Source organism: Perognathus longimembris, chromosome 4 (assembly GCF_023159225.1).
Source record: "Perognathus longimembris pacificus isolate PPM17 chromosome 4, ASM2315922v1, whole genome shotgun sequence".
Lineage (NCBI taxonomy): Eukaryota > Metazoa > Chordata > Mammalia > Rodentia > Heteromyidae > Perognathus > Perognathus longimembris.
Genome location: NC_063164.1, coordinates 330734 through 830472, shown reverse-complemented (window position 1 = coordinate 830472; position 499739 = coordinate 330734). Strand labels below are relative to the sequence as shown.

The following is a 499739-nucleotide window of genomic DNA, read 5'->3' as shown; positions in this document are numbered from 1 at the left end:
TTAGTTTACTTTTTCTCTCTTTTTTTATTTTTAAGTTTTGGCCAGTCCTGGAGCTTGAACTCAGGGCCTGAGCACTGTCCCTGGCTTCCTTTTGATGGAGGCTAGCACTCTACCACTTGAGCCACAGTGCCACATGCAGCTTTTTCTGTGGTGCTGAGGAATCGAAAACAGGGCTTCATGCATGCTAGGTAAGTACTCTACCACTAAACCAAATTCCCAGACCTTGTTATTAGTTTTCTTGATCATGGCTATTCTTACTGGGGTGAGATGTAATCTCAATTTCGTTTTGATTTGCATTTCTTTTATGGCCAGGGATATTGTGCACTTCTTCATGTGTCTATTGGCCTTTCTCATTTCCTCTTCAGAGAAATCTCTAAGTCTTTAGCCCATTTAATAAGGGAGCAGTTGGTTCTTTGAGATTTGTTTTGGGGGAATTTAGTTTTTTGAGTTTGAAGTATATTTTAGATATGAGGACCTTGTCAGTTGTATCACAAATGAAGATCTTCTCTGAATCTGTGGGCTTTCTCTTTCTCTTTCAAGCTATATCCTTTGCCACGCAGAAGCTTGCAGTTTGACACAATCCCATCTGTCCAACCTTTCTTTGATTTGATGTGCTTCTGGACCTTTATTAAGGAAGTTTTGACCTGTTCCAAGTATTTTTTGAAGCTATTGAAAATGGAGTTGCTTTCTTGATTTCAGCCTCTCTCTTCCCATTGTTGGCATACAGAAAAGCTATTGATTTAGGGGGATTTATTTTATAACCTGCTACCTTGCCAAAGTTTTGGACCATCTCAAGTAACTTGAGAGTAGAATCTATGAGGTTCTTTTAGTACAGGATCATGTCATCTGCAAAGAGAGAGTTTTATTTCATCTTTCCCTATTTGGATCCCCTTTATATTTGCCTCTTGCTTTATTACTCTGGCTAGGAATTCTAGTACTATGTTGAGAAAAGTTGAGAGAGTGGACATCCTTGACTTGCTCCTGGTTTTATTAAAAAATGGCTTTAACATTTCACCATTAAGTATAATGCTAGCTGTATGTTTTTCATACACAGCCTTTACTGTATTCAGGAATGTTCCCTGGATTCCTAGTTTCTCCAAAGCTTTAATCATAAATAGGTGTTGGATTTTGTCAAATACTATTTCCATGTCTATGGAGATAATCATGTGATTCTTGTCCTTTTTCCTATTGATGTGGTGAATTACATTAATTGACTTAGGTATATTAAACCATCTCTGCATCCCTGGAATGAATCTGGTTTGATCATATTGTATACTTTCTTTTTTTTTAAGAATTGTTGAAGTTGATTGGCCAGAATTTTGTTGAGAAGTTTTGCATCAATGTTAATGAAATGAATCTACAGTTCTCTTTCTTTGATGAGTCCTTGTCTGGTTTTGGAATGAGGGTTATGCTACCTTCATAGAATGAGTTTGGTCATTGAAAAGCTTCAGGAGTAACGGTGTGGGTTCTGCTATGAAGGCCTTATAGAATTCAGCTGTGAATCTATCTAGACATTTTCTTGGATGGGAGGACGCTTACTGTCATTTCTATTTCATTCTATTTAGTTGGTTTAAATCTTCTTGGTTTAGTTTGGGCATATATAAAAAAAAGAATAGTTTGGGCATATCAATGTTTACAAGAATTCATCCATTTTTTTCCAGATTCTCAAATTTGCTAGCCTTAAGTTTTGAGATATATCCCCTTACTATATTCTGAATCTTGGTTGTTTCTCTCATAATGTTTCTATTCTCATGTCCCATTTTGTTTATTTGGGTGTATTGTCTTCTATTTTTTGTAAGGTTTGCTAAGGGTCTGTCAATTTTTTCAAAGAACAAACTGTTTTGTTGATTCTCTCTATGGATTTTTTGGATTCTAATTCATTTAACTTTGATTTAATTTTAAATATTTGTTACCATCTATTGGCTTGGGGTTTGGCTTTTTGCTCTTTTTCAGGTGCTTCATTAAATTTTTGGATTGTGATTTCTCTACTTGGTTGATGTAGGCACTCAGAGCTATAAATTTTCCTCTGAGTACTGCCTTTGCTGTGTCCTAAAGAAGCTGGTATTTTTGTGCTTATTTTGGTTAAGGACCGTAAACACTTGAATTTCCGTTCTGATTTCTTCAATGGAATCAGACAATGTGTTGTTCAGTCTCCACGAGTTACAGGATTGCTATGTTGCTTTTAGTGTTGAACTGTAATTTTTATTCCATTGTGGTCTGAGACAATGCAGGAAAAGTTTTAATATTTCTGAATTTGCACAGATTTGTTTTATGCCCTAAAATGTGGTCTATTTTAGAGAATGATACATGTGCTGCTGAGAAGAATGTATACTCTAGTGTTGCTCAGTGGAATATTCTGTACATATCTGTTAAGTCTAGTTGATCTATGCAGTTGATTATTTCTGAAGTTTCTTTGTTGATTTTTTGCCATGTTGATCTATCCAGAGAAGATAGTGGTGTGTTAAAGTCTCCAATGATCTATGTATTTGGGTCTATGTGTGTTTTTAGAGTCAGTAGCATTTGCTTGGTAAATTCCCGTTCTCCTGTATTTGGTATATATATATATATATATATATATATATATAATATTTAGAGTGGTTATATCCTCCTGTAGGAGAGTTTCCTTTATTATGTAGTTGTAGCCTTCTTTGTCTGTTCTCAATAATTTTTATTTGAAGTCAATTTTATCTGACACTAGAATTGCAACACAGCTTGTTTATGGTGCTGTTTGCTTGATAGATTTTATTCTAGCCATTCACTTTCAGAATATGTTTGCTTTTGTGGGCATGATGTGTCCTCTTGAAGACAGCAGAAGGATTGATCTTGCTTTTTGTTTTTGTTGGGTTTTTTTGGTGATTTCTTTTTTTTTCTTATTTATTCTTTTTTTTTTTTCTTATTTATTGTCAAAGTGATGTATAGACAGGTTACACTTTCATACATTAGGCCTTGGATACATTCTTGTACTGTTTATTACCTCCTCCCTCATTCCCCCCCTCCCCCCTCCCCCTTTCCCTTTCCCCCCATGAGTTGTTCAGTTGGTTTACACAAAATGGTTTGGCAAGTATTGCTTTTAGAGTCGTTTGTCTTTTTATCCTTTGTCTCTCGATTTTGATATTCCTTTTCACTTTCCTAGTTCTAATACACTTGTTAGTCTATGTCATTTAATTGGAGAGTTAAGTCCATTAATATTGAGAGTTAGGATTGAGAGGTGTTTATTGGTTCCTATCATTATATTTATCTTTTTAAGGCCTTGTAAATTCTTACTATAATTACTTGGATTTCTACTTAGGGTCTGTTTCTCTCCCAGTATAATGTTCTTGTCATTTTTCAATAAGGATAACATCCTTGAGAATTTTCTGTAGTGCTGGTTTGGTAGCTATATATATTGTTTCAGTTTTTCCTTTCTATGAAACGTTTTATTGGCCCTCAGCTATGAATGAGAGCTTGGCTGGGTACAGTATTCTTTATTGGTAATTATTTTTCTTTAGGATGTGGCATACCTCATTCCAGGCTCTCCTTGCTTTCATGATCTCTGCTGAGAAATCTGTAGTAATTCTAATTAGTATTCCTTTAAAGATGATTGTTCTCTTCTCCCTGGCAGCTTTAAGGATCTTTTCCTTGGTCTCTATTGGTCTTGTGTGGATTGCAATGTGCTGATGGGTTGTCCTATTCTCATCTGGCCTGTCTGAGGATCTAAAAACTTCTTGTATTTGGATGGGCTTATCCTTCTGGATATTTGGGGAGTTCTGTGATATTATGTTGTTAAACAAATTACCTATTCCATTAACTTCCTTCTCTAGCTTCTCCCCAATACCTATTAGCCTCAGATTGTGTCCACTGTGTCCAGTATTTTAATGGATCCTCTGATTTCCTTGCGATGGTCAATTTTCCTGTGGCTTAGTTTCTTAATTCAGTAAGTGGGTTTGCTGTATGGTCTCTGTGACCATCCTCCCAGGCTAATTTATTCCTAAAGCTCTCTGCTTTGCATGGCATGTCTCAAAAAAAAAGGGAGTTAGGTGCTTTCTGTAGCTCAGAGTGGCTGCCAGTGCCTGGCTGGGATCACTGGCTTTTCCCAGAGGTCTGGTTGCTGTGGTATTCTTTTGGGCCCAGGAGCTGCTCTCTGCTTTTAAGGGCTAACCAGTTTTTTTGTTGTTGATGTTGTTTTTTTAAAGAAACTCTTGCAGCCCATGGCAGATCTGGAGAGGGGCTGGGCTACCTCTAGCTGTGTTTACTTGAGGCTGAAAGTTGTCACACCCTGGGGGAAATTCCTCCCACCTGGTGGGGAGACCCTCCCCTGGGTGGAGCTGACTTTCACTGCTCAGATTCCTTTGTCCTTTTGAAAGGTGGCCCATCAGTCATCCTCATCATCCTCCCTTTTCCCTGGACCAGTACCAGTATATGGTGCTAGGTTTGCGCAAGAGTAAAAGATGGCAATTTTCTCTGGTGGTAGGGGAAGGGCCATATTCCAAATGCTGATCTGTGAGCGTGAGAGTGAATATCTTTTGTGGGGTATTCACACTCTCCCTGGTTATTCAGACTGTCCCTGATCTGCATCTGTCTGTGAGCAGCCAGTATACTACTATGTCTCATTTGGTGTTACTCTCTAGCTGTGGTCTTTTGTTGGAACACTAAAACTGGGTTCTTAGCTGGAGATCTGTGGAGCAGAGCTGCCTTCCCGGAGCCGCGCACCCCGCGCACCCCGCGCAGCCCCTGGCTCCCAGCCTGCCGCCCGTCAGGGCCCCCAGGGCAAGCCGCGGGGGTGCGCCCAGGGACCCCTGCACCAGTCTCCCCCACGTGAGGGGTCTGCAGAGGGTGGCCTGGGAGGGCGAGGCCTTCCGCAGCACCCGGGTCACATGCCCCGGGCAGCCGCTCTGGGTGTGGCAGCCCTGCCCCCACCGGGCAGGGCGCAGAGCTGGGCAGGCCCGAGTCCAGCCAGGCCTTCCCTGACCATGGGGCCCCCCTCCCCTCCCCTCCCCCGCCCCGCCAGCCCCCTCCGCACACTCGGGTCTGGGGCCTCCGCGGGCGCAAGTGGACCTCACGCTGCGTAGCAGGGGCTACTAAGCCGGAGCCAGGCCCGGCCCCGGTTCAGGTCCACGTGAGAAACAACTCACAGTGTCGAGAAAGGTCTCGGTGCCCCGGGAGAGGGCGGTGGCCTGGTGACCCCCCTCCCCACGTCCTGTCCAGGGGCTGGCGTGGACAGGTGGCCTCTCTGCGCCCAGGGCCCTCCGGCCTTCTGCTCTGTGACCTCCTCCTTCAAATCAAACTGTGCCAGCAGTGAGGGGGGTCCACCCCGGTCGGGGCGCGCCTTCCCGTCTCTCCCGCGGGTCGGGGAGCGTGGGGGGCTAAAGAGGCATGAGCTGTCCATCACCCCCCCCCCCACAGGCCAGCAGGGCAGTCGCCCTCCTCCCCACAGCCCTGTCCCGTGAGGGGCCCGGGCCGCCGTCAGGACGGTCCTGGGGGTGCCTGGGCCTGGGCCTCCCACCGTGGCCCTGAGGGCCTACGGGGAGCACCTGCGCCCCATCAGCTCCACAACAGCTTCTCTTGGGCCACCTTCTAGGCCTTTCTATCCCACATGAGCCTCAGTTTCCCCCCAGTGCGGGGGCAAAGGGTCCCCACAGCCCTCCATCCCCCGTGAGCCTCAGTTTCCCCTGTAGTGCGGGGGCAAAGGTCCCCACAGCCCTCTCTGCCCAGGATTTGAGGTGCCCCCATCAGAGCCCCACCAGGGGCCTGCTGGCCCGTCTTCTGGGGAAGGGACGGCTGGTCGGTGGCTAGCCCCACCTGGGCTCACCTGGCCCCTGAGCCCCAGCTGGTTCCACCGGTTCCAAGGTGGTGGCCCCAGCTTCGTGCCTCCCTTCCAAGGTAAGTGCTGGGAGCAATGCCTGGAATCTTCCGCAGGCCCAGCTGCGCCCTGGCAGCAGGCCTGGAGCTGTGGGGGGGGGGGGGGGTAGGGACCAGGCTCCAGGGCCTCTCGGGAAGCCGGAGGAGGCACTGCCAGCTTGCCCAGGCCGCCCTGGGGCCCGGCAGAGCCCCTGCTTTCCCCAGCAGGAGGCTCAGCCTGGGGGGTGACAGGGCCGAGGGGGAACGGCCATGTTGGCCAGGAAGAAGACAGACAGGGCTTTGCCCCGTCAGCGCAGTAATTAGAAGGTTCTGGAGATGACTGGACGAGGGCTCGAGGGGCCGAGGAACGCAGGAGCCGGACGGCGAGCGACAGTGTCTGGACTCGGCGGTCAGCTGCCTGCCCGGGACCAGGCAGGCCTAGGGAGCACCCGCCTCCAGACGCCGTCCTCCCTGGTACCGAGGGACACGCGAGGACTTGCTGGAGCCCACCGGCAGACGGGGTGCCAGGCCGTGGCTCTGGGGTTCCCCTCCCCAGGGCCCAAGAAGAGGCAAGGAAAGAGCAGGCCCGTCTGCCCGGTAGCTGAGGACCGGACCGGAACGGCACCCGCGGGTGGCCCGGGCCGTCACTGAGGGCCAGGAGGGCGCTGGCCACGCCGGTCCCTGGCCTTGGCACCCGCAGGTGGCCCGGCCGTCACTGAGGGCCAGGAGGGCGCTGGCCTCGCCGGTCCCTGGCCTCGTGGGGCACGCGAGGGGTGGGAAGGACCGGGAAGGCGGCTGGAGTCAGCAAACCCCAGCGAGGAAGGGACAGCTGCCTGGTCGCAGCCCATCCCCTCCCAGGAGTTGCAGGGCGCTCCGTTCCCACCCGTGCTCCTTGCGACCTCCAGGAAGAGGGGCTCCCTCCCCAGCGTCCCCCTGCCCCCCCCCACACAGGCTGCACCCACCCTCCCGGCCCTCCCTGCTGAAGGAGCCCTGCCCACCCAGACCCAGAGCCCCAGATCACCTCAAGAGCTCTTGGCCATGAATCGAAACCAACACAGGCACACCTGTGCCCACACCCACGCGCCGCATGCATTCCCATGCGTGTACACACACATTTACACCCGCACCCCTGTGCACACACACGCGCACACACAACGTGACTGTCAGAGGCTGAGGGGCCATCTCAGCAGGCGTGAGTGACAGCTGCACCGTGCCCAGGAAACAACACGTGCCAGCTGAAACAACACGGTCATGAATCCCTAGCCTTTGAAAGCAGCCCCCAACGGTGCCGGGGGCTCACGCCTGTGATCGCGGCTGCTCAGGAGGCTGAGACCTGAGGATCACGGTTCGAAGCCAGCCCAGGCCGTGAGACTCTTATCTCCAGTTAACCACCACCAAGCCAGAAGTGGAGCTGTGGCTTAAAGGGGTTGAACGCCGGCCTTGAGCACAGAAGCAGCTCAGGGATGGAGCCCCAGCCCTGAGTTCAAGTCCCAGGCACAGCACGCAGAAAAACAGCACCCATAAAAACGTCATTCCCCAAATCACCACGATCGCCGGGGATTCATCGTCTGCTTCCTTAGAGGTTTGGGGGCTCTGAAGACCAGCGTGCGGCCCCCCAGATCGCAGGCCCAGACCACACACCACACCACACACGCACGCACGCACGCACGCGCGCACGCACACACGCACTCACGCACACGCGCGCGCACACACACAGCTACCCACTACGCGCTCGCACACCTGCACACGTGCGGTGGGCAGGCACATCTCTGAGCACGCAGTGCACACCCCCCGCACCCGGCACACCCCCCGCCCCGCGCACGCCCCCCGCCGCGCGCCGCTACCTGGTGGGACGAGGCCGTGGTGCCTGCAGTACACCGCGGCCGCCACCAGAAGGTCCCGCAGGACGCGCAGCACCTTGCCCGGGACGATGTGCCCCCCGGCACGGGGCGCCGCCCTCCGAGGCGGCGCTGAAGACGTCGTGGGCCGTCCAGGGCTCCAGGGCCGGCCGCGGCCGCGGGGACGCCCAGGCGGCAGCGGGCGGGACCGTCCCCGGGCCCGGCGGCCTCCGGCCCCTCGATCAGGAGGTCCTCGGGGTCCAGCCGCAGGGGCACCTCGACGTCCAGCGGGCCCTCGGAGGAGCGCAGCGCGAACTGGAGGGCCCCCGGGCCGCGGGAGTAGTCCACGAGGAAGCGGGGGTCCAGGGCGTGCACGCGCTCCAGCACCGTCAGCAGCACGTTCTCCGCGCCGTGGTAGTCCCGGACGCGCGCGGCCTCCCGCGAGCGGATGGCCAGCAGGTAGTGGTGCCACAGACACACCTGCCCCTCCGTGGCCGGCGGCGGGAGGCGCGAGGCGGGCATCGTGAGCGGGGCGGCCGCGGCCGGGGCGGGAGGCGGTGGCGGGGAGCGGGGCGGGCCTGCGGCGGGGCTCGGCTCCCCGGGAGTGGATTCCGCAGTGACGGGGCCGCGGGTTAAATAGCTGAACCAGGGCCAAGGCCTTTGAAGCGGAGGTGAGTCAGTCGGCGACGATTAGAAACGTCCCCGGGGCGGCCCGGCGAGTCGGGGGCCGGGCCCGCCGCCTACTCTACCCTCCAGCCTCCCTCCTGCCTCCCACGCGGCCCCGAGTCCCGGCCTCCGGCCCGAGGTGACACGGCGGTGTGCCACGCTCAGGCTCAGAGCCCCTGGACTGCACCGCTGGGGCCCGCGTGTCCCAAACCCACCCTGACGGCCGCAGAGCGGGGCCTCTGCCAGCCGGGCCCTCCCCGACCCAGCCTCTCCCGTGGAACAGGTGGCGTCCGCTACCCAGGACCCCCGAGTCCCCGTGGCCCAGGAGAGGACAGGTGGCGTCCGCTACCCAGGACCCCCGAGTCCCCGTGGCTTGGTGAAGGGGGGAGGAGAGCTGCGCAGGCCCCCCTGAGGGGCCTGGGTTTCCCTACGGCAGCCCGGAAAGCAGCGAGGCCGAGACCAGGCCTGGCGTCTCCCGGCACACTTGCGCTCCCCTGGCCTCTGCTGTGAGGCGGTGGTCAGGACCAGACCCCAGCGTCTCACCTGCCACCCACACCACCCAGGACGCTCAGGCTGTCCACCCTGCCCCCCTGGGGACCCTCAGGCTGTCCACCCTGCCCCCCTACTGACCCTCAGGCTGTCCACCCTGCCCCCCCACCCGGGGACCCTCAGGCTGTCCACCCTGCCCCCCTGGGGACCCTCAGGCTGTCCACCCTGCCCCCCTGGGGACCCTCAGGCTGTCCACCCTGCCCCCCCCACCCAGGACCCTCAGGCTGTCCACCCTGCCCCCCCACTGACCCTCAGGCTGTCCACCCTGCCCCCCTGGGGACCCTCAGGCTGTCCACCCTGCCCCCCCCACCCAGGACCCTCAGGCTGTCCACCCTGCCCCCCCACTGACCCTCAGGCTGTCCACCCTGCCCCCCCCACCCGGGACCCTCAGGCTGTCCACCTGCCCCCCTACTGACCCTCAGGCTGTCCACCCTGCCCCCCACCGGAGGCCCTCAGGCTGTCCACCCTGCCCCCCACCCGGGGACCCTCAGGCTGTCCACCCTGCCCCCCCACCCGGGGACCCTCAGGCTGTCCACCCTGCCCCCCACCCGGGACCCTCAGGCTGTCCACCCTGCCCCCCCCACCCGGGGACCCTCAGGCTGTCCACCCTGCCCCCCACCGGAGGCCCTCAGGCTGTCCACCCTGCCCCCCACCGGAGGCCCTCAGGCTGTCCACCCTGCCCCCCACCGGAGGCCCTCAGGCTGTCCACCCTGCCCCCCACCGGAGGCCCTCAGGCTGTCCACCCTGCCCCCCTGGGGACCCTCAGGCTGTCCACCCTGCCCCCCTACTGACCCTCAGGCTGTCCACCCTGCCCCCCCACCCGGGGACCCTCAGGCTGTCCACCCTGCCCCCCCCACCCAGGGACCCTCAGGCTGTCCACCCTGCCCCCCCACCCGGGGACCCTCAGGCTGTCCACCCTGCCCCCCACCGGAGGCCCTCAGGCTGTCCACCCTGTCCCCCACCCGGGGACCCTCAGGCTGTCCACCCTGCCCCCCTGGGGACCCTCAGGCTGTCCACCCTGCCCCCCTGGGGACCCTCAGGCTGTCCACCCTGCCCCCCTGGGGACCCTCAGGCTGTCCACCCTGCCCCCCCACCCAGGACCCTCAGGCTGTCCACCCTGCCCCCCTACTGACCCTCAGGCTGTCCACCCTGCCCCCCACCGGAGGCCCTCAGGCTGTCCACCCTGCCCCCCACCGGAGGCCCTCAGGCTGTCCACCCTGCCCCCCACCAGGGGACCCTCAGGCTGTCCACCCTGCCCCCCACCGGAGGCCCTCAGGCTGTCCACCCTGCCCCCCCACCCAGGACCCTCAGGCTGTCCACCCTGCCCCCCCACCCGGGGACCCTCAGGCTGTCCACCCTGCCCCCCACCGGAGGCCCTCAGGCTGTCCACCCGGGGGCCCTCAGGCTGTCCACCTTGCCCCCCTGGGGACCCTCAGGCTGTCCACCCTGCCCCCTGGCTCCTCGTCTGAGAGGAGCTGGCACCCACCTGGCCTTGGAGCTGGAGCCGTCGGGTTCTGGGGAAAGCAGCCTGCTGGCTCCACCTGCCAGCTGCACCTGCTGGGCCCCACCCACGGCACTCCCTGCGCAGGGCTGGGCAAGTCCCAGCAGGCAGGAGGAAGCCTCCCCACTGACCCCCGGCTGCGGGCTGCGGGCGGCTGTGCGCTCTCGCCAGAGTGTTTTGCACACCGTCCAGGGAGGGGCGTGCAAGGCCTCTGTGAGGTCCCGCTGCAAGAGCAGGCCCCCGTAAGCAAGGACGGGTTTCTCCCCAGAATTCCCCGGGTTCTGTGGGCTGCCCACATTTCTCTGCCCCTCCTTGGGCGCAGTTGCTCAGGCTCCTGCCCCGGGACCCTCAGATCCCCGCAGCTTCCCTTGCCATAGCTCAGAGCCCGACACTCGCTGGATGCGGGGCTGGGGGGGCCAGGCCCCGGCAGGCAGGCCCGGTCCTCCCCGCGGCCCCTCTGGCAGGTGGGAGGTCACTTCCTGAGGCTGGTCAGCTCCCTGGGTCCTGGACGCAGGCCCGCCCACAGGATGGACAGAGCAGGGGATGGCAGACGCGTGAGAAGCGGGACGTGGCTCCGCCTGGACCGGGGGGGTCCTCGGCGGCCTGCGCGGCCGCGCGCGGCTGCTTGTGTGGGCTCCTCCTGCGCGCGGCTGGGGACAAGCCCACAGATCCCGTATTTCAGGAATTCCCGGGTGCACCGGGAAGGCCCGGGCGGGAGGGGACGTGGCGGCGGAGCGGCGCCCGGGCGCGGGTCTCGGGAGGACGAGGGGCTCTGCGCGGTGCCTGGTGGGGGTGGCCGGCTGGGCAGGGGCGGCCCTGAGCCGGTGGCCGGGGTTCCTGGGCTCCAGGCGGACGCCACAGGCGGGCAGCTCACCCCTGGAAACGTGAGGTCCGCGGCTCGGCCGAGGCTGCAGCCTGAGGTCCGGGTGTCCCGCTTTTGCTTGAGGAGCACAGGGTGCCTGGTCCAGCTCTGGGGGCTCATCTTCCTGGGCTGTGCTCCGTGTCTGCTTGCATCGCGGGTTCCCCTCATGGGCTCCCGAGCACGGTGGGGTGGCGCAGAGCACGGACATTTCCAGTCCTCTCCTCGGCTCACGGTCCTCACTCCGGCCTTCTAAGGGGGCGTGGCGGGGAGGCAGTGGCCTTTCTCTCCACGGGGGTCTGACAGGGACCTTGTGCCCAGGCACCTGGTGGAGATGCAGAGACTCGGGCCTGAGGAACACACCCACGTTTTCCGGGCCCATCTCCATGTGGTCCAGGGAGCTCGCAGCCCTGTCTTTCTGGAAGCTCTGGACTGAGGATCAGGAGGCCACCGACGCGGGCTCGCTGTCCCCTCTGCCCCGGTAAAGCCAGACGCCCGTCCTGGTCAAGTCAGCGTCCGCACAGCGTGGGCAGCCAGGGCTCTGGGACGCCGCCACCAAGCTCAGTCTACTCGACACGGCCAAGTTCTCAGCGTCGGCAAGGCCGGGCCCGGCTGGCCATCACGCCTGCTGACCCGGCAGGTTGCCGGTGAGGACCGGCGCCCAGCTAAGCCAGGGCTGCTCTGAGGGTCAAACATAATCTGCCGGCACCTGGCCGGAGGCACGAGGTGTTCTCTGGCACTGGGGCCTAGCGGGAAGCCCTCCCCTCCCCACCTCTGCCCGTGAGGGGCTCTGCGGGGGAGGTATGCACCCCACCCAGAATGGCGAAGCAAGAGGAGGATCACTGCTCCCCCGTGAGTCAGTACTCCTGATGGTCCCCGCGGGCCCAGCGCTACGCTCAGTCCCCACCTCGGGGCGCAGACGAGAACCCCAGCATTGCTCGGCCCTTGGCCGCACCGCCTGGGGTGGTCAGGGCTCCAGGTGAGCGCTGCAGTCCACCGCCTCCCGCATGGCGCTTGCTGGGATGAGGGGCGCACAGGCTGGTGGGCGGCCATCACCTCCGTCCACGCCGGGACCTCCACCTCGTCCACCTGCAACTCTCCCCAGGAAACACCACGTTCACACTACGGCCCCTCCCGGGCCTGGGCGCCACGTCCACCGCCCGGAAACCACGTCCACCGCCCGGAAACCACGCCCACCGCCCGGAAACCACGCCCACCGCCCGGAAACCACGCCCACCGCCCGGGCACCATGTCCACCGCCCGGAAACCACGCCCACCGCCCGGGCACCATGTCCACCGCCTGCCCCTCCCCAGCCCGGGCACCCACCCTCCTTCTTTCTGTTTCTTGGGCTGTCATGGAAATGCCATGCCACGTCTTCTGTGATTGGCTGATCGCAGTGCCTCATCGCCGCCCGGGTTGGAATCCTCCATTGTGTTTGTTTGTGTTTTAGCTTAATGTTTATTATCTCCACATAGTTGTCCATGGAGTTTCAACAAGGTGATTCGTGAGCACAGTGCAGCCTGACCTGTGTCACCCCTTCCATCCTTCTCCGGTCTACCGTCCCCTCCCTTCCCCAGCTCCGCTTCCACACCTGGGCTCCATCCGCCTACCCTCCCTCCCTACCTCCCTCCCTTTAGCTGCCTCCACTCGGACAAGACATGGTTCAGCATCTGGTGTTCTCAGTTCACTTGTTCCGTGGGTCACAGGTTCAGCGTCTGGGGTTCATCGGTTCACTTGTGGGTCACAGGTTCGGCGTCTGGGGTTCATCGGTTCACTTGTGGGTCACAGGTTCGGCGTCTGGGGTTCATCGGTTCACTTGTGGGTCACAGGTTCGGTGCCTGGGGTTCATCAGTTCACTTGTTTCGTGGGTCACAGGTTCAGCGTCTGGGGTTCATCGGTTCACTTGTGGGTCACAGGTTCGGCGTCTGGGGTTCATCGGTTCACTTGTGGGTCACAGGTTCGGCGTCTGGGGTTCATTGGTTCACTTGTTCCGTGGGTCACAGGTTCGGCGTCTGGGGTTCATTGGTTCACTTGTTCCGTGGGTCACACGTTCACCGTCTGGGGTTTATGGGTTCACTTGTTCCGTGGGTCACAGGTTCGGTGCCTGGGGTTCACCGGTTCACTTGTTCTGCGGGTCACAGGTTCGGCGCCTGGGGTTCATCAGTTCACTTGTTTCGTGGGTCACACCACGGAGCCCACCGCTGTGCACCCCCCGTGTGCTACATCGATTTCCCTCCCTACAGCAAGCAACCCTCCTGTCCGCATGGACCACAGAAGGATTGGCTCCTCCCTCAACAGACACCTAGGCTGCTTCTACCTACTCTGTAGCCAGGATGGTTGCTGACGCCTCGTGAACACGGCGTCTGTTAATGAACGGTCTTCATCCTCTGTTGGACAAATCGTTCGCAAGTCTTCTCTCCCATAATGGTCTCGGAGCTGTCCTCGTGCCTTCTCCTGTGATGTGCACAGGTTGTTTCCTCTTTGTTTTGTGTGGTTGCTGGTGCAAGGTGTGAACTCAGGGCCTCACACTTGCTCTGCTGATGCTCTGCCACTTGAGCCGTACCTCCAGCCCAGGTTTTTTGCTGATTATTTTGGAGACAGAGACTCCCAGGCTTTTCTCCCCTGGCTGGTTTTGAACCACAGTCCTCAGCCTTCTGAATCATGAACCGTCAGCTGGAGTTTTAGCTCTTAGCTTTAGATCCTAGGGCAGGCTGCCCGGCACCCCTGCCCCGCCCTGCTCCCGCTGGCTCCTTCCCTGCTGTGTTCTGGGGTTCCCTCTCCAGGCACCCCTGCCCCGCCCTGCTCCCGCCTGGCCCCTTCCCTGCTGTGCTCTGGGGTTCCCTCTCCAGGCACCCCTGCCCCGCCCTGCTCCCGCCTGGCCCCTTCCCTGCCGTGTTCTGGGGTTCCCTCTCCAGGCACCCCTGCCCCGCCCTGCTCCCGGCTGGCTCCTTCCCTGCCGTGTTCTGGGGTTCCCTCTCCAGGCACCCCTGCCCCGCCCTGCTCCCGCCTGGCCCCTTCCCTGCCGCGTTTTGGGGTTCCGTCTCCAGCAGTCCCGAGAGTGAGGTGGCGGGCGGGGTCCCCGAGCGTCCCCGCAGTCACGTCCCAGGACCGTCCCTGGTCCGTCGTTACAGAAGCCACTGGCCGCCCTCTGAACAGGCAAGCCGGGGAGGGGTGAGTGGCGGCCCCTTCTTGGAGGAGGAACCGGCCGCTCTCTTTACGTCATCTCCCACGACTCGACCCCCCCAGCCCAGCCCTGGGGGTCCTGTGAAATGCCCTGAGGGCACTCCCTGTGCAGAGGACAGGGTTGCTCGGCCTCTCCCCTGCCCCACCCGGCCACCCGGCCACACTCAGTCCCCGGGAATGAGGAGGGTGCCGCGCACCCCGGCCGCCGCCGAGGAGGCCTCCCAGCCCGGGTCAGGCAAGGGACAAGTCTCGGGAAGAGGGTGTGGAGGAACGCGGTGTGCTCTGCCCCTGCCGTGGCCCCGGGCTGCCCGTGGGGCTGTCACCACACTGGTATCTGACTTGCTGTCTCGGCGGGCAGTGACTCGGTGCCCCGCGGACGGGCGGGCTGCTGGCCGGGGAGTTTGGCTCCGGCGGGTGGGCCGTCCGATGGTGCTCAGCGGAGTCCCTCTCCGCACCTTTGCTCGGCGTGGCACGGAGGCCGCCCTCCCTGCTCGCCCCACGCCCAGCCCTCCTTTTCTTAAGGTCCACGGAAGTGCCCAAGCCACAGTCCATGAGTCGGGACCTCCACGTTGGCGAGGAACCCCCAGGCTCTGCGTGTGTGGCCCGGGAGGGGCCTGCGGGGCGACGGGAGAGTGAGCCTGGAACCCGCCGGCCTCCGGAGTCCACCGGAGCCCCACCTGGACCCCTGGTGGGCTGCGGCTGGCCCGAGGGCCGGGCCCATCTCGGCCCCACCCTGGCAGCACTGGGACAGGCGCACGGAAGACCAGCCGTCTGCCCTTACTTTTCAGTCCCTTCCAGACCTGCCTGGCAGAGCCCTCAAACCCAGATCCCTGAGGGAGATGGGGTGCATCCCGACACCCGGCCCCCCATGCGGGCGGGCCCCTCTCAGGAGAGGAGCAGTCACTCCCAGTGGCTGCCGAATTCCCACCAGCACCGGCCTGGCTCAGAGACATCCCAGGTGGGAATGGGGAGCCCCTGGGGGGTTCTCACAGGCCCGTGGGTGCTGGAACCAGTCCTGAGGCCCCAGAAGCCCAAGCTGGAGTGGAGAGGGCCAGTCTGGACACCACCGCAGGTGCCCTTCCTGGCACGGGGCACACCCTTCCCGCAGACCTCTTCCGCCCCAGCTGGCTGCCGCCACCCCACCCCCGCCCCGGCAGACTTCGCGGTCAGCTGAGTAGAAAGAAAGGCGAGTCTGCCCGGCCAGGACCAGGATCCAGGCAACCCCGGAGGAGGGCCCCAGGAAACCGGGCTCCAGAGGGCCCCTCCAAGGGCAAGGGTGGGGCCGCAGCGTCTCCTTTGCCCTTGGAATGTGGCTTCCGTGACACGGCGTTGGGCTGGTGACTGTGGGTTAAATCAGAGAGCGTTTCTGGGTAGAGAGGAACCTGCACCTGAGCCCCTGAGCTCTGACTCCTGGCGTGTGGACAGAAGAAAAGGGCCCTGGGGCTTGGGGGAGCCCAGTCCCCCCTCCCTCCTTCCCCCCCCCCCAGCCTCACTCCAGGTGTCCAGGGAAGCGGCTTCCAGCCACAGCTTCCTTAGTCCCCATGAGGAGTCCTGTACCTGTTTCCACGGAAACCCAGCCCTTGGCGTCAGTTGCCACAGCAATGCCCATGGCTTGTTTGGTGTGTGGTCTCACCGATCAAGTCAGGCCAGGACGGCTGGACAGGGTGCCGGTACCAACCAGGTGCGAGGCGGCACACAGGAGGCCCGGCCAGGCAAAGACCAAAGCTCTGCACTCATGAGTTCTGCCTCCAGTGAGCATGGCGGAGCGGAGGCCCCTGGGCAGTCCAGGCTGGGGCTGGACTCTGTGATCCAGGTCAGTGGGCGTCCAGGCTGGGGCTGGGCTCCGTGTCCCAGGGCAGTGGGAGTCCAGGCTGGGGCTGGGCTCCGTGTCCCAGGTCAGTGGGAGTCCAGGCTGGGGCTGGACTCCGTGATCCAGGGCAGTGGGAGTCCAGGCTGGGGCTGGGCTCCGTGTCCCAGGGCAGTGGGAGTCCAGGCTGGGGCTGGGCTCCGTGTCCCAGGGCAGTGGGAGTCCAGGCTGGGGCTGGGCTCCGTGTCCCAGGGCAGTGGGAGTCCAGGCTGGGGCTGGGCTCCGTGTCCCAGGTCAGTGGGAGTCCAGGCTGGGGCTGGGCTCCGTGTCCCAGGGCAGTGGGAGTCCAGGCTGGGGCTGGGCTCCGTGTCCCAGGGCAGTGGGAGTCCAGGCTGGGGCTGGACTCCGTGTCCCAGGGCAGTGGGAGTCCAGGCTGGGGCTGGGCCCCGTGTCCCAGGGCAGTGGGAGTCCAGGCTGGGGCTGGGCCCCGTGTCCCAGGGCAGTGGGAGTCCAGGCTGGGGCTGGACTCCGTGATCCAGGTCAGTGGGTGGGGGCCCTGCATGTGTGGCTGGTAGAGAGCCGGTCCCAAGGACGCTGTAGATGGGCGCTGGGAAGGGGGGCCAGACGCACCTCCCTGACGTCCAGGGCCACTTTCCTCCTTGCCCACATGTCCGGCGTGAACGCGAGCGTGCAAACACAGCCGCTCTGGGGCCCGCCCTCTGCCTCCTTCCTGCGGTGGCCGAGGCCGCCCCCTCAGAGCCTTGGGCACGCAGCCTGTGGGCCCGCAATTCCACACTGGCACTATTCTATTCCGGGCTCCTCCGCTGTTCTCTCTCTGGTCCGTGTGGCGGGGGAGGGGTGTGTGTGTGGGGGGGACCCTGCACTCTGCAATCACCACAAGACCATACGGTCCTATAACTTATCTCCCACGGCCCTCTCCCTCCCCCTGCTTCCCAGACTGCCCCCCGAGTCCTGCCCTGGGCCTCCCTCTCCCCTCACCTCGCACATCTGAACCCCTGCTCTCCCTTCCTCAGGTTCTGGCCCCCACATCCAGGCGGTGGGTCTCACAGCACCCCGATGGGCCAGACAGGGACCCTCCCCCCCCCACCGGGCCAGCTGACTCAGTGGTGTTCATTAACCAGCTCTCAGACCCTCGACGCCATGCTTGGGGTGGGGACACGTGGTCTTCGAGACTGCGAGGGAGGGGTTCTCCACAGGGGGTGCCCCGAGGCGAGACGGCAGATGCAGGGGCCCGCGCCGGGCACAGGCTGAAGGCCGGATTCGGATGTGAAAGGCAGGAGGGTGCCCAAGGAGGGCGAGCTTCCCCGGGGAGGCCTCCCCACCCTGCTTGGACGGGGTCTCGGGGCAGCTTTGGGGAGCCGGGCTGGCAAACAGCGCATGAAGGGAGGCTGGGTACAGTTTACAGGCCTCCTGTCCCGTGCGGCCTTCACTGCACCCTGTGTGGGCTCCCTCCCTCCTTCCCTCCCTCCCTCCCTCCCTCCTTCCCTCCCTCCCTCCCTCCCTCCCTCCCTCCTTCCCTCCCTCCTTCCCTCCCTCCCTCCCTCCAGGTGCTGGAAGCAGCCCCCCCACCCCACCCCGGGACATGACTTGCTACGGTGGCTGCCAGGTTTGAAAAGGAAACCCAGGATGGCGTTGAGGTCCCTGGTGTGGGCATGGGTGCCTGTCGGGCATGGGAGGGGCCCTCGGCGTCCCTGGCCCAGCTGTCATCGGAAAGTCTCGTGGGGCCCGCCGGGTCTGGGCCGTCACCCGGGCAACACCTGTTATTTGCGCTTCGGTGATGGCAATCTCGATGCAATTACACCTGGGCAGGCAGCAGGCAGGCGCCAGAGATGCCCAGATAGCTGCCCGTCCAGACGGGGGCCAGGCCTGGAGAGGCTGTCCGGCCCTCGTCCATCTACACATGGGGAAGCCAGGGGGCATCTCAGACTGTCCTGTGTTCTGATTTCCAGGAATGTGCCCATTGTAGCTGAAACTTGCTTTGTGGAGATATATATATATATATATGTATATATGCATCTATGTATATGTGTGTGTAAACATAAAATTGACCCTTTTAGCCATTTTTCGGTGCACAGTTTGGCAGCGTCCCCAGAACTGTCATCCTGTACAGTTAACACTCTCCCCAGTAAGCCCTGTCTCCGCTCGCCCCCTGCCGGCTCCCCCCCCCCCGCCCCCTGCCCCACCCCAGCCCCGGCCCAGCTCCCCACGGGGCCCAGCTCCCGCCTCTGCCCTCGGTTTCCATGGGCCCCGGCATCTCCGTGTATGTGCTTCTCAAACGTGAAGCTGTCCGTTCACGCGTGAACACAAGCCGGTTCTCCTGGGGTTTGTGGTGACAGCTGCTCTTTAGAATTTAGAAGACCACGTGAAAGGCGTGGTACTTAAGTAAGAGAAGGGCCGGGCTCCGGGGGCCCCCACCTGCCACCCGGGCCCCTCGGGAGGCTGAGCTCTGAGGATCACAGCCCAAAGCCAGCCCAGGCAGGAACGTTGGTGAGACTCCTCTCCAATTAACCACCAAAAACCCAAACGTGGAGCTGAGGGTCCAATGGTGGAGTGCTAACCTTGAGACGAAGAAAAAAAAAACAACAACTCAGGGACAGCATCAGGCCTTGAGTTCAAGACCCAGGACCAGTGCAAAACAATACTAACATTAAATAAGGGAGGGAAGGGATCCGAGAGGGCTGAGGCCGACGTGACCGCACCCCTACCCCCCCCCCCGCACACAGCGAGACAAAGCAGACCACAGAGAGAGAGGCCACCCGCCCCACGAAGCCCCGTTCCAGGCCCCTCTCCCACCTCACCCCTGTGAACATGAGCCGGCCTGGGGGACCGCACGGCTCGCCCCGGCACACGCCACCCACACGCCACGCAAACGCCACGCACACGCCACGCACACGCCACCCACACGCCACCCACACGCCACCCACACGCCACACACACGCCACCCACACGCCACGCACACGCCACACACACGCCACACACACGCCACGCACACGCCACCCACACGCCACGCACACGCCACGCACACGCCACCCACACGCCACCCACACGCCACCCACACGCCACCGACACGCCACGCACACGCCACGCACACGCCACGCACACGCCACCCACACGCCACCCACACGCCACGCACACACGCACACGCCACCCACACGCCACGCACACACCACGCACACGCCACGCACACGCCACCCACACGCCACCCACACGCCACTGACACGCCACGCACACGCCACGCACACGCCACCCACACGCCACGCACACGCCACCCACACGCCACGCACACACGCACACGCCACCCACACGCCACGCACATGCCACCGACACGCCACGCACACGCCACGCACACGCCACGCACACGCCACGCACACACCACGCACACACCACGCACACGCCACCCACACGCCACGAACACACCACCCACACGCCACGCACACGCCACCCACACGCCATGCACACGCCACCCACACGCCACGCACACGCCACGCACACGCCACGCACACGCCATGCACATGCCACGCACACGCCACCCACACGCCACGCACACGCCACCCACACGCCACGCACACGCCACGCACACGCCACCGATACGCCACGCACATGCCACGCACACGCCACCCACACGCCACGCACACGCCACGCACACACGCACACGCCACCCACACGCCACGCACACGCCACACACACGCCACGCACACGCCACCCACACGCCACGCACACGCCACCGACACGCCACGCACACGCCACCCACACGCCACGCACACGCCACGCACACGCCACGCACACGCCACGCACACACGCCACGCAAAACCGCCACCCCCCGCTTTCCGTAGCAAACCCACCAGTTCACACTCCTACCTGCTGCCTACATTTAGCGCCTAAACTTCCCTCGAAGCAAGACCCCACGGCAGCTCAGACCACTCCGGCCCCACATGTGTGACCCCCGCGGCTCCAGCGTTCTCAGCTGCCTGGCACCCCTCTCTCTGCTCCCTCCTCCTCCCCCTCCCCCCACCCCCTGTGTTCCGGGTTTTCTGGTGGTTAATTGGAGATAAGCGTCTCATGGACTATCAGGCCCTGGCTGGCTTCAAACTGCAGTCCTCGGAGCTCAGCCTCCTGAGTCCAGGATCACAGGCGTGAGCCACCAGCGCCCGGCTTGTGGGTCTCTCTAGTCGGCCCTCCATCTTATTCCCAGGAGCCCTGAGCAGACAGACAGACAGACAGACAGACAGCATCCTCACCTTGGGAACACGCCCAGCTCCCAGCCTTGCAGTCGGTGACTCATGCCTTCCAGGGTCCCCACTGGGTTTGCAGCCACTCCTGTGGGTATCTGAGCATCCCGGCTAAATGCTGACACACGAGACCCCTTCCCGGTTCCCTGCCCTGCTCCTTGCCCAGCCCCGTCTCACCCTTAGCCCTCGGCGCAGGCTAAGCCGGGGGCATGGTACCAGACATCCGCTGAGGCCTGCCCTCGGCCCTCCTCCGCTGGCTGGGCCTGCTCCTGGCGGGGCCGGGCTGAGAGAGGCAGGAGGCAGGAAAGGCCGCGGGCCTCCAACTGTGTGCTCGGGTGCATGGGCGGGGGCTGGCAGTCCAGGTCCCAGGGGCTTCTATCTGCGTGCACGGGTGCTGGTCCCGTAGTAACCCTAGGAAATGCAGAGGAGGCCCCTGTGAGGAGTGGCCTCGGTCAAGTCCCCAACTGCCTGGCCTGGCCTTCCCCACCAAGGACGAGGAGACTAGAGACTCCCATCCAGGTCAGGAGGAAAGACGTCAGAACAGCTGCTGGTGGAAAGTTCTAGGAAGCCTTGGCCGGCCCGGCCTCCCTCCGGAGCTCCACCGTGCGGCCCCGCTGCAGGCCCCCCACGGCCGCCAGGGGGCACTGCCGGCCTCCTCCTGCAGGCCCCGGCACTGGGACCTTCCACCCCTGCGGGCACACGGGGCCCTAGACTGCCCTTGGGCTCTGCCTCCCTCCCCCAGCCCTGCTCCTGCCACCCCGGGGTGGGGCCCAGGTACTCTGGGTGCACGGGGGTCGCCTGCTGCCTGCCTGCGGCACACAAGAGCCCAGTCCAGCTCTGGAGTCGCTAAATCCAATCCCTTTCTACTCTCCCTGCCGACCCCGTCCCGCGTCCGCCGACCCCGTCCCGCGTCCGCCGACCCCGTCCCGTGTCCGCCGACCCCGTCCCGCGTCCACTGACCCCCTCCTGCGTCCACTGACCCCGTCCTGCGTCCACTGACCCCCTCCTGCGTCCACTGACCCCGTCCTGCGTCCACTGACCCCCTCCTGCGTCCACTGACCCCGTCCCGCGTCCGCCGACCCCGTCCTGCATCCGCTGACCCCATCCTGCATCTGCTGACCCCATCCTGCATCCGCCGACCCCGTCCCGCGTCCGCCGACCCCGTCCCGCGTCCGCCGACCCCGTCCCGCGTCCGCCGACCCGTCCTTTGCAGAGATGGGTTTGTGGCCATGAGCACAGCGCATGGAGGCAGGGAAGTGACCCTGTCCTCTTGCCTCCTGTCCTTAGCGCCCCCACACCCCTGCCCTGCCACATGCAGGCAGGCCCCTGTGGTCTTCGGAGGAGCTGACCAAGCTACTTGGCCTGCGAGAGGGTCCCGGTGAGAGGGAGGTGTTTCCCACCCGGCCTTTGAAGTCCTGACTGTAGAGCCAGCTCAGAAGGATCACATCCCGGCTAGTCAGGAGCGTGGATCCAAGGATCACAGTTCAAGGCCAGCGATGGGGAAAGGCAGGGCCTGCCAGACTCTCATCTCCAAAATAAGCAACGAAAAACATGGCTGGAGATGTGGTTCAAATGGTGGAAAGCCAGCTGAACAAGTAAGGTGTGCATTTGTGAGGTCCTGAATTTTAAACACCAGAGAGAGAGAGAGAGAGAGAGAGAGAGAACGGGGCTACTGGCCTCCAGCCCCGTGGCTCCCATGGAGTGTTGACATTTTCTGCCTGACTTGCCGCCTGGGAAGGACAGCACTATGCTCACCTGTAGGAATGGGGTTGTGCACCCTCCTGCCCCGGCCCGGCCCCGATGCCTGGACCGAGAGCCCCTGCACGCCTTTGCTGCTCACGCGGGGCCTGGCCCTGCTGCCGGGTGTCACTCTAGACAGCGGTGAGGGAGGCCCGGCACGCCCTGCCCAGGCGCTGACCCTGCCAGTGGGCGGCGGTCCCCCGGGGGCCCCGGCCCCCCTGCCCCGCCCAGTCCTTGGCTCATCCAGGGCAGGGATGGCCAGGCAGGGTCCTGAGGACCAGGGGGACCCCCCTGCCCCCGGGAGCTGGGCTCTGGTGGGACCCCTTCCTCCCACCAGAAGCTGCGCTGGGGCCCTGTCATGGCCCCTCTAGGGCTCCAGACACCTCTGGCCTTGAAGTCGGAGGGACCAAGCCCCAGACTTGGGGGGGGGGGGCACACCCTAGGTGCAGGAGTAGAAGCAGAGCTGTGGTCCAGACCCTGCAGCTGGAGCCCAGCCTCGTGCCAGTCTGTCTGTTCACTGGACGGTGGACCAGCAGGGGCCCTGCCTGGCCGCTTGGCACCGTCGCTGTGGCTCAGGTGAAGGCCGCGGGGGGGTGGGGGGGAAGGGGCTCCTACCTGGAACCTTTGGGCCCAGATCCAGAATGGGGGGGGGGGGCGGGGAGTGGGGACAAGGAGAGGACCGGGAACATCCCAGAGTCTCCTGCCCACGTGCAGAGGGGACCCGCGTCCACAGGAGGGAGCTGGCTCCAGAAGTCATTCACTCCCAAGCCACGTGAGCCGGGACCTTCCCCACGAGGGGAGAGGGCAGGAGAGAGGGAGGGGGGCCAGCTGCGTGCGGTCCCCGCCCTGGGTCCCCCACCTGCCCAGTTCACCCCCCAAACATTCAGTTGCAGCCCCCCAAGGCTGAGGCCCAGGAAGGCCCAGATCACCATGGGGTCTGGCAGGGACAGTGACGGGGTCACAGTGCCCTGGTGGCACCCCGGGGGTTCAGGAGGCGGCGGCCTACAGTCTTAGAGGGGAGCCCCGCTCCCACCCCTTAGGTGCAGAGGTCAGGGCGGGTCTGGGATCTTGGGGAAAACTGGTTTCCAGCCTGAGATTCCCTTCTGGTGGCCGGAGTTCCCCAGGAGGCCCCCCAAGTCCCCAGAACCCAGCCGTATAGAAGGCCCGGGCCCTGGAGGAGGCCCGCCCTGCGGCCCCGGAGTGCAGCTTGCAGGTGGGGGGTGGGGGGAGGCGCGGGGCAGGGGCGCCGGGTCCACAGCCTGGGAGGAGGGGGCCGCCCCCTCCCCCGCGCCCCTCCCCGCACCCCTCCTCCACACTCCCCCGCCCTGGAGCCCCCGTGGGCCTCCCCTGCCCCCCACCCCCGCGCCTTCCCCCGTGGCCCCCGCACCCCGGTGCCCCCCCACGCCCCTCCCCTGCCCCCCCCCCGGGCCCCCCTGTCCTGGAGCCCCGTGCTTCCCCCCCACCTCCTCTCCCCCCCGCGTCCCCGCCCCCTCCCCGTGCCCCTCCCACTCCGCCGGCCTTGGCCTTCGCAGGCACCGGGCCACAGCTGGAACCCATTACGCCCGCCGCGCCTCTGGGACGTCTCAGTTAATAAGTGACCCTCTGTGAACGCGAGCCATGAGTCAAGTTCTCAGCGCACCGCCCGCTTCCCGTTAGCGTGTGGCGCCTCCGGTGCCCAGGGGGGGCGCGGGGAGGGGGCGGGCGGGCGGGGCGGGGGGCCGGGTCCTTCCGGCCTGGGAGGCCCCCGCCGGGTGGGGCTGGCCCGACTGACCCTGGGGCCTGGAAGGCTTCTTGCTGCTCCTCTGGGCCTCAGTTTCCCCCTCTGAGAAACAAGACCTTTGGGGGCAGGCGATGGCTGGGGGCCCTTCCGGCCGTCTCCCCCTGGGTGGGGCTGGCACGGGGTCCTTCCTGGCCTGCCTGGCAGGGAGTGGAGCCTGGGCCCCCTCTCAGTGCAGGCTGGGGTCCTCTGGGGGGTGGGTAAGGGCACCTCCTGCGGCGCCCTGCAGGGCACACCCCACCCCAGGGGAGGTGGTCGCCCGACCCGGGCTCACAGGCCTCCTTCTGAGTGGAGCCCTTTGCAGGGCGCCCAGGAATCTGAAGGGACCTGTCCGGTGCCATGCCGGGCGCGGGGGACTCTGGGGGTCTGTCGGCCATCCGCAGAGGGGCTCGCACACTCGGGGAGTCTAGATGGGGAGGCAGCCGGGTGCGTGGGGGGCCACACGGAAAGAGGCCCGCGTGGGGTCGGGAGGAGGAGAGATGGTGGTGGGGGAGCGCACCCCCCGGGAAGCGGCCCCCCCACTCTTCCCCGGGCAGCCCCAGGCCTGAGTCTGGGCTGGACAGAGGCCCCGGGGCACTGGAAAGATGGAATGCGGGGTGTTCACCCCACCACCCAGGTGGACGGGGATTTGGGGAGACTCAACTGTGGGAAGAACAGGCCCTTTCATCATGGCTTGGGAGCGAGAGGAGGGGGGGTGTGGTTCTGGGGGCGCACCGGGAGGGCTGGGGCTGCACTGGGGGGGGGGTCCCTGGGAGTGGGTGTCGTCTCCCATCCCCCAGCCCCGTTTTTCATCACCTTCAATTCTGAGGTCCCTAATGTGGCAGGCCAGGCGGGCTGGTGGCCGTCCTCCCCAGTTCCCTCTGGTATGGAATAAGCCAGCCCTGGACGCCCCCCCCATCCCTACTCCCCACCCCCTCCACCGGCTGGTCACCACCCCAGCACGGGGCTGCTCGGACCCCTGCGGCCCCCCAGCGGTTAGCGAGGTCTCCTTTGCCTGTCCCCAGGGACACGCAGGCCCCCCGGGGGCTCTTGGGTGCTGATAGCCTTGAGTCCAAAGGCAGAGGCTGGGGGCTCTGGGGCGCTGGGGGCTTGGTTCATTGCTCCCGGGGGCTGCAGGCAGAGGCGTGGTGCCCAGGGTGGGGTCTCCGCCGCCCTGACCCTTTGAGGCCCTCGCTGGCCTCCTCTGAAGTCCCGGCTTCTCGGCTGCTCTCCTCGGCTCCCCGCCCGCGCTGTCCACTCTCTCTGGAATGGCCCCACCAGCCCTCAGGCTTCCAGCACGGGGCCCTCGCTTTCCGGTGTTTCCCTGTGGGGTTTTGCAGATTGGGGTGCTCAGCTCCTACAGACTCTCTGGGGTTTTAAATGGGGCCCACATTATTTTTCCCAGCAGGTCTCCTGTTTAGGGGTCCCCCCGTCCCATAGCTGGGAAGGCACAGGTGCCCGCCACCATGCCCAGCTTCCTGCCCCTTGAGATGGGGTCTCTTGACCATGTTTGCCCAGGCAGACCTTGAACTGCAACCTTCCCAGTCTCTGCCTCCTGAGTAGCTAGGATTACAGACCTGAGCCCCACCCCCCGCCTCTCGGGGCTGCCCGGGCCTCCCCAAGGGCCTTGTCATGGCTAAAAAGCCCAGGGTCCTGCGGCTGCCAGGAACGGAAGCCCCAGCCTGCCCCAGCTCAGCCTGCCCCAGCTCAGCCTGCTCCACTGGTGACAGACCACAGGCAGGCAGAGAGCGCTCAGCTCAGGACAGGCCTTTTATTGGGCCTGGTGTTGCAACACTGGGTGCAGCACAAGGGGAAGGCGGGAGGGAGGAAGGCGGGAGGGAGGGAGGGAGGGAGGGAGGGAGGGGAGGGAGGGAGGGAGGGAGGGAGGGAGGGGGGGGAGGGAAAGGAGGGAGGGGGGGAGGGAAGGAGGGGAGGGAGGGAGGGACGGAGGGAGGGAGGGGGGGACGGAAGGAGGGAGGGAGAGCAAGGCGCAGTGACCGGGCCAGCACTCAGCCCTGCCCAGGGACAGAGCCGACCCAGGCCCGGCCCCAGCACGGGCCTTGGCTGGCGGGGGGGTGGTGGGGGCAGCACCCCTTCCCTCCTGCGACACGCAGTCCTACCTGAGGCCTGTGCCCGGCCTCACCCCACTCCCTCCAGGACAGCAGGGGCGTGGGGGCTCCGCGGGCTCCGGGGGGCGTGCGTGGGGTGCGGCCGCGGGGCAGAGCCGGCCGGCAGCCAGGGCGCGGGCGGGGCTGTCTTGCAGAGGCTGGAGGACACCGTCCTGGGCCCCCTGGCCCGCAGGGAAGACCGGGCGCTGACGGTGCGCGGAGACGGCGGGCCGGCCTCGCCCCACGCGGGTGCCCGCCCGCATCCGGGAGATCGTGGCCGGCAGCCTGGGCGGAGCGGCACCCGCGGGGTGAGGGAGCTGGCAGCTGCGGGGACGCGGGGCTCCTCCCGGCAGCCCGGCGGGGTCTCCAGTCAGGGGCCCCGCCCGCGTGGGGCCCCCCCCAGAGTGGCTTCCCCCAACCCCCCCCCCCCCCCCGCTGGTGGGGGCTCCATCGGCAGCTCCCCGTGCTCCCCCCGCCACCTGCACCTCGGCTCCCCCGTGCTCCCCGTGCTCCCGCCACCCTGCACCTCGGCTCCCCGTGCTCCCCGTGCTCCCTGTGCTCCCGCCACCTGCACCTCGGCTCCCCGTGCTCCCCGTGCTCCCCGTGCTCCCGTCACCTGCACCTCAGCTCCCCATGCTCCCACCACCTGCACCTCGGCTCCCCGTGCTCCCCGTGCTCCCGTCACCTGCACCTCGGCTCCCCGTGCTCCCCGTGCTCCCCGTGCTCCCCGTGCTCCCCTTGCTCCCCGCCACCCTGCGCCTCGGCTCCCCGTGCTCCCTGTGCTCCCCGTGCTCCCCGTGCTCCCGCCACCTGCGCCTCGGCTCCCCGTGCTCCCCGTGCTCCCCGTGCTCCCCGTGCTCCCCGTGCTCCCCGCCACCTGCACCTCAGCTCCCCGTGCTCCCCGTGCTCCCCGGCCACCTGCGCCTCGGCTCCCCGTGCTCCCCGTGCTCCCATCACCTGCACCTCGGCTACCCGTGCTCCCGTGCTGCTCATGCTCCCGCCACCTGCACTCGGCTCCCCGTGCTCCCCGTGCTCCCGCCACCTGCACCTCGGCTCCCCGTGCTCCCCGTGCTCCCGCCACCCTGCACCTCGGCTCCCCGTGCTCCCCGTGCTCCCGCCACCTGCACCTCGGCTCCCCGTGCTCCCCGTGCTCCCTGTGCTCCCTGTGCTCCCGTCACCTGCACCTCGGCTCCCCGTGCTCCCCGTGCTCCCCATGCTCCCTGTGCTCCCGTCACCCTGCACCTCGGCTCCCCGTGCTCCCATGCTCCCCGTGCTCCCGCCACCTGCACCTCGGCTCCCCGTGCTCCCCGTGCTCCCGCCACCTGCACCTCGGCTCCCCGTGCTCCCCGTGCTCCCCGTGCTCCCGCCACCTGCACCTCGGCTCCCCGTGCTCCCCGTGCTTCCCGTGCTCCCCGTGCTCCCGCCACCTGCACCTCGGCTCCCCGTGCTCCCCGTGCTCCCCGTGCTCCCGCCACCTGCACCTCGGCTCCCCGTGCTCCCTGCGCACCCCGTCACCTGCACCTCGGCTCCCCGTGCTCCCCGTGCATCCCGTGCTCCCTGTGCTCCCGTCACCTGCACCTCAGCTCCCCGTGCTCCCGCCACCTGCACCTCGGCTCCCCGTGCTCCCGCCACCTGTACCTCGGCTCCCCGTGCTCCCCGTGATCCCCGTGCTCCCCGTGCTCCCGCCACCCCGCACCTCGGCTCCCCATGCTCCCCGTGCTCCCGTCACCCGCACCTCGGCTCCCCGTGCTCCCCGTGCTCCCCGTGCTCCCGCCACCCCGCACCTCAGCTCCCCGTGCTCCCCGTGCTCCCCGTGCTCCCATCACCCGCACCTCGGCTCCCTGTGCTCCCCGTGCTCCCCGTGCTCCCCGTGCTCCCGCCACCTGCACCTGGGCTCCCCGTGCTCCCGCCACCTGCACCTCAGCTCCTCGTGCTCCCCGTGCTCCCGCCACCTGCACCTCAGCTCCCCGTGCTCCCCGTGCTCCCGCCACCTGCACCTCAGCTCCCCGTGCTCCCCGTGCTCCCGCCACCTGCACCTCAGCTCCTTGTGCTCCCCGTGCTCCCGCCACCTGCACCTCAGCTCCCCGTGCTCCCCGTGCTCCCGCCACCTGCACCTCAGCTCCCCGTGCTCCCCGTGCTCCCCGTGCTCCGTCACCCGCACCTCGGCTCCCCGTGCTCCCCGTGCTCCTGTGCTCCCCGTGCTCCCCGTGCTCCCCGTGCTCCCGCCACCCACACCTCGGCTCCCCGTGCTCCCCGTGCTCCCCGTGCTCCCGCCACCCACACCTCGGCTCCCCGTGCTCCCCGTGCTCCCTGTGCTCCCCGTGCTCCCGCCACCTGCACCTCAGCTCCCCCGTGCTCCCCGTGCTCCCCGTCACCTGCACCTCAGCTCCCCGTGCTCCCCGTGCTCCCGTCACCCTGCACCTCGGCTCCTCGTGCTCCCCGTGCTCCCCGTGCTCCCGCCACCTGCACCTCAGCTCCCCGTGCTCCCGTGCTCCCGCCACCTGCACCTCGGCTCCCCGTGCTCCCGTCACCTGCAACTGTCCTCACTAGAGGGCAGTCCTAAAGGCCAACACTCAGGGAGAGAGGATCCCAGATCCCCCCCCCCACTGATCAAACCCAGCTCCCCACCTCCCACCTCCCCACCACCTCCCCCACCTCCCCCCACCACCTCCCAGCTCCCCCCACCTCCCCAGCTCCCCAGCTCCCCCACCACCTCCCCAGCTCCCCCACCTCCCCCAGCTCCCCCCACCTCCCAAGCTCCCCCACCACCTCCCCAGCTCCCCCACCTCCCCAGCTCCCCACCTCCCCAGCTCCCCACCTCCCCAGCTCCCCCACCTCCCCAGCTCCCCCACCTCCCCAGCTCCCCCACCTCCCCCAGCTCCCCCACCTCCCCAGCTCCCCCACCTCCCCAGCTCCCCGACCTCCCCAGCTCCCCAACCACCCCCCCAGCTCCCCCCACCTCCCCAGCTCCCCCACCTCCCCACCTCCCCCACCACCTCCCCAGCTCCCCCACCTCCCCAGCTCCCCCACCTCCCCAGCTCCCCCACCTCCCCAGCTCCCCCACCTCCCCAGCTCCCCCACCTCCCCAGCTCCTCCACCACCTCCCCAGCTCCCCCACCTCCCCAGCTCCCCACCTCCCCAGCTCCCCCACCTCCCCAGCTCCCCCACCACCTCCCCAGCTCCCCCACCTCCCCAGCTCCCCCCACCTCCCCAGCTCCCCCACCTCCCCAGCTCCCCCACCTCCCCAGCTCCTCCACCACCTCCCCAGCTCCCCCCACCTCCCCAGCTCCCCACCTCCCCAGCTCCCCCACCTCCCCAGCTCCCCACCACACCTCCCCAGCTCCCCCACCTCCCCAGCTCCCCCATCTCCCCAGCTCCCCCACCTCCCCAGCTCCCACCACCTCCCCAGCTCCCCCACCTCCCCAGCTCCCCCACCTCCCCAGCTCCCCCACCTCCCCAGCTCCCCACACCTCCCAGCTCCCCCACCACCTCCCCAGCTCCCCCACCCCACAAACTCCACCCACCTCCCCAGCTCCCCCACCCCCCCAAACTCCCCCCACCTCCCCAGCTCCCCCACCCCCCCCAAACTCCCCCCCACCTCCCCAGCTCCCCCCCACCTCCCCAGCTCCCCCACCACCTCCCCAGTTCCCCCACCCTCCCCAGCTCCCCCACCACCTCCCCAGCTCCCCCACTTCCCCAGCTCCCCCACACCTCCCCAGCTCCCCCACCTCCCCAGCTCCCCCACCCCCCAAACTCCCCCCACCTCCCCAGCTCCCCCCTCCCAGCTCCCCCCACCTCCCCAGCTCCCTCACCTCCACAGCTCCCCCACCACCTCCCCAGCTCCCCCACCCCCGAAACTCCCCCCACCTCCCCAGCTCCCCCCCTCCCCAGCTCCCCTCACCTCCCCAGCTCCCTCACCTCCCCAGCTCCCCCACCACCTCCCCAGCTCCCCCACCCCCCAAACTCCCCCCCACCTCCCCAGCTCCCCCACCCCCCAAACTCCCCCCACCTCCCCAGCTCCCCCCACCTCCCCAGCTCCCCCACCTCCCCAGCTCCCCCCCACCTCCCCAGCTCCCCCACCTCCCCAGCTCCCCCACCACCTCCCCAGCTCCCCCACCTCCCCAGCTCCCCCACCTCCCCAGCTCCCACCACTCCCCCCAGCTCCCCAGCTCCCCCCACCTCCCAGCTCCCCACCACCTCCCCAGCTCCCTCACCTTCCCAACTTCCCCACTCCCCAGCTCCCCCCACCTCCCCAGCTCCCCCACCTCCCCAGCTCCCCCCACCTCCCCAGCTGCTCCCACCTCCCCAACTCCCTGACCTCCCCAGGGTCCCCCACCTCCCTAGCTCCCCCACCTCCCCAGCTCCCCCACCTCCCCAGCTCCCCAGCTCCCCCACCTCCCCAGCTCCCAGCTCCCCCAACTCCCCAGCTCCCCCACCTCCCCAGCTCCCCAGCTCCCCCACCTCCCCAGCTCCCCCACCTCCCCAGTTCCCCCCACCTCCCAGCTCCCCAGCTCCCCCACCTCCACAGCTCCCCAGCTCCCCCAACTCCCCAGCTCCCCCACCTCCCCAGCTCCACAGCTCCCCCACCTCCCCAGCTCCCCCACCACCCCAGCTCCCCACCTCCCCAGCTCCCCACCACCTCCCCAGCTCCCCCACCTCCCCAGCTCCCCAGCTCCCCCACCTCCCCAGCTCCCCCACCTCCCCAGCTCCCCACCTCCCCAGCTCCCCCACCACCTCCCCAGCTCCCCTACCCCCCAAACTCCCCCCACCTCCCCAGCTCCCCCATCCCCCAAAATCCCCCCACCTCCCCAGCTCCCCCCACCTCCCCAGCTCCCCCACCTCCCCAGCTCCCCCATCCCCCAAACTCCCCTCACCTCCCCAGCTCCCCCCACCTCCCCAGCTCCCCCACCTCCCCAGCTCCCCCCCCACCTCCCCAGCTCCCCCACCTCCCCAGCTCCCCCCACCTCCCCCAGCTCCCCCACCTCCCCAGCTCCCCCACCTCCCCAGCTCCCCACCTCCCCAGCTCCCCCACCACCTCCCCAGCTCCCCACACCCCCCAAACTCCCACCACCTCCCCAGCTCCCCCACCCCCCAAACTCCCCCCACCTCCCCAGCTCCCCCCCCTCCCCAGCTCCCCCCACCTCCCCCAGCTCCCTCACCTCCCCAGCTCCCCCACCACCTCCCCAGCTCCCCCACCCCCCAAACTCCCCCCACCTCCCCAGCTCCCCCACCCCCCAAACTCCCCCCACCTCCCCAGCTCCCCCCACCTCCCCAGCTCCCCCACCTCCCCAGCTCCCCCCCACCTCCCCAGCTCCCCCACCTCCCCAGCTCCCCCCACCTCCCCAGCTCCCCCACCTCCCCTGCTCCCCCACCTCCCCAGCTCCCCCATCTCCCCAGCTCCCCCACCACCTCCCCAGCTCCCCCACCTCCCCAGCTCCCCCACCTCCCCAGCTCCCCCACCTCCCCCCACCTCCCCAGCTCCCCCACCTCCCCAGCTCCCCCACCACCTCCCCAGCTCCCTCACCTCCCCAACTTCCCCAACTCCCCAGCTCCCCCCACCTCCCCAGCTCCCCCACCTCCCCAGCTCCCCCACCTCCCCAGCTGCTCCCACCTCCCCAACTCCCTGACCTCCCCAGGTCCCCCACCTCCCTAGCTCCCCCACCTCCCCAGCTCCCCCCACCTCCCCAGCTCCCCAGCTCCCCCACCTCCCCAGCTCCCCAGCTCCCCCAACTCCCCAGCTCCCCCACCTCCCCAGCTCCCCCACCTCCCCAGTTCCCCCCACCTCCCCAGCTCCCAGCTCCCCCACCTCCCCAGCTCCCCCACCCCCCAAACTCCCCCCACCTCCCCAGCTCCCCCACCTCCCCAGCTCCCCACCTCCCCAGCTCCCCCCCCACCTCCCCAGCTCCCCCACCTCCCCAGCTCCCCCCACCTCCCCAGCTCCCCCACCTCCCCAGCTCCCCCCCCCACCTCCCCAGCTCCCCCCCTCCTCCCCAGCTCCCCCACCTCCCCAGCTCCCCCACCTCCCCAGCCCCCCACCTCCCCAGCTCCCCCACCACCTCCCCAGCTCCCCCACCTCCCCAGCTCCCCCACCTCCCCAGCTCCCCACCTCCCCAGCTCCCCCACCACCTCCCCAGCTCCCCCACCTCCCCAGCTCCCCAGCTCCCCCACCTCCCCAGCTCCCCCACCTCCCCAGCTCCCCACCTCCCCAGCTCCCCCACCACCTCCCCAGCTCCCCCACCCCCCAAACTCCCCCACCTCCCCAGCTCCCCCACCCCCCAAACTCCCCCCACCTCCCCAGCTCCCCCCACCTCCCCAGCTCCCCCACCTCCCCAGCTCCCCCCCACCTCCCCAGCTCCCCCACCTCCCCAGCTCCCCCCACCTCCCCAGCTCCCCCACCTCCCCAGCTCCCCCACCTCCCCAGCTCCCCCTCTCCCCAGCTCCCCCACCACCTCCCCAGCTCCCCCACCTCCCCAGCCCCCCCACCTCCCCAGCTCCCACCACCTCCCCCCAGCTCCCCAGCTCCCCCACCTCCCCAGCTCCCCCACCACCTCCCCAGCTCCCTCACCTCCCCAACTTCCCCAACTCCCCAGCTCCCCCCACCTCCCCAGCTCCCTCACCTCCCCAGCTCCCCCCACCTCCCCAGCTCCCCAGCTCCCCCACCACCTCCCCAGGTCCCCCACCTCCCCAGCTCCCCCACCTCCCCAGCTCCCCCACCACCTCCCCAGCTCCCCCACCTCCCCAGCTCCCCACCTCCCCAGCTCCCCCACCTCCCCAGCTCCCCCACCTCCCCAGCTCCCCCACCTCCCCAGCTCCCCCACCTCCCCAGCTCCCTCACCTCCCCAGCTGCTCCCACCTCCCCAGCTCCCCCACCTCCCCAGCTCCCCCACCTCCCTAGCCTGTCAGAGCCAGCACACCCTTGACCCTCACCTGGCCCCCTGCATGCCACTCAGGGTTGTCACACTGCCACCAAGGAACAGCGTCCAGTGATGGCAGCCAGCCCGCCCCGTCCCACCCGGGGCTGACTCCTGCTACCTGGATCCTGCCAGCCGCTTCTCTAGGCCCGGCAGCCGCTGTGCCTCCACTGGACGCTATTCAGAAGAGCGGCTTCTTCCCAGGACCTGCTCTGCTCCCCTCCCCCCCCCGCGGGCCGTGGGTGTCACCCCACCCCGGTCAGGATGTGCTGCTGGTGCACACCTCTCCCTGGCTAGGCCTGGCCTGGGCCTGGGTCTCAGCGTGGGTGAGGGGTGTGGGCGGCGGAAAGGGAGGTGGCAAGATGCCAGGAGCCAGGAGAGGCCCGGCGCCAGAGCCCCCTCTGTGCGGGGACGTCCACGCCTGGGCTGACGGGTGCCGTGCTTGCAGGGCTCCGGGAGCCAGCGGCGCCCGCCGGCCCGGCTGCGGAGGAGGGCGAGCTCCTGCAGAAGGAGCTGGCCCGGCTGGAGGCCCTGCTGGCCCAGGCGGGCGCGGAGCGGCAGGAGCTGGTCAGCAGGTACCACCGGGTCAGCGAGCGGGTGAGTGTGCGGCCTGGCGAGCCGGGACGAGGCCCCGCCCTCTGCCACACCTGTGGGCCATCCGCGAGCCCTGGACCCCGCGCCATGCCTGTCAGCCACAGCCCACCCTGGGCCGCAGACGGGCAAACCGAGGCCAGAGGTGAACAGGCAAAGCAGCCCGGTTTCCCGTCAAGTACAAGGCTCACCCTCCCCGGGCCCCCTGGGGGGGGGGTCTGCTCTGCCCTAACCCCTGGTCCCAGTGCCTGACCAGCTACAGCCTGCAGCCAGCTCCTGAGGAGAGATGCCACTGGGCGAGGGGCCAGGGCCCTGCCTGCAGGGAAACGAACCAGGTCTGGACCGGCACCCCCACTGGCTGGACAGACCTCCCAGGCTCTGGGGGACGGGACGGTGGGGGTCAGGCTCTGGGTGGTGGGACGGTGGAGGTCAGGCTCTGGGGGACGGGGCGGTGGGGGTCAGGCTCTGGGGGACAGGACGGTGGGGGTCAGGCTCTGGGGGACGGGACGGTGGGGGTCAGGCTCTGGGGGACGGGGCGGTGGGGGTCAGGCTCTGGGGGACGGGGCGGTGGGGGTCAGGCTCTGGGGGACGGGACGGTGGGGGTCAGGCTCTGGGGGACGGGACGGTGGGGGTCAGGCTCTGGGGGACGGGGCGGTGGGGGTCAGGCTCTGGGGGACGGGACGGTGGGGGTCAGGCTCTGGGGGACGGGACGGTGGGGGTCAGGCTCTGGGTGGTGGGACGGTGGGGGTCAGGCTCTGGGGGACGGGGTGGTGGGGGTCAGGCTCTGGGGGACGGGGCGGTGGGGGTCAGGCTCTGGGGGACGGGGTGGTGGGGGTCAGGCTCTGGGTGGTGGGACGGTGGGGGTCAGGCTCTGGGGGACGGGGCGGTGGGGGTCAGGCTCTGGGGGACGGGGTGGTGGGGGTCAGGCTCTGGGGGACGGGGCGGTGGGGGTCAGGCTCTGGGTGGTGGGACGGTGGGGGTCAGGCTCTGGGGGACGGGGTGGTGGGGGTCAGGCTCTGGGTGGTGGGACGGTGGGGGTCAGGCTCTGGGGGACGGGGCGGTGGGGGTCAGGCTCTGGGGGACAGGGCGGTGGGGTCAGGCTCTGGAGGACGGGGCGGTGGGGGTCAGGCTCTGGGGGACGGGATGGTGGGGGTCAGGCTCTGGGTGGTGGGACGGTGGGGGTCAGGCTCTGGGGGACAGGGTGGTGGGGGTCAGGCTCTGGGGGACGGGGCGGTGGGGGTCAGGCTCTGGGGGACAGGGCGGTGGGGTCAGGCTCTGGAGGACGGGGCGGTGGGGGTCAGGCTCTGGGGGACGGGGCGGTGGGGGTCAGGCTCTGGGGGACGGGATGGTGGGGGTCAGGCTCTGGGTGGTGGGACGGTGGGGGTCAGGCTCTGGGGGACGGGGCGGTGGGGGTCAGGCTCTGGGGGACAGGGCGGTGGGGGTCAGGCTCTGGAGGACGGGGCGGTGGGGGTCAGGCTCTGGGGGACGGGACGGTGGGGGTCAGGTTCTGGGGGGGTGGGACGGTGGGGGTCAGGCTCTGGGGGACAATGTGAGTCAGGCTCTGGGGGACAGGACAGTGGGGGTCAGGCTCTGGGGGACGGGGCGGTGGGGGTCAGGCTCTGGGGTCAGGACGGTGGGGGTCAGGCTCTGGAGGACGGGACGGTGGGGGTCAGGTTCTGGGGGGATGGGACGGTGGGGGTCAGGCTCTGGGGGACAATGTGAGTCAGGCTCTGGGGGACAGGACAGTGGGGGTCAGGCTCTGGGGGACGGGACGGTGGGGGTCAGGCTCTGGGGGACGGGGCGGTGGGGGTCAGGCTCTGGGGGACAGGACGTTGGGGGTCAGGCTCTGGGGGACAGGACGGTGGGGGTCAGGCTCTGGGGGACAGGACGGTGGAGGTCAGGCTCTGGGGGACAGGACGGTGGGGGTCAGGCTCTGGGGGACAGGACGGTGGAGGTCAGGCTCTGGGGGACAGGACGGTGGGGGTCAAGCTCTGGGGGACAGGACGGTGGGGGTCAGGCTCTGGGGGACAGGACGGTGGGGGTCAAGCTCTGGGGGACAGGACGGTGGGGGTGAGACTCTGGGGGACAGGATGTTGGGGGTCAAGCTCTGGGGGACAGGATGGTGGGGGTCAGGCTCTGGGGAACAGGATGTTGGGGGTCAGGCTCTGGGGAACAGGATGTTGGGGGTCAGGCTCTGGGGGACAGGACGGTGGGGGTGAGACTCTGGGGGACAGGATGTTGGGGGTGAGACTCTGGGGGACAGGATGTTGGGGGTCAGGCTCTGGGGGACAGGACAGTGGGGGTCAGGCTCTGGGGGACATGACAGTGGGGGTCAGGCTCTGGGGGATGGCATGGTGGGGGTCAGGCTCTGGGGTGGGATGGTGGGGGTCAGGCTCTGGGGGGGGTGGGACGGTGAGGGTCAGGCTCTGGGGGATGGCATGGTGGGGGTCAGGCTCTGGGGGACGGGATGTTGGGGGTCAGACCCTGGGGGACAGGATGTTGGGGGTGAGACTCTGGGGGACAGGACGGTGGGGTCAGGCTTGGAAGGACAGGACCAATTGGGGTCTGGGTCTGTGACTCACTAAGCACTTCCTGGGGGAGCTGCAGCGAAGGTTTCTTCTGTGGCGTCTGTGAGCAGGCCGTGGGACCGAGCCATGCTAGGCAGAGCCTCCTTCCTGTGCAGGCCACATCGAGGTGTCAGTGCTTCTGGGCAGCAACGGGAGTGGAAGAGGGGCAGGGCAGGGGTGACCCCATGAGTGTCCTGGCCTTGTCCATGCCCACTTCAGAGCCCTGATGAGCCAGGACAGAGGAGGAAACTGAGGCTCCTTCAATCCAGTGGGCACATTGCCATTACTGGGCCCAGACCCAATACATGAAGCCTCCCATCCCCCTCCTGTAGCCCGTGAAGCCTCCCGTCCCCCTCCTGTAGCCCGTGAAGCCTCCCGTCCCCCCTCTGCAGGTCCTGATGTCTCCCGTCCTCCCTCCTGTAGGCCGTGAAGCCCCCGCCCCCCTCCTGTAGGCCGTGAAGCCCCCCGTCCCCCCTGTAGGCCGTGAAGCCCCCCATCCCCCCTCCTGTAGGCCGTGAAGCCCCCCGTCCCCCCTCCTGTAGGCCGTGAAGCCCCCTGTCCCCCCTCTGCAGGCCGTGAAGCCCCCGTCCCCCCTCCTGCAGGCCGTGAAGCCCCCCCCGTCCCCCCTCTGTGGCCATGGCTACTTTGCACAGGGCAGGCTATGGACAGCGGCTCTCTGGCTCAGCCCTGTCCCCGTCCCGGGGTGGGCCTGGGAAGCCCTCTGTCCTGGCCCTGCCCAGGTTGGGCTCTGTGCCGTGGACGCCCACCCCGGAGGGCCTGAGACCAGGGCGCGGCCGCTCTCCTCCAGATGCAGGCCCGCCTGCAGAGCACCGAGGCCCGGCTGCGGAGATCCGAGCTGGAGCACAGCATGGACCTGGAGGAGGCCCTGGACCGCCTGGAGGCCTCGGAGCAGAGGTGAGGCCCGTGGGCGGCTGCCGTGGCCCCCGCCCTAGAGGCGGCAGCCCCCCGCCCCCCCCGCTCTGAGCTGCTGCCCAGCGGTCTCGCAGGGGTTCCGGGTTTCATTTCCCCGAGGGGGTTCGTGCAGGAGGGTCTGGGGGAGAGGGGAGCCAACACCAGGGCCAGGCTGCCCTCCTTCTTCTTGAGACGGGACGTCCCCCCAGTTTGAGCCCAGGGCCAGGGCCAAGGGAGAACGGTGGGAACAGCCAACTCGGGTTTCTCTAGAGTGCTGCTCAGCCTGGTGGCAGATCACCCTCCCTCCTCCTCCAGTGCTCCCCTCCCTCCTCCTCCAGGCCCAGAGGGCACTCATCACGGTGCTCCCCTCCCTCCTCCTCCAGGCCCGGAGGGCACTCAGCACGGTGCTCCCCTCCCTCCTCCTCCAGGCCCTAGGGCACTCAGCATAGTGCTCCCCTCCCTCCTCCTCCAGGCCCGGAGGGGCACTCAGCATGGTGCTCCCCTCCCTCCTCCTCCAGGCCCTAGGGCTCTCAGCACGGTGCTCCCCTCCCTCCTCCTCCAGGCCCCGCCCCCACGTTCCCCGTGAGACCCAGGGCACGTGATCCCCGCACTCAGGGCAGAGCCGGGGCCGCGCGCTCGATCGGGGCCGGGGGGCTCCGAGCTCCTGGCTTGGGGGCCTCGGGGAAAGCCGCGACCGACCCCAGGCGGCTGCCGTTCCGTCCCCAGGAGCCGGGGCCTCTCCCAGGTGAACGCCCTGCTGCGCGCGCAGCTGGAGCACCTGCGGAGGGCCCACGACGCGCTGACGCGGGAGCTGGCCGGGACGCGCGGCAGCCCGGAGCGGAGAGCGGCCCAGACCGAGGTGCCTCCCCCCCCACCCCGCCTTGGCTCGTCGGGGGGGGCCGCCGGCGTGGGGGCCTGGGGCGGGTGGAGGGTGGGCAGCAGGAGCCGGGGAGGGGGAGACGGCCTCGTGGCGGCCGTCGTGGGGCGCGGCCTGGCCCGGCTCCGGCGCTGGGGGTCAAGCTGCAGGGGGGCACCGGGGCCCGCTGGGCTCAAGGCCGCGGGCGGTGTTTTCATCTCCGGAGGGGCTGCGTGTCCGAGGTTGGACGCCATTGTTTCTGCCAGCGCCTCCTCGGGGTGCCTTGTGCCCTGGTGACTGGGTGGTGTTCTTTTTTTTAATTGTTCGACTGAGCGAACAAACATCTTTGAAACCCGAGACTGACACACTATTTCCAGAAAGGGTTTTCATTTGCCTCTTCTGGGGGCCTGGGGGCTCCAAGGCTGGTGGGGCTGCACTCTGGCAGATTTTCACCGTGAGCATTTCAAAGAACACCCAAGCTGTGTGCGCTCAGGCTGCCAGCCGCCTAACCTGGGCTCCAAAGCCGTCGGGAGGGGTGTGCATGTAAGTGTGCATGCTTGTCATGCCCGAGCGTGGTACGTGTGCTCTGTGAGTGCGTAACCGTGTCGCTGTGTGCACACTCCCCTCCAGCCTCGTGGAACTGACTCAGCCCCTGGCACCTGGGATAGCTGGGGTGGGGGTAACGCTGGCCTAAACGTGAACACGGTGTCTCGTGTTCAGACTCATCAGATGGGCCCCAAGGAGCCCAGGGCCTTCCTCCTGCTGTGGAGACAGGCGACAGCCGTCCGCACACACCTGGCTGAGCTGCGGGCCGTCACTGAGAGGTGAGTACAGTGCCACCTGAGGCCACCTGCGCCTTGGGCAAGGATCGTCCACAAGGGGCAGCCCTGGGTCTGTCTGCGCTGGGGCTGACCTGTGGGAAGGTGCAGGCCTGGGCTGGGGCTGCCTGGGCTGGGGCTGTCTGTCTGGGTCTGTCTGGGCTGGGTCTGTCTGGGCTGGGTCTGGCTGGGCTGGGGCTGGCTGGGCTGGGGCTGTCTGGCTGGGGCTGCATGCGCTGGGTCTGTCTGGGCTGGGTCTGTCTGGGCTGGGTCTGTCTGGGCTGGGGCTGTCTGTCTGGGTCTGTCTGGGCTGGGGCTGTCTGGGCTGGGGCTGTCTGGGCTGGGGCTGTCTGTCTGGGTCTGTCTGGGCTGGGGCTGTCTGGGCTGGGGCTGTCTGGGCTGGGGCTGTCTTGGCTGGGGCTGTCTGGCTGGGGCTGCATGCGCTGGGTCTGTCTGGGCTGGGGCTGTCTGGGCTGGGTCTGTCTGGGCTGGGTCTGTCTGTCTGGGGCTGCCTGGGCTGGGTCTGTCTGGGCTGGGTCTGCCTGGGCTAGGGCTGGCTGGGCTGGGGCTGTCTGTCTGGGGCTGTCTGGGCTGGGGCTGTCTGGCTGGGTCTGTCTGGGCTGGGTCTGTCTGGGCCGGGGCTGTCTGGGCCGGGGCTGCCTGGGCCGGGGCTGCCTGGGCCGGGGCTGCCTGGGCCGGGGCTGCCTGGGCCGGGATTGCCTGGGCCGGGGCTGTCTGGGCCGGGTCTGTCTGGGCCGGGTCTGTCTGGGCTGGGGCTGTCTGGCTGGGCTGGGGCTGTCTGGGGCTGTCTGGACTGGGTCTGTCTGGGCTGGGTCTGGCTGGGCTGGGTCTGGCTGGGCTGGGGCTGTCTGGCTGGGCTGGGGCTGTCTGGCTGGGCTGGGGCTGTCTGGGGCTGTCTGGACTGGGTCTGTCTGTCTGGGTCTGTCTGTCTGGGTCTGGCTGGGCTGGGTCTTTCTGGCTGGGTCTGTTTGGGCTGGGGCTGTCTGGTTGGGTCTGTCTGGGCTGGGGCTGCCTGGGCTGGGATTGCCTGGGCTGGGGCTGCCTGGGCTGGGTATGTCTGTCTGGGTCTGTCTGGGCTGGGTCTGCCTGGGCTGGGGCTGCCTGGGCTGGGTATGTCTGTCTGGGTCTGTCTGGGCTGGGATTGCCTGGGCTGGGGCTGTCTGGGCTGGGGCTGTCTGGCTGGGTCTGTCTGGGCCGGGTCTGTCTGGGCCGGGTCTGTCTGGGCCGGGTCTGTCTGTCTGGGGCTGCCTGGGCCGGGTCTGTCTGTCTGGGTCTGTCTGGGCTGGGTCTGTCTGGGCTGGGTCTGTCTGGGCTGGGGCTGCCTGGGCTGGGGCTGCCTGGGCTGGGGCTGTCTGGGCTGGGGCTGTCTGTCTGGGGCTGCCTGGGCTGGGGCTGTCTGGGCTGGGTCTGTCTGTCTGGGGCTGTCTGTCTGGGGCTGCCTGGGCTGGGGCTGTGTGGCTGGGGCTGTGTGGCTGGGTCTGTCTGTCTGGGGCTGTCTGGGCTGGGGCTGTCTGGCTGGGTCTGTCTGGCTGGATCTGGCTGGGCTGGGGCTGTCTGTCTGGGTCTGTCTGGGCTGGGTCAGGATGGGCTGGGGCTGTCTGGCTGGGGCTGTCTGCGTTGGGTCTGGCTGGGCTGGGGCTGTCTGGCTGGGGCTGTCTGGCTGAGGCTGGCTGGGCTGAGGCTGGCTGGGCTGGGGCTGGCTGGCTGGGTCTGTCTTGGCTGGGGCTGTCTGTCTTGGGCTGTCTGGGCTGGGTTTGCCTGGGCTGGGCTGACCCATCGGAAGGTGTCCAGTGGAGGAGGACCAACAGACAAAGAGTGGGAGAGGAATGTGGGGCGTGGGTGCAGCATTTGAACGTGCATGAGAGAGTGGGCGCTCAGCTGGCATGGAGCTTGGGCCTTGCCCAGTGCCTTGTTTCACTCTGCCCTGGGCATGGCCGCTGGCCCACGAGGTCCATGACTCCCTGTTGACTGTCAAGGAAGGCCAATGTCCTGCACAGGACGACCGTGCCCGGCCCGGCCTGGCCCAGACCCCGCTCAGCCCTCCCTGCCCTGCCACCGTCACCGGTGACAGCATCAACACCACACCGAGGTGGCCTCTCTGGAGATGACCTGGCCTTCCCTCTCCTTGCCCTGCTGGGGCCTCCTGACTCCCAGCACTCACGAGGGGCCTGCCCTCGTCTCCCAGGGGCCTCTCAGACATGCGAGCAGACACCGCCAGGACCGCCCGGCGCCTGCACACAGCCTGCCTGAACCTTGACGCCAACCTGCGGTTGGCAGCCAGCAGCACAGCCTCTGGCCTGGAGCAGCGGCTGCGGGAGCAGGCCAGGGAGACACTGCACCTGCGGGCCAGGTGGGGGGGGGTCGGGGGGGGCTGGGAAGGGGCCTAACCCCCCCTAACCCCAGGGTGGGCCCTGGGCTGTATCTAGCCAGTTCCCACAGGGAAGCGCACCCAGTGCTGTCCCGTCCAGCCGCAGGCTCCCAGGCGTCCTTGTATCTGTCCGGTGTGGAGTACAGCCCCGATTTTCACCCCGCCGCAGGGCTGCGGAGCTACACGGGGTCGGGACGTGGCCCTTGAATGCTGAGCCTGGGGCCTGTGCTCTCCTGAGAGAGCCGGGGTCATTCAAGGCCCCTAGCGGGAGAGGCATGCGATCGGGCCGGGGACCAAGACCCGCTCAGTGTGACCCTAGCGGTGCAGGCGCTCGGGACACAGACCACAGAGCTGGGCCCCGGCCCCCCGAGGCCCTCCTCACCCCCACCCGAATCCCCAGGCTCTCCGAGCAGACGTTGCAGGTGGAGGAGCTCAAGGAGCAGAACACGCAGAGGGAGGGGACCATCGCCTCTCTCAAGATGGACATCCAGAAGCTGGTTTGTGCGGCCGGGAGGAAGGGGTGGCAGCGGGAAGCGTCCGTGCTCCTGGCTGAGGGTCTCCTCCCGCAGGAATCGCGGCGTGGGGGGGCTCAGCTGGCGGCGGAGGACCTGAGGGACGAGGTCGCATCGCTACGGCGCGTCCTGGCCAGCGTTGCAGAGGTGCGGCCCCCCGCCCTGCGTCCCTCTGGACCCGCGGGGGCCCGGCCCACACGGCCCTAACGACGGCCTGAAAGGTTCTGGACCACGGGGGCTCTACGTCTCTCCCCTCTGTCCCTCCGCCCTCTCCAGGTGGCCCAGGCGGACCTCGGGTACTCGGAGCCAACATGGAGCAGCAGCACCGAGGGCGAGAAGGCGTGGGGACAGCGGAGGAGCCCCTCGCGAGCCTCCTCCCCCCACCCAGGGGCGTCCCCACCCCGGGCCCACTCTCCAGCCCGCCCGGACCCCACCCTGCGGGCTGTGCAGACAGCCATGGAGAGACGGCAGCAGCGGGAACAGGCAGGTGACCACGGCTCGCTGGTGAAATGAAAACCGCCGGGGACGGAGCCCCACGCGGGCCCTGCCCGGTGGCAGAGCCACACACGCGTCTATGCCCAGCTAACGGAGCCCCGTCCAGGGCCGGTCCGCCACGTAGGCGTAGGGCTGGCTTCCGGGTCTCACCCCGAGGCTCCCTCCAGCCTGGCAGCCTCGGGGTGGGGGAGGGCCCACCCGGTGCATCAGGGAGCCCCGGCTGGTCTGGGGCTCACGGGAGGCCCTTCCGAGCAGGAGCTGTGCCGGCAGTTGGAGGCCTCCGAGATGGCAGCCGCCGGCCTCCGGGAGCAGCTGTCCCAGGCCCAGAGGGAGCTCTGGGCCTCCCAGCGGCTGCTTCAGGACAGGACACGCGAGCGGGAGGAGCTCCTAGGCCAGCTGGAGACCCAGCGGCAGGAGGCTCGGCACTGCCAGGCGTCTGCCGAACTCCTGAGAAGGTGATGGCGGCCGGGAGTGCCTGGCGGGGGGAGGGGGGCAGGGGGCAGGGGGCAGGGGGCAGGGGGCAGTGCCAAGCCAGGTAGAGCCAACCTCACCGTCAGGCCTCTGGAACACCTGGCAGCAGAAGAGCCACCAGGCCACAGCTCCAGGCCAGCAGCACGCAGGCCCGGGGTACCCTCATCCTGTGTGCTCGGCCCCCTGCCCTCTCCCGGGGTGCTCTGCCTGCCCTGGGGCCCCCAAGCTCCCTCAGCCATCATTCCTGGCTGGTCCCCAGCCCCCCAAGTCCCCCATTCCCTCTGTGGCCGCTGAAGGCCACCTCTGCCCTGCCCTGCCGGCGCTGTGCTGGCCCCTCTCCTGGCGCAGGGCCCTCCTGGAAGGCGCCTGTGCCCTACTCTCGGCTGCTGTTTCAGGGAGAAGGTGGCCCTGGAGCTGGCGGCGGAGGAGCTGAGCGCCAAGGCCGACATCTGCAGTGCAGAGAAGCAGAACCTGGAGGCGGCAAATGCGGAGCTGCGGCGCGGCCTGCGGCTGCGGGAGGAGCAGAGAGCAGAGCTGGCGCAGCAGGGCCAGAGCAGCCAGCGCGCGCTGGAAGCCAGGTGGGCCGAAGGGGGCGGCAGTACCCCCACACAGGCCCTTCCGGCCGGGAGACCCGGGCAGCAGGAGCAACGTAGGGTCCAGCTCCTCACCCCATCAGCCAGATGCCGGCGGGTTTGCCCTTGCCAGGGCTTCGTGCTTCTCTCGGGCTCCCTGGGCTCGGAGGGAGGGCATGGCGGTGGCCTTCCTTCCCCGCTCAGCCTCTGCCTTGGGCCTCAGCCAGGAGCACCTGGAGCAGCTGGAGGAGAAGGCCTCGGGGCTGAGGAAGCAGCTGGCGAAGGCCCAGGAGGCTCTGAGCACATCGCAGCTGCAGAGGGACCTGGCGGAGAGGGAGAGGGAGAGCCTGCAAGGTGCCCTCGCCCGGGTAGGCCCTGCTCCCCGTGCCCGACCAAACGTAACCTTTGCTCTCGGGCTGCCTGGACCCCCAGAGCGCTGACCGGTGGGGACCGGCCTCGAGACGCTCTCCACCTTGCTGGCCACGCCTGCCTCACGGGATCCCGCCCTCCTTCCAGCGGGAGCGTTGGTTCGGGCGGGGGAATCTAAAAGCCCTCCTCCCTGAAGCCCCGGCGGGGGTGACAGCTGCCCCCCCTGGCCCCCAGGCCGAGTCCAGCAACACTGACCTGGAGCTGCTGGTGACTCGTCTGAAGTCGGAGGGACAGGAGCAGCGGGACTCCCTGGCCAGCATGGCAGCCCTGATGGAGGGGCTGGCCCAGGACAAAGGCGCCCTGACCCACCGGGCGCTCCAGGTCAGGCAAGGGCCCTGGAGATGCTGTCCACACCCCACATCCACCCTGTGGCTGAGCCCACTCTCTCCGAGAGCAGGTGTGGGGGGTGAGGGAGGGCGAGGCCTGGTCACTGACCCCGGCCGGGTCTGAGGGTCAGCGCCCCGGCAGGCCTGGGGGGAGCCCTGAGCCCAGGGGGCTGAACACAGACCCTCCCACCTGCCGGCAGCTGGAGCAGGAGCGGGACCAGCTCCGGGAGCAGCAGAGGGTGGCAGAGCAGGAGCAAGTGGGCATCAGGGAGCAGCTGGTGCGGAGGGAGCAGCAGCTGGCGCGAGCGGAGGCCGAGCGGAGCGGCCTCAAGGAGGCCTGTGAGCACCTGGAGCAGCGGCAGGAGCGACTGGAGGAGCAAGTGGCCCTGCTCAGGCTGGAGAGAGCCCAGCTGCAGCAGCAGGTGGACCAGGTGAGCGGGGGCAGTGGGCGGGGCCTTGTGGGCGGTGTCGTGTGAATGGGGACAGGTGAGGCGGGGCAGAGGGCGGAGTCCTGTGAGTGGGGAGGTGGGTGGGGCCAGGTGAGGCGGGGCAGTGGGCGGGTGGTGTGGGCGGGGAAGTGGGTGGGGCCAGGTGAGGCGGGGTAGTGCGCCGTGTTGTGAGTGGGGCCCGGTGAGGAGGGGGACAGTAGGCGGGTTGTGTGGGCGGTGTTGTGTGGGTGGGGCCAGGTGAGGTGGGGAGGTGGGAGGGGTCGTGTGGGTGAGGAGGTGGGTAGGGCCAGGTAAGACTGGGCAGTGGGTGGGGCCAGATGAGGTGGGGGCAGTGGGCGTGGCCTTTGTAGGGGGTGGTGTGGGTGGGGCCAGGTGAGGTGGGGGCAGTGGGCGTGGCCTTGTAGGGGGTGGTGTGGGTGGGGCCAGGTGAGGTGGGGGCAGTGGGCAGGACAGTGAGTGGGGAGGTGGGTGGGGCCAGGTGAGGTGGAGCAATGGGCGTGGTCTTGTAGGCGAGGAGGTGGGTGGGGGCCAGGTAAGATGGGGCAGTGGGCGTTGTCTTGTGGGTGGGGAGGTGGGTAGGGCAAGGTGAGATGGAGCAGTGGGTGGGCCTGTGGGCGTGGTCTTGTGGGCGGGAAGGCGGGTGGGGCAGGTGAGGCGGGGCCGTGGGCGTGGTCTTGTGGGCGGGAAGGCGGGTGGGGCAGGTGAGGCGGGGCCATGGGCGTGGTCTTGTGGGCGGGAAGGTGGGTGGGGCCGGGCGAGGCGGGGCCGTGGGCGTGGTCTTGTGGTCGGGAAGGCGGGTGGGGCAGGTGAGGCGGGGAAGTGGGCGTGGTCTGTGGATGGGAAGGCGGGTGGGGCCGGGCGAGGTGGGGCAGGTGAGGCGGGGCTGTGGGCGGGAAGGTGGGTGGGGCAGGTGAGGCGGGGCCGTGGGCGTGGTCTTGTGGGCGGAAAGGTGGGTGGGACCATGTGAGGCGGGGCCGTGGGCGTGGTCTATGGGCGGGAAGGCGGGTGGGGCAGGTGAGGCGGGGCCGTGGGCGTGGTCTGTGGGCGGGAAGGCGGGTGGGGCAGGTGAGGCGGGGCTGTGGGCGTGGTCTTGTGGTGGGAAGGCGGGTGGGGCAGGTGAGGCGGGGCCGTGGGCGTGGTCTGTGGGCGGGAAGGCGGGTGGGGCAGGTGAGGCGGGGCTGTGGGTGGGAAGGCGGGTGGGGCAGGTGAGGCGGGGCTGTGGGCGGGAAGGCGGGTGGGGCCGGGCGAGGCGGGGCTGTGGGCGTGGTCTTGTGGGCGGGAAGGTGGGTGGGGCCGGGCGAGGCGGGGCTGTGGACGTGGTCTTGTGGGCGGGAAGGCGGGTGGGGCCGGGTGAGGCGGGGCCGTGGGCGTGGTCTTGTGGGTGGGAAGGCGGGTGGGGCAGGTGAGGCGGGGCCGTGGGCGTGGTCTGTGGGCGGGAAGGTGGGTGGGGCCGGGCGAGGCAGGGGCCGTGGGCGTGGTCTTGTGGGCGGGAAGGCGGGTGGGGCAGGTGAGGCGGGGCTGTGGGCGGGAAGGCGGGTGGGGCCGGGCGAGGCGGGGCCGTGGGCGTGGTCTTGTGGGCGGGAAGGCGAGTGGGGCAGGTGAGGCGGGGCCGTGGGCGTGGTCTGTGGGCGGGAAGGTGGGTGGGGCCGGGCGAGGCGGGGGCCGTGGGCGTGGTCTTGTGGTCGGGAAGGCGGGTGGGGCCGGGCGAGGTGGGGCAGGTGAGGCGGGGCTGTGGGCGGGAAGGCGGGTGGGGCAGGTGAGGCGGGGCCGTGGGCGTGGTCTGTGGGCGGGAAGGCGGGTGGGGCAGGTGAGGCGGGGCCGTGGGCGTGGTCTGTGGGCGGGAAGGCGGGTGGGGCCGGGCGAGGCGGGGCCGTGGGCGTGGTCTGTGGGCGGGAAGGCGGGTGGGGCAGGTGAGGCGGGGCTGTGGGCGGGAAGGCGGGTGGGGCCGGGCGAGGCGGGGCCCTGGGCGGGAAGGCGGGTGGGGCCGGGCGAGGCGGGGCCGTGGGCGTGGTCTGTGGGCGGGAAGGCGGGTGGGACAGGCGAGGCGGGGCCGTGGGCAGCGTTCTCACCCTGTCCCGCCCCTCGCTGTGCCGGGGAGGGAGGTGGAGGCGCGGGACGTTTCCAACCTCCGGACCACCGACGGCAGATCTCATTGCCTGGGGGGCCGGGCCGGGCCCCGGATGTGCAGGGAGGTTCAGACCTGGCCTGTCCCCGGCGCCCGGGCTCGGGGGTTCGTCCCCGTCTCCGCGGAGGACCCGGGGCCCGGCCGGGGGCTCTGGACCCCATCCCGCCGTGCGTCCTGGGGTTCGTTCCCAGCGCCGGCCTCCGCGGGCGAGCGGATCCGAGGTGGGTTTGGTCTTTGGAAAACCATCCCGCTGGGTCTCGGGCCTTCCTGGTGTGCGGCCCGCTTGGCCTGGGTCCATGCGCAGACTTCTTCCCCTGGTCACCTTCCCCTCCCTCGGTTGCAGTACAGCTGGTGTGTGACAGGTTGACGTTCAGATCCAATAATCTTTCCCTTTGCTGCCAGCCCTGGGGCTTGGACTCGGGGCCTGGGCTCTGTCCCTGAGCCTCTCTGTGCCCAAGGCCAGCGCCCTACCCCGTGAGCCACCGCGCCCCTTCCCGCTTCTTTCTAGGCAAGAATGGAGCCCAGGGCTTCCTGCAGGCCAGGCCGGCCCTCTCCCCCGAAGCCACATTCCCAGCCTAGGCCGGTGAATCGTAATAACTGCACCCCCCGAGGTGCCGCCTGCCACTGTCGGGCTCCCCAACCCTGCCCAAAGGCCTCGCTGGGGGTGGGGGGGGCGGGGTGCTGCGCTTCCAGTTTTAGTGTATGTGCTGTGGAAGCAAGCATGGGTTTTGTGCTTTTTGAGTGGGGGTTTGGGGTTTGGGGGGGTTGTCAGTCATGAGGCTTGAACTCAGGCATTGCGCGCGCTGTCCCTGATCTTTTGTGCTCACGGCTCTACTTCTGGGATTCTGTCTATGTGAGGGTGGCCCGTTGCCCACTCCATCCTCCTCCATCCCGACACACACACACACACACACACACACACACTCGCACACACACACAGAGCCTTTCTGTGAACGAAAATGGAAACTTGGAATGCCCTGGCTTCTCTATTTCTCAGCCCACACTGTAGATCAGCAAAGGCTTTGAGGAGAGAAGAGCCACCCAATGGCAGGCTCAACCTGCCCGCCTGGGATCCCAGCTCCCTGCCTCTGCGGTGCGTGGGGCCTTGTGCGGAGGTCTGGGGTGCCTTCTGCAGCCTGCTCCGTGCCTTGTGCTGCCCCCTCTGTGCCAGGGGCCCTGCCCTAAGCCCAGCGAGGCTTGCCATGGAGCCTGGCAGTTGGCTCCCCTGGGGAGACCCCCTCTGTGGTAAAATACTGTGTGAGCTTCTGAGGCCTCCCTCCAGACTGCATGCTAAGCGGAGCCTGTTCTTCTGAACCCCTCCTCTCTCTCTGGAGACCCTCCCCCCTCCCGTGGCCTCTCTTCCCCCCCCCCTGCGTGGTCTCTCTCTCTGTGTGTCTCTGCTACCCCGTGCCCTTTCCCTCAGGTCACATGCACGAAGCAAGCCCTGGAGGAGCAGTTGGCACAGAGGCTGCAGGCACAGGAGGCCCAGATGGGTGCTCTCCAGCAAGCTCTTGGAGAGAAGGACACCCTCACTGAGGAGAAGGCCCAGCTCCTGGCCAGGCAGAGCGCCCTGGAGCGGCAAGGCCAGCTGGCGACGGAAGAGGCCACAGACCTCAGGTACTCGGGGAGGGGAGGGGGGGCCCTGCCAGCCAGGCGCCTCCCACTGTCACAGCCCAGAGAGCCCGAGGCGCCCGGGGGCGGGGCGGGGCCCGGGGCCGGGGCGGGGCCCGGGGTCAGGAGAAGCGGGATGGAAGGCAGGACGAGTACACTCGCTGTCTGTGCGCGCGTGGCTGTGAGGGCGGGCTGCTGGGGGGCTGGGTCATCTGAAAGAGGTGCCTGTCCGGGGAGAGCCTGGGGCCACCATCCCCAGGCTGCAGAGTGGCGGAGGCCACGTCCTCTCGGGAAGACCAGGCGGGCTTCTAGGAGGGGTAGAGTTCAAGGCCAGCGTGAAAGGACGTTGGTTTTCTATGTTCCTGATGGGGAAGAGCACCCTCTTCCAGAGAGAAGGAGTACTGAGTACTGAGCACTCACTAGTAGCAGGTGACACGCGGTGCTCACCGGGGAAGGGAGGGTGGCAGAGAGCAAGGCTTCCGGAGGTTCTGACCTGGACACACGGGCAGCAGCAGGGCCTGCTGTCAGGGGCCGATAGAGCCTCTGGGGGCCCGTGGCGCCCTTTGCTTTCCGTGTGTTGGTGCGCATTGTGCTTGACTGCTGAGTGTCCTGTGTGTGTGTGTGTGTGTGTGTGTGTGTGTGTGTGTGTGTGTGATCTGTTGATTCCTCACCGCGTACGTGCGTCCCCGCCACAGGACAATGGGGACAGGCTGGCCCATCCCTGGTGGACTCACGGTCAGGCAGGCAGGCTGTGGTATCACCCTCCCGGGAGCAGGCACTGGTGTGAGTTGGTGTGTGTTGTCACAGGTGTGTTCTGGCCGATGGGGCCTGTGTGCACAAAGACTCCACGGCATGCTGCATGTGGGGCTCTAGCTCGTTTGGGGGGTGACAGCTTGTCTTGGGGGTGACGCCTTCCACGGCAGGAACGTCGAGAAGAGTCTTCGTATCCTTGTTAACACCTGCGTGCTCTCGAGGCTAGATGGGCTTTCGTTCCCAAAACGTTCTCCACTCGTTGGCACTTTGGTCAAGTCCAATTAATGCCTGAGGGAAGCCACGATGAGAGCCCTGGGAGACGCACTGTCAGCGTTTCTCCGGAAGGCCCACAAGAGGCAGACTGACCAAGTCAAACGGAGCCCCGTCTGTCCCCCAAGACAGTCCCTGCCGACACCGGACGCTGCTACCGTTCTGAGCTCCGGTTAATCTTCCATGTGACAAGCAGCACTGCTGGCCGTGACCTGAGTCTCTCTGGACTCTAGTCAAGAGGAGCACGTTCCGTGTTTGTAGAGACCCATCTTTCCTTTGTGAATAATGCTCATTTTTCTGTAGGATCAACTGACTTTCTGCCACTTATTGGTAGGAGCTCTTTGTATAGGATAGATGTTACCCTTTGTTCTGCATCTAGCACAGACTCTTACAGCTCTGCTGCTTGTCTTTGTGGAATCTTTTCTGGAAACCTAGCCCCCTTCCCTCTGGCTGTATCTGTTGGCCTCTTCTGTTTTCCCCCTTTTCTTCTGGTTTTCTGTCTTGCTTAAGAAGACTATAATTGTTTTCTGAGTTATTTGCTCTGAGTATTTTATTTTTTTTGCATTTGCCCTTTTATTCCACCTGACGTATATCATTCTCAGAGACGGCTGCTTGTCAGGGTTCTCCTCCTGCCCCTGGCCGGGACACACGGATGATGGCCCGCTGTCCCATGCTCCTTTGCAGGGCCGAGAGGGACTCTCTGGAGAGCGACCTCTTTTCGGCCCAGCAGCTGGTGAAGCAGCTGCAGGCCCAACAGGAGCAGCTGGAGAGAGAGGTGCAGAGTGCCCAGCTGGGTCGACAGGCCTTGCAAGGTGCTGGGGGGGGTCCCCCTGTCTTACCCCCACCAGCTGCCCTGGGGGGAGCCCAGTGCCCCAGCTGCTCTCACTCCCTCAACACCAGGGGAGCACAAGCCCAGGCCTGGAGGAATCGGCCTGCCCCTCGTCTGTGTGATGCAGACAGGTGCCCCCCTCGGTCCGCCCCGGCCCTGGTCCTAGGCTGGGAAGTGGGGTGTAGCCAGTGCCCTCCCCCCCCCGTGTCGGTGCCTCTTCTCAGCTCACCTCGCCACATGCTGGCCACGCACAGAGCAGGCACCCTCTCCCCATGGGGATTTGTGAGGCCTCCAGGCACCCTGGGGACACACCTGTCACTTCACAGTGGAAACAGAGCGGCTGAAGAGGGACTGGGAGGCCCAGGAGATGGAGCTGCGGTGGGACACGGAGCGGCTGCAGCAGCAGCTGGCACAGAAGGAGCGAGACACGCAGCAGGCCCTGCAGAGCATGGCGTCGGCCCACCGAGAGGACCTGGCCCGGCTCCAGAGAGAGAAGGTCCACCTCCGGGGTCACCGGATGCTTCTGGGAGGGAGAAGGCCCACCTCCGGGGTCACCGGATGCTTCTGGGAGGGAGAAGGTCCACCTCCGGGGTCACCGGATGCTTCTGGGAGGGAGAAGGCCCACCTCCGGGGTCACCGGATGCTTCTGGGAGGGAGAAGGTCCACCTCCGGGGTCACCGGATGCTTCTGGGAGGGAGAAGGTCCACCTCCGGGGTCACTGGATGCTTCTGGGAGGGAGAAGGCCCACCTCCAGGGCTTCTGGGGGGGAGAAGGCCCACCTCCGGGGCTTCTGGGGGGGAGAAGGCCCACCTCCGGGGCTTCGGGGGGGCAGGGGGAGAAGATCCACCTCCGGGGCTTCGGGGGGGGAGAAGGCCCACCTCCGGGGTCACCGGATGCTTCTGGGAGGGAGAAGGCCCACCTCCGGGGCTTCTGGGGGGGAGAAGGCCCACCTCCGGGGCTTCTGGGGGGAAGAAGGCCCACCTCTGGGGTCACTGGGGGGGGGAGAAGGCCCACCTCCGGGGTCACCGGATGCTTCTGGGAGGGAGAAGGTCCACCTCCGGGGTCACCGGATGCTTCTGGGGGGGAGAAGGTCCACCTCCGGGGTCACCGGATGCTTCTGGGGGGGGGGAGAAGGTCCACCTCCGGGGTCACCGGATGCTTCTGGGAGGGAGAAGGCCCCACCTCCGGGGTCACCGGATGCTTCTGGGGGGGAGAAGGCCCACCTCCAGGGTCACCGGATGCTTCTGGGAGGGAGAAGGCCCACCTCCGGGGCTTCTGGGGGGGAGAAGGCCCACCTCCGGGGCTTCTGGGGGGGAGAAGGCCCACCTCCGGGGCTTCGGGGGGGCGGGGGGAGAAGATCCACCTCCGGGGCTTCGGGGGGGGAGAAGGCCCACCTCCGGGGTCACCGGATGCTTCTGGGAGGGAGAAGGCCCACCTCCGGGGCTTCTGGGGGGGAGAAGGCCCACCTCCGGGGTCACTGGGGGGGGGAGAAGGCCCACCTCCGGGGTCACCGGATGCTTCTGGGGGGGAGAAGGCCCACCTCCGGGGCTTCTGGGGGGGAGAAGGCCCACCTCCGGGGCTTCTGGGGGGGAGAAGGTCCACCTCCGGGGCTTCCGGGGGGGCGGGGGGAGAAGGTCCACCTCCGGGGCTTCTGGGAGGGAGAAGGTCCACCTCCAGGGCTTCTGGGAGGGAGAAGGCCCACCTCCGGGGCTTCTGGGGGGGAGAAGGCCCACCTCCGGGGCTTCTGGGAGGGAGAAGGTCCACCTCCGGGGCTTCGGGGGGGGCGGGGGGAGAAGGTCCACCTCCGGGGCTTCTGGGAGGGAGAAGGTCCACCTCCGGGGCTTCTGGGAGGGAGAAGGCCCACCTCCGGGGCTTCTGGGGGGGGAGAAGGCCCACCTCCGGGGCTTCTGGGAGGGAGAAGGTCCACCTCCGGGGCTTCGGGGGGGGCGGGGGGAGAAGGTCCACCTCCGGGGCTTCTGGGAGGGAGAAGGTCCACCTCCGGGGCTTCTGGGAGGGAGAAGGCCCACCTCTGGGGCTTCGGGGGGGGGGGGAGAAGGCCCACCTCCGGGGCTTCGTGGCGGGGGGGGGGGAGAAGGCCCACCTCCGGGGCTTCCGGGAGGGAGAAGGTCCACCTCCGGGGCCTGCTGGCCGCTTCTGGGATCTTCCATGTTCTCTTTGGAAGGGGTGGGAGAGGACAGTGAACTGTCCTCAGTTCCTGGGAGCTGCCCCAGGCCTTCCCCTGGGAAGCTGTCACAGGAGTGGTACACGTGTGCAGGCCCAGGCCTTCAACTTGGCTGCCCTGGCTGAAGGCTGGAGACTAGACAGGGTCCCGTGCCTATGTAGGACAAACTATCCACTCATCCACCCATCCACTCATCCACCCACTTACCCATACACCCAAACATCCATCCATCCACCCATCCTCATATCCACCCTCACACCCATCTGCCCAGCCAGCCATCTACCCTCATATCCACTCATCCACCCATCCTCACATCCACCTATCCACCCATCTACCCACCCACCCGTCCACACACCCATCCATCCATCTACCCATACACCCATCTATCCACCCATCCATACACCCATACACCCACCTTCCCATCCATCCATACACCCATCTGCCATCATGTCCACACATCTGCCCATCGACCCATCTACCCATCTATCCATCTACCCATTCACCCATCCATCCATCCACCCATCTGTCCATCCATCTTCCCATCTTTATACCCACCCATCCTCACAGCCATACATCCACCCACCCATCTATCCTCCCATCAAACTATTCACCCATCCACCCAGCTGCCCATCCATCCATCCACCTTCCACCCGCACATCCAACCATCCTCAAATCCACCCGTCCTTACATCTACCTATCTCCCCATTCACCCATCCAACCACCCACCCATCCTCACATCTACCCATCCTCCCATTCACCCATCTGCCCATCCACCTACCCATCCCACCATCCTCATATCCACCCATCCTCACACCCACCCACCCACCATTCACCCATCCACCCAGCTGCCCATTCATCCACCCATCTATCTATCCATCCATCCACCCGCATCCATCCACACCCCTGCCTGTCATGGGGACTGTCATGGTAGAGGTCCAGAAGACATTTAGGACCTGTTAGATTAATTTAAGATGGTGGATGCCAGGACCAAGAGAGGCCTTTCCCCGCCTCTGCCTGGGGTATTCTGGAGAAGCCCGGGGGAGAGCAGCTGACAGGCCCATCCAGCCTTGGTGTTCTGGGGGGTGCATCTCACTTGGGACCGAAGATGCCTACTTCTCTCCACTTCCCTGACCACACAGTGTGTCTTTTGCTTTTTCCAGGAGACCCTCAGTCTGTCCCTGGCAGAGGAGAAGGAGGTGGCTGCACACCAATTAAAGCAGAAGAAAGAGCTGATGGCCAAAAGTGCAGCTGAGAAGGAGGCGCTGGAGGAAGAAGTTCAGAGCCTGAAACAGGAGCGGGATGAGAGCCTCCTCCAGTTGGAGCATGAGATGCAGCAGGTTTGGAGGCGGAGGGTTCTCTCCCACCTCACTGTCCTCTTGGCCCCAGCACCGGGCTGCATTGGGGCCACCCCAGATGACTGGTGCCGCTGCTTTAGTCTTCCACAGCAGTCCTGATAGACAGACAGCTACCCACCTACTCATCAATCTGTACACACATCCATCTAACCATCCACCCGCCATCCGTCCAGCCGCCCATCCATGTAGCATCCACACGTCTATGAATGTGTACACACGCCTACTCACCGGACCACTCATTCACATCGCTATCCACCTGTCCACCTGTCCATCTGTCCATCCATCCACACAAATACTCACCCACACACCCATCCAACCACACATCCATCCGACCAACCACGCATCCCTAAATTCATCACACATGCACCCCACTTCTCACCCATTACCCACCCACGGGGCACTTGGGTATTCCTCTGCTCGTTTGGGCATCATCCTGCCACCCAATTGAATATCCGTCCTCCTTTCCACGTACCCAATACCCACGTGCATACACTGCATACAAGAACAAGCATGGCACACGAGGTGTTGACCTCCTCATCTGACCCCACGTCCACCCACTTGTCCACACCCAAGGTGTCCATCTACTCATCTGACCCCACGTCCACCCACTCGTCCACACCCGAGGTGTCGACCCACCTATATGACCACACGTCCACCCACTTGTCCACACCCAAGGTGTCCATCTACACATCTGACCCCACGTCCACCCACTTGTCCACACCCAAGGTGTCCATCTACTCATCTGACCCCACGTCCACCCACTTGTCCACACCCAAGGTGTCCATCTACTCATCTGACCCCACGTCCACCCATTCGTCCACACCCAAGGTGTCCATCTACACATCTGACCCCACGTCCACCCACTCGTCCACACCCAAGGTGTCCATCTACTCATCTGACCCCACGTCCACCCACTCGTCCACACCCGAGGTGTCCATCTACACATCTGACCCCACGTCCACCCACTTGTCCACACCCGAGGTGTCCATCTACTCATCTGACCCCACGTCCACACCCGAGGTGTCCATCTACTCATCTGACCCCACATGTCCATTAACTTGCCCAGTCATCCGTGTAGCCACTCATCAGACCATCTACCCATCCCTTCATTCACTGACTGAAATATCCTCCCAGCTGTCCATGCACTCAGCTGTCCACACACACACCCAGCTGTCCACACACGCAGCTCACGCTCTGTCCCTTCAACCTGACGACTCAGCCATTCTGCCATCGGTCCGTCTCCATCCGGACCGCCAGCCCAGACACAGCTCTCAGCCGCCCTGGCCATCCTTCCATCCCACATACCGCGGCTCAGAAAGGCCCTAAAAAGCCGCCGTGGAGTCCCGACCTCTCCAGTGCCCGGGGACTCCGTGACGCGCTCGCTGCTGGGGGAACGGAGCGGACAAGTGCACGCATGCGTGTGCCCGTGGCCAGGGTGAAAGGACACGTCTGCACGCTAGGAATTGCAGGGGAGGAGCGGGTGGAGAGGCTGGAAGAGCCCGGGCTTCCTGTCGGACCCTGCACGCCTCGCTAGCCCTCCACGGGCTGCCAGGAGCCCCATTTCAGTGGTAGAAATCTGGGGTCCTCACGCGTCCATCTCCCGTCTGGGGTGCAGCACGGGGCGCCGAGGGCCCTCCTCGTCACCACCTGCCTCTCTGCCTCCTGAGGTAGGAAGCAGAGCCCCTGGAGGAGGTGCGGAAGGCGGAGGGGGCGTGGAGGGAGGTCTGGGGCAGCCCGCCCTCTGCGGGGTGCCGGCGGCACGTGGGCGGGACAGACAGGAATGCAGGGCGTGGTGGGGTTTCAGAGCAGGGGTGACTTGAAGAGGGCTGGGAGAGCCAGTCACAAGCCAGGGAGAGCGGCGGGAGGCTCGGGCCTTCACCGGCAAAGGGAGGGCGGCCCCTGGGTGTGAGACCCGAGGCTCTGGAGGGCAGTGCCCCCGAGGGAGCAGGTGGCCGCTCAGGCCCCAGGCAGCCCCCGCCCCATCCACGCCACCAGCGGGGCCACACCGCCCCTCATGCCGCCGCCGGCCCAGCCCCTCGGGGCCCCTCTGGGCCTGAGGAAAGCAGGCTAAGGAGACGGACAGCACCTTGAGCCCCAGCCTCACCTGCACCCACGGCCACGCAGTCACAGCAGGCCGGGCCCGCGGGGAGCGCGTGCCCCGTCGGCCCCTCGCCTGCCCCGCCCGCTGCCCTTCAGAGGAGGCAGCCGGGGTGGGGCAGAGAACGGCGGGCGGGGGGGGGGGGGGGGGGGGGGACTCAACGCCGAGGCCGTGCACCTCCCAGGGACCGAGGCCTCCCAGGAGACCTTAGCAGAGATAGGTGTTTCTGTGTGGACCCAGGGCAAGAGGCGGGACGTGGCTTGGGGGCCCACGGTCTGCAGGGGCTGCTCACGTCTACCTGCAAAGAGAAGCCCTCACCCCAGTGGGTGCCACACTTCCGGCCCTCGAAGGCCAGGAAGGGCGGGTTCACGCACCGCGGGAGGGCCCCAGGGAGAAGAACCGAGCGAGCCCCAGCTCCGGGAAGGGGAGGGCCCGGAGGAAGCATGGGGTTTTGAATGCCGTTGGAGGCAGAGCCCCCCACGCTGTCCCCCCCCCCCCGCCCCGCCTCTCCCTGCTCGTGGGGAATTGTGGTCAGTGTGCTTACATTCCTCTGCGAGGCCGCAGTGCGCACTCACGCTGACTTCCTGGAGTCAGCACAGCACCTACCAGTGACGGGCAGTCCAGCCTAGCTGACCCCGCGGCAGAGGCCAGCTGCTGCAACAGCCGTGTCTCCAGGGGCTCTGACTTCTGGCCAGCGGGACTGCAATGGCGCAGTTCACTGGAGTGAATCATAAAACTTAAGCAAGTCCCGGGGCTGGGAAGGTGGCTTAGCAGTAGAGCGCTCGCCTAGCATGCACGAAGCCCTGGGTTTGAGTCCCCAGCACCACATCCACAGAAAAGGTTAGAAGCGGCGCTGTGGCTCAAGTGGCAGAGTGCTAGTCTTGAGCAAAAAGAAGCCAGGGACAGTGCTCAGGCCCCGAGTCCAAGGCCCCAGGACCTGCAAACACACACACACACACACACACACACACACACACACACACACACACACACACACACACCCCAAAACAACTTAAGGAAGCCCCGCACTTACCACTGCACTGTAGTTCTGTTTTGGGGTGTTCAGGGTTTGGATTCAGGTCCCTGCCCTTGCGGGAGAGGTGCTCTGCTGCGTGAGCCCTGCCCTCTGCCCTTTGGGCTTTAGTTCTTTTCAGCTGGGCGGCTGTGCTTTCTGTCCATGGCTGGCCTGGACCACGATCGCTCACCTCTGCCTTCCGTGGGGCTAGGATTGCGGGCACGAGCCCCTACCTCTGGCTCTGTTGCCAACAGATTGATAAGACGCTGAACTGTGCCTCGGTGCACGCAGTCTCCAGGCTGCCCTTCCCGGTGGGCCTGGGAAGAGAGAACAGCATTCGGGATCCGATGGGCGTTGCCAGATTCTCCCTCCGTCCGTCCGTCCGCCCGCAGCCCTGCTGAGGAGCAGTGTCCCCCTCGGAGCTGGGAGTCGAGCTCGGCCTCCCCGGCCAGGCTGTGTGTCCTGCTCACACATCGACGGGGCGAGCATTGCCGGGAACGACGGCCCGTCACTGGCTCCTCCTGGAGAGCTGGGGGCCGGGGGGTCATGAGGCCCAGATCCGCCCTGGGGAAGAGCAGGATGGGGACCTTGCTGAGGGGCCTGCAGGGTGGAAGAGGGGGGAGGCCTCCTGGGAAGGGAGGCCTGGCCATCTCCCCTGAGGTCTGTTCTCTCGCGGCACCCCCACCCCACGCCCAGGCGCTGTCGGTGAAGGAAGCGGAGAAGACCCAGCTGAGCCACGAGCTGGGGGGAGCCGTGCGGGACCTGGACAGGCTGCAGCAGGAGGCCCGGAGCCGGCAGGCGCACGCTGAGGTGAGGCGAGGGCCGGGCCCGGCCCCGGGACCCCCGTCCTGCCCAGTCCCCCTGCCTTCCCCAGCCTCAGTTTCCCCAGCACATTCGGGTCCCCGCTAGAGGAGACGATTCTCTGGGCTGCGTTCAGGTCCCCTCCCACAGCCCCCCTGGGTCTCGGGACTCTGCCCGGCCGAGGGCTCCCTGCTCTGGAAGTCGGCCGAGGCCTGGAGGAGAGGGCCAGCCGCGTCACACACCAGCCGGCAGAGCCAGGGCTGTGCACCCCACCGGCTGGGCGGCACGGCGGTGGCACGGGAGCTCAGGGTGGTGATGTGCACCAGGAGGCCGGGGCTGAGTGCTGCAGGTTCCTTCCAGAGGAGGAGCCGGCATGTCCCCTGCAAGTCCTCAGCGACTGCAGAGCTGCTCCTTCTGTCTGCATCTGGCAGGGGGCGGGGGGGAGGGGGCGAGGCTCTGACACTGGGGTCGATCCCAGAGTGCTGTGTGGAGGGAGGAGCAAGGCCTCACCCCTGCAGGCCTCCCCACCAGATCCCCGTCACCAAACAGGGCAGCCCACGGGCTCACCCAGTTCTGCCGATCTCCCCAGAGAGCCCCTGTGCTCCCAGCCTCACACACACACAGGTGTGTATCCATGCACCTGCACACACACGTACGCACACACACACACACACACACACCCCAGCTTCTGCCCCCCGGGCCGGGGCTGCCCTTCCCTGGGCACAGGCCTGGAAGGGTGCTTGGGCGGGGCGGGCTGCGACCTGGGCCCTGAGGCTGTGGCTTCCTTTCCAGCTGCTCAGGCTGCTCCACCCTGTGGGCGGAAAACCAGGAAAGCCTCCTGACTCCTGGGAAGCGGCAGCGGCCAGCTCCAGGGGCCTCTGCGGGAGCGCTGCTTACACAGCCTTCCCGCCTGCTGGCCAAGGCCCCCCCGGGCTGGGGCCGGGCCTGCCAACAGGGCTCCCTGAGGGGCTCGTGAGGGGCTCTTTTGCCACCTCAGCTCAGAAAGTAGAACATAAAACCCGCGGAGGGGGGAAATACGGCCGGGAGCCCCAGCTGGGGGTGACAGGGACTGAAGCCAGGGGTACACAGAGGGGCCTCCTGGCCTGAGTCACCACTGCCCCCCGCAGCCGTCCCCAGGGCCCCCACCAGCGCTGCAGCCTCCTGGAGAGGCAGGGCTGGGGCCCTGCCAGGGCACGGAGCCACGACCTCGCCGCCAAGATGACTTGTGCCAGTGGAGAGGAACGGCAAGGCCCAGGGGGGCACAGGCAGCACCTCCACGGTGCCTTTGCCCAGAGCAGGAGCGGAAGCTGATGGGAGGGACCGTGAACTGATAGAGGCGACCTTGAACGGACGGGAGTGACCTTGAGCAGTGGCCTGCAGCATACAGGGATGGGGACGGGTTCTCCACATGATGCCAAGGGCTCCTGCAACACCGTGCCACCTCCCACCGGTTCACCCGGCTCTACAGTGACCATGGCCCCATGTCTGTAGTCAGAAGGGAAAGCCTTCCTATCCCAAACATGGCCACTGCTGCTGGGAGGGGTGGCCTGGGCACTGTCCACCCTGCTGCCCACCCTGCTGTCCACCCCTGCTGTCCACCCTGCTGCACAACCTGCCATCCACCCTGCTGTCCACCCCTGCTGTCCACCCTGCTCCACAACCTGCCATCCACCCCTGCTGTCCACCCTGCTGCCAACCTACCATCCACTCCTGCCACCCACCCCTACTGTCCGCCCTTGCTATCCACCCCTGCTGTCCACCCCTACTGTCCTCCCTTGCTGTCCACCCCTGCTGTCCACCCTGCCGCCCACCCCTACTGTCCACCCTCTGCCCACCCCTGCTGTCCGCCCTGCCGCCCACCCCTGTGTCCACCCTGCTGTCCACCCCTACTGTCCACCCCTGCTGCCCACCCTGCTGTCCGCCCCTGTGTCCACCCTGCTGTCCACCCCTGCTATCCACCCCTGCCGTCCACCCTGCTATCCACCCCTGCCACCCACTCCTGTGTCCACCCTGCTGTCCACCCCTGCTATCCACCCCTGCTGTCCACCCAGCTGCCCACTCCTGCCGCTCACCCCTACTGTCCACCCTGCTGTCCACCCTGCTGTCTATCCCTGCTGTCCACCCCTGCTGCTCACCCCTGCCACCCACCCCTGCTGTCCACCCTGCCGTCCACCCCTGCTGCCCACCCCTGTGTCCACCCTCCCGTCCACCCTGCTCAGGATTAGGAGAGGATGGTCCTCTCAGGAGGCTGGCTTAGCCTCAGCATGCTGCGTCCAGTGTGAACTGGTGAGGAGGTGTTTCAAACACTGCCATGGGCCGATCAAGAAAGGGGCCTGTCAGCCTGAGGACCCGAGCTTCCTCTGGGTGCCCAGTGGTCAGCAGCAGGGAGAGCCGAGCCGGGCTGCCGGGTGGGGAGAGCCGAGCCGGGCTGCCGGGCGGGGAGAGCCGAGCCGGGCTGCCGGGTGGGGAGAGCCGAGCCGGGCTGCCGGGCGGGGAGAGCCGAGCCGGGCTGCCGGGTGGGGAGAGCCGAGCCGGGCTGCCGGGCGGGGAGAGCCGAGCCGGGCTGCCGGGTGGGGAGAGCCGAGCCGGGCTGCCGGGCGGGGAGAGCCGAGCCGGGCTGCCGGGTGGGGAGAGCCGAGCCGGGCTGCCGGGCGGGGAGAGCCGAGCCGGGCTGCTGGGTGGGGAGAGCCCGCAGAGCCGCCTGGCCGTGGCAGCAGCTTCCTTGAGGGTGAGCAGGTGGCTTGGCCCCGGGGGGCTGACCGGCAAGCTCAGCTCTGCCCGCGTTCGTGGTCGGCGGGAACAGATGCCCCCTCACCCCACCTGCCCCCCAGGCATTCCACACACTCGAGGCTGGGGTACGGGAACCCGCAGCAGCCGGCTCTGCCTCCCCCTCAGCTGCCGTCCAAACCCCAGGGAGGGGCCTGGGGCACCTCTTGTGAGGTGGTGGGGGGCGGTGGGGGGGGACTGTCCCCACGCAGGACCGGCTAGGCCTAAGCAGGCAGCACGCCTGGTGAGAGCAGAGGCCGGCCTCAGCCCTGCTGCCTGGTTAGGGCCCCCCGAGTTCCACTGCCTTTATAGGGTGGCCTGTTCACACCCCAAATAGCCCCTTCCGACCCCTCCTGCCCTTGTCCTAGGCCCCCCCGCCGTGCGGTGGGAGCTTGGGGACCCCAGGAAAGCGGGGCACCGGGGAGCCTTGGCCCCCTGATGTCAGCGGGAGGGCCCTGCCCGGGCCGGGCCGGCCTCCCCAGTGGCCGGGGTCACTGCCTCCGCAGGCTGCCGTGGGCACCCTGACGGAGGAGTTGAGGGCCCTGCAGGCCCGGTTCCAGGAGGCCATCTCCACGCACCAGAGAGAGGCCACCGCTCTGCGCCAGAGTCTCCGGGAGCTGGCGGCCGAGAGGAGCCAGGCGCAGAGAGAGGTGAGGGGGCCCGGCCTCCGGAAGGAGGTGTGGACGGGCGGGCGGGCACTGGGGGCGTCCCCCCCCCCACTTGATGTGAATGGGTCAAATGGCTCAGCGGAGGGAGGGAGAGGGGCCCGCGTTTCGGTGGGAAGAAGGTGCGGGCTCCCAGCGTCAAGGCGCGTTCGGCTTGAGAGAGTACCAGCTCGACTACGCTGCGTCCTACGCAGGTAGGGGCGTCGCCCGTGGCCTGGGGTGGGTGGGCTGGGTCCTCCCAGGACCGTCCACAGTGCTGTTGGTGGGACACTCGAAGCCATGCCACCTGGGGGAGGCTGGCCGGATCCGTGGCCCAGGCCCCGTGCTCGCCCCCCCCCCCCCAGCTCGTTTCACACACAGCTAAGAACCCGGCTTGATGCAGGCCCCTCTCGGTCCCCGACGGCAGCCTCCTCCCATGGCCTGCCTGCAAACAGCCGTGGCCGGCACTGGGGGTAGCCGGGCACTCGGCCAAGAGGCCCGGCAGGACCTGGGGGAAAACCCAGGTGAGGCAGTGCGGAGCCAGGCTCTGCCCCCACGTGCGCGGCGTGGACCCCACGGCCAGGAGCGCAGGAGTGGGGTGAGGCGGGGCTCAGCAGGAGGGGTGGGAGCTAGTAGGGATCCCAGGCACAGGCCCTGGTGTTGACACAGAGGCCCCAGGGTCACGTGATCGGGGGGGACTGGGGTAGGAGAGGCTACACTGGGCTGGGGCCCAGCAGGCCGGCAGAGGGAAAGGTGTTTCTGAGGCCCTTTGACAGGATTTGGGGTGCCTGGAAGGGCGGAGGACGGAGGGCACGTGGGTTTGGGTTGGAAGAAAGGCGTTAGAGGGAGCCCAGGTGGGCCCCGGTCGAGGCTGGCGGGCAGGGCAGCAGCCCGGGCCACAGGGGGCAGAGCCAGAGAGGAAGAGAGCTGATTTAACACAACAGCTGTTTACCTTGGCCCTGGAGAAAAGGGGCTTCTTCCAGTAGATTCCACAGCCCACGGGTCAGCAGCCCTGCGGGAAGTAAAGCGCCCAGACTAGGGGCAGGAGGGCGGGGTGGGTCCCTCAGCAAGGTCAGGTTTCGGAGGGAAGCCCCAGAGAGGGCCCGTGGGGTCCCAGAAGGGAAAGGGAGGACCAGAAAGGCAGTGGGGTGGTGGGAAGAGGCTCAAGAGGCCGAAGGATGTGGGCGAGGGGGAAATAAGAAGACCCCCCCCACCCCTCACCCCAACCGTGGTGCCAGGCTGGTCCGCGGCACCTCGGGATCCACACCTGTCCGTCTTCAAAGCACCGAGGGACAACCCGGTTCCCACAGTGCTGCTGGGGTTTACACACACGTACACACATGCACACGCACACACACACAAATCCACATGCGGACACCATGCCACGCGTGTGCAGATGTGACATCCGTCCACACACACCCCCCAGGAAGTGCTGAGTGCTCGCTCACGCCCACGCTGCGCACACATGTTCATGAACACACAGAGGACACACACACACACACACGTACAGGAAGCCGGCCCAGGAAGCACGCCCGTCACGCCTGTGGGTGGGGGCGAGCCACTCTCGTGCACACAGGAGCCCTCGCGTGTGCGTGTGCGTGTGCGTGTGTGTGTGTGCGTGCGCGTGCGCGTGTGCACACCGAGGCCCGGCCCCTCTGTGCTCACCAACATCCTCCCTGCAGATTTCAAAAGAGGCTGTTTACACAATTTCTAGTAAAGAAATCATTATTATAATCACATTAGGCAATTTGGCTGTAAAATTCCTGCGAAAGGCAGAGCTGCTCTCCCGGGGCGGCGGGGGCGGGCGGGGCGGGGGGGCGGGCGCCCCCCGCGTGTGTTTTGCTTCCTTTCATCTCCTCTGCGCTGGGAAATGAGAACCCCTCCTTTCGTGATGGATAGGCCCTTTCCCTGGTCCTTGACCTTCTCGGCGGATTTCTGCTGAGCTCAGCGGAAAAACGCTGGCACGGCCGTGGCTCCCACGTGTGGGGGGTGGATGGGGAGCAGAGGGGAGGCCCGGGCCCTCCCAAACACGGAACAACAACCACAGCGGGTGGGGTCCAGAGCCGGCCGGCTGGGGGCCTGGACCACGTCCCACGCAAACAGACCGCAAAGTGGGGTTTGCTTTTGGCAAAGCGGCGTCTTCCTGGACCGGGCTGAGTCGCTGTGACCCTTGCTCCCCGGCCCCCGCTGGCTTCCGCCTCCTCCCCCCCCACCCCACCCCACCCCCCGCCCCAAGGGGCAAGCCCCAGCCGCAGCAGCCTTCCCCAGGCTGCTCGTCAGGGCCTCGGGGTCGTGGCCCCAGACCCAAGCCCTCAGCCCGCGGGCAGCTCAAGCCTCCCCTCCCCTCCCCCACTCCCCACGTGCGCACGCCGTGCAGGCCAGGGCAGGGCCCGTGCCCTTGTTCCAGGCGCTGGGGTCCCACCCTGGGCCTGGCCTAGCCTGGCCTGCTGGGGGACAAGAACCCTGGCCTCTGGCCCTCCGTGGGGGCCAGCTCGTCCAGGGGCAGCGTGGCCCAGACCAGGAGAGAGCGGAGCAGGGGGCTCTGGGTGGCTCCAGAGCAGAGGCAGGGCTTCTCTGCACGCACGTACACGCACACACGTGCACACACACGCATGCACGCACACACATGCATGCACGCACATGCACGCACACACACGCACGCACACACACGCACGCACACACACGCACGCACGCACGCACACGTGAGTAGAGCCTTGTGAGGAACTCCTCCTGCCACCGAAGCTGGGCGTGCCTGGGTGACCCCAAGCCTGTCAGAAGATCCAGAATGTGGCCTCCTCTGCCGGAGAACTTCCTCCTCCCTCCCTCCCTCCTGCACTGACAGAGGGGGGAAGGGGGGAGGGAGGGAGGGAGGGAGGGAGGGACTGGCGTGGGCTGGGCACCCCTGTGAGTGTGTGGCCTGTGTCGTGGTGCTCCCTGGGCTGCTCGCCCAGCTGTCACCCCGCTATGGGGAGAGGGGGAGAGGGGAGAAGGCCGGGGGCAGCCAGAGGTGGCCGGGGGCCACGGGCCTCGGGGGCTGCCACCCAGGCAGGCCCGGGGGGCAAGGTGCAGTCCCCCAGCTCCCGGACCAGCCTTGTGGTGCCGTGGGCAGGGGGGCACCCCGGGGCCCCCGCCGGGCGTCCGCGCCCGCTCCCTGGGGCCGCCCCGGCCCCAGCCCCCAGCAGGCCACGAGGGTGCCGCGTGCCTCCCCAGGCCCAGGGGCTGCAGGCCCAGCTGAACGTGGCGCAGGAAGGGCTGGCCGAGCTGCGCCGGGAGCTGCGGGGCAGCGAGGAGTGTCGGGAGAGGCTGCGCGGGGAGGCCCGGGAGGCCTGCCGGGCCCTGGGCGACGAGGCCCAGGAGAAGGGGCTGCTGCAGCGGTCCAACCGCGAGCTGCGGGCGGCCATCCGCAGGGCGGAGCAGGAGAGGGTCAGGTACGGTGGGCGCCGACCGCGGCGCGGCGCTGGGCTGGGTCCCGAGGCACGCCGTGGTGGGGGGGGGGGGGAGGCGGGGACGGACGCACCGACGGGTGCCCACCCAGGCCTTCCTGGGTCCCCGTGCGGCAGGCTAGGCAGCTGGGAACAGCCCGTGGGAGGCGGAGAGGGCTCCGGGCAGGCCCCGTGGGGGAGCCCCGGGGCTGGGGCGGGACACGGGGCAGGGACGGCGGGGAGGGGTGGCGAGGGGCTGAGAGGCCGGCCGTGCACACCGGGCGGGTGCTCAGGTCTCGATAGATGGGTGCCGCCGGAGACAGGGGCCCCGCAGATGCACACAGGAAGCAGCGCCTCCCCCGGGAGGGTCCCCCTGCCCGCCCTGGGCCTGCACACCCACCCGGCCGACCTGCCTCACCCTCTCAGCCTGAAGCAGTCCAAGCAGGGGCAGGAGCAGAAGCTTCTGGTCCTCGAGGAGGCCCGGGAGGCCGCTCGGAAGGAGGCCTGCACACTGCGGGCCCGGCTGCAGGAGGCGGAGCAGGCACGGGGGGACGCCTGCCGGCAGCTCCGGGAGTGCCGCAGACAGGTAAGCGCCCCCCGCCCCCCAGCCAGGCTGCCCCTCGGTCGCGGGGCGATGCCCGTCGGAGCCTCGGCCCGGGGGAGCGAGAGCCGGGGAGTGGCCCCGAGCGAGGTCCGCCGAGGGCAGCGGCTGAGGCTCCCGGAGGGCGGGGCGGGGCGGCACTGCCCCGAGGTGGACTCGAGCTGAGGCTCCCCGAGGAAGGACGGGCGAGCGGCCACCGGGGCCTGCCCTGCCCGTGCCGCCTCCGTGCTCCCAGGTGAGGACCCTGGAAGCCGAGAACCAGAGGAAATGCCAGGAGGTGCGTGAGCTGCAGGCCCAGAGCCGGCGGGACGCCCAGCAGAGCCGGCAGGCGGGGCTGGAGCTGCAGAGGCAGGTGGTGGAGGCCGAGGCGGCCCGCGACGGGGCCCAGAAGGAGGTAGGAGGTCCGCCAGCCCCGCGCAGAGGACGCTCCGGGCCTGGCCGGCTCCGCGGGAAGGGCTGGGAGGAGGGGGGGCGCAGGAGGCAGCCCAGTGAGGACAGCAGGGAGGGGCTGGGGGCGAGGCCCCAGTGACGTGGGAACCTGCCCCGAATCCCACAGCCACAAAGTCCAAGTCTTGCACAGGTGCCACATAGCGTTTCAAGCAAGGGACGGGCAGGGGGCCCTCGGGATGGCGAGCTCAACCTAGTCCTCACCTGCAAGCACCAGAAGGCCGCTCCACATGGACAGGGTCCCCCCACCCCCATCCCCCGAGCCCCGTCCTCTCTGGGCGGCCTCAGCCCAGCCCCCGGGCTCAGTGTGCGGAAGCAGGGGGCCAGAGAGCCTCCTGAGACCCCAGCTGTCTGCTGGGGACAGAGGCCCCCCAGTTCAGACCCGAGGCTGTGCGTGCACAGCCACCTTGAACACCAGCAGTACCCAGAGAACGTGGGGCCCAGCCCTGAGCCCTGGTCTGCAAACGATCTCAGCCCAGGCTTGCTCCTGCGAAAGGGGTCTGTGTGCCACAGCCACACGCAGAAGGCGGTGAGCGGAGACCAGGCCCCGTCCCCAGCTCAGGAGACCCAGAGAGGCCAGGCCCGTCCCCAGCTCAGGAGGCCCAGAGGGGGCTGAGAGCGGAGGCCAGGCCCGTCCCCAGCTCAGGAGACCCAGAGAGGGTGGTGAGCGGAGGCCAGGCCCATCCCCAGCTCAGGAGACCCAGAGGGGGCTGAGAGCGGAGGCCAGGCCCCGTCCCCAGCTCAGGAGACCCAGAGAGGCCAGGCCCGTCCCCAGCTCAGGAGACCCAGAGAGGCCAGGCCCGTCCCCAGCTCAGGAGACCCAGAGAGGGTGGTGAGCGGAGGCCAGGCCCTGTCCCCAGCTCAGGAGACCCAGAGAGGCCAGGCCCGTCCCCAGCTCAGGAGACCCAGAGAGGCCAGGCCCGTCCCCAGCTCAGGAGACCCAGAGAGGCCAGGCCCGTCCCCAGCTCAGGAGACCCAGAGGGCGCTGAGAGCGGAGGCCAGGCCCCGTCCCCAGCTCAGGAGACCCAGAGGGGGCTGAGAGCGGAGGCCAGGCCCGTCCCCAGCTCAGGAGACCCAGAGGGGGCTGAGAGCAGAGGCCAGGCCCCGTCCCCAGCTCAGGAGACCCAGAGGGGGCTGAGAGCGGAGGCCAGGCCCCGTCCCCAGCTCAGGAGACCCAGAGGGGGCTGAGAGCGGAGGCCAGGCCCATCCCCAGCTCAGGAGACCCAGAGAGGCCAGGCCCGTCCCCAGCTCAGGAGACCCAGAGAGGCCAGGCCCGTCCCCAGCTCAGGAGACCAGAGGGGGCTGAGAGCGGAGGCCAGGCCCCGTCCCCAGCTCAGGAGACCCAGAGGGGGCTGAGAGCGGAGGCCAGGCCCCGTCCCCAGCTCAGGAGACCCAGAGGGGGCTGAGAGCGGAGGCCAGGCCCGTCCCCGGCTCAGGAGACCCAGAGGGCGCTGAGAGCGGAGGCCAGGCCCCGTCCCCAGCTCAGGAGACCCAGAGGGGGCTGAGAGCGGAGGCCAGGCCCGTCCCCGGCTCAGGAGACCCAGAGGGGGCTGAGAGCAGAGGCCAGGCCCCGTCCCCAGCTCAGGAGACCCAGAGGGGGCTGAGAGCGGAGGCCAGGCCCCGTCCCCAGCTCAGGAGACCCAGAGAGGCCAGGCCCGTCCCCAGCTCAGGAGACCCAGAGAGGCCAGGCCCGTCCCCAGCTCAGGAGACCAGAGGGGGCGGTGAGCGGAGGCCAGGCCCGTCCCCAGCTCAGGAGACCCAGAGAGGCCAGGCCCGTCCCCAGCTCAGGAGGCCCAGAGGGGGCTGAGAGCGGAGGCCAGGCCCGTCCCCAGCTCAGGAGACCCAGAGAGGGTGGTGAGCGGAGGCCAGGCCCATCCCCAGCTCAGGAGACCCAGAGGGGGCTGAGAGCGGAGGCCAGGCCCCGTCCCCAGCTCAGGAGACCCAGAGAGGCCAGGCCCGTCCCCAGCTCAGGAGACCCAGAGAGGCCAGGCCCGTCCCCAGCTCAGGAGACCAGAGGGGGCTGAGAGCGGAGGCCAGGCCCGTCCCCGGCTCAGGAGACCCAGAGGGGGCTGAGAGCGGAGGCCAGGCCCCGTCCCCAGCTCAGGAGACCCAGAGGGGGCTGAGAGCGGAGGCCAGGCCCATCCCCAGCTCAGGAGACCCAGAGAGGCCAGGCCCGTCCCCAGCTCAGGAGACCCAGAGAGGCCAGGCCCGTCCCCAGCTCAGGAGACCAGAGGGGGCTGAGAGCGGAGGCCAGGCCCCGTCCCCAGCTCAGGAGACCCAGAGGGGGCTGAGAGCGGAGGCCAGGCCCCGTCCCCAGCTCAGGAGACCCAGAGGGGGCTGAGAGCGGAGGCCAGGCCCGTCCCCGGCTCAGGAGACCCAGAGGGGGCTGAGAGCGGAGGCCAGGCCCCGTCCCCGGCTCAGGAGACCCAGAGGGGGCTGAGAGCGGAGGCCAGGCCCCGTCCCCGGCTCAGGAGACCCAGAGGGGGCTGAGAGCGGAGGCCAGGCCCGTCCCCGGCTCAGGAGGCCCTTCCCCCTCTCGCAGCCCACACACTCCGTGGAGGGGCACCGTGAGGTGCAGGCTGTGCCTCTAGCCCAGGACTACAACGAGGCATGGGGAGGGGGTGCAGGGGCTGAGGTAGACCTTGACAAGGGCAGCAGCCTGGTCCCTCGGCCGGGGTTTCTCAGATGGATGCCAGCAGAGCCCCCTGCTGCTGCGGTGCTGCCCGGTGCTGAGGGCCAGCCCCACCTGGTCCACGTGTCCCCCCCCCCCAAAGGCAGACACGCACGGGACGCAGATCCAGCTGTGACAGGTTGGGACTGGGAGGCTGGAAGGCTTGGGGCGAGTCTTCGAAGGACCGATGGCCTGGGTGTCCCCACAAGCCTGCTGCGCCCTTGACCATCCAGTCTGGACCTTCCCTCTGAGCGCCCCCCCCCCATTCCTCCTACAGGTCCACGGTCTGCAGCGGAAGCTGGCAGAGGCCGAAGCCACGGGGGAGGCCCGGGCAAAGCAGCTGGAGGGCAGCCTGCGTGAGAGCCGCGGAGCCGAGCAGACCCTGCAGGCCAGGCTGCACGGCGTCACCAGGAGGCTGCAGCAGGCCGGCAGGCTGGCCGACAGGCTCCAGGCCCGCCTGGACGGCGCCGGCCGCCGGGTCCGCAGTCTGGAGCGGGAGCTGGCCCAGGCCAAGGACGCCAGGCAGGACGCAGAGGCCCAGCTGGGCCAGCTGTGGGCCGCCCTCCGCCACAGCCTGGGGCTCCGGAGCCGGAGCCGGAGCCGCTCGGCCTCTCCGGAGCGACCCCGCTCCCCTGCGAGAGGTCGGGGTCCTTCCTTCTCGGCTTTGCCCCCAGCCTGAGCACCCCAGGCCCCTGGGCCTTACCACCCACCCCCCTGCAGTTTTAGGAGCTTGTGTCCATTGCCACCCCGCCCCCGCCCCACCCCCACCCCCACGGGCAGGACAGTGCCTGCGTGTCTGTCACCACATCCCCGTGCCCCCTCCGCTGTCACCTCCGGCAGGCTCCGGCAGCTCCCCGGCCAGACCCCACTCGCCGTCCCAGTGGCCATCGCCCCGCCCCGGAAGCCACAGGCCAGCAGTCGTGGACGTGTCCTTGGTGCGGGATGCCCTGCGGGACTTGCAGAAGACACTCCAGGATACCCAGCAGGAGCGGGTAAAGTGGGGCCCGGTCCCTTTGGACTACTGCCCATCCCTGGACCTGCAGAGATGACGAGCCCTGGGCCAGTGTGCGAACCACCGGGGGGGTGGGGACGAGTTCACACCTTCATGGGGCCCTTCACCATGGGCGCCGAACCCCTGGAACTGGAGCCGCAGGGGTGTCCCCTCCAGTCCATTCCCTGTCACCTCTGAGGACATGTCCCCCAGGCTGAGGACAGCTCCTCACAGGGGGACATTCTCCCTGGTGGTGCCTCACGTGTCCTCCTAGCCCACGTCTCCTGACTTGCTCACGAGATAGTGGGAGGGTTGTGGGGGTGCTGACTCAGCTTGGCTGGGGCCGGCCCTCTTTCCTTGTGCAAGGCCCCCCCCGCAAACCTGGACTCTTTGGGCCCAGTCCTTCCTCCAGTCCCCTTCCCAGTCCCCTTCGTCAGCTCCGCCTCCCCCTGCGGCCCGCAGCCCATCCAGGTCAACCCAGCCCTTGCCCTGTCCCACGCAGCCCCCGGACCCACCCCGAGCTTCCCAGCCCGCTAGTGGACTCCTCGCCCTCCCTTCCCCTGCCAGGCTGCCCTGATTTCAGCCCTTCTGCCCAGGATGACTTCCGGGCCCAGGTGGCCAGCCTGAGTGGTCAGCTGACCAGCGTGGAGAATGAGCTCCTCCAAGCCCAGAGCCATGGGGCCCAGCTGCAGAGAGCCCTGGCTGAGGCCGAAGAGGGTACGCGACCTCCCTCCCCTGCCCACCTGGTGTGCCATCTCAGAGCAGCTCCAGGAGGGCCCCCCCACCTTTACCAGAGGTGGCTTTCCAGGACAGGGGTCGGAGTCCCCCGCTCTCTATGGCTGCTGCCCAGCCCAGCCACCAGCAGTTCCCACCACAGGGCCTTTGCCAGCCAGTCCTCTCCCTGACCAGCACAGCTTCACTCCTATTGGGGGTCCTGCCCCTTCTCGCCTCCCGAGAGAAGCCTCCTGCCAACTCCCCTCTACCACACCGCTCTTCCTGTCCTCTTAAATGGGCAGCCCAGGACCCCGGAAGGAAGGAGAGATGATGGGCTGGGTAGAAGGGTCTGAGGTCTAGACATGGGAGAAGCTGAGATCAGAGCCCCCCCCCCAGTGGGTCCCCAGGCCCCCCAGGGCCTCAGCTGAGATCAGAGCCTCCCCCCACCCCGTGGGTCCCCAGGCCCCCCAGGGCCTCAGCTGAGATCAGAGCCTCCCCCTCCCCCGGAGCGGTCCCCAGGCCCCCCAGGGCCTCAAGCTGAGGGCCCCCCCCACACACACACCCAGGTGACAGATGCCTGTGGACTGGAGGGTCCAGTCCTGGCAGTGGCATCCCCACTGGCCCTCTGGGCTTAGGAGTCCCTCCATCCACCCTGGCTCCTGCTCAGGCCAACACCGGGCGGAGGGTGCGCTGAGCAGTGCCCAGGCGGCGCAGGCCCTGCACAAGGACGCCCTCAGGAGGCTGGAAGCTGAGCACCTGGCGAGCACCCGGGCAGCAGGTCAGGAGAGGCGGAAGCTGCAGGTGAGGCTGGTGCAGGGCGGGGCCGGGAGGAGGGGCCGGGGAAGGGGCCAGCTGGTGGGGAGGCGTGAGCTGTGTGCTTGGGAGCTCTGGGCCAGCACAGGGGTGGACGAGGGGGTCCCGTCGGCCTGGGGCACTGCTGGGGGGCGCTGAGCAGGAGCAGCAGCGGTGAGAGAAGGAGTCCTGCGGGCGTGGGGCACCAGCGGCGGCAGGCAGGCCGGAGGGTGATGGGAACGTGGTCTCCATGCCTGGGAGCACCGTCTTTGAGATGGTCCTGGCCCTTACCTTACAGACTGGGGACAGAGGTGGTAGCAGTGAGTGTAGGTGGAGGACCAGGGGCAGAGGGAGGCTGGACCCGGCCTCTGGGACCCGCCCAGCCTTTAGGCCCCGCCCAGCCGCTAGGTCCCTCCCAGCCGCTAGGCCCCGCCCAGCCGCTAGGTCCCTCCCAGCCGCTAGGCCCCGCCCAGCCTCTGGGCCCCGCCCAGCCGCTAGGTCCCGCCCAGCCGCTAGGCCCCGCCCAGCCGCTAGGTCCCTCCCAGCCGCTAGGCCCCGCCCAGCCGCTAGGTCCCTCCCAGCCGCTAGGCCCCGCCCAGCCGCTAGGTCTCTCCCAGCCGCTAGGCCCCGCCCAGCCTCTGGGCCCCGCCCAGCCACTAGGTCCCGCCCAGCCGCTAGGCCCCGCCCAGCCACTAGGTCCCTCCCAGCCTCTAGGCCCGGCCCATCCGCTACACCCCACCCAGCCTCTAGGCCCCCTGTGCTGCCAGGCCCCGCCCAGCCGCTAGGCCCCGCCCAGCCGCTAGGTCCCTCCCAGCCTCTAGGCCCCGCCCAGCCACTAGGTCCCGCCCAGCCGCTAGGCCCCGCCCAGCCTCTAGGCCCCCTGTGCTGCCAGGCCCCGCCCAGCCTCTAGGCCCCCTGTGCTGCCAGGCCCCGCCCAGCCACTAGGCCCCGCCCAGCCTCTAGGCCCCACCCAGCCTCTAGGCCCCCTGTGCTGCCAGGCCCCGCCCAGCCGCTAGGCCCCGCCCAGCCGATAGGCCCCGCCCAGCCGCTAGGCCCCCTGTGCTGCCAGGCCCTGCCCACCCTCAGGGTGACTCCAGTCACACCCCACCACTCTGGAAAGCTTTCCTTCTGCTTCTCGGAGACACTGGGGCTTCTGTGGGGTTTGGGAGAGGTCGCGCGCACGTGTGCGTGTGTGTGTGTGTGTGTGCGTGTGTGTGTGTGTGTGTGAAGTGCGTGACAGGGAGGGCGGCCCTGGGCCTGCAGTTCCGGGACAGGACCTGGGCTCTGAGGAAGGACCCACAGGCCCGGGCCAGGAGGCTGGCCATGAGGTCTCTCCCTGTTCTGTCTAGAAAGAGGACCCCAGGCCTGAGGGTGGGAGTGGCACTCAACACCCCGGGGAGGCTGCTGAGACACTCCCTGCGGGCCCAGAGGTGCGGGGACGGTGCCACTGGCCGAGAGCCCACACATCCCCCTGGTTTGTCAGGACTGGCCTGGTGGAGCCAGCCGCCCTGCTGGACAGCGATGGGGCCTAGGCCGCAGGCCTTCCTCTCCCCTCCCGGCAGCCCTCTAGGGAAGGTCCCCGATGAGGAGGACGTTCACCCCCAATCCCTTATAAGCAGTGAATCAGCCCTGAAGGCAGCGTCGGCCAGGCTTGACCCAGAGGCAAGGGAAGGACGCCTCTGCCACAGTCTCCAGGGCCAGGAGGTGCAGAGGACTGTGGAGGAGCCCAGGTGACCCGGCTGGGGACAGTCCCCAGGAAATGTGGGGGTTTGGGCCGTGGGGACTGACTGGGCCAGCTTGAGTGCCGACTTACACGCACGTTCGCCTGTGTCTGTTCCCTGTGCCTTCCTGACCCAGCTTCCCGTAGCATGCCGCTTACGGGGCACTTGTGTTGAAATGGACCTTTAAAATCAATCTTTATATAAACACCTTATTTGAATATTACACATTTGATGTGTTTCCTACCTATCAAAGCTGGGAGTGATTTCCCCACGGTGAACGTTTGCTCGCGTCTCCCGGGTCCCAGGGCCTGGACGGCAGGTGGTGTGGCACCCTTCTCGGAATACCTGCCTCCGCCTGCGCAAGGCTTTGCGGAAGCCCATCGGGAGCCCCGCCCCGCCACTGTCTTCTCCCTGCTCAGCCTTTGCGTTTCCGCCCTTTATAGTTCTAGCCTTTGTTTCATTGGCCTGGCTTTGGTCTTTGATCTGCCTTAGAGTCTTTGCTTTTTTCCTGTAGGAATTTAATCCACTTGCAAGTTTCACAACCACGTGGTGAGGTTTCTCTTCTGACCCAGGACAGCACGGGTTGCTCTGTGCTTCTCAGGATGCCGTCTGCGGCTCCCCGCCCCCCCCCCCCCCCCCGCTAGCCCAGGCTCCCGTCTCCCTGCCCGGCCGCCTCCCTCCTGAGTGCCAGGACCGCCTGGGGGCCTTTTGCCCACTGAGTTGTTATGTGCCCCGCGTTGGGCCACTTCCCATACGCACCCTCCACGGCAGAGGGGCCGGTCCCCTCTCCCCCGCTGCCTCCCACCCACTCCTGGGGAGCTCCCTCCCAACCCGCCCCCCAGGGACTCTGGCCCATTCCACACTTGGGGGCCACCGGGTCTGGCAGGGCCTCGCCCGCGGAGGGGGGCAGCCGTGTCCTCACCTGGACCTCCAGGGAGTGCCGTAGGCCTGTCCAGTGAGATGACCAGCTCACCACCCTGTGGCTCTGGTGGCAGGCACCCGCTGGCTGGTGGCTGAGTGCCGCCCCGCCCTGGAGTGGGCCCTTTAGCTGGACCCCCAGACTGGCCCCTGCACCTCCGAGCTCTGTGCCGCCTCTCTGCCAGCTGGAAGGGCCCCGAGACCAGTGGGGTGGCCAGGGCTCCTCCCTTGTCAACCCAGCAGCCCGTTTCACTACACAAGGGGCCGTGTGCCCCACCCCACCCGCCCCCCGTGGCCCCTGGAAACCTGCTCTCTCCTCTTCCTCCTGTTCTCTTAGCCAGGCTGAGATTTGAACTCAGGGCCGCCAGCTTGCTAGGCAGGAGCTCTACTACTTGAACCACGCCCGCCCCTCTGCTGCTCTGCTATCTGAGTGTCAGCATGAGATTCACGTTTGCCTCCACCCTCTACTGCTGCCAGGTATTTTCCCGGACCGTCCACTCCGTGGACCCGGCCCCTCTTACCTCGAGAACGTCGACTGCTGTTGACTCACAGCGTCAGCTCGGATCCTGACTGCGCCTCTCTCCTGGGGTTTCCTGTGTGTCGGGGGGGAGCTGCAGGGACTTGACCAGCCCTCTCCCAACCTTCTAGGCCCCCAGGAAGGGGCTCGTGGCCCTGCTGTGAGGGGAGGCACGGGGAGCGCCGGGAAGCAGGGGCAGGGGCAGGGTGGTTCCTCCCTCCCAGTGCTCCCTGTCCCAGGAGCCGGGGTGGCGTCCGGGTCCTTGGTGGCAGGCCCTCAGATCCACACCCCGTCTTCCAGCCCCTTACCCACGGGGACCGTAGAGGACCCACGGGGGGTCTGGGAGCCAGAGCCACTCCGCTCCGGGCCCACCCTGTGGAGCCTGGCTCCCGCCATGGCGGGGGGCCGATCCCTGGTGTCCCGCCTGGGGCGCAGGGGGCCATGCTGGGCACTGCTCAGATCTCCTCCACCCCTGTGTCCCTCCATGCTCAGCACAGGACCCTCCGCCTTGAAGGAGAGCTGTGCCCAGGCCTAGCAGTAGGGTGGCGCTTTCTCCTTACGGTCCCGGCCATCTCTCCTGGGCGGGGGCCGGCCGGGGCCCTCTGCCCGCGGGTGCTCGGGTCTGCAGCGCTGCAAGGGGCCCCTCGGTGCTTCCCTGGCACGAGGCCCGCGCTCGTGACCCACAGCGAGGCACGGAGCGGAGGGCCCCACGTTTCCAGCCAGCCTGAGGGCTGGGGCCGGCCAAGCGCCTGGCGGCCTGGGCCCCCCCCACCCCCACAGCTGTGCCTGGCGCCCCTTCAGCCATGCCATAGTTGAGAGCAAGCTCTGCAGTTTGTCCAACTTCTTTCACTTCCAAGGACTGACCCCCCCACCCGTTCACATAAGCCAATGTGTTTGTCAAGAGAAAGTTAATTAAAAACATATTTTTCTAATTAAATGGTAGGCTGTGCTATGCAAACAGTGCAACTCTTGTTTGAGAGCAAACCCCTGCCCGTTGCCAGGGCTACCCCGGGACCTCCGGACGGCCTCACTCAGGACAACACGCAGCGCAAGGGTGCAAGCCAAGCCTGAGGAAACACCCGGGCCAGCGCCAGGGGGCACCCGCAAGAGACCAGCTCCCCACCCCCCTCAGTCCCCCCTCAGCCCCCAGCCAGCCCCACCCACGCCCCCGCCCCGCACCCCACCAGCCCCACCCCACACACCACCAGCCCCACCCCACACACCCTCCACACCCCACCAGCCCCAACCCACGCCCCCTCCCCGCACCCCACCAGCCCCACCCCACACACCACCAGCCCCCCCACACACACCCTCCCAGACCCCACCAACCCCACCCATGCCCCCACCCCCCACCCCATCAGCCCCACCCACGCCCCCTCCCCGCACCCCACGCCCTCTCCCCACACCCCACCAGCCCCACCCCACACACCCTCCACACCCCACCAGCCCCACTCACGCCCCCTCCACACCCTCTAGTGTGGCCACTGATGTGTCTGGATGGCCCGACTCAGGAGAGCTGCAGCATCCTCCACACCCAGTGCCACCAGCTCCTGACACCCCAAATGCCAGCACATAGCTCCCCGTCCTGCTCCCCCCACGGTCTGGCCAGGTTCTAGAAGCCCCCCTCATGCCCTTGCCTGTTGAGGGGACCCTGCCTGCCCACCCCCGACCCCCAGGACCAGTGGCTTACACACGTCGCGTCAGGCATGTGTGCAGCTGGGATCCCTGTAGCGCCCCGCTTTCTGTACCTGTCCTCGCTGAGCGTGCGTGAACCGAGTGCTCTCCACGGAGCAGGGATGGGCGTTGCCTCGGAGAACGGCGGGCGCTTGCACGCAGCTCCTGCGGTCCCCACACGCTCACTCCTGCCCTCTCCCTCCAGGCCAGGTCTGGGTTCTTCCCGTCTCCTTGTGCGCCCTGCTGTTTAGTGAGGTAAGGTGGCAATCTGGCACAGTGGACGCCATGGCCAGGATTTGGTCAGGATGCGTCCTGTACCCACCTGTATCCACGGCACTGCACCCTGCACCACACCCGAGATCACCCATGTGCAGTGACACTGCACCCTGCACCACACCCGAGCTCACCCGTGTCACCGTGACACTGCACCCCGAATCACACCCGAGCTCACCCGTGTCCAGTGTGACACTGTACACTGCACCACACCCGAGCTCACCCGTGTCACCGTGACACTGCACACTGCATCACACCCGAGCTCACCCGTGTCACCGTGACACTGCACACTGCATCACACCCGAGCTCACCCGTGTGCAGTGACACTGCACCCTGTATCACACCCGAGCTCACCCGTGTCACCGTGACACTGCACACTGCATCACACCCGAGCTCACCCGTGTCACTGTGACACTGCACACTGCATCACACCCGAGCTCACCCGTGTCACCGTGACACTGCACACTGCATCACACCCGAGCTCACCCGTGTGCAGTGACACTGCACCCTGTATCACACCCGAGCTCACCCGTGTCACCGTGACACTGCACACTGCATCACACCCAAGCTCACCCGTGTCACCGTGACACTGCACACTGCATCACACCCGAGCTCACCCGTGTCACCGTGACACTGCACACTGCATCACACCCAAGATCACCTGTGAACAGCGACACTGCACACTGCACAACACCCAAGATCACCTGTGACCAGTGACACTGCACACTGCATCACACCCGAGCTCACCCGTGTCACCGTGACACTGCACACTGCATCACACCCGAGATCACCTGTGACCAGTGACACTGCACACTGCACCACACCCGAGCTCACCCATGTCACAGTGACACTGCACCCTGCACCACACCCGAGCTCACCCGTGTCACCGTGACACTGCACCCTGCACAACACCCAAGCTCACCCGTGTCCAGTGTGACACTGTACACTGCATCACACCCGAGCTCACCCGTGTCACCCTGACACTGCACACTGCACCACACCCGAGCTCACCCGTGTCCAGTGACACTGCACCCTGCACCACACCCGAACTCACCCGTGTCACCGTGACACTGCACACTGCATCACACCCGAGATCACCCGTGTCACCGTGACACTGCACAGTGAATCACACCCGAGATCACCTGTGACCAGTGACACTGCACACTGCACCACACCCAAGCTCACACGTGTCACCGTGACACTGCACACTGCATCACACCCGAGCTCACCCGTGTCACCGTGACACTGCACACTGAATCACACCCGAGATCACCTGTGACCAGTGACACTGCACACTGCACCACACCCAAGCTCACACGTGTCACCGTGACACTGCACACTGCATCACACCCGAGCTCACCCGTGCCCAGCGTGACACTGCACACTGCATCACACCCGAGCTCACCCGTGTCACCGTGACACTGCACACTGCACCACACCCGAGCTCACCCGTGTCACCGTGACACTGCACACTGCATCACACCCGAGCTCACCCGTGCCCAGCGTGACACTGCACACTGCATCACACCCGAGCTCACCTGTGACCAGTGACACTGCACACTGCATCACACCCGAGCTCACCCGTGTCACCGTGACACTGCACCCTGCACCACACCCAAGCTCACCCGTGTCACCGTGACACTGCACACTGCATCACACCCGAGCTCACCCGTGTGCAGTGACACTGCACCCTGTATCACACCCGAGCTCACCCGTGTCACCGTGACACTGCACAATGCACCACACCCGAGCTCACCCGTGTCACCGTGACACTGCACACTGCATCACACCCAAGCTCACCCGTGTCACCGTGACACTGCACCCTGCATCACACCCGAGCTCACCCGTGTGCAGTGACACTGCACACTGCATCACACCCGAGCTCACCCGTGTCACCGTGACACTGCACCATGCATCACACCCGAGCTCACCCGTGTCACCGTGACACTGCACCCTGCATCACACCCGAGCTCACCTGTGTCACCGTGACACTGCACACTGCATCACAACCGAGCTCACCTGTGTCACCGTGACACTGCACCCGCATCACACCCGAGCTCACCCGTGTCACCGTGACACTGCACCCTGCATCACACCCGAGCTCACCCGTGTCACCCTGACACTGCACCCTGCATCACACCCGAGCTCACCCGTGTCACCGTGACACTGCACACTGCATCACACCCGAGATCACCTGTGACCAGTGACACTGCACACTGCATCACACCCGAGCTCACCCGTGTCACCGTGACACTGCACACTGCATCACACCCGACATCACCCGTGACCAGTGACACTGCACACTGCACCACACCCGAGATCACCTGTGACCGGCGTGACACTGCACACTGCATCACACCCGAGCTCACCCGTGTCACCGTGACACTGCACACTGCATCACACCCCAGCTCCCCCGTGTCACTGCATACTGCATCACACCCGAGATCACCTGTGACCAGTGACACTGCACACTGCACCACACCCAAGCTCACCCGTGTCACCGTGACATTGCACACTGTATCACACCCGAGCTCACCCGTGTCACCGTGACACTGCACACTGCATCACACCCGAGCTCACCCGTGTCACCGTGACACTGCACACTGCATCACACCCGAGCTCACCCGTGTGCAGTGACACTGCACACTGAATCACACCCGAGCTCACCCGTGTCACCGTGACACTGCACACTGCATCACACCCGAGCTCACCTGTGACCAGTGACACTGCACACTGCATCACACCCGAGCTCACCCGTGTCACCGTGACACTGCACCCTGCACCACACCCGAGCTCACCCGTGTCACCGTGACACTGCACACTGCATCACACCCGAGCTCACCCGTGTCAGCGTGACACTGCACACTGCATCACACCCGAGCTCACCCGTGTCACCGTGACACTGCACACCGCATCACACCCGAGATCACCTGTGACCAGTGACACTGCACACTGCATCACACCCGAGCTCACCCGTGTCACCGTGACACTGCACACTGCACCACACCCGAGCTCACCCGTGTCACCGTGACACTGCACACTGCACCACACCCGAGCTCACCCGTGTCACCGTGACACTGCACACTGCATCACACCCGAGATCACCTGTGACCAGTGACACTGCACACTGCATCACACCCGAGCTCACCCGTGTCCATGCACCACGCGTGACACTGCACCCCGCCTCACACCTGAGCTCACCGGTGTCCATGCAGCACGCGTGACACTGCACACTGCATCACACCCGAGCTCACCCGTGTCACCGTGACACTGCACACTGCATCACACCCGAGCTCACCCGTGTGCAGTGACACTGCACACTGAATCACACCCGTGCTCACCCGTGTCACCGTGACACTGCACACTGCATCACACCCGAGCTCACCTGTGACCAGTGACACTGCACACTGCATCACACCCGAGCTCACCCGTGTCACCGTGACACTGCACCCTGCACCACACCCGAGCTCACCCGTGTCACCGTGACACTGCACACTGCATCACACCCGAGCTCACCCGTGTCAGCGTGACACTGCACACTGCATCACACCCGAGCTCACCCGTGTCACCGTGACACTGCACACCGCATCACACCCGAGATCACCTGTGACCAGTGACACTGCACACTGCATCACACCCGAGCTCACCCGTGTCACCGTGACACTGCACACTGCACCACACCCGAGCTCACCCGTGTCACCGTGACACTGCACACTGCACCACACCCGAGCTCACCCGTGTCACCGTGACACTGCACACTGCATCACACCCGAGCTCACCCGTGTCACCGTGACACTGCACACTGCACCACACCCGAGCTCACCCGTGTCACCGTGACACTGCACACTGCATCACACCCGAGCTCACCCGTGTCACCGTGACACTGCACACTGCATCACACCCGAGATCACCTGTGACCAGTGACACTGCACACTGCATCACACCCCGAGCTCACCCGTGTCCATGCACCACGCGTGACACTGCACCCCGCCTCACACCTGAGCTCACCGGTGTCCATGCAGCACGCGTGACACTGCACACTGCATCACACCCGAGCTCACCCGTGTCACCGTGACACTGCACACTGCATCACACCCGAGCTCACCCGTGTGCAGTGACACTGCACACTGAATCACACCCGAGCTCACCCGTGTCACCGTGACACTGCACACTGCATCACACCCGAGCTCACCTGTGACCAGTGACACTGCACACTGCATCACACCCGAGCTCACCCGTGTCACCGTGACACTGCACCCTGCACCACACCCGAGCTCACCCGTGTCACCGTGACACTGCACACTGCATCACACCCGAGCTCACCCGTGTCAGCGTGACACTGCACACTGCATCACACCCGAGCTCACCCGTGTCACCGTGACACTGCACACCGCATCACACCCGAGATCACCTGTGACCAGTGACACTGCACACTGCATCACACCCGAGCTCACCCGTGTCACCGTGACACTGCACACTGCACCACACCCGAGCTCACCCGTGTCACCGTGACACTGCACACTGCACCACACCCGAGCTCACCCGTGTCACCGTGACACTGCACACTGCATCACACCCGAGCTCACCCGTGTCACCGTGACACTGCACACTGCACCACACCCGAGCTCACCCGTGTCACCGTGACACTGCACACTGCACCACACCCGAGCTCACCCGTGTCACCGTGACACTGCACACTGCATCACACCCGAGATCACCTGTGACCAGTGACACTGCACACTGCATCACACCCGAGCTCACCCGTGTCCATGCACCACGCGTGACACTGCACCCCGCCTCACACCTGAGCTCACCGGTGTCCATGCAGCACGCGTGACACTGCACACTGCATCACACCCGAGCTCACCCGTGTCCATGCACCACGCGTGACACCTGTGCCCTCCCATGTCCATGCACCACACATAGGTGACAGTCACATCTGTCTTTGACCTTGATGATGCAGGTTTCTTTTTCCGGCTGGGGCTGGAGGACAGCAGCAACCCTTGGACCTCAGCCCCCTCAGTAGTTAGGATTCCAGATGTGTGCTACTGGAGCTTGGACTTGGGGCCCCTGGAGCTTGGACTTGGGGGCCCTGGAGCTTGGACTTGGGGTCCGGAGCTTGGACTTGGGGTCCTGGAGCTTGGACTTGAGGCCCCTATGCATCGGGTTTTCCCTCCCCAGTTCTCCCCCTCCCTTTCCTAACTGAGCCCCTCCCGGTCCCCCTCCCTCCTGCCTGCTCACCCTCTCCTGGGCTGCTCCTCACCACACCTGTGCCCATCCGTGTACATGCTTGCACAGGTCACAGCCTCCTACTGAACCCCATCCAGAAAGTCCTTTGTGTGTTGTGTGTGCCTTGACAACCCTCAAAGAAGACTGAACTCACGCCCTCTGGATTTCTCGCTGTCTGATCCCTCCTGAGCCGCTGGGTCCTCTGTCTCCTAACCAGTGTGTGTGTTGGGGGGGGGGGTATAATTTTTTTCCCCTCTCCAGAGCAGCCCCTCTCCTGCAGGCTGTGCTCCAGCCCCTGTGGAGTCTCCAGGGCTCTGACCAGCTGTTACCTTGGTAGATGGAGCAGAGTCACTTGGATCCCCTGGGGGTCCCTGCCCGGGAGTCCCCGAGATAGTGTCTGCCTCTGACCCCATGCCAGCCCCTCTGCTCTATGCCTGAATCCCATGTCACATTCTTCCTCCTCTCGGAATCCAAACTGTAGTCACGGCTGGCGTGACATGGCCACGGCCCTCCACTCTCCAGCAGGCCCCAGAAGGAAGCGGCCACTTCTCCTGCAAGCCAGAGACCGTGCTGCCTCCGGGGGCCTGGTGCAGGCTCGGGCAGGGCCTCGTGTCCCAGCGACGGACCGGGGTCTCTGAGGGGTCCAGGAAGACTCTCAGGGCCCTGGTGCCAGCTTCAGAGCTCTGGAGATGCAGTGAACATGGGGAGGGGGGAGAGTGGGGAAAGAAGGCAACTGTTCAGTGCATCTGCATGGGGGGCCAGCATGGGGGGCCAGCATGGGGGGGGCCTGCATGGGGGGCCAGCATGGGGGGCCAGCATGGGAACCAGGGGCTGAGAGCAAGGGAGGACAGCGACAGAATGTCTGGTTAAACCGTCGTGCCAGCCACCGTGGCAGGCAGCACGGGCACCGCGGGAAGCCAAGGGGCCACCACAGGTGCCCAGGAAGACGGGGTGGCTTGGAAAGGCGGGGGGTAGAGTGACTAGGAGGAGGTGCTAGGGCGTGGGTGCAGATGGTGGGGACAGAGGTCGTGGCCGTCCTGGGCTCCCGAGCCCTAAGCTGCCCTGGGGTATGCAGGCATCCTGGATTAGTGGCAGGCCTGCAGCAGGGGCAGAGGGCACGGAGAAAGCCCTGGGGTGGGCTGCCAGGGCTTTACCCCAAGGCAGTGGGGGCCCCAGGGGGGCTGGACACAGAGACCCGTGTGGCCACCACAGAGACCCCGCAAAGCCAAGCTTTGCCCACGCCAGGCCAACGAGCCCGCCTGCCATGTCCTCTGCTGCTCAGCCCAGTGTCCCAGAGATCCATGCGACTTCAGGCTGCACTACAAACACCAGTCATTAACGATGCACAGTCCTCGACCACATTCTCCCCTCTGCAGTGCAGAGCTGCGGGACGGCCCAGGCGGTCGCCCTGTCCCCACCCCGTGATTCCGTGTGGACCCCGCGTCTCTCTCCCCCAGGAGCAACTGGACACGCTGCAGCAGGTCCTCGAGGAGAGCAGGAGGCACAGCCAGAGCCTGGCGGAGGAGGGCAGGCTGCTAGAGAAACAGCTCGCCGGGCTGCAGCAGAGGTGCCGGGAGGCTGAGGAGTCCCTGGAGCCCCTGCGGCAGGTGAGGCCAAGCCTGACCACAACCAGCGAGTGCATTCTGCAGGGAAGGACCTGGGGGTGCTGGTAGCCCGGTACTGGGCTTGAGCTCGGGTCCTGGGCGCTGCTGCCCTTTAGCTTTTTCTACTCAAGGCTGGTGCTTAGCCACTCGAGCCACAGCTCCACTTCTGGATTTTTTGGTCGCTAGTTGAAGATAAGAGACTCACGAACTTTCCCATGTGGACTTGCAAACCCCAGATCCTCTGCTCTCCGCCTCCTGAGTAGCTGGGTTTGCAGGTGTGAGCCACTGGGGTCAGCCGGGCCCGGCCTTCTTTCACCTAATTGTTTCTTTGGCTAGGGAGGCCCAGTTCCCAGCTCAAAGAAAAGGAAACTGAGGCAAAAGGAGGGCCACAGGGAGTTGAGGGGTCAAGGAAAACTCCCCTGACAGAAGCCTCCGTTGTAGTCTTGCAGTTTAAAAGAAAAAAGTGGGCTGGGTCCCGGCCCAGCCTCTGGCACCACGGGCTCCCCAGGGATAGACACGGGACCCTGTGGTGGACGCGGGACCTCCATGCCCCGGGCTCCCATCCCCGCCCAGGCCCTCGGGTGGAAGCAGCGCGGTGAGCAGGTGGCCCCTGGGACGCAGAGGGCAGAGAGGCGAGCCCTGCGAGAGCAGACCTCAGCCCTGCACGCCGAGCGGGCCCGGCTGCAGCGGGAGCTGGCCGCCCTGCGGGCCCACCTGACCCAGGTACGGGCCTGCGGGGAGGGGGCGGGGGAGAGAGGGGCGGGGAGGCCTGGGGAGGGGGGCGCGGCGGGAGGGGGCGCGGCGGGAGGGGGCGGCCTGCGTGGGTGACATCAGGCAGACAGGCCATGCAGCGAGCCCAGGAAATGTCCCTGCGGCCCGAGGTCGGGGTCGTCAGCAGGGGTCGAGGGTGGGGCCTGGGGCGGGCAGGGGCTCTGCCGGGGGGGGGGGGGGGGGCTGCTTCCCGTCCCTCGGCCACGGTACCGAGGGGCACAGGGAAGCAGGAGGGCTCCGGGCACATGCCCAGGCTGGCCCAGGCTGCAGCCTGGGGGCCCTGACAGCCCCCCTCCACTGCGTCAGGGGCGGGTGGGGGCCGGAGCAGGACAGGACTCCAGAGGGGCCGTGGGCGGCGAAGCGGCACGGGAGGCGGGGACGGCATTCGCCGGGCGGGGCTGGCATCCGGCCACCAGACCTGGCTGGGCTCTGGGTCCCTGTGGAGAGTGGGTAGGGCAGGAGCCTGCTGGGGTCCAGGGGGCCTGGGGCCTGGGCCGCACCTGAGGGGAGCTCTCCTCCCACCTCCCGCCCTGGGGACAGAGGCCCAGAGGCCAGGGCAGACCGGAGAGCCTGACCGGCTTGTCCGCGAAGGCGAGGCCGCGGGGGGGCCGTCCACCAGGACCCCGGGCCTGTCACAGGCGGCCGGGCAGAGGGGCCTCCTTGGATCTGCGGGGTGGGGACCGCAGAGCTGGCCGCGGGCGCTGGGCCCGCCTGGGTCCTTGGGGCCTGGGTGGGGGAGGCAGGAACAGCTAATGAGTTCCAGGAGGTCAGCTGTGAGGGGCCCACAAACCCATAAACACTTTATTGGTGTCCCAGGAGGGGAAACCCGGATGTGGCCATTTATTTATTTTGGATTTCACTTTTCTCCTTGTAACATGTGCTTCCAGGAGGGTAACTGGAGTTTTAAAGAAACAGGACTCCTTTTCCAGTGCAGGGGACTCCTTTGTTTTCCTCAGTCCAGAGGAAGAAAGGAAGCCTTATGGTTGTAAAACTCAAGCCCTGACCTCCTAACTTTGCCCACGGAAGCAGACCACCACGTCCCAGGGCCCTGGAAGACTCACCTCCGCTTCCACCCCCCGGCTGCTGGGGTGCGGGCAGGGCCCAGCCCAGCCTCCAGGCGGGCACGGAGGGAGACCGGAGGCACCTGGCCGCCGAGCCCCGCCCCGGTGCCGCCAGGCCTGACGAGGCCGAGCCACAGCCACCGGAAGGGGCCTCGTGGGCTGCTGTCCCTCTACAGCAAGCGCCACGGATGCCCCGGGCTCCCGGGACTGGGGGACCCGGCACTCCGGGATGCTGCTCCCTGCACGGGGGGATTCCTCGGGGCAGAGGGAACCCCTCCTTCATGCAGAAGGTGCTTCCTCTGGGTGACTGGGGGACGCCGCCCCAGGAGAAGGCTGGGCCTCGGGCTCCCCGGGACCGCATCCATGAGCACCCAGCCCTGAGCCTCCGTGAGTGAGCGAGGGCCGCAGGCCAAGTGTGCTCCAAAAGGCCCTGGCAGGGGCAGGGACCACCGCAGGGGAGGTGTGTGCCCCCGTGCTGGCTAGTCCAGACGGGACAGGGGCTGGGCCCCCGACCACGAGCTCCCTCTGTGGCTGTCAACACCAGTGGACGTGGGCAGCGCCCGCACCGACTCAGCCAGCTCCCAGGGGGACACAGAGCCCTTCCCCGGGGCACCCCTGCGACCCGCAGGAAGGGAAGGAAGGCCGGCCCGACCTCTGCCGGGAGGCCACCATGTTCCACCAGCAGTCTAAAACGCTGTGTTCCTCCCCTCCCCCTGCAGCTGGAGCGGGAGAAGCTGAGGAGGGAGGGGGATGTGGCCAGGCTGAGGGCCCAGAAGGAGCGGCTGGACCAGTCCCTGCACCAGGAGGTGGCTGGAGGCCTGCAGCAGAGCCAGCAGCCGCAGGTGAGCGAGCCCTGTGCCCACAGCCTCAGGAAGACCTCGCTTCACGCATGTGTGGACGTGCTAGGCACACGCACACACGGGAAGGGCATTGGATCTGCTAGTGCGTGCAAGAGATGCAGAAATTAGACTGGGACGACACACCATGCCGCGGGTCACACGAAGGTCACAGAAGAGCTGGAGCTAGGACCAGGGCTCCTGGGTGTCCCCTGATGTCTGTCCAGGCCCCGCCCCCGGAGGCACGAACGTCTTCACGGGGGCCTCTGTGAGCTCTGCAGAGCAGCACAAGGAACAGGAGACAGATGTCAGGCAGGCCTGGGGGGGGGGGGTCCCCGCACAGCCCCCAGGCCCAGGTTCCCCACCCCACCCCCGCCAACACTCACCTGCGGTCCCTGCTTCCACCACTGCACATCCCCCATCGGGTCAAGGCCTTGTGAGGGGGTGGGCAAGAACCAATCGGCCACACCCTCGGCATGCGTGGCCTGGCCATAGGGCAATGGAGGCGCCAGGCACGCAGACGGGTAGGGCCCACCTGAAAGCCGGCGGCTTAGTCTACCGAGTCGCAAAGCTGGCAGCTTGAACTCAAGGCTTGTGGGCTGAGTGTGCACTCGCCCTGGGTCTCCTGCATGTCCTGGGCCAGGGCCGGTGCCCCGCAGGGGGCAGGAGTTCAACACTGGAGCCGCCGCAGTGCCCTCCGGCCTCTGGAAGCCCTCCGGCGAGCAGGGCGCCGTGGCGTGCCTGCCTGGTCACTCCAGGCCCCACGGCAGAGCTGCGGCAGGCTCAGGCCCAGCGGCTCCCCGAGCTGACTGCCCAGCACCGCAGGACCGGGCGGGCTGCAGAGGCCCGGAGGATGCCAGGGGCAGAGCGCGCTGTACAGGCCCCGGAGTCCCCGCAGCAGGTGAAGGTGCCTCCAGCCCTCGGCACTCTCACCCAAGCTACAGCCATCGGCCATAATCCTCACCGTCAAAGAGGCTGAGGGGCAGACAGACGGGATAACTGCCAGTGTCTGCGCCAAGTTAACGTCTCTGGATCACCAGACACGTACGCTCCATTTATAAGCAAAGGAATGCGTGTGTGCGCGTGTGCGCGCGTACGCGAGCGCGTGCGCGTGCACGCACACACGCTCGTACCGGGGACTGAACTCAGAGCCTCATGTTCACCGAGGCTGGCACTCTACCACGTGGGCCACACTGCCACGTCCAGGTTCTGTACTGATTAACTGGAGATAAGTCTCGTGGACTTTCCCGCCTGGGTTGGTTTGCATGATCCTCTGATCTCAACCTCCCGAGTGGCTGGGATTCCAGGTGTGAGCCGCGGGGCTTGGCGGACCATGGTGACACCTGTACCGCGGTCACGCTGAGCTTTTCCTCGGTGGGCAGGCTTCTCTGTCTCCAAGCTGGGTGTTGACAGAGACAATGCACGCTCTCTGACTGCTGGTAAGTCAGTCTGCCAGGCCGCCTGCGTGCTCTCTCCTCTGCGGGCCTCCACTCCTCCAAGGATGCCCCTTCCTGACTCGGCGCCCCCTACCCAGTCCCCTGGCCACCGGGACCTGCTCTCCCCACCTGACTGAGCCCCTGTCCTGTCCAGGTGGCCAGTCTGGACCGGGAAGTGAAGCAGCACCAGCGACAGCCCCTTCTTGGCCAGGCCTCGGAGGCCAGACAGTGAGGCCCACCGAGAGACCATGTGGCCACCTGCAGCCCGGACCAGCCCGGGCAGCAGGCTCCAGAAGGTTCCGGGCTGCTGAGTCCTGCAGCACAGGAGGGGCTCCCCGCTTCCTCGCCCCGTGGAAAGCTGGGCCTCTGCTGAGCCCCCCACGCCCGCTCACCACGGGGAGCCAGGAGCCCCCCACGCCCAGCCTGGGTGCTCCGCTTCCCTTTTGGACCGGCCCGCCCTCCCGCACGCAGACTGCACTCCGCGCCCTCGCTCTGTACACAGGGAACCACCTGGGAAACACTTCCGCCAACCCGGGCCCCACCCAGGAAGTCCCGCAAGGCCAGCACCGCACCGCATCCCAGGAGCAGGGCACCCAGGCATGGGGGGAGGGGGGCGGGGCCTCTGCGCCCAGGCATCCGGGGGCGGGGCCTCCGCATCCAAGCATCCTTCGCAGCCAGGCATCCAGGGGGCGTGGCCTCGCAGCCAGGCATCCGGGGGCGGGGCCTCGCAGCCAGGCATCCGGGAGGCGGGGCCCTTGCAGCCAGGCAGCCAGGGGGCGGGGCCCTTGCAGCCAGGCATCCGGGGGCGGGGCCTCGCAGCCAGGCATCTGGGGGCGGGGCCTTGCAGCCAGGCATCCGGGGGGCGGGGCCTTGCAGCCAGGCATCCGGGGGGCGGGGCCTTGCAGCCAGGCATCGGGGGCGGGGCCTTGCAGCCAGGCATCCGGGGGGCGGGGCCTTGCAGCCAGGCATCCGGGGGCGGGGCCTTGCAGCCAGGCATCCGGGGGGCGGGGCCTCCGCGCCCAGGCACCCGAGGGGCGGGGCCTCCGCATCCAAGCATCCGGGGGGCGGGGGCTTCGCACCCAGGCATCAGGGGGGCGGGGCCCTTGCAGCCAGGCAGCCAGGGGGCGGGGCCTCGCAGCCAGGCATCGGGGGCGGGGCCTCGCAGCCAGGCATCCGGGGGCGGGGCCTTGCAGCCGGAGCTCAGCTGGGACCTTGACCTCCTCGGCACCGGCTGGTGCGGTGTGAGCCTCCAGGCGCACTGGCCCCAGGGCAGAGCCTCCTGCCTTCCCCGCCTGAGATCCGGAGGAAACCCCTGTTGCTCCAGAGGCTGAATTGTCCATCTTGCCAGGGCCCGTCAGGCCTCCCCCCTCCCCCAGCCGCCTCTTTGGGGTGACAGGTAGGAAGCACCAGGCCTCCTGCGGCCTGGCCAGGCCCGGCCCGGCGGTGGTGGTCCCCGCGCGGACAGCACCCCACTTCAGCGTCAGCTGAACGGGCCACTCGGCGCCTGCGGGGTTGAGTTTAGCTATGGGGTTTCCACCAGGCGTGGATCCTCACCAGTGGGCAGATGGGCTTCTGACTGCCCCCTCCTCCGGGTGCCGCGGGTGGGGAGGAAGAGCCTGAAGCCCTGCCTGGCCCGAGGGGAAGCACACAGAGCGCCATGCGCAGTGATCGCTCTGGGCAGAGGGGCCCCACCGGGCGCCCAGCCTCCGAGGCCAGGTACTGGCTGTGAGCCCGGTGGAAGGACGCGGAGGACCTGCCCCTCTGTGGGCGCTGGGGACCTGACGCTTTGCAGAGCGCCCTTGCCCTTCCTTCCTCCCTGCTCTGCGGTTTCCCTGGGGGGGACATCCACACCCTGCACCCCGGTAGGCCTGCGCAGCTGGGGATCCTGGTGGGGAGCAAGCAGGGAGGAACGAACCACACGCTTGGATTTTCCAGTGTTCCTGGTGGGGGGGGAGGCAGGAGGCGGGGGAGCCCTCCGGCCCTCATCTGGGGGAGCCCCGCCCCACACGCCATCAATGCCCTCCTCTGTGCGTCCTGCGGTGCCCACTGGCCTCCCAGGGGCCTCCGAAGGGAGTGAGGCTCCCAGCCCGGCAGGCAAGCGCGAGCTGTGCCCAGTTGGGCCATGGTGCCTGTCAGTTCTGCAGATTGGATACTTCTTAGCATCAAAATGAAAACCACCCCAACCTGGCCATTTGCTCACTGGCAATTTTAGGATCCTCTCTTACCTCGCTACCCACCAAAGGTGTGTGACCTATCTGGGAGGCCTCTGATACTTTTGTATTTTAAGAAGCAATTGAATCAGTGTAGAAGATACTGTTTTTATTTGTTCAACACACACACACACACACACACACGAAGAGATTTTTTTCTACTGGAAATAAAGTGGGCTTTTCCTAAACACTTCCAGAGGGCTTTGGTGCCAGGGGTGGGGAGACACTCACAATATCCCAGTGGGTGCCAGGTCTGCTTGGACCAACGCCGCGTGACAGTGGGACTCCACAGCCCAAGCCACAGCTTGGCCCACGATGCCCTGCCACATGCCCTCTGCCCAGCAGGTATCAGAGACAGTCGGCAAATCAGAGCGCTGAAGTGCACCCTCTGTGGAGGTGACGCCATGCAGGCTGAGCAAGGAGAATGGAGCTGGCCTCCTGCCTCGTGTCCTCCCTCCCCAGAGTCGCAGGGGAAAGCCGGGGAGGGCCCCAGGCAACCTGCCTCCCTGCTGGGACTGCCCAGCCTTGCTCCTAGAACTCAGAAGGAGGCCCAGGGCTTCCTCCCTGGCTTCCCCACATCTGGCAAGCCCTGGCTCCTAAAAGCGCAGCAAGTTTCAGAGTCCATTTGAGAACTGCCAGCCTCCAACGGGGGTCTCAGCTCTGCCCCGGCTGTACAGCCTGAACAGGCCCTCTGGATGTCCGTGGGACAGGCCCTCAGGCCTGGACGCTGCAAAGCCCGGCCCCTGCCAGGGCCAGCTCCTCTCCCAACACACCTTTCAGATGCTGAAGTCAGGCCATCCTGGGCCCCTGAGGCTGGCCCCTCACGGAACCCAGAGTCACCTAAGGGACAGTCTCTGCCTTGACACATCTTCCAGTGGGCAGTGGGAGCAAGCCATGGGTGCTCCGGAGGGGTTCCTCATCACTCTAGGCACAGGAGCCTAGCCCGAGCCTATCTGGACCAGCACTCTTGCGTCCCTAAATAAACCACAACCTACACTGGGTCATCTTGGGAGGTAAACTCTGGGCCGCTCTGGGCATTTCCCCAAGATCAAGAGCAGAAGTTCCATCCTGGGTGGTGAGTGGACAGGTTCATCCCACCCTCTGCCTGCATCCAGGCCTCCCCCAGCCACGCTGGAGTGGGCAGGAGTGGGTCCTACCTGCTGGGTGCCCAGGGCTCTCCCCAGCCTTGTCCTGGAACTGGCAGAGGTTTCCCAGGGGTCAGGGCTTCTAATTGTGCTCTGATGTTGGGCACAGCTGCTGGGGGATCCGCAGTCTGCTAGCCACCTCTGGGAAGAAGGGAGACAAAAGTGGGGGTGGGTTTCAACCGTGTAGGACCAGCAGGTCAGGCCCAGGCCCCTCTCTCTGCCAGGCACAAGGAAGGGAAGCGCTCCCCACCTTGACCTTCGTGGCCCCCTATTCTGGGCGTCCTGCAGTGGTTCTGGGGCTCCCCACTAAACTGCACATGGTTTTAAAGGGCCCAGGTCCCAAGCTAAAGTGTCACAGGCCTGTTGGGCAGCTCAGGTTTCCTGCCGCTGAGCCTGCTTGATAAAAACGATTTGGGTTTTGATAAATGTGGATTTTCTGTGGCAGAGACAAAGGCGCCCTTGAGTGCAGAGGGGAACCTAAAACAGCATGTTGCTGAAAAGTATTTCCTGATAATATTTTTAGCACCTGAAAAAAAAACAAACTTTTCTCTCTCTTTTGCCTGTGGAGTTGATTTTTTTTCTTTTAATGAAATGCAATGCCCAGCAGCAGTGGGGTCTCTGTTAACCCCCAGTAGTCCAGGCCTGGCTGAAATCCACACAAGCTTAGGCTCAGGCCGAGGTGGGCACAACCACTCCCGGGTAGGGCCTGGCTAGGAGCCCAGCCCTGAGAGGGGCTAGTGCCCAAGGACCCCCCAAAGCTGCTCATGGGATTCCACTGAGCACAGGCCCACCACTCCACCATGCCTGAAGAACTATCTTCCCTCTGTGCATCTATCGAGCACCACTGTATATGGTGTGCTCTGGGATCCCAGTAGATCAAAACCCAGCCAGAAATGGCCTTTACTAGGTTCCCATGTGCCCGGTACCAGGGAGAAAGATGGCAGCGTGTCCCAAAGTGCTGGGCCAGAGCTGGGTTCTGAGGGCAGAGCAGGAGTGTGAAGACAGAGAGGGCTGTAGGACAGGGCTGAGTCACCTTGGTGCTGCCTGGCAGGAAGGAGCAACACACACACACACACACACACAGAGCTCCCGTATCTTTACCAGGGACCTCTGCCCTGGGTGCTGCTGGCTGCACGTTCCACGTGGGAATTCCAGTAACTAAGGAGACAGGCATCCCAGCCAGCACCAGGCCCAGTGCAAGGTTGCCAGGTTTTTGTAGAACCACAGATGGTCCTCCAGGGTCCCCATGGCAGCTTTGTCCTTGAGGCTTCCTTGTGGGCCTTTACAACAAAGTACAACGAAGTATGGGGGAGCACCTCACAGGGGTGCTGCTTCCTGGGGTCACAAGGCCAGGAGTGTGGCCCCAGAACTGGCCCTCCACAGCTAGGGTGGGCAGGACACTCCACAGCCCCTCCACACCCGCAGTCTGTTTACCCTTTGCAAAGCATGATTGCTATACCAAGCAGGAAGGATGGTGGGGAGGCAAGCCAGGTGCCAGGCACAGGACTTAAGGTGGCGCACCTCACTCTCAGGGTCCCACTGGAACAGGGGTGGCCAATGGTGGCCCCACTCCTGGTCCTGACACCAAGGCCGGGGTGGGACCAGCAGAGGGCTGAGGCCGTCATGCCCAGGTCTTGCGGATCCCAGGACGCCAGCTGCCCTGAGCAGCTTGAGGAGAACCCCTCCACTGGTGCTGAAGGTTCCTTCTTGCTCTGAATGGGAAAGAACAGCCCATGGAGACATTTGGGGAAATAAAGAACAGCACAAAAGCAAACAGAATCACCTAGAATCTCGGAGGTGGCTGTTACTGTCCTAGCACTTTCTGCTTGTCTTTGGTCACATTTGGGGGCCCCATTCTAGCTTGTAGTCAGGTCTGAGAACAGACGGGACGGAGGAGACTGAGGCCCCAAGGGTCTGAGGCACAGAGGTGGACCAGCCTGGGCCCCTGAGGCAGAACAGACATTGGCGCAGCAGTGGCCAAGGCGAGCCATCCAAATGAGAGAGACCAGGGAGGCCATGGGCTGGAGACGTTGTCGTCTCGGGGCCCCTGCAGCCTCCAGCCGGGCCCAGGGCACACCCCAGGCCAGATGTGTTTTCTCCGCAGAAAGTCTTCTCCGCCCAGGACAGTGCCCAGCCGGGTTCATGCTATGATGGGTCCCCATCAGGAAACCTCCACCGAGCGCAGGGCGTCTCCCTGCTATGGCAAGGCAGAGGCTGCTCTATGCCTTAAAAAGTCTCCCAAGTGGAGATCCATTCCTCGGGAAGCCTGTGGACTGGGTGGCACTAGGCTTGGAGCTAGGGTAGCAGGGTACCGGGTTCGTAGGAGCTCCACTAAGCCAGGCAACCCTGACGGAGCTGGGAAGCAGTGAAGGGGCCGGCTGGCCAGGCGGGGTCCCCCGACTCAACATGCTCTGCGGTGCCCCAAGCTGGAGACCCACCGAAGAGGACACCAAGCCGTCACCTCTGCATGCCAGGGACAGGGGACCTTAGGGTCCCAGGCTGGGCCTCCGGGTGGAGCCCACGGAGCGGGACAGGCCCGCGCACTCCCGCGGGGCCTGGCGCTTTAAGATGCTAGTTTGCGTGGCCCCGCCCCCCGGAGAGGCTATTTAAGCCTGGGACCCGGGGGCCGGCCGGCCCGACCGACCGCGGTCCCGTCCGCCTCCCGTCGCGCTCCAAGGAGAGGAGCCGAGCGGAGCGGAGCCAGCGAGGGTCGCGGAGACCGAGGCGGCCCGCAGCTCCGCGCGGCCAGCGCGCCTCCCCGGCCCGGCCTCGGCCCCGCGCCCACCCGCGGGAGCCGCGCGCGGAGCCCGGCGATGCGGCGCGGCGCGGCCTGGGCGCTGCTGCTGGCCTGGGCCCTGGCGCTCGGGGCGCGCGGGGCGCGGGGCGCCGTGGCCCTGGCCGACTTCTACCCGTTCGGCCCGGAGCGCGGCGACGCCCTCACCCCGAAGCAGGACGACGGCGGCTCGGGGCTGCGGCCGCTCTCCGTGCCCTTCCCGTTCTTCGGCGCCGAGCACCCCGGACTCTACGTGAGTAGCCCGAGCCCGCGGGGGGCGCGGGGAGCGGGGGGCGCGGGGAGCGGGGGGGCGCGCGGGCCCGGCCTCTGCCCGTCGCCACGCGCGCGGCCGCCGCCAGCAACTTGGCACCGCGGCGGCCAGAGGTGGAATGAGGACAGCGCCGGCTCCCTCCGGCGGCCAAGGCCGGACGCCGCCCGCGGGGAGGCGCGGGGAGGGCGCGGGGAGGGCGCGCGGGCGCTGCGGCCAGCGGGGAGGGCGCGGGGAGGGCGTGCGGGCGCTGCGGCCAGCGGGGAGGGCGCGGGGAGGCGCGGGGAGGGCGCGGGGAGGGCGCGCGGGCGCTGCGGCCAGCGGGGAGGGCGCGGAGGGCACGGGGAGGGCGCGGAGGGCGCAGCGAGGTGCGGGGAGGGCGCGCGGAGGGCGCGCGGAGGGCGCAGGGAGGCGCGGGCACTGACGCCGGCGAGGAGGGTGCGGAGGGCACAGGAAGGCGCAGGGAGGGCGCAGGGAGGCGCGGGCGCTGAGGGCGGCCGGTGGGGAGGGCGCGAGGGCACGGGAAGGCGCGGGGAGGGTGCAAGCAGGCGCGGGCGCTGCGCCCGGTGGGGAGGGCGTGGAAGGCACGGGAAGGCGCGGGCACCGCGGCCGGCGAGGAGGGCGCGGGAAGGCGCGGGGAGGGCGCGGAGGGCACGGGGAGGCGCGGGGAGGGCGCGGAGGGCACGGGGAGGCGCGCGCACCGTGGCGAGGAGGCTCTGCCTGGGAGAGGAGAGCCCGGGCAGGCGCGGGGAGACGCGGCCACTGCCCAGTGAGGCCTGGGGAGGTGGGGTGAGGAGAGGGTCGGACACCGCGACCGGGAGGCGCAGGGAAGGTGCCAGGCTGCGTGGGCACCCCAGCGGGCTCTGCCTGGGCTTCGGCAGCGCTCGCCGTGCCTCCTCGCTGGCGCCCATGGAGACCTTGGCCCCACTTTGGGCCCTGGGGTGACCAGCCGTGTGGCATTGGGCATTGGGCCTGAAGACCTGGTTTTGAGCGGGGCGCCGGGCTTGGGAAGGTCTCGGCCTGCTCCTGGACCACCTCAGCTTTGCCCCCGTCCCCCTCCCCCGCCCCCAGCCCCCTTGCATCCGAGGCCCAGTGCCAGGAGGCTGAGACCCCCGCCTGGGCATTCTTTGCAGACGGGTGTCAGGATAGCCACAGGCCCTGTGTGCAAGGGCTCTGCACTCGACCTCGCGGAGCCATCCGCCCCCTGCTCTCCCCTCCCGAGTCTGGAGTCTGGCCACACAGGCTCAAACCCTCCAAACAGGACTCCCAGAGGGGGCTGCTGGGGACCTGAGTGCAGGAATCGCTTGTACCGAAGGACCCTGCCTGAGTGCCAGGCATGCACCCACACACCCAGTGGGTGACCAGGCCAGGCACTGGCGGGCCTCCTAGGGGGGTGGCCCTGTAGACACTGGGGCCTGGCCTTCCCCAAATCACCTGGGTCCTCTGCCACACCCAGCATCATCACCAGCTGTACCCACAATTTCACCCACCGTCAGCACTACCCCAGGAACACCCCCTCGCCTCCTTTGCAGGCACTGCCCCTTGCAGCTCTGCCACGGTTGTCCACCCCACCCCACGCCCGCCCTGTGCTCTGCTGTCACCCTTCTGTCCACCGCCACCGCACAGCGCCCACCACCCGGCTGCTCCGTGCCTGTGCACCCCCCAGTGACAGCCTCGGGGAGAGTGGCAGCTCCCCGGCTCTGCGGATGCCACCCTTCAGGTTTCCTGGGCCGGGACTTGGCTGAGGAGCAGAGTGTGCTCTGGAAGTGAGAGTCGGGCTCAGCGTCCGCCATGCGCATCTTAAGAATGGGAAAGCCCACGTTGGTGCATTCCTAACAGAGCCCTGTCGGCACGGTCCTCCGGCATTTGGGCCAGACTCTGCTTGCCTACTCTGAGTCACAGGTGAAATATTGTTAAAACGGTGTGCACTCATCAAAAACGCTTGCCCTTGCCAAAGTAATGGGAGACAGGGTTCTAAAATGGAAACTTAGGGTTTCACCAGAAACAAGCTTGGCTGCTAGCGAAACATGCCAGTCCCACAAGAACTTCTTCCCAAACGCAGAGGCTGTTTGGAAAACAGCCTGCTGTTGTGGCCACGGCACGTGAAGCACACGCCTCCCTCCGTGGATGCCGTGGTGCCTGCCCGTTTGCTCAGTGGGAAAGGAAGTGGATTCCTTGGGGAGCCATGCCCAGATTCCCTCATCTGAAGTAGCCCCGGGGACTCTATGGCCAGAGAAGGAGCCAGATTCAGGCAGGTTGGGGTCAAGACCCAAGGGGAGAAGGAAGGCATTGGCTCCGGAGTAAGGAGCTGCCCCCCCCCCCCGTGTACCTACCTAGGCCAAGAGCCAGGAGCTGCCCTCACACCCAGGCCAAGAGCCAGGAGCTGCCCTCACACCCAGGCCAAGAGCCAGGAGCTGCCCTTGCACCCACCCCGGCAAAGAGCACCGTTCCCCGGTGCCCCTGCCCTCACCCAGCTCCACCCAGCCACTGAGGCCTTGTGACAGCAGTGCCCCCACCCTGCCCCTGTGTGGACTGCAGGGGGCTGGTTCTGGTTCATGAGTGAAGGGAAGGCTGGAGGCCTCAGCCTGACGCAGTGACAGCCTATTACACCGGGGGATGGGGGGACGGGGGTGATGAGAAGTGCCTTATGTAAGACTGCCGTTTCTTAGAAAAGCACGGACTTGGTCCCAGCTGAAAAGCTCTGCCTTGAGGAGTGGCCCCTGGCAACCAAGAGCCATCGTTCTGCCTCTTTCTTGTGTCACAGCAGCGTGCCTGGCGAGTTGAAAGGGTCTGAAATCCCCCAGTAAGGTCTGTGTCTTACTGCTAAGGCTCCGAACTAGACCAGGACGGGGCTGGTGGTGTGGAAAGCTGCTTGTCGCCCTGCCAGGGGGAGGCTTCGCACCAGGTTCTGGGTGAGATGGACAGTGTGCTGTGACCCATGCGGGCTGTGGAGGTGGAGGTGGGGTGGGCCTCTCAGAGCGCTGTGGGCGGCGAGAAGGAGCCCCAGCTTCTCCCCGGGAGCGGAAGCCCCTGGGTGCAGCCCCACCCGGGCGGTGTCTTGAGGGCCACACAGGGAGATCTTGCTTACTTGGTCCCAGAAGGCCCTTGGCTAACACATCACCTCTCAGCCTCTATTCCTTAATGGTCAGAGGGGGAAGGGCTCTCTAAGATTGCTAAGGTGGAGCCACACCAGGGACGGAGACAGATGTTAGTCACGTGTCCAACCTGAGCTGGTGGCGATGCACAGATATGCGCGGCCCCGGGATGCCCTCCACCCTCTCCCTGGGAGCGATGGTCCTGTGGCCATGTTGGACCCTTGTGTGTGGTAACACCCCCCGACCACTGCGCCGTGGAAATTCTTTGTGCTCCTGGTCTCTTGGGAAACTTGGGGACCAGTGCGGGAAGTTTAGAGTCCTGAGTGGAAACCGTGAAGGACGTGGAGTCTGAAATGGCTGCCTCCTTGCAGAGTGCTCAGGCAAGAGGAGTGCTGACACCCCCCCACCCCGACCTCAAATGCTTGCTGGCCAGCACCTCAGCTCTCAAACCCCGAGGCAAGCAGACCCCATACCACCTGCGCAGGCCTGCGCCCACCTGGGACTCTTGAGTTCATGCTCTGAACTCTGCTCCTCCACCTCTGGTGTCTTCCATTAGCAGGAGGCACATGACCTTGGCCTAGCCATTTCTGTGACCCTTGATTTCTCCATCCATGAAGAGTGGGCGATGATTTTTCCCTCTGTCTGCCTCGAGAGTTACCTGCACTCAGGCCTCCATCCCAGCAGGTCATCCTTGTGCGTGAGGGGAGATTTTCCAGAGGACCAGAAGCGGGTGGGGGTACAATGACACCACCGATTGGATGGGGCCCCAACAGGAGTCCTGCCTGGAACACCTCCCAACTTCTACACGGTCACCATGGTGGGTGGCTCTGACCTCGCTCCGGTGCTACTTGTCCTCTTGACTAAGGAATGAGCCCCTTGAGGCCAGGGACGGTGGAGAGGGCATGTTTGTAGGAGTGGACGTATGATACACAACTGCAGTCGCATGGGCAGCCATGGCCTCTTGTGCTGGCTTGTGTAGAATCTTCAGCAAAGCCCTTCCTGCATCTCAATTCACTTTCTGATAAGTGCAAAATGAGTGTAGGAATGGGTTATTGTTGCTGTCTATACAATCAGTCTTCTTTTTAATTGGCATGTTTATACCATTTACATTTAGTGTGATTATTGATATAGTTGAGTTTTAATTTACTGGCTTCCAATTTGCATCCATTCTTTATATTTATTTCTGTGGAGATTTTAAAGAACAATTTTGTTTTCGCTCTACTATTGGCTCCTTAGTATATTTTCTCTAGCTATGTCTTAGTAATTACTCTAGGTTTGAAATAAAGCTTTAATTTTATATAGTTGACCGACAAGTAGCATTATACTCTAGTGCAAGAATATAACGCCACACTGTTGCAGGTCTGCGTGGCCCCTGCTGGGCCCCATGCTGTTGTCTCCCCATCACTGCACAAATGTTATAAACCCAGTAATGCACAGTGTCTTTGCTGGAGACAGGTGACTATCATTTTTAAAGATTTAAACACTGTGGGGCACCCCTGGAAGTCAACTAGCTGGCCCCGCCTGTGTCTCAGTCTTGGGACCACGTGTGGCCTAACAACATCGCGCAGCTGCTACAAGTGTCTTTGGTGATAACCCGGAGGCGGTTCTGTGGGCTGTGACGCCCCCGCTCTTCTGCCCTTGATGGACAGCTCACCCCTCCCCTTCCTGCCGATCTTAGACCTGATTGGCTCCTGTGCCTTGTATTAGTGGCACGTACTTCCCCAATACACGGGATCTTGTGCCAACATGACTCCCAGGCCGTCTGATTGTCCTCCGGTGAGGGAGGGCTGGGTGCGGGCGGCCTGCCGACCCTTCTCCTTGCTTGGCTCCTCCGGCCGGGGCGTGCCTTCCCCGTCTCTCCCGCGGGTCGGGGGAGCGTGGGGTGGCTAAAGACCCCAACAAAACACCTGAATTTAGAAATCTTACCTGAAAATGTCTCTATTTACCTTCATTTTTGAAAGATATTTCTTCTGAATGCATATAGAATTCTGGGTCTCCTGTGTAGTTTAATGGTTGTTTCCAATTTTGTTTTCTGGGTTTGGTTGATTGGTTTTTTTGTTCTGTCTTGGTGGTGCTGCGGTTCACATTTGGGGCCTTGCGCCTGCTAGACAGGTGCTCTAACACTTCAGCCACACCCCAGCCCTTCTTGCTTTCATAATTTTTGAGGTAGGATCTCACATTTATGCCTGGACCAGCGGGGGCTTCAAGCCATAATCCTCGGCACCCTGAGTCCCTAGGATTACAAGTGTAAGCCACCACACCCAGCTTTTCCTACAGATATATATTTTTTTTAATTTTGCTCATTTAGTAACTGAAAGAGATGCTGCCCTATCTAGAATAAGGTTGGGGGGGGGTTCTAATCTTTCAAACTCACATATGGATATGTGCTTTCTCTCTCTCTCTCTCTCTCTCTCTCTCTCTCTCACACACACACACACACGTATTTAATCTACTTTAGTTCATTGGCTTATTGTTTGTGGTTACATCACTTTCATGAAACCTATATAAAAATTTCAAATATCTTTTCTCCTACTCTTTATCTCTCTCATCAGAAGACTCAGATCAGATTATATGGACCTCGGGCCTCTTCGTGTTAGATTGGAATTGGACATCTTTTTTTTAAGCTCATAGTGCGTGTGGATGGGGAGATATTATGGCAGGTGGATTTAGACATGGGTACGTGTATTTGTGTACGCACGTGCTGTCTGTCGAGGACTGGACTGCGTGCAGCCCCCTGAGATTACTATGGGGCTGAAAGTTTCCCATCCTTTGGGAAGGCTGAAGCCGCCCTAGCTCTTAGCCTGAGCTGCAGAAACCTCTGTGCTGCTGGTCCCCTGAAGGCAGCGTGCTTGGTGACGGCTGAGTTGTGGGTTGATGCACCTGCTGACCGCCCTTTTGTTGCTGTGTCACATTTCTGTCTGCTTAGAAGCAGTTGCGGTGTTCAGCGGATGGTCACCTGCACCTCTGTCTCCCTTGCATCCAGGGCCTGGGGCTGCCACTCTGTGGCATCTGCTCGGTGACAAAATTGCCCACAACACAGTTCCCAGAGCATGTCCCCACCAGTAAACAGCACGTGACTGGTCCCGAGCTCTGTCCCCCGAGAGAGGGAGGCGCTCGCCCCCGAGGCAGAGCACGCTTCCTGGGCTCAGGCTGTTGCTAGACACCAGTCTCCACTGACAAGGTGTTCTGGAGAATCTCCTGGTGCTTTGAAGTCTAGTTGTGCTGGAGAGAGAAGAGGAGCTGGACAAAGGGTATGAAGGCGTTTCAGGAGGACACAGGCCATGGAAGGCACCTCACCACTGAAAAGTCATGATGGTAACAGATTTTAGCGCATTTAGGAAAGGAGAAACCTAGGCATTTGCCCCGACATACATAGGTAATGATTCTAAACGCAGGCTAGAGAATGTCTTCCAACCTGGGAGACATGGTGAAATGTTCAGGGGTGATGGGTGATCGTGTCTGCGCCTTATTCTTGGGAGTTCACAGCATTTCTACTTGTGGAGTGGGAGGGGTGGTGGGGTGCAGGGTGGAGGGTGGGCGGCATGGTGGACTGGGAGCAGGTGCAGGAATCGTTGAAGCACCTTGACTGTCTTCCCATTAAGTTTGACAATGCATCATCAGCAGAGATACCTGGAAGGCCCTAGTGAGTGCCTGGGATGAATGGGAGCCCAGTGCCACCTCTGCAGAGCCCCCCGGCCCTTCCCCATGCCTGACCAGCAGGAGGTGCCCCCCCCCCACCCAGGTGACAGCCCAAGCGCAAGCCTGGACCTACTCAGGCAGGGGGCCTGGCCGCTTGTCTGACCGGGCCTCCCGGACAGTGCCCACGCCCCAGCCTGCCTGCAGCACCGAGAGACCCTCCCTGCCCCTCCCAGGCCTGCAGCACGGTACGCCAGAGGATTCAGGGGTGTGGCAGAGGGGCTCACTCTGAGGTCAGAGTGCGCCTCAGGCAGCGTTTTAACCCCGCGTTCAGGACTGGTTCCACGAGAATGCCTGCTTACTTGCCCTCCTAGCAGAGAAGAGCCCGGCCTGGGGACACAGCTGGGTTCTCGGCCCTGCTGGTGGGTGGGCCCACCAAGTCTGCCCTCCTCCCTCCTCCGCAGGGGCCCAGCCTCCTAGCTAGACACCCATAAACTGGGTCTTTAGAAAGCAGGGCAGGCCATTCCCTCGCCAGCCATTCTCAGTAATGAACGGCACACCACGAAATACAGCCACTGCCATACTCCTTTCCCCTGAGACTCGGACTCAGATCTCCAGGCTGGACCTCCTTTGAGCACTGCGGGCCGGTCTAGGCTGTGGGGGACCCCCCTGCACCTCCACATTTGAGCACTGCGGGCTGGTCTAGGCTGTGGGGGACACTGTGGGGACCAGAGGCGGCCTGGCCTGACTGTCCTCTGACCTCATCCATGGACTTTTGGGGGGTTAGACAGGGCTCCGACTACTCTCCCCAGCTGGCAGGCCTCGGGCCGCAGGTGTGTGTGGGTAGCAGGAAGACCCCAGGCCTGACCTGGAGATGTCACCGCCTACTGTGTGGCTAGAGGCACCGAGTGGCTGCAGCCATTCGCCTCCATCTGAGATGTGGCCAGGCAGAGGCACAGGTCTCGAGTGGCCAGGAGGCAGGGGGCCCAGGCCGTGACGGTCGCAGAGGAGGCTTGGGGGGCCCAGGCAGATGAGACCGCTGCCGAAGCGCAGGGCGTGTGCGGAGGAGGCCGGGCTAAGGTTGAGCGTGAGACTGCAGGGGCACCGGCCAGGTGTGCAGGTCAGGTAAGAGCTGTGCCCGCACCCAGAGCACGCTACGAGCCAGCCAGAGATGGGACATGAGGGGAGCCCCGCGGGGGGGGGGGGCAGCGCGGGGGGCAGCGGGAAGCTGGAGGGGCCACCAGATCCATCCCGCCCAACACCAGGCTCAGGACGAAGGGCAGCCCAGCAGGAAGCCCGCGGTGCCACCGGCGTCTCAGACTGCGGGGAGAGGATGCAGCTGGTCCTCCCGCCCCTCCTCCCCTCTCCATCGAGGCAGATTGCCCTCCAAGGGCCGCCTCCAGGAGCCGCCCCCCCCCCCCGCACCAGGGCGCTGGAACTCTCTGGGGGTGGCTTGTGGAGCTCCCTGAAGCCCGCCCCTGCCCCAGGGTGCCCACCGGGGCCCTGGGCACCCTCCAGGCCTCCACCCAGGGCTCGCCCAGCAGCCCCGCCTGCCTGCAGCCAGGGATGCCAGCCCCCACAAGTGCCTGTAGGCCGGATCCTCACTACCTGGAAAGCTGCCAGGAAACAGAAGACATGCCTATGTTTTTCAAAACAAGCTTATAAAATGCCCTGGGATCTTTGTTGTTGGATGGTTGGCAGATAAATCAAAGCAGGACTAGGCCGTCAGCGCCCTCCCTGCCCCGTGTTTGTGAGCTGGACCTCTCCCAGGCCATTCGGTGTCCGGTCTCCTCCGGCCCTCCTGCTGGGCCTGGAACAAGCCCCTCCTCGGGTTAGTTGACAAGGCACGGGTCACAGCGCATACTTGGCCTCCCGGAGGCTCCGGGTCATTTCCGCCCGTTTCTGGCTTCATCCGGGTCGGAAATACCAGCAGTGCAGCCTCTGTGCTGAGGGGAACAGGGGCGCCCTGCGGGCCCCCCCCTCCCAGGGTGCCCCCCAACCTCCTCTGCCTCCCACCAGCAGCCCCAGGGTCCGCCGAGTCCCGCACAGAGGGCCAAGGCCTCCCCGGGGAGCCCCGGGAAACCCCTTCCTCCTCGTGTACCGTAGCCTGCTCCGAGTGGGCCCTGCACCCCTCTGTGGCCCCCTCAGGACCCTTGCCCTGGATTGCTGGAAGTTCTGCGTTTCTCAGCAGCAGGTGGTTTGCCGGGAGAGAGGAGAGTGAGGCCTGTCAAGCGCAGAGTGGCTTCGGAGAGGCCCCGGACACCTGTCAGGACGGGAGAGCGACAGGAGGGCAGCCTCCCTCCCCGCCTGGGGTGCCCACATGGGCCTGGACAAGGCCACAGCTGGTCTCAGGCCTTGGAGCCTGACAAACAGTCAGCCCTCGAGTTGGTTTCTAAGGACAGTGCGGGAGAGTGTTCTGGAGAGCCGTCCTCTGGAGTCAGCACTGGGAATTGAATCTGGTCGTTCATCTAGGCAATGCCTGGCCTTCACCCACCCCCCTCTCGCCACGGGACACTGCTTCACAGAAAGCTGTCAAAAGTGTAAAAGAAAATAATGAAATTAGCATTTGGGGGGAAGTAACTTCCATGCAGCCGGGGCAGGGTGGGGAGGGGCTGCCTACTACCTGCCCCGGGCAGGGGAACAGAGCTGGCTTGTTCTGCCTCCTTCCTGCCCCGCCAGGCTCTAGCCCACCCCGTCCCATCCCACTCCATCAGAGGGGGACGGCAGTAGCTGTCCAGGGTGGGGGCAAGAGGAGAGCAGGACACCCAGAGGCCTCTTCTGCACACACCATACCTGAGCCAGGGGCTCACACTCGGAGGCAGAGAAGCCACAAGGAGTGGGCCAGGAAGAGGAGCGTGGGGGCAGCACCGAGTGGTTCATGGTGGCCTAGAGCTCCAGCCCTGGGGCTACTGCAGTGGCAGCTGCTGGGCACTGTTGCTCCCCACACCTGGCCTAGAGGCACCTTTTGTGTCTGCGTGGCTCGGCCCTGTGTCTGTGGCTCCGGGTCTGCGTGGCTCGGCCCCGTGCCTGTGGCTCCGGGTCTGCGTGGCTCCGCCCCGTGCCTGTGGCTCCGGGTCTGCGTGGCTCCGCCCCGTGCCTGTGGCTCCGGGTCTGCGTGGCTCCGCCCCGTGCCTGTGGCTCCGGGTCTGCGTGGCTCGGCCCCGTGTCTGTGGCTCCGGGTCTGCGTGGCTCGGCCCCGTGTCTGTGGCTCCGGGTCTGCGTGGCTCGGCCCCGTGTCTGTGGCTCCGGGTCTGCGTGGCTCGGCCCCGTGTCTGTGGCTCCGGGTCTGCGTGGCTCGGCCCCGTGTCTGTGGCTCCGGGTCTGCGTGGCTCGGCCCCGTGTCTGTGGCTCCGGGTCTGCGTGGCTCGGCCCCGTGTCTGTGGCTCCGGGTCTGCGTGGCTCGGCCCCGTGTCTGTGGCTCCGGGTCTGCGTGGCTCGGCCCCGTGTCTGTGGCTCCGGGTCTGCGTGGCTCGGCCCCGTGTCTGTGGCTCCGGGTCTGCGTGGCTCGGCCCCGTGTCTGTGGCTCCGGGTCTGCGTGGCTCGGCCCCGTGTCTGTGGCTCCGGGTCTGCGTGGCTCGGCCCCGTGTCTGTGGCTCCGGGTCTGCGTGGCTCGGCCCCGTGTCTGTGGCTCCGGGTCTGCGTGGCTCGGCCCCGTGTCTGTGGCTCCGGGTCTGCGTGGCTCGGCCCCGTGTCTGTGGCTCCGGGTCTGCGTGGCTCGGCCCCGTGTCTGTGGCTCCGGGTCTGCGTGGCTCGGCCCCGTGTCTGTGGCTCCGGGTCTGCGTGGCTCGGCCCCGTGTCTGTGGCTCCGGGTCTGCGTGGCTCGGCCCCGTGCCTGTGGCTCCGGGTCTGCGTGGCTCGGCCCCGTGCCTGTGGCTCCGGGTCTGCGTGGCTCGGCCCCGTGTCTGTGGCTCCGGGTCTGTGTGGCTCGGCCTGTGCCTGTGGCTCCGGGTCTGCGTGGCTCGGCCCTGTGCCTGTGGCTCCGGGTCTGCGTGGCTCCGTGTCTGTGTGGCTCGGCCCCGTGTCTGTGGCTCCGGGTCTGCGTGGCTCGGCCCCGTGCCTGTGGCTCCGGGTCTGCGTGGCTCGGCCCCGTGCCTGTGGCTCGGTGTCTGCGTGGCTCGGCCCCGTGTCTGTGGCTCCGGGTCTGCGTGGCTCCGCCCCGTGTCTGTGGCTCCGGGTCTGCGTGGCTCGGCCCCGTGTCTGTGGCTCCGGGTCTGCGTGGCTCGGCCCCGTGTCTGTGGCTCCGGGTCTGCGTGGCTCGGCCCCGTGTCTGTGGCTCCGGGTCTGCGTGGCTCGGCCCCGTGTCTGTGGCTCCGGGTCTGCGTGGCTCGGCCCCGTGTCTGTGGCTCCGGGTCTGCGTGGCTCGGCCCCGTGTCTGTGGCTCCGGGTCTGCGTGGCTCGGCCCCGTGTCTGTGGCTCCGGGTCTGCGTGGCTCGGCCCCGTGTCTGTGGCTCCGGGTCTGCGTGGCTCGGCCCCGTGTCTGTGGCTCCGGGTCTGCGTGGCTCGGCCCCGTGTCTGTGGCTCCGGGTCTGCGTGGCTCGGCCCCGTGTCTGTGGCTCCGGGTCTGCGTGGCTCGGCCCCGTGTCTGTGGCTCCGGGTCTGCGTGGCTCGGCCCCGTGTCTGTGGCTCCGGGTCTGCGTGGCTCGGCCCCGTGTCTGTGGCTCCGGGTCTGCGTGGCTCGGCCCCGTGCCTGTGGCTCCGGGTCTGCGTGGCTCGGCCCCGTGTCTGTGGCTCCGGGTCTGCGTGGCTCGGCCCCGTGCCTGTGGCTCCGGGTCTGCGTGGCTCGGCCCCGTGTCTGTGGCTCCGGGTCTGTGTGGCTCGGCCTGTGCCTGTGGCTCCGGGTCTGCGTGGCTCGGCCCTGTGCCTGTGGCTCCGGGTCTGCGTGGCTCCGTGTCTGTGTGGCTCGGCCCCGTGTCTGTGGCTCCGGGTCTGCGTGGCTCGGCCCCGTGCCTGTGGCTCCGGGTCTGCGTGGCTCGGCCCCGTGCCTGTGGCTCGGTGTCTGCGTGGCTCGGCCCCGTGTCTGTGGCTCCGGGTCTGCGTGGCTCGGCCCCGTGTCTGTGGCTCCGGGTCTGCGTGGCTCGGCCCCGTGTCTGTGGCTCCGGGTCTGCGTGGCTCGTCCCCGTGTCTGTGGCTCCGGGTCTGCGTGGCTCGGCCCCGTGCCTGTGGCTCCGGGTCTGCGTGGCTCGGCCCCGTGTCTGTGGCTCCGGGTCTGTGTGGCTCGGCCTGTGCCTGTGGCTCCGGGTCTGCGTGGCTCGGCCCTGTGCCTGTGGCTCGGGTCTGCGTGGCTCCGTGTCTGTGTGGCTCGGCCCCGTGTCTGTGGCTCCGGGTCTGCGTGGCTCGGCCCCGTGCCTGTGGCTCCGGGTCTGCGTGGCTCGGCCCTGTGCCTGTGGCTCGGTGTCTGCGTGGCTCGGCCCCGTGTCTGTGGCTCCGGGTCTGCGTGGCTCCGCCCCGTGTCTGTGGCTCCGGGTCTGCGTGGCTCGGCCCCGTGTCTGTGGCTCCGGGTCTGCGTGGCTCGGCCCCGTGTCTGTGGCTCCGGGTCTGCGTGGCTCGGCCCCGTGTCTGTGGCTCCGGGTCTGCGTGGCTCGGCCCCGTGTCTGTGGCTCCGGGTCTGCGTGGCTCGGCCCCGTGTCTGTGGCTCCGGGTCTGCGTGGCTCGGCCCCGTGTCTGTGGCTCCGGGTCTGCGTGGCTCGGCCCCGTGTCTGTGGCTCCGGGTCTGCGTGGCTCGGCCCCGTGTCTGTGGCTCCGGGTCTGCGTGGCTCGGCCCCGTGTCTGTGGCTCCGGGTCTGCGTGGCTCGGCCCCGTGTCTGTGGCTCCGGGTCTGCGTGGCTCGGCCCCGTGTCTGTGGCTCCGGGTCTGCGTGGCTCGGCCCCGTGTCTGTGGCTCCGGGTCTGCGTGGCTCGGCCCCGTGTCTGTGGCTCCGGGTCTGCGTGGCTCGGCCCCGTGTCTGTGGCTCCGGGTCTGCGTGGCTCGGCCCCGTGTCTGTGGCTCCGGGTCTGCGTGGCTCGGCCCCGTGTCTGTGGCTCCGGGTCTGCGTGGCTCGGCCCCGTGTCTGTGGCTCCGGGTCTGCGTGGCTCGGCCCCGTGTCTGTGGCTCCGGGTCTGTGTGGCTCGGCCTGTGCCTGTGGCTCCGGGTCTGCGTGGCTCGGCCCTGTGCCTGTGGCTCCGGGTCTGCGTGGCTCCGTGTCTGTGTGGCTCGGCCCCGTGTCTGTGGCTCCGGGTCTGCGTGGCTCGGCCCCGTGCCTGTGGCTCCGGGTCTGCGTGGCTCGGCCCTGTGCCTGTGGCTCGGTGTCTGCGTGGCTCGGCCCCGTGTCTGTGGCTCCGGGTCTGCGTGGCTCGGCCCCGTGTCTGTGGCTCCGGGTCTGCGTGGCTCGGCCCTGTGTCTGTGGCTCCGGGTCTGCGTGGCTCGGCCCCGTGCCTGTGGCTCCGGGTCTGCGTGGCTCGGCCTGTGCCTGTGGCTCCGTGTCTGCGTGGCTCGGCCTGTGCCTGTGGCTCCGGGTCTGCGTGGCTCCGTGTCTGTGTGGCTTGGCCCCGTGTCTGTGGCTCCGGGTCTGCGTGGCTCGGCCCCGTGTCTGTGGCTCCGGGTCTGCGTGGCTCGGCCCCGTGTCTGTGGCTCCGGGTCTGCGTGGCTCGGCCCCGTGTCTGTGGCTCCGGGTCTGCGTGGCTCGGCCCCGTGCCTGTGGCTCCGGGTCTGCGTGGCTCGGCCCCGTGCCTGTGGCTCCGGGTCTGCGTGGCTCGGCCCCGTGTCTGTGGCTCCGGGTCTGCGTGGCTCGGCCCCGTGTCTGTGGCTCCGGGTCTGCGTGGCTCGGCCCCGTGTCTGTGGCTCCGGGTCTGCGTGGCTCGGCCCCGTGCCTGTGGCTCCGGGTCTGCGTGGCTCGGCCCCGTGCCTGTGGCTCCGGGTCTGCGTGGCTCGGCCCCGTGTCTGTGGCTCCGGGTCTGCGTGGCTCGGCCCTGTGTCTGTGGCTCCGGGTCTGCGTGGCTCGGCCCTGTGTCTGTGGCTCCGGGTCTGCGTGGCTCGGCCCTGTGTCTGTGGCTCCGGGTCTGCGTGGCTCGGCCCTGTGCCTGTGGCTCTGTGTCTGCGTGGCTCGGCCCTGTGTCTGTGGCTCTGTGTCTGCGTGGCTCGGCCCTGTGCCTGTGGCTCGGTGTCTGCGTGGCTCGGCCCCGTGTCTGTGGCTCCGGGTCTGCGTGGCTCGGCCCCGTGTCTGTGGCTCCGGGTCTGCGTGGCTCGGCCCCGTGTCTGTGGCTCCGGGTCTGCGTGGCTCGGCCCCGTGTCTGTGGCTCCGGGTCTGCGTGGCTCGGCCCCGTGTCTGTGGCTCCGGGTCTGCGTGGCTCGGCCCCGTGTCTGTGGCTCCGGGTCTGCGTGGCTCGGCCCCGTGTCTGTGGCTCCGGGTCTGCGTGGCTCGGCCCCGTGCCTGTGGCTCGGTGTCTGCGTGGCTCGGCCCCGTGCCTGTGGCTCCGGGTCTGCGTGGCTCGGCCCCGTGCCTGTGGCTCCGGGTCTGCGTGGCTCGGCCCCGTGTCTGTGGCTCCGGGTCTGCGTGGCTCGGCCCCGTGTCTGTGGCTCCGGGTCTGCGTGGCTCGGCCCCGTGCCTGTGGCTCCGGGTCTGCGTGGCTCGGCCCCGTGTCTGTGGCTCCGGGTCTGCGTGGCTCGGCCCCGTGTCTGTGGCTCCGGGTCTGCGTGGCTCGGCCCCGTGTCTGTGGCTCCGGGTCTGCGTGGCTCGGCCCCGTGTCTGTGGCTCCGGGTCTGCGTGGCTCGGCCCCGTGTCTGTGGCTCCGGGTCTGCGTGGCTCGGCCCCGTGTCTGTGGCTCCGGGTCTGCGTGGCTCGGCCCCGTGTCTGTGGCTCCGGGTCTGCGTGGCTCGGCCCCGTGTCTGTGGCTCCGGGTCTGCGTGGCTCGGCCCCGTGTCTGTGGCTCCGGGTCTGCGTGGCTCGGCCCCGTGTCTGTGGCTCCGGGTCTGCGTGGCTCGGCCCCGTGTCTGTGGCTCCGGGTCTGCGTGGCTCGGCCCCGTGTCTGTGGCTCCGGGTCTGCGTGGCTCGGCCCCGTGTCTGTGGCTCCGGGTCTGCGTGGCTCGGCCCCGTGTCTGTGGCTCCGGGTCTGCGTGGCTCGGCCCCGTGTCTGTGGCTCCGGGTCTGCGTGGCTCGGCCCCGTGTCTGTGGCTCCGGGTCTGCGTGGCTCGGCCCCGTGTCTGTGGCTCCGGGTCTGTGTGGCTCGGCCTGTGCCTGTGGCTCCGGGTCTGCGTGGCTCGGCCCCGTGTCTGTGGCTCCGGGTCTGGGTGGCTCGGCCCCGTGTCTGTGGCTCCGGGTCTGCGTGGCTCGGCCCTGTGTCTGTGGCTCCGGGTCTGCGTGGCTCGGCCCTGTGCCTGTGGCTCCGGGTCTGCGTGGCTCGGCCCTGTGCCTGTGGCTCTGTGTCTGCGTGGCTCGGCCCTGTGTCTGTGGCTCTGTGTCTGCGTGGCTCGGCCCTGTGCCTGTGGCTCGGTGTCTGCGTGGCTCGGCCCCGTGTCTGTGGCTCCGGGTCTGCGTGGCTCGGCCCCGTGTCTGTAGCTCCGGGTCTGCGTGGCTCGGCCCCGTGTCTGTGGCTCCGGGTCTGCATGGCTCGGCCTGTGTCTGTGGCTCCGTGTCTGCGTGGCTCGGCCTGTGCGTGGCTCCGGGTCTGCGTGGCTCCGTGTCTGTGTGGCTCGGCCCCGTGTCTGTGGCTCCGGGTCTGCGTGGCTCGGCCTGTGCCTGTGGCTCCGGGTCTGCGTGGCTCGGCCTGTGTCCATGCTACCATCAGTGCTATATAATTGTCAGAGTAGACCATGTATTGCTTTACAGCGGTAGACATTTAGGGCTGTTCTTAATTTGTTTTTAATGTAACGCTCCCAGCTGCTTGAAGTACAATGGACAAACAGCACTTGTTATACAGTGCAATGATTTGATTTGAGCACACATTCTGCAGTGGTTACCACCGTCAAATCAGTGAACATGGCCTTGTCACGCACGCGTGCTCAGCCCTCCGCCCTTCCCCCTCCACCCCACCCCCACCCCACCCCCACCCCGGCCGTCACACTGCCGCTTTCCCACGCACCTCCTCCTGCTGACCTACCCCTCCCTGGCACCGCGGTGGCCACCCCTGCCTGGGCTCCACGGTCTTCACGCAGAGAGGTCAATGGCCGTCTTTCTGTGCCTGGCCTACCACACTCATCACCGCATCCTCCAGGCTCGCCCGTGTTGCGGCAACCGGCAGGATTTCCTCTTGTACTGTTGTGCAGTACTGGAGTTTGAGTACAGGGCCTCCTGCTTGCTAGGCTGGCACTTGGTCACTTGGGCCATACCTCCTGCCTAGCTTCTTTATGCTGGTTATTCTGGAGATGCAGTCTCGCAAACTTTTCTGCCCCATCCAGCCTTGAGCCTCAGTCCTCCAAGAGTTCAGCTTTCTGAGTAACTAGGATCAAAGGCATGAGCCACCAGTGCATGTCGTGACTGCAGCAAGTGCAGCTGCGGTGGACCAGAAATGCAGATTTCCTCATGAGAGAGTGACTTCATCTCCTTTGGAAATACACAGAAGTGAGGCCGCTGGTCGGAGGCTTGTTCTGGTGTCTAATCCATGGAGGGAGACTGCTCCTTGCATGGTCTACTCTTAGTGAAGGCACATCGCAGTGTGCACAGGTGTGCCCAGGAGTGGGGCTGGCGTGTGCCCAGCCGTCCTCAGCTCTGTCAGAAACAGCCACACGATGGAGGGAACCCTTGGGGCCACGCCCAGCCACACGCCAGCCAGTACACAACCAGTGCTGGGGTTCGTGGGCTTCCTTATCTAATGAAGGAGGCTGAGGGAGCCCTGTACATTCAGTACCTGCTGGATTTCTTCCTTTGCAAAGTGACCTTGCACCTTTTACTGACCTATTTCTTGAATGTGGATGCTCTGTGTGTGTGTGTGTGTGACACACGCACGCACGCACATGCTGGAATTGGGACTTAAATTCAGGGCCTGGTCCCTGTCCCTGAGCTTTTTTTCTCAGTGCTGGCACTCTACCACGTGAGCCACGGCTTCACTTCTGGCTCTTCTTGGTGTTTAATTGGAGATATTGTCTCACAGACTTCCCTGCCCTGAGCTGGCTCCAAACCTCAGTCCTCAGATCTCAGCCCCCTGAGTATCTGGGATTACAGGTGTGAGCCGCTGGCAGCCGGCTTCGAAGGGTTTCTATAATGCCAGGTTGTTACTAAGTTCTCACTCTGCCATTTCATCCTCTTTACCAGTGTTGGTGGGTGATTTTACTTAATTTTGCTGTGTAGGTGAGCATGAGTCTCAAATCAGAAATGCCCCAGTCTCTGTCGTCCTTTGGGTGCTGGCAGATGGCGCAGGTGCAGGACCCCGCGCTGGCCTTGCATGACGCCACGCTGAAAACCCAGCCCGGCGCTCAGAAGCCTCCTCGGGCCTCAGTCGCCGAGCCTCACGGGCGGGCCGGCGTGTAAGGCGCTTGTGAATCATGCGGGGATTCTGTGTTTAGATTTTGGTCCCATTCCGAAGGTAGTTCATACACAAGCGGACGTTTCAAAATCTAAAAGATAATCCCCAACGCAAAACACTTCTGGTCCCGGGATAAGGAGGCTCGCCCCGCGTTAGAATGAGTCTGCTGTCCCATGTCAGTGAGTTGTAAATGCTGCCTGAAGTCTTGCCGGTGCTTGGCTGCTGCTCCTTGGCCATTCGTTGCACAGCCTCTTCCCTGCCACCCACACTTAGCCTCTGACATGCCCCGAGCTGGTTCTGGGGCACTGTGGGAGATCAGAGTCCTGGAGCCTCCAGCCCAAGGAAAGCGGAGCTGCCTCAGCACCTGTGATCGGCCCTGCCCCCTGTCCGGTCCCCCTGCCTGCGGCCCCTGATCCGGCCCGCTGTCCCTGCCCCCTGCCCGCTGCCCCTGCCCGCTGCCCCTGCCCCCTGCCCGCTGCCCCTGCCCGCTGCCCCTGCCCGCTGCCCCTGCCCCCTGCCCCCTGCCCGCTGCCCCTGCCCCCTGCCCGCTGTCCCTGCCCCCTGCCCCTGCCCCCTGCCCGCTGCCCCTGCCCGCTGCCCCTGCCCCCTGCCTGCTGCCCCTGCCCCCTGCCCGCTGTCCCTGCCCCCTGCCCGCTGCCCCTGCCCGCCGCCCCTGCCCCCTGCCCGCTGCCCCTGCCCCCTGCCCGCCGCCCCTGCCCCCTGCCCCTGCCCCCTGCCCGCTGCCCCTGCCCCTGCCCCCTGCCCGCTGTCCCTGCCCGCTGCCCCTGCCCCCTGCCTGCTGCCCCTGCCCCTGCCCCCTGCCCGCTGCCCCTGCCCACTGCCCCTGCCCCCTGCCCGCTGCCCCTGCCCCCTGCCCGCTGCCCCTGCCCCCTGCCCGCCGCCCCTGCCCCCTGCCCCTGACCCCTGACCCCTGCCCCGGAGTGCCCCCACCACTTTCACAATCCAGGGTCCACACTGTGGTTGTTCTTGGACCCTCTCCTACCGCCCCATCTCCACTCCTGTGCCGGTGCATCCTGCAGGAAGTCCTGCTGGCAGTGTAGCACGCCTCCCCCCTCTTCCCGAGATGGCCTTGGCTGTTCTCCGCTTGGCACTGTCATATTGGGAACTGAACTGTGTGGAAACAGCCATGTCTACAGTGTGGACCGCCGGGCAAGGGCACCTCACACTTCCATTCTGATTACCTCGGCATCTCCAGAATCCCACCGAAGTCTTGCACATACCTTTATTTCTCTTTTGGCAGTTCTGGGATTTGAACTCAGGCCCTCAGGCTTGCTAGGCTGGTGCCTTACTACTGAGCTGTACCTCCAGGCCTGGTTTTCACTGGCTATTTTTACAATAGGGTTTTGTTGGGGATTATTATGGCCTTGGGGAAGGCTGCCCTTCCACCAGCCTTGGGACAATGGAAGTCCCTCCCACCTTCTGGCCTCCGCCCCTTGGGAGGTGAACACGTGTGCCACCATGATGGGGTTGTCCCGCCCACAAAGGAAGTTTCGTGATGTCACTTGATGGACATGGTCCTTAGCCTATGACTGGCCCTTTGGCCAGCCCCCTTTCTTTCCCGCCATTACTTCTATATAAGTGTCCTTCCATATTAAAGTCTTTGAGACGCTTCCCACCACCGCAGCGTGTCCCTGATGCCTTCCTTTTAGCCCCTGCTCTTGGTAACATGTGAGGGGACTGGGGGGAGGGGAGGCTTCAGCAACCTTTCCTCAACTTAGCGCTTGCCCATGTGAGCACGCCTTTGGCCTTCCGCTGGCGGAGGGCCAGGCCGAGTGCTCTTTCATAGAGTTTGTGGTTACCATTCTCCCCGTGGGGGGAGAAAGGGGTCGTTCAGACCCCAACAGGTTTCACGTCCTGCCTGGTGTGCTGGGATAACAGGCGTGTGCTACCATATTCCCTCCCCCCCCCCCCCCCCGTGAAGACAGCATCAGCTCTGCCAGCCTGGACTGAAACTGTGGCCTTGCCGACCCTAGCCTCCCGTGTTGCTTAGGATGACAACTGTGGGCCAAGAAGGGGTCTCTTGAACTTTGTGGCCCAGGCTGGCCACCAGCTCTGATCCTCTCCATCTCAGCCTCCCGCATAGCTAGCATTCCAGAGTGGAGCCATCAGCCCTTGGCTTTTCATAACCTCATGTTTCCACATTTATTCTTCATTGCTTGATTTTCTTCATGGGAAGGTAGTACTTGAGTTTACACTCAGGGCCTGTACCGACTGGACAAGCACTCTGCTGCTTGAGCCACACCCCCAGCCCAGTGTTGGGTTTTCTTATGGCACTGGGGTTTGAACGCTGGTCCTTGCACATACCGCTCAGCCTTGCCTCCAGCCCTGCTTCTGTTTTGTTATTTCTTTTGTTTGTTTGTTTTTGTTTTTTGCCAGTCCTGGGGCTTGAACTCGGGGCCTGAGCACTGTCCCTGGCTTCTTTTTGCTCAAAGCTAGCACTCTACCACTTGAGCCACAGCACCACTTCTGGCTTTTTTCCATATATGTGGTGCTGAGGAATCGAACCCGAGGCTTCGTGTATAGGAGACGAGCATTCTTCCACTAGGCCATATTCCCAGCCCCTTTCTTGTTATTTCTGAGATAGGTTTTGCTTCCTGCCTGGGCACCTACCTGAGTGTGACCCACTGACACTAGGCTTCTTTGCAGCAAGGAAAGCAGGCGCTTCATGGAGAAGGGGGACTTGCAAGCATTTCTGCCCCGACTGGCCTCAACCATCTTGGCCTCTCCGGAAGTCAGGAGTCGTTATAGGTGTAGGCTATCGGCCCCTGGCTGGTGCCTGATCTCTTTCCACTGTGGTACATAGTACTGTCTTTCATTGTCTTTTCTACTGTCCGTGGTTAATAGAGTTGCAGTGGGTTTGTGAAACCTAACAAAACGTCTTCTATTCTGGTAAGCTAGCCATTACTTGGATTCCTACCACAGTCGCACCGTGTGCAGCCGCTGGCCATGTGCTTCTCTTTCTGACCCTCTTTCCTTTGGTTGCTTTTCCTGCACAGCTGTTGGCAGAGACCTCACTTCTGCCTCACAGAGAGAGTTCCTAATCTCTGAAAGTCAAGGAGCTGAGCTCCAGCATTGCATAGCTCCCTCTGCGTGCTCTGAAGATGTCCTTCATCTGATTCCAGCTCTTCCCTTAGGTCCCTAGAGCTCATGAAACTTTCAACACAGATGCTAACTTTTTTTCTTGTTGGTCATGGGGCTTGGACTCTGGGCCTGGGCGCTGTCCCTGAGCTCTTTTGCTCAAGGCTAACTCTCTACCACTTGAGCCACAGCGCCACTTCCACCAAGGAGAGCCCTCAAGGGCCCCGATGCAGTGTTCCGTTCATGGCTCCCTGACTGGCTAGCCCTGAGCCTGGGCCTTCCTCTCCCTGCCCCCAAGACATACCAGAACTTCAGCAGCACTAGGAAAGGTCAGTTTGAGTGCAGAGGGGCCTCATGGCCATTCCTGGCCCAGGTCTCGAGGTTTGGGTGTGAGGCGACCTCTCCCGCTTGCTCACCCTGGTGCTGTTAGGGAGAGAGGTGTTCATCTGCCTTTCCCGCAGAGCCCTGTGCCCCGGCACGTCCTCACCAGGGGGGCCACGGGGGCTTTTCTCTCTATTTAATTGTGTTAGCATGCATTTGTAACACGTGTGAGCTGCCACACACACGCGTGTGCAGGTGTCTTTCTTGAATGTTGATTTAGACAAGGGTGGTGTGTGTGGTCATAAGGTAGGTCTGTTCCTGTGTGTGAATTTCCGCCGTGTGCACTAGTTTGCAATCGAGGCGGCGGTGCAGGCGGGCTTCCTTTCCTCGCCTCCCCACCAGCATTCCTTGTTTGTGTTCTTGATGAGGCCGCTCTCACTAGGCGAGGTGGATTGGAGTGTGGTTTGATTTACAGATCCTTTATGGCCAAGGACATGGACCATTTTTTCATAAATCAACTAGCCATTTGTATTTCTTCTTAGCACTGCATCCAATGGATTATTTGTTCTTTTGTTGTTTGTCTTGCAATACTGGAGTTTGAATTCAGGACTTCAGGTGAGTGAGGCAGACCTCATACCACATGAGCCTGTCACACGTTCAGCCCTTTAGGCTTTACTTGTAAGTTAGACAGGATCTTTTTTTTTTTTTTCGGCCAGTCCTGGGCCTTGGACTCAGGGCCTGAGCACTGTCCCTGGCTTCTTTTTGCTCAAGGCTAGCACTCTGCCACTTGAGTCACAGCGCCACTTCTGGCCATTTTCTGTATATGTGGTGCTGGGGAATCGAACCCAGGGCTTCAAGTATACGAGGCAAGCGCTCTTGCCACTAGGCCATATCCCCAGCCCCAGACAGGATCTTAAATTAATCCAGCTGAGAGCTCCGCCTCTATAACTTCCTCCCCTCCTAATCCATCTGAGAGCTCCGCCTCTGTAACTTCCTCCCCTCCTAATCATCTGAGAGAGCTCCGCCTCTATAACTTCCTCCCCTCCTAATCCAGTTGAGAGCTCCGCCTCTGTAACTTCCTCCCCTCCTGGACGCCCCTCCTAACACTGCCCCCTTGGAGGGAGATTAACCTCTTCATTTGTACCATGGCAGCTGGTGGTATCTGAGTCTCGTAGGTCAGAGAGCTGGAGCACAGGGGGTGGGAGAACTGGCCACTGTGACAGAGTCAGGTGTAAACCGGGTGCAGTGCAAAAGCACTCCACCCACTCCTCCTCCACTCAGGGCCTGTGAGGCCCCCACAGCCTCCACCTTTGCGGACACCCCCATATGCTGGTCCCGCGTGCCGGCCCTTCTTGTGACTCTCTTGCTCACCCCATGCCCGGCTCAGTGCGGGGGCTCTGCCCTGACTCTTGCCCTCCTGAGGTCCCCGCGTGGAGGCAGAAGCCCAGGGCCAGGCACTCTGCCGGGCGGGCACAGGACGGAGCCCGACGCGGCGCACGGCCTGTCTGGAGGGGTGGGCAGGACCGCATGGCCCTCTGGGATGCTGATCTAGGCTGGCTGGCTCTCACAGTGCACCTGCTGGCGAGGTGGCTGTTTCAAGGCACCCCAGTTCCCTCTTGTTTCCATTTATTTGGATTTCTATATAATTTATTGTTATTAAGGTGTTGTACAAAGGAGTTTCTGTTTCCTAAGTCAGGTGGTGAATACATTTCTTTTTGGACAACGTCACCTCTTCCCTGTTTCCTCCTCGGCAAGCGGTATAGTTAATTTTCCACATAGTAAATACTGGATACCACCTGCATTTGTCCACCCTTCCTCCCTTCTGTGCTCCTTTGTCCCCCCCCCCCAAAAAAAGCAAAAAAAAAAACCACCACCAACAACAACAAGAATGTTCCCATGGGGCTGGGAATATGGCCTAGTGGCAAGAGTGCTTGCTTTGTATACATGAAGCCCTGGGTTCGATTCCCCAGCACCATATATATAGAAAATGGCCAGAAGTGGCGCTGTGGCTCAAGTGGCAGAGTGCTAGCCTTGAGCAAGAAGAAGCCAGGGACAGTGCTCAGGCCCTGAGTCCAAGCCCCAGGACTGGCCAAAAAAAAAAAAAAAAAAGAATGTTCCCATTCCCTGTAGGTAAATAGTCCTTGGGTTCCCTTTGGGTTCCCTCTGGTTTTCTACCCAGAGCACCCCACTTCCTTCTGCCCACAGGTGAACAATAACGGGGTCATCTCCTTTCTGAAGGAGGTCTCTCAGTTCACCCCCGTGGCCTTCCCCATTGCCAAGGACCGCTGTGTGGTGGCAGCCTTCTGGGCAGATGTGGACAACAGGCGAGCAGGCGATGTCTACTACCGGGAGGCCACGGACCCGGCCACACTGCGCAGAGCCACGGAAGACATCAGACACTACTTCCCCGAGCTCCTGGACTTCTCTGCAACCTGGGTGTTTGTGGCCACGTGGTACCGAGTGACCTTTTTTGGAGGCAGTGCCTCCTCCCCGGTAAGTCACCACATCCATCCCGGGGGGCGGGCCATCTGGCCAGGGCCTTCACCGAGGCAGGTCGGGTTCAGGCGCGGGTCTATGCTCAAGAGGAACGCTGGGCTCACATGGCTGAGCTCACGGGCCGGGCACAGGAGGACAGAGCCTCCTGCAAGCCCTAGTAAAGATGGCAGCCGTCCACTCTGGCTGCAGCACTCAGCTACGGCCAGGCTGTGCTGGAAATGACCACCACCAACCCCTGGAAAGGGCCCTGCGGTGTGGAGGTGGCCTCGTCTTCTGGGTGACGGGCAGCGTCCTGAGCAGAGGGAGACAGGCTGGACAGAGCACGCAGGATGAACCCAGCTGATGGGCACACAGAGCGACAGGGACACAGCCATGTCGTAAGACACCAGGTGCCAGCAGGTGGCATTGATAGGAGCAGGTTCCTTAGCACAAAGGTAGGCGACATCTCCTGCCTGGCTCCTTGCTCCTCAGAATGGTGCATCCCAGCCACTCCCAGAACTTCCACGGCCCCTAGCTGCCACCCAGGGTGCCTGGGACAGGCTCCGTGTGGCCAGGTTGCTCTGTTCATGGTCCTGTGCACATCTCCAGAGAAGCTGCCTTCCCAGGGGTGCCAGGAAGTGCTGCTCCCTGCACCCCCACTAAGCACGCGGCCGCTTTCCTTCCTTGTTCGTCAAACAGGAAACATAAGCAATGTCTTCTCTTTTTTAACCTTTGTCTTGCACATCTTTGATTTCTAGAGATGCTGAATTTTTTTCTGGTGTCACCGAGTGGGTGCATTCTATTCTGACATATCTGTTCGTGCTCTGGCAGTGTTTTCTGGACTACTTCTGGTCTGACTGATCTGTAGAAGTGTCTGCTGCCATTAAGGGAACCACAGCTTACCTGCTGCCTGTTGCAAACACATTTTCGCTCTTTTATCATTCAGTTTGATTGTACAGCACTTTTTTCAATTCAGAACTTTTCTACACTCAAACGCATTCCTCGCCCTTGCGGTTAGTAGACATCGCCTGGGCCTTCCTCTTTGGGCTGGGTGTAGTTCTGTGGTGAGGGCCCTTGCCCAGCTTGCACGAGGCTCTGGGATCAGTCCTGGCCCCATCCCACTCTAAAGAAAATGCTCACGAGATGGTATACATGTTGGCTAGTATTTCCTTCTAGACTTTGGTGACTTCATTCCGCACCGCCCTCTGCCAGCTGAACCACACCTCCAGTCCTGAGGCGTCATTCAAAAACCTTAGTTTGGCATGTAGTGCAAAGCAGGGCTCGAATGTCACCTTTTCCTGAGTTTCCTGTGTGTCCCAAGATCATTGCTTCTCCCCAACAAGAAATGGCATTTCTTACACACACACATACACACACACACACACACACACACTGCTCACAAACACTATCATGAAGCAGAACTTCATGAAAAACCATACTACGTGGCTATTGAAAAATGCTTTTCAGGGGCTGGGAATATGGCCTAGTGGCACAAGTGCTTGCCTCATATACATGAAGACCTGGGGGTTCGATTCCCCAGCGCCACATATACAGAAAACGGCCAGAAGTGGTGCTGTGGCTCAAGTGGCAGAGTGCTAGCCTTGAGCAAAAGGAAGCCAGGGACAGTGCTCAGGCCCTGAGTCCAAGCCTCAGGACTGGCAAAAAAAAAAAAAAAAAAGTCAGAAGTAGAGCTATGGCTCATGTGGTAGAGTGCCAGCCTTGAGCAGAAAAAGTCAAACAAAAGCAAAAGACCATGAGTTCAAGCCTCAATACTGGAAGATCAGGAAGGAAGGGAGGGAAGAAACGTTTTCCTTGGCTCCTTTTTAGTCAATCTGTCTCCATATTTCTACCTTTCTGGTCATTTTACACCGGAGACGAAGGATTTGGCCAAGTGAGCCCTCCCCTCCCTCCTGTGTCCCCCTCCCCTACCCCCTGACCCCCTCGAGGGCAGGAGTGTTTGCCTGGGGTCTCGGCAGTGTGCTCCACTCACACCCGGAGCCACGGTGGGGGCGGGGGAAGCTGAGAAGCAGACAAGGCCATGAAGACTCTGCCTTGGGAAGGCAGCATTGGGCAAGCCCTGGGCAGGCCCCGGAGGTGTCGCGGGCCCTAGCCAGCCCCCTCTCCTTGGCAGGTCAACACTTTCCAAACTGTGCTCATCACTGACGGCAAGTTCTCCTTCACCATCTTCAACTACGAGTCCATATCCTGGACCACCGGCACCCACGCCAGCAGCGGGGGTGATGCCGCCGGCCTGGGGGGCATTGCAGCCCAGGTAGGCCAGCTGGGGGCTGGCTCTCGGCGCTCGGGGGGCCCTGCTTTCCATGCCAGGACTGTCCTGAGCTGAGGAGAGGAGGGAGGCGGGGGGTTCACCACAGGACACACCAGGGTGAAGTGTCACAGTGGCCAGGCGTCCTTAGGGCCTGGCCCTGCCCATAGCCACAGGACATCCTGGAGCCCAAAGCCAGCCAGAGCCCCTGACTCCCTCTGTCCTGCCTCGAGGGCTTCGATTGCCTTGTGTAGCAGCTGCAAAAGTGGAGCTCCCAGCCGCACCTCTGACCCCTGCTGTCCCCTGGAGTGGCATTTTCCCCAGGGGAGGCCCGGAAGTCCTGGGCGATCACTGGGGCCTGGGGAGGGGAACAGGACCCGTTCTGTGCCTGAACTGCGGGTTGCGGTAAAGCTCCGAGGGGGACTTCCCAGCGTCCCAGGCTGTGCCCCCTCCACTCTGACCCGAGCTTGCCCTGGGGAGGGGTGTCGGCCCTGCAGGGGACCTGCCCCCACCCCATGTCCCCATCCCCAGGCAGGCTTCAACGCGGGCGACGGGCAGCGCTACTTCAACATCCCCGGCTCGCGCACCGTGGACATGGCCCACGTGGAGAGCACCACCAACGTGGGCGTGCCGGGGCGCTGGGCGTTCAGAATCGATGATGCCCAGGTGCGCGTGGGGGGCTGCGGCCATACAAGTAAGCGCACCACCACGAGGCCCGGGCGGGGCGGAGGGGCGGCCCGGCCGGCGGCGGGAGGAAGGGGCTGGGGTACGGGGCGGCCGGGTCCCCCGGAGGAGGAGCCTCGGCCTCGGGCGGGGTGGGCGGGCGGCCACCCCCGTGTCCCCAGGACCCCGCCTCCGGGCTGTGGAGCGGGTGCTGCCAGGCATGCGCGCTGGGGGCAGCTCCGGGGTCCCTGCGGCCGGCCGGCGGCGGTGGGGAAGCCCCGCCAAGCCCGGGACCTGAGAGGCCCCTTCCCGGACCAGGCCCAGACTCACCCCCGGGGGTCGCCCAGCAGGGTGCTTCACACCCCCCCCCCCCCGCCCCGCCCCAGTGTATCCAGTGCATCCTTCACAGCATGCACAAAACGGATCTGTGGGGGAACAGGGCACCAAGAAGGGGGAGGGAGGGAGGCTCAGGCGCGGCATGGGGGGGGGACACTCAGGCACACGTGCGCACTGAGGACATGGAGCAGAGGAGAGTCAGGCACGCGTGCGCACTGAGGACATGGATGGGGAGAGTCAGGCACGCGTGCGCACTGAGGACATGGAGCAGGGGAGAGTCAGGCACGCGTGCGCACTGAGGACATGGAGCAGGGGAGAGTCAAGCACGCGTGCGCACTGAGGACATGGAGCAGGGGAGAGTCAGGCAGGCGCGCGCACTGAGGACATGGAGCAGAGGAGAGTCAGGCACGCGTGCGCACTGAGGACATGGATGGGGAGAGTCAGGCACGCGTGCGCACTGAGGACATGGATGGGGAGAGTCAGGCACGCGTGCGCACTGAGGACATGGATGGGGAGAGTCAGGCACGCGTGCGCACTGAGGACATGGATGGGGAGAGTCAGGCACGCGTGCGCACTGAGGACATGGATGGGGAGAGTCAGGCACGCGTGCGCACTGAGGACATGGATGGGGAGAGTCAGGCACGCGTGCGCACTGAGGACATGGAGCAGGGGAGAGTCAGGCGCCTGAGCACCACAGGGAATTGGTTGGGGAAGCCAGGCAGTGGAGCTGAAGCACACCGTGAAGGCGTTGGTGGGAAGGGAGGCCAGGGGCACTGGTGGGTGGGGAGACGCCCCAGAGCGTTTCTGACCAAGCCCACTGGGCGGCTGGGTGAGAAACCTGGAGTGGACCCAGATTCCAGGCGCGGTTAAGCACACCTCCAGGCACAGATCGGCCCCAGCTTGGGTCTGAGCCCCGGAGTAGAAAGCTTGAGGCACTTGAGTTCTGGGCCCTCCTGCACCCCAGGCCCCCTGGGCCTGGATCAGCTCTGGACGGGGCAGGGCGCAGTGGTGACTGAAGGCCGGGACACCACTGGTCAGCCAGGCATTGCCTTGCGCAGGGTAGCGGGGTGGAGTCAATGACCTGACCCGCGGCCAGGTGCTCGGGTGGTGGTTGAGAAGCAAGGCGCAGGGGCGGCCAGGCCGTGTTCTGGACGGAGCCCCGTGCTGTGAGCCAGCAAAATTAAACACTGAGAAGAGGGTCCAGCCAGCCAGTCCCTGGGGTGCCATCCCAGTGTGGGAAGCTTCTTCCCAGAGACCAGGACAGTGCCCGAAGAGGGACTGAAACGCTGGGAGCAGGGACACAACCAGGCAAGCCCAGGCCTCGCAGACAGCCTGCCCAGACTGACTCAGTTCTAGGGGTGATGTAAGTGACTCCGTGGGGAGGGAGGGTGGGCCGTGCGCTCTGTCTGGAGATTCCCGCAGGCAGCCAGGGCTGGTGGCCGAGCCACAGGTAGACAGCACGGTGCCCCTCAGCACACTGAGAGGTGGGGTCTCTGTTCCAAGAGATGCCGCGGACTCTCCGCAATGGGCAGGGCAAATATGGGAGCCAAATCCAGTCTGTCAGGTCATCTGCTCATTCCTGTGGGCATCCACGGCCTTGCCACCAGGGATTGGTGGTGTGGGGGCTGAGCTGGGCCGTCTGGGGGTGGGGCGCTGTGGCCTGTCCGTGGGGCTGAGTGTAAGGGCTGCTAAAGCTCTCCACAACCCTAGGAGACCCTTCCCGGGTGTCGGGCCACACTGGGACACACACAGCTATCTTGTTTCACACTGGAGGAAACCCAGATGAGTGGCTGAGCAGGCCGGGGCGGCTAGAGATACCCACCGGTTGACAGGACACCGGGAGCTGTGGGTGCACATAGTGCTGGGGTGTCTGCCTCCATGGGAAGCAAGAGCAGGCCTCAGCAGGCAGCGTCCACACCCCTCACGCCAGGCTCCCTCAGGACCCAGGCAGGGAAGCCTTGGCTGCACTGTGCCAGCATCACAGCCCCTGGGTGGACCCTGTGGGTACGGGGAGAGGAGGAAGGAGACGGGTCTGGTCCACGCCCTGGAGGAAGTGGCACGAGGCTCCGGTTCCCTCCCGTGCCTGCAGCCTCCGTGTGCCTGGCCCTGCGCCCATGCCTCAATGGCGGCAAGTGCATCGATGACTGCATCACAGGCAACCCCTCCTACACCTGCTCCTGTCTCGCTGGCTTCACGGGGCGGAGGTGCCACCTGGGTGAGTTGCTGGGCCACACCGGGGCTGGGATCCACTGGCTGCACCAGGCTCCTGCCTTGGGTCTCCATCGCCATGGTGGGGGGGGGGGGTGCTGAGGACCCGACGCCATGGGTCCATGCAGTGGGGTTAGTGGCCACCACTGCTGCTGGCCCTGGCTCTCCGATGTCCCAAGCTCAGGGTTTTCTCGTCTGTCCTCTCCCCTGCTGGAGGCCCTGGCAGACCTCAGCCGTTTCCTGCCCCATGTTCCAGATGTGAACGAGTGTACCTCCCACCCGTGTCAGAATGGCGGGATCTGCACCCATGGGATCAACAGCTTCAGCTGTCAGTGCCCAGAGGGCTTCCAGGGGCCCACCTGTGAGTCAGGTGAGAACCAGCCTGCGCCCCTCACCTGCCGCAGCGCAGCTCCACACGGCCGGGGGAGGCCAGACTCCAGAGGAGAGGCCTGGGTGGGGTGGGTGGGGTCCAGACTCTAGAGGATGGGCCTATCTCGTGTGTGTGTGTGTGTGTGTGTGTGTGTGTGTGTGTGTGTGGCCCGGACTAGGGGATGGCCGCACACGTGGGCTGCCTTGACCCTGGCAGTGGGTCAAAGGTGAGGCTGGTGCCCGGGACCTGCACTGTGCCAGTCCAAGCCGCCGTCTGGCTGCGGGACCTGAAGGAGAGCCCCCATGGCTGGGTGACGGGGTTAAGGCTGACCCCTCTGAATGAGATGGAAGCCTGGGGTGGGTGCTTCCGGAGGACATTCTCTACCCCCCCCCCCCCGTACCTGCTGGAGCCAGCTGCCCCTCAGCACAGCTGTGTCCACCGCTTCCCTCCTGCCCGGGGTCCCTGCCTGGGCTGGGGTCCTCACCTGCACAGGCGGTTCCAAGCCACGGCCAGACTGCCTGCAGAGTCCAGCTCCTCTGATTCGGCCTCCCCCTACCCACCCTCTGACCGGCACCCCAGACCCCTCGCATCCAGATTGCTCCCAGCCCCCAGCACCATCATGGGGCGCTGCATGGGCGGGGGGCTTCATATCAGAGCAGCTCAGCCAGACACACAGTCCCTGTGAACACTCTCACAAAACGTGGGATAGAGTGTTGTAATTCAAGTGTACTCACGTGGCAGCAATACCAGTACCTCAGTGCAGAAACACGGCCCGAGGTCCCTAGCCACAGAAAGCTACGTAGTTAGTGCCAGTGCACACGCATTGTACTAGAGAACTAGAGTTGAATGACAGTAAAAGGCTGACATAAAAATGCATCCGAAAGCTAGGCGCTGGGCTGGGAAGGTGGCTTAGCGGTAGAGTGCTCACCTTGCATGCATGAAGCCCTGGGTTCAATTCCTCAGCACCACATAAATAGAAAAGGCCAGAAGGGGCGCTGTGGCTCAAGTGGCAGAGTGCTAGCCTTGAGCACAGAGAAGCCAGGGACAGTGCTCAGGCCCTGAGTTCAAGGCCCAGGACTGGGAAAAAAAAAAAAGAAAGAAAGAAAGAAAGAAAAGCAAGCAAGTTAGGCGCTGGTGGCTCATGTCTGTAATCCTAGCTACTCAGGAGGTTGAGAGCTGAGGATTGGGGTTTGAAGCCAGCCCAGATAGGAAAATCCAAGAGACACTTAAGAACCAAATAAGCTGGAAGTGAAGCTGTGATTCAAGTGGTAGAGCACTAGCCTTGAGCAAAAAGGGTCAGCCACTGCACCCAGGTTCTGAATTCAAACGCCAGGAAGTGTGTGTGTGTGCGCACACACGCATGCACACACACACACATGCTAGAATAAAATTCTACAGGAGAAATGGAAAGGCCACGTGACTTGATTTCAGAAGGGGCAAACAGAGCCTCCAGCTGCCCCTCCTCCCAGCTTGCTTGTGGGCCTGGCAGTGACGGGGACGCAGCGTGGGCCCCAGCCAGAGCCCAGCGGGTCGGAGGACGTTCTGTGCAGAACAGCTTTCCCCCGGGCGGAGGCTGGGCCTCCTCGCCCGTGGGTCCCCAGCACCAGCCGCGTGGCACGGTGTAGGAGCTGCCGTGGGGTTGGCCCTCTGCCTCTGCCTACCCGAGAAGCCTAGAGAGGCCCCTGGGTGACCCCTCCTCCGTGACCTGTGACCTGCGAGATGCTGACCAAACGGGACACCAGGCCTGTGGGGAGCGGGGCTCCAGGGAGGGAGCTGCGCCCACAGTGGCTCCTCCCAGGCCCTAGAAGCTCCGTCCACGCCAGGTGTGCTGGGATAGGTCCAATGTTCATGGTTCTTTGGACAACCAGCCGCTCTGACTAGGCCTCCTCCCTGATGTCCTCCTCCGGAGCCAGCCCGGAGCTTCGGAGCCGCAGGCCCCGTGCAGGTGGGACTTGGGCTCGGTGGGTGTCCTCAGGGGCTTCTGCCCAGCAGGCAGCCGCAGCTAGGAATCCAGGGCCCTGTCCTCGTGTCGCCTGCAGCCCGGTCCCCGTGCGACGATAAGGTGTGTCAAAATGGCGGCCAGTGCCAGGCAGACAGCAGCTCTGCGGTGTGTGTGTGCCGGGCGGGGTACACCGGAGCCGCCTGTGAGACAGGTAAGTGGGCAGCCCGGGGCGGCGGCCGGGGAGGGGCCCCCTCCGGGAGCCCTGGGGCTCGAGCCCTGCGCCTGCTGCCCCCAGATGTGGATGAGTGCGGCTCTGACCCGTGCCTGAACGGAGGCTCCTGCGTGGACCTGGTGGGGAACTACACCTGCGTGTGTGCAGAGCCCTTCGAGGGGCCTCGCTGTGAGACAGGTAGCCGCGGCAGGCCCCCGGCTCCACCGCCTGGGCTGGGCCTGGGGGAGGGGCCCAGCCGGGGGGCCGGGCCCGGGGAGGACACCTCTCCTTCCTCGGAGCATCGTCCCCACCTCTCTGCTGGCCACGGTCTTCCTGCAGGAAACGCCCCCACGCCCGAGGCCTGCCTCTCGGCCCCCTGTCAGAACGGGGGAACCTGTGTGGATGCGGACCGGGGCTACGTGTGCGAATGCCCCGAGGGCTTCATGGGCCTGGACTGCAGAGAGCGTGAGTCGGGGCTGCGTCCAGGGCAGGGCCAGCAGGCTGGGCCCGTGGGTTGTGCATCCAGAAACCTGTGCGCACAGGAGTTGTAGGGGAGGCCAAGCAAGGGCAGGGGCGGGTGGGCGGGCGGGCGGGTGGGCGGGCGGGCGGGGCTGCGGCACGCCCCACGCAGGAGCTCTCCCCCTCTTGTCACAGGAACCCCGAATGACTGTGAATGCCGGAACGGAGGCCGGTGCCTAGGCACCAACGTCACCCTCTGCCAGTGCCCCCCTGGGTTCTTTGGGCTCCTGTGTGAATTTGGTGGGTGCCCAGGGCTGAGCTCTTCCTGTCCCATCTCCTATCACCTAGCGGGTGGGCAGCGGTCCCGTAACCCCACACCGCGCCGGGGCGGGCCGGTGCGCCAGGACGGTCCTCCTGTGGGGCCGCTGGGTCTTCAGCAGCCCCCCTTCTCGGGGAGGCCAGGCCCTGGGGAGCTGAGAGGGCTCCAAGAGCTTCGTTCCCTCCAGAAGTCACAGCCATGCCCTGCAGCATGAACACCCAGTGTCCGGACGGAGGCCACTGCATGGAGTACGGAGGGAGCTACCTGTGCGTCTGCCACACCGACCACAGCGCCAGCCACTGTGAGTGGCAGGGGCAGCCCACGGGGCTCCCGGCCAGCGACCAGGGACAGGGCCTGGGGGGGGCAGTGTGGGTGAGGCGGGCAGGGCGAGGGCTGGCCCTGGAGACCCCGAGGGTGCAGGAGCCTCTCTCTGCCTGCCTCACCAGCAATGCCAACAGGGTCTCCACTCCTGGGAAGGAAAGCATGTTGACAAAGGCAAGGCCCATGCCAGGCCTTCCCAAAGACCAGGTGCAAGGTGTTAGGACAGTACGGGGTAGCCCAACACCGGTGCTCACACCTGTAACCCTAGCTACTCAGCAGGCTGAGAGCTAAGGATCACGGTTCAAAACCAGCCTGGGCAGGAAAGTTCACAGGACCATCTCCAATTAAACACACACATGCACACGCACACACACACACATGCACGCACATGCACTCTGAAAATGGAGCTGTGGCTCAAGTAGTAGAGTGCCAGGCTTGAGCAACATGGTCTCAGGGACGGTGCCCAGGCCCTGAGTTCGAGCCGCAGGACTGGCACATGCGCGAGCGTGCACACACACAGGCATCCAGCAGTCCACACTTGGTGTGAAGCTGTGGCGGTGCCCGCGTCCTGGAGGCGGCTGGGGGCCCAGGAGCAGCACAGCCCAGGGCAGGAATGCAGAGGGGCGCCACGAGCGTGTTTTAAGTGGCCTTGGTTCCAGACAGGATGGCAGGGTGACCCTGGCAGGCACATGCTCCAGGACGGCCCTCTGCCCCCGCAGCCCCGCCATCGCCCTGCGACTCCGACCCCTGCTTCAACGGAGGCTCCTGCGCCGCCCACGAGGACTCCTACACCTGCGAGTGCCCGCGCGGCTTCCACGGCCGGCACTGCGAGAAAGGTGGGGGCGGGGCCCGCGGGGGCGTGGGCGGGGCCTCTGGCGAGGGCGGTGCGGGGGCGTGGCCTCAGGCAGGGGGCCTGTGAGGGGTGGTGCGTGGGCGTGGCCTCAGGCAGGGGGCCTGCGAGGGCGTGGGCGTGGCCTCTGGCAGGGGCGGGGCCTGCGAGGGACGGGGCGTGGCCTCTGGCAGGGGCGGGGCCTGCGAGGGACGGGGCGTGGCCTCTGGCAAGGGCGGGGCCTGCGAGGGCGGTGCGTGGGCGTGGCCTCAGGCAGGGGGCCTGCGAGGGACGGGGCGTGGCCTCTGGCAGGGGCGGGGCCTGCGAGGGACAGGGCGTGGCCTCTGGCAGGGGCGGGGCCGCGGGCAGGGCGGAGGCGGCCCGAGGCCCGTGTCAGCACCCTGGAGAGCGCCCCAGCTCCCGCCCCACCGCAGGCCACCCCCCCCCTCACTTGCCCCCGGGCCCTCTCCCGTTTGAGGCAGCACGTCACCCCCGTCCCTGCGTCCCTCAGAACAAGCTTCATTTTTCTGCTCTGCAGTCAGCGTGGGGAATATTAGTATTCCCCCACAAATACATTTCGAGAGCTGCAGCCCTGGCCTCCCGGGCACTTGGAAGCCACGCGCTGTGATCCCCGGGGCACCTCAGGGGGGGCCCTGCACCCCTGCTGCACACCCCAGGGGCAGAGGCCACAGCTCCCAGGAGCTGACTCTGCCTCTAGGCCAGCCTCCCAGTGTCGCCATCTGCATGGGTCCTGTGCCCACCTCAGAATCAGCACCAGCCGCCCCAGGGTCCCGGCTCTGAAGAGCAGATGGAGCCACTAGCATGGACATCTCTGATCCCACCCGGGGCGGGGGCGGCGTAAAAGGACACGGAAGGCTGCTCTCGGGGATGGGGCGGCGGGATTGGAGCCCGTGAGGCTTTCCGGGCAGAGGGTGCGGGGAGAGAGGGGGCAAGCCGCCTTCCTCCTGTGCTTCCCCCAGGGTGATGAGGGAGCCCCGGGACTCTAGTCCCTGTGAAGGTGCGACCCATCCGGTTGGAGGACCAGCACGTTGGACTTAATAACTCATTCAGTTCACACTTTTTTTTTTTCTCTGTCGGTTGTGGGGCTTGAACTCAGGGCCTGGGAGTTGTCCCTGAGCTCTTTAGCTCAAGGCCAGTGCTCTACCACTTTGAGCTACAGCTCTACTTCCAGCTTTTGAGTGGTCAGTTGGCGATAGGAGTCTCATCGGGGCCTTTCTGCTCAGACTGGCTTTGAATCTTGATCCTCAGATCTCAGCCTCCTGAGGAGCTAGGATAACAGGCACTTGTAGCCAGTGGATGTCTTGACTCCTGCTGCGTTGGGCCTTGGGACTTAAATTGAAAAGCGGGACTCGCTTGCTGATGCCACCTAGTGCCAGAGAGCTGAAAAGACATAGCGGGGTGGCTCTGTGCAGCCAGGAGGCTGGCCCATGTCCACTCACCACCACCCCCCCCACAGCCCGGCCACACCTGTGCAACTCTGGGCCTTGCCGGAACGGGGGCACGTGCAAAGAAATAGGCAGCGAGTACCACTGCACCTGCCCATACCGCTTCACCGGGAGGCACTGCGAAATCGGTGAGACTGGCAAGCCCTGAGTTAGGGCCTGGCCGGCGGGGATAGAGGGGGACAGACCTGAGCCCTGACGGAGACCCCCGGCCCTGACCTCAGCCGCCACGCGTGTGTTTCTCAGAAGCGTCCTCATCAAGACCCCCACTTCTAGGATGTTGGGGAATTGAGAGCGGGGCAAGGGGCCATGACTCAACTCTGTTGGCTGGGGATGAGGAAGGGGCACAGGGCCATGACTCACCCCTGCTGGTGCCTTCTGTTTCCAGGGAAGCCAGACTCCTGTGCCTCCGGCCCTTGCCACAATGGTGGCACTTGCTTCCACTACATTGGCAAATACAAGTGTGACTGCCCTCCGGGCTTCTCTGGAAGGCACTGTGAGATCGGTAGGGGGGCCGGTGGCTGGGGCTCCCTCTCTGCACCCGAGGACAGGCTCAGTGGGCAGGGCTGGCCCAGGGTCTGGAGGGGGGGGTGCAGGCGGCGGGTGGCCACGGTGGCGGGCGGGTGGCGGGCGGCAGCAGGACCCGCACGCAGTCCTGAGGCCTCACTGAGGGGAGGAGGCCCCTTGATGGCTCTTCTGTACTCTTGCAGCCCCCTCCCCCTGCTTCCGGAGCCCATGCATGAACAGGGGCACCTGTGAGGATCTGGGCATGGATTTCTCTTGCCACTGTCCTCCAGGGTTCACAGGACACAGGTGCCAGACAGGTGAGAGCCAGGGCGGGCTGAGCCCGGGCGCTGGGTCAGGTGGAAGGACGGAGGGGCCCGGCGGGGCAGCCGTGCTCAGGACCTGTGGCTGTGCCCCTGCAGAGGTGGACTGCGGACGCCCCGAGGAGGTGCAGCATGCCACGGTGCGCTTCAATGGGACTCGCGTGGGCTCCGTGGCCCTGTATACATGTGACCGTGGCTACAGCCTGAATGCCCCCAGCCACGCCCATGTCTGCCAGCCCCAGGGCGTCTGGAGCCAGCCTCCCCAGTGCCTCGGTGATTCTGTGGGTCCCCAGGATGGGTGGCAGGGTCGGTACCCTCTGCAGCCCCTCATCTCTTCTCCTGAGCCACAGGGCCTGTGGAGACAGCAGCGAGGACTGCTCAGCTCTGCTCTGGACCACCCTCCCTAGGGGTTTCCTATCCTCAGAACAACCCTGAGCAGAAGCCAAGCACCCAGGCCAAGATGTAGCCTAAGGGCAGGGTGTGTGCAAGGCCTGCCTCCTGCTCTGCTTCCCACCCAGAGCCTGCATTTGAACAAGCCCCTTGCCCACCCGCATGGTGGCTCCAGAAAGCACCCCCTCCCGAGCCCCACCACATCGGTCCTGCAGGTGGGGGTGCGGGCCTTGGGGCAGGGGCCCCTTGGATTTGCAACTCTGGAGATGTAGAACCTTAACGTTGCTGTAGGTGCATGCAGCCCCAACATCCAGATCCTGCTCCTCAGAAAAGCTGTGTGATGTGAACACAGCTTTCATAAAACAAGTATTCTTAGGGCAGTGGTGACAGCACATAAGAAAATTACTATCTCCCAAATTACCACCAGCCCAGGCCACCTTGTATAGCCCTACCCAGATGAAGGGTTCTAGTGGAAGCCTCCTGGCCTCAAGCACCAATCCTCTGCGGCTCTCCTGAGCCCCAGCCAGGGCTTCAAGAGAAAGTCTAAACATAATGATTAAAAAGCTACAGTAAGGGGCTGGGGATATGGCCTAGTGGCAAGAGCGCTTGCCTCGTATACATGAGGCCCTGGGTTTGATTCCCCAGCACCACATATACAGAAAATGGCCAGAAGTGGCTCTGCGGCTCAAGTGGCAGAGTGCTAGCCTTGAGCAAAAAGAAGCCAGGGACAGTGCTCAGGCCCTGAGTCCAAGGCCCAGGACTGGCAAAAAAAAAAAAAAAGCTACAGTAAGGACTGGGAATCTGGCTTAGTGGTAGCGTGCTTGCCTAGCATGCATGAAGCCCCTGGGTTCGATTCTTCTCAATACCACATAAACAGAAAGGCCAGAAGTAGTACCTGTGGCTCAAGTGGTAGAGTGCTAGCCTTGCACAAAGGAAGCTCAGGGACAATGCCTAGGCCCTGAGTTCAAGCCCCAGGACTGGCAAAAAAGCGGGGGCGGGGGGCACGCAGAGAGGGAGAAATGATAGCCCAGAGGTTGTCATCACAAGTGAGGAGGAAGCCTGAGTGAATGAGCAGTGAGTGTGCGGATGAGACCCAGGTGGGCGGATGAGCCCCAAGTCCCGGGTCTGTAGATGAGCCCTGGACCCTGGGTTTGCAGACCAGCCCTGAGTGTGCGATGAGCCCCAGGTGTGAGGGTGAGCCCCGGGTGTGCGGATGAGCCCCGGGTGTGCGGATGAGCCCTGGGTGTGCGGGTGAGCCCCGGGTGTGCAGATGAGCCCCGGGTGTGCGGATGAGCCCCGGGTGTGCAGATGAGCCCCGGGTGTGAGGGTGAGCCCCGGGTGTGCAGATGAGCCCCGGGTGTGAGGGTGAGCCCCGGGTGTGCAGATGAGCCCCGGGTGTGCAGATGAGCCCCGGGTGTGAGGGTGAGCCCCGGGTGTGAGGGTGAGCCCCAGGTGTGAGGGTGAGCCCCGGGTGTGCAGATGAGCCCCGGGTGTGCAGATGAGCCCCGGGTGTGAGGGTGAGCCCCGGGTGTGCGGATGAGCCCCGGGTGTGCGGATGAGCCCCGGGTGTGCGGGTGAGCCCCGGGTGTGAGGGTGAGCCCCGGGTGTGCAGATGAGCCCCACCTGTGCAGATGAGCCCCGGGTGTGCAGATGAGCCCCGGGTGTGAGGGTGAGCCCCGGGTGTGCGGGTGAGCCCCGGGTGTGCGGGTGAGCCCCGGGTGTGAGGGTGAGCCCCGGGTGTGCGGAGAGCCCCGGGTGTGAGGGTGAGCCCCGGGTGTGCGGGTGAGCCCCGGGTGTGCAGATGAGCCCTGAGTGTGCGATGAGCCCCGGGTGTGAGGGTGAGCCCCGGGTGTGCGGGTGAGCCCCGGGTGTGAGGGTGAGCCCCGGGTGTGCGGATGAGCCCCGGGTGTGCGGAGAGCCCCGGGTGTGCGGATGAGCCCCGGGTGTGCGGAGAGCCCCGGGTGTGCGGGTGAGCCCCGGGTGTGAGGGTGAGCCCCGGGTGTGAGGGTGAGCCCCGGGTGTGAGGGTGAGCCCCGGGTGTGAGGGTGAGCCCCGGGTGTGCAGGTGAGGTCCGGGTGTGAGGGTGAGCCCCGGGTGTGCGGATGAGCCCCGGGTGTGCGGAGAGCCCCGGGTGTGCGGATGAGCCCCGGGTGTGCGGAGAGCCCCGGGTGTGCGGGTGAGCCCCGGGTGTGAGGGTGAGCCCCGGGTGTGAGGGTGAGCCCCGGGTGTGCGGATGAGCCCCGGGTGTGAGGGTGAGCCCCGGGTGTGCGGATGAGCCCCGGGTGTGAGGGTGAGCCCCGGGTGTGCAGATGAGCCCCGGGTGTGAGGGTGAGCCCCGGGTGTGCAGGTGAGCCCCGGGTGTGCGGGTGAGCCCCGGGTGTGCAGATGAGCCCCGGGTGTGAGGGTGAGCCCCGGGTGTGCAGATGAGCCCCGGGTGTGAGGGTGAGCCCCGGGTGTGCGGGTGAGCCCCGGGTGTGCGGGTGAGCCCCGGGTGTGCAGATGAGCTCCGGGTGTGCAGATGAGCCCCGGGTGTGCAGATGAGCTCCGGGTGTGCAGATGAGCCCCACCTGTGCAGATGAGCCCCGGGTGTGCGGATGAGCCCCGGGTGTGAGGGTGAGCCCCGGGTGTGCGGGTGAGCCCCGGGTGTGCGGGTGAGCCCCGGGTGTGAGGGTGAGCCCCGGGTGTGCGGGTGAGCCCCGGGTGTGCAGATGAGCCCCGGGTGTGAGGGTGAGCCCCGGGTGTGCGGATGAGCCCCGGGTGTGCGGATGAGCCCCGGGTGTGAGGGTGAGCCCCGGGTGTGAGGGTGAGCCCCGGGTGTGAGGGTGAGCCCCGGGTGTGCGGGTGAGCCCCACCTGTGCAGATGAGCCCCGGGTGTGCAGATGAGCCCCGGGTGTGAGGGTGAGCCCCGGGTGTGCAGATGAGCCCCGGGTGTGCAGATGAGCCCCGGGTGTGAGGGTGAGCCCCGGGTGTGCAGATGAGCCCCGGGTGTGCAGATGAGCCCCGGGTGTGAGGGTGAGCCCCGGGTGTGCGGGTGAGCCCCGGGTGTGCAGATGAGCCCCGGGTGTGAGGGTGAGCCCCGGGTGTGCAGATGAGCCCCGGGTGTGCGGATGAGCCCCGGGTGTGAGGGTGAGCCCCGGGTGTGCGGATGAGCCCTGGGTGTGAGGGTGAGCCCCGGGTGTGCAGATGAGCCCCGGGTGTGAGGGTGAGCCCCGGGTGTGCGGGTGAGCCCCGGGTGTGCAGGTGAGCCCCGGGTGTGAGGGTGAGCCCCGGGTGTGCGGGTGAGCCCCGGGTGTGCAGATGAGCCCCACCTGTGCAGATGAGCCCCGGGTGTGTGGACACGCCCCATATGTAAGGATGAGCCCTGAACTCTGGGCATGCAGATGAGTCCTGGGTGTGTGAATGAGTCCCGGGTGTGCAGATGAGCCCTGGGTGTGTAGATGAATCCCCGGGTGTGTGGACGAGCCCCAAGCCCTCGTGCACAGATGAGCCCCCAGTGGTGCTAGCTCCAGGTCCACGGGGCTGCTGCTATTACTAAGGAAGCACTACAATTGGATTCTTCTCAGATTAAACTCTTACACACAGGAGCAAGGTTTCCAGTGCAGAAGAGACGTGGTGAACCTTTATATCTGCAGATTGCTCCTGCATGCACTGTCCCACAAATGACTTTTCTGTGCTGTGGTGGCAAGATCAGCCACAGGGCACTTCATGCCAAACTTCTGAGGCCTTTGGAGTTAAATCCAGTGACTTCTGAGGCCGTAAGGCGACGGTGAGCAACCGCAGCCATGTCACACACAGGCCGGGCTGAAGACCTGGGGCCACAGACTGCCTTCTCTAAACACCTGCCCCAGTCTGGCTTCTCCACGCATCAAGGGAATCAAAAGATGTGTCCCGCTCCTCGGAAATAATGTACACCCTTGTTGATTTTACTTGGTGTTCTTCTGTGCTTTCCCCTTTCAGAAGTAGATGAGTGCCGTTCTCAGCCATGCTTGCACGGGGGCTCCTGCCAGGACCACACCGCTGGGTACCTGTGCCTCTGCGGCCCTGGGTACGAAGGAGCCCACTGCGAGCTGGGTAAGAGTGCCGCCCCTGCCCCCCACACCACGGTCCTCAGGCCGCAGACACTCTGCATCTCCATCAATCTGCCTAGACACCAGTGTGGCCCCGCCGTTCCCTCAGGGCTCTGCCAGCACTGATTCACAAAGCTCCCAGCCTCCCTCGACTGGGGGACTGACCTCGGCTGAGAACCATGGGCCGGGCCTCAGAGCCGAGTCCATGGCAGGACAAGAAGGTAACCACACAACCCCCAAAGCCGGGTCCTGCCGGCCATTGCCCTGTGTGTGACCAAACTAGACTTGTAAAACGCACACTTTCAGGGCAATAAGTCCTGGACGCTGGACCACAGGGAGAGCAGAACTCAGGGTCAGCAGTGCACAGTTGTGACACCAGGGAGGCTTCAGGCATGGAGTGCAGACTGAAAAGGATGGAGAAAGGGGCTGGCCATAGGGGTGGCATGCCTGCCAAGGAAGAGCAAAGACAGGGTTAGAGATAAAAGCCGCACAGCTGGAGCCTAAGTTCCCTGTCCTCCTCAGGTCCCTGTCCTCCTCAGATCCCTGTCCTCCTCAGATCCCTGTCCTCCTCAGATCCCTGTCCTCCTCAGATCCCTCTCCTCCTCAGGTCCCTGTCCCCTCAGATCCCTCTCCTCCTCAGGTCCCTCTCCTCCTCAGGTCCCTGTCCTCCTCAGATCCCTGTCCTCCTCAGATCCCTGTCCCCCTCAGATCCCTGTCCTCCTCAGATCCCTGTCCTCCTCAGATCCCTGTCCTCCTCAGATCCCTGTCCTCCTCAGATCCCTGTCCTCCTCAGATCCCTGTCCTCCTCAGATCCCTGTCCCCCTCAGGTCCCTGTCCTCCTCAGATCCCTGTCCTCCTCAGGTCCCTGTCCTCCTCAGGTCCCTCTCCTCCTCAGATCCCTGTCCTCCTCAGATCCCTGTCCTCCTCAGATCCCTGTCCTCCTCAGGTCCCTCTCCTCCTCAGGTCCCTCTCCCCCTCAGATCCCTGTCCCCCTCAGATCCCTGTCCTCCTCAGGCCCCTGTCCTCCTCAGATCCCTCTCCTCCTCAGGCCCTGTCATCCTCAGATCCCTGTCCTCCTCAGGTCCCTCTCCTCCTCAGATCCCTGTCCTCCTCAGGTCCCTCTCCTCCTCAGATCCCTGTCCCCCTCAGATCCCTGTCCTCCTCAGGCCCCTGTCCTCCTCAGATCCCTCTCCTCCTCAGGCCCTGTCATCCTCAGATCCCTGTCCTCCTCAGGTCCCTCTCCTCCTCAGGTCCCTGTCCTCCTCAGGTCCCTGTCCTCCTCAGATCCCTGTCCCCCTCAGATCCCTGTCCCCCTCAGGTCCCTGTCATCCTCAGGTCCCTGTCATCCTCAGATCCCTGTCCTCCTCAGATCCCTGTCCTCCTCAGGTCCCTGTCCTCCTCAGATCCCTCTCCTCCTCAGATCCCTGTCCTCCTCAGATCCCTGTCCTCCTCAGATCCCTGTCCTCCTCAGGTCCCTGTCCCCCTCAGGTCCCTCTCCTCCTCAGATCCCTGTCCTCCTCAGATCCCTGTCCTCCTCAGGTCCCTGTCCTCCTCAGATCCCTGTCCTCCTCAGATCCCTGTCCTCCTCAGATCCCTGTCCTCCTCAGGTCCCTCTCCTCCTCAGGCCCCTGTCCTCCTCAGATCCCTGTCCTCCTCAGATCCCTGTCCCCCTCAGGTCCCTGTCCTCCTCAGATCCCTGTCCCCCTCAGGTCCCTGTCCTCCTCAGGCCCCTGTCCTCCTCAGGTCCCTGTCCCCTCAGATCCCTCTCCTCCTCAGGTCCCTCTCCTCCTCAGGTCCCTCTCCTCCTCAGATCCCTGTCCACCTCAGATCCCTGTCCTCCTCAGGTCCCTCTCCTCCTCAGGCCCCTGTCCTCCTCAGATCCCTGTCCTCCTCAGATCCCTGTCCTCCTCAGGTACCTGTCCTCCTCAGGTCCCTGTCCTCCTCAGGCCCCTGTCCTCCACAGGTCCCTGTCCTCCTCAGGTCCCTGTCCCCTCAGATCTCTCTCCTCCTCAGGTCCCTCTCCTCCTCAGGTCCCTCTCCTCCTCAGATCCCTGTCCTCATCAGATCCCTGTCCTCCTCAGGTCCCTGTCCTCCTCAGGTCCCTCTCCTCCTCAGGTCCCTCTCCTCCTCAGATCCCTGTCCTCCTCAGATCCCTGTCCCCCTCAGATCCCTGACCCCCTCAGATCCCTGTCCTCCTCAGATCCCTGTCCCCCTCAGATCCCTGTCCTCCTCAGGTCCCTGTCCTCCTCAGATCCCTGTCCTCCTCAGGTCCCTGTCCTCCTCAGGTCCCTGTCCTCCTCAGGTCCCTGTCCCCTCAGATCCCTCTCCTCCTCAGGTCCCTCTCCTCCTCAGGTCCCTCTCCTCCTCAGATCCCTGTCCTCCTCAGATCCCTGTCCTCCTCAGGTCCCTGTCATCCTCAGGTCCCTCTCCTCCTCAGATCCCTGTCCTCCTCAGATCCCTGTCCCCCTCAGATCCCTGTTCCCCTCAGGTCCCTGTCCCCCTCAGATCCCTGTCCCCCTCAGGTCCCTCTCCTCCTCAGATCCCTCTCCCCCTCAGATCCCTCTCCTCCTCAGATCCCTGTCCTCCTCAGGTCCCTGTCCTCCTCAGGTCCCTGTCCTCCTCAGGTCCCTCTCCTCCTCAGATCCCTGTTCTCCTCAGATCCCTGTCCCCCTCAGGTCCCTGTCCCCCTCAGATCCCTGTCCCCCTCAGGTCCCTGTCCCCCTCAGATCCCTGTCCCCCTCAGGTCCCTGTCCCCCTCAGATCCCTGTCCCCCTCAGGTCCCTGTCCTCCTCAGATCCCTGTCCCCCTCAGGTCCCTGTCCCCCTCAGATCCCTGTCCTCCTCAGGTCCCTGTCCTCCTCAGATCCCTCTCCTCCTCAGATCCCTGTCCTCCTCAGATCCCTGTCCTCCTCAGGTCCCTCTCCTCCTCAGATCCCTGTCCTCCTCAGATCCCTCTCCTCCTCAGGCCCTGTCATCCTCAGATCCCTGTCCCCCTCAGATCCCTGTCCTCCTCAGGTCCCTGTCCTCCTCAGATCCCTGTCCCCCTCAGGTCCCTGTCCTCCTCAGATCCCTGTCCCCCTCAGGTCCCTGTCCCCCTCAGATCCCTCTCCTCCTCAGGTCCCTGTCATCCTCAGGTCCCTCTCCTCCTCAGGTCCCTCTCCTCCTCAGATCCCTGTCCTCCTCAGGTCCCTGTCCTCCTCAGATCCCTGTCCCCCTCAGATCCCTGTCCTCCTCAGATCCCTGTCCTCCTCAGATCCCTGTCCTCCTCAGATCCCTGTCCCCCTCAGATCCCTGTCCTCCTCAGATCCCTGTCCTCCTCAGGTCCCTCTCCCCCTCAGATCCCTCTCCTCCTCAGATCCCTCTCCTCCTCAGATCCCTGTCCTCCTCAGGTCCCTGTCCTCCTCAGATCCCTGTCCCCCTCACGTCCCTCTCCTCCTCAGGCCCCTGTCCTCCTCAGATCCCTGTCCTCCTCAGGTCCCTGTCCTCCTCAGATCCCTGTCCCCCTCAGATCCCTGTCCCCCTCAGATCCCTGTCCCCCTCAGATCCCTGTCCCCCTCAGGTCCCTGTCCCCCTCAGATCCCTGTCCCCCTCAGATCCCTGTCCCCCTCAGATCCCTGTCCCCCTCAGGTCCCTGTCCCCCTCAGATCCCTGTCCCCCTCAGATCCCTGTCCCCCTCAGATCCATGTCCCCCTCAGATCCCTCTCCTCCTCAGATCCCTGTCCTCCTCAGATCCCTCTCATCCTCAGGTTCCTGTCATCCTCAGATCCCTGTCCCCCTCAGATCCCTGTCCCCCTCAGATCCCTGTCCCCCTCAGATCCCTGTCCCCCTCAGATCCCTGTCCCCCTCAGATCCCTGTCCCCCTCAGATCCCTGTCCCCCTCAGGTCCCTGTCCCCCTCAGGTCCCTGTCATCCTCAAATCCCTGTCATCCTCAGATCCCTGTCCTCCTCAGATCCCTGTCCTCCTCAGATCCCTCTCCTCCTCAGATCCCTGTCCTCCTCAGGTCCCTGTCCTCCTCAGATCCCTGTCCCCCTCAGATCCCTGTCCCCCTCAGGTCCCTGTCATCCTCAGGTCCCTGTCATCCTCAGATCCCTGTCATCCTCAGATCCCTGTCCTCCTCAGATCCCTGTCCCCTCAGGTCCCTGTCCTCCTCAGATCCCTGTCCCCCTCAGGTCCCTGTCCCCCTCAGGTCCCTGTCCTCCTCAGGAAACACTCAGAATCTGCATGTCCCTCTGATCTGAGCCAGTATTCCCTTGTCTGCTCAGAGACAGATGAATGTCGCTCACAGCCCTGCAAGCATGGAGGTGTGTGCAGAGACCTCCCTGGGGCCTTCTTCTGCCAGTGCCCTGTGGGCTTTTCTGGAAACCACTGTGAGACAGGTAGGGGGCCCCCACACAGCCTGGGCTGCTGGATGGTTGGTGGGGGGGAGCCTCCTCTGCCAGAAGGGCCACCAGGGTGGGGGGAAAGGGATGCTGAGGCTGCCCTGGGCAGGAGGGGGGCAGGGAGGTTGTACCGAGGCCTAGGGCAAGGAGGGGTTCCCCAATTGCCCCTCCCACCCTGCAGGCTCCCCACACCCTTCTCCTGGCCTCTGCTCCTGGCCTCCTCCATCCCTTCCACCCTCCCCCAGAGGCCCCCCTGCAGCTCGGGCCAACTCTCAGGCTATTCTCCAGAGGTGGACTCCTGCCACTCCAGCCCCTGCCAGCATGGAGGCCGGTGCCAGGAAGGCGGCGGGGCCTACCTGTGTGTCTGTCCAGAGGGCTTCTTTGGCTACCACTGTGAGACAGGTAGGCACCTGGGCCTACCTGAGACTCCGCAGCCGCTCCTGCAAGACCCCTCCTCTGTCACCTGCCCACTCCCCTCCTACAGCCCTAGTTTGTCCACCTGCACAGGCCTCCTGGCCCAGGACAGGCCAAGTTCCTTGCAGCCCAGGACAGGCCTTCACTGCCCTTCCCCACTGCCCCGATGGGCCCCCCAAAGGCATTTCCTGGTGTCCCTGGCTCTGCTCCCACACCAATATTTCCCTGGGTAGCATTCCATCACCCTCCTTCCCAACCTGCCTGCCCCAGTCAGGTGGGGCCTGGCCAGTGTCTCGTGGCTGTGTGGAGCGGCCCGGCCAGGGGGGCTGTCCACGCTGCCACCCCCCCCTCACAGCTCTCCCCCCACAGTGAGTGACCCCTGCGTCTCCAGCCCCTGTGGGGGCCATGGCTACTGCCTGGCCAGCAACGGGTCCCACAGCTGCACCTGCAAAGTGGGCTACACGGGCAAGGACTGCACTAAAGGTAAGACCGCAGGTGCCCTGGGTAAAGAGCGGCTTCCCCTCCCTAGAGGGCAGGCCCTGCGCCTGGCCGCAGGACACCCTTTTCTGAGCAGGAAGGGACACCCAGTCAAAGCTGCTGGGGCCAGGGAGAAACCTCCGGGGGGCATGGGGTACAGAGCCAAGGGGTCCCAGAGCAGGGAGAGGGTCCCGCAGCGGCCTTGCCGCCCAGCCCGGAGCCTGGACCTCGGCTGGCTGATGGGTGCGGTGCAGCGGGAAGCTGACCAGCTTTTCTTGTTTTGGTGGAAACCTGAAGAGCTCCTCCCACCAACAGCCCTCAGGGTGGAGAGAGTGGAGGAGAGCGGGGTCTCCATCTCCTGGAGCCCACCCGAAGGCTCCGCCGCCAGGCAGGTGCTGGATGGCTACGCGGTCACCTACGCCTCGGCGGACGGCTCCTTCCGCCGCACGGACTTCGTGGACCGCAGCCGCTCCTCGCACCAGCTGCGGGCCCTGGCGGCCGGCCGGGCCTACAACATCTCCATCTTCTCCGTCAAGCGCAACACCAACAACAAGAATGACATCAGCAGGCCTGCTGTGCTGCTGGCCCGCACACGTGAGTGCCACCCCCGCCGGCCGCCCGCGGGGTGGGCGTGCCCGGGCTGGGGGTCCCCTGGGGCGGGCGGCAGGGGGGTGAGAAGGCGCCTGGGAGGCCCCGCGGAGGAGGGAGGCCCCGTGGGTCCAGAGCGAGGCCAGGTGCTCCGAGGGCTCTGCGGAGAGGCTGGCGGGACGGGCAGGTGAGAGCAGCCAGGCGGGTAGGGAGGTGCGGGAGAGCTGGAGAAGGCCTCACGGGAGAAGGCGCTGCCGCCCTGGCCCTGGCTGGGTGCTGGGCCAAGTAAGAGACCAGAAAAGACCCCAGGGTGGCTGCAACCACCCAGAGGCCTGTCCTGCCCAAGTTGACGGCCAAAGGCCAGAGACCCAAACACATGGAGGACACAGTACAGACAGGCCAGTGGAGGACCCTGGGTGCTCACATGGGGGGGGATGGGGGGGAGCACGGAGCAGGTGGGCTGCGGCCAGGCCAGCGGAGGACCCTGGGTGCTCACGTGGGAGGGATGGGGGGGAACACGGAGCAGGTGGGCTGCGGCCAGGCCAGCGGAGGACCCCGGGTGCTCACATGGGGAGGGGGGAACACGGAGCAGGTGGGCTGCGGCCAGGCCAGCGGAGGACCCTGGGTGCTCACGTGGGGGTGTGGGAAGCAGGTGGCCCTAGAGCCGTCAAGGGGCCTCAGTGGTGGGGTGAGCTCAGGCTGAGCACAGCTTGTGGAACTCCTGGGGGCTCCTGAGATGGGGTCTGCCTTGGAAAGGCTTCTGGAGGCACTCACCCCCGCCCCCCCCACACACACACTTGAGTCTTCCCTGGAGGCCCAGGATGTGTCAGAGGGACTGCCCTCCGCACGGTGTCCCTGGGCTCGGTGCCATGGGCGCTGTGGGGCTTGGCGCTTGGGTGGCAGCCCCTCAGCAGCGTGCTCTCGGGGCCTCTGAGGAGACTGGAAGGGTGGGGCACTGAGCTCGTGGCCCCTTTCCCATGGTCACTGAGGACCCTTCACTGCTTTCATTGACCCCGGCCCAGGACTGTCCACCCCGTGACCAGGCACTCCCTGCCAGACCTAAGCAGCCAGCACCTAAACTGGGGGTTCCCAGGCCTGCTGGGCCGGCAGGGGCCCTGGCTGCCAACCCCACCCTCTGGCATGTCACCACTGGGGACTGATCCAGGGCTCCTCTGCAGCCACTACCCCAGAGCAAAGCCCGGGTACCTGCGCCCCACCTGAACCCCTGACCTGTCTTTACTGCCCCCGGAGACCCCAGCATCTTCCTGAGCTGTGTTCACTCACCACCAGCCCCCCTCCCCTGGGAGCAAGGGATGCCTGCCTCTGCTGAGCAGCCCACTGCCCCCAGGACCCCGCCCTATTGAGGACTTCGAGGTGACCAACGTGACAGCCAATGCGATTTCCGTGAGGTGGGCCCTGCACAGGATCCACCACGCCACTGTCAGCCGAGTGCGCGTGTCCATCCTCCATCCAGAGGCCCCCGAGCCCCAGGCCACTGAGGTGGACAAGGGCGTGGACCAGCTCACGTTCGGGTAAGACGAGAGGCCTCACTGTGCTCTGTGTGCACAGCTCTCCTCCCTCTCCTGGCACAACTTGGGGCCCAGCCTTGGTTCTGGGTGGTCCCATCCCAGAGCCACCGTGAGCAGAAAAGTGCCTGGCACTGCTGACAGGAGGAAGAGTGAAGTGTGCTGAGATCCCGGGTAGCACGCGCCGCACAGAGGAGGAGAACCCGCCATAGCCACCGAGTGGCGGCTGGCAGGGCAGGCCGGCTCCTGGGTTCCGTAGGGAGGGGTGGCCACAGAAGGAAAATTCTGGACTCCTGTGCAGAGCAAGCAGTCAGTGATGGGGACTAAGAATGGGGGCCACAGAGCAGCAGAGCCCCAGCAAAGGTTGGTCCCCAACAGCCGTGCTCTAGTCAGCTTGCAGAGGACCGGGGTGGGGGTGGGGGCAGCTCAAGGCAGCCACCGTCCCAGAGAGCCCATCTCAGAACTGGACATGGGATTCTACCCCGCGCCAGCCCTGCTTGCTTTGCAGCCTTGGAGTCGCTTTCTGTGTGCGTAGAAATTCATCAGACTTCCTGCCCTGACTCCTCTGGGCGTCCCAGGCCTCAACCAGGTGCAGAGTTACAGAGCAGTCACAGGCAGTTCCTGCCTTGCTGCCTCCCACCTGTCGCTCCCACCGGCTTCCCAGAGCCCTCTGCTCTGTTTTTAAAATCGCCATGACTTGGTTTGGTTTGGTCAGTCTTGGGGCTTGAACTCAGAGCCTAGGCACTGTCCTGAGCTTCGTTTGTTCAAGGTTAGCACTCTGTCAACTTGAGCCACATCTCCATTTCTGGTTTTCTGGTGGCTAACTGGAGATAAGAGTCTCACAGACTTTCATGCCTGGGTCTGGCTTTGAGTTGCAATCCTCAAATCTAGGTCTCAGTCTCCTGAGTGGCCAGGACTACAGGTGTGAGCCCCAGTGCCCGGCCTCCATGACTTTTCTGGAAGGAATCTCCTTGCCTGAGATGGCTTGTGACCACGTAGCTGAGCCTTGCTGACCCTCAGGGCCACTGGTGGCTCCAGCCCAGAACACAAGTGGCCCAGGTGGGCTTGGGTGACATCCGTCAGGGACCACTGGCCGCCCCTGCCAGTTCACTAGGAGGACTCCGCACAAAGGGGCCCCGTGGGTGGCTGAGGTCTGCCACAGAGCGATGTGAAAAACGCTGTGGGCGGGGGCGCTGGCCGGGCTCAGCACTCAGGGCTGGCCACACGGCACCCCGGTCTGCGCCCGCGAGCATTCCAGAGCCCCCAGGAGGAAAGCAGGTGTCAACCCCAGCCACAGCACTATACAAGCAGCCCAGGGCCCTCTGAAAGCCAGGACCTGGCCACGCGGGACTTGAGAGAGCAACCGAGGCCCAGTCCTCCCTTTTCCAGCCTGGCCACGCTCCAAGGGCCCCGACCCTGACCGGGCCTGACATGGCCTAGGACTCGCCAGCTCCCCACTCTGAGGGCTAGCCATGCCCACCGACACGGAGGGGCCCAGGCCACTGGTGCAGGGCGTCCCCTCTCCTCCCGTGGCAGGGACCTGCTGCCAGGAAGAAGGTACACCGTGCGGATGACGGCCCTCAGTGGGCCTGGAGGAGCAGAGCGTCCCACCGAGAGCCTGGCGTCAGGACCCTTGCACGTGTGGACCCGTAAGTAGGCCCGTGAGGCCCCGCCACGCAGGGCGTCCGGGCCCCGCAAACTGCCCCAGCCTTGGCCTCCCGGGGGCCTCTTTATGCAGACCGAGGAAGGGGCCGCCCTGCCGGTCTGTCCCGGGTTCCCGCTGGGAACGCCGCTGAAGGCTGCCTTCAGCACCCAAACACTCCTGCCCGCCCTCCGCCTGGCCTCCGCAGAGCATGGCGGGAGCTGGAGGGGCCGGCGAGGGTGGGCACGCTCCCTGGCAAGGCTCCTGTCTCCCCTGCAGGCACGCGCTCTCCAGTGGGTGGGAGGGCTGGTGGAGGGAGGATGGGGGGCTTGGTGGGGACTGGGCAGGCATGTGAGGTGCAGCTCCGGCATGTGGGGTGCACGCCTCCATTGACCTACGTCCTGGGAGAACCAAGGACGGAGGCAGACGTGCTCTCTAGGCCAGGACTGAGCCTGCCGGTGCCTACAGCCACCAGGCCTGGCCTCAGAGGCCTCGGGAATCCCTGCCAGATCTTAAGTTGCATCCCTACCAGACAGCCTCCAGCCTGCCCCTCACCTCCCTCCATCGTCCACGCCCGGTCCAGGGCCACTGCCTCCCGCAAACCTGACTGCCTCCCGAGTCACGGCCACCTCTGCTCACGTGGTCTGGGACGCGCCTGCTCCAGGCGCCTCGCTGGAGGCTTATGTCATCAACGTGACCACCAGCCAGAGCACCAAGAGCCGCTACGTCCCCAACGGGAAGCTGGGGTCCTACACCGTGCGGGACCTGCTGCCGGGACGGCGGCACCGGCTCTCGGTGACCACCGTGCAGAGCGCCGAGCGGGGCCAGCTGCACAGCGAGCCCGCGCACCTCTACATCATCACCTGTGAGTGCCGGGGCCGCCGGCGAGGGAGGCGGGGTGCGGGGGCGGGGGCCGTCCCCCGGGACGGCCTCGGACGGGACGCGGGTCTGGCGTGACACAGGGGGGACGAGCACGCTGTCGGTCAGTGAGGAGGCTGGCGACGCCCCGCGTGCGCTGCGCTGTGTCCCTAGCAGATCACAGGGGGGTGGCACAGAGGAGGCGAGCACCTGGAAATCGGGGGTCAGCATGGAGGAGAGCCTGGAAACGGCCTGACCAGTGAGGAGCTGCTGGAGCGGGCACGGGGGGGGGGGGGGGCGGGGGGGTCAGGAGCTGACAGAAGGTCCAGGAGGGCAGGAAGGGACTGGAATCAGGCAGCCTTGCCAGGACCCAGACTCATTCCCAGTCATAGAGGGGCTGCGCTGGGGCCTGCTGCCAGCCTCCGTGCCCGCCCGCCTGCCTTCTCAAAGCTCCCCCAGGGTGCCTGTCGGGGCACTGCAGAGACCAGAGCTCAGAGAAAAGAGAAGATGGCGATGGCAAGGCCGGGCCTCACAGAGCCTGAAGAGTGGGGCCGCCCCGAGTCTCCTTCCCCCAACCCTTCCCCAGCCAAGGAGACCACTTTGAGAACATTCCATGCAAACGTCCAGACCCAACCCCGCCTCTCACCTAGTCTCCTGGCTCAGAGGGCAGGTTGGGGCCTGTCGGCAGATCACGACAAACAGGCCAGAGGGCCGGGATGGGAGCCAGGGACACCGCTGGAGTGACAGGCTGTGACACCCTCCCGGCCCTGCCCAGGAAGCCTAGGACCAGGCCCGAATGCCTGGCCCTGCTTTTCAGAGGGACAGCATGCCTTCATGGGTTAGGGCTTGGCACCTGCAGCCAGCATGCGCCTATGCTGTGTGGTTACCCAGGGGGAGGCGGGGGGGGGGGCACAGCTACTCAAGAGAACACAAGTGCCCCTCTCCTTCCCCCAGCACAGCGGGGTGTGAGATGCCCCCTCCCCTCCCCCCAGCACAGCACAGCGGGGTGTGGGATGCCCCCTCCCCTCCCCTCCCCCCAGCACAGCACAGCGGGGTGTGGGATGCCCCCTCCCCCCCCAGCACAGCACAGCACAGCGGGGTGTGGGATGCCCCCTCCCCCCCCAGCACAGCACAGCACAGCGGGGTGTGGGATGCCCCCTCCCCCCCCAGCACAGCACAGCACAGTGGGGTGTGAGATGCCCCCTCCCCTCCCCCCAGCACAGCACAGCGGGGTGTGGGATGCCCCCTCCCCTCCCCTCCCCCCAGCACAGCACAGCGGGGTGTGGGATGCCCCCTCCCCTCCCCCCAGCACAGCACAGTGGGGTGTGAGATGCCCCCTCCCCTCCCCTCCCCCCAGCACAGCACAGTGGGGTGTGGGATGCCCCCTCCCCTCCCCCCAGCACAGCACAGTGGGGTGTGAGATGCCCCCTCCCCTCCCCTTCCCCCAGCACAGCACAGTGGGGTGTGAGATGCCCCCTCCCCTCCCCTCACCCCAGCACAGCACAGCGGGGTGTGAGATGCCCCCTCCCCTCCCCTCCCCCCAGCACAGCACAGTGGGGTGTGGGATGCCCCCTCCCCTCCCCCCAGCACAGCACAGTGGGGTGTGAGATGCCCCCTCCCCTCCCCTTCCCCCAGCACAGCACAGTGGGGTGTGAGATGCCCCCTCCCCTCCCCTCCCCCCAGCACAGCACAGTGGGGTGTGAGATGCCCCCTCCCCTCCCCTCCCCCCAGCACAGCACAGCGGGGTGTGGGATGCCCCCTCCCCTCCCCCCAGCACAGCACAGCGGGGTGTGGGATGCCCCCTCCCCTCCCCTCCCCCCAGCACAGCACAGCGGGGTGTGGGATGCCCCCTCCCCCCCCAGCACAGCACAGCACAGCGGGGTGTGGGATGCCCCCTCCCCCCCCAGCACAGCACAGCACAGCGGGGTGTGGGATGCCCCCTCCCCCCCCAGCACAGCACAGCACAGTGGGGTGTGAGATGCCCCCCTCCCCCTCCCCTCCCCCCAGCACAGCACAGTGGGGTGTGGGATGCCCTCTCCCCTCCCCTCCCCCCAGCACAGCACAGCGGGGTGTGAGGTGCCTCCTCCCCTCCCCCCAGCACAGCACAGTGGGGTGTGGGATGCCCCCTCCCCCCCCAGCACAGCACAGCACAGCGGGGTGTGGGATGCCCCCTCCCCTCCCCCCCAGCACAGCACAGCACAGCGGGGTGTGGGATGCCCCCTCCCCTCCCCTCCCCCCAGCACAGCACAGCGGGGTGTGGGATGCCCCCTCCCCTCCCCCCCAGCACAGCACAGCACAGCGGGGTGTGGGATGCCCCCCTCCCCTCCCCCCCAGCACAGCACAGCGGGGTGTGGGATGCCCCCTCCCCTCCCCCCCAGCACAGCACAGCGGGGTGTGAGATGCCCCCTCCCCTCCCCTCCCCCCAGCACAGCACAGCACAGCGGGGTGTGAGATGCCCCCTCCCCTCCCCCCCAGCACAGCACAGCGGGGTGTGGATGCCCCCTCCCCTCCCCCCCAGCACAGCACAGCGGGGTGTGGGATGCCCCCTCCCCTCCCCCCCAGCACAGCACAGCACAGCGGGGTGTGGGATGCCCCCTCCCCTCCCCTCCCCCCAGCACAGCACAGCGGGGTGTGGGATGCCCCCTCCCCTCCCCCCCAGCACAGCACAGCGGGGTGTGGGATGCCCCCTCCCCTCCCCCCAGCACAGCACAGCACAGCGGGGTGTGGGATGCCCCCTCCCCCCCCAGCACAGCACAGCACAGTGGGGTGTGGGATGCCCCCTCCCCTCCCCCCCAGCACAGCACAGCGGGGTGTGGGATGCCCCCTCCCCTCCCCCCCAGCACAGCACAGCGGGGTGTGGGATGCCCCCTCCCCTCCCCCCCAGCACAGCACAGCACAGTGGGGTGTGGGATGCCCCCTCCCCTCCCCCCCAGCACAGCACAGCACAGTGGGGTGTGGGATGCCCCCTCCCCTCCCCTCCCCCCAGCACAGCACAGCGGGGTGTGGGATGCCCCCTCCCCTCCCCCCAGCACAGCACAGCGGGGTGTGGGATGCCCCCTCCCCTCCCCCCCAGCACAGCACAGCGGGGTGTGGGATGCCCCCTCCCCTCCCCCCAGCACAGCACAGCACAGCGGGGTGTGGGATGCCCCCTCCCCCCCCAGCACAGCACAGCACAGTGGGGTGTGGGATGCCCCCTCCCCCCCAGCACAGCACAGCGGGTGTGGGATGCCCCCTCCCCTCCCCCCCAGCACAGCACAGCGGGGTGTGGGATGCCCCCTCCCCCCCCAGCACAGCACAGCACAGTGGGGTGTGGGATGCCCCCTCCCCCCCAGCACAGCACAGCACAGCGGGGTGTGGGATGCCCCCTCCCCCCCCAGCACAGCACAGCACAGTGGGGTGTGGGATGCCCTCTCCCCTCCCCTTCCCCCAGCACAGCACAGTGGGGTGTGAGATGCCCCCTCCCCTCCCCTCCCCCCAGCACAGCACAGCGGGGTGTGGGATGCCCCCTCCCCCCCCAGCACAGCACAGCACAGTGGGGTGTGGGATGCCCCCTCCCCCCCAGCACAGCACAGCACAGCGGGGTGTGGGATGCCCCCTCCCCCCCCAGCACAGCACAGCACAGTGGGGTGTGGGATGCCCTCTCCCCTCCCCTCCCCCCAGCACAGCACAGCGGGGTGTGAGGTGCCTCCCTCCCCCCCACAGCACAGCACAGTGGGGTGTGGGATGCCCCCTCCCCTCCCCTTCCCCCAGCACAGCACAGCGGGGTGTGGGATGCCCCCTCCCCTCCCCCCAGCACAGCACAGCGGGTGTGAGGTGCCTCCCTCCCCCCCACAGCACAGCACAGTGGGGTGTGGGATGCCCTCTCCCCTCCCCTCCCCCCAGCACAGCACAGCGGGGTGTGAGGTGCCTCCCTCCCCCCCACAGCACAGCACAGCGGGGTGTGGGATGCCCCCTCCCCTCCCCTTCCCCCAGCACAGCACAGCGGGGTGTGGGATGCCCCCTCCCCTCCCCCCAGCACAGCAGCACAGCACAGCGGGGTGTGGGATGCCCCCTCCCCCCCAGCACAGCACAGCACAGTGGGGTGTGGGATGCCCCCTCCCCCCAGCACAGCACAGCACAGTGGGGTGTGGGATGCCCCCTCCCCTCCCCCCCAGCACTGCAGCACAGCGGGGTGTGAGTTGCCTCCGCCCGAAAGAAGGGCAGCCCACACCAGCTGGCGGCCACTCTCCTTCCTCCCCACTGCCCTGCAGCCCCCAGGGATGGTGCTGACAGACGCTGGCACCAGGGCGGACACCACCCGCGGGTGCTCAGAAATAGACCACCCCCTGCACGCCTGCCAGAGCTGCGCCTGCTCAGTGACCACAGTGTCCCCGAGATGCCCACCCAGCCACCCAGGTACTGCCCCCGCCCTGGCCCCATGGCCACCGGGGGGGGGCTCAGCCACATGACCCTCCCCCTCCCTGCAGATTCTCGGAGCTGGTGGACGGAAGAGGAAGAGTGAGCGCTAGGTTTGGCGGCTCTCCCAGCAAAGCCATCGGGGTGGGATCACGTGAGTTCTGCGACCCCCTGGCCCCCCTCACGGCCAAGCTTGCGGCCTCCCGGCTGCTCTCACCCAGTTCTTGTCCCCAGAATCCTAACACATGGGCTTGCAGACCCACCACTCCTGCCTATAGCCAGGGGCTCTGGGCTCCCAGGTCAGTGCCCATAGCACATACTTCCAGCAGGGAAGCAGGTGGCGCCCCTCCGCCCTGCCCAGCGTCGCGGAGCCTGGGTGGTTCACGCACTGTCCTTGGCACGCTGGCCTCGCAGCCCCCAGCGCCTGGGTCCAGATGCCCTGGCTCACCAGGTGAGGGGTGGGCTCAACAGCCTGCCTGCAGCAGACTGCCGGAGCCAGCCGGCAGCAAAGACGGAATCCTGATTGAGGGGACGAGGATTAAAGAAAAAGAAAGATAGACAAGAGAAAAAAGAAGACAAGAGGGGCTGGGGATATGGCCTAGTGGCAAGAGTGCCTGTCTCGGATACACGAGGCCCTAGGTTCGATTCCCCAGCACCACATATACAGAAAACGGCCAGAAGCGGCGCTGTGGCTCAAGTGGCAGAGTGCTAGCCTTGAGCGGGAAGAAGCCAGGGACAGTGCTCAGGCCCTGAGTCCAAGCCCCAGGACTGGCCAAAAAAAAAAAAACAAAAAACCAGCAGGATAGAGAAAAAAGAAGACAAGAGACAAAAGATGGGGTTCGGGAGGTCTGCAGCTTAAGATTGTAACTCAAGACCGCAGCCACGTTTATTCTTAATGTCCAGCTTATACGCAGTTTAGGAACCAGGGAATAGCATAGGGTTGCTAAAATTCAAGAACACAAAGGGGCTTTGAAGTTCGCAACATCTGATGGCAGTAAAGACAGGATTTGGTCGATTAACATAGGAATGTACTCCAGTGGACCTAGCAAAGCAAAGCGGGTGTAGCAAAGCAATTCCGGGTAGTGGCTGAGATGCTAGTAAACAAATGTCCTTGCACTTAGCATATCCCAGTGATAACAACACAGCCAGAGGTCAGAATGAGATTAGCTGCTCCAGCAAGGCTGGCAGAGATCCCAGCCCCACGTGACAGGACCCGCCGGGGTGGAAGTGCCCGGGGAACCCCGTGTCTCCCCTAAAAGCCAGGCGCCTGTCCTCATGGGACTCCCCAGCAGAGACCTGATCACCTGTTCCAGGAAAATGTTCAAAGGAAGGGGAGGTGGTAGGGGAAGGAGGGCTGGCAGAGGGAGCCCGGCTTCCAAGTAAGAAAGGGGAGAGTGGAGACCGGGCCATGCCTGGCAAGGCAGGACGGCCTGAGATGCCTGGCGGTGGGCAGTGTAAGATCTGGGCTAAGAGGCAAGGCCCATCAGGACTTGGCAGTTGGGGGCTGAGGACATGTCCTGCAGAGAAAGCATCTCCCCCCAGAGGCAGGTATGCGAGGAGAGAAGCAGGGACAGAGGCCACAGCCTTGGCTGTAGGGAGGAGGCAGCTCCTAGCAAGGCAGGTGACGGGTTTCCCCAGAGCGGCTCTGGGGGGCCCTGGAGGCAGGGAGCAGCTCTGCGCAGGGGCTGGGGTGCTGGGTGCTACAGTGTCGGGGGGCGGGAGGAGGGCAGCTCCAGGGGGTCCCAGGATGGGTCTGGGTTCAAAGCAGATGTGTGTGGTCACCTTCAGTTTCTCCTAGAGCCCACCACACTGGTGCCACTCAAGAACATGGAGGACGCCCCTGAGCAGGCCCGCCTGGCCCTCCAGCTTCCCGAGCGCAGCGAGAAGGACAAGGGCAGTCGGTCAGAAAGTAAGTGGAGGGCATCTGTGGCCGCGCGGGGGGCACCACACAGTGAGGGGCGAGGGGGCACAGGGCAGCACCCCACCCTCGACAGGGCGCGGGGGCCACGCTACCTGGATGGTTCCGCTGTCCTCTCACAGATAGGACCTGCCCAAACCACCATTTATGTAGGAAAAGCCGGCTTCCACACCCTGCCCTCCTTCCCCTCCTGTGCAGGAGAGCCACCACCCCTGCCCTCCACAGTGACCTCCACCCCTGCCCTCCACAGTGACCTCCACCCCTGCCCTCCACAGTGACCTCCACCCCTGCCCTCCACAGTGACCTCCACCCCTGCCCTCCACAGTGACCTCCACCCCTGCCCTCCACAGTGACCTCCAACCCTGCCCTCCACAGTGACCTCCACCCCTGCCCTCCACAGGGACCTCCACCCCTGCCCTCCACAGTGACCTCCACCCCTGCCCTCCACAGGGACCTCCACCCCTGCCCTCCACAGTGACCTCCACCCCTGCCCTCCACAGGGACCTCCACCCCTGCCCTCCACAGTGACCTCCACCCCTGCCCTCCACAGTGACCTCCACCCCTGCCCTCCACAGGTACCTCCACCCCTGCCCTCCACAGTGACCTCCACCCCTGCCCTCCACAGGGACCTCCACCCCTGCCCTCCACAGGGACCTCCACCCCTGCCCTCCACAGTGACCTCCACCCCTGCCCTCCACAGTGACCTCCACCCCTGCCCTCCACAGGGACCTCCACCCCTGCCCTCCACAGTGACCTCCACCCCTGCCCTCCACAGGGACCTCCACCCCTGCCCTCCACAGTGACCTCCACCCCTGCCCTCCACAGTGACCTCCACCCCTGCCCTCCACAGTGACCTCCACCCCTGCCCTCCACAGGGACCTCCACCCCTGCCCTCCACAGTGACCTCCACCCCTGCCCTCCACAGGGACCTCCACCCCTGCCCTCCACAGGGACCTCCACCCCTGCCCTCCACAGTGACCTCCACCCCTGCCCTCCACAGGGACCTCCACCCCTGCCCTCCACAGTGACCTCCACCCCTGCCCTCCACAGTGACCTCCACCCCTGCCCTCCACAGTGACCTCCACCCCTGCCCTCCACAGGGACCTCCACCCCTGCCCTCCACAGTGACCTCCACCCCTGCCCTCCACAGTGACCTCCACCCCTGCCCTCCACAGGGACCTCCACCCCTGCCCTCCACAGGGACCTCTCACCCCGCCCTCCTTCCCCTCCTGTGCAGGAGAGCCACCCCAGACACCAACCCTGGGCCCAGCTACCCTCATTCCTGCGGGGGCAGTATTGATTCCGGGCAGTGGAATCAGCGGGGGCAGGGGCTTCTGGGCACGCATAGGCTTGAGCGATGTCCTCACAGGCCCACCAAGTACCAGGCTGCCCCTGGCAGTAGGCAAGGCGCCAGCACCTGCAGGGAGGTGGGTGCCCGACTGCTCAGGAGGCCTTTACTCTGGGCATCTGACAGAATTGCTCTGCACTTCTAATTCTTCTAGGAACAATTCTAGGGCCAACAGTCCCTTTTCCCCCTGCTTTACATCACAAACTCAGGATGGGCTTGTTCAGCCAGCCCCAGAGAAGGCTGTGCACGGTGAGCGTGTGCACCTCCAGTGGGTCGCACCAGCAAGCCCGCCCCAGGCTGCAAGGGCACCCCAGCAACCTGGCTTCACGAAACCCCAAGCTCAGCACTCCCCATGGGAGGTCTACACTGGCTGTCAGTAGCAGCAGTGTGGTCTGTGTCCAGTACTGGCTCTCCTCAGGAGCACTGGTATGGGCTGTGCCCAGCACGGGTGGTTCAAGCGTTCCCTTATTCAAGGTACAGTTCATGCAGCGTGGAGGGATGCTGTTGCATTAGGGTTGCAGTAAGTGAACATTTCCTCAGGTGTTTCACATTGCCTGAGCCCCCTTAAGTATTACGTGTTCCATTTGAAGAAGCCCAGAGATAGGAAGGTGTGAGTGGACTCTGCTAACTCCCTCTGAGGAAGTCCAAGATGACTCATGGCCCCAAGGTCACGGCCACCCTGAAATGTTTGCCATTGTGAGCTGCTCAATCCTGAGGGGTGTGAGGTGACCACAAAAAGAGAAAAAGAATCCTTCATGGCCCCAACGGTGCAATTTCAATCATTATCTTCAGTTCTTGCCATCCTCTTATGCTGTCCCCTTTCTCTGCTTAGTCAGCTTTTGGCAGGTCTGGAACCTAGACTATGAGCTAAAACTTCTAGCCCTCCTAAGAACAATTGTAAGATTAGACCAGGACTTGTCTTGCTGCAGTTCTCCGTGGACTCACCCTGAAGTCTACCTTGATCCACATCTGTTTCTGAGAACTCTTAGTCTTGGAGTGAAGGGTAAGAAGAATGATTGTATCCCACACAAGTGTGCATGAACAACAGGGAACTTTTTACAAAACACAGGTGCTGGTGGCTCACACCTGTAATCCTAGCTCCTCAGGAGGCTGAGATCTGAGGATCACGGTTGGATGCCAGTCTGGGCAGGAAAGTCTGTGAGACTCTTATTTCTAATTAGCCATCAGAAAATCAGAAGTGGCGCCGTGGCTCAAACTGATAGAGTGATAGCCTTGAGCGAAAGAGTGCCGGGACAATACCCCCCTGACCACCACCACCAACAAAACATCAGACCAGAGGCCTGCACCCGACGTGTACATAGCTGAGGACGGCTGCGTGCACTCACCCACCCTGAGCACAGTTGAGTGGGTTCACCTGCACGCATCACTGCACCCCGGGAGGTGGGCTTACAGGCTGCGTGAGTGGCACTAGCAGGGCTTGAACAAGTCTCTGGGTCACCCATGCAAGAAGAAATGCTAGAACTTGTGATGTGTGAGTTCTAGGGGTACTCAGCTGTTTTGTTTTGTTTTTCCCTGTCCTGGGGCTTGAACTCAGAGCCTGAGCACTGTACCTGGCTTCTTTTTGTTCAAGGCTAGCACTCTACCACTTGAGCCACAGCGCCACTTCCAGCTTTTTCTACATATGTGGTGCTAAGGAATCGAACCCAGGGTTTCATGTATACGAGGCGAGCACTTTACCCCTAGGCCACATTCCCAGCCCCAGACTCAACTGTTTCTAGGTGGTGATACCCATGTACACCATGTACACACACACTGGAATGGAGGTATAGCCAAAGTGGTAGAGCACCAGCCCTGAGCAAGAAAGCCAAGTGAGAGTATGAGGCCTTGAGATCAAGCCCTGGTACTGGCATGAAACAGAGAGCAAGAGATAGACAGGCTAGTAGACAGACAGACAGAAAGAGACAGTCAATCTAGTCTCTCCAGAGTTGGATCATGCCAGGTCAGGTGTTAGTGGCCCATGCCTATACGCCTACCTATTCAGGGGCTGAGATCTGAGAATCGCAGTTCAAAGCCAGCCCAGGCAGGGAAGTCTGTGAGACTTTGACCTCCAATAAATTACTCAGAAAAAGCTGGAAGTGGCACTATGGCTCAAGTAGTAGAGCGCGCTAGCCCAAGGACAGCATCCAGGCCCAGAGTTGAAGCGCCAGGATTGGCAAAAAAAAAAAAAAAAGTGGGGGAGGGGGGTGTTAAGTATGCTTTAGTCATGTTTTATACAGAAAGATGTTTGGTTCTATATACTAGGAGAAATAGTGATTTTTAAATGACCGTTACTGATTATTTGTTCCCGGAGTACAGCAGTTCATTTGACCTTTGAGTCCGGACCTCCCCAGACATCCTACTCAATTCTCTGCCTCTTAGTGTAAATTCTCCATGCATGGACAGTGAAAACAGGATCCATGGAAAACCCATGGCCCACAGAGTTTTAGTTTTCCTACATACTATCTTACTCTTCAGGGCTGCTGGAAAATTGTATGGATGTATGGAATGTCTAAAATTTACATAGAACTGGAAGGGATTACAAATAGCAAAGTTATATGTTAGTCTATAAAAAGGGGAAGAAGGTAGTGCTCATACTTCCCAATGTCAAAATTTGCTACGAAGCAATGATGATCAATTCAGTGTATGACCATTTAAGAATAGATGCTTACATCAACAGAGCAGAACTTAGCAGTCAGCAATAAAGCCACACATCTACAGTCCACTGATCAGACAAGCAGGCCAAGCCCAGCCAGGGAGAAGAGAAGAGACAACGTCTCAACCAGTGGTGCTGGACAGGGTGCCACAAGCAGACTCCCACCTCACACCCAGACTAAGTGCTGGGAGCAAGTCAGAACTCGAAGAAGAAAAGCTAACAAGAAACCTACATGTTAGTCACAGTTCGGAAGTATGACCAACTCCCCAGGCAGAAATGTCCATGTGATTCTATCTCAGAGTGATCACTGAACAAGGACTGGAGGTGTGGATTAAGTAAGTGGGAAGCTATGAGTGAAAGTCTCAGTGAGAGTGTGAGTCCCTCAGGTCAAGCCCTGGTATTGGTGTGCATGCACACACATGCGCGCGCGCACACACACACACACACACACAATTAGCAGCTAATAGAAAAAAGGATGACCAGGAGTTCATCAAAGTTCAAAACGTTTCTGTTTCAAAGGACACCATTTAAGAAGTAAAAAGACAGATCCACAGAATTGAAAGAAATACTTTCAAATTATATATGTGACAGATTAACATAAATGAACAACATTAGGGTCACCATACAACCCAGAAATTCTGTTTATAGGTATATGCCCCCAAGAGAAATGAAAGTATACACCTGCCCAAGTAATATATTAATGCTCACAGCAGCACTAGTAATGGTCCTCAAAGTGAAAACAGCCAGACATCTGCCAGCTAATGAAAAGGTAAATTTAATGTGGCACAGCCATCCACAGGATGCTGTTTGGCCATAAGGAGGCATGAAATGCTGGTACATGCTGTTGTGCTAAGAGAAAACCCCAGCCACTGAGGTGCACTATACAACATGGTTCCTTTCATATGAAGATCTAGGGTAGGTAAATCGGAGGTGCCTTTCCACCTTTCCACCGGATGAGGCACCTTTACCAGGTGAAAGGGTTCTGAGATTATGGACACCTCTCTGTGAGTGTTTGGAAACTGGGGATTGTGCATTTCCAATGAGTGCACTTTAAGACCTGTATGTATTTCAATAAAGTGACTTTTGGGTTCTCAGTATATCCATTGTGCAAGAAAATGGGAAGGTAAATAAGAACATTTTTTCTTCTTACATTTAAAAAGAAATCAAGTAAGATGATGTCGTACGTGGGGAGGGGAAGAGGAGACGAGGGGAATAGAGACACAGGCCTGCCTTCTCTACAGGTATTTACTTTGTTTCCAGTTTTGTCTTTGGAACCATGAAAATATGTTTTAATTTCCTTTTTTAAAAAAATGGATGCCAGTACCAGAACATTTTCATAGTTCTAAAGACAAAACTATAGACAACAAAAAGGAAAGGTAAGAGCCGGATTGATTGTTTGCACCTGTAAGTCTAGCTTCTTGGGAGGCTGAAACTGGAAAGATCTTGGTTCAAGGCCAGACCAGGCAAAAAGTTCTCAATCAACAAAAGATCTGGGCGAGGTGCATGAGCTTGTCATCCCAGCCACATGGGAAATGTAAGCAGGAGGATCACAGCCCAGTCTCCTCTCCCCTCTCTCTTGCAAAAAGCAAAAGTCTACTTGCTTGATAAGAGTCTACTTGCAAGATAACAAAGGCAAAAAGGAGAAGGAGCATGGCTCAAGTAGGAGAGCACCTGTCTAGTAAGCACTAAACCCTGAGTTCAAAACCTATTACTGAGAGAAAAAGAAAGGAAAGAAGGAAGGAAGAAGGGAAGGGAAGGATACAGAAAAGATAGCTAAGAACACATTAAAATGATAAGAGAGATTAGCCTATTTGTTAGGTTGATGGGTAGACTCCCAAAGTGGGCAGTACTCCAACCCTAACAGCCACTGTCACTCGGAAGGGTAAAGAAAGTAGTTACATTAATGTCTCTGAGACTCCCACTGTGAAGAGATAACAGTACAAAACTGAGAGGTCAGGGCTGGGAATATGGCTTAAGAATGCTTGCCTAGCCTGCATGAAGCCCTGGGTTCAATTCCTCAGTACCACATAAACAGAAAAAGCTGTGGCTCAAGTGATAGAGTAATAGTCTTGCACAAAAGAAGCTCAGGGACAGTGCCCAGGCCCTCAGTTCAAGCCCAAGGCTGGAATAAAAAAACAACTGAGAGATTAAAAAAAAAAATCTTTTCCTTTTGTTATTTGATTCTGTTGATTCTGGCCTGCTTAGTTTTGAACAAGGGAATTTCCTACTTGGGTTCACTGGAAAGGCCTTATCAGGAAAGCAACACAGAATACAGGATGACCAGAGTCCATACTTTTGCACTGAGGGTCTGGGGCTCTTTGGGGACACAGACAGCAGCTCGGCAAAGAGGCTTACGAAAAACAGCAGGCATGTGCCCTGGGTACAAAGGACTAAGAAGTGGACCTGAAAGGGGCCACTGGCCAGAGAAGGGACAATGAGAGACCAAGAAAACCAGTAGTCTCAAACTGTTGGGTGTGCAGAGACCTAAGCTCGTCATGACACTCAAAAAGACAGTGCTGACTTAGCATGAACAAAGACTTAGCTTCAACCCCAGCACCACACACAAGAAGTTGCTCAGCTTTAGAGTCTACCAGGGACCAACTCTCTCTGAAGCATTCGTCCTGACTTGTTCTGAGTGCCCAAGGGGCAGGAACAGAAAGCACACTGTCACAGAACCCTCTCAGGCCAGCGATAAATAGAACCTTAGCCAGATGGTGGGTCTCCTATCCCGGAATCGCCTACCAGCGGTCTAGGGCGGCCTACACCATCGGTGCAAGCCTGTGGGGACCTCACCCTGGTTGGATCAGGTGGCTGAGGCGGAGTGGTGATCGGCAGGATTCAAGCAGAACATGGGGGCCCAGAGAACAGCCTGCAAAGGCCATTTGTACCTGAATCCCAGTAAATCCTTCTCTCTGATTAGAATTTATGAGAAAATAAAGGATAAGGAACAAACTAATGCTACAAGAAGTATACGTCAAACAGAAGAAACTTTACAGAATAAAGAGTCTCACTTCAGTAAATAACAATAGGCAGAGATCAAAAACAACTTGAAACACATCAAACACAGGCAGTGTGTAGACCTTCATGAAGTCTCATTAGTTGACAGCAGTAATAAATGACACTTCATGAAGGCACAGGAAAGCTGGAGAAGCACTTGCTTAGCAAGTATGAGTAAAGCGTTCTTGTGTTCAAACCTGCTACTGCCAAAAAAAGAGTAAAGGAGGAAGACAGGAGAGAGAGGAAGGAGAAAAAAAATGTCAGGGAGAAGAAGAGGAGGAGAAGAAAGACAAAGAGGAAGAGAAACCATTTTAGTCAGGCACTGGTGACTCATACTTATAATTCTAGCTACTCAGGAGACTGAGAACTGAGGATCTTGGTTTGAAAGCCAGCCTGAGTAGTCAAATCTGAGAGACCATTAGATCCAATTCCCCAGCAAAAATTCAGAAGAGAAGGTGTGGCTCAAGTAGTAGAGCATCAGCCTTGAGCAAAAAAGGTTGAGCAAGAGGTCCTCAGTTCAAACCCCAGTACCAGCACAAACAAATGAAATTATGGGATGGGCAAGGGCATTCAAACATGGCTTGGGATTTCCTGCTCACTTATAGGGACAGCACTGTGGTTATGTGAAACACTGTGGTCTTCAGGTACAGTTGCTACTCAGGTGTTCACAATGGGACCTGCAAACTACTTCAGCATTCTTCAAGATGAAAAAAAGAAAAGAAGAATAAAGACAGAAATAATCCAAGCGCCAGTGGCTCACGCCTGTAATCCTAGCTACTCAGGAGGCTGAGATCTGAGGATTGCAGTTCAAAGCTAGCTTGGGCAGGAAAGCCCATGACTCTTATCTCCAATTATCCACCAGAAAACCAGAAGTGGTGCTGTGGCTCAAGTGGTAGAGTGATGATAGCCTTAAGCTGAAGAGCTCAAGGACAGTGCCTAAGCCCAGAGATCAAGCCCCACAGTGATGGGGAGGGGGTGGGAATAAAGGAAAGGGGGGGAAAACACCCACCAAATAAAGTAGGCCAAGAAAAAGCTGAATGGCTGCAGTGGTTTGAATTCGAGGGCTTTTCTTCTCCCCAGTCATTCATTTTAAGCACACACACACACACACACACACACAGCCAAAGGATGGTGGGAGGAAAGGAGGACAGTCTCCATGAGAGCTAAGGGACAGTGACAGAGACAGCCACAAGGCCTCCCTGGGCTGTCACACAGTCAGATGCAGGGGCTGAGTTAGATGGACAGGAGAAGGCTGAGCCTCTTTCAGTCCCAGGTGTGATGGAGAAGGCACAATCTTGTTCTTTTGTGTTGTTTTTTTTAAGTGGAAAATGAAGACCACAGGTATCTTGACAAAGTCGAAAGAGCAATAAAGACAAAAATGAGGAAACTGTCCTGAGTGGGTAAGGGCAGGCCGGCGACTACCATGGATGGGCACCAAGGACTGCCTGGGGCTGCAGAAATGGGAAGATGCTCTGGTTCTGCAGCCGGTGACTTGGGGACTTGGGGACGGGCAATGGTGGGTGACAGGGGCCTTAGGTTCCAGGCAGAAAGAGTATCAGAGACCAAGTCCGAGGAAGGAAAACTAGAGCCATGCAGAGGGCCCGGCCTGCATTCCTGCTCCTCTCTGAGCAGTCAGGAGGTCAGGCCGGCATACTGAGGCCTGTCTTCCCACCCCACCTCTTTCTGCACGCCTAACTGTGCCCCCAGCCCAGCAGTGCTGACAGAGAAGGGCATGGTGACGCACATGCAAAGGGCAGCCGGCAGTTCCTGCAGCCTCCTGACCCCACAGCTGACCTTTCCTGTCTGTCTTCAGGTGTTCCTGGGGGCTGTTCAGAAGATGCCTGTCAGAACGGAGGCACCTGTGTGCCAGGTGGCACTACCCACAGCTGTGACTGTGGGCCTGGCTTCAAAGGCAGGCGCTGTGAGCTCGGTGAGTGAGGGCTGGCCTCGGGGAGCCTGGCATAACATTGTGACTCAACCCTGGGCACAAGTGGGGTTTGCAAACTAAGGTGCCAGATCAGGGCTTGACTGTGCCCAAGGAGGAAGGTGGTAGGCATTAGGGCACCGGGATAAGCCATGCACCCAGCCAAAGCACCAGGATGGGGCACTGCTCACAGCAGGGCTTGACAAACCAGGGGTGGGGCCACACAAAGGAGGGGCCATGGCAGTGTGGCAGGGACAACAGAGCCATGGGAAGGACAGGCTCTTGCAGTTTGGGACAGAACACCGAGGGTGGGAAGACAGCAGCTCCCACACCTGCCATATAATCCCGAGGCCAGGTCTCCTGGAAGGAAGCCAGCCTGCAGGCTGCAATCAGCCAGGACCAGGTCAGCCCCCGCATTGCTGAGCACCCTGCCACAAGGCAGAGCCTGGAGAGCGGCTGGCACAGACCCCAGACCACAGGGTGCCGGCCTTCCTCGGACATGGTTCTCCTTTGTGCCACAGCTTGTGAGAAGGTGCCCCGCCCCTGCACACGGCTGTTCTCGGAGACCAAGTCCTTTCCTGTCTGGGAAGGAGGCGTCTGCCATTATGTGTAAGTTGGTGTGAGTTCTCTGCCTGACCGCACAGGGAGTCCTCAGTTTTTCTCGGGAGGGGGAAGGCTGCAGGCAGCAGGGGTAAAACCACCCAAGCCCTCAGTGTGACAGATGAGGAGCCTAAGGCAGAAATGAATGGCATACCAAGGAGCCAAGGCTCCTTCAATTCAGGAGCTGGCAGAGGCCCTGACCCTACCATATGCGGTTACATGCAGATGGCCCAGGGATCTGGCCTTTCTCTCCTCCTTGGGGCCTCTGGAACACAGTCCCCGTGCTGCCATTAACTCATGATATGACCCTGAACAAATTATTCCTGCCTCAGTTTTCCATCTGCAATTGGGTTGCGAGGGTCTATTGGGACCCTTGTTGCCAACCGCAGTGAGTCCAGGCCACAGGACCAGTTCAGCCCACATGGTGCAGAATGGGTACCCGCTGTGTGCTCAGGAATTGGTGCTCACCAGGAAGCAGTAACCCACAAGCTAGATGTGAGAATGCTCATAAGAGCTGTCATAGAAAACCACAGGAAGAGCTGGGCACTGGTGGCCCACACCTGGCATCCTAGCTACTCAGGAGGCTGAGATCTGAGGATCGTGGTATGAAGCCAGCCCCAGAAGAAGAGTCCATGAGACTTCTCTCCAATAAATTATATAACCCAGAAAAAGCAGCAAGTAGTGCTGTGGCTCAAGTGGTAGACTGCTAGCCTTGAGCACAGAGAGGCTCAGGGACAGCACCCAGGTCCTGGTTCAAGTCCCAAAACTGATTAAAAAACGAAAAGAAAGCCACAAGGAGGTCCATGGGAAGAAAGGGACAACAGCATGAGGCCAGTAGGCCATGTGGGGAACAGGGTCAAGGCAGGTGTCATGGAAGAGAATGTTACCAAGGCTCTGCCTCAGGGTGTGCGGGGCAAGTCAGAAGAGGACAGGGCCCAACCAGACTGGAGGGAGTGAGCCAGAGGGGCTCAGGGCCAGGACCTTGGAGACCTTCAGAGGAGCTGTGGGAGGCCTCACGGGCCCGGGGCAGAGGAATGTACAGCCACATTTACAGGGTGCTCTGGAGGCAGGGGCTGCATGGGTCTTACATATAGCCACACTGATTATCTTTTTTTAAAGTGTTTAGCCCATTTACATTACACTTAGCATAATGTGGCTGGGTTTAAATCTGCCGTTTTGCTGTTTGTTTGGCATTTGTCCCATCTTCTCTTTATTGCATTTTCCTCTTATTCTGCTTCATTTTGGATTGTTTTACTAGTGGATTGTGGTTGCTTGAGATTTATAATATGCAATTTCATCTCACCACAACATAGCTGGAATTACTGGTATACAACTTCAGAATAGTGACACATTTAAAACAGATTCTTCCACTCTTCTCATCCTTTGAATTGTGATCAGACTTTTTACTTCCACACACTCTGAACAGCACGGTGTTTGTTATGTTGGTTCTCAACAATTTCTGTTTTTATTTTATTTTTTTTTGTTTTTCCTGCTGGTCAGGGCCTTGAGGCGTTGTTTGTTTTGTTTTGTTTTTTTTTTGTAGCTAGGATTACAGGCATGAATTTTCTCATATTTTATGAGGGAAACACTGGTCTTTCCCTCTGACATCATTCACCCTGGGTTCACACAGCATGGATTAGGCAAATTTCTGCCTCAGTTCTCACTTCACAGAGCTTTCCTTGTGACAACAGGTATAAGCGAGTCTACAGAGTTCACCAGGACATCTGCTTCAAAGAGCGCTGTGAAGGCACAAGCCTGGAGAAACCCCACACAGGTGCATTTCAGGGTCATGCTCCACGTACTACATGTGCTTCTGTAGGGTGACAGATGGGGAGTGTGTGTGTGTGTGTGTGTGTGTGTGTGTGAAGTTCCACAGGGGGATGGGCAAGAGCAATGAGAGGCTTGGGCCAAGCCAGGCTGCCTGCCCAGAAGTGCAGCCCCGGTGCTGCTGTACCCTGTGCACGTGCACCCTGACACCTAGGGCTGGGTGGAGGGGCACAGGCCACTTTCAACCCTGTGAGTTCACAGATATAGTGCCACAGTGGAGAAGAACGGGGGCCATGGCCAAGCCCAGGTGCACCACTTCCTTCTAGCACTTCAGGTCCAGTTCCTTCCCCACGGGGGCAGGGTGCTCCTAAAAGTGACTGTTGAGGTGTTACTGAAAGAGGTGCTTTCCCAGTGAGTCCTCATCCCAGGTCCCTCCTCCACTGCCCACCTAGAGCCACACCCTAGTTCTGACTGACAAAAAGGCCATGGCATGCCTTCACCAATGGCGTGGCTGGAGTGGCCTGGGTGCACTGCTGTCTCCCAAGGCAGCTCTTGCCAGGCCTCGCCAAGGCACGGGCAGCCAGGCTGCTACCCCCTTTCCCGCAGCTTCCATGCAGGCAGGCATGTACACCCAAGCAGACTGCAGAACCCTCACCAGCATCTGCCCTGTAGTGCCCCACACCTGGGACAGAGAGTGAGAGGATTAAAGGAGGTAGGGAGGCTTAAAGGTACACAAACCTCTTTGCACTGAGCCACTTTCTTATTTCAGGAAACAAAGTAACAGTCAAACACTGAAGAAATCTTAAGGTAGGTCCCCTCTCCCCTGCCTACCCTCCTTCCCAGCTGTGGAGAAGCAGGGGGGCTGGTCCCGGGCACTGCAGCCCTCAGCAGGCACCCCTAGAGCAAAACAGTTCAAATCCATCCAGGAAAGTTGGGGTCACCTGCTAGTCTCCCAGTAGACATAACTGCAGCCCCCCCTCCCCCCACGGAATCTGCCTCCATGGGAGGGCAATGTCACTCGCAGGAAAGAGGAGCAGCCACCACCACCACAGGGGCTCTCAGAGAGTCAGAGAGGCGAGGATCCGCTGGCACCTTGAGGGGGAGGGGCTGGGCAGTGGGAAGACCTGGGATGCTGAACAGAGTTCTATTGGAAGGAAGGCAGCGCAGGCCTTAGGCCTCTGACATCTGAAGATGGCCTCTCACTTGAGTCACAGTGGATGCCAGTCTAGGCATCACACACCCCAAGGTGCAAGAAACCTTTCCTCTTTGATCCAACACTTCCCTCCCCTCCCTCCTCCCTCCCAACCTTACCCACCCCCCCCCCACCCAGTGCTGGCTCTTAAAGGGCAATGGTTTACCTTACAACAGTCTGAAAAATACCAGGTGACCCCACAGAAAGCCATGCGCAGATGAACTCAGCTCTGCCTTGACCTCCCATCGCCATGTGTCACGGGGAGTGAAAGGCAGCGGGCCTGGACAGCTAATGCTCTGCCCCCACGGGCCCTCGTGCAGTGGAGGAGGTGGACCTCGGACAGCAAGTCCTGCAAGGCAGGTCTTCCTTTTCTCCCCTGGCTGAGGACATGAAGGAGAAATGTCACCCAAAGACTAAGAACAACCAGAAGCAAAGGAGTTCTGGGCATGTCTCCTACCAAGATGTGTAGCTAACTAACAAGGCAAAGGGCTTCAGGTGGGCAAGCTCTCAAGGTGCCTCAGCAAGAGAGGTGTGCACCTGGCCAACCTCCAATGAGAAACTGCATGAAGAGAGCTGACAGCAGCCAGTTCCTACCCTTCTTGGGCCTCAGCCTCTAGGAACACTCATGCAAAGGCTTGGGAACAACTCAATCCTGGTAAGACCAAGAACCCATCACTTGGGTTTAAAATACCGATATAGCAATAAGTCACCTGAAAAACTCATCTTTTAAAACACACCCAGCAAATCCATTCCTATAGAAACAAATGAGAAACCCAACTGATCATTAAATACCAGCTCACCAAACATCTTATCTCAAAACAATGAGGCAAACACAAGACAAGACAAAAACACCCATCCACATACGACCCAAGGGCGCAGGAACTCCTCACTCCAGAGCGGCTTTGAGGTGGCAGGGTCCTCGCCACGTGCTGGATGGTAGCCACCAGCAGCAGCCTCTGTCCTCGAATTTAAAGTACCAGGCAGTGCTGAGCCCAAGTTCCATTCAGGGGGGCATGCAGGCCTCCACAGCTCTGAGCCCAGATGTCCCTGAAGATGAAGAGGGCGCATGCTTGGGCCAAAGCATCTCCACAGAGGTGCGCCCAGTTCCCTTCACTCCCTGCCCCTCCTCCACGTGGATTCCGTGGGAATTCTGTGGATATAAGAATTCCGTCCTCTGGGAAAAGGTCCTGGAAAAAAACGCAGCTGCTTTAAAGAGGATGCACCTGTCATTCTCACACACCACTGCTTTCCCTCCAAAGGGTCTGGAATTTGCTTGTTATACTCCACCACCTCAAAATATCCAAAACCTAGGAAGATGAGAGCTAAGAATTGTATTGAAAAGGACATCAAGAGACAAGGTCCTCACTGCAATCAGTCCTCTCTGCAACCTCTTCTCAGGCAGGAAAACAGATTGTTGGGCCTGCATACCTACCAGCCCACTTGGGGACCCTTCAGACCTGCGCACCTACCTACCAGCCCACCCACAGATTCCTCCAGGAACTGTGCACCCACCAGCCCACCCACAGATTCCTCCAGGACCCATGCACCCACCAGCCCACCCACAGATTCCTCCAGGAACTGTGCACCCACCAGCCCACCCACGGATTCCTCCAGGAACTGTGCACCCACCAGCCCACCCACGGATTCCTCCAGGAACTGTGCACCCACCAGCCCACCCACGGATTCCTCCAGGAACTGTGCACCCACCAGCCCACCCACGGATTCCTCTAGGACCCGTGCACCCACCAGCCTACCCACGGATTCCTCCAGGAACTGTGCACCCACCAGCCCACCCACGGATTCTTTCAGGACCTGTGTACCTACCAACCCACCCACAGATTCCTCCAGGACCTGTACCTACCAGCCCACCCATGAATTCCTCCAGGACCTGCACCTACTAGCCCACCTGTGGACCTACCAACCCACCCAGGCACCCCTCCAGGACCTGAATATACATGCCCACCCGGGGACCCCTCCAGGACCTGCACCTACTAACCCACCTAGGAACCCCTCCAAGACCTGCATACATACCAGCCCACCAGGGGACCCCTCCAGGACCTGCATACATACCAGCCCACCAGGGGACCCCTCCAGGACCGGTGCACCTGCCAGCCCACCCACAGATTCCTCTAGGACCAATTAGGGCAAGTGCAGCAGCACCTGCTATCAATCCCAAGTTTCCGGTGGCATAACTAGTACCTCTGTGAGTGATGACAGCTTCCTTGTTCCTAAACTATATATATATATATATATATATATATATATATTTTTTTTTTTTTTTTGCCAGTCCTGGGTCTTGGTCTCAGGGCCTGAGCACTGTCCCTGGCTTCTTTTTGCTCAAGGCTAGCACTCTGCCACTTGAGCCACAGCGCCACTTCTGGCCATTTTCTATATATGTGGTGCTGGGGACTCGAACCCAGGGCTTCATGTATATGAGGCAAGCACTCTTGCCACTAGGCCATATCCCAGCCCACCTAAACAATGTTTTTGCAGTGCTCAGAAACCCACCCTTACATTCCTGCATCAGAAAGAAGGTCACTGAGCCCAAACACAAGCAAAGGAGATCTGTCAGCTCCCAAAACACGAGTAAAGGCACAAGGCATGGGGGCAGGTGAGTCCCACTCGACTCCCTCCACACCTCCACATCGTTTATTCACTCTCAAGAAGGAAATGTTAATTACTACTATAATGGTTTTAAACACTGCATCCACAACAGGGGTAGCAGATTTCTCTGTAAAAGCTCAGGCAAAAGGCACTCTTGGCCTGGCCTCTGTGGCAACCTTTCCACTCGACTGCAGCACACACACAAACACAGGTTGAAACTGGAGGTGTGTGACTGTTTTCCAATAAATCTTTATTGACTCCAATTGGGGGTGAGCAAACCCTTGATCTATGCAATTCCTAGGCTGAGGAAGCTAGCCCTTGGATGACAAGTCACCCCAAGGCACCAAAGACCCCTGGATTTTCACAGAAAATATCTATATGGACCTTTACCCAAAAGGCACCACCACAGCAAGGTACCACCAAGAACCTATAATCCAACAGGAGTCTGAAATTAGAGGATTTCAGTTCAAAATCATCCTGGGCAGAAATGTCGAGACTCCATCTCCAATTTACTAGTAAAATGCCAGATTGGAGGCATGGCTCAAGTGGTAGAGCACCAGCCATGAGCAAGAAAGCCAAGTGAGGGCATGAGCTATGGTTTAAAAAAAAAAAAAGAAAGAGGGTAAAGAAGGCATTGCCATGAAGCGGCAAGAGGTTCTCTTACAAGACTGAAGGCAACGAGGGACAGACACTTGGAAGGCAACAGGAGACGCCTCCCTCCATGACTTAAGTAGACATTTGTGAGCACCTCCTGTCTCAGCACTGAGCACTGGCGTGAAGCAGCAGTGTTTTCCCTGAAGACATGGGAGACAATCCCACTTTTCTGTGTAGAGGGCAGTGCGGAGCTGCCTGAAGATCCAACACCCAGAGTCAGCATGACAACCAAAGGCCTCCTATCCTACGTGGTTTATAAAAACATTCTTTGAAGAGTAATATTTTAGGCTTTCTTTTTATTAAAATCTTGTGTGTGCCTTTCTGTATATTGTGCAATTTGTTGCTTTCAAAAAAGGTAGAACATGTCTTATGCCTGTGAATTCTAGCTACTCAGCAGGCTGAGCTCTGAGGGTCCCAATCTGAAGCCAGCCCAAGGAAAAGTCCATGAGACTCTGATCTCCAATTAATATCACACACACACACACACACACACACACACACACACACACACACACACACACACACCTGCTGGAAGTGGGACTGTGGCTCAAGTGATAGAATGCTAACCTTGAGCAGAAGAGGCTCAGGGACAGCACCCGAGCCCTGAACTAAAGCCCCAGAACCAGTACTAAAAAAACAAAAATTATAGAAAATGTAATATCAGTATGATTTATGAAAGAAAGATTATATTTGATTCTATTTGGATATATTCATTTTCAAAGAGAAGTCTTTTGCCCCACATAATACATCTGTACTTATTAAAAACAACAACAACAACAAAAAAAAAAACAGGCACTAGTCTGGATTAGTCAGTGGGTCTTAATTTTCCAACCACTGTTCTGGCTTGTAGAAGGTATACCACTAGGCTGTGTAACTGAGAGGAAAAAAGCAATGGTTTTTAGATAACAATACAGATAACCTTGAATGTTTACAGGTAAGAGTTTACTATATCCGAATATAATAAACTTGAAAGAAATAAAAGACATCTTTACTATGCCCTAGAAATGCCACTTGGTTTCCAGAGTGAGGGCCCAGGGCAGAGCTTGGCAGGGTGTTGGATACTGTGTGAATAGAGATGACCTCCACAAAAAGAAACAGACCACTAATATCCACTCTGGCCCTGGGACCCATCACTCCCACATGAGCTACGGCAGGACGGGCAAAAGATAAGTGATGTCACTATGAAACCTTTTGTACCATGCCAGTGACCTCAGGCCCCTCAGCTATCAAACTCTGACCTATGACATACCTTGCTTTTTGGCTTAGAAGCTAAAGAGTCATCTCACTAGATGCTGAGTGTGGTGCTGGCTACAATCAACCCACGCTGCAGCTTCACAGAGTCAGGAAAATAGAATTCCTGATAATGAGGGAATTATATATAGTCCATGGGAGATATTCCAAATAAGCCCTCTGCACACTCATGGTCCTCAGTGAGACTAATATCCTCCCTGAAAGCGTTGAGTCCATCCTGCAACTTCATCCTATGAAATCACAAATCTGTCAGTTTGAGCATTTGTGTCTATCAAAATAAAACAATGCAACCATGAGTTCTTGGCTCACCATTTGCTAATCAAAACTTGAGATGAGTTGATTCTACCCAATCACCTGGGCACAACAGAGTGAAAGAGGCAGATGCATGTGCGGTTTAGCCCATGGCCAGGAATGACCAGGAAGACACACCCTCGTTCCCTCTGTGGGCTGCCTGGTGCTCCTCATAGAGAACCCAACAGGCAAGGACTCCGAGGGTCAGCTGTCATTTGTCAGCTGCCTTCAGACCTTTCCTCACAGGAGCCCCTTCATCAGGCTCAAAAGTGAGCTACTGGAGTCAAAAGCTTTCACTTCATGCCAAATTTCCATAAAACATCATATCCAAAAGACTGTGTGTATGTGTGTGTGTGTGTGTATATGTGTGTGTGTGTGACCTATAGCTTGAACTTGGGACCTACACATTGTCCCTGAGCTTCTTTGCTCAAGGCTACTGCTCTACCACTTGAGCCACAGCTCAACTTTTAGAGTTCTGGTGGTTAATTGGAAACAAGAGTTTCATGGACTTCCCTGTCCAGGCTGGCTTCAGACCATGGTCTGCAGATCTCCTGAGTAGGATTACAGGTGTGCGCCACCAGTGCCTGACTATAAGAGACTATATAGTCTTGGAAGAGTTTCCTATGGCAGCTAAAATTCCATACCAAGCTGGGAGAGAGCAAGGGAAGGGTGGCATTGTCCACCAAGAAATGTGCTCATTACCTAACCTATGCAACTGTAGCCCCTCTGTACATTATCTTTATAATAACAACAATTTTTAAAAATTCCACCAAGCTGGAGGCACCTCCATCCCTGTGCAGGAACTGGAAGCCAAGCCAAACTCCCACTGGGACCTATTAGACTGCCCGCCGCACCGTGTGCTGAGTGCCACCAGGCTCAAACTCGGTCAGGGTTCCAGTGAACTGCATCCCACAACTGAAATTCATACCTAAACGGAACAGTCCCAGCAGTCCCTGAACCCATGTGCACACATCATAGTGAGAGATAAAAAAATTCATGAACAATCAAGAAAATAGGCCACCCTCAAAAGCCAAGAACTCAGGGAGGAATTTGGTGAGAGAGAAGAGCAGTGATGAGGGACTTGGCTGTTGGGATAAAAGGGCAGCTCCATGACCAACTAGAATGCAGAGAGATGAAAATGCAGAACGTCCAAGGAGACATGGACAGGACATAGACCATGACATACTTCGATAAAGAAAATGAGAGGCAATATTAGCACCCTGAGAACTGACATCAAAAAAGAGCTAGAAAACAGGAAAGTCTCCATCTCCCTACTGCAAAGCACAGTTGAAAGCCTAGGCAATAGAATAAATGAAGTAGAAAACAGGGTATCAGAAGTTGAGGATAAAGCAGAGGAATTAGAACAAAAAAATCAAAAGCATAGAAAAAACACTCAAAACATACCAAATTCAAGAACTGGTGGATTCAGCCAAAATATCAAATCTATGCATAAATGGGATAGACAACAGAGAACAACTCAAAACTAGAGGCACTGAAAACCTATTTAAGAAAATAATAACAGAAGCCAGGCCTAACAGAAGCTCACACCTATAATCTTAGCTAGTCAGGAAGCTGAGATCTGAAAATCATGGTTCAGAGCCAGCCTACGCAGTAAATTCCATGAGACTCTTAGCTCTAATTAACTACCAAAATACACTAAGTGGTGCTGTGGCTCAAAGTGGTAGAGCACTAGCCTTGAGCAAAAAGAGCTCAGGAACAGTGCCCAGGCCCTGAGTTCAAGCCCTGTGACCAATAATAAATAACAACAACAACAATAGAAGAAAATTTCCCCAACAAAGAGAATCTCACCGATATGACAGAGGCATACAGAACTCCTAGTAGAAAGGATCAGATAAGAAATTTTCCTAGATACATCATAATGAAAATGCTGGACTTAAGAAACAAGGGAATGGACTGAGGATATGGCCTAGTGGCAAGAGTGCTTTCCTCGTATACATGAAGCCCTGGGTTCAATTCCCCAGCACCACATATATAGAAAATGGCCAAGAGTGTCGCTGTGGGTCAAGTGGCAGAGTGCTAGCCTTGAGCAAAAAGAAGCCAGGGACAGTGCTAAGGCCCTGGCCCCAGGACTGGCAAAAAAAAAAAAGAAGAAAAGAAAAGAAGGGGCTGGGGATATGGCCTAGTGGCAAGAGAGCTTGCCTCGTATACATGAGGCCCTGGGTTCGATTCCCCAGCACCACATATACAGAAAATGGCCAGAAGTGGCGCTGTGGCTCAAGTGGCAAAGTGCTAGCCTTGAGCAAAAGGAAGCCAGGGACAGTGCTCAGGCCCTGAGTCCAAGGCCCAGGACTGGCCAAAAAAAAAAAAGAAAGAAAAGAAACAAGGGATTAATCTTTTTCTTTTTTTTTTCCCCCCCCTGCCAGTCCTGTGGCTTGGGATTCAGGGCCTGAGCACTGTCCCTGGCTTCTTTTTGCTCAAGGCTAGCACTCTGCCTCTAGAACCACAGAACCACTTGCAGCTTTTTCTGTTTATGTGGTGCTGAGGAATTGAATCCAGGGCTTCATGCATGCTAGGTGAGCACTCTACCACTAAGCCACATTCCCAGCACAAGTGATTAATTTTAAACACAGCAAAACCAAAGAGGGAACTTTGTTACAATGGAAAGATTAGGATAAAGCCAGATTTATCCACACAAACTCTGAATGCAAGGAGAGCCTGAAGTGGTATAAGCCAAGCTCTGAATGACAGTTACCAACCCAAACTAGTATACCTAGCAAAGCTTTTATTTGCAAATGATATACTAAAACCTTTCACAACAAACAAAAATTAAAGGAATTTTGAGCAATAAACCAGTACTACAAAGGATACTAAAGAAAAGCATAGTATCTGAAGAAGACAAGTCAAGGAAACAGCACTGAATAAAATCACTAGAAGACTGGTTTCAGAAACACAAAAAGGGAATAGAAACAAATCACAGGAAAATAACAAAATGGCAGGAAACATGACATATTCTCCATAGTAATGTTAAATTGCAATGTTGGTGGGAATGAAAACTAGTACAACCACTCTGGATAGCAGTTTAGAGGGTCCTCAAAAAACTAGACATAGAACTTCCTTATTACGCAGCTGTACCACTCCTGGGCATCTACCCTGATCACTACAGGTCCAGTAAAGATATTTGCACATCTATGTTAATTGTTGCGCTACTCACAATAGCCAACTTATGCAAACAGCCCAGATGCACTGCAAGATGAGTGGATTAATAAAATGTGGTATATATACAGAATGGAATTTTACTCATCCATTAGAAAAAGATGTCATATGCAGGGAAATGGATGGACCTAGAACAAATCATGTTAAGTAAGGTAAGCCAAGCTCAGAGAGACAAATGGTATGTTTTCTCTCATGAGGAAGCCAGATATAAAATATGATGGGACATGATAACCTATACAGGACTCTAGGCATTCATCCACACAGACAGACTAAAGGAGGATACCCTTAGTGGAAGAACACCAAGGTGTACCTTCTCTCAACACTTATTGTGAAATGAGCTTCAGGAAATGGTTGTTTTGTTTTGTTTTGCCAGTCCTGGGCCTTGGACTCAGGGCCTGAGCACTGTCCCTGGCTTCTTTTTGCTCAAGGCTAGCACTCTGCCACTTGAGCCACAGCGCCACTTCTGGCCATTTTCTGTATATGTGGTGCTGGGGAATCGAACCCAGGGCTTCAAGTATACGAGGCAAGCACTCTTGCCACTAGGCCATATCCCCAGCCCGAGCTCCAGGAAATGGAAACATGTTGTTTTTTTTCTGTTGTTGTTATCCTGGCTGTTGGTGGTAGTGTTTGTTTTTGCTTTGGGATTTTTTTCTTGGAGGGGGAGGGGATAAAAAGAAGATGCAGAAAGGGAAGAAGAGTGAACAAATGCAATCATGCTATTTAGTATACACAATGTGGAAAATGACCATTGAACTCATGGGCAGGAATGGGAGAGAGAAACTGGGGGAAGCAAAGCGGTGACACTGTCCAAAAGAACAGAAATGTACTCATTACCTGACCTATGAAATGGGAACCCCCTCCGTATAACATAGCAGTAGTAACAATGAAATTAATTTTTTAAGGTTTTGTTATTATAAAAGTGATGCACAAAGGGTTACAGTTACTTAGGTCAAGTAGAGAGTACATTTCTTTTTGGACAATGTCCTCTTCTCCTTTGCTCTCTTTCAGTAACAATAATTTTTTTTTTTTTTTTATCCACCAAGCACATCTGAATTTTGGTTCTTTCACCAAAAATGCATCCTGCAGCACTGGCCCTCCACCCACCACTCAGCCTCTGCCTGGGAGCTCACCCCACCCCAGCTTCCCACTGTGCTCCACCGCCACCTTCCCCATGGCGATCGGCACACTGTGGGCGACCTGGAGAGCCCCAAGACAAGCCAAGACCAGACACAGGCCCGCACTCTTCCCTCTGGTCCACAGAAGCCGCCGTCAGAGCCCTTGAGCTGGCACACTCCAGCAGCACAGGCCGCCAGGCCAGAGGTGCCAGGCCTGGAAATGGCCCCCAGCCAGAAGTGGGCATGAAAGCCAACTGGTTTAACCCACGTGTTAGCATGTGGAAACAAAGCACACATGGCAGTCACCTCCTTCCTCTGCAGACACTGAACACAGTCAGGAGGCAGATAAGTTTGTGGGGTTTTAAAAAAATGAGGATATTTGTGGGAAGCCTGCTCCTTGTTTTCAAAAAAACCAAGTGCTATGATATACTAAAGCTTCACACTGCCCTCTCGTGATTTCAATCTTGTTCACTACAAGGAAAGATTAAGTAACTCTTGGGCTAGTTAGCACCCTGTCCTCACCCATCCTCTACAACGTGTGGAATCAGACAAAACATGCTTCAACAAAGAAAAAAATAAACCGTATTTGGATGTATTGGGTCCCCTGGTTTTTAACTGCTCTTTTATTTAGGATGGAGCAGGGCCTCATACAGAACCCGACAACATCTCCTGTTTGGTTATGGAGTTCCATCCCAGGGTAATCCCTAATTTTTTCATCAAAATAGCGTTAGCAAAAAAATCTTGAGAAGATCCAAGGGAAGCTTGTGAAAGCCTTGAGAGTGTTTGTTGACATCCAGGCCTTTCCATCCAGTCTCCTTCACAGCAGCTCCTCATTTTCCTCCTCCCCTTCCTCCTCCTCATCAGACGTGCCGCTCTCAGGCTCCTCTTGCTCTTCCCGAGTCAAGAGCTTTTTAAAAACCTCAAACTCCTCAACAGTAGAACAGGCTGTCCTGGCCAGAAACTCAGCTTCGGAAACTCTGAGGATGTCCTTGAGGAAAGGGTTAGCAATCTGCGTCTGCCCTTTTTTATCGGGGGTTTGATACCGTCCTAGGCGCTCCAGGAAAATGTGTCTCTGCTTGATTTTAGTTATTGGATGCTGCAAGAACTCAGTCTTTACTATGTCCAGATGATTAATTCCCATCCTAAAATAAGCATACTGGAAGACACAATCACATTTCAGAATCCCACTACAGAATCTTCAAATCTATCATAACACAATCCATTAAGAAAACCTGAGTTATCAAAAGCATTCAAAGGGAATCACCTCACTAATAAGGCAGAGCGCTCACTCTATGATGTCAGCATTTAGGTGACAGTGACAGCTTTCAAAGCATTTTCAAGTTCCTGAGAAAAACACATACAGCACAAAATAAAGGACCAAGAGGAAGAAGTTACGTTTTTCTTTAGATGGGAAAGAAAACCAAGAGTCTGGAGAAAACAATAGATTAATATCGAGGAATTTAGTTCGTTGCCATAATTATTACTAAAATGTTAAGACATTATTACATTTTCAAAACCTGGTTAAAAAAATGCATTCTAAGAATAGCATGATTTTTGTTTAAATTTTTTTTTTAAAGTTTTAGCTATGTTAAAATCAGCTATTTCAGGGCTGGGAATATGGCCTAGTAGTAAAGTGCTTGCCTTGTATACATGATGCCCTGGGTTCGATTTCTTAGCACCACATATATATAGAAAAAGCCAGAAGTGGCGCTGTGGCTCAAGTGGCAGAGTGCTAGCCTCGAGCAAAAAGAAGCCAGGGACAGTGTTCAGGCCCTGAGTTCAAGCCCCAGGACTGGCAACAAAAATAAAACCAGGGCTGGGAATATGGCCTAGTGGCAAGAGTGCTTGCCTCCTACACATGAAGCTCTCGGTTCGATTCCCCAGCACCACATATATGGAAAACGGCCAGAAGCGGTGCTGTGGCTCAGGTAGCAGAGTGCTAGCCTTGAGCAAAAAGAAGCCAGGGACAGTGCTCAAGCCCTGAGTCCAAGGCCCACGACTGGCCAAAAAAATAAAATAAAATAAAAAATAAATAAAACCAAACAAAATCAACTATTTCAGAGTCCCTACTTGTACACGAAGAATGGGACCGGGTCATTATTATGGAAGAAAAGCTACAAACAGCTTTATCTGAGTAGAGAAGAAAGAATCAGGCCCTATCCTTTCGGCTAGTGTTTGCGGAGAGAATCGCAGTCTTGTCCTCATCACTCATAGGCATCTGACCACACGGTAGACCTTACTCCACTTGAAAATCGAAAAAACCTGCTGGGATTCGCCTAACCACCATTATCAGTCATTCTCACCTGGAATTTGTATTCCAGCTCATTGGGGCTCTCCCGAAGAACACTGGGGCATCTGCACAAAATCTTGGTAACTTGCTGTACTGTGAACAGGCACTTCTCCTTGAGGACCTGGACCACACTGTCAATGTCCCGATGACGCATAGTGAAAATCTCAGGGCAAACATAAAGCACTTTTTTTAGTTTTCCTGCAGAATATAATGAAAAGGCAAACACATAATTTCAGGATATTCCAGAAACCCAAGAAATAACCTGTTCGTGATGGAAGCTACTATTTAAAACATCAAATAAGGATCCTCGCACTCACAGAATGAGTCCCAATTTCAGATGTTTCTTCCACAAATGTCTCTCCCCTACCAGCCCACTCTACATCCTACCTTTTCCTCCCTTCCATCTGCAGATGCAACTTCATAGTCCAGGACTTCTCCTGCTCTCCTTACTAGAAAACGATTTCACAGGGGCTGGGAATATGGCCTAGTGGCAAGAGTGCTTGCCTCGGATACACGAGGCCCTAGGTTTGATTCCCCAGCACCACATATATAGAAAATGGCCAGAAGTGGCTCTGTAGCTCAAGTGGCAGAGTGCTAGCCTTGAGCAAAAGGAAGCCAGGGACAGTGCTCAGGCCCTGAGTCCAAGGCCCAGGACTGGCAAAAAAAAAAAAAAAAAAAAACACCAAAATTATTTCACAGGGATTTTCCAGAGAAATCAGTCAGTAGATGGGAGAGTAACTTCCCACAAGGCTCTGGGGTGCTATTTCCTTCTGTAATAAGCCATTCATGACCAACACTGACTGACAAGACGAAGGAGCGTGACCTCATGAAAAGGCACCCCATACCAGTGACAATGAGAAGGCCATGAATACTCACGACACAGAGCCACACAGATGTCCCAAGGACAGCCATGTGTTTTATCCAAACTGGGACACTGGTGAGTGAAAGAGGGCCTATTTGTAACTGCATTCAGACAACAAGTACCAACTGAGGTCATGCCAGGCACTGGGGCACCTATGCAGCTGGGCAAAATTCAGTAACCGAAAACTTAAAAATCACCTAAAGTGTCTTATTAAAATTTTCTAACAGCTTAGCCATTACCTCTAAAATGTGTGAGAAGTGAATTTAGGAAGTCTGGCTCTATCTTCATCTCTTAACCTGTTGCTGAGTTTGGTCATTAATAACCATAACACAGCCTGTATTAAGTTTGCCCTTTTAGATCACATTGTATAAGATAATTTGTGATGAGAAATACACGTGGTAATCTAGAATTGTACAATATAGTGGACTTTAAGCCTCCCCTCCCTTGCCTGCCCAAAAGCAATTTGTATCAGCAAGAGTCAATAATGAAAATAACTACTAGTGGGATTCCTCTGGCTGAATGAAGAGGGGCTCACTGAGACCTTCATGGGCCCCATTCTCCTTCTCCATAGAGACTCAACTTTACGATTCCTGGAAGTGTGAAAGTTGTTGGAGAATGGGAACAATGAGAGGGAGACCATTCCATCAGCTTCCCTCGCAAGGTCTCTCAAGTTCCACACTAAATAAAAACACTTGGCTGGAACTGAATTTGGAACGGTATCCTTGACTTTATACCACACAAGGTACCAAGACCAGGTGAAGTTGGTTTTCATTTCAGATGTTCTCATATGTCACCATCACATACCAACACAGTGTGCCCCACGGTTCCAGGAGCTGGAGTTTTTGTGAAACCAAGGCCTGTCCAGTCTTTAGCCTTCTCTACCAGTCCTAATCTCTCCATATCCCTCCTTCTGCAGAGGACACATCATATATCCTCCTCTAAGACACTGACTTCTCAGAAGACTTCCCAGGCCCACCAGTCCTTATGCTACTCTTTCCCCAAGTCAAACTCCTCTAAGCACTATATAAAATGTGTATCTTCCTGTACCTTCTCCCAAGCCGAGCTTCCGCAGGTAACTGGAGCGCTTTTTCATTTGTGCTTTAGGCAATTTCAGTAACTGGGGACATCTCTTCAAGGCTACACATACAGGCTCTGGATTTATACCCAAGAGAATAAATTCTGAAACGATGTCCAGCAACTGTTTATGGTTGGCATCTGGCTGTATACTGAACAATTCATTAATATGGGCATCAGTGAAACCCATGTCATGAAGAGAACTGATGACCGTCTCAAGACCCAAGGACTCTTGCTCCAGGGTTGGCTTCTCAGGAAGGTTCTGAACGAGATGTGTCCTGGACACTGGCTCTTGCACACAGTTTTTGGGTCCAACAAAAGTTAATTCCTTAAGACTCCCTCCATGGGAGGCTGCAGTCAGTTTACACAACAAAGCAACAGTCTTCCCTTTCTGCTCTCCAAGAACAGGTGTCCACTTAGCCAAGCCAACCAAGGTAAGCGGGAATAGGTGGTGCCAGTCAAGGACCTAAAGGACACAGGAACAAAAGAACATCAATTCCATCCTAGAATAATGAATATCACAAAACTCTGAACCGGTATATTTGGCACTTTTGTCCCACACAACCATGAGGGTTTTTGTTTTGTTTTGTTTTTTGGTCAGTGGTAGGGCTTGAACTCTGGGCCTGGGTGTTGTCCCTGAGCTCTTCAGCTCAAGGCTAGTGCTCTACCACTTGAACCACTTCTAGTTTTCTGGTGGTTAATCGGAGATTCGAGTCTCATGGACTTTCCTGCCCAGGCCAGCTGGCTTCAAACCACGATCCTCAGACCTCAACCTCCTGAGTAGCTAGGATTACAAGCCTGAGCCACCGGTGCTTGGCAAACATGACTTTTTAATAGGCAATCTGAGAAACAGCAAAAGCCTACCTAGAAGAAAATTCACACATAGAGAACAAAACCTAGAAGGGAACTGCCCTGTAGACAATAACTTTTGTTGCAAATGAAGATAACAGAATCAGAGGTATTGTTAGCTTTAAGTAGAGACAGGACAGACTAGGAAAAATGAGGCAAGCTGAATGGCAGCCAGGAATTTAGAAAGTGTATTTAGAAACATAGAATCCACCAAACAATTAAGTGTTCTCTAAAAACTGAGAAAGGACATGATTTAAAAACAAAATAAAGAAGACATATATCAGCCAGGCACTGGTGGCTCACCTCTGTAATCTTAGCTACTTAGGGGGCTGAAGTCTGAGCATCTCAGTTAAAAGCCAGCAGAGCAGGAAAGTCTGTGAAACTCTTTTCTCCAATTAACCATCAGAAAACTGGAAGTGGTGCTATGGCTTAAAGTGGTAGAGCTCTTAGACGAACAAAAGAGCTCAGGTACAGTGCCAAGGACCCAAATTCAAGCCCCACAACCGACGAAAATAACAACAAAAAAGACAGGTATCCTGGAGAAGCAAATACCTGGAAAAAGGGCTCCTCTTGGCACAATGTACCTATCTTAAAAGATACAAATTTGTGGCAGGATTCTTTATCTCAAGGACAAATGCCAGTTTTAAGATATATGGCAGGAATGGAGGCATAGAGGGTGAACAAATGCAACAATGGTACTAACTGGACACTATGCTGAAAACTGTACAACTTGTTGATGGGGACAGGAGGGAAAAACTGGGAGAGAGCAAGGGAAGGGGTGACACTGTCCAAAAAGAAATGTACTTTTACCTGGCTTATGTAACTGTAACCTCTCTGGATATCACCTTTATAATAATTTTTTAAAAATAATATATGGCAGGGTGCAGTCTTTCCTAAAATGGATGCCCAAACATAATTGTCATATATTTTAAAGTATAGGACAGTCTCAGAGACCCTGAGCCCAAGTGTTAAAAGTGTAACATCAAGGGCTGGGAATAAAGCCTACACTGGTAGAGTGTTCGTCTTGCATACATGAAGTCCTGGCTTTGATTCCTCAGCACCACATGTATAGAAAAAGCCATAAGTGGTACTGTGGCTCAAGTGGTAGAGTGTTAGCCTTGAGCAAAAAGAAGCCAGAAACAAAGAGTGCTCAGGCCATGAGTCCAAGCCCCAGGACTGGCAAAAAAAAGGAAAGAAAAAGTGTAATACCAAGAATGATTAAGAGCAAAGATTAAAATATCTTTGCATAACTTTAAGTCAAACCTTGCCTTTATCAAATAAATGCCTGATGTCACGGAGGCTCGGTGTCTCTCCCTCTGAGAGCACCCACACTTAGTGTGCCTCGGGCTTTCTGCTTGTCTGTCTGTTTGCCTGCTTGCTTACTCAATAAAGCTCTGCCAAGTTTCCTTACCACAGTGACTTGTCCAGAATTTTTTATTCTACCACTGAAGTCAAATTCTCACCTGGATCTGGTGACAAAGCTACAACTAACTGCAGGGCCAGGAGCGAGGGAGGGGGAAAGGCTACCTAGCAATGTTGGCTGAAACTTCCGGACCGCGGTATAGTCCCCAGATTTAGGGCCTAAATTTCCTGCAGGAAGAGAAATTTCTTGTCGGTCAACCTGGGGGCAGGTGGCCTCCGGGGGCCAGGCCATCAGGAAACAAACTAAGCGCAGATCACTTGGGCCGCCACACCGCCGTCCTTCCCTCCGCGCGCGCGGCGGGGGTCCCCCGGGGCCCGAGGGGCCGCGTGGCCCGACGTCCCCCCGGGCCGCCCCGCCGCGTCCCCCGCCTTACCCGGCGGCCTAGCGCCCACATCGCACGCGAGCGGCTTCTTCCACCGAAGCGACGGGAGCGGCGCCTGCCCTTGGTCCGTCACTTCCGGTCCCCCGGGTCCGTCCTCGCCGGCCTCCCCGGCGCCCGCACAGACGCCGGGCACGCGTTCCGCCCGCCAGCCCGGAGCGGCGCTGGCCGGCCGCCTTCCTCAGCCCTCGTTCTGGGGTTTGCTTCCCACGTTAAAACTCGCGGTACGGGAGGCAAGGCCGTGACCTCACAGACGAGCCCCCAGTCCTTCCCGAGGCAGAGAGGCATGGACCCAGCCCGGCAGAGAGGGTCCACGTCATTACTTAAAAATCTGCGTCTGACCTGCGTCTTTACACGAACCCGGGCCGCAGACGGACCCGAGGCCCACCCCGCCTGCACCCCGCCATCTCCGCGGAGCTGACCCTCATCCGAGTCACCGGGTACGGGGAGGGCGGGCAGGGCTCCCAAGGAAGGCCAAGCAGTCACAGCCTCCGCAGCCTCCCCGCAACTAGTCCGCCCTTGGACCCCGACTGTCCCCCTGTCTGTACCCTCAAGGTGGCCAAATAGCAGCTGTTGTCCTCCTGTGGCATGCGCCCGTTGCCATGTTTCTTTTGGGCATATAGGGGCAAGCGACCCATCCTGACAGGTGGGACTCCTGGGAGTTGGGGGCTGGGGTCTAAAATTCCAGTTTCAGTTATGTACATCCTAATATGTGTTCGTTCATGGACCTGTTTTAGAGCCCTGACACTTGGTAACAGGATAGTTATGAAGAATAAAAGGACAGGCTGAGAAAATTGCCTAAATCACACCACTTGAAAGTCATAATTTATATGCGTTTTTTTCTTGCTTTATCAACTCAACTGAGAAAAAGGATTTGATGATGATGGTGTGTGTGTGTGTACAGAGGCTTGGCTTTGTTTTAGTTGATTGTGGTGCTTCAACTCAGTTTTCAGTGGTGGTTAGAGAGAAAAGAGTGTCAAACTTTCCTGCCTAGCCTGGCTTTGACCTCAATCCTCAGATCTTAGCCTCTTGAGTATCTAGGTTCATGGGGGGTGAGCCACCAGCACCCAGCTTTGCTTGGCTTTTTTGCTAAGGCTAGCACTCTTTCTCTTGAGCCACAGCTTACATCTGGCTTTATTCTGGTTAACCAGAGATAAGGAGTTTCAAAGATTTTTCTCCCCAGGCTGGCTTTAAACTCCACTCATTAGATCTCAGCCTCTTGAGTAGCTATGGTAACAGGTGTGCTCTGTGTTAGACACCAGTTGGTGTTAAAAGTATTTAAACCTATTTTTACAGTACTAGATTGTTTATTCTCATCAACAGCCTTATTTTTTTCTAATAAATAGTGGAGCTGGGTGCTGGTGGTTCTTGCCTATATCCTAACTACTCAGGAGACTGAGATCTGAGGATTGTGGTTCAAAACCAGCCCAGGCAGGAAAGTCTGTGACACTTTATTTTGGGTCAGTCATGGGGCTTGAACTCTGGTCCTGGGCGCTGTCCCTGAGCTCTTCAGCTCAAGGCTAGTTCTCTACAAGGCTAGCTCTCTACCAACTGAGCCACAGTGCCACTTCCAGTTTTCTGTTGGTTAATTGGAGATACGAGTCTCACGTTAAGGGGGGGGGGGGCTGGCTTAGCGGTACAGTGCTTGCCTAGCATGTATGAAGTCCTGGGTTCAATTCCTCAGCAACACATAAACAGAAAAAAAAATGGAAGTGGTGCTATGGCTCAAGTGGTAGAGCACTACTAGCCTTGAGCAAAAAGAAGCCAGGGACAGTGCTCAAGCCCTGAGTTCAAGCCCCAGAACTTGCAAAAAAAAGGGGGGGGGATCTTACGGGGACTTTCCTGCCTGGGCTGGCTTTGAACCATGATCCCCAGATCTCAGACTCCTGAGTGGCTAGGATTACAGCGGTGAGCGACCAGCACCCAGCTGTGAGAGTCTTCTCCAATTAACTGCCTCCTCCTCCTCCCCAAGTGGAGATATGGCTCAAGTGGTAGAGTGCTAACCTTGAGCAAAAAAGCTGAGTTAGAGCCCCAAGACTGGCATCAAATAAAGAAATAGTGTTTCTTGGAGAACTGGAATCCTCACACAGGTAGACCTAGAGTCCTCAGTCACACAGATGGGCCTGGACTGGCTGACAAGTATCAGGAGTACAGCTGGAGTATTTATTGTGAGTTGACAGATGATTAGCCTATGGGCTCTGCGCTGCTAGTTCTGAATGGAGAAGGGAGATACTAGGAAGGCTAATCACACTGTCCTGTCTTCTAGGATACTGAGCTTCAGAGCCCAGGGCCCACTTCTGCCAGGATCCTCTGCTGGACGGATCCACAGTCTAGCCCAAGTTGAACTCCACAGTTGTGACAAGTAATATGCACAACGGAATAATAACTTCCTACATCTCAGACCTAGTATGGCAAGGCAGCTCTTCCAGGCTCTATCAGGGTTATTGGTAACAAACAGTGTTCAAGGGAATATTCTGGCTCTTTAGTTCGCCAGTTCTACAAATTCTACACATCTATTGTTCAGATGAGCCTATGCCAAATCAGTGGGAAAGAGAGCTATGTGTACAAAGAAAACACTCCTTACACCTTTCTGAGGCTCTCAAGTTAAAGCCCTTTAATAGTACAAAGTAATTCAACAGGAACACTAGAATGTTTTTTTCCAAGGTCACAATAATCAAGAATTCCAAGTCTATTTTATTCACTTAAAAAATATAGTATCACCAGATTTTATTCTATCACTTATCAAACTTCCACATGGGTGTTTTATGATGATTTGGGCCCAATTCTTGAGAGATTTCTTTCTCTGGGTGGAAGGGGCCTCAAGTCCGCATAACTGTCCACTCTGAGTAGAGAACTGGAGGACCCTTGGGTTCAGCCAATGGGTGGAGAGGGTTCCTCAGGCCCCAAGCTGTGCTGACCGCCAGATGGCGCCCTGGGCAGCCTTGCAGGGCAAGGCCCTTCCCCAGGGCTCCTGTACCCAGCCTCCAGAGTTGAGGTGCATAGGTTGCTAGCCTCTAATGGATAAAGAAGATACATTGCATACTAACAGCACAATATTCTGAAATACTTGTTCCTCACTGAAAGTCTGCGGGACAGAACTGCTAGGCAGCTTCAGAGACCCCACTCCCCCAGCTATGTTCTCAAGTACACTGCTTGCTACCCTGCTAGCAAGAGCTATCAATCCTAGCTTGATCCAACTGCTCTGAGCAGTGGTTCTTGCTTGAGGCCAGGAACCTTCTGGGAGGAGACATGCCCTAGCCCTACCTCTGCCCCAAGGCATCAACTCAGTATCTGGAGCTTTTGGCTCCATGTCTAAGGCTCATAGCCACTCCTGAATGCTGGGTCCTCTGCACAGAATCTCTTAGCCAGTCATAGGCCCCGACACTCAGGTCCAGGACAGTGTGGCATCCCAGGCATCTCCAACCCCAGGCAAAGGGAGGCAGACATAGATGCTGGGAACCTCCTCACCTGGCTTGCTGATCCGACACACCTCTTCCCACGTGTAGTCAGCGAGGTTCACAGGCTGTGTCACCCACGGGTCTTGCACCAGCTTCTCCAGGGTGGTGCGCATCTCAGGGGAAGGCTGCAACAGCCCAGACACGAGGTTCATGAGTTCTGAGGACACAGAGAACAGAGATAGATCCAGGCTGAGGCCACAGGGAGCATACTCAGAACTTCAGACCCTGGTACCCTATCCCCATAAGCCTCTGACAGAGTCGGAGGCAAAAAGAGCCTCAGGCTCCAGGGCCTGGCCTAGTGTGCTCAGGGAGGCCTGCAGAAGAGTCCATGGCTTTAACATGAAGGCTTAGAGATGGAGACCCACCCTAACCAGAGCCAAATGGCATGGAGTTCCTTAACTCATCTTCCCATGGGGCTCCAAGTGTGCAGAGCAGCAAGTGCTGCAGGATATGTCAGGTGGGAGGGGAAAGGACAGCTGTCAGGAGTGTCTCCCCCTCAGCCCAGGGAAGGCAGCATGAACTCTGTGAGAGGAGCGGGAAAACTAGAACAACCGTGGGAGGGGGAGCATGCCCCCTGAGTCACAGCATGGTAGGAATCAGAGCTTACCCCAGCTCTGAGGCCCTCCCATCAGCTGACACACCTGTGTTATACCCAACCCTCAAATGGGGCCCTGGCTGCTGGGACCCAAGAAAAAGGTGCAGTATGGCAATGGTGGCTCACACCTATAATCTCAGCTACTCAGGAGGCTGAGATCTGAGGATCTCGGTTCAAAGCCAGCCCGCCCTTGCTGCAAAGTCCCCTTTTATCTCCAACTTACCACCAGAAACCTGGAAATGATGCTGTGGCTCAAGTGTAGAGTGCTAGCCTTGAGCTGAAGAGCTCAGGGACAGCGCCCAGGCCTAGAGTTCAAGCCCCACAACAGACAAAAAGAAAAAGAAAAAGGTAACATCTATAAGCCCTGAAGGGATGTCACCAAGGACTGAATCTGCTTGAACCTTGACCTTGGGCATCTGGGCCCTGCAGCAGGGAGTACCACTTGCTGTTTAAGGGTCCACTCGTGGGACTGCTATGGCAACTCAAGCTGATCACAGCCCAAGCAACAAGACCAAGGCAGACCTCCCCATAAAGAGGACTGCCACTCTCATGGGTTTATGACTAAAACGGAATAACCACAAATCACTGAAAGGCACAGCCTCCCAGCCAGCTTACTCTGACTGCTCCCCACAGCTCCCGTGGGCCCCTCCAGGTTAGGACTCCTAAGTACCCACTGCAGGCTTTGGAAGCCTTTCTGGCCACTGAACCCACCCCACATGCACCTCACCGTGCTGGTCCTCACTCCAGATGCAAACCACCACAGCCCGGACCATTTTTATATACTGCTTATGGGGCTGTGGTGCGATGGATGCTGACAGGTTCCACATGAGATGCTGGGGTCAAGACCTCCACTATCCCTCACCATGAGAGTCCGACTATAGGTGCCGCCAGACAAGGGCACTCACCACGTCTGTCACTCACGAGAGGGCCAAATTATCAAGATGTTCTCAACCAGGCCTGGCGACTCATCTATAATCCTAGCTACTCAGTATGCTGAGATCAGAAGGATCACTGGTTTTTGTTTGTTTTTGATGCTAGTGCTGGGGTTTAAACTCAGGCCCTGGGCACTGTCTCTGAGCTTCTTTTGCTCAAGACTAGCACTCTACCACTTGAGCTACAGTGGCACTTCCAGCTTTTTGGTGGTTAATTGGAGATAAGAGTCTCATGGACTTCCCTGCCCTGGCTGACTTTGAACCTCGGTACTCAGATTTCAGCCTCTTGAGTAGCGAGGATGACAGGTGTGAACTACAAGAACCTGGCTGAGGATCACTGTTTGATGCCAGCCTGGGCAAAAAGTCCATGAGGCCCTACCTCAACATATAATGCTGGACAAAGTGACGTATACCATAATCCCAGATTTGGAGGCTCATGGCCCAGGGTGGACCAGGCAGAGACTCTGATCTCAAAAAATAATCAAAGCGGGGCTGGGGATATGGCCTAGTGGCAAGAGTGCTTGCCTCGTATACATGAGGCCCTGGGTTCGATTCCCCAGCACCACATATACAGAAAATGGCCAGAAGTGGCACTGTGGCTCAAGTGGCAGAGTGCTAGCCTTGAGCAAGAAGAAGCCAGGGACAGTGCTCAGGCCTTGAGTCCAAGCCCCAGGACTGGCCAAAAAAAAAAATAATAATCAAAGCAAAAAGGCTGGAGATGTGGCAGGTAGAATACTTGAATAGCAAACATGAGGCTGAGTACCACCTGTCAAGCCATATTCAAATTATTCTCATGTTCTAGTCAAACAAAATTAAAAGAAAGGTAAATGAGGTAATGAGAATAAACAACGTGAGAAGAAGGAAATAACTATTGGGTCCTCGGGACATTGGCGTCTCCTGCCTCCTATGGCTCAGGCCCACCTTGAGATACCAGGTACGGGGGATGCAAAGTGGCCTCCATTGTCTCCTCCACCTCACAGAAGGGGTTCTCCTCAAAGATCAGCGTGTACAGAGTCACACCCAGGGACCACATCTCCAGCTCTGGCCCTCTGTAGCTGCAAGGAAGAGAGAACATTTCAGGGCTTCATGATGCTCAGCACAAAGCTCACCGAGTCAGCCCTAGGGGAAGCACCAGGGCCCTTTACTGAAAAGGCTGGTGCCTGCAAAGTCCATGCACGCAGATGCCCTGCACGGATGCCCGTGGGCAGCTCAGGGAATCACCTGACCGGGGGAGGGAGGGCAGAGGAGCCTCAGAGGGGTGGTATACTCCAGAGAAAGGCTACATGGCAACAGGACAGGGAAGCTGTCCTGGAGAGGTGAGAAACACAGAAGGATAAGCGTGGCACCCTCAGCAGGGATGGCAAGGTGGGGAGCACCAGGAGCTGGGCCAGCTGGAGAACAGGCAGGGGAGAAGAGGGCAGTGTTTGTTGTCAGCAAAACATCATCCAGACTATTAGCTGTCCCAGGCAGGAAGGCTGGATTTGGCCAAAGGACACAGTTTACTGACCCATCGAGTAGAGAGGCGTGGGAACAATGAGGGTCAGAATTCTGAAAGGCCCCACTGGAGCGGGACAGAGGATGTGGGAAGGAAGGACAAAGCTTTGACCCCAAGGTCCAGAGGCAAGAGAGCAGGGGCAGTGGGGCAGAAGGGAGGGGTGGGCACAGGAGAGGGCTGGGTTGCTGGGCTGGGGCCTCCATCTTGCACTGGCAGCCTCATGGCAGGATATGGAGAGGGAGACTAGCCACATAACCATGTCACAGGCCAGCCAACATGCAGTTTACTGTAGGGTGGCTACTACAGGACAGAGCAGAGCTGATGGGCACCCACTGCATTCCAGGGTAACCAAATAAGATCTGAAAAGCAGCTTCGTCCCCTGCACACCCTTCACACATGGGCACTCCGGAGGGGAAGGTTCCTCTGCCCTGTCCCATGCTCTGCAGCTGGTGGAAGGCCCACGGCTCCGTGTGCTGGGGGCAGTGAGGCCTGGGAGAGCCAAACGCTGCTGGGCAGGAATAGGACTGATGAGGCTGAGAGGGTCCAAATTCTGAGAATTGACACAGGAAGCCCAGGGTCTTCCTTTCCTGCTTCTGAAGTGTGAGTGGCTTGAGCAGACCCTGCCTGGGCTCTGGTCACTCCCGGTGCTGGAGTCCCCACACAAACCTAAGGCATGGCAGGGGATAGCAATGCCTGCCAGCAAACACTCTAGACTCAGATCCAACCCCAACTAGGCCTATGTGGGTGGCTGTCAGTAGAGTGGGAGGTTTCGTCACTGATCACCTACTGTCCTCCTCTAACACATTCCAGCGGCATTTCTAACAACCATGCAGGTGGTAGAGGGAGATGAGTAAAGTAACCTGGCATGGAAGTGTCCTGGTTGGCACATACAGCAGGAGCCACTGTCTGCAGTGTCCCCTCAGGCCTAGAAAACACACTCCAACAACCTTCGTTTCCATTTTTTTCCCAAGGTAAGGCCCTGTCTGGGCCAGGTCCCTGTGCCTACCGCACACCAAATGCCAAGAAGCTAGCTTGGCCCGCATCCCTGGAGCCTGCTCCCATCTCCAGCATCTTCAGAAACACTTAGTCAGTAGCCTGCGCCCAAAGCATCGCTGAGAAGCTTCAGAATGAGGGTGGGTCTCTGGTTAATGGGCACTGGCCCTTCTACAAGACCTCCAGCCTTCACCTGACTCCTTCTGTCAGTGCACTGTCTCTCCTACAGCCAGCCCAAGGTTTTATGGAAATTATTACTCCTGTCATCCAAATAAATCTAGCTAAAGAAGAGACTTACTTTTACTTGAATACTCCCATCTTTGCAGACCCTCTACTTTCTTTTGTTTTTCAACTTTCTATGATGTCAAACTCCACAGATAGAAGTTGAGGAAACCACCCTATCTATTACCCAGATTCCTCTTACAAAGCTGACTTTGCCTGCCTGTCTGCCACTTATTCTCCAAATATAACCCTTCATCACTCAACACAGAGGCACAGATGACAACCACACCAGCTGTGGGCTCAAGGGGACAGGCGGGAAGAGGCAATGCTGCCGTGAACTTGGGGTACATACGGATTCCCCATGAGAACTTCAGGGGCACAGTACTCGATCGTTCCACAGAAAGTATAAAATAATTTGCCCCTTTCCAGGTAGGCAGCAGAACCAAAGTCGATGAGCTTGATGGTGAAGTCCTCGGCGATGACAATGTTCTCATCCTTGATGTCGCGGTGAATGATGCCCTGTGCACGCAGGTACCCCACAGCCGACACCAACTGCAACAGAGGCCAGAGGGGCTTCAACACGTAACTCAAGCGAAACATGCTTTCAAAATAAATGTTAGCAAGAAAAATAACAACAAGGAAAAACCACACCATCTGTAGTCCATCATCCTAGCTATTGGCAATGTGGTTCAATGCCAACAGGAAGCAGAACTGCTCTGAGTGATGTTGCTACTGTGTGGGTACAGGAGGGCCAGAAAGTGGCAGCACAAACAGGGGACACAAGTTTTCTCTTGCTGCTGCTGAAACCTTCCCGGCGGACACTCACTCACCCAGAACCCTCAGAAGTCAGGCCACAGAGCATGCACTGACAGACATGGTGGCAAGCGAGGGTGGCTCCACACAGGCACTGACCGACACCTTCAGTTCATGGGAAGGGGAAGCCCCGGGTTTGGCAGCAGTTTGAGGTGCAGGGGCTCCTGCTGAAGGCTTTCAGCAGCAACTCCAAGAGCAGCATGGCCTGTCCACTGTCCCTTCCCAGCCAGCAGGTCGGCGATGGGCGGGGTAAGCAGAAGCAGTCTGGGAGTGGACTGCATGATGCTGAGTGCACACACTCATAACAAAGGCCGTCTCATTCTGCTCTGCTTCTCCAATGGAAGAGGTGCAACAAATGAGCCTTACTATCGAGTGCAGTGAGATTCTTTACGGGTCTGGAGTGATCACAATCCAAACATCAGCCAGGACCTGTCAACTTAGTAGCTAATCTTGATCTTTGCGGACAATCATATAAATGAGTATCTTTGAATCAGAAGCAGTAGTTAATGACATGCCAGCAAAGCCTGATCAATTAGCTTCTACTTCACAAATAAATGTATATTTACAAATGCTTGCCTGTAAACGTACACATGCCTATTACTGCTCACAGAGAGAACTATGTACCACTGATCCTCACAGCCAGTGGGCCCACACAGCCATGCCCTCCACCCCCCCGCCCCCCCAGTCTGCTCTCACTTGTCGGAAGATATAGCTTGCCAGGGGCTCGTCCAGGTTGGGATGGCGGTCGATGAAGGCAAAGAGGTCCAAGCCAGAGCCATGCTTCTCCATCACTAACTGGAAGAACCCTTGGTTTTCAAATACATCCAATACCTAGACAAAAACAACACTGAGTTCCACTCTATTGAAACTGTTCAATCAACAAACAGAAATTTTACCTGAGCAGTGTATGGTATTGCTGAATAGGAAATCAACCTCTACCTTAATGATGTTGGCATGCTCCACCCTGGAGAGAATGGCAATCTCTAAAGTAACTTTCCCAAGTTTGGGATCCTCAATCCAACAATCCTCTAAAACCTTCTCCTTTTTAATAAACTTCACCACCACCTATAAGAGAAAGGAAGGGTAAACGTAACTGAATTATTTCTCCAGGATCCTGTGACACCGGGTGCCCACTACAGGCTTGTGATGGCAGACAGAGCCTCTGCATTACCTCGGCCAATCCCCAGGGACGATGAGGAAGCAGCATTAACCCCTGAAGCACAATGAAATAGAAACAGTAACAAAGAATGTCACAAGAAGAGTTCCTGCCTCCAGTGTCACGTGCATGCTTGGAGTGCTGGGGGTCCCTTGAGGGGCTGAGGAGTCACAGCCAGCGCTGGAAAAACAAAGCCCCAAAGATCTTAAGGCAGGTGTTCCCCAGAGAACTCCACTATCACCCCAATGTCTGAGTACTGCATGACCTGACCAAGAGAATGAAATAAGAAGCTTGAGAAGTAGAGAAAAAATGCTAAAACTGTCGCTCTGAGACGTCTATCAACACTACTCTGGAGCAGGCCTAGTGGATACCGTAGCCCTGAAAAGCCCAGCACCACACACAGGAAGTGCAGGTCAGTGATGACCTGCCAGGGGAGAAAGTGTCCACCATCAAGAAAGAAACGCTATAGTCGCACAAGATAGATTCGCCACTCAGGGAAAATCTGGCTGTTGCGTGACTAATGGGCACGTGACAACCGTGAGCAGGGCCTGTCCTGTGCATCTGTGAGAGGTGCTGCTCTGTCTCAAGAAGCTGATGGTCTGTGGGGAGATAAGTCTGCGAGATTCTTACCTGCAATTAAGAAAACCAGAAGTGGAGCTGTTGCTCAAAGTGGTAAAATGCTAGCCTTGAGCAAAAAAGCTTAGGGACAGCACCGAGGCCCTGAGTTCAAGCCCCCCAACTGACAAAAAAAAAAAATCAACTCCATAAGTTGAAAAAAAAAACTTAACATAAAAGCAGCAAGAAAGAAATTAAAAGAAAATACCGGGTGCTAGTGGCTCATGCCTATAATCCTAGCTACTCAAGAAGTTGAGATCACAGTTCAACACCAGCTTGGGCAGAAAAGTCTGTGAGATTCGTATCTCCAATTAACCACCAGAAAGCCAGAAGTAAAGCTGTGGCTCAAGTGGTAGAGTACAAGAAGCTCAGAGAGAATACCCAGGGCCCTGAGTTCAAACCCAAGGACCAGCAAGGAAAAAAAAAAATTTGCAAGTAAAATAGGCAATTCTTTGCCAAAACTAGCACACACAAAAAAAGAAAAAGAAAAAGAAAAAATCAAGGGCTGGCAATGTGGCTTAGTAGTACAGTGCTTCTCTAACATACATAAAGCCCTGGGTTCAATTCCTCAGTACCACATAACCAGAAAAAGCTGGACGCATCACTGTGGCTCCAGTGGTAAAATGCTACCGTTGAGCAAAAAGAAGCTCAGGGACAGTGCTCAAGCCCCGAGTTCAAGCCCTAGAATCAGCAAAAAAAAAAGTCAAAACAAGAATTAGGATGGAGGGCTGGGGATATGGCCTAGTGGCAAGAGTGCCTGCCTCATATACATGAGGCCCTGGGTTCGATTCCCCAGCACCACATATACAGAAAATGGCCAGAAGTGGCGCTGTGGCTCAAGTGGCAGAGTGCAAGCCTTGAGCAAAAAGAAGCCAGGGACAGTGCTCAGGCCCTGAGTCCAAGCCCCAGGACTGGCCAAAAAAAAAAAAAAAAAAAAAGAATTAGGATGGCCAAGGGACAAATCAACAGATATAATCTGAGTGTCCAGACATGGCACTCAAAGTGTTCATCCCAGGTCTCACATTATGTTAACATCAAAAACAAAACCAACATAAACTCATATAAATGTTAGTGAAAAAATATTCTTAGTGGTAGTGTAGCTCAAAGTGGTAGAGCACTAGCCTTGAGTGAAAAAGCTCTGAGACAGTACCTAGGCTGAGTTCAAGCCCCACAAGTGATCAAAAAGAAAAAATATTCTTTAAGTAAATCAGCTAATCCATGTCAGCAACATGTGAAGAGTATTACAACCAAGGGCCAAGTCCACGTATGTGTAAGGAAGTTGACGGGTGTCACCCATTATGTTACTGAAAGGACACAATCATCATCATAAATGATGGAAAGACATCCAGATCACCTGACAGAAATCAACACTCACTCTTAAAAAACAAATCAAAATTGAAACTAATGGACTAAAATTAAACCTAACATCCTCAAATAGTCATGGTGGCTGGTGGAAGCCCGGGGGTCCCATGCAGGCCGGCCTCTCAAGTAACAGTGTTGGGCCCTGGTCACCACGACAGGAAAGCAGGAGAGAAGGTAAGAAGCAAATAGCAATGAAGCCCAAACTGCCATGCTGAGGAATGGGTACAAAGGATTATCACCAGGAAGATTGTGATGCCTAACTCAAATCCTGATCTTTGCTATGTCCCAGCAACAAGTGAAAACTACAGAGGCAGGCCAACCGTATTCCATGCAAAGGGGGACGAGGCTGAGTACCACAACTCAATTCCCCAAACACAAAATGCCTACGTCAAGAGGACATGGATCCTAATGGGTCCAATGTTAAGAGAAACATGCAGGATAGAAGGACAGGCCTCAAAGGCACCGAGGGAACCTACCAGAATGGCTGAGAAGAGCAGGCATGAGTTACAAACACAAGGGAGCCCCATGTGGGCTGGTGATGCTATCACAGCCCCAAGCCTGGTTAGTGCCCAGAAGCCTGCTAGGAGCAAAGTCTAAGTCGGACACAACAGGACTGTCACCTCAGGGTCAGCATGTACATTGTAGTTAAACCACCACAGGCCAGGCTGTGGTCTCTTTTTCTGCACAGGGGATTCCACCTGTCTCATTAAAAAAACAAAAACAAAAACAAAAAAAAACCAGTTTAGGGCTAGGAATATGGTTTAGTGGTAGAGTGCTTGCCTAGCATGCTCAAAGCCCTGGGTTCAATTCCTCAGCACCACATAAACAGAAAAAGCCGGAAGTGGTGCTGTGGCTCAAGAGGTAGAGTGCTAGCCTTGAGCAAAAAGAAGCCAGGGACAGTGCTCCGGTCCTGAGGTCAAGCCCCAGGACTAGCAAAAAAAAAAAGTTATAATAAAAAAAAAACAATTTAGGGAGCAGAAGACTCCAGGCTGGCACCCTTCCATCCCAGAGCCACCGCACCTCTTTGTTTTGCTCCTTATCCATGGCGGTCCACACAAAGCCGAAGGCCCCGCTCCCAAGTGGACTGAGGGTGTGGTATTTATGGGAGTACTCGCCCTCACAGGCCGCCAGCCCCTCCAGCTCTGCAGGCATTGGAGGGTCCTCAAACCAAGGCTTGGCTCTGAGCACCTGCAAATGCAAAAGAAAGAGCTGGAGCATCCCAGGCCACTGCTCCAGAGACACGTGGCATCACCTTGTCTCAGTGCTCGATAGCACATCCATGCTGTCCCTTCTCCCTGTGCCCACCTGAGGTTCTCACCCTCGCCTTGTGGCAGCCTTGACCCATCAATCCAAATGTGTCACTCATGTTTTACCCCACCGCACACATGAGACATCCTCAGATTTAAAGTCCTGTACCTGTGCTGGGAATATGGTCCAGTGGCAAGAGTGCTTGCCTCAAAGTCCTGTACCTGTGTCAGGGGCTGATGACTCACACTGTAATCCTAGCTACTCAGGAGGCTGAGATCTGAGGATTGTGGTTCAAAGACAGCCTGAGCAGAAAAGTCTAACCCCCCCCCCCCAAAAAAAAAGGGAGGGAAAGGGAAAGGGAGAGAAGGAGAGGGACGGAGGGGGAGAGGGAGGGGAAGGAAAAGGGGGAGCCCTAACTCTACTTTATATTTACCTCTACTTTATACTTACATGGTATATATTTACATATCAGAAGACAATTTAAAAAGCCACAAATGGACCCTACACCCAAGAGAAACGAAGCACGACAGCAATGCCAACTGCAAGTCTGCAGCACAGTGAAACGCAAACACAGGACTGAGCTGACAGCAGGTACCAACCTCTCCGGGGCTGGATCGGGAGAGATCATGGATGGAGTGCGTGGAGCCGGGCAGACTGGCAAGGAGCAGGCGGGTCCTGGTGGCAGAATCCTGGTGGCTCTGCAGGAGGTCCTTCACTAGCCAGCAGCAGAACAGAGTTGCAGAGCCCTGGAGCTCCACCCGCTTCACTTCAAACTGTATACCTGGAGGGTGACAGGGCCAGGAGGCATGGCAGACCACCTCACTAGATGACATCACTCTGTTAAAAAAGCCCACAGCCCATCCCTGGAACAACAGAAAGCTACACAGCAGCCAGTATGGAATGAATGGCTCCTGGGCTTAGAGAGCAAGAAACTTATCATGGCCATCCAGAAATCAAGAGATGTCCTCGGGGGAGCTGCGGACACCCCAAGTCAGAAAGCCAAGGCAGAGTAGGACCTCTGCCTGCAGGTGACAGACAGGCTTAATTAAGGTGAATGGTTTAGGTTAAAGCCACATGCATGAATACATGTTCTAGTTACATAGAGCTACTTTAACCTTAAACACATACATGCTTAGGCCTTCAGGAAGCAACCAGTATTGCTGTATATGAGTAAGCTTCCTAGGCAGACACCAAGACAAACGTAGTATGTGTTTGGCAGGGTCTGCTGTTATGACTGATTTTTGTTCTCTTTATGTTTTCTAGGATTTCTATAAATAAAATGTTATATTATTTTATTCAGGGAAAGTCATAATAATCCACATAGCAAAATCAACAATATGGAAACAAAAGCTCAGCTAACATGCAGCTATTAACTGGGAGTAGAGGAAAGACCAACAGAATAATAGTCATTCTGATCATCAAGCCCCCTTCACAAGGGGCTTTGAAGAGTCCGGAGCATCCTGACACCAAAAATCCTGAGGACTGTCAACACCTTGCCTGGGTCACACCCACACAGCCTATCCAGTCCAATGTGACCTGGAAGGATCAGGAGAACCGGAGGGACAGGGACAGACTCCAACAAGGTGCCCTGCCTGGGTGCCCGGGAGGGTGGCTTGGACTGTGACCTGGCTTCTTCAGGCAAACAACATTTGTAACCATCATCTCCAAGAGGAGATGATAAGACAACCTCCTCTTTTGGAAGTGAGACCCCTCTGCACCCCTGATGGCCTGTGCCTGGGGACAGTGCACTGCCCTCCCCCACAGGGATGGGGACATACTCAGTCGCAGGCCATCCCGGTGGAAGCAGCTCCCCAGGTAGGTGCCCTCCTGGATCTCGGGCTTCAGGTCGGCAGCCCCGGAGGTCATGGGGGTTGAGGTGACCTGGGCACTCAGCCTGGGCTCCTCCACTACGGGGCACTTGGCGTCTGGACTGGTGTCTGGTATACCAAGGAGGCAGCCGGAGCTTTCTCGGTCACTAGCTTTATAGTATTTGGTAGGCTCTAAGGAAATCTCAGACGGTTCTGCTGGATTGCGTTCCAGGCTTTGTGGGTCCAGTTGGCCTTCGCTAAGGTTGGAGTAGGTGCCAGTCAGTAGCAACAGCTCTCGGTCGCCCAGAGTACCTGCGCTATGCCTGTGGAGACCATTCATGTCTAAATCAGATCCCACCACCGAAGGAGAGGGTGTCCCACTGAGCTCAGAAGTAGCACAAGAACAATTCGATGAAGTACGCTCTGTCTGGTCACTGAGAAAGAGTTCCTTGAGATTCCAGGAATAAGAATTCACATTGTCCTCCTGGGACTCCACGGCCTCCAGGACGCCAGGGAGATCGGTGGCCAAGGCATAGCAGGCCGAGGAGCTGCCCAGGTGGCTGCTGTGGAGGTCTGTGCCTCCAAGATCACAGAAGGACACAGGAGTAGCAAAGGGTGGGTGCTCAGCAGGAACAAGCTCCATATAGGAGATGCCCAGTGTGCCCGCAAAGCTCGACTTAGACAGCTGCTCTTTAATTAAGCAAGTCTGTAGCTCTTCTCGGTCATTCTTCACTCCTAGCCACTGCTCATCTAGAGTTGGCTCCCTGAGAGAGACACCTGCCATTCCGGGGGGGTTGGGGACCAAGTCCTGAGCTCGCTGCTGCAGGACCCACTCACTTGCGTACCGAGGACAGTGCATGGGGAAGCCCCCTCCTGCCGGCTGTCCTGTAGCATGAGGCTCAGGCATGGTTGCATCAGCCCAAGCGTTGGGGCTACTGGGATTGCTGATTCCCAGAAGCTCCCACTGAGCTTCCTGACGCAGACCACACAAGTCCACGCTGCTGCTTCTGTCCTCTGCCAAGAGCAGAGGCTCTGAATCTGCACGAGAAGCAAACAGTTTTGCATCCACTGGTTGAGATCTGCTTTCTCCCAGAAGCACTTGCCTGGAGATCTCTGCCTCCACTGGATTCTCCTTGCCCGGGATGGGGATGTGCTGCTCCACAGGCGACAGCTGGTCACTGTGGGCTAGCGGGCCTCCTTCTGGGGTATCTCGCTGCTCCTCAGGCAACACACCCTCGTCTTGGGGTGGTGGGCTTTCTTGTTGTTTCTCAGATACTGTCTGTTCAGTATGGACTGGAGGACTTCCCGCTGGTAGGTCTTGTTGCTGGTAGGGTGATGACTGTCCACTGTAGGCCGGGAGGCTATCCTCTGGAACACTGTCCCCCCTGCAGATAGGAATTCAGAAGTCACAGAAGTAGCAACAGGACCAGACTCTCCTATTACAGACAAGTACAGAGAATTTAACAGATTTACAACAGAGATCAAACTCTGCAACTAAGTTAAAAAAAAATAAAACCTGTTCATAAATATAAATAAACCACATTTACCAAAGATGCATCAAAGAACACTACTTAAAGCCCTTGGGCTATGGTCCAGGATTACATGTTGAGCACTAGTCAGTACCCCATCACAAAAAGGGGTCTCCAGCTACCCCAAGCCGAGCGTCTGCTGTCAGCCATGCCACTGGGCCCAGCCCCAGCAGGGCCTGCAGCTACCCCAGGCTGCCTGCCGTCACCCTGCTGCTGCTCAGCTCAGCCCCACCAGGGCCTGCAGCTACCCCAGGCTGCCTGCTGTCACCCATGCTACTGCTCAGCTCAGCCCCAGCAGGGCCTGCAGCTACCCCAGGATGCCTGCCGTCACCCATGCTGCTGCTCAGCTCAGCCCCACCAGGGCCTCCAGCTACCCCAGGCTGCTGGCTGTCACCTATGCTGCTGCTCAGCTCAGCCCCAGCAGGGCCTCCAGCTACCCCAGGCTGCCTGCCATGGTCGGCTCACAGGCAGGGGGGATGTGCAGGGAACTCTGGAACAGAGCTGTGAGATGAGGAAGGGGTTAAGAGGCTGGAAGGCCGTCTCAACAGCACTCAGAAGGCTGAGAACTGGACTCTGGAAAGGTCAAACATACAAGGCAAGACAAATGTATAAGTTACTACCCCAAGTGTATTTAAGTTAGAGTTGTTTGGACCCTAAAAGCTTGAGACCTTGGAGATAACATGAATGTCTGTGTTATGGTTAAATGTTTATCACTCCCCCTCTGCTCCCTAACTATAAGGGAGTCAATTATCACTATGTATACAAACTATATCTCATGCTAACAGTTGAAATCACAAGATAGACTAATACTCTAGTTTCTGCATGCACCCATAGTCACCTCTCCTGTACTGAACTAAATAAATAAGCTTGCTAATAGGAGCTCAGGGTTCAGAAGCTGGTGAGTGCTGGACCTCTTAGCATGCCCTTTCCTACCCCACCCCCTCGCTCTCGCTCTCTTGCTCTTTCTCATTTCTTTGGCCCCGGTATCCCATCGTGCTGTCCCTGGTTGCAGGTAGCAACAGGGATGTCTCAGTAGCTGCCTGAGGAGGTGAGAAGGGAAGGGAACACCATCCATTCTCTTAGTGCCTGGAAAGTCAACCCTCAGTGAAGGCTGGCACCCCAACTGCACAAGGGGATCAGGGATGAGGCTACAGCATGGCACAGACAGAATAAGCCACGAAACACAAACCCGCCTCCACCAGTCCATCTGACACAGCATCCATACAACTAACCACCCAAGGCCAGGTACTTGGTGATCAGATCATACCATGCCTTGTCTGGGGATGAAGACAGACGGAAGGAGAAAGGTCCACATAAGGATGTGCTATGGGCAGTGTGAGCAGAGATCCAGGAGAAGCAGGGATTTCCAGGGAAGCAGCAGTGAGGGGCAAGAGTCTGCAGAGGTCAGCCAAAGCCAAGGAGTGTCTCCACGCACCCAATCTCCCCTCCCCTCCCTCACTGTCCGGGGACCAGCCTGTGTCATCCACAGGAATGGATATCAATAAAGACACATACTCTGTGGGGCCAGAGCCTTTGCTATAAAGTCGGCATGGTGTTCAACGTTTAGAAGACCTAGTCAAGGCCCCAGTACAGCTGTGAAATTTCCCTCAGCCTCTCTGAGTGGTGCTGATGACTAGAGGGTGACAGTGTGCACATTCCTCTACGGTCACTCATGTCCACAGCCCTACCTCACAAAACCCTCTGGGATTTGTGTGTGTGAGGCAGTACTGGGGCTTGAACTCAGGGCCTTACACTCTCACTTGGCTTTTTATTCAAGGCTGATATTCATCACTTGAACACACCCCCACTTCTGGCTTTTTGTCAGTTAGCTGAACATAAAGTGTCTTAAAGATTTATTTGCTGGTCTCTAATCTCAACCCTCAGATCTCAGTCTCCTGAGTAGGTAGGATTACAGGCATGAGCAAGCCACAGGACCTGGCTGCTCTTGGACTGTGGAAAGGTCTGAAGTCTCCTGCTGGGGTAAATCTCAACAGACAGGGACAGTCATATCACTACTGCAGGCTTCTGAAAACTCATATTGTAGGAGTATCTTGTCTGTGCAGAAAGTTTGACCACCAAGGGCCTGTTAGGGACCCTCCCTCCCTCTCTTCCTTCTCTTCCTTCCCTTCCTTCCTTCCTTCCTTCCTTCCTTATTTCCTTCCTTCCTTCCTTCCTTCCTTCCTTCCTTCCTTCCTTCCTTCCTCCCTTCCTTCCTTCCTTCCTTCCTTCCTTCCTTCCTTCCTCCTTCCTCCCTCTCTCCCTCCCTCCCTCCCTCCCTCCTTTCTTTCTGGGTACCTGATGCTTTTTCTCATTGGCTCTACCAACTGAGCCATGCCTCTAACTCCAAGAGGACATTATTTCTTGCAAGGAAAGGCACAGGAAGTGTGATAGAGGGGGTCAAATTGATTGGGATGCAGTGTAAGCATGTGTTGTAAATATAACGATAAATACCCCTTCCCCACATAACTGATATAACTAATTTACTTTAAGTATTTAAACCTGTAGAATCCTGATTTTTAGAGTGATAGCAACCCAGCGAGAAAGAAAAAGACATTCATCAGGTGCCCTGACAGCTAGGCATGATCATCCCTGGAATCTGGCCACTGTGGAGGAGAGGAGGGAGATGTGGCTCCAATGAGCCCTGTGCCACCTGGGCACCACACACACACAGTCCACAATACCATCTGAACACTTCACTTGGAGTTTTTCTTATTACCTGGCCCAAAGGCTAGTGGCTACTCAGGTGCAACATCAATTCACTAAAAACAGTAAGACTGGGGCTGGGAATATGGCCTAGTGGCAAGAGTGCTTGCCTCGTATACATGAGGCCCTGGGTTCAATTCCTCAGCACCACATATACAGAAAATGGCCAGAAGTGGCGCTGTGGCTCAAGTGGCAGAGTGCTAGCCTTGAGCAAAAAAAAAAAAAGAAGCCAGGGACAGTGCTCAGGACCTGAGTTCACGGCCTAGGACTGGCCAATAAATAAATAAACAAACAAATAAATAAATAACAAAAAACAAACAAACAGTAAGACTAAGCTCATATGAGTCCCCAGATTAGAGGTAGCTTCTGGGGAAGCACCTGATAGCCCCAACAACATACATCTCACACTTCCTCCCGACACCATTCCTGACCTTGATAGTTCTTACTGCATTCACGTATTTTCCTGAAGAGGCTAGGTATAAGCCTTCAGGTCATCTGAAGGCTATTTGTTGAAAACACAATGGAGTGAGTGACTGAAGAGGTAGGTGGATGAATGAATGAAGGGCTCTCTATAGATAACTATGACATGTATAGCTGATGCTAGCAAAGTTCTTAAAAGACATGAGATCTAAAAATAAGAAAACAGGAACTGGCCAATCAAGTGCAACTACCTCCTAATATAATACACCAGTCCCAGAAGATGCTTTGCTCTGGCCCAGTGGTGAGCTGCTAGCACAAGAGCAGAACACCACGTACTGCCACTGAGAAACAGTCCCTCAGACACCCTGGCAAGGAAACAGCAACTGGCATGAGTGCACACCCCAGGTAGTGCCTGGACACCTGAAGAGCATTACCCATCTTGGCTTCATAGATCCACTGTATAGGGGAGACTTGGCCTCCCCTCTGCAGAATACAACAGGAGAGCCTGGCCACTCTACTCCGCTCACTCCAACAAAGCAGACCCCACAGCTACACGGGAAAAGGAAGGGAGATAAGGTAAATGAAGTAAACACTGAACTATCAGCCTCTAGAAAAACATGAGCACAATTAGAGTCACCACACAGGAAGATGGTCAAAACACACAAGAACATATACAGGTACACACACACCTTAGAAGAATATATAGAGTGTGATTTGAAGGAGTATGCAACAGTACACATGCACACACACACACAAGTAAATGAATAATACATGCTTATATTAACTTGCTTAGCGTCTGGAAGATTCCATTAACAGTACCCCCTAAACTAAGAACAAGATTAAAGTCAGGAGAAGGGAAAGGGAACTTTTTAAGTTCTGGGCTTAAAGTTGAATAATTCAAGAATATTTTAAGAATATTTCAAAAGGGCTTAAACTTGGGGCCTCACAATCAACTTGGCTTGCTTGCTCAAGGATGGTGCTCTACCACTTGAGTCATACATCCTGGTTAACTGGAGATGGAGTTTCTCAGACTTTTCTGCCCAGCGTGGCTTTTAATAGTAAACCTCTGGGTCTTTACCTCCCGAGTAACTAGGATTGCAAGCATGAGTCACTGGTGCCTGGCACCGGGAATATTTCTTGAACAATTTTAAGTCAGATAAAATAATCTGGTTAAATCTCAAAAATACAATAGTAAACAAAGAACACAGACAGAGAAACTGTACAGATAAAGTTTAAGGGCAGAAACTCTGACCTACACTCTGGCCTAGGGTAGTGTGGATGTTGAGCAAAAAGGAGGCCCTGAGGAGTGCTGCCAGTGACTCACGTCTGTAATCCAAGCTACTCAGGAAACTGAGATCTGAGGATCATTACTTAAAGCCAGCCAGGCTTTTCAAAAGTGTAAGGCTGTATTTGGCTCAGTTCTCTAAAATCTACCTCATTTTCCTGAATGCTCAAGAGCACCCTTCCTTATCCATGAGATGAGAACATCGGATTCATGATGTCATGGAACCTGCTCAAGGAGGTTGTGAGGAATCAGCTGAGAAACCAGGAAGCAGCTGGTACTGCATGGACAAAGCTCAATGCACAGTAGCTGCTACTGTCAACATCACTCTCTAGAGTGTTCTCCTTTGCCTACCCCTACCTTGGCATTTAGTAACTGTCAACCTCCCACTCGGGCACTTACCTCAAGGAGGGCTCAGAGGAACGGGAGGAAGGCTGACACATAGTCTCCATCTGCATCTGAGTCTTGGCAGGGACTTCTTGTCTATCCACCAGCTTCAGAGTTTCCTCTTGGGGGAGCACATGGTCCTGATCAAGCACCACATTGTCCCTTGGATCTAAGAGCAACACAAGAGAGGGTTTTCTATGTCCTGGCACTCCCTGCTGGTTGGGCCCTCCTGCCTGCCTGCCTCAGAGCTCCCTGAAGACCCTGCACCCATCCATGCAGGAGCTGAGCACACCTACCAATAGGAAGATACACACAGCACAATGCACACTTTGCTTTCTGCCAGATTTGTCCATCTCTCACTTGCTCTGTCTCCCTCGCCTCTGTTCCTTCTACAGAAGGGCAGAGATCTTGCCGACACCCTGCCATGCTGCTTTGCCTGAACTCACAGGCCCCTGCATGACCTAGGGAAGCCCAGGGTACTAGACACTGGCTTTGGGGGGTGTTGGGGACCCACTCTCTTCTGTATTCTGACCAAGGGAGGTGCCTTGGGATATAGGGCTGGCACTCACACTACCTCCACAAACCACTACCCTAAGACTTCGCATAACAGGGACTTAGCAATATGTGATTAAAAGTGCTAAATTAAAACTATGGGGGGGGGGGGCTGGGGATATAGCCTAGTGGCAAGAGTGCCTGCCTCGGATACACGAGGCCCTAGGTTCGATTCCCCAGCACCACATATACAGAAAACGGCCAGAAGCGGCGCTGTGGCTCAAGTGGCAGAGTGCTAGCCTTGAGCGGGAAGAAGCCAGGGACAGTGCTCAGGCCCTGAGTCCAAGGCCCAGGACTGGCCAAAAAAAAAAAAAAAAAAAACTATGGGGGATAATCAAATATGCTAGGAATACTTAACTCAGGAATATAAATGTTATAGCAATTCAATGTTGTCCTACATGAAGTTACATAAAATCTCTTTTTTAAAAATACTTGTTTCTCAGACGCTGGCACCACTTGGAGGACTTTCTATTCCCTTTCTCTATGATCATCTATTTGCAAGAACGTATTGAAGTCTCTTCTATGTACAAACAAGAAAGCTTGAGAGGGACAGAGAGAAACAGCAAGCCAGAAAACTATAGCCTGCTCACTGTGCCCCAGCACCTGAGCCTCTGGGCCATCAGTGGCTTCTGTCCTTCCCCAGGCCACTGAGGCATGGGTCTATGGGACTGAATGGCTATGGGAATGCTGGGGTTTGGGACACCAGTCTTACTTTGGGTACCACTGGCCAGGTCCAAGCCTGACTCCACAGGCCCACTCTCGTTGCCAATGTCCAAGCAGTTGGTCAGATCTGGCAGGTGTATAGAACTGTCATAGGCAAGGTCCATGTAGTGATAAAAGCCAGGAATCAGGAAAGTGATATTCTACGGAATAAAGCAGGACATCTGAAAACCCAGCAGGATCCGTTCTGACCCAGTGGCCCATCTTTCTGGAGAAGAAATGAAAATGGGAGCAAGCCTTGGGCAGTTTGTCTCCTAAAGTTAAAAAACACTTCTGGTCAAGATGCTTTGACCAACCTGAAGACTTTCAGGAACTCAATGAGTAACTCATGATTTTTTTCATTTCTTTTATGCAAAAGGAAAATTTAACAAACTCCAAGACAAGCTATAACATCCAAATGACCTCCGGGCAGATGTCTGGTCTTTGACCTCATGCATGCCTGGAACTGGGAGCCTGCGTCTGGCTTCACCGGCCAGAAGACACTGATGCACATTCACTGGGGCCAGGAGGTGATCCAATAGACATTGTCTCTCAACTCATGGGCACCTCCTGGTGGGCCCAGGACCACCACTGGGACCCCCTTGATAAGGAAGGCCTGTGGGAACTACGCAGTCAGTCCTCTGCATAGCTTCGGAGGCTGAGATGCTGGCATTGGAAGCCAGGAATGGCCAACCCACACCCATGCCAGGAACTGAAGCAACTGAGGCTCCATAGACATTATGCTCAGCCAGCGGGCATGCCAGCTGACACCACATGAAGAAAAATGCTGCTGCTGCTAAGCCCAACCTAGAAAGCTGAGTCATGATCAAATCACATGATTTTAGGGTTGGGTTTTTTGTGTGTGTTTTTTTGCCAGTCCTGGGGCTTGAACTCAGGGGCCTGAGCACTGTCCCTGGCTTCTTTTTTGCTCAAGGCTAGCACTCTACCACTTGAGCCACAACACCACTTCCAGCTTTTTCTGTTTATGTGGTGCTGAAGAATCAAACCCAGGGCTTCATGCATGCTAGGCAAGCACTCTACCACTAGGCCACATTCCCAGCCCTGATTTTAGGTGTTTTAAACACTATTTGTGGCGGTTTATTTAGACATAATGAGATTGCCTCAAATAGGTTTGAATAAAAAAGGGGGCAGTTAAATCCAGTGGCCTGGCTCTGGGCAGGTAGATGTCCAATGCCCAATCAGCAGAGGGAAGTGAAGAAACCCTTTCTTCCAACACTCAACACTCAGGGGGGTAGACAAGCCCAGTCAGAACTCCACAGTACACAGGAAGGGAACAGTACTCTTCTCTCTCCTCTGAAATGACCCAGGAGATGATACGAGGGTGGCCATTGAGGGAGGAGCAAGAGAAGCAAGTTGGGTGGCTGTGAGCGGGGCTCCTGTTCCTGGGTCTAAGGTCCCTCCAAAGTCCAGCCACAGCTGACCAGAGCTGACCAGCCCATCAGATACAGGGCCTTGTGACATACACAGACCAGTTTCCAAGAGTAGATGGAAGCCAGATGGCAAACCTCACCTTGCCCAGGAGCTCCGTCTTTCCATAGCCAAACAGCATGAGCGCAAAGCTGTGGTTGATGCCATAGATGGTGCCATCTGGCAGGAGGGTGACAAGGCCACTGATGGTGCAGAACACCCAGACTGACGCGTGGTAACCCAGGCCCTGGGCCACCTTGTCCTCAGCCGCTGCTTCACTGCTGGGCCTGGCTTTTAGCTTCAGACTCAGTGGGAAGGTGGTGCCATCCCTGGCCCTCCCCACCAACCGCTGGATCTTGAGGCTCTGGAAGACAAGCACCTTGCTCAGCACTTCCATGCATATTGCACAGATCCACAGTGCTTCTGACCCCAATTCCACCCTATATATCTACACACGCCCACACTGCTCTTCCAAGCTCCACCCAGGCCAGGGACTAGCTGGGGTTGGGGAGCAAGGGCTCATGGTCTAGAACAGCCAGTGTGTGGGCATGCACCAGTCAAGAGCTGCCTGGAGAGGATGAAGCACAAGCTAGGTAGGGAACTGGACCCTACCAAGAAGGTCTATAGCACCAAGGAGCAGGGCACATGGTCCCATGGGCTGCATCCACCCCCATCCTCCACGCCCCATGGCACGGTAGATGGCTCCATCGACTGAATCCTCCCCCACCATGGCTCAGTACATGGCACCCAGGGGCTGCATCCCCTCCCTGGCTCTGGGTCTGAGGGGAGGAAGAGCCAGTACTTCTCCCGCCCTTGTCCTTCTGGACTGTATCTCCAGGGACCACCAGTGCACGTGGCCATAGCCCCTCACCCTATTTTCTGTCCCCCCCCAGCTGGGGATATTGACTTCCCTCCCCCACACAACAAAGATCTCTCAGTGTGGCCTCTGCTTCAACAACATGCACTGCATTTGGCTTCCCATTTGAGACTTCACCAGTGCAGTGCTCCTATCCAGGGAAGTGGTTTCAAGCTAGACTCAGACCTTCTTGCCCGCCCTTTGTTTGGGGGCTCATGAAGGACAGGACAGTGCTAGAGGCCTGGCAGTTCTTCATCTGTTCCCATCCTGAGCACAGGGAGCACCCTCTCCATGAGAACAGCACCCTGGTCCAAGCCAGAGCGCAGGCCCAGCTCTCCCAACAAAAGTACAAGTCCTGACTCTATTCTGTTGGACCTTGTCTGATCCCAAGCCCTAGTGAGCTTTCCAGGAACGAGAAACACAGGACCCTTATCACGTCCCCATGTGTTACTGAGAAGCATGGTAGCTTATCCCTCACACTCACACACACCTTCTCCTGTGCATCTCCACTCCAGGACACATGCCATGGTTTGTCAGCAGTGCTGCCAGGCAGCATAGGTGCCAGTTAAGGCTCTGCTAGCTGTGAGGCTGTCAAGTCGTGGGACTGCTGCCTCAGAGCAGAAGAGAGGAGGCAGAGAGAACAAAGACTGGGCAGGCCGCTTCCCATAAAACTGTAAAGCTTCACCTAGAAACAACTTGAGGTGCTGAATATAGAGAATCCCAACTAGGGGATTTTCCTCAGTCTGCACAGCAGAGGTGATTGTGACCAAAACCTGTCTGGTCAGTCCCTTCCTACAGGTGCAAATGTGACATCCACCAAAGTCACACACCCACGTGAAGCCCACATGCTGGTTGGGAAATAGGGAAGTCTGAGGACTCCACTATGAATAGAGGCTCCACTGTCCACCTGATATTAGCTATGGATTTGCCTAGATGCAGGAATTTCTAGAGAGCTGGCCAAGATTCATGTCTGGGTGTATCTGTGAAAATATTTCCAGATATGAAAGTATTTCCCAGTGTGGGCAGTGCTGTGTAGTCAGCCAGGGGCCAAAGAATAAAAACAGAGCTCTCACTCCTGGAGCTAAGGTCCAACATTCTCCTGCTTGTGGACATCAGAAGTCAGGCTCTCCAACCTCTGATCCCCAGGACTTACCCCCAAAGCCCCCAGTGTTCTCAGACTTTTGTTCCTGAACTGAATCACACTTAGGGAACATCCTAACGCCTTCCGCTTGCCGATGGCTTTGTAATTGTGGGAGACAATTCTTCCCATGAACCCTACTGGCTCTGTCTGGAGAACTCTAACCACACAAGGAGAAGCTCTGTCCTCCCTGCTCTGCATTACAGAGAAGACCGTGGAGATACAAGCAGTATTGAAGAGGCTGCACAGGATCCAGCCCTTGACCAAGCCCTGGAGCACAGAGACCTGGAACCTGTCCCATCCCGGGTTGCTTCTGTTGTCAAGGTACAGATGCAGGGCCCTACCTTTGGAATTTGCTGGTCAGGAGGAGGAAGCTGTAAGGACGGGATCAGGTCTGTGATGTGCTGCCCTACCACGTCCTCCCCAGAAGCAAACCCATGGAGATGAGCAAAGTGACTGTCACAGGACGCGATGGTTCCCTGGAGAAAAACTCAGTGCTCATAAGTGTTACAAATAAAAAGTTTCTCACACTTGGCTTTCAATCTCACACTTCAGTGTCTATAAGCTCAAAGCAAGACTGCTCTTACAACTTCTGCATCCAAAGGGCAACAAGCATGCAAACGGTGTTTCACAAGACCAAAACGGAGAGCACAGCGCATCCTTCGGGATCCCAGGCCCACGCCAGACTCTAATAATCACATCTCAGCTCACAGGCAAGCAATGTCTGCAGCATAGACTCTATTCTGAGTCTAAGAGCAAGTCTATCAGTAGTTTGTCTACATCCCCATTTTACAGATGAGGAGACTGAGACATGTGCAATTGAGTGCCTTGCCCGAGCACAGTTAGTAAAGGTCACACCTGGAGAAGACCTCTAGACACCTTGGGTGCTTTCCTTCCCCAACCAGAGAGCAGAAAGAGCACTGGCTGAGGTGCTGGCTAAGAGCAGGGCTGTGTGGTAGAGAAGTGAACACACACTCACATCACTCTGGAAAGCAACCCATGCGGAGATCCTCTCCACGGGCTCCAGAACCACCACGCAGCACAGGCCACGCTCTTGCTGCATCCTCTTCATCCACACAGAGACTGGAATCTTCTCCCCAGTACGGCTGATGACATCCACCTGTGGATGCACACAAGCTGTGCCAGGGCTGCACAGAGCCTGCCCCCGGGAGTCCAACAACCAGCAAGGCTGGATGGCCATCACGGAGAGGCCTTCACCACGCTCTCTGCTTACCTGCCTTACATCTCAGAAATCTGTTCAAGTGGGCTGGGAATGTGGCTTAGTGGTAGAATGGTTGCCTAGCATGCATGAAGCCCTGGGTTCGATTCCTCAGTACCACATAAACAAAAAAAGCCAAAAGTGGTGCTGTGGCTCAAGTGGTAGAGTGCTAGCCTTGAGCAAAAGCAGCTTAGGGACAGTGCCCAGGCCCTGAGTTCAAGTCTGAGGACTGGCAAGGAAGAAGAAGAAGAAGAAGAAGAAGAAGAAGAAGAAGAAGAAGAAGAAGAAGAAGAAGAAGAGGAGGAGGAAAATTTAGCAAAGTATAAACAATGTTTCTAATAGGTAGTATTACAGACTGAGAATGTTTTGTCAATGCAGGTTTTTTTTTATTTTTTTTAATCCTTGGCATGATGGCTATTGTTGGAGGTCACCCTGATTGAGAGACACCTAGGAAATCAATAAATCACACTTCTGAGTGTATCGGTGAGCAGGTTTCTAGAAACTGGTGTGCGGGCCAAGAAAGTGGGGAAAGCCTGCCCTCAATGTGGGCAGTATATCCAACATACAGGTGCCCAGACAAAATGAAAAGGCAGACAAGGAGGGGAGATGCCAGTGTTTATTATTGTCCTCCAACTCCAGTTTCTTTAGCCTTTGGATGCACTCACCTTTGGGACACTCCAGAGAGCGTCAGGGCCTTCCTTTAGCCTTAGATGGTCCCCTTCTCATGTCACTCTTGTTCAGTAAGCAGACTGTCAGCATGGGACTATCTAGCCTCCAATCCAACTAATCCTCCTTAATTATACACATATTCTACTGGTTCTATTCCTCTGGAAAACTCCAACCAATATGCTCAGCCTCATGGTAACATATCAGAATAAAAAACAAAACAACAACAAAAAACACTAAAAAACAAAGCAGCTCCTGCTATTTCCTAAAGAAATAGGTGTCAAGGTATGCCTAATGCTGTAATTGTGTCTTTGTAGCAGTCAGTCTCTTGAACCAGTAACTTTCTAACTCTGTCCATTTCTAACTCTGTTCCTTTGGTATCAAAGACTCCACAGAGTTTCACACCTCAGACCCGGCTTGTCAACATCCCAGCTAGATCCAGAAGCACTAGGACCAGGAACAAAACTGTCCAGGGAGGGGGCTGGGAATGTGGCTTAGTAGTAGAGTGCTTGCTTAGCATGCATGAAGCCCTGCGTTTGATTCCTTAGTACCACAGAAACAGAAAAAGCCGAAAGTGGCAACCTGTGGCTCAAGTGGCAGAGTGCTAGCCTTGAACAAAAAGAAGCTTAGGGACAGTGCCCAGGCCCTGAGTTCAAGCCCCAGGACTGGCAAAAACAAAACCAATAAACTATCTTGGGAAAGCATTCTTGGCCCCTCCACACACCTACCAGACACAAGGTATGAATTTAGATGTAAGAACCAGTCACAATAATGTAGCTCTTCCAGAATCTTCCATTGTGCCTATAGTTGCACCATGCAGCAGAGCACAGCTCAGAGCAGGAGCTTGGATGGAGAAGTCAGTGCCCTTCCCATCACATGCTGCTCTTGCCCTGAAGCCAAAGGCCCCATGGTGCCTGCTCACCACTGTGCCAAACACCACCGCTGCGTGGCCATCCGCCTCCACGTGCTCCTCACTGAGGGCTTCCATCATGGCAGAATCTGATTTGAGGAAGAACTGCATGAGCTTCTGGCCAATCAGGTCATGGCTGCTGTATCCCAGGAGCCTGCAAGCATTGTCGTTGGCAACCAGGATCTGAAGAGCCACAGAGGAGAGAGGACACAGATCACCAGCGTTTCCCCACACTCCTGGAAACACCAAGAAGGACAACATAGGCACAGTCAGGTCAGGGACCTGCCCTGGCCAGCACAAAATCCAGGGCTCTCTCATGAGGAGCTCATACCCTATGGCCCTAGGACCTGGTCAGAAACAACTACCCAGCCAATCTGGGCATGTTACAATCAAGACTATGAAGAAAATATGGGGAAAGACATAAAACTTTGTTCCAGTATAACAATGTCAGATTATGTATGTAAACATTCATGGTGCAATCATATTTCATTCAAGCATTGGACATCCTAACTTCTGTAGTTGAGCCAATCTGTTAAAGTCTGCTTTGGGCATGCACAAACCTCTGTCCTGAGAAGAAGATTCCACTTGTCTTGATTGATTTGCCGCATGGGAACTGAAATTTAACTCAGGACCTAGGAAGGGCCCAATGCTTGCTGGGGTCTTTCTACCCCTTGAGCAATACCCCAGCTCCACTAGTTCTTTAGTTCTCCAAATTCTTATCTCCTTTGCTACTATACAGATTAAACAAATCTCTACTAATTACACTTAAGATACAAATTCCTCTGCTTGAGGTGCCAGGTTTAGAGTACAAGCCCCAAGCCACAGCCACAGCTGGGCCTTACACCAAAGCCAGTACCTCTGTGGTCTTGGCGTCCACAGTGAAGACAGCCTTGTTAGGGTTGTACACATAGGCAGGGAGCAGGGGCGCAGACCACCCTGAGGACAAGCCTCTCAGCAGGGAGCAGCAAGACGTACTAGCCATGGATCCAGCCAGGTCTGCATGCTCAGGTGCGGTGGAGCAGTGCAATTTGCTTGTGCAGATGTTTTGGGCAGCCAATGATGACAGACAGTAGGAACTCCACCTGTCCTCTGGAGAAGAAAACAAGGGAAAGGAAGCTCTAGATCTTACACAGCTACCAAGCACTTAGTTCTGAAACAGGCAAAGCACACAGCCTGAACGGGACCCAAGGATTCGGTGAATCCACAGAGCTGGCTGACACAGGCACTCTGTTTCTGGGTGAACCGCACTTGAACAGCCCTTGGACACTCAGTGGCACAGAGCAATGTCCTCTCAGAAACGCAAACGACCCAAGAGTAACTTGTCTAAGTCACACTCTAAGGCCCTGTCTCCCCACCAGGGACCTATTATTTACAAATGTCTCCTTTCCTATGTCAGTCACTCCAAGACCTCACAGCCCCTGCTGCAACCACCCTGACACTTGTTCCCAGAAAGCATCAATCCAAGAACTACCTGCTGTACCCTCCTGCCTCCACCATCAGCCGATTTCCCGCCATCCCAGAGCTACCTGCTGCACCCTCCTGCCTCCTCCATCAGCTCATTTCACCACCCCAATGGAGCTGCTCTCAGCAGCACCAAATACTCTGCCCAGCAGTCAGTCCTCAGTCTTCAACCCACTCCACTTACCTTAACACTGGGCCTCAGGCCATTCACCTCCTTAACAACCCACCCTGGCCACAGTGCCCGGTGCAGGCACCTAAGCTCCTCCCCTTCCTCCTCCCCCCTTCCCCACCAGTACCTTCCAACACTTAGAAGATCAATGTGCTGTCAGCTCCTACATCTACCTACAGCCCAGACTCTCCCACTCCAGACCGACAGCCCACTCCCTTTCTTAGCTCCATCCTTTGGCTTGAAATCAAACACATACGACCTGAGTCTGGACTACTCTCTCATTCCATCTTCTCTGCTCTGCATCTTCATCTAGGAACACAGTATCTCAGTACATGGCCCCACTCACCACTCTGGGATTGGTAGCCACCACAGCCACCTAGCTGTACCCTTGGTCCCTTTTCTTCCCAGGCAGTAGTTGCTGGCCCTAGAAGTCACTGAAAAGTTCTTCCTAAAACCAGGATATGGTGTCAGCACACTAGAGATGTGCATGGACAATGCCAGTAGAAGCTCACCTCCCAGCCCAGATTCTACGACGTCAGACCATTAAGCTGCTCCATGACCTAAAGACCTATGACCTCAAGACCAGATCCCACCCCTTCCCTGAAACTGTGCCAGCCTCCACTTGTTTGTTTTTTTGGCCAGTCCTGGGGCTTGGACTCAGGGCCAGGGTGTCCCTGGCTTCTTTTTGCTCAAGGCTAGCACTCTGCCACTTGAGCCACAGCGCCACTTCTGGCCGTTTTCTGTATATGTGGTGCTGGGGAATTGAACCCAGGGCTTCAGGTATACGAGGCAAGCACTCTTGCCACTAGGCCATATCCCCAGCCCTCCATGAAACTCTTATCTCCAACTAACCACCAGAAAACTGAAAGTGGCACTGTGGCTCAAAGGGGTAGAGCACTAGTCTTGAGTACAAAAGCTCAAAGACAGTGCCCACATTCGGAGTTTAAGCCCTATGTAACTTGCTGCCAGGTGCTGGTGGCTCACAGCTATATTCCTAGCTACTCAGAATGCTGACATCTGAGGATCCTGTTTGGAAGTCAGCCCTGGCAGGAAAGTCTGTGAGACGCTTATCTTCAATTAATCACAGAAAAAGCTAGAAGTTAAGCTGTGGCTCAAGCGGTAGAGAGCTTGCATTGAGCAAAAGCAGCTCAGGGACAGTGCCCAAACTCTGTGTTCAAGTACCAGGACTAGCACACAAAAAAAGCAATTTGTTGCCTCAAGCCCCAATCACAAAACATGTCCGTCCAGGAGAGTGGCACATAGAGAAATCAATCAGCTGTGGGGGAAGAGCACCGCTCAGGATGGTAGCTGCCCTCAGTCTTATCTCTATAGTGTTTAGGCAGAACACCTCCACCTGCTACAGTCAGTACTCACTGAGCTAAATCAGCAGTCTCTTAGAGTATAGCCTGGCTTAAGACAGTGCTCTGGCACACCATGAGTAAGAAAGAACATTCTACTCCAATTTGGTCCTGAAACACGGAAGTGAATTCAACTGATGCTGAAGAGTGGCACTATGTGCCAAGCCAGCCAGCAGAGAAGATGGATGGCAGGAAAGACCATAGGATCCTCTCCAACCAGTGCAGCCCAGCTTCTCAGTGGACAAAAGAAAACATACACGGTACCTTTTCAGTTTACAAGTCTGATGCCCATAATGATGAGAATGTCATTACCGGAGAGTGCCATCCTGCTCTGGCAGAGTTTGGAAAGTCCATTCTTCCTGCTCAGGTGTCTGTGAGCCGAGGACAGGGGCTTGCTGGGCTCGGCGGTGGCTTGTGCAGCTGGGCTCTCCAGCAGATGGAGGCTCCTAGACAGGATTCTCTGGTCCTCATCAAAGGTGGGCGGGCCTCTGTCCTCCATGAGGAGCAAGAAGGCAAGTCACCAAGCTCCTGCCTCTAACAGCCCTCACCTAGAAGTCAAAGGACACCTGATTGACCTAAGCAATACAAGGGCAGCCTGAACAGCTGACTCCTTACAAAAGACACAGGTACAACTACATCCCAGGTCAGAGCTTTCACAGTAAGTATAGTCAGCCCAAAGTTGTGCTAAGAGAAATTCTTCCAGCCTGGCACCAAGAGACTGAGATCCAAGGATCACAGTTCAAAGCCAGCCAGGAGAGCAAAGTCCATGAGACTCTTATCTCCAATTAACCACTAAAAAGCCAGAAATGGAGCTGTGGCTCAAGTGGTAGAGGGCTAGCCTTCAGCATAAAAGCTCAAGGACAGCACCTGGGCCCTAAGCCCAAAAGCAGGTACCAAAAAAAAAAAGTTTTTAAGAGGTATTTTTCCAGAGAAATACATTGGAAGGTACAGAAAGGCAATAAGTTAAAATGGACCGAAAAAAAAGGGGGGGGGGGAGAATTATGTGGGAAGGAGCCATGAGGGAAGGCAGGAAGGAGATCCCAACATCATTGTGGCTAGCTTGACCAGTCAACAGCAAAAGGCTAGCTAGCCTAAGAGCAGTATGGCTTCATAGGTTCACACATCAATCACTTAATTTCTTACAGGTTTAATTTTTACTCAATTGTCAGTCAGAAATACTTGCAAGTCCAGACCTACAGTTTTGGAATAGTTTTGTTTATTTTTAAATCTGCTCCAAGGAGTAGATATGCAAAGCTGAGCACTGACAGCACTTGTTGGTGTCACATGTAATGGATTCCCATTGCTAGTTATGATTCCACAAGGAACAAGGAAAGCCACCCAGACCCAACACCAGCAAGGAAAGGGCAACCTCTTTGAAAGCATTCCTGCTCTTCTGGGTGGTCCAGCAACCCGCTCTCTACCTCAGAACACTAGGAAGCAAAGAGCCTCAATCACTCCCACTGCCAATATACAACAAAGAGCAGAACCAGCACTGGATGGAGCCAACCAGGACAGTATACGAGAAAATGAGGATTTGGACCTGTAAAACTTCAAACCACTGAATCGACCTTCCTCTGTGGGTTTGGGCACCAATTGAGCTTTAAAAAAATTCTTTTAGGGCTGGGAATGTGGCTTAGTGGTAGAACACTTGCCTCACATAGCCAGGGACAGTGCTCAGGCCCCTGAGTTCAAGCCCCATGACTGGCAAAAAAATTATTATTAAGGTGATATACAGAGGGGTTATGGCTACACAAGTCAGGAAATGAGTACATTTCTTTTTGGACAATGCCCTTCCTCCTTTCCACTCTCTCCCAGTTTTTCCCTTCCATCCCTTCCTACAAAGTGTATAGTTCATTTTCAAGAGCATCTAGTGAGTACCACTGCTGCATTTGCTCATCCTTTGTCCCTCCTTTTCTGTGCCCCTAAATAACCCACAATGACAGATAAATGAACAAACAAAAGAAAAATGCTTGTTTCAATTTCCTGGAGTTTATTTCGATAATTATTTTATATAATCAAGGAGCACATAGGAATTGTACCTTTGTGTTCCTCCCCTAAGAGTATCTTCCTTTGGTCTCACTATGTGTCCATGCTTAGAGTCCTATATGATCTATTATGTCCCAGTGTATTTTCCCTCTAGCTTTCCCATATGAGAGAAAACATGTGCGGGTTCTCTCCCAATTGCTTTCTTCACTGTCAGAGACATTCTGAGCCCTGGGCCTGCTACTACCATCAAGACATTATAATGAATACACAAATGATGACAGCTGTTGTCTAAGGGTAGAAGCAACAGGCACCTCCCAGACTGAATGATCCGCAAATGTCTCCTGGAAGCAGGCACTGCAGCCCCTAGTGAAGATGAATGAAGAAACTTCTAGACAGAAGCCCAAAAGTTCAGTGTGCAGCAGGGCAGGGGGAGAGAGGCCTGGAGAGCCCCTAGGCCGACCTGGGCAGTCCGGAATTTATCCCTAAATTTAATTCTAACGGAGTCAACTGTTGGGAAAAACGCGACTCGACTTGCATTTTACAAACCTTTCCGGGGGCAGTGTAGGTCGAGGCAAGAAACAGGGAAAGTTACAATAATCCGGGTTAGAAATTGAGGTCTTAAAGAGAATGGCAGAAAAATGTTGAGAAAGGCACCCACGAGAGAAAATCCGACACGAACTGGCTAATGGCCGAGTGTGATGTGCAGGGTAAGGGAGTTGAGTCAAAACAACACCCTGTTTGCAGAGCCAGCCACCGCCACACTCTGGGAAAAGAAAAAGCGGCGAGGATCGAGACCGGTCCCAGGGCGTGAGCCCTCCCGGGGCGGCGGCAGGCCGAGGCTCACCCCCAGCGCTGGGGTGCAACTCTGAGCGCCGGACGCAGGCTCCGCTCGGCCCGCCTTCCAGGAGGAGGGGAAGCCAGGGACGAAAGGGAGAAATGCACACAGTCGGATCTAGGAGAGAAGACGGGGCACGGGGTGTCCGTCTCCCACCCGGCGGGGTCAAACGGCCGGAACTCGCCGCCACCGAGGGCCCGGGCCAGCCCGAGGCGGCGCTGCCCTCCGAGCCCCGGAGGCCAGGGCCGGCCGCACGCAGGGTCAGCGCGCCCCGCCGCCGAGGACTCGGGCCAACTGCAGCCCCCGGAAACGACTACCCCCCGTCCCCCACTCGAGGACGGGCGTCTCACCTGGGAGTCACAGCAGAGAGGATCGCCGAGCCCAGCCCGCTGCACAACGCTGAGGGAGCCGGTGCGCGCGCTTGCCCGTGGGCCAATCCCAGGAAGGCTCGCGCGGATTGACAGGCGCTACGGACCAACCACGTGTGAGAGTGGGCGGAACTTGAAGAGCCCGAGCTCGGAGCCCGCGCAAACGGTTGCTAGGGACGCACCGGACGCCTCCAACGGCGTCACCGAGGAGCCAAAAGGCTGGGACTCCGGCGGACTCCTAGCCGGTGGGTTGGACGCCGTCTCATCCGGTCGTCGGATCGGGAGGGTGAACGTCACACAGCTCGCCGCTTGGAGGCCGCGTCCGCAAGGCGGTGGGCGCGGAACGGAGACGGAGAAAGCGGCCGAGGAGCGCCCGGGAGCCGGCCCGCCGGAGCTGAGCGTCCGCTGAACACGACTCACGGGAGCCGGAGAGAGTAGTCGCTCTGGCCGCCCGGCCCATCGTGCAGACCCCACCGCGAGGCTCCCGAGGCCAGAGATGCACGTGCAACTGGCCGCGCCTCCGAGCCCAGCACGTGGGCACGAGAGAGCCCGGAGAGCTCCGACGCGCTGCGGGAACACCGCTTCCGCCCGGCCTCGATCACGCCCGGCTCCAGCTCCGGGCCACAGTCGGGTGGGAGGGGGCGAGGCTCGCTGGAACTACGACTCCCATGAGGCGCTGCGCCCGCGCAGGCCAGCGGGCACCGAATGCCGAGCCGGCCCCTATTGGCTAGCCGGCTCTGGGCTGGGAGCCCTGATTGGCCGAGGACCCTGAGGCGACAGGTTCCGGAAAGGGGACGAGCAGCCAATATGGCGGCGGAGCGCGGCGCGGGGCAGCAACAGTCGCAGGAGATGATGGAGGGTGAGCGGTCCCCGGGGGCGGCCCTGGAGCCGCGGGAGGGAGTTGCAGGCTCGCGTGGCTCCCGGTCCAAGAGGGGCTGGGCATCCGACCACGGACGCGGCACCGCGGTAGCTGTCAGTCGGGCTGGCTGGGGCGGGGAAGGCCGGCCCCGGGCAGCCTCGGCCCGTGGGCTGCAGCGGGTGGCAAGGACCGGAACCCGGGGCCGAGCGTGGCGCGAGCCCGCCGGGTCGGGGAAGCCGACGGGGAGACGGCGAAGCGGGGAGTCTCGCCGCGAACCTCGGAGATTGACAGGCGGGATGGGGCGGGCCTCCTTCCGCCCGCAGGGATACCGAGGCTCCGAGCGCCGCGACCTGCCGACTCCGCAGTACCTAAGTTCTCGCGGCGGCGGAAAGCGGACGGGTTGTGGAGAAGGCACGGTCTGGAGCTCCAGGGAGCTGGAGGCGAGACCCCTTTTCTAGGCCTTCGGAATCTTGAAAAGAATAAATTCCACCTTCTTCCTCCTTTTCCACTTCGTTGGAATTATGTCACACACCCCCACACACATATCTGTGTATATAACCTATCCCTGCTATTTATGCTTTTAGGCATAATTATTATGTGCAGACTTAGAATCAGATGCGTGTGTGCACACGCACACATACTCCCAACTGGAGAATAGTCTCTGAGTGCCTAAATGCTGTTAGCCCCAGAAGAACAGTCACAGTCCTCACACACACACTCCCTTTCCCTCTCTCTCTTCCTCCCTCCCTCCATCTGGGGAATCAGTCTAATCTCCTGAGTGCCTAAATGGTTTTGCTTCACTGGTTGAGTGGTGCAGACCTCCAGAAGAACAAGCACTATTTTCATGTGAAAAGTACTAGGGAAAAAGATCCTGGAGCTGGGGGGAGGTAGAGGACATATTTGGGAGTGATGCCAGCTGCATTGCCAACCAGGTTGGGGACCGGAAAGATGCAGGTGGGAGGAATCAGCTTTCATTTGGTAGGAAGGAAACCCAGTCAAAGGCAAAAGGGTGTGGAGTGACAGTTTGGTAATATAGAAGGTCAGACCAGGAGTCCTGTTTTTTGGTACCCTTGAATCTTTTAGAGCATGAAAGTAGCCCTTTCCCCTCTCCCCACTGATCCAGCTCACTCCTGATTCTCTTCCACTATTTGCATTTCATGATAAAGGGCAAAAACAAAAGCCAGGCTTTTCTCCATTCCACTCCCACATATTATTAGCTCTGACACTTACTGCTTCGAAAGCTCTGACACCTCCATTCCCACCATCAGTGCCTTCACTCAGACCTTCCTCTTGGAGATTTGATTGCCTGCCAGCTCATGGTGCCCAGCCCCACAGCTACTTCCTTGAGTGCTAATTTACAGCCTCAGGCTCCAGACCCTCTCTGCCACCCCCCTCACCATAGTCACAAGTTTTACATGTGTTCCTCCTATTCTTTGGCACCTCTTGGAGGAGGTGCATGGGCTGTTACTCAGGACTTGGTTTTCCTGTGCTCCTGGTAGCTCATTTGCTAAATTCCCCAGTATGCCATACCCTGGTAACTGCTCTTGTGCCCTTTCTAAATTAACCCAGACAACTGTCTTGAGGCTGAGGGCTCCACTAGCTCTCTTCTATGAGGAGCCTGAGACATGAAGAAGAAAGTGATTTGCCAAAGCTGAATCCTTAGTGGCAAGATGCAAACGCATTATCAATCTAGAAACTCCTGAAATCAAGATCAGATTCAGTGGCAATGAAGACTAGAGTAGACAGAACAAGAAGAGAGAGACCAGTCAGGAGGCAGACCTAGATCTCAGACTTTGGGTAGTAAGAACTGAGCCAAAGGACTGGGAGTATGGCCTACTGGTAAAGTGCTTGCCTCATAAGCCTGAAGCCCTGGGTTCAATTCCTCAGCACCACATATATATAGAAAAAGCCGGAGGTGGCCCTGTGGCTCAAGTGGTACAGTGCTAGTTTTGAGCAAAAAGAAGCCAGGGACAGTGCTCAGCCCCTGATTTCAAGCCCCAGGACTGGCAAAAACAAAACAAAAAAACAAAAAAAACTGAGCCAAGGGCTGGGAATGTGGCTTAGCTGTAGAATGCTTGTCTAGCATATATGAAGCCCTGTGTTCGATTCCTTAGTACCACATAAACAGAAAAAAAAGCTGGAAGTGGTGCTGTGGCTCAAGTGGCAGAGTGCTAGCCTTGAGCAAAAGAAGGTCAGGGACAGTGCCCAGGCCCTGAGTTCAAGCCCCGGGACTGGCCAAAAAAAAAAAAAAAAAAAAAAACTGAGCCAAGGCAGTTATTAGTTGAGGAAGAAGGAATGGATATAGAGGTTTGTAGACAGATTTTAAAAGAATTTTTTTATCCAGTATTATTTCTTAAATGTTCTTTGCTAGATAACAGTGGGAAATTCAGTGGGAACCTCTTTTCCCTTGACAGCTTGTTCTTTTGTGAAAATTGGGTTAGAATCTCATGCCTGTAATCCTAGCTACTTGGGAGGCTGAGATTCAGGGGCTCCCAGTTAAAAGTACAAGGCTAGTCTGAACAGTAAAGTTTATGAGACTCCATCTCAACCCATGAAAAGCTGGACACAGTGACACTTGCCATCCCAAGTATGTAGGGAATATCAATAGGAGCACTGTGGTCCAGGTCAGCCTGAACAAAAAGCAAGGCCTTAGTTGAAAAGTAAAGTAAAAGGGCTGGAAGTGTGGCTTAAGTGGTAGAGTACCTGCCTAGCAAGTCTGAGGCCCTGAATCCAAACCCCCCTTAGCACCAAAAAGAAAAGAGGGGGGTGGGGAGGCTGGGCGCCAGTGGCTCACACCTGTAATCCTAGCTACTCAGGAGGCTGAGATCTAAGGATTGAGGTTCAAAGCCAGCTGGGGCAGGAAAGTCTGTGAAGAGAGTAATTTTATTCTTTGTACTGAGGTTTTACTCAGTACTACTAGAATTTGTTCTTGGCCTCATGCTTGCTAGGTGGATGTTCTACCACTGAGCCATTCCTCCAGCTTTTATGTACTGGTTATTTTTTAAATAGGATCTTGCTTCTTGGGGCGCCCACCTGAGCTGTGATCCACCTATTTTAGGCTTGTACCTAGGATGACAGGTATGTGCCTCTGTGCCAGGTCTTGCAGGGAGGGGGTCTTATGAAGTTTTCTGCCTTGTAGATAGGATTATAGCATGAGCCACTCCCCCAATAAGGATAATTATTTAATAGCCTTGCTAGAGAAAATTTACCAGTCTCTCACATTTAGAAACTGCTATATTCATGAACTCAAAACAGACTCCTAAAAGCTTTGAGTTGACACTGCTATTTTACTATTGGAGCTGTTCATACAGGGCATTTGACACTATTGGGGCATTGCCATTTTCTTCAGAATTTCTACTCACTGATGGTTAGTCTTGATTTCTTTAAGAATCTTAACCATGTGAACTGAGCTGGTTTTCTTGGCCAAGTGGATAGTGAGATGTGGCTGGGGGTTGTAGCAGAAGGGTCACAGTAGTCCACTCTGTGGTCAGAAGTAATAGCTACCAGGAGGTTCTGCACTGCGTGCTGCCATTAGAGCATCTGATCACAGATGCTCCCAAGGATTCCATGATACTTGGCAGTTCTTCACCAGCCACTCGGGTAGGAAGAGTGTGTTACCTGCCCTCTCTGTGGCCTCCATGCTGTGCCCCAGTTCTCCCTGCCAGGGTATGCCTAAAATAGTACAGGGATATGGAGGACACCCAGGTTTTCAGAGCTAAATTCACCCACTATTTCTGAATGAAGTTGTGCTGACTTAACATCTGGGTGTTAGTCTGTTAAATGTTCTTCAAAAAGTCACATAAAGTGGACATAGATTCTCATGACAGGTGTGGGTTCAGTTGACAGGAAGGTTGAATCCGAAGAGTCGGGTGATGAGGAGGGAAAGAAGCAGAGCAGCGGCATTGTGGCAGACCTCAGCCAGCAGAGCCTGGAAGATGGAGTGGAGCGGGGAGATGAGAACGCAGAAGGTACTGGGTGCTGTTAAGAACCACAGATTCACCGAGAAGGAAGTGTGTTGGTGGGAGGTGCTGGTTTTGTTGAATATGTATACTCAGGTACTGTGTGACTGTCCTGGGAAGGCTGGAGCATGAGGGTGTGCACTCGGGGCCCTTCCTCAGGTGACTCATGTGTGGCCCTTGCAGACGGGTGCAGAATTGCACTGATGGCAAACACTAGTACTGGGTTGGTTGGACCTGGTGTATCGGCTGTAACAGATCCCTGTGTGTAGCACCCCGACTTGAAAAAACGGTGCAGGATGATTACTGTTGTTACTCTCTTACAGAGACCACTTCCATCTCTCCATAGCAACAGTCTCCTACAGGATACTCTTATAGGGGCCACTTCTGGTCCCAGCACAGTTCTGCAGGATCAACTTTCCAAGTGTATGGATATTAGGAAGATTATTTGATGGTGAACTAGCCAGATAGCTTCCTCTGGTGGCTTTTTATCCACTTCCATAATTGCCCATGCCATTTTGTTTATTTGCTCAGGAGAGTCAGTATACATGAAAAAGAACGAGAGAAACCCTGTGAACACAGAAAGTTATGCAAGATTATTAGTAGGTTAAAAAAATTCTAAGCAGGCCTTGTACTGGTGGCTTACGCCTGTCACTGTAACTAAGGAGGCTGAGATCTGAGGATCCTGGTGCAAAGCCAGCCTGGGCAGGAAAGGCCATAAGACACTTATCTCCAGTAAATTCAGAAAAAGCCAGAAGTGGCGCTGTAGCCCAAAGGGGTAGAGTGCTACCCTTGAGCAAAAGAATTTGCTCAGGGACAGCACCCAGGCTCTGAGTTCAAGCCCCAGGACTGGCAAAAAATAAAAAATTGTAATCAGGATATGTGTAGATTTTTTTTTTGGCAGTGCTGGGATTTGAACTCAAGGCTTTACACTCTCATTTGTTTTGTTTTGTTTTGTACAAAGGTTGGTGCTCCACCATTTGAGCCATACCTTTACTTTCAGTTTTTTGCTAATTGGAGCCTCAGATTTGTCTACCATAGCTGACTTCAAACAGTAATCCTCAGATCTCAGCCTTTTGAGTAATTAGGATTACAGGCATGAGATACCAGTACCCAACCAGAAATCTTACTTTCAATTAAATGTGAATATGTGGTTTTACTGTCTAAAAAGTAAAACACATCAGCATTGCTGAGGATCGATCTGAACAGCGGGTTTGATAAGGATCTGTCTTCTGCATTTTCCAGATCTGTAGGCAGTGTGTGAATTGTTCAGGTATTCATAATCATGCATTACTCTTATAAAAATAAACTTAAAACATAGCTGATTTTTAAAATAGCATTGTACTGTCTGTGCCAGCAAAGATGATTGGTAACTATGGCAACTGAATTTTAAGGGAAGAAGAGATTACCACAAAAGTACCCATAATTTTTGGTTAAGAACTTAAATGTCATTACTCTGGAAGTGATGTGGGTAGACTGAGAGCATGGGCATGTCCTCGCTCACCAATTGGCCTACGCGCAGAGAAGCTCAGATCTGTACCTTTGAGACATTAGGTGGCCATGGAGAACTTGGGGCTTCCTTTCCTTGCTGGCAATGTTATCTTGCTATAGCAGGACTGTGGTCTATGACAGATGAGAATAAGGCTTGTCTTGCTTGCCAGAGCACACGTGCTACAAGGAAAGCAAGTAGAATTAGAGCTTACCTTGTCTAAATCCCAGGATGTCTCCAGAAGACTAGAACACATTCTGGTTCTCTTTGAATGTGTCCTTCTAGTTCTTAGAATAAGTGAAACTTTTTCTTACTTATAGTTACTTAAATCTTTTTTTTTCTTTGCTGGTCCTGAAGCTTGATTTCAGGGCATGGGTGCTGTCCCTTAACTTTGTGCTTAAGGCTAGTGGTCTACCACTTGAGCCACAGCTCCACTTTGGGCTTTATCCGAGTAGTTTCTTGGAGATAAGAGTCTCACAGACCTTCCTGCTAGGGCTGACTTCAAACCGCAGTCCTCATATCTCAGCCTCCTGAGTAGCTAAGGTTACAGGCGTGAGCCACTAGAGCCTGGAATTATTTATATCTTAGTTCAAACAAATTCAAACATGTTAGCCATTACTTTTTACCTTATATTCCCTGACTTTAATTTTACCTCACTGCCTTTTAAAAATATGAATATGACATAACCAGAAAATGTTCCATGGTCAGTGAGCAGTTCAAGTAGGGGGAAAGAACAGCTGAGCTGGGTTTGCTGCAGACTGGATCCCTCCAGCTGTGGACCCACCCCTGCCCTGACCTGGGTGCACTGCAGATGGGATCCCACCAGCTGTGGACCCACCCCTGCCCTGAGCTGGGTCTGCTGCAGATAGGGCCCTCTGGTCTTAAGGGGGCTTGAACAGCACTGCCTGATCCAGCACCACCTTCCCCTGTTAGTCTCCTACTGTCCTTCCAACGAACCTGGCGTCCAACCTTAATTATAATGTTATCTTTTCTTTTTTTTACATGCATGGTCAGCGTTTTATTTATTTATTTATTTATTTATTTTTTTGGCCAGTCCTGGGGCTTGGACTCAGGGCCTGAGCACTGTCACTGGCTTCTTTGTGCTCAAGGCTAGCACTCTGCCACTTGAGCCACAGCGCCACTTCTGGCCATTTTCTGTATATGTGGTGCTGGGGAATTGAACCCAGGGCCTCATGAATACGAGGCAGGCACTCTAGCCACTAGGCCATATCCCCAGCCCCCAGTGTTTTATTTTTTGAAGGGTGGTTTCAATGCATAACAGTTAGTCAAATTGAGAAGCAAAGTTTAAAATAGTATTGTAAGGGTAAGTTATAACACAGGTAATGACTGTTTATTTAAGAAATCTTGATCTTAGAGCTTATGATGCACCTCAAGGGCAGTAGCACCCAGGTTTTCCAAAGAGCCAGTCATCATTTTTTTCTCGTCTGCATTGACTTCTCATTAGCGGCCTTCTGCTTTTGCTGCATTATCTCAGAGTCCCTTTGCTTTCTCTGAGAGGTAGTCAAGCTCTCCTCTTTTCTTTTTCCCTTGCTTATTTCCTGGTTTTCATATTTTTCTGGCGGGCAAGCGCTTGTTGATTTTCACGGGCCATGCCGACCACTTGACGGGTCTCGGAGGAGAGCGACTCGGAAAAGCAACGGCGGCCATGGTAGGCTGGGCTGCACGGTTGCCCTGGGATCTGCCAGGTTGAGCCTATGGGGGGCCTCCAACCAGTCAGCCTCACGGCCCCGCCCTATAATGCTATCTTTAATGCCTAATTAGTGCTATCTTTGGGGGGGTGGGACATTTGGGTCTGTCTCTTAGATATGTTCAATCCTTTTATTTAGGCTTTAGGTTAATTAGTTTCCTACGAAGTTATGGGTAAATTACAACAAATAACACTGTTTAACTGACCACTGTTGATCATTATATAAAAGGCATCATAAATTGGGCACATGTGGTTTATACCTGTAATCCTAGCTACTCAAGATGCTGAGATCTGAGGATCACAGTGCAAAGTCTGCCCAAAGACTGGCACCAAAAAAAAAAAGTCATAATGAAAAGTCAGTTTACTGCTGGACAAGATAGTACATGCCTGCAGTCCCAGCTACTCAGTAGGTAGAAGTGAAGATTATAGGCTTGAAGCTAGCCAGGGCCATAAGTTAGCAAGATTGCTTCTCAACTAATAAACTAGGCTTGGTGGTATGTGTTAGGTTTTTAAAGTAGGTAGCCGGTCAAGGAGAACACCACGCGGTATTCAGGCAGGAGAGAACGTTTATTACCGAACTGCTGGCCTGTGGCCAAGATGATCCATGGCCGGAGAGAAGGGAGAGAGAGAGAGAGAGAGAGCGACCCCCACCCAGCCCTGCCTTATATCTAGGGCAGGGGCAAGGGGTATGGCCAGGTGGATTAGGAGGTGACCTCAGGGAAAGGGGAGGTAACTGCCTCCAGGTCTGCAGGTTACCCAGGTAGCTGGGTGGAGACTTAATGAGGTGGGGGCATCTACATGGAGCCCTCAGGGAGAGGACCTAACAGTATGCACCTGTAATCCCAGCTACTGGAGGCATAGTAGGATTATCACTGTTCAAGTCCAGGCCAAAAAAAAAAAAAAAATGCAAAACCCTTTCCAAAAAAATAACAAAACCCAAAAGGGCCATGGGTGTGGCTAAAACGTGGTAGAATGCGTGCCTAGCAAGCATAAAGCTCTGAGATCAAAACTCCAGTACCACTAAAAAACTATTAGGTAAATTCAGCCAGGTGGGACCATTACTTCTTTGTTAAGCTGGTTCATGCCTGGTCCCCTCTCTGAGGCTTTGGGGGAACCAACCAGGAACATGCAGTTCAAGGTTGTGGGAGCCAGCCCCACTGTGGAAGCAAGTATGGGTTTGCTCTTAAGTAATTGAAGCATAAGAAAGAGTCCGAGTGAGATCATAACAGGGTGTGTACAGAAAATAGGAGAGAGGGAACATCTGAGGCTAGACTTCAGAGACCAGACCTAGAGAAGCACCATGAGACAAGCAGCCCAACATCTAGCTTCAGAAACGGTGGCACATACCTGTACTACTAGCCCTTCAGAGGCTGAAGCAGAAGGATCAGGAGTTCAAGGCCAGGGCTGGGAATATGGCCTTGTGGTAAAGTGCTCGCCTTGTATATATGAAGCCCTGGGTTCGATTCCTCAGCACCACATATATAGAAAAGGCCGTAAGTGGTGTTGTGGCTCAAGTGGTAAGAGTGCTATCCTTGAGCAAAAAGAAGCCAGGGACAGTGCTCAGGCCCTGAGTTCAAGCCCCAGGACTGGCCAAAAAAAAAAAAAAATAGTTCAAGGCCAGCCTAGGCTACATAGCAAGTTTGACACCAGTCGGAGCTACCTAGTAACAACCTTTCTGAACAAAAAGAAAAAAGGCAAAGAAACTATAAAACTATGGGAAAGAGGAACAGTGACTGAATATTTGGTGATATAGAGGAAATAATACTCTTGAAAGTGTTTTGGATTTTGTGTATGTATACATGTGCATGTGTGTGTTTGCATCTCTGCTTGTCTAGGTTCCTCTTGACTGTCATTCATGCTTCACTGGTTCTGTTGACACAAATAGAGAAAGGGGCTGCTAATACAAGACTGAATGGCCGCTGTGGAAGTGGTTTTCAGCTGAGCTGTCCTTGTCCCCCACCCCCCTCCTATCTGACAGAGGAAGCTGGCTCTTTGGGATATAGTCATGAAATCCAGATGCTGGCTCTCTACTGGAATTAAATTGCTCACCAAGCTTCCACTCGAGAAAGTGTTTAAATTATTCACTGGGGCTCTTTGATCCTATCTGTTGAGCTCTGCTTCATGTTGTTTGCTCTTTGGAGAGAGAGCATTTATAGATGCCAGGCTACTTTCCAACATAATAAAAGGCACTTCCCAGAGCACGTGGTGTACCAAGCACGATGGCCTGGTTTTCTGCCACAAACAAGAAGGGAACCCAAACAGGCTGCTGCCACTGTGCGGGCTCCAAGAAGGCAACAGCAGCCCGGCAGCACACTTCCCAGCAGTGACCAGGCTCAGCACCACACAGGCAGCCCCTCCCCTCTTCCCACTGTCATATCAAGCTGTGTTTTCCTTTCCTTAGAAATCCAGGGGCTGGGGCTGGGGCTGGGAATGTGGCTTAGAGGTAGAGTGCTTGCCTTGTGTACATGAAGCTCTGGGTTCAATTCCTCAGCACCACATAAACAGAAAAAGCCGGAAGTGGTGCTGTGGCTCAAGTGGTAGAATGCTAGCCTTGAGCAAGAAGCCAGGGACAGTGCTCAGGCCCTGAGTCCAAGCCCCGGGACTGGCAAAAAAAAAAAAAAAAAAAAAAAATCCAGGGGCTCAGATGGAAGTTTAGAAACCTTTGCCAGTAGCTAAGTTCAGAGAACTCAGAAGGTTCAGGTGTTGCCCTACTGATCTCCCTTGGGGTGCGCTGCGCAGAGGTGTCTGTGGGCTGTAGATCTTGGCATCAGACAAAAGTGGCAGCTCTACCAATACCTGGGCCACTGCCCTCATTGGAGGAGGAGTTCTGAATGGGCTCTTTTTCTTTCTCCTGTTTTCAGAGGAACATGAGCTGGCTGTGGATATGGAAACCATTAACCTGGACCGAGATGCAGAGGTAACACTGCCTATCAAACCAGCCTCGGTGTGGTGACACAAAACCCCTGGCTCTCGGGTCACCCTCAGGAGGACTTGTAGTGAAACCGCTGAAACCTGCTTGCTTTCCTACTGCTTTAGTAGCAGCAATGGAAATCCCCTGTATCCGTCAAGGACTGGGTGACACATTAAATGCCTTTGACTCATAAGTTACCTGGGACCAGTGACTATAGTGCACACAATCGGGCCTCATGTCCCCAGCCTCTGAAGAGCAGCATGCATGCAGCCAACAGCCAGGGGTTAGATGCGGAATGACTGCCACTGGCTGTAGTTCTTTCCCAAGCTCATGGCTGGTCAGCTAGAGGCTTGTCCCCTACACCCAATGGGCTGGGATGCTAGAGAAAGCTGTCACTTTCCAGTCATTTTAAGTCATTTTATGTTTTACATAAAAAAATACAAAGCAGACCTAAACCGAAGAACACCTGGCAACTCACCCTGTGTACTGTCATCTGCCAGTCACAGACCTGATATGGCACAGGGTTCCTTCCTCACACTCACCCTCCCTGCCTGGCGGCAATCGCTAAAAACAACTATCCAGGAAGCAGGCCTGCCCCTGGCTACAGCTGAACTTGAATTCTGTGTTTCAGGATGTTGATCTGAACCACTACCGAATTGGGAAGATTGAAGGCTTCGAGGTGCTGAAGAAAGTGAAGGTGAGAGGGATGCTGCCCTGTCCCCCCACCTGTGGAAGGTGCTGACCCATGCTCCCCTCTCCCTGGGAGGCAGGTGTTTTCAATAGCCTGGAACAAACTGCTTTGGCTCTGAGCTCCCTTCAGTAGTGCACTCACAGTCTTCCACTCTCAGCTCACTGCAGTCTTGGAACTCTCTTCAGCCAGATGGACGCCTCCTTCCCAGAACAGCTGTGCTTGGTATGGGAACTGCAGCTTCCTTTTGGGCCTTTGCCTGTCCTCAAGTTGGGCAGGAGCAATTCTAGCTTCACACCTTTGCTCACCGGCCCCTGGAAGGTCATGGCCTTTCTGGGAGCCAGTAGGAGAAGGAGAACATCCTCTGGTTAGGAAGGGGTCCTGTGTTCTGTTGCCTGTGTCAGTCCTCTTTCCCTCCCTCAGACACTCTGCCTTCGTCAGAACTTAATCAAATGCATTGAGAACCTTGAGGAATTGCAGAGTCTTCGAGAGCTGGATCTCTATGACAACCAAATCAAGAAAATTGAAAACTTGGAGGCACTGACCGAGTTGGAGTGAGTCCCCAGGCCCAGAGGAATCAGAACTTGGGGGAGGGGGCAGTCTTCACAAAGCCAACCACTCTTTCTGGCCCTGCCTTTAGGAGGCTGCCCCATGCCTGGTTCCCAAGTCTGCCAGCTGTGTCCCAGGCTCTCAAAGGGCAGGGCAGCTTCATGCACATGATTGGTTTGTTGGACAAACCTTTTTTTGTTTTGTTTTAATAGTAGTACTGAGACTTTGAACTTGGGTTCATGCTTGCTGGGCAGGCAGGCAGGACCACTGAACCACACCTTGTGTGTGCGTGTATGTGTGTGTGTCTGTCTGTCTGTGGCTCAAATTCTGGGTCTCACTCTGTCCCTGAGCTTTTTTTGCTCAAGGCTAGCACTCTAACACTTGAGCCAGAGTGCTTCTGACGTGCGCGTGCACGTGTGTGTGTGTGTGTGTGTGTGTGTGTGTGTGTGTGTTGTGTGTGATTTAATTGGAGATTAGGTCTCATAGATTTTCCTGCATGGGCTGACTTTGAACCTAGAGCCTAAAATCTCAACCTCCCAAGTAGTTGAGATTACAGATGTAAGTTACCAGCACTCACTCCCCTTGAAGATTTTTGTTTGGTTTAATTTAGTTGCGTAGTTCTCAGGTCACTTCTGTGTGCAGTGCATGATGCTAAGTCCTGCTGTGGGCACAGGAATGAATTGGCCCTGGTGTTTGCCCCAGATGCAGCCCCACTGTCAGGAGCTCACAGCCCCGGGACCCTCAGCTTCTGGACAGCCTCAGTCCCACATGGCGGTGCTAGAATGAGCTAAGTGGCAGGGCGGTGGCCAGGTCCCCACAGTGACCAGTCCTCGGGTAGGATGCCTCTGCTGAGTGAAGTAAACTCCACTCATTAAAAAAATGTTCTGCTTGCTCTCAGGATTCTAGATATTTCTTTTAATCTACTGAGAAACATTGAAGGGATTGACAAGTTGACAAGGCTGAAAAAACTCTTCTTGGTCAACAATAAAATCAATAAAATTGAGAACATAAGCAGCTTACATCAACTGCAGATGCTGGAGCTGGGCTCTAACCGCATCCGGGTAGGTGCAGACAGCACTGCTGAGTGTCCACAGGCCCTTCTCCAGGGTGCTGGTCCCCGGGGGTGCACACAGGCTACATGCGTGGCTGGGTCTTTGTGGTCCCAACTTGAGGCCTTGCACTTGCCAGGCCTCAAAAGAAATACCCTTGCCTGGGTATTTCTTATGGAGGTGTAGTTTTAAGAACTGGGAGTCAGGATGAGTGAGGACGGCAGGCTGTACCTTGGTCTGGACTACCTCTGCAGGTAGATATCACTTGTTCTCCATCCACACCCTGACCTCGCTTCAGGGCACTTCCAACCACGCCACATGAGGGCCCTGGCCCTTTGCATGCGAACGTGCTTGTGGTAGCCTCCTCAGCTGGCCTCTAAGATGACTGTCACAAGCTCAGCAGGGTGTGCTCCTGTACACCCTTGCCACCCAGAAGCTTATGCCAGTGCACTTGCTAGGCCAGCCCTCTTCCCTCAGACCCATCTCCAGAGCACTGTGCTAGGCCAGCCCTCTTTCCTCAGATCTGTCCCCAGTGCACTTGCTAGGTTGGCACTCCTCCCTCAGACCTGTCCCAGAGCCCTGTGCTAGGCCAGCCCTCCTCCTTCAGACCCGTCTCCAGAGCACTTGCTGTGCTGGCCCTCCTCCCTCAGACCTGTCCCAGAGCCCTGTGCTAGGTCAGCCCTCCTCCCTCAGACTTGTCCCTCAGAGCTTTAGAAGGAAGTGGCTCATCCTTAGTATCGGCTGTCCCAGCGAGACATACCAAGTGAGTCGTGGTGACTGAGGTGGGCTATACCTCAGCTGGCAGGCACCGCAGGCACCTTTACTTATGAATTTGCCTAATCTGTTGTTTCAAAGAGAGCGCCAGACTTGAGAGGAGGAGGGAAATTGAGAGGTCAATGCTCTGTCCTTAGGGACCGGACAAAAACCATGGTCCCTGCCTGGGATTCAGGTAGAGTAGAAGAGCACACAGTGACATCAAGGGCAGCAGTGGAGGAGACAGGAAATAGCATCCTCAGGGCATCCCAGTGTCCTAATGCCTTTGCCCACAGTTCCTACATCCTGCTTCCTGGAGGCCCAGGCTCAGGGTAGAGAACTGTGCCCCAGCTCCCCAGACAGACACAACCTCAGCACTGACATGAGGGGCATAGGCCTGAGCAAGGCCTTGGACTGCCCAGCACTTCCTGGCATCCATACTGTATACTTTCTACATTGTGTCATTGGAAGATTCCCCAAACAGATAGGAAATGTGTCCAGTGTCAAAGCGCTGGACATCTAGATCACCCTGTCTTCTTTACCTGGCTCAGCTTGCTGGCTGCAGTCCTGACTGCTGTCTATCCTCTTCACAGGCAATTGAAAATATTGATACATTAACCAACCTGGAGAGTTTGTTTCTGGGGAAAAACAAAATTACTAAGCTTCAGAACCTGGATGCACTGACCAACCTGACAGTCCTCAGCATGCAGGTACTGACCCTTCCCAGCTCCCTGCCACACTGGCCCCCAGGCCAGCCGCCACACACCCAGCTGATCTCACTACGTAGCCCACTCAGTCCTCCTGCCCCAGCCTCCTGAGTGCTCAGAGGATAGGTTTATAAGCTATCCAAGGCCAACCACAGATTTCCATCTCTCTGTCTGCAACTAGCACATTGTTTTACAACCAGTAATTGAAATAGACTTCACAGACTCCATACATGTCTCAAACTAGAATTTTATTTCATTTATTTATTTTGTCCATTTTGGGACTTGAACTCAGGGCCTGGGTGCTGTCTCTGAGCTCTATTACCCAAGGCTAGCCCTGTACCACTTTGAGCCACAGCTCCACTTCTGGTTTTCTGATGGTTAATTGAAGATAAGAGTCTCACAGCCCAGAGTGCTAGTGGCTCACACCTGTAATCCTAGGTACTGAGAAGGCTGAGATCTGAGGATCATGGTTCCAGGCTAGCTGGGGCAGAAAAGTCCTCATGAGACTCTTATCTCCAATTAACCACTCAAAAATCAAAAGTGGCTCTATGGCTCAAGTGGTAGAATACTAGCCTTGTACACAAAGAGGCTCAGGGACAATGCCCAGGCCCTGAGTTCAAGCCCCACACACAACTGACAAAAGCCTCACAGGGGCTGGGAATATGGCCTAGTGGCAAGAGTGCTTGCCTCATATATATGAAGCCCTGGGTTTGATTCCCCAGCACCACATATATAGAAAACGGCCAGAAGGGCTGGGAATATGGCCTAGTGGTAAAGGGTTCACCTCGTATACATGAAGCCCTGCGTTCGATTCCCCAGCACCACATATACAGAAAATGGCCAGAAGTAGCGCTGTGGCTCAAGTGGTAGAGTGCTAGCCTTGAGCAAAAAGAAGCCAGGGACAGTGCTCAGGCCCTGAGTCCAAGCCCCAGGACTGGCAAAAAAAAAAAAAAAGAAAAGAAAAGAAAATGGCCAGAAGAGGCACTGTGGCTCAAGTGGTAGAGTGCTAGCCTTGAGCAAAAAGAAGCCAAGGACAGTGCTCAGGCCCTGAGTTCAAGCCCCAGGACTGGCAAAAAACACACACACACACAAAACCACACACACACACACACAAAAACAAACCACAAAAGAGTGTTTTAAGCCAGGTGCTAGTGGTTCATGCCAGTAATCCTAGCTACTCAGGAGGCTGAGATCTGAGGCACGGTTCAAAGCCAGAAAGCAAGAAAGTTTGTGATACTCTTATCTCTGGTTAACCACCAGAAGAAAAAAACCTGGAAGTGGCACTATATCTCAAAGTCATAGAGCACTAGCTTTCAGCAAAAGAGTTCAGGAAATAGTGACCAGGCCCCAAGTTCAAGCACCATGACCAAACAAACAAAAAGAATTGCTTTTGATTTCACAATACTCTATACATGTGACTTTTAAAAATTATTACATCATTCAAGTAAGTCTTCTTCAAGTATATCTAAAAGAGAGTTTTTTTTTTCCTTTTTAAATTATCTTACATTAGCCAGTGGAGGATTTCATTTGTCACATTTTCACATGACAAAAATATATTGTAGTCAGTCTTACCCCTCTGTCCATCTCCCTCTCCTAACAGGTTTCTTTGTTCCGTTTTCATAGTTTACCCTTTTCATTCTTCTTCATATGATATCTTCATATGCTATTTAGCTTGCTGAGATAGCTTGTCAAAGAACTTCCATGATGAATTTTCCCCTACAACAGGCTGCACAAGTCCCATTCCAGCACATTTTAAGTGAAATGACTTTCTCAGATTTTCCAAAATAATAAAGAAAGCTTATTTTGCCAGATGCCCTTGCAGTGCTTTTCCTCTGTACGGCTCTGACAGCATCAACTCTTCCTCCTGCAGAGTAACCGGCTGACAAAGATTGAGGGTCTGCAGAGCCTGGTGAACCTTCGGGAGCTGTACCTCAGCCACAATGGCATCGAGGTCATCGAGGGCCTGGAGAACAACGTAAGCATCTAGTGGTCGGTCTATCTAGGAGTAGGGTACCCAGGAGCTGGCAGCCAGCATACACTGCCCTCCAGGGCACTGCCTCAGAGATCCCCTCTTCTGATACGAGCTGAGCGGTGGGCCTCTGCCCTATGTCCAACAGCTGACATCCTACTGCTTAGAGTGTAGGATTTCAGCACAGACACCACCCTCCCTTCTGGAGGATTTGAAATCCCTCCCTCCCTGCCTCATTGATCAATCTCAGCCCGTACCTCCTGGCCCACAGGGGCAAGCTTGGCTCAGCTGCTCTTCAGGAGGCCGTGCACATGCCTGTGTGCATGTCTGTGTGTGTGCGTGCATGTGTGCACATATGCATGTGCACTCATGCACGCCGGTCTCCCAGCCTGGATGTTGTGGAGTCTTGGAGGTCTCCTCTCCCTCCTCCCAGCTGCCCTTGAGGAGTTGTCCTGTTCCTCCTGCCCTCTCTGGGCTCTCTTGCTCCGGAAGTGCCTCTCTGCTCTCTGACAGGGACCAGTCGCCTCCCCCACCCCACACCTACCTCTACCTGCTTTCCTCAGTGCAGGATTCATGACAAATAAAATACTGTGTCTCATTCAGGTCTACTGGGGGTTTTGGTTTTCTGTTCTGTTTGTGAGATCACCTGCAATGTCACCAGATGGGTTGCTGTTTGTTCTTAGGAGGATTGTGCTTCAGCCTCACCACAGGTTTCTTTGCCCTTTGTGCCCAAGCTCAGTCTAGTTCAGTAATCGGTAATGTTCTGGAGGAGGAAAAAAAACCCGTGTTTTGAATTTCATTTCACCAGCATCCATTGGGAAATTCTGGGAAGTGTGGTCGCTTCCCTCCAGCCTTTGTAGTGGACAAGTGAAGCAGTCATTTGCTCCTGTTGCGCAGAGTGGGCGTCAAGGCATCCTGAGCAAAGGTGGCTGCAGCAAGATCAAGTGTGTGTGCTGGCATGGGGCACCGGTCCTCCTTCTCCTGCAGGCTTCAGCGTGCCTGTGCCCACCAGAGTCTCAGGACAGCCTCAGGAAAGAAGCTAGGGGGTGACACACCAGTATCCTGGTCCTAAGCCTTAAAAATAAAACAAAAAATTCCACTGTGCTATCATACTGCTCATCATAATCTAAATTGTAGCTCTTAATTGATCAGGAATTTATCTTCATGGTGGAAGGCTATATTCCTTTTTCCCCCAATGGTAAATGCCTTTCCCAGCACCATTAATCCAACAGCTCCTCCTCTGTCGTGCCCCTGACACTGACTGTCCCTGACTTGAGCTGCCTCTTCTGTGCCACAGGGCTTTTTCTCCTTTTGCCTCAGCATGCACCAGCCCCTGACCTGGCTCTCACTTAGCACTGCAGCGAGCCGTTAGCCCTGGTTGGGCACAGGGCCTCATGCATACTAAGCAATCACCCTACCACCCGAACCGTGCCATTTGTCTTTTATTTTGTCTCTGAAATTGGATCACAGTCCTGTCTCTGCCTCTTAAATGACAGGTTGCAGGCATGTGCTGAGACCCTCAGATTGAAGCCGCCTGAATTTCTATGTGCTCAAGGCTGACACACTACCACTGGAGCCACAGTTCTACTTGCAGTGTTTGGTAGTTTATTTGAGATAAAGAGTCTCATGGACTTTCCTGCCCAGTCTGGCTTCAAACCATGATCCTCAGATCTCAGCTTCCTGAATAGCTGTGATTGCAGGTGTGAGCCACCAGGGCCTGAGGTTTTCTTTTTTCCCTTAAGGCTAGTGCTCTACTACTGGAGACACAGCTCCATTTCCATTTCTTTCTGTAGTTAATTGGAGATAAAAAGTCTTACAGACTTCTTGCCCAGGCTGGCTTCAAACTGCAATCCGCAGATCTTAGACCCCTGTGTAACTAGGATTATAGGTGTAAGCTACCAACAACCAACTCCTTTTTGTTTTTATGTTTTTAAAGCAATCCTTTCTGGTTTGCTTCTGAGTGAGGTTTCACATCATCACCCACCTCTTTACATATCTCAGTACCTGAGGCAGGCGCTGGTGGCTCACGCCTGTCATCCTAGCTACTCCAGAGGCCGAGATCTGAGGATTGCAGTTCAAAGCCAGCTAAGGCAAGAAAGTCCATGAGACTATCTCCAATAAACTACAAAAAAAAAAAAAAAAAAAAAAAAAACCATAAGTGGAGCTGTGGCTCAAGGGGTAAAACACTAGCCTTGAACAAAAGAAGCTCAGGGATAGTGCTCAGGCCGTGAGTTCAAACCCCATGACTGGCAAAAAAAAAAAAAGTTTGAAGGAGCTGCCATCTCTACACAGACATGGCGGTGACCATGTGGTTTACTGAAGGTGGCAGGTGAACCTGTGTGAACCTGACTAAGCCAGCGCCCTGGCCAGTGTGCCTGATGCTGGTGTGCTCGGCACTCGGCAGGGGGACAGTACTCCACGACCTTGAGCATGCCATGCCATTAGCACTTTGGAATCTGCAGGCCACTGCCAGGTACTTAAGTGTTTGTGTGTTTTGTTTTATCTGAGACTTTAAATATCCCCTAAAAATTGGAAGGATTTAGAATCAGAACACCAAGAATGCAACAGAAATAGAACTACAGTAATCCAGAAGAAATTTTGTTTCCTTATTTTAGAACAAACTCACAATGTTGGACATTGCATCAAATAGAATCAAAAAGATTGAAAATGTCAGCCATCTCACAGAACTGCAAGAATTCTGGGTGAGTGTCATACTTGTGGGGATGAATGGCCCTTTGGCCACCCTGGTCCCATTGAGTAAAACTCATGAGTGAACGCGAAGCGTCAGTCCTGGAAGCCTTGGGTGCTGAGGCTAGGTGGGTGTGCTGAGGCTTTGTGTCCAGTGTGGTCTGGCTGCTCACAGGCTCCTCAGATCAGCCGTCTCCACTGCCCCTGCTCGTCTGAAGTGCAGAGTGCCCAGCCCCATCATCTCCCAGGGTAGTGTCTGTGCCTGGCTGAGATTTCAGGTAATAGCTGTGCACACAAATCATCTGGAAGCCCCAGTCTCTGTATGGTTTGGCCAGAGTTGCCATTTGACCAGGTTTTGTTTGTTTTTTGTTTTTTTTTTTTGCCAGTCCTGGGCCTTGGACTCAGGGCCTGAGCACTGTCCCTGGCTTGTTTTTGCTCAAGGCTAGCACTCTGCCACTTGAGCCACAGCACCACTTCTGGCCATTTTCTATATATGTGGTGCTGGGGAACCGAACCCAGGGCTTCATGTATACGAGGCAAGCACTCTTGCCACTAGGCCATAGTCCCAGCCTTGACCAGGTTTTCAAGCCTCAGTGAGGGAGTGAGTATATTCCTTGCAGATACATCCCCATATAACAGAAGGAATGCTGGGTGGATCTCTGCAGCCGGCTGACCTGGAATTGACCTTGTATGAAGCAGGCTGGGTCGTGGCTTGGGAGAAGTACTACAGAGCCAGGAGGAAGAGAGCAGGATGCAAGAAGAGGTCTTTACAGTCCCTCTGGGGGCTGGGAGATGACCACTGAGCTGAAGTCTCTGTCAGGATTCCATCTCAGAATTCTAAGCCTTTTGGACTTTCCCCTGGCCCCTACGGCATGGGAGCTGACATTCTGTGCTGCTATGAAGTGAATATTACCCTCAGATAGGCTCAGGCTGATCCAGGGTTTGTGCCAAGTCTGTGGCATGGTTCCGCCTCCTCACTGACCCTGTAATGTAACTGTGTGTTCGCTTTCTCCTTCTCTTAGAAACCCACCCAGGTTTATGGATGGCTTGCTCTGGCAATGTCCCGGCACCCTTATGAAGAGCATCCGATCTTGGATAGCTTTAGGATGTGGCAGAGAATAAGTCAGGGGCGCCTAGAACAGTTGAGCCCTCATGAGCCAGGTGGTCTCGGGCAGCCCACTCTGAAGAATGTGTGGCTGCTGCAGGCCACTTGGCTGGATTTAGAGCTGGCTTCAGAGAAGCCAGGCACTGGTGTGTGTTGAGCACAGCTCTTCCGCATGCCTAGAGACAGGTCCTGGGACACAGTGCTGAGACCCCAGCCAGGGCCAGCTGTCAGGGAACCGGTAGGCTGCAGATTAGACCCGTGGGCTGGATAGCTCCTGTCCCTGTGGCAATGGAGGAGTCCTGTGTCGTAAACACCAGAGAAGGACCACGCACATTTTCAGAATCTGGGGAGGGCTTTATGGCACCGATTGCTTTCTGTTTGATCTAATTGTCACAGCACCTTGTGCTTAAGGCAGTTTCGACCATCTTCAGGGTGAGGAAATGGATTATATGAAGGGAAGTTACTGATAAGGAACTTTGAATCCCAGGTCCTTGTTCACACTTCACTAGTCACAATAAGAGCTTGCAGAAACGCAAGCCCTGTCCTCAGTGATTTTTCCATGTACCTCCACCAGTTACTGGGGAGCACTGAACTCTTCCTGGCTTTCTCCTTCCACTCCACCAGGTTATCCTTGTTTTCTAAATGTGTGTTAACTGTCAGGGCATCTGTCTTTAGAGTTGTAAGGCCTTACACTGTCATCACCTGTGACATTGCTCCGGTTTGCTGTCCTGTGCTTGTGCTGGGGGTCCACGGGAATCCTCTCCATCAATCCGAGGATCAGTGTTCTCATGGACTCTTCCTCCATCCTTTACCCTCCCTTCCTTAGTAATGAAGAGCAGCAACTCAGGGCCTTCCACGATCTCAAATACAATCTCACAGTTAGATGACTGAGATGGTCTGGACCACGGTCCTCCTATTCTTCCTACCAGCTAGAGTGGTATGTATATGCCACCAGCTTTTTATTGGTTGAGATGGGGTCTTGTGAACTTTTTCCCAACATCTTCCCATCCACTTTGTGTGTGTGTGTATGTGTACAGTGTATATGTGTACACCAGGGCTTGAACACAGGGCCTGCACACTCTACCCTTTTCTGTCAAGGCTAGTGTTCTACCACTTGAGCTGCCATTACCATGGCCCAACCCTCAGGCTTTGCTCTGGCTGTGCCTAGTCTCTGGTTCCTACAGCTGTCTCTTCATGGCATAATTTTCTCTTCCGTAGTACCAGATTTCTGTGAAGATCATGCAGCAAACTTTTAATTTCAGGTGCTGCATTCTCAGCTCTAAGCTGACATTTGGTTCTTGGTTTGTCTTGTGGAGAGAGTCAGTTCTCACTAGATTTATGTGTCCCTTTAAATCCTTCTTTCCTTCACGCGTCTAGTTTTTTTTTTTTTTTTTTTTTTTTTTTTGCCAGTCCTGGGGCTTGGACTCAGGGCCTGAGCACTGTCCCTAGCTTCTTTTTGCTCAAGGCTAGCACTCTGCCACTTGAGCCACAGCGCCACTTCTGGCCATTTTCTGTATATGTGGTGCTGGGGAATTGAACCTAGGACCTCCTGTATACGAGGCGAGCACTCTTGCCACTAGGCCATATCCCCAGCCCACGTGTCTAGTTTTTTATTCTATGTTGTGCATTATGAAGAGAGACTGTTGAATGGCTGGATTTGCACTGTCCTCCTTTAAGTTATATTGGACTTAGTAGAGGGAAGTTGACCAACATCCTGACTACCTTACTATGATGCCTCTACTTGATCCATCTGCTCAGGCTGTCCCAGCTCTGCTGTAAAGCCGTGACCCCTCTGTGGTCTCCAGTGAACATTCTGGCCATCTAAGGCCTTTCCACTCTGGGGGACACAGACACGGCCCTGCTCCATCTGGGTTCTGATCATCGTTCAGCTTGTGTGCCCTAGTTTCTCTACTGTGTAAGGCATCATCTTCAGCCCAAGATACAGAGGTCAGATATCAAAGGACTTCTGAAAGCTAGGTGCCAGTGACTCACGCCTGTCATCCTAGCTACTCAGGAGGCTGAGATCTGAGGATCATGGTTCAGAGCCAGCCTAGGCAGACAAATTTGAGAGACTTTTTTGTTGTTTTTTGTTTGTCCTGGGGCTTGAACCCAGGGCCTAGACACTGTCCCTGACCTTCTTATTGCTCAAGACAAGCACTTTACCACTTGAGCCACAGCGCCACTTCTGGCTTTTTCTGTGTATGTGGTACTGAGTAATTGAACCCAGGGCTTCAAACATGCTAGGCAAGCACACTACCACTAAGCCGCATTCCCAGTCCCTTATATTGTCCCTTATATTGCTATATTTCCCTAACGTGTACATTTTTTTCACTGAAGATATCATAGAGATTTTTTCTGACCAAGATTAGAATATCAGGGGGCTGGGGATATGGCCTAGTGGCAAGAGTGCTTGCCTCGTATACATGAGGCCCTGGGTTCGATTCCCCAGCACCACATATACAGAAAATGGCCAGAAGTGGCGCTGTGGCTCAGGTGGCAGAGTGCTAGCCTTGAGCAAGAAGAAGCCAGGGACAGTGCTCAGGCCCTGAGTCCAAGGCCCAGGACTGGCCAAAAAAAAGAAAAAGATTAGAATATCAGAAGTGAAAAAAATAGACATAGCTAACTTTATAAAAATTCAAAATATTGTGCCTGGTAAAGGAATACAGTGGCCAGGCTCACACTTGTCATCTTAGCCATTCTGGAGGCTGAGATCTAAGGAGTGTGGTTCAAAGCCAGCCCAGGCAGGAAAGTCCCTGTGAGACTGACTCAAAAGCCAGAGGTAGAGCTGTGACTCAAGTGTTAGAGTGATAGTCTTGAACAAAGAGTCTCAGGGACAGCACCCCAAGTCCTGAGTTCAAGCCCCATGACTGACCAGAAAAACAAAAGAACATAGTGGTGGCTGGGCATTGGTGACTCACATCTGTCATCCTAGCGACTTAAGAGGCTGAGATCCGAGGACTGCAGTTTGAAGCCACCCTGGGCAGGAGAATCTGTGAGACTCTTATCTCCAATTAACCACCCTAAAATCAGAAGTGGAACTGTGGCTCAAAGTAGTAGAGTGCTAGCCTTGAACAGAAAAGCTCAGGGACAGTGCCCAGGCCCTAAGCTCAAGCCCCTCAACAGACAAAAGAAAAAAGAAGTATACAGTGTCCACCAGAAACAGTGTTCTGTTCCTAGTGCGCACTCACCCATGGCTGCAGCTCCACACCCGAGGTCTCTGGCACACAGCCATGTAGGGCACTGGCATCCCAGAACGTGGCTTTCTTTGCTCCAGAGTTTATCCAGGCTAGACAGTTGCCTGCATCTTCTGTGCCTACTGGTGTTTTTCCTAGGCCTCTTCCTTGAGTGGGTCTTAGTCTCACTTGGTGCCACAGGCTGTCACTGAGATAGTGCTGTGCTTCCCAAAATTCATTCTAGCCTGAGAGCCACGCGTGTTCCTGGACTTGGTGTGGGTGTCTGTGTGACACAGCCTGTCCCCATGGTCCATTGGGGATGGAGAGCTCTGCTAAGGACGGGTCAGGTCAGGACCGGAGCCCCTGCTGGGAGCCCCCGCCCTGTGGTGGCCCTGAGCCAGCGTGGGGCATTCACACAGGCCCTCCCTCCGTGGAGAGGACTAGGAGGGTGTGGGCGTGGTGCGGAGCAGCCTCCCCTCCACTGTACTCCAGTCACAGTCGTCCCCGTGAAGAGTTGCCGAGAACCAGGCCTTTCTCAGCTCCTGCCCATAGCTCTGGGAGCCACGGGGAGACCACACCCGCACTCTGCGCTGGATCTGGGTGGAGCTCCCCGGGTGCACAGTCTTGGTTCCGCTTGAGACTCTACCAGGAAGAATTAAGAGGCTGCGGGAGAGCCCACGTGCAGGGACGGCCCACCACTAAGTCTGGCGGGCTCTGGGTGGACAGCCTAGTGAGCTGGCCTCTACCCACCTCTCCCGGGAGGTCTCCCAGGTCTGGGGTCCCAGGCCGGAGGCCAGTTGATGGCTAAAGGCTGTTGTTGTGTCTGTACCCCAGATGAATGACAATCTCCTGGAGAGCTGGAGCGACCTGGAGGAGCTGAAGGGTGCACAGGGTCTGGAGACAGTCTACCTGGAGCACAACCCCCTGCAGAAGGACCCCCAATACCGGCGCAAGGTCATGCTGGCCCTTCCCTCCGTGCGGCAGATTGACGCCACGTTTGTCAGGTTCTGAGCCCGCCTCGCTCCTCGCCTGACCCCTCTCCTCTCAAGAACTTCCCAGCCACGGTGTTGAGTCTACCTGTCGCCCGGCAGTCACCCCGCTCAGCAGTCTCCACCGATGGCAATAAACAGGCCCGGGCGGCACTCCCGTGTGAGCCACTCACCACTCGGAGATGCCAATGCTATTAAACCTTGCCACATGGTCTTCCCGAATTGTTGATGGTTATTGTGAGCCATGGAGACTTTGTCTGGGGCCACTCGGCCCCAGCCCCGCCCGCCTCTGGTGACGTGGTCTGAGGGTAGCTTAGGGGTGTCCACGCCGCTGCTCAGGTGGGCGACCAGGGCCACCCCGGCAGGTCTCCAGGGGCCACCTGCACCAGCATGCTGTTTAGTTTTTCAGACCAGTTGATGCCTGAAAAATACTACCTATATTTAAAAAATAAAGTGGGTAAAAGATGGTCCATGTCTAGGTGCCGAAGTCCTCAACTCGTGTCTAGAGCAGTGGCGGCCACCAGCCTCTGGTGGTCGCCCACACCCACCGGCCCAGTGGCACTGCTGTCCATGTGAGCCTTGTCTGCAGGGATGTGAAGACCTGAACTCTTGGCCACCGGCCGTGTGGCCTTCTTACCCCACTGTCCTTTGGCTTTATGTGAAGTTGACATCGTCAGACCCGTGGGGCCTCACTTCATGCTACAAAGGCATGGGACGGGGGCGGGGGGGGGCGGCGGGGAGGCCTCAGGTGTCCCTTCTGGAGTGAAGACTGGATCCTGTCCTCCCAAGGATCTCAGGCTGCCTTGTCCAGCATGGTGCCACTCAGTGCCACACAAGGCAATTCTGGTGTAAATGTGAAGTCATTAAATTAAATTAGAAGTCCAGCTCCTTGTCTGCATTCACCGCACTCTGAGTTCCCGGGCCGAGTCTCAGCAGAGGCAGATCCTCCTGCCCTCACGGGAGGATTGGACAGACAGCATGCTCTAGATCCCATTGGGTCTCCATGGGGCCCGCCGCTTCAGGGCCAGGAAGCGTGTGCCCCCTAAGGTGTCTAAGCCAACCCAGGGCCAGCTCCCAGGAATGTGGCCATGTGACACTGACCACATGATCACTCGGCACGTTCCCTCATGGGTGCGCTGGGGGGGGGGAGCTGGAGGGGGGCTTTTCCGTGCCTCCCGGCCCCTGCCTTGCCCCCACACACTAGGCCTGAAGGGGGGAAGAGGGCTCTAGGAAGGGAAAGGGCAGGGCCACAGCCCACAGGCCTTAAGGGTTAAGTAAAAGCATGGGAGGGTCTGGCCGGATAGCCACAACGCGTCCTCAGGAGAGGAGTGGCCCCAGGACTGCCACCTTTGGTGACAGAGGCTGGGCCCAGAGGTGACAGAGCTGCAGATGGGAAGGCCCTCCCAGAGAGGTGTGAGGACTCTAGCCTGGGCCCCGGCCTAGCCCCAGCTGACAAGGAACATGACCAGGGGCCAGCCTCTACGGGCATCACCAATGCCCTGCCCCCATGAACACCACTGACTTCCACTGCTGCCCCCACTGGCCGGTACAAGGCCACCCACCAGGCAAGAGCCAGGCAGGGGTGCAGCTCTGGCTCCACACAGCCCATTGGAACTGAGCTGCATTCGGCATGAGGATGAGCTGCGGGGTGTCTGGCGGAGGCAGGGCTCTCGGGGCCCCTTGTGTGACACCCACACACAGCCCGAGGGCAAACGCAACACTGCCAGGTGCCCTGTGTGCCAGGAAGTGACATGCACAACCATCAAGCAGGTGCTCCTGGGGACGGGCCTTGGCATCTGCTTTCCCAGACTCAGGACCACCCTGCCACCTCCCTGACCTGGATTAGGTCCCGGAACCTCTGCACAGCACTGGTAGCCCCTTCCCACACAGCTTTTGGGAGCCAGGCTGGCTCTCCCTCAGATCTTGCAAGGAGGCAACCCTCAGTGGACAGGGGGACCAGGGGCTCCTGGCCACCAGCAAAGGCTACAGCACTGACTCGGCCCCCTCCAGCCCAGCCCACTTCCTGTACCAGTTCTCTGTCTGAGCTTCCTCTGGACTAGTTCAGCTGCAGCCCACAGCCCGCCTCCCACCCCTCCCTTCCCTCTCAGGAAGCTGAGGGGGTGGCTGCAGAGACCGCTGAGCTCCAGGAAAGAGGACCATGGCTCTGTTCGAGGCCGGCCTGGCACCTGTGCAGGCTGTTTCATGAATACCTTGAAATGGGTGGCAGCCTCCCACAGGAGGGATGGCACAGCTTTGGCATCCGCCTGCCTCGACCGCCCTGGGCCTCAGTGTAGTGTGGACGATGGGTGCAGGAAGCCCAGGGGCCAGCCCCGCGGAGCTCTGGAGGGCTGGGAGCCCCCTCCATCCGCAGAGTACCGCTGGGGCCTCGGCAGGGAGCAGGGTGTTGCACGGAGCACGTCCCGGGGCTGGGGTGGAGGCGGGAGCTCCGCGCGTGCACCTTGCTGCCAGGGCTCGGGGTCCGGTGCTCCCCCGCTACATCCCCAGGGACCAAGCCCTTGCCAGGGGTGGCAGTCATGTCATACAGACACCGGGCCCGCTCGCTGCTCGGGGCCCGACTGCCAAGAGACATAATCTGAAACATGCTCTGTCTGAAGGGAGCGGGGCACTCCGCGCCGCCCAGCTGCCCAGGCAGAGAGCAGTAGCGTCTTCTCAGGGGCAAAGGAAGCAGGGTAGTTCCCTGGGACAGGGGCTGATGGGCAATGGGGCTGGTCACCTTTCAGAAGACCCAGGAGCCCTCTCCTACAAGCTTCACCGACTGGAGAGAGTGGAGAGGCTGCTTCTAACGTCGGGAACTGGTTTGCCGCCCCTCCGGCCCGGAGGGCTCCTGTCTGTTCTCAGGAGCAAGGAGAGGCTGGGCGCGCCGGGGCCAGCCGGGGGAGCGGAGGGCGGCCCCGGGCCCCACGCCGAGGCCGGTCGGGGGAGGCCTCCCAGGGGAGGGCGCCTGGCAGCGGCAGCGTACCGGACGGGAAGGGCAGCAGGAAGGGGTGAGGACGGACCGCCGGGTGCCACGCGGACCCGGCCCCGGCGTGGGCAGGCGAAGCGCCCCGGCCCCGGCCTTCCGGGAGTTCAGGGAGCTCGGTGCCGGGGTTCCAGGTCCGGGCTGTCACGCCGGCTACAGCCAGCGGCGCGCAGCCCAGCCCAGTGTTACAGGTCGGGTTCGCCCGGATCCGCCGCCGGCTGGAGGGTCGAGCGCGCCCGCGGCCCAGCTCGGGACCGCGGCACCGGGTTCCGCATCCCGGCGGGCTTCCGGCACTGGACGGAGCTGAGCCGCGTGAGCCAGAGGGCGAGCCGCGCGGGGCTGGGCGGGGCCGAGCGGAACCGGGCGCGCGGGGCGGGGCGCGCGGGGCGGGGCGCGCGGGGCGGGGCGCGCGGGGCGGGGCGCGCGGGGCGGGGCGCGCGGGGCGGGGCGCGCGGGGCGGGGCGCGCGGGGCGGGGCGCGCGGGGCGGGGCGGGAGAAGTGAGCGCGCGGGGCGGGGCGGGGGAAGTGAGCGCGCGGGGCGGGGCGGGAGAAGTGAGCGCGCGGGGCGGGGCGCGCGGGGCGGGGCGGGGCCGAACGGGACCGGGCGCGCGGGGCTGGGCGGGGCCGAACGGGACCGGGCGCGCGGGGCGGGGCGCGCGGGGCGCGCGGGGCGGGGCGCGCGGGGCGGGGCGGGGCGGGAGAAGTGAGCGCGCGGGGCGGGGCGGGGCGGGGCGGGGCGGGGCGGGGGCAAGGTCCCGCGGCCGCCGGGGTTCGGCGCCCTCTTCTCGGTGGGCCGCGCCGGTCTCGGCCGCTGGGTCTACACCGGCGCGAGCCCCGCCCGCCACGGCCTCTGCCGGTGCGGGGGCGCGCGGGGGCGCGCGGGGCGCTGGGCTGGGACCGCGGCGTCGGCTTGAATGACACTTTGGGCGGGGGGAGCACGGTCCGCACGGGGAGGGGGTGCGGGACTCAGCCTGCCGCCCAAGCGGAACCGCACCGGCGAAAGGCCGGGGGTCGCTTCCCGCGGCCGCGAGAAACGAGCTGAGGAAGGCCGGCCGGAGGCGCCCGCCGCCCCGCGCGCCCGCGGGCGGGGCCGGCGTCCCTCGGCACAGCGCTCTCCAGGGCGATGGTGGACTTCTGTCCACCCGCCGGGCCTCGGTCCTGGTGCCGGGCTCGCGCCAGCTCCTCCACGGCCCGCACGAGGTGAGTTGGCCCTCCACCCTTGTTGCTCCCCCCGCCCCCAGCACTTGGGGCAGACAGTGCTCGGACTGCGGCCGGTGCTGCGGGCCCTCCCTCGTGGAGTGGCCTCCGGGTCGGGGTGGGCGCCTTGGCTGTGGCCTCTCTCCCGCTCTTCTGTCTGGGAAGCAGCTGGCCAGGGGTTGGGCTACTGCTTCCAGCACATGTTGGTCTCCACTGGGCACATCCTCGCCCTCCTGGGCCCTGCCGCCCCAAAATTCGTGGAGACTACTACCTGGCTACACGGGGGCTGGCCAAGAATGAGGTGAGCAGTCCTGCATCCAGCTTCCGGTCACATGACCAAGATGGCTCTGGAGACCCTCTGGTCAGCCCGGACCAGCGCTCTCCCTGTGTGTAGAGTAACAACCTCAAAGCAACCATAGCACGGTGTGACCAGCCCTTACTCCCTCCACCCAGCCTCCGCTCCCAAACTGGCTCCTCCTGCTCAGAGATCACAGCAGGGTGTGGACAAGACCAGCCTGGAAGGGCCTGTCACCCTAGCCAGTGCTGTTCCAGGACACAGCTGGCTGCTCGCCATTCCCGGGGGCTGGGGGATGTTGCCACTGTGAGCTTTGCCACCGGAGGCTCCTGCTCCAGGCTGTCTCCCCTCTCCCGAGTTCCCTGTGCCTGCTGTCCTTCCACCTTCCTCTTCCCCACCCACAGTGATCACTCTCTGTGTCTAGCCCAGAGCTCACCCATCTCTCCACTTGTCCAAGTCATCTCAGTCCTCATCCTGGCTCCTGTCTAGGGCTTCTGCAGCATCCCTTTAACAGCCCCCTGTGCAGTCAGCATACCTTCCTGCAGCCTCTGCGCCCCTTACTTAGCCTTCCTCCTGCCTGCATCTACAGGGGTGCCTCAGGTCTCCCAGCAGCTGGTTTCAGGAGAGAAAACAGCAAGCATCCAATGGAGAAGGCTGTTCAATGAGGGCTCCTCCCCTTGTCAGTGTAAACAGAAAACACAGAGCACATCCCTGTAGCGGCTAGTGACTTCCTGCGGTTTCTTTACTTTTTTTTTTTTTTTTTTGGCCAGTCCTGGGCCTTGGACTCAGGGCCTGAGCACCGTCTCCAGCTTCTTTTTGCTCAAGGCTAGCACTCTGCCACTTGAGCCACAGCGCCACTTCTGGCCGTTTTCTATATATGTGATGCTGGGGAATCGAACCCAGGGCTTCATGTATACCAGGCAAGCACTCTTGCCACTAGGCCATATTCCCAGCCCCTGCAGTTTCTTAGTATATATAAACTCAGGGCCTGAGCACTGTCCCTGGCTTCTTTTTGCTCAAGGCTAACTAACACTCTACCACTTGAGCCATAGTGCCACTTCCAATTTTTTCTGCACCACATAAGGCGCTGAGGAATCAAACCCAGGGCGAAAGCACGCAAGGCCAGCACTGTATTTTTTTTTGGCCAGTTCTGGGGCTTGGACTCAGGGCCTGAGCACTGTCCCTGGCTTCATTTTGCTCAAGGCTAGCACTCTGCCACTTGAGCCACAGCGCCACTTCTGGCCGTTTTCTGCATATGCGGTGCTGGGGAATTGAACCCAGGGCTTCATGTATAGGAAGCGAGTACTCTTGCCAATAGGCCATGTCCCCAGCCTCGCCAGCACTGTATTGCTAAGCCATATTCCCAGCCCTCTGTTTACGTATTCTCTGTTAGATTTTTTTTTCTTGGTGTAGCTTGAACTTTGAGCTTTCATTTGACTTATTCATCCATAGCTGGTGCTGTAACCACTTGAGCCTTGAGCCATGCCTCCATTTCTTCCACAGCTGGCACCAATGTCAGATCTCAGCTTTCTGAGCAGCTAGGGTTACAGTTGTCAGCCACCAGAGCCCAACAAGACTGCCTTTCACTGCTCACACAGTTCCTAACTTGGCTACCCACTTATTGTTGGATGTATGTTTTTCCTCATCCTCTATTAGATTATGTTGGAATAAATATCCTTAAATGAACTGTGTCCAGTGTGTGTGATTTACACAGGGCAGTCTTACGGAGAACTGAAACATCAAAACACAAGATTCCCTCCTTAGACAGTGCCTCCTTCCAGTTTGCCTGTAGCCAGGGTGATAACTTGCCCAGGTGACACCAGTTTGCTCTGGCCTTTCTCCACAGGAATAAAGTTGGGCACTGAGGCCAGGGCCATTGGCACTTCAGGACATGTGATTTGCTACCTGCCAGGTAAGAGTGCTGGTCCTGGCCTTGTACAAGGACTCTACCAGTAGGGTGAGGGGCATACAGGATAGCAGGGCTGGACTGAGGTGGGGCCTGAGGAGAGAGGGCCCTGTCAAGAAGCGCATTCACCAGGAGAGACTTGTATGTCTTCCAGCTGGTGTCTTCTGTTGTGATGTTTAAAATCTTAAGGCAAACTGTCTTCACCCAAAAGGTTTTCACGGACTCATGCTGCTCGTGTGTGGGCTCCCACAGGTTCCGGCTGGGGAACCCTGACCCCTTCCGCTGGCCATGGCCCTTGGCCCTGGTGGCTGAGCTGCCTCATTTGGGCTTGAGCTCCTTCCCACATGATGTGGGTACACCTGGCGTAGACAGGAGCTTCCAGGCCATTGCCCAGGGGGAGACCAGCCTTGCTCCTCTTCTTGCCACTTTCAGGAGTCTCCTGCCACCTAAGGTCTTTGAACTCAGGGCCTGGGTGCTGTCCCTGAGCTTTTTCACTCAAGGCTAGCACTCTACCACTTTGAACCATGGTACCACATCACCACAGTAGTTAATTGGAGGTGAGTCTTATGGACTTTCCTGCCCAGTCTGGCTTTGAACTGTGATCCTCAAATGCTGAGTCACTAGGACTACTGGTGTGAGGCTTATATAGGGTACTGAGTCGTCCTTCCTGCTTAGCATGGCTTCCTCTCTGTGGCATCCCATAAGCCAAGCCCATAAACCAGGCCTGTCATGGAGCCCTTCCTGAAACTACTGATGGAGAACTTAATCCTGAACTAAGGGGCAGATTTGATAGGAACTGTGCATCTACAATAGAGCACAGAGCAGCAGAGCTGCAGCGTGGCGACTGGTGGTAGAGGCTATGGTGCCCGGAGTAAGAGCCCCTGCCGAGACTCTGCCAGCCCATACCACGAGGCTGACTCTCCCAGCTCAGTGCTGGCGGAGGCGGCTACAGCAGCGCTGGACACTGGTGGAGAACCACAGCAGACAGGGATATCCCCTGACATCCTCACCACTGTACCAGGAAGGAGAGCACACAATAAACAAACAGTCCCAGATGCTGCATCTAGTTTCGGGTTTTATTTTAGAATTTATAAAATTCCAGTGTCATCCATATTCATGAGCCTTTACACATATTTGCATATAATCTCCAAATTCCAAAGTTAAGGCCAAGGGATGGATGTTGCTATGGAAACATAGGGTATGGAAGACATTCAACAAGGAGGAAAAGATCTGCCCACCCCTGCTCAGCCCCAGCCGCTCCAGCTGCAGGGAATTGGCCTGGAGCTCATAAATGACTGAAAAGGAGGCCCACATCTACAGCACTTGGCAATAAATGGAGATGTGTTAAAAAAAAAAAAAACCTTCTGGGGGAAGGAGGGACTGTTGGAAGAGAGGTAAGGTGGGTACCAGAGCAGGGAGGATGAGGAAAGAAGCAATACGACCGACAGGAAAACACCCCAAGCTCATGCAGACTTCCCTCAAGGTCTCCAGGAATGAGACAGCTCTGGGGAATTGGTGGGAGCCCCTGGCCTTTCCTCCTGGCCCCATCGGCTCAGCCCCAGGCTGTCCTGCTACCCAGAAAAGCAGACGCTGTCCCATAAGTGGCTACATTGGTGACCATCCAGAGGGAGGGCTAGGAAATGGGCACATGTGTGCCGCTCTAGAAGCCCACACGTCTGGGACAAGACAACTTACTATGGCTACTTAGACAACCTGGAAATCTTAAAGCCCATCTTCATTCCCCACACACGGCAGACACGTCTGCCTAGGACCACCTTTCCTGGTGAGGGTGGGTCTGTAGCCTGTGGGCTGGGGTCCCTGATTATACATACTGCAGCCAGTGGTTCAACACTATTACTGGCCACACTGGAATGGTAGAATTTGCCTAGGCTAGGAGGGCCTTCAAGCACCCAGTCCTTTGCCTCTTATTTGGCTTCTTCTTGATTGCCATTCAGTAATCAACTTAAACTAGGACTGTAACACCTTCCTCGAAAGCCAGCAACCTAGGATCAGTGCCTGTGGCCTGCACACACCATCTAAGCCTGCCCTTCTAGAGCCTTCTAGGGCTGGCCAACTGTGAGCAGAAAGGGAGAGAACACTCCACGCTGGACTGGGCCCCCACCCTGGCTCCAGTTCCACACACAGGCCCCATACCCAACTGCAGTAAGCCAGGACCACCAAAAATGTCTAGATTTAGAAAGGAGACTTGGGGGAGGGAAATAAACTATGCATGACAACACTACCACACGGCTGAGGTAGAAAGAAGGCAAGTGAACATGAGGTGCCCAGCCTTGGCAGGTGGAGCAGCCCCCACTGAAGGGAAGCAGTTTTCCTGCTCCCTGCCAGTTCCCAGGCCACCCACGGCCACAGCAATGGCCACAAGAGGTCAGGGAGCCCACGCACACAGCCTCATCTCCAGTGATTTCAGACCCAAAGGGGTTACCATCAGTGCAGAGGACCCAGGTCACCCAGCCTCTGGCCGGCCTCCCTCCACCCCCCCTCCCCCTCCAGTGGCCTGTGCTAAGCAGACCTCGGCAGTTAGAGGAGGCTGACTGCATTCCACAAGGCAGGTCTGGACCACAGACAGCCTACAGGAAGGAGGTGGGAAAGGAAGAGGGCAAACGTTTTGGCTTTTATAAAGTCAAGGAAATTTATTTCCTGAGGTCATGACACAGGAAGTCGACTCCTAGCCGCGGCCGTGGAGCTCTGGTAATGGAGGTCAGAGTGCTGACTGCATGCTGGGTGGACCCGGAAGCCGGAGTCTGTGTTATCAGGAGATGCTCAATTACTTTGCTTAGTGTTTAAAAGTGTGCCTGTCCCAGAGCATGGTGCCAGGGGCAGATCCTGAGCCCACGGGGTGCCAACCAGGCTTCACTGCGAGACCTCGGGGAGGGGGAAAGAGCGTCAACAATTTACGAGGGTCCAGCTGCTGGGTCAGATTGAGACAAACCGTGGTGTGGCTAGGTTCAGGCCAGCAGGCTGGAAAGCTTTCTGCTTTTTGTTCATTATCGCTTTGGCCCCCATGGGAGGGTCTTAGGGGCCACCTGAGCCCCAAAGCTTGGAAATTCCTCGGAGCTGCTCATATCGGGAGCCTGCAGAGAGGGAGGACACAGCTTTAGTATAGCACTGCTTTCCTTGGCTTCAGCAGCTCCTGAAGCCACTGCCCTTACCCCAGGACGAGCAGGAGATGCAGTCTCCCCTGCTCCTCGCTGGCTCTCGGCCGTCACCAGCCAGCCTGGGCCAGAGGTGAAAGCAGCAGGCTTCCCAGCCCACCCCCCACCCCCACTGGACAGGACAAGGGAGTGTTGCCTGACCTTATCGCTGCTGTTGGCAGTCCAGGGAGCGTCCCGCACCACAAAACCTTTGGAGGGCGCCTTATACTCCTCATGTGCCGGGGGCTTCATGTAAACTTGCAGTACCTCACTGTCCACCACGTCGGCCAGCTGGAGGGTGGGCAGGGTGGTGTGGATCAGTCTGCAGCCCAGGTCAACTGAGCCTGCTCTTAAAGAGGCACCCAACTACCAGCTCGCCCCTGCACCTGGACGTGACATTTGTGGCTAGGACCCAGGCCAATGTGGGACAGGGTGCCTCATGGTACAGCCTAGGCCCCCGCAAGGCCCTCTAGAGTTGCCTACAGGGGACTCACATATTCCTCCTCCAAGTTCAGGATGTGGTCGATGGCCTCCTCCACATTCTCCGGGAGCCCTGTCACAGTGACACAGTTGGGGTCTGGAGCTCCACTCTGTGGGAAGCGGATGTCCACCTGGAAGGACACAGGGCCGCAGAAGGTGTCAGGAAGGGATCTGAGTTCACAGACACTCGGGGGTGGAGGGTTGCTGCAGGATGTCTGTCCCTGTTGCTTGTGCGGACCCACCCCACCAGCTGAGGGCCGAGTGCCTGCCATGCACCACACTGACCCCTCCCAGGAGACTTGGGAGTCAGACAGGAACCAGCAGGCTACCACGGTCCTGAGAAGGGTGGAAAGGCTTAACTCCAAGCTTCCAGTTAGCTTTGGGGCTCACCTTGAACTCATCCATGATTTTGCGGATGGCTTTGCCCCGGGCACCAATGATACGGGCATGGACACGGTGGTCCAGTGGGACGTCCTCAGAAACCATCTGTTCAAGCTCACCCACAATTTTCAGGATAGCATCGCGGGCAGCTTCTGTGTTCTTCTCATACCCAGTGATGGTGATTTGGTCCTGGGCCTTAAGGGAGGAGAATGCAGGCAAAGAGGAGGCTAAGACTCCCCACCGTGAGCAGGTGCTTCAACAAGTCCTGAGGGCCAAGGGCAAGGTCTCCCCCAGGGCAAGGAAACATGCTTCAGCTCAGCAGAGAAAAAGAAGGTGCAGGTTGTACCTCAGGTAGCTGATGTAAAACAGCAGGTAAACAATGTCTGTTTGATCCCTTCTCCATCACCAAAAAGATAATGAAGATTCAAGAGTAGAAAGGCACCTCACCACAAAGAGGAAGGAGGTCTCAGCAGATGGAGTTCAGGACAACAGGCACAGGGTCAGAGACCACTGTGGAACAAAGGCCACAGCCTTCACCACCCCTGCTTCCGTGCCCACTGGAAGGAGCCCCCATTTGCTCAGAGCACCAATCCCTCAGATCCTGCTTTCTCTCCATGATACCCTTGTATCATACCAGTGGGCACCATCACTTTGGACAGAAGTGAACAAAGGCATGCAGGGCATGCAGAGGGAGCCATGGAAACAACATAGCTACTACAATTCCTAATCTTCAGAATAGTGGGGAAACTCTGCGTAGGGCCACAGAACAAATGCCTGGAGGTAAGCCAAAACGCCCCAGGACCTGAGAGGAAAGCAAGGGGGACCCAGGGAACAAGAGCAGAAGCTGGAGACCCTGCTGTCCAAACTAAGGCCAGGTGGTTGAGGAGCAGGTCCACCCTGAGCAGGTACAGCAGATACTGCCTCTGGCTATGGTCAGCACTTGTACAGAGTTGCTATGTGAAAAGCTGTGCTCGTGCCTTGACCTGTCCTGGAATATTACCTGAAACAGCCTCCCTGGCAAGCCAGGCCTTTGTAATTCCGAGTAACCAAATGCAGCAGCAGTGCTCTCTCACTAGACACTATGCTGAGAATGAACTATGCAACTTGTGGGGACAGGAGGGAAAAATTGGGAGAAAGTGAGGGAAGGGGTGACACTGTCCAAAAAGAAATGTACTTACTACCTGACTTATGTAACTGTAACCCCTCTATACATCACCTTTATAGTAACATTAAGAATATTAAAAGTAAAAATTTTAGGGCTGTGAATGTGGCTTAGTGGTAGAGTGCTTGCCTAGTATGCATGAAGCCTTGATTCGTCAGTACCACATAAACAGAAAAAGCTGGAAGTAGAGCTGTGTCTCAATTGGTAGAGTGGTAGTCTTGAGCAAAAGAAGCTCAAGCACCCAGGCCCCGAGTTCAAGACCCAGGACTGGCAAAACAAACAAACAAATAAATAAATTGGTAATCACATGGAAGTGGGAAGGGAAGTAAAAGGGAGAAATGACTAGGTAACACTGCCAGTGAGCGCTGGTGGCACCCGCCTGTAATCCTTGCTGTTTGGGAGGCCAGCAATTCAAGACCAGCCTAGGCAGAAAAGTTTGAGAGGCCTATCTCAGGCCCCTAACTGGGCTCAGCGGCACACACACGCCATCCCCAGCTACTTGGGAATCTGAGATTGGGAAGGTCACCGTTATAAGCCAATCTAGGCCATAAAGCCTGTGAAACATTCCATCTCCATGGAAGGGAAGCTGTAATTAAGAATTACAGCCATTACACCCAATTCCAGCAATACCAGGAAGCCTAAAAGCAGGTAGACTGCAGGCCAGGCCCAGGTGGGAAGTGAGACCCTATTCTAAACAATGAAAGGCAAGGCTGGAGGCAGCCTATCTTAAGAGGTAGAATGTCAGCCTGGCACACACAAGGATGACTTTAAAACCCCATTAAAAAAAGGGCCAAACTCCTAAGGGTCATGGTACAGTGGACTGCTCTCCTGGGCTCAGTGATCCTGGCCACCAGTTCGTTGGATTACAATAGTGTAGGGCAGAGCTAACTCACACCTAAGAGCAGGACTGGTAGCAGGACACCCAGAGGCGCCAAGCTTAAGGGAGAGGGGAGACTGGAAGTCTGTGTGAATGTGGAGGTGAGACAGGACTGCCCTACCCTCTCCACCTCACCTGAGTGCAACAGGAGGCTCTCAGAGGTCATGGGGACCATCTACAAGTGCTCAAGAAGGACCCAGCTGGGGGTCTCGCTTGCCTGTCATGAGTCCTGAAGTGGCACGGGGAAAAATGCCCCAAGGCTCCAGATGGCATATGGCATTGAAACCTCATCTAGAATCCTGGCTAGGCCTCAAGCTAAAATCATATCAAAGAAGCCCTGCTGGGTTCCTGTGCCCAGGTCAAAGCCAGGGCTGGCAAAATCCACACACTCCAAATGCTCCATCAGTGTCCAGCTAGGCGTTCCTTCTTACCTGGCTCCCATCATCCTTATCAGGAAACTGGATGTTCACATCGTGCTCCAAGCGGATTTGGGTGATCACTGCTCCCTTTCTCCCGATAATTTTGGGATGGTATTTGGGGTCAACAGTGACACTCAGCTTAAAACTCCTTAAAGCCTACAAATTAAACAAGGGAGGAAAATAAGGTGTAGAGCACTTCATCTACAACGAAGCCAGGTACACTGACAGCCATCCAGTCCAGCCTTAGAAACACAAGCCAGACACCCCATCATCCTGCTAGCAGCTGGCTTTTAGATGTTCGGTCCTGAAGAGCGAGGCATCTCTTTGCCTGACTCCTGCTATATTTCATCACCTGCTCCAAGTGAGACCAGAAGCCCTGACCACTCACATCCACTCTAGGTGTTGCTGTGTTTGAAGCAGGCTGCTACTGGGAGGTGAGCACCTGTCCTCAGGAAGCTCAGGGCAGGCAGTGAGCTGCTCAAGCTCTTGATTCTACGCGTTGAATTTGTCAACTACAGGTAAGATGAGTCAGTTTAAGGAAAACATTCTGAATCTTTCAGCACTTGGTACAGAAGAGGCCAAGAGTGTCCAGGGAACAGACAGCTCTGGCCCTCCATGGCCCGAGTTAGGTCTGGTTAGAGGGCGGTGCAGGGCGCGTTCACAGCATGCAAGGCGGCTTTGAGAGGCTTCCGAATTCCGTCCCATCCCATCGCCAGACTGTTCTGTGGGAAAGCAGAACTTCATTCCCTTAGGTGAAGGGCCAGGCTCTTTAACTTTGCCTTTCACTCCTTCCACACCTTCAGGACCTGTTAGGACGGCACAGCAGGATCCACTGGCCTCCTTTGTGGCCCAGGAGTCTGAAGTGTACTGGGCAGAGTGCTAAGCTGCACAAAGCCTCCAGGGCACACGATGAATCTGCCTTTGTGTGGGCCTGTGCTTGCTTACCCGGTCTTCCTGCTCAGCCTGAAGCTCCTTCACTCGCTCCAGCAGCCCTGCCTTGGCCCGGTCCAAATTTGCAGCCAGGCCAGTGATGGCAATGATGTCAGATTGCAGCTCGGGAGCTGGGACGTGAATATTCACCTGTGTGGTCAAGACAGGAATGAGTCTATGTGGCCCCAGAATAAAGCCACAGGCCTGGGACAGGAGGGAGAGTTGTAAGGGAGAACCGGAGGTGAGATCAGTGCTCAATCAGGAGGCAGCAGGCGCAGCGTGAGCCAGGGTAGATATGAGAAATCTCGAGGGGACTCCAGGGACAGGGGCTTACCTCAAACTCATCCATCATCTTTCGGATCCCACTGCCTTTCTGCCCAATGATATAACGGTGAAGGTCAAAGGGTACCTCCACTTCAATGGTGACTGGAACCAATGCCTGCAGGGGAAGATGGTGGAAGCTAGGCCAGGAGTGGAGGGCAGAGCACCTGGCCCACGAGCCTGAGGATAAGATCATCTTCAACCTGCTGTCAGTGTGCCCATACTACCTGGACTTACTCATGAAGAACAGGTACAGACACATTCTGAGAAGGGTTCAGCCTGTACCCCAATGGGAAGAGGTGGGTGTGGGAAATAGCCTCTGGCCCAGCTCTTGACACATCTCTGATGTTATGACAGCCTTGGCACAGGTTGTGGGGGGGAAACAATGGACTCTCTCCGGGATGGCTCTGCTCGCCCATCTGCACGCAAGGACCACTGCTCACCTTCCTCCATTGTGCCACCCGTGCTTACAACAGGACCCAATACAGAATTAATGCCCAATAAATGGTTCATAGTTATGTGAAACCTGAGCTAAAGCACCCCCATACTTCAGGGGGGCAGCAGAGATTAAGGCTAGAGGTCACAATCACCCCACTGCTCACGAGACCCCTTCCAAAGCCCCCTGCCATGGCCCGAAGCTGGACCTCCAGGCCCTGGACGGGGAAGAAGCCTCCCTGCTGACATTGCTGAGCACAGCCACACACTGGCATGCTGGGGTCAGGCTGGTAGCTTACGCCTGTAATCCTAGCTACTTGATCCAGGGGGGAACAAGGGGACCAACGCACCTCGAGGGCTTCCTTGGCAGCCTCACACTTTTCTTTCCGGCCTGAGATGATGATGATGTCACACCTCCTGGGAGAGCCAGGGTCAGGCTCTCTGCCCTCCCCAGCCTCATCCCCATTCTCCTGGATGGATGGCTCTACACTCTGAGCTGCAGAAAAGGAAAAGCAGCCAGTGGACAGGTGCCCAAAGATGGCCCTGTGTGGCAGCTGGCACGTTGTGCACCTTCAATGTCTGTCAAGAATCTGGAACGTGTGAGGTGGGAAAATTCACTTGCTCTTCTGGAGGCGCCAGGGCAGGGTGGCAGGCAGTAAGTAAGCTGAGCTCCACATCCTCTTTCTCATCTTTAAAAAAGAGCTGTGTGACAACTGAAGAAATGCAAAGGTGAGGCCCCGAGTTCTGAACACACTCCCTTTTTTTGGTGCTGATCCTTGGGCTTAAAGTCAGGGCCCGGGCACAATCCCTGAGCTTTATGGTCAAAACTAGTGGTCTACCACTTGAGCCACAGCTGCACTTCCAATGTTTTGCTGGTTAACTGGAGATAAAAGTTCTGGCCCTGGCTGGCTTTGAACTGTGCCTTAAATCTCAGCCTGAATAGAGTTCTAGGCATGAGCCATCAGTGTCCGGGGCTCTACCCCTTTTCTCAAGAAACAGAGCCATGTAACAACCAAAGACTCCAAGGAGACAGCAGTGATCCACAGGAGAAGAGCAGCCCTACAGTGTGTGTGGAGCCTGACTAGGAGGCAGGGTGCACCAGGAAAAGGGACTGGCACACAGCCAGGTCCAGGGAAGGCAGCCCTGGACATTGTCTGAGAAATCTGGGAGGGTAAATTCTGTAACAGAGCCTAATGTAAGGAAGTAGAATCCAAAATGATGCCATCAGAACGTGGAGGCTGGCTGGTGGGGCTCCCTGGAAATCGTGTGTGCACCAAATAAATATCTCTCCTGTTTTTTGGTGGTTATTTGGAGATAAGAGTTTCATGGAATTTTCCTAGCCAGATTGGCTTGGAATCCAGTCCTCAGATCTCAGTCTCCTGAGTAGCAAGGATTACAGGCGTAAGCTACCAGCACAGGGCTCTGAAGGACACCTTTTAATTTATGGCCTCATGTTTACCACTTGAGCCATGCCCTTATCCCTTTCTTTTCTTTTCTTTTTTTTTTTTTTGGCCAGGCCTGAGGCTTGAACTTAAGGCCGAGAGCAGTCCCTGAGCTTCTTTTCTTTTGCTCAAGGCTTGCATTCTACTACTTGCGCCACAGCAGCACTTCTGGCCTTTTTCTGTTTATGTGATACTGAAGAATTCAATCTAGGGCTTCATGTCTGCTAGGCAAGCACTCTACCACTACGCCACAAATTCCCAGCCCACTTTTTTTCTTTAGTCATTTTTTGAACAGGGCCTCTCGTTTCTGATGAGGCTGCCCTGGATCACAATCCCTATTTAGGCTGCCTGTGTATTTGGGACTATAGGTATGAACTACCACACTAAGTTCATTGTGCAGGATGCGGTCTCATGAAATTCCTGCCTGGGCTAGCCTTCTGATCTCTTCTCCACAAGTAGATGGACCTGGCTGAAGGATACTTATAATACCAGCCAACTGCAATACTGTCTATGGAATAAATAATACTATGTAGTTCTGAGGAAGGTGCCATTGTTTCATGACAATGTCTGGATTCTTAAGAATTATCCACTTTAGATAAAAGGGCACATCTAAAAATTTCACTCAAATGACTGAAAAAAAAAAATACAGGACTATTTTTGACTTTGGAGGGTAAGAGTACAGATGTAGCTTTATGTTACTATGTGTGGTTTTCTGTCCTAAGTGTGAACTGTATCAAAACTAAACGGCTCAAATAACTACTCAGAGATGAAATGCAAATGAGGCAAGAAGGTCAGGTAAGGTGCCTTAATGCACACCCCTCCTTCCACACACCAAACAGAGATTGCCTCTGCCATCAGTGAACACACTTTTGCTCCACCTTCAACAAGCAGAGCCAAGTGACAAGCAAGAGTACTATGAGCTAAAAGGCCCTTACACACAAGAAATAGGTGGAGTCCCCACAAGGACACATCCATAGTGCTGTGCAGCGGGGCAGGACTGCTCTCAACAATAGTGGAGCTGAATTTCACCCAGTACTCCCCAGGAAGACACTGAAAGCACCTGGCTCTTCTTAGGCCTGTCCCCTGCAAGTACACATATGGCCCATCCCTAGGACCAGTAAGGGAGCAGTCCTAAATCTCTGGAAGGCCCTTAAAACCACAAGTGACATTCAAGCCCACTCCAGCAACAGCGCAGGAAAGAGGCACAAGGAAGCACAAAGATGATTTGCAGGACAGCCCAAGAGAGGCAATGGCAGAATCAGCACAGAGCCAAAGGACCCACCTGGGTTTTCCTCTCTGTCAGGGAACTTAATCTGAACGTTGTAATCCCGAGTGATCTGCTGGATTCTGGAACCTTTGGGGCCCATGACAGAGCGATGGAACTTCTGGGGTATAGCACATTCCACTGTCACCTGAGCTTCCTAAATGGAAACAAAAAAGCAGAGCTCACACCCCTCATCCCAGTATTCTCCCTACCAAACTCCTCTCCAACTTCCATGGTGTTGTGGTGTTACTGGATGGAGGGTGTCCACATGGCTGAGGGAGCAGGCCACTTCCTGCAGAAGAACCTGAGGCAGAAAATCCCCACGGTCTGCAGCACTGACACCCTAATGGTCCCACCATACAGCTCCAATAGAACTTATCTTCTAAATACCCCAGCCAGCCAAGGGGGGCCTGCTCGTGTCATCCTCAGGGACTCCACGAGGAGGCATCAGACCACCAGAGGCTACAGAAGGTCAAGTGGGGGGACAGCAAGGAGGGTGCCAGAGGAAGAAGCATGTACTTTAATAAGGCTGCTTTAGAAAAACCTAAGTGCTCTCATGTGACTGTTCTAACAGTTCACTAACACCCTCTTTGCTTCAGTCTGGGTCCTTTGCTACACATAGAAAGAAACAGGTCCTTCCTAGATCATATTTTTGCTTTTCTTCCTTCCCTTCAGTCCTCCCCCTTCTTTCTTTCCTTTCATGTGCTGGTTTTAAGTTTGAACTCAGGTCCTGATGCTCTCCCTTGGCTTTTTAGCTCAAGGCTGTCCTTCTACCACTTGAGCCACACTTCAGATCCCCATTTCTGCTGGTTAATTGGAAATAGGAGTCTTTCAGATTTGTCTGCCTGAAATGTCTTTGAACAAGATCTTCAGATGTTTTCTTAAAAAACAAAACAAAACAACAACAAAAAAAACAGGGCTTGCGATGTGGCTTAGTGGCAGAGTGCTTGACTAGCGTGAATGAAGCGCTGGGTTCCATTCCTCAGCACCACATAAACAGAAAAGGCCGAAAGTGGCGCTGTGGCTCAAGTGGTAGAGTGCTAAGCCCTGAGCACAGAGAGGCCCAGGAACTGAGCTTAGGCCCTGAGTTCAAGCCCAGGACTGGCACGCACACGCGCGTACATACACCACAAGAAAAACAAAAAGCTGTTTGTCACGGACTATAGAGGCTAGAAGCAGGGAATGTGCACAAAACTCAGTAGCTACTCACTCCCAAGTAGCCTTTGGTAATATGACCCCTACCCAGGAACCCACCAGATCCTCGATGATCTCCTGAATGCGCTTCTTGGCTGCCTCTACACAGTCCTTGGCGCCCTTGAGGGTGACCTTGTCGCTCTGTGTGCCTGAACGTGGGAAGCTGACCATCACCCCACCATATTCTTCAGCAATCTCCCTTAAAACCTGGCCTCTTCGTATGACAAAATGGCGGTGGTGCTTGGGTTCCACCAGCATGTAGTCTTCAACCACGTTATCCTGAGATATTAAGAGAAGGAAATGAAAGATGGCCCTGTCCACTGTGGCATGAACAGAGCCCACAGCCAAGGCCCATGTCCTACCAGGTTCTGAATCAAGGCCTCCAGCTCCCTCTGCGCCTCCCGGACAGCGTCCTCCTTCCCTATGATGGTGATCAAATCCTGGTCCTTGTCCTCAGCTGCTGGGAATATGATGCGTGCTCCGGTGCTGTCACGCACCTTGCGGATTTTGCCACCCCCTTTGCCAATGAGGAATTTGTGGTATTCTGGCTTGGCTCGGATATCCACGGTGAAGCTCTTTGTTTGCTGCAGAAATCAACTCCACATATTTTAGCCCCACACCACCTGCCTGGAGCACAGCACAAGTGAAGGAGAATGCCTAGAGGACAGTGGCACGTGATGAGCACTGCTGATGTTACAGCATCCTTCCAAATGGAGCCAACAACACCCAACCTCAATAGAACGCCCCTCAAGAAGAGGCCCAGTGGGTGCACCATGCAGAATTATAACTGCCTCTGCCCTTTACCTGCATGACCAAACTCCTCTAACCCGCTTTGATCTGCTAGGACACGGCAATGCACAGTGCTGAGTGAGGTGCTGCTGGAGTGCACTCACCACCTGGGGGGCTCTACTGCAGAACTTTTCTTTTGTTTGCCAGGCCTGAGGCTTGAACTCAGGGCCTAAGCACTGTCCCTGGCTTCCTTTTGCTCCAGGCTAGCCCCCTCTCACTTGAGCCCCTGAGCCACTCGCAGCTTTTTTGTTTATGTGGTGCTAAGGATTGGAACCCAGGGCTTCATGTATGCTAGGCAAGCACTCTACCACTAAGCCAAATTCCCAGCCCCTGCAGAACTTCTTTCTGTTGGCTTCTTGACCAAACCAACATGAAGCACTGGCTGGGCAAGCCATCTCCCTTCTACACTAGCCTATGCAAAACAACTCTTAGCTCAAGCTTGGGCATCTCCAGCTGACAGGGCCACAGCTGAGAAGGGCCCTCAGAGGACACACAGTAGCACAGACCCCGTTTCACATCCAGAAGGCAGAAAGCAGCAAAAGCTCTGGAACTGCCTTTCGCTTAGCAAAATTCCTGGTAGACTTAAATTGCAAAACAGAAAACCACAAAGGCACATCCTGCTATTTGTTTGTACCTGGAGCACAGCATGAAGAATACAGAAAAAAATTGCTAATATATAAAATTTAAACAACCTAACTTGGTTGTCTGTTAACATACTGGGGTCAACAAATAGCACCATGAGAACTGGCTACTCTTCAGAGGCAGATATTCACAAATATCAACATGATTTCAAAGCCAATGCCTGGAGGGGCACTGGTGGCTCATTCCTTTAATCCTTGGTACTGCGGAGACTGAGATCTAAGGCTCCAAGTTCAAAGCTAGCCTAGGCAGGTAATTCTGTGAGACTCTCATCTCCAACTAACCACTAAAAAGGAAGTGGCTATGGCTGGAGTGCTAAAAACTCACAAACAGCACCCAGGCCCAAAGTTCAAGGTTCAGGACTGGAACACACACACAAAAAAGCTAATGCCTATAATCCCAACACTTGGAAGGTAGAGGCAAGGAGACTGAAACTTTCAGGTTACCCTGGGATACATACTAAGACTCTCAAAGAACAAAAACAATCATCCAAACCAAGAGATTGGTTAAATATACACACAGAACGTTCTGGTTTAATAAAGTTATGATCAGAACTGAGAACTATGGGTCATGCCTATAATCCTAGCTACTACATAGGAGGCTAAGATCTGAGAATTGAAGTTTGAAGCCAGGTTAAGCTGATAAATCTGTGATTTGATCTTATCTTCAATTAACTAGAAAAAAGCAGGAAGTGAAGGCATATCTCAAGTAGTAGAGTGCTGGCCATGAGCAGAAAGGAGAGATGAAAGAGGAGGAAACAAGAAAAAGAGAGAAAGAAACAGATATACAAAGACATTAACCCTGAATTAAGGCCCAGTGCTATCACAAACACACACACACACACAGCCAGATGCCAGTGGCCCACGCCTGTAAGCCTCGCTAGTCAGGAGGCCGAGATCCGAGGATAACAGTGGGAAGCCAGCCTGAGCAGGAAAGTCTGTGAAAAACTGGAAGTGGTGCTGTGGTTTAAAAGAGGTAGAGCACTAGCCTTATGTAGGGGTGGAGGGGGAAGAACCTCAGGTACAGCCCCCAGGCCCTGAGTTCAAGCCCCACAACCACTACCAACAACAAAAAAATCATGTTTGGAGGTACAGAAAAATGTACACAAGAGGCTAGGAATATGGCTTAGCGGTAGAGTGCTTGCCTTGCATGCATGAAGTCCTGGGGTCGATTCCTCAACACCACATATATAGAAAAAAGCCGGAAGTGGAGCTGTGGCTCAAGTGGTAGAGTGCTAGCCTTGAACAAAAAGAAGCCAGGGACATGCCCAGCACCTAGGTTTAAGCCCCAGGACTGGCAAAAAAAGAGAAAAACGTACCTGACAAAATCCAATATTCCTCATCTCCCCCCCACCCCCCGCAAAAAAAACTGTATAAACTAAGAACCAAAGAGAAATTCTATAGTGAGCAGATCACACTGTAAAAGACAAGCAAGACTATGCCCTTACCTCTTTTGTTTCTAGGAATCTCTACGGGACCTGTGCAACACAACAAGACAAGAATACAGCCCATAGACGACAAGATTTTTTAATTTTTTTGGCTGGTCCTAGGGCGGAACTCAGATCCTGGGTGCTGTCCCATGAGCTTCTTCTTTTGATTAAAGCTAGTATTCTACAAGTATTCTACCACTTGAGCCATAGAATCACTTCTGGGTTTTTCTGTTTTTATCAGAGATAAAGTCTTTAGGGCTGGAATGTGACTTAGTGGGAGAGTGTTGGCCTGGCATGCATGAAGACCTATGTACGATTACTCAAATACCACCTAGACAGAAAAGGCCAGAAGTGGTGCTCACTGTGGCTCAAGTGGTAGAAATCTAGCCTTGAGCAAAAGCAGCTCAGGGATTGTGCCTAGGCACTGAGTTCAAGCCCCAGGACTGGCAAAAAAAAAAAAAAAAAGGTTTTTAGGATTTTTTTTGCCCGGGCTGACTTCCCACTGTGAATCTCAGATCCCAGCCTCCTGAATAGCTAGGGTTACAGGCATGAGCCACCAGCACCTGGCTAGAGGACAGGATTTTTATTTTGGGTTTTCTCCAATACAAAATAAGAGTACAAAGAAAAAGTCAAATTTTATTTCCTCAGGCTAACAACAGTAACTAGAAAAACCTACTTACAGTATCACTGAAAAACTGGGGTATAAACACCACACATGTATACCAAGATCTGTATGGAAATCTACAAAGTACAACTTTTACAAAAATATTAAACAACAACAACTACAACAAGAAAAACCCTGGAGGGCTGGGAATGTGGCTTAGCAGTAGAGTGCTTGCCTAACATGCATAAAACCCTGGGTCCCATTCCTCAGTGCAACATAAACAGTAAAATCTTGAAGTGGCTCTGTGGTTCAAATGGTAGAGTGCTAGCCTTGAGCAAAAGCAGCTCAGGGATAGTGCCCAGGCGCTAAGTTTAAGCCCCAAGACTAAAAAAAAAAACCACAAACAAACAACAACAACAAAAAACACCACTGGAGATGAATGTAACGTTAAATTGCTAAGCTGCCAGACCCCTCTGATTCTATCTCTAGATTCAAGACAATTCCAACTCATCTAACAGGCTGACTCCAAAATGTGTACAGCCGAACAGTTTAAAAGAACAATGCTGAAGGACTCTTCCCAGGCTACACAAACAGTGGCAGTCCTAAATTTTGATGGTATGTTAAAGCTTACAGTAGTGACAAAAACTCAAAAGAGGTTGAAGTGGAAGAATGCTTGCCTCATGTGCCCAACACAACAGCCAGGCACTGGTGGCTCATGCTTATAGAACCTAGCTACTCAGAAGGCCAAGATTTGAAGTTTGAAACCAGCCCAGGAGGAAAAGTTAGACTCTATCTCCAATTAATTAGCAAAAAAAGCTGGAACTGGAGGTGTGGCTCAAGTAGCAGAACACCAGTGCTGAGCTAAAAAGCTGTTAGTTCAAAACGTACCCAAAAGCTCTTCGATTTACTGTAAACCTTATTATTTTTAAGCAGTATCTCCCCTCTCACCAAACAAACAAAAAACCCCTGTAATAAACCAAAGAATGAATTTTCTTTTGTCTACACAGGCATTTGTACTAGGAAGTCACAAGCAATGGCAAGCCAAGGAAACATAAAGGCCTATCAAAGGGTTGCTTCCAGACCCAACACCAGGAAGGTCTTTAGGACTGCCTACACTGAGGATGGGAACAACAGCAAGGGCTTACCTTCTCCTCAGCCAGGTGTAGAAGCTGCTTCTTGGCCTTTTCCACATCTGAGGAAGGGCCCCTGATGACAACGGTATCACTTCCAGAACCTTCCACAGGAAAGTGAATGTGGACTCCACCACACTCCTCCATGATGGAGCGGATCAGACGCCCCTTTGTGCCAATGAGGGAGTTGTGCAATTTGGCAGGAATCGAGACTTCCACCTCAGCTATGTTGGCCTGAAACCAAACACACGGCAGGAGAATATCACAGGCTGTGTGGAAAGAAACAACAGAAGAAGAGAGTTCAGCCAAATTTGAAGGTATCTGAAGAATTAGGACCTGGAGCCTCTCAAAGGTGTGCTGAGGCCGAGAGTGGCAGAGGGGCCATACAAGAAAAGCCTTGATTTTAGACCACACAACACAGGGCTCTACTTCTTTAGTCAACTCCGGTACTAGCTGGAAGAGGCAAGCACAATATGGCGACAGATAAACTTACCTGTTAAAACAAAGGTTGGATTCCTCAGCACCACATAAATAGAAAAAGCCAGAAGTGGCACTGTGGCTCAAGTGGTAGAGTGCTAGCCTTGAGCAAACAGAAGCCAGTGTGCTCAGGCCCTGACCCCAAAGCCCCAAGACTGGCAAAAAAAGAAACACAGACTCTATGGTCTCTCTCATTGGAAATAATTAGTACACAACTAGGATAATCCTAGCAGAAGATCACAATAGCTCAATCGCTATGTCCATATGAACACATAAGATGATACTAAGTGAAATGAACTCTTAAGTTATGGAAACAAGTGGTTTATCATTGTTGTTTTCAACATACCATGTGAAATTATGCCCTTTTTCTTTGGTCTTTCTTTCCCGTGATTTTACCCCTGAAGTCACTGTAACTGATTTTCGTACCCTGGATATTGTATATACTTGTATTGGAACTAGGGAAGGGAAAGGGAATACAGTATCAAGAAACAAAGGATAAAAAGACAAATCAGTGCAACAGCAATACTTACAAAACTATACGGTATAAACTAACTGCAAGACTCAAGGAGGGAGGGGAATGGAGAGCGGGGAAGGTGGGGGAAAAATGAGGGAGTAGGTAACATGTTGGATAAGAAATGTATGCACTGCCCTACGTATGAAACTGTAACCCCTCTGTACATCACTTTAACAATAAAGAAATGAATTTTTTTTTAATGAAGCAGCAGAGGTGATTTTATCTTCTACCTAAAATTACAGATCCAGATAATGGTGACAGGAAACAGGCAATCTGTATGACTGTCAGTTGTTGCAGTGTAAAAGATGATGAAACAGGGGCTGCGGATATGGCCTAGTGGCAAGAGTGTTTGCCTCGTATACATGAGGCCCTGGGTTCAATTCCTCAGCACCACATACATACAGAAAACAGCCAGAAGTGGTGCTGTGGCTCAAGTGGCAGAGTGCTAGCCTTGAGCAAAAAGAAGCCAGGGACAGTGCTCAGGCCCTGAGTCCAAGCCCCAGGACTGCCCCCCCCCCCCCAAAAGATGATGAAACAGCTAGCAGCCAGAGGCTGAAGCAGCACAAGGACATAGTTCAGAGCCCAAAGCAAAGTAGCACAGAGTAAAAACGCTGAGACCCAGAGACTAGTCACACATTAAGGTACAAACATAGGCCTGGACCCAGGAAGGGCCTGGAAAGGACTATAGAAGACATGCCTGTAGCTCAGTTAAGACCAGAAACAGCACTGTCTTCAGAAGTCAGAAAAGCAGCTTGTTTTCTGAGCCCTTGATATAGCTAACCACTGGAAGACATTTGGGTTTGGACCAGAAACAGCTCTGATCTTATCCAACAAACTCTAGAAGCAGGGTACAGTGGGGCACAACAGTCATCCAGCTATATAGGAAGGGGAAATAGAAATAGGATGACCCAGTTGGCGCTGGTGGCTCATGCCTGTAATCCTAGCTACTCAGGAGGCTGAGATCTTAGGATCATAGTTGGAAGCTACCCCAGGTAGGAAAGTCTGTAAGACAATTATCTCCAATTAACTGCTCAAAATACCAGAAGTAGAATTGTGACGCAAATGGTAGAGCATTAGCTTTGAGCAAAAGAAGCCTAGGAATAGTGCCCAGGACCTGAGTTCAAGCCCTAATACTGGCTGGTATGAAGGAGAGAAAGAGAAAGGAAGGAAGGAAGGAGGGAGGGAGGGAGGGAGGGAGGGAGAAGGAAAAAAAAGAAGTGAGACCGTATATGAAATATGTCTAAATCAAAAAGGGCTGAGGAAATCGCTCAAGTGGTAGAATGCCTACCTAGCAGGAACAAGACCCGAGTCCAACCCCCAATTTCTTACACACTTAGACACACACACACACGCACACACACTAAAAGAAAAATATCTCAGAGTAACTTTGGCTCAAATTCTTTATAGGGCAAAAATAGGCAATTAAAAATGTAACACAAGCCCGGCTGGGGCTGGAAAGTCTATGAGACTCTTATCTCTGATTAACTACCAAAATGCCAAAAGTAGAAGTAAATAGAGCACTATCCTTGAGCAAAAACCCTTAGCACCCAGGCCCTGAGTTCAAGACCCAGGACTGGCAAAACCAAGAAGAAAACAGAGGGAGAGAGGTAGTGGAGAGAGGGAGAGAAAAGAAAAAGCAACTAAAATTTGACAGATTCTAAACTTGAAACCTACATATCCAAGTAGCTGCACAAAACACAGACACATCAAAACATGTTTAAAGCTGGGGTTAAGAGACCTTCCCAGCACTGGTAGCTCAGGCCTGTAATCCCAGCTACTTGGAGGCTGAGGTTTGAGGATTCTGTTTTGAAGCCAGACTGAACAGGAAAGTCCATGAGACTTACCTCAACCATCAAAAAGCCGGAAGTAGAGTTGTGGCTTAAGTGGTAGGGTGTCAGCCTTGAGCAATAAAGCTAAAGGACAACACCCAGGCCCTGAGTTTAAAGTCCAGTACCAACACACACATGTGCATGTGTATACAAATGCTAAATAAATAAGAAGACCATATATACACACTATTAGAACTGCTAAGAAGCCCTTTGGACAGAAGGAAAATGGACTACAGAGCACACAAAGGAGTGAATCAGGGCTGGGAATATGGCCTAGTGGTAGAGTGCTTGCCTTGTATACATGAAGCTCTGGGTTCAATTCCTCATATATATAGAAAAAGCAGGAAGTGGCGCTGGGGCTCAAGTGGCAGAGTGCTAGCCTTGAGCAAAAAGAAGCCAGGGACAGTACTCAGGCCCTGAGTTCAAGCCCTAAGACTGGCAAAAAACAAAAGAAAAAAAAAAGTGAATCACTCTAGAATGGCAACCACTAAATTATGTATATAACCACCAATAACGTACTATGGGGGTGGCTAACAAATGAGAGTTAAAGGCAAGAACTGGGAACAGAGTCAGGAACAGGGGTGAGAACCTGGCACAAAAATCACTTGGGAGGTATATACTGTGTAATTTGACTAAACAATCAGCAGTATTCAAGGACTAGGTGCTGGCTGTCTTGAGCTTTTATACTCAAGGCTGGCATTCTACCACTTGAACCACAGCTACACTTTCAACATTTTTTTGGAAATTCACTGGAGATAAGAGTTTCATGAACTTTTCTGCCCTGGCTGGCTTCCAACTGAGATACTCAGATCTCAGCCTTCTGAGTAGCTAGGATTAGAGGTGTGAGCGACTAGCCGAGGTCAATCATTTAATAATGACAGATTTCTCATCACAAAGGAAAGGCAAAAGCAGCATAGACAGTAAAGATAATGTGGAAATATTTTGTAAAACTTTATGTTGACAAACTTGACAACTTGGAAGAAAGAGAGCCCCACTCTGAAGAAATAATAATACCAAGCATAATAAGATGATTATCCTCACATTGAAACACCACCCTGCAAAAAGGATCCATCACAACACGCATGATGCTATGAACAGATCTCATGATGCATTCTCACAGAGCACGACAACACTCACAACTCCTACATTCTTTGAAGACAGACATGGAGTACCTGTTGGGTGGGGAGCCTGGGAGATACATGGGCAAGAGCCCATGGGGTGACAGCCACAAATCTGGGTGTGAGTGATTGATTCTATAGGTACACATACCAAAACCAAATTTGTAAATGCCTTCAGATATTATTAAAGATCTAACAGAACCAGCACAGGGTCAAATATATTGTTGTTGGGCCAAGTAAGTAAGTGTGGTAGACAAATAGCAGAGAGCTGCTGACCACTCACACAGCACCCTTGGGTTTACACAGCTGGTGGTTGAAAGAGACCCATGCCAGCCCAAAGGCCCTGCATGGCTGGACTAGAAGGCCCTATGATTTATAACACAGCAAGTGGCAAAGCATGTCTGTCATTACCAGGTCTTTCTGGATGGACAGAATACGGCTCCGGGCAGCTTCACAGTTGGCTCGCTTGCCTGTGATGACAATGGTCTCAGAGTTGCTGTTCTCTGCAGGAAGATCAATCTTGGTATTGCTTTCTTCACGAATCTGTATGGAGGAAACTAAATATGAGGAGCCGAGTCTTACCATGGCAGATAGGCCTGAGCACAGGGCTGAGAAGGAAAAGGTCAACCCTCCTTTCCATCTATGAGATAGCACAGGGCTCAGGCTGGGGTAAAAGAACCTAACAAGGGATAAACTGGTCACCTTCTTAATGTTTGCACCTCCTTTCCCAATTATGTTCTTGTGAAACTGTTTGAAGATCGGAACAGAAATCGAATAGCTATTTTCCACCTTAAAAGACAAAAAGATAGCGAAATTAACCCCAAACAAGGCACTAGTATCAGCAGACACTCAGAGCTGTAAGCCTTTCTTGACCTTTAGAGGTCTGTCATGGGGACAGGCATCATTAAGTTGTCCAACACCTAACTAATTTGGTATGTAGGTCAACTTAAAAGCCTTCTAGGAAAAGTCACAGAACATGTAGTCTGTCAGATGTATATTCTACTACAGTCCAAAAGGCAATCAAGTCTAGCCACAGGCCCTGAATTATTCTGGCTCAAGGAATCAAGCCACAGGCCAGGATCAAAGCTGACCAAGGAAGGGGTTCAGAACACCCATCAAACCAGCACAGAACCTAGTGCCCTCAAGGAGCTCTTCACCATCACCTCTCTCAGCAGGCATTAAGTACAATGAAGCCTCCTCTGAGGACCATGGACACACAGCAGGGCATATGGCAAGTTGTGGCCTTCCGAGTAACCGGTAATTCATGCTTTCTAGAACTTTGCATGGTTCCTTTGTTCTGTTACTCCTTGTTTGAGAGAGGGGCTCTCTTTATAGATGAGGCTGGCCTCAACTCACCACCCCACTGGCCTCTGCCTCCTGAATGCTGGATTATTGTGCTTATGTTACTACTTCAGTTTTTGAAGAATATGTTAAATAAATACATGACTCCTCACTTTGCTTGTGTTAGCACTATTCTTACCAGATTGGACAGCGTCTTTATTCATCTGAAGACTTTGCTCAAGAAAACAAGATCAAGAATTTCTCATTTGCACCCACAACAGACAAGCTGAACAATTACTGTCAGCCAACATATCCAGCTATTAAGAAAGATGCTATCACCACAGATTGCAGACCATTCCTCAAGGCACAGTTCCTAAGCTAGTTCTGATGAGATGCAGGCCCCACATTAAAGGATTGCATAAAGTCCCCTACCAGGTCTGCCACCATCTTCTGCATGTATTTTGTGCATTTCTCCACCTCATTCTTGGGACCTCTGAGTTGAACGACATCACTTTTTTGTGCTGGGTCTGGAAAGTTAATGATAACCTAGAACAAATCAGGAGACTGAGTTTGGTTATCAGGCCTGGGTTCCAAAATGCTAAATATTGGAAGAGATGGGGAAGAATGATGAAAGGGCTAACACTGTTCAAGATGCATTATATTCACAAACTGACATGTTGAATTGAAGCTCCCTTGTACAATTAGATACATAATTAAAAATAAACGCAGCAGGGCAACCAGGGCTCATGCCTATAATCCTAGTTATTTAGGAGGGTGAGATCTGAGGATCACCATTCAAAGCCAGCAAGGGTGGGAAAAGTCTGTGAAACTCTTATCTCCAATTAAGCACCAGAAAACCAGAATTGGCACTTTGGCTCAAGTGGTAGAGCGCTAGCCTTGAGCTGAAGAATTCAGGGACAGCGCCCAGGCCGAGTTCAAGCCCATGACACCCTCCCACAGAAAAATTGAACAATCCTAAGGGACAAATTAGATTACTCCTAGATTACAGAAAACCTTTGGGGATAAGGGTATAGTTTGGTGGTAGAGGACTTACAGAACATAAAAGGCTCCTGGGGAGCCCCACCCCCCCAAACAGAAACAAAAACAAGAATGCCTTTGTAAATCCTTTACCTCTGGGAATTTGTCACGAATTTCACGGATCCGTTCACCTTTCTGGCCAATGATTGTGCGATGAAACCTTTGCTCAATGATTAAATCCTTGGTACGCTCATTTTCCTGAAAAATTAAAATAGATGATTCTATTTATCACAAGCAGGGGGAAGAATCCCCATCACTAGGAGATACTGGGAGCTTGGGGTCCACTGCCCATTAGGTTATCCACTATGGGACCCTTGAAGCACCATATCTCCATTTGCAATGAATGTGTGTTACATTTCTGAACAAAGGACAGCTGAAGAACTTATTATAAGAGGGCCTTCCAGACAGAAGTGCTGTCCCAGTAGTTATCAAAGTAGCCCCAGCAGCACTTCCCCTTCCTTCAGAATGGAGTGAGTCCAGCACTCTGTCCACACAGGCCCTCCCTCCTAAGACCACCTTCCCTGTGTAGATCGTCAAGAAAGAATGGTTCATCCAACAGGGGGCACCAGGAAGGTAGTTTCCATTGCCTCTGCAGGTCCCACTAAAACATCAGAAGCAGCAGCACAGTAGGATCCAGCAAAACGTGATCAGCCTATCAAAGTTTTATACAATTCTGGTGGTCAGATTGACATCTAGATGACAGAAACTAGTGGTAAAGTGCAGGCAGAAAACATTCTAGGGCAAGAGACCCCAGGTTAAGGAAAACCTAGGTCATGAGCTGAGGGATAGCCTGCGTCTGGCCACATGAGAGTGCTCTCACATCTTTAGAGCCCAGGAATGTTGTTATCATCTGTGGAGTTAGCAGCCAGGAAGCATAGGACCTAGGGTACTACTGTGCTTCTCTAATGCTCAGGGGTCACAGGAAACAAGACAGGCTGGTGACCTGGGCAAGACAAAAGAAATGTGCTCCCAGTAAGTCCAAGAATGTGGGACCTGGCAATTTCCACTCTCTAGGACCATATATTTCAATATAGCTGTTCTTCAGAGGCAGCCAACAGACACACAGATTAGTATCTTCCTGGCAGGACTTGGATGCCAGGCTTACCATGCGAGATGCAAGCTCCAGAAGCTCCCGTTTGGCCTGCTGCACACCCTGTGGGTCCCCCTCAATGCGGATCAGGTTGCTTTTCTCACTGTCAGGAGGAATCCGCACAGACACCTTGTACTGGTCTTTGATTCTGTTGACTTAGGACACAAAAGAAGCACATCTTGGGCACAGATGCCATAATCATAATGGTCAACCAATGACAAGACAACCACAACCAGAAGAGTCAGCCTTAAACTACCCTCATTAGTCATAACCATCAATAAACAGTTTCCAAGGCAGGATTTTCCATTGTATAAAAAGAGAACTGATTATAATGTTCAAGGGATTCCAAGGTTTAGAGGGCACTGGTGCTTAGCCTTGACCACATGTTGGCACTGCCCTGAGAGCTTCAAATGACTGATGGCTGGGACTGTGTTGTTTGAAAGTTAGCTGGTTTGCACATGGCTGGGGCTTTAGAATACAGACCCCAATATATGTAATATATACTATACATACTTAATACACATAATAATAAGTATATATACTTTTTTAAAACCTCAATCATAGCTCCCAAGCTTGTTTACACTGATGTAATCAACTCAAGACAGAATTGCCTAAACAGTTGCTTAAAAGTATGTGGAAACAATACTGCTGTCAAGACTACTGTCAACTCAGATCTAAACTGAACTCTGTGTGCAAAACAAGTGGAGTTTCAAATTCTCTTCCTGCCACCTTCTATGAACAGAACCTGACACCAACATTCAAGATCCAGGTTCCCAAAACACTGGAAATGAAGAAAGTATATGCCCGTTATAAAGTTAAGAAAAGCAGACTTCCTCAGAAGGATGGGGATGTGTATACACCCCAAACCGTGCGTACTCCAGAGGAGGTAATGAGGCAATCTGGGACAAGGACTGACATGAAGACACAGAACAAGAAGAGCAAAAGCCAAAAATGGTGGGGGCAGGGAGTAGATCTTAGACTACAGAAGAAATGAGGTTAGGAACTGGATCAGAAGAAAATAGAGCAAAGACAATTCTATGACCAAGCTACACTCAGAGGTTCTGCAATTCACAGGGAGTGGAAAACAGAAATTAATGTCAGATCTGTACTATTCCACTTCCTTTATTTTGTAAGCAAACAGGACACTTAACTGCTAATAAGCAAAACCACAAAGCAAGGTCATGGCATGTGCATGGATGAAGGAATGTCTGAAATTGAGTACTGATCAGGACCACTCTGTATCTGGAGATTCTTGTACCTATCACGAAAATGTCAATGAATAGAAGACACCATTCGCACGCCACTGCAGAGTGTTTTGTAACCAAAGCAGACTACAAAGAAAGGATCCTCACTGGCTGAACAACCCACAACCAGTAGTGCTGGCCCTCCCACCCAGGATGTTGAACTGTTTCTACAACACTCAAGCACGTGGTATGTATGTATATGCATGTGGCTGTGCAGTTAACCAGAGAAAGAAGTGTTAAAAAGCATCACTGGAGCTGGGAATGGTGACTCACACCTGTAATTGCAGCACTCAGGAGACAGGAGGATTGGGAGTCAAGGCCAATCTGAGCCACACATCAAGAGCCTATCTCAAAAAACCAAAATACTGTGAATTCAATTCTCTGTATCAAACACACTTGAGTCACAGCAAGTGAGTATTCACTTAACACATTTGCAAAGCCACCCTACTCTACACTGTCCCTACAAGTTGACAAGTTGAAATGTTGAGCCTGGGCTCACTCAACAGCATTCCCCTTTGAGCTGGGAAGTGACAAGGAGAGGCCTACAAACACTGGTGAGTTAAACCCAGAAGGCCTTTGGTGTGTCTACCACAGGCCCCTGTGGGTGGTCCAGGGAGGGTTGATGAAGTTGATTCCTCAAAGTGACAGCTCACTGACAGGCCCAACAGTTTTAAAAGGAAAAAGGCCTCTCTGGCAGTGCCCTGCTCAGGACGCCCCTGCCTCCACCCTCCACAGCCTCACTCACTGTTGGCTCCATTCTTCCCAATGAGGTGTCTGTGGAACTTGTGATCAATGGTGATCTCCACATAGTCCATCCGGTTAATCTGTGGGAAGAACATGAAAAGTGGGTCAGCTGACAAGCGCTCTCGTCCACAATGAGTGCCTGTGTCATTTAGGAAAGAAGCCAGATCCCAAGTCCAGAAAATGTTACTCATCTCGACTGACGACAGGTAATCCAAGATTGTCCCTCTGGCACTTGCTATTCACAGATCCCCTAGAATATCAGCTAGCTTCAAGCTGTTTAAGAACCTCTTACTGGGCAGCAAGGCGGCTCCTTCAGTCCTGAGTCCATAGACACCCAACAAGGTTCCTAGTTGTCCTCAGCTCACCAGAGCCTGCCCTGTGGTTGGAACAGGCACCTACCAGGTCTTTGACTGTGCTCTCGATCTGCTCCTGAGCCACATTCACATCCTCCGTGGGGCCTTCTAGGGTGATCTTGTCCTCACCTTCTGTGAACTCGATATGAACCTGCCAGACCAAAATGAAAAAACGAATGGCTAAGGCCAAATGGCACAGGGGCAGCAACCTGAGCCCCGTGGTACTGCTTGTCCCAGACTCTGCTGTGGCCAGCAGCTGACCTCAAACTGCTACATATTAATGCTGGGAGGGAGGGTCACATCTACCACCTCATGAAGAGCTGAAAGGAAGGGCTCACTCAGGGAGTGGTATTATTTAGGCACTACATATTATTACGGTCTTGACAGATTTTCCTTTTGCTGGGATATGCCAGGAACAGACACTTGAAAGTCTCAGGCTGTGATTGACCTTACAGTCACTGACTTAAAGCACATGGACATCACTTACTGTTCATGTGCTCGTGTGCCATTTTCACATTTCACTTTTGGCAGGCCAACTCCTCTTTGATTCAGACAGGGTGGAAACAGAAACAACAGAGGAAGAGCTGGATATGGTGATGGTATATACTTGTAATTCCAGTACTCAAGAGGCCAAGGCAAGAGGATAGAGGGTACAAGACCAGCCTGGGTAACATAGTAAGACCCTGTTTCAAAAAAAGACAACCTAAAAAGCATTAACAACCTTAAACAAAGATAAAAGATGTCAGGGATGAAAGGAACTCATCCTCACCTGTCAAAAGCCATCAATCTGCCTAATTTATAACATGCATCAAAGGGTCAGGAAGGCAGAAAGGGACAGTAGTTCACCCGCATCTGGGTAAACTAGGAGTGTGAAGCTGAAAAAGTGAATAATGTGGGAAGACACCAAGCTCAACAGGACAGAAATGTAAACACAAAGACAATGCGATCTTAGCAGCTTCCTCCCTGTTCAGTTTCCTTAGGTGCTGCGTCTGCCCTGGAGTAAGGAGAGCAATGTGGAGGGTAAGAAGACCTACTCAGTCCTTATCTAACACAGCCTGTGTGCAAGGGGAGTAAGGACAGCCTGTGTGCACGGTCTACTCTTCAAAGCATTATCAAGCTGTTACCCCATAGTTACAGAGTGGTATGATTCTAAAGACACTTATTACACCTGGTAACACAGATCCTCTCTAGTTACAAAGACTAAATAATAGTGTATGTACCTACAAAGCTATTCTTTTTTTTTTTTTTGCCAGTCCTGGGCCTTGGACTCAGGGCCTGAGCACTGTCCCTGGCTTCTTTTTGCTCAAGGCTAGCACTCTGCCGCTTGAGCCACAGCGCCACTTCTGGCCATCTTCTGTATATGTGGTGCTGGGGAATCGAACCGAGGGCTTTATGTATAAGAGGCAGGCGCTCTTGCCACTAGGCCATATCCCCAGCCCCCTGCAAAGCTATTCTGCTGTTCTACAGGTAGTATTGGAAGCTAGCTATGTCCAGGAGGACAACAGATTAAGAAAGTGGCACAATCTTCAACAGCATTCCCAAGACAAATGCAACAACAAAGCATCAAATTCAATATAATAGACTTGAAATGTTTCTTTACCTTTGGCATCTGCTGAGTGATTTTGGCCAGATTCTGCCCTTTCTTGCCAATGATGAATCGGTGAAGCCAGGAGGGGGCAGACACAGAAGAGACTGTAAAACTATTGGCCTAGGAAAACAGGAAATGTTTGTAGAACTCAAAGTTATGCTAAACAAAGGCCAGATTGCTCACTTTGTGTTAAGAGGTGAGTGTTCTCCTATAGGGTGTATTTCACTATGTCCAGGGCTGCAGGATATACTAAAAGTCAGCTCATAAAAGGCCCCAGAAATTAATCAAAATAGTGCATTTCATGCACTAGAGGGAGAAAGGCTACCTTGGCATAAACTTCAGTCAATGCCTGCCCCAACTTTTCAGGCTCGCCTCGCAGTATCACAGTCTCAGAGATGCTATCTGAGGGTGGTATCTCAACAGAAACTCCAGTTCTTTCCAGGATCTCTTGCAATGAATTGCCCTTTGGCCCGATGACATACTTGTGCTGAGATTTCTTCACTTCCACTGCAATGGTTGTGGTCTTCTTTTTCTAATGAAGAGTATTAAGGACAATCAGAAGGAAAGGTATGGGAGGTGGACAGTGAGAGCAGAATGTCACAGAATCGAAGTGAGCCAGATAAGACACTGCCTATAGTGCTGACCTCTCAAAACTGGAGACACGACTAGCCTCCCTAGAAACTCTGAAGGACTACACTTCCCCTGAAGTCAATCTGGAAGACTTCGAACTTTTGTCCCCCAGACTAAGGAACAAGTTCCAGACCTCAGCGCTGACCAATGTGAGCTAACAGCCTAAGCAAAGATGAACAGCTCTAAGCTGTATGTACCACCCCTATGTCAACCCAGGTAGCCACTTCCTAGCATGGCCAGAGGCCTAGGAGAAGATGTAAGACTACTACCCCACAGAGCATCCAACGGCTTAGGAGGGAGGTATGAATGGCAACATCTAACCACTAGAGAGATACAAGAGGCTGCCTATCCTGTCCAATGGCTCTGACTTCTTTACACTGTACCTTTTCCTCATAAATCTTCTTGATTCGAGCCACAGCCTGAGCCAGCTGCTCCTTCTCTCCAGTGAAGACAATTTCTGTCCGGTTGACGCTGGGTGGGGGGATGTTGATGCGAGTCCCTGTCTCCTGCATGATTTCACCCACAAGTCTGTTGTATGGTCCAGCAATGAAGGGGTGGAAGGCCTTCTCCACCTCCAGCCTCTCTACAGCGCGCTTGTCCTAGAAAGGATAGGTAGATTGATGAGAACACTCAGGGAGGCAGTGCTTTCCAGGGTCAAAGACAGACATCACCTCCCCCACATCATATACCTTGCACCAGGAGTTCACTCAAGGCCATGAGAAAATGAAGTCTACACTAGGCCTATGACAGGTTACAAATGCAGAGGGTTCTAGCAGCCTTACCTGCTCAGCAGAGATAAGAAGGACCTCATGGCGAGCTTTCTCAATACCCTCTTTGGTGCCAGTGATCTTGATCTGGTTGCTGGGGTCATCTGGGCGTGGGATCTGGATTTTGGTTGCAGTTTTTAGCTCCAAGTCTTGCAGTTTCTCTCCATTTTTGCCAATAACAAAGCGATGGTGCTCTTTTGGAATGGGAACAGTTGCTGAGGCCTATGATAGGAAGAGAAACCGAGACAATAAAAATACTGGGCGAGGTGGCTCACACCTGTAATCCTAGCCACTCAGGGGGCTGAGATCGGACAATCCAGATTCCAAGCCTATATCCATGAGACTCTTATCTCCAATTAGAAGGGCAGTGGCTCAAGTAGTAGAGTGCCAGCCTTGAGCAATAAAAGCTCATCGACACTACCCAGGCCCTGAGTTCAAGCCCCAGAATTGGCACACACAAAAAATGTAATTACAGGCTGGGGATATGGCCTAGTGGCAAGAGTGCCTGCCTCATATACATGAGGCCCTGGGTTCGATTCCCCAGTACCACATATACAGAAAATGGCCAGAAGTGGCGCTGTGGCTCAAGTGGCAGAGTGCTAGCCTTGAGCAAAAAGAAGCCAGGGACAGTGCTCAGGCCCAGAGTCCAAGCCCCAGGACTGGCCAAAAAAAAAAAAAAAAATGTAATTACATAAGAATAAAACATTCATATAGCAAAAACACACCCATATCAAGATTTGTAATTTTTATGACTGATAGAATTTTAGAAGCTCCTGTAAATGGAGAAAAATAAACGACTTGACAGAAAACAAGTAAAACAACAGCCGTTTCATAGAAAAAAATTGCAAATGTGAATTCAAAATGTTTAAATATGTTAAATATGTTCAAAATATGCTGGTGGCTCATGTCTATAATCCTACCTACTCAGGAGGCTGACATCTGAGGATCAGAATTCAAGGACAGCCCAGGTAGGGAAAGTCTGTAAGACTCTTATTTCCAAGTAACCATGAGAAAACCAGAACTGGTGCTGCGGCTCAAAGTGGTAGTGCACTAGCCTTAAGCAAAAGAGCTTAGGGACAGCACCATAGGTTCAAGCCCCATGACTGACACCCCTCCCCCCCACACCGCCCCAAATCTCTCACATTGGCTAAGTTTGGAGGCCATGATATAGTCTACCCACCAAGTCTAGTGGCTTTTAAGTGTCTCAGAATTTCAAAAATATATTAATATTCATTATTTTCATTCAAATGGCTGAAATGGTAAGTGTCTCAATTCTATTAATGACTTAGTAGGCTTCACTAAAAATTCTAGGGGTTCAAAATGTTGCTTTTCTAACTCCAAAGAACCGAACTGTCCCCTTGGCAAGAAAAATCCAGTGAAATTCTAGTGTTTACCAGGCAGAAACAGCAACACAACTCTACTATACACTCTGATACCGGCCTGGGGAAACCTACTTGAGTTTGCAGTCTAGCAACGATGTCCTTCCGGGCCTTCATAACAGCGTCCAGCTTCCCTGAGACCATTATGGAGAGGCCTTGGTCTTTGGCCAGAGATAGCTCTAGGTGAGCACCAGTCCTCTGCATGATCTCAAGGCAGATTTTTGCTTGTTCACCTTCTCCAAATTGGTTCATGTCCTTGTATTTCCTTTCCTCTAGGGGTACATGGAACACCTGCCCAGAAAGGAGCAGAAAAGGTGAGGTTAAAATATAAAGAGCAAGAAGGATGATCAATAAGCAGCAAGAACATGCATTTATTGGTCACTCATGTATTAAGCAGTGCCCTAAGACAGGGAGGGCAGTGTGAGAGTCATGAGAAGCACAAAAAGTCAGCAGGCTGACACTGGGGGTACAGAGAACTACATTACAAACATGAGCCTGTGAGGTGGTGGGGGTGGGTGGAAAGATCTTCCTAGGACAAAGCAGCACATATGTTGGAGAGCAGGACCAACAGGCTGGAAGGTGGACCAAGAGTGCAGGTAAAGAGGATCGCCTTATGCACATTATGGCTAAAAAGGCTTTTAACTAGGACATGTTTTGCTTAATGACTCTGAAGGTTTATAGAAGGTTGGAGAGGGGCAAGGATGGAAGCAAGAAGGATCAACTACAGCTTGTTTGAGGCATAAACCACCCAGGCAGCATAAAAGTCTACAATAAAAAGATCGAAACCTGTCTGTTTATGCACAGAGAAATTATTGATACATGGGTGACAATTTTTCTACCACATCCAGGTATCAGTTCACATGGAGCCCATTTCTCAATTTCAGAGAGAAGAGCTAGTGAAATAATAGCACATGGGCCCATAAATTTGACAACTAGCATGCAACTGCATGGCAACCTTCCTGGTGTCAGGAAGAGGTGTCATGGCAGAAGTCAGGCTTTTCAGGAATATGGGGCTGGGAAACTGGTTTCATCTCAAGAGTCCCTCCCTTTACATACCCAAAGCAACTACATCTTTGCATATTCAAAACTATACTGTTTCCTATGTGGACCAAGGGGTAAGAGGGGATGGCTTTACTACCTGAGTGATGACAGAGGCCTTGATGGGCCGGATCTTGTTACTCCAGGCTCCGGCAGGTTCCTGGGCATTTTCCAAGCAAGCTGCTTTCTCAGGAAGTGGAGGGAAAGCATCCTTGTAGGTTGGAGGGTCACTCTCTTCTTCTGAATTTAAGGTGGTAACTAGACCAACATAGATCGGGAAGAAAGCCCTATTTTAAGTGCTATATATATGAAAAAATACTTGGGAGGGTTTTAGTAGGAACTCTTTACTAAAACACTGTGTCTGAATGAAAACAGCCCTCTTTGACTCATTCAGTTTTTTTTGTTTTTTGTTTTTGTTTTTTGCCAGTCCTGGGGCTTGGACTCAGGGCCTGAGCACTGTCCCTGGCTTCTTTTTGCTCAAGGCTAGCACTCTGCCACTTGAGCCACAGCGCCACTTCTGGCCATTTTCTGTATATGTGGTGCTGGGGAATTGAACCCAGGGCCTCATGTATACGAGACAAGCACTCTTGACACTAGGCCATATCCCCAGCCCCTCATTCAGTTTTGGAAAAGGGCTCCACAGATCAGTCATTAGGCCCAGAAACTCCCAATCCTTACAGCTCTTTACAGTGCCCCGTGTGCAGTGGGCACACAATGAGCTCTGCTGTCTCTACACGGTGAGTAACCCTGGAAGACAAGCTGAAACCCTTCTAATTTTTATATCCCTAAAGAGTTAACATGAGGAAGTGGAGCTATGGCTCAAGTGGTATAGCACTAGCCTTGAGCTGAAGAGCTCATGGACAGTGGACAGTGCCCAGCCCAGAGTTCAAGCCCCACGATGGACCAAAAACAAACAAACAAAAAGAGTTAACACAGGGGCTGGGAATGTGGCTTAGCACTAGAGTCCTTGCCTAGCATGCATGAAGCCCTGGTTTCAATTCCTCTATACCATATAAACAGGAAAGGCCAGAAGTGGCACTGTGGTTCAAGTGGTAGAGTGCTAGCTTTGAGCAAAAGCAGCTCAGGGACAGTGCTCAGTCTCTGGTTCAAGCCCCAGGTCTGGCAAGGAAAAAAAAAAAAAAGAATTAACATGTAAAGCATATAAAGGGACTGTCACCTTTAATTTGTTGCGGAACCAGCCCACTTCGGTGTTCAGCGAAACTCTCTTGGGTCAAAACTGCAACGGAGCTCATGGTTGATGTCACACCACACGCAGTCCGGGTAAGCCACTGCAGCAAGAAAGAGAATCAGGGAGACAACTTCAACCATCTTTGAGACCATGAGGAGAAGCAGGGGGGAATTCCAAGTACAGGAGGGTCTAGGAAATTTGCTTAACTGATCAAACCTTGCCTCTCACAGAGGAGCAAGGCTTTGCCCAAAAGACTCAGTGTCAGGATGCTCGGGGGTTAGAGTGTGTATCCACCTCTCCATTACTGGGGATACCAAGAGTCTGCACCCCCACAGGCCTCGGTGACACAGTCTGTACTTTCCAATACACACTGAAGGGGCACTGGGACCACCAGAACCTGCTCCCTGCCTAGCTCCTGCAGAGGTCAACACCATATTGCCTCTCTTGTTCATTTGGGGGAGGGTACTGATGACTGAACTTGCTTGTAAGGCAAACACTCTGTCAGTTATCTTTTTTTCCCCTGGTTCAAGGGCTTGAACTCTAAGCCTGGGCATTATCCTTGGGCTCCTTTTGCTCAAGGAAGCACTATACCACTTGAGCCACAGTGCTACTTTCAGCCTTTTCTGTGATTAATTAGAGATAAGAGTCTCACAGACTTTCTTTCCCAGGCTGGTTTTGATCCGTGATCCTTAGATCTCAGCCTCCTGAATAGCTAGGATTACAGGTGTGAGCCACTAGCACCTGGCATGCCTTGGTTATTGTCTTGCTTTATGCCTAGATGAACCTGGACTATGATTCTACTTCCCTGGGAAACTAGGAATAAAGGCATATGCCACTACCCCCATCCACTGAGTTTCTCCATTTTTTACTGTTATGCTAAAGGTGATATGCAGAGGGGTTATAGTTACATAAAGAGTATATTTCTTTTTGGACAATATCACCTCTTCCTTGGCTCTCTCCAAGTTTTTCCATCCCATCCTCCCCACAAGTTTTGTAGTTCATTTTCAACATATTGTTCAGTGAGTACCACTGATACATTTGTCCACCCTTTGTCCCTCTATTTCTGTGCTCCCACTTAGCCTCCCAAAGACAAATAAACAAGACAGAAGAAAACAACAACAAAGGAAAAAAACTCCTATCTTCATTTCTTAGAGTTCATTTTGATAAATATTATTCTATACGATCAGAGGCACATAGGTATTGTGCCTTTGTGTTAAAATTTTTTTGTGTGAGCTGGTCCTGGAGCTGGTCCCTGAGGCTTTGGGTGCTGTCCTTGAGCTTTTTTGCTAAATGCTAGCTCTCTACCACTTAAGCCACAGCTGCATTTTTGGCTTTTTGCTGGCTAGCACTAAGAGTCTCATGGAGTTTCCTGCCTAGGCTGGCTTTGAACCGCAATCCTCAGATCTCACTCTTCTGAGTAGCTATGATTGCTTACAGGTGTGTGCCACTGGCCCCTGGCTAATCTGTTATTTTGATTTGTTCACTATGTACCCTTCTGATGGTTAGCTACATATAACAAGTATCAAACTAGCATTGTTACAAAAATCCAAGGAGGAGCTGCAAGACATATATTCAGGACCTAAACGGAACCCTTTCCATTCTTAGAAGTGGCAGAAATAAGAAGCCTCATAGGTTTTGTGGTGCTAACAGGCCTACATATTAGGGTAAACATCTCTGACACCTGCTGATGGATTATTTCCCTCCATCTACTCTCCCAAGTACTGGAGGGGAGCAGGGAAATCTGGTCCAAGGCACAGAGCTCTTGAGTTCAAGACCTCAGTGTTCAATGGAACCATTGGCTCTGAAGGCTACATCTCCCTTATTTGGAAAATCTAGCACAGTTCAGCACTCCTGGGGCTTTAGCTTCTTTCTCCCCCAAGCTTCAAGTAAGCTTTGTACAACTACAATGAGGAAGAAACCATTTTCTTCACACAATTATGTATTAAGTATTTTATACATGCCACCTTGGCAGAAGAAATAAGTAAATGGCCACGTAGCTTAATAGAAAAATTATGCAAAAACTCACTCCTTTGTAATACACTAAGACTTCTCCCCATGTTCAGAAAATTAAGTTCTAGTGTCCTAAAGCAAAGCAACATTCAAATTAGGATAATCCTCAACACAATTCACTTGCAAGAAAAAGACTGACAACAGATGGAAGCTAGGCAGGTATCTTACATTGCTTGTGCTGGGAGGTGAAGACCTAGAGATGTCTCTGCTGGTACAGGAGATGAAATGTAAGGAAGAAGTTCTAAGTAGGTCACAGAAACACAGATCCTTGTACTCCGGGTACAGGAAATCTTTGGGGCAGGGCAGTCAAACTTACCAGCAAAATGGTCAGTAGCCAGAAAGTCCGTCCGGAGGCCACCTCTGTCAGCCTGCCAGCTTTTCCTGGTATAGAATAGGAAGGAAAAGAACAAAAAGAAAACCATAGGGAAATTATTTATTTGTATTTTGCAACTCAGATTCTTTTTTCTTCTTCTTCTTCTTTTTTTTTTTTTTTTTGGCAGTCCTGGGGCTTGGACTCGGCTTGAGCACTGTCCCTGGCTTCTTTTTGCTCAAGGTTAGCACTCTGCCACTTGAGCCACAGCGCCACTTCTGGCCATTTTCTGTATACGTGGTGCTGGGGAATTGAACCCAGGGCTTCATGTATACGAGGCAAACACTCTTGCCACTAGGCCGTATCCCCAGCCCCACTCAGATTCTTTTATTGCTCAAGCAAAAAAGGTCTAAATCTTCTTTACACATCAGCTACTAATCTTGACACACAGGTAAGTCTCTTGGAAAAATAAATGAAGTCTCTGGTCTTGGGCTAGTAGCTTCAAACTAAACATTTCAGCAAGATCTGAACCATCTTTAACTCTCAGAAGACAACTCTTCCAGGAATCAGAGAGCAAGTGACGCTTTAGTGCCAAAACTTCTAAGTTTAGGGGCTGGGGATATGGCCTAGTGGCAAGAGTGCTTGCCTCGTATACATGAGGCCCTGGGTTCAATTCCCCAGCACCACATATACAGAAAATGGCCAGAAGTGGCGCTGTGGCTCAAGTGGCAGAGTGCTAGCCTTGAGCACAAAGAAGCCAGGGACAGTGCTCAGGCCCTGAGTCCAAGCCCCAGGACTGGCCAAAAAAAAAAAAAAAAAAAAAAAAAAAAAAAATCTAAGTTTAACCATTCAGAAGTTTATAAAAAAAAAAAAAAAGGACAACTTCCCCTGCTGTTTAAACTATCTTTCTTGAAATTAGGTTTCTGGTCTGTTCGAGCTGGCTGAGCTATGGTATTAGCTATGGCATAGAACAGAATGTGGACCTTGCCCAGGTGTTCAAGCTTTCAGGATAGCCAGGAACTCCTGTCTTTTTAAGAATCTTCAGTAACTTTGCAGATTCTTTGTTCTTGCTATTATCCTGTAAAAGTCCTTCAGGCCCCTCTAATCCACTAGGGATTTAGAAACCAGGTCATAAAATCACAGGACTGGAAGGAACTTTCAAAGGCCTTCTGGGGAGGACCAAAAATGACTTAGTAAAGTGTGGGTCATCTTGCCTTGGGGGAACTTTTGCATGGGTGAGGCCACAAAGCAGAACATCTGCTGCATGCAACCCCACATGCCCCTAAATTTGGAAAGGTGTGCCATACAGTCAGATTGAATCCTGAGTCTAAGATGGAGAAACAGCAGCAGGAACAGGCCCATCTACCTCCACATCCTGAAGTCCTCCAACCAGGCAAGTAGGTGCCCAGAACCATCTGGTTCTCCCACTCCAGTCACTGCAGACTCCAAGAACACTTCTAAACACAGATCCTCACCCCTCACTAAGCCAGTTCATCCATGTGAGCTCAACTACACCTATGCCACGTCTTTATTCACCTTCCAGAACCAGTGTTACGTCTTGAGCAGCTCAACAGCTGCCTAAGACCATGCAACGTCATCGTAGCTGTATAGCCTACAGCACAGGAGCCTGTTCTAAGTAGCCTAACATCAACTTAAGTGGCTTTAGAACAGTACCCTTCCCCCAACACACACATAGTTAAGCCAATGCTGTGACAAGGGAGAATTTCCACTGCTCCCCATGAATGCTAAAGGCCCATGGGCAGCTCGGGACAGTAGAGTAGACCTCCAGATTTCAAATAGCAATTCGTTTCAGTCTGAGACAAACTATAGACAAGGACACATTTTACATACAAAGTTCTGGAATCAGTCAACAAGACTTTGTTCTACTAAAAACTCAAAATCCTAGGCTAGGAATGTGGCTTAGTGATAAAGTGCTTGCCTAGCATGAAGCCCTAGGTTCGATTCCTCAGCATCACACAAACAGAAAAAAGCCGGAAGTGGAGCTGTGGTTCATGTAGTAGAGTGCTAGCCTTAAACAAAAAGCCAGGGACAGTACTCAGGCCCCGAGTTCAAGCCCCAGGACTGGAGTTAACGCAGTGGCACCCAGCCCAACAGTCTGTCTGCCTCTAGTCCAGCAAAGCAGCACCTCTTCAACAGCCCCCTCTTCTACATCTACCCAAACTGACAGCCACTGTTTAGGTACTGAAAGCTCAGCTGCTGCAACTTACAGAACAACCAGAGCACCCATCTCACTCCCCGGTGTGCTCCTGAGGTAGGCCCTTATTGGAGAACACTGGCCCAGTATTTGGAATCTCAGATTTGCACTGGGTTGAATCATACTGCTTAAGTCAGGGTTGAAAGGGGTCTTCCAAAGGACTCTAACCCAGTTTTTAAATCCCACCAAGGAGCAAGAAACACATGGCTTTTTGGGGAGCTCAGCTCCCCCTATAGAGCCATCAAGGTCCTTTCCCCTTCTGGCCAGGGAAGCAGTCTCTTGCAAGCAGCAGTTTTTCTCCTATAGCCCCAGATCCTCAGTCTTAAGGCAGATCTCAACTACCTCCCCCACAGGAGGCTAGCTCAGTGACTCAAGTCCACCCAATGCAAACCGCAACTTCACAGCCTGGGCTTTCCATCGTTTCCCACAGTGCAAATGTCCACAGTGTCCCCACCACCTCCCTTAATATATGCAGCAAATGGACAACTAAAGAAAAAGGGGTACCCACAAATTGGGGGGGAGCTGGGACTCCTGCAGGGAGAGGTGAAACTACTGATAAGAATGTTAAAATGAATTCTACGTTTGTTTCTGATCCCCTTGTGATAAGTTTTGTCAACTGCTTGTGAAAGGTGCAACCAAGAGAATTCTGCAGAAATGTTCTCGAATGAATATATGAGGCTAAACTAATGCCATTCTCAAGTGCTTTATACTCTAGTGGGACCCGGAGGACTTTGGTTTCAGAGTTCAAATTGTGTAGTTTTCCGTCCTCAGAAATCCTGCACGGGAATTTTTGATGAAGTACTTTCAAGACTACAAACTTCAGAATAAAAACGAAATCTAGCAGGGCTGAGAGGTCAGCCGCCAGGCCAGGCTCCGGCCTGGCCCAGCTCTGGAAGTCAGAACCGGACGGGGAGGAACTTCGCAGATGCCACCTCAGCACGGCCCTCCCACCGGCCACGGGCGCCCGCGGGCGGGGACCGGCTTAAAGGGCCAGGGCCTGCTCGGCCTCCCTGCCTGCCGTCCAAATTCGGTATTTTTCCGTAATGTATTTTTCATCCGCGGCAACTGGGGCTCGTCCAAGTTTCAGTCGGGCTGGGGCCCCGCCCGCGACCACGTAGCTCCGCGGCAGGTGAAGGTGCGGGGCGGCGCGGGCGGGCGGCCAGCCGGCCCGGCGCGGGGCGAAGACCCCGGCCCGCCGCGGGCGGAGGCGCCGCGGACCCCCGCACGGCCCCGGCGCGCCGCGGGGAAGGGGCGCAGACCGGCCCCGCCGCCCACGTCACCGACCTGGGCCAGGTCGCTCCCCTCCCCCACCGGCGGCCGCCCGGGCCCGGCCCGGCCCGGGCAGGCGGGCGGGCGGGCAGGCGGCCCGGCGCCCGCGGCGGAGGCCCGGCTGGCGCGGCAGCGGCGGCGCGCGGCGGACTTGGGAAAGTTTCCGCGCCCGGCGCGGCGGCCATGCGCAGTGTGACACGTAGCGGCCCCCGCCCGCCGCGACGGCGGGGCCGGGCCGGGGCGCCGGGACAAGAGCCCCCCCTGCCCCCCGCCACTGCCGCAGCCCCGTCCTCACTTGTGAGTCCGTCCGCCCGGGAGCCAGTCGGTCCGTCCGTGCGCCGCCGCCGCCGCCGCCGCCGCGCGGGAGAAGCCGGGACGCTCCGAGACACGGCGCCCGGGCCTCCGCTGCTATATAGGGCGGCGGCTCCAATCCCGCCGAGACACGTCAGACCGGCCGCCGGCCCCGCCCGCCGCCGCCGCCGCCGCCGCCGCCGCCGCCGCCACCAGCCCGGGGTCCCCGGAGCGCCCGGCGCCGGCCCGGACCCAAGTTCTGAGGCCCGACGGCCGCCCCGCAGTCCCGCGGGCGCCGAGGGAGGCCGGCTCCGGAGCCCAGGTCAGCGGCGACGCGCGCTCGGGCCAAGGGGAAGGAGAAGCCCAAGGGAGGAAGCCCCGGGGCGCCGGGCCGAGCACGGCGCCCGGCGGTGCGCTCGCCGGCCTCCCGTGGGATCCCGCTCCCCCTCCTGCCTGCGAAATCCCTGCCTGCCCTCCTACCAACTCAGTCCCCTCCAGAAAACCCCGACCCGGTGCACACAGATGCGAAAGGCTGGGCGAGCCTACTGTGCGCCTGCCCTGGGACACAGGGGCCAGCAGACCAGAACCCCTGCCCACGGAGCTTCCTCCTAGCTCCGTAGCTACTGGCCACTGAGAGGCGGCCCACGGGAGGAATCCGTACGTGTATCCATCCATCCGAGCCTCCGCTGAGGTGGCACTTGAGCATATCCTGAGTTAACGCAGGGGAGCCTGCCCCCCATAACCAAGTACAGGGCCATACCCCTAAGATTAGGAAGGCAGCGGGAAATGAGATGGTGTTGTTCAGGACAACCGGAGGCTGGTGCCCTCAGCAGACCTGACAAAGTGCACTTTTCAGTGGAGCACTGTGATCTGAGGACAAGCAGGAGCTTACATTATGGCTACAGGCAGCCCGACTCAGAAGCTTCCTTAGGAACTGCACATGGAACATGATTCATGCAAGTCAACAATGGCAAAGAAGTTCTTGGCCTAAGTCACTGAGCTGGGGATTAAAGAGCAGTGAAGTGTGATGCAAAGAATCACTTCAGGCTGGGATGGAAGTGTCAGGCACCCAGGGGAGTGTTGCATAGGAAACTAGATGCAAGCTGAGGTCAAGGTTCAGAAACCCAGGTGCCAGCAGCACAGCTGGCAGGGACATGACAGCACTGAGATCACTGAAGTCAAAGAAAGTCCACTGCTGGGGGCTGGGAATATGGCCTAGTGGCAAGAGTGCTCGCCTACCACATATATAGAAAATGGCCAGAAGTGGCGCTGTGGCTCAAGTGGCAGAGTGCTAGCCTTGAGCAAAAAGAAGCCAGGGACGGTGCTCAGGCCCTGAGCTCAAGGCCCAGGACTGGCAGAAAAAAAAAAAGTCAACTGCTGGAAGCAAAGATCAAGCCCAGGGCATCATTGTCAGAGCAGTGCTGTAAGCTGCCAACGCGGTAACTGGGTGAAAGTCTTCAGCATTCTCTTTTATGCTATTACTGTGGTCTTCAGTGTGCCTTTCCCTTAAGATTAACCAACTGGCCACTAGAGTAATTGTGTTTTTGTTGTCCTTTTGTTTTGAGGGCTTATTATTGTGGGGAGGGAGATGAAGAGGGGTGTGAGGAGTAAGCATCTAGATCAGCCTGTAAGTTTGAAGTCAAGTAGGAAATCAATACCAGCAAAATATATGGTGTGCAGACCTCAGAGTTGTCGTAGTTAGGGCTGGCAATGTAGCTCAGTGGTAGAGAACTTGCCTAGCATGCTCAAGACCCTGTGTTTAATCCCCAGCACTGCAAAAATAACAAAACCTTGTAGTATGCCAGGTGTGGAAGCACACACCTATAAGTCTATCACTCAAGAGCTGGAGGCACAGTTTGAGGCCCACATGAGACATTATGTCTAAAAGAAAAAAAAAGACAAAATTAAAACTTAAGGAGGAAAATGAGCAAGTTAGAGGGAGGAAACTGATAGGACACAGTGCAAATGTGTGAAGATGTAATAATGAAAGCCCTTGACCCCTGTATAATTAGTAGAAGCCAATAAACAAAAATTAAAGTTATGCTCTGGCGGCTCACACCTGTAATACTAATCAGGAGGCTGAGATCTGAGGATCACAGTTTATATCCAGCTCAGGCAGATAAATCACTATGCTCTCCAATTTAAAAAGATACAAGTTGGTCTGGGAATGTGGCTGGGTGGGAGAGTGCTCACCTAACATGCATGAAGACCTGAGTTCCATTCCTCAGTACCATAGAAACAGAAAAAGCAGGAAGTGGTGCTGTGACATGAGCTAAAGAAGCTCAGGGACAGTGCCCCAGGCCTGGCAAAAAAAGGTAGAAGTGGAGCTGTATGTAGCTCAAGTGGTAGAGTACCTGCGTTGAGTGAAAAAGACAAGTGAAACCATTAGGCTATGAGTTCACTGGCACCATACATACATACATACACATACATACATACATACATACATATGGGTGGTACATACCTATAATCCCAGCTACAAGGAATGTGTAGGCAAAAGTACAAGACCCTATTGGAAAAATAACTAAAAGTAAAAAATGGTAGAAGCTCAGGTGGTAGATAGAGTACATACCCAGTAAATGTGAGATCCTGAGTTCAAAACCCTGGTATCAAAACAACAAAAAGCACCAAACAAGACACATTACAAAATCAAGTATTAAATGTATCTCAGGATATTGTGCTGACGATCATAACCAGCTTTAGTTCCTAGCCAGCTTTAGTAAGTCAAATAGTTTTATACAGACTTCAGGACTTCAGTGTTCGGAATATTCAGACTAGAAATAACATGTGAATACTACCTCAAAAAATGAACACTGGTTTCTCTTCATATTGCTTAAACTTTCACTTTTTACTAAAGATTTCTGTAGAGGAACAACTCTGTGCCTTAAACCAATTATTTTGAGACCTTGCATTTGCAAGACTGTTAAAATAGTTACCCTCCCGACTTCCTAAAACCATGACCCCACAAAATATTATACCCCCAAAAGAAAGTAGGTCTGAGGGAATGTGTGTGTGTTTGTATAAGTGTGTAAGAAGGAGAAAACACTGTTATAGATTTTTTTCTTCATAATTGACCTAGGCCGAGGTGGGAGGTAAGCTAGAGATGTGGGGTAAAACCTCTAGGAAGGTTACAGCTTAAATCCCTACCTCTTCTTTACCTAGGAACCTCTAGGCCAAACTGGAAATTAACAGACAGCAAGCACATTCACAAAGAAATGACTTTCATATCAGAGGAAAGAGGATATCCACAGGCTAAAAGTCTAAGGTTCAAAGAGTAATATGAAGGGCTAGGTTTATAGCTACTTGCCAACCATATGTAAGTCCTTGGTTCTATCCACAGTATGGTAGAAATAATTTTTAGAAATACAAGTAAGCCAGGCACTGGTGGCTCACGCCTGTAATCCTAGCTACCCAGGAGGCTGAGATTTGAGGATCACAGTTCAAAGCCAGCCTGGACAGGAAAGTCTGTGAAACTCTACTGTGGCTCAGGTGGTTGAGAGCTAGCCTTGAGCTAAAGAGCTCAGTGATAGCGCCCAGGTCGAGTTCAAGCCCCACAACCGACCAAAAACAAAAACAAAAACAACAAAAAAAGTAAGCTATTTTAAAAAGAATGAAATTTTAAAATGAATGAAATAGGATCAGACTCAAGAATTTCAGGAGAGACTATTTAAAGTAAGAAAATACATTAAGTACAAAGTTGGAATTATTAAAAAAAATCAAGACATGGAACAAAAAGCACAGTTAAAAACCATAAAGAGAGGATGATAGTCAAATATATTCTTACAGAACTTCAAAAATAAGAATACACAAAGAACAGAAAAGAGATGGGGGAGGAGAATCAAGAAAAAATTCTGGGATTTAAAAACATAAATTTCCCTTTTAAAAAAAACAGAACTAGAAGCTTGCAGGATAATTTAAACATCCACATCAACACATAGTGCAGTAGCATTTCTGTCTGATCACAGTGGTCAGGTCAGGACAAAGAACGAGCATATGCTACAGTAGCTAGAACTAGGGCCAGGAGACTGATCTCCCATTCTCAGCCATCAGTTCAGGACAAAGAAATGCTTTCATCTCTCCTGATAGCTTTTTGTTTGTTCATTTGTTTGTTTGGCGCTGGTGGTGGTACTCAAAACGGGGCCTGAGCACGGTCCCCTAGTTTTTTTTTTGCTTAAGGCCCAATGCTTTACCACTTGAGACAGTTCCACTTCTGGCTTTTTTGGTAGTTAGAGATGAGAATCTAATGAACTTTCATGCCAAGGCTAGCTTTGAACTATATATACAGACAGACAAAGCAGCAGCCTACAGCCTACTTTTCAAGAAGTAACTGAAAGAGTAAATTTAAGTCTTTTCTTCCATGTCACTGTTAACTTTTGCAATTTCTTAAATTTGAGGAGCATTTCTAGGCAAAGTTAATATATGCCTCTTAGAACACAAAGGTGCAATGCCTATGTGCCTCTGATCAAATAAAATGATACTTTTCAGAAATGAACTCCAGGCTATGTAAACAGGAAGTTTTTCTTTGTTGCTTTTTTCTCTCTCTTTTTTAAAAATCTTGTTTGTTCATTTATATGTTTTGGGGAGGAAAAGGGGAGGCAGAAAAATAGAGGGACAAAAGATAATAAGCAAATGCAGCAGTTGTACTCATTAGACACTATGTTGAAAATGAACTATACAGGGGCTGGGACTATGGCCTAGCAGTAAAGTGCTCCCCTCCTATATATGAAGCCCTGGGTTTGATTCCCCAGCACCACATATATAGAAAAAGCTGGAAGTGGTGCTGTGGCTCAAGTGGTAGAGTGCTAGCCTCGAGCAAAAAGAAGCCAGAGACAGTGCTCAGGCCCTGAATTCAAGCCCCAGGACTGGCAAAAAAAAAAAAAAAAGAAAAGAAATACAACTTGTATGTGTGTGTGGGGGGGGGGGGGGGAACTGGGAGACAGGGAAGGGATGACATTTTCCAAAAAGAAATGTACTCATTACCTGACTTATGTTAACTGTTGCCCCTCTGTATACCTCCTTCATCATAACAACAAAAAATTTTAAAGCAAACAACAAAAAAACCCAAAGCCTCTTAACAATGGTCAGCACCTACTATGTAAACAAACTGTAGAAAGAACACCAAATATGTTCCCTGGACTTCTGAGTTCAGAATCTTGCTTGTTAATTATTTGGGTTGCCTTGGCTAGTTGTTCAAGTGGTCAACTTTCACATTTTCTAATGTTAGGGACCTTTCCTATAAGTTGTAGCAACAGCTGAAAGAACTTGTCCTAGAGAAGTGTTACTGAAGACACCAACATTCAATTCTACTAAATGAACACATCACAGTCTAAATGAATAGATTTAATATACTATAATATATAAGGTAAGGAATATTTACTTAAAGCCTAATTCAAGAATACGTTATCAGATGGGACAAATTAATGAATTCCCATAAAAATGAAACAGACTACTCCAGAATTGTGCTAGCCAGTATGTCTGGGTCACATGTGGCTAGTTCAACTGATAGGAACTGTAGGTTTGAGATACAAACCAGGTACATATATATATTTTTTAAAAACTTAGCCGGACGCCAGTGACTCATGCCTATCATCCTAGCTACTCAGGATGCTGACATCTGAGGGTTATGGTTCGAAGCTAGCCTGGGCAGAAAAATCCCTGTGAGATTCTTGTCTCCAATTAAGCACTCACAAACCAGAAATGGAGCTGTGGCTCAAAGTGGTAGAACACTGGCCTTGAGCAAAAGAACTTACAACAGCAACAACAAAAAAAGAATAGACTTAGTAAATAAGACACAATATGAAAAATTGTAGTTTTGTGGGGGTTTTTTGTTTTTTGTTTTGCTAGTCCTGGGGCTTGAACTCAGGGCCTGAGCACTGTCCCAGAGCCTCTCTGTGCTCAAGGCTAGCACTCTACCACTTGAGCCACAGTGCCACTTCTGGCCTTTTCTGTTTATGTGGTACTGAGGAATGGAACCCAGGGCTTTATGCATGCTAGGCAGGCACTCTACCATTAAGCCACATTCCCAGCCCTGTAGCAGTTTTTATTTATTATTATTATTTTTTTCTTTGCCAGTCCTGGGCCTTGGACTCAGGGCCTGAGCACTGTCCCTGGCTTCTTTTTGCTCAAGGCTAGCACTCTGCCACTTGAGCCACAGTGCCACTTTGGGCCGTTTTCTGTATACGTGGTGCTGGGGAATCGAACCCAGGGGTTTCATGTCTATGAGGCAAGCATTCTTGCCACTAGGCTATATCCCCAACCTGTAGTAGTTTTTGTACTGCTCACTTGTGAAAATGATATTTGGGTGAAGTGAAATATAGTGCTATTTGCTTCTTTTTATATTTTAAGGAAGATACTAGAAAAATAAAAATTAACTATGTGGCCAATCTTACATTCTCATTGAATGGTGGTGCTATGGTAACTATTTTTTCAAACTACAGCAGACAAAGGGGGTTTTCTCTTATTAAACTTTATACTCTGAAAGGAAAAATCTTAAATCATTTGTTACACAGCTTTTGTTCATAATGAACACTTTTCCATTCGGGGTGAAAATAAATGTTGTGATCATCTGGGTCATGAAAATATCCTGTGTGCCCCACACTCAGGGCATGTGGCAGATGGGCATCTGAGAGACATCTGGGGAAGAGATGAATGGTTAGACTTGGGATAGTTCCAAGAATTCTCATAATTCATTTTAAAAATGGGCAAAGGATACAAATAGACATATGAAATTTTATTTACTTTGTATAAAATGAAATACAAATGAAAAGTAGGATTCGATTCTACATGTTACTCTCAGTTTGGCAAAAATAAAATTTGATGACAGAAAACATAGGAAACGTGTAGATGGAGGAATAAATTAGTGTGGTATCGCTGGAGAGCACACATATTTTAATTACATATTGACATTTAAAATACAAATATTCTTTGATTCAACAATCCCTACTTTGGTACCTCAGAACATCCTAAGTGCCCTCTATCAGTGACCTGTGACAGCCCAAATCTCCAGCCCCAAGGAATGAAGTAGTTGATGGCAGGCCCACTAATGAACGGCCTGGTTGCCCTGAGCAGCAGCTCCCACCAGGGATGTGGTTTCTTAGGAAGACTCCACTGGGCTTACTTTCAAACCTGCTTGTTACTGTAGCCACACTTAAAAATAGCACAAAACAGGGCTGGGAATGTGGCTTAGCATGCACAAAGCCCGGGGTTCGATTCCCCAGCACCACATAAACAGAAAAGGCCAGAAGAGGCACTGTGGCTCAAGAGTTAGAGTGCTTGCCTTGGGCAAAAGGAAACCAGGAACACTACTCAGACCCTGACCCCAAGCCCCAGGACTGGAAAAAAAACAAACAAACAAAAAACCCCCTCACAAAACAGCTGGGTGCTAGTGGCTTACACCTATAATCCTAGCTACTCAGGAGACTGAGATCAGAGAATCACAGTTCAAACCAGCACACACAGAATAGTCCATGAAACTCCATCTCCAATTAGCCAGGCAAAATAGCAGATATTGGAGGCAAGTAAGCCAAGCAAGCCAAGCAAGTGGATAAGGCCCCAAGTTTAAGCTATAGTATACACGTACACACACACACACACACACACACACACACACACACACACAGAGAGAGAGAGAGAGAGAGAGAAAGGGAGAGAGAGAAAGAGAGAGTATATGACGCTTCCAATATTAAGTTTACCAGACCAAAATTCTCAAAGTTATTTGCTTTTAAAAAGTATTTCATTGGGGGGAAGTGTTTTAACATTTGAAAAAGTCCTACTTTCTAATTGTTCTTTAATTTTTGATCCAATTAAACCAAACGGATACTGAAAATCCTTTTGTTAAGTAAGAAGAAAGTAACGGGAACCCAAATAGTATACCCATTTCACATGGTAGAGCTGAGGCCTCATCATGCCTCCAAATGCTAGAGTGAACATCAGAGTCTCACTACCATCACCCCACGCTCACTGCTACCCACCACAAAGGGGCAGTTGTGACTTACCCACGTGTAACCAGCCTGGGTGAAAGAGACATGCTTTCATATTGGAAGGTCACTCAAGTCTTGGAGAAAAATAAAACACAGAAAAGCGAGGGAGTGACCTAACCCAACACCAGCAGCTAGTAGGGGAGGAGCAGCCTGACCCAGAGTATAGCTGAAGAGCATGGAGTTAGGAGGATGGCACATAAAAACAGTGCATGGTCTGAGTTCTTACACCACCCACCCAGAAGAGTACGTGGCCAGCAGATGCTCTTTGTGAGATCCAGAAGGTGCCCCTTACTTTCATCTGGGACTCTTCCACTTTGAAAAGCAAAGAGTTGCTCTGGCAGAAGTGGCTACTGCATGAGCAGAAGGCAGTCTCAAGATTTATTTTCTTTGCTGTTTGGGAAGACCATGTGTTCAGCAAGAACTCAAGTAAAATTCTGTTGTCAGTTTCACTGCAAAGGGCTGGCAACTACAGAAAAGCTGTGCCTTGATTTTAACCCATGAAACTGTAGGCCTGGTAGAACAATACAGAGCTGTCTTTGAGAATCTGCAGATCTATGCTGGAGAGGTGCACATCTGGAGAGCTGTCAAGCTACAGCCCCACCTCCAGGAACAAGCAGGGACAATCTGTGGAGACACACTTCACATGGCACAAGGAAACAGGCCCCGAGAGTGATCACGTTTCCCTAAACTGGAGCCCCAAGAACAAGTAAGTGGGCAGAGCCAATGCCCACCAGAGAAGGGCATTCCATTATGATGCCTTGCCTTGCTCTCAAGGGGAGATCCTTTGAGTGACTTGTGAGAAAGACTAACCATGCTTTAGGGTGGGATGCGCCCATGACCCATGAGCTCGAGCTGGACAAGGAGTTCCACCTCAACTGTAATGGTGTTTCTGATTCTGAAAAAGGCAACAAAGGCTGGTAGAGCAGTAGTTATTATAGGTTCTGCAATTCAAGAAATCACTCTAAATCTGAGTATAAATTTCATTGAACTACAAGAAACCAAACAGCTCAACGTTTAATCAAGGGTAAGGATTTATTACTTTTCATTTATTTCCTACAAAGCTCCATAAGCTAGACTTAGTTTAATTCATGTTAAAAAAAACAAACCCACACAAACAGCTAGGTAAAGTCATGGGTGTAGCACTTAAGAATTGAGAGAAGAGGCAAAAGGAGAGAGTTCTAGCCCCAGGTCAGCCAGGGACACAACTAAGACCCTGTCTTAGAGTCAAAATACAGGACATAGAAGACAGAGGGAGAAAGGAAAAGAGGGGGAGAGAGAGAGAGAGAGAGAGAGAGAGAGAGAGAGAGAGAGAGAGAGAGAGAATATGCATGCAAGTACCATGAATCATGAGAGCATGGCTTAAGAAGTACATTTGCTTATTATTAGCACGTGTGAGCCCATGGATTCAAAACCCAGTATGACAAAGCAACAAAATGACAAACATATGGGGATGTAATGCTTTTCTACAGAAAGAAATAACATCAGAAAACCAAGTGTTTGTTTGGGGTTATCTCTTCTCCAGTTTATAGCAACCTGGCACTCAGAGGGTGCCATCTACTTGGTGACACTAGGCAAATCACTCTCTTCACCTGGCATGCTTCCTTGTTTGTCAAATGAGCTGGTTGGTGGGACTGCCTGTCTCTTCTGGACTATCTTTTATGGGTCTAATCTCAGGAGTCAAATCTCACTTTTGGGTCTAAAGAGTTTCTGTGAACACTTACGCCTCTTCAAAGAACTATAGTAATACAAGTACAATACCCAGAACAAAGCAATACTTTTCCTCTAACTTATTAGAAAGTTGAAATAGTGGACTCTGAAAACATAACTCCTATCTGAGAGGTACTAACTTATATGTATCATCTGTCAAGTGAGAAGCTGGATAGTACAAGAACATAACCATAGTTCCTACTACAAAAAAAAAATGAGAACTACACAAAGAGGGAAGGAAGTTAAGGACCTTTCTCCAAGGCTCCCAGGAATAATCACAGAAAAGCTGGACAACAGGAATGGGGATCAGCAACAAGGGAGGCAGAAGTGCCCTCCACAGCCACCAGTGCCAGGCTGACCTTGGATGCTAGCTACATGGTCTGAGAGGGGTGGCAGGAAACTGCAGCATCATATGAAGAGGTAATCTAGCTAGTATGTGAAAACTCTATCTTATAAGGGAAAGAACAGAGACAGAAATAGAGAGCTAAAAATGCTTGGAAACAAACACAACTTACAGATGGAAACAAGGTGAATAAACCACATTCCATCCACAAATGAGGCAACACAGAACATGGGATTAAAAGCAGGCACAGACCATGCAATCGTCTGTGACAGAAAGACAGAAATGCAAAGGTATATGTATCTGTTTATATTTCCAAAAAGAAGGAAACAACGGGGAAGTAACAAAGGAGCAGGGACAGTGACAGAAACTACACTCACCTTAATACATCATGATTCATAGCCAGAGGAGAAAAAACACTACAATAAATAAAAATCGAACAATAGGTATAGTTTCCTATATGTTGCTTGCTCTAGGGTAAGTTGGTAGGCAATCAAGTCTATACATTAAGAACCATGATTTTCAGCCTAAGAAAGATATACATTTAGGTAAAAACCTTATAAATTTCTTGGCGGTCTTCTCAGCATTGGAAATTTGCTGCCAGAGGTCAAAAGAAGGTTGAGAAATGTAGAAAAGAACAAGCTGGTCTGGTTACGGATACAAGCACTCCTAGAAAAGCAGAAGTTGAAATGGTGGTATCTGAGATGTCTGCTAGTTTCTAGTACTTGTATGTACATTTTTGTCTGCATCCCCTGCTCTTGGGTCCAGAGTGGAGACCTCAAATAAAGGTGTGAAGCATCTACATGATAACAAACAGTGCACACTGAGTTTTAAGCCAAGGTTGGGAAGTGAACATTGGAGCTAGGTATGGTGGAATAGCCTGTAGTCCCATCTTTGGGCCCTGGAGTGAAAGGTCATGAGTTTAAGTCCAGCCAGGACTACATGACAGAGTCCAACTTGAGAGCTGTAGGTAGACACTTGGTTTTATAACATTAAAGGGTCTATAGGTCAGCAGCAAGATTGAAGCTTACACATTCTAAGACAAGACAGCTGTCTGGATGTTCTAGGATAGAAAATTATAAATATGTCATCAATTTTTACTTAAGTAAGTGTCTATAAACCATGCAGGGGGAAAAAGTAGGAGGGTTCCTGAGTTATCTGTACAGTAAACAGCCCAGTGACAATCAATACCCCTGGCCAGAGACCATGGTGACCAATACCATTCTCACTGAGGGGGAGTAAGCCTCTTTGGAGTCATGGCCAACTCTGAACCTGAGCAGATATGAACAGGGTGGATAGTCTTGCCGTGGCAGAAAGCAAAGAAGCAGCGGAGGGACTAAGACTAAGGAGCAGGGTGGGATTAGTGGTGTAACAGTAAGACTGCCTAAAATGGCTACAATGGGCTTAATTACAAGTATTAAAAAAAATCAACAAGTATATAATTTTAGGGGGGGAAGCTACAAAAACACATTTCACTATTGGAAGCTGTCAGTCCCAGCACCAATAAAGAAACGGTTCATTTTCCCTTTCTATGTAGGAATCACATTTCAAGACAACCAAAATTAACACAGGAAACCCTTTCTTAGGTAAGACTGGCAACTAACAAGTGTAGAAATAAAATCAGAAAAAAAATTATCTAAGTCCTAATTCCTGGAACCAGTAAATGTTACAGATAAAAACTAAAAATCCTAAGGTTAACTGGTATTTATAGGTGGAACCAAAATGTAACCAAAGTGGCCTTTAGATCATGTATGTAAAAGATAAAGAAGGACCAGGGTGTGGTTGCACACATCAGTGATCCCAGAATTCTGAATCCAGGCAGAGCTGGAGGATCTTGAGTTCTAGGCCCAATTAGTGGTAGAGTACTTGTCTAACAATTTCCTTTAGTTCCACAAAGGTAAAGGAAAAAGCATATAACCACAAACAGAGGAAGAGTACAGTGATAGAATATTATCTTTGACTGGTTCTGAGACAGTGTTAAAAAGGACTGCAATTATATTTTCTGGTAGCTCCCTAGGAAATAAGAACTTCTTTGCTCATGGGGCCTTACAAATTATTTTTGTATCTCACTGGCAGTAATTGGGTTCTGAGCCCATTAGAGGACAAGTAACTATAGCCCAGGGGCCGAAAGGCTGTGATATGTCTACAAGTCACAGCCAACCAGAGTCCACACGGGCAGCTGAGCCATTCTATGCAAACACAGGCCTTGTACCTTGTGGAAAAGAAAGTTCTCCAAGGTGGTGGGGTGGGGAAATAAAGGCAGGATTTTGCATCTCCCAAAACAAAAAGTAGATGTTGCAAAGAAGAGATCACCTGTTATTAACCAGTTGGCAAAACTGTGAAATTCTAATAATATACTAGCCAAACAAACCTATCACAAAATTGATACTATGATTTAATACGGTCTACTCTAGAAATGCAAGAACAATTTAATTCTAGGAAATGTTTATTAGCTTAATAGAGGCTTATGATAACTGACAGAAAAATCACTTTAAAAATGGCTAACTTAACATTATTTCCTAATCATTATACTAAAATAATTAACAAAATGACAAAGATATTACTACTGTCAAAGACTTGCAAGCATGCCAGCTACAGAAATATAACAAGACAAATACCACTGTTTGTAAATGACTGTGTGTCTAGAAGACCGCAATATTTTGGTAAAGTCCTAGAAACACTTAAGGAAGTTCGGGCTGACTGCAAAGCAGTTATATACATACACAGAAATGTTTGTGCCTGCCCACAGGAGAGAGAGCCTGAAATCATAGAGATGATGTTATGACTCAGATAGGAAATTTAACAAAAGATGCTTGCTCTAGCACAAGTTCATAGCAAGTGCCCTTATAATAGAGAGGCACATTCCTTTAGTCCTCTCCTAAAGCCCCCAGAGGGAATGTGGGGCCTCCCATATTGTGAGAAAGTAAATTGTTGTAAGCTATTGGTTGAAGGAAAGTAATACAACATCCCAGAGGTTTTTACTTAAAAACAAAACAAAACAAAACAAAAAAACCCTAAACTGTAAAAGGACCAATTGCCTCTTGCTCACACCTGCAACCCTACCAACTCAGGAGGCTGAGATCCAAGGATCACAGTTCAAAGCCAGCAGAAGCAGGAAAGTCTGTGAGACTCTTATCTCTAAGAAACCACCAAAAAGCTGGAAGTGGAGCTGTGGCGTAAGTGGTAGGGCGTCAGCCTTGAGCAAAAAAGGTTAGGGACAGTACCCAAGACCAACACACACACATACACACACGCACGCGTGTGCGCGTAAAAGTATTCTCAATTCACCTAAAACCAAAATAAGCCTAGAAATTATACAATAAAATAAAACTTTAAAAAAATTGTAGCCAGGAGCTGGTGGCTTATACCTGTAATTTGAGCTATTCAAGAGGCTAAGATCTGAAGATTACAGTTCGAAGCCAGCGTGGGCAGGCAAGTGTATAGGGATTCTTATCTCCCCTCAACTACAGGGGGAAAAAAAGCCACAAGTAGAGCTGTGGCTTAAGTGATGGAGCACTAAAGTTCAGGGACAGCCCCAAGTTCAAGCCCCAAGACCAGAGAAAAAATTACAAAATAATGGTAATTACGACTTGGTGTTATAGGCTAAGGAAGAGAGAAATCAATATATGAAACACACTTAAACATACCCATGATTTTATTGATTGATCCAAGTGCCATTTTTGAATCACCAAGGAAGGATGTTGATTAGCAGATCTAGGCTAATTTACTACCCACTTTGGAAAAAATACAACATTTAATCCTTACTTCACAATATACTCCAAAATAAATCTGAGTTGGTTTACAGATCTGAATATCAACAAGACTTGAAGACTTGGAAGACTGAAAAAGAAAACCTGTGATTTGGGAGAGGAAGGGACAAAAATGCCTCAATGACAGATAGTAGAAATCATTAAAGGAAGACACTGATTCATCTGACCAATCAAGGCTTATGAGCTTTTACATAGCAAAGAACAGCTGAGGTAGAAGTTAGTATGTAAAAACTAAGTTTTTCTGATTGGAAAACATCTCACTAGGCTAGGCTACATTAAGATGTCAAAGTTACAGACAATTAACTAAACTTCCCCTAAACACACAGATGTTCATCCTCAGGCAGCCCTTAATCAATGAGATTGGCAAAGACAAACAAGTGATTATTCGGTTTTTGCAACTGTAAGGGAAGAGTCTACTACTCAAAGGGTGAGGACATATAAAATTAGAAAGAAGCAGGGAAATAGAAACACACACATGACGCAATTCAGAGAAGCTGTTCTCCAGAGGCACCAGCAGATTACAGTAACATACACTAAAAAGTACAAGGAGGCCCATGGAAGCATTGTTACAAGGAAAAAACAAGTGTGGGTTATTAAATATTGGTAGGCTATCAACCACTCAACCATACAGTAACATGTTATCAACAATGTTAACTGCTCTTATGACAATCTGGGAAGGGTTCACAGGAAGAGGCTGGTTTTATATATATACATGATATCTAATCAAGAAGTAAATCTATCCAAAGACTTCTGGATCTAGGATCACCACTGTTGGAAAATAGTTAACTACTGGGTAAGGGAGAAAATCAAGCAATACAGTTAGAAGTCAGTATACTAAAATGAACTCATGTTTTCCAATATAGAGATGTACACATGAACATACATTCTGCAGCTCAAATCAACTGAGAAGGCTTAAGGATAATAACACTCCAACAACAACCTACCTGGCTGGTGCCTAGATCCTGTACTTCTCAAAGTAGTCAATGTCATGAAAGGAAGCTGGCCTCCATGAAAGAATAAAAAGGGTAGATCTCTTTGTACAATAAATATACACTAATAAAAAACAATAAAGGATGAAATTTTTTAAAGGGTGGACTTCAGGTATGGAACAAAAATAAAAATTAAAAAAATATTTATATGAAGAGCTGGGAACAACCTACAGTAGCAGAGAAACTAGCCCAAGGGGTCAAACCAGATATTAGGAGTACAAAATAAGATGATGATGACAAGATGACAATATTTACTGAAAAAGATGGGAAGTTGTAAGTCAATATTGATCAAAGTAAACTTTGTGATAGCTGAAATAATTAAAAGTAAGTTTGATTTAATTTCAAAAGTATAGTATACTTAACTACAAAGACTTCATTGTCAAAAAATCTGGCAGGCATCATCTTAAGTGATTAAAGTAGCTGTAATTTATAATAGGACAAACGGAAATCCTATCTGACAAGATGCAGAAGACCTCAGTATCCCTTCTGTGTTATTCTCATCAAAGACAAGCCCTACATCTAATCAGAGAGAAACACCAGACAAAGCATCTAAGTGACATTCTGCAAAAATAGCTCCCTGGAATCATTTAAAGTATCACAGTTAGGGAAGCCAAGGCAAGGCAGATTATTCCAGTTTGTAGGAGACTAAGGTTAGTTGACCATAACATGTTAACAGGTGATTCTGGATAGGTCATTTTGTAGAGGTCTAAGTGGGTCTGAGATCAGCAGGTAAATGATTCAGCCTGGCTGGACTGTGGGCCAGGAAAATATTTCAATGGTTCAAATAAAAAGCAATAGACCCTACTTTCAACTTCCCTTTAAGTTCAAAATAATCTTTTTTTTTTCTCTCTCTCTCTCCCTCAAAGCTAGCACTCTTCCTCTTGAGTCATGGCTCAATTTCCAATAATCTTTTTTGTTTGCTTTTTGGTCAGTTGTGGAGCTTGAATTCAGAGCCTGGGTGCTGTCCCTGAACTTTTCTGCTCAAGGTTAGCTTTCTACCACTTTGAGCAATAGCTCCATTTCTGGTTTTTAGGTGGCTAACTGGAGATAAGAGTCTCACCCCCATTCCTGCCAGAGCTGGACTTGAACCTCAACCCTCAGATTTCAGCCTCCTAAAAAGTTAGGATTACAGGTGCGAGCCACCAGCTCCTGGCCACTTCCAATAATGCCAAAAATTAATGACGCAGCAAAATTCTCTTATTCCAAATTTTAAAGGAGATGTTCTGAGTCTTTCCCTATCCAGTAAACTGTTGGCTACACATTACATGTAGCCTTTATGAGGTGGAGGTATGATCTTTCTATCCCTAATTTCTTCAGGGCTCTAGTCATAAAAGAATTGGATTTTTTTTTTTTGCTATGGCTTTTTTATCTGTCTATTGAGATGACCATATGATTCTATAATATGTTGTGTTAATCCTTACATCTCTGGAATGCACCCAAGTTGGATCCATTGATATATATTTTTAGAAACATTTAGCTTTTATTTCCTTTAAAAAGTTGTGCAAAGGGGATTCAATGTAACATGCCAAATGATGTATACAATGCATTTTGTGTTATTTTAATGTGCTGGTGGGTATGTTGTTTTGTTGAGTATGTTTGCAATTATATTAATCAAGAAAAGTACTTAATGGCTCAAGATGCATTGTGCTCACAATGTGACTTCTGGAATTGAAATGCCTTCGGACAACTAACAAAAATAAAGATAAAAATTAATAGAGAAATGTACTGCATATAATTAGAAAAATTAAGAATCTTAACTTGAAAATAAACACATCAATATAGGAAAGAAAGTCAAATAATAATGCTCATTCAAGTTCAAAGCCAAACCCAAATTCTGACTACAAATTCAATTAAAGTTCAAGAACAAAGTTCAATTCACATTTCATCCACACTTTATAACAAAAAATGTCACTATACCTGCCCCTCAGTCATTTGTCAAAGTTCATGAAAGCAGATATTATTTACGGTAAGTGTACATATGCACATTGTGTGCTGACCTGGGACTTGAACTCAGGGCATGGGCACTGTCCTTTGGCTCTTTATGGTGGTTAATTGGAGATAAGAGTCTCATGCTGGCTTCAAACTGGGATTGATCCTCAGATCTCAGCCTACTCAGTAGCTAAGATTAGAGGCATAAGCCACCAGTGCCCAGCACTGTAAAAAATCTAAACATTGTAGAAATTAATGGGTGTGATTTGGTTGGAAGAGAAAAGAACCTCCATTGGTAGCTCAGTCCACACACACTGCCTGAAACCCAAAGGTCCACTTCTCGACCCTAACTTGCTCCTTGTCTCTTCACTTAGCATTTCAACAGACCCAAGCTCCAGGACAGGAAGGTGAGATCAACCACAACAGCATTTGCACCAAACATAAATCACTCCTAAAAAACAAAAGCACCCTTTATATGGCCAATGGAGGGCAAACCAGCTTCTAACTGTTGACTCTGTCCAGAAACACCATCTCTTTCTCTGCTCACTTACCAATCTCAGAAGGACAGGGTGACAATCACTGATGGCACCTGTGTAAACTAACAGTGGCTCCAGGCTTGGTATTATGGCTCTCATCAAGATGTCCCACAGACTGCTGGGCTGAGCCCTGGAAGTCCAAGAGCACTGTACAAGGCAGTCCCACAGTCCCTCAGTGTACTGTGCGGGCAACAGGGAACTCTGGTCTCAGGGGCTAGTATCAAGTCAGTTCCCAACAGGAAGAAATGTATTAAAATAGAAGCCTTGTTTCAAAAGAAAAAACAAAAGCAAAGATGTAGCCTTCAAAATGATCTCTAGTACATAAATTTAAGACAATATTTATAAAATCACCTAAATTTTTAAGTAAACACAATTCATAATCCCATTAGAAACACTTATAAATAAGTATTAATATCATTAGAAAGCACTTCACATAAGAGTGTCCTATGTGTGTCTACAATGTTTTGTAGCATTGGAACAGGTCAGGAGAACGTAGCCTATTTGATTTCATTTACATTAGCTAGGAATTGTTAGGATGAAGAGTATGCATCTGTAATTACTGGCCAGGCTCAGGAATCAGTATACTATATTTAATCTCAAGAACAGAGAAAGAAGAAAAAGTAAACACAAACTTTTACCCATACATACATTGTAATAAGCATAGGGGGGTTCCTAGATATGGAACAGCATATAGGCTTTCCTTTCTTTTTCCTAAGTACCTAGAATTACAGGTGTGAGCCACCAGTGCCAAGTTTTTCTTTTCCACTCTTTCTCTTTTTAGGTGCTAAAGAAAAAGAGTGGGCTGGGGATATAGCCTAGTGGCAAGAGTGCCTGCCTCGGATATACGAGGCCCTAGGTTCGATTCCCCAGCACCACATATACAGAAAACGGCCAGAAGCGGCGCTGTGGCTCAAATGGCAGAGTGCTAGCCTTGAGCGGGAAGAAGCCAGGGACGGTGCTCGGGCCCTGAGTCCAAGGCCCAGGACTGGCCAAAAAAAAAAAAAAAAAAAAAAAAAAAAAAAAAAAAAAAGAAAAAGAGTAATGAGTGTGCATAAGGAGCCAAAAACCATACTTTACATTGGAAAGGGAACATTAAGAAGTAACTCATCTTCACGTCCATTTCAAAAAGTTCTAACTTGTATGGTTGTTATTCTTTCCCTCCACACCACTCTTTGTTCCTGGGTCGTTTTCCCAAGGCCTCTTGCATGGCAACCTCTGTAACTGCTGGCTCCCTCCAGGCCTACAAACCTCCAGTGGCTGGCTGCTTTGCAGGTGGTGTTGTCAATGAACTCACAGAAGACAGCTTTCCCTCTCCCAGGTGCCTCAAAACTGGAGTAAGGAGCTCAGCCACTTGGTCCTTGTGATCCTGCAGGATCACAGCTCTTACTGCTAGGGTGTAGGTTTGACACCTATACAACCACCAGTGCATTCCACAGAGCATCTCTGGGCGGCACTAAGTGACTTCTGTAGCAAGGAAAAAAACATGGACTGCACTCTCCTAAAATAAACCAGAGTAGCACTGGGCTTAGCCAAATCAGCTGTGAAGGAAAAGTCTCTTCCTGCTTGTGTACTGGATCAGGCAGTCCAGTACTATACAGGCCACAAACCACTGTTCCCCCGCATCAGTGCAGTTCTCAGGCTAACCAAAGCCCACACACAAGAGGATGCCAAAAAGGTCAATGAAATGATGCTAAATGAAGATGATCATCAGTACAGAAACTAAGCAAGACACAAAAGGCAGCACTGCAGAAGACAGCTGTATGTAGCATCGAGTGATACAGTGTCTCACTACTGAATGGTACAAAGGACAGCAGATCCCGAAAACTATGCTCAATGGTAGAAGGCACACTGACTTAAGCATTCCTGGACCTCAGTTTGTTAATACAATCACATACAAACCTCAGAAAAAGTTGGACTATGAATCTACGCCCTGAGAATTGGCCTTCAGACTGGATTATTTCTACATCCAGAATTTCTCCAGAACCTAACAAAGTAGATATGGATTCTAACAGCCCACTCTTATTCCCCAAAAAGTCAGTGAAAGGACAAGTGTATAGAATATTGCCTTTAGCGATCAAGAGTATCCTGTTAACCCCTCAAACAAGTGTGGGCACCTGCCATTATCACATTCCTCTGCTAAGAAAAATCCAGAACAAGTAAATGCATTATCAATCAAAAAATAGCAATAGCATGAGGCACTGATAGCACATCAGCAATCCTGAGTGGGTGTAGAAGCAGGCAAAATAAAGAGGGGAATCATTTCAAACTTGTGCCTTAATGGCAGAAGGGAAGTGGTAGAAGCACTGGAGCTATGTCATTGGAATGACAGAAACACAAACACAGCAGTAAACTAGACTAGGAAGCCAATCCCTGAAGATGACTGCAGACTGACTTAGTGCCAGCGCTAATGAGCAGCAGGTTCCTATGGAGATGGGCCTTAAATGCATTAACCACTTAGATTGTTTTTTTGTGGGGGGAGGGAGGGGAGAAACAGTCCTGGGGCTTGAACTCAGGCCTGGGCACTGCCCCTGAGCTTTTTTGCCCAAGGCTAATGCTCTACCACTTGAATCACAGGCTCCACTTCCAGCTTTTGGGGAGATTAACTGGAGATACATCTCGTGGACTCTCCTGCCTGGGGTTGGCTTTAATCCTTAATCCTCAAATCTCAGCCTCCAGAGTAGCTAGGATTACAGAGATGAGCCACCAGTACCCCACTTTGACTTTGATTTTTTTCATGCCTTACCAGAAACCTACTTTTATGGTTTGTACCTGGTGAAAAAGAAATGTTTGCTAATTCAATGAGGGGCACAGGTCAACTTTACAGTGTGTATTTTAGCACAATGCCTGGTTGGTTCCACTTCAGATTAAGAGTTATGTGGACGGGCTGGGAATATGGCCTAGTGGTAAAGTGCTCGCCTCATATACATGAAGCTCTGGGTTCAATTCCTCAGCACCACATATATAGAAAAAGCCAGAAGTGACGCTGTGGCTTAAGTGGTAGAGTGCTAGCCTTGAGCAAAAAGAAGCCAGGGACAGTGCTCAGGCCCTGAGTTCAAGCCCCAGGACTGCTCTGCCTCCCCCCAAAAAAGTGTTATATGGACATGATACTGCCTTTTTGATCATGAGCTGTAGAGATGTCACACAAGCCTTCATACTAGGTAAATCTGCCAAGACCAAATGTTTAAATATATGACCTACTAAAAGAGAGTATGACCAGGACAAAACAAATAGAATTACAGACTTTAACTTTTCTAGGCCTGTGCCTTCTGTCAAAAGGAGCTAGCTGGCCTGATAGGAAGGCTGGCTTTTGGAGTCATTTTGAGGACTGAGATTATATGCAGTGTTTAACTCAAGCCTGGCATAGTAACCAACATAGGGACCCCCAATCACTATTACCATCTATGAAGTGAAACACCACTGCTGTGACACAGCTCTAAGTCACTTATGCAGTGGCTTCACCCCACCAAGCTCAATACTCCCAAATGAAAAATGGGGCCTATGACAGCTCCATCCTGCAGACCTTCTATGGACTGCCCTTTAAGGAAGGGCTTCTCAACCTCAGAGCTGCTGACATTTTGACATTTTGGATCAAACAATTTCTTGTTGGGAGAGCATCCTAACCAGCAGATGTTCTGCTAATGCAGGACACTGAGCAACAGTGACCTTAACCCACTAGTTGCCAGAAGAACTTACAAGTTATAACAACCAAAAAGGTCTCCAGAAACTCCCAGATGTTCACTGGTGTGCATGTGTGGAAAATCATCCCAGTTAAGAACCATTACTGGAAATAAATAAGAAACAATGGGTGCCGATTTTAACTTGTGAGGCCTTTTGCATCACCAATCATTGCATTTTTGAAGATCACAAAACTGGATCCTCAAGTATTATTCTTCCAAACTTGAAAATGAAAAAATCTCTTTCTCTGCCAGTCTTGGGGCTTGAACTCAAGGCCTGCACACTGTTCCAGAGCCTATCTGTGCTCAAGGCTATCATTCTACCACTTGAGCCACAGTGCCATTTCTGGCCTTTTCTGTTTATGTGGTACTGAGGAATCGAACCCAGGGCTTCATGTATGGTAGGCCAGCATTCTACCACTAAGCCAAATTTCCAGCCCTTGAAAACTAAATTTCTAATGAACTATAAAATCAATGTTTCTGAGCTTTTAGAGCTATAAAGACTCCCCCCTCCCCCGCAAAAAAAAAACCCAAAATGATTAAGAATGGGCCTTCCTGGGTGCCAGTGCTTGTGCCTGTAATCTTAGCTATTTAGGAGGTTGAGACCTGAGGATTCTAATTTAAAGGCAGTCCAGGAAAGTATGAAGGTGAAGAACAGGCCTCTCAGGGACCACCCTTCTCACCTAGACGAACATCTCAAGCCTTTGTCTAACTGAGAAGAATCAGCACTTGCTCTATATGAACCTAAGGTAATAAATACACTAGGCACTAGTGGCTCACACCTGTAACCTAGCTACTCAGGAGGCTGAAAGTTGAGAATTACAATTGAAGCCAGATGGAAGAAGACAAATCTGAGAGACTCTTATCTCTTCCAAATAACCAGCAAAAAGCCAGAAATGGAGGTGCAGCTTAAATGGTAGAGTGCCAAAAAGCTAATAAGCAAGTTCAAGGGTCCCTGAGTTCAAGCCCCAGTACTGGCATTAAAAAAAAAAAAAAAAAAGGAAACAAAAAAAAGCCTGTAAATATTGCTGCAAGTCTCCAATGTTCACTTTCAGGGACTTCTAAGACTATCATTAACCACATAGGAATAAAGGCAAAGCTGACAGTACTTCAGAAAGCACTTATTTGAAAAGAATCAGGTGATTCTCTCGCTCATTGCACTTGCTAACTTCTATCTTCCACACCAGGCACTTTCTACCTCTCCTTGCTTCAGATGAGACCTGCTGCCACTGCAATGGATCTCTAGCACACACCTCCTGAGAACCTCTCAGCAGAGCTTTGAGGGGGATGGGAGGAATACATGAATACTGCCTTAAGTTGGTAGAATTAGTATCTTAGTATGTGAGTACTTACTAATTAGCAGTGATGGTCTACAAAGGTTTAGCATTAAAAAAAATCATAAAACACAGTTTAACAAAATAATGTAAAACTTGCAATTTCCTAAGATTTTTTTTTCTCCTGCCAATCCTAAGGCTTGAACTCAGGGCCTGGGCACTGTCCCTGAGCTTCTTTTGCTCAAGGCTAGCATACAGTGCCACTTCCAGCTTTTTCTGTTTATGTGGTACTGAGGAATCAAACCCTTCCTGCTTGCTAGGCAAGCACTCTACCACTAAGCCACATCCCCAGCCCCCTAAGACTCTTCAGAAATACCTCCAAAATGCACAGGCATGATGATTCATGCCTGTAATTATAGCTTCTAGTATAGAAACCAGGAGGACCATAGTTCAAGGGCTGCCCAGGAAAAAGAAAAAGTTTATGAAGATCTCATTTCAACTAATAAAAGCTGTGCATGGTGGCACATGGCTATCACCCCAGACAAAATAATAAGATTGCAGTTGAGGCCAACTCAGGCATAAACACCGCGTAGTATTCAGAAAATAACCAAAACAAAAAAGGACAGGGAGAGGCTCAAATGGCAAAGCCCAACAGAAGGGAAAAAAGGAGGACTATCCAAATTCACTGTTCAATCTTTCCCAGGTATTTTCTGTATGTATGTTAATACATGGCTTAAATCAAATTTGGATTTCATTATACACACTGTTCACCACCTGCACACATCTATTTCCATTTAAAAATGGGTATTGGGGGGCTGGGAATATGGCCTAGTGGCAAGAGTGCTTGCCTCGTATAAATGAAGCCCTGGGTTCGATTCCTCAGCACCACATATACAGAAAACGGCCAGAAGTGGCGCTGTGGCTCAAGTGGCAGAGTGCTAGCCTTGAGCAAAAAAGCAGCCAGGGACAGTGCTCAAGCCCTGAGTTCACGGCCTAGGACTGGCAAAAAAAAAAAAAAAAAAAAAGGGTATTGGCCATTTTTCCAAGTTTTACAAGTTACCTGTTTTACTAACAACTTCATGTTGAATGTAGTAAACATAACAAAGCCCCTACTAGTGGGACTGAGTTGCTTGCTTTTGCTTTATTTTTCCAATTATTAAAAAAAAAATACTGGGAAGTTCTCTATTCATTTGAGCCTATATCTCCATAGGATAAATTCCTAAAAACAGAATTAAATGATTTCAGGCAATGTACTGATCTAAAACCACAGATTAAAACCACACTCCCAATGTGCTCAACTTCTACAGTCACAATCTGTGAGCACATCTGTCCTTGTCATTCTTGACAAAGAGGGCCATGCCATTTTCCCACTGTGATGTGGCGAAAGTCTAATTTTAATGCAATTCTTTGACCATTAGTGAGAGTGAAGTTCTGTTTAGCTTACTGGCTATTTGAATCTCTCAGCTATGAAACTTAAACCCTTCCAAATCCATCTACTTTTCTATCAGTGATTCAGCACACATTTTAAAACACAGAGAAATCCAGTCAGCGAACAGAGTAGAAGGAACAAACTGAGGAATTATGATTGATCTAAAGTAAAACTCAGGTTGTAAGCTTAAAATGATAATGGTGAATGAAGTCTAGGCAGGCAAAAGCCTTGAGAAAATACCATTGGAAATGAAATCTTTTTCCTCCACTATTTACATGGTCTAAAAGGTTAATGATTTGAGACACATAAGTGTGCCAAAGTTCTGCTACATTCACAAACACTGAAATATCCTGTTCTAAGAGAACAACTCCTCCAAAAGGTAATTTGGGTTGCAAGAAAGAGTCACAGGGTATACAGCAAGTTCTGGGAGTGTGCACCCCTAGGCAGAGATGGAGGAATGTGACAGACAGGGCCATCATGGGTGAAAAGCATAGAATACTCTGCTATTAAGTACAGTCTGCCTTGGGGTCTTCCTCAGAAGGGAAGTCCCTTCTCCTAGGCTTATAGGAAAAGAAGGCCTTCAACAGGTCTGGTCTGTGGCTGTATCTCAAGGTCCACCAATGCCAATGCTGGATCACTCTGCTTCAGTTCTCTAGAAGTGTTGAACAAGGGCCTCAAGATCTACCTATGCCTCTTTCCTTGACCTCTAGCTCTCCTGTCATTTCCCTGGCTCTGCTCTGTCTTATATTCTAGTGCTGGGTATCCCATATTCCTCCAACATGCAAAATGCAACCCCAGGCTTTTGCACTTCCTGTTGACTATACTTAGCTACCCAGATGGCCATCCATGGATTTTTCACTCCAGTCTTGAATCAAGTGTCATTCCATCAGCAAATCCTTACCAAGTAATCTATACCAAGTTGCCACTTTCTCCCATGGCTCTACTCCATGTTACTTTGTTTTTGTTTTTCCTTCTTATCCCCAATTGATTTATTACTGATCAGTTGATTTTGCTGGTCACTGAGTGCTTGTCTCTTCAAAGAAGGAGGACCTCAAAGCACAACAGAGCACACCTTGCTTACTCCTATGATATCCTATCTCCTACACCACCTGCTGGCATAGAGCAGTTGTCAATCTATATATTTATTTGTACCCACTCTTGAACCAACACTAAAATGATAATTAAGAACTGGACATATCAGTGCACACCTTAAGTCCCAGCCATGGAAAGACTGAGTCAAAATGTAGTGTTTTAAGTATGTGTGTGTGTGTGCGTGCATGTGTGTGTGTATGTGTAGGGGTGGGGAGTTTGAACAAGAGCTTTGTACTTGCTAGTCAGGCACTCTTAACACTCCAGGAAAGGAAGAAGTCAAAATATCACTATTTGCAAATGATATGATCCTAAACCTAAAGGATCCTAAAGATTCTATCCTGAAACTCCTAGATCTGACAGACATCTTCTGCAGTGCAGCAGGATACAAAATCAGTAGCTGTACTGAGCGCCAATGCTCATGCCTGTAATCCTGGCTACTTGTGATCTGAAGCCAGCCAGGCAAGAAAATTCATGAAGACCTTATCTCCAATTAACTACCAAAGGGGCAGAGTGCAAGTTTAAGCCCTAGTACTAGCATAAAAAAAGGGGGGGGGGCTCAAAATAGCCAAATAAATCTTTGGTGGGGAGGCCCAGGGGGGTAGGCAATACTGCTGGAGGTACCACAATGCCAAACTTCAAATTATACTAGAGACATAGTAATTATACTAGACAAAAACAGCTTACAACGTGGCACTGGAACAAAAAAACATATCAGAAGACCCAGAAATGAATCCATGCACCTATTAGCTGTCTGGCTTTTGACAAAGGCGTCTGGAATGTACATCAGAGAAAAGAAAGCCTATTAATAAATGGTACTGGGGAACTGGATATCCACATGTAGAAGACAAACTGGACCTCTAGCGTTCCCCTTGTAGTATCATCAACTCAATGTGAATCAAGGTTTTACATTAGTGTAAGGTCTTAGTGTACACACCTGCAACTTTGAAACTACTATAGAAAACAATAGGGAAAACACTGTAGAAGCGTAAGCAATAACTTCCTAAACAGAACTCCAGTAACTCAACAAATAGGAAAACTGACAAATGGAGGTGCAGCAAGCAAAAAGATTTTTGCACAGCAAAGGAAATATGTCACAAACCTGAAAAGTTAGCCTTCCAAATGAGAAAAATCTATTCCAGCTAGACATTTGACAAGGGATTAATAATCAAATTACACAGGGAGCTCATTGGTTCAAAGTCAGCCAGTGCAGAAAAGTCCAAAATATTCTATCTCCAAGTAACCAAAAAGAAAACTGGAGGTGTGGCTCAAGTGGTAAATTACCAGCGTTGAGTAAAAAAGCAGAGTCAGAGCCCAAGGCTCTGAGTTCAAGCCCCAGTATTGGTACACACACACTCATATACACACATACAAAAAAATTCAGTAATGCAATATAAAATAGGAAAATTGAACTGAAAAAAATACTTCTTAAAATGCAAATCCAAATAACATTGAGATTTCATCTTTCTCTAGTCAAAATGACCACCATCAAGAATACAAAGAACAGGGCTGGGAATGTGGCCTAGCGGTAGAGGGCTTGTTTAGCATGCATGAGGCCCTGGGTTCGATTCATCAGCACCACATAAACAGAAAATGTCAGAAGTAGCACTGCGGCTCAAGTGGTAGAGTACTAGCCTTGAGCAAAAAGAAGCCAGAGACAGTGCTCAGGCCCTGAGTTCAAGCCACAGGACTGGAAAAAAAAAAAAAAGACCACAAAGAACAAACATTGATGAGGGTATAGGAAAAAAGAAACCCTTTTATACTGTTGGTAAGAATGTAATTTAGTGTAAAATCTTTATGGAAGATTCTCAAAAAATTAAAAAATAGAACTACTTTATGATCCAGAGATACCCATCTTGGCATTTAGCTGAAGAAATGTAAGTAAAGATATAACAGAGGCACCTGCAACATTATTCACAGTAGCCAAGCTATGGAAATAGTTCAGATGCCCTACAATGATGAATGGATGGAAAAAAAAATGTGTTGTGTATATATAATTAGTGTTATGTGTATATTTTATCTATAATGGAGTATTATTCATGAAGCATGAAATATAGCCATGTGCTAGTGGCTTACACCTATAATACTAGTGACTAAGGAGGCTGAGATCAGAGGATCACAGTTTGAAGCTAGCCCAAAGCAGAAAAGTCCATGAGACTCTTATCTCCAATAAATTACCAAAAAGCTAGAATTGGAGCTGTGGCTCAGATGGTAGAGCACTAGCCTCAAGCAAAAAGCTCAGGGATAGTGCTCAGGCCCTGAATGCAAGCCCCAAGACTGGCATACACGCACAAAAGAAATGATGTCACTTTCAGGGATATGGAGAATATCACATTAAGCAAAGCTAGATTCAGAAGGACAAAGGTCATATGTTTTGTTTTATACATGGATGCTGATCCAATAAGCATATACCCATATATGCCTTATATTGTATATATAAACATACATATAAATATATGTTTATGCATTTGTATATTTTTCATGGGTTAGGGACAATGGTGGAGCCCCTTTGAACAATTTATACTTGAACACAAATGAATATTAGGAAATGGAAACATGTCCTGTCTGAAGGTATATACAGAGAGAGGGAAGGAGTGTAGACTTCCTTACCTGTGTGAAATGGAATAAAGAAAGAAGCTTGATGAGTCTTGTTTGAGAAGAGGAGCGTTAGAGGGAAAATGACTGAGAGGTGACTCTGATCAAGATACACTGTATGCATAAATAGACAGGTCAAAATGTAGCCTCTTTGTACAACTGAGTGATACTAGCAAAAAGATATAATACACAAAAACAGCAACAACAAAAAAACCTAAGTAAAGATAAAAGATTTCAAATACAAGAAAACAGACTCAAAAGGGCTAATTCTGACACCAGCACTGGGGACGGCCAATATAATCTGACTAGATGTAAGGGAAGCTTGGGTTGGAAACAAAATTATGGATATGAAGATGAGGCCTGGAGGCATGGCTCATTGGTAGAGCAAAGACCCAGCAAGCATGAAGCCTTGAATCAAATCTCAGTACTGTCCTGACCCATCCCACCCCACATATAAGAGAGACAGTGCCTGGGCCCTAAATTCATACCCTAGTACTGGCACCAAAAAAAAAAAAAAAAAAAGTGTTAAGAAGCAGGAAGACCTCTAGGATCATACTGAACTTTGTACAGCCACAGGCAGCTGGCCTGGCCAAAGACTGTCATTGTTTTCTCTGGATAGAGAAATAGAATCAATCTTTGAGATGGGGATACCAATCACAGTAGAAGGTGGGAAGCCATTCAAAAAATGGGGCCAGTGACAGTGGAGGGTGGGAAACCATTTCAAAAATGGGGCAGATAAGTTCTTTATTAGTATTGAGTTCCCAGATCTTTTTCTCCTGGTCCCTGACACAGGTAGCTGGAAGAGAGGAATTGGTAGATGCCCAACAAGTAGGTGAGGTACTGTGGACAGTCCAGCCAGGCATGTCTGCAATACAGAGGCCAGCCACAACAGCAGGCACAGAGTGTCTGACACCTCAAGACACAAAAATATGACCAGATAGCCCAGAAAAGGCAAATTGAAGCTCAAAACATATATAAAGCAGCCTGAAGCAAACAGTAACCTGAAGGAAAAGAAATTCTGAAAGAAAGTATCTACTGAGACAAGAGACAGTGCATTCCTAAAGCAAAGAAGAATACAAGGCCATAGAGAAAGCTTAGAAAACTGGAAAATCAGAGCTACAAAATCTTTGAGATTATCCTCAGAAAGAGAACAGGAAATCAAGGATACAAAGTTGCAACAGATATGAGGATCAAGGTTTTATTTTTCCCTTTCTTTTAGAGATAACTTAGTGTGGCACAGAGTATGTAATAATGTATCAGGAGGAAGGTCCTTCTCTCCCTAGACTTTTGACTCTCCTTTCAGTGAAGCACATTCTCTGCAGGCTGCCAGACAATGAGATACAAGTTTTGAAAGTGCATGTTTCTGAAAAGGCTTTATTCTCCCTGAGTGGGAGTTTGGACATCATTTTGCTCTTCCACTAACTCCCCCGCCCCAATATCAATGGCAGCACATTTTAAGTGTTTTCACTACAAAAAAAAAAAAGGTATCTGATATGATGAACATGTTAATTCCTTTGATTTTATAATTATACATTGTATTCCACATCATGAACAATAACATCACTGTGTACCCCTTAAATATAACCGACTTTAATTTCTCAACTGGTAACTTAAAACTTCTTTTTGAAGATTTGGAAGGAGGTAGAATTTTTTAAAACTAAGAAAACCAGAGTGTTAATCCAAAAAGTCCAATTGTAGATGCCTAGGAAGAGAAAGCAAGCAAATATGAAGAATCAAAGCAATAAGAAAAACGTGTTTCCAAAAGAAGGGTTCTAAAGACTAGGAAGACACTGTAAGACAACAGTCCCCAAGGGAATTCTGTCTAAAGGCATTCTGAATCTCACACTGTTCATAAAAAAAAAAAAGTTACATATGAAAGCTCAAGATTCAGCATAGCCTGAAACTTCAGCAACTAAGAGTTCTCAAGACCCTAAAACCTAAAAAAAAAAAAAAAAAAAAGGCCAGGCACCAGTGGTTCACACCTGTAATTTTAACTACTCAGGAGAGTGAGATCAAGGATAACAGTTCAAAGCCAGTCCAGGAAGGAAAGTCCATGAGACTCCATTAAACTATCAAAAAAGCCAGAAGTGGAGCTTTGACCCAAATAGTAAACCACTAGTATTGAGAAAATGGCGGTTGGGGCAGCGCCAAGGCCATGAGTTCAACCCCAGGAGTGGTGCACAAAAACAACAAAAAAAAAAAACCCAGGCTGGCAGCATGGCTCAAGTGATAGGGCATCAGCTTAGCAAGCTCGAGGCTCTACATTCAAAGCCCCAGTATTGCAATAAATGAATGTAATTCACATAAAGTAGTACAGTCAGAGAGAATGCGTTAGGAAAATAAGCAAGCATCAACAAGATGACTAACACAAGGACAAAAGGCCCAGATATATCTCAGTGTAAATGTGTGGCTCATCTTTAATGGCATTCCAGGAATTTCAACATGTCTGATAAAATAACAGCCTGCAAGAGATTTAACCCTTAAAATGCTTGGTTTTAGAAATTATTAAAAAGAAAACAGGGAGAGGGTAACAAGTTGGACAAGAAATGTACTCACTACCTTACGTATGTAACTGTAACCCCTCTTTACATCAACTTGACAAAAATAAAAAGGAACCTAACTTTGCTTTAAAACAAATAATGTAATTAGTTTTTTAAAGTTATACATATGAAAATAATTATTGAATTAATAATTTTTGATTAATCAAAAAGCTTTCCTATGACTCCCTGAACCACATGGCCCATGAAAAGATGTACATGAATGGAAAAATAAATTCTCAGAAAACATTTTCTCTGCTCCCCAATTTTTAGTTCGTAGATACTAGTGGAGAACCTATCTGATGCATGAAAGATCACATATTCCTAGTGATAACATTACAATTATCTGAAATCATGTCTTAAGTTAGTGTCTTAGATGGGACTGACTGAAGGGCATAACCCCTTCACCAAGTCCATCACCTTGTTAACCTGTTGATGTGCCATTCATTGTATTTTTCCTTTCCTGGGCTGCTCCTATAGAACATTCTACTTTGTTTACACCCATCTGGGAATACTCTTAACCATCCTTTAAACTCCAACGACTACATTATTATTTTATTTCTTTCCTTTTAGGTTCAGACTAGGACTTGAATGTTGTTCCTGACACTTCCTCTCACTGACTCTACCAACTGAGCCACGCCTCCAACCTCTCTTCTTTTTTTCCCTTGGTACTAGGGATTCCACTCAGGGCCTCATACTTACTGTCAAGTGCTTTACTACCTAAGTCAAACTATCATCCCTTTTTGCTTTAGTCATTTTTCAAACAGGGCTTGTGTTTTTGCAAAGACTGGCCTGGGATAACAACACTCCTACCTATGCCTCCAGTATACCTGGGATTAAACAGGCCCACTCCACCACATCGAATTTACTTACTGTGATAGATTATATTCTATATAAAGACTTTCCAAGAGGTAATTATTATCTCTTATTTCCCATCTCCATACCTTGTACATATTTCCATTATTGAATTTATCATACTTGAGGTTTTAACAAGTTGTCTAGGCCAGACAAGCTGCTTGAGTAAAAGAAAATATCTTTGCATTTCCCAAAATTCCTATACAGTGGCTGGCACTAGCCTTTTCTATTTCTAGTACACTACTTCTTTTTAGTTGAAATGGGGAAGTTAGGCCATAAGGCTGAAATCATACAAGGAGAAGACTAAAACAATGTTTCAAGAAATTCTTCCATCAGGCCACTTCCAGGTCAGCCTGCACACTAGAGGGCACTGTGATCAGGGATATACCTGAGAGCGCAGGGAGGGTCCTGGACCACTGCCTCTTCTAGATAGCCCCTTTACACGCTGCACTCTTACCCAAGTGATGTAGTTTGATTGCATGTAGATGAGACAAGCCACTGAACGGTACCTAGCACGTGGCAAGGCTAATATCAAGAAAGTTTGGAGCTGGGAGTATGGCCTAGTGGCAAGAGTGCTTGCCTCCTACACATGAAGCTCTCAGTTCGATTCCCCAGCACCACAAAAATGGGAAACGGCCAGAGGGGGCGCTGTGGCTCAAGTGGCAGAGTGCTAGCCTTGATCAAGAAGAGGCCAGGGATGGTGCTCAGGCCCTGAGTCCAAGGCCCAGGACTGGCCAAAAAAAAATAAAAGAAAGAAAGTTTGACCTTATGTGAATTTACTGGCTTACAAATGCTGTCTCAGAAACTTGAGTCTAAAACGGTCCTAAGAGCTTTAATGGTTGTTTTGGAGTCTAAGAAGTGGAAATTCACATCATGACAGCCACTCACAATCAAAACACCTTTTCAGCCACGTTAAACATTGCTTCCAAGATTCCGAGTGTGTCGCATACTGATGAGGTTAGCCTAGGGATACTTCAAATGTTCAAAACATATAACTAAGCACTAGGTTTCACCCAATGTTTCAGTATTCCATATTTGCTTCCACAGTGAACATTAAATTTATGGAACGTCGTAGATTCAGCCAAAATCCTGTCATTTGTCCTAAGTGGCTAAGAAAGCAAAAAGCAAAAACCCGAGTACCTTTAAGCAGACACCAAATGTGTAAAGTCATTTCCTGAGAGCTTAGGGTAGCCAAGAACATATACAAGACATATACAGAGACCAAAACGCAAAGGCAAGTGATCCTTTAAGTAGATTACGACTCTTCTCCCAGACACTTCCTCTGACCGGACCGTAAACACGGTTGGATAAAGATAAATGGCCTACAGGTCTGTTTCTTCTTGGGTTTAAACCGAAGGTTAACAGCCTGTCGAGTCGGAGCCCCTGGCTCGGAGTCGGCGAGGAGAGGAGAGGACAGACTCCCGGGGCCAGCCCTCAACACTGGGCCATTTTTCCAAGGGCTACACAGGCAAACCCTCACGCCAGGGCGTCCGGAGGGCCGGGGTCCCAGCGGTGGGGGCGCCGCCGCGGGCACGCACAAGTGTCCGCCCAGCCAGGGGCCCTGGGGAGCCGCCCGCCGAGGCCGGAGCGCGGACCTCTCGGGTGGGTCGCAGCGTCGTCTCCCGCAGGCCGCAGCCCCAAACCGGACGCCGGCCCGACCTTCCGCAGGTCTCACCTCGCGGCCGAGTCCGCCCTGCCTGCGGGGCGCGGCCGCGGCCCCGGGCCCCGCCCGGCCCGGCCCCGGCCCGTCCGGCGCGGCGAGGCCGCGTCCCCCGGGACGGGCGCGACTCTATGGTCCGCGCGGGCCGCGCCCCCACGTGACTCGCGACCAGCCAATCCCGGGGCAGAACGCGCCACCGAGACGGCCGCCGCGGCGGCTAGAGCAGCCTGCCGGCGCCTCGCCAGCACAGCCAACCGGGCTCGGCGCTCCAGGCTCGGTGCTGCCGCCATCTTCCTGGAGGAAAGGGCAGAGGCGGGGGCCCCTCCCGCCATCGCTCCGCACGGACACTGCCAGCTGCCCGCCCCGCTGCCTCAGGCCCTCCGCGGCCCCCTCGCCTCTCTAAGTAAACGCCCTTCCCCCAACTCTAGCTGCTCACCAGGCGAAGAATCTCTTTACCTGTTCCACTCTTATTAGCGTGAGGAAACCAAGCTCATAAGGTAGGAACTGTGGCGAAAGAGGGACAAGCCGCCATCTTGGTAAAGGAGAAGAGGCTACGCTTGACCCCCCCGCCCCCAGCCTCTATATGGCCAACCGCCGTGGGAGGGGCAGCGCGCCTGCTCAGAGGCGGACCACGGCCGCGGCCGCGCCTGCGCGTGGCGAGCCGGCCGCGCGGGAGGCGAGGAAGGAGGGACCTGCAGCCAGGAAAGAGCTGGCAGGGGGCGGGGCGATGCCGCGGCGGCCTGCGCGCGCCGCGAGGCGGGGTGGGGCCGGGCGGGGCGGGACCGAACCTCGGCGCGGACGGTCGTCGCACGGGCGTAGCGGCTTGAGGTGAGCGTCCCGGAGGTTTGTGGTCGTCGCGCGCGGTCGCGGCGGAGAAACCTCCTAGGGCGGTGCGGGGATGCTCTCCGCCCTCGCCCGGGGCTGGCGGCGCTGGCTCCGCGCTGCGGGGCTGCGGGAGGGGGAGGGGGAGGGGCGGCCGCACCCCAGCCTCAGGCGGCCCAGGCGCTGGAGGGCGGCGGGAAGCTTCGGGTGCTCGCGGCGGCGCGCGGCCGCCTCCACGAGGGCGGGCGTCGAGGCTGGGCGTGGGCCCGGGTGCGGGGACCCTGGAAGACCCCGTGTGCTTCGTGGCCCTGGGGCGTTGGGCGAGGCGAGCCGGCCGCGGATCTGGGGAGGAAGGTGGCCGGGGCGGGACCGCGGCACCGTGGTGCTGTGTGGCCATCTTGTCCCTAACGGTGCCATTTCGTCCCGGAGGCCCGCTGGTCCTCCAGCCGGCCTGCTGGAATGGAAGGAACGGGCCCCGTCGCGCTCGCAGAGGCGTTCCCGGGGCAGTGGTGGCCTAGACAAAGGACTGCGACGGCGAAAGAGACAGACCAGCGGCCGGGCTGGGGGCCGAGTGGGGAAGGCCCAGAGAAGCTTTAAGCCGCGACTCTGTGGGCCCCAGGCCCCGACCACGCCGCGTCCTTTTACCTCTTTCGGGTCTGTACCAACTACCCTACCCGTCCTGACCACACTTGAACTTCTAGTTCAATCTAGTAGTCTTTCCCCCAAACCTTTCCTTCTATCTGGAGTACAGTTACCGCCCATCTTCTCCTTCGGCTGTGTCTACCCCCTTCCCCCTTTCCTAGTATGGTGGCCAGCATATAGTAGTAGGTTCTCAAGTATTTCTTATGTGGTCCAAACAATGATACTCAAATACATTTGATACTCTAAAGTAGTTTTACTGGACGCTGGTGGCTTATGCCAAAAATCCCAGCTACTCAGGAAGGCGAGATCTGAGCATTGAGGTGAGTCTGTTAAAACTGTTATCTTCAAATAAACCGGAAAAAAACAACAACAACCCACAACAGCGGTAAGTGGAGTGCAGCTGAAGTGCTAGAGTTTCAGCCAACGTTGAACAAGCCAAAGGCAGAGTTGAAACTCCAGTACTAGCAGAAAAAAAGTAAAGTCTTGTGAGGATAGGTGCATTGGCTCACGCCTGTAATCCCATCTACTTGAGAGATGGAAGAGAGGAGGACTTCTTCCAAGCTACCAAGAGCAAAAAGTTTCTCAAAGAACAATGGTCATCTGACTGTGAGGAGGTGGCGGTTCCTAGGAAGATCACTGCCTGGTTGGCAGAAATCTGCAGACCTATCTGAAAAGTAACTAAAGCAAAAAAGAAATAGGGATGTCAGCGAGTTAGGAATCATTAGTTCAAACGACTTTTCTCCTAAAACAAAAGGAAAGCAGTCTTGCCTTCATAAGGAAATACATGGTATAGGGGTCATGAAAGATGTTTCATGCTCCTGAGATTATTTTTGGTGATTTGTTTCTGGTAGCTCCCATTCAAGGATTTAAAATTGTTTTATTACTATTATTATTACTGTGCCTTTCCTGGGGCTTCAACTCGGTCTGGACATGGTCCTGAGCTGCTTTGCTCAAGGCTATAGCACTCTTTGACTTGAACCACAGCTCCACTTCCCATTTTTTGATGGGTAATTGGAGGTAAAAGAGTCCCAGACTTTCTGCCTGGGCCAGCTTCAAATTGTGATCCTCACATGTCCTGAGAAGCTAGGATTACATGCATGCTCCACCTGCAACTGACTAGCAAACACATGGATACTTTAAATACATTCATAAAACCTAGTTGGCTAGTATTTTATTTATGATTTTCACATATATGTTCCTGAATGAGGTAGATTTATGGAGTGTGCTTGCCCTACTTTCCTTGCTTAAAGCGCTATCAGCCCTCCTTTTCCTACCCACCCCCTTCTGTCCAGCCCCGCCCCGCCCCACCCCCCCCTCCCCTCTGGATTTTTTAGGAAAACTTTGCTCTGGGTAGTGGTAGAGTACTTGCCTAACATGCATGAAACCTCAGGTTTGGTTCCTCAGTACCACATAAACAGAAAAAAAGCCAGAAGTGCTGTCACTCAAGTGGTAGAGTGTTAGTCTTGAGCAAAAGAAGCTCAGGGACAGTGCCTAGGCACTGAGTTTAAGCCCCAGGACTGGCATTACTACTAATAATAACTGCAGTTTTCTTAAATAAACTAGCATATTTTCCCTTTCTTTGTAGTTGCTTGGAATAGTGAAGTGAAATTATTCTTACCTGTTGAGGGTTCTATAAAACTGTATTCTAATTCCATCTTGTCTTGGTCCCTTTTCATTGCTTGGTTTATATCAGCTTAGTTTAAGTAGTACTGGTTCTAATAAGGTTTCCAGAGGGAATTAGATTCACATTTACACAGATATACATTCTTGAGTTTCATCCCTTGTGTCTTAATTTAGGATTGTTGCTGATTTTGTTTCCTTTTTCCTATTTTTTGCTGCTTTGATTAGGTTGGTGTTTGTAACATAATTTTTCTCTTTTTTTTGTCGGTTTGGGACTTGAACTCAGGGCCTTGGCACTGCCCCTGATCTCTTTTGTTCAGGCTAATGTGCTACCATTTTGAGCCACAGCTCTACTTCTGGTTTTTGAGTGGTTAATTGGAGATAAGAGTCTCCCAGGGACTTTTCAGCCTAGGCTGGCTTTGAACCGAAATCCTCAGATCTCAGCTCCTGAGCCTAGGATTATAGGCCTGAGCCACAGGCACTGGCTTTAATTTTTCTCTTAATATGGAAGTTGCAACACAATTTTTAAAAGAGGTTTCCTTTCCTTTCATAATCAACAAGATACTTAACTTTTTATGTGTAATCAAAATGTAGCTTCTGCCATAATGATCTGTATTCCACTTGATCAAACAAGTCTTTAGAAAGTTTTACTTCTCTGCTCTCACTGCTGCCCCCAGCTATTTTGCTAAGGTAGTCTTTTCCTTCTATTCTATTGATAGAATTATCTTAGGATGTTCTTTCTATTGAGTAGATTTTAATTAACTCCTGTATTTCATGACCCCAGGTAGTTTGCTAATATATCAGGTTTGATCTTCATTTTTAGAAAAATATTTGTTACTACTTTTCCTCCATCTATCTTTTTCACCCCCCTTGGGAATTCTTACTGCTAACAATGTTTCTAGATTTTTCCAGTAGTAGGGCTTACACAGAGCCACTGAGAAGAAAAACCAAGATTACAAACTCATCTTCTGTGAGATGTAGCCCTGTAGAGTCTAAGGCTTATGAATTCACCTTGGTTAACTGGGCCAAATATGTTGCCAATGTTGCCATCTCATTTCTTCGAAAATGCTTGGGAACATTTTCATTCAAAAGATAAACTTGAATATGGTATGCTAGGAATGTTAATGTTTAGGGGGGAAAAGAGGATGACAAAGTCTCCAATGAAAGAAGCTTTCTACTAAATTTCTATTGGTTGTATCTCTTGACCTTGTTTGTTAAAGCTAGCCAAGTCTCCTTGTTTCCAAGAGCTTTAGGGTTCTAAAATTTGTATAAAGTTCCAGCTGTCACTAAACTGCTGTCACAATTCACAAATACTTAGACACCCTCGGTCTTTCTACTTAATATAAATGTAGTTCACATTGCACCCTGTGCCTAGTGTCAACCTAGTTCCCAAGTCTAGCGGGTCTGGATTGGGTTGCACACCTAGACTACTTGAAAATGTGGAAATGTATATACATTTACAATAGCCAATGTATATTGCTCTCGTCAACTTGTAATCTTAATATATTTATGATGTATAATGCCTATTTAATCTCTTCTTGGGAAGTATTTGAGGCAATCAAGGATTGAAATGAAATAAGCTGCTGATGTATGTGGGCTTCCTTACAGGCCAGTTCCTGGGGTTAGATGTGTATGTATGTGTGTGCATATATGGACATCTGTGTTTTTTATTGTTACTATAAAGATGATAGAAGGGTTACAGTTGTGTTGTATATCAGGTAAAGAATACATTTGTAGATCAGAGAGACAAACGGCGCATGTTCTCCCTGATATGCAGAAGTTAGATCTAAAACACACTGGGATATGACAAATTCCACAGGGTGCTAGATACTCACACTCAGTGAGACCAAAAGAATGGAGTCTTAGCCCAAGCACCTCTTCATATGTAAATAAAATAATATACATACTGAAATGACCTCCAAAGATAAGGAAACAAAGGACTTTTTTTCTTTGTTTTTTTCTGATGATTCTACATGTACTTTATATATGGTACATTCACATGCATATCTGGGAGAGGGCACAAATCTGAGGGTTTGAAAGGGTCAAAAAGGGAGCACATTGGACACTGATGAAGTGAATTGATGCAGTTCATGGGTGGAGGTGGGAGGGAGGGAATGGGAGAGAATGAGGGAACATGGCACTGTAGGAAAGGAAGTGTGCTTATTACCTGACACATGTAAATGTAATTCCGGTATATATCATCTCTGAAATAACATTCAATTTTTTTTATAGGTGAGGGAATGTGTGACATTGTCCAAAAAACAAATGCTCCTATTACCTGATCTATGAACAAGACCTCTCTGTACTACACCTTTAAAAAGCAGTAATTCCAGTTGGGAATGTAGCTTAGTGATAGTGTGCTTGCCTAGCATGCATGAAGCCCTGGGTTCAATTCCTCAGCACCACATAAACAGAAAAGGCTGGAAATGGCGCTGTGGCTCAAGTGGCAGAGTGCTAGCCTTGAGCAAAAGGAAGCCAGGGACAGTGCTCAGGCCCTGAGTTCAAGCCCCAGAACTGGCAAACAAACAGTAATTTCTTTTTGAACAATGTCACCTCACCCACCCAGTTTTTTCCTCCCATCTCCACCTACAAGTTGTCTAGTTCATTTTCAGCATAGTGCCCAGTGAGTACCATTGCTGCATTTGTTTACCCTCTGTCCCTCTGTTTCTGTGCCTCCTCTTATACTCTGTTTCTTTTTTAACAGGAAAACAATCACAAAAAATGTCTAAGGTAAGATCATGCTTCATATGTCTTCAATATAAAGACAATTGCTTTATGTTTTCAGATTATTTACAATCAGGATTTCTGTGCTAAATTTGATTCACTAAGACAGTTATCAGGTAGGCTGTGTAAGGTAACTCGTAAATATAATCCTAGCTACTTGGGAGACAGAGATAGGAGGATTGTGGTTCAAAGCCAATCTAGGCAAGAAAGTTAGTGAGACCCTATCTTAAAAAAACAAGCTGAGTGTGATAGGACATGTTTCTAATTCAACTATGCCAGAGATATAGATAGGAAGACCAGGGTCTAAGACCAGCGTAGCAAAAATGTGAAACATAACCTAAGCATAAAGGCCTGAGAGTAGCTCAAATGATAATTCTAATACAATTGTCATTCCTTTATTTTAATTATATATTGTTTATGTAGTTACACAAAGGAGTTACCATTCAACAAATCAGTTTATAAGTCTATTGCATCTTGACTGATGCTTACCCTTTCATTTTCCCCATCCCTCCCAACTCAACTCTTCCCTTCATTTTTCTTAGTTTCATATAGGCCTTTTAAAAATTGTTTTGGTAGTGGTGGTGGCACTGGTAATGGTCTTGTACTGAGGTTTGAAAACAGAGCCTCACACTTCCTAGGTTGGTCCTCTTATCTCCTAGACCTGTTTTTACTTATCTTTAAGACAAGGTATAGTTTGCTGTCCCATACAAGCTTAGACTATAATGTGCTCATTTTAGGGTTTCAATCATTGTTGGGATGATTGGGTGTGCACCGCTGTGTCCGGCTTCCCTCTATTGGGATGGTGTCTCAAGGACTTTTCTATGTGAGCTCCCCTAGAACCTTCATCTTCCCATTCTCAGCCTCCCAAGTATCCAAAATTACAGGTGTGAGCCACTGGTGCCACACTTTCAGGCTTCTTTTTTTCTAAATATTAACATCGCTTAGCCTTTTTAGATCATGCTTAGTTGACCAAGTAATATAAAATTTTTGTAATTTATGTGATGAAATTAATGGGGCTGTTAGACTTGATAAATTGGTTTAGCTCAGCCCTGGTTAGTTGGGCCAAAGCTCTGAGATAAATTATTTGTAAAGGACATTAAGCTGAGATAAACCAAATTGTGGTTAAAATCGCAAGGTTATTATTTCTCTTAGTCTTTTATTTTTGAGACTACACAAAGTTTTTAAAAGTCACTTTTTTCCTAGTATAAAACACAGATAAGGGGGCTGGGAATATGGCCACCTGGGTTCAGTTCCCCAGCACCACATATATAGAAAACGGCCAGAAGTGGCGCTGTTGCTCAAGTGGCAGAGTGCTAGCCTTGAGAAAAAAGAAGCCAGGGACAGTGTTCAGGCCCTGAGTTCAAGCCCCAGGACTGGCCAATAAATATAGAAAATTCTTTAAAAAGCACACACACACACACACACACACACACACAGATAAGTAAAAATTAGCTATCATTTCACCACTCAGAAATAATAAATCAGTTGGTTGGTTTAAGATTTCTCATTTTCAGTTTGCCAGTGAATAGTTTTGCTTTTCCTAGTGGCTGATGAGGTCTCCTTGTATTTCTACTCTTATCAGGTCTTTTCATCAAGAAGGTCTGATGCTTCCCTGTAATCAGCTATGATCTCATTCTGTTTTTTTCATTCATCTAAGATGAATTATACTTCACGTATTGTTAAATTGTTAAACAATATTGACTAACAAAATGTTAGTATTAATCAGTATATAACTAAGGGATTTCATTAGAATTCTTGTTTCTTTTAATGTTGTCAAGTGAATATTGCCTATTCTCTGATAGAAGCATGAGATTTTAGAAATGCTGACTTATGTGCAATTTTTTTTTAAATTTGTATGTGATTATATCTTGAAGTGATCAGTGTGCATTTTAGCTTTTTTTTTTCTCTTTTTATCCTATTTTAGCAACAGCCAGCTCAGTTTATAAATCCAGAAACTCCTGGCTATGTTGGATTTGCAAATCTTCCTAATCAAGTTCACCGAAAATCAGTGAAAAAAGGTTTTGAATTCACACTGATGGTAGTTGGTAAGACACAAATTTATATCCTCAATTTTATTAAATAGTTATCTCTTTTTCCTAACCTGTGGAATATAGTAGTATGACCTGTAATGCAAGAGGGGAAAAGTCCTTTATGTGCCCAAATCATCTTGGGAATTAAAGAATATATATATAGTCTTTAAAATTTTTTGCTTAATAGTGAAATGCCATTTATCCGTTGTGTCCTTATTTATATATAATTAAGAGTTTTTCATTGTGGCAGCTAGACTCCAAATGGCCTCTTGGTGTTCACATCCCCAGTAGTCCCCTTCCACACTGACGTAATCTAAATAAAGTGAATAAAACATTGCAGAAATGGTGTGATTTCTAGGATAAGACTTAAGACATATTGTGGTTTCTCTCTTTCTTGCCTTCTGTTGAATCACTCATTTGGGAAAGCCAGCTGCTAGAGTCTTTTTTTTTTTTTTTTTTTTTTTGCCAGTCCTAGGGCTTGGGACTCAGGGCCTGCGCACTGTCCCTGGCTTCTCTTTGCTCAAGGCTCTACCACTTGAGCCACAGCGCCACTTCTGGCCGTTTTCTATATATGTGGTACTGGGGAATCGAACCCAGGGCTTCATGTATACGAGACGAGCACTCTTGCCACTAGGCCATATTCCCAGCCCTGCTAGAGTCTTTTTTTTTTTTTTTTTTTTGCCAGTCCTGGGCCTTGGACTCAGGGCCTGAGCACTGTCCCTGGCTTCTTCCCGCTCAAGGCTAGCACTCTGCCACTTGAGCCACAGCGCCGCTTCTGGCCGTTTTCTGTATATGTGGTGCTGGGGAATCGAACCTAGGGCCTCGTGTATCCGAGGCAGGCACTCTTGCCGCTAGGCTATATCCCCAGCCCCCCTGCTAGAGTCTTAAAAAAGGAAGCTGCAAAGCGAAGAACTTAGGCCTGCCTCGTTCCTGTGCTTACAACATACTTCAAAAACGTCCTCCAGCGATAGGCACACTTCCAGTGCATGACTGCCACCTCAAGTCATAATTAACTTCTGATTCTCATATTCTGATTCTCATATTTCGCACCCCCTAAATCTGTGTCAGAGTTGCTTATGTTGTCCAGTAGTTGTTACAGATTAATACAGATAATCAGTGTCCCCATTTGCTTAGAATTACTGAATTGTTACTTAAAACTTTAACTCCTAGCCAGGTGCGGGTGGCTCACACCTGTGATCCTAGCTACTCAGGAGGCTGAGACCTGAGGATCCAAGCCAGCCCGGGCAGAAAAGTCTGTGAGACTGTTAGTTCTAATGAAGCATCCCTCCGCCTATCCTCCCAAAAAAGGCCAGAATTGGAGCTGTGAATCAAGTGGTACAGCCAGAAAGCCCAGGGATAATGCCAAAACCCTGAATTCAAGCCCCCAGAACTGACATACACACACAAAAAATTAACTTCTAAAATTATAATGATGGGTATATTTTAAACAAGTAACAATCCTTATTATATGATTGTTAGCAAGTAACATCCCTTATTATATGATTGTCCCAATAATATATATATATATATATTTTTTTTTTTTTTGGCCAGTCCTGGGCCTTGGACTCAGGGCCTGAGCACTGTCCCTGGCTTCTTCCCGCTCAAGGCTAGCACTCTGCCACTTGAGCCACAGCGCCACTTCTGGCCGTTTTCTGTATATGTGGTGCTGGGGAATCGAACCTAGGGCCTCATGTATCCGAGACAGGCACTCTTGCCACTAGGCTATATCCCCAGCCCCCCCAATAATATTTTTTAAAAGTTGATTGTATAGTCCCTTGGAATATTTTTGTTGTATCGTGTATGATTTCAGTATATCCACAAAAGGGTAATAATGAACTATTCTGTTAACTTTGTCACATTTTATTTCAGTCTTGGCAGCGGCATAATTCTCAGGAAATAATGAGGTGGGCATTGGTAAGACTTTAGGATGAGCATGAGTGATGAAGCCAAATGATTGTTTCTTAGGGTTCATAATTCATGGATTTCAAATGCAGGAAATTATGGAGTCCTTATTGAAGAAAGGTGAATGTCAACATCTTTTAGGAGCACAACCAGCAGACAGTGAACTCAACTGGACACTTCACAGAGCTGGAAAGCTTGAGTATGGTCAGAAAACGTTAGGGTTCTACCCTCCCAAAGAAAACTTCCTGAACACCCAGGGCAATCAGTAGAGACTCCCAAGTGTTCTTGCTTGGGAGTAGAGCTAATCTACATGTAAAGATTACTGTAAGCTTTCCCTACATAATTTGTAAACAATTACCTACTAAAGAAAGATTAGCCAGGTATAGTGGCATACCTCTGTAGTCTCAGTGTTAGAGAGGCTAAGGCACGGTGATTGTGCAGTTGAGGCCAGCCTTGGCCTTGAAATGCAGAGTTCCCTTGTTTTGAAACAGTATCAAAAGAGCTAGGTGTATGGCTCACAAGAAAACAAAAGACATCAATATCCAGACATTTTCATTGTAGCATTCACAATACCTAGTATCCAGCCAAAAGAAATACTCTGCGTGATCAGGAGAAAAGTGAAGCAGTTGAAATAGATCTACAGTGGCAATGATGGAAGTGACAGACAAGAACTCTTACCTAAAAGCATTTAGAGTTCTTTATTAAAATATGCTCTGTATTTGAAAGCATGAATACAGTGCAATAGATGACAGATGAAAAAGAACTAGATGAAACTTCAAGAGATAAATTAGTAACATCTGAAATGAAAAATGCAAGATCAGTCTAACAGCAAATTATACATTGTAGAGGAAAGAGTAATACATGGTATTTAAAGCTCATTGAAGAAGAAATTTAGCCTTATTAGCTTATGGTACATTTTAAGCGATCTTATACAGAGAAAATGGCACAGAGGAAGAGGAAAAGAAATGTGAAAATGATAAATGGACAGGTCTTCCTGTATTTAAGGTGTTATCCAGGGGCTGGGGATATAGCCTAGTGGCAAGAGTGCCTGCCTCGGATACACGAGGCCCTAGGTTCGATTCCCCAGCACCACATATACAGAAAACGGCCAGAAGCGGCGCTGTGGTTCAAGTGGCAGAGTGCTAGCCTTGAGCGGGAAGAAGCCAGGGACAGTGCTCAGGCCCTGAGTCCAAGGCCCAGGACTGGCCAAAAAAAAAAAAAAAAAAGGTGTTATCCAACGAGATGAATATTTAATAACAAAAACTTTTTTTTCAGAAAATCACAAAGCACATTACAACAAATTGTCCCAAACCAGTGATGAAACAAACTAAGCAGAATAAAGCAGAGAAAAGCATGCCAAGGCTCATAATTGGACAGGTGATGGACACAGATCAGTAGTCAGAAAAGTAACCAGAACAAGAAAGGAAAACGGGCTGGTGATGTGCTCTAGTGGTAGTGTTTGCCTAGCATGCGTGAAGCCCTGGGTTTGATTCCTTAGTACCACATAAACAAAAAGCCAGAAGTGGCACTGTGGCTCAAGCGTTCTTAGAGGGCTAGCCTTGAGCACAAAGAGGCTTAGGGATAGCACTCAGGCCCCGAGTGAGTTCAAGCCCCAGGACTGGCAAAAAAAAGGAAAACATTGGGTATGGAGGATCCCAGATGAGAACCACAGCTGACTCATCAAGAGCAGTGTGTCCCCAGGGGGAGCCCTGAAACAGCCATAAGTCTAGATTGTGTGTTCATCACCAATTCCTTCCAAAGTAAAGATGAAGTGAGTGTAAAGGATGCTATCAGTCCTGTACTACAGGAGAGATTACATGAAGTTCTTAGGTTGGAAGAAAGGGATTTCTAATGGGAATTTGGTCTTCATTAATGAGTGGAGAGCAGTGGAAATTGCAAGTATACAAATACAAAAGACAACATTTCTTTCAAGGACAATTCAAAACTAAGATGTAACAAGTAATATTGCTTACGATTGCACAAAGGACAGGAAGATACAGAAGCATGCTATTGTAAATACACGTTAATATAAACACCAGAGCAACTACTGTGAGGGAATTAACTAGATTTGCTTAAAAGCGGTTGCTGGGCTAGGAATGTGGCTTATTGGTAGAGTGCTTGCCTAGCACTCATGAAGCCCTGGGTTCCATTCCTCAGTTCCATATAAACAGAAAAGGCTAGAAATAGTGTTACGGTTCAAGAGGTAGAGTGCTAGCCTTGAGCAAAAAGAAGCCAGCGGCAGTGCTTAGGCCCCAAGTTCAAGCCCCCAGACTGGCAAAAAAAAAAACCGTTGCTTTGCTAAACTAGCATATTACAACATATCCAAGCCAAAAGAAAGGAAAAGAAACAATAGATGAAACCAAAAAAAGTATTAAGTTGATAGACCTGATACAACCAAATTGTATTTTATGTGTAAAGGAGCTAAATAAGTACCTCATGTAAATTTCACAACTTACGAGAGTGGAAAATGTGTATAAGGAAAACAGCATAGAAACAAAGATCTAAATATGTTAAAAATAAAAACAGGAGTTTCGGGTACGGAGTGCCCCTCGGAGGAGAGGTGGTTACAGGCAGTGTCTGGGAGCGAATCAAGGGTTTTGCATTGAAGCTGGACCCAGAGGAGATGAAACAGAAGATGTATGAGGACATGCTCTCTTCCGTTTATCCAAAAGAAATTGAACAGTAAATGAAGACTGGATATCACCTGTGACTGCATGATTTAAAGAACCTGACTGATTAAATGAACATAAAATTCTTCAGAGCAAGCCGGCCTGTGGCAACTGTCATGGTTAAAATACAAAAAATTACTTAGAAAGTTTGAAATGTCTTGTCATCCTGTGTGCTCATATGCCTGTGGTATTAGACCTGGGACTGTTGTTGCAATGATAACATCAAACTCTACTTTCTGGAAAGTGTTAACTATATAAGGGATGTCTGACAGCACTGTATTGTCGGTCATTTCTGTTTACATTTTTTGTGTCCAGAGTATATTTTTGAAGGGTTTTCTACAATTAGTTATGTTTTACAGAGATTAGCAAGCCAACCAGGGTGACATTTAAGCACAAGACCAGAAGAATACTCTTTCAGGAAACAAGCTGGGCATAATGGTATATCTAACTGCAGCAAAAGTGGATATGGTATAATTGAAGTGGTTGAGCATTTGCATAGCAAGCAGAGGGCCCCAAGTTCAAACTCCAGTACCACCAAAGGAAAGAGGGAAGAATAGGCTGTGTGCCAGTGGTTCATGCCTGTAATCCTAGCTTGGGAAGCTGTGAACAGAATCTTTAGATGAGGTCAGCTAGGGCAGAAAAGACTCCCCAACTCCTAGCTGAGTACAGTAGCATGTGTCTGTTACTCAAGCTATAGGGGAGGTTGAAATTCCGTACCAGTCTATGCAGGAATTGTGCAAGAATTCCATCTTTACAGGGAAGCAAGTCATTGTGTAAAGTATACAGCATACTGTTTTTATGAGGTTCTTATCGCAGTTCCCAGCGTGAAGTAATTTCTCTACAGTTGGACAAAGCTTTTGTTTTTATTTAAAGGTGAATCCGGTCTAGGAAAATCAACTCTCATCAACAGCCTATTCCTTACTGATCTCTACCCAGAAAGAATCATACCTGGAGCTGCAGGTAAAAAAAAGTTGCTGAAGCACATTTAACTGATAATACGACATAGTTCTGTGTCTTGTTTGTTATTGTGCTTTCCTTAAACACAAGGAAAGTGTCACAGGGAAAGTGTAGCAACTGAGGTTCTGGTTGCAGACTTCATTTGACTGTCCTTCTATCTATAAACTATGATCATTTTCTTCCTACATTTTATGTTATTAAAAAGACTATGTACATAGATGATTACTATAGGAACAGATTTTTGCCTAATTTATGCTCTGACTGCTCCCATAGAGGACACCAGCATTCATAAACACTTACTGAATAGTGTATTAAGCACACAGTCAGAGCCTGGGTTTTGGACCACCCTTTTACCAGTATTTTTAAATTCAATTTCTAAATGAATTCCTAATTTGTTTATACCAGAAACATCATATTATAATTTTTACTTATGATTTTTTTTTTTTTTTGCCAGTCCTGGAGCTTGGACTCAGGGCCTGAGCATTGTCCCTGGCTTCTTTTTGCTCAAGGCTAGCACTCTACCACTTAAGCCACAGCGCCTCTTCCAGTTTTTCCTGTATATGTGGTGCTGAGGAATCAACCCAGGGCTTCATGAATGCTAGGCCAGCACTCTACCACTATGCCATAAACTTTCCAAGCAGTACATGAATCTTACAATTAACAATTCCTTTGCTAAGTCAGGGATGTTTTTAAACAATCCATGTTACTCTCTGAGAATCTTCCAAGTATTTGTAGAAACATCAGTAGCAGGTAAAATACATTTGCTGTTAAAACACTTCTTGTTTCTTTCTTAGAGAAAATTGAAAGAACTGTCCAAATTGAGGCTTCAACTGTTGAGATTGAAGAGCGGGGAGTCAAGCTGCGCCTTACAGTTGTGGACACACCTGGCTACGGGGATGCCATCAACTGCAGGGACTGGTATGAACTCATAGAGAGCACCCACAGTACCAAGGACTGTGTTGACAGTCATTTATGCTAGTGTATTTACATTGCTACATTCTTCTAGTGAGTAATTATTAGGCTTAGGCTAACCATATCTTGCATATTGATGGTTTAAAACATATACCAGCCTTTTAAAATAAGAGATTTTATCGAGAATGCATATTTTGTCTCTTAAGAGCACTTGTGAGATCTAAGATTGCAAAGTCAGCAATCCATAGACTATAAATAGACACTTCAGTTTGAACCATTGCCATTGAACAAAGTGGTAGTTAGTATGTTCCTTCTGTGGGAGGAAGTAAAATAAATGTTGGCCCAATTTTCATGAAGTAGGAAATTAGAGGAACGTAGAGCAGCCTATTGCCTGTGCTGTGGGTAGTAGAATATCACTTGGCTTGTACAAACTCCTTCCTGGGTCTGACCTATAAGCATAAAGCGCTTTTCCTTTGCCTTTCTCCTGTGTCAGGAATGTCATTTCCATGGTCACTGAGGTATTGTCCTATCTGGCAGCTTGCCTATTTTGCCCATGTCTCCCGCCCTGTTTGTCATCCTCTTTACAAGAGGCAGGCAGCCCACCCTTTGATCTTACAGTTGCATTTACAATGTTGACTCCTAGCACTTAAGGAAAGTTAATTATACTTGGCATAGTTTCCCAGAAAACCTCCATTTTGTCACACTAAAGAGTTACATATGTTAAGTGGGAAAGGAGAAGAAAAATGTGTTTTCCTTTTGAAATTAGGGACTACCAGTCTTTGTACCCCATAATTACTGCTGATATTTGTGTTTCAGTTTTAAGACCATTATCTCATACATTGATGAGCAGTTTGAACGCTATCTGCATGATGAAAGTGGCTTGAACAGGCGACATATCATTGATAACAGAGTCCATTGTTGCTTCTACTTTATTTCACCTTTTGGACATGGGTAAGTCAGTTATTTACTATGGGGGCCTAATATTCTATATATGTTTTACAAGTTTCCACAAACTGCCTTTTGCAGTACAAGAACTGAGATGATTTTGATGAAAAAATGTTGAGTGATTTTCTGTTCTGTATGTGACGATTTAAAAATTGCTTTTAGATTGAAGCCATTAGATGTTGCATTTATGAAAGCAATACACAATAAAGTGAATATTGTGCCTGTCATCGCAAAAGCGGATACTCTCACTCTGAAGGAACGGGAGCGGCTGAAGAAAAGGGTGAGTGGGAGCTGAGAGCAAGCTATTAGGGATACGGGGGAGCCAGGGCTACAGAACTTGTCCTGCATTTTGGTACTGGAATTCAAAAAACGCCTAATAGTTACAGATTTTCTTTCTTGTTTTACCTTTTGCTTGCTTGAAAATATTTTTATTTTAAAAATTCTCCTTAGACAAATTAGGCTTAAGCAATAGACATGACTTCAGTGCAAGGAGATTCCAGAAATAATAGCTAAATGATATGAACATGGAAATGTGACCTATCTCTGAAGTTCTGTTACTTCAACTGTCCATTTCAGAGTGTTAATTTACTTTATTTTTGTGCTAGTATTGGGGCTTGAACTCACAGTGTAGGTGTTGTTTCTGAGCTTTTTGATCAAGGCTAGTGCTCTACAACTTGCTACAGCTCTGCTTCCAGTTTTTTAGTTGTTAATTGTAGGTAAGAGTCTCATGGACTTTTCTGCCTGAACTGGCTTTGAACTGTGATCCAGAGATCTCAGCCTCCTGAGTGTTAGGATTACAGACAGGCATGAACCATTGTCACCTGGCAGGCCTCTTTATTTTTTTAATTATTTATCTTTTTCTGACTTTGTGCCTCAAAGTCCAGTTTATATGTTCTGAAATGTAAGTTCTTTTCATGATCAGAGAATCAACTGTTAGGTATTGTAAGGGTGTTATTATCTGTAAGAACATAGTCTTAAGTAAATGAGCATGTTTTTTGTTTTAAAGAATTTCAAGCTTCACCACACATAGCTTTATTTTTTTATATACTTTATTTTTTTGTTTGGGTTTTTTTTGGTACCATTACCACGTCTCAAACTCAAAGCTGACACTCATCACTTGAGTGTCCACAGCTCCACATCAGCTTTTTGGTGACTAATTGGAGTAAGAGTCTCATGGACTTCCCTGGCTGGGCTAACTTTGAACTGATATCCTCAGAACTCGGCCTTCTTAGTAGCTAGGATTACAGGCATGAGCCACTAGCACCAGACTTCTACCTTAATTCTTACCGGATACAGTATTACATTATATGAATAAATGTTAGTTTAATTTCTAGTTCTCTCTTGATGGATATTTGGCTTATTTTTTGTTTTTCTCTGATTCCCTTTTGTGCCTGACCAGATTTCTTGTATTTTGTTCTTTGCTATCTATCAGACCAGGTGAATTCCTACATTAGGATATTTTTGCTAATAATGTCTTCTGCCTAGAAAATTCTTTTTTTTTTTTTTTTTTTTTTTTTTTTGGCCAGTCCTGGGCCTTGGAAGACTCAGGGCCTGAGCACTGTCCCTGGCTTCTTCCCGCTCAAGGCTAGCACTCTGCCACTTGAGCCACAGCGCCGCTTCTGGCCGTTTTCTGTATATGTGGTGCTGGGGAATCGAACCTAGGGCCTCGTGTATCCGAGGCAGGCACTCTTGCCACTAGGCTATATCCCCAGCCCCTAGAAAATTCTTAATCTAGCCCTAATTGCATGATCTTATACCCATATTCCTGCTCTTGCACCCTTTTTGTAACATATAAAGTATATTTTAGGCCTCAACCTCTACCCCCACTGTTGGATATCCAGAATCTTTTTTTGGGGGGGGGTGGCTTGGACTCAGGGCCTGAGCACTGTCCCTGGCTTCTTCTTGCTCAAGGCTAGCACTCTGCCACTTGAGCCACAGTGCCACTTCTGGCCATTTTCTGTATATGTGGTGCTGGGGAATCGAACCCAGGGCCTCGTGTGTACGAGGCAAGCACTCTTGCCACTAGGCCATATTCCCAGCCCCATCCAGAATCTTTATATTTTTCTTTACAGTAATAGTGGAATTTGAACTACAGGCCTCGTGCTTGCTAAGTGGGTGCTCTACTGCATGACCCACTCACCAGTTCTTTTTTTATATTGGCAATGTCAAGTTATGGCCTCACTTTATGCCTTTGCTAACCTAGACTGCGATACTCCTATTTGTGCTTCTCTTTGTCACAGAAATGATAGGTATGCACCCTAATGCCAAGCTGAGATGGAGTCTTTGAGAACTTTTATGCCAAGACTGGCCTTGAAACAAGATCCCCCATCTCCACCTTGCAAGTGACTAGGATGTCAGGCTTGAGCCACTGTGCCCAGCTGAGATTCAGAATCTTTGTCTTGTTCTCATACGTTTTCTGAGAGTTAAGAATAGTATGTGGCACAGAGTAAGAATTCAGTAATATTTGTTGATTTTTTTCCCTGTGGTACATACTAGAGATTGAACCTAAGAGCTCTGTGCTTGATAAGCAGACCTTCTAACCACCTTAAAAACTCTACCTATTTTTTTGCATTAGTTATTTTCTAGGTAGAGTCCCATGTTTTTGCCAGGGGCCAACCTCAGACCACAATCCTCTCAACTTATGACCATCAACATAGCAGGGGTCAATCATTCTCCATTGTACCTGCTTTTTTGATGTAAATGATGTCTCACTGTTTGCCTGGGCTGGCCTTGAATGTAATTTCACCCTTCTCAGTAATTACAAGAAGGTGACACTGCATCTGACCTTTGTTGAATAAGTCTTATAGTGAACCATGGTACAGGTTTTCTTCCACTTAATGTACTAAGTCAGATGAATTCTTATGAAGGAAATTCAACTTTTGAAAGATGGCTAAATTTCCCAAGTAAGCTTTAAGAAATAATTTACTTTGTCAAAGCATCTTTTACTCTCTAGTCTCAAAAATGATCCTGAATAGGATACTGGGCTTTGTTTTTCCCATCTTAGAAATTAGATCTCCTTCTAATTTGCATTTTATTGATTGCTCATGAGTGAGTGTCCTAGCGTATGGTTTCCATTGATGTTTCCTTACTACTACTTTAGTCAACTTACAAATACATCTTTCAATTCTGTATACATTCATTATGTTGCAAATTATTGTTCCTTGTTTCACCTTTGTATTTGTGTCGTGGTATATTTTGTTATATCTAAGGTGACTTTCATCCCTGTAGGCTTCCCTTATACTATAGACCTCTTGCAAACCTTTTTCTGGCCATGTCATGTAGTCAGAAACCTTTTGACCGTCATTACTTCTTGTTTTTCATGATCCCTCTTATTCTGCCTAAATTTAGCCATCCATCTGCTGCTGTTGTGATCTAGGCATGGCCCACAATTTTCCTCAGATTAGAGCTCAATTGTGTTTGCCATGATTAGCATTTCTTCCCCTCCTTTGGCCTTGGTTTGCCCACTGTGTATTTCATTCACTGCCTATTTGCCTCCCTGGCCCTTTGAAGATTTTGATACTGCTTTGATCCTTTCGTCTCTGTGGCTTCGGCTTTTCTCTTCCAAGGTTGCTACACTACTCAAGGATGAGACCATTTCTTAGGAAGTATTTGGACCCAGGGATGAGACTGTTCCTGCAATCCTGGAATAAGATTTACAAAAAGAGGGAAGGTCAAGTTGCAAAGTAAAGGGCTTGGAGAGCCATTCTTTTTGGAGTTCTGAAATTAGGACAGTATTTTGGGATCACAATGTTTGTTCATCTTGCAAGACCAAGAAGGTCCATTCTTATAACCAGAAGCCAATGTGGTACAATGTTAAGGCACTTAGCCTGCTCTCTGTGGAGAGGTGGTGTAGATTCCAGTGAGAGCAAGCAACTTCTAGCCTGCTGGTGCATCTGACATGTACTGTTTGCTGTGGCCACTGGGCTAGGCCATAAATTGGTTGACTAATGAATAGTGGTTTAGATCAGCTCTAGTCTAGGGTTCTCTCTTCCCCTCTCTCTCTCTCTCTCTCTCTCTCTGTTTCCTTCTTTCTTTACCTCCTCTCTACACCTAGTTGATAGATTACATTGCATGAGTTAACTTTTAGTTAATTGCTGTATATTAGATTCAGATCCCTGATCCTTTGTCTGATGTTCAAGGAACTCTCCACACAGTAACACCAGTTTGTTCTTACTTCCAACCAGATATCTTGAAGATGTCTTAGGGTGAGCCATGGTGGTTTACATTTGTAATCCCAGCAATTAGGGGGATAGAGACAAGAGAATCACAAGTTGGAAGTTAGCCTGGGTGGGCATCATCGTGAGACCCTGTCTCAAAAACAAACAACCAAAAAACCCTGAATATCTTAGATTGTACCTTCTGAATATTTTGTTATTTCCAGGACACACTTCTTTCCTTCATTCCTTTCGTGAGAATTCTTTTTTCCCATCTAGGATATGGTTGCCTTCTCTACTTATATTTTTGTCTATTGTTGCGGAACTCCATATGCTTTAGTTTTCTGTGTCCCCTACCCTTAACACTTATTCTTCTATTTAATGGGCTATCAACAGTCTTACTGCATTTATATTGATGGTGGTGGTATATTATTACTGATATTAGTATTATAGGCAAAAAAGCTCTTAATTCAAGCACAAATGCATTTTTTTCTACTTTATAAAATCATTTTAGGGCTGGGAATGTGGCTTAGTGGTAAAGTGCTTGCCTAGTGTGCATGCAGCCCTGCGTTTGATTCACCCAGTACCAAATAAACAGAAAAAGTGGGAAGTAGTGCTGTGGCTCACGTGGTAGAGCACTAGCCTTGAGCACTGAGAGGCTCAGGGGCAGAACCTAGGCCGTGAGTTCAAGCCCCAGGACTGGCAAAAACAAACAAACAAAAAAAAAAAAACATTTGATTCTACTGGTATTTTGATGATTCTGTATATTTCAAATCTGGTGAGTTGGCTAAAATAATGTGTAATTTGCTAAAATTGATTCTGAGTTTGTTCTTTCAGATTTTGGATGAAATTGAAGAACATAACATTAAAATCTATCATTTACCTGATGCAGAATCAGATGAAGATGAAGACTTTAAAGAGCAGACTAGACTTCTCAAGGTAAGAAGTGGCTCTGTATAATTCCTTATCTCTGTTCCTACATTTAGATTGCCCGGGAAGGTTCAATTGCAATAGTATTTTTTTTTTTTTTTGGCCAGTCCTGGGGCTTGAACTCAGGGCCTGAGCACTGTCCCTGGCTTCTTTTTGCTCAAGGCTAGCACTCTGCCACTTGAGCCACAGCGCCACTTCTGGCTGTTTTCTATATATGTGGTGCTGGAGAATCGAACTCAGGGCTTCATGTATACAAGGCGAGCTCTCTTGCCACTAGGCCATATTCCCAGCCCTGCAATAGTATTTTTGATTTAAATATATTCAGCTAGCTTTTACTTAAGGCTTAAAACATTGCAGGTTTACTTCTAGTTTGTCTCATTTAGAAAATATCTTGACACTTCCAAGTGAAATATATGTGTCCCTAGCTCTCAGTTAAGCCTTAGTAAACACCAACGACCTAAACCTTGGCTGATACTTTTGTTTTCACATTGAACATTGGGGCTCCCTATATAGAGCCTGTTTTAATTTGTATTTCGTTCTAGGCCAGTATCCCATTCTCCGTAGTTGGATCCAACCAGTTGATTGAAGCCAAAGGCAAGAAGGTCAGAGGTCGCCTCTATCCTTGGGGTGTTGTGGAGGTGGAGAACCCAGAGCACAATGACTTTCTGAAGCTGAGAACAATGCTCATGTAAGATACTCAGTGGGTTTCTTGGTATTCGTGTTTTCTGTGTTCTGAACATGTTGAGTTTTTTCCCTATGCACATAGCACATTCTTGCAGCCATTTTGGTGCATTTCTTTTTTTTTTTTTCCAGCACCCACATGCAGGACCTCCAGGAAGTGACCCAGGATCTTCACTATGAAAACTTTCGTTCTGAGAGGCTCAAGAGAGGTGGCAGGTTGTCACACGGTTTCCCTTCTGTATATCATATCTCTCCTTTGTGTATACAGCTCAGTTTTCTTGCCCACTAAGGAACATGTGCTTCCTACTCAAAGGCTTTTATAAGAGCGTTGCTATCTAACCAAACCTTTCTTTTCTTGCCTTAAAAAGGGGGGCTTATCATTTGTATGTAAAGAACAGCTTGGGTGGAAAGGCTAGAGGCTTGTTTTAGTGCTTCAAAAACATCACTCTGGGGGCTGGGAATATGGCCTAGTGGCAAGAGTGCTTGCTCCAGTACCACATATATAGAAAAACGGCCAGAAGTGGTGCTGTGGCTCAAGTGGCAGAGTGCTAGCCCTGAGCAAAAGGAAGCCAGGGACAGTGCCCAGGCCCTGACTCCAAGGCCCAGGACTGGCAAAAAAAAAAAAAAAAAAAAAAAAAAAAATCACTCTGGGCCAGGCACCAGTGGCTTCGCCTATAATTCTAGCTGTTCAGGCGGGTGAGATCTCAAGATTGCATGTCAAAGCCAGCATGAGCAGGAATGTCTGTGACTTTCTGTAACCACAAAAAAGCTGAAAGCAGAGCTGTGGCTCAATTGGTACAGTGTTAGCCTTGAGCAAAAGAGCTCAGGGACAGCACCCTGGCTCTGAGTTCAAGCCCCAGATGTAGCACACACACACCAAAAAAAATCACTGTGTATGTGAGGACAGACTTAAGAACTGTAGTTAAGGATGCACCATCATAAATGTCAATGGAGCATGACCTCTGTTCTCTGCAGACTCCTGAAGCTATCCTCACCATTTTTTTTTACCATCCTAATATAGTTTTATATGACATCTATGACCCAATCTCTGCCTGATAAAATCCTGTCTGTGCTTAGACTAGAGCTTAGTGAATGAATAGTGACATGTATACATTAGTTATTAAAGTTTATCATATGTAGATTTTTTTTTTTTTTTTTTTTGGCCAGTCCTGGGCCTTGGACTCAGGGCCTGAGCACTGTCCTTGGCTTCTTCCCGCTCAAGGCTAGCACTCTGCCATTTGAGCCACAGCGCCGCTTCTGGCCGTTTTCTGTATATGTGGTGCTGGGGAATCGAACCTAGGGCCTCGTGTATCCGAGGCAGGCACTCTTGCCACTAGGCTATATCCCCAGCCCTCATATGTAGATTTTAAGAATACATTTTAGCTAAATGCTAGTGGCACACGCCTTTAATCCTAGCTGTTCAGGAGGCTGAGACCTGGAAGATGGTGATTCAAAGTCAACTCTAGCACAAAAATATGAGAAACTACCTCCACTTAACTAGCAGCATACCAGACTGGAGGGTTGGCTAAAGTAAGTGGTAGAGAGAGTATCAACTGTGAGCAAGTAAACCAAGTGAGGCCCTGAAACAACAACAAAAATATACATTTTAATGACTTGCTAGGTATTTGTATCTAAAAAGTATACATTAAAGTCCAGTTTGTTTTGCTTTTACTATGATAAACTGAAAGGCTTTAGAAGAAGAAAAAAATAGAGGAATCCTGGTGCTTAAAGAGCTGTGTTTGTATGCTTAAGGAGCTTTCTCCATCCTCTTGTGGTGGGCTCTCTTTCCTTCAAATGTAATCAGTTATCTGTTTGAGAGTAACTTCAGTCACATCAAGAGCTTTCTTGAGATCAGACTTGACATTTTCTGAATAAAAATAGTCATCCCAATGTAAATACAAAAGGGGTTGGGGGGAAGCTGGGAATGTGGCTTAGTAGTAGAGTCTTGCCTAGCATGCATGAAGCCCTGGGTTTGATACTTCAGCACCACAAACACAGAACAAGCCGTAAGTGGCTTAAGAGGTAGCGTGCTTGCCTTGAGCAAAAAAGCCAAAGACAGTGCTCAGGCCCTGAATCCCAATCCCCAGGGCTGGCAAGAAAAAGTGGGGAGGAGGGGATTTGGGATGTAGCTCAGCAAAGTGCTTGCCTAGCAAGTGCAACGTCCTGGGTTTGATCCCCAGTACCAAAAAAGAAAATACCAAAAAACTTACCATTCCATGCTTGTTCCTTCATCCTGTTCCCTTATTTAATCTTTATTTATCTTTAGAAAAATGATAAATATTAGCTATTTTTCTGAAGTTTAAAGAAAAGGTTTTGGCCTGGGGATATGGCCTAGTGGCAAGAGCACTTGCCTCGTATACATGAAGCCCTGGGTTCCATTCCCTAGCACCACATATATAGAAAACGGCCAGAAGTGGCGCTGTGGCTCAAGTGGCAGAGTGCTAGCCTTGAGCAAAAAGAAGCCAGGGACAGTGCCTAGCCCCTGAGTCCAAGCCCCAGGACTGGCCAAAAAAAAAAAAAGGTTTTATTTGGTTATCTATGGTTAGAAATACCACATTTAATTGTACCACATAGTGATTGTAATTTCTTTATACTTATAGGAAAGTGGAGAACGAGGACATGAATAAAGACCAGATCTTGCTGGAAAAGGAGGCTGAGGTAAGTAGAAAAGTACTGTTTTTATGACTAAAGCTGTTTGTTTTCCCAGACTATTTGTAATTAGCTTATTATAGTTTTTTCCCAAAAATTTTTTTCTTAATTTTTTCAGTTGTGCATGTGTCTATAATGTGATAATGTGCTTGTGCACATGTTTTTTTCTCTCTTAATCTCTAGTAGAAATTTAGCTTAGAAACTGATTTTAGTAATGTGATTTTTATAAAATGTCCAGCATTTCCCCCAAATTTAAATAATTACTGGAAAATACAATGAAACCACCACCCCTTACATTTATTACCTAATTTTGAGAAGAAATAGGAATGAATATGTAGAACTTACATGGAGAAAGAAATAATAAAACTCCACTGAAAAGATCTGATGATAATAGTATACAGGTGAACTTTGTATGTGGGAAATGTCTATAAAAGAATCACAGACTTGTAAATCTCTAAGTTTAATGCAACTAAAACGTCTCAGCAGAGTTGTATTTGTTGAGTTTTCCTAGGTGAGCACTTGATAAAGTAATTCTGTTTTTGTTGTTGTTTTTCAAGAAATAAGCATGGTAAACACAGGGAGTTCTATGTAAACTAAACTAATGACAAGAAACTTGCTTCACTGGTTATAAAAACCACTGGAGAACTGCTCACCCAAATCACTATCTAGAAATAGATCTAGTACTGACATGCTTTCATACCAGTGGCATGCCAACTGATTGTTTAGTAGTAATAAGATCACAGTGGACCCACTTTTTTTTAAACAAAAACTCCCTTCTTTAGCCTGATAACTAAATGTAGTCATATATATAATGTTCTTGTGTTAAAGCCATACATAACCTCAATTACCTTCTGTTTATTGGTAATTCTTTTATCTTATTTGAATTGCTTACTTTTACCATTTACATGGTTTCTGGTGAGCTACTGCTCATTTTTGTTGGTTTTTAAAAAATACCTTGTATTTTTATCATGTTGATTTGTTTGAAAAAACAGTTTTGTGAATCAGAACATTCATAAGTGATGTTCTGAGACCACTATGAGCTTGATGCTGTGTTTGACTGCATATGTGTTCTATGTCCACAGCTCCGCCGCATGCAGGAGATGATTGCAAGGATGCAGGCGCAGATGCAGATGCAGATGCAGGGTGGTGACAGTGACAGTGGGGCGCTTGGGCACCATGTGTGAGGTGATATTTACATGTTGGTAAGCCAAGGAGCTAAATGCTAGTGTCCATTAGCCTTCCTGAGGAATCTCATTGTCAGCTTGCCTGGAATAGGACGGTCTCCTTTGCTTAAGCCTTACTAATGTTTTCCATTTTTTACCAGAAGCTCTGTCATTAGCCACATCACTAGCTTTAAATGAGAAAAATGAGAAGCTACCCTCTACTGCCACCTACTGTCTAGTAAAGACATTTAAAAATTTTTTTTTTCTTTTTAGGCCAGTCCTAGGCTTGAACTTGGGGCCTAGGCACTGTCCCTGTGCTCTTTTTTGCTTAAGGGTAGCACTTGAACCACACCACCACATCCAGCTGTTTCTGTTCATGTAGTACTGAGGAACTGCACCCAGGGCTTCTTGCATGCTAGTCAAGTACTTTACCCCTAAGCCACATTCCCAGCCCAAGGTTAATGTTTCTAAGTTTGCATATAGGAGCTAAGGAACACATTTCCTGCTGGACTTTTCCACGGTTTCCATGAGAAGATGAAACTAAAGAAACCAACATTAGAAGAACAATGTTAAATACCTTTATTAGTCATACAAATGGATATTTGTTAAAGCTGGAAATAAGTTTAAAAAGAGATTTTTAAATCTTTTTAAAAACAGTGTGCGTGGTCTGGGGATATGGCCTAGTGGCAAGAGTGCTTGCCTTGTATACTTGAAGCCCTGGGTTCAATTCCCTAGCACCACATATACAGAAAATGGCCAGAAGTGGCGCTGTGACTCAAGTGGCAGAGTGCTAGCCTTGAGCAAAGAGAAGCCAGGGACAGTGCTCAGGCCCTGAGTCCAAGGCCCAGGACTGGCAAAGAAAAACAAAAACAGTGTGCATTAGAAGTAAAGATGCCACAGAGATCAATCATTGTAGGTGTATGCTTGATACATCAGAGACCACTGATTTCTGGGCCCTCTGGGTGGCTCTGCTGCAACCAGTGATAATAGTGAATGACATAGATTTCATTATCACTGATATTGCGTGTGTGTGTGTGTCCGTCTGTCCTAGGGCCTGAGCACTGTTCCTGAGCTTTTTTGCTCAAGGCTAGCTAGCACTTCTACCACTTGAGCCCCAGCTTCATTTCTGGCTATTCAGTGGTAATTGGAGAGTCTCATGGACTTTCCTATCTAAGCTGGCTTTGAACCATAATCTTAGATCTCAGCCTCCTGAGTAGCTAGGATTATAGGCGTGAGCCACCAGCACCCAGCTTGCTGTTATCTTTTTTAAACTTTCTGAAATATGGGTACATAAAGTTAATTTTTATTTTTGTATACTGTTCAGTTTTGCGGTACTTGTAGTTTCCAATCTCACAAATGGCATTTGATTTAGTTAACTAGTCATAGAAATCCAACCTTTTGCTCAATTTATGCCCTTAATTATGTAGAAAATAATACTTTTAACAAAGAAACACATGTTGCATCACTTCCATTTAAATTGTTTTGTTTTGTTATTCTAGAAACACTCTTGGATAAAATGAACACATTCCAGATGAGTGCTGCAACTGAGTTTTCTTGAAATCCTTGGAAGGGTGCCTATACAAATATTAAGTACCTGTGCCTGAGAATCAACCTACCTACCTTCGTACCTATCTTTCTTTTTAGAAAAACTCTGTGATTTTGTATGAAATGCTTTTAACATTTATATTTCATTGCTATGTTACATTTTATTTGTGAGGTAAACTCATTTTCATGTTTTTCCTCCGTAGCCATCAATGTTACTAGAATTCATTTGTAAGAATTACTCATTATGTGTTGTTAATACTGAATTTCTTCAGTTTAGCTGGTCTAAGTAACTAATCAATGACAGCCACTCTCGATTTATATCTAGAAGATTCAGATTTAACCCATAATGTTCCTGCATGAAAAGCATGTTCTCTCTGCCAGAGAAGGATATGTGGTCTAAGTCCTACTGTATGAAGACTCTCAATCTTCCTTAGTTTTATATTTGTGCACAACACCTAAGACAAGTTTTGCTGCTATAATCCAATTCTGTTACTTCATCTGCACATTTACCTGTTAACCAAGTAGAACTGAAATATCTAATGAGACACATGTTTATGCTTAACAGGCTTTTAGGTGTGAATTTTAAGAACTCTCTATTCTGATGCTAGATCATTTAAAAATCATTTGTGCAGAAAGTGACAAAGACTTTCTATAGTGCCCTCCTCTACACTGTGCTGCAGAGAAAATCAAGGCAGCTGTAGGATCCAGCCTCACATTGCAATAAGACTCTACACAATGAGAGTCCATAAACTGTTTTTACTCGACTAAATTATTTCCTGAGTTGTAGGAAATGATATATTTTTAAAACCAGTCTTTAATATTTTATACTGCACTTTAATGTACATTCTGTAACTGCAGTTGTAAAAGATCTGCCTCAGAAGTGTAAATTGTCATTTCACTGGCATGAACTTGGCTTGTCACTGCCTGAAGGCCTTGGTCCAATGAATCCCAGTGGCTGCCGGGTCTTTCTGATTTAGTTTTTCCTTCATTTGCTTATTGACTTTCTTTTAAAGAACAGTAACAATTTTTTCATCTGCAGATTATCTCATCTACATTCTCATTTTCTTCAGTTTATGTGTTAAAATTTTCCGTGTGTCATATAAGAATGAAAGGTAATTCAGACCTGTTGCTTGCTGTATGATGGTAGACAGGCGGCTGCAGTGAAAGCCATGTCTGGTCTGTCTCTTGATGCTATGGACCTGCCCTTCCTGCCCTGCCCTTTCCTCTAGCATCATCTAGAAGTCCCTTTCTATCTTGTCTGCTAAGGCCAGGATATGAGTGCAGAAAGGAGCGGGTTGAAGGAGATAGCAGTGTGGTGGTTTAGTATTTTCATTTCATTCTATTCCAACGGGAGTTGAGCTGAAAGAAATGCTTGAGATGAGATGAGGATTTGGGATTTTGAGGCTTTCTTTTCTTTTGGGCCAAAAGCAATAAAACAAGACTCAAAAATTGTTAGTTATGAAGTTATACAACAGAAAATCATTTAGGGACCTCACTTTGCCCTTCATTGTTGATCATTGTGGTCAGAGGCTCATTTTGTGCAATTTCTACCAAGAAACGTGTTGCATGACTTCAGAATATACCCATACAGAGTCACTTATTTGAGTTATTTTGTCGTTTGTTAACTTTGCTCAAGAAAGCTGTAAAAAAGAAAAGTGTTTCTAAGTTGTCAGTGTATGTGTCAATAAAGCCACTATGTAGTACCAGCTGCCACCAGTGGATGGCATTGTGGGCTGGGAGGACCTGTGTCTCACTTTCAAGTCCCCCTTTGGTTTTGCTGTCCAAATGTAAGTGTATACTTATTCTAATCCATAATTGCTCTTTCACTAAAGATATAATCTCTGACTATAGTAATGTATTTTGAAAACACTTATTTTACACAGCAAGTTTGTATCCGTTTAAACTAAACTAACCTTTTTCAATAAAGCACTATTGTTTAGATATTAAATGAGCCATTCTCTACCCCCTCCCCCCCTTTTAAAATCTGTAACTGGGATTTGAACTCAGGGCATCTTGCTTGTTCACCTGGTGCTCTACCCCTTGAACCATGACCCTCGTCTAGCTTTTTGCTGGTTTTGGAGCTGCAGTCTCAGATTTTTCTGCCTGTGCTGGCTTCAAAGGTGATCCTTTGGATTTTGGCCTTGAGTGGCTAGGACTCCAGGAATGAGCCACCAGCACCTGGCTTCCCTTTGTTTCTTTAAGAGGGAAGATATGAGATCTGTGAGGTCCAACAGCAATTGATGGAGAAAGCAGTGTTGTATTGTCACTATCTGTAGTGCAGAACTTCACATTGGAGATAAAGTTAAAAAAAGGGGGGGGGGGGCGGTTAAACTTGAACAGGTGTTTAAAACCATCTTCAAGACCATCTAGGGGGAAAAAAAAGGTTCGTTGATCTCTGTTGACTAGTTAGAAAATGCACCAACTACTACTAAAATAATGAGAATAAGAGACGGGCCAGTGTAGAATGCATAGCTTCTACCTTTAAAAACCCAGCCCTGGGGTGGGAATATGGCTTAGCGGTAGAGTGTTTGCTTTGTATGCATGAAGCCCTGGGTTCCATTTCTCAGCACCACATACCTAGAAACAAGCCAGAAGTGACACTGTGGCTTAAGTGGCAGAGTGCTAGCCTTGAGCAAAAAGAAGCAAGGGACAGTGCTCAGGCCCTGAGTCCAAGCCCCAGGACTGGCAAAAATAATAATTAAAATAAATAAATTAAAAACCCAGCCCTGCAGTGGCTCATTGCTGTTCTGTTCTTTACCATCCCGATGGTGGAGAGCAGACGCTGTGCACAGCTAAATAAAGACTCCTGGGAAGCAGAGGTCTCCCACCTAACCTTGTGGGAGATGGTTGGGCCTTCCGAGGCTCCAGTAAGCCTCTGCTTGAGGACCCTTCTGGAGGGACGAGGCTAGCGCGCTCACTGGCGGAATAACGGAAGGGGGCCATGAATGCTGCCCGGGGCCCTGCCCAGCACCACGGGCTGCCTCCAGTACGCGGCCCTCCGGCTGCTACACCGCCACGCGGCCGGGCGTGGCCTCCTGGACCCTTTGGCCCAGGTCGTGGTGGCCCCCAGAGAGACGGCTGGATGATAGGAGACTGGGAGGGGCTGGGAAAGAAAGGGGAGCCGGGAGCCGAGCGCTGCCGCCCGCCGTGAGCGCCGCGGCGCTGAAGATCTACGTTCCACTTAGGCTCCCTTTGCCCCGCCCCTCCGCTTACTCACCAATCAGAACGGAGTGCCACGCGAGCCAAGAAGGTCCCACCTCCCCGGCCCGTTGGCCAATGGGCGGCCCGTCCGCGGCGGGGGCGGGGGCGGGGGCGGCGAGGCGGCGAAGCGGCGGCGGTCGGGGGCAGGCGGCGCCGGCGGAGCTCCGGAAGGCTGCTGTGCTGCGGGAGGCGACGCGGGCCGAACCCGCCTGGTGAGGACGCGGCGGACGGGCGGGCGCGCTCGTGGGTGCGGGCGGCGGCGGCGGCCTGGGCCTCGCTGCACGGGGCGACGGCCGCGGCCCGAGGCCGGCCGTGCACCACGGAGAGTCCGCGGCGGGCTCTGAGGCCTTCGCTGAGTCCTCGCTCGCCGCGCGACCGGGAGCCCGCGGGTGGGGGCGCGGGCCTCCTTCGCGCGCGGGGTCCGGGTTCCCGCGGGGAGCGCGCAGCGCCCTGGGCAGCGGCCGCGCCAGCCTTCTCCGCCTTTGCCCGCAGGGGGCCCTGACGGGTGAGGTGGCGGCGGCTCGCCCCGCCGAGGCCCCGTGCTCCCGGGCCGGAGGCCTCGCGAGGCCGACCCGCGAGTGCCGGCCCGGCCCGGCCCAGCGCAGCCTGCACCACAGCGACCGTGGGGAAAACCAAACCAAAGTAAGGCATCCTTGAAGGAAATAATGTCCATACAGACGTCGGGAAAGACGGGGACGACCTGAAACGCCGGGCTAAGTTTTTAAAGAGTGATTTTTCTCTCCAGGTTTGTTTTGATTCCGCGAATGTTGGGCTGGAACCCTGGGATGTTGGATGAGCTTTGAGTGGCGCAGGGTTTGAGTTGGTCTGTGTAGATAGCGTTATATAACAGGTGACACGGATTTTCCCAGTGCTAGAGAGAGAGGATTTTTGAAGGAAGCCCAAGTAGCTTTACTTGTGGACCGAATAGTTTTTGTAAGTCTCTGGACACTAAGGTATTTGTGAACCACTTCGTGCCTGTTGGTCAGTTCTTGAGAAGTCTTTAAAGGCAACGTAAGGAGGTTGCACGGTGCCCCTCTCTCCCCTTTTCTTCTTGAGACACTATCTTTGTGCCATCCAGGCAGGCCTCTAAGTCAGGGCCACCTGCCCCAGCTTCCATGAGTGTACCACCAGGTCTAGTGCACAGCCTCATTTTTAAGCACCTGAAAAGGAGACAGAGAAGTGGACTGGTGACCTGGGTATTTGCAAAGCCACTCATCACTCCCCTCTTCTTTTGTATCCTCATTTGCCTCTGGTCAGTCATTCCATGGATGCTGCTAGTCGACTACTTTGTGATGATTCAGTTTCCTAAACAGCAGGACTTTCTGCTCTTTTATGTGCATGGTTGTCTGTTCCTAGAATACCTCTAGGTTCCTTCTGACCAGTTTCTTTCCCAAGGAGGAAGTTCATATAGTTTGTATTCACTTATCCATTCTATAGGTTCCTAGTCCCCAAAGTGTATTTAAAACTAACTCACCTCATGACTAAGTCAGTTTTTTAAAGCTGTTACCTAGATGCTTTGCACATGATTAGCACTTAATGTTAGTGATTACTACCAGGTGGAAGAATAGACAGTAGATGTAGGTAACCTGGTTATTTACAAAAACAAAAGAGAATTAGAATTTTAAAGTTAAAGTTGGTTTTTCATATTAGAGCAAATTGTGTAATGGGACATAAAGTGTTTATACAGTAAAATGAGTGAATGTATAAAATACTGCTTTGATGCCATAATAAAAATATTAGTACAGTTCAAAAAAGAATTAGGCAGTAATTAAGCCAAGCTACCTGGATTGGAGGGAAAAATATAAACTGAATTGTCAAAGCAAAGATTAATTCTTAGGTAATCCCATAGGAGCCCATTTAAATCTTCCTGGCGTCAGGAATTCAGTTTCCTCCTTGTTAAAGTTGCCTGTTTTTAGTCACATCGATTCCTCTGCTACATGTGAATGTATCTTTTACTGCTGCTTACCAGTTCAGTTAGATCCATGTTTTTCCCCTCCTCACTCCAGCTTCCCCTTTTAAACACACAACTGAGTTTCATACATGCAGTATAATCAGAATGTCCAGAGTCCCCTAGTTTATTTGTTGCTTCTGAAGGTTTACCTTTACAAAAGGAATTGAAAAGTTGAGGATCCCATAAAACATGATATGACAAAACCCATTGTTCAGGGGGTTTCTGTGCAGCATTTATATGGTGGTGCTTCTAGTTCAGTAACTTTGGAGAGCAAGTAGCAGTATGTACATGATCAAGATCTTTATAAGAATTATGGAATCCCAGTTTTGAAAACCTGTAAACCTTGTATCCTTAAGATAGCATACTCCTCGGCTAGGAAACATACTTTCTGCCACCTCATTTCTGTCCCTTCCTCAAAGCAAATTTTGAACCAGTTTGATCCATGGAAACATCTTTTTTATGTAAAATGTAAAATGGTGTATAGATAGTAATTGCATTGTTGGAAAAAGTATGTGAGGACATGGTCAGGGACCAGAAGGAAGTTAGGGTGATTTTAGTGATTTCATTTTAGAGCCATGGGTGTAGCTCAGCAGTGTAGCTGCGTTGCTTGAGTTGTATGTAGCTTGGTGATAATGAAAACTGCCCAGAGGTATGAGCCCCTATAATCAAAGGACTTGGAATGGTCTTCCTAGCAGTGGTAGCCACTTTGGACTCGTAGCTATGTTGTTTGTGTGTTGGGACATTATTGAGGCTTCCTCGTACTCCCCACCCTGTAGAGTCCTCTCTGCTGTCCTCACTGTCCTCATTCCAGGCTACCTGTCACCATTTAAGTGGTAGAGCCCTAGCCTTGAGCTGAAGAGCTTAGGGACGGTGCCCAGACAAAGTTCAAGCCCCAGGATCAAAAAACAACAAAAAAAGTACTTAGAAAGTAAATACTTCTTTAAGTTGAGAAAAGAGCTTGACAGACTGACCAGTAGTACAAATATAACAAGAAAATAAAGTATTTGTTAATTATCTGAGACTTTTTTTTTTTGGTCGGTTGAGGGGATTGAACTTTGGGCCTGGGTGCTGTCCCTGAGCTCTTCAGCTCAAGGCTAGCACTCTACTACTTGAGCCACAGTGCCACTTCCTTACCTGAGACTTCTACAGCACTTTCTTTTTGGCTGTTTAATTTTTTGCCTTTTCATATGACAAGGAAGATCAAGAATTTATAAATTTCCTTCAGCATAGTTGATATATTTTTGGTATTTATAGACTATATAAGTATGACTTCACTTATATGTCTAGTGTTACTACAGGTTTGTGTGCCTGAAAGGCAAGAATTCTGACTAATTTTATTTGGCACAATTTCATTCAAAAAATATATTAAAGCACATATATAATTGTAAAACTACATCATTAACATTTTTATGGCAGACAAGAACATCTACATTGACTTCTGAGAGCTGAACTTTTCCTACTATTTAGCACACCTGCTAAGTTTCCCAAAAAAGAAAACTGCATTCAGTCTGGTTTCTTTTCCACTTCCCATGTCAGGTGCTGTTGGGTCTGTTAAGATTGCCTTAGGGGGCTGGGAATATGGCCTAGTGGCAGGAGAGCTCGCCTCGTATACATGAAGCCCTGGGTTCGATTCTCCAGCACCACATGTCTAGAAAACAGCCAGAAGTGGTGCTGTGGCTCAAGTGGCGGAGTGCTAGCCTTGAGCAAAAAGGAAGCCAGGGATGGTGCTCAGGCCCTGAGTCCAAGCCCCAGGACTGGCAAAAAAAAAAAAGATTGCCTTAGGACCCCTGGCCCTGCACCTGTTATGAAATTCTTGGACGAATCCTGGGATAGGGAGCATCCTAGGAGCCTCACCTGGTAGATAGCTAATAGTTACTCAGGTGTGCACAAAAGTAACTGGGAACAATGCAATGTACTTCAGCTCCATGTGCCCTTTGCCAGGCCCCAGAAATGTAGCCTGTTCCTCCAGTGACTCCTTTATGACACAGAAGGGAGAAAAACAAAGGTTATGTAGCAGTGGAAAGATGCAGCAATCATGATTGAGTACAATTAGAATACTTTCAATAAATTTTATAGAAGCATGATGCTAGGGACACTTAAGGCTTTTTCCCAGGACTTTGGAATTATGACTGATGAGAGGCCCAGAAATGTGAGCTATTCTAGTTTTATTTGTTTATTTTGTGCTGGTACTGTGTCTTGAATTCAGGGGCCTCACTAAAGACTGGCACCTCAGCACTTGAACCACATGTCCATTTCAGGCTTTTTTCTGGTTACTTAGAGATAAAAGTCTCAGATTTGTTTGCCCATGCTGGCTTTCAACCTACATCCTCACATCTCAGCCTCTTTTTGTTGTTGTTGTTGTTTTGGCCAGTCCTGGGGCTTGAACAGGACTGAGCACTGTCCCTGGCTTCATTTTTCTCAAGGCTGGCACTCTGCCACTTGAGCCACAGCGCCACTTCTGGCTGTTTTCTAGATATGTGGTGCTGAGGAATCGAACCTAGGGCTTCATGTATACGATGCAAGCACTCTTGCCACTAGGCCATATTCCCAGCTCAACATCTCAGACTCTTGAGTAGCTAGAATTACAAGTGTCTCATCCATATTCTAGCTTCATATTCAAAGCCACTGGTGTGAGACCCTTTTCTATGCTTGATGCCGATATTCTGATAAGGTGCCGGGTGGGGGGACCCATCTAAAGGAATATGTTTGAGCAGGAAGAAAAATTGTTAGAAATAATTTAAATTACAAGCCTTACTCATCTTTTGTCCCTTTTATTATTAAAATTCCTGTTCCCTCAGCAGTTGTTGATAAGAGAAATGTTGGGAACAAGTCCTAATATCTGAATAAGAAACCAATCCCAGAAAGTGTGGCAAATACTCGTTTTTATTTTAATTGAATTGGTTTAAAAGAAGAACAAATCTAAAAGAGAGAGTAGTTTTGGCTTTCTCTGGAAGGTAAGCAGCTTCATAATGTAGGTAATCCCTTTCAAGCCTTGTAGCCGACAGTACTACTGGTGTCTACAGGAAACTACCTGATTTCAAAGGTAACACATACTCATTACTGTAGGCAATTTTGAAGTACAGAAAATTGAAAACAAGAAGGTAGAAGTCAGCATTTTTCTGCCAGCAATAAGCACTGTAAGCATGTTTTAAAATGTATGGATGTGGAGCTCAGGTTCCATAACATAACACTCTAAACATGTGCGCAGAGCAGCTGTTGAAGATGCTGACAAAGGGTAATGGGTGGAGGGTAAAATGGCCAGCATTTGAAACACCATCACATCAGGAGTGAGCTTCTATTGAACCTTCAGCTGCTGTTGGCCTGGAGTCAGGATGTGCAAACCTGGAGACAGACACTACATAAGAACAAGTAGAGCTCCAGGGAAGCCTGCTTTGAACTCCAGGAGAGAATGGGAGAAAATTACCATTTTCCTCCTCTCTCTCCCTCTGCAGCTCTGTCACAGGCAAGTATAGTCACAAGAAGTACATGACAGGGCAGAGTAATGTAAGCCCTAGGTTTCTGGCTGGACTGAAAAGAAGAACCCTGGGCAACTGGAGAGTGTACCAGAGAGAATAGAGAGAGAAAGGAGCTTAGGTAAGTGGCTAAGCTGTACAAGAGGGGATTTAACAGAACAGTTTATCAGACTGAGAACTTTGCCCTGCAGCCAGCTTACAGAAGGGTAAGCAAAGCACCTTCTGGACATTGCTGAGAGTATAGTGGAGCCACTGACACTATACACAGAAAGCTAGGGGGACTTGCATCCTCAGCCTAGTCAGGGCAGTGGTTGCTCAGCAGTCCTGTTCTCCACAGGACTTAAGCAAAAGCTATATACTATAATAGCACAATAATTTAAAAGACACAAGATAGAATTCAGAATTACTCAGATACCAAGAACCAGGAAAATACCCATTAATGAGAAAAGGCACATCAAAAGCTGAGGTGATGCATATATTGGATGGATCTGACTGTGGTTTTTTAATGGAATGTTCTGGCTTCCACGTTGGTCTCCTAACTTTCATCCGAGGAGTATGTTAGGTCACTGTGGCAAAAGCACTATACACATATAATTAAGGGTACTTACCAGCCAGCCAACCTTGAAATAGGCTGTCCTGGTTTATCCAGGAGGGTTCATGTAATTAGAAGCAGAGAAATTAGAAACGAGTTTCCAGTATACTATCATTGGGTTGGAAAATGGAAGGGCCATGATCCAAGGAATGTAGGTGGCCCTTTATGTTTTTTAATCTTGACTAGTCTTAAGACTGGGAACCAACATGCAGGACACCAGTCTTGCCTCCCTACAGATGGGCTCTTGGCCTTCCTTCAGTAAGTAGCTTTATTCTCTGGGCTGTGGTTGCATATTCAAAGTGTAGGACCAGGCCAGCATTCTCTCCTAGGGATTCTGCATTGTATACATGGAATTATTCTTTGGCTTATTTTTTTTCCCCATGAATGAGTTTGTTTTATTCCAAGCAAACATGATTTAACATACAAAAATTAATAATATTATACATTATTGGAATAAATATTAAAATATCATTCTATTTATAGAATAAAGACCAAAGCTACCTGATAATAGAGCCAGAAAAATAGCTTTGGCTTGTTTTTTTTTTTTTTTTTTTTTTGCCAGTCCTGGGCCTTGGACTCAGGGCCTGAGCACTGTCCCTGGCTTCTTTTTGCTCAAGGCTAGCACTCTGCCACTTGAGCCACAGCGCCGCTTCTGGCCGTTTTCTGTATATGTGGTGCTGGGGAATCGAACCTAGGGCCTCGTGTATCCGAGGCAGGCACTCTTGCCACTAGGCTATATCCCCAGCCCTGTTTTTTTTTTAAACATTGAAAATTCTAGACATTCACAAAATATAGGAGGAATGCAAAAGCCAGTGTTTCCAACGTCAGTAATCAAGGAATGAACAATCTTTTTTATTTCCTGTACCTCCACTCCTTATTCCATTTGACTCCAAACAGTATGTATTTTTAAGAGATAGTGATCCTTCCCCACTTCATATCCTCACCTTACCAACAGCTCAAAAATAACAGCTTTTTATTGCCCAACGTCTAGATTCCAATATTGAATACTTGTTAGCATTCACATCTTCTCAAACCATAAATAATTGATTTGTCATTCAAACAAGGGCACGTGACATTTGGCAGGTAATATATCCAGCATTTTCCATTCATCCCCTCTTCCCCTCCACTTATTAAAAAAATAGGTCATTTACCTTGTAGGACGGATATATCACATTCTTGATTTCTTGGAACTTATTTTATTCCTAGGATATATTTTACTGGCCGTGCAGAGATTTATTTTAGTATAACAGGATAAAGAAGATAGAAAGAGCGAGAAACATTCCTTGTTCCCCATGCGGAAAAGGGGCACAAAGACTCAGTTTGTCTTCTTCAGATCATCGTGTGTCTTGTTGACTAATTCTATTTCAGCCCTGTGGATATCCTGCTTCCAACCAATGAAAAGTAGTTTAGCCTGTGAGCCACACGCTCAAGAAAGAGCTTGGTTATTTCTTGAGCAAGGAAAGTACTTTTCACTCTGTATGTCTCTTGTGCTTGTGAAAGAGCAAGTAATGTTCAGTGACACAATTAGAGCCCACCAGGCAATAGTGGCTCACACCTGTGATCTCAGAAGACTGAAATTTAAGGATTGCAGTTAAAAGCCAACCCAGGTGGAAAAGTCTGTGAGACTCTTATCTCCAATAAACCACAAAAAAAGCCAGAAGTGAAGCTACGGCTCAATTGGTAGAGTTCCAGTCTTGAGTGGAAAAAGCCATGTGAGAGCACAAGGCCCTGAAAGGCACATCTTATTAACAAATAAGCCAAGCCTGGTGGTTACCAACTAACGTGTAGCAGACAAACACAGTGAGAATTTAGCCCTGCCCTCAGCATGCCTAATGCCTGGAGAGAAACTTCAAAGACAATAGGTCACAACTAACCTGAGCCTAGTGTGAACATCTGGCATATAGCAACTGACTTTGTGCAGGATTTGGGATGAGAGAGACACTCAGCAGAACAATGGACAGTTCCTCATTTTGGTCCAGATACTCACTTGGCACCTTTTCAGATGTTTTTGCTCTCTTGTTTGATAAATTGGGCACACATGGCAGTTCTCAGGCAGTTGGAAAGGTTGTCTTTGTGGGATAGGGTTAAGTGGATAGTTAGAGTTGGTTGGCAGTGAGTCATAAAGAAGCTTTTTGAACTTAATTTAAACAATAAAGGGTCCTTGATTTGTCTTGATAATAAAATATGCATAAAATGCAGGAAAGGGTCAGGAGACTCAGCAATTTTTGGCACAGAAGGGAATGACTGGGATTTTAGTAAGACTCGTTTTTTTATTTACAGTGCTGAGGATTGGATCCAGAACTATAACGATGCTAGACCATACTCTACCACTGAACAACATGACTGACTTAGTAAGAATAAGTACTTAAAAGGTTGCTGCAACTATTGGAAGACTTTGAGGAGACTGAGTAAGATAAAGTAAGTTTGACAGTGCTGCATTCCTTGTTGATTGTGTGTCTTTACCACTTTGCCATGCCTTTTTTGTACTGTGGTTTATTGTTAAATATTTTTCTTTAGATGGTTTTCCCATACAAATAACCTAGTTAAAAAGGAAAGTTGCCATAAATATTAATGCAATTAAAAACACACAGTCGGGCATGCGATTCTTATCTCCAGTAAACTACTCAGAAAAAGCCAGAAGTGGTGCTGTGGCTCAAGTGGTAGAGTGCTAGCCTTGAGCACAAAGAGGCTCAGGGACAGCCAGCACTCAGGCCAAGTTGAAGCCCCAGGACTGGCAAAAAAAAAACAAAACAAAAATACCCCCCAAAATCAAAACACCAGTATTATGAGGTTCTACTTGCTCAATCTTTGGCCCTGCTGTTTGTTACTCCTTTCCTTGAGTGAAGCATAGAGAGTTGAAAAGGACAGCGTTCCTCTCTGACCTTCATCAGCCCTCACGGCTACTACCTATTAGGTGATACTACCTGGGTGGTGATAATGAGGTTATTAAGAGTTTGGGGTAGGCAAAAAGCTGGGAAGAAGCTGGCTTGGGACAGGTGTTCCTGCTGTTGTCATTCAGTACCATACTAAAAATTACCTTCCAACCACAGTGACACCCAGTCCACCCTGATGGGGCACAAATTATGAAAACTAAGGAGTGAAAGACACACTTGACTGTTTGCATCTGCCTTACCCTCAGCCTCTGTAAGAGGTGAGGTGAGAGACATGCACAGCTGCTTAAGCTGCCCAGCGTGTGTGCCCTGTGGTGCCTGTTACCTTTATGTCACTTAGATGGGGTTGTCAGCAGGGTTTATTGTGCTGGTATCAAAGACCTGCCAGGGACTGGGAAGCCCAGGGAAGGGTGCAGACTGAAGTTCTCCCTTCTGGTATGTGAGTTATGATGATGTCACCTTTTAATGGTTCTTGGTTAATACCTGTGCCCCTGTGTTACAGCCCCTGGGAAATAGTGTTACTGACGGTCATGCTTGTTAGTAATTTATACTCCACTATGAGTGTGAATAAAATATCTTTTTTAGTTCCTTATTTTTGTCCTTTCTCATATTGACATATCTAAGTGACATGGTGTAATTCCCTGGTGTGTGTTTGTTTTAGTGTTTTCTCCACTTTTAACTGGTGAAGAATGGGGGAGATAGAAGGAACATACAGAGTCCTGCAGACTGCAGGCACACGATTGGGTGGCCAGACCCCTGTGGGCGTGAGTACCCTGGAGCCGGGGCAGGCACTCTCACCCAGAATGCAGGAGAAGTACCTGCACATCCGCGTGAAGCTTCTGGACAATACCATGGAAATGTTTGACGTTGAGGTAAGAAGCACATTCCTCATTCCCTTAGAATGTCAGGGGCTATATCAAGTCACATTTGTGGGCTCTAACTTGTACATTTAGACCAAGAGTTTGACCAAGAGTGGCTTTGGTGAACACAGAAAAATCCTTACAAACAGTAAATATGAGGTTTTTTTTAGTTTGACAGGTGGTATCCTCTAAATTCTGAAAAGATCCAGTGTTTTTACTCTATTCTTTTGAGATGCTGGCTTTAAAGACAGCTAAGAACAAACTGCAACCAGATTGTTTCCACCCATATCTTTTGTCTTAGCTGGCTGGGTACCTGGGTAAGGGGATATGACTTTGCCTTCATATGTGTCAGCATCTCTGTTGGAAGACAGATTCAGTTCCTCCTTCTCTCGGTAGCTGGTGTGAAGATTAGCAGGCACCATATAGACAGCCTGACATACCCAAGGTGTTGTACAGTGTTAGTGTATAATTTTATTTTTCTTGGTTAACTTTAATTTTTTTTTTTCCAGTCCTGGGCTTTGGACTCAGGGCCTGGCCTCTGTCCCTGAGCCTCTCTGTGCTTAATGCTAGCACTCTACCATTTGAGCCACAACTCTGCTCCTGGCTTTTTCTGTTTATGTCGAACCCAGAGCTTCCTACATGCTAGGCAAGCACTCTACCACTAAGCCACATTCCCAGCCACTAACTTTAAAAAGTAAGAGTTACTTAGGAGGCTGAGATCTGAGGATTGAGGTTCAAAGCCAGCCCAGGAAGGAAAGTCTGTGATACTCTTATCTCCAATTAACCAGCAAGAAAAGGCCAGAAGTAAGCAGTGGCTCAAGTGATAGAATGCCAACCTTGAGGAATAAAGCTAAAGGACAGGGCTGGGAATATGGCCTAGTGGTAAAGTACTCGCCTTGTATACATGAAGCCCTGGCTGGGTTCAATTCCTCAGCACCACATATATAGAAAAAGCCAGAAGTGGCACTGTGGCTCAAGTGGTAGAGTGCTAGCCTTGAGCAAAAAGAAGCCAGGGACAGTGCTCAGGCCCTGAGTTCAAGCCCCAGGACTGGCAAAAGAAACAAAAGCTAAAGGACAGCATACAGGCCCTGGGTTCAAGCCCCAATACCAGTGCATGTACACACGAACACATACACAAAAAGAAAGGAAGGGGGCAAGGAACGTACCTTAGTGGTAGAGTGCTTGTCTAGCATGCATGAAGACCTGGGTTCCATTCCTCAGTACCACATACACAGAAAAGGCTGGAAGTGGCGCTGTAGCTCAGGTGGTAGAGTGCTAGCCTTGAACAAAAGAAGTTCAGGGACAGTGCTCAGTTCAAGCCCCAGGACTGGCAAAAAAAGAAAGGAAGGAAAGAAAGAAAAAGAAAAGGAAGAAGAGGAAAGGAAGCAGAGCCAAGCTTTTATCTGTAGTTCCAGCTACTTTAGAGGCTGAAGCAGGTGAATCACTTAAGGCCAAGAGTTCAAGGCCTTAGATGCTGAGATCCTGTCTCAGGAAAAAAAAAAAGCTTGTATGCATTTTCTACACTTCTCCACTTACTCATTCACTGGTTTCATTTGTATTTACTTCCTATCCAAATATTTGAACCAAAAGACATGCTGTGGTCAGATGACTTTGCTGCTAGACATGTACACTGGTATGAACTCATAGCTTCAGGGCACTGGTCAGATAGCAGTGAGAACCAGGTCAGTCTCAGGCCAGGCTCTGCATCCCAGGGCAGAGAAGCCTGAATAAACCTTCAGTTTGGAGCATAGTACTTTGCTCAGAAAATGTGTGTCAAATGAATGAAATTAGATATGGTTAATTTGCTTCCTATTTCCTTTTTTTTTGGCAGTACTGAGGTTTGAAGTTGCCCTCATTCTTGCTAGGTAGATAGTCTTAACACTTGAACCATGCTCCTAGCCTCCAACCTGCTTTCTTTATGAATATTATCAGTTCCCTCTGTGGCAATGTTTTCTAATCTCAGGGATTCAGTTTTTTCTATCCTCTTATGCCTGTCTTATGCCTCATTAGTTGTTTTTTGCTTTGCTTTGTTTTGTTTTTTTGCACTTAAGTCTTTAGTAGTGACCTTCTACGAGAGATATGCATATATTACATTTGGAAAATATCAGCTTCTGTGCACAGATGGCTACACTGTATTGTGTGGGAATTCTGCTGGATTACCTAGCTGATACTGAAATTTTATCTTTAAAGGATTCTTTTAACATAGGGAAGACAGTAGTTTTTCAGTCTTATTTTTTGTTATGGAAATATAAAGCAAGCGGGCATCAGTGGCTCATGCCTGTAATCCTAGCTATTCAAGAGGCTGAGATCTGAGGATTGTGGTTTGAAGCCAGCTCAGGCCAGAAACTCTTATCTCCAATAAACTACTCAAAAAAGCCAGAAGTGGCTCTGTGGCTCAAGTGGTAGAGTGCTCACCTTAAGCAAAAGAAACTCAGGGACCGTACCCAGACCCAGAGTTCAAGCCCCAGGACTGTCAAAAGAAGAAGAAAATATAAAGCAGCCTAAAGCCTTCAGTGCCCAGCTCTTGTCTGTTCATAAGGAGCCTGTGCTTACTGTCCGGTGTCTGTCTGCATGGAAGGGAGCATGGTCCCTTGAGCTCTGAAGTTTCATCTTTATCTTTTTCTCCTGTCTCCTAATGAGTATCAGTGGAAAGCAGTCAAGGCAGATGATAACAGGAATGACAAGTGACACCAGGGTAAAACTTGCTGGCAGAGAAGGGGCAAGGTGGGCCAACCAAGGACAGTTTCAACTTCTGTGCATACTTGTTTGATTTTTGCACCCCAAAGTCAAGATGTCTTGAAGCTATAAGTTAGAGTCCACTTTTTCATTTTTAGTAGTTAACAGTGTTGAGTCAAAACTTTTTTTTTGGCCAGTCCTGGGATTTGAACTCAGGGCCTGAGCACTGTCCCTGGCTTCTTTTTGCCAACTTGAGCCACAGCACCACTTCTGGCCTTTTCTATATATGTAGTGCTGAGGAATCGAACCTAGGGCTTCATGTATATGAGGCAAGCACTCTTGCCACTAGGCCATAGTCCCAGCCCTGAGTCAAAAATTTTTAATAGCTTGATGCCATGCATTTCACCCATTGAAAAGTATACAGTTCAGTCAGGCTCAGGGGCTCATGCCTCTAATTTCTGCTACATGGGAGGATGAGATTAGGAAGATCTCTATTCTAAGCCAGCCCAGGCAAAAAAGTTTTCAAGATCCCTTTTAAACCAAAACCTGAGCACAGTGGCACCTGCTTGTTACCCTGGCTACAATAAGAAGCTTCAAATAGGTACAATGTACACTTGGGCACATAAACTCACACAAAGGGTTAGAGGCATGGCCCAGAGGTAGAGCAGTTTGCCTAGGGAGCACAAGGTCCTACCACAAAAAAAGTATAATTCCATGGTATTTAACATTCATAGACTATGTAACTACTGCTCTTTTACTTAATGCATTTTAAGTTTTCATGTATGTTAGGGCTTATGTTAGTGTTTGATTTTTTTTTTCCATAGTTGAATAATAGTCCATGTATTGATATACACATGGTTTATGCATTCCTCAGATTTGAGTTGTTCTCTTGTTTTGGCTGTTAGGAGTCATGCTGGTATGCATATTCATGCTCAAGTTTTTGTATGGGTACATGTCTTCATTTCTCTAGGGTTGTATCCAAAGTAGAATTACTGGGTGATAGGATAACTTAAAAGCTTAATCGTCAGGGAAAGTACCAGACTGTGTTCCAAAGCAGTAGAACCACTTTGCTTTCCCACCAGCAATGTCAGGCGAGTTCTGACACCTCCACATTCCTACCACCACTTGCTGTTTCTTTAAGTTTTGGGGGAGCTTTGGGGGGCTTTTTGTTTTTGGTTTTGTGTTTGTTTTTTTTTTGTTTGTTTGTTTGTTTTTTTAACTCATGGCCTGTGAGCTGTCCTGGAGCTTTTGTGCTCAAGGCTAGCATTCTATCACTTTGAGCCACAACACCACCTCTGGTTTTATGGTGGTTCATTGGAGTCTCACAGGCTCTCCTGTTCTGGCTGGGTTTGAATCAAGACCTTCACATCTCAGCCTCCTGAATAGATAGGATTACAGATGTAAGCCATCAGTGTTCCGCAAAAAAAAAAAAAAAAATTTGTGCCAGTACTGGAACTTGAACTCAGAACGTGATCTTGCTCAAGGCTAGCTCCTTACCAGTTGAGCTACACTTCCACTTCCAGCTTTTGCTGGATCATTGAAGATTAAAGTCTCAGATTTGTCTGCCCCAGCTGGCATTGAGCCTCCATCCTTGGATCTCAGCCTCTTGAATAGCTAGGATTACAGATGTGAGTCATTCTGGCTTGGTTTGAAAACACACACACACACACACAAACACACACACACACACACACACACACGATTACACACATGATTACACTCAGAGCCTCAGGATTGCCAGACAATGCTATACCAATTTAGCCCCACCCTAGTCACAGTAAAGAGGTATTGGAAGCAGGAGGCAAAGGAAAGAGGGAGGGAGGGCAGGCAGGTTAGGCAGTACTGGTAGTTGAACTCAGAGGTTGGTGCTTTACCATTTGAACCATTCCTCTAGCCCTTTTTGCTGTAGTTATTTGCTTCAAGATAGGGTACTGGCATTTATATCCACACTGGCCTCGACTTGTGATCCTTATATTTTACTCTTTTCACTTAGCATTTACGTAGGCTGGCCTCAAACTGTGATCCTCTGGATCACCACTTCTGGAATAGTTAAGACCAGAGGTCTGAGCCAAAGCCCCTGGAATTTTATGTTATTTTATTTTATTTTTCTTTATTTCATTTCAAGACCAGTGTCTCACTGTGTAATCTAGGCTGGCCTTGAATTCAAGTCCTCCTTCCTCAGTTTCCCAAGTGCTAAGATTACAGATAGGCACTACCAATCTCAGCCTCATGGTTTTGATTTTTTTTATTCCAGCCATTCTATTGGGTATGTTGTGAATCTTACTGTAATTCAAGATGTTGCAAGTTTTTACCATGCTGAGGATGAGGGCCAGGGTCTCACAAATGCTCTACAACTGAGCTAGACACTCAAGCCCTAAAAGTTATCTGCTTGGTTTTATTTTTGTTGCCAGTCTGGGGGCTTGAGCTCAGGGCCTGAGCACTGTCCCTGGCTTCTTTTTGCTCAAGGCTAGCACTCTGCCACTTGAGCCACAGCTCCACTTCCAGCTTTTTCTATACATGTGGTACTGAAGAGTCAAACCCAGGGCTTCATATATACGAGGCGAACACTTTACCACTAGGCCATATTCCCAGCCCCCTAAAAGTTATCTGTGGTAGCTAAACAAGGAAGGACTTTGAGCTAAAAAGATGAGAGTTACATAACTTACAAGTGAAGCCACATGTTCTGTCTTAGAAGTGGTTCTTGAGACTATAAGTAAGGATGATTGATCAGAGTTTCTGCAGTGCAGGGTTGTAAGGAGCTAGAGAAAATACGTTGCACCTGCAGGTGCTGACTAGTAGCTAATGTTTCCATCATTTTAAAAACATTTTAAACTTTCATCAGAGTTGTCATGTAGAGTAGAAGTAGGAAATTTATTGATAACGTATTTAAATCAATGTTTACTCTCATTTATAAGTAGTAGTTCTCAGGATATGATACTTTCATCTATAGAAATCATTTATTGAAGCAAACTTGGTTACCAGCTTCTTCTAAGGTAAATGAAGAAATATGTACTTTGTGGTTCTTTATATTGCCTGTAATTAGATTTAAATGCTCTCTGTATATGGGGTTTCTTTATTATAGTGTTGAAAAAAAAGGGAAAGAAATCTTTATGGAAGGAAGGTCGGGATGGAGCCCTGTCTATGGATGTATGCTTCAATTATATTTACTTTTAATCAACCTTTGATGCATATTGATTGGATCTTTGGCCGCCTAAAGTTTAGTCAGTAACTGTGGGGTGTGTGTGTGTGTGTGTGTGTGTGTGTGTGTGTGTGTGTGTGTGTAATCTAGTAAAGTCGATTTATTTCAGTCAATTAAAAGAATTACCTGGTTTCGAACATTGAAATGTGGCCTCACTTGTATTGAGTTTTGCTTTTGAGCCATAAGTTTGCTTGAAACCCATCTGTGTCTACTTGCCTTGTGTGCTAAGCTGTGGAATGGTAATGCTTTCAGTTCTGACCATGTTTGGTATAGGAAGTATCCATCTCTAACATCAGAACAGTGGAGGGAGAGGTCTGGCAGGTACCCAAGGCACCACCTAGAATGGTTGTCTTCAGTCTAGAGGTCAGGGCAGTTATACTTTCACTGATTGATAACTTGCTATTTTATGAGTTAGAAATTGGATTGGAGGTAGAGTTCAAGTGATAGAGCACTTGAGTCCCTGGGTTCAATCCTTAGTACTGCAAATGAAAGAAGGAAAGATTTAATGTGAGTTATAGCTATTATCTTATCTGAAAGATAGTATTAGGTCAAGGTGGTGTCTGATGACTAAAAGAACAGTCTGAGGCTAGGGTGTAGCTCCGTGGTAGAACACTTTTTAGCACATTCAAAGGCCCTGGGTTCAGTTCTCAGTGCTGCCTAAAGTGTAAGTCAACTATCTGGGATGTGGTTTGCACATGTGAGTGCTTGCCTTAAGGGAGTGTATGTTCTGTTTCACAAGCAAGTGGTGATGGAGTTCTAAAGAGCATGAAGGTCTTCTTTGTTGTGATGCTCCATTGTCCCATACTTCCCTGTCCTTTAGCACTCTTACAAGTGTTAAGATGAGCTTCTATTTTCCTTTTTTTTTTTTTTTTTTTTTTGCCAGTCCTGGGGTTTGAACTCAGGCCTGGGCATTGTCCCTGGCTTCTTTTTGCTCAAGGCCAGCACTCTACCACTTGAGCCACAATGCCACTTCCAGCTTTTTCTGTTTATGTGGTGCCGAGGAATCAAACCCAGGGCTTCATGAATGCTAGGGAAGAACTCTACCACTAAGCCACATTCCCAGCCCTCATTTTCCTTTCTTTTAAGAATTACAGAAGTACCTGGTACTAGTGGCTCACACTTGTAAAATCCTAGCTACTCAGGAAGCTGAGAACTAAGGAAACTAGCCTTGCAGGAAAGGCAGTGAGGATCTTATCTGCAATTTACCACCTAAAAACTAAAAGTGGAGCTGTGGCTCAAAGTGGTACACTTTGAGTGGAACACTGGTTTGAGTAACAAAGCTCAGAAATAGCACCCAGATCCTGAGTTCAAGTCCCATGACCAACAAAAAACAACAACAACAATTAGTTGAAATATGTAACAAGTAGGAAGACAAATTCTAAGTCATGAAGTTCTATGCTTGAAGACTTTTTCTATTTCAGTAAAAGTTGGTATTTTTAGTCTGGCCAGGAAGAAATAGCCAAAATTCCAGAAAGTATCATAGCCAGATGTTTGTCATTGCTCCTACATGGACAACCTAAATATGGCAAATAAACTGCCTTAGAACTTATTTTGGCCTGACCTCAGAAGAAAAAGCTAGTAATTCAACATCTGAAATTTTGGGAAAATACAGGCTTTTTACAAAAGCTTTTATGTGTTTCTAGGAGACATAGCTATTATATGACTCTGCCCTAAGTCTTAGAACCTGTTATTTTGTCATGGAAAATTGATCTTTTTTTTTTAAACCCTGACACCCAGGAATGTGGTAGGGTAGTGTATTGCAGAGATGTGGACATTTTTATTCTTATTCAGTGTGGTATTAGAACTGTTAGTATAAGCAGCCTCCAAACACAACACACACAAGCAGAGTTGGTGTTTGGACTTTAGGCTAGAAAATGAGAAAGGCTAGGGACTGTACCAGAGAAATCCCCTAGCCACAGGTATGTAGTAAAGAATGCTATAGCAATGCAGGATCTCAACATAGGGCAGAGAAATGCAATTGACAGCTATGTCACCTTGCTAGGATCACCACTGCTTGAGTACCCAAGAGTTCTAGCTCTTGGTATACACAACGAGAGAGGGCAGGAGTGCTCTGAGGTAACCCATCCAAGCTTTGAGCCCCTCTCAGAGCAACTGAGCAGCCCCTATGCTGTTTTTACTTATGTAGTATTCCCCTTTGCCATCAGGAGAGCCAAAAAGCTTCCCTCGAACTTTTTTTGTCTCTTGCCATTTACCTTTTAGTTTTTTGTGGGTTTTTTTTTTTTCATTCTTTTATGACATTTTAAATGCCTGAGTTCTTGGCCCACCTCTCCACAGATAGGCTGTCCACAGGATCAGGGAGATGTGGATTATACAGCCAGGTACTTTTGCTCCTCGGTACTCCCACTCCCTGTGTGCTAGTCCCCTCTGCATCAGCTTCTACCTTGGGCAGGTTAGGACCAACTTTTACATCTCAACCCTTAGCTACTTGATAGAGTGTAGATATGCATCTCTTTAAGACTGAAAATCTATGAGAGAGAATCTGTGGAACATCTTTGGTCAGGTATCCCACTCAGATGCTGGGCCCATCCATGCTAGAGAATGGAGTGTCACTTGTGCATGTCTTTTCCCTCTAGGGTCATGCAGATTTCAGGCCAGAGCCTTACCAGCAGTCAAAGGGCCCTCACTTTTCTGCAGGTCTTCCCTCAGCTGACCAGTAGACACCTGGGTCATATAGCATTTTCAAGACTGCCTGCCATCCTGTGGCTTTCTGTTGATCCATGTTGAAATAAGTTGTCCGGCTGATTCCCACCGCCTCCTGAGTACATTGAAATTTGTTCTTGTTTCTGTTGGTAAATAGTGAGATCGTTCCAAAAGTTTAATTATGTCTATCAGGGTTGCCACAAGTGTTCTTGCATGCACTTGTGCTCCTGTCTTCAGCCCTGCCAAGATACCACAGGATTGCTCTGGAAAGTAGATAGGCTGATTCATGTTCCTTTTCCCCATGGGAATGCTCCCAGCCATGTCTACTTACCCCTCTCGTCCTGATGGGGCCTGTTGCTCTCACAGTTCTCTCTCCTTATTCTGCTGCAGTGTTCTCCTGCCCACTACTTTGTCTTGCTGTAGGGCCTGGAACTGAACTTGCTCCAGGTCCACCCTTATCACTGCCTCTGCCCTGTCATCCTCCAGCACTACTCCCCTTGAATACCCCTGCTTCACTGGCCATTCAGACCCAGTAACATGCCAGGGTTGGTGGCAGTTACATTATCCCGAGCTCCTCAAGTACTGCAGGATGTATGGAAGGCCACATCAATGAGAAGTTCTAACAGGCTGTGGAATGTGACTATTCTGAATTCCTTTCTCCTGTCTCCGTTCATCAGACACCTTCTGCTGATGCCATTTACTCTTGAGCCTCGTTGTTTCCTCATTTACTCATTTACAATTTACTCATTTGCAAAACAAGCCCTTTCTCTTCTGCACTTAGAGGGTACAGTGTTCTCTTACACCCTTGCTTTTGCCAGGGAACTTTTTAATAAGCTCATTTCATCACCTCTACTTACAGTTAGTTTACCTTCTGTATTGAGAAAGAAGCCAGATGCTGGTGGCTCATGCCTATAATCCTAGCTACTCAAGAGGCTGAGATCTGAGGATTGCAGTTGGAAGCCAGCATAAGCAGGAAAGGTCCTGAGACATTCATCCCCAATGAACTACCAAAAAGCTGTAAGTGGAGGTATGGCTCAAGTGGTAAAGTATTAGTCTTGAGTAAATATGCTCAGGGACAGTGCCGAGGTCCTAAGTTCAAGCCCCAGGACTAGCTAAAAAATAAAAACCAAAACCAAGTAGATGTGGGAAATGTTTGCAAGGCTCTGAGTTCAAACCCCAGTACCAATTAAAAATAAAGCTAATTTTGGACATGTAGTTTGGCAATTAGGTGTTTGCCAAAGATGTAAAAAGCCTGTGGTCAGATCCCTAACTAGGAGGAAAAAAATGAATTCTAAGCCAGACAAGCTGGTAATAAGGGTTTTGTTTGTTTGTTTTTTGTCAGTCCTGGGGCTTGAACTCAGGGCCTGAGCACTGTCCCTGGCTTCTTTTTGCTCAAGGCTAGCACTCTACCACTTGAGCCACAGCGCCACTTCCGGCTTTTTTCTGTTTATGTGGTGCTGAGGAATCAAACCCAGGGCTTCGTGCATGCTAGGCAAGTACTCTACCACTAAGCCACATTCCCAGCCCTTCACATTCTATTTTATTCAGTCAATATAGAAAGTAATTGAAATTCTCCTGAAAACTAACAGGATAGTCATTTGTTTTTCCAGATCATGATCTACTTTTCTGTCTCACAAAACCAGTGGGTTGTGCTTGTGCTAGCAGTGCCTCAGCTTTTTGGAATGCACTCTCCCTGAGTAGACCCACACACAGGCTCAGCATATCGAGCATCGCCATGTGCTACATCTTGGAAACATGTATGTGTCATTCAGGATTCCTCAGGCTTCTGGGTTTTCTGTTTTGTTGGTTTATTCAGTCCTAGAGCTTGAACTCAAGTCTTGGGTGCTTTCACTGAGCTTTTTTGCTCAAGGCTAGCACTCTACCACTCTCTACTTTGACTTTTTAGTAGTTAACTGGAGATGAATCTCACAAATTCAACTTTCTATACTGGCTTCAAATTGTGATCCTCGGGTTCCTCTTGAATAGCTAAAATTATAGGTGTGAGCCACCGGCACTCAGCTTTTGTGGTTATTTTTCAGATGGCATTTTGATTTATGCCTGGCCAACCTGGATTGTGATCCTTCTGTTTGTTCTTCCCTTTTTTGGGGGGGATGACAGGCATCCACCTCTGCACTCAGCTATTGTGGTAACTCCATAGCTTGGGATGACAGGCATGCACCACCACACCCAGAACTTGGTTGAAATCGTTTCAGGAGCTTTTATGCCTGGGCTGGCCTCAAATCACAGTCTCCTGACCACCACTTCCCAGGTAGCTAAGATTATATATCTTTTGCCACTGTGCCCAGCTTAAAAAGTTGTTTGTGTTTTTTTGTTTGTTTGTTTTTGGGTTTTTGTTTGTTTAGTTTTTTGCCAGTCCTGGGGCTTGAACTCAGGGACTGAGCACTGTCCCTGGCTTCTTTTTGCTCAAGGCTAGCACTCTACCAATTGAGTCACAGCACCACTTCTGGCTTTTTCTATATATGTGATGCTGAGGAATCGAACCCAGGGCTTCATGTATACGAGGCAAGCACTTTACCACTAGGCCATATTCCCAGCCCCAAAAACGTTGTTTGTTTTACACAGTTTCATTAGAGATATCTGTTTTGTTTTTGTGTTTGGGATCTCCAGTGTCTTTGAATTTAAACTTAAGTTTAAAGTTAGGTAGATAGTAAATATATTCTATTTGAAGTAAAAGAAGAAAAGGAAATATCAGTTATCAATCAAGGAATGCTAGAGACCTCACAGTGACTACTTATGAAAAAAAAAGATAGAAAAAGTAGACTGGGTATCTGAGAAATGGTCTGTTCAGTTGTCCTCACCAACTTAGACATTCTCATGCCCCTCTGCGCCCCTTCTGCAGCAGGGACTTGACAGTGATGAGGTGAACTTCCTGCCCCCCTCTGTGCTGCTTCTGCAGCGGGGACTTGGCAATGGACTAGGTAAGTGCAGAGCATTAGTACTCAGGGGAGGAAAGACAGGAGGTTGTACTCAGGTGAAAGCCCCAGGTGTCCTGAGATTGGAGGGACTTTGGGATTTCTGTGCTGTGGAAGTGCTTGCATCACATACAGATGCCTTTCTGTGGCCACATTAGCAAGAAAGAAACTATTGTGTCAGGAATGTTGCACATGTCTCCCAGAAAGGCAACAATACATGCTAGGGATAGAAAAACCCACCAGGGACCATAAGGCTTAGATCAAAGAGAGGCCAAGATGAGTTTTTGGGTGGCCATCGGGGTTACCCAGGAAGTGTGCATACAAGTGTGCAAAGAGGTCATGAGAGGCAGCTACATCCTGGAGCCATTTAAACAATGGAGTGTGCAGGGCTTGCCATTGGAGACATGGAACCTTACAAACAAAGGAGCCAAAGGAAGTCCACATCAAGCCTAAAGCCTGTTCTACTAAGGGGAGCCACTTTAGTTTGAGATCCTATAGAGTTGAGGCATCTTAGTAGAGTTCTCCCAGTTAGACAGGAGCAGTGTCTCTAGTACAGAGGTGAAAAGCATTGCTGTGCTGCCATCATAATCTACATCTCAGGTAAAATGCTAGGGGTCAGAAGTACTTCTTCCTGGGCAAGAAGACATCTTCAAACTCTCAGGCTCAGTAACTGTAGCAGTAACTGTGGACTTTTATTTTTAGGGATATTTTGACTATAGTTTAAGAACAAATATGAAAGGCATCTTTGGGTGCTTCCAAACAGTTGTTATGGAGTGCTCTGGAATGTCCTGGGTATGTAGGTAATACTTTGCATGTGTGGTTCAGTCCTTGTTGAGGGAATAGCTACTTTATGTAAGCCTCTTCTACTACAGTGGAAGAGAGGAGGCCAACTGAACTGAAAGATGGCTTCTGATATGATGAAAATTAGAAATTTTTCTTAGTCCACAATTTCATCAGTTCTTACGTGGAGCTAAAACACAAGGCTTCAGTTTAGACTTCTGTCATAAGCTTGTGAATGAATCTCACATATTTTCTAATAAAATAAGTCTAGTAGTTCTGATTATCAAACACATTCCTTCTTAGTCTTCTGGTTTTGAATAATTCATAATTTAGTCTCATAATTACATTTTGAACTTGTTTTGTCTCCACTAAAATGTATGAATATGCTTTTTGCATATGTGTTGATATTTGAAACTGATCATCAGATTCTTTTTTTTTTCCTTACTGTCAAAGTGAAGAACAGAGGGGTTACAGTTTCATATGTAAGGTAGTGAGTACATTTCTTGCTCAACTTGTTACCTCCTCCCTCATTTTGATCATCAGGTTCTTTTTTTTTTTTCTTTTTTTGGCCAGTCCTGGGACTTGAACTCAGGGCCTGAGCACTGTCCCTGGCTTCTTTTTTTGCTCAAGGCTAGCACTCTGCCAACTTGAGCCACAGCGCCACTGCTGGCCTTTTCTATATATGTGGTGCTGAGGAATCAAACCTAGGGAGACAAGCACTCTTGCCACTAGGCCATATTCCCAGATTCCCAGCCCCTTGGTCATCAGATTCTTTTTTTTTTTTTTTTTTTTTTTTTTTTGCCAGTCCTGGGGCTTGGACTTAGGGCCTGAGGACTGTCCCTGGCTTCCTTTTGGCTGAAGTGATAGAGTGCTAGCCTTCAGCAAAAGAAACTCAGTGACTGCTCTCAGGCCCTGAGTTCAGGCCCCAGGACTGGCCAAAAAAGAAAAAAGCATCAAGATAATTCAGTGGAGAGTAAAGGTGCTGAAATGTGATGATGTTCATGTGCAAAGAATAAAGTTGGACTCCTGCTTCACACTGTAACAAAAACTCAGAATGAATCATTGAAACTGGGTAGGGCATGGTGGCTTATGCATATACATGAAGACAGAGGTAGGAGGATCATATTTTGAGGCTAGCCTAGGCAAGCAAGACCCCATCTTAAAAAATAAGCTAGGCTGGGAACCAGTGACTCATGTCTGTAATATTGTCTACTTTCCTGTCAGCCTAGGCAAGAAAATCTATGACACAGTATCTCCAGTTAACTAGCAAAAAGCCATGTGCAGCCTGAATCACTAGAATTAGTGCTTTGTAAGAGGAATCATGAGATAACTTCCCTTCTTTCCTTCTCTCCTCTATGTGTGGGTACCTGAAGCTTCCATTTTCCAAGAGGTGACCCTCACTGTACAGCATGTCTGCTACCACCTGAGCCCCAGAATGAAGAGAGGGAGAGAGGGAAATACCAAGACATTCAGTATCGGGCTGGAGGTGCAACTCAGGTAGTAGAGTACCTGCCTTGCAAGAGCAAGGCCCTGAGTTCAAACCTAAGCACCTCCAACAAGCCAAACAAGCCCATGTGCATTCTGTGGTATATTTATTGTAGCAACCTGAGCTGAGTGCTTGTGGCCCTCAGGAACACAGTGATCCTCTCCTGTGGTACTTCTCTCAGGGACTGCTCTTGTCTTCCCTCTTCTTCACTCTTCAAGCATAGCCTGGCCCTCTGGTTTTACAGCAGCAACTGCCTTACTAAGTTTCTGTTCCAGTTTTTACTCTTTTAACAAGCAATGTTTTTTTGCTGAGTGCTTTTCTGGCATTTGTTTTGCTTCTGTTTCTTTGCTGAATTTATGATGAATATCTTTGAATATTCAGTGTTCATTCTGTTTGACCACCAGTCTTTGAAGCATGTAAGTTGTTCATCAGTTGGCTAATTTAAGTAGGTGCTTGTGAGCAGAGTTGGTTATAACCGGCAGAGCTGGTTGAAGTTTGGAATGTGTCATTTCTTGAGGTTTGTGGGTGGAGGCTGGTCTGTGTGTGACTCACATGTAGTGAGGTTTGTGGGCAGAGGCCAGGTGTGTGTGTGTGTGTGTGTGTGTGTGTGTGTGTGTGTGTGTGTGTGACTTGCATGTAGTGTCTTCAGTGTTGTCAGCTCTAGGTCACCATGCCTCACTGGTCTATCGTTTGGCTCTGCTTCCATGATTTCCTTCCATCCTCATTTTTGCAAGCACAGCACATAAGTTTTTTCTCTTCTTTCACCTTTGATGTTTGTGCTTCAGGGATTCTGCTGAAATTGCACCTAGTATCGCAACACATTAATCTTTTGTCAGCACTCATGCTACCTTGCTCTCTGGCTACAGGAACTTCTCCCACTAAATTTGGATTGGGGGTTTAGGCATTTCTTAATTTTACTGAAAATGGAGCTTTTACCCCCTTATATTCACATATCTTAGGGGGAGGGGACATGGGACTGGGAGTTGAACACAGAACCTGCTCTTGCTAGGAAGATATTCACCGCTTGAGCCATATACCAGCTATTTGGAGCCCAGGCTGGTCTTAAACTCATGATCCTCCTATTTCAGCTTTCCAGATGCTGGATTATAACTATACAGTTTACCTTTTTTTCTCTCTTTTAAGTTTTAGCAGATACTGTTTTAGTATAACAGCGTTAAAGTAGGGAGAAATAGAGAAAAATATTGCCTGCTCTCTTGTGGGAAATGGGAGTTTAAGATTTATCATTTTATACTTTAGTTGTTGTTTTTTCCCCTCAGAAGTTCTCTGGAAAAAAGAGAGGGAAAGGGTAACATTGTCCAAAAAGAAATTTACCCTTTACTTGACTTATGTAACTATAACCCCTCTGTATAGCACCTTCATTATAACAGTTTAAATTTTTTTTAATGTTCTCCTGGTGTTATGAATATCTTCATATTCTTAACTTTTTTAGTGTTATTATAAAGGTGATATACAGAGGGTTTACAGTTACTTAAGCCAGATAAAAAGTAAATTTCTTTTGGGGCATCACTCCTTCCCTTACCCTCTCCCAGTTTTTCCTTCCCATCCCCACCCACAAGTTGTACAGTTCATTTTCAACATAGTATCTAGTGAGTACTGCTGCTGCATTTGTTCACCCTTTGTCTCTCCATTTCTGTGCCCTTCCCCTCTTTTTTTTTTTTTTGTTGTTGTTAGTTGTGGAGCTTGAACTCAGAGGCTGGGCACTGTTTCTGAGCTCTTCTGCTCGAGGCTAACACTCTATCACTTTGATCTATAGTTCCTCTTCCAGTTTTCTGGTGGAGATAAGAGTCTACCCAGGCTGGCTTCAAGCCACGATCCTCAGATCCTAGCCTCCTGAGTAGCTAGGATTACAGGCATGAGGCACCAGCGCCTGAGCCCTCTACCTCTTATACTGACCTTTTTAAGGATCTATTGAATTTTTTTGAAGTAGGTTTTCCCCTTTGATGTGCACAGTTACGGTGTTCGTTGTGCCAATTTCCCACTTTACAAATAGGTAGATATAGTTCAGGAGTTGGATTTCAGTTTGATTTCAATTTCCATTTTTACAAAAGAGGTTCCAAGTTGGTCTATGTTGATTATAACTGACCTTATTTAAAGGCCACAGTTTGATTTCCCGGACAGGCCTTCCCTCAAAGAATGACTACCATTTTGATACAGAGCTGTGGGAGTGAGCAGCGTCCTGACAAGGGTGAGTGGGCAGGACATGCAGACAGACAGGTTTCATTTTGTATGTAAATTTTCACATGTACACACAAGTAAGGACAACCAAGCCAACCAGAACCCCTTCTGCTTGAGAAAATGAAAGAGGAGAATTACCTAGAGGCCAGCTGCCTTACGAGATTTGACTGTAAGCTAGCTGCTCTTCTGTTTGCTTTTTTTCTGAAACTAAGAAGTCAGGTTTTGTTTGTCCAGCAATTTCAAGCCTGACAGTTAATAGCAGGTTGCATCTCTGTTTCTTGTGTGTGACCTAACATTTATGCAGTTATGCAGTAAAGCCAGATACAGATCACCGTGGGGCTTATCTTTTCTGATGTGCCATGCTATCATGGGACAATTCTACCAGCATCTCCCTCAGGGGAAGACTAGTTCTCGGCCATCTCCACTTAGGATTCTAACTACAAACGACCATGTGATCTCTTTAGTCTAAGAACATGGGATGCATATGGTACAGAGCCCTTCCTCAGAAGGCAGAATAGCCATTCCCACCTCTCTACTCCAGTCCTTAGTCACTGAAATTTGAGTAGAGCTTTGGTGGACAGTATTTTATGTTTTTTTTTGTTGTTGTTGTTTTCTTTTGTTTGTTTTTTTTTGCCAGTCCTGGGCCTTGGACTCAGGGCCTGAGCACTGTCCCTGGCTTCTTTTTGTTCAAGGCTAGCACTCTGCCACTTGAGCCACAGCACCACTGCTGGCCATTTTCTGTATATGTGGTGCTGGTGAATCGAACCTAGGGCTTCATGTATACGAGGCAAGTGCTCTTGCCACTAGGCCATATCCCCAGCCCCTGGACAGTATTTTAGAAATACATGACAATCTGGGGCTGGGAATATGGCTTAGTGGTAGAGTATTTGCCTAGCATGCATGAAGCTCTGGGTTTGATTCCTCAGTACCACATAAAGAGAAAAAAAGCCAGAGGTGGCTTTGTGGCTTAAGTGGTAGAATGCTAGCCTTGAGCAAAAAGAAGTTCAGGGACAGTACTCAGGCCCTGAGTTAAAGCCCCAGGACTGGCGAAGGAAGGAAGGAAGGATGGAAGGAAGGAAGGAAGGAAGGAAGGGAGGATGGATCTAAGAATTGAAAGTGTTCCTGGGTGACACTGACCAAGATGCAGTGTACTCATAATCTGATATGTTGAATTGAAGTCCCTTTGTACAACTATGTAAAAATAATTAAGTGTTCCAGAATAAGAATGAGATGTCCAAAATGTTGATGACCTTTCAGAGAATCCAGAATAATGCACTACAGTTTCCCTGTGAGCTCTCAAGATTATTTGCATTGTGCAAATATTATAAAAGCCACTTGGGGTCTCATCTAATTATTAGACATGAAAAATCTTAAGTAATAAAGTTAGTGGTAGATATGTGTTCAGTAACAAGAGTGGGCATCTGGACAGATGGGGGAGTTAAGACTTGGCACGTGGACTGTAAATGGTCACAAGAGGCAAACAAGCTGAAGGACATCAAGCTGTTCCAGAAGAATTTTCCCACAGAATGCAAGATAAAGCAGTGCTTTGTTAGCCAAGCTTTTATACCCATTTCCTCTAGACACAGTCTTTAATGGTACTTCTGTGGATGTAGATTTTTAACAATAAACTTTATGTCTGAGCTTGGGGAAGGACCTCAGTACAGTGACCAAGTGGCAAATGAAATGTTGAAGATAATTTTTTTTGTTTTTTTATTTTGCGTATGTGTGTGCCCCGTCCTGGAGCTTGAACTGGGGATCCTGGGGATCTGGGTGCTTTCTTTGAGCTCTTTTGCTTGAGGCAAAATTTTTACCACTTGAGTCACAGCTCCACTTCTGGCTTTTTGGTGGTTGATTAGAGATAAGAGTTTCAGACTTTGCTTTGTAGGCTGGCTTCAAACCATGATCCTAAGATCTTAGCCTCCTGAGTAGCTAGGATTATAGGTGTGAGCCACCAATGCTCAGCTGAACAGAGAGTTTTTTAACTTAAAATTCATATACTGTGTTCTCAAAACTTTTCTTCCCCAGCTTATAGTTGAAGCACAGTTATGATCAGGATAGCTGTGTTATCAACAGGTCCTTCCCATTGTCTGTCTATCAATGACCAGTGCTGGATACCAACCAGGTGGCTGGAAGGCCTTTCTACTTTATCTCAAAGAGCGTCTTGTTTCACCTATTTTCACTGCTTTGGGAACAGATGCTTAGTACCAAAGTTGAGCTGAGGCTGAATTTATGTACTTTAAGTATAGAAGACCTAAGAGTCAAAATAGACATACTACGGATACAAATGACACTAAGGACACAGCTGTTTGTGACACTTATCAAGTTGTAGTACAGTCCTGAAATACTTGTAAAAATCAGAGGAAATGACCTAGAGAAACTGAGCAAAGGAGTTGGGAAGGAGAGCCAGCCAGAGAAGGACCTATTTCTCTGTAATTAGAATGGGAAGAGACAGTGGGCATCTCCCACATTTTCCCCCCTCCCTTGACACTTATAATTCATCCCCCCACCCCCAGTCAGTGTTGAAGCCTTTGTGTTCTCCTATATACCCCTCCATGACTCTTGGGTGATGATTTTGGAAATTCCAGGAGTAAATAGCAATTTTCACAGGTGTGACTCCCTCACAAAAAAAAAAGAAAAATTTAAGGACATGAATTTTGTGAATAATTACCAAGTAACACAGAAAAACATCCCAAAAGATAAGTCTCATATATATATGTATTTTTTTCAGTACTAGTGATGAAATCCAGGCCCTTGTACATGCTAGACAAGTAGCTTATTACTAACTTACATCTCAATCCCTGTTTTACGTACATATCGTCAAGAGAAAGAAAGTATTGGCTGCCATTTTATGAGTAAATGTACCCAAGCACTGTCCATCCCATCTTGGACCTATCCTCTCTGTAGACTCTCCTTGAGAAGATCTGAACCCTGGGGACCAGTCTAATAGAACTGTAAAAGGAAGGGTGTGAGCCCTCTCTGTGGCTAGTAGACCATCTCTGGTGATGTCTATGCCTTTCCGTGTGCGTAGTTGAAGACTATAGCTTTGGACTTAGAGAGCTTTTTGTGCCACCTAGGGTGTGGAGGAGTTTCTGTATATTATTTCAGTAAAGCCCTCATAATTACTCAGGAGGCTATATCCAAGGATCACTGTTTGAATCCAACCTAAATAGGAAAGTCCATGAAAATCTTATCTCCAACTAACCAATAAAAAACTGGGAGTGAAGCTGTGGCTTCACCAGCCTTGAGTGAAAAAGCTAAAGGACAGTGCCTACTGGCACCAAAATAAATAAGTACCTTATAAGATAGAATTAGGTTTATTCCTCAGATGAGGAAAACAGGCTGAGCATGACCACTTAGTAGAAACCAAGATTTCAGCTCCAGAGCCCATATTTTGTGTGCGCACACAACTTGACCCTTGTGACAAATGCTGGAGCTGTGCTGTGAGCACAGATTGGCCAGCTCCTGGTTTGGATGGTTGTTTGTGCACGTTGGGGATGACGCAGAAGCACACTCAGGAGGTTAAGATCCAGAAGATTGTAGATTGCTCCCAACTATGATAGAAAAGTCTCCTGGGTCAAGCTCTAGCTCCAAATAGCCAGTAAAAAACAGAACTGGATGTATGGCTTAAGTGATAGAGTGCCATCCTAAGGAGCGCACAGTCTTAGTACTATCAGACATAAAAAGATAATTTAATTTTTTTACACTTGTGAGGCTTGAACTCAGAGCCTAGGCACTGTCCCTGAGCCTCTTTGTGCTCAAGGCTAGCCCTCTTCCACTTGAGCCACAGTGCCACTTCTGGTTTTGAGCTGGAGTTGAGTTGAATTGGAGATGAAAGCCACACAGGGACTTTACTGCCCAGGCTGGCCTTGAATTTAAATCCTCAGATCTCAGCCTCCCAAGTAGCTAGGATTACAGGCATGAGCCACCAGCACCCTGCTTCCCTTATTCTTGTTTGTTTGTTTTTTTGCCAGTCCTTGAGCTTGGACTCAGTCCTTGAGCTCAGGGCTGGAGCACTGTCCTTGACTTCCTTTTGTTCAAGGCTAGCACTCTGCCAATTTGAGCCACAGTGCCACTTCTGGCTTTTTCTATACATATGGTGTTGAGGAATCGAACCTAGGGCTTCATAAATACGAGGTAAGCACTCTTGCCACTTAGGCCATATTCCCAGCCCTCCCCGCCCCCCCCCCCCCCCCCGTTTCCCTTACTCTTTTTTTTTTTTTTTTTTTTTTGCCAGTCCTGGCGCTTGGACTCAGGGCCTGAGCACTGTCCCTGGCTTCTTTTTGCTCAAGGCTAGCATTCTGCCACTTGAGCCACAGCGCCACTTCTGGCCGTTTTCTATATATGTGGCGCTGAGGAATTGAACCCAGGGCTTCATGTATTTGAGGCAAGCACTCTTGCCACTAGGCCATAGTCCCAGCCCCTCTCTTATTCTTATGAGACAGGAAACTGCAGCTCAGGGGAGGTTCAGACATGAAGTCTACCTATTTGGCACCTCAAAGTTAAGCTGTCAGCTCTTTCATCCAGCCTTCAAGGTCCCAGCACCCATGGTCCAGCTGCCAACCTTTCCAGCATTAAAGGGGTGGGGGGTGGGGGGACATTCCAGTCTCTCAAACCTTTTCCATTTTTCACAGCTCAGCTTCAGAATTCGGGTGTGTGTGAGTGTGTGTGTGTGTGTGCCTCTGTGTGTGCCTGCATGTGCATGCTCACTCACTAGGTTGCCAGTCCTAAAGTCAGAGCTTTAGTGCTGTCTGAGCTTTTTTACTCAAGGCTACCACTTTACCACTTGAGCCTCAGCTCCCTTACAGCTTTTTAGTGGTTAGAGATGAGTCACACAGGTTTTTCTACTCAAGCTATCTTCAAACCTATATCCTTACATCTCAACTTTGTGATATTCCATGGTTGGACATAGACTTCTTTGTTCTTTCTGAGTCTGCCTAATTTTCCATTATGGCCATACTATTATTTATTTACTAGTCTTACCAAATTCGTTCTTGTATAACCAGCTACATGCACTTTATAAGAGGGTTCATAAAGGAATATTTTTGCTGATAAATGTTGTTTTGAAGTGTTTGCAAATTACCCCTCCAAAATTGTATTAATTTACACTTTCCTTACTACTGTGGGGATTACCTGCTTTTTCACAGATACTTCTGATCCTCTGTGATAGAGGAAATGTGACTTCACTACTTTATCCTTCTATTAGATTTAGAACCTTTTAAAATTTCTAACAACCATTTGTTTTTCTTCACTCAATTCATAACAGCAGGTAAGTTGTAGTTTTTCAGTATGTATCTAAACTGTAAACTGTATCCAAACATCTTTCCATTCAGAAGTTTTTTTGTTTTGTTTTGTTTTGTTTTTTTTTTGGCCAGTCCTGGGCCTTGGACTCAGGGCCTGAGCACTGTCCCTGGCTTCTTCCCGCTCAAGGCTAGCACTCTGCCTCTTGAGCCACAGCGCCGCTTCTGGCCGTTTTCTGTATATGTGGTGCTGGGGAATCGAACCTAGGGCCTCGTGTATCCGAGGCAGGCACTCTTGCCACTAGGCTATATCCCCAGCCCCAGAAGTTTTTTTATCTCAACAGTCCCTGTTCTTCTCAAGTACTAAGACTATGATACTCCGCTTTTTAGCAAATATCAAATTTTCACTTGATAAAATATCTGAAACTGGAAATAGTTTCTGTAATCTAAAATTACAAAGATGACTTAAATCATAATAAGAATGTAAAACAGAATTATTTGTGTTCATGCATTTATTTTTCTATCAGTTTCTAAGCACAAATGTCTCTGATTTACTTATCTGGTCATTTATAAATCTTACACTCTTGGGCTGGGGATATGGCCTAGTGGCAAGAGTGCTTGCCTCGTATACATGAGGCCCTGGGTTCAATTCCCCAGAACCACATATACAGAAAATTGCCAGAAGTGGCGCTGTGACTCAAGTGGCAGAGTGCTAGCCTTGAGCAAAAAGAAGCCAGGGACAGTGCTCAGGCCCTGAGTCCAAGCCCCAGGACTGGCAAAAAAAATAAATAAATAAAAATAAATAAATAAATAAATCTTACACTCTTGAAGATAAAATGAGCAAGAAATAACTGAAGTTATGTATGAGAATATAACTTTGTGCCAGTTTTCCTAAGTCTTCTTTGTTCACTACTCAGTCTGTAAGTTTTTTTTTTCTCTCTCATCTGTCTCTTTGCAGCCTAAATGTGATGGCCAGAATTTACTCACACAAGTGTGGAAACATTTGAATCTGATCGAATGTGACTACTTCGGACTGGAGTTTCAAAACATTCAGTCCTACTGGGTATGTACTTTTGACTGTTTTTTTGAAGACGGGCTCTAGCTCTGTTGGAGAATGTTTTTAATGTGCTCAGTGCACAAAGAATCAGCCCTTCACAACCTACTTTAGTGATGTAAGTTGTTTGATAATTGACATGTCCTGATCAAAGCTGTGCTGTTAAAATATTTTCAGCTACCAAAAATATAACTGTTTTCATTTGAATACATACCTTTCTAAACTAGTTCTTTAAGTCCAAATGCACATAATTCCAAGGAAATTCTTCCTTTCTGTATTACCTCAGTAACCCATAATGCACCTTGCCTCAAAAGTCATGTCAAAAGTAGATTTTGAGGGCCACATGCCAGTGGCTCACACTTATAATCTCAGAACGCTGATATGTGAGGATCATGGCTCAAGTCAGTGAAACTCTTATCTCCAGTTCATCACCAAAAAGCCAGAAGTGGCTAAAGTAAAACTCAAAGACCAGCACCCAGGCTGAGTTCAAGCCCTAGACTGGCCAAAAATGAAAAAAAAAGATTAGAGCCAGGTGCTTGTGGCTCATGCATTTAATTCTGGCTACTCAGAATGCTAAGATCTGAGGATTGTGGCTCAAAGATACCCCAGGCAGGGAAGTCTGTGAGTGAGGCTCTTACCCCCAGTTACCTAGGTAAATGCATGAGCCACAAGCACCTGGTTCTTAATCTTTTTAATTTTTTTTTTTTTTATCTTATGTGGAGGCACAGCCTACATGGTAGAGCGCCAGCCTTGAGTGTCTAAGCCAAGTGAGAACACAGTCCCTGTGCTTAAGTCCCAGTACTGGTACACAATTCACACACAAAAAAATTCTGTTACAAAAATTTATTTTAGGGCTGGGGATATAGCCTAGTGGCAAGAGTGCCTGCCTCGGATACACGAGGCCCTAGATTCGATTCCCCAGCACCACATATACAGAAAAAACGGCCAGAGCGGTGCTGTGGCTCAAGAGGCAGAGTGCTAGCCTTGAGCGGGAAGAAGCCAGGGACAGTGCTCAGGCCCTGAGTCCAAGGCCCAGGACTGGCCAAAAAAAAAAAAAAAAAAATTTATTTTAATTTAAAAAATTGTATAGCATACTTATTAAATAAAATTAATATATTTGTGTTTTTTCTGTTAAATTCTCTTTAGATTTGGCTTGAACCCATGAAACCCATCATTAGACAAATACGAAGTAAGTCTTTCAACTCTAAAATTCTATCAATTTAAGATGCCTCATGGTAGGATATGGGTAGTATTAGGTCTGCCTGAAGAACAGCCCCGCCCCCTTCCTCTTCACCTGCCTGAAACCAGTAATCACCTGACTGTCAATCACCTGAATGTGAGTCAGCAAAGGATCCCAGACTCTGAGGTCACTTCCTCATCTGCTGAGGTAATTTCCTGAACCACCCCACTCACTCCTCCCTCTAACGGTGAGAGGTTTCCCAGGCTCTGAGATCACTTCCCCGCATCTGCTATGGTCCCACCTCCCACCTTTCTCTATGTAATCCAGCTCAACACAAGTCCCCTCCTTTTTTTCTCTCTCTCTTCCTTTCCTTCTCTCTCCTGCACATCTCCATCTTGTGCAGGCTGGCAGTTTGCTCTCCCCCCAATAAACTCTTTTCCGCCTGAACCATGTGGAGGTTTCCTTTCAGTGAGCCTTACATCTGGTGCTAAAATTCTGTATCCAGCCTATGTCATGCTCTCAAGGCCAAGCCAACGGTTGGGCCATTGAGACTGATTTTTCTAGCCTATAAGGCATTTTGGCTTGAATAGGAGAATATTTAAAGAGTGAGACATCCCAACAGACTGTCCCAGCTCAGGTGTGACCCATGGCGCCCCATTGTAACCAGAAACTCGAGCAGGGAGTCTAGTGAGGACATGGAGGAGGGGTGAGTTCTTTAGAACAGAAGGATAAGGTCCTGTAGGGTGGAGCAGGGAGGAGTCTGGTGAGTGTTAAGAGGTTAGGAATGAAAGGTGTCCCTATCCATTTGTAATGCCTCTTTTAGAGTAAGGGTCAGATTCCCCAATTTAGGTGTCTCCAAAATGGGAATGACTGCCCAAGAACATCTAGAGACAGAGCAGAGAGAAGACACTTACAGACACAGTCCTGTACGTCACTCACCAAATATAGAGAGGAGATAGTGTGGTAAGTGTGTACCCAGCAATGGTAAAGGTGAGAAGTCCAAGATGGGGTTTCTCCAGCTTTTGACAGTTTGGTCCAAGGAGGGGCAATCAAGGAGGCAGATTGACCCTCAGAGGGAGCAGGGAATCCAGCAATTCCTGATATGATCCCCTCCCAGGTCTGGTCACTGCCACATGGTTCAGACAGAAAAGAGTTTATTAGGGGGAGAGCAAACTGCCAGCCTGCACGAGATGGAGATGTGCAGGAGAGAGAAGGAAAGGGAGAGAGAGAGAAAAAAAGGAGGGGACTTGTGTTGAGCTGGATTACATAGAGAAAGGTGGGAGGTGGGACCATAGCAGATGCGGGGAAGTGATCTCAGAGCCTGGGAAACCTCTCACCGTTAGAGGGAGGAGTGAGTGGGGTGGTTCAGGAAATTACCTCAGGAGATGAAGTGACCTCAGAGTCTGGGATCCTTTGCTGACTCACATTCAGGTGATTGACAGTCCGGTGATTACTGGTTTCAGGCAGGTGAAGAGGAAGGGGGCGGGGCTGTTATTCCTGGTGGACCTAACAGGTAACTCATGCTTGTCCTAGTTACTCAAGTGGCAAAGATTGGGAGGATCAAGATTTGAGGCCAAGGCTGGGATTGTGGCTTAGCTGTAGAGTGCTCGCCTAGCATCCACGAAACCCTGGATTCAATTCCTCAGCACCACATAAACAGAAAAGGCCAGAAGTGGCACTGTGGCTCAACTAGTAAAGTGCTTTGAGCAAAAAGAAACCAGGGACTGTGCTCAGGCACTGTGTCCAAACCCCAGGACTGCCCCCCCCCAAAAAAAAAAAGGTTTGAGGCCAGCCTGAGGGGAAAAAAAAGTTAGATTCATCCTAGAAAAAGCTTGGTGCCCACCTGTCATCCCAACTAGGCAAGAGGCTCTTGGTAGGAGTATGTCAATCTGAGACTGCCCCAAGCAAAATACATGAGTCTGTACCTGAAAAATAACTAATGCAAAAAGGCTGGCGGAATGACTCAAGTGATAGAGTGCCTATATATTTCTTGGCTCTGAATTCAAGCACCATTACTACCAAAAAAGAAAGATACCTTATTCTGGGATGTTCAGACTTGAGACATGTATTTGTCTGTTCTAGGCAGTAGTCAAGTAATCCCTCACAGCTGACAAACTTAAAAGTTGACTTGGGCTGGGAATGTGACTTAGTGATAGAGTGCTTGCCTAGCATGCATGAAGCCCTGGGTTCAATTCCTCAGTGCCACATAAATAGAAAAGGCCAGTAGTGTTTTGGCTCAAGTGGTAGAGCACTAGCCTTGAGCACAGAGAGGCCCAGGGACAGAACCTAGGCTCTGAGTTCAAGGCCCAGGACTGGCAAAGAAAGAAAAGAGAGAGAGAGACAGAGAGAGAAAGAGAGAGAGAGAGAAGGAGGAGGGGTGGAGGGAAGGAAGGAAGGAAGAAAGAAAGAAAGGAAGGAAGGAAGTTGCCTTGCTGTTAAGCTAGAATAGAGAGGTAGAAGGGATAATATATTTAACTCGGTCCTTAGTAAGTTACCTCTAGTTTGGAAGTCACAGAATATGTGACTCCTAAGTTAAATCTTAACTTTTGGCCAGTATGCAAGCAAGTATGTAAGGGTTTCCAAAAGGAGACCACTACATAGTTCAGACAGATTTTACCGGGAGAACCATTGGCCTGCCCCAGATATAGGAGTGCAGAGAGGGAGCTGATGTAAGAGAAAGATTATCTCGGGAAAGGCGAGGATGAAGTGTGGCTGCAGAAGACGTGCAAGTGACCTCAAAGCCCGGGTTCCTTTTGCTGACTCACAGGTGACTGACAGTTACAGGTGACTACAGGTTTGGGGCAGGTGATTTCGGGTAAGGCTGTGTACTGTCTTTCATGAAAAAGAGCGGGAGGAAGGGGGCTGTTCTCCCAGGCAGACATAACAATTTCTAGATTATGAAATGACATTGAAGTATCCCCTATAAGAATTGGTTGTGTGGCTTGAACTCAGGTCCTGGGCACTGTCCTGTCCCTGAGCTCTTTTGCTCAAGGCTAGTACTCTACCACTTTACTGCCCAGCTGGCTTTGAACTGTGATCCTCAGATCTCAGCCTCCTGAGTAGTTAGGATTATAGGCATGAACCACCAGTGTCCAGCAAGAATCATTTTAATAAAACATGTAATAAGGGCTGGGGATATGGCCTAGTGGCGAGAGAGCTTGCCTCGTATACATAAGGCCCTGGGTTCGATTCCCCAGCACCACATATACAGAAAACGGCCAGAAGTGGCACTGTGGCTCAAGTGGCAGAGTGCTAGCCTTGAGCAAAAAGGAAGCCAGGGACAGTGATCAGGCCCTGAGTCCAAGGCTCAGGACTGGCCAAAAAAAACATGTAATAAAAATTAAGATATAGCATTGTTTCTTAGTTCTTACATCATTGTTTATGGTGAAGTCTCTAGGGTTTTTGGTTGTTGTTTGTTTTTGAGACAGTGTCTTGATATGTAGCCAAGCCTGGCCTGCTTCAGCCTCCTAAGCCACTGGTATACAGGTGTGTGCCAATATGCCCATCACTGACCACACCTGTTTTTTTCTTTTTGTGCTCATACTGGGGCTTAAACTCAGGACTTCATGCTCTCACCGGACTTTCTTGCTAATGATAATGCTCTACCACTTGAGCTATGCTTTTAGTCTGGTATTTTTACTGGTTGGTTGGATATGGAGTCTTACATGCTTTTCTGCTCCAGCTTGCTTCAAACCCCAGTTCTCAGGTCTCAGCCTGCTGAGTAGCTAGGATTATAGGTATGAGACACAGGAGCCCAGGCTGAGAAGTAACCTTGTTATACATTGGTAAGCTAAAGCCATTTAAGTGACCATTAGCAGTTTAGCAAAATAACTCTTCTTTCTGGTGAAATTACATGTATATGTTATTATTAAATTTCAATGACAAGAAATACTTGGATTAGTTGTATCCTATGCCTTCATGGTTCTAGTTCAGTATAATAAATGGTAAATAACATTTTCCTTTCAATAACAGAATAACAAAGGATTTAAAAAATGTTTTTATTACTTTAATAAGAATAGCATATGTTACCTTTGTTGTTTTTATCCTAGTATTATCAATAGGAATATGGTGGAGCTTAGGTTTGTGGAATTTGGGGTGGGGAGGAAGGCATTTGTTTGTTTTACCAGTACTGGGGCTCAACCTTGGGTCTTACACTCTCCCTTGGCTTTTTTACTCAAGGTTAGTGCTCTATTACTTGAGCCACATTCCCACTTATGGCTTTTTGCTGCTTAATTGGAGATAAGAATCTCAAGGGCGGGCTGGGAATATGGCCTAGTGACGAGTGCTTGCCTCGTATACATGAAGCCCTGGGCTCGATTCCCCAGTACCACATATATAGGAAATGGCCAGACGTGGTGCTGTGGCTCAAGTGGCGGAGTGCTAGCCTTGAGCAAAAAAAAAGAAACCAAGGACAGTGCTCAGTCCCTGAGTTCAAGCCCCAGGACTGGCAAAAAATAAATAAAAAGAATCTCAAGGGCTCTTCTTTCTGCCTCAGCTATCTTTGAACCACAGCCCTCAGATCTCAGCCTCCTGCATAGCCAGTATTGCAAGCATAAACAACCAACGCCCACTATTTGGTTTTTGAAAGCAGGTATAACTTCATAGCCCTGGCTTGCTTTCAGGTTGTATCCTCTTGACTCAGTCTCCAAGTGCTGAGATGATTACAAACATGCACCATTACTACCAACCTTATTTTAAATTTTAATTTGTGATTCCTTGGGTTTTTTGTTGTTGTTGTTTTGTTTTGTTTTTTGCCAGTCCTGGGGCTTGGACTCAGGACCTGGGCACTGTCCCTGAGCTTTTTTTGCTCAAGGCTAGCACTCTACCACTTGAGCCACAGCACCCCTCTGGCTTTTTCTGTTTTTGTGGTACTGAGGAATCAAACCCAGGGCTTCATGCTTTCCAGGCAAGCACTCTACCATAAGCCACATTCCCAGCCCTCCCTGCTTATTTTTGAAGATTCTTTGAGTAAGTTAGTGAAAAGATTTGCACGTTTTCTTTCATACATGTGATTGATACTGAGACTCATAAATTCATAGAACTTTTTTATGGTACTGGAAATTGGACTCAGGATTTCAGGTAAGCCCTCTACCATTTGAGCCACACCACTAGTCCTTTGCTTTCACTTTGTCTTTCAGATAGGATGTAGCTTTTGCCTGGGCAGACATCTGACAGTAATCCTCCTACCCCCACTTCCCATGTAGGTGGGATTATAGGCATATACCACCATGCCCAGCCAAGAAATTTCTTAATACCCTCTTTGAAAAACAATACTTTTTAACAATCCATTTGAAATCACAGTAATATATAGAAACAATAGGTACAAAGATTGGCTTGATTTTTTTGAACTGATTTTTTTTTTCTTGTAGGACCAAAGAACACAGTGCTTCGTCTGGCTGTAAAATTTTTCCCACCTGATCCTGGACAATTGCAAGAAGAATATACAAGGTGAATAACTCAGCTCACATTGAACTTGAGCTGGGTCTTATATTCATCTATCGGTGGTTAAGAATGAGTGAGCTAGTATATACATAACAAGTAAATGTAGGCTAGTTAGAAGAATTTTGGCAATTGTTTCTTGCACAAACAAATGTGCAGTAGGACTGAGAGGAAAGGTTTATTGTACAAACCTGGAAATAAAGACTGGAATGTGGTATTAGGTGATGTTGAGCCAACATTCTTTCAGATGAGCTTGGAGTTATGCATGTGAGTAAAGTTTGTAAATAGTTTGCTCATGCATACATTTTTTAAAATTTGTGTAATTGGGAGAAGTACACTCTCTGATAGTCCTTATGAATATATGGAGAAGAGATATCTTAGGTAATTCCTTTTGTGCTACTCTAATTCATGTTTGATTTTCTGCAAAAATTATTGAAAGAAAATGTTAACAGTAGTCATCTGGTCAAGGTTAGGGAAGCGTCTGTATTTTTTAGTCACATTCATGTATTAATTTTTTATAAATTTTTATTGTTATTGTAAAGGTGATGTACAAAAGTCAGGTAATAAGTGCATTTCTTTTTGAACAGTGTCACCCCTTCCCTCGCTCTCTCCCAGTTTTTCTCTCCTATCCCCACCTACAGGCTGTATAGTTCATTTTCAACATAATGTCTAGTGAGTACCACTGCTGCACTGTCCACCCTTTGTCCTTCCATTTCTTTGCTCCCCTTGCCTCCCTAAGTCATGTATTAATTTTATACTAAGGAATAAAGTAACCCAGATCATTTATCAGCAAAGAAAATGGGGTGTTGTCATAATGGCTGCAGAATGAACCACAGCACTGTCTTACTGAGCACTCTCTGAAAGGCTTCTGAAGATTTTGGTAACATCACAAATCATGCATTGTCAGCTTCAAGGAAAGGGAGAGAAGCCATAAGCTCAGCACCTCAATTTTAGGTTGAGTAGACAAAGTTTCAGGATGACAAAAACAAAACAAGGGCTGGGAATGTGGCTTAATGGTAGAGTTCTTGCCTAGCATGCATGAAGCCCTGGGTTCAATTCCTTGGCACCACATAAGCAGAAAAAGCTAGAAGTGGCACTGTGGCTCAGTGGTAGAGTACTAGCCTTGAGCAAAAAGAAGCCAGGGACAGTGCTCAGGCCCTGAGTTCAAGCCCTAGGACTGGCAAAAAAAAGAAAAGTTTATGAGTAAGCACAGAACTTACCTTTGATATTATGTTAAACATTGGTGGTCACTATGAAGATTCTTTGGAAGGACTTCATTTTGAGGGTCTCGCTTTTAAATGTATATTCTAGAAAATTAGAGATAACAAAAAATGTTGACTTAGGATCCTGGGCCTGAGTCTTAGGACACAAACTGCAGACTTTTTTTACTTTTTTTTTTTTTTTTTTTTTTTTTGCCGGTCCTGAGGCTTGAACTCAGGGCCTGAGCACTGTCCCTGGCTTCTTTTTGCTCAAGGCTAGCACTCTGCCACTTGAGCCACAGCGCCATCTCTGGCTTTTTCTATATATGTGGTGCTAAGGAATCTAACCCAGGGCTTCGTGTATACGAGGCAAGCACTCTACCACTAAGTCACATCCCCAGCCCTACAAACTTTTTATAGTTACTTCTTCTCCCTTATTTTTATTGATTACAAAACCACATGCTTAGGCCAAACGTGTTGGTGCATTTTTAATCTCAGGTATTTGGGAAGCAGAGGTAGGAAGATCACACTCTGAAGCCAGCCATGAGTATAAACATGAAACCCTATCTGAAAAAATTTAAACAAAAAGGGCTAGAGATTATGACTCAAGTGGGAACACCTGCCTAGCAAGTGCAAGGCCCTTTGTTCAAACCATAGTACTGACAAACACACACAAAAATAGCCAGGCTAGGTGCCAGTGGCTCACACTTGTAATTCTAGCTACTCAGGAAGCTGAGATCTGAGAATCACGGTTCAAAGCCAGCCCAGGTAGGAAAGTCAGAAAGTGGAGCTATGTCTCAAGTGGTAGAACATTAGCCTTGAACAAAAAGGTCAGGGTCCGCACCCAGGCCTTAAGTTAAAGCCCCAGAACCTCCTTCCCCCTCCTCCAAAGATACATGTTTTTGGCAAATGAAAACAATTTCAGAGGTCTTACCACTCACCTTACTTCATGTAAGTATTAACTCAAGCAGAAATCTTACCAGTGAATAGCAAATGTGCAGTAAGCCCAGGAACATGGGGCTTTAGGGAAGTAGTATCTATTACCTAGTTATAAAGCAGTATCAGATAATATATACTGAACTATAGGCCGACAATGGACATCTTTCTACATTCGTGTATAGGCTTTAACCTAATTTATTCATTCCATATTAATGCATATTTGAACTTTATTATTTGGTTAGTTGTGGAGCTTGAACTCAGGGCCTGGATGTTGTCCCTGAGCTCTTTTGCTCAAGGCTAGCACTCTACCACTTTGAGCCACACCTCAGTCCTCATGACCACAATCCTCAGATCTCAGCCTCCTAAGTACCTAGGATTACAAGCATAAGTGACCAGCACTTGGCTTCTTCCCCCACCTCCCACCAGTCCCAGGGCTTGAACTCAGGGCCTGGGCACTATTCTAAGCTTCTTTTGCTCAAGGCTAGCACTCTACCGCTTGAGCCCACAGCACCACTTCCAGCCTTTTCTATTTATGTGGTACTGAGGAATTGAACCCAGGTCTTCATGCATGCTAGGCAAGCACTGTACCACTAAGCTATATTCCCAGCCCAAGCACCTGGCTTATTACTAATTTTTGTCTGTTAAAAATACACTGCAAAGAAACATCCATGACATTTGTAAACTCTGGGAAAACTGTTATTGGAAGTTTACAAAAATGGAAAGGCTGAGTATCAAGTGTACATATCTTAAATTTTAAGAGAATGTCATAATGTTTAATAGATTTTACTAGAATGTAGATTTCTATGGGGGCAGGGAGTTAGTATTATCTGCCTTTATATTCCAGCTCCAATAACTTAATATGTACTCATTAATTACTTATTGATTACATAAATGCGTATGTAAATATCTCAAAATACCTCCTCTACAGGCTGATAATGTGGCTTAGCGGTGGAGTGCTTTCCTAGCATGCATGAAGCCCTGGGTTCGATTCCTCAGCACCACATATATAGAAAACGGCCAGAAGGTGCTGTGGGTCAAGTGGCAGAGTGCTAGCCTTGAGCAAAAAGAAGCCAGGGACAGTGCTCAGGCCCTGAGTCCAAGCCCCAGGACTGGCAAAAAACAAAAAACCTCCTCTAGTTACATTCCTATTAATGGTGTTCCCAAATCTTAACCAAGACTAAACATCAATCTGTTAAACGTTTCCCAAGAGCAGAGTGCAGGTGGCACACACCTGTCATCTTTCTAGCTTTTCAGGAGACAGATAGGAGGATCACAGTTCAAAGCCAGCCTTGGCAGGGAAATCCTCGACTCTTCTCTCCAATTAAGCATCTAATAAGCTGGAAGTGCAGCTGTGGCTCAAGTGATAGAGCAGTAATTTTGAGTAAAAAAAAGCTCAAGGACAGTGCCCAGGCCCTGATGTCAAGCCCCAGGACTGGCACACACACACACAGCTTCACAAGTACATTTCTGATTACATTTTATTTCTGCTTTTTTGCTATTTTATTCAGTATTGTGAGTTCAGTTTTATAATATGTATCTGTGAACTTTCTTATTGAAGGTATTGCTGCAGATAGTGATTGTGTGGGTATATGTTATGCCTGAAAAGGCTAGTTTCTCTTTGGTATTGTTCTCCTGGCAGTGCCTGTGTATGCTCAGCACTTTTGAGTGCTCTGACATGTGTGACTCAGCCTGCTGCAACAATTTCTCATCTGACCTTTGCTTGCTGCTGGCTCTTTGCATGAAAGGCCTTTTATAACCTTGCTGGTTTCAAGAGCGCCCTGCATTTTGTTCACTGTTGGTTGCTGCTGCTTCTAGGGTGTGCTTGCTCTCTCCACTGCTGATGTCTGTGTAACATTCAGAGAATTTTGGGGGTTGATGTGTCTTATGTTGCATTGCCTTTTAGGTATTTGTTTGCCTTGCAACTCAGGAGGGATCTCCTGGAGGAGCGCTTGACGTGCACTGCCACCACTGCAGCTCTCCTCACGTCCCATCTTCTGCAGTGTTAGTATCCACATCCCACGGGTCACTTGTACAGGCCACAGAACTGATGAGCTTAGTTCATATATTCAGTATATCCCTGATAAGCTGCACTTTAACTTCTTTAAACTCCTGAGGCACAGTCTCTACCAAGAGGCTCAGAGACAAAATCTGTAGCCACATTCATTATTTTGGGTTGTCTCTTACTTATGTATTTATGTTTTTTGGCAATGCTAGAGATCAAACTGAAGGCCTCACAACATGTTAAGCAAGCACTCTACCACTGAACTACTCCTTCACACCCTGGTTTTTGAGACAGTGTCACTATGTAGCCCAGTCTGGCCCTGAACTCTCAGTTATCTTGCTTCTGCCTCCCTAGTGCTGAGGTTATGGCTGTGTGCCACCACACCCGTCTGCCTTAGTGCATGTTGACAACAGTACAACTTCAGGCTAAAGTCAAACTATAAGCCAGATTCTCAACATTTCTAAAAGGGGTCCTTCTGAGGGTGAAAGACAGTCACCTCTGACTAGTTAAACACTAACCATGGGCTAGGAATATGGCCTAGTGGCAAGAGTGCTTGCCTCGTATACATGAAGCCCTGGGTTCAATTCCCCAGCACCACATATATAGAAAAAGCCAGAAGTGGTGCTGTGGCTCAAGTGGTAGAATGCTAGCCTTGAGCAAAAAGAAGCCAGGGACAGTGCTAAGGCCCTGAGTCCAAGGCCCAGGACTGGCAAAAAAAAAAAAAAAAAAAACCATGAAGGAATGAGAAAACATTTCTTCAGTATCTCACAGGAAACAAAAATGGTACAGAAGAGTGGAAAGAATTAATGTTACTTCAGAAATAAACCTGTGCGAGGGAAGGGAGGCCTAAGAGCATAACAGGGTGCATTTGATCAAGGTATGTTATATGCATGTATAGAAATACCAAATTGTAACACTAATGTTCACTAGTGAAAAGTAAAAAAGAGAGGCCCAGGGGCTGGGGATATGGCCTAGTGGCAAAGAGTGCCTGCCTCATATACATGAGGCTCTGGGTTCGATTCCCCAGCACCACATATACAGAAAATGGCCAGAAGTGGCGCTGTGGCTCAAGTGGCAGAGTGCTAGCCTTGAGCAAAAAGAAGCCAGGGACAGCCAGAGTCCAAGCCCCAGGACTGGCAAAAAAAAAAAAAAAAAAAAAAAAAGAGGCCCTGCAGCAGTGGTTCATGCCTGTAATCCTAGTTACTCAGGAGCCTGAGCTCTGAGGATCACAGTTCAAAGGCAGCCCAGGCAAGAAGGTCCATAAGACTCATATCCAATTACTTATTAAAGCCAGAAATGGATCTGTGGCTCAAGTGGTAGAGTGCCAGCTTCAAGCAAAAAAGCCCAGAGACAGCATCCAGGCTCCATGTTGAAACTCCAGAACCATAGGGCTGATGGAGAAGTACTGATGTCTCTCCATCTATAGCCCTCACTGGTAACAAAGCTGAGAATTAAGAATTGAGGATGAAGGCAGCCAGGACAGACAAATTGCAAGACTCTTGAAAGCTGGAACTGGTGACCTGGTTCAAGTGGTAGAACATCAGACATGAGTGAAAAAACCAAGAGTGTGAATCCCTGAGTTTAAGTCCTAGTATCGGTGCACACATGTGTGTGCATGCACATACACACATATACATTTGTAGCCTTAAAATACAAGAAATGAGAAAATTCTACAAGAAATTTGAAAAGTTCTGAAGGAAATTTTATTTAAAATATATTGTTTTGGAACAAAATATATGCTCTTGGTCACACAGCCACAAGACAACCCAGTGTGGCTTTGAAAAATAATGAACACATTAGACCCAAGGTTTCCCCTTTACCCTCCTGAGGCCCCTCAGTAGAGTTGTTTTGAGTCTTTGCTCTTCAGAAAAATTTTTTAACCTTTTACCTATCTGAAAAGTATAAAATATTTGGAAAAATACAAAATGTTGGAGTTTTTGTTTTATAGTACTGGTATTTGATCTCAGCCTAGGCAAGCCCTCTACCACTTGAGTTATACCCTAGTCCTTTATTGCTCTAGTTATTTTTCATATATGGTCTTACAATTTTGCTCAGGGACAGTCTTGGATTATAATCCTCTTTCTCCCTCAGGTATAGCTACGATTTTATATACATACCACACACACATACACACTCACATATATCTCCACCACCATGCCCAGTATGTTCTTTGAAATAAGGTCTTGTTAGCTTCTTCCTCACACTGACCTTGAACTGTTATCCTCCTTGCCTCACATATACGACTTCAAGCAAGAGCACCATGCCCAGTCAATATATCGGGGTTGGAGTCCGGTGGAGGAAGGCTAGGAATATATTATTGCCAACTTTGGGTGATTGTTTAAAAATGTTAATTTATACATTTGTATGTATTATTGCTTGTCATTTCAAAATCCAAATGATTGACTTTTATTGTTTCATGTCAGCTGAAATAGGAGATTATGATGAAACTCTGGATAGAGAACACCTCAAAACCAACAAGTACTTGCCTGCCCAGGAGCACCTTTTGGAAAAGATACTAGACTTCCATCGGGGGCACACGTAAGTCAGCCAGGAATGGCTGCTGTTATATGGTTACTGCAATAAGGACTAAATTGTGTATAACTAAAGGGGAACTGTTGTTCAGGCATCTACAGAATTTGGATAGAAGTAACACCTGTTAATCCTGTCTCAAACACACTTGCTCACAGGTAACTACAGCCTGGGCTCAATGCACAGGCATATGTGCAAACCACTGCTTTAGAAAGGATACAGTAATGGCATTCGCTGGAAAATGGATGGAACTAGAACAAATCATGTTGAGTCAGACAAGCCAAGAACATAGAGACAACAGGATATGGTCTCCCTGATATGCGGGTGTTAGAATTAAAATACAAAGAGACAGAATAAAGTAAACAGGTTTCAAGATACCAAAATACAATAAAAGCGGGGCTAGGAATATGGCCTAGTGGCAAGAGAGTTTGCCTCATATACATGAAGCCGAGGTTCAATTCCCCAGTACCACATATATAGAAAACGGCCAGAAGTGGCGCTCAAGTGGCAGAGTGCTAGCCTTGAGCAAAAAGAAGCCAGGGGCAGTGCTCAGGCCGAGTCCAAGACCCAGGACTGGCAAAAAAAAAACACACCAAAAAAAACAAGACAGTAAAAGCAAAAGAGGACACAGAATGAGTGGAAAGTGTATGAAAATAATAACAACAACAATAATAATATAGCAGAGGGGAAGCTACATTGGACACTGATGAAAGTGAACTAAGCAACTCATGGGTGGGAATGGGATGGAAGGAATGAGTGAAGGAGATGTTACTAAACAAAAGGAAACTAATGTACATAGCACCCAAAATGGAGGAAATGATTTTACTGTTAAAGTTCATAGACTTCGTAAGCGCTGTAGAGTAGGATAATTTTTATCATTGTGAAAGCTAAAATGTATACTGTGAAGTATATGTAGTAACTTAAACCCAATTTTAAAAAAAAAGATTGGAAAGTTCAGACATTTGATGTAAGGACAGTTAACACACAAGGGAGGGCCAAGCTGGTGCAGCCGGCCTTAGAGAACGCTTCCTTGGCTGATGCGGCACAGAGAAGGAGCCAGCTTGGGTTTTACATGCCTACTCGTGACTACTTGCCCTAAGCAGAAAGTGACGTTGAGGATTCATTTTTTGAGGTTTCTCGATTTCAGAAGCTTAATAAAGGTCTTAATAAAATGCTAGGTTCTACCCTAAAAGAAAAAGATTTCTCAGAAAAGATCCCACATGTCGAGTTCAGGCAATATCCATCAGCGCCCCACAGTAGTGTCCTGCTTACAAGTTTCCTGGAGGGTGCTCAGTGGGGCAGGCTGCTCTCACTTTTGTCTGCTGGTGACATGGGCTGTGGACTAGACACATGACACATTGAGTAATCTTTACATGAATAAAACCAACATTGTTTTGGCAATGATACTGTTATTTCACTTTAATTTCATTCTCAAAAATGTACTCTGATTTATAAGTCTTGTTCTGAAAATAACTTAGTGCTTTAAATTGAGCTTAATAAAACTCCATGCTAATCTGTGGCGTTTCCTCTGACAATACTCAGTAGCTACATGTGATTTTTTGCATATAACCTGACATTCTAGAGTAAATTGGAAACATTGTACCATTATAAGTGGCTTAGAATAGGACAGAGGAAGAGACACAGAGGAAACTGGCCTGTATATGTTGTTTGTTGGTTATGTAGGGGTAAATGTAGAGACATTGGACCATCTATCCTGTATAAACATTCCTTCTTAGTTTGTTGGGTAGTTTTATTTTGATGTTTTTCTGATCACTTCTCTAGTATATGTTAGCTGTCTTAGAAATCCAGTGTTTCAGTGATAGAATAAAGTGTCCATCCTTTCAGGGGCCAGACTCCTGCTGAGTCAGATTTCCAGGTATTGGAGATTGCAAGAAAGCTGGAAATGTATGGCATCAGGTTTCACACAGCTTCTGACCGGGAAGGGACCAAGATCAACCTGGCAGTCTCTCACATGGGTGTACTCGTATTCCAGGTAGGTGGAGGAGACAGAGGGACCAGAGCATAGCAGGATGATGGTGGTGGTATACTGTGACATGGTACATTTGCTATACTTATGGGTAAGCTTTGTTCTGATGAGTGAGGTGTTGGATATAGCTACTCAGGAGGCTGAGATATGAGGATCGAAGTTCAAAGCCAGCCAAGGCACTAGTGGCTCACACCTGCAATCCTAGCTACTCAGTTGGCCAAGATCTGAGGATCACAGTTCAAAGCCAGTCCAAGCAGGAAAGTCCAAGAGACTCTTTATTACCAATATGCTATTCAAACTGACACACCTGGAGGCAGTGGGAGGTTTCCAGGCTCTGAGGTCATCACTGGGGCCATACCTCCTCCCTCCCTCTCCAGTAAACTCAGAAGAAAAAAAAATGGAAATGTCCCTATGGCTTTAGAGGTAGAGTGGTAGCCTTGAGCAAGAGAAGTTCAGGGACAGCATCTAGGGCCAGAGTTCAAGCCCCACAACCAGAAAATGCCAGGCGCAGGTGGCTTGTGCCTGTAATCCTAGCTACTACTCAGGAGGCTATGATCTGAGGATCATAGTTCAAGCCAGCCTGGGCAGCAAAGTCTATAAGACTCATCTCCAATTAAATCCATCAGAAAACTGAAAGTGATCTGTGGCTCAAAGAGTGCTAGCCTTCAGCCAAAAAAAAGAAAGAAAAATTCAGGACAAAGAAAGGAGAGAAGTAGGAAGGGGATGAGAGAGGGAGGGGGAGGGGAAGAGAAGACAGGAGAGGAAAGGACAGAGGAAGAGAGAATAAGATCCATGTACTTGGTACTCAATGTGCCCGTTGCTTTTAGGGCATTGGAGTGTCACCTCCCCTCACCCCTACTCAAAGCTACACACACACCAAGTGCACCTGCTCACATACCTGCATTTGTTTCTATCTGTCCTCTGTAGATGTAGAAGCTGCAGTCTAGCCCAGCAGTCCAGGGTTCCTTTGGGTTTTCCTACTTTCCCACAGAGACCACTGACACCACTCCCAGTCCAACTACCACCACCCCTTCCATATCCATTCCCTTTGCTGGAGTGGACTTCATATGTGCGATGTTAACATTGATTTTTTTTTAATGTAATAAAACTGTTGAGCCAAGCCATCATTCTAAAGCAGCTCAGCATGTTTCATGTTAACGTAGCTATTCCCAATGAAGTGATATCATGTCAAGTTGCCACTTCAATGACAGCAAGTTGCCATGTTGGGATTTCTACTTCATGAGAAAAGGAGTTTGTGTTTATCTTACAACTGTTCACCTTGCATCTGTCTTCTGTGTTTCAGGGAACCACCAAAATAAACACCTTCAACTGGTCCAAGGTCCGTAAACTAAGCTTCAAGAGGAAAAGATTTCTCATCAAACTCCACCCGGAGGTCCATGCAAGTATTATTAAAAACAAAATTAAAATACAATTTATCTTGCTAGAATATTGAAAGACTTTTAAAGACTATTTTGTAAATAATTTCAGCTTTAGGGGGTCTTGAAGGGCATGAAGGTAGTGTGCCCAGATGTCATACTGATCTCTGGAGCCTGTACCCACCCATAGCCATGCAAGCTCTGATGGTTCTAGGAAAGTACATGTCCAACATGCTCCCAGGGATGGCAGGGAATGGATGCTGGTCAAAACTTCAGAGTATTCAAAGTGACCTGAACTCCTGCAGTGAGTTCAGGGCGAGAACTGTCCTGAGTGAACTGAGGGGCCATTGTCACATACTCTAGCTCTAATAGAAGAAGCCTAGATTATCAGGAAATAAGAACGCCTTTCTCAAGCCAGCTGTGGTGGCATACTCTTATAATCCCAGCACTGAGGAGGCTGAAGGAAGAGTATATGAGTTCAAGGCCAGCCTGGGATACATAGTGAAACTGATTTTTAAAAACACCTCCAGCAGGCTGTGGTGGCACACTGGTCATCAGTGAGGAAGATGAGACAGGAAGATCACAAGCTCGAGACCAGCTTGGGCTACTACTTGCCAGGCACCAATGGCTCACACCTGCAGTCCTAGCTATGCAGGAGACTGAGATCTGAGGTTTATGGTTCAAAGTCAGTCTTGGCAGAGAAAGTCCATGACTTTTTTTTTTTTGGCTGGGCCTGGGGCTTGAACTCTGAGCTTGGGCGCTGTCCCTGAGCACCTTTTTTCTCAAGGCTAGCGGCTCTACCAGTTGAGCCACAGAACCACTCCCAGCTTTTTCTGTGATTAATTGGAGATAAGAGTCTTCATAGACTTTGCTGCCTGGGCTGGCTGCGAACTGTGGTCCTCAGATATCAGCTTCCTAAGTAGCTAGGATTATAGGCGTGAACCACCAGTGCCTGGCTAGGAGACTCATCAACTCTAACCACCAAAAAGCTGGAAGTGGAGCTGTGGCTCAAGTGGTAAATCGTTAGCCTTGAACAAAAATAAAATAAAAGGCTTAGGGACATCATTCAGGCACTGCGTTCCTGCTCCAGGGTAGGAGGGGGTGAGAGGACTACTTTAGAGATTTTTAGTAAACAAAGTAATACCACCTATTTACCAAAATGGGAAAAGTTAATATCTATGCAGTGGCTATTCATGAGGCTGAGTTCCAGAATACCACATGAGAAGCCAGTGCAGGTAGAAAGAGTCTACAAGCGCCATCTCCAAAATAACCAGCAGAAGGCCTAACTGGAAGTGTGACTCAAGTGATAGAACACGAACCAAGCAAGCAAGCTGAGCAGCAAGAGGCTCTAAGTTCAACCTCAGTACCAGGGAAGGAAAAAAAAAAAGTATATATATATATATATACGCGCGCGCGCTGATCATTGGGAAAAATTCATTACAAATATCTGTTCATGGATGGATGTTCAAATTGTTGCATTGCCTTTTTTTTTTTTTTAGAGGAAATTAGGAAATAAAAAGCAAATTAGCTGAACCACCATGAAGCTGAAACGAGGTACCACCACCTGAGTCAATTTAAACATACTTTGGGGGGCTGGGGAGATAGCCTAGTGGCAAGAGTGCCTGCCTCGGATACACGAGGCCCTAGGTTCGATTCCCCAGCACCACATATACAGAAAAACGGCCAGAAGCGGCGCTGTGGCTCAAGTGGCAGAGTGCTAGCCTTGAGCGGGAAGAAGCCAGGGACAGTGCTCAGGCCCTGAGTCCAAGGCCCAGGACTGGCCAAAAAAAAAATAATAATAATAAACATACTTTGGGCTTTTGGGCCACTGGGTATTCTGAGCCCTTAGACCACTCAGAAGGCTCTAGATTTAACAGATTCAAGGTTCATGTGCAGTATATTGGTCTGTTTGCATTTGGTAGCAGCTTGAAAGGGTGTTTGGGGGTGTTTTGTTTTTGTTTTTTATTTTTGTTTTTATGAGACAATCTCAAAAACTGTCTAGGAACTGGTGATCCTTCTGCCTCAGCCTCCTGAGTGCAGGGATTACAGGCATGGACCACATGCCTGGAGATAGGTGATTTACTGCTGATAGTTCAAATTGTTCTTCTGTGGATAAAAGGAAAGTAGGAATGCCCAAACACAAAATGTAAATCAAAGGCTACTTTTTTCCTCTGTGAGTGAAAAGTGTTTTCTGCAGTTATTACAAAAATATAGAAAAGAAAATTACTGCTCAGTTTGCAAAAGCAGCTGTTACTTGGGATGGCATATTTCAAAGACCAGAGGCATGTTTGTATTTGTAAATGGCAGTTAATGTTCTATATCCCGAAGTATCTAGGGTTTTTTTCTTAAGACTAGGGAAATCAAAACATTACAGTCTTTGGGCAGAGGAACTTGGTAATCAGAAGGTTCAGAAATTGCATTATCTTTTGAGCTCAGAATTTCATTTCTAAGAATTTATCAGAAAGAATAGCTAATAAGAGAAGGTGGGGATTTCCTCATGTTGCTATTTCTGAGCCTGAAAACCACATCTCTGGGTATCCAAAAAATATGTCATTGGGTATGGAAAAGTGCCGTAGTTTACAGGTGGACAGAGCGGACATAAAGATGTACTTCAGAATATTACTAGCTGTATTCAATTTTTAAAGGAGGGGGCTTCCTAATTTTTAAATTTTTTTATTTGTTTTGTTTTTGTTGCCAGTCCTGGGGCGTGGACTCAGGGCCTGAGCACTGTCCCTGGCTTCTTTTTGCTCAAGGCTAGCACTCTACCTCTTGAGCCACAGCGCCACTTTATATATTTCCTCTATATATGTGGTGATGAGGAATTGAACCCAGAGCTTCATGTATACGAGGCGAGCACTTTACCACGAGGCCATATTCCCAGCCCCTAATTTTTAATTTTTAAACTGCCTTTTGTGTGATCTGCTTCCTAAATGTGTTTTCTTTTGTCCAGTACTTTATTGTCAAGTTTCCTATTTGAACCTTTGTATTTTGCTTGTAGGGACCCTACCAGGACACATTGGAATTCTTGTTGGGTAGTAGAGACGAGTGTAAGAACTTCTGGAAGATTTGTGTGGAATACCACACCTTTTTTAGACTTTTTGACCAGCCTAAGCCAAAGGGAAAAGCTGTCTTCTTCAGCCGAGGTTCCTCCTTCAGATACAGGTAGGGCTGTGCCTCAGGCTCTTAAGGAGGGAGGGAGGGAAGGAAGGCAGAGAATCCCATTCACACAAGAACTGGCAAGCACATAGCAAATAAAACAAAAGGAAAGGGGCTGGGGATATAGCCTAGTGGCAAGAGTGCCTGCCTCGGATACACGAGGTCCTAGGTTCGATTCCCCAGCACCACATATACAGAAAACGGCCAGAAGGGGCGCTGTGGCTCAAGTGGCAGAGTGCTAGCCTTGAGCGGGAAGAAGCCAGGGACAGTGCTCAGACCCTGAGTCCAAGGCCCAGGACTGGCCAAAAAAAAAAAAAAAAAAGGAAAACAGATACTTTGCCTAGAAAAGGCTGTTATGGCCATTAATGGTTACTCAACTATAATCTTAGCTATTTGGGAGGGAAAGACTGGAGGATCGTGGTTTAAGGCCATCCAGGCAGAAGGATTCATGAGATGTCATCTCAACCTGTGGCTGAGCACAGTGGTACACACCTGTTGTCCCCAGTGACACAGAGAAGCACAAAGAGGATGATCACCACAGCCCAGATTAGGTATAAAGCCAGACCCTACCTCAAAAATAACTAATAGAAAAAGGTTATAGAGACCTGGTTCAAGTGGTAGTGCATCTTCCTATCAAGTGGGAGTCCCTGAGTTCAATCCTCAGTACCACCAATAAACAATAAACCAGTAATGCTTTTTACAAAGTATAGCTTTGAAATATATACATGTATATTTATGGGAGAGGATGGGCATATTCTTAACTGGAAAATTAAAACTGTGAATTGTTGTTTATCCTTTTTTAAAAAAAACTTGAATCTTTATTCACAGTGGAAGAACTCAGAAACAATTAGTGGACTATGTCAAAGATGGTGGGATGAAGAGAACTCCATATGAAAGGTAAAATACAAAACAAGTGCCTGTAAAATTAGTATTTCAAATATTTCTTTTTTTTTTTTTTTTTTGCCAGTCCTGGGGCTTGGACTCAGGGCTTGAGCACTGTCCTGACTTCTTTTTTTTTTTTGCTCAAGGCTAGCACTCTGCCACTTGAGTCACAGCACCACTTCTGGCCGTTTTCTATATACGTGGTGCTGGGGAATCGAACCCAGGGCTTCATGTATACGAGGCAAGTACTCTTGCCCCTAGGCCATATTCCCAGCCCCAAATATTTCTAAACTACTTAAATTTAAATCATTACAACATACAAACATTTCAGTGCTTGAGCTCTTTTTCAGTTTTTTGAGGAAAGGAGGTTGATAATGTCTTCATGCAGACATTGCATGCATATTGACCCGACTTAGTGGTTTTACATAGTATGCTGAACTTTTAATCTGACAATGTGTGGAATTTTTCATTTAGTGTAGGTATATGTTTTTACAACTCTTTATGGCTTGTTTTAGGTTTTTTGTTGTTGTTGTTTTTGTGTTGCTACTGGAGTTTGAACTCAGGCCCTAGGCATTGTCCGTTAGCTTTTTTTTTGCCCGTCCTGGGGCTTGAACTCAGGGCCTGAGCACTGTCCCTGGCTTCATTTTTTTGCTCAAGGCTAGTGCTCTACCTCTTGAGCCATAGCTCTACTTCTGCTCTTTTGATAGTGAATTTAGAGATATGAGGCTAATAGATTTTCCTGCCCAGGCTGGCTTTGAATTGTAATCCTCAGATCCCAGCCTCCTGAGTAGCTAGGATTACAAGCATGAACGACCAATGTCTGGCTAAGTGGCCTGTATTTTATTTCAGTTATTGTTTCCTATAGCCTGCTCATTTCTAGTACCCTCGCCCCACCCCAACCTCTGCAATTTTTTAATTAATTTTTTTTTTTTTTTGGCCAGTCAGTCCTGGGGCTTAAGCCTGGGTACTGTCCTTGAGCTTTTTTTGTTCATGGCTAGCACTCTACCACTTGAGACACAGTGCCACTTCTTGCTTTTTCTGTTTATGTGGTACTGAGGAATTGAACCCAGCACTTCATGCATGCTAGGCGAGCACTCTACCATTAAGCCACATTCCCAGCCATCTCTGTAACATTCTTGGGTGAGTTCTTTTTCATGGACCCAATACACACTCTCTTCTCTAGAAGCAGGTGTGTGGATGAAGAGGGTCTGGCTATTGGCACTTGTTCTGTTTTGCAGGCGGCACAGCAAGACTCGAACATCTTTCCATGCTCTGACTGCAGACTTACCCAAACAGGTTAGTCTTTTCTGGATGAAACCATACACAGAATTCATTACCTACCTGTATGCTTAGAAAACCTTCTGCAGTGTTACAGCAACAGCCTCCAAATTGGTCATCCAGCAGTTCCAATTCTGAGACTCAGTCTTCAAATTTGAGTCCTAAATGTTGTTCATAGTCCACTGGAGAATCCTGAGCACCTGCCACCCCCTTAACTATCCATGCAGAACAATGTGTCACTACTTTAGGGGAAAGGACCTTGTCCTGTGCCACATTGACCTCAAACTTCAGATTCCCCTGCTTCCACCTCCTCAGTACTGAGACTTCAAGTGCACACCACTGTGCGTAGATCATGTGTCACTGTCAGGAAACTGCCTATGTAAAGCATGGAGACAGCCTTGCTTTACATTTCACATGTGTTGCATGATTGCTTTTGTACTAAAGCAGGGACATACAGAAGGTATGCAGATACCTGAGTGAAGAACATGTAGCAGGGATGCTCCCAACCTTGTTGCACTGACACATCAGTGGCCATTCTGTCCCAGTGCTCTTCCTAGGTCATATTTCCCTGTTGCCTCCCACAAAGGTATGTGAATGTACCTAGAACCCTGTCGTTTTCTGGTAGTACTGTGCCATTACTGCTGACTGGTGCTTTAGCATTCTCATGTTTACAGATTTTATCTTGTTATGTCTGCACAATGTTCTTATAATGAAGGTTGACTGGTGTTCTCTCACTTATACTTCCTGGAAGCTTCCAGATCCCCACTTTCACCTTCTTGTTGTTGTTGTTTTGGCAGTACTGGCATTTGAATTTAGGGCTTCATGCTTGCTAGGTAGGCACTGTACCACTTGAGCCACTCTGCCAGCCCTTCACATCCTATGTTAAAGCTCTAGTGCTTAGAAGCAGCTTTTTACTAGTGGATTATTTATTTTTTGATATTTTAAAACAGAGTCCTCACTGTGTAGCCTAGGCTGATGTCAAACCTGCTGTATTTCTATCTCAGCCTTCCCAGTGCTTAGATTACAGGCATATACCACAATACCAATAATGGGTCTTTTTTTTTCCCTCCCTGGTACTTAGGCTTGAACTCAGGGCCTTATACATTTACACAGCCTTTTTGCTCCTGGCTGGAACTTTACCACTTTTTTTTTGTATTTTGGTTTGTTTGGGGTTTTTTTTGCCATTCCTGGGCCTTGAACTCAGGGCCTGAGCACTGTCCCTGGCTTCTTTTTGCTCAAGACTAGCACTCTGCCACTTGAGCCACAGCGCCCCTTCTGTCCGTTTTCTATATATGTGGTGCTGGGGAATGGAACCCAGGGCTTCATGTATAGGAGGCGAGCACTCTTGCCACTAGGCCATATCCCCAGCCCCTGGAACTTTACCACTTGTAATGTACAAGGTTTCATCTGCTGACTTGAAATAAAAATTCTCCAGTCTGAATAACTAGGATTTTAGACATCGGCCACCTGACCCCTTCTTGTAAATGCGTTATTTATTTACTATTTTATTTTTATTTATTGTGTGTGTGTGTGTGTGTGTGTGTGTATGTGGTGTATATACTGATCCTGTTGCTTGAACTCAGGGCCTGGACCCTTAACCTTTTTTTTTTTTTTTGCCAGTCCTGGGGCTTGAACTCAGGGCCTGAGCACTGTCCCTGGCTTCTTTTTGCTCAAGGCTAGCACTCTACCACTTGAGCCCCAGTGCCACTTCTGGATTTTTCTGTTTTTGTGGTACTGAGGAATTGAACCCAGGGAGGGCTTCATGCATGCAAGGCAAGCACTCTGCCACTAAGCCATATTCCCAATCCCCTTAACCTTTTTTTGATCAAGCTTGGTATTCTACCAGTGGAGTCACAGTTCTACTTTTGGCTTTTTGCTGATGAATTGGAGATAAGAGTGTCTCGTGGAGGGAGGGGAAGGGGAAGCACAGAAATCGTGAGACAAAGGGTGAACCAATTTAGCAATTAAACCCACTAGACACTATGTTGGAAATTAACTACACAACTTGGAAATGGAGGAACTGAAAGAGAATGAGGGATGGGATAACACTATTCAAAAGGAAATGTACTCATGACTTATGTACACCTGACTTATGTAACTGTAACTCTTCTGTATATCATCTTTACAGTAATTTTTTTTTGCCAGTCCTGGGTCTTGAAATCAGGGCCTAAGCACCTTTCCTGGCTTCTTTTTGCTCAAGGCTAGTACTCTACCTCTTGAGCCACAGTGCCATTTCCAGCTTTTTCTGTTTATGTGGTGCTGAGGAATCGAACGCCAGGCTTTGAGCATGCTAGGCAAGCACTCTACCACTAAGCCACATTCCCAGCTCAATAAAATTTTTTTAAAAAGAGACTCATCTGGGGCTGGGAATATGGCCTAGTGGTAAAATGCTCATTTCGTATACATGAAGCCCTGGGTTCGATTTCTCAGCACCACATATATATAGAAAGAGAAAAAAAAAGCCGGAAGTGGCGCTGTGGCTCAAGTGGCAGAGTGCTAGCCTTGAGCAAAAAGAAGCCAGGGACAGTGCTCAGGCCCTGAGTTCAAGCCCCAGGACTGGCAACAAAAAACCAAACAAAAAGAGACTCATCTCCAATTTGCCAATAAAAAGCTAGAAAAAAAAATCTCATGGACTTTCTCACCCAAGCTAGCTTCAAAATGTTATCCTTAGATCTCAGCCTCCTGAGTAGGTAGGGTTACAGGCGTGAACCACCAGTGCCAGGCTCTAATGTATCTTTTAAATCAGGATCTTTACCTTTTCCAGAAATGTCTCTTCTGGAAATTATTAAACCAATTGTAATTAAAGGAGAATATCTTTTTTGTTTATTTGTTTTGTTTTTGTTGCCAGCCCTGGGGCTTGGACTCGGCCTGAGCACTGTCCCTGGCTTCTTTTTGCTCAAGGCTAGCACTCTGCCACTTGAGCCACAGAGCCACTTCCGGCTTTTTTCTTATGTATGTGGTGCTGAGGAATCAAACCCAGGGCGTCATGTATACAAGGCGAGCACTTTACTACTAGGCCATATTCCCAGCCCTAAAGGAGAGTATCTTTTTAATTGTTTCTTTACAAATTAATTGGAGGAGCTATGGCTCAGCAATAGATTGCCTGCATAACAAGTAATTCCAGATCCTGAGTTCAAATCAAAGTCTCACACACACGCACACATCCCCCCCGACACACACACATAACATAGTTTAAAGATTACTTTTAGGCTGAAATACTTGCAATATAGTTTTTGTGTGTGTGTATGTGCCAGTCCTGGGTCTTGAACTCAAGGTCTGAGTGTCCCTGAGTTTTTTATTTTCTTAGAGCTGGCACTATACAACTTGAGACACAGCTCCACTTCTGGCTTTTTGGTGGTTAAGTAGAGATAAAAAGTCTCAAAGACTTTACTGCTTGGGCTGGCTTTGAACCATGATCCTCAGGTCTCAGCCTCTCCTAGCTAGGATTACAGGTGCAAGCCACCAGCACCTGGCAATAATGTATTCATTTTAAAAGCCAAAGATGAGTGATTACCAAAAATTGATCAGCTGAATGTGATGGTACATGCTCGTAATCCTTGCATTCAGGAGGCTGAGGCAGTAGGATCTCAAAGGTCTGGAGTTCAAGGCTAGCCTGAGTATCGTAGGAAACCCTGTCTCAAAACAAACATGATGTGCTAGACATGGGAAAATAGATGAATATCTTATGAACCACAAGCTGCTATTTTGTTTCTAGAATGATGGTTATCAGGCCTTCTGTCAAGGCATTATATATATATATATACATATATATATATATACACACACACACACCTACACCTATGTGTATTGCCTGTGTACATATGCACAGTCCTCAAAGCATGACTGCATCTTAGTGGAAGCATACATGAGGATTGACACTTAGGTAGAGAAGAGAATCTGTGTCTTTGCATGTAAAATCACCAGTCTGGACATGGTTAGGGTGCCCACCGAAAAGTGTGTAACAACCTGGCTGCTTCATTGCCCTCTAGTGCTGCCTCATTCTGCCTCAGGCCTCCTCACCCATACTTGAGGCCATGAAGTGCTTTGGAAATGCTCCAGCACTCCAGTGCTACTGAGGTCGACAACTTGCATCCTGTGCAGTCACACCCTGCATCTTTCCTTGCATACATCAGTGGACTGATTTGTATCTTCGCTCATTGGTGATAATGAATCTCTGGATTTGTCATCTAATGTTGGCACTATGGGTAGAATTGTAAACACCCAAATATGTCAGCTTGAGATATTGGGGTGGTGAGGGGTACCACAAAGATATGGGCTACATGCCTCATGTTCTCTTAGCTTTTTCACTCAAGGCTGACATTCTACCATTTGAGACATACCTCCACCTTTTTAAAACTTCTTAATTGGACCTGAATCCCTCATATTTGCCTGCCTGGGCTGGCTACCAACATGGATCCTCAGTTCCTAGCCTCCTTAGTAGTAGCTAGGATTACAGGTATGAGCTACTGATACTTGGTTAGATACAGCCTCTCTAGAATGTGGACATTTCATGTCATAAGAGAAAAGAATTGAATTATAAGGGATTATAAACATGGTGCTGAGTCGGTTTGCATTGCTACCTGCATTTACAAAACTCTGATTAGTTCCCCTCTTTAGAAAAGCTGTGGGAGGGGCTAGGCCTAGTGGCAAAAGAGCTTGCCTCATATACATGAAGCCCTGGCTTCAATTCCCCAGTATCACATATATGGAAAATGGCCAGAAGTGGTGCTGGGCTCAAGTGGCAGAGTGCTAGCCTTGAGCAAAAAGAAGCCAGGGACAGTGCTCAGGCCCTGAGTCCAAGGCCCAGGACTGGCAAATAAATAAATAAATAAATAGTAGAAATTTAAAAAAAAAAAAAAAGCTGGGGGCTGGGGATATGGTCTAGTGGCAAGAATGTTTGCCTCGTATACATGAAACCCTGGGTTCGATTCCCCAGCACCACGTATGCAGAAAACGGCCAGAAGTGGTGCTATGGCTCAAGTGGCAGAGTGCTAACCTTGTGCAAAAAGAAGCCAGGGACAGTGCTCAGGCCCTGAGTCCAAGGCCCAGGACTGGCCAAAAAAAAAAAAAAAGAAGAAAAAAAAAAAAGCTGTGGGAAATATTTGGATGTCCTAAGTTGGACTCCGTTCGCTTTGAACCTTGGAATGGTGACTTTTTAAAAAATATTTATGTATATATTTATCTTTGTATACTGAGATTTGAACTCAAGCAGGACCTTGTGCTTCTTTAGGCAAGCACTTTACCACTTGAGCCACACCCCCAGTCTAGTGATTTGTAATGGTATGTTTGTTTTTTTTTCTTAATTTTGATCTGCAGAGCATGTCATTCACCGAGGGCTTGAGGACTTCGGCCTCCCTGTCTTCAGCAAATGCCTCCTTTTACCTGCTCTCCACCTCCCCTTTGGCTCCTCCTGGTCTGCCCAACTTCAAAGACAGCAGCTGCTCCCTTGCAGATCCCCAAGCTCCCTACATCAAGAGTGCAGCAGCAGAGAGGAGCAGAGGAACAGTGGCTGATGGCCCCAGCACTCAGTCGGCCTTCCTCCCTGGGCCCCCTGCACTCCAGCCTGGTCCAGGTGTTGGGGTTTGTCATGTGATGAACAGCTGTAGTTCCACCTGTCCTAGGGGGCAGGGTCTTAGTGCTTTAAACCTAGATATAGGAAGGGTCGGTGGGGGGCTCAGAGCTGCTCAGAGAAAGGGCAGTGGTGAGGATGACTTCTCTGTTGAGTCATTCCTGTCCAGGGTGGAGTACCTATGTGGCCGGCAGTGTCGAGGGGAGGGCCCTGGTTTCACATTGACAAATGCACAGCTGCAGGTTTCTGAGGAGTTCATAGATGATGACCCAGCAGACATCTCTTTCTTTGCTGGAGGCTCTGAGGCATTTTCTTTCCCATATAGCTCTTTAGTCTCTCAGGACCCCCGGACAGCTGCCCATCTCACTGTGTCGCCTCCCTTGTGTGGTCCAGAAACCTTCCAGCATCCAGAATCTGCCCAGTCCAGCCCAGACAGATACTCCACTGAGGCAGTAGACATGAGTGTAGAAGATGATTTTGAATTTGGGGAGGGAAGTGATTTCAATGGCAATGTGCAGCCCTCTGACACCTCAGAACTCTTTGAGGTGAAGGCACAGGCTAGCCTCATGCAGAGCCTATTGAGCCCTTCTGAGACCAGTTCCCTTAGGAACAACCAGTCTGAGAACAGCTCCCTCAATAATATGCCACTGCATGGCGGGCTGCCTCTGCTCACATCCAGCTCAGCCAATCAGTCTGAGGCCAGCTCTATGGTCAACTTCCCAGCCTACTCAGTCCGCTCAGAGTCCAGCTCAGCCTTCCAGTTCTCTGATATCATTGACCAGTTAGAGCAGCTCAGCTACCCGCCCACAACAGCTGAAGACTCCAGCAGCACAGACACAGACTCATGGGACTCTGAGGCTGAGGCTCCCCTGGACATGAGCCTTTTCTTCAGCAACCCTTTTGTACAGACAAGTAGAGAGAGAGGCCCTTACAGTTTGCAGAACAGTTTAAAGTGTGCAAGTCCAGGAGAGCAAGCAGACAAAAACCCATCTTGACCACTTCAGAGTCCTTTATGAGGATATCCCCTCCCTTGTCCATATAGAGATTCCACACAGAATCATTTGGTTTAGACATAGGAAGTGATTACATTTATACAATACAGTCAGTTTTTTTAAATTCCTGACTTAAATTTCTTGAATGTCAAAGAATTTAAATTTCCACTTATAGTAATGTCCGCACTTATGCCATCAGTTTAAAGTAGACGAGCATTTCTACTGTTCCTCCTGGTGGCTAATACGTTGCCATCTGAAGGCTGAGGAATTAGCCTCTGTAGCTTTGGGCTGGGGCATGTGCCTTTGATTCAAGTAAAAATTGGTGCTACACGTTTTGAATGTTACACAGTTCTGGTTTGTGTTGCCTTTTTTTTTTTTTTTTTTTTTTTTTTGCCAGTCCTGGGGCTTGGACTCAGGGCCTGAGCACTGTCCCTGGCTTCTTTTTGCTCAAGGCTAGCACTCTGCCACTTGAGCCACAGCGCCGCTTCTGGCCATTTTCTATATATGTGGTGCTGAGGAATCAAACCCAGGGCTTCATGTATACGAGGCAAGCACTCTTGCCAGTAGGCCATAATCCCAGCCCCTTGTATTGACTTTTAATCGAATGTATGTTATTATTCCTGTTATCCTGCTTTGCAAGTTGAGCCATGGTACTCATACTCAGTTAGGATGTAGGTTTATCTGATTTGTCCAGCCAGTGAAACTGCAGGAAATCTGTATACAATGCCTCTTCAGCCCCTGCAGGAAGGGATGTCCCTGAAACTGTCCCTGTGCCAGAGGGCCTCTGCTTGTCACTTATTGGAGACTGAGGCAGTGCTGTGTATAGAGTGCGCTTGCAGGAACACTGCTCAAGTGTGAGCTATTCTTCTCCTTATTATGTGTAAGAGATCATAGATACAATGGTGGCAGCAATGCAGAACCAGACCCACAAATGGGCCGAGGCATGATGGTGCACACTGGTGCAGGGAAGCTGTTTCTCCTACTTGCAGAACAGGTTATTAGTGTAAAATTATAAGAACATAGATGCCCCCAAATGTGAGAATTCTTGGGTTCTTGCTTTTCATCTGGGAAAAGTGTCTCTATCACATCAGGGCGGTTTGCAGACACGATGACGATGGCTGTGTCCAGTGGATGCCCAAGGCAATGAATGGAAAGCCCCTGGCTGAAAACACTACAAAAGTTGGGACTGATACTCTTTGGCACATACTGGATGTGCCACCAGTCGATGTCAGGAAAAGCCACTGTCATGCAGCCCAGCGCCTCACCAGTGCCAGACGCAGGCCTGCCCTGGTCTACACTGTTGAATTGGTCCAGTACACAGATTGCATATTTTGGCAGACGGAAACTGTTGATGGTTTTCCTTCCTGATCTTAGTGCAATGCAGAAGTAGTTTGATTTTCTTCCCAAAATGTCCTGTGGAAGCTTTTCTCAGTGCTGGAGATGGGTCTTGCACATGGTAAGCAAGCACACACTCTGCCCCTACTCCTCATCTCTCCTATGGAATTTTTTCATTTCCACTCATGTGTGAGACCTCTAGTTTCAAGCTGGAATGGATTTACTCTATTTGCCTTGGTAGAGGCTCTGAGCTGTGAGGCGTCATGAACATATTGGTCCGTTGTTTCTTGTTAGTATTGCTTGGACACTAGTAAAGGGTTTATGGTGAAATGCATCATGTAATTTCTGGGTGTTTTTTTTTTTAGCTTCCTTAAGCATAGAGTCTCAATCTTCTTGTCTTTTGGCTAGAGCTTCAGTATTACATCTCTCCTCTTATAGTGTAGAGCAGTCTTCTGAAGATTGCTGTAAAGCAGGATTGGCATTCTGTGCTCCCAGCTGCTGTCTGTGAAGGCTCCTTTGGCTAACATGGAGAGGCTGTTGGTGAACTTGGCACCTGTTTACAACAGGACTGGGCAGGACAATTTGTTCTCTCCTCATGAACCACTCCAGTAGTAAACCTTGCATTTGTATACTGAGGTAGAATTAACATATATGAAACACACCACATGGTAGTAATGACAACCTTGCCCTTCATTGCATGTTGCCTAAGCATTGATTGATGCGATGAAGTGACAGTTGTCTTTGTTTTTTGTTAAGGAGCCCACCCTAGTGCCTGAGTAGCAGGTATCTAGGTTTGGTACCAGATGAAGCTGATGCACTGGGAAAGGGGGTGTTCTTTCAAAGGGGGTATGAATGGAACTGTCCTATAAGGCAGATCTCAGTGTGCCCTCTTGAAGATTATGAATAATTCTCAGCCATCTTCTGGTAGGCCTCCTATAAAATGGATTTTGTTGTTCTTGTTTTCTGTTAATTGAGCCTCACTTTGAGGAGATAATTTTTAGTTAGAAAATGTTCAAAATATACAAAAGCAGGAGGGCTACAACAAGCCCCAGTCCCCACTTCAGCATTGCTGATACTTGGCCACCCTTGGTTTGCCTCTCCTTCTCTTGTAAGTTCTGTGACTCTTATATTTTAAAGGTGTGCTGTCACTTACCTCAGAAACCCTATATGTGTCTCTGAAACAGGACACTGTATATCCCCACATACATATCCTCTAGTTCGGAGAACATACCTAAATCACCTAGTTCTCTTCAAAATGCCTGTTAAAACAAGGCATGGTGGTGCATACCTGTCATCCTAGTGGGCTCAATAGGCAGGAGCAGAAAAGTTTAAGGCCAGCCTGAGCTATATACTAAGACCCTATCTCAAAAGCAATAAAATACCTGTTAGCATCTTATTTGTTAACATCAGTGTGCGTGATACAAAATACTTGTGAGCATCTGATTTTACATCGATAGATGTGATACATGCTAGGTTTCACTTAAATCCCTGTTCCTAGACAGTGCCTGATATGGGAGGAGAAGACAGACTAGTGGTCCTATCCCTTCTTTGAAGCCTGGACTGGCTGTGCTGAAGGTTGATCCTGGCACTATGCCAGTAGGCGCTTGAGGTCTGAGTCACTGCTGAGCATCAATCCCTTACTGTCACTGGCTTCCACAGTTTCTCCTTGAGGGACAAAGCAGCTCTAAGTGAGCCCAGCATGCAGACCAGTGCTCCATGGTTGGTACTGGTGAAGGGTGATGAAGCCACTAAGCCCAGACACTGTACTTCTTTTATTTTTGCCAGTCCTGGGGTTTGAACTTAGGAACTGAGCACTGCCCTTGAGCTCCGTAGGAGCCACAGCACCACTTCCAGCTTTTTTGTGTGTGTGTATGTGGTACCGAGGAATTGAATCTAGGGCTTCGTGCATGCTGGGCAAGCACTCTACCACTAGGCCAAACTCCCAGCCCCAGATACTGCACTTCTACACCTTGAGGCAGCACCCCAAGAGTGAGCAGGTGCGAATTCTGCATGTCTTGCAGTTTTTATTTTTTACCAGTCCTGGGACTTGAACTCAGGGCCTAGGCACTGTCCCTGAGCTCCTTTTGCTCAAGGCTATCACTCTATCTACCACTTGAGCCACAGTACCACTTCCAGCTTTTTTGTGTGTATAGGGTACCAAGGAATCAACCCCAGGACTTCATGCATGCTAGGCAAGCACTGTACCACTAAGCCACCTTCTCAGCCCCTCTTAACAGAGCTGTTTGCCACCTTAGTTACATCCAGAGCCTTGAATTGGGACGGGCCTCTGCTGCTTTGAACATGGCATCTGCTAGAGGCTGAGTCCCATAATTCCCAGGAGGTGCTGAGGCTGTCATAACCTGCATCCATGCCAATAGATGGCCAGTGTTTTGGTGTAGGTAAACAAGACTACCAGCTGATGATGCCTTTTGAACTTCATATGTCACTAACAGTGTACTCTGCTTCAGGTAGAATGCTTTTTTTATTATTTGCCAAGTCTGTTGTATTAAGTCTCCAAGTCTCAGTACTTTACATAGGCCAATATGTGAATATTTCAAGTCTAACTGCATAGTTATGTGTTAACAAGATTGACTACACTAAAAATATTCAGTTGTATATACTGTGATTTTTTTTAAGCATTAGGTGTTATGTGCCTTTTTGTATCACAGAAGCATTCTGTAAGCAGCACTATATTTAACCCCCTTCTCTCCAGAGCAGCCATGCTATAAGTAGTGCTGATGACCAAAGGATGGGCACCAGCACCCAAAATGGTTTAATATAGACACCTTGAACCTAATGGTCAAGCCCATTCTCATTATTGTCACTTTGCCAATTGTGATTTAGTCCTTTCTGATAGCTTTGGTATACAGGTACATTTCAATTTTCATTCAGGCTTCACATTCTGCTGCTGAGTAGGGGTCATGGTGCAAAGCACAGGCTGTGGCCGTGACGATGCAGTGACACACAGAGCACACATGCACTTAGCAGTGAAGTGTTTTATGTGCCAGTCGATGCTGATACAATCAGTACATGTTCAAGGTACACTTACACCTTCCCAGCTCATGAACATCAAAAAGAATCTAGTGCTAGGACGGTTGCTTCATAATCAGAAATGTCAGTCCTCGGGGACTTGGAGAGGGGATACTAGTGTTTGTTCTCAAGGCCATAGAATTGCATCTGCCATGACATCACACTGGCTTACCCTGTAGCCAGGTGTGCTGTGATAGGATGCTGTCACCGGCAACAGGTGCTGCTGCTGTTATCCATGCAGCAAGTACACTGCAGTGTCCACAGCGCTCAGAGTCCTGTCTTTTATGGAAGTACTTGCATTCATTCCCGTAGGAAATGAAGAAAAATGGAGCTGGAATTTTTCTTACACATTTGAAATTTGTTTGCTCTTCAGAGACATTTTGTTGTCTGGTTTGCAGTACTTAATTTTTTGTTTTCCATTGAAATTACCATTTGTAAATTTGCAGATATGTACTAATTAAGAGTTGTTTATTCAATAAAATAAGGAAATATTTACTATTCAAGTATCTTTTTTTTTTTTGTGATGGTCCTGTGGCTTAATCTCAGGGCCTGTGTAGTGTCTCTGAGCCCTTGTGCCCAAGGCTAGTGCTCTACCACTTGAGCCACAGCTCCACTTCTGGCTTTTGGGGGATTCATTGGAGAGAAGAGTCATGGATTTTCCTGCCCAGTCTGGCTTTGAACTGCGATCCTCAGACCTCAGCCTTCTGAGCAGCTAGGATTACAGGTATGAGCCACCAGTAGCACCCAGCACTCAGGTATGAATTTTTTTTTAATTTAATTTTTTTTGTGGGGGGGCCAGTCCTGGGGCTTGAACTCAGGGCCTGAGCACTGTCCCTGGCTAGCACCAAGGTTAGCACTCTGCCACTTGAGCCACAGCGCCACTTCTGGCTGTTTTCTATATATGTGATGCTGAGGAATCGAACCCAGGGCTTCATGTATAAGAGGTGAGCACTCTTGCCACTAGGCCATATTCCCAGCCCTCAGGTATGAATTTTTAAATAGACTTCTTAGTTTCTTTTCCCTCTCTTTAGAATTTTGATTTATATAAGTTAAAAGCAATTTCACATACTAAATCCATCCTTGGTCCTTTAACTGGCTGCATATTTGTGCAACCCCTTCATTGACCACTTCACAGGCTTTGGAGCCCCAAACATATGCTACAGTGGGGAGATGGGCTTGTTATCAGTGTGAGTGATGACATCTCTACCCAAGGCCAGCAGGGGGCGATATCTTGCTTCTCTCAGAAGGCTCTTTAAATCAAGATGTTGGCTGATGTGACCAGAGTGGCCAACATGGCTGAGAGAGGTTGTAGGGGCCCATGGTCTGCACTCAGACCACATGCCACACCTCAAGGTATAGGCTTGTGATGCCACTTGCTGTGTTGGATGGTTGCCATGGAGATGTGCACAGAGCAGATGCTCTGTACTGAGTAAATGCTGCTGGACTTCTGGACATTATTGCCTGCTCTCATCAGCTGGATCCACCCTGCGAAGCAGGGTGACTGACAAGCACAGGGCACTGCCCCATAACAGCAGGACTCAGATGTTGGGCAGTCTGTACTCTAGCTCTGATCTCAAACTTTTCCACTTGACCAACCTAAACCTACTACTGTTTAATGGAGCTGTCCATGCTTCTCCAGCCTCACCCCCTAGAGTGTATGGGACTCCCCACCTCCCTCCCACTTCCTGAGCAGCAGCAAGTTCTTTAAAAACAGGCTCCCCTCCTTCTGGAGTGCTTGGAGCACAGAGCCAGCCGCTTGTGCAGCACTCTAGGGGAAAGTGACTACACTGTGGGCTTGAGGTACCAGACACCTGATGGGCAGAGGAAACAAATGTGCTCCGAGTGGGAGGCACATGGGCCCTCCTGGAGCCCAGCATCAGTGTTCCACCGGCCATGGGAGGAAGTAGCCATGGTCATAGTCCTTGTAGGGAAATACCCCTGGCGTGCACTTGAGGGTCTCCCAGACCCCATGGGGTCAGTTACTTCTCACATATAGCAGTGAATCTTGGGCTCAAGTCCCCTGTTCATGTGGGCCTGCCCTCTGCCCATACCTGTCCAGCACTAACTGCTCAGGAATAAAGCAGTGACCATTCAGTGGGTACCCAAGGAGGTGCCTTGGTATAGAAATCCTGATTAATGGGGATGAGAATATGGCCTAATGGCAAGAGTGCTTACCTCGTATACATGAAGCCCTGGGTTCAATTCCCCAGCACCACGTATATAGAAAATGGCCAGAAGTGGTGCTGTGGCTCAAGTGGCAGAGTGCTAGCCTTGAGCAAAAAGAAGCCAGGGACAGCGCTCAGGCCCTGAGTCCAAGGCCCAGAACTGGCAAAAAAAATAATAAGAAGAAATCCTGATTCACAAAACTATTTAAAAGCATTTCTAAGTTCCATAGGGTGACTCACATAGGTAGTGAGAATCACGAAGTACGTCATTTCTGATGCTTGTCACTGGGTGCCTCTCAGCGTTTTATATAGGTATCAGTGTGGGGTATGGGTATTTTACTTTCGGGATTTTTGTTGTTTATTTGTTTTCCAGTGCTGGGTATCAAGGGCCTCATGCATGCTAGGTGAGTGCTTTCTACCACTGAGATTCGCCACTGACTCCCAAGGAATCAATATTATTAGAATAAAAGTATCAAAACCCTAGACCAGCTGCCCATGTAGAGGGGGAAAGGACACAAGTGGCAGGCTGTGACTGTGGACAAGCTGCCCTCTGGCTTTGTGTTAATTTGTTAGTATACTGTTTCAGTGTCCCCCTTTTGTTTTCTTTTTCCCCTTCTTTGGTACCATCTATCTTTATTTGAAGGGATGACACAAAATAGAGAAGGTATGTGGATGATTTGACAGCACAAGGTAACAGTGACCCCAGTGTGTGTGACCTGCCTTGGTGATGGTGCAGGGAAGTCAGTCTACAGCTTCGCTCTTGTCATCACTCTCCCAGGGGTGCTTGGCAGAAGAAAGTTCTGTCACTGCCAAAGCCACGGGCATTACATGGCCCCAGTCCTTGGCTAGATCTCACTTGCTTGTTTATACTGTGAGTCTCCGTGAAGTCACACGGCTAGGGGTCTCTGTCATGGGTTCCCACTGTCTCCAGCGATAGTGCCCACTGCACTGCATTCAAACTGCTGGATCTTCCAGTCATCACAGCCTGGTTTCTTGACATCCTGTAGGAAGATCTAGCTGCTTCACTTCTACAGCTGCATCAGCTTCTCAGTGTATTCCCTCTTTGGAATCTGGTGACAAAAATACTTCTCGAAGTTCTTCAAAGCCACATCATGGTATTCAGTGCCCTGAGGCAGACAGGTAGACACAGGAGATGCGGAGTTGCGGGTTTTTCTGGTGATGGTAGTTTTGGTACACCTTCAAAAGGGGCATGATCATCACACAGCAGCTGAGAAGGCTGCTGGAGCCTAGAATAGGCTATGGGTCCCTGAGGAAGGGAGAAGATACCAGTGCTCTGAGTAGCCTGTCAGGGTGGAAGTGTAGAGCACCAGTTAAGTCCAAGTACTGTTGGAACAAGAAACCACAACGGCTTTCACCTTTTCCTACCAAAGAAAGAATCTTATTTATTTTGAGAAAGATTAAAGAAGACAATGCTTGTTGGGGGCTCTTCACATGTTGGAGCACTGTGAACTAGAGCCAACACTGCTTTGGTTCTGCTGGGCACTAGCTCAGAGCTTGGTGTGTCACCTAGCCTGCAATGCAGACAGCCCTGTGGAAAGGTTCCTGCTCTGTAGGTAGAGACGTAGAAAGGGAGGCGAGCTCCACACCAATAACAGGAAGAGGTGAACTGAGATGGAGGCCCCTTGTCCTCTTCCTCTGACATACATGTCAGAGCCAAATCCTGTGTGAAAGTGACTCGTGACGTCCTAGTCCAGCAGCAAAGCCAGAAACCACTTCTGCCACATTCCCATCTAGTTTGGGTTTTTTCTTCTGGGATTAGCAGTTCACTATTTGAGCAAATGGTTCTTCTTCTTCTTCTTCACAAGGTAAACTTCAGCTTGATACTGAGGTTTTCCAAACAAAAAGATTGTTTCTCCACTGTTAGGACAGCACTTTTTGAGGTTTCTTTATTAAAATTTTAAGGAAGCGAATGTAAATTTATGAAATCTCTTTCGCTGGGCATTGGTGGCCCAAGCCTGTAATCCTAGCTACTCGGGAGCCTGAGATCTGAGGACCGCAGTTCAAAGCCAGCCTGGGCAAGGAAGTTTGTGAGACTTTTACCTCAAATTAACCATTAAAATCCAGAAGTAGAGTTGTGACTCAAGTGATGGAGTGCCAGCCTTGAGTGAAAAAGTTCAGGGACAGTACCCAGGCCCTGAGTTCAAGTCCCACAGTTGGCACGAAAAGGAAAAGCAAAAAAGAAAACCTGTCTTTCTTTTAACTGCAATAGTTCTTTTTCATCATCTTTCACCTCTAGTGAGATAAAAGCAATGTCTTAAAAGAAAAAGAAAACACAAAAGTATAATTTATAATATATTCTTTAAATAACATTTCAAAAATTATCAGACGAATTCTAGGAAACTTTTGGCAATGAAGAACTACCAAAAGGAAAACCACCTAACAGATAGGTTCACTGCTGCAGCTGAAATGAGTTTTAGATTTTCAGTGTCCTTTGAAGACAGAGTTAGGTCTTGCACCTCTGAGTATGTGAGTTACTTACTATTTCTCCCATGTTGTGAGCAGCCCCCCCCCACCTAAGCTGCACAGGGGGGTCCACCCCAGAAAAAAAGTGCTCAGCAAATCATACCTCTCAATTGCAAATAACTGACTTTTGGGAAATAAAGGATTTTTGTGTACAAATTAGTCAGCCATTTGTGACAGGGTAAGGGATATTTACTGTAGAGTGGGCATATCTTCCTACAAGTGGTGTGTCTGTAGAGTTGTTTCTGGATGAATTTTGTAACAGACTCTTATAGCTCTGAAAACCGCTCCTTCTGACTGCTTTTTAATTCAAGACCTTGATTGTTGGAGTCTGTTCTCACAAATTTTTAATAAAAAGACATTCCCTAGCACCTAAAACTTGATGGTTAGCTTTTTTAAAAATTCAATTTTTTTTGTAGTATTGGGATTGAACTCAGGGCTTTGTCCTTGCTTGGTTTGCTTACTTGACTGGCAGTCTACCTCCTAAGCCACTTCCCCAGTCCTGCACTTTGCTAAATTTTAGAAGTCTCAAGGAATTTTCTATCTGAACTGGCTTTGAACTGTGCCTGGTATCTCAGCCTCCTCAGTAGCTCCTTCAAAAAATTTTAGCTGTGTGCTCAAATACGCTTTAGCAACACTGAATGAATTTTCCAAGCCACGGAACAGTAAGCTCAGCACCCTTTATTGTCTTCTCCAAGCTCAGAGTAGCACTGACATCACACTCCACACATCAGTCCCGAGAGGCCTAGCCACCCTCCACTTTCTTGCTGTGCAGTGGTGGTTCCTGTATGACATGCTTCATGGACAGAGACATGGTCATTCAGTGGCCTAGATGCACACAGGTACACACGGTACCATCCCACCTTTAGAAGTTACACAGTTACTGCCACTGGATTTGGGTGGGGGTGGGGCTGTTGTTACCAGGGAACAAACCCATGATTTTGCAAGAGTCGGGCAAATGCTGTTGTACCACTGAGCTAGATTACAGCTGCTCCCACAGATTTTTTTACCTTATCAGATGAGGGTCGTGTTTTTGTAATGAAAAGTGTAGATACAATTTGTGTTGTTTGCTATAGCTAACATTTTAATTAGTTAAAATAATTTAAAATGATAAGAGCTCCAGCTTTGAGCAAAAAAGCCAACCAAGAGCTTAGAACCCTGACTTCAAGCCCCAGTACCACACACAAAAGTTTAATGGCACCTTGCGGTACCTTATCCACTAAGTTTTTGAGTTAATAACCACTTTGAGTTGTGAATAGCAAGTATGATAATGTCAATGACAACTTTTAACCTCCATAGGAACAAAAGCAGCTGAATCCAAAGGAGCATTCTTTCCTAAAAAAGAGGCTCCATCCTTTGAGTTTTCACTAAGGGACTGTCTATTGAACATTGTGTTCTTTTTTGGTGGCTGTTGCCCTATATTTCATGACAAATCCAGCGAGAGCCTAGGTGCACTGCCCATGGCTACTGATACCATTTCCTCACATTTCATCTCCTTCTACTTAAAATAAAGTCAGATTTTACAGCAACTTCTGTTTTGCTTTTCTTTTAAGACAGTTTCACTATGCCAGGGCTTGCCACAAATTCATGATTCTCCTTCCCGCATCCTCTGAGTGCTGGGATTATGGGCATGCCCCACCACACCTGTCATGCAGCAGTTTTTTCATTACTGCCACCTAGAACTTTCTCTGGACTGTATATCTTCAAGTGTGGCATGTGAGGCGCATGGGAAATGGTAAAGTGGCAATCTTTGACATATTTTCTTTTTTTTTTTTTTTTTTTTTTTTTTTTTTGCCAGTCCTGGGCCTTAGACTCAGGGCCTGAGCTTCTTTTTGCTCAAGGCTAGCACTCTGCCACTTGAACCACTGCGCCACCTCTGGCCGTTTTCTATATATGTGGTGCTGAGGAATCAAACCCAGGGCTTCATGTATATGAGGCGAGCACACTTGCCACTAGGCCATATCCCCAGCCCGATCTTTGACATATTTTCATAGCTAAATGTAAGAAGTTGCTTTTAATTGTATAGTTGTGAAAAAGTAGATAAATTAGCACATCTAGAGTTTTCTCTGAACTTTAATTACAATAAAGGACCTCATACAATTCTGGCTTGTTAGGGACAAAGGATTTAGGAGCACAAATCCTAAATAGTGAATCGTTGGAAACATAGCTGTTCACCTAGGAAGTAAGCCCACACCTCAGAGGCTAGATCCATTGCCTAGCTCCACTTGCATTTCTTCACAAGAGACAGATTGACATGGCAAAGAGAAGTGTACGAACTTTGTTAATGGTGTAGCATACTTTTGTAAAATCAAATTCTAATAAACTGGCTAGTCATTTTATATAACAGTGCTGTCTAGGTCTTCTGTGTCAATGTATGTTTCTGTTTTAAAATGTATAGAAAGTTCCAGAGTAAAGTTCCATCATGAACATTCCTCTTTTAAAAGAGGTCCCAGAGTTTGTCAATGTGAAATAAGGCCTTCCCCTGGTCTGCAGGGCTGGGTCCTGACACTGATGCCAGCCAACTCCACAACTGCTCTGCCTGTCTAGCCCACTCACTTCCTGCTTATGTAAATAACCAAGTTTTGCCTTACCAATTGGCTGCTGGAGAACACTGCACTTGAGCACTCCCATAGTGCCTAAGAGAATCTTGTCTGTCTGAAGCTAGTCCTGGGTGGAGAAAGGAGGCCCATGGGTAGCAGGCTTGCAACCAGCCACCAGTGAGGCACTTCCACTTTAATAAGCTGATGTCATGATCAGAAATGATGGCATTTGGAGTGGTAAAATATTATGTACTTGGAAATTTCATCTTTAGTGGTTCTTAAGTTGCATTTAAATTTCTCCTACTTTATTTAAAAGTATCTTTTTCAAACATAAAGCCAACTTTAAAGGCAGGTAGGTGCTCATGGCTCACACCTGTAATCATAGCTACTCAGGATGCTGAGATCTAAGGATTGTAGTTCAAAACCAGCCTGGGCAGGAAAGTCTGTGAGACTCTATCCCCAGTTAACTGCCAGAAAACTGGAAGTGATGCTGTGGCTCAAAGTGGTAGAGTGCTAACCTTGAGCAGAAAAAGCTCAGGGACAGTGTCCAGGCCCTGAATTAAAGCCCCACGACCAACTTTAAAAAAAAAAAAAGATAACTTTAAAATAATTACTGATTTTCCATCAAAGAAACTTAGAAATACACATTTGAGAATTTAAAAAGATAAAAAATTTAGTCTGGGAATGTGGCCTAGTGGCAGAGTGCTTGCCTAGCACGCATGAAGCCCTGGGTTTGGTTCCTTGGTACCACATAAACAGAAAAGGCTGGAAGTGGCGCTGTGGCTCAAGGTAGAGTGCTAACCTTGAGCAAAAAGAAGCCAGGGACAGGGCTCGGGCCCTGAGTCCAAGGCCCAGGACTGGCAAAAAGATAAAGAATTTATGTTTCTTTTTTTTTTTTTTTTGAAGCAGGGTTTTGTTTCAGTCAGGGTCTCATGTCGTGTCCAAGCTGGCCTCAAACTCATGGTCCTGCCTCAGCCTCCCAAGGAATTTTTCTTCATTATAAAATGTATGGTGGAGGCTGAGCACAGTGGCTCACACTTGTAATCCCAGCTACTTGGCAGGAAAAATATCAAAATGATCAACAGGATTGTAGTTTGAGGTTAGCCTGGGCGAAAAGGTAAGGAAATGCCATCTCAATCCCTAAAGTTGGGCCTGGAAGCCTGCACCTACAAGCCCACCTGCAGGGGAGAGTGATGGGAGGAGGGCCCTGGGTCAGAGCCGGCCCTGGGAAAACAGATTCTTACTTGAAAAGTAACAAAAGCAAAGAAGGACTGGAGATATGGCCCAAGAGGTACAGTACCTGCCTAGTAAGTATGAAACTTTGAATTTAAGACCCAGTACCAAGCAGGAAGCTGGTAGCTCACCCCTAGCTACCCAGGAGGCTGAAATCAGGATTGACATTGGAAGCTAGCCTGGGCAGACAAATGTACAAGACTCATGACCAGCAAAAAGGCAGAACCGGAGGCATGGCTGAGTGCTAGCTGTGAGCAGGAAAATCTAAGCAAGTCAGGGAAGCCCTGCGTTCAAGCCCCAGTACTGACATTTAAATTTAAAATTAACGGAAAAAATTACTGCCAAAACTATTTTAAGTATAATGAAATATGCTCATCCTCTTCCTTAGAATGACCTTGCAAATTTTATTCCTCTATTCAAAAGTAGGCTTTTTTTCACATTTTGAATCAACTTTTTATTTGGAGTTCTTTATGAAAAATAAAAAGAAATTTACAGGAAAGGTTGTAAAGAAAGTACAGAACCCACACACATGGCTGTGCTGCATTGCTCATTGTTTGTATCTTAGAACACATGTCCCACTGCTGAAAATCCACATTGGCACTGTTATGAACTCCATACTCTATCTCACTTTCATCAGTTTATTTTCAGTAAAGCTGCTCTTCTATCTGAATTGCTCTAAAATACCACATGGTCTTTAGCATACTTTTTTTTTTTTTTTTTTTTTGGCCAGTCCTGGGGCTTGGACTCAGGGCCTGAGCACTGTCCCTGGCTTCTTTTTGCTCAAGGCTAGCACTCTGCCACTTGAGCCACAGTGCCACTTCTGGCCGTTTTCTGTATATGTGGTGCTGGGGAATCGAACCCAGGGCCTCATGTATACGAGGCAAGCGCTCTTGCCACTAGGCCATATCCCCAGCCCTTAGCATACTTTTTTTTAATTAACCTTTTTTCTTTATTGTCAAAGTGTGGTACAGAGGGGTTACAGATTCATATGTAAGGCAGTGAGCGCATTTCTTGTTCAACTGGTTGCCTCCATTTTGTAGGCTTTTAAGGAGGAAAATTAGTAGTAACATTTCTAGAAACAAAGGAAAATTAAAAATCAAGGAATTAGAAGACAGAATCATGAGTTGAGCTCTCTCTGTGTGTGTGCGTGCACACGCGCGTGCATGCATGCTGGTACTGGCTTGAGTTCAGAAGGCCTTTGTGCTGTCCCTGAGCTTTTTCGCTCAAGGCTAGCAGTCTACCACTTGAACCACAGCTCCATTTCTGTTTTTGTTTTTTTTTCTTTTTGGTTTTGGTTTTTGGTAGTTAATTGGAGGTGAGTCTCACAGACTTTCCTGCATGGGGCTGGCTTCAAATCATGCTCCTCAGATCTCAACTTCCTGAGTAGCTATGATCATAAGCATGAGCCCACTGGCACTCAGCAAGTTGAGCTTTTTTGTTGTTGTTGTAATGAGTGATTAGTAACTTTGACCCTATCTTCTAGGTAAGCCAGCATGGGTTTGATGGTTCAGGCCTCTGCTTCCTGCCTCAGTCTTGGTAGCACTTATTTTCATCATGGAAACACAAAAGGTGTTGAGGCCCACACCAGCTCTTGGTACCTAGCATTGGGCATTTCACCCATCAGCCTGTTTTCAGTCTGTTCTGTGTAGAATGGATGTGCCAGACCTCCACATATATTCCTAGAAAGTGCTGCCACAGTGTGAGGCCCAGTACTACTTCTAGTGCATGATGGGCATCACAGCCTTTCTCATGCTTGCTCCACCCCTGCCCCGTTCATTTCCAGGCCTTTCCATGGATAGTCCTCGGCCTTCTCCCTCAAGCCAGAAGAGCCTGCTGAGCCTGAGCCCCGCACTCCACATGGGTCTGGGCCCAGCTGATCAGGCCCTGTCCCCTGTTCTGAGCCCTGTCCTTAGCAATGCTGGAATGAGGATGGATGACCAAGAGGAGCTGAAACACAAGGTGAGCCTCTGGGGCTGAGGGGTACTGCTGGGGGGACTGGTTTGCAAACCTTCCCCCTTCTGAGAATGCTGTCTGGAGCAGGTGGAGGTCGGGAAGGGCTCTACCTCAGTGATCACACCCATGAGCTTTGGGAAGGTCCTCAGCAAACTATTTCAAGGAGTGGACCTTCCCATTACTCCTGGGCCTCGTGAGGTTTCTTGTTAATAGTTCTGGTACCTCTGGACCCCTGGGATGTGTGGGAAGGAGATAACTGTGACCTGGGGAAGCCTACCTCCTCCCTCTACACCTGCTCCTGCCTCTCTCCTTGCTACCACCCTGACAGTTTAGTGACTTGGAAAAGACCTGAGAACAGATAGTGGTTCATGGGTGGAGGGAGGTAGTTTCAGATGGGAGACCCCAAGAGCAGTGAGAGCACTGACCAAAAGCTGGAGAGGATGAGGAGCCTGTCGCAGGGCCAGTTCTGTGCTTTGTGGCAGGAATGGGTTCTTGGCCGGGGAGCAGCAGGGCTACGGGCTCTGTGTGTCTGTATAGTGTGGCCACTTGCAGAGCCTGTGGCAAGGTGAGCAGTCAGAGGAGCTAGCTGGCTCATGGATACAGGAGACTGCTCCAATCTCATGGCAAGAGTGAAGCAATCTACAGGGCCCACCTGAGGCTACAGGTTGGCAGATGGACCACACGAAAGGTTTAGAGAGACCCAGCTGTGCTCCATCCAACTGTGCCTGGGGACACAGAGGGAAGACTCAGAAGTCCCCAAGCATAAACCAGAAGAGACAAGGGGAAAGGGGATGGAGCCCTGCATGGGTAGATCTGCCCACTGTCACGGAAGAGGCCCTGCCCTCCACAGCACCATGCTTGTCAGCTTCCTGTTCTTATTCCTTCTTGTTCATGATGAACAGGGAAGGTGTATTTTGACTCCATTTTGAAGGTCATACCCAGGGCCTGTTGGCCCTGCTGCTTTGGACCTGAGGTGTCTATCATGGTGGGTGGCCATGTCTAGGCTATGGAAGAGCAGAGCCGGGGTTAAGGGCCTCAACCCTGTGGGAGCATGCCACGAGTGACTTCAAGAGGTCCCACTTGCTTTACCCCAAGCCTTGGTACAAGGTCCTTTGAGGCACATTCCAGATCAAGCTATAGCAGTGAATTAACCAAAGGACGTACACCCTGTCTCCAGCCATGGGACCCTTCAGGTTATAAGGCAGGTAGGACGGCACCCATCTCCACAAGGCACGAAGCAGGTCTTTCCTGAGTCCCCACCTTGAGCAGTCACCTGAGCCACAAGAGGAGGAGGTGGGCTCCAGGAGGCCTGGGACTGGCATACTCCTTCCTCAGACCACAGACCCCTTTTCAACCCCCTGGCAAGGGCCCCTGCTGGTCCTTTGTGCTTGTCTTACAGATACTGATTTTGGAAACTTAATTTCTGTAGTACAAAAACAAAAATGGTTTAGAGGAAATCAGTTATTTTTTTTCATTTCTTTATTGTCAAAGTGCTGTAGAGAAGGATTAGTTTCATGCATAAGGCAGTACATACATTTCCTATCCAACTTGTTACCTCCTCCCTCATTTCCCCCCCACCTTCCCCCCTCCCCATTTCCCTCCCCCTATGAGTTGTGCAGTTGGTTTACATCATATAGTTTTGTAAGTATTTCTGTTGCATTAGTTTGTCTTTTTATCCCTTGTCTCTCGATTTTGATATTCCCTTTCCCTAGTTCTAATGCATGTATATACAATATCCAGGGTACCAAAATCAGTTACAGCGACATCAGGGGTGTGTGTGCTAATTTCCAGCGCTTTAAGTCAGAGATTATGCACCATCCCTTAACTTTTTTGCTCAAGAATGGCACTCTACCACTTGAGCCTCAGCTCCACTTCTCCCCCCGCCCCCTTTTTTTTTTGGCCAGTCTTGAGGCTTGAACTCTGAGCCTAGGTACTGTCCCTGAACTCCTTTTGCTCAAGGCTCACACTCTACCACAGTGCCACTTCCAGCTTTTAATGTGATTTAATTGGAGATAAGAGTCTCACAACTTCCTGCCCAAGCTGACTTCATACTGCATTCCTCAGATCTCAGCCTGCTGAGTAGCTAGGATTACAGGCTTCTGAGCCATTGGCATCTGGATTGTTTTTTTGTTGTTTTGTTTTGTTTTTTTTTGGCCAGTCCTAGGCCGTGAACTCAGGGCCTGAGCACTGTCCCTGGCTTTTTCACTCTGCCACTTGAGCCACAGCGCCACTTCTGGCCATTTTCTGTATATGTGGTGCTGAGGAATCGAACCCAGGGCCTCATGTATACGAGGCAAGCACTCTTGCCACTAGGCCATATTCCCAGCCCCCTGGATTGTTTTTTTTGTTGTTGTTGTTTTTTGTTTTTTGCCAGTCCTGGGGCTTGAACTCAGAGCCTAAGCACTGTCCCTGGCTTCCCTTTGCTCAAGGCCAGCACTCTACCACTTGAGCCACAGTGCCACTTCCGGCTTTTTCTGTGTATGTGTGATTGAGAAATAGAACCCAGGGCTTCATGCATGCTGGGCAAGCACTCTACCACTAAGCCACATTCCCAGCCCGGCTTTTTGTTTTATAACAAAGAAAAAAACTCTTTTTCCAATTCCAGTATTATTTTGTATGTTCAGAGTCATATAAGCATTGCACCTTTGTGTTCCTCCCCTAAGAATACCCTCCTTTGGTCTCACCATGTGTGGATGCTTACAGTCATGTATAATTTACTACGTCCTGGTATATTTTAGATTTGCCTTATACATATAAGAGAAAAGATGTGCCATTTGTCTCTCTGAGTTTAGTATAATTCATTTAACATAATTTTTTTTTTTTTTTTGGCCAGTCCTGGGCCTTGGACTCAGGGCCTGAGCACTGTCCCTGGCTTCTTCCCGCTCAAGGCTAGCACTCTGCCACCTGAGCCACAGCGCCCCTTCTGGCCGTTTTCCATATATGTAGTGCTGGGGAATCGAACCGAGAGCTTCATGTGTAGGAGGCAAGCACTCTTGCCACTAGGCCATATTCCCAGCCCCTTAACATGATTTTTCTAGGTTCATCCATTTCCCTGCAAATGACATAATATTCTTTTTAATAACTGTGAAATTCCATTGTAAGTATCACAGTTTTTGGATCCACTTATCCATTGGAGGGCATCTGGGCAGTTTGTATAACTTGGCTATTGTGAATAGTGCAACAGTGAATGTGGATGTTCAAGTGTCTTTATGGTATCCTGGCTTGTGATTTTTCTGGGTAGATGTCCAGAGTGATATGGCTGGGTCATAGGGAAGATCTATTTTTAGTTTTTTGAGGACCCTCCAGACTGCTGTCCAGAGTGGTTGTAGTAGTTTACATTCCCACCAACAGTGCAATAGGGTTCCTTTTTCCCTACATTCCCCACCAACATTTGTTGCTACAATCATGATGTTGGGCAGTCTAACTGGAATGAGATAGAATCTCAGCATTGTTTTAATTTGCATTTCCTTAATGGCCAGAGATGATGAGCATTTCCTCATGTGTTTCTTTGCCATTCTTACATCTTCTGAGAAGTCTCTCCTTAGCTCCTTTGTCCACTTGGTGACTGATTTATTAGCTTTGGGAGATTAGCTTTGGTTAGATTCTTGAGCTCCTTGTATATTTTGGATATTAAACCTTTGTCAGAGGTATTACTGATAAAGATCTTCTCCAAGTCTGTTGGCTGTTGTTTTAGTTTAGTACCTATGTCCTTTGCTATGCAAAAACCACTTCCAGCTTTTAGATGGTTAATTGGAACTAAGAGTCTCATGGACTTTCCTGTCCAGAATGGCTTTGAGCCATGATCCTCAGTCTCCAGAGCAGCTAGGATTCCAGGTGTGAGCCACAGACACATAGCTAAAAGTAACTTGTTTTTGGCCAGTACTGGGGTTTGAACTCAGGGCCTAGGCACTGTCCCTGGGCTTTTTTGCTCAAGGCTAGCACTCTACCACTTTGAGCCACAGTGCTACTTGTGGTTTTCTGGTGGTTAATTGGAAATAAGTGTCTCAGGGTCTTTCCTGCCCAGGCTTGGGTTTGAACTGCAATCCTTAGATCTCAGCTTCCTCAATTGCTAGAATTACAGGCTTGAGCCACCAGCACTTAGCTAAAAGTAACTTTTAATATGTTCTTACCAAAATACAGAGAACAAGTGTGTGTGTGCATGTGTGCATGCATGTGTGCTCACACACACGCGTGTGCACATGTACACATGGTGCTGAAGATTGATCTGGGACCGCACACATGCTAAGCAAGTGCTCTACTGAGCCAAAGATGGTGGGAGTGCCCTCCCACCATTCTTGTGGGCTGAGAACTGACCAGGTGCTTCCTGTAGTGACAGGCAGCCAAGCTCAGGAGAGAGGGTGTCCTTTCCCAGTTCTCTGTTGCTGCTCGCTTGGCCCTGACCCACAGTGTACTTGCTTGGGGTTCTTCTTAGGCAGAGCACTTAGTGGCTGTTGTGCTTTCTGCTCTTCCACTTGGCTTTCTGTGGGCTGCTGAGGCCCAGTGGGGCCTCCTGGCTGTTCTAGGCCCTCACAGCCTCTTGTTACCAACAGTGCACCTCCAGGATATCTCACCCATCTTGCTAGCGCTGTTTTGCTCTCTGTCCCAGGAGTGAAGAGCTAGTCTGGAACTCAGAGATCCCATCTCTGTAGAACAACATGCAGAGTTAAGTGTAGTTTGGGGACCATTGCAAAGGTAGCTGCATTTAGGAGATGGTCTTTCCTGTGCTGGACTCCCCTGTATCCAATACCAGTGGGGTTGGTGGTGACTGTCCACTGTCCTTGTACCGCAGGTGTGTAATTGGTGGCAAATGTCCAGAGTCTACAGGGGTTTGCAGACCACAGATGGAGGCATCTTGGAGCCATCTCTCACCCCAGGGAGTTATGGAACATACCCAGTCAGGTAGAGAGATAGAACTTTACAAAGGGATCTTGTTGGTTGTGGGGCTTGAACTCTGGGCCTGGGCGCTGTCCCTGAGCTCTTCAGCTCAAGCCTAGTGCTCTACCACTTGAGTCACAGCACCGCTTCTGGATTTCTGATGGTTAACTGGAGATAAGAGTCTCATGGACTTTACTGCCTGGGCTGGCTTTTAACCACAATCCTCAGATCTCAGCCTCCTGAGTAGCTAGGATTACAGACATGAGTTATCAGCGTCTGGCAAAATGGGGGGACACCAAGTGGACTCAGCAGGAGCTAGTACCATCACCTGGTTGGCAGTCTTGGGAAGAAGGGATGGGAGAAACTGCACTTGGCTTCCAGGGAGAGGCCGGCCTGCTGGCTCTGATGGGCTCAGACTGGGCTCAAGCCTTCTCAGCAGTGCGTGGAGGGAACTGTGCCTCTGCAGTCATGGGCACAGGGCACACGGGTGAGCACAGCTCTCGCCCTTCAGCCACTAAGAGCTCTCTAAGTGTGTTGTAGCCTGTCCTAAACCTAGGCACAGAGAAGACGTTACCACCAAATGTGGGCCTCCTCAGCCACTTGAATTTCCTCCTCTGGCCCGTGGCATGGCTTCCATGATGTAGACTCAGCCGTTACGCTTCCTCCCAGAGCCTACCTTCCTCATCCTGATGACAGTGACTGGTCTCTCCGTGGGCTTAAGTCAAAGTGTGCTGATGGCCATCCCTCACCACCACATCTGCCCCAGCACTATCTCACCAGCTGTTGCAGGGGACACTGAAAGCCCTGGCTCCCCTTTCCCATCTCCACGGCCTCCAACCCGGGGAGTGTACCACTCTGCATGCACCCTGACCCTGAGTGCACCTTGACTCTGAGCATACCACAATGCATGCACCCTGACCCTGAGTGCACCCCAACCCTGAGTACACCCTGGCCCTGAATGCACACAAACCCTGAGTGTACCACAGTGCATGCACCTCAAGCCCTGAGTGTACCACAGTGCATGCTCCCCGGCCCTGAGTGAACCCCAACCCCAAGTGTACCCCAACAGAGTGTCGAACCAGAGGCTGATGCCTTGCCTCCCCCAATGCCTTTCCTTACCCTCCAGAACCCATTTGATCCCCTATTTCCCTGCTCACCTCATCCCTTTTCCCTTACCTCTGCCTTGCTTTCCAGCTCACCGTGTCCAGTCCTAGCAAGGCTGCAGCCTGCCTTCGTTTTCCCAGCCCTGCCCCCATTCTTCCCTGCTCTCCCTGTGCTCAGCATGGCACTCTTCTGTTCACGTGTACCTCCTCCTCAGTGACTTCATTTGCACTCCAATCTGTTTCCTCTGAGACTTAGTGGATGGAGGACCTTGAGTCAAAGGCCTGCCCCAGGTCTCTGTTGGAGCTGACAAGTAGCAAGTGGCTACAGGGCCTGCCTGCCCTGGAGAAGGAGACTGCACAGAGCCAGCAGGGCAGGGTTTCTGCAGTGGAAGAGGGTGGAGAAGCGTTGTCAGGCTGCACCTCAATGGCAGATCTTAGAGGGACCTGGAGTGTGTTGGGGCCCTGGACTGGCATAACACCCTCAGGGCCAGTGTTAGGCGTCCTCGGGTGAGATACCTGACTTTGCAGCCAGGTGCCTGCACACTGGGCAGGCACTGGCTTGGCAGAGGTTTAGGAGTTTCTTGGACTGGGCCATCTCAGACATTGTCGTGCAGGGCATAGGGGGAGCTGCTGAGAACTGCACCTGGGCTCAGGGCTGGGACCTGGGGCGCTGACACGTGTATGTCCAGAATGTACACAGGTAATGGTAGTGAGTGTACCCCTGAAACTTTTATGAGTTAGGTGTAATTGTTGATAATCACACATCCATATACATGCTGCACATATACACTTAGAGCCCTGTATCTATAACCACCTGTACCACTGGCAGTGACAGATGAATAAACTTTTACCACAAAACAAATAATAAGCTCCAGCCATATATATATATGTATATGCATATATGTATACATATATATGTTGATAATTGAACAACTTTTCTTCTTCAAAAGAATAGCATAAAAGAAAAAAATACGTGAAGGAAATATACCCAGACTTAATTATGACTATGTTTTCACTTACAAAAAAATTCCTGGGGCTGGGGATATAGCCTAGTGGCAAGAGTGCCTGCCTCGGATACACGAGGCCCTAGGTTCGATTCCCCAGCACCACATATACAGAAAACGGCCAGAAGCGGCGCTGTGGCTCAAGTGGCAGAGTGCTAGCCTTGAGCGGGAAGAAGCCAGGGACAGTGCTCAGGCCCTGAGTCCAAGCCCCAGGACTGGCCAAAAAAAAAAAAAAAAAAAAAAAAAAAAATTCCTTTAGGAACTATGGCAAAAAATTTCATGAGAATATAAATTGGTCAGAGGAAAGCAAGGGTTGCAAACTCCAGACTTTCCCTGAACATAGAAGGGATACAGACCCAGACATATGCCATAGTGATCTCTGCTTCTTTCAGCGTATGCCAGAAGATGAAGCCTATTTCATAGCAAAGGAGATCCTCGCAACAGAACGAACATACCTGAAGGATTTAGAAGTCATTACTGTGGTATGAAGCCAAAGTGCTTGATTACTTTGGGTTTTTTTAATATGTCTTACATCTAAAAACTGATACAAGCCCCATCCTAAGAAATACCTCCTGCCAGGGCTGGGGATATGGCCTAGTGGCAAGAGTGCTTGCCTCGTATACATGAGGCCCTGGGTTCGATTCCCCAGCACCACATATACAGAAAATGGCCAGAAGTGGCACTGTGGCTCAAGTGGCAGAGTACTAGCCTTGAGCAAAAGGAAGCCAGGGACAGTGCTCAGGCCCTGAGTTCACGGCCTAGGACTGGCCAAAAAAAAAAAAAAAAAGAAATACCTCCTGCCATTAAGGAGATTTATATGTGCAAATCTTAACTATGTCTGTCTTGAGGCACAATGTATAAGGCAGGTCACAACATTGAGTTACAGCTTTTGGCAAAACTGTAAAGCTGAGAATGTATTCGTTTGAAAGTTTTGACCTGGGGCTGGGAATATGGCCTAGCATACATGAAGCCCTGGGTTTGATTCCTCAGCACCACATTTATAGAAAAAGCCAGAAGTGGTGCTGTGGCTCAAGAGGTAGAGTGCTAGCCTTGAGCAAAAAGAAGCCAGGGACCCCAGAACTGGCAAATACATACATACATACATACATACATACATACATGCATACATACACACGCATACATACACAAAAACACATACATAAAAGTTGTGACCTGAACAACTGGTTTCATTTGAAAACTGGGTGGTCAGCCAGGAGGACTGGTCATCCCCACAGGTGTGGAATGAGGGTCCTGTGGGGGCTCTGGGGTCACGGGCCTGGGTGGGTGTCAGGCGAAGGCCGTGCCTGTCCTCATGCCATGCTCCTCCCATAGTGGTTCCGCAGTGCGGTGGTCAAGGAGGATGCCATGCCTGCAGCCCTCATGACCCTGCTGTTCTCCAACATCGATCCCATCTACGAGTTCCACAGAGGCTTTCTCCGCGAGGTGGAACAGAGGCTGGCACACTGGTAACGATGCTGGGCCCTCACGTGGTGGCTCCTCTATCCCAGGCTCCACTGCATATAATACTGGCTCCTTGCCCTGGACCCCTACGTAGACAGCCCAAGGTCGGGTTCCCCTCATGTGTTCCCCCAACCTCATCACTATCACAACTTAGGAACTTCCAGCTTCAAAAACTAATTCAGAAGAAGGATTATTTCATTCCAGTGTATATGGAATAAAGATACATATTTATATTTTTATGTTTTATATATCTATATTTTGGGCTTGGGATGTGGCTTAGTGCCAGAGTGTTTGCCTAGCATATGTTTGATTCCTCAGCACCACATATATAGAAAAAGCCAGAAGTGGCACTGTGGCTCAAGTGGTAGAGTGCTAGCCTTGAGCAAAAAGAAGCCAGGGACAGTGCCCAGGCCCTGAGTTCAAGTTCTAGGACTAGAAAATATGTGTGTGTGTATTTTTTTATTTGTTTGTTTGTTTACTGGTACTGGTTCTGGGGCTGAAACTCAGGGGTCTGGGCACTGCCCCTGGACTTTTTTGCTCAAGGCTAGTGCTCAGTTGCTTGAGCCATTGCATGATCTTCGGATCTCTAGCCTCTAACTAGGATTACAGGCATGAGCCACCAGCACCCAGCTTCATCCCAGTGTATTTTTAAATCCTGTGGGGAAGGTTAGGAATATAACAATAAGCTTTATTGTTCATGTTTTAGAATAGAAAATGAAAGGAGTTAAAAGAAAGTAGAATAGCCTGGACATGGTGGCACACACAGATAATCCCAGCTCCCTAAGAGAGGTCATAGTTTATGGTCTATACCCATGGGGATCATAACCATAGCCTGGGCAAAATTTAGCATGACCCCTCCCAATCAATAATCTGGGTACAATGGCACACTCCTGTCATCCTAACTACATGGGGACCTTAGGTAGGAAGGAGGAGCATAATCCGGGACTAATCCCCAGCAAAAACATTAGATCTTACTTGAAAAATAAAGCCAAAAAAAGTCAGATGCGTGGCTCAAGTGGTGGAGTACACGCCTGGCAAAGCATGCTTCGCTGCATTCGAACGTCACTACCGCCAAACACAAAATCTAAGTGTGCTGTTTCCATGTGATTACTGTCTTTTTAAGAAAACGGACATGTAGTAATCATTTGTAACACAAAAACCCTTTTACCTCCAAGTATTTCATCATTCACCTGACTGTGACCTCCAGCTGTGGCAGCTTATGCCTATAATTCCAGCAGTTAGGAAGAGTAAGCATGAGGATGGAGTTCACAGCTAGCCTAGACTCTAGAGCATGTTTCAAAACCAGGTGACTGTGACGAGCAGCTCATCAAGCTCCCATCAAATCATGCTTTCATGGTTTTTTTTGTTTTGTTTGTTTTTGCAGTCATGGGGCTTGAACTTGGGGCCTGAGCGCTACCCCTGAGCTCTTTTTCTCAAGGCCACCATTCTACCACTTTGAGCCACAGCTCCACTTCCAGTTTTCTGGTGGAGATGAGAGTCTCAGGCTTTCCTTCCCGGGCTGGCTTTGAACTGCAATCTTTAGATCTCAGCCTCCTGAGTAGCTAGGATTATCGGTGGGAGCCACCAGTGCCCAGCTTCATGGTTTATTTTTTTTGTTATTATAAAGGTGATGTATAGAAGGGCTACAATTACATACATTTGTTTGGACATGTCACCCCTTCCCTTTCTCTCTCCTTTTCCCCTCCCTCCCTCACCCACAATTTGTAGAGTTCATTTCCAACATAGTGTCTAGGGAGTATCACTGTTTCATGGGTTTTTAACCTCTTTGTTCCCATACTCCAGGGAAGGGCCCACCAGTGCCCATATGAAAGGTGATCACCAACGAATTGGGGACATCCTGCTCAGAAACATGCGTCAGCTAAAGGTAGGACAAATTTGTATGGTGACTTTGGGCCTAGCACAAAAGTTACACACAAAAACACACTGTCATCACATTGTGCTGTTGTCTTTAGAAAGGCTGTGTAGAATAAAGCCCCCTCGGGGGAGAGCTGCTTTCAAAGTGAGGTTCTCATACCAAAAGTCCTTCAAAACAAATTTTCCCTCAAAATTTCTTTTCCTACAGCACTATTTCCCATCAGTATAGCATTCTCCTTAAGGTAGTATCTCAGAAAAATATTTCTCCTCAAAACAGAGTTTCCTCAGACAGATTTCCTCTTAGACCAGCACTCCCCAGAGCAGATTCCCCAAGCTGCTTTCTCCTCAAAACACCATTTTTCAAAACATCTTCCTTTCTTAGCAGGATTGCCCAGTACAGAATTCCCTTCAGAACAGGTGTCCCTTGAATAGAATTCCTCTCAGAACAGTGCTTTCCAAAACAAAGTTCAGCTTCAGCACCATCACTTCCAGGCAGAAATCTGTCCTCAGAACAGATTTCCCCTCAAAGTAGCTTTCCAAGAGTAACCTTCCTTTCAACAGCTCCCCAAACAGGGCTCCTTGCAAAGCAAGATCACCCCAAACACTATTCTCAGAACACTTTCCACATTTCTCCTCCAAAGGGGACAGCTTTCAGGATAGCATTTTCCCGAGGAAAGCACTCCACAGAACAGTATTGCCATCCCTCAGGATGTATGCCCTAACAGTGGGGCCCAGGCAGACAGCCTTCACCCTTAGATACCTGCTCCCAAGCAGTAGTCCCCCTCAGAACAGGATTCCCCAAACAGTGCCCCTGCCCCCTAACAATCTTCACCACTCAGCACAAGATTATGCTCAGAACAAAATCCCCTTATAGTATTCCCAAATCAGGGGCCAGTATCTCATACCTGTAATCCTAGCTACTCAGGAAGCTGTGATCTGAGGATCATGGTTCAAAGCCAGCCTGGGCAGGAAAGTCTGTGAGACTCTTATCTCTAATTAATCACTAAAATGTCAGAAGTGGTACTGTGGCTTAAATGATAGAACACTAGCCTTGAGCAAAGAAGCTCCAAGACCGATTTCAAGTCCCAGAACCAGCACACACATGCACACACACACACACACACACACACACACACACACACACACACACACACACACACACACACACACTATTCCCCTTGGACAGGGTTCCTTGACACAGTATTTCCCTCTAAATGCTGCCATTACACTACTGCTGGGAAAAGGTTTCTCATCGGAATTGTTCCTCAGAACAGGTTTCATCTCAGAATATCTTCCCCCAGAACACCTTTCCCCTCATAACAGCATTCCTCAACACACCATTCCCGCCAGCACGCTGTTCCCCCAAGCACACAGTTCCCCTCAGAACCAGGATCCCCTGGAACAGGGCAGCTCACAGTCAGCTGTGATCCTTATAACTGAGAGTTCCCAAAGAGCACCGTTGTGTTTTCATGACATTCCTCTCAAGACTCGGGCCCCTAGATCCTGGTTCCCCCAGACAGGATTCCCCATGACAGGCCATACATCTCCCCCAGAAAAGCACGCCCTCCCATTGGGTCTCCACAAAGCAGTGTTTCCTAGACACCATCCCTAGGTTCCCTTCAGGATAGAGTTCCCCAGAACAGAATTCTCAGAACAGGGTTGCCCTCAGAGTGTTGCCAGAGAACAGCATTCCCCTGAAACAATGCCCTCTCCATACCTAGTATGGAACAGCCCGGGCTTGGCACTAGCTGGGTTTGGTGCTTGTAGTTCTGGATTTGTTCTTGAGTGTGAAGAGTTCTATGAAGAGAATTTACTAAGGAACATTCTTGTGGAGTGTTGTCTGGTCAGCACCACAAAAGAACCGCTTTTCACATCCGTAGTACGGGTTCTGCATCCACTCTGATATTTTTACTTATTTTTCCAGCTCTGGGGCTTGAACTCAGGGCCTGGGCTTCCTTTTGCTCAAGGCTAGCACTCTACCACTTGAGCCATGGCACCATCTTCCCACTTTTTCTGTTTATGTGGCACTAAGCAATGGAACCTTATGCAGTGGGCCTTATGCATGCTAGGCAAGCACTCTACCACTAAGCCACATTCCCAGTCCCACTCTGATGTTTTTGCCATGCAGGCATGGAGCCAGCCTTCCTGTCCATTTTCTGCACAGAAGTCTACCCTGCAGGAGCCCAGGCATGGGGGCCACCTGTACCCCAGGGTACTCCTGAGCCACATGCTGCTATGACATTGCAAACACTTCCCATACCTCCACCCCAGCTTCCACGAGGCCATGCACCAAACCTAGAACTCCCAAGGGCCACAGTCCAGCTCCGTTCTGTCTTTAGGTGGCGCCTTGTCTATCTGAAGGGTTTTACCCTTCCCAGAGCCTTCTTGCCTACCCTGGCACTTGTGTTTCTGAAGCTGAAGTCATTACAAGGTTCAACTTATACCAAAAAAAAAAAAATTGTACAAATTTAAAATAGAAATATACACAAATCTTTTTAATCCATGTCACCACATAGATTATCTTTGATGTTCATGAAAACAACAGATTGATTCAGTATCAAAACCTAGAATGCAGTACTCATTACCTTATTATGTAACTATACCCCCTCTATACATCACCTTGTCAATAAAATTTAATTTAAAAAAAAACCTAGAATGCTGGCTGGGATGTAGCTCAGTGGCAAAGTGCTTGCCTATCAAGTGTAAAGTTCTGGGTTCAATCCTGCAGTACCGAAAAAGAAAAGACAAAAAAATACAGTTAAAAAAACACCCTAGAATGCAGGGACTAGTAGAGCCTACTATGTCTGTGAAGTAGTCAGAATCCACTCAGGTGTATGCTTTGATGCATCATTACAATGGTGGCTCCCTCTCCAGTGAGGCGACGTGACCACTTTTCTCCTCTCAAGTACACTCCAGGATCAAGCAGAGTTTGAAGGGGGTTTGTTTAATACCTGCCCAGTGCATGTTTGCTGAGCCCCATGAGGCAAGCTATGCTCCTCCTAACCTGTCTTCATTTGTAAGAAGCAAGGAGGCCCTGTGGCTGGAATCAGGGTGAAGTCCAAGACAAGACAAATTCCATGGAGGTTAGGCCCTGTTCTGCTCTGTCAGGATGTCAGCACCTGGGATCTGTGCAGGCCCACGGGCCACTTCCCACTGACCTCGCCCCGTCTCTTCACCAAAATGCTTCCGTAGGAGTTCACCAGCTACTTCCAAAGACATGATGAAGTCCTGACGGAACTGGAAAAGGCCTCCAAGGGCTGCCGGAAACTAGAGGCCGTGTACAGAGAGTTTGAGCTCCAGAAGGTCTGCTACCTGCCTCTCAACACGTTCCTGCTGAAGCCTGTTCAGCGGCTGGTGTACTACCGCCTGCTGCTTAGCCGGCTGTGCGCGCACTACCCACCTGGGCACCGAGACCTCCCCGATTGCCGTGGTGAGTGCAGGTACCATGCACTGTGCCCCCTGTGCCCTCTGCCTGGGGCTGGCTGGCTGTGCAGTCAGAGCAGCTTTGCTTGACCTAAAGGCTGTGCCTCTGTAGCTGGAAAGTGTAGGTGCTTCCCTGCACCCCAGCAAGACAGGTGCCACAGGGTAGAACCAGCCTCTGGCCTTCCCTCCCCTCATCTGGTGGAGAGGACCAGGGCCTGCTCCACCAAGTACCTGTCCTGCCCCACCGCCCTTGGGCAAGCACCTTCTCAGCCCCAAATGCCAACAGCGTGGAGAGGGACTCAGATCGCCCCACTCCGTCCCAGAGTTGCTGCCCCCCGCTGCCACCAATGCATGGGGTGGGTGCATCTCCCAGAGGGACACAAGTTCTCTGTGTGTCAGTCCTGGAGACCCTGGGGCTAGGAGAACGGTTAGGAGTTTCTGAAAACATAAATGGACTTTGTTCTGATTTGTGTTAAAGGAAAAATAGTTGAGCCTCTTGAACCTGCAAATAGGACTAATAGTTGTAGCATGAATTCAGTGCAGAAAAATCACTGTTTATAAGTAAATGTCATTTTCCTGAATGAGGTAGGAGGGTAGCCCCAGTGTGCAGTCCCTGCGAACAGGAGGGGCTCTCCAAGGCGATGGTGGGGGCAGAATGGGTGGCCAAGGCAAAATGGGCGGCCAAGCAGCTGTCCCAGACTGACCTGCTCAGGGCCAGGCGGCCACTCTGGACATCTGATTTTTGTGTTTCATCGGGTGATGTGGTGATGCATTTCCTGGCTATGCATCTCTGACCTTTGCTCTTAAGGTGAGAATCCACTGTTCAAGAGAAAATTAGACAGGTGCAAAGCACTTATTCCTTAAAGAACAAATAGTGTTCATCACGTACACAACCTGCCCTTCTCCACACCAGGCTGTTGGCTAGCCCACAGCCAGGGTTGAACAAAGCGAACACTGCTGGAGCTGGTGCTTTGAGGGCTTGCCTGAGGCCACAAACTGGTCCTGCCTGGAGTCTGAGTAGAATATTGCAATTAACACCACCCTTTTTGCTAGCCTTGAGCAAAAGAAGCTCAAGGACACAGCCCAGGCCCTGAGTTCAAGCCCCAGGACCGCCCCTCCCCCCTTTAAAATCTCAGCCCAGCACAGGGTTGAGGTGGAGGTCTGAGTGCTTGAACGGAGGAGCTTCTCCACACAGATGCCCTAACAGCCATCACAGAGGTGACCACTACGCTCCAGCAAAGCCTCACCCGCATGGAGCACCTGCAGAAGCTGACAGAGCTGCAGCGGGACCTGGTGGGCATAGACAACCTCATTGCTCCTGGTAGGGTGAGTGGCTGCGCTGGGGGAGGTTTGGGGCTGACCACTGTATTGTTTTATTTGACTTCTATTCACCTCGCATAAAATCTCCACACATACCTGTTAGGGTTTGAACTCAGAGCCTCATACTTTCTAGGCTGGTACTTTACCACTTGTGTCACACCTCCAACCCTACTTTCATGATGGTTATTCTGGAAATAGAGTCCAGCAAACTTTTTGTCCAGGGGCTGGGAATGTGGCTTAGTGGCAGAGTGCTTGCCTAGCATGCATGAAGCCCTGGGTTCAATTCCTCAGTACCACATAAACAGAAAAAGTGGAAGTGGTGCTGTGGCTCAAGTGGTATCCAGCTGGTTTGAGTGAAAGTTCTCAGATCTCAGCCTCCTGAGTAGCTAGTCACAGGTTAGTCAATGGCGATGACACGATGGCTGGATCAGGTTGAGCTGGATCCCTGCCCTGGCCTGTCTCAGCCCCTGGCAACCACTGACCTACTTTGTCTCTATGGAGTTACCTATCCTGGGCATTTCATTAAAAGGGGTCACAGTGCAGCGTATCAAGTCTGGAAGTTTCACTCACGCACACAGTGTGGTGTCTGGTGGAGGGCCTGAGCACAGCCTCACTTCTTTTTGTGGCTTCTGTATGCACACATCCATCCAGGGGTTTATCCACTCATCTGTGATGAACACCTGCACTTGCTCCTTGTGGATGGTGTGTTGCTGCTGTAAACACTCATGTATGAGCTTTGTATTTCATGTCTTGTGCATCTATAGAAGCATGACACTGCTGGGTCATGTGGGAAGTCTGCGTGGGGCTGGCTCCCCTTCTGCACACCCCACCTTGCTAGATATGGCCACCCTTATGGTGGGAATGATGCTTCTTATCCTGGGGTATGTCTTCCTTAATGGCCAAGAATGTCAAATATTTTTCCGCATGGTTAGCAACCATTTGTATGCCTTCATTGAAAAAAAAAAATGTACTGGGGCTGGGGATATGGCCTAGTGGCAAGAGTGCCTGCTTTCATATACATGAAGCCCTGGGTTCGATTCCCCAGCACCACATATACAGAAAATGGCCAGAAGTGGCACTGTGATTCAAGTGGCAGAGTGCTAGCCTTGAACAAAAAGAAGCCAGGGACAGTGCTCAGGCCCTGAGTCCAAGCCCCAGGACTGGAAAAAAAAAATGTACTTAGATCCTTTACTTGCCTTTTATTTTATTCAGAATATATGAAGAACTCTTAAAATCCCACAGTAATAAAAAAAAAAAACCTCAACAGTAAAAATATAAAAAATATAACCTGTTGAGTTTTAAGAATTCTTTTCCTATCTTGAATATCAGAACCTTTCTACAATATGACCAGGCATGTTGGTACACTTCTGTAATCCAAGAAGGCAGGAGAATTGTGTTCAAGGCCAACCTTGGCCACAGAACAAGACCTTACTTCAAAAACAATGAGAAGCCAGGTGCCAATGGTTCACATCTAAAATCCTAACTATTCAGGAGACTGAGATCTAAGGATCCCAGCCAGCCCAGGCAAAAAAGTCTGTGAAACTCTTTATTTCCCATAAACCACCAAAAAGCCAGAAGTGGAGCTATGGCTCAAGTGGTAGAGTACTAGCCTTGCACAAAAATTAATTAAAAACTTGAACGAGCAACAGAATATTATTTGCAAATGTTCTCTCCCATTCTGTGAGCTGTCTTTTCACTTTTTTTCTGTGATTTATTTTTTTTACTTATATATATTTTATTATCAAACTGAATTACAGAGAGGATACAGTTTCATACATTAGACATTGGACCCATTTCTTGTACTGTTTGTTACCTCGTCCCTCATCCCCCTCCCCCTCCCCCTCCCCCCTCTCCCCCATGAGTTGTTCATCTTTTCACTTTTTTGGCAGTATTATGTATACTAACTTCGATGCTGTCCCAGTTATCTTTAGTTGTTTGTGCCATAGGTTTCTCAGCCAAGAAACCATTGCCTAACCAAAGGTGTTGGCTCTTCCAATTAGATATCTGAGTAGTGTCCCCTTCTGTTCTCTTGCACAAAAATGTACACAGTTGGGCTGGGAATATGGCCTAGTAGTAAAGTGTTGCCTCTCGTATACATGAAGTGTTCAATTCCCCAGAACCCTATACAGAGAACGGCCAGAGGTGGCGCTGTGGCTCAAGTGGCAAGAGTGCTAGCCTTGAGCAAACAGAAGCCAGGGACAGCGCTCAGGCCCTGAGTCCAAGCCCCAAGACTGGCAAAAAAAAAAAAAAAAAGATGCCCTAGCACCTTTGTGACCTGTCTTTTCCCCTTTATCTTTTCTAAATTTTGTGTTGGTACTAAAACTTGAGCCTGGGGCTTGCACTCGTTTGACTTTTTTGCTCAAAGCTAGCACTCTACCATGGAGCCCCCTTCATTCCAGCACCGCTGGTGGCCGGTGTGCTGCCACGGCTGCCCTGCATCTCGAGCCTTGCCTGTGTTTCAGGAGTTCATCCGTGAAGGCTGCCTCCACAAGCTCACCAAGAAGGGCCTGCAGCAGAGGATGTTCTTTCTGGTAGGTATCCAGCGTGAACCACATTCCCTGTTCCAGAACAGGGCTGTTCTTAGAGGAAGCTGGTGTGCCAGCAGCCAGGCAGCCTGGGCACCGGGGTGGCCTAGGAGTCGCAGGAGGGCTAGGTAGGCCCCAGGGGTGCGGAAGGAAGTGGCAGACCTGCTCTCTTAGATTTGGGAAGTTCTGGGTGCTGGTGGAAGGTCAAGTGGAAGTGGAGAAGGATAAACCCTCCCCTGGGTCCCAGGATGTCTGGTGGCCCAAGGGCTACCAGGAGGTCTTGGTGTATGGGCGCATGGGCTCATGGGCTCCATTCATGGAGCTGAGGACCCACCCGCCTGTCCCTTTCCCCCAGTCTGGGCCTGGCCACGTGTGCATGCAGCATGTGGTGATGAGCCACACCACACCAACTAGAACGCCTTACTGCTTCCTGCTAGCATGCAGCTGGTGGCACCCTGGCCAGCTACTTCCTTTGGCTACTACTTTAGCTAAAAAGAATTGAGTCATTGGGCTGGGAATATGGCCTAGTGGCAAGAGTGCTTGCCTCATATACATGAAGCCCTGGGTTCGACTCCCCAGCACCACATATGTAGTAAATGGCCAGAAGTGGCGCTGTGGCTCAACGGGCAGAGTGCTAGCCTTGAGCAAAAAGAAGCCAGGGACAGTGCTCAGGCCTGAGACCAAGACCCCAGGACTGGGGAAAAAAAAAAAATTTGAATCATGAAGTAAAAGTCTTTTTCAGCTAAAAACCTCCAGCAAGCTGCATGTACCTGATAACCACAGAATGGCCACCAGAGTCCACCAGCCTGACTGTCAAGATGTTGAAACGTTGTCCCTTGTTCTTTTAATACCCTCAGCTCTCAGACATGTTGCTGTACACAAGCAAAGGTGTCACAGGGACCGGCCACTTCCGGATTCGAGGCCTCCTTCCGCTCCGAGGCATGCTGGTGAGTGCCATCACCTGTGGTTTGGCCTAGGGACACTGGCAGCCAATTCTTCACACAGTGACAAATCTGAACCTCAACTGTGAGTGGATACACAGTGCTAAAACAAAACCTATTGCGCTGGGTGCTGGTGGTTTCCGCCTGTAATCCTTGCCACTCAGGAGGCTGAGATCTGAGGACTGCAGTTGGAAGCTAGCCTGGGCAGGAAAAGTCCATGAGACGCTTATCTCCAATTACCACCAAAAAGTGGCACTGTGGCTGTAGAGCACTTAGCTTTGAGTAAAAGAAGCCCAGAGACAGCACCTAGTCCCAGAGTTCAAGCCCCCAAACTGGCTAAATAAATAAAAGTACACTCTACTATAGAAGAAGGCAGGGCTGGGAATATGGCCTAGTGGCCAGAGTGCTTGCCTCATATACATGAGGCCCTGGGTTCGATTCCTAAGCACCACATATACAGAAAATGGCCAGAAGTGGCGCTGTGGCTCAAGTGGCAGAGTGCTAGCCTTGAGCAAAAAAGAAAGCCAGGGACAGTGCTCAGGCCCTGAGTTCACGGCCCAGGACTGGCCAAAAAAAAAAAAAAAAAAAAAAAAGGCAACTGAAAGTATATGATAAAATCGACTACTTGTGACCAAAGCCTTTCAGGCTTCCCCATGTGCTCACTCATCACCACAGTCTCCTCCACAGCTGCCCAGTGACCACACTTTATCAATTTGTCATGTGCACCCTCTTTGTGTGGCATCTCTCATGCAGTAGAGGTAAGTGGTGATGAGTGAAGAGGGACTGGACATTGGCCACCTGTGGCTGGACACCAGTCTAGTTTTTCAAGACTAAACCATGAGCCTCGTCTCCCCCCTCCCCTCCTCCTCCATTTACAGGTTGCAAGTTCTTTTTCCAAGGAGTAACTACCTTATCTGCAGCTTGTTTTTATGTGAACTGAGAACTATCTTGATGGAGCTGTTTGTTCTCTTCTAGAATTTTATCTGGCCCTTGGGGGAGCAGTACCTGTTAGCTGTTTGTTGAAGGAGTAACTTGGGACTGGGAATATGACCTAGTGGTAGAGTGCTTGCCTTGTTTACATGAAGCCCTGAGTTCGATTCCTCATCACCACATATATAGAAAAAGCCAGAAGTGGCGCTGTGGCTCAAGTGGTGGAGTGCTAGCCTTGAGCAAAAAGAAGCCAGGGACAGTGCTCAGGCCCTGAGTTCAAGCCCCAGGACTGGCAAAAAAAAAAAAAAGTCATTTGGGCGTCTAGGTGTGTTCAACCCCATTCTCCAGGGCTTCTCCTCAGGCCATCAGGACAACTCAGCGGGGTTTCATTTTCCTCATTGAACCTGCCTATAATTTGACAGATGTTATTAGACTGCTATGGGATACATTCCTGTCTTTTACTGATTCTTCATTCACTGGCCTCAAAGACTGCATGTACCTTATAAAACTTTCACCTTCCATCCTGGTCATTTCCCCACCCCCACCCCAGCCTCCCCAGTGCTGGACAGTCCACACCTCTGACCAGATAGTTTCCATGGGGGAAATACATCCCACCCTATCCATCTTCCTTCCTACAATTTGTTCTTTGATATTTTGAAGCATGTAAGGAAACTTTGGAGTCATTTAAAGAAGTGTTTTCCAAAACACATTGAGATTTCAACTGAAATCACATTGAGTTCCCATGCAGACTCAGGGGAGACCTTATTGAGACATCATACCAGCCCCAGTGCTGGCCAGCTCACCTCTTCTCTGCCCAGCGTGATGCAGGGGTTGGCACCCTGTGGGCTGGGCACAGGGATCATCCATTTGGGTGGTCTGTGAAGACTGCAGGCCTGCATCCAGCAGCAGCTGGATCTCTGCCTGAGAGAGAATCTTCATCATGTTAAGGCACTTTCCTTCTGTATCTGAGGTAGTCAGGCATAATGACAGAGGTGCCAGCTTTTAGCCAAAGTGTCCTCTGTGTGTACACAAATGATTTTTCCTCTTTGACATCTAGCAGGATGAATTGTTCACCATCTCCCTGAGTTCACCCATCCTAAGACAGCTGTTGCATATGCTCTTAGGTTTGATTTGGTCATCTTTTGCGTTGGAACGGTTATGTCTGTAATGGCTTTGTGTGTGAGATTTGTCTGACTCCTTCTCTAATAATGAAAATGTTCAACATTTTCTCCTTTGCTTGATCTGCAGCTGATAGTGCTGGACCCCCCGGTGAGTACCGGGTGTCTGCCTGGAGCTCACCTGCCTGGGCAGCTGCTATAGTGTGGGAATACCAGCCCTGTAGTATGGGAACACCAGCGTGTCTCCCCATAGTCACGCAGGCTTGGACAGCACAGGGCTTCCAAGCTGGCTGCACCTAGTATGGCTGCCAGTCGCCTTGTGTTGTGCCTCAGGTTTGGCTTTCCTGGCTAGTGGGACCTTCACTCCTCTCACCCACAGGTAGAAGAAAGTGAGAACGAGTGGTCTGTTCCTCATTGCTTCACCATCTACGCAGCTCAGAAAACAATTGTGGTGGCAGCAAGGTAGGGCCCTCAGCATCCCCTTGCATATTCCTCCCTTGTTCCTGGAGTCTCGTGAGACCCAGCTCTGCAGTCAGAGGCTTTCCTGCCCTTTCCCAGGCAGGGTGCTTACTGGCCTCTAGAGTATCCACAGGTCAGCACGGTGCTAAGAGGCACTCTACACCCTGGGGTCTTTGTTGCTTGACTAGGACAAGGACAGCCAGTAGGGCCCACATAGTGGTTTATGTCCTGTGTACCAGTGCTTCTGGCTCTCCAGCCAAGGGGAAATGAGGAGGCTGGTGGGAAGAACCCCTGCAGGGCCACAGCAGGTCTTCCCCTCTCCAGACCACGGAGCTCTTTAGGGACAAGCTTTGTAGTGGCACTCCACCAGGAAGTGCTGACTTAATCAAGAACTTAGGCCTGTTTCAGCATGAGACTGAACACTTCCTAGAATAAACTCTTAAGTAGCCACTGCTCCAGTACTGAATCCTGCCCTGCCTGCCCTCTCCCCTTTCCACTAACCCAGGCGTGGCTTCCAGGGCCCTCTGCTGTGCTGGAGGGGCTATTGTAACAGGCCTCAGGGCCCAGGGTATAGGCTGCAGCCCTGGGCCTGGGAGAGCTGACCACAGCGGCCTGAGCGTCCCCCTTTGCCCCACAGCACCCAACTAGAAAAAGAGAAGTGGACGCTAGACCTGAGCACGGCCATCCAGGCAGCCAAGAGTGGCTGCAACCCATCACCAGAACTGCCAGGAGGCCCCACGTGCACGCGTACCCTCAGTGAGTGCCCAGGCACCCCTGCCCCTGTGGGTACCACGTGTGCACACACATCCTCAGTGAGTGACCAGGCACTTCTGCAAGGTCCCCTGCCCCTGTAGGAGCTTTCCTGGAAATGGCTTTTCTTGTCACAGTTGGCTTGCTCAGTCCCCACAAGGAATGCTTCAGGCTATGTCTGTGGCAGGGCACCTCTGCCCCCTGACCTCCCGACTTGTTTTGGCAGAGGTGCCAAGTGATATCTTGTCTGCAGGCTTGTCCTAGGCCTAAGGCTGGGTTGGTTGGGGATGGGCGCAAGGAATGGGGTCCAATGCTGACTCCCCACAGGATCCTCCGACGAGATCTCTCTGGAGCAGGAGTCAGAAGAGGATGCCCTGGGCACCCAAGAGTCCCTGGAGGGGCCAGGCCAGCACCGGGCCAACACCACAATGCACGTGTGCTGGTACAGGAACACAAGTGTGTCTAGGGCAGACCACAGTGCAGCTGTTGAGGTACGGCCACTTTGGCTTCCCTGAACCTGTTTGCTGGCTGCTGGGCAGGGCTGGCCCAGTATAGTCCCAGGTGGTTAGGCTCCACCAGAGCCAATAGCCTTCAGCTCCCTCCTCAGCAAAAACTAGTTTGGAAGGTCTCCTTGCATCTGCTAAACCCTGTGAAGTGGGGCTTCACTGCCAAATCTACACATTTGGTGCCCTTTGGAAAAGCCCAGAGCTCTGCCAGCAACTCATCCTCAGCCATGGCTGAGGCTGGCTGTTGGGTGGGGTGAGACCAGAGGCTCCGTGTATTGTCAGCTATTGGGTGGGATCAGAGGCCCTGTGTATAAGTCCAGGATACTGTTCTCTCTCAGGTGCTCCCACCTCCTTGGCCTGGCCTCCACCTGCTGCCCTGGAAAACACACACACACACACACACACACAACCACCACCACCACCCCGGGTGCTCAGTGGCTGCTCTGCTACACATTTGCCTTTGCAGAACTTGGGAGCTCTTCAGCCTAGCAGCTCCACCCTTCCTGGGCCTCCTCTCTCTACCTACTGCAAACTTCTCGAGCAGTCTCCTAATGTCATAGGACCAAGGGACTTCCCTGGGGAGCCTATGTGGTTCCTGACAGTCCTGGATAGCTAAAGATCACGGCAGGTCCTCCTGGGGTCAGGCAGCACACTAGAACAGGCCCCTAGAGCTACTAGGCACCTGCACTGGGAACGTGAAGGTGTTCTGCCCCAGCATTTGAAAGAACCTTCCAGACCCAGCTGTGTCTTCTTGCTTTCTGGCAGGTTGGTGGATGGTTGAAGCCATTTGTCAGAAAACTGACTTCATTGTATTGACGTAACAAGCTGGGTGCTGGTGGCTCATGCCTGTAATCCTAGCTATTCAGGAAGCTGAGATCTGAGAACTGCAGTCCAAGCAGAAAAGGCCAACTAACAAGCAAAAAAGCTACAAGTGGAGCTGTGGCTCACGTGGTAGACCACTAGCCTTCAGCAGAAGCAGCTCAGGGACATTTAACTTAAGCATCCTACTCAAGTGTCTGAAACAGTCCCCAGACTTACCACAGTACTGAGGACAGGTGGGAAACAGGCTTTACCCAGAGCACTTTTGTCTTTTATTCACAGAACCAACTTTCAGGGTATCTGCTGAGAAAGTTCAAGAACAGCAATGGCTGGCAGAAGCTCTGGGTAGTCTTCACCAACTTCTGCTTGTTCTTCTACAAAACTCATCAGGTATATGTACATTACCGAGAGCCTGAGCACAATGCTGGAGGAGGAACTGTTCTGGAAGTCAGGTTGCTCACCCCCAGAACCAATGGATCCTATACAAGTTACTACTTCACAGAGCTGGGAATTCTTAGGGAAGGGCTGGGGTAGGGAACAGGGTAGTGGGCGGTGGGTAGACCTGTAACCCTACCCCTACCAATCTTGTATCTCTGTGCCAACTTCCAGGATGACTACCCTCTTGCCAGCCTCCCACTGCTGGGTTACAGTGTGAGCACCCCCAAAGAAGCAGACAGCATCCACAAAGACTACGTTTTCAAGCTTCAGTTCAAGTCTCATGTCTACTTCTTCCGAGCTGAGAGCAAGTACACGTTTGAGAGGTGATTCTGCAGAGGGCAGCCAATCTGAGCAGTGCCTTCTAGGGTCCCTACTTCTAGTCATGAAATAAGAGGCAAATTTTCTGGGTTCTAAAGCAAGGACTGAGTGATGCTTACAGGTTTTAGTTGACCATTGTTATATCATCTTGGTCCCATCATTCCAGGTCATTCTTGGGAAGGTATCTGAGTGTAAGTTCACTGGTCTAACAGCCTGACCACTTTTGCAGGTGGATGGAGGTGATCGCAAGGGCCAGCAGCTCGCCTGGAAGGCCCCTGAGCTTCATGCAGGACTGCCTGTGTCCGTCCCCAGGACTGGAGGGGACAGTCAGAGAAAAAGAGGAGTGATACTCTTACCAAGGAGGGCTGCGGAGCGTGGAGTCTTCCTGCCAGATGGGAGGGGACACCAGCAGCAGCCAGGGCCCTGTGGTGATCTCTAAGAGGAGCTTTGCCCCGCTTAAGAGAGTGCAGGCCTATGGATGGCCTGGGACACTAGGACACAGCTCAACCTTAGAGGCACCCCCCCAGCCCCACCCCCACCCCCACAAGGAGCAAAGAAGCTCCTGGCTCATGACGCAGAACTGACCTAACAGTCGTTCCCGCTCCCCCCCCCCCCCCCCCCCCGCAGCTCTGCATCACCTCAGACAAGCCCAGTACCTAGGCTTGTGTGGTGATGATCCCAGTGCTCCCCCCCCCCCCCCCCGGGAGGGAGGCAGGCAGGACAAAGACGATGTGCCAATCCCTGCCCAGAGCTTTAGAGCCTGGCCTACAGAAAGATGAAGGTCTAGCAACAGCTACTCTGATTCCCACCAGCATAAATGGAGGTCAGGACCCAAGTTCCCTATGGCCTAGAAGGGCAGGGTCTCCACTTTATCAGCCTCAGTGTTCCTTGCTGACTCAGTAGGCATGCAACTCCACCCCACTTGTGTAAGTTAAAATAAACCACCTCAGCCAGGCACTGGTGGCTCACACCTGTCATCCTAGCCACCCAGGAGACTGAGATCTGAGGATGTTGGTTCAAAGCCATCCCAGGCAAGAAAGTCCTGAGACTCTTTATCTCCAATTAACCACCAGAAAACCAGAAGTGGCACTGTGGCTCATGTGGTAGAGCACTCGCCTTGAGCTAAAGAGCTCAGGGACAGAGCCCAGGCCCAGAGTTCAAGCCCTACAACCGACAAAGATAAATAAACCATCTCAGCTAGGCACTGTTGACTCACACGGGTCATCCTAGCCACTCATGAGGCTGAGATCTGAGGCTCTGTTTAAAGCCAGCCTGGGGCAGGAAAGTTTGTGAGATTCTTATCTCCAATTAACTACCAGAAAACTGGAAGTGGCACTGTGGCTCAAAGCAGTAGAGCACTAGCCTTGAGCAAGAGTTCAGAGCCAGTGCCCATGCTCCAAGATCAAGTCCCACAACTGACAAGCCACCTCCCACTCGCATCGCCCCTCTGCCCTGTTTTGTTCTCCAGCAGGCCATGTAGCACTCAGTCTACAGGAACATCCAGAGTGGAAACCAGACTGCAGGGGTGGGGCGTCCCGGGGAAGGTCTCAGGCTGCAGGAACCCCACCTGGCCAGGCTCCACACATGAGCACGTCTCCAAGCCACGTCTTTATTTAAAGTGGTGGGACCTTCAATGCTCTATGAAAACTAACACCCTTCAGAACACTTGAGATTAAGTTCAAACTGCTTAAAAAACAAAACATTCTGGATGACTTGAGTACTCATGAGACGACGAAGCATATGATCCCATACCATGAGGCAAGTCCAGGACCATGTTGGGCCACCATGGACCCTGAGGACAACGCCCCCAGGGTGGGGGAAGATGGAGCCACTGGATCCGTAGCTGCTCTGCTCCTTGGTCTGAGTCCAGAGAGCTGGGCCAGCTTTAGAGAGAAGGAAGGCTGCAATGGCCATGCCCCCTGCCAGTGACTCCCTTGTTCACCATGGGCTCTCTGCCAGAGGTGTTGCTTCAGCCAAGCACGGAGCGTAGACAGGGTGGGGTAGCTGCCACATGGAGCAACACACTAGGTGGGGAACAGGAAGGTGACCTGGCTGTGAGGTCTGCAGGATGGCCTGTCCTTGCAGTCAACATGAGGGAGCTTCCAAGTCAGCAAAGTCCAAATAAAAACCCTTCTCCCCCTTGCCACGAAGAGCAGCGCGCTCAGCGGGTCGACGTCAAGTGGTTCCTGCTATGTGAGAACCTGCAGGGGAGAGGCTTGTCACCACCCCAAAATGCTGTCTGGGCATGCAACTCAGCAGCCAGGCCTCCCTCTACTCCTCAGATGCAATATCACCACCAGCAGCAGCAGCACCTCAAAGTTTGTGTCCCCGGTGTTCAGTTCTCAGGAGCAGCACTGACTGGCCCAGACCCGTCACATCTGCATGAGGCCCAGCAGTGGGAACCCAAGCCCTCTGGGCTGCTAGAAAGGCTCCATGCCTGCCCCACATGTCCCTTCACCCTGGACTGGAGGTGACTTCAGGGTTCACACTGGTCAGCTTACAAAGCACTCAAGCTGCGCTGCTACATGAGCACGTGTGCTTCAGAGGCAAAAGAGTCAACCACAGGATGCTGTGATGTTAGGGCCAAACCTTCTGTGCACAGCTCAAAACCACGGGCAGAAGCCCACAGGCACAAATGAGAGAAGGCCAGTTAGTTGTCCCCTTGCAGAGTGGACCCTGCAGGGGAAGGCACTGCCCAGCCCTTCCACAGCTGGCTGCTCACCTCTGTACACGCTCCACCAGGTGCACCATCAGCTTGTCTGAGATGCCAGGGCAGGACTCCTCTGCCAGGCTGAAGGCATTCTCCAGCTCCTCCAGGGCACCCACACTCCCGCCACTCTGCTTGTGTTTTTCTTTGAGCTGCAGAGAAATCCCGTACTTGAATGGGGCCTCACTCAAGTCCTGGGACAGTCCAGGAAGCCAGTGAGGAAGATGGGTGAAGGCAGCAGGTCCACACTGATGATGGGCACCCAGGAGGTCCTTCACTTATAAGGCCCACCATTCTTCTGCATCCTGGGCCTCAGTCCTCAAGAAGAAACCCTATGGTCTCCTCACAACAGCATCAGGACAGCAATTACATGGGACCAGTGACTCCCAGAGTGCACTGCAGGATCTTCGGCAGGGGCGGGTCTCAGCCATCTACTGCTGAGGCCTCAACACACAGAGCAACCTCACTGAGGTTATGACCCTGCCCCATGGCCCATAGAGCTGTTCTCTACCCAGGCCAGGCTTAATGCTATCCTTGGGGAGGCTCTGCCATCTCCATACTCCCACCTGGGGTTCCAAGAGATGCTGTCACCACCAGGGGTGGAAATTAGCTCTTGGGAAGACAGACATGCCCCAAGACTAGACACAGGGTGGTGAGGGGCTGACCTGCCTGCATCCGATTTTGGGAGACAGCTCTAACTTCCACCAGCACAAAATGTGGATTTAAGGTCACATGACCACCAAGAGTCACCTTTAGGCCTCCCTGCCTTGGAACTAACCCCAACCAGCCCTAACCCTCCTCCTCCTCCTTCCCCAAAGGGTCATATAGTATACTTGTATTTTGAGAAATAAAATTCACAGGTTTTTAATTCTACTTCAAAAGTCACCTGGGGGGCTGGGAATATGGCCTAGTGGCAAGAGTGCCTGCCTCGTGTTCATGAGGCCCTGGGTTCGATTCCCCAGCACCACATATACAGAAAATGGCCAGAAGTGGCGCTGTGGCTCAAGTGGCAGAGTGCTAGCCTTGAGCAAAAGGAAGCCAGGGACAGTGCTCAGGCCCTGAGTCCAAGCCACAGGACTGGCCAAAAAAAAAAAAAGTCACCTGGAAGCTGAGAACCACAGCAGGTCTAGTAACACAAAGGGTCCAGTGGAGAGCACGCCCACCCCAACACCACCCCGGGCTCAGCCCTGTCCTCACCTCTCCAAACACAGGCCGGACAAGCGTGGTCAGGCACTGGGACCTCGGCTGTCTCTTGACAGGCTCAGTGGGCTGTAAGGTGGAAACGGAAGCACCAGGTTAGACTGGGACTAGATGCTGCTTCTTACTCTTTTCTGGCATCCTTGAGCGGATGCTCAGGACACTGCCAAGTGGCTTGAGCCAAAGACCTGCAAGACATCCACCCAGAGCCAGCTCTCACCCATCTCCACAGAGTGGTACTGCGGGGGCTGGGGATATGGCCTAGTGGCAAGAGCGCTTGCCTCGTATACATGAGGCCCTGGGTTCGATTCCCCAGCACCACATATACAGAAAATGGCCAGAAGTGGCGCTGTGGCTCAAGTGGCAGAGTGCTAGCCTTGAGCAAGAAGCCAGGGACAGTGCTCAGGCCCTGAGTCCAAGCCCCAGGACTGGCCCCCCCCAAAAATAATAATAATTTGTTCAGAGTGGTACTGCGCCAAGCCAAGGACAAACCTTCTGTGAGCCGTGCAGGGCTGTCCCCTTGTGCAACTTGCTATGCGGACTCGGCCGGATGGTTGGGGGAAACGTCCAGATGGGGCCCTGCTCTCCGTCCTCAGCCTCGCCATCGCTGAAGGGGGTGATGAATTAGGAGGGCCAGTGGGGACACCAGGGCCTGGGGGTGGGGGTGGGGTGGGGACAGGTAATGTCTTCTTTGTGTCATAAGCCAGGAGGCCCTTAATTGAATGAGGACCTGCCGGGGCTGCAGCGTGATGGTACTGCAGGTCCTGTCTTTTGGCTCAAGAGTCCCTGCCTACTATCAGACCCCACCCACATCCAAGTACCCAGGAGCATGGGTGGACACTCAGAGGAAGCCCCTTGAGGACAAGCAGGCACCCTACATGTCGGAGTCCTCAGAGCTGGACTCCTCGCCGTGGCCCTCAGACTTCCAGCGCTTGTAGCGGTCGATGAGCTCTGTGAGGAAGGAGGTCTTCTTGGTGTAGCGTGTAATGAATTTATGCTTCAGGAGTTCCTTGGCAGTGGGCCGCTGCCGGGGCAGGGAACAGAGAATAGTCACCAGGCACCAGACACAACAGCTCTAGCCTGCAGGAGTGACCCAAGGCTGAGTAGGAATATGGAGTCAGGGAGGGAGGGCCTCACAAAAGGAGGCCACTGTGAGGTGACTGGGTGGCTGCACCTCTGGGCCCTGTCCCACCCTAGTCAATGGCCTCTACCCACAAGCTCCCTAGACCCAGCCTGCCTTGAACTGTCCTGGTGGGGGTGGGCCTTACGAATCGGGGGTCCTTGTTGAGGCAGGCCTCTACGAACTCCTTGAAGGCTCTGCTGTGGTGGCCCTCCAGGGTGGGCGGACTGTTCTTGGGAATCAGGAACAGGACGCGCATGGGGTGGAGGTCAGAGTTGGGCGGCTCCCCTTTGGCCAGTTCAATGGCAGTGATGCCCAGAGACCAGATGTCAGCCTAGACCAGGCACCACACAGGACACTGCTACAGGCTGCCTGGAGCTGGCCAGACCACCCTCCCGTCTCCTACCCCAAGAACCTACCTTGAAGTCGTAGGCCGACTGCTTGATAACCTCAGGTGCCATCCAGAATGGGGTGCCCACGAATGTGTTTCTCTTGATCTGTGTGTCCGTGAGCTGCCCAGCCACCCCAAAGTCTGCCAGCTTCACGTCACCCTGCTCCGACAGCAGGACGTTGGCAGCTGCTCAACACAGGAAGGCAGATGTTACCCTCCACTCTGCCTCTGGGAAGCCCTGCATGCAGCTGCTTGGGCCATATGACAACTAACTACCTGGCCTCATCACTTCTTTTTGCCAAACTAGGCCACTGGGGCACAGCAGGCAGAAGCCCACAAACTAGAAAACCCACCCTAAGCCCTCCTACCTGAGTAGCTCTAGGATCTCTTTGAATTTGGCTTTTGGGGCTCCCTCATCATGACCTGACCCAATGGCTCTAAGGAAGCCCCTCAGTGCCCACTGTGTCCCTCACAGGGGTAAGAGGCTTGGCCTCCAAGCCCTGGTGACATAGGTAACATCTGTGATTTAAGATGGCCCCAACCCTAAACCAAGTACGTGGCTGGCTCCTTCCATGAACAGGTTTATGAGTCTAAAAAGGTTCTGCTAGGTAGGGTACATGTTTGCTTCACTGGTAGAGCAATTTGCCTAGTACGTACAAAACCCTTGGGGTCTAGCCCCAGCACCATAGGGGGAAGAGCTGCTATTGGCAGTGTCCTCTGGAAACAGATCAGGAAAGGCTGCTCAGAAACAAACAGAGCAGGATGGACTGCTCAGAAACAGATTCTTGGGTGGCTGCAGGGTTCCTACAACCCATTCCTAAACCAACAACCACTTCCTCCCACATGCCCACTGTCAGGGCCGGCGGGAGCCGTGCCCACCCTGCAGGACCTTTGATGTCTCGGTGGATCTTGCGCTCCGAATGCAGGTAGTCCAGGCCCTTCAGAATCTCCCGCAGGATGGTAGCAATGTAAGTCTCCTCCAGAGGGCCTGGTTTCAGCTGGAGGGAGATGGCAGGGAAGAGCCTCCGCGACAGCCCACCACACCCAAAGATCATCAGTGCCTGAACTCTACTGCCTGTCAACAGGAGATGGGGTGATCCTGCAAAAGGCTGGTGCTTTGTATGAACTTGAGGCCTCACACTTGCTAGGCTGGTATTGTACCATCTGAGCCATGCCTCTAATCCTGCTTCTTGCTAGTTATTTTGGAGATGGAGTCTAGAGAACTTTCAAGCCTCCAGATCTGTGTCTCCTAAGTAGCTAGGATTATAGGTGTGAGCCATCAGTACCCAGTCTCCTTTAAGTACTTCTGAAGTAAAACTCAAGTGTCAGTGGCCTGTCAGGAGGTAGGCCTAGTGGAATAGGGGTGGCAAAGCTCCTTCTTTTTTTTTTTTTTTTTGGCCAGTCCTAGGCTTTGGACTCAGGGCCTGAGCACTGTCCCTGGCTTCTCTTTGCTCAAGGCTAGCACTCTGCCACTTGAGCCACTGCGCCACTTCTGGCCGTTTTCTATATATGTGGTACTGGGGAATCGAACCCAGGGCTTCATGTATACGAGTCAAGCACTCTTGCCACTAAGCCATATCCCCAGCCCTGGCAAAGCTCCTTCTAAAGAACATGAAGAACAGGGTCCCAGCCACACCTCAGAGCTCTCCCCAAACACACTGCCCACCCACCTGCCTGCCTGGGGACTCTAACCCTGCCTGCATCTCCAAAATCAAGCAGTGGCCCAGACATCTTTGGGCACCCATCAGCACTATGACTATGGATTTGGTTTGGGTTAGGCACTTCGTGGTTGATGACTGAAGCACTAAGACTGGAGATTTCCAAGGATCTGCTGGGAAGGGCATCCTGGGATGGGGCAAGAGCACCTCCCACAGCAAGTTGTCGCTGGGGCAGCCAACTCACCAGGTCCAGTGCAGAACCACCACCCAGGTACTCCATGATGATCCATAGCTTGGTGCTCTGAAAGCAGAGAAACCTGTCAGTACCTGGCTGCAGGTACAAGGGGCATGCCAGGCGTGAGGTCCACAGGCCAACCCCTCGTGCCACCAGGAGGGGTTAGCCAGGGCTCAGGCCATGGGGGCCCAAACAGGCAAGGGGTCAAGCACACCTGACTCCCTCCCCCACACCCCTGCTACATGAGTGTGCAGCACACCAAGTGCTCAGAACAGTGAACAGCTCATCAAAACCAAGCTGGAGACTCAGCCCAGAGAACCCAGGAAGACGGCATGTCAGTCAAAACCAGGGCCAGGACCCAATGCAGCCTACTGCCAGCAGGCTCCTAGCAGTGCCTGGACGGGCACGTGGTCACTTCCAGCTCCTCACACCTGCCTAGCTTGTTCTTAGCACTTCCCAGAACAGAGCCTGCTCTGTTGGGAAGCTTATTATCAAGGCCTTTTGGCCCTCCAGAGATGGCCCCATGCGTCCACCAGCATCCTGCCCTCTTCCTCCCTGGGCCATAGCCTCTGGAGGCAAAGGACGGGTACACACAGAGCCTGAGGGTTCTCCCAACCCTCCCACTCAGACCTTCAGGTAGGAGCCGAAGTAGCGTGTGATATAAGGGCTATCACACTGGCTGAGCACAGTGATCTCCTGCTGGATGTCCTCAATCTCGTCCTCGGCCTCCTCCAGGTCGATGATCTTGATGGCCACCACCTCCTTGGTGTGGTTGTCGATGCCCTTGTACACCTCCCCAAATGAGCCCTTGCCGATGCGGTCCAGCTTCGTGAAGAGCTCCTCGGGGTCCACTCGAGAGTGCTGCAGAAGCACAGAGCAGAGTAGGCAGGGCATGGGAGCACTGGGTGAGGAGAGCCACTCGGCCAAGCTTGCCCTCCTAAGGGAGAGGGGCAAGCCACAGCCCCAAAGAGCGCACCTCAAAGCCAGCTCACCGTGGGTTTCTTTCATTCCTTGTTCTGAAAATCTGCATTTAACACTCCAGTCTCCAAGGAACAGTGAGTCCTGATGTAAACTATGAATCTGGCTACGTCTTAAGATGGTATCAGATGTTAGTGAACCACCTCCATGCCAGATATTAATAGGGCTGGGGAAGGGGCACCATGTAAAGGGATTTTTAGAGAGGCTCCCTCATTTTGTTGTAAACCTAAAATTCCTCCAGTAATCCCAGCTACTTAGGAGGCTGAGATCTGAGAATCGTGGTTCAAAGCCAGACAGGGCAGAAAAGTCTTGGTGAGACTCTATCTTCAATTAACCACTCAAAAACCAGTCATGAAGCCGTGGCTCAAAGTGGTAGAGCACTACTTGAGCAAAAGCACTCAGGGACCTAGGCTCTGAGGTTCAAGCCCCATGACTAACAAAAAAAAAAAAAAAAACACACAACAAAAACACTGTGAAAGAAAAACTCAGCATGATCTCCTCCTGTTCTCGGCATTTCTTGAAGCCACTCCTCTCTGCCTCATTCCAAGAGAACTGAGACCTCAATATGTTTTGGATGGCTGGTTCAAGATAAGCAACACAAAAACTCTGCCCTCAGCTTTCAATAAAGCCTGAAAATTGCTGAGTCGACAGAGAAGATGCCAGATCACAGCCCAGTGAACTCCAAGCATTAGCACAAAGGTGTGTCATTGGTCAAACCACACTCTGGGATTTTGAGCCTGGGGTGCCTCAAGGTAGCAGGAGTTAACACAGCTCCCGGATTTCTGCACAGAGGGTAGAGCAATAGAGCACTGAAGGACCACACTGGATACACCCTGGCCCATCACACTTTCTAGGCACTCAAGAGCATGTTCTCTTCAACACCCAACCACCCTAGCAGAGGCCGGGGTCATGACATGCAGAGAGCATGCCAGGGTACCTCAGGACACACAAACTTACTAGGTCCATGCAGTGGGAGCCCTAAACCTCATCCAGAGATTGTCCACCACCAGCAATCTCACCCCCACCAGAAGTGCTCACCCCTAAAGAGGTTTCCCCTCACCCGACCACATCGTGGTGCCAATTACAAGTGGTCAGGCAGTGGGAAAACACTTTGCCAACAAGTAAAAGGACCTGGGTTTACTCCCTAGCACTGCAAGAATTATAAAATAAGAAGTGTTGGGGTGCCAGTGACTCACACGTGTAAACATAGCTACTCAGAAGGCTCAGATCTGAGGATTGCAGTTCAAAGCCAGCCTGAGCAGCACTCATTTCCAATTCACTACCAGAAAACCAGAAGTGGGTTGCGACTCAGAGTGGTAGAGTGCTAGTCCTGAGCCAAATAGATCAGGAACAGCACCAGTTCCTGAGTTCAAGTCCTACACCCAACAAAAATAAAATAACAAGTGGCCAGGCATGAAAAACCCAAACCTCACCTTGGTATATACTGCATAAATTCTGTAAGTTCAGGTGCTCAACTTACTCTGTGCTTAAATCAGGGTCTGCCTCCCCTCCACCCCCAACTGTCTCAGGGCCACCTCAGCCCAGGCAGAGGGACAGTGCTGGGCCAGCTAGACCCAAATCTGAGAGTACATTATAGCCAACTTGCTGCCTTCCAAAGGTTTATAGCCAGGAGAGCAGGGATGGCAGAGCACACACCTGTGAAACATGCCACCAGGTCCCTTTGTGAACACCAGGCTCCAAACTGAAGAGGAACTCGGTAGTGAGTCCTGGTGGGGGGAGGAGATGGCTAGGGAAAGGCTCCACTAAAACAACACCACTGCAGCACAGAGCCAACCCAATGCTTCCAAGAGACTTGCTAGGCAGGGCCTGGGGTATGCACAATCAGCCCTGAAAGTCATCAGAGCTGGCACTCCAAAGGAGCCAACGGTGCTGTCCACACACATCCTGCTTAGCCAAGTAAAGAAGCAATGGATCCAGCCCAGGCGGACCCTTCTTCCTCGGCCCCACCAAAACCACGTTTGAAAGAAAAACCAGAAAAAAACCCACTCCACTGTGACTGAGTCAGAAAGCTCAGGTGTGTTCTGGTTTGGGCGAGGAAGCACATCCAATAGACCCAGGACCATGCACTCTCATCAGAAACTCACTGGTCAGTAGGTGAGCAATGTTAAAGTTACATGGCTGGGGGCTCACACCTGTAATCCTGAGCTGCTCAGAGGGCTGAGAGCTGAGAATAGTAGTTCAGAGCAAGCACAGGCAGAAAAAAGAAGTCTGAAAGACTCTATCTTGAATTAACCAGCAAGAAGCCAGAAGTGGAGGTAGGTACGGCTTAAGTGGTAGAGCACCAGGCCTGAATGAAAAAGACAAGAAAGGCAAACAGGTTCTGAATTTAAGCTGGAGTACCAGCACAACAATAAACACTCAGTCCTGGGGCGGCGGCTCACACTGGTAATCCCAGCTGCTCAGGAGGCTAAGATCTGAGAATCATGGTTCAAAGACATTGAGACTCTGATCTCCAACTGACCAGCAAGAAGCTGGAAGTGATGTGTGGCTCAAATAGTAGAACATCAACTTTCAGCAAAAAGCTAAGCTCAGACGCCAGCACCAGCTCAAAATAAATAACTAAATAAAAACAAATTTATTCTCCTGTCATCCGTCCCTGTGCTCCAAGCTCAGTCCTGAACACCAGGCACAGTGCGAGCTCTGCCTGCTTCTGCTCCATCAGACCCCCAGCTGCCTTCTCAAGCCATCTTCCCATCACTCAACCCTGGGATGCTGCTCTGCCAAGTGCAGCCACCTGGCTCCCTTCGGCTTAGCCCACTCTCCACCCCAAGGGAGCTGTCCCAGAGACTGGGTTGGCCACACAGCCTACACCCTACCTGGCAAACAAAAACTAAGTAGCTCCCTCACCAGGTTCCTCCTCTGAATAATGAAGTATAGGGAACTCTGGAGCAGAGCGGTGAGACCAGGAAAGAGTTAAGGGGTTGGAATGGCACCAGGACAGCACTCAGAAGGACCCCAAACTGGACCCTGGACATGTCTAACAGTCAAGTGTGTTTAAGTTAGAGCCGTTTGGACACTAGAAGCTTGAGACCTTGATGATAAGATGAATGTCTGTGTTATGGTTAAATGTTTATCGCTCCCCTCTGCTCCCTAACTATAAAGGGAATCAATTATCACTATGCATACAAACTATACCTCAAGTTAACGGTTGTAACCACAGGATAGATTGATACCATAGTTTCTGCATGGACCTGTAGTCACCTCCCCTGTACTGAACTAAATAAATGCTTGCTAACAGGAACTTGGGGTTCCGAAGTTGGTGAGTGCTAGGCCCCCAGGGGTCCCCTTTCCTATCCTCTCTCTCCTTTCTTAGTTTTTCAGCCCTGGTATCCTGTTGTGCTGTCCCTGGTTGCAGGTAGCAACAATGGAGATGGTGTGTACCATCACTCAGACCATTCAACCAGCTTTGGTGATGGAGACACCTGTTCTCCCATTCAGCCTAGGGGGCTGCCACATCTGGAGCTTCTGCCTGCCAACATGTCTGCTATTAGTCACCCACAAAACAAATGTGACAAGCAACCCAGTACACACAGCCAGGGCCATACCCAGCCACCACCCAATTAACAACAGCCAAGTGAAATTCTTTTTTAGGCCTTCCAAGGTTAGGCAAGAACTGGCCAGGGAAGTCTTTATAGAGAAGTAACCAGTGGGAGGAGGAGTAGCTACTAACAAAAGGACTGCCCACAGGCCATGGGGCAGTGGAAGAAAACAAGAGACCACAAGGGTTTCTGCAATGAAAAACTTAGTCATGCCAGTGGCTCATGCCTATAATCCTAGCTACTTAGGAGGCTAAGACCTGAGGATCAAGGTTCAAAGCCAGCCCGGGCAGACAAATCCAATGACTCATCTCCAATTAACCAGCAAAGAAAGACAGAACTGGAGGTGTGGCTCAAGTGGTAAATAAAGAACCAACTATGAGGGAAAAGGTCTAGCGAGATGGTGCCATGAGTTCAGGCCCTGGTACCAGCACAAGGAAGGGAGGGAGGGAGTAGAGGGGGAAGGAAGTAAGGGAGGTAGGTAGCCGTGTCTCAGGCTGGACAAACAGTCCCTAAAAGGACAAAGAGCTTTCCTTCCTTTCGAGTCCCTTTCACCAGAGAGCACAACAAGCCTGTGCTCCCTCTGATGACCCCACCGGCTCCAAATTGCAACCCTGGGATCAAGGGTGAAGCTCCTAAAAATTGGCGAAGCAGCGAGTTTTCTCACAAGATGTCAAAATTTGTCAGCAATTCTGATAGCCTCATTCGGCATCAGCCAGTTGGGACCACGGCTGGTCCCGGAGCCCGGAGCAACAGCTGTTGAGTGTGGCGCTCCAGGTTTCCAGGCTGGTCCGGTTTCCTCCGCGAAGCCCTGGCTCCGTTCCGGCCCCGAGGCAGCAGCGGGCGGACGCGCTTCCGGCCCAGCCCGCCCAGCCCGCCAGGAGGCCGCACGCGCGCCGGGGGCGGAGGGGGCCTGCACCTCCGCGGAGACGGGGGGCGAAGCCCTCGAACCCGGGGACACCCAGCGGCCACAGCCCCTTTCTCCACGTCACTCCCGACCTCATGGCAAACGCGGGGCTTCCCGACAAGTGGCCAGCACCCAGGCCTCGCCCTCCCGGCCCAGCGCCCGGGGGCCTCGCGGCAGGCGACTCCCGGGCCTCCGCTTCCCGGTGGCTGCTCGCTGGGATGACGACATCCCGTTAGGCAACGCGGGGAAAGGCGACCTCCGGGGAAGGCGCGGCGAGCCTGGGCCGGACCTCCGCTCCCGCCCCGCGGCCCCCGCCCGGCCCCTCCTCGGGCCTCCGCCCAGCTCGGCTTCCACCCGCGGCCCGGCGCGGCGCCCGCTCCACTCACCTGGTGCGCGAAGCCCCGGAGGTGAGCCATGTCCGCCCCGCCGCGGCCCGTCGTCCGCCCGCCGCCCGGATGCCCGCGCGGCCTCGCTCAGGCCCCTGCGAGAGACCCGGGGCCGTGGGTCGTGGTCGGTCCGGCGACCCCGCGCCCCGCCCGCCTCCTCGGCGCCCGCGCTGGGCCCGTCCCCGCCCGCCGGGCACGCCCGGCCCCCTGCCCTCCAGGAGCCGCCCCCTGGCCGTGCCCACCTCCGGGGGGCTCCATTCCGGCCTCCCGGCCCGCTCCGCCACACCGCCCGCAGCCCCAGTCTCCGGGAACGCCCCGGCCTCCCAGTCGGCGGGACGGCGGCGGCGACGACAAAACGTGGGTGTCGTGGCGGGCGCGAGGCTTTCTGGGACTCCGAGTTCCGCAGCCCGCCCGGTGCTTACTGCGACCTGCGGCTGCTGAACTACAAGTCCCAGCAGGTCAAGCGGCGGAGACGTGGACTCGAGACCGCAAGCGCACAACGGCCTCTAGAGACGGCGACTACAAGTCCCGGCAGGCCACGGAGGGCGGTGGGAGAACGCAAGCGCACAACCGACTCCACGGGTGCTGACTACAAGTCCCAGCAGCCTGCGGGCGGGGATCGGCCGCAGGCGCACGACGGACCTGCCGGGGAGCTACTCCCGCTGGCCGGCGCCTGGGGACGCGCTAGGTTGATGGGTCGCCTGGCCACTCTTTGCCGGGAGCCCGCCCGGTCCTCGCGTCAGGGGGTCTCAGGTCGGGGTGGGGGAGCCTCACATCCGGGCAGGGGGGCTCACGTCGGGGGCCTGGCGTTGGCTCCCAGTGATCCTGTCCGTACCGCACGTGCAGAACCCCAGCCCCGGCCTGGGGAGAGGGCGGCCTCTCGCCTCAGTTTCCCCTTCTGTAGCGGTGTCCTAGGACTGGGCGCCGGGAAGGCTCCAGTGGCCCCAGCGGACAGAGCACGGTGCCGACCCCGGTGCTGCCTGGTTCCTGCACCCCGAGAAATCCGGGGGCCCGCGGGGACCCGCTGTGAGCGCGGGCGGCGTCGCCCAGGCTGCGTCCCCCCCCCCCCCGCGTCCCCCCTCCCCCTCCCCCTCCCCTTCCCCCCTCCCCCCCTCCCCTGCGGGCGGCCTCCAGCCTTTGCTTTCTGCCTCCCGTGTGTTCTCTCTAAACCACACTCTGGATGTTCTCCATCCCCCAGCTCCCGGCGCCAGGGCAGCAGCGGCTCCGCCACTCCGCTTCCCGTTGCCCCACCTTGATGGCGGCTGTCATCCCAGGCCAGGCTTCCTGAAGGCGAGGTGGTGCCCACCGCCGGCCAGGCCAGCACTGCAGGAGGACGCAGGGAGGGCTAGTGCAGGCCACGTACACGAACCCGTGTGGTGGCAGCTCCCATCTTCGTAGTCAGTAATCCTGGCGATTTCAGAAGCACCTAGGGCTCCGCCCTTGCTGCTTGTGACCGGTGACTTTGCTCCTGGCTACCCCAGGCCCGATTGCCATCCCGATTTCAACTTGCTTTGGATTCTCATCCCGTTTCTATTTTCCACCTTACGGCTCCGTATTTCTATTCATTCCAACTTGTCTTTCAAGCTTCATAGAACCTTTCCAGCAATACTTTTTTCTTGGTGCTGAAGATCTGACCCAGCGCCTTGCAAAGTGAGAGCCACCAAGCTAAACCCCTCCGCCTAGGCAATCATTTCCTTTTTAATTTCCAAAAGATGTTCGTGTTCCTGCTTCCTGTTCTTGTGGATCATGCAAACAGTAAAGTACATGGAGGGTCCAGCTTCTAGCAGGTGATGGGAAAATCAGTGGGAGAGCGTTCCTGATGAAACTCCCTGGCGCAGTGTGGTCAGGTCATCGGTTGGTGATGTGAGCCTGGCTCATGTGGGTTCAATGCCCAAGACCAGGATTGAACTCAGCTCCCTAAAAGCCCCACTCACACTGCTGCAGAAGATTCAGCTGACCCCGTGGAGACTAAACATGGAGAACTGGGGTGAGAATTGTCAGAGTGAATCGGCCTTCAAGCACATCAGGTTTAACACATGAGAAGATGAAGCCCAGTGAGGGGTGAACAGACAACAGTACGGACTAGACAACTAGACAGTCCACTCCAGTCTAAGTAAATTGGGCATGGGTGATTATTCCTCTTTCCTAATTGGCTATTTACCACTTCCCCCAAGAATCTACTTGAGATCTCTCTCTCTCTCTCTCTCTCTCTCTCTCTCTCTCTCTCTCTCTCTCTCTCTCTCTCTCTCTCTCTCTGCCTGGGCACTGTCCCTGAGCTGCTTTTGCTCAAGGCTAGTGCTCTTCCACTTGAGCCACGGCACTAGTTTATTGGAGATAAGAGTTTCATGGAAGCTGGGTGCTGGTGATCCTAGCTCCACAGGCGGCTGAGATCTGAGGATCACAGTTCAGGGCCTCGGCAAGGCAGGCTGTGCTCCGGGACCTTCCTCTTCTGTTTCCTGGCAGCTGTGGGGTGAGCCACTGGGCTCCACCATACACACTCCAGCCCACCAGCAGCCCTGCCCCAGCCTCACAGAAGGGGTGACATTGGACAGAGAACAGGAAATGGACTGGAGAAAGGGAAAGGTCAGGTAGAGAGACATAGGAAAGGGAGGGGCTGGGAATGTGGCCTAGTGGTAGAGTGCTTGCATTGTATCCATGATGCCCTGGGTTCGATTCTCAGCACCACATACATAGAAAAAGCCAGAAGTGGCGCTGTGGCTCAAGTGGCAGAGTCCTAGCCTTGAACAAAAAGAAGCCAGGGAAGAAGAAGCCAGCTCAGGCCCTGAGTTCAAGCCCCAGGACTGGCAAAAAAAAAAAAAAAAAAAAAAAGGAAATAGGAAAGGGAGGGGCAATACTTTCCGTTCCCCATGGAGGGGATAGAAGTGAAGGGGCCTCAGGTGGTGGGTCTAGCTGGGGGCCAGTGGCTCATTTGTAATCCTCCTAGGATTAGGCCTGAGTCACCAGTGCCCAGCCCCCCCACTACTCTAGTATTTGTTGAATTTTCCCATGTTACCTAGCAACCTCTAGGCATTTGCTATGTCTCCAAGCATTGAGACAATAGAGTTAGGTTGAGTTTATTATCCAAAACTTGGCTGCAGTAGGTTTTCTTTATTATCTACAAACATGAAGACAAATGATTTTGTTTACCCAAAATAGGGAAAATAGGTGTGAAATTCCTGTGTATCTCCCTAGTTTTTTTTCCTTTGTTCTCTGACCTTTATTATTTTTTTTTCAGACTTTTATTATCAAACTGGTGTACAGAGAGGTTACAGTTTCATACGTTAGGCATTGGATACATTGCTTGTACTGTTTGTTACCTTGTCCCTCATACTCCCCTCCCTCTCTCCCTAGTTTTATAACTTAACAAGAAAGCTTGCTGGTTCCATTTTAATTCTGAGTCTGGTTTGACAACCCACATAGTTTATATTTATATGTATTTACAATTTTTCATTTCTGTTGCTTTATCTGTCTTTGTCTCAAAATCCCGAAAACCATGATCAAAAAAGATCTTTCCTCTTTTAAGTTGTTTGTGAATTTTCTCAGTGATGGGAGATTAACAGAATTTCCAACATGAACAAAACCCACCAGAAATGAGAAAGATGAACTCGGAAGAGACAGAAAATACAGAGGGTAGAGAACTGAAGAGTGTTCCACTGCCTTGGAATGCCCAGAGGGATTTGAAAATACTGCACTCCAGAAATTACCAGAATAGTTTCTCACCCTCATCTTTTATGTGTTATTTGCAGGAGTATTTTGTTCCAATCTCTGGGGGCATATACTAAAATAATATATGATATTAAAAGAAATCAATCTAAATAGGAAAGTATTTGATACAAACATTTTAGTGGAAAGCATGAATTACATTTCTCTGCAAGCAGCAAGAACAAGGATTAAGTACATAATCCATTAAACAGTACTTCTTTTTTTCTTTTTTTTTTTGCCAGTCCTGGGCCTTGGACTCAGGGCCTAAGCACTGTCCCTGGCTTCCTTTTTGCTCAAGGCTAGCACTCTGCCACTTGAGCCAAGCGCCACTTCTGGCCATTTTCTGTATATGTGGTGCTGGGGAATCGAACCCAGGGCTTCATGTATAAGAGGCCAGCACTCTTGCCACTACACCATATTCCCAGCCCTAAACAGTACTTCTAACAAAAAATTCACTATTGTAGACTAAACTACACCAGGCATTTTGAATGACTACATTTTCAACAACGACTAACGATAAAGCCAGCAATTTATCATTCAGCAAATAATTTTCTACTTTTAAAAGAATCTGTGTTACTTATGCTAATAAAGGCAGTTTTTAATCTGCCAACAAGCATCCTAACGGAGGGCAATTTTTATTTTTATTTATTTATTTATTTTATTTACAAAGCTGTGGGCACTCAAGTGTAATTTCCTATCAGTGTTCTAGAAGCTGGGGGAAAATGGGTCAGAGCTACCGGAATCCTTCACCTTTAGCATAAAGGCTTAAAGATATGGCAAAGGATGCATAGTAACTAATGATGCTTTAAACCACCCCTTTCCTATTCTAGAAGGCTCCACTCCCACATCCTCTATGTTTTCTATACACTGTGCCCCAAATGTAGCATTTGGCTCTGCCTTAATGCAGCCACAGCCAGACCTGAGGAAGTAACCATCTCTGCTAGGTGTGAGGCCTGCACACATCCCAAGCCAGTTTCCGCAGTGAGAAACAGCAGTAGCAAAGCCATACTGAAAACATTTTAAATTAGTTACTAGGTTAAAAGGGTGAAATGATACTTTAAATACATCAAATTTCATCATTGAGGCCATTTTTTGGTGGCAAAGTGGTATTGATCTTTCCAAATGCTTAAAATTAACTATATTCCAGAAGGTCATTATTTGATTAAAGGCATTAAAGTAGAGGCCATGAAGCAATACACTCTGTCTTCTTCCCCATTCAAATCATCGGATAATTTAATAAAAATGGTCCCATCATGTCCTGTAATAAAAACGCTGTCTTAAGATATTGTTCTTTACCTAACATATTAACCTTTAAATGTTACGAAGTTCTTCAGAAGGAAAACCTTTGCTCAAGCCAATCATTCTATAACATAATGAGAGGCCCCCCACCATTAACATTAATAAAAATACTTGCTCTCCTCTCTGGAATTAGTAAGAAGTGCATTAATCTTTCCTCCCAGCCTAATAATAGCTACTTTGTATAAAGTGAAGAGAATCTCAGCAGACACAGAGAGGAACTTTCCCTGCTAAGTTAACAGTGGTCTTATTAAAGAAAACATGGAAAATAAATTTGAACAGAGATGTACCAGGCAAAGGCATTTTTCCCATTCTAAAAGTACCACATTGTATCCATTCTATCCAAGGATGGGTTTTAAAAATAAATATAGTTAGAAGCATCTATGTAAGTATGTGTGTGCATGAATACTTCCGTATATTGACTTTTAAGGGGTGGTTTCTGATACTTGTATTTGTTGAAAGGAACAAAAATAAATACATGAAAAAAAAGAATAGTTCAAGAAATCGTCCAATAAAAAACTCCCAGGGATGAAATTATGGTAGGTTAAAATTATAGGCTCAATAGGCTTTGGGGAAAATGTTGTTGTTGTTCAAGGGGCTTGAACTCTGGACCTGGACGCTGTCCCTGAGCTCTTCAGCTCAAGGCTAGCGCTTTACCACTTGAGCCACAGCACCATTTCTTGTTTTCTGGTGGTTAATTGGAGAGAAGAGTCACACAGACTTTTCTGCCTGGGGCTGGCTTTGAACGGAGATCCTCAGATCTCAGCCTCCTGAGTAGCTAGGATTACATGAGCCACTGCCACCGGGCTAGGAAATTACTTTCAATGCCCAGGCCAGCCTTTGCCATGGCCAGCCCCAGCAGTTACCTAATCACAACTACCCAGAGACCTCTGAGCCTGACTCAACCCCCAAACCAGGAAAGAGGACAATAACACGCATGTATTTGTGTGTGCGCCAGTCCTGAGGCTTGAACTCAGGACATGGGCACTGTCCTTCAGCTTTTTTGCTCAAGGCTAGCACTCTCCCACTTGGGCCACAGCTCCATTTGAGGCTGTCTGGTCTTGGCGTGTTTTCAGCACAGCCTGGCTAGCAAATGCACCTTCCTCCAGCTCCTGCCCATCACTGGAGAGAAGTTCAGGTAGCCTCCAGTGTAACCCCAGGCCCCAACTCCTGGCTCTGGCTGAGCCCTCAGCCTTTTTCCAGCATTGGCTGGGTGAATCACCACAAAAAGTGGATCACGGGGCTGGGAATATGACCTAGTGGCAAGAATGCTTGCTTCATATACATGAAGCCCTAGGTTCGATTCCTCAGCACTACATACATAGAAAAAGCCAGACGTGGCACTGTGCTCAAGTGGCAGAGTGCCAGACTTGAGCAAAAAGAAGCCAGGGACAGTGCTCAGGCCTGAGTTCAAGGCCCAAGAGTGGCAAAAAAACAGGGGGGGGGATCTCCTCAAGACATAAGTGAGCCATCACCAACAGGACTTGTCCAAACTACAAGCTGCTAAGCCACTAAATGGTGGCGTAAGCTACTGAGTTGGGGATTTGTCATGCGCAAATAAGTAACTAACCCATTTGCTTATAAACCTTACTGAATCTGTGACCATGCCTGTATTGTGTCCTTGTAGCTAATAACAGATTCCAGGGCAACCATCCTTTCACCTTGACACATGGATCTCCAGCTCTGGGCTCGGTCCCCCACTGCTACTGAGGAGGTGTCCTGCCACACAAGGTCCTTGAGGACCTGCCACTCCCCCTCCTCAGCCTGCCCACCATGGCTCTCTGATTCCTGGTTAGGTGTCCTGCCGTGAGTCACTTGCTACTCAGCGTCCTGTGTGTCCTTCATTCAATACATCCAAGATGTATTTGCTACTTTCTTCCTCTCTGAACCTTCCATAGTTTGATGCTGGAATTGAACTTCTGTTTGTTTGGATTTTTCCCCCTTAATCTCAAGTGATTTCCTTAATCTTTTCTTCCAATTCAACTTTTCTTGAAATGAATTGTTGAGCTGGGGGCCTGTAATCCTAGCTACTCAGCAGGCTGAGATTTGAGGATCACAGTTGAAGCCAGCTGGGGATGAAAGTTTGTAAGACTCTTTTTTTTTTTTTTTTTTTTGCCAGTCCTGGCCCTTGGACTCAGGGCCTGAGCACTGTCCCTGGCTTCTTTTTGCTCAAGGCTAGCACTCTGCCACTTGAGCCACAGCGCCACTTCTGGCCGTTTTCTATATATGTGGTGCTGGGGAATCGAACCGAGAGCTTCATGTGTAGGAGGCGAGCACTCTTGCCACTAGGCCATATTCCCAGCCCTGTAAGACTCTTATCTCCACAAAACTACCAAAAAAAAAAAAAAAGGCCAGAAGTGGAGCTGAGTGCTAGCTAGCCTTGAGTGAAAAAGCTAAGGGAGAGGGCTGGGAATATGGCCTAGTGGTAAGAGTGCTCGTCTCCCATACATGAAGCCCTGGGTTCTATTCCCCAGCACCACATATATAGAAAAGGCCAGAAGTGGCGCTGTGGCTCAAGTGGCAGAGTGCTAGCTTTGAGCAAAAAGAAGCCAAGGACGGTGCTCAGGCCCAGGACTGGCCAAAAAAAAGAAAAGCTAAGGAAGGCTGGGAATGTGGCTTAGCAGTAGAGTGCTTGCCTAGCATGCATGACATGAAGTTGAAATAACTATGTTACCATTTATCTGATACTTCATCTTTCTTTACTAAAATTACCTCTTTTCTCTGTGTGTGTGTGTGTGTGTGTGTGTGTGTGTGTGTGTGTGTGCGTGTGCGCGCGCGCCTGTAGCTGGTCGGAACTCAAGGCCTCACACTGTAGCTTGGCTCTTTTGCTCCTAGCTGGTGCTCTACTACTTAAGCTTCTTGCAGGTGGAATCTGGCAGACTTTTCTGCCCAGGCTGGCTTCTAACCACAATACTCCATGTCTCAGCTTTCTAAATAGCCACAATTAAGCCATGAGCCACCCAGTGGTGCCCAGCACTAAATTACTTTTCCCTTTAAGTTTGAATAAACATCTTCATTGGTAACTGTTAAAAAAGAAAAAAAAAAGATCTTATCTCCAAAATCAAATTGAGAACAGGATTTCAAAGAGATACTTCTTGTTCATGTTCATTTTTGCAGCCTTATTTACAATAGCCAAGAAGTGGGAGCAACCCAAATGTCCATTAGTAGATGAGTGGATAAACAACAAGTGGGTATACCGGCCTTAAAAAGGAAGAAAATCCTGACTGGAGCCACAACATGGATAAACCTCAGACATTATGTTGAGCCCCATAAGCCGGCCACACACAGAGAAGGAGTGGTCATTCCCCTTGCATGAGATCCCAAGAGCAGTGGAATTCTGGAGACAGAAATGGAATGCCGGTGTCAGGGCTCAGGGGCCCGAGAGGGGATTCAGTGGGTAGAGGTTTCGTTTTGGAGATCAGCTGCCCACCATGGTGGCTGTGTTCCACACTCCAGAGCTGGATGCCTAAAAATGGCTAAGACAGGACTGAGTATGGTGGTTTATGACTATAATCTCAGCAACTCTGGAAACAGAGTGGAGCACTTATGTTCTATACATTTTGCCACCATTAAAGTTGAATTAAATGTAAAAACTAATAGAGCCAAAGCTCTTGGGGGAGGCAGCAGGGCGGGGAGAAGGGAGAGTGACTCAAGGGCTGGATCAGGATATGGTGTGTGCACATGTACAAATGTCACCATGAGACCCTTCCTGTGCAACCAATGCAAGCTAATAAAAAATAGTAAAGCTCCGTCACACACTACAACATAGGCAAACTTGATCAAAATATGCTAGTAAAATAAACACACACAAGGACAAATATTGCCAGGCACAGGTGGCTCACGCCTGTAATGCTAGTTACTCGGGACATTAAGCTCTAAGGATTGTAGTTTGAAGGCAGCCTAGGCAGGAAAGCCCATGAGATTCTCTTCTTTTTCTTTTTTTTTTGTCAGTCCTGGGGCTTGAACTCAGGGCCTGAGCACTGTCCCTGTGTCCCTGGCTTCTTTTTGCTCAAGGCTAGCATTCTACCACTTGAGCCACAGCGCCACTTCTGGCTTTTTCTGTGTATGTAGTGCTGAGGAATCGAACCCAGGGCTTCATGTATACGAGACGAGCACTTCATATTCCCAGCCCCCCCATGAGATTCTTATGTCCAGTTAACTACCAAAAAGCCAGGTGTGGAGATGTGGCTTAAGTGGTAGAGGGCGAGCTGTAACCAAAACAAGCTAAGGGACAGTGCCCAGGCACTAAGTTCAAACCTTGGTAATGGTATAAATAAAAAAAATACATTCAGAACTAAAATAATTCCTTCCCAGCTCCCAAGGTGGCTCTGAGCTCAATTGAGTGGACAGGTAAATCAATCATCCCAGCAAGGATGGGAGATCAGATTGGCCACTGTGCCTGTCCTGGAATTGCCTGGTGTGACATTCTACAACACCCTGCAGTCAGGGGCTAAATGGCAGGTGACCTCACAGGGCATGGGAGATGGCCCGGTCAGTCTTAGATGGTGACAACCCAGGGTTCCTTCCATAGGACATTCCTAGTGGGACAAGAGCACAGGGAGAGCTGATCAGTTTCAAGGAGCTGGGAACTTTCTTGGGATGATAGAATGGATGGTTAAGGTGAGGTCACACAGACCAGTACCAGCACTAAAATTCACAGACCTCATCCTCAGAAAAGCTGATTCTATGCTGTATTCTTGATGGATGGGTCACAGAAAAATTCTCAGGTCTGGGAACCCTGGACTCAGAGTGTGGGTGTGGGGTGTGTGTGCATGCATATGTGTGCACATGTGTGTACATGTGCATGCGTGTCTTGAGTCTGTGGAGCTGGCTCCCAGGACTTCCCCACACAGTAGGGATCTACTGACAGTGGGTCAAAGAAGCCCCTGCGACAACAGCATCAGGGATTGGTGAGCAAAAGAAGGGTCCGTCTGGGAATAATGCCAGTAGGTGGCACAGCTGCTGCCAGTAAGACAGATATCCAAGGTGAGGAGGTCAGGAAGAACCCTGCAGGGAGGCTTCTGGGACAGAAGTGCAGATCCCTGCTGGCCCCAGAGACCCAGGGGGCTCCTCCAGTGACCCAGGCAGCCTGCCTCCCACCTGGGAGGGCCAGGAAGCTGGTCTTCACAGCATGAAGGGCAGGGCAGGGCTGCTAAGGAGGTGTGAGGAGTGGGTCCCAGTCCCAGCTTCCTTAAAAAAGACAAGGAAGACACCAGAACATTCTCCGGATATGATACCAAGGGTAAACTCAGGTTCCCAGACTACATGCTCTTTGTTACCTACCCTGTAATCTTTGTGACTGTGCCAGTACTAGAGCTTGACCTCAGGGCCTGGGCACTGTCCCTTAGCTTTTTCTGCTACAGGCTGGAGCCCTACCCCTGAAGCCACAGCCCCACTTCTGGTTTTTTGGTAGTTAAATAGAGTTTCATGAACCCCTGCCCTGGGTAGCTTCTAACTGTGATCCTCCGTTATCAGCCTCCTTTGAGTAGCTGGTAGTTGATTGTGGGATTAAATTTTTTTCTTTCCCCTCCTCTTTCTCTCTCTGTCCCTCTCCTGTCTTTTCTGTGTCTGTCTCTCTCTCTCCTTATTTTTGTGTATGACAGTATCATGGTGCTCTCCAATGGCATTCTGCCACTTGAGCCACAACTCCAGTCTAACATTTTGCTGGTTAATTGGAGATGGAGTTCATCTGGCAGATTTTTCTGCCCTTGATGGCTTTAAACTGCAGATCTCAGCCTCCTGAGTAGCTAAGATTTATAGCCATGAGCCACCCTCTGATGCTTGGCTTGAATATTTTGATATGTTTTTCTAATTTCACAATGTCCTTCAGTGCCCAGGCTTTACTACTATAATTCAGAGGACTGTCTTGTGTTTGACTCTGGCCTTGACTTTGAAATCTCAGAACAATGCTGTTTCCAAATGACATATTTGTGCAAAAAGAAGGCCTCCAGATCTCAAGAACAAAAAGAACATTTGCCTGCGGGGAAAATACCAGGCGCGCAGGAAGCACGGCCCGCTGCTTCCTTGTGTGTGACTGCTGGTGGCCTGGACTCTGACTGCTCCCTGCCCTGGCGGGCCCGCAGGTTGGAGCCCTGGCCCCCTGGGAGGTGCGCCTCTGGCTCCAGGGTCAGCCCGGGAGGACGGGTGTCCTCCTGAGTATCAGGCAGCGGGCGGCCCAGGCCAGCAAGGGAACCCCTGGCCCTGGGCTGGACACAGGCAGGTCCCCGCTCGGCAGGCCCGTGGCTGACAAGGCCATCCCTCCTGACAGACTTGGCTTGAAAGGGCGCCCGAGGGGGGCTTCAGACGTTTAGTGAGGGGCAAAAGCCAGGGACTGGGCTCTGGCGCCGTGCCCAGGAAACGGACGTGGCAGCTCCGGGAGAGCCCGGTGGGACAGAGGTCTGGCTGGTGGGCGTGGCCTCGGCAAGGCGTGGCCTCCGCGGGGCGTGGTCTCATCAGGGCGTGGCCTAGGTAAGGCGTGGCCTCGGCAGGGCGTGACCTCGGCAGGGCGTGGCCGCATCAGGGCGTGGCCTCGGCAAGGCGTGGCCTCCGCAGGGCGTGGTCTCATCAGGGCGTGGCCTAGGTAAGGCGTGGCCTCGGCAAGGCGTGGCCTCCGCAGGGCGTGGCCTCCGCAAGGCGTGGCCTCTCCGGAGGGCGCCGGCGGGGCGGGGCCATGGCCGGCGGGCGGGTCCGGGGCGGGGTCGAGCCTAGGCCGGCCTGCCCTACCGGCTCTGGGGCCTGGGTCCCAGCCGCCCAGAGGCTCAGGTTCCCCCCACCCCCCGGACCCGAGGGCCGGGCCGGGGAAGCTGGGAGTCCTCGGAGGCCCCGGGGACCAGGCCCCCACTGACCTGCCCGTGGCTCGCCTTGTAATCCTCGCTTCTCCGGAGGCTGGAACTTGGCAATCACGGTTCAAAGTCAGCCCCTGACGGGAAAGCCGAATGGTTAATTGGATTTAGAGTCTCCAACTAACCGGCAAAAAGCCAAGTTGAAGGCGTGGCTTAAGCGGCGGAGTGCGGCTGTGAGCAGGCGGGGGTGGAGCTCTGAGTTCAAACTCTGGTCCTGGCCGAGCAACGGCCAGGACGCGGGACCGCAGAGCGGCGTTCGGTGGTGGACTGCTTGTCTGGCGTGCACGCGGTCCTGGGTTCGATCTCCAGCACCCAACACCAACAAGTAAATGGATAAATGTAATGACCTAGCAAAGTGCTTACAAGCTGCAATGGAAAGGGGAAAACAGAACACCACCACCCACCCAGCTTCTCCTTCTCCTCTCCCTCTGGTTTCCTTCCAGTGGCTGAATAGAAATATGTCAAACTGTATTTGCCTGTGAACCAGATCGGGAACAGTTGATGTGCTCAGCTTGTTTCACTCTCCTGGGGAAGATTTCACACGTGCGGTCACACATGCACATGCACGCCTCCATATCTGTGCCATGTGTGTCTGGCTTATGTGTGTGTTTATTTGTAAGTGATGCATGCCTGCGGTTTGTTTGTGGTCTGTGTGGTTGGGGAATGTGGTGGGGAGTGTGTGTGTGTGAGTGGGGTGTAACTCCAAGTGGACAGTTGTCTGGCCTGAGTCTCTCCTTTATGTTTCTTTGCCTTGACAGGTTTTCTACACTGGGGATCCCTTTCTGAACTCAGTCTTCACCTCACCCATCTTTTTACCTCCAGCCATCTACTACTCAGTACGCTGACAGTGCTAGTTCATTTTTAACTCATGCTGTCGTGTGTGTGTGTGTGTGTGCGTGCGTGTGCCTGTCCTGAGGCTTGAACTGTGCTAGGCACTGTTCCTGAGCTTTTTGCTCAAAGCTAGTGCTCTTCCACTTGAGCCACAGTGCCACTTCTGGCTTTTTAAGTAGTTAATTGGAGTTAAGATTCACACAGACTTTCCTGCCTGGGCTGTCTTGGAACAATTCTCAGATCTCAGCCTTCTGAATAGCTAGGATTACAGGTGTGAGCCACTGGTGCATGGCTTTTCTCTTTTTCTTTTTCTTTTTTTTGGCCAGCCCTGGGGCTTGAACTCAGGGCCTGAGCACTGTCCCTGGCTTCTTTGTGCTCAAGGCTAGCACTCTGCCACTTGAGCCACAGCACCACCTCTGGCCGTTTTCTATATATGTGGTGCTGGGGAATTGAACCCAGGGCTTCATGTATTCGAGGCAAGTGCTCTTGCCACCAGGCCATATTTCCAGCCCGTTTGCTGACATCTTGATCTTGACTTCTAGCTTCCAATATTTTTTTTTTTTTTTTTTTTTTTGGCCAGTGCTGGGCCTTGGACTCAGGGCCTGAGCACTGTCCCTGGCTTCTTTTTGCTCAAGGCTAGCACTCTGCCACTTGAGCCACAGCACCACTTCTGGCCATTTTCTGTGTATGTGGTGCTGGGGAATCGAACCCAGGGCCTCATGTATACAAGGCAAGCACTCTTGCCACTAGGCCATATCCCCAGCCCCTCCAATATTGTTTTGATTTAAGCCTGCTTGTGGTAATTTGTTGAATATGCTTGGTAGTTCTGACTGCAGGCTCACCCTAGGACCAGCTGCTTTATGAGCTATTCACCCTTCCTTGTGGAACAAAAGAGCTACCTGAGCGCCACTAGGGAACTGGTCCTCCAGGACCCCCAGCAGCAATCTGTGTGTAAGCATAATACATATTTTTGGTAGTGCTGAGGACTACAGCCAGACCTACCATACCTTAAACAAGCATTCTACTCTTGAGCCACCCTCTGGCCTTATAGGCTTATTTTATAAAATTTGAAAATCATAAAAATCATAATTTAGGCTAGGCACTAGTGGCTCACACCTGTAATTCTAGCTGCTCAGAAGGCTGAGATCTGAGGAGGTGGTTCCAGCCCACGTAGGAAAGTCCATGAGACTCTTGTTTCCAATTAATCACTAGAAAGTCAGAAGTAGAGCTGTGGATCAGGTGGTAGAGCTCTAGACTTTGATTAGAAAATGCTAAGGGATATTTCCCAGGCCCTAGTTCAAGTCCTAGTAGTAACACACACAGAGAGAGAGAGAAAGAAAGAAAGAAAGAAAGAAAGAAAGAAGAGCGAGAGGAGAGAGAAAAGACTAGAAGAGAGAAATTTCATACATTATGATTAAATTTCAGAACTCTAAGTATAATACAAAAGAAAAACCCCCAATACAAAGCTCTTGTGGTGGTTAATTGTGCCTCCAAAGGTAAGTACAAATCCCAATCCCCAGCACCTGGGATATTGGCCAAATATGGAAATTGCTTTTGTAGCTGTGACCAAGCTACAATGTGGTCACACAGGGCTAGGGTAGATCTGAACCCAGCGACTGGTGTCCTTATAAGGAGAAGGAGCCTGGGACGCGGGGACACTGGCCTGCGGGGGCACAGGGACTCTGTGTCTCCAGAGGCAGGGTCGCCTGAGGTATGAGCGTGCCGAGAGGAGGCAGCAGCAGGCAGGGGTGGCGCAGCCACAACCACGGGCTGGCAAGGCTGCTGGCAGGGGGAAGAGCGGCCACACCATCCTCCTCTGCTGCTTCTGACCAGCACAGCTCTGCCACGCTTCAGTCTCAGACTTGTGGCTTTCAGACCGTGAGAGAATAAATAAATGTCTGTGTGCTCAGCCACCATCTTTGAGTTAATTTGCTAGGACTCTAACCTGGGAGGGATGGATGGAAGGGAGGAGATGAGGTGATGAGGGAAAAAAGGAACAAAAATTAGTCTGATATAAAGACATAAACTTGGGGGCTGGGAATATGGCCCAGTGGAAAGAGTGCTTTCATAGTATACATGAAGCCCTGGGTTCGATTCCCCAGCACTACATATATAGAAAATGGCCAGAATTGGTGCTGTGGCTCAAGTGGCAGAGTGCTAGCCTGGAGCAAAAAGAAGCCAGGGCCAGTGCTCAGGCCCTGAGTTCAAGCTCCAGGACTGGCAAAAAAAAAAAAAGACATAAACTGGGGTTTGGATAATAGACTGGTAGTGCCACCAATTAGCTGGCTGGAGTCCTTTTGCCATACTCAAAAAGAAATTGTGAGAGTAGTTCCTCCACTACAGGAAGTCCCCAGCCTTTCAGTGCTCAAAGCCTTGGTGTTAGACCCTGAGATCCAGAGAACTACAGTTCCAAGCCCTGAGAGGAAAGGGAGGGCCTGTTGTTTCAGGCTTTAGAAGCCAGGGACTTATGGCTCTTGGCAGTCACCTTGGAAGCTTATTTCTTTGTACTTGAACTACCAGGGGCCCCACCACCAAGCAACCAATGTAACCCTTCATTCCCAACAGCAGTGACCAACAACAGCTCAGCTGCACCTGCCAGAGTTCCAGCTTATGCCTGGACAGGCAGCAGGTGTAACGTCCTGTCCCTCATGGTGACTGACCCCACCATCAGCACACTGTTCTGATGCCAGGCCCACATCCCCTTTCCAGCCCACTCTGGTAACCACGAAGAGCACAAGGGGCAGACAAGACCCAGGCTTCCCTGTGTGTGGTCGTACCCCACAGCTAACTCCTGCTGGCCTGTTCAAATGACAGTGCCCTAGAAAGCCAGTATCTGGCATTGTCAGCTTTCTTGGCTTTGTGCATGGTAAACCTGGTGTTTCTATTGATACAGTATTTTTTATATAGTTTTTACACTATTTAGACTGATATAACCATAAATAGTAAATGCTTTGCTTTTCCTGTGCTGTCCACAGTTAAGAACCAGGCAGGTCCATCTACCCTAAGAGTGAATTGCTTGTTAAAAAAAAAAAAAAAAACTGATCCCAAAATTCTCTGATGTGGGGCTATGAGGTTTTCATTAATTTTTCTGCAATTCAAGTGGAAATTAAAGAAGCTCAAATGACAGGACTATGGGTCAATAGGACAACTAGATTGTCAGTTATTTTAAAGGGCCACCTTGAAGAGAAGTCTTGGGCTTCAACTTTAGAGCACTGTGGTGTGGTGACCTTGGTGGGCAGTGGGGAATCATAACGTGAAATTCTTTAAATGAAAATCTATTGCTTTTAAAGAGTAAGAGCCTACTTTTGCAATACCACTGGGCAAGGTAGGAGAGGGTCTCCTGGTTCACTTGAAAAGTGAGCTGAAAAATCCGGCTCATATAGCCAGAAAGGGGTGTGGCAAAGGTGTTTGCACCAATCACGGTATGGTCCCTCATGCAAATGAAGGGCTCAGGAAGGGTTCCCCCTCTGACCCTGGTGCAGATGGCTGTTAAGAGTGCAGCAAAGCTGGCAAAGCAAAGCTGTCTGAAATGTTAGGCTGGAACAAGGCCTTCAGCAGCTGTGTGGTTGCCCTGTCGCTTCCTCAAGGTGTCCTTTAGAGTGTTCAAAGCAGCCAGCCTGGCATGAGGCAGTCCAGCCTGCTGCTTGGCTGACTCTGCTCAAGGCGGTCCAGGAACCAGGGCAGGCTCTAATGACTCTCAGAGAGCCAACATCTTAGCTTATTTAAAGGAAAAATGAACAGTGAAAAGGTGTGCTTACAATGAAGGCCTACCATTAACATTAGCAGTGCTTTATAAGCATTTCATAGTACTTAGTTCCTGCTCCAGGGTCTCTCTAATCTGTTTGAATACTTCAACTTTGTCCTGATGCATACCATGCAGTAAATACTTAGAGACCCGGGAGTTTGCTCCCACAACCCCTCTCTGAAACATGATTGGACAACACTGCACAAGAATACAGAGATAATTGAGGGTTAGAGGCAAGGCAGGCAAAGAGTCCAGGAAAGAGGTGTGAAGTCCATACAGGTGCTGACGAAAAACCACCAGAGACAATAGCATGTGGCTCAAGTGGTAGAGCACTAGCCTTGAGCTGAAGAGTTTCAGGACAGCACCCAGGCCCAGGGTTCAAGCCCCACAACAGACAAAAACAAAACACTAGAGGGGCTGGGAATATGGCCTGGTGGCAAGACTGCTTGCCTTGTATACATGAAGCCCTGGGTTTGATTCATCAGTATCACATATATAGAAAATGACCAGAAGTGGTGCTCTGGCTCAAGTGGTAGAGTGCTAGACATGAGCAAAAAGAAGCCAGGGGCAGTGCTCAGGCCCTGAGTTCAAGACCCAGGACTGGCAAAAAATGAATAAATAGGCTGGGAATATGGCCTAGTGGCAAGAGTACTCGCTTCCTATACATGAAGCCCTGGGTTCAATTCCTCAGTACCACATACATAGAAAACGGCCAGAAGTGGCGCTGTGGCTCAAGTGGCAGAGTGCTAGCCTTGAACAAAAAGAAGCCAGGGACAGTGTTTAGTCAGGCCCCTGAGTTCAAGCCCAAGATTAGCAAAAAAAAAAAAAAAAAAAAAAAAAAAAAAAGAATAATTAAACACTAGCGCAGTCAGTGGCAATCACAATCCCAGTTAAAAATGGCACCTGGCCCGCTAAAAAAACAGTGACAAAGTTATTCCATGTTGTTTGTTTATTGGAGATTGGGTCTCCTATACAGACCACTGACCTTGAACTGGAGGTCCTCTTTGCTTCAGCCTCCTAAATGCTGGAATTTCAGATCTGCAACTCCAACTTTTTTTTTTGCCAGTCCTGTGGCTTGACCTCAGGGCCTGAGCACTGTCCCTGGCTTCTTTTGCTCAAGGCTAGCACTCTGCCACTTGAGGCACAGCATCATTTCAGGACGTTTCTGTGTATGTGGTGCTGAGGAATGGAACTCAAGGCTTCATGCGTGCTAGGCAGGCATTCAGACACTATGTCACAGTCCCGGCCTCCATCAACCAATTTTAAATCTAGGCAGAAAACCAAGGGGTGGGGGTGGGGAGAGAGAGAGAATTGGGAGAGTAGTGCGAGATTTGATTATTTTTGGCAGTCCAAGCATTTGAACTCAGAGCCTCACGGTTCCTAAGTAGGTACTGTGCAACCTGAGCCCTACCCCAGTCCTTTTGTTCAATTTTTCAGGTGGAGTCTTGGCCTCATGGGGGGAGCTTCCAGCTTTGTGTGTGGACCATGGTGCGAGGAGCGTGGGGCGTGGGGCGGGGGGCGCGGAGCGGGGGGCGGGGGGCACGGGGGGGCCTGGAGCGGGGGGCGGGGGCGCGGAGAGCGGGGGGGCGGGGGGCGCGGAGCGGGGGGACGGGGGCGCGGAGCGGGGGGCGGGGGGCCTGGAGCGGGGGAACGGGGGGGCGCGGCAGCGGGGGGGCGGGGGGGCCTGGAGCGGGGGGCGGGGGCGCGGAGCGGGGGGCCGGGGCGCGGAGCGAGGGGGACGGGGGGGGCCTGGAGCGGAGGGGCGGGGGGCGCGGAGCGTGGGGCGGGGCGCGGAGCGGGGGGGGCGGGGGGCCTGGAGGCGGGGGAACGGGGGGGCGCGGAGCGGGGTACGGGGGGCGCGGAGCGGGGGTACGGGGGGCGCGGAGCGGGGGGCGGGGGGCCTGGAGCGGGGGACGGGGGGCGCGGAGCGTGGGGCGGGGGGCCTGGAGCGGGGGGACGGGGGGCCTGGAGCGGGGGGACGGGGGGGCCTGGAGCGGGGGGACGGGGGGCGCGGAGCGGGGGGGGCGGGGGCGCGGAGCGGGGTGCGGGGGGCCTGGAGCGGGGGGCGGGGGGCGCGGAGCGGGGGGCGGGGGGCGCGGAGCGGGGAGCGGGGGGGCGCGGAGCGGGGGGCGCGGAGCGGGGAGCGGGGGGCGCGGAGCGGGGGGCGGGGGGCGCGGAGCGGGGGGCGGGGGGCGCGGAGCGGGGGGACGGGGGGGCGCGGAGCGGGGAGCGGGGGGCCTGGAGCGGGGGGCGGGGGGCCTGGAGCGGGGGGCGGGGGGCGCGGAGCGGGGGGGCGGGGGGCGCGGAGCGGGGAGCGCGGAGCGGGGGGCGGGGGGCCTGGAGCGGGGGGCGGGGGGCGCGGAGCGGGGGGCGGGGGGCGCGGAGCGGGGGGGCGCGGAGCGGGGGGCGGGGGGGCGCGGAGCGGGGGGCGGGGGCCTGGAGCGGGGGGGACGGGGGGCGCGGAGCGGGGGGGGGCGGGGCGCGGAGCGGGGGGCGGGGGGCCTGGAGCGGGGGACGGGGGGGCGCGGAGCGGGGTGCGGGGGGGCCTGGAGCGGGGGGACGGGGGGCGCGGAGCGGGGGGCGGGGGCCTGGAGCGGGGGGCGGGGGCCTGGAGCGGGGGGCGGGGGCCTGGAGCGGGGGGGCGGGGGGCGCGGAGCGGGGGGCGCGGAGCGGGGGGGGCGGGGGGGCGCGGAGCGGGGGGCGCGGAGCGGGGGGCGGGGGGCGCGGAGCGGGGGGGCGGGGGGCCTGGAGCGGGGGGGACGGGGGGCGCGGAGCGGGGGGGCGGGGGCCTGGAGCGGGGGGGGCGGGGGGCCTGGAGCGGGGGGCGGGGGCGCGGAGCGGGGGGCGGGGGTCCGGCCCTGTGGAGCCCGGTGTGTGCAGTCGTCGTGGCCCCGTGTGCGCTGCACGGGTGAGGGGCCTCGGGCTCGGGCTGCTGGCGCTGGGGCCCCGGGGCCCCGGCCCGCACCGGCGCACCCGGCATCTCCGTGACAACCGGGTCCGTCAGGCTTTGGAAAGTTGGCTGCGGCCTCTCCCGCCGCCCTCGCGGGGCTCGGCACCCAGTGAGCCCGGGCCGGCCCAGGGGGCCCCCAGCGGGCGGCGGCGGAGCCGGAAGCGCGCCGGGGACCCCGCCGTCCCCGGAGGCTCGGCGGCTCGCTGGCGCGCTCGGGGTGCGTGCGTGCGCGCGTGCGGCCCGCGTTCCCGCTCCCTCCGGGGGAGGAGGAGGGGGGGGGGAGGGGGAGGGGTGGGGAGGAGGAGGGGGAGGAGGGGGAGGGGGAGGGGGAGGAAGAGGAGGAGGAGGAGGAGGGGGCCTCGCCACTGCGCGCGTCCATCCGCAGGCGAGCCACGCTCCCGGGTCCGTGGGGAGGAGCCCTGGGACGCTCCGCGGTGGCTCCCAGGGCCTCCGGGGGGCCCGAGGCCTGGCCCCCCCCCCCCCGCGGTGGGACCCTGGGAGGGAGGTGCGGGGAGGCTGAGCGGGGGCGATCCCTTCCTGCCCGCAGCCCGGCCTGCAGCTCTCCCCCCTCACCCCCTCCTTCGCGCGGTCAGACCTCCACCCAGGGTCCCGGGGGGCCAGGTCCACGCAGCTGCCAGGCCCCAGGGCCCACAGCGAGGCGACCCCGGAGAGCCCCTCCCGAGACCCCGCCGGCCGCACCGAGCCAGCCTCCCGGAGGACGCGGGCGGCGGGGGCGGCTGCGGGGAGCGGCGGTGACCGCGCCGCCTCCTTCCCCGGCGCCGGGCTGGGGACGCGAGCCGCTGGGGGTCTAAAAAGACCGGGGACCGACGGCTCTGCGCGGGAGCGAGGCCAAGCCCGTGCTAAGGCACCTTCAAAGAACAAGAGCGTCTGAGCTTAAAAATAAAACTCACTAGGAAGATGAGAAGGTAAAACTAAGGCACGCTCCGCGGAAGCAGAGCCACAAGACCAAGAGATGACCGAGCCGGGAGCCAGGTCAGAGGACGGAGGGAGCCCGCGGCCTGGAGCCCCGGCCCCGGCCCCCGGCCCCGGCCCCCGGCCCCGGCCCCCGGCTCCGGCCCCCGGCCCCCGCCCCGGCCCCGGCCCCCGGCCCCGGCCCCCGGCCCCGGCCCCCGCGTGCCCCTCGCGCCCCTCCGCGCACGGGCAGGAGGACACAGGCCTCCGGGAAGAGGCCGCGGGGCTGTGCTGCGAAGCCGGGCGCCCGGGCCGGGGGGCCGAGCCTGTGGACCTGGCGGCTTGGCAAGTCACAGGGACCCAGGGCCGCCCTCTGCCTGGGGGAAAGGTGCGCAGTCCGGGAGCCAGATGCTTGTGAGCTCAGCAGGGAGTGAAGCGGATGCTGCTCTGGCTCCTGGAAACAGAGGGGTGACCAGGATTTATGAGGACTTAGGACGTCATTGTCCTGGGAAAGGGGAAGGCCGGAGAGTGAGGTGGGTTGGGAGAGATGAGGAAGGAGAGGGAAGTTGTCTTCAATTTCCACTCTTGGAATGGGCCGTTGGGTGCTTTTGATCTGTGTCATAGATGGAAAATAATTATGCAAGACTAACATGTGGGGGAGGGGGAGGGGGGAATGAGGGAGGAGGTAACAAACAGTACAAGAAATGTATCCAATGCCTAATGTATGAAACTGTAACCTCTCTGTACATCAGTTTGACAATAAAAATTAAAAAAAAAAAAAGACTAACTTGTCATTCTGCAGCTCACCTCCCGTGGGAGGTGAGGGGATAGGAAGGAAGATGTGGAGAGTACTTCAGAGAACGCATGCAGACGCCCCAGCACTGGGCGGCCAGAACCTGTGTTGAACAAGAGGCACCACCAGGAAATTACAGTCTGACTCCAGACCACTTTAGGGGGCAAACTCAGCATGCTGGGATGAAGGAAGGAGATGTTTTATTTATTTATTTATTTATTGGCCAGTCCTGGGGATTGGACTCTGGGCCTGAGCACTGTCCCTGGCTTCTTTTTGCTCAAGGCTAGCACTCTGCCACTTGAGTCACAGTGCCACTTCTGGCCATTTTCTGTATATGTGGTGCTGGGGAATCGAACCCAGGGCCTCATGTATATGAGGCAGGCACTCTTGCTACTAGGCCATATCCCCAGCCCTGGAAGGGGATGTTTTAAATGCAGGTACATACTCCGTGGGAAGGGTGGACATTAGGTCCCGGGCATGAGCTGTGATCATCGACCTGGAAAATCCACAAGATTCAGAAGCACTCTAATCCCTGGTGGGAGGAGGAGAGGGACAGGAAGCAGGTGTGCAGTTGGAGGGAGCAATTCCTGGTCTTCCTGGGGCAATGTCACCGTAGTTCAGGGACGCCTCTGAGCATGGGTGTGGTGATGTGCCATCCCAGGTGAAAAGGTCCCCCTGGGGCATGAAGCCATGGTCATGCTTGTTCACTAAACGCCTTACAGAATTATTGGACTTTCAGAATCATAGATGTTCATAATTTGGGTGGAGTTACAGAAAAAAAAAAACACCTAAGAGGGTGGACTTTGCCGCACCCAGGGTGAAGAGAGGCCCTGAAGTCCTTGGATCTGTGAGTGACAGGGCAGGGCAGGGCCAGGTTCCTCAGCCTTTGGGCCCTCACAAAGACGGACAAGCCTCTTCAGGAGGCTGGTCAACTACCAAGCTAATTTGGGGGAGAATAAAAGAAAGCAACAAAATCCACCCATCTCAGGGTCAGAGTCGAGCCCCAGGAATGGCAAGATAAATAAATAAGTGAATAAAAAATAAATTTAAAAAAAATGTGTGGGCTGGGAATATGACTTAGTGGTAGAATGCTGGCCTAGCATGCACGAAGCCCTGGGTTCTATTCCTCAGCACCACATAAACAGAAAAAGCTGCAAGTGGAGTGTGGCTCAAGTGTTACGAGTGCTAGCCTTGAGCAAAAGGAAGGCAGGGACAGTGCTCATGCTGAGTCTAAGCCCCAGGACTGGCAAAAACAAAACAAAACAAAAACCCAAACACATTTTCTGAGGATTGAACTTGGGCTCTTCTGCTTGCTAGGAAAGTGATCATGTACTATGTTCCAGTCCTTAGGCTTGCTTTGTTTTTTTCTTAGATAAGATCTTGACATTTGGCCCCAGACAGCAACCCTCCTTCCTCTGCCTCTCAGTAGCTGGGACCACAGGTGCACCTCACCTGAGTTTTTTTGGGTTGCTTTGGTTAGTACATTGCACTCTTTCTCTGCCTTTTCTTTTTTTTTTTTTTTTTTTTGGCCAGTCCTGGGCCTTGGACTCAGGGCCTGAGCACTGTCCCTGGCTTCTTCCCGCTCAAGGCTAGCACTCTGCCGCTTGAGCCACAGCGCCGCTTCTGGCAGTTTTCTGTATATGTGGTGCTGGGGAATCGAACCTAGGGCCTCGTGTATCCGAGGCAGGCACTCTTGCCACTAGGCTATATCCCCAGCCTTTCTCTGCCTTTTCACACATGGTTAGCACTCTACCAATTGAACTATGCTCAGTCCAGGATTTTTTTTTGCTGGAGATAGAGCCAGAGTTTTTCCCCTGACTGGCTTTGAGCTATGCCCTTAGTCCTTAGCCTCCTGAGTAGGTAGCATCATAAGTTTAAAACACTGGAGCCTTGCCTTGTGTTTTAAGACAGGGTCTCATTACATTTTGCCTGGGCTGGCCTTGACCAAAATCCTCCTATCTTTGACTCTCCCTGATATTCTTGATTCCTGATATTCTTTTTTTTTTTTTTTTTTTTTTTTTGGCCAGTCCTGGGCCTTGGACTCAGGGCCTGAGCACTGTCCCTGGCTTCTTCCCGCTCAAGGCTAGCACTCTGCCACTTGAGCCACAGCGCCGCTTCTGGCCGTTTTCTGTATATGTGGTGCTGGGGAATTGAACCTAGGGCCTCGTGTATCCGAGGCAGGCACTCTTGCCACTAGGCTATATCCCCAGCCCCCCTGATATTCTTCTTAATACTCAGAAAAATGGACTTTGAAAGCCACATTGACCTCTAATATATGTACTTCCCAAATCCTGTGACCATAAAATGAGATCAACCTGAAAGAAGAGAAACATGAAAAGGTTAGGAAGAGCCTAGGAAACAGGCTTGTGGGGTGTGTGTGTGTGTGCGTGTGTGTGGTTTCTGTTCAAAGAGCCCCAGGACACATTCCTTCATCACAAATGTACAAGCTCTGAACAAGAAAAGCAACACTTAACCCAGCTCTGAGCAAGGCTGCAACCAGGGAGCAGGGGGAGATTGTAATTTGAGGTCAGCCTGGGCCAAAAAGTTAGTAAGATCCTATCTTAACTAGCAAGCTGGGCATGGTACTACCTAGCTGTCAACCCAGCCATGGAAGGTGGAAATGAGAGAACAGTGTTCTAGGCTGTCTTGGGGAAAACCTCAAGACCTCAGTCAAAAAATAACTAAAGCAAAAAGAGCTGTGTCTGTCTCAAGTAGGCCTGGATTCAACCACCATGAAACAAACAAAGAAGCTGCAACATTTGAGGTAACAGCCTGAGAAGTAATATTTGCAACCTTTATAACACATGAAAACTTGATGTCCAGAATATATAAAGAAAATGGGAATGAGGCATGGTGGCACCCACCTGTAATTCCAGCACTTGGGAGCAGAGGCAGAAGCATGGCAAATTTTCAGCCAGTCTGGACCACCTGCCGAGATTCTTTTTTTTTTTTTTTTTTTTGGCCAGTCCTGGGGCTTGGACTCAGGGCCTGAGCACTGTCCCTGGCTTCTTTTTGCTCAAGGCTAGCACTCTGCCACTTGAGCCACAGTGCCACTTCTGGCCATTTTCTATATATGTGGTGCTGGGGAATCGAACCCAGGGCCTCATGTATACGGGGCAAGCACTCTTGCCACTAGGCCATATCCCCAGCCTACCTACCGAGATTCTTAAAGCATTACACAACAAAACAAACAACAACAAGAAAAAAAGCAAAGCAAAGCAAAAGAATTGCTGGGCACTGGAGGTTCACGCCTGTCATCCTAGCTACTCAAGAGGCTGAGACCTGAGGATCACAGTTCCAAGCCAGCCTGGGCAGGAAAGTCTGTGAGACTCTTATCTCCAGTGAACCACCAGAAAACCAGAAATGGCACTTGACTCAATTTGAGGTTAATCTGACCTTGATGAACCCTTGGGTCAACTCCAGTTCCTCTGTTACCATTCTGTGGGGGACACCAGTCGTGGGACTGTGGCTTGCTTTTTGCCTGCTTGGCAGCAGGGCTGCGTCTGGGGGCATGCCCACTGACTCGGCGTGGTGGTGCACAGGAGGCAGGCTCCAACACGACAGAAGCAGAGGGCTGGATTCCACCCTGCCAGGGAGAACACAAGCCCTACAACAGGGGGAGGCCCGTGGGGAGCCCAGCTTCAGGGTTTCAGGCGTTGGCCCTGCCCTTGGCAGAGGTAACAACCTGGAGCTCAACTCCAAGGCATAGGACTAGCCATGCCCAGTCCATCCTTCAGTGATTGCTTGGGCAAGTCTCACTCTTTCCCTGAGCTTCTGCGTTTCCATCTATAAAGTTCAGTGAGTCTCAGGCCTGTGTGCTCTTCACAAGGGAGTCTGTACCCAGTGCTGCACTCTACATTCCAGAGCACTCATTACAGTGCATCTTCTGAGTGAAGCTCTGTAGGCCGTCTACAAACATAGTTAATAATTACTGAGCACTTCCCACACGACGGGTTGTGTGTGTATTTGGTAGTACTGGGGATTGAACTCAAGGCCTCCCTCACACTTCCTAGGCTGGCAACCTACCATTGAGCCATGCTTCCAGGCCTTCTTCCATTGCTTAATTTTGCTTTATGCCCATGTTAGCCTGGGCTTCATAACTCCTCTGTAGGGCCACCACAAGCAGCCATTGATTGAGATTGAGTGTCTTGAACTTTCATATGCTAGGCGTTGATGGATCACACTTGCCATCCCAGCTACTCAAGAGGCTGAAATCTGAGGACTGAAGTTCAAAGCCAGTCAAAGCAGAAAAGTCTGTGAAACACCTCCATTTAAACAGCAAAAAGTCAGAAGTGGAGGTGTGGCTCTACTGGCAGAGCACAATCCTTGAGTGAAAAAGCCAGGGAAGAGCTTGAGGCCCTGAGTTCAAGTCCTAGTACTGGAACACAGAGACACAGACATCCCCCCCCCCTAAGAAATTAACTCTTATGCCCATTCTGGCTTTGAATGGTAATCCTCCAATCTTCATACTTCAAGTAGCTAGAATTACAAGCTTGGGACACTATACCTAGTGAAACAAGTTTTTTTTTGTGGTACTGGGATTTGAACTCAGGGCTTCCCCCTTACTAGGAAGTACTCTACCACTTGGGCTACTCTCCCAGCCCTTTTGATTTATGTCTCAAGTAAGGTCTTGCATTTAAACCTGGTCTTGTCTGGACCATGGTCCTCCTGCTTATGGCTGTCAAATGCCCCCATGTCCAGTTTTACTCGTTGAGATGGGCTTGTTTGAACTTGCCTGGGCTGGCTTTGAATGCAGACACTCCAGATTTCAGCTCCCTGAGTAGATACGATTACAATTGTGAGCAATTGTAACTAACAAGTTTTTACATGACTTTTAAAAAATGTAAATTTAGGGGCTGGGGATATAGCCTAGTGGCAAGAGTGCCTGCCTCGGATACACGAGGCCCTAGGTTCGATTCCCCAGCACCACATATACAGAAAACGGCCAGAAAACGGCCAGAAGCGGCGCTGTGGCTCAAGTGGCAGAGTGCTAGCCTTGAGCGGGAAGAAGCCAGGGACAGTGCTCAGGCCCTGAGTCCAAGGCCCAGGACTGGCCAAAAAAAAAAAAAAAAAGTAAATTTAAAAAAGTCCGCAGGAGGTAGAGATGGTTATTCTCTCAGCTTCAGCTGGAAACTCACAGCAGCGTCTGGCTTGATGGCTCTCCTGGCTTCCTGCCCTGCGATGTGCTTGACAGGTATGAGTGTTCACGCTAGGCTGCCACCCCAAAACCATCTGGAAACGATTCCCTAACGTGTTCTCCAGACAGTTCTGTAGGTGTGGTGGCACACACCTGTAATCCCAGACACTCAGGAGCTCCTCAGATGGGTGGTATTTAGCTGTTTCAAAAGAATTCCTCAATGAGATAGTCTGAAATTAAACGATGATTTTTATTTGTATTTTATTCTTGTTTTTGCCCGTCCTGGGGCTTAAACTCAGGGCCTTACTGTCCTTGAGCATCTTTGCGCTTAAGACTAACGCTGTGCCACTTGAGCCACGGCTCCACTTCTGGCTCTTTCTGAGGAGTTTGTTGGAGCTAAGAGTCTCACAAACTTTTCTGCCTGGGCTAGATTATAGGCATACCACACTGGCTCCCAGGCCGTGAGCTCAGGGCCGAGCACCGTCCCTGGCTTCTTTTTGCTCAAGGCTAGCACTCTGCCACTTGAGCCACAGCGCCCCCTCTGGCCGTTTTCTGTATATGTGGTGATGAGGAATCGAACCCAGGGCCTCATGTATACGAGGCCAGCACTGTTGCTGCCACTAGGCCATATCCCCAGGCCGACTTCTTGTGATCTTTTAAAAGTGATTTCGGTAAACATGACTTCCTACGATCAGAGGCCCCTAGGCATCGTGCCTTTTGCTCCTCGACGCAATACGAATCCAAGTATTCGTCTACAACACTCGCGTCCGGAACCCGCGAAGCCGCTCCACGGAGGGGCCGGGTCGGGCGGCGGCGGGGCGGCCCCTCCCGCCGTGGGGGGGGAGGCGTGGGCCCGCGGGCTCGGGCTCCGCCCCGTCGCCTTTCCCTTAGAAGGCGAAGCCCAGGCCTCGCCCCGCGGGCCTCGCCCGGCGGCCCGGCGTCCGGCGTCCGGCTTCCCGGGTGCGCGGGGGCCCTGGGCCCGGCGCTCGGGGCGCGCGGGCGGCGCGGGGCGGGGCGCGCGTCCTCGCGGGTTTGAATGGAAGCGGCCCGAGCGGGGACGGCGGCGGCGGGCGGCTCCTGAAGCGGGAGACCGAGCTCCGCCCCGGCCCCGGGCCCGCGACATGCGGCGGGAGAGGTGAGCTGCGCGGGCGCCGCGTCCTCCCGCCCCGGCCGGCCTCGCCATGGGAACCGAGAGGCTGGACGCACCCGGGCGGCGCCGCGGCGAGGCCGGGAGGAAGGCCGGCGGCGAGCCGCGGGGTGGGCGGCCTCGGGGTCCCGCCGCCCCGCCCTGGTCCACGGCCCGCTCGAGGCGCCCGCTGCCCCCCTGGCGGGGTCTGAAGGGGCCTGGTGGAGGTCTGGGGGTCCTGTCAGGTCCTGGTAGGGGCTCGGTGGGGTCTTGGGGGGGGGGGCTGGCGGGATCTGGGGGCCTGGGGGAGGTCTGGGAAGGCCTGGCGGGGTCTGGGGGTCCTGGCGGGGTCTGGGGGTCCTGTCAGATCCTGGTAGGGGCTGGGTGGGGTCTTGGGGGATCCTGGCGGAGGTCTGGGGGGCCTGGGGGTCCTGTCAGATCCTGGTAGGGGCTGGGTGGGGTCTTGGGGGATCCTGGCGGGGTCTGGGGGGCCTGGCGGGGTCTGGGAAGGCCTGGCGGGGTCTGGGGGGCCTGGCGGGGTCTGGGAAGGCCTGGCGGGGTCTGAGGGGCCTGGCGGGGTCTGGGAAGGCCTGGCGGGGTCTGGGGGGCCTGGCGGGGTCTGGGGGTCCTGTCAGATCCTGGTAGGGGCTGGGTGGGGTCTTGGGGGATCCTGGCGGGGTCTGGGGGGCCTGGCGGGGTCTGGGGGGCCTGTCAGATCCTGGTAGGGGCTGGGTGGGGTCTTGGGGGGGCTGGCGGAGGTCTAGGGGGTCGGGGGGAGGTCTGGGAAGGCCTGGCGGGGTCTGGGGGCCTGGCGGGGTCTGGGGGTCCTGTCAGATCCTCGTAGGGGCTGGGTGGGGTCTGGGGGGCCTGGCGGGGTCTGGGGGTCCTGTCAGATCCTCGTAGGGGCTGGGTGGGGTCTTGGGGGATCCTGGCGGGGTCTGGGGGGCCTGGCGGGGTCTGGGGGTCCTGTCAGATCCTCGTAGGGGCTGGGTGGGGTCTTGGGGGATCCTGGCGGAGGTCTAGGGGGGTCGGGGGGAGGTCTGGGAAGGCCTGGCGGGGTCTGGCTGTCGCTAGTTCCGAGCCGCCCGGGGCCCTAGAACAAAGCTGCCCTCCCCGCGGTGCCTCTGGTCCCTGGCCGCTGCGGGGAGCCGCGTGAACCCGAAAGGATTCGACTCCCGTTTAAAAGGCTGAGGGCACCGAGCGAGCCAGGGGTCACGCGTGGACGCCCGCGGCGGGGAGGCCGCTCCCGGCGCCCCGCGCCCCCGTTCCTCGGGCCCCCGCCCCGCTGAGCGCCCTCTGCCCGCAGGTGCGGCGCCCCCCGCCCGCGTGCCGGCCATGGAGGTGCTGCGGCGCTCCTCCGTTTTCGCCGCGGAGATCATGGATGCCTTTGACCGATCACCCACCGATAAGGAGCTGGTGGCCCAGGCCAAGGCGCTGGGCCGGGAGTTCGTGCACGCGCGGCTCCTGCGCGCCGGCCTCGCCTGGAGCGCGCCCGAGCGCGCGGCCCCGGCCCCGGGCGGCCGCCTGGCCGAGGTGTGCGCGGTGCTGCTGCGCCTGGGTGAGTGCGCCCGACCCGCTGCGGCCCGGCCCGGCCCTGTCCCCACTCGCCGGCTGGGGCCTGTGCCGCCCCACCCGGCCTGGAACTGGGCTAGTCCCTCCCCCTTGCGCAGAGGGTGGGTCCTGGGGCCCCCGGCTGCCCGGGGCACGGGGCACCGGACATGGAGCACAAGACACGGGCACGGGGCACAGGACACAGCCACGAACATCCGACGTGGAGCATGGGACACAGGGAACAGGGCACCAGCCACTCAGGACGGTACTCCTTCCCAGGTTTGCCTGCTTGCAGGCCCACCCACTCTGGTGTATCCACTCAGTCCAGATCTCAGACATTCTGTCTGTAAGCTGTAGGAAACTCTGAAAAGAGGAATGTTTTAGCGACTAAACTTCAGAGTGACCCTTGTACTCTGCTGGGCCCAGTATTCCTTTGTGGGACCACGTGTCCTGATGTTTGTTTTGGAAAATAGGCCTTTCAGTTGCTGGCAGAAATCCCAACACTCGCTGCTCCCTCTGCTGCTCTCTCCTAGCGAGGCCTCCTAGGACCCTGAGAGACATGTGGGGTGCTGTTTCCCGGGTCACAGAGAGCTCAGTGACTCTACTTCCTCAGGGCCTGGACCCATGAGGGAGGGATGGGCAAACGCCTGAGGTCAGCCTACCTTACCCAGCTGGACTGGGACTGTAGCTGTGCCAGGAAGGGGAGAGGGCAAAGATGAAGCCTTTTTTTTTTTTTTTTTTTGCCAGTCCTGGGGCTTGAACTCAGGGCCTGAGCACTGTCCTTGGCTTCTTTTTGCTCATGTCTAGCACTCCACTTGAGCCGCAGCACCACTTCTGGCTTTTTCTATATATGTGGCGTTGAGGAGTTGAACCCAGGGCTTCATGTATATAATGCAAGCACTCTACCACCAGGCCATATTCCCAGCCCAAAGATGAAGTCTTGAGTGGACGTTGGGAAGCTCAGTCTGTGGAAGTCTGAGGGAAGGCCATGTGGTAGGTGCCTGGCATCTTGGGCTGACCCTGGTGTGAGCTGTCATTGTTTTGTGACCCCCCCTATATCTGTATGTTGTGCTGGTCCCAGAACAGGGCTGTGTAGACCTGGCCTGCCCCGGTGTACATGAAGGACACCATCTGTGGGACCAACACTGTCCTGCCAGGAGGGGCACAGTACACCCGAGAGGGGGATGAGAGACCTTCCCTGGTGTGGAGAGAGGCTGGAGGGAGCAGGGACTGAGGAACTGGCTGCACGTCCAGGGGTTAGTGTTATTTGTAGGTGCTGTGAGATTTGTCTGATTAGTAATCCACTGGCTCTCTCTTCTCAGGGGCCATTCCTGAGAGTTCTCTGGAGATGACGTTCTATGACTTCCTCAGAACCCCAGGGCTCAGGGCAGGGAGAAAGCCCTGCTTGACTCTGGCCTGTTCTCTCATCCAGCCAGCTTTTATCCCCGCAGACCTGTTTGTCCCCCACTAGACACCGTGTCTCTGGCTCAGGGAGCAGGCACAGGCCCCACACTGGACACTTCCCATAGGCAGGGCCTTTAGGGTCCTTCAGCACCTTCCACTTCCATGTTGGGGTCCCAGGGCACAGCCCCTGCCATACAGCTGAAGGAGACAGCTTAGACCTTAGAAGGTTCTTTTTTTTTTGGCCAGTCCTGGGCCTTGGACTCAGGGCCTGAGCACTGTCCCTGGCTTCTTTTTGCTCAAGGCTAGCACTCTGCCACTTGAGCCACAGCGCCACTTCTGGCCGTTTTCTGTATATGTGGTGCTGGGGAATCGAACCCAGGGCTTCCTATATATAGGAGGCGAGGACTCTTGCCACTAGGCCATATCCCCAGCCCCCTTAGAAGGTTCTTGTTCATGTCCACTTGCTGTATTCTGCCATCTCAGGGTGAATCTGTTCATGTTATGGTGCTGTGACCCCTGGTGGACGCTCCAGCCCCTCAGGCTGACACAAACAGGAAGCAGCCCCCATCGAGTCACATCATGCCCCTACAACTGGTCCCCAGAGGCCCCCAGGGTCTGTTTGAAAACAGACAAGCCATCTTGAGAATTCCCATGACATCCCCCATCCTCTGGACAGCCCCTTGGTTCTGCTTTTGTTCTAGGCCTTAATTTGATGGAATGCAGTCAGCTCCAGAGATGGCATGGGAGCTCTTATCAGTGGGCTGGTCCAGTGGGCAGCATTTTGCCATTTTCTTTGGCTGGGCTGGGGATTCCCAGTCTGAGGCAGTGTGGAGCTCTGGGCACCATCTTCCCACCGCTTGCCCATGGCTGCCAAGAGCAGTAGTCAGACTTGTGGGAGGCATTTTCTCAGCCTGAAGAAGGCTAGCTGACAAGGTACCACACCCTAACACACCCTCTTGGTTATCCTTGGGTGGTGCTGATGGCCTAGGGCCATGGATCAGTCTCTACGGGTTGGTATCACCAGATGATGATGGGGCCTGGGCCAGGATGTCCCTGTGTGGCAGCCAGGGGCCTACCCACCAAGTGTAGGCCTGGAGGCCTGTGTGGGAGCTCCTTTCCCTCTCCTTGCAGGCTGGGTTCTGGCCGCCTGCCCAGTTCCTCCTGCTGCCTGAGCAGCTCCACTGGCTCCTGCCTGCCATGAGCTACCCGCAGGCAGGGCCCACTCTTCCCCTGCAGGATTCCTGCCCCATGGCCGGCCAGCCCAGCCCTGGGGAACTGGGGTGGCACTACAGGCTGGATGGAGAGTGCCCATGGTACTTCTCTGGTCTCTTTGCCCTCTGGGCCTGGGACTGGGAGGTGGCCTGTGAAGTAAGTCTGCTCAGAGTGGGATAACAAGGGGGAGGGTGGGGCTCAGCCTAGGGGTCAGGTGAGGTCGTGTGGCTCACTTGTGGCATGGGGTCACTGTGACCGTGGGGGCTGGGGCGTGGGTGGGCTCTGAGCCCCTGCGTGTCCACATAGGAGATGAGCTGGAACAGATCCGGCCCAGTGTGTACCGCAATGTGGCACGCCAGCTGCACATCTCCCTACAGTCGGAACCTGTGGTGACGGATGCGTTCCTGGCTGTGGCAAGTCACATCTTCTCTGCAGGTAGGATGGGTCCACTGCCCAGGACACCCCGAGACGGGCCAGCGTTTGTGGGTGAGGGCGACCTTGCAGGGAAGACCATGCCCCCTGGGGTCCCCTGAGGCAGCCCCGCTGGTCCCGGGACTGCACAGGCACACATCCCTGCCGTGAACTGTCTCATTCCCACACATGGTGCCTGTGGCTAGTCTGAGGGCCTTGGGCACAGGCTCATCTGGCCGTTGTGGTCCAGCGCTGGCCAGGGCTGCGGTGCTCCACAGGACATGGGCACACACCTGGGATCACCGGGGTTGGCTGCTGGGCAGATGCTACCTGGGCTTCTCACAGCATGGTGCTGGATCACAGTGGGGCGTGTCCGAGAGTGTGTTCTGAGCAGCTGGTGGCAGCCTGTTGCTGGAACATCTTTGACTTTCACCTGGCTGTGCCCACACACACCTGTGAATGTGTTCTGGAGGCAGGTGTGTGCTGACCTGGCTTCTTTTGTAGCCTGCTTCTTTCCCTTCCTTCAAGTTTAGCCCTCGGTGTTCCTAAACTCAAGAGCCAGGCTCATCAGGCACTGAGGGACTCATCCTCCACAAGCTCTCCCCTGTCCAGTCCTGTCCTCAGAACCCCACTGGACTCTTCTTACCCTCTGTCCTGTCCTCAGAACCATGCTGGACACCTCCTCCTGTCCTGTCCTCAGAACCCCACTAGAGACCTCTTGTCCTCTGTCCTGTTCTCAGAACCCTGCTGGACACCTTCTGTCCACTGTCTTATCCTCAGAACCCCACTGGACACCGGCACACGCATCACATGTGCCTGTCCCGGGCTTTGCTGGAGGGGAGGTCTGGGCGAGGCTGAGGAGCGTTACAAGACCCAGGGTCAGCCAGTGTGACCCATGTGGGGATGTGATGAGGGCTGGGCTCTGAGGAGTAGATGGGCCTGTGTGCAGTAGAGTGTGCGGATGTGGGCAGCGACTGTGGTCCAGGCTGGTCCAGGGAGGGCTGCACCAGGAGCTGGTGGGGAACTTCCAGCCCCTCCTGAGAGTGGCCCAGCAAGCAACTAGTGGAAGAGGCAGCCAGTGAAGTTTAGGGCTGAAGCCAGGAACCTGGGTCAGGCATTATGGACTGAGGGCCACCTTTACCTTTTGGAGACTTTCTGGCTGGCTGTGGGTGGCCACCTACAAATCTGACTCCAGCCTGTCAGACAAGCCTGTTTATGAGCTGGATTTACAAGAAACATTCCCTCCTGAGAACAAAGCTCCAGCTTGGTAGCTTATGGAGCTGGGAGGTAGGCTAGGGCTATGGATGCTATTTGTGTGAACAGAGAGGCTGGGGCCAGGGCAGAGAAGCTCATTCATGCCCACCTACCCTTGCCCACTGCTGGCCTGGCTGGAGCTGGCTGTGGGAAGTCGTCTGAGGGTAGAGGTGAAGGGAGGATGGGGGAGGGAGGAAGGGAGTGAAGAGTCGACATGAGGGTAGACATGAGGGGAGGATTGGGTGGGGAGGGAGGAAGAGTGTCACCAGCTGACCAGATACAAAAGATGCAGCATGTCCCTCCTCCCTCTCCCAGAAGATGGTCTACCTCCTTATTAAAGTTCAGTTGGAACCTTATGTTATTTTTTTGTTTTTTTGTTTTTTGCTTGACCTCAGTGCCTGGACACTGTCCCTGAGCTTCTTTTTGCTCAAAGCTAGCACTTGGGCTGGGGATATAGCCTAGTGGCAAGAGTGCCTGCCTTGGATACACGAGGCCCTAGGTTCGATTCCCCAGCACCACATATACAGAAAACGGCCAGAAGCGGCGCTGTGGCTCAAGTGGCAGAGTGCTAGCCTTGAGCGGGAAGAAGCCAGGGATGGTGCTCCGACCCTGAGTCCAAGGCCCAGGACTGGCAAAAAAAAAAAAGCTAGCACTTTACTAGTTGAGCCACAGCGCCACTTCTGGCCTTTTCTGTTTATGTGGTGCTGAAGAATCGAACCCATGGCTATGCTTGCTAGGCAAGCACTCTACCACTAAGGCACATTCCCAGCCAGCCTTGTGGTTTTTGTCTGAGGCAAAGCTGATCCTTTAGAGGTCAGCAGCAAGGGTCACCCACACATCCCCTTGGACTGCTCCCTTTGTCTCTGGTGGCAGTGGCCACACTCCTGGCCAATCCTCAGGTGGGGTTCCAGAGTAAGTGGGTGTCAGGCTGATGGGCAATGACTGCTGGTGGAGAGGGGTTCTTGTCTGCACCTTGTGGCCATTGTGAACAGTGCTGCAGTGGGTATTTGTGAGCAAATCTGTGGTCTGCTAGTTTGTGTTTGCCAAAGGTCATTTTGTCTGGGGAGAGAAGACTGTCCTCTTTGCTAATGTCTCTTCCTGGCCTAGCCTAGGAGGACTGCCGGTGGTGGCATGCACCATGGCCCTTCAGATCCCACTACCCTCTCAGCTGTCCTTCAGCAATACTGAGATTAGTTACTGCAGCCCTCACATGGCTTTATTTTATTTTATTTTATTTTTTTGGCCAGTCCTGGGCCTTGGACTTAGGGCCTGAGCACTGTCCCTGGCTTCTTCCTGCTCAAGGCTAGCACTCTGCCACTTGAGCCATAGCGCCGCTTCTGGCCGTTTTCTGTATATGTGGTGCTGGGGAATCGAACCTAGGGCCTCGTGTATCCGAGGCAGGCACTCTTGCCACTAGGCCATATCCCCAGCCCCCTCACATGGCGTTATATGACAGTGACAGTCTGCATCTCAGTTTGTCTTCCTGAAAGGGTGGTGAGGAGGACATATTATTATTAGTTTTTGCCTAGTCCTGGGGCTTCAATTTAGGGCCTGGGCACTGTCCTTGCACCTCTTGGTGCTCAAGGCTAGTGTTCTACCACTTGAACCACAGCACCACTTCTGGCTTTTTCAGAGTAGTTTATTGGAAATAAGAGTGTCACTGACTTTCCTGCCCTGACTGGCTTTGAACTGTGATCCTCAGATCACAGCCTCCTGAGTAGCTAGGATTATAGGTGTGAGCCACTGGTCCCCAGCTACAACATGTTATTTCAACTTCTCTTTCCTTTGGCAGTAGGTTTGAACTCAAGTCCTCACCCTTGCTCATGCAGATGCTCTGCCTCTTGAGCCAAGCCTCCCCTCCCTCTTCAGATAGTCTCTCTAGCCTGGGTTGTCTTCATACTTGATGTCCTCCTGCCAGTCTCCTGCTGCTGAGATTACAGGGTGCACCACCACCACCTGTAATCTTTTTTTTTTTACCCCTCTCCCCCAGTGCAGAGGTTGAACCTGGAGCCTTGTGTGTGCTAGGCAGGTACTCTGCCACAGAGCCACATTCTCAGCCCTGCTCTGTGTGTGGTTCATATTTTGAGCTCCTGAGAGGTTTATTTATTTATTTTTCTCAGTGATTTACCAACTGTATATTACGGAAACATCATGTCCTGTGACTTACAGGCATTCCTCCCACATTGTTCCCGTCCATCTGCCCTTTCCTTGGAGGTATCTCCATCTCAGTTCTGGGCCCAGGTCAGTGGCCTCCGATTCTTTATACAGTGCAGAGACAGACCCTACCTTGTTGCACTGGCAGCAGGGTTTGGAGAAATGGACAAATGAAGGATGATGCGCTCTGAAGCTCTCCTCTGTTTCCATTGTCTAACCCCAGGTTAGCCTCTGTGCTGTACTGCCTGCCAGCCTCTGCACACAGGGCCCGTGGCCATCTCCTGCACACAGGGCTGTGAAGGTTTCGTCCTGGCTCTGGCAGGTGTGCACTGGAGGCTGTCTACCTGATGACTACTACCTGGGGGTAGGCAGGACAGGACCGACCTGCCAGAGATGATGGCCACGTGCCCGCTCAGGGTGGCAGCCTGCAGGGAGGCACCTGGCCCCATGCTGCCTTCGGTGGTCACCAGCCAAGGGTGGTGGGGAAGGGGCTCAGAGAAGCCCAGCCCTTCACATGACTCTGTTGGCTGGATGCAAGCCGGGTCTTGGTGTCTCCTGCTGACAGGCAGTGGTCTCTTCTACAGGCATCACATGGGGCAAGGTGGTGTCTTTGTATGCGGTAGCTGCGGGGCTGGCTGTGGACTGTGTGCGGCAGGCCCAGCCTGCCATGGTTCACGCCCTGGTCGACTGCCTGGGGGAGTTTGTGCGCAAGACCCTGGTGACCTGGCTGAGGAGGCGTGGAGGATGGGTGAGCCCTCTGTGGTGGGGGTGAAGGGGCTGGCACCTGAGCGATGGTGCAGGAGGTGGAGAAGAGAGGGAGGAGACATGGGAGGAGAGGTAGGACAGTGGAAGGTGGAGACAGCAGGCAAAAACTTTGGTGCTGGTAGGTTCTTCATCCCCCTGCTCCTGGATCCCATACTGACATGCCCCCTGACCCCTATTCAGTTCAATTCCTACTTCTCCCCACCCAGCAGGGGTTCCCAGAATATGCTGCCTGATAGTGTGCCTGGCAGGAAGTGGGCAGCCCCTTCCTCCTCAGAGCCCAGCCCCTGCCCACCCCAAAGGAGGGGAAGCAAGGCCCAGAGGGGTGTCAGGCCCTCCCCCAGCCCCCATGCCTGACCACCTGGCACCCCTCCTGACATCCCCACACCTGACTGACTGGCACCCCTCCTGCCATCCCATGCTTGTTCGCCTGGCACCCCTCTGTCACCACACATGACGGCCTGGCACCCCTCTATCCCCATGCATGACCACCTGGCACCCCGTGTCCCCCTGTCCCCACGCATGACCGCCTGGCAACCCTCTGTCCCTACACATGACCACCTGGCACCCTTCTATCCCCACGCATGACCGCTTGGTGCCCCCCTGTCCCCACACGACTTCCTGGCACCCCCCCCCCAGTCCCCACACATGACCTCCTGGCACCCCCTCTGTCCCCACACATGACTTCCTGGCACCCCCCATCCCCACGCATGACTTTCTGGCACCCCCTCTGTCCCCACGCATGACTTTTTGGCACCCCCCCATCCCCACGCATGACTTCCTGGCACCCCCTCTGTCCCCGCACATGACTTCCTGGCACCCCCTCTGTACCCATGTGTGACCCCTTGGCACCTCTCTCCCCCATCCCCATCCATGACCTATGACCGCCTGGCTGGCCAAACTGCAGGTTTGCTTGGGCTCTGGAATAGAGGCTGTTTGCCTATGCAGTGGGCAGTCATGGTGTCACTCAGGCCCCTCTGAGGGGACATTTGGTTTGAGAACTTGTGGGGCTGAAGTCAAGCAGCTGATGGGCTGAGGCCCCATCTGAGAGACCCTAGGCTTCCATCCCTGCTGCCTTCTTCCCAGCAGAGCCAGCAGTGGAGCCAGGCTCCAGGGCAGCCACCAGGAAGACTGTGGTAAGCACCACGGAGTCCAAGCTATGGGGAAGACTTGGGAATAGATAGAGACGAGAATCCTAGGTGCGGACACTCTTCTGGAAGGGACCTAAGACATCCAGGGGCTATGTGATTTTCTAGAAAACTCAATCACTGCTCTAGTTTCACAGATCAAGGTCTGAACCTGGGCTTACCCTTCCTGGATGGTAGGTGTGTACCTGGCCTCCTTTCCATGCCGAGAGCCCCTCTCCCTCCTTCCTTGTCCAACTCCAGGTGCCCTGCTGGAACTCAGTTTGCTACAAACCTACCCAAACGAGTACCCTCTGTGGCTCAGTAGACATTCTAGTGCTAGGCTTTTGGGACCTGGGGCCTAGCTATCTCTTTGACCATCCCCTTTCTCCACAGACTGATGTCCTCAAGTGTGTGGTCAGCACGGATCCCGGCCTTCGCTCCCACTGGTTTGTGGCGACACTCTGCAGTTTTGGCCGCTTCCTGAAGGCTGCCTTCTTCCTGCTCTTGCCAGAGAGATGAGCTGCCCATCTGGTCAGGGGTCACAGCCTGGACCCCTGGCACTGGCCTGGGAGGTCTGCAGAACCTGAGCCCAGTTCCTTTTGCAGACCCCAGCCTCTGGGAGGGGTGGGGGAAGAAGGCATTTTTTGAGCTTAACATATTGAGTTTGGAGCAGTGCTACCTGTGGCCCTTCTGGAATCTTCCAGAAAGTCAGGGTCAGTTCCAGGCCACAAAGGAAGGGATTTGGCAAGACCACTCTTATTTGATGCCCTAGGCCCTAGTCTGGGAAGGGCCATCTTAGGACACGAACTGGCCTCGATCCTTTTGGGTGGCAGGCCCTGAACATTTCATTTGAGGGTGATGTGGCCTGACAGAAGCAGGAGCCATGGTTTACTGGTGTGTAAGCAGAATATACCATTCTTTACTGGTTGCTTAGGCCATTTTTAGAGGGAGCATGTGTCCCCAGCCGAGATGGGCTCTGTGTGGTGGGGACCTGGGGTATGGGGCTTGGATCAGCGTGCCTGACAGAAGAATGTGAGGAGGCTGGGCAGCAGAGTTGGATCCTAGTAAAACTTTACCCAGTGAAGGGCGAATGTGACCCTGGCTCTCTGCTTTCCTTGTGCCTGTTCTTATGTGACCACCACAGATGTGTCCACCAAGTCCCCTAGAGAATTCAGACCTGAGGAAGTCCAGCCCCCAGGATGCACCAGGTATGAACCACCCTGTCACTTCCCTGTGGCGTCCTCAGCACTCCATGCTGAACTCATGTGCAGTGTGCTGAAACCCCAGCCAGTCTAGTGGGGTTGGCTCTGTGGAAAGCAGCTCAAGCTGAACTAGCAAGCTGAGAATGAAACTCATTTCCCTTTTAGGCAGGGTTACTGTTCAGTGGTCTTCCTAGAAAACTAGGAGGCATGGAGGCTTGTAATAAGGGAGGAAGGGTTTCTGGGCTTCTCTATAAACTGGTTAGATTGAAAGGTTCTAATCCATTTTTCCAAAAGCAGAAAATTGTGATAGCCCAGGATCTGATGTGGCAATAGACATACGAAAGCTTTGCTTTTGGAAGCTCCTAAGTAACTGGAGACCAGGTCCCAACGCCCTTGAACACTTTCACCAAGCTGGGGAGCCCCATGAGATGGCCTGATTGATGTTAGTTGCACTGAACAAAATGGGGGAAAAAGACAAGTGTGGGGATTCAAATTCCCAGCGAAAGCACCCATTAAAAAAAACCACCTCAAAATTATGTCTACCCTAAAAGACCCTGTGTGCCTTGGCTGCAGGTCTGCCACTGTTCAGAGCTCATCCTCACTGCGGCTGGATTGCAACAGCCTCCCAGGAAGCCAGTGGCAGTAGGGGTATTCCTGCCACTCAGGGAGGTCTTGAGAGCTGGGCCCTGGTGGGTCACCTCAGCCAGTGGATGTGGCCTCTGGCCTCCCTGGACAAGCACCTCCACCATCATGGGACAGCTACTCTACCTAGCCTGACTGTGAGGGCCAACCTGGAGGCCGTCCTGCACATCAAAGGACAAAGGACCCCCTAGCCCAGCCATCTTTGTTTCTAGACTGTAACTAAATATGAAATTCCCCAGGCCCCAAGAGAAGGTGTGTGGCCTTCCTAAAGAACTTGGTTTTTGCCAGGAGCTTGTGGCTCACACATCTTCTCCTAGCTACTCAGGAGGCTGAGATCTGAGGACTGTGGTTCAAAGTCAGCCCTGGCAGGAAAGTCCATGAGACTTATCTTCAATGAACTACTCAGAAAAAGCTGCAAGTGGTGGTATAGCTCAAGGGGTAGAGTGCTAGCCTGAGCCTTGAGGCTCAGAGACAGAGCCCAGGCCCTGAGTTCAAAATAAACAAACAACCCCAACAACTTGTTTTTCTAATTTACACCAACAAATCCAGGAAGTGTGTGGGGGAAGAGGAGAGGGCACACATTGGAGATTTACTGACAGCTCAGCAATTGGTATCTTCATTTACTGTTGCAGATGGATGCGAGTAGAGTAGGAAGAAACCAGGGCCCCAGTTGGTTAGCTGACTGAAATGTGGCCACAAGGCTGCTGGCCTGAGCAAGATGACAATGCTTACGTCTTGGCTTGAGAAGGTACCCAAAAAGCTAGGGTACTAGGAGTGTTGAGGGGCTCTGTCCTCCTCTTGCAGCTCCTTGCCCATCACCATCACCTCATCATCCTTCAAGTGTTCCAAGCCTCAGCAAGGGCCCTCAGCAAGGGCCTTCTGAGCCCAAGAGTTCCCATTCAAGACTGCTAGGCTGCCAGCTTCCAGTGTGTTCTTGGCTGCCTCTATCATCTCAGCTTTGAATACCAGCCTTTGTTGGGGCCCTGAAGGCAGGGCTGGTTACCTACCTTGGTTGCCAGGAGCCTCACACAGGTTACCTCTACATCTACCCACTAGAGTAAGGCAGCTGTAGGGGCTTCTGAGATCTCTGGGTAGGATCATCTCACTTGGTAATGGAGGCTGTCTTCTGCTCCCATGTACCCCACAGGGTTCACACGTGCCCATGTTCACACAAGTGCATGTACACACACACACCAGGAACAAATGCCACCTGCTCAGCTGCCGGGCTGGGCAGGGCCCTCAATCTTGCCGTTCAGCTCATTCTCATCTTGTACTGCAGTCCCGTACATCTGACTGCCTCTCTAGGCTAGCCTCACTGGGACCCAGGCCCATCCTCCCTGCCTTAAGCTCAGGTCACAGGCAATACTGGAGAGTGGACATGTGGCCTTGCAGCCTGTTTTTCCCCCCTGTATAGCATAGGGTTGAGCCTGACTGCTCAAGTCTTCCAACCTCTGGATGACGCAAGAGTCCCAAAGAACAAGGGTTTTGTGCACAAGGTCCTGAGGCCACCTTAAAGCCAGTCCTTGCCTCAAACCACCCTGCCTTAGGGTCCATCTTCAGCTCCTCCCCTTCTGCAAAGTCCTATCTACTCCTATCCTTCTCCCAGCCCTAGGAAATGTAGACAGAGGACCCTGAAGGCAACACTGTGGCTGTGTGTAATCCGATTCTGCATAACTGCCACCCAAGGTTGTCCAGGTGGTGGCAGATGGAGAGAAGGGAACAGGCCTGGGGGCAAAGGCTTCTGCCCTTTTTGGAGCAAACTTTGGTCTTTTTTCCAGCACAAGAAAGTAATGTTTCAACATTAAAAACTCAGAAATGGGCCGGGTAGGTGCCAGTGGCTCATACCTATACTAGCTACTCAGGAGGCTGAAATCTGAAGAGTGTAGTTTGAAGCCAGCCCAGACAGGGACCACCAGAAAACCGGAAGTGGAGCTGTGGCTCAAAGTGGCAGAGTGCTAGCCTTGAGCACAAAAGTTCAGGGATAGAGCCCAAACCCTGAGTTCAAGCCCCATGACTGGTGGAAAAAAAAAAATCCAAAAACTCAGAAAGGAACACTGATGTTTCTTGCCTATAAGATAACAAGTCACTCAGGAGGCTGTGAGCTAAGAATTGTGATTCAAAGCCAGTTCATGTAGGAAAAGTCTATGAGATTAAACTCCAACTAGTTTGCAAACAGCAACAAAACAAATGGTAGAGCCCTAGCCTGAGCGAAAAAGTGGAGGGACAACGCCCCTACCCAAAGTTCAAGCCCCAGTACCAGCCGCTTACACCTTTGCTCCCCAAACTCTTAGCCAAAGGGAAAGAGGGAGGTGCTTATGCTTTCTACACTAAATTTAGCCTGCTGGGTATAGGAACTTAGTAGTGAGTCCCAGCCAATGAGTGTACAAAGCGGGGAGGAGGCTGTAATCCTCACAGCCCACCCACAGGGCACCAAGCTTCCAAGTGAAAGGCTGAAGGGAAATGGATGAAGAGGGCAGGGGTGCAGAGGGATCTCAGTGGTAGAGCACTGGTCTGGAACACGTGAGTCCCGAGGTCTCATTGCCAGCTCTCCAAAAATGGAGGGAGGGACAAATGGAGCAAGGACAGGCAGAAAGAGGCCCACGATAGAGCTGTGGGTTCCCACACAAATGAGATGACACTCAAGATCTCCTGTGCTACACTGTGAGTACCTGGGCCACCCAGGAGTGTTCCCAGCCTGAGCACAGATCTGGCTTCCAAATACCACACTGGCAGTTGGAGATCCACATTGGGACAGTGTCTGGACAATCTAATACAATCTGTGAACACTGCCCTGGTCACCATGTTTGTGGTTCTATTTGCCTCTAGGCAAAAGCCCCACACTTCCTCCAGCCTTGCTCTGGTGCTGGCAAGTACATCGGGGATGTGGGAGGTGGCACCCCCTCAGTACTCCAGAATCTTTCAGTACTGCTCAGTCTCCGGGTTCCTTTCCGAAGGCCAGTGGCTTGGCGTACCCATCAGAGCTGTAAGAAACCAGAATCCTCCCCCTTCCCTGCTGATGCCTTTTACCAGAGCCCCAGTGGTGGCTCCTGCAGCTGCGCTGGTGGGGGCTATACTCCCGCCACCGTGAGTTGGAGCATCCCCTGACTGCATTACATGTGTCTGCATGCCAGGTGAGGCTGATTCACTGGTGTGTTAAGAAAAGGCTTCTGGGGCGTGGTGGTACACATCTGTAATCCTAGCATGTAGGAGGCTGACGGCATAAGAATCAAGTTCAATGTGTAACGCAGTGAAACTGAACTGTCTCAAAAACAATAAGAAAAAAAAGTCTTGGTTTGTTTTCAGATACACTACAAAAACATAGGGACAAATATCATTACATCTTAAATTCCCTTGTAAATTCCAGTAAAAAAGTGGGAGAAAATGGATGACAGGTATTGGGGGGGGGGTGTTTTTGGATACAGATGAACGTTTATTGTATAATCCCCAAATGAAAGCAATGCTTTGCTACAGCTGTAAACAAAAGTGGCACAATACTGGAAAAGCCTTCATCCTCAGAAGGTGTTCTGAATTCTTCTCTCTTAAGAGTGATGAGAAATAGCTGGGTTCTGTAGGCTCACACCTGTAATCCCAGCTGCTCAGAAGGCTAGATCAGAGGATTTTTTTTTGGGGGGGGGGGATTGAATTGAGGGCATGGGTGCTGTCCTTGAACTTTTCTTGTTCAAGGCTAGGGCTCTACCACTTTCAGCCACAATTCCACTTCAGGTTTTCAGGTGTTAATTGGAGATAAGTCTCATGGACTTTCCCTGCCTGGGCTGGCTTTGAATCAGAGTAGCTAGGACTACAGGTGTGAGCCACCAGTGCCTGGCTTCCATAAGACTCTTAACTCCAATAAAACAAAAAACAAAAAAACCCAGGGGCACAGTGGCAGCTCCTAAGTCTGTGCTGTGTCCCTGGCCGGTCAGCCCACTTTTCAGGGGTGTAATTTTAGCTCCTGAGTCTGTGCTACGTCCCTGGCCGGTCAGTTTGCTTTTTCCTTCCCCAATAAACCCACCTTTTTGCTTGGAAAAAAAAAACCAGAGTGGAATTGTGGTTAAGTGGTAGAGTGCTATCCTTGAACACAAAAGCTGGGACAGGGCTCAGGCCCCGAGTTCAAGTCCCAAGACTAGTGACCAGTGCACACAAACACATAAACACACAAAAGTGATGAGAAATATCCTTTTCTTGCTATTTCATCAAGGTTGGCTTTGAACTCCTGCCTCAGTGTCTCCAGTAGTTAGCACTATTGGTATTAGCACAACCAGCACCGCTCTGCTCTTGGCTGTCTTTTGCCTTCAACTTGTTGTCTACTCTGTTGAAGATGAACAAGAATTTTAATCTTTCCTGGCCAGCCTAGGGTACAATTGGAGACCTTATTTCAAAAAATCAAAGAAGCAAACAAAAATCCCCCAACCATTTTTCTTCTGGTCCTGGAGCTTGAACTCGGTATGGGTGCTACCATTCTTTTAAAAAAAATTGTTTTTAGTTTTATTTTTGCCAGTCCTGGGGCCTGAACTTAGGGGCTGAGCACTGTCCTGGCTTCATTTTTGCTCAAGGCTAGCACTCTGCCACTTGAGCCACAGTGCCACTTCTGGCTGT

At 53.0% G+C, this 499739-nt stretch overlaps 11 protein-coding genes, 1 long non-coding RNA gene, 2 other non-coding genes and 1 pseudogene across 43 annotated transcripts; 9 read left to right on the top strand and 6 right to left on the bottom strand.

Annotated features, from left to right (window-relative positions):
• Positions 1-5579: 5579 nt before the first annotated feature.
• Mab21l4 (mab-21 like 4) lies at positions 5580-8177 on the bottom strand. The gene is given in 6 exon segments (XM_048344319.1): positions 5580-5648; positions 5789-5926; positions 6122-6255; positions 7662-7755; positions 7757-7819; positions 7821-8177. Coding segments are annotated over 6 exon segments (855 nt in total).
• Positions 8178-14964: 6787 nt separating this feature from the next.
• Crocc2 (ciliary rootlet coiled-coil, rootletin family member 2) lies at positions 14965-86732 on the top strand. The gene is given in 35 exon segments (XM_048344316.1): positions 14965-15579; positions 16096-16227; positions 26231-26314; positions 26316-26374; positions 33427-33583; positions 36953-37059; positions 37783-37915; positions 38633-38736; positions 40937-41111; positions 41491-41616; positions 41689-41778; positions 41908-42114; positions 42382-42581; positions 42993-43175; positions 43393-43537; positions 43773-43919; positions 44125-44355; positions 47922-48115; positions 49817-49944; positions 50288-50457; positions 53304-53480; positions 57308-57421; positions 60685-60828; positions 64033-64250; positions 64671-64830; positions 65081-65239; positions 68241-68604; positions 68804-68955; positions 69551-69671; positions 70336-70469; positions 82250-82342; positions 82985-83119; positions 84948-85070; positions 85708-85971; positions 86655-86732. Coding segments are annotated over 35 exon segments (5823 nt in total).
• Positions 86733-92653: 5921 nt separating this feature from the next.
• On the top strand, positions 92654-170542 carry Sned1 (sushi, nidogen and EGF like domains 1). Of its 14 annotated transcripts, none has more exons than XM_048344371.1 (32): positions 92654-92881; positions 115686-115973; positions 118087-118227; positions 118753-118915; positions 121310-121435; positions 121685-121798; positions 123838-123951; positions 124036-124149; positions 124291-124416; positions 124606-124710; positions 124917-125030; positions 125770-125886; positions 127357-127473; positions 127731-127847; positions 128053-128166; positions 128269-128442; positions 132517-132630; positions 136889-137002; positions 137294-137407; positions 137789-137902; positions 138194-138490; positions 139833-140016; positions 141547-141659; positions 142236-142517; positions 146761-146905; positions 146977-147059; positions 148704-148814; positions 157635-157751; positions 158267-158354; positions 160037-160119; positions 160882-160919; positions 170322-170542. In XM_048344371.1, the coding sequence occupies exons 1-31, from the start codon at positions 92669-92671 to the stop codon at positions 160905-160907; spliced, it is 4242 nt and encodes a 1413-aa protein (XP_048200328.1). In that variant the 5' UTR covers positions 92654-92668; the 3' UTR covers positions 160908-160919; positions 170322-170542. The 14 variants fall into 14 exon arrangements, 13 of the variants coding, with proteins under 13 accessions (XP_048200328.1, XP_048200327.1, XP_048200325.1 ...); XM_048344370.1 differs by lacking the exon at positions 170322-170542 and adding an exon at positions 161496-163197; XM_048344368.1 differs by lacking the exon at positions 170322-170542 and adding an exon at positions 161481-163197.
• Mterf4 (mitochondrial transcription termination factor 4) lies at positions 150745-177312 on the bottom strand. Of its 2 annotated transcripts, XM_048344390.1 has the most exons (5): positions 177265-177312; positions 174593-175085; positions 172697-172881; positions 161544-161684; positions 150745-150882 (listed from the first exon to the last, which is right to left on the bottom strand). In XM_048344390.1, the coding sequence occupies exons 1-5, from the start codon at positions 177283-177285 to the stop codon at positions 150877-150879; spliced, it is 846 nt and encodes a 281-aa protein (XP_048200347.1). In that variant the 5' UTR covers positions 177286-177312; the 3' UTR covers positions 150745-150876. The 2 variants fall into 2 exon arrangements, with proteins under 2 accessions (XP_048200347.1, XP_048200346.1); XM_048344389.1 differs by lacking the exons at positions 150745-150882; positions 161544-161684 and adding an exon at positions 170999-171549.
• A 2557-nt stretch (positions 177313-179869) lies between these two features.
• On the bottom strand, positions 179870-212535 carry Pask (PAS domain containing serine/threonine kinase). Of its 5 annotated transcripts, XM_048344381.1 has the most exons (18): positions 211916-212535; positions 209057-209292; positions 206613-206845; positions 205769-205939; positions 203941-204081; positions 203306-203440; positions 201071-201331; positions 199553-199703; positions 198304-198457; positions 191938-193352; positions 190759-190940; positions 189932-190099; positions 186718-186843; positions 186475-186609; positions 185318-185517; positions 183177-183310; positions 180739-180885; positions 179870-180284 (listed from the first exon to the last, which is right to left on the bottom strand). In XM_048344381.1, the coding sequence occupies exons 2-18, from the start codon at positions 209241-209243 to the stop codon at positions 180142-180144; spliced, it is 4083 nt and encodes a 1360-aa protein (XP_048200338.1). In that variant the 5' UTR covers positions 209244-209292; positions 211916-212535; the 3' UTR covers positions 179870-180141. The 5 variants fall into 5 exon arrangements, with proteins under 5 accessions (XP_048200338.1, XP_048200339.1, XP_048200341.1 ...); XM_048344382.1 differs by lacking the exon at positions 211916-212535 and having other exon boundaries at positions 209057-210392; XM_048344384.1 differs by lacking the exon at positions 211916-212535 and having other exon boundaries at positions 209009-209197.
• Positions 212536-212628: 93 nt separating this feature from the next.
• Positions 212629-236993, top strand: Ppp1r7 (protein phosphatase 1 regulatory subunit 7). Of its 3 annotated transcripts, XM_048344388.1 has the most exons (11): positions 212726-212792; positions 215802-215870; positions 216632-216760; positions 222807-222862; positions 223488-223553; positions 223968-224098; positions 224992-225154; positions 226489-226605; positions 228473-228577; positions 231187-231273; positions 236372-236993. In XM_048344388.1, exons 2-11 carry the CDS (start codon positions 215864-215866, stop codon positions 236546-236548), a joined length of 1038 nt encoding a protein of 345 aa, XP_048200345.1. In that variant the 5' UTR covers positions 212726-212792; positions 215802-215863; the 3' UTR covers positions 236549-236993. The 3 variants fall into 3 exon arrangements, with proteins under 3 accessions (XP_048200344.1, XP_048200343.1, XP_048200345.1); XM_048344386.1 differs by lacking the exon at positions 215802-215870 and having other exon boundaries at positions 212638-212792; XM_048344387.1 differs by lacking the exons at positions 215802-215870; positions 216632-216760 and having other exon boundaries at positions 212629-212792.
• Positions 219557-219945, bottom strand: LOC125350126 (annotated as a pseudogene).
• Positions 236994-243966: 6973 nt separating the features above from the next.
• LOC125350116 (high density lipoprotein binding protein) lies at positions 243967-314891 on the bottom strand. 3 transcript variants are annotated; one of them, XM_048344356.1, is made up of 28 exons: positions 314746-314891; positions 278158-278222; positions 275820-275931; positions 274743-274900; positions 273680-273895; positions 272241-272447; positions 271842-272057; positions 271154-271360; positions 270841-270948; positions 269287-269391; positions 268889-268967; positions 266915-267054; positions 265903-266007; positions 265204-265317; positions 264193-264279; positions 263902-264033; positions 259568-259786; positions 255324-255545; positions 255022-255240; positions 253786-253924; positions 251412-251557; positions 250640-250744; positions 250321-250455; positions 249388-249531; positions 246927-247112; positions 246551-246667; positions 246219-246347; positions 243967-245996 (listed from the first exon to the last, which is right to left on the bottom strand). In XM_048344356.1, the coding sequence occupies exons 3-28, from the start codon at positions 275893-275895 to the stop codon at positions 245910-245912; spliced, it is 3798 nt and encodes a 1265-aa protein (XP_048200313.1). In that variant the 5' UTR covers positions 275896-275931; positions 278158-278222; positions 314746-314891; the 3' UTR covers positions 243967-245909. The 3 variants fall into 3 exon arrangements, with proteins under 3 accessions (XP_048200313.1, XP_048200315.1, XP_048200312.1); XM_048344358.1 differs by lacking the exon at positions 314746-314891 and adding an exon at positions 314305-314328; XM_048344355.1 differs by lacking the exon at positions 314746-314891 and adding an exon at positions 281931-282073.
• On the top strand, positions 257343-275589 carry LOC125350119. The gene is made up of 3 exons (XR_007210674.1): positions 257343-257489; positions 271396-271404; positions 275579-275589. It is a non-coding gene; the product is annotated as an uncharacterized LOC125350119 (long non-coding RNA).
• LOC125350979 lies at positions 284735-284847 on the top strand. The gene has a single exon (XR_007210878.1). It is a non-coding gene; the product is annotated as a U5 spliceosomal RNA (small nuclear RNA).
• Positions 314612-342577, top strand: Septin2 (septin 2). Of its 3 annotated transcripts, none has more exons than XM_048344365.1 (13): positions 314612-314786; positions 320078-320103; positions 322022-322142; positions 327572-327658; positions 328450-328573; positions 329384-329518; positions 329675-329792; positions 334504-334605; positions 335139-335284; positions 335410-335493; positions 337878-337935; positions 339009-339128; positions 340589-342577. In XM_048344365.1, the coding sequence occupies exons 2-12, from the start codon at positions 320095-320097 to the stop codon at positions 339108-339110; spliced, it is 1086 nt and encodes a 361-aa protein (XP_048200322.1). In that variant the 5' UTR covers positions 314612-314786; positions 320078-320094; the 3' UTR covers positions 339111-339128; positions 340589-342577. The 3 variants fall into 3 exon arrangements, with proteins under 3 accessions (XP_048200322.1, XP_048200321.1, XP_048200320.1); XM_048344364.1 differs by lacking the exon at positions 314612-314786 and adding an exon at positions 315035-315117; XM_048344363.1 differs by lacking the exon at positions 314612-314786 and having other exon boundaries at positions 339009-339111.
• Positions 342578-343986: 1409 nt separating this feature from the next.
• Farp2 (FERM, ARH/RhoGEF and pleckstrin domain protein 2) lies at positions 343987-443558 on the top strand. Of its 4 annotated transcripts, XM_048344359.1 has the most exons (28): positions 343987-344047; positions 352132-352269; positions 353404-353614; positions 375729-375833; positions 376971-377013; positions 382374-382452; positions 386485-386582; positions 389007-389121; positions 390958-391105; positions 392403-392498; positions 395474-395637; positions 396460-396528; positions 397752-397809; positions 403108-403363; positions 418920-419095; positions 426464-426553; positions 427404-427537; positions 429336-429417; positions 432600-432837; positions 434026-434156; positions 436613-436681; positions 437533-437622; positions 440044-440126; positions 440761-440879; positions 441201-441364; positions 442481-442588; positions 442808-442959; positions 443184-443558. In XM_048344359.1, exons 3-28 carry the CDS (start codon positions 353432-353434, stop codon positions 443299-443301), a joined length of 3168 nt encoding a protein of 1055 aa, XP_048200316.1. In that variant the 5' UTR covers positions 343987-344047; positions 352132-352269; positions 353404-353431; the 3' UTR covers positions 443302-443558. The 4 variants fall into 4 exon arrangements, with proteins under 4 accessions (XP_048200316.1, XP_048200317.1, XP_048200318.1 ...); XM_048344360.1 differs by lacking the exon at positions 343987-344047 and having other exon boundaries at positions 351502-352212; XM_048344361.1 differs by lacking the exon at positions 343987-344047 and having other exon boundaries at positions 351502-352269; positions 392403-392492.
• A 991-nt stretch (positions 443559-444549) lies between these two features.
• Positions 444550-456512, bottom strand: Stk25 (serine/threonine kinase 25). Of its 3 annotated transcripts, XM_048344352.1 has the most exons (12): positions 456333-456511; positions 456091-456185; positions 450893-451123; positions 450272-450328; positions 449259-449367; positions 448398-448555; positions 448127-448312; positions 447737-447882; positions 447351-447465; positions 446859-446930; positions 445677-445813; positions 444550-445155 (listed from the first exon to the last, which is right to left on the bottom strand). In XM_048344352.1, exons 2-12 carry the CDS (start codon positions 456118-456120, stop codon positions 445116-445118), a joined length of 1281 nt encoding a protein of 426 aa, XP_048200309.1. In that variant the 5' UTR covers positions 456121-456185; positions 456333-456511; the 3' UTR covers positions 444550-445115. The 3 variants fall into 3 exon arrangements, with proteins under 3 accessions (XP_048200309.1, XP_048200311.1, XP_048200310.1); XM_048344353.1 differs by lacking the exons at positions 444550-445155; positions 445677-445813 and adding an exon at positions 446338-446547 and having other exon boundaries at positions 446763-446930; positions 456333-456512; XM_048344354.1 differs by lacking the exons at positions 456091-456185; positions 456333-456511 and having other exon boundaries at positions 449259-449444; positions 450893-451031.
• Positions 456513-471518: 15006 nt separating this feature from the next.
• On the top strand, positions 471519-471656 carry LOC125350935. Its single transcript, XR_007210844.1, has one exon. It is a non-coding gene; the product is annotated as a small nucleolar RNA SNORA8 (small nucleolar RNA).
• Positions 471657-483291: 11635 nt separating this feature from the next.
• On the top strand, positions 483292-494383 carry Bok (BCL2 family apoptosis regulator BOK). Its single transcript, XM_048344349.1, has 5 exons — positions 483292-483433; positions 484731-484982; positions 487898-488026; positions 491995-492158; positions 493693-494383. The coding sequence occupies exons 2-5, from the start codon at positions 484760-484762 to the stop codon at positions 493816-493818; spliced, it is 642 nt and encodes a 213-aa protein (XP_048200306.1). The 5' UTR covers positions 483292-483433; positions 484731-484759; the 3' UTR covers positions 493819-494383.
• The last annotated feature ends 5356 nt before the right edge of the window (positions 494384-499739 follow it).

What these genes read in the sequence shown, in the direction of transcription:
- Sned1 (XM_048344371.1), top strand. Translation starts at nt 92,669, where the DNA reads ATGCGGCGCGGCGCGGCCTGGGCGCTGCTGCTGGCCTGGGCCCTGGCG. An exon ending in GGGCAAGGACTGCACTAAAG is followed by an intron (nt 137,903 to 138,193) that starts GTAAGACCGCAG and finishes GGAAACCTGAAG; the next exon opens with AGCTCCTCCCACCAACAGCC. An exon ending in GGAGGCGTCTGCCATTATGT is followed by an intron (nt 158,355 to 160,036) that starts GTAAGTTGGTGT and finishes TTGTGACAACAG; the next exon opens with GTATAAGCGAGTCTACAGAG.
- Mterf4 (XM_048344389.1), bottom strand. Translation starts at nt 177,285, where the DNA reads ATGTGGGCGCTAGGCCGCCGG. An exon ending in TGTGGGCGCTAGGCCGCCGG is followed by an intron (nt 175,086 to 177,264) that starts GTAAGGCGGGGG and finishes TGTGTCCTTTAG; the next exon opens with GTCCTTGACTGGCACCACCT. An exon ending in AGCTGGAATACAAATTCCAG is followed by an intron (nt 171,550 to 172,696) that starts GTGAGAATGACT and finishes TGTGTCTTCCAG; the next exon opens with TATGCTTATTTTAGGATGGG.
- Pask (XM_048344381.1), bottom strand. Translation starts at nt 209,243, where the DNA reads ATGGAGGACAGAGGCCCGCCCACCTTTGATGAGGACCAGAGAATCCTG. An exon ending in GGGTTGCTTTCCAGAGTGAT is followed by an intron (nt 203,441 to 203,940) that starts GTGAGTGTGTGT and finishes GTTTTTCTCCAG; the next exon opens with GGAACCATCGCGTCCTGTGA. An exon ending in CCCGTACCTGGTATCTCAAG is followed by an intron (nt 180,886 to 183,176) that starts GTGGGCCTGAGC and finishes CTGTGTCCTCAG; the next exon opens with AACTCATGAACCTCGTGTCT.
- Ppp1r7 (XM_048344386.1), top strand. Translation starts at nt 212,639, where the DNA reads ATGCCGAGCCGGCCCCTATTGGCTAGCCGGCTCTGGGCTGGGAGCCCT. An exon ending in ACCTGGACCGAGATGCAGAG is followed by an intron (nt 222,863 to 223,487) that starts GTAACACTGCCT and finishes TCTGTGTTTCAG; the next exon opens with GATGTTGATCTGAACCACTA. An exon ending in TCGAGGGCCTGGAGAACAAC is followed by an intron (nt 228,578 to 231,186) that starts GTAAGCATCTAG and finishes TCCTTATTTTAG; the next exon opens with AACAAACTCACAATGTTGGA.
- LOC125350116 (XM_048344356.1), bottom strand. Translation starts at nt 275,895, where the DNA reads ATGAGCTCCGTTGCAGTTTTGACCCAAGAGAGTTTCGCTGAACACCGA. An exon ending in TACACCTGGCTGAGGAGAAG is followed by an intron (nt 255,546 to 259,567) that starts GTAAGCCCTTGC and finishes TGATTTCTGCAG; the next exon opens with CAAACAAAGAGCTTCACCGT. An exon ending in TGAACTTGGAGGAGGAATAT is followed by an intron (nt 246,348 to 246,550) that starts GTGAGTCCCCTG and finishes CCCACCCTCCAG; the next exon opens with CTGGCCGACGTGGTGGACAG.
- Septin2 (XM_048344365.1), top strand. An exon ending in ATTCACACTGATGGTAGTTG is followed by an intron (nt 322,143 to 327,571) that starts GTAAGACACAAA and finishes TTTTATTTAAAG; the next exon opens with GTGAATCCGGTCTAGGAAAA. An exon ending in AATCATACCTGGAGCTGCAG is followed by an intron (nt 327,659 to 328,449) that starts GTAAAAAAAAGT and finishes TTTCTTTCTTAG; the next exon opens with AGAAAATTGAAAGAACTGTC.
- Farp2 (XM_048344359.1), top strand. Translation starts at nt 353,432, where the DNA reads ATGGGGGAGATAGAAGGAACATACAGAGTCCTGCAGACTGCAGGCACA. An exon ending in CTGCAGACTTACCCAAACAG is followed by an intron (nt 397,810 to 403,107) that starts GTTAGTCTTTTC and finishes TTTGATCTGCAG; the next exon opens with AGCATGTCATTCACCGAGGG. An exon ending in GAACAGAGGCTGGCACACTG is followed by an intron (nt 427,538 to 429,335) that starts GTAACGATGCTG and finishes CCCATACTCCAG; the next exon opens with GGAAGGGCCCACCAGTGCCC.
- Stk25 (XM_048344352.1), bottom strand. Translation starts at nt 456,120, where the DNA reads ATGGCTCACCTCCGGGGCTTCGCGCACCAG. An exon ending in GATCCACCGAGACATCAAAG is followed by an intron (nt 448,556 to 449,258) that starts GTCCTGCAGGGT and finishes TGTGTTGAGCAG; the next exon opens with CTGCCAACGTCCTGCTGTCG. An exon ending in AGCTCTGAGGACTCCGACAT is followed by an intron (nt 447,466 to 447,736) that starts GTAGGGTGCCTG and finishes CACCCCCTTCAG; the next exon opens with CGATGGCGAGGCTGAGGACG.
- Bok (XM_048344349.1), top strand. Translation starts at nt 484,760, where the DNA reads ATGGAGGTGCTGCGGCGCTCCTCCGTTTTCGCCGCGGAGATCATGGAT. An exon ending in CGCGGTGCTGCTGCGCCTGG is followed by an intron (nt 484,983 to 487,897) that starts GTGAGTGCGCCC and finishes GTGTCCACATAG; the next exon opens with GAGATGAGCTGGAACAGATC. An exon ending in TGAGGAGGCGTGGAGGATGG is followed by an intron (nt 492,159 to 493,692) that starts GTGAGCCCTCTG and finishes CTTTCTCCACAG; the next exon opens with ACTGATGTCCTCAAGTGTGT.